Genomic DNA, 424,581 nt, shown 5'->3' with positions numbered 1-424,581 from the left:
CCATCTCTGAAGCAGGGAGGTGACACTTGGGGACCAGAGAATGTCCTTGAGCTCCTTGGTGGTGTCCCCAAGCCTGTGCCAGCAGCAAGGTGACACTTGGGGACCGAAGAATGTCCTGGGGCTTGGTGGCGTCCCCAACTCCATGTGCCAGCAGGGAGGTGACACTTGGGGACTGAAATAATCCATCCTTGTCCCCACACCAGCAGGGAGGTGACATTTGGGGACCAGAGTCCATCCTGACCCCACACCAGCAGGGAGGTGACACAATTCTGGGGCACTGTCCTTGTCCCCAACCCTACACCAGCAGGGAGGTGACATTTGGGGACCAGAGTCCATCCTTGTCCCCAGCCCCACAGAAGCAGGGAGGTGACACTTGGGGACTGAAATAATCCATCCTTGTCCCCACACCAGCAGGGAGGTGACAGTTCTGGGGCGCTGTCCTTGACCCCACACCAGCAGGGAGGTGACACCGGGGGACTGAAGTCCATCCTTGACCCCACGCCAGGGAGGTGACACTTGGGGACAAGAGTCCATCCTTGTCCTCAGCCCCACAGCAGCAAGGAGGTGACACCAAGGACCAGAGTCCATCCTGACCCCACACCAGCAGGGAGGTGACAGTTCTGGGCCACTGCCCTTGTCCCCACACCAGCAGGGAGGTGACATCGGGGGACTGAAGTCCATCCTTGACCCCACACCAGCAGGGAGGCGACACCCGGGGACCGGAGCAGTGGGGACAGAGCCGGGCAGGTACGAGGGGGGCTGGCTGTCCCCAGGTGTCCCCAGGTGTCCCCAGGTGTCCCCCCGGGGCCCGGCTCACACCAGGTGGCCGCGGCCGTTGATGTAGATGCCGTTGGAGCTGGGCTTGGCCTGCAGCATGCCGTTCTCCTGCACAAAGTGCGTCATGGCCGCCTTGATGGGGTCCCCCCCGCCGCCCCCACCCTCCTCCTCCTCCTCCTTGGGCTCCTTCCCGCCGGGCGCCGGTGGCACCGCGGGGACAGCGGGGACAACCACGGGGACGTCGGTCTGCGTCTCGATCTCCCGCACCGTGGAGAGCGTGGAGTAACTGCGGCCCTCGGGCTCCTCGCTCTGAGGACAAAAGGGACGCGTCAGGGGTGCCACCGGGTGTGGGGCGGGGACATGGGGACCAATGGGGACATGGGCACTGCTGGGGACATGGGGACCAGTGGGGACATGGGGACCAAAGGGGACATTGGAACCATGGGGACAAATGGGTACCAATGACACCAGTGAGGACATGGGGAACAATGGGGACATGGGGACCAATGGGGACATTGGAACCATGGGGACAAATGGGTACCAATGACACCAGTGAAGACATGGGGAACAATGGGGACATGGGGACCAATGGGGACATGGGCACTGCGGAGACGTGGGGTCCATGGGGACATGGGGACAAATGGGGACCAATGAGATCAGTGGAGACATGGGGAGCAATGGGGACAATTGGGATATGGGGACCAATGGGGACCGTGGGGACACGGGTGACATGGGGATATGGTCACCATGGGGACATAGGGACCACTGGGGATATGGGGACCAATGGGGACACAGGGACCAGCGGGGACCAATGAGACAGGTGGGGACATGGGGACCATGGTGACATAGCATTGATGGGGACACAGGTACCAATGGGGACACGGGCACCATTGGAACCATGGGGACATTGGAACCAAGGGCATCAATGGGGACATAGGGACAAATGGGGACATGGGCACTGTGGGGACACTGGGACATGGGCACCGTGGGGACATTGGAACCATGGGGACCAATGGGGATATGGGCACTGATGGGGACACAGACACTGCTGGGGACATGGGTGCCATCAGGGACATGGCCACCATGGGGACACAGGGACCAGTGGGGACATGGCCACCATGGGGACATGATCAGAACAAGGGGAAGGACAGGGACACCAATGAGGACAGGGGCACCATGGGGACACGGACATCACTGTGGGGGACATGGGTGCCACTGGGGACAGGGACACCCCCAGGAACACGGTGACCCTGTGTCCCTGGTGTCCCCCGTGTCTCACCATGGCGGAGCAGATGCTGGTGCCACGCAGACTGTCCCCTCGCAGGCTGTCCCCCCTCAGGCTGTCCCCTCGCAGGCTGTCCCCCCTCAGGCTGCCCTGCCGACTCTCCGTGCGCAGCTGCAGCGTCTCCTCCAGCTGGGACAGGATGGTCAGCGCCCAGGACACACCAAGGACACCCCACAGACACCCCAAAGTCTGACCCCATGGACACCCCATGGACATTCCACGGACATTCCATAGACACCCCATAGTTTGATTCCATGGACATTCCATGGACACCCCATGAACACTCCAAAACCTGACCCCATGGACACCCCATGGATCCTCCATGGACATCCCCCAGTTTGATTCCATGGAGACTCCATGGACATCTCCTAGTTTGACCCCATGGACACCCCATGGACATTCCATGGACACCTCAAAGTCTCACCCCATGGACACCCCACGGACACCCCAAAGCCTGACCCCATGGACACCCCATGGACACCCTATGGACATTCCACGGACATTCCATAGACACCCCATAGTTTGATTCCATGGACATTCCATGGACACCCCATGAACACTCCAAAACCTGACCCCATGGACACCCCATGGATCCTCCATGGACATCCCCCAGTTTGATTCCATGGAGACCCCATGGACATCTCCTAGTTTGACCCCATGGACACCCCATGGACATTCCATGGACACCTCAAAGTCTCACCCCATGGACACCCCAAAGCCTGACCCCATGGGTCCTCCATGGACATCCCCCAGTTTGACCCCATGGAGACCCCACAGACACCCCATGGACACCCCATAGTTTGACCCCATGGACACCCCACAGCCCAACCCAATCCCCCTTCCTTGGGCACCCCAAGGCCCTGCACCCCCCACCCCCGGCCCCCCAAGCGCCCCCGTTTCCGTGTCCCCACCTGTGCCCGGGGGTCGCTGCTGTGGCTGGAGTGGAGCCTCCGGATGGAATTTTCCCGGGTCAGCGTCAGCTCCTCCTCGCTGGGGACACGGGGGACACTCAGCACCGGCCCCGTGTCATCCCCCGGTGTCACCCAATGTCCCCCCGTGGCTGTGTCCATGTCCCACATCCCGTGTCACCCCCGTCCCTCGTGTGCCCCATGTCCTCTCTTGTCCCACTGTGTCCCCCGTGTCCCTCATGTCCTGCCATATCCTCTATCCCATGTCCCCATCGTGTCGTCTATGTCCCCATGTGTCCCCCTGCATCTTCCATGTCCTTGTGTCCATCCTGTCTCCCATTGACTCCTGTCCCCCATGTCCCTCATGTCCCCACGTCCCTCCATGTAGCTGTGTTCCTCAATGTCCCCCATTGTCCCCCAATGTCCCCATGTCCCTTGTGTCCCTCCATGTCCATCCATGTCCCCATATCCCCCCATGTCCCTCATGTCCCTAAGTCCGTCCATGTACCTGTGTTCCTCAACATCCCCCATTGTCCCCCATGTCGCCATGGCCCCCATGTCCCCCAGTGTCCATCCATGTCCCCATGTCTCTCCATGTACCTGTGTCCCCCCCGTGTCCCCCTCCATGTCCCCTATGTCCCTCCGTGTACCTGTGACTCCCAAAGCCCCTTCATGTCCATCCGTGTCCCTCCAGGTACCTGTGCCCCCAATGTCTCCTCATGTCCCCTCTGTCCCTCCATGTCCCCCCGTGTCCCCATGTCCCTCCATATCCCCATGTCCCCCAATGTCCCCTCATGTCCCCTCCCTTACTATTTCTCGGAGATGCGCTGTGTTTTGCGTTTGTGGTACAGGGTCATGACCACCACGACGATGACGAGGACGCAGAGCAGGACGGCGGCGATGACCCCGACCACCACCACCGAGGCCGACACCAGGTCCACGCGGCGCACCGTGTCCTCTGGGGGAGCCCACAGGGGTCAGAGGCACCCCAAAATGGGGGGACACCCCACAGAGGACACCCCGAACCAGGGGGACACCCCACAGCGGTCAGGGGACATCCCAAATCAGGGGGAGACCCCAAACCAGGGGTCACGGGGCACCCGAAACAGGGGGACACCCCAAAGGGGACAGCCTCAACCAGGGGGACACCCCACAAGGGTCCGGGGACACCCCAAACCATGGGGACACCCCACAGGGGTCAGAGGACATCCCAAATCAGGGGGACACCCCACAGGGGACACCCTGAACCAGGGGGACACTCCACAAGGGTCAGGGGGCACCCAAAGCAGGGGGGACACCCCAGGAGGGACACCCCAAACTGGGGGAGATGCCACAAGGGTCAGGGAACACCCCAAACCATGGGAGACCCCCAAACCAGGGATCAGGGGACACCCCGAACTAGGGGAGACCCCAAAGGGGTCAGGGGACCCCCCAAAAGATGATGTGGGATGGTGGGTGGGTGGGTGACCAGTAGGTGAGGATGGACAGCAAGAGGTGTCAGAGGGACAGATGGACAATCCATGGATGGGCAGATGGATGGACAGGTGGACAAGTCCATCCATGGATGGATAGAGGGGTGTCCATGATCAGATGGACTGACGAGGACGTCCAGGGGTGGGAGGACGGACAAACGGACAGATGGACAAGCCCATGACCAATGGGTGGGGATGGACAGTGAGAGGTGCCAGAGGGACGGACAGAAGGATGGATGGACAGATGGACGGATAAGCAGGAATCTGGAGGCACGACCGGATGGGCGAGTGGACGGAAGGGCAGATGAGTGGACAGAAAGATGGATGAGTGGGCAGAAGGGTGGAGGAGTGGACAGAAGGACAGAGGAGTGGACAGAAGGACAGAGGAGTGGACGGAAGGGTGGAGGAGTGGACGGAAGGGTGGATGAATGGACAGAAGGACGGAGGAGTGGACAGAAGGATGGAGGAGTGGACAGAAGGACAGATGAGTGGACGGAAGGATGGAGGAGTGGAAGGAGGGTGGATGAGTGGAAGGAGGGTGGATGAGTGGACAGAAGGACAGAGGAGCGGATGGAAAGACAGATGAGCGGACAGAAGGACGGATGAGTGGACGGAAGGGCGGGTGAGGGAACGGCAGGGCGGGCGTGAGCAGGCAGTGAGTAAAGCCGGGCTGGATGAGCACACGATGAGTGGACGGGCGTGGAAGAGGGATGGACCTCGGTGGGATGGGCACAGGGTGGGAGGAGCGGAGGGAGGGACAGACAGATGGATGAGTGAATGAACGGGTGTGTGGATGGACAGATGGACAGATGGGTGGGTGGATGAGTGAATGAATGGATGTGTGGACGGACAGAGGGGTGGGTGGATGAGTGGATGAATGGATGGACAGATGAGCGGACAGAGGGATGGGTCGATGAATGGATGGATGGATGGATGGATGGATGGATGGATGGATGAATGAATGAATGAATGAATGAATGAATGAATGAATGAATGAATGATGGATGGATGGATGGATGGATGGATGGATGGATGGATGGATGGATAAATGGACATACAGACAGATGCAGAAACCAAGCCCAGCACTCCCTTCACCACACTCTCCCTTCTGCCGTGCCCACCCAGGTGTCCCCTTGTCCCTGTCCCCACCTGTGGCACGTCCCCGGATGCTGACGTTGGCCCGGGCCTCCTTGGCGGCCACCCGGTTGGACACTCGGCACACGTAGTCACCGGCGTCGGCCACGGCCAGCGGCCGCTGGAACAGCAGCGTGTCCCCCTTGACCCTGACACCCGCGGGCAGCGGCGCGTCCACCCTGCGGGGACAGCCTGGTGTCAGCCACGGTGACATCTCACCATGACAGTCCTGGTGACAGCCCTGGTGACATCTTCCAGTGACAGCCCCAGTGACAATCCCCGGTGACAGCCCCAGTGACAATCTCCAGCATCAGCCACGGTGACAGTTGCAGTGACAGCCCCCAGTGACACCCCCCGGTGACCACCCCGGAGTCAGACCCTGTGATATCTCCTGGTGACATCTCCTGGTGACAACCGTCTGTGACCGCCCCTAGTGGCAGACACCAGTGACTGCCCCCAGCGACATCTGGCGACAACCCCAGTGACAGCCCTGGTGACATCTCCCCATGACAGCCCCGCTGACAACCCTCGGTGACATCTCCTGGTCACAACCCTCAGTGACCACCCCAGTGTCAGCCCCGGTGGCATCTCCCGGTGACAACTCCAGTGACAGCCCCCAGTGACATTCCTTGGTCACTGCCCCGGTGACACCCCCTGGTGACAGCCCCTGATGACATCCCCTCAGTGACACCCCCTGGTGACACCTCCCGGCGACAACCCCGGTGACAACCCCGGTGACAGCCCCGGGCGGTGCCATCGGTGCCATCACAGCCGCCGTGCCGGTTCCCACGGGTGCCGCCCAGCCGGGCCTGCCCGGGCACGCGGCACTGCCAGGCCCTGCCAGGCCCAGCCATGGCGGCACCGGCACCGGAACGGCACGGGCGGGGGCACGATGGGGGTGGGGAGGTGGGACAGGGACAGGGGGACGTGGCACAGGGACAAGGGGATGTGGCAGAGACTGGGGGACGTGGAAGGGACAGGGGGATGTGACAGGGTGACACAGCAGGGACATGGCAAGGACAGGGGGATGTGGCACAGGAGGATGTGGCACCGGGACAGGGGGACGTGGAAGGGACAGGGGGACGTGGAAGGGACAGAGGGATGGGGCAGGGACAGAGGGATATGGCAGGGACGGGGTGACACAACAGGGACAGAGGGACATGGCAGGGACAGAGGGACGTGGAAGTTAGGGAGATGTGGCACAGGGACAGGGGGACATGGAAGGGACAGGGGAACGTGGCAGGGACAGGGGGACATGGAAGGGACTGGGGGATGTGGCAGGGACAGGAGGGACATGGCACTGCAGCAGGGGGATGTGGCAGGAGCAGGGGACATGGAAGGGACAGGGGGGACAAGGGTGACACAAGAGGGACATGGCAGGTACAAGAGGATGTGGCTGAGACAGGGGTGACACAACAGGGACATGGGCACGGGGACATGGCACAGGAGCGGGAGGATGGGACAGGGGTGACACAGCAGGGACACGTGGGGACAGGGAGGAACCAACACAGGCAGCAGGGACACAGCAGGGCCATGGGACACGGACATGGCAGGGACAGTGACACGGGCAAGGGGACACAGGGCAGGGGGCCATGGGGAGGTGACAGGGGGTGACAGGGGGGGACAGTGGCCTCACCGTGTCCAGTTGAAGGTCGGGGGGGGGTTGCCGTCCCCCAGGCAGGTCAGCGCCGCCCCCTCCATCCCCTCCTGCCACTCGGCCGTGTGGCCCAGCACCGACGCGTCCGACAGGTCTGGGGACACCCAGGGGACAGTCAGGGGACAGTCAGGGGACAAGGTCCCACAGCCCCGCTGTGCCCCCCATGGCCACGGTGTCCCCCTGTGTCCCTCATCCTCCCCATGCCCAATGTCCCACCCTCCGTGTCCCCAAGGTCCTCCGTGCCAGCATGCCCCAGTGTCACCTGTGTCCCCACACTCCCAATGCCACCTGTGTGCCCCATGTCCCCAACACCCTCCACCTGCCCAGTGCCCCCAATGTCCCCAAAGTCCCCAATGCCCTCAGTGCTCCCCGTGATTTCCATGTTCCCAATGTCCCCCATGTCCCCAGTGCCACCCTCACCCTCCATGTCCCCTGTGCCCAGGATGTCCCCAACACCCTCCGTGTCCCCAGTGTCCTCCACACCTCTCAACACCCCCAACGCCTCCGTGTCCCTCAAGGCTCTCCATGTCCCCAGTGCCCATCGTGTCCCCAAAGCCCTCCATGTCTCACATGTCCCCAGTGTCCTCCATGTCCCCAGTGTCCCCCACATTCCCAACACCCTCCATGTCCCCAATGCCCTCCATGTCCCCAACACACTCCATGTCCCCTGTCAACCCCCATGTCCCCAATGCCCATTATGCTTCCAAAAGCCTCCATGTCCCCAAAGCCCTCCATGTCCCCAACACCTTCCATGTCTCCAATACCCACATGTCTACTGTCAACCCCAATGTCCCCCATGTCCCCAGAGCTCTCCACACTCCCCATGTCCCCAACACCCTCCGTGTCCCCTGTCAACCCCCATGTCCCCAATGCCCTGCCATGTCCCCCAATGTCCCCCATGTCCCCAATACCTCCCACACCCCCCATCACCCTCAATGTCCCCAACGCCCTCCACGTCCCCAACACTCTCCACATCCGCAATGTCCCCCACGTCCCCAGAGCTCTCCACACTCCCCATGTCCCCAACATCCCCCCGTGTCCCCAATGCCCTCCATGTCCCCAACACCTCCTACACCCCCAACACCTCCCACATCCCCAACACCCTCCATGTCCCCTGTCAATCCCCATGTACTCGACACTCCCCCCATCCCCAGTACCCTCCATGTCCCCAATGCCCCCCATGTCCCAAATACCTCCCACACTCCCCATCACCCCCAGTGTTACCAACACCCCCCCATGTCCCCAACACCCCCCATGTCCCCAGAGCTCTCCACACCCCCAATGTCCCCAACACCCCCCATCTCCCCCAACACCCCCATCATCCCCAACGCCCCCCACGCCCCCATCACTGCCCGCTGGCGCACAGGCGACGCTGAGCGTGTGCGTGATCCTCTTCTCGTGGCGCAGGCCGGGGTGTGCCACCACGCAGGTGAGGCTCTTGCCGTTCATGCTGCGCCCGGGCACCAGGAAGAACTCGCTGGTGACGGAGGCGGAGCGCGCGTGGGCCGAGCGCCGCGTGGCGTTGGTGCCGCGCACCTCAGTCTCCCAGCGCACCGATGGCACCGGGCTGCCCTCGGCCGTGCACGAGGCCGCCAGCGTCCGGCCCTGACCCTCCTCCAGCGGCGGGCCCGGGTTCAGGATGGGCAGCGGTGGCACTGGCGGGGGGACAGGGTGGTTAGGGGCACGGTGGTGGTGGTCTGGGGGGGTTATTGGGGGCTCAGGGTGTTGGCGGTGTGTGGGGTGTCTACGTGGCACCGTTGCGTCCCCAGTGCCTTCTGTGTGCCCAGAGTCCTCAAATCGTCCGTGCCCATGGTGTCCCCTCTGCCCTCCATGTGCCCCATGTCCCCTATGTCCCCTGTGCCCCATGTCCCCGGTCCCACATACCCCATGTGTCCCATGCCCTCATGTCCTGTGTCTCATGTCCCCCATGTCCTCTGCACCTCCCATACCCTTCATGTTCCAAATGTCCCACATGCCCCATGTCCCCTGTGCCCCCCATACTCCATGTCCCCTGTGTCCCCATACATCCCACATGCCCTACGTGCCATATGCCTTCTGTCCCACGTGTCCCCTGTCAAGCCACATGTCCCCAAATGTGCCCCCACATCCCCAACACCCCCCTACGTCCCCCTCAGGTCCCCTGTGCTCCACATCCCTGTCCCATATACCGTGTCCCACATGTCCCATGTGCCCCACGTCCCTGTCCCATGTCCCCTGTGTCCCATATGCCCCCCATGCCCCACATGCTCCATATCCCCTGTCCCATATGTCCCCTGTCCCATGTGCCCCATGGCCCCTGTGTCCCAAGCCCCTTGCCCCATGTGCCACTTGCTCTACGTCCCCTGTGCCCCCCACCCTCCGTGCCCCACATCCCTGCCCCATGTACCCCATGTCCCCCGTGTCACCCATACTCGCCCCGTCCCCCGCGTCCCACACGTGCCTCGTGCCCCACGTGTCCCACACATCCCCACGCCCCCCGTTCCCTCGCTCACCGAGCACCCTGAGCGTGAGGCGCCCCTCGAAGTTGCCCATGGGGAAGGTGATCAGGTGGCACTCGTAGTCGCCCTCGTCGCCCTGCACGGCGTTGCGCAGCACGATGGCGCCGTCGCCGAGGTCGCCGTGCCCGTGGCGCAGCACGCGGCCCACGAAGGGCTCCTGCACGTGCTCGCCGTGCTGCGGGTTCAGCACGGCCACCTCGGCGGGCACCGCGCCCGCGCCGCCGCCGCGCTTCAGCCACGTCACCTGCACCACCTGCTCCTGCTCCTGCGCCCGGTACCGGCACGGCAGCACCACGTCCTGGCCCAGCACGGCCGTCACGCTGCGCGGCACCTCCACGCGGCCGCCGCCTGTGGGGGACACGAGGGGACAGCTGAGTGACACCTGAGTGACACCTGAGTGTGGGTACAGGCACCTCCACGCGGCCGCCGCCTGTGGGGACACATGGGGACACCTGTGTGACACCTGAGTGTGGCACCTGAGTGTGGGTACAGGCACCTCCACGTGGCCGCTGCCTGTGGGGACATGGGGACACCTGAGTGACACCTGAGGGACACCTGAGTGTGGGTACAGGCACCTCCACGCGGCCGCCGCCTGTGGGGACATGGGAACACCTGTGACACCTGGGGGACACCTGAGTGTGGGTACAGGCATCTCCACGCGGCCACTGCCTGTGGGACACACAGGGGGACACCTGTGACACCTGGGGGACACCTGGGACACCTGAGTGGGACACCTGAGTGTGGGTACAGGCACCTCCACGCAGCCACCACCTGTGGGGACACATGGGGACACCTGAGTGACACCTGAGTGCAGCACCTGGGACACCACCTGTGACATCTGAGTGACACCTGAGTGCGGCACCTGGGACACCTGGGGGATACCTGTGTGACACCTGTGTGTGGCACCTGTGACACCTGAGTGTGGGTACAGGCACCTCCACGCGTCCACCACCTGCGGGGACATGGGGGACACCTGAGTGACACGTGGGACACCACCTGTGACACCTGAGGGACACCTGAGTGTGACACCTGAGTGTGACACCTGTGTGTGGGTACAGGCACCTCCACACGGCCACCGCCTGCGGGACACTGGGGGGACACCCGAGTGACACTTGGGACACTTGAGAGACACCTGGGACACCTGTGGGTACAGGCACCTCCACGCAGCCCCTGTCTGTTGGGACAGGGCAGTGGCACCTGATGTGACACCTGTGTCACCAGGTGTGGCACCGAGCGGGCACAGGGATGTGCAGGGGCACAGAATAACGTGGCACCTCCACCTGCCCCAACCTGTGGGGGACACACGGGGACCTCAGCGTGTCCCCTGTGCCACCACCCGTGGGCACCAGGTGCGATCCCAGGCGCGCAAGGGGCTGTGGGACAGCCACGTGTCCCTTGTGTCACCACCTGTGGGCACTTCAGGTGGTTCCAGGTGTGTGACAGCACATCTGGGCACACCTGCACGGGGCTCAGGGCACACCTGCGGGATTTGGGGTTCAGGTTGAGGGCCCGGCTGGGGTTTGGGGGTGCAGATTTGAGGGGCAGAATTTGAGGTGCCACATTTGGGGTCCGAGTGCTGGGGATTGCCTTGGGGTTTTGGGGAAGTTTTGGGGTGCAGGATTTCGGGGTGCAGATCTGGGGGGGCTGGTTGGGTGTTTGGGGTGCAGCTTTTGGGGTTGAAGACTTGGGGGGAAGTTTTAGGTGGCTATCAGGGGATTTGAGGTGCAGATTTAGGGTGAGGTTTTGGGGACTGGCTGAGTGTTTGGGGGCAGGTTTGTGCCTGAGAATTTGGGGTACAGGATGTGGGGTGCAAGTTTGGAGGTTCAAGATTTGGGGGGCTATCAGGGTATTTGGGGTGCGGTTTTGGGGACTGGCTGAGGTTTTGGGGGCAGGTTTGTGGTTGAGAATTTGGGGTGTAGAACGTGGAGTGGAGGATTTGGGGCGAAGGATTGTAGTTGAGAATTTGGGGTGCGGGATTTGGGGCTCGTTAGAAGCCTTTGGGTTCGAGTTTGGGGCGCAGGATTTGGGGTGCAAATTTGGGGTGTGGGATTTGAGGAGAAGGTTCGGGGCGCAGATTTGGGGTGCGGGGTTGTGGTTGAGAATTTGAGGCGCAGGATTTGGGGTCCAGTTTCGGGGCTCATTAGGATCCTTTAGGTTCGACTTCGAGGTCCAGGATTTTGGGGTCTCCTTGGGGTGGGGGTTAGGTGCATTTTTGGGGGTGCATTTTTAACAGTGGGCGTGTCCGGGGCGAGGGGGCGTGTCCGCAGTTTTGGGGGGCGTGTCCCGCCCCGCCGCCGCCGCCAGAAGCGGCCGGGCCGGCCCGTCCAGCCCAACCGGCCGGGACGGATCCCCCTCTGCCGCCCCCGCCGAGCCCCCCGGGGGCTCCCCAAAACGCCCCCCACCCCCTAAACCCCCCGAGGACCCCAGACTCATTAACCCCTTTCATTAATTACCCCGTAACCCCCCCCCACACGTGCCTCAGTTTCCCCAAGCGCCGCCGCGCTGCGGAGCGAACGGAGAGCTCGGGGTGGGATTGGGGGGTCCCGTGAGGGGTCTGCGGGGGTCCCGCGGGCGTCCCCGCGGCCGTGGGGCGGTTCTCTGGGGTTCCGTGGGGAGGTTCCCCCCCTCGGGGCGTCCCCACCCAGCGGGGCCCGAGCGCGTGGGAACGGGCGCGGGGAACCGGCAGAACCGGCCCCGCTGCCCCCACGCCCCGCCGGCGGGGGGGGGGGGGAGCCCAAAACCAGCCCCGGCAGCGGCCGTGGGGGGTCCCGGGTGGTCCCCCAAATTCCCACGGGGGTCCAGCCCCGATTGGGGGAGGGGGGGAGGCGCTCGGGGCGGTTTTTTTTCCCACGGGCACGCGCGCACGTGCGGGGCCACCCCCGGTCGCCGCACCCCGAGATGGGGGGGGACACGAGTGGAGAGGACCCCCCCCCAATCCCAAGACCCAAAAAAAAGGGGTCGCACGAGCGTGGGAACGCCTTGCACACTCGTGGGAACGCCTTGCACACGCGTGTGCGCCCCACGCCCCAGCAAGGCACCGAGGAAGGCGCGGGGACCCCCCCCGAACCCCCCCATAGGGTGCGGGTCTCGCGTGGGGGGTGGGAGGGCTCAGCACCCTTGGGTGGTCCCCAGCCCGTTCCCACGCGTCCCCAGGGGAAACTGAGGCACAGAGAGGGGGGGGGGCGGGGCAGAGCAGGGACCCCCCCGGGGCCATCCCGGTTCCCACGGTTTGTCCCCCCCCGTTCCACTCAGGGTGTCCCCAAACGGGTCCGCGTGCCCTGGGGAGGGGGGGGGGGGGGGAGCGGAGCCCACGCAGAGGCGCAGGTGCGCACGCACGGGCACGCGCGCAGGTGTGCCGCGCACACGCGTGTGAAGCGCCCGAGGCGCTGCTGCCCCCCCCCCACCACCATCATCATCATCATCATCATCATCATCATCATCCCCCCCCTAATCACGGACAGACGGACACGCGGGCCGCAGGTGCACACGCGAGCGCTCCCACGTACACACACACACGCGCACACACGCGCGCACCTGCACACACGCGTGTGCGCGCACACCTGCGCGCGCCCCCGCCGCTCCCGGTTTCACCCCAACCCCCGCTCCGTGGGAGCCCCGGTTCCTCCCCCCCCACCCCATCCCGGTCCGGTCCCGGTTCGGCTCCTCCGGAGTTCCGGGGTGCCCCCGGTATCCCCGAGCCCCGGTGCCGGTCGGGGAGAAACGTGGGAAGCGCTCCCGCTCCCGGGACCCCTCGCAGCCGCTCCAGGTCCTTATCCCGGTTTTATCCCGGTGTTTATCCCGGTGCCGGTGCCAGCGCCCGTGTCCCGTGGCCCTTACCGGTGACGGCGAGCAGGAAGCCGAGCAGGAGCACGGGCGCCCCGGGCATCCCGCGGGGCTCCATGCGCAGCGCTCCGGGGCTCACGGCGCCGCTCGGGGCCCGGGCAGCACCATCCGGACCGGAGCGGGCCCCACCGGCACCGCCGGGACAGCGCCGGGACAGCGCCGGGACGACCGGGCACGGCCCTCGGCGGCTCCCTCCGGGCAGTACCGGGACGCACGGGAGCCACCGGGAGGCACCGAGGCGCTCCGGGCTGAGCCGGGCCGGAGCGGGCGGGACCGGGGCCGAGCCGGGCCGGTGGCGGCGGAGGGGCCGGTGCTGCTCGGGCTGCGGGACGGTACCGGGGCAGGGGCGGGGCGGGGCGGGGCTCGGGGGGCGGGGCTCGGGGGGCGGGGCCTGGCGGGGCGGGGCCGGGCGGGGCGGACCGGTCCGGCAGGTCCGGCCGGGGGCGGGGCCGAGGGCGCGGCCTTAAAGCGGCGATGGCCGCGGGGGGAGCGGTGGGGCCACAACCCGGCGGGGCCGGGAGCGCTCCCAGTACTCCCAGTAACCTGCCAGTGTTCCCTCCCAGTGCCCTCCATGGCACCCCCAGTGCTGGCAGTGCCCCCCATGGACCTCCCAGTGCCCCCAGTGCTCCCAGTGCCCTCCATGGCTCCCCCAGTACTCCAGTGCACTCCACGGGACCTCCCCAGTGCTCCCTCCCAGCGCTCCCAGTAACCCCCATGGGACATTCAGTGTTTCGTCCCAGTGCTCCCAGTGCCCTCCATGGCACCCCCAGTGCTGGCAGTGCCCCCCATGGACCTCCCAGTGCTCCCAGTGCCCTCCATGGCACCCCCCAGTGCTGGCAGTGCCCCCCATGGACCTCCCAGTGCTCCCAGTGCCCTCCATGGACCTCCCAGTGCTCCCAGTAACCCGCCTTGGACCTCCCAGTGCCCTCCCAGTGACCCGCCATGGACTCCCAGTGCCCCTGGTGACCCCCCGCATGGACTTCCCAGTGCTCCCAGTGCCCTCCATGGCTCCCCCAGTACTCCCAGTGCGCTCCACGGACCTCCCAGTGCTCCCCAGTAACCCTGATGGCATCCCCAGTTCTCTCCATGGCACCCCCGGTGACTTCCCCATGGACCTCCCAGTGCCCTCCATGGACCTCCCAGTGCCCCTGGTGACCCCCCATGGACCTCCCAGTGCTCCCAGTATCCCCCGCATGGCAGCCCCAGTGCTCCCAGTGCCCTCCATGGACCTCCCAGTATCCCCTCCATGGCAGCCCCAGTGCTCCCAGTGCCCTCCATGGGCCTCCCAGTGCTCCCAGTAACCCCCCATGGACCTCCCAGTGCCCCCCATGGACCTCCCAGTGCTCCCAGTATCCCCCCATGGACCTCCCAGTGCTCCCAGTAACCCTGATGGCATCCCCAGTTCTCTCCATGGCACCCCCGGTGACTCCCCCATGGCAGCCCCAGTGCTCCCAGTAACCCCCATGGACTTCCCAGTGCTCCCAGTATCCCCCGCATGGCAGCCCCAGTGCCCCCAGTGCCCTCCATGGACCTCCCAGTGCCCTCCCAGTGCCCTCCATGGACCTCCCAGTGCTCCCAGTAACCCCCCATGGACCTCCCAGTGCCCCCAGTGCCCTCCATGGACCTCCCAGTGCTCCCAGTATCCCCCCCATGGCAGCCCCAGTGCTCCCAGTAACCCCCCATGGACCTCCCAGTGCTCCCAGTGCCCCTCGTGTCCCCCCCCAGTCCATTCCTATCCCCTCCCAGTGCTCCCAGTAACCCCTCACAGACCTCCCAGTGCCCCCCCAACCCTTCCCATTACCCCCCAGTATATCCCAGCTCCTTCCCACACCTGGGGGCCGTCAGCGACACCCCCAAAAGTTTTGGGATCCCCGAATTTCCCCCAGGGAAACCCAATGGGAGTGTGGGGGGGGATGGGATGGGGGGTGTTTATTGGCACAGCAAAAATTGGGAAAATGGGGAAAAATCAGGAATGGGAATGTGGGGGGATCAGCAGAGGCCAGACCCAGCTGAGCACACCCGGGGGACCCCAAAATTGTGGGGGAGGAACGGGGACCCCCCCCCCCCCCCTCAGGACCCCCCAACTTCGGAGCTCTCCGGGGAGGGGTCCTTGGAAGCGGAGCAGATGTGGAAGATCCCTGGGGGAGGGGGAAAGGGGGGATTTGGGGGGGCTGAGGAGGGGGTCTGGGAACCCCAAAATTACCCCCCAAAAATTGGGGGGAAGTGGGGGGGGGAATCTCATTCCCTGCAGAGCCCGGGCACAGCTCAGCGCAGGGATGGACACCCCAATTCCAGTGACCCCCCCACCCCGTTCCCGTGCTCCCCCCCAATTCCCCTGACCCGTTACCGTGACCCCCAAATCCCCGTTCCCCTCGCCGTCCCCGTTCCCTCCCAATCCCGTTTTCCCCTCCCCGTTCCGGTATCCCCCCCCAAATCCCCGTTTCCCCCGCACCGTTCCGGTGCCCGCCGTTCCCGTTTCTCCCCCCGTTCCCGTTCCTCTCCCCCCTCCTCCCCGTTCCCTGTTTTCCCCCTCAATCCCCGTTCCCCCCTTCCCGTTCCGATGACTCCCCGTTTTCCCCTCCCGTTCCCGTTTCCCCCCCCCCCATTCTCGTTTCTCCCCCCGTTCCCGTTTCCCGCCCCTCATTCCCTTTTCCCCCCTCCCGTTCCCGTTCCTCCCCGTTCCCATTTCCCCCCCTCGTTCCCGTTTCCCCCTCCGTTCCTCTCCTATTCCCGTTCCCTGCCCCGCTCCCGTTCCCCACCCCCCCACCCCCCATTCCCGGTCCCGTTCCCGGTACCGGCCGATCCCCCCGGTTCCCGTTTCCCTCCAATCCCCGTTCCCTCCCCTCCCCATTCCCGTTTCTCCCCTCCATTCCCAGTTTCCCCCCCCCCCCCCCCCCCGGTTCCCATTCCCGTTCCCGGTCCCGGCCGATCCCCCCGGTTCCCGTTTCCCTCCAATCCCCGTTCCCTCCCCTCCCCATTCCCGGTCCCGTTCCCAGTTCCCGTTCCGGTACCGGCCGATCCCCCCGGTTCCCGTTTCCCCCGCCTCCATTCCCGTTCCCGGTTCCGCCCATTCCCGTTTCTGTTCCCCCCCATTCCCGGTCCCGTTCCCGGTACCGGCCGATCCCCCCGGTTCCGGGTTCCCCCCCCTCCATTCCCGTTCCTGTTTCCCCCCCATTCCCGGTCCCGTTCCCGGTTCCCGTTCCGGTACCGGCCGATCCCCCCGGTTCCCGTTTCCCCCGCCTCCATTCCCGTTCCTGTTCTCCCCCATTCCCGGTCCCGTTCCCGGTACCGGCCGATCCCCCCGGTTCCCGTTTCCCCCGCCTCCATTCCCGTTCCTGTTCTCCCCCATTCCCGGTCCCGTTCCCGGTACCGGCCGATCCCCCCGGTTCCCGTTTCCCCCCCCCCCTCCATTCCCGTTCCTGTTCCCCCCCATTCCCGGTCCCGTTCCCGGACCCGTTCCCGGTTCCCGTTCCCGGTACCGGCCGATCCCAGCAGCGCCGCCGCCACCCAGGCCAGGATGAAGGACCAGGAGAAGCTCCAGGAGCTGCGGGGGGGCCCCAGCAGGGCCAGAGCCCCCCCAGAGCCCAGCCCGAGCCCCAGGAGGGACAGCAGCCCTGGGGACAGCGGGGACAGCGGGGACAGGGACAGGAGTGACAATAGAGCAGGGACGGGGACAGCGGGGACAGGGACAGGGACAGCGACAGCGGGGCCAGAGCCCCCCCAGAGCCCAGCCCGAGCCCCAGGAGGGACAGCGGGGACAGGAGTGACAATAGAGCGGGGACAGGGGACAGTTTGGGATGGGGACAGCAGGGACAGGGGACAGCAAGAACAGGAGTAACACAGCTCGGGACAGGAGTGACAATGGAGCAGGGACAGGGGACACTTCGGGACACTGGTGATCCCCAAATTCCCACCCAGCAGGGACAGGGGACAGCTCAGGACAGAGGTGACACTCCCAGCAGGGACAGGGACAGCAGGGACAGGAGTGGCAATGGAACAGGGACAAGGGACAGTTTGGGACAGGAGTGACCAGGGGCAGCAGGGACAGCAGGGACAGGGGACACTTCGGGACACTGATGGTCCTCAAATTCCCACCCTGCAGGGACAGGGGACAGGGACAGGACTGACAATAGAGCAGGGACAAGGGACAGTTTGGGACAGGAGTGACCAGGGGCAGCAGGGGCAGGGACAGCAGGGACAGGGGACACTTTGGGACACTGATCATCCCCAAATTCCCACCCAGCAGGGACAGGGGACAGCTCAGGGCAGAGGTGACACTCCCAGCAGGGACAGGAGACAGGGACAGGAGTGACAATAGAGCAGGGACAAGGGACACTTCGGGACACTGATCATCCCCAAATTCCCACCCTGCAGGGACAGGGGACAGCTCAGGGCACGGGTGACACTCCCAGCAGGGACAGGGACAGCAGGGACAGGGGACAGCTCAGGACAGAGGTGACACTCCAGCAGGGACAGGGACAGCCCCGATGTCCCCACATCCCCACCCTGCCCAGCCCAGCGCTGCCCCTATGGGGACAGTCCCCAAGCCCCGTGTCCCTCCGTGTCCCCCCGTGTCCCTCGTGTCCCCAGATGTCGCCGATGTCCCCACGTACCTGCCAGCAGCAGGGTGGCCCCCGCCGCCCGTTCCCGCTCCCGCCGGGCCCCGCCGGGCCCCAGGGGCAGCCCCAGGACGAGCCCCGCGGCCGCGGCCACCACCGAGAGCAGCAGCAGCGCCCGGGTGGCCTCCAGGAGAGCTGGGGAGGGGACACGGAGTGGGGACACCGCGGGGACACGAGGGTGGCACCCCCGGTTACCATCTCCAGGGGACACCACTCTGGGGTGGCGCCGCTGGGGACGCTGGGGACGTTGGGGACAGAGATGGACCCCCCGCAAATCCTGCCCTGCATGGGGGGGTGACATCTCCGGGGGACGCTGGGGACACCCGTGGGGACAGCAGAGACACCACCAGGGGTGGGGACGTTGGGGACAGAGATGGAACCCCCTCAATTTCCGTCCTGTATGGGGGTGACATCTCTGGGGGACGCCCGTGGGGACATCTCTGGGAGTGGCACCGCCGGGGACAGACACCTCCAGTCTCCAGGGGACACTGGGGACACCCATGGGGACATCTCTGGGGGTGACATCTCTGGGGGACGCCCATGGGGACATCTCTGGGGGTGACATCTCTGGGGGACGCCCATGGTGACATCTCTGGGAGTGGCACCGCCAGGGACAGAGATGACACCCCCAGGGTTGGGGACGTTGGGGACAAGGATGGACCTTCCCAGATTCCTGCCCTGCACAGGGGTGACATCTCCGGGAGACACTGGGGACATCCCTGGCATTGGCACCACCAGGGACACCACGGGGACACACCCAGGGTTGGGGACATTGGGGACAGAGATGGAGCCCCCCAAATTCCCACCCTGCATGTGGGTGACATCGCCAGGGGACGCTGGGGACACCGTGGGGACATCTCTGGGAGTGGCACCGCCGGGGACAGACACCTCCAGTCTCCAGGGGACACTGGGGACACCCATGGGGACATCTCTGGGGGTGACATCTCTGGGGGACGCCCATGGGGACATCTCTGGGGTTCCCCGTGGGTGGCACCACCAGGGACATCACAGGGAGGGGACACTGGGGACAGCGATGTCCCCCCCCATTCCCGCCCCGTTGTCCCCATGCCCGGCGTACCTGGGGTGGTGGCATGGGGGTGGCACTGTCCCCCGAGGCAGCCGTGCCACAGCCCCAGGCTGGCCGTGCCCCCTGGTGCCCGGCGCTGTGCCCAGAACGGGGTGGCCGTGGCGGCCACCAGCAGTGCCAGGCCGGTGGCACCGCACAGGGACCCCCCGAGTGGCATCCTGAGGGGACACGGGGACAGCTGGGGACATGGGGACAGTGTGGGGACATGGGGACAGTGTGGGGACATGGGGACAGTGTGGGGGGATATGAGAACAGACGTGGGGACAGCAGCCGGGACATGGGGACAGCGTGGGGACAGTGTGGGGACAGGGGGACAGAGTGGGGACAGCGTGGAGAGAGCATGGAGACAACGTGGGGACAGTGAGGGGACAGTGTGGAGATGTGGGGACAGCTGGGGACATGGGGACAGTGTGGGGACAGCGTGGGGACAGGCATGGGGACAGTTTGGGGACATGGGGACAGCATGGGGACAGTGTGGGGACAGTTTGGGGACAGTTTGGGGACATGGGGACAACAGCAGGGATGCAGGGACAGGCATGGGGACAGCGTGGGGACACAGGGACAGGCTTGGGGACACAGAGAAAATGTGGGGACGGTGTGGGGACATCTGTGGGGGACGCTGGGACAGCCATGGAGACACGGGGACAGCGTGGGAACATCTCTGGGGGACACGAGGATCCCCGGGATGTCATCTCATGGGGACACAGGGGACACCCATGGGGACATCTCTGGGGACATAGGGGTGCCCGTGGGTGGCACCTCTGGGGACACTGGGGACACCTGTGGGGACATTCCTGGGGGAAGGGGCTACATGGGGGTGGCACCTCTGGGGACACGGGGGACATCCCTAGGGGAGGGGACACAGGGGTGGGGACATTGGGGACAGACACAGGGGACATTGGGGACATTGGGGACATTGGGGACATTGGGGACAGACACAGGGGACATTGGGGACATTGGGGACATTGGGACTCACCCGCCGTCAGCAGCCGCGGCACCGCTGGCCCATGGCCCCTGTCCCCGTGTCCGTCTGTCCCTGCTGTCCCCGTGTGTGTCCCTGCTGTCCCCAGGGAGGGGACAGGGCCCCCAGCACGTGGCACTGCCATTGTTGGGGACACAATGCGGGAAGGCTCTGGCTGCTGAGGTGGCACCACGAGCCTGTCCCCAGGCGGGTGACACCGCGGGGAGGGGGGGACACGGCCCCGGTGACACGGACGGGTCCTGCCAGGCCTTGGGGACAGCGGGTGACAGCCCCGAGGGCAGGGCCAGCCCTGGGTGGGGACATTAGGGACAGTGCCCGGCTGGAGAGGGGACACTGGGGACATGGGGGGACAGAGACACTGGGGACATTGGGCACATGGGGGACAGGGACATTGGGGACACTGGGGATCAGGGACACTGGGGACACGGGGGACACTGGGGACATGGGGGACAGAGACACTGGGGACAGGGACATTGGGGACACTGGGGATTGGGGACACTGGGGACATGGGGACACGGGGGACACTGGGGACATGGGGGACATTGGGGACATGGGGACACGGACACTGGGGACATGGGGACAGAGACACTGGGGACATGGGGGACAGGGACATTGGGGACATTGGGGATACTGGGGATGGGACGTTGGGGACACTGGGGACAGTGTGGACACTGGGGACATTTGGGACAGTGGGATCAGGGACACTGGGGACACTGGGGACATGGGGACACTGGGGACATGAGGACACGTACACTGGGGACATGGGGACACTGGGGACATGAGGACACGTACACTGGGGACAATTGGGACACGTGGACATGGGGGACATTGGGGACATGGGGACAGGGACACTGGGGACATTGGGGACAGTGGGATCAGGGACATTGGGGACACTGGGGATGGAACACTGGGGACATTGGGGGCATTGGGAACATGGGGACAGCGGGGTCAGGGACACTGGGAACACTGGGGTCATGGGGACATTTGGGACATGGGGACATTGGGGTCAGGGACATTGAGGACATGGAGACACTGGGGACATTGGGGACACGGGGACAGGGACACTAGAGATGGGACATTGGGGACATTGAGGATGGGACACTGGGGACAGTGGGGACAGAGGGACAGTGGGGACAGGGACGCTGGAGGTGGGACAATGGGGACATTGGGGGACACTGGGGGGACACCGGGGTCACACACAGGTGTCAGTGCCCGCGGGCCGGTGGCAGCAGGAGGACCCCGGTGACAATGGCGGTGACACTGGTGGTGACACTGGCGGTGACACTGGCGGTGACACTGGCGGTGACAATGGCGGTGACACTGGCGGTGACACTGGCGGTGACAATGGCGGTGACAATGGTGACGATGCCGCGGCCGCCGCGCGGGGGCGCCCCGGAGCAGGGGGGGCTGCAGGGGGCACCTGGGGGGGGGGGCGAGAGGGGCGACCCTCAGGGGCTGCACCCCCAAACCCCACAGAGAGACCCCCGAGAGACCCCAAACCCCACAGAGACCCCAAACCCCACAGAGACCCCCGAGAGACCCCAAACCCCACAGAGAGACCCCCGAGAGACCCCAAACCCCACAGAGAGACCCCAAATCCCACAGAGACCCCCGAGAAACACCAAATCCCACAGAGAGACCCCAAATCCCACAGAGACCCCCGAGAGACCCAAAACCCCACAGAGACCCCAAATCCCACAGAGACCCCCGAGAAACCCCAATTCCCACAGAGAGACCCCAAACCCCACAGAGACCCCAAACCCCACAGAGAGACCCCAAATCCCACAGAGACCCCCGAGAGACCCCAAACCCCACAGAGACCCCAAACCCCACAGAGACCCCAAACCCCACAGAGACCCCCGAGAAACCCCAATTCCCACAGAGAGACCCCAATTCCCACAGAGAGACCCCAAACCCCACAGAGACCCCAAATCCCACAGAGACCCCAAATCCTACAGAGACCCCAAAGAGAGACCCCAAATCCCACAGAGGTCCCACACAAAGACCCCAAATCCCACAGGGACCCCCGAGAGACCCCAAATCCCACAGAGAGACCCCCCAAGAGACCCGAAATCACACAGAGACCCCAATTCCCATAGAGAGACCCCAAATCTCACAGAGACCCCCCAGAGAGACCCCAAATCCCACAGAGACCCCCCAGAGAGACCCCAAATCCCACAGAGACTCCTCAGAGACCCCAAATCCTAAAGAGAGACCCCCAAATCTCACAGAGACCCCACAGAGACCCCAGCTCCCGCTGAGCCCCCCCGGAGACCCCCCAAATCTCACAGAGACCCCCCCCCCCAAATCCCATGCAGACCCCTCAGAGACCCCAAATTCTATAGAGACCCCCCCAAGAGACCCCAAATCCCACGGAGACCCCACAGGACAGACCCCAAATCCTACAGAGAGACCCCAAATCCCACAGAGACCCCAAATCACACAGAGAGACCCCAAATCTCACAGAGACCCCCCCCAAATCCCATGCAGACCCCTCAGAGACCCCAAATCCCCCAGAGACCCCCCAGAGAGACCCCAAATCTCACAGAGACCCCACAGAGACCCCAAATCCTAAAGAGAGACTCCCAAATCTCACAGAGACCCCACAGAGACCCCAAATCCCACTGAGCCCCCCCGGAGACACCCCAAATCCCCCCGGAGGGACCCCAAATCTCACAGAGACCCCCCCAAATCCCATGCAGACCCCTCAGAGACCCCAAATCCCCCAGAGACCCCCCAGAGAGACCCCAAATCTCACAGAGACCCCACAGAGACCCCAAATCCCACAGAGAGACCCCAAATCCCACAGAGACCCCCAAATCTCATGGAGACCCCAAATCCCACAGAGACTCCTCAGAGACCCCAAATCCCACAGAGAGACCCCAAATCCCACTGAGCCCCCCCGGAGAGACCCCAAATCCCCCCGGAGAGACCCCAAATCCCACACAGACCCCTCAGAGACCCCAAATCCCGCAGAGACCCCCCAAAATCCCATCAAGCCCCCAGACCCAACCCCGGGGAAGGGCTCGGGGGGTGTCCCCGGGGGTCTCACCGGGTGCCACCCGCAGTGTCACCGCGCCACACGCGCAGTCGCTGTCGCCCACCAGCAGACACGCGAAGGTGCCGCTGTCCCCTCCCCGCACGTCGCGCAGCTCCAGCGACACCGGGGCGACATCGGGGGTGACATCGGCGGTGACACCGGGTGTGACACCGGGGGTGACATCGGGGGTGACATCGGGTGCCACCAGCGCGGCCCTGGCGCCGTACGGGGGGTGGCACCTCGGGGGACCCCGGCCCAGGGCGCACACGGGGACAGCGGGGACAGCGGGGTCACCCCCGAGGTGCCACCAGCGCGCTGTCACCAGCCTGCCCAGGGGCGCGCCCGCCGCGGGACAGCGCAGGGTGACGCTGGAGCCCCGAGTGGCGTTGGTCACCGCCAGGCCACCGTGAGGGCTGCGACAATGCTGGCACCCCGCCGCGGGGCCGCCGGCACCTGGGGACAACGCGCGGCGTCACACCGGGGGTGGCACCGGAGCCGCGGTGGCGCTGCGGGACAGGGGGACGGATGGGAGGGGTCCGTGAGGGGACCCTGGAGGGGTCGCTGTCCTGTGGGAGGGGGTGACACTGCTGGCGGGCATTTGGGGACAGCCGGCAGCTCCGGAAAGCGGGGGGACAGCGGTGGGGACAGGAATGAGGACAGGAATGGGGACAGCGATGGGGACAGGAATGGGGACAGGAATGGGGACAGGAATGGGGACAGCGATGGGGACAGCGATGGGGACAGCGATGGGGACAGGAATGGGGACAGCGGTGGGGACAGCGATGGGGACAGCGGTGGGGACAGCGGTGGGGACAGGAATGGGGACAGGAATGGGGACAGCGATGGGGACAGCGATGGGGACAGGAATGGGGACAGGAATGGGGACAGCGGTGGGGACAGCGATGGGGACAGGAATGGGGACAGCGGTGGGGACAGCGATGGGGACAGCGGTGGGGACAGCGATGGGGACAGCGATGGGGACAGGAATGGGGACAGCGATGGGGACAGCGATGGGGACAGGAATGGGGACAGCGATGGGGACAGCGATGGGGACAGCGATGGGGACAGGAATGGGGACAGCGATGGGGACAGGAATGGGGACAGCGGTGGGACAGCGATGGGGACAGGAATGGGGACAGGAATGGGGACGTCCCCGCGCCCCAAATCCCGCCCCTGCGAGCCCCCCAGGACCGCGGAGACCCCCGGACCCCCCCCCACCCAAGCCCCCCCCCCCCTCACTCCCGGCACCCTCAGTTCCGCCCCCAGACCCCCCAAAACCGCCCCGAACCCACAAAGCCCCCGGAGCCCCGCAATGCCCCGGCCCCTCTGACCCCCCCCCAGAAAACTCCGAGACCCCCCCAGAACCCCCCTGACCCCCAACAGCTCGAATCCCCTCAGGAGCCGCCCGGACCCCCAAAACCCCCCTGAACCCCTTAGGACCCCCAAACCCCCTGGACCCCCCCCAGAACCCCAAACCCCACCGAGCCCGGACCCCAAGAACCCCCCAAACCCCACAGACCCCGAACCCCCCCGGACCCCCCCCTGGACCCCCAAAACCCCAAACCCCACAGACCCCAAACCCCCCTGAACCCCCCCAAAACCCCCCCCCAGAACCCCGAACCCCACAGACCCCGAACCCCCCTGGACCCCCCCTGAACCCCCAACTCCTCGAATCCCCCAAGAGCCCCAGGACCCGCCCGGACCCCCCCTGGACCCCCTGAACCCCAAACCCCACAGACCCCAAAACCCCCAGAACCCCCCCCCCAGAACCCCCTGAACCCCAAACCCCACAGACCCCCAACCCTCCTGGACCCCCCCAAACCCCACAGACCCCAAAACCCTCCAGAACCCCCCCACAAAACCCCCAGAACCCCCCCCCCGCAGAACCCCCTGAACCCCAAACCCCACAGACCCCCAACCCCCTGAACCCTCCCAGGGCTCCCCCCTGGACCCCCCTGAACCCCAAACCCCCCGAGCGCCCCCAAACCCACCGGGGGTCCCCAGGGCCGCCCCCAGCCCCAGGGGCAGCAGCAGCAGCTCCCACATGGCCCCGGGGGGACACGCGGGTGACACACGGGTGACACGCGGGTGACACACGGGTGACACGCGGGGGACACACGGGTGGCACCGCCGGCCGCGGGGGGGACACGGGGGGGTCACAGGGCCCGGCCCTGCCACGTGGCGGCCGCTCCTCCCCGCGGGCCGGCCCCGGCGTCCCCAAATGTCCCCAAATGTCCCCGAATGGCCCCGCGGGTGTCCCCACGCCAGCCCCGGCCAAGTGCTGGGGTCACCTCCTGTGTCGCTGTCGCCTCAGTGTCCCTGCCAGGGCGTCACTGTCACCGCCGTGTCCCCACGAAGCGTCCCCGTGTCCCTCTCAGGGTGTCCCTGCCACGCCCGTGCTCCCCCCAGGGTGTTCCTGCCACCCTCCTGTCACCCCAAAGTGTCCCCATGTCCCATCCAGGGTGTCCCTGCCACACCCGTGTGCCCTCAAAGTGGCCCCGTGTCCCTGCCAGGGTGTCACCGTCACCCTTGTGTCCCATCCAAGGTGTCCCCATGTCCCCCCTCTGGGTGTCCCTGTCACTTCCACGTCCCCCCAAAGTGTCCCTGTGTCCCCCCCAAAGTGTCTCTCTGTCCCTCTCAGGGTGTCCCTGTCACCCCCATGTCCCACCCAGGGTGTCCCCATGTTCCCACCAGGTGTCTCTGTCACCCCCATGTCCCCCCCATGCTGCCCCTGTCCCCCTCCAAGGTGTCCCCATGTCCCCCTTAGGGTGTCCCTGTCACCTCCTAATGTCCCTCCAAAGTGTCCCCGTGTCCCCTCAAAGTGTCCCCGTGTCCCTGCCACCTCCATGTCCCAGTCAGTGTCACCCCCATGTCCCCCACAGGGTGTCCCCTCCCCATCAGAGTGTCCCTGTCACCCCCATGTCCCACCAAAGTGTCCCCGTGTCCCCTCAAAGGGTCCCCATGTCCCCCCCAGGTGTCCCTGTCACCCCCATGTCCCTCCAAAGTGTCCCCGTGTCCCTTCCAGGCTGTTCCTGTCACCTCTGTGTCCCTCCAAAGTGTCCCCACGTCCCATCCAGGCTGCTCCTGTCCCCCCCCCCCAAGGTGTCCCCATGTCCCCCCAGGGCTGTCCCCACCCCCGATGTCACACAGAGCGGGGCTTGAACAACCCAACCCCCGCCCCCCGGACCCCCCCATTGTCACCCCCGGTGTGTCCCCCCTCCATTGTCACCCCCGGTGTGTCCCCCCCCCCCCCCACATTGTCACCCCCGGTGTGTCCCCCCCCCCCCCATTGTCACCCCCGGTGTGTCCCCCCCCCATTGTCACCCCCGGTGTGTCCCCCCACCCCCATTGTCACCCCCGGTGTGTCCCCCCCCCATTGCCATTGTCACCGCCGGTGTGTCCCCCCCCCCCCATTGTCACCCCCGGTGTGTCCCCCCCCCCATTGTCACCCCCGGTGTGTGTCCCCCCCCCCCATTGTCACCCCCGGTGTGTCCCCCCCCCATTGTCACCCCCGGTGTGTGTCCCCCCATTGTCACCCCCGGTGTGTGTCCCCCCCCCCATTGTCACCCCCGGGGTGTGTCGTCCCCCCCCCCCCCATTGTCACCCCCGGTGTGTCCCCCCCCATTGCCATTGTCACCCCCGGTGTGTGTCCCCCCCCCATTGCCATTGTCACCCCCGGTGTGTCCCCCCACCCCTATTGTCACCCCCGGTGTGTCCCCCCACCCCTATTGTCACCCCCGGTGTGTGTCCCCCCCATTGCCATTGTCACCCCCGGTGTGTCCCCCCCCCCCCCCCCCCCATTGTCACCCCCTCCCGGTGTCACCGGACGCCGCCGCCCTCCTCGGGAAAGCCACGCCCGGGTCTCTCAAGTGCCGCCACTTTATTGCGGAGGGCGGGGGGACCCTGGGGACCCCCCCATCCTGTGCCCCCCCCTCAGTCCTGCAGGTTGCGGAACGCCGCCACCATCTCCTCCTGCAGCTGCGCGTAGCACGCCAGGATGCGCTGCTCGCCGTCCTTCACCGGGTCCTGGGGACACGGCGACACCGCGGGGACACGGGGGTGGCACCGTCAGAACCGCCCCGGGTCACCCACATTGAGATTCGGGCGGGATCCCCCCCAAAAAATCCACCTGAGACCCCCAAATGGGGTCACACCCCCCCCCCCTCGTTCTGATGGTCACAAGGGACACGATGGGGACACCGCGGGGACACGGGGGTGGCACCGTCAGAACCGCCCCGGGTCACCCACATTGAGATTCGGGCGGGATCCCCCCCAAAAAATCCACCTGAGACCCCCAAATGGGGTCACACCCCCCCTCCTCGTTCTGATGGTCACAAGGGACACGATGGGGACACGGGGGTGGCACCATCAGAGCCACACGAGGGGGGGGTCCCCAAACCCCCCCGGGTCACCCATATTGAGTTTCGTGCGGGATCCCCCCCAAAAAAATCTACCTGAGACCCCCAAATGGGGTCACAGCCCCCCCCCCCGTTCTGATGGTCACAAGGGACACGGGGGTGACACGGGGGTGGCACCATCAGAGCCACATTGGGGTGTCCCCAAACCCCCCCGGGTCACCCACATTGAGATTCGGGCGGGATCCCCCCCAAAAAATCTACCTGGGACCCCCAAATGGGGTCACAAGCCCCAAATCGCCTTAACATTCATGTGAGGACCCCCAAAATCCCCCCTTAACCCTCCCCTAGCACCCCCAAATCCCCCCTTAACCTCCCCCCAGGACCCCCAAACTCCACTTAACCCCCCCCAGGACCCCCAAATCTCCCCTTAACTCTTCCATAGGATCCCCAAACCCCCCCTTATCCTTCCCCTAGGACCCCCAAACCCCCTTTAAGCCTCCCCTAGAACCCCCCAAACTCCCCCTTTAACCTTCCCCAGGACCCCCCAAACCCCCTTTAAAATCCCCCAGGACCCCCAAATCCCCACTCAACCCTCCCATGGGACCCCGAAACCCCCTTGAACCTCCCCCAGGACCCCCAAACTCCACATAACTCCCCCCAGGACCCCCAAACTCCCTCTAATCTTCCCCTAGGACCCCCAAATCCCCCCTTAACCTCCCCCCAGGACCCCCAAACTCCACTTAACCCCCCCCAGGACCCCCAAATCTCCCCTTAACTCTTCCATAGGATCCCCAAACCCCCCCCTTATCCTTCCCCTAGGACCCCCAAACCCCCTTTAAAATCCCCCAGGACCCCCAAATCCCCACTCAACCCTCCCATAGGACCCCAAACCCCCCCTTAACCTCCCCCCAGGACCCCCAAACTCCACTTAACCCCCCCCCAGGACCCCCAAATCTCCCCTTAACTCTTCCATAGGATGCCCAAACCCTCCCTTATCCTTCCCCTAGGACCCCCAAACCCCCTTTAAGCCTCCCCTAGAACCCCCCAAACTCCCCCTTTAACCTTCCCCAGGACCCCCCAAACCCCCTTTAAAATCCCCCAGGACCCCCAAATCCCCACTCAACCCTCCCATGGGACCCCGAAACCCCCTTGAACCTTCCCCAGGACCCCCAAACTCCACATAACTCCCCCCAGGACCCCCAAACTCCCTCTAATCTTCCCCCAGGACCCCCAAACTCCACATAACTCCCCCCAGGACCCCCAAACTCCCTCTAATCTTCCCCTAGGACCCCCAAATCCCCCCTTAACCTCCCCCCAGGACCCCCAAACTCCACTTAACTCCCCCCAGGACCCCCAAATTTCCCCTTAACTCTTCCATAGGATCCCCAAACCCTCCCTTATCCTTCCCCTAGGATCCCCCAGCCCCTCTTTAACCTCCCTCACGACCCCCAAACTCCACTTTAATCCCCTCTAGGACCCCATAAACCCCCCCTTCAAGCCCCCCTGGGACCCCACCTGGAACTTCATGGCGCTCAGGCGGTACAGGATGTCGCCGAGCCCCTCGCGGATGGTGGCCCAGGTGACACGCTGCTCCTCGGGCCCCGCGCCCTCCACCGCCCCCCGCGCCAGCTCGTAGAAGGTGACGAGGTTCTGCAGCATGCCCACGGTCTTGTAGAACGGGCAGAACCTGGGGGGAGGTTGGGGGGTCACGATGGGGGGGTTTGGGGGGGTTGAGGGGAGTTTGAGGAGTCAGAATTGGGTTGGGGGTCTCAGGGTGCAGCATGCCCACGGTCTTGTAGAAGGGGCAGAACCTGGGGGGAGGTTGGGGGGTCACGATGGGGGGGTTTGGGGGGTCAGGGAGGGAATTTGGGGGGATTTGAGGGAGTTTGGGGTGTCAGGGAGGGAATTTGGGGGGGTTTGGGGGAGTTTGGGAGGGTTTAGGGAGGAGTTTGAGGAGTCAGAATTGGGTTGGGGGTCTCAAGGTGCAGCATGGCCACGGTCCTGTAGAAGGGGCAGAACCTGGGGGGAGGTTGGGGGGTCACGATGGGGGGGTTTGGGGGGTCAGGGAGGGAATTTGGGGGGATTTGAGGGAGTTTGGGGTGTCAGGGAGGGAATTTGGGGGGTCAGAATTGGGTTGGGAGTGTCAGGGTGCAGCGTGCCCACGGTCTTGTAGAATGGGCAGAACCTGGGGGGGGTCACGATGGGGGGGTTTGGGGTGTCAGGGTGGGAATTTGGGGGGGGTTTGGGGGAGTTTGGGGGGGTTTAGGGAGGAGTTTGAGGAGTCAGAATTGGGTTGGGGGTCTCAGGGTGCAGCATGCCCACGGTCTTGTAGAAGGGGCAGAACCTGGGGAGAGGTTGGGGGGTCACGATGGGGGGGTTTGGGTTGTCAGGGTGGGAATTTGGGGGGATTTGAGGGAGTTTGGGGTGTCAGGGAGGGAATTTGGGGGGGTTTGGGGGGTCAGAATTGGGTTGGGAGTCTCAGGGTGCAGCGTGCCCACGGTCTTGTAGAAGGGGCAGAACCTGGGGGGGCCCGGGGGGGGTCACGATGGGGGAGTTTGGGGGAGTTTGAGGGAGTTTGGGGGGTCAGAATTGGGTTGGGAGTGTCAGGGTGCAGCGTGCCCATGGTCTTGTAGAAGGGGCAGAACCTGGGGGGGCCCGGGGGGATCACGATGGGGGAGTTTGGGGGGATTTGAGGGATTTTGAGGTGTCAGGGAGGGAATTTGGGGGTGATTTGTGGGGGAGTTTGGGGGGTCAGAATTGGGTTGGGGGTCTCAAGGTGCAGCATGGCCACGGTCTTGTAGAACGGGCAGAACCTGGGGGGGTCAGATGGGGGGATTTAGGGGGTGGTTTGGGGGGATTTGGGGGTTCAGAGAGGAAATTTAGGGGGTTTGGGGGGAGTCTGGGGGGTCAGAATTGGGTAGGGGGTCTCAGGATGCAGCATGCCCACGGTCTTGTAGAAGGGGCAGAACCTGGGCAAGGGAGGGCCCAGAGGGGTTCAGGGTGGGCGTTTGGGGATGTTGGGGGGGGGCTCAGGGTGGTTTTGGGGGGTAAAAGGGTTTGGGGGTTCCCCAGGGGGGTCCCGGTACCGGTCGTAGGCCGAGTATCCGTTCTGCTGCAGGAAATCGTCCTTGAGCAGTTTGGCCACCTCCAGTGTCACTTTGTCACCCTCGGCCAGCGACGCCTGCGGGGACAGCGCGGTCCTGGCACTGCCCGGGGCCCACAGAGCCCGGCCCGGAGCCCAAATCCCATAAAACCCACCGATCCCATTGATCCCACAAATCCCACAAACCCCATTGATCCCACAAATCCCACAAACCCCATTGAGCTCATTGATCCCACAAACCCCATTGAGCTCATTGATCCATAGATACAAACCCCATCAATCCCATAGATCCCATCAATCCCACTGATCTCACCGATCCCATAGGTCCCATCAATCCCACAAATCCCAAAAAACCCATCGATCCCATTGATCCTATTGATCCCACAAACCCCATTGATCCCATGGATTCCATAGACACCAACCCCATCAATCCCATTGATCTCACTGATCCCATAGATCCCATTGATCCCACAAATCCCACAAACCCCATTGAGCTCATTGATCCCACAAACCCCATCAATCCCACAGATCCCATCAATCCCACTGATCTCACTGATCCCATAGATCCCATCAACCCCACAAATCCCATAAACCCCATCAATCCCATCAATCCCACTGATCCCATCAGTCCCATAAACCCCATCAATCCCACAGATCCCATCAATCCCACTGATCTCACCGATCCCATAGATCCCATCAATCCCACAAATCCGACAAACCCCATTGATCCAACAGATCCCACAAACCCCATTGATCCCACTGATCCCATCAGTGCCACAGGGACTACAGGGACAGGGGATGTCCTGTTGTCACACAAATCCCACAAACCCCATCAGCCCCATTCATCCCACAGATCCCATAAATCCCACAGATCCCGTTGATCCCATCAGTCCCATCAACCCCATTGATCCCACTGATCCCATAGAAGACCTCATTCATCACACAGATCCCACAAACCCCATTGATCCCACTGATCCCATCAGTCCCATTGGTCCCACCAATCCCATAGATAGCATCAGTCCCACAAATCCCATAAACCCCATCGATCCCATCAATCCCACTGATCCCATCAACCCCATCAACCCCACAAATCCCATAAACCCCATTGATCCCACCAATCCCACTGATCCCATCAGTCCCATCGATCCCATCAGTCCCACAAATCCCATAAACCCCATCGATCCCATCAATCCCACTGATCCCATCAGTCCATCAACCCCACAAATCCCATAAACCCCATCGATCCCATCAATCCCACTGATCCCATCAGTCCATCAACCCCACAAATCCCATAAACCCCATCAATCCCATCAATCCCACTGATCCCATCAACCCCATCAACCCCACAAATCCCATAAACCCCATTGATCCCACCAATCCCACTGATCCCATCAGTCCCATCAACCCCACAAATCCCACAAATCCCATCGATCCCACCAATCCCATCGATCCCATCAACCCCATCAGTCCACAAATCCCATAAACCCCATCGATCCCATCAATCCCACTGATCCCATCAGTCCCATCGACCCCATCACTCACACAAATCCCATAAATCCCATCGATCCCACCAGCCCCATTGATCCCACTGATCCCATAGATCCCATTCATCTCAAAGATCCCATCAGTCCCACAAACCCCACAAACCCCATAAATCCACCTTGCCACGAGCTACACAGTCTCGGCCGGCTCCTCCTCCTCCTGCAGGGTCCCACATCCCAGATCTCACATCCCAGACCCCACATCCTGGACCCGATATCCCAGACCCCACAGACCCCACATCCTACACCCCATATCTCACATCCCAGACCCCATAAACCCCAAAAACCCCAACCCCGGACCTTCGCCATGAGCTGCACGATCTTGGCCAGCTCCTCCTCCTCCTGCAGGGTCCCACATCCCACACCCACATCCCACACTCCATATCCCACATCCCACCCCCCATATCTCACATCCCAGACCTCATAAGCCCCCCAAAGCCTCCAAATCCCAATCCCAGACCTTCCCCACGAGCTGCATGATCTCAGCCAGCTCCTCCTCCTCCTCCTGCAGGGTCCCATATCCCATACGCCATATTCCACAACCCACACCCACATCCCACACTCCATATCCCACATCCCACACCCCATATCTCACATCCCAGACCCCATAAGTCCCCCCAAACCCCCAAAACCCCACAATCCCACCTTCCCCAAGAGCTGCACGATCTCGGCCAGCTCCTCCTCCTCCTGCAGGGTCCCACATCCCACATCCCACACCCCATATCTCACATCCCACACCCCATATTTCACATCCCAGACCCCATATCTCACATCCCACACCCCATATTTCACATCCCACACCCCATATCTCACATCCCACACCCCATAAGGCCCCCCAAAGCCCACAAACCCCCTAAAAGCACCTTCACCACGAGCTGCACGATCTTGGCCAGCTCCTCCTCCTCCAGGATCCCATATCCCTTATCCCACACCCCATATCTCACATCCCAGACCTCATAAGCCCCCCAAAACCTCCAAATCCCAATCCCAGACCTTCCCCACAAGCTGCACGATCTCGGCCAGCTCCTCCTCCTCCTGCAGGATGCGCCGGGCGCGGTCTCTCAGCGCGGGCAGCTCGGGGTGGGCACGCTCGTAGTGCGGCTCGAGGGCGCGCAGGTACCGCGAGTACGAGATCAGCCAGTTCACCGACGGGAAGTGCTTGCGCTGCGCCAGCTTCTTGTCCAGCCCCCAGAACACCTGGGAATGTCACCAAGGGTCACCCAGTGTCACCCGGCATCACCCCCTGGGTCGTCCAGGGCATCCCCGAGCTTCTTATCCCCACAGAATACCCAGCAGTGTCACCCCCGTGCCACCCTGTGTGTCCCTGTGCTTCTTGTCCAGCCCCCAGAACACCTGAGGTGTCACCCAGTGTCACCCAGTGCCACCTCGTGTCACCCCCAGGTCACCCAGGGCATCCCCGAGCCTCTTATCCCCACGGAACACCTGCCAGTGTCACCCCCGTGCCACCCGTGTGTCACCCTGTGTGTCCCTGTGCTTCTTGTCCAGCCCCCAGAACACCTGGGAATGTCACCGAGGGTCACCCAGTGCCACCCGGCGTCACCCCTGGGTCGTCCAGGGCATCCCCGAGCTTCTTATCCCCACAGAATACCCAGCAGTGTCACCCCCGTGCCACCCGTGTGTCACCCAGCATCTCCCTGTGTGTCCCTGTGCTTCTTGTCCAGCCCCCAGAACACCTGAGGTGTCACCCAGTGTCACCCAGTGCCACCTCATGTCACCCAGGGCACCCTCGAGCTTTTTATCCCCATGGAATACCCAGCAGTGTCACCCCCGTGCCACCCTGTGTGTCCCTGTGCTTCTCGTCCAGCCCCCAGAACACCTGGCAGTGTCACCTCGGGTCACCCAGCGTCACCCCCGGGTCGGGAATGTCACCCCTGGGTCACCCATCCCGTCCCCAACCTTCTTAACCCCATGGAACACCTGCCAGTGTCACCCCCGTGTCACCCAGCATCTCCCTGTGTGTCCCTGTGCTTCTTGTCCAGCCCCCAGAACACCTGAGGTGTCACCCAGTGTCACCCAGTGCCACCTCGTGCCACCCCCAGGTCACCCAGGGCACCCTCGAGCTTTTTATCCCCACGGAATACCCAGCAATGTCACCCCTATGTCACCCTGGCGTCACCCAAACCTCTCTTGAAAAGCCCCCAGAACGCCTAGAGTGTCACCCAGTGTCACCAAGGGTCACCCAGTGCCACCCTCAGGTCAGCAATGTCACCCGCGTGTCACCCATCCTGTCCCCGAGCTTCTTATCCCCATGGAACACCCGGCAGTGCCACTTGTGGCTCACCCAGCACCTCTTGTCCAGCCCCCAGAACACCTGGGGTGTCACCTCGTGTCACCTGTGTCACCCAGTGTCACCCAGTGTCACCCCCAGGTCACCCAGGGCACCCCCCCCCAAGTTTCTTGTCCCCCATGAAATACCCAGCAACGTCACCCCCATGTCACCCCAGGGTCACCCAAGCATCTCTTGTCCAGCCCCCAGAACACCTGGCAGTGTCACCTCGTGTCACTGAGGGTCACCCAGTGTCACCCCCGGGTCGGGATTGTCACCCCCGAGCTTCTTGTCCCCACGGAATACCCGGCAGTGTCACCCCCGTGCCACCCTGTGTGTCCCTGTGCTCTTGTCCAGCCCCCAGAACACCTGGCAGTGTCACCCAGTGTCACCCAGTGTCACCCCCGTGTCACCCAACATCTCCCTGTGTGTCCCTGTGCTTCTTGTCCAGCCCCCAGAACACCTGGCAGTGTCACCCAGTGTCACCCAGTGTCACCCATCCTGTCCCCGAGCGTCTTATGTCCCCAGAACAGCCGGTAATGTCACCTCATGTCACCCCCCGTGTCACCAAGTTTCTGGTCCAGCCCAGAGCACCTGAGACACCGGGGATGTCACCGTGTCGTCATCCAGGGGTCACTGTCACCATGTCCCTGTGTCCCTGTCCCCGCCCAGTGTGTCCCTGTCCCTTCCATGTCCCCCCGTGTTTCCTCTCGTGGGGTGTCCCTGTCCCCACTCACACCCCCCCGCTGCTGTCCCCGCTGTCCCCTGTGTCCCCTGTGAGTGTCCCCAGTGTCCCCTCTGTCCCCAGTGTCCCCTGTGTCCCCTGTGAGTGTCCCCAGTGTCCCCTCTGTCCCCACTGTCCCTGCTGTCCCCTGTGAGTGTCCCCAGTGTCCCCTCTGTCCCCAGTGTCCCCTGTGAGTGTCCCCAGTGTCCCCTCTGTCCCCAGTGTCCCCTGTGTCCCCTGTGAGTGTCCCCAGTGTCCCCTCTGTCCCCAGTGTCCCCTCTGTCCCCAGTGTCCCCTGTGAGTGTCCCCAGTGTCCCCTCTGTCCCTGCTGTCCCCTGTGAGTGTCCCCAGTGTCCCTGCTGTCCCCTGTGTCCCCTGTGAGTGTCCCCAGTGTCCCCTCTGTCCCCAGTGTCCCCTCTGTCCCCAGTGTCCCCTGTGAGTGTCCCCAGTGTCCCCTCTGTCCCTGCTGTCCCCTGTGAGTGTCCCCAGTGTCCCTGCTGTCCCCTGTGTCCCCTGTGAGTGTCCCCAGTGTCCCCTCTGTCCCCACTGTCCCTGCTGTCCCCTGTGAGTGTCCCCAGTGTCCCCTCTGTCCCCAGTGTCCCCTGTGAGTGTCCCCAGTGTCCCCTCTGTCCCCTGTGAGTGTCCCCAGTGTCCCCCGCTGTCCCCAGTGTCCCCGCTGTCCCCAGTGTCCCCAGTGTCCCTGCTGTCCCCTGTGTCCCCTGTGAGTGTCCCCAGTGTCCCCTCTGTCCCCAGTGTCCCCAGTGTCCCCTGTGAGTGTCCCCAGTGTCCCCTCTGTCCCCAGTGTCCCCGCTGTCCCCTATGTCACCTGTGAGTGTCCCCAGTGTCCCCGCTGTCCCCTCACCTGCACGATGCCCAGCGTGGCCGAGGTGACAGGATCTGAGAAGTCCCCTCCGGGTGGGGACACCCTGCGGGGGGAGGGGGGGGTCGAGGTGAGATGGGGGTGCACAGGGGGGGGTCCCCCCATCCCGGCCATGGGGACACGGTGACACACGCGGGGACATTCATAGGGACACTCACAAGGACAGGGAACACAGGGACAGGGGACATGGGGACACTCACAGGGACACAGGGACAGAGGGCACGGGGACACTCATGGGGACACACAGGGGGACACGGGACATAGGGACATGGGGACAGGGTGACACGAGGGCACTCAGGGGGGACAGGGGACACTCACGGGGACACTCAGGGACATGGGGACATGGGCACACAGGGACGGACATGGAGACAGGGGACACGGGGACATGGGAACATGGGGACACAGGACACGGGGACATGGGGACACTCACAGGGGACATGGGGACACACACGGGGACATTCAGGGGGACATGGGGACACACACGGGGACATTCAGAGGGACATGGGGACACTCATGGAGACACACGTGGGGACTCTCATAGGGACACACATGAGGACATGGGGACACGTAGACACACATGGGGACACTCACAGGGACAGGGGACACGAGGACACAAGGACATGGGGACATGGGACACAGGTGGCACTCATGGTGACACGGTGACACAGGGACAGGGGACACGGGGACACAGGGACACTCATGGTGACACAGGGACAGGGGACACGGGGACACAGGTGGCACTCATGGTGACACGGTGACACGGTGACAGGGGACACGGGGACACAGGTGGCACTCATGGGGACACGGTGACAGGGGACACGGGGACACAGGTGGCACTCATGGCGACACGGTGACACAGGGACAGGGGACACGGGGACACAGGTGGCACTCATGGTGACACGGTGACACGGGGACAGGGGACACGGGCACACAGGTGGCACTCATGGTGACACGGTGACACGGGGACAGGGGACACGGGGACACAGGTGGCACTCATGGTGACACGGTGACACAGGGACAGGGGACACGGGGACACAGGTGGCACTCATGGTGACACGGTGACACAGGGACAGGGGACACGGGGACACAGGTGGCACTCATGGTGACACGGGGACACAGGGACAGGGGACACAGGTGGCACTCATGGTGACACAGGGACAGGGGACACAGGTGGCACTCACGCCCCGACGATGCTGACGCTGCCCTCGCGCTCGGGGCTGCCCAGGCACCGCGCCCGCCCCGCGCGCTCATAGAACGAGGCCAGGCGGGCACCGAGGTACGCGGGGTACCCGCTGTCTGTGGGGACACGGCTGTCACCTCACTGTCACCTCACTGTCACCTCACTGTCACTGCCCTGTCACCTCACTGTCACCTCACTGTCACCTCCTGTCACCTCCTGTCACTGCCCTGTCACCTCCAGTACCCGCTGTCTGTGGGGACACGGCTGTCACCTCACTGTCACCTCACTGTCACTGCCCTGTCACCTCACTGTCACCTCACTGTCACCTCCTGTCACCCCCTGTCACCTCACTGTCACCTCCAGTACCCGCTGTCTGTGGGGACACGGCTGTCACCTCACTGTCACCTCACTGTCACCCTCCGGCACCCGTTGTCTGTGGGGACACGGCTGTCACTGCCCTGTCACCTCCTGTCACTGCCCTGTCACCCGCGGTACTGCTGTCTGTGGGGACACGGCTGTCACCTCACTGTCACCTCACTGTCACTGCCCTGTCACCTCACTGTCACCTCACTGTCACCCCCAGTACCCGCTGTCTGTGGGGACATGGCTGTCACCTCACTGTCACCTCACTGTAACCTCACTGTCACTGCCCTGTCACCTCACTGTCACCTCACTGTCACCCCCAGTACCCACTGTCTGTGGGGACACGGCTGTCACCTCACTGTCACCTCACTGTCACTGCCCTGTCACCTCCCTGTCACTGTCCTGCCAGCCCCGGTACCCGCTGTGTGTGGGGACACGGCTGTCACCTCGCTGTCACCTCACTGTCACCTCACTGTCACTGCCCTGTCACCCCCGGTACCCGCTGTCTGTGGGGACACGGCTGTCATTGCCCTGTCACCTCCTGCCACCTCACTGTCACTGCCCTGTCACCTCCGGTACCTGCTGTCTGTGGGGACACGGCTGCCACCTCACTGCCACCTCACTGCCACCTCCTGGAACATGGCTGTCACCTCCCTGTCACTGCCCTGTCACCTCCCTGTCACTGCTCTGTCACCCCTCCAGTACCCGCTGTCTGTGGGGACACGGCTGTCACCTCACTGTCACCTCCTGGAACGTGGCTGTCGCCTCACTGTCACTGCTCTGTCACCTCCCTGTCACCCCCAGTACCCGCTGTCTGTGGGGACACGGCTGTCACCTCACTGTCACCTCCCTGTCACCCCCAGTACCCGCTGTCTGTGAGGGGACACAGCTGTCACCTCACTGTCACCTCCCCGTCACCATCCTGTCACCTCCCGTGTTTCTGGGGTCTCCCCTGTGCCCACCCCGCGGTTTTTGGGGTCTCTCTCCGATGCCCATCCCCCCTGGATTTGGGTCCCACCCCACACCCCGCAGTTTTTGGGGTCTCTCTCCCTCCGTCACCTCTTGGTTTTTGGGGTTCTCTCCCCCTGCCCACCCCCCTCATTTTTTGGGGTCTCCCCCCTGCCCACTCCCCAGGTTTTGGGGTCTCCCCCGCACCCACCCCTCGCAGTTTTTGGGGTCTCCCCCCCCCTCGTCATCCCACGGTTTTTGGAGTCTCCTCCCCCCCGGGATTTGGGGTCACCGCCACCTCCCGTGGTTTTTGGGGTCTCCTCCCCATGTTTTGGGGTCTCTCCCACGCCAGGTTTTTGGGGTCTCCTCCCCATGTTTTGGGGTCTCCTCCCCATGTTTTGGGGTCTCTCCCACCCAAGGTTTTTGGGGTCTCTCCCTGCAGCCACCCCGCAGTTTTTGGGGTGTCCCCAGCCCAGTTTTTGGGGTCTCTCTCCCCATGTTTTGGGGTCTCTCCCTGTGCCCACCCCACAGTTTTTGGGGTCTCCCCTCCGTGTTTTTGGGGTCTCTCCCACGCCAGGTTTTTGGGGGTCTCCTCCCCATGTTTTGGGGTCTCTCCCACGCCAGGTTTTTGGGGTCTCCCCTGTGCCCACCCCGCAGTTTTTGGGGTGTCCCCAGCCCAGTTTTTGGGGTCTCACCCGCGGGCATCTCCGCCAGGCGCCCCGAGATCTCCCTGAGCGCCTCGGCCCAGCGCGAGGTGGAGTCGGCCAGGAGGCAGCTGTGCAGCCCCATGTCCCGGAAATACTCGGCCAGCGTGATCCCTGCCACGCGTGACACGTGTGTCACACGTGTGTCACACCCCCAGGGACAGCGTGATCCCTGCCACACGTGTGTCACACCCCCAGGGACAGCGTGATCCCTGCCACACGTGTGTCACATGTGGGTCACACCCCCAGGGACAGCGTGATCCCTGCCACATGTGACAGGTGTGTCACATGTGTGTCACACCCCCAGGGACAGCGTGATCCCTGCCACACATGTGTCACCCGTGTGTCACACCTGTCACACCCCCAGGGACAGCGTGATCCCTGCCACACGTGTGTCACATGTGTGTCACACCCTCAGGGACAGCGTGATCCCTGCCACACGTGTGTCACATGTGTGTCACACCTGTCACACCCCCAGGGACAGCGTGATCCCTGCTATATGTCACACGTGTGTCACATGCGCGTAACACCTGTCACACACTTGTCATATCCCCAGGGACAGCGTGATCCCTGCCACATGTGTCACAGGTGTGTCACATGTGTCACACACCTCTCACACACCTGTCACTCCCCCAGGGACAGCGTGATCCCTGTCACACACACATGTCACACCTGTCACACCCCCAGGGACAGCCCCAGCCTTGTCACACACCCATGTCCCTGTCCCCCCATGTCCCCCCATGTCCCTGTCACACACACACGTGTCCCTGTCTCCCCATGTCCCCCAGTGTCCCCTCCATGTCCCCATGTCCCTGTATTCCCCCATGTCCCCGTCACACACACACATGTCCGTGTCCCCCCCCCCGCCCCTGTGTCCCCATGTTCCCCCGCGTCCCCCCATGTCCCTGTCACACACACACGTGTCCCTGTCCCCCCAGTGTCCCCTCCGTGTCCCCAATGTCCCCACCGGTGTAGATGGAGGCCTCTCGAGCAGCCACGGGCATGTTGGACGTGTTGGCCACGAGCGTCGTGCGCTTCATGATGGACTCGGAGCGGCCACCGACCTCCATGGTCAGCTGGGGACAGCAGTGTCACATTGTCACTGCCCGTGTCGCCACGGGACAGCCCTGCCACCCCGATGTCCCGCCATGTCCCCACGTGTGGCGCCGTCACCTCGGGGAAGTCCCTGCAGACCCGCCGTGAACTGCCATGTCACTGTCACTGCCCTGCCACCCCCACGTGCCAGTGCCACCCCCGACGTCCCTGTGTCCCCATGTCACTGTGTCACCTCAGGGAAGTCCTCGAGGACTCTCCATGAACACTCGTGTCACTGTCACTACCCTGTCACCCCGATGTCCCCTGGATGTCCCGGTGTCCAGTGTCACCGCGTCACCTCGGGGAAGTCCCATGAACATCCATGTCATTGTCACTGCCCTGGCACCCCCATGTCCCCCTGTGTCCCCATATCCCGGTGCCACCACGATGTCCCGGTGTCCCGTGTCACTGTGTCCCCTCGGGAAAATCCCTGAGGACTCTCCATGAACACTCGTGTCACTGCCACCCCTCTGCCACCCCGATGTCCCTATGTCCCGCCGCGTCGCAGTGCCACCCCAATGTCCCCTGGATGTCCCAGTGTCTGGTGCAGTGGTGTCACCTCGGGGCAGTCCCATGAACACCCGTGTCACTGTCACTGCCCTGCCACCCCAATGTTCCCCCGTGTCCCCCATGTCCCGGTGCCATCCCCTCTCCCTGTGCTACCCCAATGTCCCCCTGTCACCTCGGGGAAGTCCCATGAACTCCCGTGTCGCTGCCACCCCCATGCCATCCCGATGTCCTCCCATGTCCCCATGTCCCGGTGCCACCCTGATGTCCCCCCTTGTCCCAGTGCCATCCCGATGTCCCAGTGTCCTCCGGATGTCCGGTGTCTGATGTCCCCATGTCGCCTCGGGCAAGTCCCACGAACACCCGTGTCACTGTCACTGCCCTGCCACCCCGATGTCTCCGATATCCCCACATCCCCCTGTGTCCCAGTGCCACCCTGATGTCCCGGTGTCCCCCGGCTGTCGCGGTGCCCGGTGCGGCGCTGTCACCTCGGGGAAGTCCCATGAACACCCGTGTCACTGTCACCCCCATGTCCCCCTGTGTCCCCACGTCCCGATGCCATCCCGGTGTCCCGGCTGTCCCGGTGTCCCCCAGCTGTCCCGGTGTCCCCAGATGTCCCGGTGTCCCCGGGCTGTTCCAGTGTCCCCCGGCTGTCCCAGTGTCGGTGCGGCGCTGTCACCTCAGGGAAGTCCCATGAACACCCATGTCACTGTCACCCCCATGTCCCCCTGTGTCCCCACGTCCCGATGCCACCCCGGTGTCCCGGATGTCGCGGTGTCCCCCGGCTGTCCCGGTGTCCCCAGATGTCCCGGTGTCCCCGGGCTGTTCCAGTGTCCCCCGGCTGTCCCAGTGTCGGTGCGGCGCTGTCACCTCAGGGAAGTCCCATGAACACCCATGTCACTGTCACCCCCATGTCCCCCTGTGTCCCCACGTCCCGATGCCACCCCGGTGTCCCGGATGTCGCGGTGTCCCCCGGCTGTCCCGGTGTCCCCGGATGTCCCGGTGTCCCCCGGCTGTCGCGGTGCCCGGTGCGGCGCTGTCACCTCGGGGAAGTCCCATGAACACCCGTGTCACTGTCACCCCCATGTCCCCCTGTGTCCCCACGTCCTGATGCCACCCCGGTGTCCCGGATGTCCCGGTGTCCCCCGGCTGTCGCGGTGTCCCCGGGCTGTCCTGGTGTCCCGGCTGTCCCCCGGCTGTCGTGGTGTCCCCGGGCTGTCGCGGTGTCGGCGCGGCGCTGTCACCTCGGGGAAGTCCCGCAGCACCTCGGACATTTCGTTGCCGCGCTCCCCGCAGCCCACGTAGACAATGACGTCGCTGTTGGAGTACTTGGACAGGGACTGCGAGATCACCGTCTTCCCGCAGCCGAACGCGCCCGGGATGGCCGTGGTGCCGCCCTGCACGCACCTGGTGACACCGCGGGGACACTGCACGGCGGTGGTGGCACCGCGGTGACACCCCGTGCCTGTCCCCATGGTCGTTCCCACCCGTGTCCCTGCGCCAGCCCCGTCCTGTCCCCAAATCCATCTCTCCCTGTTCCCATCACTGTCCCCATCACTGTCCCCATTCCTGTCCCCCAATCCAGCTCTGCCTGTCCCCATCACTGTCCCCATCCCTGTCCCCAAATCTATCTCTGACTGTCCCCATTCCTGTCCCTAAATCCATCTCTGCCTGTCCCCATCCTTGTCCCCATCCCTGTCCCCAAACCCATCTCTGCTGTCCCCATCCTTGTCCCCATTTCTGTCCCCAAATCCATCTCCACCTGTCCCCATTCCGGTCCCCAAATCCAGCTCTCCCTGTCCCCAAATCCAGCTCTGCCTGTCCCCATCCCTCTCCCCAAATCCATCTTTCCCTGTCCCCATTCCTGTCCCAAAATCCATCTCTCCCTGTCCCCTTTCCTGTCCTCAGCTCCATCTCTCCCTGTCCCAAATCCCATCCCTGTCCCCGTCCTTGTCCCCATCCCTGTCACAATCCTGCTCCCTACAGGAACAGCGCACTCCCCCAGTCCCAATCCCAATCCCAATCCCGTTCTCAGTCCCAGTCCCTGTCCCAGTCCCAGTCCCAGTCCCAATCCCATTCCCGGTCCCGTTCCGTACGGGAAGAGCGCGTCCAGGACCCTCTGGCCGGTCAGCAGGGGGTGATTGGCCGGGAGCTTCTCGGCCACGGGCCGGACCTGCCGGACCGGCCACACCTGGATCATGGAGAGCGGCTCACGGACGCCCTGGAACTCCAGCTCCAGCACCACGTCCTGCGGGATCGGCGGGGATCAGCCCGGGATCGGCAGGGATCAACCCGGGATCAACCCGGGATCGGCGGGGATCAGCCCGGGATCAGCAGGGATCAGCCGGGGATCAGCGGGGATCAGCCCGGGATCAACCCGGGATCGGTGGGGATCAACCCGGGATCAACCCGGGATCGGCCAGGGATCAGCCCGGGATCGGCGGGGATCAGCTCGGGATCAACCCAGGATTGGCAGGGATCAACCCGGGATCGGCCCGGGATCGGTGGGAATCAGCCCGGGATCAGCGGGGATCAACCCGGGATCGGCCCGGGATCAGCCCGGGATCGGTGGGAATCAGCCCGGGATCGGTGGGAATCAGCCCGGGATCGGCCCGGGACCAACCCGGGATCAACCTGGGACCAACCCGGGATCAGCTCGGGACACCCTGCCCGGCCCCCACCCCGCCTATCCCGATCCCAATGATCCCGATCCTGATCCCGGCCCCAACCCTGCTCCCCCTGATCCCAATCCTGATCCCAACCCCAATCCTGTTAATCCCAATGATCCCAACCCAGATCCCACTGATCTCAATGATCCCCATCCTGATCCCGACCCCACTCCTGCTGATCCCAATCCCAATCCTGTTGATCCCAACCCCACTGTTCCCAATGATCCCGACCCAACTCCTGCAGATCTCAATGATCCCGATCCCAACCCCGCTCCCACTGATCCAAATGATCCCCATCCTGATCCTGACCCCAATCCCGCTGATTCCGACTCCGATCCCACTGATCCCGACCCCGCTCCCTCTGATCCAAATGATCTCGATCCTGATCCCAACCCCAATCCCACTGACGCTGCTGGACCCAATGATCCCGATCCCACTGATCCCGACCCCGCTGATCCCAACGATCCCACTGATCCCGACCCCAATCCCGCTGATCCCAATGATCCCGATTTCAATTCCGTTGATCCTGACCCTGTTAATCCCGACCCCGATCCCGCTGATCCAAATAATCCCCATCCTGATCCCGACCCCGCTGATGCCGCTGGACCCAATGATCCCGATCCCGCTGATCCCGACCCCGCTGATCCCAATGATCCCACTGATCCCGATCCCAGTCTCGCTGATCCCAATGATCCCGATCCTGATCCCGACCCCGATCCTGCTGACACCACTGGTCCCAATGATCCTGATCCCGGTGATCCTGACCCCGACCCTGCTGATCCCAACGATCCCACTGATCCCAATCCCAGTCTCGCTGATCCCAATGATCCCACTGATTCCAATCCAACCCCGCTGATCCAAATGATCCCGATCCTGATCCTGATCCCGACCCCGCTGACACCACTGGTCCCAATGATCCCGATCCCGCTGATCCCGACCCCGACCCCGCTGATCCCAACAATCCCACTGATTCCAATCCCAACCCCGCTGATCCCAACGATCCCACTGATCCCGATCCCAGTCTCGCTGATCCCAATGATCCCCATCCCGATCCCGACCCTGCTGACACCACTGGTCCCAATGACCCCGATCCCGCTGATTCCGATCCCAATCCCGCTCATCTCGAACCTGCTCCGGCTAATCCAAATAATCCCAATCCTGATCCCGATCCCGCTAATCCCCATCCCGACCCCGCTGACGCCGCTGGTCCCAATGATCCCGATCCCAATCCCGCTGATCCCAGTGATCCCGATCCCGCCGTTCCCGGTGCCGTTCCCGCTCACCGTCACTCGGTAGTGCCCGGGGGGCGCGATGTAGGTGATGGTGCCGCGGCTGCGGGGCGGGACCATCAGCCGGTGCTGCAGCAGCGAGTTCTCCGCCACCGAGCCGTAAATGTCCCCTCCCGTCACGTGGCTCCCGACCTGGCGACACCGCGGCGACACCGTCAGAGACCCCCGGGGGGCTCCGCGCCCCCCGCACCGGCTGCCGGAGCAACGGCGGTGACCGTGTCCCGCCGTGTCGTGTGTCTCCCTCCTGTCCCCCGTGTGACCCGTGTCCCCGTGTCCTTGTCACCTTCGTGTCTTCATGTCTGCATCCTCAGTGTCTCCGTGTCCCCCAATGGCCCTGTGACCCCCGTGTCCCGATGTCCCCTGTGTCCCTGCAACCCCGTGTCTCTGTGTCCCCCCATGTCCCCGCGGCTCTGCGACCCCCGTGTCCCCAAGTCCCCCATGTCCCCGCGCCCCCCCGTTCCTGTGTCCTCTCTGTCATTGTGTCCCCACCCCCTTTTTTGGGTCCCCTCCTTGGCAGGGGTGACAGGGAGGGGACAGGGAAGGACAGAAGGAGGTGACAATGGAGGATGATGTCCCGTGGCAGGGACAGGACGGGACGGAGGGGGACAAAAGGGGACAGAGGGGTTGAGGGGGACAGGGCAGGATGGGGAGGGGACAGGGAGGGGACAGAGGGGATGGCAGGACGGGGAGGGGACAAGGAGGGAATGGCAGGACAGGACGGGGAGAGGATGGAGACCGGACAGGGAGAGGGCAAGAAAGGGACAAGGAGGGGACAAGGAGGGGACAGCGAGCCCGGGAAGCCAGATGGGGAAGGGGGGACAGGACAGGGATGGGACAAAGGGACAGGAAGGTGACGAGGAGGGGTCACGCACCCGGAGGTTCTTGCTGGGGACAAAGTCCCAGTCCAGGTGTCGCGGCAGCGCGGGGACATTGGTGCCCCGCGGGATGTAGATGCTGCGCGTGGCCTCGGCGATGTCGCGCAGCGGCCGCTGGATGCCGTCGAAGATGGAGCCCAGGATGCCCGGGCCCAGCTCCACCGAGAGCGGAGTCCCCGTGCGCCGAACCGGGTCCCCGACCTGCACCCCCGCTGCGGCCGCTCAGGAATGGCACCGCCAGGGACACCGGGGGGACAGCGGGGACACGGGGACTGCGGGGACACGGGGACTGCAGGGACCGAGGGGACAGTGGGACGGGACGGGTTGGGGGGACTGCGGGGACACGGGGACTGCGGGGACATGAGGACTGAGGGGACACGGAGGGGACAGCGGGGACACAGGAACAGCAGGGACACAGAGACTGCAGGAGGATACGGGGACCGAGGGGACAACGGGGGCATGGGGACACCGGGCGGGATAGCGGGGACACGAGGAGGACAGCGGGGAAACCAGGACACGGGGACCGGTGGGACAATGGGGACACGAGAACCGGGCGGGGCAGCGGGGACATGGTGGGGGACAGCGGGGACACGAGGACCGGGGGGGACACGGGGACTGCGCGGACACAGGGACGGGGCGGGATAGCAGGGACACGAGGGGGACCGCGGGGACACAAGGGGGACGGCGGGGACACGGTGGGGACAGCGAGGACACCGGAACCGGGCGGGACAATGGGAACACGAGAAGCGGGGGGGACACGGGGACTGCGGGGACACGGGGAGCGGCAGGACAACGGGGACTGCAGGGACACGAGGGGGACAGCGGGGACACGGGGACCGGGCGGGACAACAGGGACACGAGAACCGGGGGGACACGGGGACCGGCGGGACAGCGGGGATTGCGGCACACGGGGACCGGGAGGGATAGTGGGGACACTGGGGGGACAGAGGGGACACGGGGACCGGCGGGACTGCGGGGACACCGGAATCGGGGGGGACACGGGGACTGGGGGGACAGCGGGACGGGATGGATGAGGGACACGGGGAGGGACAGGATGAGGGACAGAGGGCACAGGAGCGGATGGGGATGGCAGGGAGGGGACAGGGAGGGTGGCGAGGACGGGGAGGGGACAGGGCAGGGCAGAAGGGAGGGCCAGGGGAGGGGACAGGACGGGGGACAGGGAGGGGACAGAACAGCCTGGGACAGGACAGAAACTCAGGGCAACAAGGGAGGGGACAGCAGAGGACAACGGGGACAGGGCGGGGCGGTCGGAGGGACAGAGGGCTGGCGGGGAGGGGACATTAGGGACATTGGGGACAGGATACAGGTCTCCTCGTACACCTGCAGCGTGGCCATGTCCCCCTCGAGCCGGATGATCTCCCCCACGAGCTCCGCGTGTCCCACCCGCACCAGCTCGTACATGGCCGCGCCCGCCATGCGCGTGGCTGTCACCACTGCGGGGACACTCCGCTGTCACCCCGGCCCCGGGCCACCACCCCCCTTGTCACCGGGCCAGCCCCGGGGTCACCACCCCACACAGGACCCCTCTGTCCCCATCCCTGTCCCCTCCGCACCACCCCCGGGTGCTTTCTCACGCTGTCCCCTCTCCTGTCCCCTCCCCGCGTTCCTCTCTCCTGTCCCCATTTTAGTGCCACCAACTCCACCGGGATCCCCATCCTCAGATGTCCCCGGCCCCAGGGTGTCCCACGATGTCCCCTCGCTGTTCCCAACCCTGTCCCCTCCCCATTGTCCCCTCTCCAATTTCCCCCTGCCCCTTGTCCCCCGTCCTGTTCCTCTGTCCCCATTCTCCTCCCGCATTGTCCCCTCTCCTGTCCCCATTTTAGTGCCACAAACGCCATCGGGATCCCCATTCCCTCTGTCCCCAGGGTGTCCCCTCCCCATTGTCCCCTCCCCGGGTGCTCTCCCCCATTGTCCCCCCTCCTGTCCCTCTGTCCCCATTGTCCCCCCTGCATTGTCCCCCCTCTTGTCCCTCTGTCCCCATTCCCCCCCCCCATTGTCCCCTCTCCTGTCCCTCTGTCCCCATTGTCCCCCCTGTATTGTCCCCCCTCTTGTCCCTCTGTCCCCATTTCCCCCCCCATTGTCCCCTCTCCTGTCCCCATTTTAGTGCCACAAACGCCATCGGGATCCCCATTCCCTCTGTCCCCAGGGTGTCCCCTCCCCATTGTCCCCTCCCCGGGTGCTCTCCCCCATTGTCCCCCCTCCTGTCCCTCTGTCCCCATTGTCCCCCCTGCATTGTCCCCCCTCTTGTCCCTCTGTCCCCATTCCCCCCCCCCATTGTCCCCTCTCCTGTCCCTCTGTCCCCATTGTCCCCCCTGCATTGTCACCCCTCTTGTCCCTCTGTCCCCATTGTCCCCCCTGCATTGTCACCCCTCTCCTGTCCCTCTGTCCCCATTTCCCCCCCCCACTGTCCCCTCACCTGTCCCTCTGTCCCCCCCCCATTGTCCCCCCACCTGTCCCCAGTTTAGCGCCACAAACGCCACCGTGTCCCCATCCCCTGCTGTCCCCGGGTGTCCCCGGTGTCACCGTACCGGGCCCGGACACGCCATGCACGGCCCCCACCAGGCTCTCGCGCTCCTCCTGCCGTGTCCCCTCCATGCTGTCCCCGTGTCCCCTCCCCGCCGCGCTGCCACCGCCGTTAAATGGCCCCGGGCGCCGGCGACAACCGGACAGGGCCACCACCGCAGGTGTGGCACCAATGCCGTGTCCCCACCGCCGGGGACAGCGCGGGGACATTGGGGTGACACCGGCTGGCTCCGGTGACAGGGCCAGCGCGGGTGTGGCACTGTGTGCAGTCAACAGCCGAGTGCCGCTGCTCCGGGTGACACCGGGTGACACCGGCGCGGCCCGGCTCGGGGTGACGGGGACACGGTGTGGGTGTCCTTGTCACCTCCCTGCCGCGTCCTTGTCACCACTTTCTCTTTGTCACCCCCACGGCTGTATCACCCCCTTTCTTTTGTCACCCTCATGGCCTTGTCACCTCCCTGCCATGTCTTTGTCACCTCCTTCTGTCACCCCCATGTTCTTGTCACCCCTTTCTCTTTGTCACCCCTATAGCCTCGTCACTCCCTTCCCTTTGTCACCCTCATGGCCTTGTCACCCCCATGATCTTGTCACCCCACTCCCTTTGTCACCCCTCCATGTCCTTGTCACCTCTCATGTCCTTGTCACCCCCTTCTCTTTGTCACCTCCTGGCCATGTTCTTGTCACCCCTTTCTCTTTGTCACCCCTATAGCCTCGTCACTACCTTCCCTTTGTCACCCTCGTGGCCTTGTCACCCCCATGATCTTGTCACCCCACTCCCTTTGTCACCCCTCCATGTCATTGTCACCTCTCATGTCCTTGTCACCCTCTTCTCTTTGTCACCTCTCATGGCCTTGTCACCTCCTTGCCCTGTCCTTGTCACCCCCTTCTCTCTGTCACCCCCTTGGTCTTGTCACCCCTATGGCCCTGTCACCTCCCTGCTGTGTCCTTGTCACCCCCATGTCTTTGTCACCCCCCATGGCCTTGTCACCTCCCTGCCAAGTTCTTGTCACCCCCTTCTCTCTGTCACCCCCATGGTCTTGTCACCCCCGTCTTTCGTCACCTCCCTGCCATGTCTTTGTCACCCCCTTCTCTTTGTCACCCCTATGTCCTCCGCCACCCCACCTTGCCACCAGCAAAACTCTGGGGTCCTCCCCCATTTTTGGAGTCCCTTTTTTCCCCATTTTTAGGGTCCCGTTTTTCCCCATTTTGGGGTCTCACCCCCATTGTTGGCGTCCCTATCCCCCCATTTTTAGGGTTCCCTTTTGCCCCCATTTTTGGGGCCCCCTCTTTTCCCCATTTTAAGGTCTCACCCCCCATTTCTGGGGTCCCTTTTCCCCCCATTTTTAGGGTCCCAGCCCCATTTTTAGGGTCTGGTTTTTTCCCCATTTGAGGTCCCACCCCCATTTTTGGAGTCCCTTTTTTCCCCCATTTTTAGGGTCCCCTTTTCACCCATTTTTAGGGTCCCGCTTTTCCCCATTTTGAGATCTCACCCCCATTGCTGGCATCCCTTTCCCCCCATTTTTGGGGCCCCCTCTTTTCCCCATTTTAAGGTCTCACCCCCCATTTCTGGGGTCCCTTTCCCCCCCATTTTTAGGGTCCCCTTTTTTCCCAATTTGGGTCCCACCCCCCATTTTTGGGGTCTCTTTTCCCCCATTTTAGGGTTCCCTTTTCCCCCATTTTTAGGGTCCCAGCCCCATTTTTAGGGTCTGTTTTTTTCCTCATTTGAGGTCCCACCCCCATTTTTGGAGTCCCTTTTTTCCCCATTTTCGGAGTCCCTTTTTTCCCCATTTTTGGAGTCCCTTTTTTCCCCCATTTTTAGGGTCCCCTTTTCACCCATTTTTAGTGTCCCGTTTTTCCCCATTTTGAGGTCTCACCCCCATTTTTAGGGTCCCGTTTTCCCCCATTTTGAGGTCTCACCCCCATTGTTGGCGTCCCTTTCCCCCCATTTTTGAGGTCCCCTCTTTTCCCCATTTTAAGGTCTCACCCCCCATTTCTGGAGTCCCTTTTCCCCCCATTTTTAAGATCCCCTTTTTCCCCCATTTTTAGGGTCTCCATTTTCCCCCCATTCGAGGTCCCACACCCATTTTTGAGCCTTTTTTTTTCCCCCATTTTGGGGTCCCTTTCCCCCATTTTTTGGGTCCCACCCCCATTTTTAGGCTCCCCCTTTCCCCCCCCCCCCTCACCCCAAACCCTTTTCCCCCCTTCCCCACAAAAACCAAACCCGGAGATTGCCCCAAACTCCCGTTTATTACCCAAACCCCCCCAAAAAACGCCCCCAAATCCCTCTGGGAATTTTGGGGGGGGGGTCAGGACAACAAGACCCCCCCGGGCCCCCCCTTGTTCCCCTCGGGGCCGTCCCTGGGGGTGGATTTGGGGTCGTCCTCCCCCACCAGGCGAATGTTGTGGCGTTCCCGAAACTCCGAGAGCTCCCGGCCCTTGGCCTGCAGCTGCTGAGCCAGGGCCTCGATCAGCTTGGAGATCTGGGGGGAAAAAAGGGGAAAATGGGAAATTTGGGAATGTGGGAAATGGGGGGAAAGAGAGAGACTTGGTTAGAGTGGAGATCTGGGGGAAAAACGGGGAAAATGGGGAAATCGGGAATATGGGAAATGTGGGAAATGGGGGAAAAGAGAGAGAATCAATCAGCTTGGAGATCTGGGGGGAAAAACAGGGAAAATGGGAAATTTGGGAATGTGGGAAATGGGGAGAAAGAGAGAGACTTGGTTAGAGTGGAGATCTGGGGGGAAAAATGGGGAAAATGGGGAAATTGGGAATATGGGAAATGGGGGAAATGGGGGAAATGGGGGAAAAGAGAGAGACTTGGTTAGAGTGGAGATCTGGGGAAAAAAACGGGGGAAATGGGAAATTTGGGAATTGGGGAAATGGGGGAAATGGGGAGAAAGAGAGAGATTTGGTTAGAGTGGAGATCTGGGGGGAAAAATGGGGAATATGGGAAATGGGGGAAATGGGGGAAAAGAGAGAGAATCAATCAGCTTGGAGATCTGGGGGGAAAACGGGGAAAATGGGAAATTTGGGAATGTGGGAAATGGGGAGAAAGAGAGAGATTTGGTTAGAGTGGAGATCTGGGGGAAAAAACAGGGAAATTGGGAATATGGGAAATGGGGGAAAAGAGAGAGACTTGGTGAGAGTGGAGATCTGGGGGGAAAAACGGGGAAAATGGGAAATTTGGAATGTGGGAAATGGGGGAAATGGGGGAAAAGAGAGAGAATCAATCAGCTTGGAGATCTGGGGGGAAAAACAGGGAAAATGGGAAATTTGGGAATGTGGGAAATGGGGGAAAAGAGAGAGATTTGGTTAGAGTGGAGATCTGGGGGGTAAAACGGGGAAAATGGGAAAATCGGGAATATGGGAAATGGGGGAAATGAGGGAAAAGAGAGAGATTTGGTTAGAGTGGAGATCTGGGGGGAAAAACAGGGAAAATGGGAAATTTGGGAATGTGGGAAATGGGGGAAAAGAGAGAGACTTGGTTAGAGTGGAGATCTGGGGGGAAAAACGGGGAAAATGGGGAAATTGGGAATATGGGAAATGGGGGAAATGGGGGAAAAGAGGGAGAATCAATCAGCTTGGAGATCTGGGGGGAAAACGGGGAAAATGGGAAATTTGGGAATATGGGAAATGGGTAAAAGAGAGAGATTTGGTTAGAGTGGAGATCTGGGGGGAAAAACGGGGAAAATGGGGAAATTGGGAATATGGGAAATGGGGGAAAAGAGAGAGACTTGGTTAGAGTGGAGATCTGGGGGAAAAACGGGTAAAATGGGAAATTTGGAACAGGGGAAATGGGGGAAAAGAGAGAGACTTGGTTAGAGTGGAGATCTGGGGGAAAAAACAGGGAAAATGGGAAATTTGGGAATTGGGGAAATAGGGGAAAAGAGAGAGACTTGGTTAGAGTGCAGATCTGGGGGGTAAAACGGGGAAAATGGGGAAAATTTGGAATATGGGAAATGGTGGAAATGGGGGAAAAGAGAGAGAATCAATCAGCTTGGAGATCTGGGGGGAAAACGGGGAAAATGGGAAATTTGGGAATATGGGAAATGGGTAAAAGAGAGAGATTTGGTTAGAGTGGAGATCTGGGGGGAAAAACGGGGAAAATGGGGAAAATTTGGAATATGGGAAATGGTGGAAATGGGGGAAAAGAGAGAGAATCAATCAGCTTGGAGATCTGGGGGGAAAACGGGGAAATGGGAAATTTGGGAATATGGGGGAAAAGAGAGACTTGGTAAGAGTGGAGATCTGGGGGGAAAATGGGATTGGGGAAATGGGGAAAAAGAGAGAGAATCAGCTTGAAGATTTGGGGGGAAAATGGGGAAAATGGGAGAATTTGGAACAGGGGAAATGGGGGAAAAGAGAGAGACTTGGTGAGAGTGGAGATCTGGGGGTAAAACGGGGAAAATGGGAAAATTTGGAATATGGGAATTGGGGAAAATGGGGAAAAGAGAGAGAATCAATCAGCTTGGAGATTTGGGAGAAAAACCCAGGAAAATTAGGAAATATGGAAAAAAAACCCCAGGAAATGGGGAAAATGGGGGAAAAGAGAGAGAGAGATTGAAGATCTGGGGGGGAAATGGGAGAACTGGGAAATGGGGGAAATGGGGTTTTTATGGGATCTCAGTGGGTTTGGGGCTATCCCATTGGATTTTTATGGGATCCCAGCAGGTTTAGGGCTATCCCAATGGGTTTTTATGGGATCCCAGGGTGGTTTTGGGGTCACAGACCTGCTCCCTGTTGCTCTCCAGGGCGGGCAGCACCTCCTTGACCGTCCTCTCCACCAGCACGCCCCCGACCATGCGGAAACATTTCCGGGTGGGATCCACCTCGCGCAGGGTCTCGATCACCAGCCTGGGGCAGTGTCCCAAATACACCCCAAATATATCCCAAATACACCCCAAACATACCCCAAATACACCCCAAACATACCCCAAATACACCCCAAACATATCCCAAATATATCCCAAATACACCCCAAACATACGCCAAATATATCCCAAATACACCCCAAACATACCCCAAACATATCCCAAATACACCCCAAACATATCCCAAATATATCCCAAATACACCCCAAACATACCCCAAATACACCCCAAACATATCCCAAATAAACCCCAAACATACCCCAAATACACCCCAAACATATCCCAAATATATCCCAAACATACCCCAAATATATCCCAAATATACCCCAAACATATCCCAAATAAACCCCAAACATATCTGAAATACACCCCAAACATACCCCAAATACACCCCAAACATACCCCAAATACACCCCAAATATATCCCAAACATATCCCAAATACACCCCAAACATACCCCAAATACACCCCAAATGCACCCCAAACATACCCCAAATGCACCCCAAATGCACCCCAAACATACCCCAAACATACCCCAAATACACCCCAAACATACCCCAAATGCACCCCAAATATACCCCAAATACACCCCAAATATATCCCAAATACACCCCAAACACACCCTGATCCACTCCCAACACACCCCAAATCCCCATCCCAAATACACCCCAATCCTGATCCCAAATCCCTGTGCCAAATCCACCCTAAATATACCCCAAACACACCCCAAATCCTCATCCCAAACCTACCCAAATCTCCATCCCAAATCCTGACCCCAAACCCCGCAAACCCCCCAATCCCGCTCCCAAACCCCCCAATCCCGCTCCCAAACTCCCTAATCCCGACCCCAAACCCCCCAATCCTGACCCCAAACCCCCCATTCTTGACCCCAAACCCCCAATCCCCCTCCCAAACCCCCCAATCCTGACCCCAAAGCCCCCAATCCCCCTAATCCCAACCCCAAACACCCCAATCCCGACCCCAAACCCCCCAATCCCCCTCCCAAACCCCCCAATCCCGACCCCAAACCCCCCAATCCCCCTCCCAAACCCCCCAATCCTGACCCCGAACCCCCCAATCCCGCTCCCAAACCCCCCAATCCCGACCCCAAACCCCCCAATCCCGCTCCCAAACTCCCCAATCCTGACCCCAAACCCCCCAATCCTGACCCCAAACTCCCCAATCCCGACCCCAAAACCCCCATCCTTGACCCCCAAACCCCCCAATCCTGACCCCAAACCCCCCAATCCCCCTCCCAAACCCCCTAATCCTGACCCCAAACCCCCATTCTTGACCCCAAACTCCCCCATCCCGACCCCAAACTCCCCAATCCCGCTCCCAAGCCCCCCAATCCCGACCCCAAGCCCCCCAATCCCGACCCCAAGCCCCCCAATCCCCCTAATCCTGCTCCCAAACCCCCCAATCCTGACCCCAAACTCCCCAATCCCGACCCCAAACCCTCCAATCCCGACCCCAAACCCCCCAATCCCGACCCCAAAGCCCCCAAACTGGACCCCTGACCCACGTGTGCTCGTTGAGCTCCAGCTCCAGCTCCGCTGCCTTGGAGGCCAAACCCCGCTGGTCCTGCCGCAGGCGGTTAAACCGGGACACCACCTGCGCCAAACTGGGATCACTGGGATGGACTGGGAGGGCTGGGAATGGACTGGGATGGGAACTGGGGTAACTGGGAGACACTGGGATGGACTGGGAGCCACTGGGAGGGGACTGGGATGGGCTAGAAACCACTGGGAAGGACTGGGAATGGACTGGGAGCCACTGGGAATGGATTGGGATGGGAACTGGGGTAACTGGGAGACACTGGGATGGACTGGGAGCCACTGGGAGGGGCTGGAAATGGATTGGGATGGGAACTGGAACAAACTGGGAGACACTGGGATGGACTGGGAGCCACTGGGAGGGGCTGGAAATCGACTGGGAACCACTGGGATGAGCTGGGAATGGACTGGGAAGGCTGGGAGGGGCTGGGAATGGACTGGGATCACAGGGTGGGGACTGGGAATGGACTGGGAGCCACTGGGAATGGACTGGGATGGACTGGGAGGGCTGGGAATGGATTGGGATGGGAACTGGAACAAACTGGGGGGCACTGGGATGGACTGGTGGGGAGAACTGGGTTAACTGGGAGCCACTGGAATGGACTGGGATGGACTGGGAATGGACTGGGATGGACTGGGAGGGGCTGGGAATGGATTGGGATGGGAACTGGAACAAACTGGGGGGCACTGGGATGGACTGGGAACCACTGGGATGAGCTGGGAATGGACTGGGAAGGCTAGGAGGGGCTGGGAGGGGCTAGGAATAGACTGGGAATGGACTGGGAATGGACTGGGAATGGATTGGGATAGGAACTGGAACAAACTGGGAGGCACTGGGATGGACTGGGGGGGGAACTGGGTTAACTGGGAGCCACTGGGATGAGCTGGGAATGGACTGGGAGCCACTGGGAGGGGCTGGGAATGCACTGGGATGGGACTGGTACAGATTGGGAGCCACTGGGACAGACTGGGGAGGGCTAGGATGGGAACTGGGTTAACTGGGAGCCACTGGGATGGACTGGGGTGGACTGAAAGACACTGAAAATGGACTGGGATGGGCTGAGATGGGACTGGGAGGGACTGGGAATGGGATGGGAAAAACTGGGAAAAACCAGGATTGGGATAAATCAGGACTGGAGAAACGGGAGTGGGACTGGACTGGGGCAAACTGGGAATGGGGAACTGGGAATGGGATTGGAGAGTTCAGAATGGGACGGACTGGGATCAACTGGGATTGGACTGGGATGAACCAGGATCAGGATAAACAGGGATTGGGGAACTGGGAATGGGATAAACCCCTGGGATTGGGGTTGGGATCCCACTGGGGGCTTGGGGAGCCCCCCGGGATGAGAGGGAACGCCTCAACTCCAAAGCAGCACCCCCAACCTTATCAGAAACCCTTCCCCATTATCAGCGACCCCTCCTCATTATCAGGGACCCCTCCCCATCATCACGGACCCCTCCTTGTTATCAAGGACCCCTCCCCGTCATCAGGGACCTGTCTCCCCTTATCAGGGATCCCTCTCCGTTATCACAGAGCCCTCTCCATTATTACCGTCTCCTCCTTGTTATCAAGGACCCCTTCCCGTTATCAGGGACCCCTCCCCATCATCACGGACCCCTCCTTTTTATCAAGGACCCCTCCCCATTATCAGGGACCTGTTCCCCCTTATCAGGGGACTCCTCCTCGTTATCAGGGATCCCTCTCCATTATCACAGAACCCTCTCCATTATCACCGTCTCCTCCTTGTTATCAAGGACCCCTCCCCGTTATCAGGGACCCCTCCCCGTTATCAAGGACCCCTCCCCATTATCAGGGACCCTTCCCTCACTCCCATCCCCCCCCTCCCACAGACCCCCCTCATCCCCACCTTCCCCTCGCTCTCCCCTCACTCCTCCTCCCCTCACATCACCCAGGGACCCCTCCCCATGTCCCGGTCCCCCCGGACCTGCTCAGCGCTCAGCCCCTTCCCCGCCGGGGCCGCCCCTCGCCCCTTCCCCGGCTCCGCCATCTTGTCCCGCTCGGCTCCGCCCCTTCCGCTCCCGCCGCGCTCGCGCCGCCGCCACTTCCGGCCGCCATCTTGGGTGAGGGTGAGGCGGCGCCGCCGCCATTTTGGGTGAGGGCAGCGCCTGGAGGGGGGGGACTTTGGCCGCGTTGCCGCCGGCGGGGAATGTGCGGGAATGGGGGCGAGAAACGGGGAAAAATGGGGGGAAAAAAGGGGTTTGGGATGGGGGGAGGGCGGAGGTGCGGGGATTTGGGGGTTGGAGACGGGTAGGGGGGGTGGTGGGGGTAGTTTGGGGGTGTTTGGGGCACTATGGGAGGTGTTTGGGGCAGTTTGAGGGGGTCTGGGGTAGTTTTGGGGATGTTTGGGGCAGTTTGGGGGTGTTTGAGGCAGTTCCGGGGCGTGTTTGGGATAGTTTGAGGGGGTCTAGGGTAGTTGTAGGGGTGCTTGGGGCAATTTTGGGTGTTTGGGGGGTCTGGGAGCAGTTTTGGGGTGCTTGGGGGTACTTTGGGACCAACATTGGGGTAGCTGAGGGCATTTAGGGGGGGGTCAAGGGGCAGTTAGGGGTCACACCTGGGGCAGTTTTGGGTGTGTTTGGGGCAGTTTTGGTTGAGTTCCAGGTGCCCCCCCAGCCGTGTGACCCCTCCCCAATTTGGGGTGTCCCCCCCCCCCCCCAGGCTGAGGGTGGCCCCTCGGGCCCTGCTGTGCTGCCCCCCGAGAGCCTCGAGAGGCCCCCAGAGCTCCAGCACCGCGGGCAGGTACGGGGAGAACCCCAAAAACCCCAGGGGGACCCCAAAAATCCCGTGGAAGCCCCCAAAACCCCAGGGGAGGGGGCTGAGGGTGACCCTGGGGGTGATCCCAGTTGTGTGGGGGGCGTTCAAGAGTGACCTTGCCCCCCATGGGGTCACCTGGGGTGTCCCTGTCCCCAAGGGGGTGGCCTGTGATGTGACCCCAGTGCCCATAGGGTGACCCCAATCCCTTTGAGGTGTCCCATGGGGTCACACCAGTCCCCATGGGGTGCCCTTGGTGTCCCCATGCGTGTGTCCTCCTGTCACTGTGAGGTCTCCTCAGTGTCCCATAACCATGGCAGTGTCCCCAGACCTATTGATGTCCCCCTGTCCCTCACAGTGTCCCCTCCCCACATCCCCACAGCCATGGCAGCTCCCCCAGACCCGGCAGTGTCCCCAGACCCCCTCAGTGTCCCCAGACCCGTTGATGTCCCCCTGTCCCTCACAATGTCCCCTCCCTGCAGCCCTGTGGCTATGGCAGCGCCCCCAGACCTTGCAGTGTCCCCCTGAGTCCCTCACAGTGTCCCCTCCTCACAGCCATGGCAGCGTGCCCAGTCCCCACAGTGTCCCCAGACCTATTGGTGTCCCCAGATGTGGTGGTGTCCCCTGTCCCTCTGAGGTCCCCTCAGTGTCCCATAACCATGGCAGTGTCCCCTGGCCCATTGGTGCCCCAGGACCCCTCCATGTCCTCAGACCCCTCAGTGTCCCTAGGCCCATTGCTGTCCCCCTGTCCCTCACGGTGTCCCCTCCCCACAGCCATGGCAGCACTCCTGGCCCCCTCAGTGTCCTCAGACCCCACGGTGTCTCCAGGCCCATTGGTGTCCCCCTGTCCCTCACGGTGTCCCCTCCCCACAGCCCCGCAGCCATGGCAGCACCCCCAGCCCCCGCAGTGTCCCCAGACCCATTGGAGTCCCCCTGTCCCTTCAGGTCCCTCACGGTGTCCCCTGCCCGCAGCCCCGCAGCCATGGCAGCGTCCCCAGATCCCTCAGTGTCCCCAGACGCATTGGTGTCCCTCACGGTGTCCCCTCCCCACAGCCCCGCAGCCATGGCAGCACCCCCAGCCCCCACAGTGTCCCCAGGCCCATTGGTGTCCCTCACAATGTCCCCTCCCCGCAGCCATGGCAGCGTCCCCAGCCCCCGCAGTGTCCCCAGGCCCATTGATGTCCCCCAGACCCCTCGGTGTCCCTGTGTCTCTCATGGTGTCCCCTCCCCGCAGCCCCACAGCCATGGCAGCACCCCCAGATCCCTCAGTGTCCCCAGACCCATTGGTGTCCCCAGGCCCATCAGTGTCCCCCAGACCCCTCGGTGTCCCTGTGTCCCTCATGGTGTCCCCTTCCCTGCAGCCCCACAGCCATGGCAGCTCCCTCAGACCCCTCGGTGTCCCCAGACCCATTAGTGTCCCCCTGTCCCTTCAGGTCCCTCACAATGTCCCCTCCCCACAGCCCCGCAGCCATGGCAGCTCTCCCAGACCCCTCAGTGTCCCAGACCCGTTGGTGTCCCCCTGTCCCTCACGGTGTCCCCTCCCCACAGCCATGGCAGCACCCCCAGATCCCTCAGTGTCCCCAGGCCCATTGGTGTCCCCAGGCCCATCAGTGTCCCCCAGACCCCTCAGTGTCCTCCTGTCCCTCACGGTGTCCCCTCCCCACAGCCATGGCAGCACCCCCAGCCCCCGCAGTGTCCCCAGGCCCATTGGTGTCCCTCACAATGTCCCCTCCCCACAGCCCCGCAGCCATGGCAGCGTCCCCAGTCCCTGCAGTGTCCCCAGGCCCATTGGTGTCCCCCTGTCCCTTCAGGTCCCTCACGGTGTCCCCTCCCCGCAGCCCCACAGCCATGGCAGTGTCCCCAGCCCCCGCAGTGTCCCCAGACCCCTCGGTGTCCTCCTGTCCCTCACGGTGTCCCCTGCCCGCAGCCCCGCAGCCATGGCAGCGTCCCCAGCCCCCGCAGTGTCCCCAGGCCCCCCGGGCGGGCTGGTGGCGGTGGCCCAGGTGACATCCACGGCGGACAAGGAGCACAACTGGCGGCAGTGCTCGGCGCTGGTGCGGCGCGCGGCCGCCATGGGCGCCCGGGCCGTGTTCCTGCCCGAGGGCTTCGACTTCATCGGGGACAGTGCCCAGCACAGCCTGCAGCTGGCAGAGCCCCTGCACGGGGACACCGTGGGGCGCTACCGGCAGCTGGCCAGGTACGGGCACCGCGGGGGCACCGGGGGTGGCGCTGTGTGTGTCGCTGTGTGTCCCCGGGGGATGGCACCGTGTGTGTGTGTGTGTCGCTGTGTGTCCCCGAGGGATGGCACTGTGTGTTCCTAGGGAATGTCATTGTGTGTCCCCAGGGGATGGCACTGTGTGTGTGTGTGTGTCACTGTGTGTCCCCAGGGGATGTCACTGTGTGTGTGTGTGTGTGTCACTGTGTGTCCCCAGGGGATGTCACTCTGTGTGTGTGTGTGTGTCACTGTGTGTCCCCAGGGGATGTCACTCTGTGTGTGTGTGTGTGTCACTGTGTGTCCCCAGGGGATGGCACTGTGTGTGTGTGTGTGTCACTGTGTGTCCCCAGGGGATGGCACTGTGTGTGTGTGTGTGTCACTGTGTGTCCCCAGGGGATGGCACTGTGTGTGTGTGTGTGTCACTGTGTGTCCCCAGGGGATGTCACTCTGTGTGTGTGTGTGTCGCTGTGTGTCCCCAGGGGATGTCACTCTGTGTGTGTGTGTGTCGCTGTGTGTCCCCGGGGGATGGCACTGTGTGTGCGTCACTGTGTGTTCTAAGGGAATGTGACCTTGTGTTCCTAGGGAATGTCATTGTGTGTCCCCAGGGGATGGCACTGTGTGTGTGTGTGTGTGTCACCGTGTGTCCCCAGGGAATGTGACAGTGTGTCTCTAGGGAATGTCACTGTGTGTCACCGTGTGTCCCCAGGGAATGACAGTGTGTCCCTAGGGAATGTCACTGTGTGTCACCATGTGTCCCCAGGGGATGACACTGTGTGTGTGAGTGTGTCACCGTGTGTCCCCAGGGAGTGTGACAGTGTGTCCCCAGGGGATGGCACTGTGTGTGTGTCACCGTGTGTCCCCAGGGAATGTGACAGTGTGTCCCCAGGGGATGTCACTCTGTGTGTCCCCAGGGGATGACATTGTGTCCCTAGGGAGTGTCATTGTGTGTCCCCAAGGGATGTCACTCTGTGTGTGTGTGTGTGTGTGTGTGTGTGTGTGTCACTGTGTGTCACTGTGTGTCCCCAGGGAATGTGACAGTGTGTGTCCTTGGGGAATGTCACTGTGTGTCACCGTGTGTCCCCAGGGAATGACAGTGTGTTCCTAGGGAATGTCACTGTGTGTATGTCACCATGTGTCCCCCAGGGAATGTCATGGTGTGTCCCTAGGAAATGACAGTGCCCCCAGGGGATGTCACTGCATGTCCCTTGGGAATGTCACTGTGTGTGTGTCACCATGTGTCCCCAGGGGATGTCACCGTGTGTCCCCAGGAAATGTCACTGTGTGTCCCTAGGGAATGTGCTCCTAGGGAATGTCACCGCATGTGTCCTCAAGGAATGTCACTGTGTGTCCCCAGGGAATGTCACCATGTGTCCCCAGGCCACATCCCTCTGTGTCTCCAGGGAATGTCACTGTGTGTGCCCAGGAATGTCCCTCTGTGTCCCCAGGCCCTGCCACTCTGTGTCCCCAGGAGTGTCCCTGTGTGTCCCCAGGCCATGTCCCTCTGTCCCCAGGAGTGTCCCTGTGTGTCCCCAGGGAGTGTGACGTGTGGCTGTCCCTCGGGGGTTTCCACGAGCGTGGCCAGGACTGGGACAGCACCGGCCGCATCTACAACTGTCACCTGCTGCTGGACAACTCGGGTGGGACACGGCCTTCCTGACCCTGTGCCACCCTGTGCCACCCCTGTGCCACCCCTGTGCCACCCCTGTGTCACCTCTGTGTCCCCCAGTCCCTGTGTCCCCGACTTTCCCAACCCTTGGATGTCCCTGTGTCCCCACTGTCCCCAGTCCCCTCTGGCTGTCCCCGTATGTGGTGGTGGCCGTGTCCCCACCATTCCCACCCCCTGGCTGTCCCTGCTGTCCCAATGTCCCCAATGCCTGTGGCTGTCCCCAATCCCCATGGCTGTCCTCACTGTCCCCAATGCCTCTGGCTGTCCCCAACCCCTCAGTGGCTGTCCCCAGTGTCCCCAATCCCCCTGGTGGCTGTCCCCAGGCTCTCTGGTGGCTGTCCCCAGTGTCCCCAATCCCCCTGGTGGCTGTCCCCAGGCTCTCTGGTGGCTGTCCCCAGTGTCCCCAATCCCCCTGTGGCTGTCCCCAGGCTCTGTGGTGGCTGTCCCCAGTGTCCCCAGGCTCGGTGGTGGCTGTCCCCAGTGTCCCCAACCCCTTGGTGGCTGTCCCCAGGCTCTCTGGTGGCCGCGTACCTGCACCATTCCCAACTCCTGGCAGTCCCCACTGTCCCCAGCGTCCCCAGGCTCGGTGGTGGCTGTCCCCAGTGTCCCCAACCCCTTGGTGGCTGTCCCCAGGCTCAGTGGTGGCTGTCCCCAGTGTCCCCAACCCCTTGGTGGCTGTCCCCAACCCCTTGGTGGCTGTCCCCAGACTCTGTGGTGGCTGTCCCCAGTGTCCCCAACCCCTGGTGGCTGTTCCCAGCCCCTTGGTGGCTGTCCCCAGACTCTCTGATGGCTGTCCCCAGTGTCCCCAACCCCTTGGTGGCTGTCCCCAACCCCTTGGTGGCTGTCCCCAACCCCTTGGTGGCTGTCCCCAGGCTCGGTGGTGGCCCTGTACCGCAAGCTGCACCTGTTTGACGCGGCGCTGCCGGGGCAGCCGGCGCTGAGCGAGAGCTCCTTCACCAACCCTGGCCAGGAGCTGCTGCCCCCCATCGACACCCCCGTGGGCAAGGTACGGCCCCTGCTGTCCCCAAGTGTCCCCAAGTGTCCCCAAGTGTCCCCTGCCTTCACTGATCCCTGCGATTCCCAAAAACACCTGGGGTTGGTTGTGCGTCACAGCCTGTGGTACCCAGAGCTGACCCCAGCCCTGACCCCTGACCTCACAGTGCCCAGGGTGTCCCCAATGTCCCCAATGTCCCCAGGCGGGGCTGGCCGTGTGCTATGACCTGCGCTTCCCAGGGCTGTCCCCAATGTCCCCAATGTCCCCAATGTCCCCAGGTGGGGCTGGCCGTGTGCTATGACCTGCGCTTCCCGGAGCTGGCCCAGGGTGTCCCCAATGTCCCCAGTGTCCCCAATGTCCCCAGGTGGGGCTGGCCGTGTGCTATGACCTGCGCTTCCCGGAGCTGGCCCAGGCCCTGCGCGGGGCCGGTGCCCAAATCCTGACCTTCCCCTCGGCCTTCACCGTCCCCACCGGAGCTGCGCACTGGGAGGTGAGGGGACAACCATGGAGGGCTTGGGGACACGCTGGGGGGGGGGGTTGGGGACGCTCATGTTGGGGCTGGGGACACCTCTGGGGAGGTTGGGGTGCCTGTGCCATTGATTGTCCCCCATGTCCCCTGGTTCTGTCCCCTGGGTGACACACCTGTCCTTTCCCAGTGACAGCACTGTCCCCTGAGGTGCTGCTGCGTGTCCTTGTCATCGAGTGTCCCTTGTGTCCCCCTTAGTGACACCCCTGTGTCCCCCATGTCCCCTCGGTGACCCTGCTGTCCCCCAGGTGCTGCTGCGTGCCCGTGCCATCGAGTGCCCCCCATGTCCCCCTTGGTGACACCCCTATGTGCCCATGTCCCCCTTCAGTGTCCCCCTGTCCCCGCGTGCTGCTGCGTGCCCGTGCCATCGAGTGCCCCCTGTGTCCCCCTGTCCCCTCAGTGTCCCCCTGTCCCCGCGTGCTGCTGCGTGCCCATGCCATCGAGTGCCCCCCGTCCCCTCAGTGTCCCCCTGTCCCCTCAGTGTCCCCATTGTCCCCCAGGTGCTGCTGCGTGCCCGTGCCATCGAGTGCCCCCCCCATCCCCTCAGTGTCCCACTGTCCCCAGGTGCTGCTGCGTGCCCGTGCCATCGAGTGCCCCCCGTCCCCTCAGTGTCCCCCTGTCCCCTCAGTGTCCCCATTGTCCCCAGGTGCTGCTGCGTGCCCGTGCCATCGAGTGCCCCCCATCCCCTCAGTGTCCCCCTGTCCCCAGGTGCTGCTGCGTGCCCGTGCCATCGAGTGCCCCCTGTCCCCTCAGTGTCCCCCTGTCCCCAGGTGCTGCTGCGTGCCCGTGCCATCGAGTGCCAGTGCTACGTGGTGGCCGCGGCGCAGACCGGCCGCCACAACGCCGCCCGCGCGTCCTTCGGTCACTCGCTGGTGGCCGATCCCTGGGGCACCGTGGTGGCACAGTGCCACGAGGGGCCGGGGCTGTGCCTGGCCCACATCGACCTGCCCTACCTGGAGCAGGTGCGCAGGCAGCTGCCCGTGCACGGCCACCGCCGGGGGGACATCTACGGGACGCTGACGGGGACACCGGGGACACCGGGGACGTGATGGCGCCGGGCGTGGGGCGAATCCGCTCGGAGTTTGCACCGGGTTTGCTTTTCTGTCCCCAAAATGGGATGGCACAGCGTGTCCTCCCTGCTCTTTTTGGGGTCCCAAATCAGTCCCAAATCTCCTACAATTCAGCCCCAAATCAGCATCAGTTCAGTCTGAAATCAATCCCAAATGTGCATCAATTCAGCCCCAAATATGCATCAATTCAGTCTGAAATCAATCCCAAATGTGCATCAATTCAGCCCCAAATCAGTCCCAAATCTCCTACAATTCAGCCCCAAATCAGCATCAGTTCAGTCTGAAATCAATCCCAATGTGCATCAATTCAGCCCCAAATCAGCCCCAAATGTGCATAAATTCAGTCTGAAATCAATCCCAAATGTGCATCAATTCAGCCCCAAATATGCATCAATTCAGTCTGAAATCAATCCCAAATGTGCATCAATTCAGCCCCAAATCAGTCCCAAATCTCCTACAATTCAGCCCCAAATCAGCATCAGTTCAGTCTGAAATCAATCCCAATGTGCATCAATTCAGCCCCAAATCAGCCCCAAATGTGCATAAATTCAGTCTGAAATCAATCCCAAATGTGCATCAATTCAGCCCCAAATCAGCATCAATTCAGTCTGAAATCAATCCCAAATGTGCATCAATTCAGCCCCAAATCAGTCCCAAATCTCCTACAATTCAGCCCCAAATCAGCATCAGTTCAGTCTGAAATCAATCCCAATGTGCATCAATTCAGCCCCAAATCAGCCCCAAATGTGCATAAATTCAGTCTGAAATCAACCCCAAATGTGCATCAATTCAGCCCCAAATCAGCCCCAAATGTGCATAAATTCAGTCTGAAATCAATCCCAAATGTGCATCAATTCAGCCCCAAAACAGCCCCAAATCAGTCCCAAATCTCCTACAATTCAGCCCCAAATCAGCATCAATTCAGTCTGAAATCAATCCCAAATGTGCATCAATTCAGCCCCAAAACAGCCCCAAATCAGTCCCAAATCTGCCCTTTTGTACCCAAAACTGAATGGCACAATGTGTCCCCCCTGCTCTTTTTGGGGTCCCAAATCAGCTCCAAATCCCCATCAAATCTGCACCAATTCAACCCCAAATCAGTTCCAAATCTGCATCAATACAGCCCCAAATATGCATCAATTCAGTCTGAAATCAATCCCAAATGTGCATCAATTCAGCCCCAAATCTGCCCTTTTGTACCCAAAACTGAATGGCACAATGTGTCCTCTCTGCTCTTTTTGGGGTCCCAAATCAGCCCCAAATCTCCTACAATTCAGCCCCAAATCAGCCCCAAATCTGCACCAATTCAACCCCAAATCAGTTCCAAATCTGCATCAATTCAGCCCCAAATCTGCCCTTTTGGTCCTCAAAATGGAACAGCATAATGTGTCCTCCCTGCTCTTTTTGGGGTCCCAAATCAGTCCCAAATCTCCATCAATTCTGAATCAATTCAGCCCCAAATCTGCACCAATTCAGCCCTAAATCAGCCTTAAATCTGCCCTGTTTGTCCCCAAAATGGAAGGGCACAATGTGACCCCCCTTTCTTTTTGGGGGGCCCCAAATCTGCACCAATTCAGCCCCAAATATTCTCCCAAATCTTCACCAATTCAGCCCCAAATCAATCCCAAATCTGCCCTTTTTGTCCCCAAAATGAAATGCCACAACATGTCCTCCCTGCTCTCCTTTTGGGGGGTCCCCACTCTTTTTTGGGGTCCTGATTCAGCCCCAAATTTACTCCAATTCTGCATCAATTTAGCCCAAAATTGACCCTGAATCTGGCCCAATTTACACCAAATCTGCTCCAAATCAGCCTTTTTGTCCCCAAAGTGAAACAGCACAAGGTGTCCCCCTTCTTTTTTGCGGGGAGTCCCAAATCTGCTCTGAAACTGCCCCAAAATCAACCCCAAATCTGCTTTGAATCAGCCCCAAATCTGCCCCAATTCACCCCAAAATCTGCATCAATTCACCCCCAAATCAGCCCGAATTTGCACTGAATCAGCACTTTTGTCCCCAAATGGGATTTCCACTTTTTGGGGGGTTCCCCCTTTTTTAGGGGTTTTGGGGGAGGAGGATTTTCTTTCTATTAAAATTTGAAAAATACAAAAATCCCAGGAAATGACCCCAAAGTGTGGAGAAATTTTGGGATGGGAAGGACTGGGGACAACCCTGAACCCCCCAAATGCTGGGTGGGAATGGGGGGAAAAACAAGAAAAATGGGAAAAACTCCATCCCTGTTGGGTTTTGGGGGAAAATGGGAATTTTTGGGGGGAAAACCAGGGATTTGGGGATAAAAATGGGAATTTTGGGGGAATTTGCCATTTGCTTTTCGTTGTCTTTAATGGATATAAATGAGGGGAAAATAATGGAAATAAAAAAGAATTTGGTAAGGAAAATGGGGAATTCTGGAATATTCCACACCTCCAATCCCCAAATCCCAGCGTGTCCCTCGGGTTCTTAAAATGAGATTTTTTTTACCCTTTTTTTTGGCCATTTTTAATGGATACAAAAGAGGAAAAAAACATGGAAAACACAAGAAGGAGGAATTTGACGAGGAAAATGAGGAATTCTGGAATATTCCACATCCCAAATCCCAACGTGCCGCACCAATGGGATTTTTGTCTTTTCTTCACCATTTTTAATGGATAAAAAAGAAAAGGAAACAGGGAGAAAACATGGAAAACACAAAGGAGGAATTAACAGGAAAAAGTGAGGAATTCTGGAATATTCCACATCCCCAATCCCCAAATCCCAGTGTGAGGCACCAAAGGGATTTTTGCCTTTTCATCACCATTTTTAATGGAAAAAAAAAAATAGAAAATATGGACAAAACAGGGGGACTATGTGGAAAACACAAGGAGGAATTGACAGGGAAAAGTGAGGAATTCTGGAATATTCCACACCCCAAATCCCAGCATGTGGCACCAATGGGATTTTTGCCTTTTCATCACCGCTTTTAATGGCAAAACCAGAAAATAAAATAGGGAGAAAAGAAATGAAAATAGGGAGAAAACATGGAAAACACAAAGAGAAGGAAGAAGTGACAGGACAAAATGAGGAATTCTGGAATATTCCACACCCCAAATCCCAGCACGTGGCACCAATGGGATTTTTGCCTTTTCATCGCCATTTTTAATGGAAAAAAAGAAAACGGGGAGAAAACATGGAGAACAAAAAAGAAAAGAAGGAACTGACAAGACAAAGTGAGGAATTCTGGAATATTCCACACCCCAAATCCCCAAATCCCAGTGTGTGGCACCAATGGGATTTTTGCCTTTTCATCACCGCTTTTAATGGCAAAACCAGAAAATAAAATAGGGAGAAAACATGGAAAACACAAAGAGAAGGAAGAAGTGACAGGACAAAGTGAGGAATTCTGGAATATTCCACACCCCAAATCCCAGAACGTGGCACCAATGGGATTTTTGCCTTTTCATCACCGTTTTTAATGGAAAAAATGAAAACGGGGAGAAAACATGGAGAACAAAAAAGAAAAGAAGGAACTGACAAGACAAAGTGAGGAATTCTGGAATATTCCACACCCCAAATCCCAGCATGTGGCATCAATGGGATTTTTGCCTTTTCATCACCAGTTTTAATGGATACAAAAGAAAAAACAGAAGGGGAAAACCCCATGGAAAACACAAGGAGAACCCACCAGGAACCCCCAAAAACCTCCAAATCCCGGAATCCCCCACACCTCCAACCCTCCCCAAATCCACGAGCGCAACTCCGCCGAAGAACCGGGGCAAGGGGGGCGTGGAGAGGGAAAAAAACCAGGAAAATCCCAAAAAAAAAACCCCAAAAAAAAAACCCAAACTGGGGGCAGGGTGGGGGTGAACCCCTCAGGGAGCCGTGTGGAGCATCAAGTTCCTGAGGAGTTTCTGGCGACCCAACTCGTAATCCTCCTCGTCCACGTTGACCAGCAGCTTGATGGCCTCGTGGCCCACGGCCTGTTTGAGCGAGTCCGTGATGAAGACGCCCTTGAGGGCCTCCAGGAGGGAGCCGTTGATGTAATCCCGCCAGAAGGCGTCGAGGTAGGTGAGCTCCGAGAATTTGATGTCGCAGATGATGGAGCCCAAATCCCGCGATTTCAGGATGGTGTTGGCCTGGTTGAAGCGCTCGAACTGGCGCTCCAGAGGGTCCTGCTTGTTGGAGAAGACGTTGCCGTGCAGGGCGGAGTCGTGCTGGCAGTACTCGGCGCGCACGCGCAGGCGGATGTCTGGGGATGGAGGGAAACGGGGGATTTAGGATTGGGGGGAAATTGGGGGGTTTAGGGGGTTTAGGGATTGGGGGATGTGGGGTTTTAGGGGGTTTGGGATTGGGGGATGTGGGGGTTTAGGGGGTTTGGGATTGGGGGAATGTGGGAATGTGGGGTTAGGGATTGGAGGATGTGGGGTTTAGGGACTGGCAGTATTCAGCACGCACACGCAGGCGGATGTCTGGGCATGGGGGAAACGGGGGATTTAGGATTGGGGGGAAATTGGGGGATTTAGGGGGTTTAGGGATTGGGGGAATTGGGGTTTAGGGGGTTTGGGATTTGGGGAATGTGGGAATGTGGGGTTTGGGATTGGAGGATGTGGGGTTTAGGGACTGGCAGTACTCGGCGCGCACGCGCAGGCGGATGTCTGGGTGTGGGGGAAACGGGGGATTTAGGATTGGGGGGAAATTGGGGGGTTTAGGGGGTTTTGGGATTGGGGGAATTGGGGTTTAGGGATTGGGGAATGTGGGGTTTAGGGTTTAGGATTGGGGGAATGTGGGAATGTGGGGAATGGGGTTTAGGGACTGGCAGTACGCGGCGCGCACGCGCAGACGGATGTCTGGGGTTAGGGGGAAACAGGGTTAGGATTGGGGAATGTGGGGTTGAGGATTGGGGAATGGGGTTCAGGGGTTGGGGGAATGTGGGGTTAGGGGGTTTGGGATTGGGGGAGTGTGGTGTTTAGGATTGGGGGGATGTGGGATTTAGGGAGTTTGGGACTGGGGGAAATGTGGGAAATTTTCCCCGTTTTGGGATGTCTCATGCACTGGGGATCCCAATCCTAATCTTGTATTCCCAATCCCAAACGGCCTTTTACCACAGGTCTGTTTATCTTTAAGGATCCCATTCCCAATCCCATACCCTGCTCAGCACAAGTCTCTTTCTCCTTGGGGATCCCATTCCCAATCCCAATCCCATTCCCACCCCTCTCACCGCAGGTCTGTTTCTCCCTGGGGATCCCAATCCCACATTCCCACATTCCCAATCCCAATCCCACAATCCCAAATCCCCTCTCACTGCAGGTCTGTTTCTCCCTGGGGATCCCAATCCCACATTCCCACATTCCCACATTCCCAATCCCACAATCCCCAATCCCCTCTCACCGCAGGTCTGTTTCTCCCTGGGGATCCCAATCCCACATTCCCACATTCCCAATCCCAATCCCACAATCCCCAATCCCCTCTCACCGCAGGTCTGTTTCTCCTTGGGGTCGGGGGTCGCTGACTTTCTCCGTTTCCGTTGGCTCCCGAGGAGGCTCCGGGCCCGGCCTGGGCGCTTGGGGCCCAGCTGGGGCCCCCCCGGGGGGCAGCACAGGGACGGGTGGGGGGCAGGCACTGGGACATGGGGGGCACAAGTGGGGTTAGGGACCCCAAATCCCACCCCACAGACCCCAAATCCGTCCCAAATCCCACCCCAGGGACGGGTGGGGGGCAGGCACTGGGACATGGGGGGCACAAATGGGGTTAGGGACCCCAAATCCCATCCCACAGACCCCAAATCCGTCCCAAATCCCACCCCAGAGACGGGTGGGGGGCAGGCACTGGGATATGGGGGGAGAAATGGGGTCAGAGATCCCAAATACAACCCCACAGATCCCAAAACCATCCAGGGAACCCCAAACCCCATCCCGGGGGCAGGCACTGGGACATGGGGAGAAATGGGGTCAGGGACCCCAAATCCAACCCCACAGACCCCAAATAAATCAAGGGAACCCTAAACCCATCCCAAATCCCACCCCGGGGGGCAGCACAGGGACGGGTGGGGGCCAGGCACTGGGATATGGGGGAAATGGGGTCAGAGACCCCAAATCCAACCCCACAGACCCCAAAACCATCCATCAGATCTGGGCACAGTCCCCCAAACCCAGAGCCCTGTGAGGCTCCAGGGTCGGGAACTTTGGGATGACCGCAAGGGGGTGGTGACCCCAAATGGGGGTGACAATGAACCCAAGGGGTGACGATAACCCCAAATGGGGGTGATGATCCCAAATGGGGGTGACAATGACCCCAAAAAGGGGATGGTGACCCCAAAATGGGGGTGACAATGATCCCATGGGGGGGGGGCTGGTGTCTCCAAAACGGGACAGTGACCCCAAAAGGGCGATGACGACCCCAAATGGGAGCGACAACGATCTCAAAAGGGGATGGTGACCCCAAAGGGTGACAATGACCCCACGTGGGAGCGATGATGACCCCAAATGGGGACAGTGACCCCAAAGGGGAGGTGACAGTGACCCCAGGGGTCCGTACCTGATTTGTGGGGGTGGCCGAGGCCGGGCGGGGCCCCCCCGGGCGCGCGGGGGGTGACGTAGCGGATGGACGTCTCCTCCAGGTACTTGTCCACCAGGTCCGGGCACACTGAGGACAGAAACGGGAACGGAAATGTTCATGAGATGGCACCGGGATGGCATGGAAATGGAATGTCATGGGAACATCATGGCAATGGCACCGGGATGGCACCGGGAATGGCACCAGAAATGGGAATGGCACCAGGAATGGCACAGGAATGGCACCAGGATGGCATAAGAATGGCACTGGGATGACACTGGGAATGGCACCAGGAATGGCACTGGGAACAGGAATGGCACAGGAATGGCACCAGGATGGCCTAAGAATGGCACTGGGATGACACTGGGAATGGCACCGGGATGGCACTGGGAATGGCACCAGAAATGGGAATGGCACCAGGAATGGCACAGGAATGTCACAGGAATGGCACCAGGATGGCCTAAGAATGGCACTGGGATGACACTGGGAATGGCACCAGGAATGGCACTGGGAACAGGAATGGCACCAGGAATGGCACTGGGATGGCACTGGGAACGGGAATGGCACCAGGAATGGCACAGGAATGGCACCAGGATGGCCTAAGAATGGCACTGGGATGACACTGGGAATGGCACCTGGGATGGCACTGGGAATGGCACCAGGAATGGCACAGGAATGTCACAGGAATGGCACCAGGATGGCCTAAGAATGGCACTGGGATGACACTGGGAATGGCACCTGGGATGGCACCAGGGATGGCACTGGGAACGGGAATGGCACCAGGAATGGCACAGGAATGTCACAGGAATGGCACCAGGATGGCCTAAGAATGGCACTGGGATGGCACTGGGATGACACTGGGAATGGCACCAGGAATGGCACTGGGAACGGGAATGGCACCAGGAATGGCATGGAAATGGCATCGGAATGGCACGGGCATGGCACTGGGAACAGCAGATGATGGTGTGACCCCGATACCCCCATACGCTGACAGTGACCCCATATACCCTGACAACGTCCCTGTATATCGCGATATATCACGATGGACACTCACCGGGGCGCCGCCTCTCGAGGCTGACGCAGGGCAGCAGCTCGTGGCGGGTGATGATGTGACCCCAACACCCCAATATCACCCCACATATCGCGATATATCCTGACAGACACTCACCAGGGTGCCGTCTCTTGAGGCTGCCGTACGGCAGCAGCTCATGGCGGGTGATGATGTGACCCAAATACCCCAATATCACCCCAAATATCACGAGTATGACCTGTATATCGCGATATATCACGACGGACACTCACCGGGGCGCCGCCTCTTGAGGCTGACGTAGGGCAGCAGCTCGTGTCGGGTGATGATTGATGATGTGACCCCAATACCCCGATATCACCCCGAATATTGCGAGTATGACCCCATATATCACAGTATATCGCGATATATCACACCAGGCACTCACCGGGGCGCCGCCTCTTGAGGCTGACGTAGGGCAGCAGCTCGTGGCGGGTGATGGTGTGACCCCAACACCCCAATATCACCCCACATATCGCGATATATCCTGACAGACACTCACCGGGGCGCCGCCTCTTGAGGCTGACATAGGGCAGCAGCTCGTGGCGGGTGATGATGTGACCCCAACACCCCGATATCACCCCAAATATCGCGAGTATTACCCTGTATATCACGACATATTGCGACAGACACTCACTGGGGCGCCGCCTCTTGAGGCTGACGCAGGGCAGCAGCTCGTGGCGGGTGATGGTGTGACCCCAATATCACGACAGTGACCCCATATATCACAATATATCGTGACAGACACTCACCGGGGCGCCACCTCTTGAGGCTGACACAGGGCAGCAGCTCGTGGCGGGTGATGATTGATGATGTGACCCCAATACCCCGATATCACGCCGTATACCACGACAGCGACCCCATATATCACAGCATATCGTGACAGACACTCACCGGGGCGCCGCCTCTTGAGGCTGACGTAGGGCAGCAGGTCGTGGCGGGTGATGATGCGCAGCAGCTGCAGCAGCTGCCGCAGGTTGCTCTCGTCGCAGCGGCCCTGGCGCTCCAGGGCCAGCAGGAAGTCGCGGCCCGAGCGGATGCGGCCGCGCTCGGCCTCGTCCAGCACGTCCACGAAGAGGAAGGAGAGCACGCGCACGTCGCGGTGCGTCAGCTGCGCGCCCACGATGTCGAACATGCGGTGCAGCGAGTACAGGCCCTGCTCGCGCTCGCCCGGCTCCTCCGGCCACGGCACCGCGCCACCCGTGCCGCCGTTGGCACTGCCGGCGCCCGCGCCGCGCTTCCGACCCGCCATGGGCACCTGGGGACGCGGGGACAATGGGACGTGGGGTCAGTACAGGACTGGCTCCTCCGGCCACGGCACCGCGCCACCCGTGCCACCGTTGGCACTGCCGGCGCCGTGCTTCCAACCCACCACGGGCACCTGGGGACAGACACGGGGTCAGTGGGACATGGCACTGCCACTGCCATGCTTCCGGCCCGCCACGGGCACCTGGGGACATGGGGACAGACATGGAATCAGTGGGACATGGCACTGCCACTGCCATGCTTCCGCCCCGCCATGGGCACCTGGGCACATGGGGACAGACATGGTGTAACTGGGACATGGGGACAAGGGGACACGGGGTCAGTGGGACATGGCACTACTGGCACTGCCACCACCTGCGCCATGCTTCTGCCCCGCCATGGGCACCTGGGGACAGACATGGGGTCAGTGGGACATGGCACTGCCACTGCCATGCTTCTGCCCCGCCATGGGCACCTGGGCACATGGGGACACAGGGACACGGGGTCAGTGGGACGTGGCACTGCCACTGCCATGCTTCTGCCCCGCCATGGGCACCTGGGCACATGGGGACAGACATGGTGTAACTGGGACGTGGGGACAATGGGACACGGGGTCAGCGGGACATGGCACTACTGGCACTGCCACCACCTGCGCCATGCTTCCAGCCCGCCTTGGGCACCTGGGGACATGGGGACACAGGGACATGGGGTCAGTGGGACATGGCACTGCCACTGCCATGCTTCTGTCCCACCATGGGCACCTGGGGACACCAACATGGGACATGGGGACAATGGGACATGGGGTCATACAACCCCTGCCAACCTCCTCCAACCATAGCACTGCGCCACTGCCACCAGTGCCACTGGCGCTGCCACTGCGCTTCTGCCCCGCCGTGGGCACCTGGGGACATGGGGACACAGGGACACGGGGTCAGTGGGACATGGCACTGCCACGCTTCTGGCCCGCCGTGGGCACCTGGGGACATGGAGATCCTGACCCCAAATCCCAAGGGTTTTCCATCACGATCTTGACCCCAATCCCAGGGATTTTCCATTGGAATCCACTCAGGATCCTGACTCAAATCCTGGGGGTTTTCCATTGGAATCCAGTCGAGATCCCAATCCCAATCCCAGGATTTTCCAGTGGGATCCTGACCCCAATCCCAGGATTTTCCATTGGAATGCTGACCCCAATCTTTGGGATTTTCCAGTGGGATCCTGACCCCAAATCTTGGGGATTTTCCATCAGGATCCCAACCCCAATCTTTGGGATTTTCCAGTGGGATCCTGACCCCAAATCCTGGGGGTTTCCCATTGGAATCCACTCAGGATCCCAACCCAAATCCCAGGGATTTTCCAGTGGGATCCTGACCCAAAACCCTGGGATTTTCCATCAGGATCCCAACCCCAAATCCCAGTAATTTTCCATTGAGATCCTGACCCCAAATCCTGGGGATTTTCCATCAGGATCCTGACCCCAAGTCTTTGGGATTTTCCATTGGGATCCCGACCCCAATCCCAGAGATTTTCCATTGGAATGCTGACCCCAATCTTTGGGATTTTCCATCAGGATCCTGACCCCAATCTTTGGGATTTTCCATCAGGATCCCAACCCCAATCTTTGGGATTTTCTAGTGGGATCCTGACCCCAAATCTTGGGGATTTTCCATTGGGATCCTCTCAGGATCCCGACCCCAATCTTTGGGATTTTCCATCAAGATTCCAACCCAAATCCCAGTAATTTTCCAGTGGGATCCCGACCCCAAATCCCTGGGATTTTCTATCAGGATCTCGACCCCAATCTTTGGGATTTTCCATCAGGATCCCGACCCCAATCCCAAGGAATTTTCCAGTGGAATCCTGACCCAAATCCCTGGGATTTTCTATCAGGATCCCAACCCCAATCCCAGGGATTTTCCATTGGGATCCTGACCCCAAATCTTGGGGATTTTCCATCAGGATCCCAACCCCAATCTTTGGGATTTTCCATCAGGATCCTGACCCCAATCCCAGGATTTTCCATTGGGATCCTCTCAGGATCCCGACCCCAAATCTTTGGGATTTTCTATCAGGACCCCAGCTCCAACCCCTGGGATTTCCCATTGGGATCCCAACCCCAAATCCCAGAGATTTTCCATTGGAATGCTGACCCCAATCTTTGGGAAACACCTGGTGCTGTGATCCTGATTTTTTTAAGGGAGTTTTCATTAAAATGTCTCTTTTTTCCTGAACTTGGGTGGTGAATTGTGCAAAAATTGGGAAAAAAAAATCTTGGATTCATCAGCACCAACCTCCCTGGAATGATCCTGGATGGTTTTCCTCACATGGAAGCCAGAAAAAAGCTGGAATTTGGTGTGAAGATCCAAAGAAATTTGGGAAAATTGAGATTTTATGGAAGTGCTGACCCCTGGGAAAGGGGAATTTTGGGGATTAAACATTCAAAAAAACAAAAAAAATCCACAAAAATTGTTAAATTCATTTCCAAGCAGGAAATTCTGGCTGGAAATTCCAATGGTTCCCAAAATCCCAAAATCCTGAGGGGTGGGAGGTGGAAATCCCAAAAATTTGTGGATTTTTCTCAGAAATGAGCAGAAAAATCCCCCAGAAAAAAAACCCAAAGATCCCAAAATCCCTCAGGAAATCCCTCCCACCCCTTTTCCCAGGAAGAGAATTCCGGGAACATTCAAATAATTTCGGGATCAACGGGAAAAACGAGTTCCTGCAGCTTCCCAGGGCTCGGCCCATGGGATCCCTGAGGATATTTTGGGATTTTTCCCCATTAAATCTGGGCCAAAACCATCAAAATTCCAGAATTATCCCTAAAAATCTCAGCCTGGGTGAGGAGAAAAGTCCCAAATCCCAATTTTTAGGTGAATTTTCCGGGGGAAATGGACACGAGGGAGATTCCAGGTGAATTTTTCCCTCACAATTCTCATGGATAGGAAAAATTCCCAAATAACTGGGGGAAAAACCCCAAAAATTTGGATTAATCCTGACTTTTCTTCTTTTTTTCTGATGAATTTCCACTCCCAAATCCAGCAGGAATTCCCAAAAATCCATTCCCAGCCGCAATAAATTGGATTTTTGGGAAGAAGAGGATGGAAGGGAGGAGGAGGAGGAGGAAGATCCTGACCAAACATCCCATGGGAAACCAGCTCTGGAATTTGGGAATTTGGGAATTCCCAGGCCTGGAAGCAGCTGGGAATGGGGGAATTGAATTCCTGAGCCTCTCCTGCTCCATCCCAACCTGCTCTGGATCCACCCTGAACCTCTCCAGATCCATCAGGACCTTCTGGATCCATCCCAAATCCCTTTGATTCCACCCCAGACCTCTCCAGGTCCATCAGGACGTTCTGGATCCATCCCTGGATCCATCCTGAACCTCTCCAGATCCATCAGGAACTTCTGGATCCACCCTGAACCTCTCCAGGTCCATCAGGAACTTCTGGATCCATCCCTGGATCCATCCTGAACCTCTCCAGATCCATCAGGACCTTCTGGATCCATCCCTGGATCCATCTTAAACCTCTCCAGATCCATCAGGAACTTCTGGATCCATCCCAGACCTCTCTGGATCCATCCCTGGATCCATCCTGAACCTCTCCAGATCCATCAGGACCCTCTGGATCCATCCCAAACCCCTCTGGATCCATCCCAAACCCCTCTGGATCCATCTTAAACCTCTCTAGGTCCATCAGGACCTTCTGGATCCATCCCTGGATCCATCTTAAACCTCTCCAGATCCATCAGGACCTTCTGGATCCACCCTGAACCTCTCCAGATCCATCAGGACCTTCTGGATCCATCCCAAACCCCTTTGATTCCACCCCAGACCTCTCCAGGTCCAACAGGACGTTCTGGATTCATCCCTGGATCCATCCTGAACCTCTCCAGATCCATCAGGAACTTCTGGATCCACCCTGAACCTCTCCAGTTCATCAGGACCTTCTGGATCCATCCCAAACCCCTTCAGATCCATCAGGACCCTCTGGATCCATCCTGAACCCCTCTGGATCCATCTCAGACCTCTCCAAACCCATCGGGACCCACCAGATCCATTCTTGGATCCATCAGGACCCTCTGGATCCATCCCAGACCTCCTTGGATGAATCCTGACTCTCTCCAGATCCCTCAGGACTCTCTGGATCCATAATAAACTTCCCTGGATCCACCCCAAACCCCTTTAGATCCATCCTAGACCTCTCCAGATCCATCCCAGAGCTCTCCAGCTCCATCAAGACCTTCTGGATCCACCCTGAACCTCTCCAGATCCATCAGGACCTTCTGGATCCATCCCTGGATCCATCCTGAACCTCTCCAGGTCCATCAGGACCTTCTGGATCCATCCTGAACCTCTCCAGATCCATCCCAGACCTCTCCACACCCACCAGGAACTTCTGGATCCATCTTGAACCTCTCCAAATCCATCTCAAGCCTCTCTGGATCCATCAGGACCCTCCGGATCCATCCTTGGATCCATCCTAAAGCTCTCCAGATCCACCAGGCACTACTGGATCCATCCTTGGATCCATCCTGAACCTCTCTGGATCCACTTTGAACTTCTCCAAATCCACCTCAAGCCTCTCCAGATGCATCAGAACCCTCTGGATCCATCCCAAACTTCCCTGGATCTGTCCCAAACCTCTCCAGATCCATCCTGACCTTCACTGGCTCCATCCTGAACCTCTCTGGATCCATCAGGACCTTCTGGATCCACCCTGAACCTCTCCAGATCCACCAAAACCTCTCCAGATCCATCCCTGGATCCATCCTGAACCTCTCCAGATCCATCAGGACCTTCTGGATCCATCCCAAACCCCTCTGGATCCATCAGGACCCTCTGGATCCATCCTGAACCCCTCTGGATCCATCTTAAACCTGTCCAGGTCCATCAGGACCTTCTGGATCCATCCCTGGATCCACCCTGAACCCCTCCAGATCCATCAGGATCTTCTGGATCCATCCCAAACCCCTTCAGATCCATCAGGACCCTTTGGATCCATCTTGAACCTCTCCAGATCCATCAGGACCTTCTGGATCCATCCCAAACCCCTTTGGATCCATCCTGAACCTCTCCAGGTCCATCAGGACTTTCTGCATCCATCCCTGGATCCATCCTGAACCTCTCCAGATCCACCAGAACCCTCTGGATCCACCCTGAACCTCTCCAGGTCCATCAGGACCTTCTGGATCCACCCTGAACCTCTCCAGGTCCATCAGGACCTTCTGGATCCATCCCAAACCCCTTTGGATCCATCCTGAACCTCTCCAGGTCCATCAGGACTTTCTGGATCCACCCTGAACCTCTCCAGGTCCATCAGGACTTTCTGGATCCATCCCTGGATCCATCCTGAACCTCTCCAGATCCACCAGAACCCTCTGGATCCACCCTGAACCTCTCCAGGTCCATCAGGACCTTCTGGATCCACCCTGAACCTCTCCAGGTCCATCAGGACTTTCTGGATCCATCCCTGGATCCATCCTGAACCTCTCCAGATCCATCAGGACCTTCTGGGTCCATCCCAAACCCCTCTGGATCCATCTTAAACCTCTCCAGATCCACCAGAACCCTCTGGATCCATCCTGAACCTCTCCAGATCCATCAGGAACTTCTGGATCCATCCTGAACCTCTCCAGGTCCATCAGGACCTTCTGGATCCACCCTGAAGCTCTCCAGGTCCATCAGGACCCTCTGGATCCACCCTGAACCTCTCCAGATCCATCAGGAACTTCTGGATCCATCCCTGGATCCATCCTGAACCTCTCCAGGTCCATCAGGACCTTCTGGATCCATCCCAAACCCCTTCAGATCCATCAGGACCCTCTGGATCCATCTTAAACCTGTCCAGCTCCATCAGGACCTTCTGGATCCATCCCAAACCCCTCTGGATCCATCCCAAACCCCTTTAGATCCATCAGGACCTTCTGGATCCATCCTGAACCCCTTTGGATCCACCCCAGACCTCTCCAGGTCCATCAGGACCTTCTGGATCCACCCCAAACCCCTTTAGATCCACCCTGAACCTCCCCAGCTCCATCCCTCCCTTCCCTGGATCCCTTTCCCCACCCCCCCCCCCCCCCAAAGATAAACCCCCAATTAATCAAACCCCAAATTAATTAAACCCCGAACCATCCCCGGACCCACCTTGGCGGCTCCGGGCGCTCTCAGCGATCTCCGATCCCTTTTTCCTTCTCTTTAATTTTCCAACAAATCCCCCCCCCTAAAAAAAAAAATCCCCAAAGTTCCGGCGATGCCTGGAGCGCTCTCAGTCCTTACCGCAATTTTCCCTCCCCCCCCAAAAAAAAAAAAAAAAAAAAAAAAAAAACCTTTTTTAAATTATTTTTTAATTTCCTAATTAATAATTTAGCGAAGAAAAGCCAAGCGCGGCGTTGCCTTTAAGTCATTCCCGGTTCCAGGAATTCCCTGGATGGCGGATTTTGTTTCGGTCAAAACAAAAACCGCAAGAAAAAAACAAAAATAAATTCGCCGGGCTGAAGAAATCCTTGGCATTTCATCCCGTTCCTGCTGCGCCGCGAATCCCGGGATTTTCTGAGCCACGGGAGGAACCGGAATCCCGGAAAAACAAACAAAAAAAAAATAAAACAGGAAAAGCGCTGTTAAATAAACAAGACAAAAATTAAAAATAAACCAAAAAAAATTTCCGATTTTGCCGCGATTTCCGGCTGAAATCGGCCCCGAATTCCGGCGAGAAAGAACCAAAACGGGGAGCACCGGGAGGGCTCTCCCCGTTAAAGGCCCTCAAAGCCCCGGTTCAGCCCCGGAGGCCTCGGGAAGGGCCCGGTTCGACCCCAAAAAGCTCCGGTCAAAGCCCGGCGAGGCCCCGGTAAGGCCGCAAACGGCGACCCCAAGCCCCGGGGATGCCCCAAACGGCCCCGAAAAGCGGCGGGGAGGCCCCGGTAAGGCCGCAAAAGGCCCCGAGCAGGCCCCGGCGAGGCTCCGGTCAGGCCCCCGGGAGGCTCCGGCGGCGGCAGCGTCGCGAGGAGCGGCGGGGGGAGCGGCGGGGCCCCCCCTGCGGGCCCGTCCCAGCCCGCCGAGCGCGGGGGCCCCTCCCGGCCCCTCACGGCCCCTCAGGGCCGGCCCAGCCCCGGCGCCGCCATCTTGGCTCCGTCCGCTCCGCTCCCCGCTCCCTGCGGGCGGCTCCGCCCTGACGTCACTTCCGGCAGGCGGAGGCCACGCCCCCTTTGTCGCCTCAGAGCCGCGCCTACATCCGGGCACCTGCGCGCCCGCTGCGGCTTCACGCCCATAGGGAAACACAGGAAGGGCGGCGCCATGTTGGGTGAGGGCAAGATGGCGGCTACATCCGGGTTACTGCTGTTGGCTTCAGCGCTATTGGTTAGCAAAGGGCGGGCGCCATCTTGAGTGAGGGCAGCCGGGCAGCGCGAGGCTGCGTGGCGGGGCCGGCGCCATCTTGGAAATCGTGAGGCGGAGGCGCCGCCATCTTAACTGAGGGCAGCAAGGGGGGGTCTGGGGGGGTTTGAGGAGATTTTGAGGATTTTTTAGGGCGTTTTGGGGATTGAGGGAAGGGGTGAGGAGAGGAGGGTGGAGATGGGGTCAGGGGCTTCCTGTGAGGGAGGGGAGAGCGGTGGGGTGGGGTAGATTGAGAGGGGATACGCGGGGGGATGAGGGGGACAATGTGGGGTGAGGACAACGGGAGGAGGAGGAGGAGGAGCCCGTCCTGAGGGCGGGGAGGACACCCTGGCGACAAGGAGGCGACAATGAGGGGGGGCAATGCCACCCCCATGGCCCCGAGCGCTCCCCGCCCCCACCCACGGGTGGGGCCCTTCACCTTTGCCCCTTCCTGGGTGGGGAAACTGAGGCAGGGCAGGGATGGGACCTGGGTGTGTCGCCCCCGTCACCATCAATGTCCCCTCCCCCCCTCTCTCTGCTGCCCCGGGGCGCGGCAATGAACGACTGTAATTGTAATTATTGTAATTAGTGTCATTAGCGCGGCACGCGCCACCGCGGCGCCGGGCCCTGAACGAACCGGGGGCGGCGGGGGGGGAACCTCTGTGAGGGCCCCACGGGGTTGGGGGGACACCGGGGGGGGGACACCGGGAGGTTTCTCAGGGTCACACCGGCGCTTCCCGGGTGGTCCCCGGTGCCAGGAGGGGGTCCCGTGGTGTCCCCGCTGTCCCGGGTGCCCGAAGGGGCTCTCGGAACAGAACCCGGGGGAGTCCCCGGTGAACCGGGGAAGGTCCCGAGGGGTGTCCCCGCTGTCCCGGGTGCCCGGAGGGGGGGTCCCGGAACAGAATCGGCGGTGTCTCCGGTATCCCCGGAAGATCTCAGAGAGGGTCCCCCATGTCCCCAGGGGGGTCCCGGTGTTGTCCCGTCTGTCCCCGGTGGTGTCCCCGCCGTCCCGGGTGGCGCTGATGGCGCTCGGGGGCCCCAGCCCGGGGCGGGGCGCGGTGCCCGGGCGGTGTCCGGGCGGTCCCGGTGAGTCACGGTGCCCCCCCCGAGCCCCCCCCGGTCCGGCCCGCCCCCGCCGTGCCTATCCCGGGCCGGACCGCGCCCCGGCACTGTCCGCACCGGCACCGGCACCGAGCACCGAGCCCCGCACGCACGGTGAGTGAGAGAGAGCGGCACCCCCGGGAACGGGGGATCGGTCCCGCACCCCAATAACGGAGAACCCCATCTCTAAATCCGGGTTTGGGGTCGAAATCCCGGTCTGGGGTCTAAATTCTGGTTTGGGGTCCTCCGTCCGGTAACGGGATCGGGGACTCGGTCCCGCACCCTAAAATGGAGAACCCCATCTCTAAATCCGGTTTGGGGTACCCCGCCCGGTAACGGGGACGGGACTCGGGTCGGGACCCCAAAATTAGGGAACCCCATCCCTAAATCCCGGTCTGGGGTCTTAATTCCAGTTTGGGGTCCCCTGCCCGGTAACGGGAACGGGGACTCGGTCCTGCACCCCAAAATTGGGGAACCCCATCTCTAAATCCCCGTTTGGAGTCTAAATTCCGGTTTGGGGTCCCCCTCCCGGTCCCGGTAACGGGGAGTCGGTCCCGCGCCCCAAAATGGGGGAAACCCATCCCCAAATCCCGGTTTGGGGTCTAAATTCCGATTTGGGGTACCCCACCCGGTAACGGGAACGGGACTCGGTGCTGCACCCCAATAACGGAGAACCCCATCTCTAAATCCGGTTTGGGGTCTAAATTCGGATTTGGGGTGCCCCTCCCGGTCCCGGTAACGGGGAGTCGGTCCCGCGCCCCAAAATGGGGGAAACCCATCCCCAAATCCCGGTTTGGGGTCTAAATTCCGGTTTGAGGTACCCCACCCGGTAACGGGAACGGGACTCGGTGCTGCACCCCAATAACGGAGAACCCCATGTCTAAATCCCCGTTTGGGGTCTAAATTCGGATTTGGGGTGCCCGGTAAGTAACGGGAACGGGGAGTCGGTCCCGCGCCCCAAAATGGGGGAAACCCATCCCCAAATCCCGGTTTGGGGTCTAAATTCCGGTTTGGGGTACCCCACTCGGTAACGGGAACCGGGACTCGGTCCCGCACCCCAAAATTGGGGAACCCCATCTCTAAATCCCCGTTTGGGGTCTAAATTCGGATTTGGGGTGCCCGGGAACGAGGAGCCCCATGCCGGTGTCCGTTTTTGGGGTGTCTCCATCCCCAAACCCCATTTAGGGCGGGATCAATCCTGTCCCCAAATTTGGGGTCCCGCTCCCCGATTTTGGGGGGGAATTTTGAGCATCACTTGGGGGGACCCCATCCCTGTCCCCCACTTTGGGGGTCTCCATCTCCGAACCCCCTTTTTTTAGGGGGTCGCACCCTTTTTAAGGGTCTCACTCTTTTTGGGGGTCCCACCCTTTTGGGATGTTCACTTTTGGGGTGGTTCCATCTTTTTTTTTGGGGTTCCCCCTTCTTGGGGTGGTTCCCATTTTCTGGGGTCGCTTTTGGGGGAGTTCCTCCTTTTTGGGGCGATTCCTCCTTTTTTTTTTTAGGGTTCCCCTTTTTTTTGGGGTCACTTTTGGGGGTATTCCCACTTTTTTTTTTTGGGGGGGGGCATTTTTGGGAATTGCTCCTTTTTTTGAAAATTCCCTTTTTTTGGGGGGATTCTCTTTTTAAGGGGGGGATTCCTCCTTTTTAGGGGATTCCTCCTTTTTGGGGAATTCCTTCTTTTTTGGGGGCAACTCTCTCATTTTGGGGACTCCTCCTTTTTGGAGGAATTCTCCCTATTTTGGGGGGGAATTTTTCCTTTTTTGGGGGGAGTTTCCTTTTTTTTTGAGGGGGGGATTTCTCCTTTTTGACGATTCCTTCTTTTTAGGGGATTATTCCTCCCTTTTGAGGGAATTCCTTCTTTTTGAGGGAATTCCTCCATTTTGGGGGGGTTCCTCTTTTTTTGGGGGGGGGTTCCTCCTTTTTTAGGGGATTCCTCCTTTTTTGGAGGGCTCCTCCCTTTTGGGGGGATTCCTCCTTTTTCAGGGAGTTCCTTTTTGGGGCGTTCCTCCTTTTTAGGGGATTCCTCCTTTTTTTGGGGGGGGGATTCTTCCTTATTTTTTTGAGGGAATTCCTCATTTTTCTGGGGAGGGGTTTCCTCCTTTTTAGGGGATTCCTCCTTTTTTTTGGGGGGGGGGGATTCTTCCTTATTTTTTGAGGGAATTCCTCATTTTTCTGGGGGGCTCTTCCTCCTTTTTGGGGGTTCCCCCTTTTTAGGGCATTCTTAATTTTGGCGGGATTCCTCCTTTTTGGGGCGTTTCCCATTTTCTCAACTCTTCCCCATTTTCCTCGGTCACTTTTAGGGTGGATCCCTTCATTTTTTACGATTTTTTATTTTTTTTTTGGGGGGTGGGGGGACCCGAGGCGGGCGGGTCCCTCCCCCCATGAGTCACCGGGGTGTCCCCAAGGGGGGGGGGGTGACACGGCCACACCCTCGGGACGTGTCCCCCTCGTGTCCCCCCCGCCCCATCCCGGGGCTGAGTCACGGCCGGAGCATTCCCGGACATTCCTGGGAAATCCGCGGCCAGGGGGGGCGGGAATGGGGCGTTGGGGGGGTCCTGGAGGGATTTTGGGGGGTCCTGAAGGGATTTTGGGGGGTTCTGAAGGGATTTTGGGAGGTCTTGGAGGGATTTGAGGGGTCCTGGAGGGATTTTGGGGGCTCCTGCAGGGTTTTGGGGGCTTCTGGAGGGATTTGAGGGGTCCTGGAGGGATTTGAGGGGTCCTGGAGGGATTTGGGGGGTCCTGGAGGGATTTTGGGGGGTCCTGAAGGGATTTGGGGTTCCCAGGAGGGGTTTTGAGGAGCCAAGGGGGGATTTTGGGGGGTCCTGGAGGGATTTGGGGTTCCCAGGAGGGGTTTTGAGGGGCCAAGGGGGGATTTTGGGGGGTTCTGGAGGGATTTGAGGGGTCCTGGAGGGATTTTGGGGGGTCCTGCAGGGTTTTGGGGGGTCCTGGAGGGATTTGGGTGGTCCTGGAGGGATTTGGGGGGTCCTGAAGGGATTTTGGGGGCTCCTGCAGGGTTTTGGGGGCTTCTGGAGGGATTTGAGGGGTCCTGGAGGGATTTGGGGGGTCCTGGAGGGATTTTGGGGGGTCCTGAAGGGATTTGGGGTTCCCAGGAGGGGTTTTGAGGAGCCAAGGGGGAATTTTGGGGGGTCCTGGAGGGATTTGAGGGGTCCTGAAGGGATTTTTGGGGGTCCTGGAGGGATTTTGGGGGGTCCTGGAGGGATTTTGGGGGGTCCTGGAGGGATTTGATGGGTTCTGGAGGGAATTTGGGGGGTCCTGGAGGGATTTGAGGGGTCCTTGAGGGATTTTGGGGGGTCCTGAAGGGATTTGGGGTTCCCAGGAGGGGTTTTGAGGGGCCAAGGGGGGATTTTGGGGGGTTCTGGAGGGATTTGGGTGGTCCTGGAGGGATTTGAGGGGTCCTGAAGGGATTTTGGGGGCTCCTGCAGGGTTTTGGGGGCTTCTGGAGGGATTTGAGGGGTCCTGGAGGGATTTGAGGGGTCCTGGAGGGATTTGGGGGGTCCTGGAGGGATTTTGGGGGTCCTGAAGGGATTTGGGGTTCCCAGGAGGGGTTTTGAGGAGCCAAGGGGGGATTTTGGGGGGTCCTGGAGGGATTTGAGGGGTCCTGAAGGGATTTTTGGGGGTCCTGCAGGGTTTTGGGGGGGTCCTGGAGGGATTTGAGGGGTCCTGGAGGGATTTTGGGGGGTCCTGGAGGGTTTTGGGGGGTCCTGGAGGGATTTGGGGGGTCCTGGAGGGATTTTGGGGGGTCCTGAAGGGATTTTGGGGGGTCCTGGAAAGATTGGAGGGGTCCTGAAGGGATTTTGGGGGATCCTGAAGGGATTTTGGGGGGTCCTGGAAAGATTTGAGGGGTCCTGGAGGGATTTGGGGTTCCCAGGAGGGGTTTTGAGGGGCCAAGGGGGGATTTGGGGGGTCCTGAAGGGATTTGAGGGGTCCTGGAGGGATTTGGGTGGTCCTGAAGGGATTTTGGGGGGTCCTGGAGGGATTTTGGGGGTGCTCAGGGGGGATTTGGGGGATCCTGGAGGGATTTGGGGGGGTCCAGGGGGGATTTTGGGGGGAATTTTGGCGTCCCAGGAGGGATTTTGGGGGGTCCTGGAGGGATTCTGGGGAGTCCAGAAGAGATTTGGGGGGGGGGGGGGGGCACGAGGGGAATTTGGAGGGGTCCCAGGAGAAATTTTGGGGTTCCCAGGAGGAATTTTGGGATTTCCAAAAAGGATTTGGGGGGTTCAGAAGGAATTTTGTTGAGGTCCAGAAGGAATTTTGGGGAGCTCAGGTGGAATTTGGGAGATCCAGGATGAATTTTGGGGTTCCCATTGGGAATTTTTGGGTTCCCATTGGGATTTTTGGGATCCCCTCAGGAATTTTGGGGTTCCCATCGGGATTTTTGGGGTTCCCAGCAGGAATTTCAGGTTTCCCATCAGGATTTTGGGGTTCCCAGCAGGAATTTCAGGTTTCCCCTCAGGATTTTTGGGTTTCCCATCGGGATTTTTGGGATTCCCATCAGGAATTTTTGGGTTCCCATCAGGAATTTTTGGGTTCCCAGCAGGAATTTCAGGTTTCCTGTCAGGATTTTTGGGGTTCCCATCAGGAATTTCAGGTTTCCCATCAGGATTTTTGGGTTTCCCATCGGTATTTTGGGTTTCCCATCGGGATTTTTGGGGTTCCCATCAGGAATTTCATGTTTCCCATCAGGATTTTTGATTTCCCCATCAGGAATTTCAAGTTTCCAATTGGGGTTTTTTGGGTTTCCATCAGGAATTTTGTGTTTCCCATTGGGATTTCAGGTTTCCCATCAGGATTTTTGGGTTTCCCATCAGGATTTTTGGGGTTCCCATCAGGAATTTTTGGGTTCCCATCAGGAATTTCAGGTTTCCCGTTGGGATTTTTGTGTTTCCCATCAGGATTTTGGGTTCCCATCAAGAATTTCAAGTTTCCAATGGGGGTTTCTGGGTTCCCATCAGGATTTTTGGGGTTCCCATCAGGAATTTCATGTTTCCCATCAGGATTTTTGATTTCCCCATCAGGATTTTCAAGTTTCCAATTGGGGTTTTTTGGGTTTCCATCAGGAATTTTGTGTTTCCCATTGGGATTTCAGGTTTCCCATCAGGAATTTTTGGGTTCCCATCAGGAATTTCAGGTTTCCCATCAGGATTTTTGGGTTTCCCATCAGGATTTTTGGGGTTCCCATCAGGAATTTTTGGGTTCCCATCAGGAATTTCAGGTTTCCCGTTGGGATTTTTGTGTTTCCCATCAGGATTTTTGGGTTCCCATCAAGAATTTCAAGTTTCCAATGGGGGTTTCTGGGTTCCCATCAGGATTTTTGGGGTTCCCATCAGGAATTTCATGTTTCCCATCAGGATTTTTGATTTCCCCATCAGGATTTTCAAGTTTCCAATTGGGGTTTTTTGGGTTTCCATCAGGAATTTTGTGTTTCCCATTGGGATTTCAGGTTTCCCATCAGAAATTTTTGGGTTCCCATCAGGAATTTCAGGTTTCCCATCAGGATTTTTGGGTTTCCCATCAGGATTTTTGGGGTTCCCATCAGGAATTTTTGGGTTCCCATCAGGAATTTCAGGTTTCCCGTTGGGATTTTTGTGTTTCCCATCAGGATTTTTGGGTTCCCATCAGGAATTTCAAGTTTCCAATTGGGATTTTTGGGTTCCCATCAGGAATTTCAGGTTTCCCATTGGGATTTTGGGTTCCCATCAGGAATCTCAAGTTTCTGATGGAAGTTTCTGGGTTCCCATCAGGATTTTTGTATTTCCCATTGGGATTTTTGGGGTTCCCAGTATGAGTTTTGGTTTTCCCACCAGGATTTTGGCAGCCCCAGGGTCAGGATGCCGTCGCAGCTGGAGCACGCCATGGAGACGCTGATGTTCACCTTCCACAAGTACGCGGGGGACAAGGAGCACCTGGCCAAGGAGGACCTCAGGGCGCTCATGGACAAGGAGTTCCCGGGGTTCCTCGAGGTGGGCACGGCTCTGGGGGGTCCAGGGCGTCCATGGGATCCATGGGGTGGGATCCATGAGTTTTCATCTATGGGATCCATGGGGTGGGATCCATGAGATGGCATCCATGGGATCCATGGGGTGGGATCTGTGAGAGCCATGGGATGGGATCCATGAGTTTTCATCCATGGGATCCATGGGGTGGGATCTATGAGAGCCATGGGATGAGATCCATGAGATGGGGTGGGATCCATGAGATGGCATCTATGGGATCCATGGGGTGGGATCTATGAGAGCCATGGGATGAGATCCATGAGATGGCATCTATGGGATCCATGAGATGGCATCTATGGGATCCATGAGATGGCGTCCATGGGATCCATGGGATGGGATCCATGAGTTTTCATCTATGGGATCCATGGGATGGGATCCATGAGATGGGGTGGGATCCATGAGATGGCATCCATGGGATCCATGGGATGGGATCCATGAGATGGGGTGGGATCCATAAGATGGCATCTATGGGATCCATGGGGTGGGATCCATGAGAGCCATGGGATGGGATCATGGGATCCATGGGATGGGATCCATGAGTTTTCATCTATGGGATCCATGGGGTGGGATCTATGAGAGCCATGGGGTGAGATCCATGAGATGGCATCCATGGGATCCATGGGATGGGATCCATGAGTTTTCATCTATGGGATCCATGGGGTGGGATCTATGAGAGCCATGGGGTGGGATCCATGAGATGGGGTGGGATCCATGAGATGGCATCTATGGGATCCATGGGATCCATGGGGTGGGATCCATGAGATTTCATCTATGGGATCCATGGGATGGGATCCATGAGATGGGGTGGGATCCATGAGATGGCATCTATGGGATCCATGGGATCCATGGGGTGGGATCTATGAGAGCCATGGGATGGGATCCATGAGATGGCATCTATAGGATCCATGGGATCCATGGGATGAGATCCATGAGTTTTCATCTATGTGATCCATAGGGTGGGATCTATGAGAGCCATGGGGTGGGATCCATGAGATGGCATCTATGGGATCCATGGGGTGGGATCCATGAGATGACATCCATGGGATCCATGGGGTGGGATCCATGAGAGCCATGGGGTGGGATCCATGAGATGGCATCTATGGGATCCATGGGATCCATGAGATGGGGTGGGATGGGATCTATGTGAGCCATGGGGTGGGATCCATGGGGTGGGATGGGATCCATGGGGTGGGATGGGATCCATGGGGTGGGATGGGATGGGATCTATCTGAGCCATGGGGTGGGATCCATGAGATGACATCTATGGGATCCATGGGATGGGAGCCATGGCATTTTATCTATGGGATGGGATCAATGGGAGCTAGAGAACCCCAAGATCAAACCCCATAAACCTTGGGATGGGATCCCATAAACCCTGGGATCAAACCAGACAGAACCCCTGGGATGGGATCCCACAGAACTCTGGGATCAGATCCTGTAAACCCCAAGATCAAACCCCATAAACCTTGGGACCGGGGGTGATGATCCCCCCATTCTCCCCATTCCCATTTAGGATCTGACCCCATTCCCATTTAGGATCTGATGCATTTTCCCCATTATTTCCCCCAGAACCAGTGTGACCCCAACGCCTTGGGCCATAGCCTGTGGGACCCCATTCCCATTTAGGATCTGACCCTGTTCCCATTTGGGATCTGACCCCATTCCCATTTGGGATCTGACCCTTTTTCCCTGTTTTCCCCCGTTTTTCCCCCAGAACCAGCAGGACCCCAACGCCCTGGAGTGGGACCCTGTTCCCATTTAGGATCTGACCCTTTTTCCCTGTTTTTCCCCCAGAACCAGCGCGACCCCAACGCCCTGGAGTGGGACCCCGTTCCCATTTGGGATCTGACCCTTTTTCCCTGTTTTTCCCCCAGAACCAGCGCGACCCCAACGCCCTGGATTGGATCCTGTGGGATCTGACCCCATTCCCATTTAGGATCTGACCCTGTTCCCATTTAGGATCTGACCCCATTCCCATTTGGGATCTGACCCATTTTCCCCCGTTTTTCCCCCAGAACCAGCAGGACCCCAATGCCCTGGAGTGGGACCCTGTTCCCATTTGGGATCTGACCCATTTTCCCCATTTTTTCCCCCAGAACCAGCGTGACCCCAATGCCCTGGAGTGGGACCCTGTTCCCATTTAGGATCTGACCCTTTTTCCCTGTTTTTCCCCTGTTTTTCCCCCAGAACCAGCGCGACCCCAACGCCCTGGAGTGGGACCCCGTTCCCATTTGGGATCTGACCCTGTTCCCATTTGGGATCTGACCCATTTTTCCCCGTTTTTCCCCCAGAACCAGCAGGACCCCAACACCCTGGAGTGGGACCCCGTTCCCATTTGGGATCTGACCCCGTTCCCATTTAGGATCTGACCCTTTTTCCCTGTTTTCCCCGTTTTTTCCCTTAGAACCAGCAGGACCCCAACGCCCTGGAGTGGGACCCCCGTTCCCATTTAGGATCTGACCCCGTTCCCATTTGGGATCTGACCCTTTTTCCCTGTTTTCCCCCGTTTTTCCCCCAGAACCAGCGCGACCCCAATGCCCTGGAGTGGGACCCCGTTCCCATTTAGGATCTGACCCCGTTCCCATTTGGGATCTGACCCATTTTTCCCCGTTTTTCCCCCAGAACCAGCGCGACCCCAACGCCCTGGACCGCATCCTGCGGGACGTTGAGCAGAGCCGCGACGGCCGCGTCGGCTTCCAGGGCTTCTTCTCGCTGGTGGCCGGGCTCACCATCGCCTGCAACGACTACTTCGTGCAGCACATGAAGCAGCGCGGCCGCCGCTGAGACCCCCACCCATGGGTGCCCCCCACCCATCTTAGGGTGTCACCCCAAACCCGCCTTGGATCCTCGCTAAACCCTAAATGTGTGCCTTGATCCTTCCTTGGGGTTTTGAACCTTTCCTATGAGGTCCTGACCCTCCCCGATGGGCTGAGACCCCCCCCCAAAGGGGTGATGAACCCCTCCCCACCCATGGGTGCCCCCCACCCATCTTAGGGTGTCACCCCAAACCCACCTTGGATCATCTCTTAACCCTAAATCCTTCCTCCTAACCCTTGATCTCCCTTTGGGGTTCTGACCCCTTCCCCCTGAGGGTCCTGAGCCCACCCAGGGGTTCCTGCCCCCCCACACTGCAAGCTGAGACCCCCACCCATGGGTGCCCCCCACCCACCTGGGGATGTCACCCCAAAACCATCCTGGATCCTCCCTCAACCCTAAATGTGTGCCCTGACCCTGATTTGGGGTCCTGACCCCCCCATGGGTGCCCCCAGCCCCCCCCAGCTCTGTTGGGACCCTTCATTGTCCCCCCCTCCCCCCATGGGTGCCCCCCACCCCGGGGTGCTGCCCTGACCCCCCAATAAAGGGTTTTGTATGAACCGGGGTCTCGCTGTTCTTGGGGTCCCTTTGGGATCTCTTTGAGATTCCTTTTGGGGTCACATTGGGGTCCTTTTGGGGTCTTTCTCAATTTGGGGTCTCTTTGGAGTCCTTTTGGGGTCATTTTGGGGGTCTCTTTGGGGTCCTTTTGGGGCCCCTTTGGGGACACTCGGGGTGGTTTGGGGCTGCTGGGAGCTGTGTGGGGTGACAGTGGGGTCCATGGGGGTGCATAGGGCTCTGTAGGGGATCTATGGGGTTCTATAGGGGATCTCTGTAGGGTTCCATAGGGTCTCTATAGGCTTCCATGGGGTTCCATGGCTCTCTATAGGGTTCCATAGGGTCTCTATAGGGTTCCATGGGGTTCCATAGGGTTCCATAGGGTTCCATGGGGTTCCATAGGGTTCCATAGGGTCTCTATAGGGTTCCATGGGGTTCCATAGCTCTCTATAGGGTTCCATAGGGTTCCATAGGGTCTCTATAGGGTTCCATGGGGTTCCATAGGGTTCCATAGGGCTCTATAGGCTTCCATGGGGTTCCATAGCTCTCTATAGGGTTTCTATAGGGTATCTATAGGGTTCCATGGGGTTCCATGGCTCTCTATAGGGCTTCTATAGGGTATCTGCTGTAGGGTTTCCATAGGATCTCTATAGGGATCTCTATAGGGTCCCTATAGGGTCTCTCTCCATAGGGTTCCACAGGGCTCTATGGGGTCTCCACAGGGTGCCATTGGGTCTCTATAGGGTGTCTCTCTATGGGGTGTCTATGGGGTCTCTACAGGGTCTCTATAGGGTATCTCTCTACGGGGTCTCTATGGGGTCTCTATAGGGTGTCTCTCTATAGGGTATCTCTGTATGGGGTCTCTATAGGATTTCTATAGGGTCTCTATAGGGTCTCTATAGGGTCTCTATGGGGTCTCTATGGGGTCTCTATAGGGTTTCTATGGGGTCTTTATGGGGTCTCTATAGGGTCTCTATAGGGTCTCTATGGGGTCTCTATGGGGTCTCTATGGGGTTTCTATGGGGTCTCTATGGGGTTTCTATGGGGTCTCTAGAGGGTTTCTATGGGGTCTCTATGGGGTCTCTATGGGGTCTCTATGGGGTTTCTATGGGGTCTCTATAGGGTTTCTATGGGGTCTCTATGGGGTCTCTATGGGGTCTCTATGGGGTCTCTATGGGGTCTCTATAGGGTCTCTATGGGGTTTCTATGGGGTCTCTATGGGGTTTCTATGGGGTCTCTAGAGGGTTTCTATGGGGTCTCTATGGGGTCTCTATGGGGTCTCTATGGGGTTTCTATGGGGTCTCTATAGGGTTTCTATGGGGTCTCTATGGGGTCTCTATGGGGTCTCTATGGGGTCTCTATGGGGTCTCTATGGGGTCTCTATGGGGTCTCTATAGGGTTTCTATGGGGTCTCTATAGGGTGTCTATGGGGTCTCTATAGGGTTTCTATGGGGTCTCTATAGGGTTTCTATGGGGTCTCTATGGGGTCTCTATGGGGTTTCTATGGGGTCTCTATGGGGTCTCTATAGGGTTTCTATGGGGTCTCTATGGGGTCTCTATGGGGTTTCTATGGGGTCTCTATGGGGTCTCTATGGGGTTTCTATGGGGTCTCTATGGGGTCTCTATAGGGTTTCTATGGGGTCTCTATGGGGTCTCTATGGGGTTTCTATGGGGTCTCTATGGGGTTTCTATGGGGTCTCTATGGGGTCTCTATGGGGTCTCTATGGGGTCTCTATAGGGTTTCTATGGGGTCTCTATGGGGTCTCTATGGGGTCTCTATGGGGTCTCTATGGGGTCTCTATGGGGTTTCTATGGGGTCTCTATAGGGTTTCTATGGGGTCTCTATGGGGTTTCTCCCCGTACGGCTCCACACCACTCCCTTCCGGTCTCGCAAGGCCCCGCCCCCGGAAGCGGGGAACCCGGAAGCGCCGTGACGTCACGGCGGTGGGCGGGGCCTCGGCGAGCGCGGGTGCGGGCAGGGCTGAGGACAGGGAGGGGACAGGGAGGGGACACGGAGGGGACACGGGGGGACAGAGCGGGAAGGGCCGGGCAGGGGGAGCAGAGCGGGGCAGGGACCCGGGGGGGACACGGTGACATCGGCTGGGGGCGGGGCGGGCGGGTGACGTCACGGGCAGTGGGGCGGGGGCTGGTGTGACCGCGGTGGTGACGTCACCGGCGGGTGTGACAGCACGGCTGACGTCACTGACCAGGTGTGACAGCAGCAGTGACGTCGGCAGCGAGCTCGGTGGCCGGTGTGACATCACCAATGTCACCAGGAACCAGGTGTGACATCAGCAACCGTGTGTGACATCATCAGTGACATCATCACCAAACAGGTGTGACATCCCCAGTGCCACCTCGCTCCAGGTGTGACACCAGCAGTGACATCATTGTCCCTGTGCGACGTCAGGGACGTCACCGTCGCTGTCACCAAGCGCTGTGACCCTGGTGCCATTGTGGTGCCATTGTGGTGATGTCACCGTGACATCACGGTGACATTGCTGTGACATTAAGGGGAGGTTGCGATGACGTCACGGTGACATCACCGTGACATTGTGGTGACATTGCGGTGACATCGCAATGACATCACTGTGACATTGAGGTGACACTGCGGTGACATTGCGGTGACATCGCAATGACATCGTTGTGACATTGTGGTGGCGTCTCAGTGACATCGTGGTGACGTCGCAGTGATGCTCCGGTGACATCGTGGTGACAGCGCCGGTGCCATCACATTGACATCGCAGTGACATCGTGGTGACATCACGGTGACATCTCGGTGACAGGTGCCACCCCGGCCATGCTGCGCGGCGCTCGGGCGGTGGCCCCGTTCCTGTCCCCTGTCCCGTGTCCCCGGCGCCGCTGTCACCGTTGGTGTCCCCCCCCGCGGGACCTGGCTGTCCCCAACCCCGGCTGGAGCGAGCGCATGCGGGAGCAGCACCGGGAGCTGCTGGAGCGGGCGCGGGACGAGGGCTGGACACGGGTGCCGAGCTACCGGAGATTCCACCCGCGTGAGTGACGTTGTCACTGTCACTGTCACCTGTGTCCCTGTGTCATTGTCACCTGTGTCACTGTCACCTGTGTCACTGTGTCATTGTCACTGTCACCTGTGTCATTGTCACCTGTGTCACCATGGGCATGGGACGAGGGCTGGACACGGGTGCCGAGCTACCGGAGATTCCACCCGCGTGAGTGACGTTGTCACTGTCACTGTCACCTGTGTCCCTGTGTCATTGTCACCTGTGTCACTGTCACCTGTGTCACTGTGTCACTGTCACTGTGTCATTGTCACTGTCACCTGTGTCATTGTGTCATTGTCATTGTCACCTGTGTCACTGTGTCATTGTCACTGTCACCTGTGTCATTGTCACCTGTGTCACTGTGTCATTGTCACTGTGTCATTGTCACCTGTGTCACCATGGGCATGGGATGAGGGCTGGACACGGGTGCCGAGCTACCGGAGATTGCACCCGCGTGAGTGACATTGTCACTGTCACCTGTGTCATTGTCACCTGTGTCATTGTGTCATTGTCACCTGTGTCACTGTGTCATTGTCACTTGTGTCATTGTCACCTGTGTCACTGTCACTGTGTCACTGTCACTATCACCTGTGTCATTGTGTCATTGTCTTTGTAACCTGTGTCACTGTATCACTGTCATTGTCGCTGTGTCATTGTGTCATTGTCACCTGTGTCATTGTCACCTGTGTCATTGTGTGGCTGTTCACTGTCACTGTGTCACCACGGGCGCGGGACGAGGGCTGGACACGGGTGCCGAGCTACCGGAGATACCTGCCATGTGAGTGACATTGTCATTGTCACTGTGTCACTGTGTCATTGTCACTGTGTCATTGTCACTGTAACCTGTGTCATTGTGTCATTGTCACCTGTGTCCCTGTGTCATTGTCACTGTGTCACTGTCACTGTGTCATTGTCACTGTAACCTGTGTCACTGTGTCATTGTCACCTGTGTCACTGTCACTGTGTCATTGTGTCATTGTCTTTGTAACCTGTGTCACTGTATCACTGTCATTGTCACTGTGTCATTGTCACTGTGTCACTGTCACTGTGTCATTGTGTCATTGTCTTTGTAACCTGTGTCACTGTATCACTGTCGTTGTCAACTGTGTCATTGGCATTGTCACCTGTGTCATTGTGTCATTGTCACTGTGTCACCTGTGTCACTGTGTCACCTGTCACCACTGTCACCTGTGTCACCCTATCCCCAATGTCACCTAACGCTGCCATCACTGTCTGTGTAGGTCCCTGTGTCATTATTGTCCCCAATGTCCCCAAACCCCCTGTCCCCATCCCTGCAGTGTCCCCAAGTGTCCCCAGCCCGGTGACAGCGCTGTCCCCGCAGAGATGCTGGGGCTGCCCGGTGACAGTGACGGTGACAGGGACACGCGGCTGTTCCCGAGGGCCATCGAGGGCGACGGGGACGGCTTCGAGTTCGTCACCTTCCTGAGTGTCCCCAAGGGCCGCCTGCGCTGCCTGTGCCAGCTGGGGCCCTTCCTGGAGGGACACCCGGGGTGAGTGTCACCATTGTCACCCACTGTCACCCACTGTCACCTCCTGTCACCTGCTGTCACCTATTGTCACCCACTGTCACCTGCTGGCACCTCCTGTGCCAGTTGGGGCCCTTCCTGGAGCGACAACCGGGGTGAGTGACACCATTGTCACCCAGTGTCACCCACTGTCACCCACTGTCATCTACTGTCACCTCCTGTCCCCTACTGTCAGCTATTGTCATGTACTGTCACCTACTGTCACCCATTGTCACCTCCTGTCACCCATTGTCACCTCCTGTCCCCTGTGTGGCACTGCTGCCATCTGTCTGTCACCCTCATGTCCCCTGGTCTCCCTTTCACATCACCCCTGCTGTCCCCCTGCTGTCCCCAATGTCCCCTTTTGTCCCTACTGCCCCTGCTGTCCCCATGTCCCCCTCCTGTCCCCTCTTGTCCCCAATGTCCCCTTTGTCCCCAGTGTCCCCCTGCTGTCCCCAATGTCCCCCTGCTGTCCCCAATGTCCCCAATGTCCCCCTGCTGTCCCCAATGTCCCCAATGTCTCCAATGTCCCCCTGCTGTCCCCAATGTCCCCGATGTCCCCCTTGCTGTCCCTAATGTCCTCCCAATGTCCCCAGTGTCCCCAGCTGTCGCCGATGTCCCCATGCTGTGCCTGCTGTCCCTGCTGTCCCCAACGTCCCCAGTTTTGTCCCCGTGTCCCCAGGCTGGCGCACGGCGGTGCCATCGCCACCCTCATTGACACCTCGCTGGGGACGCTGGCGCTGGCGGTGGCCGGGCGGGTGGTGACAGCCAACCTGAGCATCGACTACCTGGAGTGAGTGCCACTGTCCCCACCGTGTCCCCAAGGGTGTCCCCAAGGGCCAGGAGGTGTCCCCAAGGGTGTCTCGGATGTCCCCAAAGGGCCAGGGGTGTCCCCAAGGGCCAGGAGGTGTCCCCAAGGGTGTCTCGGATGTCCCCAAAGGGCCAGGAGTGTCCCCAAGGGCCAGGAGGTGTCCCCAAGGGTGTCTCGGATGTCCCCAAAGGGCCAGGAGTGTCCCCAAGGGCCAGGAGGTGTCCCCAAGGGTGTCTCGGATGTCCCCAAAGGGCCAGGAGTGTCCCCAAGGGCCAGGAGGTGTCCCCAAGGGTGTCTCGAATGTCCCCAAAGGGCCAGGAGTGTCCCCAAAGGGTCAGGGGTGTCCCCAAGGGTGTCTCGAATGTCCCCAAAGGGCCAGGAGTGTCCTCAAGGGCCAGGAGTGTCCCCAAGGGCCAGGAGGTGTCCCCAAGGGTGTCTCGAATGTCCCCAAAGGGCCAGGAGTGTCCCCAAAGGGTCAGGGGTGTCCCCAAGGGTGTCTCGAATGTCCCCAAGGGTGGTATGAGTGTCCCCAAAGGGTCAGGGGTGTCTCCAAGGGGGGGGGTCTGAATGTCCCCAGGGTGTCCCCAAGGGTGTCTCAAATGTCCCCAGGGGAGGGGACGCACACCCAGAGGGACACAAGGGGACATGAGAGTGACAGGGGACACAGGGGTGACCGGGAGGGCACAAAGGGAGGGACAGGGGGACGCAGGGTGGCATTGGGGTGGCCAGGGGTGACACACAAGGGACATCGGGGTGACCAGGGGGACCCTGGGGGACAGGCCTGGGGACACAAGGGGACACTGAGGCGGGCGGGGGGGACCCAGGGGCTGTGGCAGTGACCAGGCCCTGGTGTCACTCTGTGTCCCCAGTGTCCCCTGGCCTGTCCCCGTGGGGACTGTGCTCCTGCTGGGGGTGACAGGGGTGGCACAGGGGGCTGTGACAGTGACAGGGTGACACTGGGGGCAGCGTCATTGTCAGGGTGGCACAGGGGGCAGTGACAGTGACAGGGTGACACTGGGGGCAGTGTCATTGTCAGGGGTGGCACAGGGGGCAGTGACAGTGACAGGGTGACACTGGGGGCAGTGTCATTGTCAGGGGTGGCACAGGGGGCAGTGACAGTGACAGGGTGACACGGGGGGCTGTGACAGTGACAGGGTGACACGGGGGGGCAGTGTCATTGTCAGGGGTGGCACAGGGGGCAGTGACAGTGACGGGGGTGGCACAGGGCGCCCTGGTGTCCCTGTGTGTCCCCACTGTCCCCAGGCCCGTCCCCCTGCTCTCGGTGCTCCTGCTCGGGGCGTTCCTGGGGGTGACACAGGGGGTGACACAGGGGGCTGTGACAGTGACAGGGTGACACGGGGGGGCAGTGTCATTGTCAGGGTGGCACAGGGGTGCAGTGTCATTGTCAGGGTGGCACAGGGGGCTGTGACAGTGACAGGGTGACACAGGGAGCTGTGACAGTGACAGGGTGACACGGGGGTGCAGTGTCATTGTCAGGGTGGCACAGGGGGCTGTGACAGTGACAGGGTGACACAGGGGGCTGTGACAGTGACAGGGTGACACGGGGGGCAGTGTCATTGTCAGGGTGGCACAGGGGGCTGTGACAGTGACAGGGTGACACGGGGGTGCAGTGTCATTGTCAGGGGTGGCACAGGGAGCCCCAATGTCACCTCCTGTCCCCAGGCCCGTCCCCCTGCTCAGGGGGCTGTGACAGCGACAGGGCGACACAGAGGTGACACAGAGGGGCAGTGTCAGTGACAGGGGTGGCATTTGGAGCCCCGGTGTCACCGTGTGTCCCCTGTGTCACCGTGTGTCCCCAGGCCCGTCCCCCTGCTCTCGGTGCTGCTGCTCAAGGCGTCCCTGCAGCGCCACCAGGGCCGGAAGCTCTTCCTGGGCTGTGACCTGTGGGACGCCGAGGGGACAACGCTGCACGCCAAGGCCACCGGTGAGGGGACATTGGGGACACTGGGGACACTGGGGACATTGGGGACACTGGGGAAACTGGGGACATGGGGACCCTGGGGACATTGGGACATTGGGGACACTGGGGATATTGGGGACACTGGGGACACTGGGGACATTGGGACATTGGGGACAAAGGGGACATCAGGGACATTGGGGACATTGGGGACACTGGGGACATTGGGGACACTGGGGAAACTGGGGACATGGGGACACTGGGGACATTGGGGACATTGGGGAAACTGGGGACATTGGGGACCCTGGGGACATTGGGACATTGGGGACACTGGGGATATTGGGGACACTGGGGACACTGGGGACATTGGGACATTGGGGACAAAGGGGACATCAGGGACATTGGGGACATTGGGGACACTGGGGACATTGGGGACACTGGGGAAACTGGGGACATGGGGACACTGGGGACATTGGGGACATTGGGGAAACTGGGGACATTGGGGACCCTGGGGACATTGGGACATTGGGGACACTGGGGATATTGGGGACACTGGGGACACTGGGGACATTGGGACATTGGGGACAAAGGGGACATCAGGGACATTGGGGACATTGGGGACACTGGGGACATTGGGGACACTGGGGAAACTGGGGACATGGGGACATTGGGGACAAAGGGGACATCAGGGACACTGGGGACATTGGGGACATTGGGGACCCTGGGGACATTGGGGACAAAGGGGACATCAGGGACATCGGGGACATTGGGGACATTGGGGACAATGCTGCACGCCAAGGCCACCAGTGAGGGGACACTCAGGGGACATTGGGAACATTGGGGACATCGGGGACATCGGGGACATTGGGGAGAACGCTGCACGCCAAGGCCACCGGTGAGGGGACATTGGGACACTGAGGACATCAGGGACGTTGGGGACAGCCTGGGGACATCAGGGACAATGGGACATTGTGGACAACGCTGCACGCCAAGGCCACCGGTGAGGGACATTGGGGACAGCCTGGGGACATTGGGAACACTCTGGGGACATTGGGGACATTGGGGACACTGGGGACATTAGGGACACTGGGGATATTGGGGACATTGGGGACAACGCTGCATGCCAAGACCACCGGTGAGGGGACACTCAGGGGACATTGGGGATATTGGGGACATTGGGGACACTGGGGACATCACGGACATTGGGGACAACACTGCACGCCAAGGCCACCGGTGAGGGGACATTGGGGACACTGGGGACATCAGGGGCATTGGGGCAGCCTGGGGACATCAGGGACATCGGGGACATTGGGGACATCGGGGACATCGGGGACAACGCTGCATGCCAAGGCCCCTGGTGAGGGGACATGGGGACATTGGGGACATTGGGGACACTGGACACATCCTGGGGACATTGGGCTCAACGCTGCACACCAGGGCCACCGGTGAGGGACATTGGGGACACGCTTGGGGACACTGCAGGGGGAGCTGGGGACACGCTTGGGGACACTGTGGGTCCCTGCCTGAGGTGTCCCCTCTGTCCCCAAGGGCTCTTCATCCAGCAGGACCTGCCCAAGGAGCCACCACGGGGAGGGGACAGCGGCCGGTGACTGTCACCCGTGTCACCCGTGCCACCTCCTGTGTCACCTGTGTGACCCTCGGTGCCCTCCCTGTCCCCCGGTGCCACCCTGGCTCTCCTTCAGCCACCCCTGGGTGTCCCCAAATGTCCCCCCCCCCCCCCATGTCCCCAAGTGTCCCCAAGTGTCCCCGTGCCCATCACAGCCACTGCCACCACCCCTCATGTCCCTTGTGTCACTTTGGGCTCCTGGGAGGGGGAGTTGGGTGGGGACACCCCAAAATTGGGAACTTTTGGGGGTCTTTGTGCCCCAAAACTTGGGAAATTTGGGGGTCTCTGAATACCAAAATTGGGAAATTTGGGGGTCCCCGAACCCCAAAATTGAGACCGGGGAGGAGTTCGGGGTCCCTGCACCCCAAAATTGGGAACTCCGGGGTCTTTGTGCCCCAAAATTTGGGAAATTGTCTCTGCACCCCCAAAATTTGGAGCTTTGAGGGCTTGGGGGGGGGGGGTTGCTCTATCCCAAAAATGGGAATTTTGGGGTCCGGGTACCCCAAAATTGGGAACTTTGGGGTCCCTGTACTCAAAAATGGGAATTTTTGGGGTCTGGGTACCCCAAAATTGGGAACTTTGGGGTCCCTGTACTCAAAAATGGGAAATTTGGGGAGTCAGGGGTCCCTGCACCCCAAAATTTGGGAAATTTGGGGGTCCCTGTACCCAAACTGGGAACTTTGGGGGGTCCCCGTACCCCAAAATTGAGCCCAGGGAGGAGTTCGGGGTCTCTGAACCCCCAATTTGGGAAATTTGGGGTCCCTGTACCCAAAAATGGGAACTTTGGGGTCTTCGTAACCCAAAAAAGGGAAATTTGGGGAGTCGTGGGTCCCTGCACCCCAAAATTGGGAACTCCGGGGTCTTTGTGCCCCAAAATTTGGGAAATTTGGGGTCTCTGCACCCCCAAAATTTGGAGCTTTGAGGGCTTGGGGGGGGGGGGGGGTTGCTCTATCCCAAAAATGGGAATTTTGGGGTCCGGGTACCCCAAAATTGGGAACTTTGGGGTCCCTGTACTCAAAAATGGGAATTTTTGGGGTCTGGGTACCCCAAAATTGGGAACTTTGGGGTCCCTGTACTCAAAAATGGGAAATTTGGGGAGTCGGGGGTCCCTGCACCCCAAAATTTGGGAAATTTGGGGGTCCCTGTACCCAAACTGGGAACTTTGGGGGGTCCCCGTACCCCAAAATTGAGCCCAGGGAGGAGTTCGGGGTCTCTGAACCCCCAATTTGGGAAATTTGGGGTCCCTGTACCCAAAAATGGGAACTTTGGGGTCTTCGTAACCCAAAAAAGGGAAATTTGGGGAGTCGGGGGTCCCTGCACCCCAAAATTGGGAACTCCGGGGTTTTTGTGCCCCAAAATTTGGGAAATTTGGGGTCTCTGCACCCCCAAAATTTGGAGCTTTGAGGGCTTGGCGGGGGGGGTCGCTCTATCCCAAAAATGGGAATTTTGGGGTCCGGGTACCCCAAAATTGGGAACTTTGGGGTCCCTGTACTCAAAAATGGGAATTTTTGGGGTCTGGGTACCCCAAAATTGGGAACTTTGGGGTCCTTGTACTCAAAAAAGGGAAATTTGGGGACTCAGGGGTCCCTGCACCCCAAAATTGGGAACTCCGGGGTCTTTGTGCCCCAAAATTTGGGAAATTTGGGGTCTCTGCACCCCCAAAATTTGGGAAATTTGGGGTCTCTGCACCCCCAAAATTTGGAGCTTTGAGGGCTTGGGAGGGGGGGTCGCTCTATCCCAAAAATGGGAATTTTGGGGTCTGGGTACCCCAAAATTGGGAACTTTGGGGTCCCTGTACTCAAAAATGGGAATTTTTGGGGTCTGGGTACCCCAAAATTGGGAACTTTGGGGTCCCTGTACTCAAAAATGGGAAATTTGGGGAGTCAGGGGGTCCCTGCACCCCAAAATTTGGGAAATTTGGGGGTCCCTGTACCCAAACTGGGAACTTTGGGGTCCCTGTACTCAAAAATGGGAATTTTTGGGGTCTGGGTACCCCAAAATTGGGAACTTTGGGGTCCCTGTACTCAAAAATGGGAAATTTGGGGAGTCAGGGGTCCCTGCACCCCAAAATTTGGGAAATTTGGGAGGATTTGGGGTCCGTCCGCCCCCCCCCCCCCCCTTCCGTGCCTCAGTTTCCCTGCGGGGCAATTCGGAAATTTCCCGCGGTTTTTTTTTTTTGGTTTTTTTTTTGTTTTTTTTGGGGGGGGGGGGAGGGGCAGGATGCCGGGGGGGGGGGGGAGGGGCGGGGACATTGAGGGGTGGGGGAGGGGCGGGGAAATTTTGGGGGGGGGGGGGGAGCCCCGAGGCCTTAAAGGGGCCGCGCCCGGGCTGGGGCTGGGAGGGAAGCGGAGCCATGAGAGGTGCGGGGCACGCGCGCGTGCAAGGGGGGGGTGGGCGTGCAAAGGGCAGGGGGCGCCCCCAGGTGTGCAAGGAGTGGGGCTGAGTGTCCAAGGACGGGGTGGGAGTGAGTGTGCAAGGGGTGGGGGCCCCCCGGGGTGTGCAAAGAGGGGCTGTGGGGTGTTTGCACACGCGTGTGCGAGGGCAGGGCAGGTTGGGGTTGGCACACGCGTGTGAGCGGGGCGGGGTGAGGGGTGCACAGGTGGGTTTGGGGGTGTGTGGGGCACGCGAGTGTGTCATGGGCTGTGCGGGTGTGTCACAGCTTCCACGTGTGTGTCACAGGGCTCACGCGTGTGTCGCAGGTTGCACGCGTGTGTCACAGGCTGTGGGGGTGCGTCACAGGTTGTATACGCCTGTTATGGGGCACACGGGTGTGTCACAGGCTGCACACGCGTGTCACAGGTTGCACGGGTGTGTCACGGGGCACACGGGTGTGTCACAGGCTGCACACGTGTGTTTTGGGGTGCACGTGCGTGTCACAGGTCACGCACGCGTGTCGCGGGCTGCACACGCGTGTTTCAAGGTGCACACGCGTGTTTCAAGATGCACACGCGTGTCACGGGCTGTACAGGTGTGTCTCAGGCCTCACACACGTGTCACAGTCTGCGCACGCCTGTTTCAGGGTGTACATGTGTGTCACGGGGCACACACGTGTGTTACAGCATGCACGGGTGTGTCATGGGCTGCACACGCGTGTTTTGTTGTGCACAGGTGTGTCACAGGTCACACACGCGTGTCACAGGCCGCACAAGCCTGTCAGGGGGCACACGGGTGTGTCACGGGCTGTACACGCTCGTTTCAGGCTGTACACGTGTGTTACAGCGTGCACACGCGTGTCACAGGGCACACGGGTGTGTCACAGGCTGCACACACCGGTTTTGGGGTGTACATGTGTGTTTTGGGTAGCACAGATGTGTCACGGGCTGCACACACGTGTTTCAGGCTGTACACGCGTGTTTCAGTGTGCACACGTGCGTCACAGGTCATACACGCGTGTCACTGGCTGTCATCCGTGTGTCACACGTCCCACACACGTGTCAGGTGTCACACGTGTGTCACAGGCTGTCACACGTGTCACACTCTCACACATGTGTCGCAGGCTGTTCATGTGTGTGTCACAGGTCCCACATACGTGTCAGTTGTCACACGTGTGTCACAGGCTGTACACGCGTGTTTCAGTGTTCACACGTGCGTCACAGGTCATACACGCGTGTCACTAGCTGTCATCCGTGTGTCACACGTCCCACATGTGTGTCACAGGTCCCACACACGTGTCAGGTGTCACACGTGTGTCACAGGCTGTCACCCGTGTCTCACAGCCCCACACACACGTGTCACACTCTCACACGTGTGTCACAGCCCCGCACGGGTGTCCCAGCCTGTCACACACATGTCCCGGCCCCACACGCATGTGCCAGGTGTCACACATGTGTCCCGTGTGTCACGCGTGTCCCCGCTCCCCCCGCGCACCTGCGGGTCCCTCCCTTGATGTGGCGGCGGCGGCTCCGGGGGGGGGACCCGGGGGGGACCCTGCGGTGACAACGGCGGCGACAACGCAGGTGGCACCGCGACAGCGCCACCCCAACCCCCGGGGAACGGGCACGGGGCGCTGGGGACCCTCCGTGTGTCCTCTGTGTCCCCACTGTCCCCTCTGTGTCCCCCTTGTCCCCTCTGTGTCCCCATTGTCCCCTCTGTGTCCCCCTTGTCCCCTCTGTGTCCCCTCCCTCTCCCCGCTGTCCCCTCCGCGTTCCCAGCGCTGTCCCCACTGTCCCCTCCGTGTCCCCGTTGTCCCCAGCGCTGTCCCCTCCGTTCCCCTCCGTGTCCCCACTGTCCCCTTTCTGTCCTTGGTGTCCCCTCCGTGTCCCCATTGCCCCCTCCGTGTCCCCATTGTCCCCTCCCTGTCCTCGGTGTCCCCTCCGTGTTCTTTCTGTGTCCCCTCCGTGTCCCCAGCGCTGTCCCCGCTGTCCCCCCCGTGTCGCGGTGCCCGGGGGGATCCCGGGGTGTCCCCGGTGCTTGTGGGGACAGGGAGGTGACAGCGCCCGAGGTGATGGGACTGGGAATGGACTGGGAGGGACTGGGAGGGACTGGGAGGGACTGGGAATGGACTGGGAGGGACTGGGGTATACTGGGAATGGACTGGAATGGACTGGGAATGGACTGGGAGGAACTGGGATGGACTGGGAATGGACTGGGAATGGACTGGGAGGGACTGGGAATGGACTGGGATGGACTGGGGTATACTGGGAATGGACTGGGAGGGACTGGGAATGGACTGGGATGGACTGGGATGGACTGGGATGGACTGGGGTATACTGGGAATGGACTGGGAGGGACTGGGATGGACTGGGATGGACTGGGAGGGACTGGGATGAACTGGGAGGTGGGGATGGCGGGTACTGGTGAGGGTTTGTGCGTCCCAGTGTGTCCCAGTTCATTCCCAGTCCGTTACTGGTGTGTCCCAGTCTGTCCCAGTTTGTTCCCAGTGTGTCACTGGTGTGTCCCGGTGTGTCCCAGTTCATTCCCAGTGTGTTACTGGTGTGTCCCAGTGTGTCCCAGTTCATTCCCAGTCTGTTACTAGTGTGTCCCATTTTGTTACTGGTGTGTCCCAGTGTGTCCCAGTTCATTCCCAGTCCGTTACTGGTGCGTCCCAGTGTGTCCCAGTTTGTAACTGGTGTGTCCCAGTCTGTCCCAGTCCGTTACTGGTGTGTATCAGTCTGTCCCAGTTCGTTCCCAGTCTGTTACTGGTGCGTCCCAGTGCGTCCCAGTTCATTCCCAGTCCGTTACTGGTGTGTCCCAGTTCATTCCCAGTCCGTTACTGGTGTGTACCAGTCTGTCCCAGTTCGTTCCCAGTGTGTTACTGGTGTGTCCCAGTCTGTTACTGGTGCGTCCCAGTGCGTCCCAGTTCGTTCCCAGTCCGTAACTGGTGTGTCCCAGTCCGTCCCAGTCCGTTACTGGTGTGTCCCAGTTCGTTCCCAGTCCGTTACTGGTGTGTCCCAGTCCGTCCCAGTCCGTTACTGGTGTGTCCCAGTCCGTCCCAGTCCGTTACTGGTGTGTCCCAGTCCGTCCCAGTCCGTTACTGGCGGCACTGGCGCGGTTGCCGCTCCCGCCGGTTGCCGCCGGTGCCGGGAGGAGACGCCGGGCACGGGCACCCGCAGCGTTCCCAGCACTGCCGGTATCCCCGGTGCGGCTGTTTCCCGGTGCCCCAGATTCCCCCCGGTACCCGCGGAACCCCCGGTGTGCCGGTACCGCCGGTGCCCCCGGTTCCCCCGGTTTTCCCCGTTCCCCGGCGCCCGCAGACGCCGTTGGTGCCCCCGGTTCCCCCGGTAACCCCCGGTGCCTCCGGTGCCCGCCGGGTTCGGGAGTGCCCCGGTAACCGCCGGTGTGATGGGGCTTCAACAGCCCCCGGTGCTCCCAGTACCCCCAGTACCCCCAGTACCCCCAAACGCGGTGCTTGCCTCAGTTTCCCCGGTACCCCCCGGTTCTGTGGGTGCCGCGGTGCCCCCGGTTCTCCCCGTTCCCCGGTGCCCCCGGTACCCGCCGTTCCCGTGGGTGCCCCCGGTGCCCTCCGCCCGCCGCTTCCCGGCACGGGCTGAGTGATTCGGGGCGCGGGGCTGACTCAGCGCCCCCAAACCCGGGCTCCGGTACCCCCGGTGCCCCCGGTACCCCTCCGGTGCCCCCGGTGCCCCCCGGGCCCCCCCCCGGGCCGGATGCGCGGGCGGCGCCGGCCCCAAAAAACTGGGGCAGGAGGAAAAGGGGGCGGGGGGAGGGAGCGGGGGTGACACACGTGTCCGGGGTGTCACACGTGTCCGGGGTGTCACACGTGTCCGGGGTGTCACACGTGTCCCGGGGGTCACATGTGAGCGGGGGTGACATGTGAGCGGGGTGTCACACGCATCCTGGCGGTGACACGCTTGTGGCAGGGCTGGCACGCGTGTCCTGGCGGTCACGCGTGTCCGGGGGGGGGTCACACACGGGTCTGGGGTGTCACAGGTGTCCAGGTGTGTCACACGCGTGTGCAGGTGGAGGAGCAGCTGTGCAAGTCCCGAACTGGGCCATACTGGGAGCTCCCAGTTCCTTACTGGGCCATACTGGGATCTCCCCAGTCCCGTACTGGGCCATACTGGGATCTCCCCAGTCCCGTACTGAGGCTGTACTGGGCCATACTGGGAGCTCCCAGTCCCGTACTGGTCCATACTGGGATCTCCCAGTCCCGTACTGGTCCATACTGGGAGCTCCCCAGTCCCGTACTGGTCCATACTGGTCCATACTGGGATCTCCCCAGTCCCATACTGGTCCATACTGGGATCTCCCAGTCCCATACTGGTCCATACTGGGATCTCCCAGTCCCATACTGGTCCATACTGGTCCATACTGGGATCTCCCAGTCCCATACTGGTCCATACTGGGATCTCCCAGTCCCGTACTGGTCCATACTGGTCCATACTGGGATCTCCCAGTCCCATACTGGTCCATACTGGGATCTCCCAGTCCCATACTGGTCCATACTGGGATCTCCCCAGTCCCGTACTGGTCCATACTGGGATCTCCCAGTCCCATACTGGTCCATACTGGGATCTCCCAGTCCCATACTGGTCCATACTGGTCCATACTGGGATCTCCCAGTCCCATACTGGTCCATACTGGGATCTCCCAGTCCCGTACTGGTCCATACTGGTCCATACTGGGATCTCCCAGTCCCGTACTGGTCCATACTGGTCCATACTGGGATCTCCCCAGTCCCATACTGGTCCATACTGGTCCATACTGGGATCTCCCAGTCCCGTACTGGGCCCCGCGCGTTTCCTGTCCCGGGGCCGTGTCCCAGTTGTGGCTTTGTGGCTCCGGCAGCGCCAGCACAGGGTGACAGGGGACACTGGGGACACCATTGGGGACACCACTGGGGACATTGGGGACATTGGGGACACTGGGGACACCACTGGGGACACTGGGGACACCACTGGGGACATTGGGGACATTGGGGACACTGGGTACCCCCCAGCCCAGGGGTGGCACTGGAGCTCGCTGTGACCACAGGGGACACTGCCACCAGAGGGGACAGTGGGTGTCAGTGACACCGTGGGTGGCACAGGTGACACAGGAAGCCGTGGGGTGGTGTCAGCACGGAGGGGACACGGGGGTGGCAGCGGCCACAGGGGACGGGGCGGTGACACGCGAAGCTGTGGGTGACACGCGAGGACGCGGGGGACGTGTCCCACTGGTGACACGTGAGGCCACGGGTGACATTTGGTCTCATGGGTGACACGCGAACCCATGGGGACACCTGAACCACAGGAGGACATGGGTGGCACTGCGGGTCCCTTGGGAGCCTGGTGACAGGGACCTTGTGCCAGGTGTCCCCATGCCAATGTCCCCATGCCAATGTCCCCATGCCAGTGTCCCCGTGTCAGTGTCCCCGTGTCAGTGTTCCCGTGTCAGTGTCCCCATGCCAGTGTCCCCATGCCAATGTCCCCGTGCCAATGTCCCCGTGCCAATGTCCCCGTGCCAGTGTCCCCATGCCAGTGTCCCCATGCCAATGTCCCCGTGTCAGTGTTCCTGTGTCAGTGTCCCCACGCCAGTGTCCCCATGCCAATGTCCCCGTGCCAATGTCCCCGTGCCAATGTCCCCATGCCAGTGTCCCCATGCCAGTGTCCCCATGCCAATGTCCCCGTGCCAATGTCCCCGTGTCAGTGTCCCCATGCCAGTGTCCCCGTGCCAATGTCCCCATGCCAGTGTCCCCATGCCAGTGTCCCCGTGTCAGTGTTCCCGTGTCAGTGTCCCCACGCCAGTGTCCCCGTGTCAGTGTCCCCATGCCAGTGTCCCCATGCCAATGTCCCCGTGTCAGTGTCCCCATGCCAGTGTCCCCATGCCAGTGTCCCCGTGCCAATGTCCCCATGCCAATGTCCCCGTGCCAATGTCCCCGTGTCAGTGTTCCCATGCCAGTGTCCCCATGCCAATGTCCCCGTGCCAATGTCCCCGTGCCAGTGTCCCCATGCCAATGTCCCCATGCCAGTGTCCCCGTGTCAGTGTCCCCACGCCAGTGTCCCCATGCCAATGTCTCTGTGTCAGTGTCCCCACGCCAGTGTCCCCATGCCAATGTCTCTGTGTCAGTGTCCCCACGCCAGTGTCCCCACGCCAGTGTCCCCGTGTCAGTGTCCCCACGCCAGTGTCCCCATGCCAATGTCTCCGTGCCAGTGTCCCCATGCCAATGTCCCCGTGTCCCCCCAGCCCACATCGAGGTGATTCCCTGCAAGATCTGCGGGGACAAATCCTCCGGGGTGCACTACGGGGTCATCACCTGCGAGGGCTGCAAGGTGACACGGGGACGCGGGGGGGACAGGGGACACGGGGGGGACAGGGGACACGGGGGGGACAGGGGACACGGGGACATGGAAGGACATGGGGACAGGCGGGGGATAAAAGGGGACATGAGGATATGAGAATATGGGGACATTGAGGACAAGGGGACATTGGGGATATGAGGAGATATGGGGACAATGGGGGACACTGGGGACATGAGGGGGGATGTGGGGACCTTGGGGAGCCAGGGGACATGGAGGGGACGTGGGAGGGACAAGGGGGACGTTGGGACATGGGGGATGTGCGGGGGGGTTTGGGGAAATAGGGACATGGAGGAATCTGGGGACAATGGGGGACATGGGGACATTGGGGACATGGGCACAAAGAGGGACATTGGAGATATGAGGCGATATGGGGACATTGGGGACATGGAGGAATCTGGGGACAATGGGGGACGCTGGGGACACGAGGGGGGACGTGGGGACCTTGGGGAGCAGGGGGACATGGGGGGGACAAGGGGGACATTGGGGACAAGGAGGGGCATGGGGACATGGGGGGTGTGTGGGGGGACTTGGGGAAATGGGGACACGGAGGAATATGGGGACATGGGGGGACATGGGGACATTGGGGACATTGGGGACATGGGCACAAAGGGGGACATTGGGGATATGAGGCGATATGGGGACATTGGGGACATGGTGATATGGGGGAACTTGGGGACATGGAGGAATCTGGGGACAATGGGGGACGCTGGGGACACGAGGGGGGACGTGGGGACCTTGGGGAGCAGGGGGACATGGGGGGGACAAAGGGGACATTGGGGACATTGGGGACAAGGGGGAACACGGGAACATGGAGGAATATGGGGACAATGGGGGACACTGGGGACATGAAGGGGGATGTGGGGGCCTTGGGGAGCAAAGGGACATGGGGACATTGAGGACGCAGGGACATTGGGGACATTGGGGACATGGGGATCTAGGAGATGTGGGGGGACTTGGGGACATGAGGACACGGACGAACATGGGGACAATGGGGGACATCGGGGACATGAGGACATGGGGACACTGGGGACATGAAGGGGGATGTGGGGGCCTTGGGGAGCAAAGGGACATGGGGACATTGAGGACGTGGGGACATTGGGGACATGGGGATCTAGGAGATGTGGGGGGACATTGAGGACATGGGGACATCGAGGACGTGGGGACATTGAGGACGCAGGGACATTGGGGACATTGGGGACATGGGGATCTAGGAGATGTGGGGGGACTTGGGGACATGAGGACACGGACGAATATGGGGACAATGGGGGACATCGGGGACACGAGGACATGGGGGGGGACATGGGGACCTTGGGGAGCAGAGGGACAAGGGGGGACATTGGGGCACGGGGGACGTGTGGGGTACGGGGACATTGGGACAGGGGCTGCCGCGGGTGGGTGTGGGGACACGGCGGGTGACACTGGTGCCACCGGTGCCACCGCAGGGCTTCTTCCGGCGCAGCGAGCGGCGCGGGCCGAGCCTGGCCCCGTGTCACCGCGGGCAGCGCTGCGACATCGACCGCGCCACCCGCACGCGCTGCCAGCACTGCCGCCTGCAGAAGTGCCTGCGCCTCGGCATGTCCCGCGACGGTGGGTGACAGCGCGGGGACACTGGGGACACCAGGGACTGTCCCTTGGGACACTGCTCTGTGAGCCTGGGGACATCGCTCTGCCCCTGGGGACATCGATCTGTGCCCTTGGGGACACCACCCTGCGCCCTGGGGACATCGATCTGTGCCCTTGGGGACAGCTGTACCCCCTGGGGGACATCGCCCTGCGACCCTGGGGACAGCTGTACCCTCTGGGGACATCGCCCTGTGACCCTGGGGACAGCTGGAACCCCTGGGGACATTGCCCTGTGACCCTGGGGACAGCTAGACCCCCCTAGGGACATCAATCTGGGACCCTGGGGACACCACCCTGCGCCCTGGGGACATCGATCTGTGCCCTTGGGGACAGCTGTACCCTCTGGGGACATCGCCCTGCGACCCTGGGGACAGCTGGAACCCCTGGGGACGTCGATCTGTGCCCTTGGGGACACCTGGACCCCCTGGGGACACTGCCCTGTGATCCTGGGGACATCGATCTATACCCCTGGGGACAGCTGGACCCACCCCTGGTGTCCCCGCATTTGGGGACACCTGTCCCTCCACAGCTGCCGACACCTGTCCCTTCCCTTGAGGACACTTGTCCCCTGTCCCTGCGCCACCTGAGGACACCTGTCCCCTGTCCCTTCCCTTGAGGACACCTGTCCCCTGTCCCTTGTCCCTGTGCCACCTGAGGACACCTGTCCCCTGTCCCCTGTCCCTGTGCCACCTGAGGACACCTGTCCCCTGTCCCTTCCCTTGAGGACACTTGTCCCCTGTCCCTGTGCCACCTGAGGACACCTGTCCCTTGTCCCTGCGCCACCTGAGGACACCTGTCCCCTGTCCCTTGTCCCTGCGCCACCTGTCGCCGCCCGAGGTGTACCTGGGGAAGGGCCGGTGCCGCTCGGTGTCCCCGGTGTCACCCGCTGTCCCCTGTGTCCCCTGTGTCCCCGCAGCCGTCAAGTTCGGCCGCATGTCCAAGAAGCGGCGGGACCGGCTGCAGGCGGAGGTGCTGGAACAGCTGGAAAAGAACCGGGACCAAAACCGGGACCAAAACCGGGACCAAAACCGGGAACAAAACCGGGAACAGACCCGGGAACAGACCCGGGAACAAACCCGGGAACACCGGGACCAAACCCGGGACCACCGGGAATGGCCGGAAAACCGGGAAAAATGGGAGAAATGGGAAAAAGGGGAAAAAGGGGAGAAACGGGAAAAGCGGGATCAGGACCGGGCGGCCCCGGTGCCACCGCAGCCCCCGCCGTCGGGGCGCTGTCCCCCGCTGTCCCCCGCTGTCCCCGCGGGCTGTCCCAGCAGGGCGTGGCCCGCGGAGGAGGCGACAAGGAGGGGACAGGACGGGGACAGCGCGGGGACAGCGGGGACGGGGCCGGTGCCTCTGCCCGGTGCTGGCGGCGTCCCGGAGTCACCGGCGGGGCTGGAGATCGGTGAGTGGCACCGCGACTGTCACCTAAGGGGGTGGCGGTGTCACCTGTTCGGGCAGGGGTGGTGGCGCCTCGGGATGTCACCTGTGGGTGCTCCGCGGTGGTGGCGCCGCCTCTGTCACCCCCAGCTGCCACCACGCTGGTGGCTCCTTGCCCATCGAGGCCACACACCGGGGCCACCCTCCCTGTCCCCACGGCTGTCCCCAAGCCCTGAATGTCCCCTCGGAGCTGCTGACAGCGTCCTGCTGTCACACCGTGCCACCCCTGTGTCCTGCTGTCACACCAGTGTCCTGCTGTCACACCGTGCCACCCCTGTGTCCTGCTGTCACACCAGTGTCCTGCTGTCACACCGTGCCACCCCTGTGTCCTGCTGTCACATCAGTGTCCTGCTGTCACACCGTGCCACCCCTGTGTCTTGCTGTCACACCAGTGTCCTGCTGTCACACCGTGCCACCCCTGTGTCCCCTCAGAGCTGCTGACACAGAGTGTCCTGCTGTCGCACCGTGCCACGTGCCACCCCCGTGCCGAGGACATCCAGGGCCACCGCTGGGCCACCTTCAGCCCCGAGGAGATCCGCGCCTACCAGAGCCAGGTGACACGGCTGTCCCCAAGGGTGGGTGACACGGGGGGTGACACGGCTGTCCCCAAGGGTGGGTGGGTGACACGGCTGTCCCCAAGGGTGGGTGACACGGGGGGTGACACGGCTGTCCCCAGGGTGGGTGGGTGACACGGCTGTCCCCAAGGGTGGGTGACACAGGGGTGACACGGCTGTCCCCATGGTGGGTGACACGGGGGTGACGCAGCTGTCCCCAGGGGCAGGTGACATGGCTCTGTCCCCAGTGTCGGTGACACGGTTGTCTCCAGCGGTGACATGGGGGTGACACGGCTGTCCCCAGGGGCGGGTGGGTGGCACGGGGGTGATGTGGCTGTCCCTAGGGTGGGTGACACGGCGGTGACATGGCTGTACCCAGCGGTGACACGGGGGGTGACACGGCTGTCCCCAGGGTGGGTGGGTGACACGGGGGGTGACACGGCTGTCCCCAGGGTGGGTGGGTGACACGGGGGTGACACGGCTGTCCCCATGGTGGGTGACACGGCTGTCCCCAGGGATGGGTGGGTGACACGGCTGTCCCCATGGTGGGTGACACGGCTGTCCCCAGCAGTGGGTGGGTGACACGGGGGTGATGTGGCTGTCCCCAGCAGTGACACGGGGGTGACATGGCCGTACCCAGCGGTGACACGGGGGTGACACAGCTGTCCCCAGCGGTGGGTGGGTGACACAGTTGTCCCCAGCGGTGGAACGGGGGTGACACGGCTGTCCCCAGGGTGGGTGGGTGACACGGGGGGTGACACAGCTGTCCCCAGGGTGGGTGGGTGACACAGCCATCCCCAGCGGTGACACGGGGGTGACACAGCTGTCCCCAGGGTGGGTGGGTGACACAGTTGTCCCCAGCGGTGGAACGGGGGTGACACGGCTGTCCCCAGGGTGGGTGGGTGACACGGGGGGTGACACGGCTGTCCCCAGGGTGGGTGGGTGACACGGCCGTCCCCAGCGGTGGCACGGGGGTGACACGGCCGTCCCGCAGCCCATGGCGGCCATGTGGCAGCGCTGTGCCCGTCGTGTCACCGAGGCCATCGAGCGCGTGGTGGAGTTCGCCAAGCGCCTGCGCGGCTTCCGGCAGCTCGGCCAGCACGACCAGATCGTCCTGCTCAAGGCGGGTACGCGGCCACCGCCGTGTCCCCGTGGCACTGCCACCGACCCAGGGCCACCCCGGGCCATGGTGCGCGCTCACACGGGCCATCGTCACCAGCCCCAGGGACACCGCGACCCCTTTGCCACCACCCCCAGGGCCACCCCATCTCATTGTCACCACCCCCAGGGCCACCCCATCTCATTGTCCTCACCCCCAGAGCCACCTCACCCCAGTGTCCCCAGCCCCAGGGACACCGTGACTCCTCGTCACCAGCCCCATGGCCACCCCACCTCAATGTCCCCAGCCCCAGGGACACCCTGTGCCCTTGTCCCCAGACCCAGAGCCACTGTGACCCCTTGCCACCACCCCCAGGGCCACCCCATCTCATTGTCCTCACCTCCAGAGCCACCTCACCCCATTGTCCCCAGCCCCAAGGCCACCCTATGATATTGTCCCCAGCCCCAGGGCCACCGTGACCCATCGTCACCAGCCCCATGGCCACCCCACCTCAATGTCCCCAGCCCCAGGGCCACTGTGACCCCTCGTCACCAGCCCCAGGGCCACCCCATCTCATTGTCACCACCCCCAGAGCCACCTCACCCCAGTGTCCCCAGCCCCAGGGACACCCTGTGCTCTTGTCCCCAGACCCAGAGCCACTGTGACCCCTTGCCACCACCCCCAGGGCCACCCCATCTCATTGTCACCACCCCCAGAGCCCCTCACCCCATTGTCCCCAGCCCCCGGGCCACCGTGACTCCTCGTCACCACCCCCAGAGCCACCTCACCCCATTGTCCCCAGCCCCAGGGCCACCGTGACCCCTTTGCCACCACCCCCAGGGCCACCCCATCTCATTGTCACCACCCCCAGGGCCACCCCATCTCAATGTCCCCAGCCCCGGGGCCACCCTGTCCCCTTATGACAATCCCCTGTGTCCCACAGAGGTGACACTCCCCAAAGTCCCCCCCCCCCCCCCACCCTCCCTGCGGAGGTGACAATCCCGTGTGCCCCATGGGGAGGTGACAGTCCCCAAAGTCACCTCCATCCTCCCCGGTGAGGTGACAGTGCCGTGTGTCCCACGGGGAGGTGACAATCCCCTGTGTCCCGTAGCGAGGTGACAATCCCGCGCGCCCCACGGGGGAGGTGACAGTCCCCAAAGTCCCCCTCCACCCTCCCTGTGGAGGTGACAGTGCCGTGTGTCCCATGGGGGAGGTGACAGTCCCCTGTGTCCCGTAGCGAGGTGACAATCCCGCGCGCCCCACGGGGGAGGTGACAGTCCCCAAAGTCACCTCCATCCTCCCCAGTGAGGTGACAGTGCCGTGTGCCCCACGGGGAGGTGACAGTCCCCTGTGTCCCGTAGCGAGGTGACAATCCCGCGCGCCCCATGGGGGAGGTGACAGTCCCCTGTGTCCCGTAGCGAGGTGACAATCCCGTGTGCCCCATGGGGGAGGTGACAGTCCCCAACTCCCCCTCCACCCTCCCTGCCGAGGTGACACCGCCCGGGGCCACCCCCCGCCGCCCCCCCCCGTGGGCGGTGTCGGTGTCGCCGGTGCCAGCAGCGCTGTCCCCTCCCCGTGCCATGGTGACAGGTGCCATGGAGGTTGTCCTGCTCCGCGTGTGCCGCGCCTTCGACGCCGCCACGGGCACGGTGCTGTTCGAGGGCAAACTGGCGGGGCCCGAGCTCTTCCGCTCGCTGGGTAGGGCGGCGACACTCGGGGACACCTGGGGGCGCTTGGGGACAGCGGTGACACCGCCGCGCTGTCCCCAGGGTGTCCCGAGCTCGTCGCGTCCGTGTTTGATTTGGCGCGGGGGCTGAGCGCGCTGCGCTGCTCCGAGAGCGAGCTGGCGCTGCTGAGCGCGCTGCTGCTGCTCAACGCCGGTCAGCCGCTGTCCCCGAGTGTCCCCGAGTGTCCCCGAGTGTCGCTCAGTGTCCCCCTGCTGTCCCCACCCCCTGTCCTGCTCCGTGTCCCCGCCCCGTGTCCCCGTGTCCCTCCCTGGGAGCTCCCCAAATCTGAAATGGGGTTTGGCCTTAAGCGGGGCGGGCGGCGGGGTGTCCCCAAGGTGTCCCCAAAGTGTCCTCACGGTGTCCCCAGAGTGTCCCTAAGGTGTCCCCAGGGTGTCCCCAGGGTGTCCCCATAGTGTTCCCAAGGTGTCCCCAAAGTGTCCTCACGGTGTCCCCAGAGTGTCCCTAAGGTGTCCCCAGGGTGTCCCCATAGTGTTCCCAGGATGTCCCCGGGTGTCCCTAAGGTGTTCCCGGGGTGTCCCCAAGGTGTCCCTGAAGTGTCCCCAAGGTGTCCCCAGGGTGTCCCCAGAGTGTCCCTAAGGTGTCCCCAGGGTGTCCCCATAGTGTTCCCAAGATGTCCCCGGGTGTCCCTAAGGTGTTCCCGGGGTGTCCCCAAGGTGTCCCTGGAGTGTCCCTAAAATGTCCCCAGGGTGTCCCCAAGGCGTACCTAAGGTGTCCCCAGGGTGTCCCCAGGGTGTGACTAAGGTGTCCCTAAGGTGTCCTCAGGGTGTCCTTAAGGTGTCCCTAAAATGTCCCCAGGGTATCCCCAGGGTGTCCCTAAAGTGTCCCCAAGCTGTTCCTAAGGTGTCCTTAAGGTATCCCCAGGGTGTCCCCAGGCTGTCCCCCACAGTGTCCCCAAGGTGTCCCCACTCCCCTGTCCCTGTCCCCATCCCGCTGTCCCCACATCCCCGTCCGTGTCCCCACGCCCTGTCCGTGTCCCCCACATCCCTGTCCCTGTCCCTGTCCGTGTCCCCACACCTCTGTCACTGTCCCCACATCCCTGTCGGTGTCCCCACGCCCTGTCCGTGCCCCCTGTCCCTGTCCCCACACCCTGTCTGTGTCCCTGCGGTGTCCCCATGCCCCTGTCCCTGTCCCTGTCCGTGTCCCCACACCCGTGCCCGTGTCCCTCTCCGTGTCCCCATCCCGCTGTCCCCACTCCCTGTCCCTGTCCGTGTCCCCACCCCTGTCGGTGTCCCCGCGCTGTCCCCACGCCCCTGTCCCTGTCTCCACTCCTGTCCCCGCTGTCCCCACACCCTGTCCCTGTCCCTGTCCGTGTCCCCAGCCCTGTCCCTTTGTGTCCCCACACCCTGTCCCTGTCCCTGTCCGTGTCCCCAGCCCTGTCCCTGCTGTCCCCAGGCCCTGTCCCTGTCCCCAGCCGTGTCGGTGTCCCCGCTGTCCCCATGTCCGTGTCCCTGTCCGTGTCCCCATGTCCGTGTCCCCATGTCCGTGTCCCTGTCCGTGTCCCCACCGTGTCCCCGCTGTCCCCAGGCCGGCCGTGGCTGCAGGACCGCCCGCGGGTGGCGCGGCTGCAGGGACAGATCGATGTCGCCTTCCGGGGGCTGCTGCGCCGGACCCGCCGCGAGGGGATCCTGCCACGGGTGGGGACACCGGGACACCGGGGAGGGACACCGGGGAGGGACACCGGGACACCGGGGAGGGACACCGGGGAGGGGACACGGGGACATCGAGGGACACAGGGACACGGGGGGGTCACCGGGACATCGAGGGGGACACTGGGGGGGATGCGGGGGACACGGGGGGACACCGGGACATCGGGGAGGGGACACGGAGACATCAAGAGACACCGGGGAGGGGACACCGGGACACCGGGGATACTGGGGTGGGGACACCGGGACACCGGGGCGGGAGAGACCGGGGACGGGACACAGGGACATCGAGGGACACGGGGATACCGGGGAGGGGACACCGGGACAGCGGGACACCGGGAAGGGGACACGGGGGAGACACCGGGGAGGGACACCGGGACATCGAGGAGGGGACGCCGGGACGCCAAGAGACACCGGGGAGAGGACACGGGGACATTGGGACATCGGGGAAGGGACACTGCGGAGGGGACACTGAGACACACGGGGACATCGAGGGGGACACAGGGGACACGCGGGGGACACAGGGGGACACAGAGGAGGGGACACCGAGACACCGGGGACACCGGGGAGGGGACACGGGGACATCGAGGGACACGGGGCGGACATCGGGGAGGGGATGAGGGAGGAGACGGCGACACCGGGGAGGGGACACGGCGACACCGGGGAGGGGACACGGGTGTCCCTGGGGATCTTTGGGCATGGTGGGGACAGGACGAGGGTTTGGGGACATTGGGGGCGACCCTGGGTCGGGGCGTCCCTGCCCATGTGTCACGCGGTGTGCCCGCGGTGTCGCAGCCGTGTCCTCGGGTGTCCGTGGGGTGTCCCAGCCGTGTCCCCGCGGTGTCCCCGCCGTGTCCCCGCCGTGTCCCCGTTTGTCCCCGCGCTGTCCCAGCCGTGTCCCCGCCGTGTCCCCGTTTGTCCCCGCGCTGTCCCAGCCGTGTCCCCGCGTGTCCCCGCGCTGTCCCAGCCGTGTCCCCGCCGTGTCCCCGTTTGTCCCCGCGCTGTCCCCGCCGTGTCCCCGTTTGTCCCCGCGCTGTCCCAGCCGTGTCCCCGCCGTGTCCCCGCAGCTGCCCGCCCCGGGCCGGCTCCGCGCTCTGTGCTCGCAGCACCTGGAGCAGGTTCAGGCTTTCCGCCGCCTGCACCCCGCGGGGTTCTCGGCCGCCTTCCCGCCGCTCTACCGGGAGCTCTTCGCCCCCGACGCCGCCGATGGCCCCGCCGGGACCCGCTGAGCGCCACCCGGGCACCGCCGGGATTACCGGGATTACCGGGACCGCCCCCGCACCTGGGGGTGCTCCCACCCAGACACCTGCCGGGAATGCGGCGGCGTTTGAGGGCAATAAAGGCGTTTTTGGGGACCGCGCGTCCGTGGGCTCCGTTACGGGGACACGCGGGGACACCGGGAGCGGCGTTAGAGCCCCGCCGCGCTCAGCGCTCCGAGTTTCTATAGGCTGTTGTGCCTGTCACTCAAATTAGGAGGCGGGGATTTGAATTTTCTGGCTCGCTGATTGGTTTGTCTCCACGCTACTCGCCGCTGATTGGCTGCTTTATTCCCGTTTTTTTCCCGCCCCCGCATGTGGGAGGTCTCGCGGGATTGGCCGCTGCTCCGCAGGCGCTGATTGGGTGGGAGCCGTGCGGGGCCGCGCTGTGATTGGCTGGGAGGGGAGGAGCCGCGATGTGATTGGTGGAGAGCGGCAGGAGGCGTGACCAGCGGCGGGGCGCGGGAGGCGGCGGCGGCACCGGGGCCGCAGCGGGCCCGAACCGGGGCCGGGCCCGAACCGGGGCCTTTCAGGGCCGGGCTGGGCCGAGCCGGGGTCGCTGCGGGGCTGGGGGGCGGCCCTGGCACCTGCAGGTACCGTGGGACCACCGGGGGCGCGCGGCCGAGGCGGCTGCAGGGGCTCCGCTGCCGCTGCACCGGGCCCGGGGCCTGCACCGGCGCGCCCGGAGCCGAGCCCTCCGTGAGGGGGCGGGTGGGGAGTCCCCGGGGTGGGGGTGCAACGCGGCCCGGCCGCACCGGGAGCTCCCGGTGGGCTCCCGGTAACCCCCGGTAACCCTCCGGTAAAGCCCGGTAAAGCCCCGTCCGCAGCCGCCATGGCGGGACGGGGCCCCGTGCACAGCCTGAGCAGCCTGCAGAAAACCGCCCTGCTGCTGGGCGTCCCGGCCGCCGCCACCGTGCTCTACATCCTGTACCGGCGCTACCGGGAGAGCCGAGGTGGGTCCGGGTCTCACACCGGGGCCTGGCCCGACCCCCCCCGGGACCACCGGGAGCTCACTCGGGGCCCTCCGCGGGGAGGGGGAGCCCGCGGGAGCCGCTTTGCCCGCCGGGAATTCCCGTGTGAGCTCCTCCCTGTCCCTTTGGGGACACCCTGGGGACACCCTGGGGACCCTTTGGGGACACCGTGGGGAACTTGGGGACCTTTGGGGACACCGTGGGGACATCGTGGGGACCCTCTGAGGACACTCTGGGGACACCCTGGGGACCCTTTGTGGACACCAGAGGAACTTGGGGACCTTTGGGGACACCCTGGGCAGCCTTTGGGGACACCCTGGGGAACTTGGGGACCTTTGGGGACACCCTGGGGACACCCTGGGGACCCTTTGGGGACACCCTGGGCAGCCTTTGGGGACACCGTGGGGACATCATGGGGACCCTCTGAGGACACTTTGGGGACACCCTGGGGACACCCTGGGGACCCTTTGGGGACACCCTGGGCAGCCTTTGGGGACACCGTGGGGATATCGTGGGGACCCTCTGAGGACACTTTGGGGACACCCTTGGGGACCCTTTGGGGACACCTTGAAGACTCCCTGGGGACACTCTGGGGACACTTTTGGGACCCCAACGGGAAGCGCCTTTTTCCCCATGGAATTCCCCGTACCCTGTTTGTCACCCCCGTCCCCGGGGACGTCCCCACCGCTCGGTGTCCCCTCGGTAACCCAGCCGTGTCCCCTCAGAGGCGCAGGTGACACTGGTGGCAGACGAGGGGCTGGAGGTGACGGTCAGGGTGCCCCGCACGGCGCTGAAGTCGCTGATCGGCCGCCGGGGGGCCACCATCAACCAGGTGGGGACAGCTGGGGACACTGGGGACACTGGGAGGGCTGGGGGCAGCACTGGGGGCACTGGGAACACTGGGGGAACTGGGGGTACTGGGAGCACTGGGGGAACTGGGAACTGGGGGGACTGGGAACACTGGGAGTGCTGGGAACTGGGAACACTGGGGGAACTGGGGGGACTGGGGGTACTGGGAACACTGGGGGAACTGGGAACTGGGGGGACTGGGGGTACTGGGAACACTGGGGGAACTGGGAACTGGGGGGACTGGGAACACTGGGAGGGCTGGGAGTGCTAGGGGAACTGGGGGAACTGGGAGTGATGAGGGACTGGGAGTGCTGGGGGAACTGGGGGAACTGGGAGTGATGAGGGACTGGGAGTGCTGGGGGAACTGGGAACACTGGGAGTGCTGGGGAACTGGGAGTGCTGGGGGAAATGGGGGAACTGGGAACACTGGGGGAACTGGGAGGGCTGGGGGCAGCACTGGGGGGACTGGGAGGGCTGAGGGAACTGGGAACTGGGGGGACTGGGGGAACTGGGAACACTGGGGGAACTGGGAACTGGGGGGATTGGGAACACTGGGAATGCTGGGAGTACTGGGGGAACTGGGAACACTGGGGGAACTGGGGGGACTGGGAACACTGGGAGTGCTGGGGGAACTGGGAACACTGGGGGAACTGAGGGGATTGGGAACACTGGGAGCGCTGGGGGAACTGGGCACACTGGGAGTGCTGGGAGGGCTGGGGGCAGCACTGGGGATTCTGGGAACACTGGGAGTGCTGGGAGTACTGGGGGAACTGGGAGGGCTGGGGGCAGCACTGGGGGAACTGGGAACTGGGGGGACTGGGAACACTGGGAGCGCTGGGAGTACTGGGAGAACTGGGAACACTGGGGGAACTGAGGGGATTGGGAACACTGGGAGTGCTGGGAGGGCTGGGGGAACTGGGAGTGATGAGGGACTGGGAGCGCTGGGGGAACTGGGAACACTGGGAGTGCCGGGAGTGCTGAGAACACTGGGGGAACTGGGAACACTGGGAGTGCCGGGAGTGCTGGGGAACTGGGAACACTGGGGGTGCTGGGGAACTGGGAGTGCTGGGGAACTGGGGGCACTGGGGGAGCTGGGAACGCTGGGAGTGCTGGGGGCACCGGTAGTATGGGGAGCACTGGGAGCATTGGAGATACTGGGGGAACTGGGAGCACAGGAAGCACCAGGAGTGCTGGGAGAACTGGGAGCACCAGGAGCTCAGAGAGCACTGGGGGAACTGGGAGTGCTGGGAGTACCAAGAGCACTGGGGGAACTGGGATGATTGGGAGTGCCAGGAGCATTGGGGGAACTGGGAGCACTGGGAGCTCAGGGAGCACTGGGGGCACTGGGAGCACTGGGGGCACTGGGAGAACTGGGAATACCAGCAGCACCGGGAGTGCTGGGAACACTGGGGGAACTGGGAGCACTGGGAGAGCTGGGGGGATTGGGAGCACTTGGGGCACCAAGAGCCTTGTGGGAACTGGGAGTACTGGGGGCACTGGGAGCACTGGGAGCACTAGGAAGGACTGGGAGCACCGGGAACACTGGGAGCACGGGGAATACTGGGAGCACTGAAGGAACTGGGAGTACTGGGAGCACTGGGAGTACCAGAGGCATTGGGAGCACTGGAGACACTGGGGGCACTGGGAGCACTGGGGGCACTGGGAGCACTGGGGGAACTGGGGGCACTGGGAGCACTGGGAGCACTGGAGGAACTGGGGAAACTGGGAGCACTGGGGGCACTGGAGGAACTGGGGGCACTGGGAGCACTGGGGGCACTGGGAGCACTGGGGGCACTGGAGGAACTGGGGGCACTGGGAGCACTGGGAGCACTGGGAGCACTGGAGGAACTGGGGGCACTGGGAGCACTGGGGGCACTGGGAGCACTGGGGGCACTGGGAGCACCGGCAGCACCAGGAGTGCCACCTCCTCACCGTCGCCGCAGCTGAGGCAGGAGACGGGAGCGCAGATCGAGGTGGAGGTGGAGGAGGAGGAGGAGGAGGAGGAAGGGCAGTCGCTGGTGCAGATCTCGGGCTCGCCGGGCCAGGTGTGCCGGGCCAGGGCGGCCGTGCTGCGCATCGTGGCCGACAGCGCCCCCGTGGCCGAGCAGCTGCGCGTGCCCCAGCGGGCCGTGGGCAGGATCATCGGTACGGGGCACCCCGAAACCTGGGGGGAGCTTCTGTATCCCCAAATGCTGTGGGGAACCCTCCATAGCCACAGGGACACCGCAAATCCCACAGGAACCCCAAATCCCCGAGCAGCTGCCTGTGCCCCAGCGGGCCGTGGGCAGGATCATTGGTACAGGGCACCCCAAAACCTGGAGGGAACCTTCTGTATCCCCAAATCCTGTGGGGAACCCTCCATAGCCACAGGGACACCCCAAATCCCACGGGAACCCCAAATCCCAGGGTACTGAACAGCTCCATGTGCCCCAGCAGGCTGTGGGCAGGATCATCGGTACAGGGCACCCCGAAACCTGGGGGGAGCTTCTGTACCCCTGGGACACCCCAAAATCCTGAGGGATCCTTCTGTACGCCCTGGGACACCCCAAATCCCACGGGAACCCCTCCATAGCCACAGGGACACCCCAAATCCCAGGGTACCGAGGAGCTCCATGTGCCCCAGCAGGCTGTGAGCAGGATCATCGGTACGGGGCACCCCGAAACCTGGGGGAAGCTTCTGTATCCCCAAATCCTGTGGGGAACCCTCCATAGCCACAGGGACACCCCAAATCCCACGGGAACCCCAAATCCCAGGGTACCAAGGAGCTCCATGTGCCCCAGCAGGCTGTGGGCAGGATCATCGGTACAGGGCACCCCGAAACCTGGGGGGAGCTTCTGTACCCCTGGGACACCCCAAAATCCTGAGGGATCCTTCTGTACGCCCTGGGACACCCCAAATCCCACGGGAACCCCTCCATAGCCACAGGGACACCCCAAATCCCAGGGTACCGAGAAGCTCCATGTGCCCCAGCAGGCTGTGAGCAGGATCATCGGTACGGGGCACCCCGAAACCTGGGGGAAGCTTCTGTATCCCCAAATCCTGTGGGGAACCCTCCATAGCCACAGGGACACCCCAAATCCCACGGGAACCCCAAATCCCAGGGTACTGAACAGCTCCATGTGCCCCAGCGGGCCGCGGGCAGGATCATGGGTACGGGGCACCCCGAAACCTGGGGGGAGGTTCTGTACCCCTGGGACACCCCAAAATCCTGAGGGATCCTTCTGTACGCCCTGGGACACCCCAAATCCCACGGGAACCCCTCCATAGCCATAGGGACACCCCAAATCCCAGTGTGCTGAGCAGCTCCATATGCCCCAGTGGGCCATGGGCAGGATCATCGGTACAGGGCACCCCAAAACCTTGGGAGAACCCCAATCCCAAACTCCCCATGCCCAAAGCCCCTTTCCCTAGCCCTCATTCCCTCCAAAACCACAAGGACACCCCAAACCCTGGGAGAACCCCAATCCCAAAGCCCCTTTCCCAGCCCTCATTCCCTTTAAGCACCATGGGGAACCCTCCATAGCCACAGGGACACCCCAAATCCCAAAGGAACCCCAAATCCCAGGGTACTGAGATGTGCCCCAGAGGGCCGTGGGCAGGATCATCGGTAGGGGACACCCCAAAACTTGGAGGGAACCTTCCACAGCCCCAAATCCCACAGGGAACCCTAAATCCAGTGTGCTGAGCAGCTCCATGCGCCCCAGCGGGCCGTGGGCAGGATCATTGGAACGGGGCACCCCAAATCCCAAGGAAAACCTTCTGTATCCCCAAATCCCACGGGGAACCTTCTGTAGCCCCTGGGACACCCCAAATCCTGGGTGAACCCCCAATCCCCAAACCCCCTTCCCACCCCCAAACCCCTTTCCCCATCCCTCATTCCCTTTGACCCCCACCCCGAACCCCCTCTCCGCGTTCGTTCCCCACGCCGGCTCCGCTCCCGGTTCCCCGCAGGCCGCGGCGGCGAGACCGTGCGGGCCATCTGCCGCAGCTCCGGGGCTCGCGTGGAGTGCGGCGCCCACGACCCCGACGGCAGCCTGGCCCCGCTGCGCGTCATCCGCCTGCTGGGGACGCGCGCCGAGGTGGAGGCGGCCAAGGTGAGCGCGGATCCGCCCTTCCGGGGGGGCTCCTTCGCCCCCTGGGAGCCTCCTCATCCTCCTCCCGGTGCTCCCGGTAGAAGCTGATCATGGAGAAGCTGTCGGAGGACAAGGCGTTCCGCCGGGAGCTGGCGCAGGCGGCGGCCGCGCGGTGCCCGCGGAAGCAGCCCCTGGGCAGCCGCCGGGAGCCGCCGGTGCCGCCCGCCGCCGGTGCCCCCGGGAGCGCCGGCGGGGGATGGCAGGAGTGCTGGGATGCGGAATGGGCGCCGGCGGGCGGCGCCGGAACGGCGGCGGGGAGCGACGGGATGGAGCAGGAGGCGGAGATGGGGAGTGGGGAGCGCCGGGACGCGGGAATGGAGCCCCGGGATGCGGGAGAGGAGCCCCGGGAGCTCCGGGATACCGGAGAGGAGCCGCCCGTGGCCAAGTTTGAGGGTGAGAGCGGAGCTGGGGCGGTTCCCGATGGGGATTTTGGGGCGGGGATGGATTTCCTGGGGATTTTGGGATCTGGGGAGGGATTTTGGGCAGTTCCCTCCATGCTTCCAGTGCCTTTCCCAGAGGGATTTTGGGGGGTTCCATCCATCCATCCATCCATCCATCCATCCATCCATCCATCATGTATCCATCCATCCATCCATCTGTACATCCATCCATCCATCATCCATCCATCCGTCATCCATCCATCTGTACATCTGTCCATCCATCCATCCATCCATCATCCATCCATCCATCCATCATCCATCCATCCATCCATCACCCATCCATCCATCCATCCATCATCCATCCATCCATCCATCCATCATCCATCCATCCATCCATCACCCATCCATCCATCCATCCATCCATCCATCATCCATCCATCATCCATCCATCATCCATCCATCCATCATCCATCATCCATCCATCCATCCATCATCCATCCATCCATCCATCCATCCATCATCCATCCATCATCCATCCATCCATCCATCCATCCATCCATCCATCCATCCATCCATCATCCATCCATCATCCATCCATCCATCATCCATCCATCCATCCATCATCCATCCATCATCCATCATCCATCCATCCATCATCCATCCATCTGTACATCTGTCCATCCATCATCCATCCATCCGTCATCCATCCATCTGTACATCTGTCCATCCATCCATCATCCATCCATCCATCCATCCATCCATCATCCATCCATCATCCATCCATCCATCCATCCATCCATCCATCCATCCATCCATCATCCATCCATCCATCCATCCATCCATCCATCCATCCATCCATCATCCATCCATCCATCCGTCATCCATCCATCTGTACATCTGTCCATCCATCCATCATCCATCCATCCATCCATCCATCCATCCATCCATCCATCCATCATCCATCCATCCATCCATCCATCATCCATCATCCATCCATCCATCCATCCATCCATCCATCCATCCATCCATCCATCCATCATCCATCCATCCATCCATCATCCATCCATCATCCATCCATCCATCATCCATCCATCTGTACATCTGTCCATCCATCCATCATCCATCCATCCATCCATCCATCCATCCATCCATCCATCCATCCATCCATCCATCCATCCATCCATCCATCATCCATCCATCCATCATCCATCCATCATCCATCCATCCATCCATCCATCCATCCATCCATCCATCCATCCATCCATCCATCCTGGGATCTCCTGTGCCTTTCCCGCAGAGATTTTGGGGGATTTGGGGAGATTTTGGGGGTTCCCTCCCCCCCAAAATGTGCCTGTCCCAGTGGGATTTCAGGGCTCCTCCATGCTGTGGTTGTCCTGGTAGGATTTGGGGTAGATTTCAGTGGATTTGGGATGGATTTCAGTGGATTTTGGGTAGATTTGGGGTGGATTTTGGGTAAATTTCTGTGGATTTGGGGTGGATTTCAATGGATTTTGGGTAGATTTCAGTGGGTTTGGGGTGGATTTCAGTGGATTTTGGGTGGATTTCAGTGGATTTTGGGTGGATTTCAATGGATTTCAGTGGATTTGGGGTAGATTTCGGGTAGATTTCAGTGGGTTTGGGGTGGACTTCAGTGGATTTCAGTGGGTTTTGGGTGGATTTCAGGTAGATGACAGTGGATTTGGGGTAGATTTCAGTAGATTTCAGTGGATTTGGGGTAGATTTCAGTGGATTTCAGTGGATTTGGGGTAGATTTCAGTGGATTTGGGGTAGATTTCAGTGGATTTCAGTGGATTTGGGGTAGATTTCAGTGGATTTGGGATGGATTTTGCATGGATTTCAGTGGATTTTGGGTGGATTTCAGTGGGTTTGGGGTGGATTTCAGTGGATTTGGGATGGATTTTGCGTGGATTTCAGTGGATTTTGGGTAGATTTCAGTGGGTTTGGGGTGGATTTCAGTGGATTTTGGGTGGATTTCAATGGATTTCAGTGGATTTGGGGTAGATTTCGGGTAGATTTCAGTGGGTTTGGGGTGGGTTTCAGTGGATTTCAGTGGGTTTTGGATGGATTTCAGGTAGATGACAGTGGATTTTGGGTAGATTTTGGGTAGATTTCAGTGGATTTCAGTGGATTTTGGGTAGATTTTGGGTAGATTTCAGTGGATTTCAGTGGATTTTGGGTAGATTTTGGGTAGATTTCAGTGGATTTTGGGTGGGTTTCAGTAGATTTCAGTGGATTTTGGGTAGATTTCAGTGGATTTGGGGTAGATTTCATGGATTTCAGTGGCTTTGGGGTAGATTTCATTGGATTTCCGTGCTCTGGGGCTGCCCCAGTGCCCAGCCCAGATTTCAGTTTCCCTGCTGACGAGCACCTGGACGTTTACGTGTCGGCGGCCGAGAGCCCCGGGCACTTCTGGATCCAACTGCTGGGCACGAGGAGCCTGCAGCTGGACAAACTGACAGCTGAGATGGGGCTCTTCTACCAGAGCAGCCCCCCCGTGAGTGCCCTGTGTCCCCTCTGTGTCCCCTCAGTGTCACATGTGTCACCTGTGTCCCCTCTGTGTCTCCTCTGTGTCCTCTCAGTGTCCCCCATGTCCCAGCACTGGCCAAGTTCATGGCCAAGATGGGGCACTTCTACCAGAGCAGCCCCCCCGTGAGTCCCCTGTGTCCCCTCTGTGTCCCCTCAGTGTCACCTGTGTCCCCTCTGTGTCCCCTCAGTGTCCTCTCAGTGTCCCCCACGTCCCAGCGCTGGACAAGTTCATGGCCAAGATGGGGCACTTCTACCAGAGCAGCCCTTCCATGAGTCTCTTCTGTCACCTCTGTGTCCTCCCAGTGTCCCCTCTGTCCCATCTGTGTCCCCTCTGTGTCCCTCACCATGTTCCTCTGTGTCCCAGCACTGTCCCCTCTGTGTTGCCTCTGTCCCCCCATGTCCCCTCTTGTCCCAGCACTGTCCCCACCATGTCCTTGTCCCCTTGTCCCTGCTGTCCCAGCCCTGTCCCACCAGGCCCCCCTGACTGTCCCCATGTCCCTGCTGTCCCCTCATGCCCCTCCCATGTCCCTTGAGTGTCCCCATGTCCCTTCCATGTCCCCTGACTGTCCCTGCTGTCCCCTCATGCCCCTTCTGTGTCCCCGTGTCCCCATGTCCCAGCACTGTCCCCACCATGTCCTTTACCCCCTGTCCCCATGTCCCTGTGTCCCTCCCTGTCCCCTGACTGTCCCCATGTCCCAGCACTGTCCCCACCATGTCCTTTACCCCCTGTCCCCATGTCCCTGCTGTCCCAGCACTGTCCCTTCATGCCCCTCCCATGCCCCCCTGACTGTCCCCATGTCCCTCCCTGTCCCCTGAGTGTCCCCGTGTCCCTGCTGTCCCTTCATGCCCCTCCATGTCCCCTGACTGTCCCCATGTCCCTCCCGTATCCCCTGACTGTCCCCATGTCCCTGCTGTCCCCTCATGCCCCTGACTGTCCCCTGAGTGGCCCTGTGCCCCTCCCTGTCCCCTGACTGTCCCCGTGTCCCTGTGCCCCTCCCTGTGCCCTGACTGTCCCCATGTCCCTGCTGTCCTTTCATGCTCCTCCATGTCCCCTGACTGTCCCCGTGTCCCTGCTGTCCCAGCCCTGTCCCACCATGTCCTCCCCTGAGTGTCCCCGTGTCCCTCCCTGTCCCCTGAGTGTCCCCGTGTCCCTCGCTGTCCCCTGAGTGTCCCCGTGTCCCTGCTCTCCACGCCCTGTCCCACCATGTCCTCCCCTGAGTGTCCCCGTGTCCCTCGCTGTCCCCTGAGTGTCCCCGTGTCCCCAGGTGCCACCCCCGTGCGTGCAGCCCGGTGCCATCGTGGCGGCGCCGTACCTGGACGATGGCGAGTGGTACCGGGCGCGGGTGTTGGGGACACTGGACAGCGGCCACCTGGACCTGTACTACGTGGACTTTGGGGACAACGGCCAGGCCCCCCCCGAGGCCCTGCGCGCCCTCAGGTGTGCGGGGGGTGGCGCCGTCCCCGTCCCCTGGCGCGGTGGCCCTGTCCCCAGGGAGTGCCACCGCCGTGTCCTTGCAGGAGCGACTTCCTGAGCCTGCCCTTCCAGGCCATCGAGTGCAGCCTGGCCGGGATTGTCCCCAACGGTGAGAGGGGTGGCACGTGGCACTGTCACCTGCTGGGGTGGGACAGCACTGTCACCTGGGGTGGGACAGCACTGTCACCTGCTGGGGTGGGATGTGGCACTGTCACCTGCTGGGGTGGGATGGCACTGTCATCTCGTGGGGTGGGACAGCTCTGTCACCTGGGGTGGGACATGGCTCTGTCATCTCCTTGGGTGGGACAGGGCACTGTCACCTCCTGGGGTGGGACAGCTCTGTCACCTCATGGGGGGTGGGACAGGACACTGTCACCCTCTGGGGGTGGGACAGCACTGTCACCTTGGGTGGGACAGCTCTGTCACCTGCTGGGGTGGGACAGCTCTGTCACCTTGGGTGGGACAGCTCTGTCACCTTGGGTGGGACAGCACTGTCACCTCCTTGGGTTGCACATGGCACTGTCACCTGGGGTGGGACAGCTCTGTCACCTCTTGGGGGATGGGACATGGCACTGTCACCCTCTGGGGGTGGGACAGCTCTGTCACCTCCTTGGGTGGGACACGGCACTGTCACCTGGGGTGGGACACCTCTGTCACCTCCTGGGGCTGGCACATGGCACTGTCACCTCCCAAGGGTGACACATGTCCCCATCTCCTCTTGGTGTGGCACATGGCCCATCCTCAGGCCATGTCACCGCTGTCCCAGTGTGCCTGGTGTCCCAGTGTCACCGCTGTCCCCGGTGTGTCCCAGTGTGTAACCACTGTCCTGGTGTCACCACTGTCCTCCTGTCCCAGTGTGTCCTGTGTCACGGTGTCCCTGCTGTCACCGCTGTCCCCGGTGTGTCCCCCACAGGTGGCTCATGGCAGCCCTGGAGGAGTTTGACTGTGTCATTGTCCCCATGTCCCTGTGTCATTGTCCCCATGTCCCCACAGGTGGCTCGTGGCCCGCGGCCGCCCTGCAGGAGTTTGAGTGTCCCTGTGTCACTGTCCCCACGTCCCAGTGTCACTGTCCCCATGTTCCTGTGTCACTGTCACAGTGTCCCCATGTCCCAGTGTCCCAGTGTCACTGTCCCCATGTCCCTGTGTCACTGTCACAGTGTCCCCATGTCCCAGTGTCACTGTGTCACTGTCCCCATGTCCCAGTGTCACTGTCACAGTGTCCCCATGTCCCCACAGGTGGCTCGTGGCCCGAGGCCGCCCTGCAGGAGTTCGAGTGTCCCTGTGTCACTGTCCCCATGTCCCAGTGTCCCTGTGTCACTGTCCCCATGTCCCTGTGTCACTGTCACAGTGTCCCCATGTCCCAGTGTCACTGTGTCACTGTCCCCATGTCCCAGTGTCACTGTCACAGTGTCCCCATGTCCCAGTGTCACTGTCACAGTGTCCCCATGTCCCCACAGGTGGCTCGTGGCCCGAGGCTGCCCTGCAGGAGTTCGAGTGTCACTGTGTCACTGTCCCCATGTCCCAGTGTCACTGTCACAGTGTCCCCGTGTCCCCACAGGTGGCTCGTGGCCCGAGGCCGCCCTGCAGGAGTTCGAGTGTCACTGTGTCACTGTGTCACTGTCCCCATGTCCCAGTGTCACTGTCACAGTGTCCCCGTGTCCCCACAGGTGGCTCGTGGCCCGAGGCCGCCCTGCAGGAGTTCGATCGCCTCACGGGCTGTGCCCGGTGGGCGCCGTTGGTGGCTCGGATCTGCAGCTACGGCCCCGCGGGGCCCTGCCTGCGCCTCTACAGCCACTGCCAGGGACAGGTCGGTGCCAGCTGCCACCAGCTGTCACCCAGGGCCACCAGAAATGTCCCCAGGGCCACCGGGTCACTAGAACTGTCCCCCGTTCCTGGTGTTCCCAGAGCCGCGGGCAGGTGTCTCACCAGGGTCACCAACTGTCCTCAGAACTGTCCCCAAGTGTCACCAGAACTGTCCCCAGGTGTCCCCAAGTGTCACCAGAACTGTCCCCAGGTGTCCCCTTTCCTGGTGTCCGCAGTGACATGGACAGGTGCATCACCAGGGTCCCCAAGTGTCCCCAGGGTCACCAGAACTGTCCCTCAGTGTCCCCATTCTTGATGTTCCCAGTGACACGGGCAGGTGTGTCACCAGTATCTCCAGATGTCACCAGGTGTCACCAGAACTGTCCCCAAGTGTCCCCAGGGTCCCCATTCTTGATGTTCCCAGTGACACGGGCAGGTGTGTCACCAGTATCTCTAGATGTCACCAGGTGTCACCAGAACTGTCCCCAAGTGTCCCCAGGGTCACCAGAACTGTCCCTCAGTGTCCCCAGGGTCACCAGAACTGTCCCCAAGTGTCCCCAGTGTCCCCATTCTTGATGTTCCCAGTGACACGGGCAGGTGTGTCACCAGTATCTCTAGATGTCACCAAGTGTCACCAGAACTGTCCCCGAGTGTCCCCAGGGTCCCCAGAACTGTCCCCAAGTGTCACCAGAACTGTCCCTGAGTGTCCCCAGGGTCCCCAGAACTGTCCCCAAGTGTCACCAGAACTGTCCCCAGGTGTCCCCTTTCCTGGTGTCCGCAGTGACATGGACAGGTGCATCACCAGGGTCCCCAAGTGTCCCCAGGGTCACCAGAACTGTCCCCAAGTGTCCCCAGGGTCCCCATTCTTGATGTTCCCAGTGACACAGGCAGGTGTGTCACCAGTATCTCTAGATGTCACCAGGTGTCACCAGAACTGTCCCCGAGTGTCCCCAGGGTCACCAGAACTTTCCCCATTGTCCCTATTCCTGGTGTTCCCAGCTACAAGGACAGGTGTGTCCCCAGGGTCACCAGAACTGTCCCCAAGTGTCACCAGAACTGTCCCCAAGTGTCCCCAGGGTCACCAGAACTGTCCCCAAGTGTCACCAGAACTGTCCCCAAGTGTCCCCAGGGTCAGCATTCCTGGTGTTCCCAGTGACATGGACAAGTGTGTCACCAGGGTCACCAGAATTGTCCCCAGGTGTCCTCACAACTGTCCCCATCCCTGGTGTTCCCAGACCCACACAGAGGTGCCACCAGAGTCAGCAAGTGTCCCCAGAACTGTCCCCAAGTGTCCTCAGGGTCATCCAAACCGTCCCCAGTGTCCCCATTCCTGGCGTTCCCAGAGCCATGGGCAGGTGGGCCACCAAGTGTCCCTGTGTCTCCTCACAACTGTCCCCAAGTGTCCCCAACATCCCCAGGGTCACCACAACTGTCCCCAGGTGTCCCCACTCCTGCTACTCCTAGAACCACGGACAGGTGTGTCACCACAACTGTCCCCAAGTGTCCCCAGTGTCCCCAGCTGTCCCCAGGGTCACCACAACTGTCCCCAGTGTCCCCAACATCCCCAGCTGTCCCCAGGGTCACCACAAGTGTCCCCAGTGTCCCCAACATCCCCAGCTGTCCCCAGGGTCACCACAGGTGTCCCCAACATCCCCAGCTGTCCCCAGGGTCACCACAGCTGTCCCCAAGTGTCCCCAGCTGTCCCCAGGGTCACCACAGCTGTCCCCAAGTGTCCCCAGTGTCCCCAACATCCCCAGCTGTCCCCAGGGTCCCCACAGCTGTCCCCAAGTGTCCCCAACATCCCCAGCTGTCCCCAGGGTCACCACAGCTGTCCCCAAGTGTCCCCAACATCCCCAGCTGTCCCCAGGGTCCCCTCAGCTGTCCCCAGGTGTCCCCACAAGTGTCCCCACGCCTGGCGCTCCCTGTGCCACAGCCAGGTGTGTCCCCAACTGTCCCTGTGTCTCCTCACAACTGTCCCCAAGTGTCCCCAACATCCCCAGGTGTCCCCACTCCTGCTACTCCTAGAACCACGGACAGGTGTGTCACCACAACTGTCCCCAAGTGTCCCCAGTGTCCCCAACATCCCCAGCTGTCCTCAGGGTCACCACAACTGTCCCCAAGTGTCCCCAGTGTCCCCAGCTGTCCCCAGGGTCACCACAGGTGTCCCCAACATCCCCAGCTGTCCCCAGGGTCACCACAACTGTCCCCAAGTGTCCCCAGCTGTCCCCAGGGTCACCACAGCTGTCCCCAAGTGTCCCCAGCTGTCCTCAGGTGTCCCCACAAGTGTCCCCACGCCTGGCGCTCCCTGTGCCACAGCCAGGTGTGTCCCCAGCTGTCCCCTCACGCAATTCCCGCCATTCCCCGTCCCCTCCTTGTCCCCGGTGTCCCCGCAGAGCCTGGACGTGGCAGCGGAGCTGGTGCGTTTGGGCTACGCCGTGCCCGAGGAGCCCCCGGTGAGCTGCTCCCGGTACCGGTGTCCCAGTGTCCCCATGTCCCGGTGTCCCCATGTCCCGGTGTCCCCGTGTCCCGGTGTCCCCATGTCCCCGTGTCCCGGTGTCCCCATGTCCCGATGTCCCCGTGTCCCGGTGTCCCCATGTCCCCGTGTCCCGGTGTCCCCGTGTCCCGGTGTCCCGGTGTCCCCATGTCCCGGTGTCCCCGTGTCCCGGTGTCCCCATGTCCCCGTGTCCCGGTGTCCCCGTGTCCCGGTGTCCCCTCGCGGTGTCCCGGGAGGGCTCATCCCGCTCTTCCCGGCAGGACGATCTCGGCGGCGCCGCCACGCCGAGCCCGGCGGAGCCCGGGGACAGCCCCGGCCCCGCGTCCTGCCTCAGCGTGCCCGGTGAGCCCGGCGTGTCCCGGTGACGCCGTTCCCGGTGCGCCCCCGGAACGGTGTCGGGACCCCGCTGACCCCTCCCCGCTCCCGCAGCCGCCGCCGCCGCCGTGCCCGGGGACGCCGTCACGGTGAGCTGAAGCTGCCCGGTGCCACCGGGAGCCGCTCCCGGTGCCGCCGTCCCGGTAACCGGAGCCGCTCCCGGCGCCACCACCGAGTGCCCTCTCCGGAGCCCTCCGGGAGGCCGCACCGACAAATCGCGGGGATCTCCGCTTGTGCCTCTTGTCGGGACGCGACACACCGGGGCCGAGGGCCGGCGGTGCCCCTTCCGTTACCGGGAGTTCCCGGTTCCCTCGCATTGTTTTGCTGTTCCGTTGCACTAATTGTGGTTCTGAGTTAATAAAGTTGAAGGTTTCTCAGCGCTCCGTTCTCGCCGCGGCGGCTCCCAACGGGAACCGGGAGCAGGCGCGCCGCGGGCAGCCCCCGGTGGGGTCCTTGCGCTCCGGTACGCGCCTCCTGCGCAGGCGCGCCGCGGGCAGCCCGGGCGAGCTCTGCGCAGGCGCAGTGCGGGCAGCGCGGGGTCCTCAGCGCCGTGAGGGGAACGGGGCCGCCATGTTGGGCCTGGGGGCGGCGGGACGGGTGCTGAGCCGGGCCCTGAGCCTGAGCCATGGCCCGGTGAGGGCGGGGACACTGGGAGTGGCGGGGGAACGGGCCCTGAGCCTGAGCTATGGCCCGGTGAGGGCGGGGGCACCGGGAGTGGCGGGAGGCGCCTGGGGGTGGGTACCGGGGGAGCGGGACGGGCTTTGACCCAGAGCGAAGCGGCACCGGGGATGGGGGGCTGGGGCCGGGCCTGGGGTCGGTACCGGGGGTGGCGGGACGGGCCCTGAGCCGGACCCGTAACCCCGTTATGGAACCCTATAGACCCCATAAGCCCCTTATGGAACCCCATAGACCCCATAGGCACTGTAGACCTTATAGACCCCATAAGCCCCTTATGGAACCCTATAGACCCCATAAGCCCCTTATGGAACCCTATAGACCCCATAACCCCGTTATGGAACCCTATAGACCCCATAGGCACTGTAGACCCTATAGACCCCATAACCCCGTTATGGAACCCTATAGACCCCATAACCCCGTTATGGAACCCTATAGACCCCATAACCCCCTTACGGAACCCTATAGACCCCATAACCCCCTTACGGAACCCTATAGACCCCATAACCCCCTTATGGAACCCTATAGACCCCATAACCCCCTTACGGAACCCTATAGACCCCATAACCCCCTTATGGAACCCTATAGACCCCATAAGCCCCTTATGGAACCCTATAGACCCCACAGCCCCTGTACCGTACCCAGCCCCATAAGCCCTGGTCGAGTTCCCCTCATAATGGGACTGTAAATCCCCCCTTAGAGCCCCCCCAGACCCCATAACCCCCCCCAGCCCTCAGAGACCCCATAACCCCCCATTGTTATGGGAATGTTCCGGAATCCCACAGGGCTCAGTGCCCCTTTCCCATGGGCACGCTCTGGAACATTCCGTACTCGCAGGGCTCAATGCCCCATCTCCATCCCATCCCATCAGAACCTTCTGGAACGTTCTGGAAGCCTGCAGGGCTCGGTGCCCCATCCCCATCCTGAGCCCCATTCCCATCAGAACCCTTTAGAATGTTCCAGAACCCCACAGGGCTTGGTGCCTTGTTCCCATCAGAACCCTTTAGAACCTTCTGGAACGTTCCATGCCCACACAGGGTTTGGTACGCCATCCCCATCAGAACCCTTTAGAACGTTCCAGAACCCTGCAGGACTTGGTTCCTTGTTCCCATCAGAACCTCCTGGAACATTCCAGAGCCCCACAGGGCTCAGTGCCCCATTCCCATCAGAACCCTTTAGAACCTTCCAGAACCTCACAGGTCTCAGTGCCCCGTTCCCATCAGAACCCTTTAGAACATTCTGGAACCTCACAGGTCCTGGTGCCCTGTTCCCATCAGAACCCTTTAGAACCTTCCAGAACCCTGCAGGACTCGGTGCCTCGACCCCATCAGAACCTTCTGGAATGTTCCGTTCTCGCAGGGCTCAGTGCCCCAGCCCCATCCCAAGCCCCGTTCCCATCAGAACCCTTTAGAACCTTCCAGAACCTCACAGGTCTCAGTGCCCTGTTCCCATCAGAACCCTTTAGAACCTTCCAGAACCCCTCACAGGTCTCAGTGCCCTGTTCCCATCAGAACCCTTTAGAACCTTCCAGAACCTCACAGGTCTCAGTGCCCCGTTCCCATCAGAACCCTTTAGAACATTCTGGAACCTCACAGGTCCTGGTGCCCTGTTCCCATCAGAACCCTTTAGAACCTTCCAGAACCCTGCAGGACTCGGTGCCTCGACCCCATCAGAACCTTCTGGAATGTTCCGTTCTTGCAGGGCTCAGTGCCCCAGCCCCATCCCAAGCCCCGTTCCCATCAGAACCCTTTAGAACCTTCCAGAACCTCACAGGTCTCATGGCCCGTTCCCATCAGAACCCTTTAGAACCTTCCAGAACCCCTCATGTCTCGGTGCCCCATTCCCATCAGAACCCTTCAGAACCTTCCAGAACCTCACAGGTCTCAGTGCCCTGTTCCCATCAGAACCCTTTAGAACCTTCCAGAACCCCTCACAGGTCTCAGTGCCCTGTTCCCATCAGAACCCTTTAGAACCTTCCAGAACCCCTCACAGGTCTCAGTGCCTTGTTCCCATCAGAACCCTTTAGAACCTTCCAGAACCCCTCATGTCTCGGTGCCCCGTTCCCATCAGAACCCTTTAGAACCTTCCAGAACCCCTCACGTCCCGGTGCCCCGTTCCCATCAGAACCCTTTAGAACCTTCCAGAACCCCTCACAGGTCTCAGTGCCCTGTTCCCATCAGAACCCTTTAGAACCTTCCAGAACCTCACAGGTCTCAGTGCCCCGTTCCCATCAGAACCCTTTAGAACCTTCCAGAACCTCACAGGTCTCAGTGCCCCATTCCCATCAGAACCCTTTAGAACCTTCCAGAACCTCACAGGTCTCAGTGCCCTGTTCCCATCAGAACCCTTTAGAACCTTCCAGAACCCCTCACAGGTCTCAGTGCCTTGTTCCCATCAGAACCCTTTAGAACCTTCCAGAACCTTACAGGTCTCATGGCCCGTTCCCATCAGAACCCTTTAGAACCTTCCAGAACCCCTCACGTCCCGGTGCCCCGTTCCCATCAGAACCCTTTAGAACCTTCCAGAACCTCACAGGTCTCAGTGCCCCGTTCCCATCAGAACCCTTCAGAACCTTCCAGAACGTTCCGTCCCGCAGGCCTCGCTGGTGGTGGAGCGCGTGTGGCCGGTGCCGCTGGGCCGGGCAGGAGCCGCTCCCCGGCTGCACCCGCGGCGACACCGGGTGTACCGAGTGCTGAGGGACGGGAAACACCAACCCCGGGGGGACATGGAGCTGCTGCTGAGCCGGGCCGTGCAGGGTGAGTGGGGGGCTCATTCCATTGGGTCTGGGGGTGCCTCATTCCTTGGGTCTGGGGGTGCCTCATTCCTTGGGTCTGGGGGTGCCTCATTCCATTGGGGTGCCTCGTTCCCTGGGTCTGGGGGTGCATCTTTCCTTGGGTCTGGGGGGGCCTCATTCCCTGAGTCTGGGGGGCCTCATTCCATTGGGTCTGGGGGTTCCTCATTCCCTGAGTCTGGGGGGCCTCATTCCTTGGGTCTGGGGGTGCCTCATTCCTTGAGTCTGGGGGTGCCTCATTCCCTTGGGGTGCCTCATTCCATTGGGTGTGGGGGGCCTCATTCCCTGAGTCTGGGGGGCCTCATTCCCTGAGTCTGGGGGGCCTCATTCCCTTGGGGTGCCTCATTCCCTGAGTCTGGGGGTGCCTCATTCCCTGAGTCTGGGGTGCCTCATTCCCTGAGTCTGGGGGTGCCTCATTCCATTGGGGGGCCTCATTCCCTGGGTCTGGGGGTGCCTCATTCCTTGGGTCTGGGGGTGCCTCATTCCCTTGGGGTGCCTCATTCCCTGAGTCTGGGGTGCCTCATTCCCCTGGGTCTGGGGGTGCCTCATTCCTTGGGTCTGGGGTTCCTCATTCCCTGAGTCTGGGGGTGCCTCATTCCCTGAGTCTGGGGGTGCCTCATTCCTTGAGTCTGGGGGGCCTCATTCCTTGAGTCTGGGGTGCCTCATTCCTTGGGTCTGGGGGTGCCTCATTCCCCCAGGTCTGGGGGTGCCTCATTCCTTGGGTCTGGGGGTGCCTCATTCCCTGAGTCTGGGGGTGCCTCTTTCCTTGGGTCTGGGGGTGCCTCATTCCTTGAGTCTGGGGGTGCCTCATTCCCTTGGGGTGCCTCATTCCATTGGGTGTGGGGGGCCTCATTCCCTGAGTCTGGGGGTGCCTCATTCCCTGAGTCTGGGGGTGCCTCATTCCATTGGGTGTGGGGTGCCTCATTCCCTTGGGGTGCCTCATTCCATTGGGTGTGGGGGGCCTCATTCCCTGAGTCTGGGGGTGCCTCATTCCCTGGGTCTGGGGGGCCTCATTCCCTTGGGGTGCCTCATTCCCTGAGTCTGGGGTGCCTCATTCCCTGAGTCTGGGGGTGCCTCATTCCCCCAGGTCTGGGGGGCCTCATTCCTTGGGTCTGGGGGGCCTCATTCCATTTGGTCTAGGGGTGCCTCATTCCATTGGGTGTGGGGTGCCTCATTCCCTTGGGGTGCCTCATTCCATTGGGTGTGGGGGGCCTCATTCCCTGAGTCTGGGGGTGCCTCATTCCCTGAGTCTGGGGGTGCCTCTTTCCTTGGGTCTGGGGGTGCCTCATTCCCTGAGTCTGGGGGTGCCTCATTCCCTTGGGGTGCCTCATTCCATTGGGGTGCCTCATTCCCTGGGTCTGGGGTGCCTCATTCCTTGGGTTTGGGGGTGCCTCATTCCCTGAGTCTGGGGGTGCCTCATTCCCTGGGTCTGGGGGTGCCTCATTCCCTGAGTCTGGGGGTGCCTCATTCCCTTGGGGTGCCTCATTCCCTGGGTCTGGGGTGCCTCATTCCTTGGGATGCTTCATTCCCTTGGGGGGGCCTCATTCCCTGGGTCTGGGGGACCTCATTCTCTTGGGGTTCCTCATTTCCTGGGGGGACATGGAGCTGCTGCTGAGCCGGGCCGTGCAGGGTGAGTGGGGGGCTCATTCCTTGGGTCTGGGGGTGCCTCATTCCATTGGGGTGCCTCATTCCTTGGGTCTGGGGGTGCCTCATTCCCTGAGTCTGGGGGTGCCTCATTCCCTGAGTCTGGGGGTGCCTCATTCCCTGGAAATTCCTTATTCCCTGGGAATCTGGAAATTCTCTGTGCCCTTCCTGGGAATGGGATTTTTGACCCTCCAATCCCAACAATTCCCTGAAATTTCTCTTTTGATTTCCTGGAATTTTATATCAAATTTACCCCCCTTGGGCTGGACTCCCCAGGCTGCCGTGGGAGTTGGGATTTTTCCAGCATTCCCAGCTGAGTTTTGACTCCACAATCCCAACAATTCCATGGAATTTCTATTAAATCTCTGAAATGTAACCCCCTTGAGATGGATCCATTCCCCTGCCATGGGAGTTGGGATTTTTCCAGCATTCCCAGCTGAGTTTTGACTCCCAAACCCAACAACTCCCTGGAATTTCTATTAAATCTGAGGAATTTAACCCCCTTGTGATGGATCCAGACTCCTGCCATGGGAGTTGGGATTTTCCAGCATTCCCAGCTGAATTTTGACCTCCCAAACCCAACAATTCCATGGAATTTCTCTTTTGATTTCCTGGAGTTTTATATCAAATTTACCCCCCTTGGGCTGGACTCCCCAGGCTGCCGTGGGAGTTGGGATTTTTCCAGCATTCCCAGCTGAGTTTTGACTCCACAATCCCAACAATTCCATGGAATTTCTATTAAATCTCTGAAATGTAACCCCCATGGGATGGATCCCCACCTCTGCTGTGGGAGTTGGGATTTTCCAGCATTCCCAGCTGAATTTTGACCTCCCAAACCCAACAACTCCCTGGAATTTCTATTAATCTCAGGAATTTACCCCCATGGGATGGATCCCCACCCCTGCCATGGGAGTTGGGATTTTCCAGCATTCCCAGGTGACTTTTCCCCATTTTCCTGGCAGACCTGGGCAGCCGTGGGGACGTGGTGAGGGTGAAGAAGAGCGTGGGCAGGAACAAGCTGCTGCCCCAGGGCCTGGCTGTGTACCCATCCCCGGAGAACCTGCGCCTCTTCCAGCAGGAGAAGGAGGTCAGCAGCTCCTCAGCACCTGGCAAAAGCAGCATTTGGGCTTTGGAGGCTCTTTGGGATCATCCCACACCATTTTTTTTTTGGGTTTTTTTTGGGGTGGGAGGTGCTGGGTTTATTTGGGATTGTGATCCCAAGGTGAGCCCGGAGCCATAAAAAATTCCTGCTCAAGGAGGGTTTGGGATGAGGGGAGAACTGTCCTGGCACTGCCAAGGGATGATTCCTTCCCTTTTATCCTTCTCCATCCTTGGGTTTTTCCATTTTATCCTCCTCAATCCCTGTTTATTCCCACGTTTCCTCAATCTGTTTTCCTCCATTTCTTCTTCCCCATCCCCATTTTTCCCATTTATCTTTCTATATCCCATTCTTCCCCATTATCCTCTCTCAATCCTAATTTCCCCCATTTTCTCCTCTCAATCCCATTTTTCCCTTTTTTGTTTCCCAAATCCTTTTTATTCCCCTATTTTTTCCCATTTTCCTTCCTAAATCCCATTTTTCTTCTCTTTCCTCCTAAATCCCATTTTTCCCCATTCTCCCTCTCAATCTCATTTTTCCATTTCCCCTTCTAAATCCCTTTTTTTTTTCATTTCCCCCCCATTTTCCTTCCTAAATCCCAGTTTCTTCCCCAGTTACCTTCCTCAATCCCATTTTCCTCCCATTTTCTTTCCTCAATCCCATTTTCCCCCCGTTTTCCTTCCTAAGTCCCATTTTCTCCCATTTCCCCTTCTAAATCTCATTTTTCCTCATTTTCCCTCTAAATCCCATTTTCTCTTTTTTTGCCTCCTAAATCCCATTTTTTCCCATTTTACTCCTCAATCCCATTTTCCTCTCATCTTCTATCCTCAATCCCATTTTCTCCCCATTTCCCTTCCTAAATTCCAAATTTTTCCCCATTTACCCTTCTCAATCCAATTTTTTCCCCATTTTCCCTCCTAAATCCCATTTTCCCCCATTTTCCCCCATATTTCCCCCATATTTCCCCCATTTCCCCCCATTTCCCAATCCCATCCCCCCTAATTCAATTTTTCCCATTTCCCCCATATTTCCCCCATATTTTCCCCATTTTCCCCCATTTTTCTCCCCATTTCTCCAATCCCATCCCCCCTAAATCCCATTTCCCCCCATATTTCCCCCATTTCCCCTCCATATTTCCCCCACATTTTCCCCATTTTCCCCCATATTTCCCCCATATATCCCCCAATTTTCCCCATATTTCCCCCATATTTTCCCCATATTTCCCCCATTTCCCAATCCCATCCCCCTAATCCCATTTTTCCCATTTTCTCCCCTCAACCCCATTTTCCCCCATATTTCCCCAATTTTTGTCCATATTTCCCCCATTTTTCCCCATTTCCCCAATCCCATCCCCCCTAAATCCCATTTTCCCCCATATTTCCCCCACATTTTTCCCCCATATTTCCCCCAATTTTTCTCCATATTTCCCTCCATATTTCCCCCTTTTTTCCCCATTTCCCCCCATATTTACCCCTCATTTTTCCCCCATTTTCCCCCCATTTTCCCCATTTCCCCCATTTTCCCCCAATTTTCCCCATATTTCCCCCATTTTCCCCATTTCCCCCCAATTTTCCCCCATTTTCCCCCATATTTCCCCATTCCTAACCCCATTTCCTTCCCCCCAGCTGGCTCAGCAGGAGAAGCTGGAGGAGCCCCAAACCCAGAGCGGGCAGAAGGTGAGCAGGAATCCCCCACCCCAAAAAACCCCCAAAAACCCCCAAAAAACCCCAAAATCCCAAGATTTCCCCCGTTCCTAAATCCCTTTTCCCCTTTTCAGACCCTGGAGTTCCTGAGGCGCTGCCGGCTCCAGGTGGGGATGAAGAACAACGTGAGCTGGGAGCTCAGCCCCGACATCGTGGCCAGGCACTTCCTCAAAAATGTGAGAGAATTTCTGGGGTTTTGGGGATTTCTGGGGTTTTTGGCATTTCCAGGGTCAAATCCCACAATTTGGGGTCGTTCCTGAAGGATTTGGGGGCTTCAGGCCAGCCCTGCTCCCAGGATTTGGGGCCATTCCTGGGATTTGTGGGGTTTTGGGATTTGTGGTGTTTTGGGATTTGGGGGATTTATGGGTTTTGGGATTTATGGGGTTTTGGGATTTGGGGGGGTTTTGGGATTTGGGAGGTTTTGGGATTTATGGTTTTTTGGGATTTCTGGGGTTTTTGGCATTTCCAGGGTCAAATCCCAGAATTTGGGGTCGTTCCTGAAGGATTTGGGGGCTTCAGGCCAGCCCTGCTCCCAGATTTGGGGGGGCGATTTCTGGGTTTTGGGGCCATTCCTGGGATTTGGGGTGGCTCCCTGGTTTTGGGGTTATTCTGGGGCTTTGGGATCATTCCCATGTTTTGGGATTTGGGGCCATTCTTGGATTTGGGGCCATTCCTGGGTTTTGGGATTTGGGGCCATTCCTGGGATTTGGGGCCATTTCTGGGATTTGGGATCATTCCCATGTTTTGGGATTTGGGGTCATTCTGGGATTTGGGGCCATTTCCAGGATTTGGGGCCATTTCTGGGATTTGGGATCATTCCCATGTTTTGGGATTTGTGGTCATTCTGGGATTTGGGGCCATTTCTTGGATTTGAGGCTGTTCCTGGGATTTGGGATCATTCCTGGGTTTTGAGGCTGTTCCTGAGATTTGGGACCATTCCTGGGATTTGAGGCTGTTCCTGGGTTTTGGGATCATTCCCATGTTTTGGGATTTAGGGCCATTCCTGGGTTTTGGGGTCATTCCCATGTTTTGGGTTTTGGGGCCATTTCTTGGATTTGGGGCCATTCCTGGGTTTTGGGATTTGGGGCCATTCCTGGGATTTGGGGTCATTTCTGGGATTTGGGGCCATTTCCAGGATTTGGGGCCATTTCTGGGCTTTGGGATCATTGCCGTGTTTTAGGGCTGTTCCTGAGATTTGGGGCCATTCCTGAGATTTGGGGCCATTTCTGGGCTTTGGGGCCCTTCCTGGGTTTTAGGATCATTCCCATGTTTTGGGATTTGGGGTCATTCTGGGATTTGGGGCCATTTCCAGGATTTGGGGCCATTTCTGGGATTTGGGGCCATTTCTGGGATTTGGGGTCATTCCCATGTTTTGGGATTTGGGGCCATTTCTGGGATTTGGGGCCATTTCTGGGTTTTGGGGTCATTCCCATGTTTTGGGATTTGGGGCCATTTCTGGGATTTGGGGTCACTCTCATTCCATTGAGTTTTGGGATCATTCCCATGTTTTGGGGCCATTCCTGGGTTCGGGGCCATTCCTGGGATTTGGGGTGGCACCCCAGGATTTGGGTGGCACCCCAGGGTTTGGGTGGCACCCCAGGGTTTGGATGGCACCCCAGGATTTGGGTGGCACCCCAGGGTTGGGGTGGCACCCCAGGATTTGGGTGGCACCCCAGGGTTGGGGTGGCACCCCAGGATTTGGATGGCACCCCGGGGTTTGGGTGGCACCCCAGGGTTGGGGTGGCACCCCAGCATTCGGGGCCGTGCCCGTTGTCTCCCGTGCCAGCTCGGGGTGTTCGTGCCCCCCCACGCCCTGCGGCTGCCACCGGAGCCCATCACACGCTGGGGACACTTCTGGTGTGACGTCACGGTGAGGGGACATGGGGACAGAGGGGACCCCTTGCACCCCATTTCCCTCCCCCTTCCTCCCCACTTCCCCCTCATTTCCTCCCCATTTCCCCCTCATTTCCTCCCCATTTCCCCCAATTTCCTTTCCCCTTTCTCCCTGTTTTCCCCTCATTTCCACCCCATTTTCCTCTCCCATTTCCTCCCCTTTTCCTTCCCACTTTCCCCTCATTCCTGCCCTATTCCCCCCTCATTTTCTCCCCATATTCCCCAGTCCCCACTCTCAATTTCCCCCTCAGTTCCACCCCCATTTTCCTCTCCCATTTCCCCCTCATTTCCTCCCCATTTCCCCTCAATTCTTCACCATTTCCCTTCCACTTTTTCCCTATTTCCCCCTTCACTTCCACCCCATTTTCCTCTCCCATTCCCCCCTCATTTTCTCCCCATTTTCCCTTTCCCACTTTCCCCCCATTTCCCCCAATTTCCCTTCCATTTTCCCCCCATTTTCCCCCCATTTCCACCCCAATTCCACTCTCAATTTCCCCCTCACTTCCACCCCATTTTCCTCTCCCATTTCCTCCTCATTTCCTCCCCATTTCCCCCAATTTCCTTTCCCCTTTCTCCCTGTTTTCCCCTCATTTCCACCCCATTTTCCTCTCCCATTTCCTCCCCTTTTCCTTCCCACTTTCCCCTCATTCCTGCCCTATTCCCCCCTCATTTTCTCCCCATATTCCCCAGTCCCCACTCTCAATTTCCCCCTCAGTTCCACCCCATTTTCCTCTCCCATTTCCCCCTCATTTCCTCCCCATTTCCCCCAATTTCCTTTCCCCTTTCTCCCTGTTTTCCCCTCATTTCCACCCCATTTTCCTCTCCCATTTCCTCCCCTTTTCCTTCCCACTTTCCCCTCATTCCTGCCCTATTCCCCCCTCATTTTCTCCCCATATTCCCCAATCCCCACTCTCAATTTCCCCCTCAGTTCCACCCCATTTTCCTCTCCCATTTCCCCCTCATTTCCTCCCTGTTTCCCCTCAATTCTTCACCATTTCCCTTCCACTTTTTCCCTATTTCCCCCTTCACTTCCACCCCATTTTCCTCTCCCATTCCCCCCTCATTTTCTCCCCGTTTTCCCCTTCCCACTTTCCCCCCATTTCCCCCAATTTCCCTTCCATTTTCCCCCATTTTCCCCCCATTTCCACCTCAATTCCCACTCTCAATTTCCCCCTCACTTCCACCCCTTCCTCTCCCATTTCCCCCTCATTTCCTCCCCATTTCCCCCAATTTCCTTTCCACTTTCTCCCTGTTTTCCCCTCATTTCCACCCCATTTTCCTCTCCCATTTCCTCCCCTTTTCCTTCCCACTTTCCCCTCATTCCCACCCCATTCCCCCCTCACTTTCTTCCCATTTCCCCCTCATGTCCCCCAATTTCCCTTCAACTTCTCCCTATTTCCTCCCCAGTTCCCCCAATTTCCTTTCTCATCTCCCCCATTTTCCCCCCATTTCCCCTCATTTTCTCCCCATTTTCCCCAATCCTCACTCTCAATTTCCCTTCCATTTTCTCCCCATTTCCCCCAATTTCCTTTCAATTTCCCCCAATTTCCTGCCAGTTTTCCCCCCATTTCCCCAAATCCCCACTCCCAATTTCACTTTCCCTCCTTTCCCTTCCCCATTTCCAGCTGATTTCCCCCAGTTTCCTCTCCCTCTTCCCCCATCTCCCTCCAGCTGGGAACATTGGGGTGGTTTGGGGGGTTTTGGGGTGTCCTGGGGGGTTTTAGGGTGATCCTGGGGGGTTTTGGGGTGTCCTGGGGCTGCTTTTGGGGTTCCCATGTGAACAGTTTGGACATAGTTCAGGTACCCATGGCCATGGTGCACCAGGGGTGTTTTGGGATGTTTTTGGGGTGGTTTGGGGTTTTTTTTGGGGTGTTTTTGGAGTGACTGAGGTGGTTTTGGGGTGACTGAGGTGTTTCTTTGGTTTTTTGGGGTGACTGAGGTGTTTTTGGGTTTCTTAGGGTGTTTTTGGGGTGGTTTTGCGGTTTTTGGGTGTTTTTGGGATGACTCAGGTGCTTTTGGGTTTTTTAGGGTATTTTTGGGGTGACTGAGGTGTTTTTGGGGTCCCCAGGTGAACGCTTTGGACACAGTGCAGGTGCCCATGGCCGTGATGCCCTGGGGTTGGTTTTGGGGTGGTTTTGGGATGCCTTGGGTGATTTTGGGCTGGTTTTTGGGGTATTTTTGGGGTGACTGAGGTGTTTTTGGGGTCCCCAGGTGAACGGCCTGGACACTGTGCGGGTTCCCATGGACGTGGTTCAGTTCCTGCACCCCAAAACCAAACGCTTCCGCCACTGGCAGCAGCAGCAGCAGCAGCAGCTGGAGAGCAGCAGGGAGAGGCTCCTCTGACCCCCCCAGGATGGATTTGGGGGTCCCCGGGATGGATTTGGGGTCCCTGAGATGGATTTGGGGTTCCCAGAATGAATTTGGGGTTCCCAGAATGGATTTAGAGTCACTCCCCCTCTTTGGGTTCCCCTCTCACCTCTATGGAACTCCAGACATTGCCCAATTCCCAGAGCAGATTTTGGGGTTTTTTTTTGAGCCCCCCCAAATGCCTCTGAGCCCCACTCTGATCTGGGGGGTCCCTGAGATAGATTTGGGGTCCCCAGAATGGATTTGGGGCCGTTTCCCCTCTTTGGGATCCCCTCTCACCTCTATGGAACTCTTGGACATCTCTGAGTTCCCAGAGCAGATTTTGGGGTTTTTTTGAGCCCCCCAAATCCCTCTGAACCCCACTCTGGTCTGAGGGGTCCCTGGCTTGGTTTTGGGGTCCCTGGCGTGGATTTGGGGTCCCTGGGATGGATTTGGGGTCCCCAGGGTGGATTTAGAGCCATTCCTCCTCTTTGGGTTCCCCTCTCTCCTCTGTGCAACTCCAGACATTGCCCAATTCCCAGAGCAGATTTTGGGGTTTTTTTTGAGCCCCCCCAAATCCCTCTGAACCCCACTCTGGTCCAGGGGGGTCCTTGAGGTGGATTTGGGGTCCCCAGAATGGATTTGGGGTCCCCAGAATGGATTTGGGGCCGTTTCCCCTCTTTGGGATCCCCCCTCACCTCTATGGAACTCTTGGACATCTCTGAGTTCCCAGAGCAGATTTTGGGGTTTTTCTGAGCCCCCCCCAAATCCCTCTGAGCCCCACTCTGGTCTGAGGGGTCCCTGGCTTGGTTTTGGGGTCCCTGGCGTGGATTTGGGGTCCCTGGGATGGATTTGGGGTCCCCAGGGTGGATTTAGAGCCATTCCTCCTCTTTGGGTTCCCCTCTCTCCTCTGTGCAACTCCAGACATTGCCCAATTCCCAGAGCAGATTTTGGGGGTTTTTTTGAGCCCCCCCAAATCCCTCTGAACCCCACTCTGGTCTGAGGGGTCCCTGGCGTGGTTTTGGGGTCCCCAGGGTGGATTTGGGGGTCCCCAGAATGGATTTGGGGCCATTCCTCCTCTTTAGGATCCCCCCTCATCTCTGTGGAACTTGCAGATATCTGTGAGCTCCCCGAGCAGATTTTGGGGTTTTTCTGAGCCCCCCCAAATGCCTCTGAGCCCCACTCTGATCTGGGGGGATCCCTGAGATGGATTTGGGGTCCCCAGAATGGATTTGGGGTCCCCAGAATGGATTTGGGGCCGTTTCCCCTCTTTGGGTTCCCCTCTCTCCTCTGTGCAACTCCAGACATCGCCCAATTCCCAGAGCAGATTTTGGGGTTTTTTTGAGCCCCCCAAAATCCCCCCGAGCCCCACTCTGGTCCAGGGGGGTCCTTGATGTAATTTTGGGGTCCCTGAGATGGATTTGGGGTCCCTGGAGTGGCCAAGATTTCCCCCCCCTCCCCCCAAAAAAAAAGGGAATTTTGGGATCTGAATTTGAGCGTTCTGAGTCAATTGTTTGGGGACCCACCAGGTGAGCGCTGCGTCCCCAAATTGTCACCAAGGGATGTCCCCAAATTGTCACCACGGGATGTCCTCAAGTTGTCACCACGGGATGTCCCCAAAGTGTCACCAAGGGATGTCCCCAAATTGTCACCATGGGGGTGTCCCCAAAATGCCACCATGGGGGTGTCCCCAAAGTGCCACCACGGGGTGTCCCCACAGGTGTCCCCCAAAGGTGTCACCTCTCGGGGTAGGGGGGGGTGTGGCGGTGCCACCGGTGTCACCGGTTGGTTACCATGGCAACGGCACCGTGACAACAGCGGGGAGGACACGGCTGGGGACAGCAGGACGTGAAGGGAGGTGGCACCGGAGCAGGGGGTGACGTGGTGACACCGAGGGGGGTGACACCAAGGGGTGGCACCGGCCTGGGGACACTGAGGGGTGACACCGACACACAGGGGGTGACACCGCACTGGGGACACCAGGAGACCGAGGGGGTGACACTGAGGGGGTGACACCGGCCTGGGGACACCAGGACATGGAAGGAGTGACACCGGCACAGGGAAGGTGACACTGGGGGACACCGGGACACGGAGGGGGTGACACTGAGGGGGTGACATTGGTCTGGGGACACCGAGGGGTGACACCGGTCTGGGGACACCAGGACACGGAGGGGGTGCCATTGTTGGGGTGACACCGGCCTGGGGACACCACGGGGGCGACACTGAGGGTTGACGCTGGCACACGGAGAGGTGGCACTGGACCGGGGACGCCGGGACACGGAGGGGGTGACACCAGGGGAGGGTGACACCACTCTGGGGACACTGAGGGGGGACACCGAGTGGTGACACCAGGGGAGGGTGACACCGGCCTGGGGACACCGAGTGGTGACACCGGAGGGTGACACCGGCCTGGGGACACTGAGGGGTGACACCGGAGGGTGACACCGGCCTGGGGACACCGAGGGGTGACACCGGAGGGTGACACCGGCCTGGGAACACCGAGGGGTGACACCGGAGGGTGACCCCGGCGCGCGGCCGTGGGCGGTGACGCGGGAGGGGAGGGGGCGGGGCCGAATCAGCACCGGGGACAGCACCGGGAGGCGACAGTGACACACGGGGGGGGGAGGGGACACGCGTGGGCGGACACCGGACCCTCCCCCCCGTACCCCCCCTCGCTCTGCGCATGCGCGCGGGAGCGGCCCCGGCCCCGCCCCCTCCCCAAAACATCCCCGACCCCCCCCCCACCCCCCCAAAACCGCCCCCGGGCCCGGGCGGGGCCGGTACCGGAGCCCGGCGCCCCCTCCCGGTTCCCGGTCCCGCTGCCGGTGCCCGGTGCCGGTGTCGTCCCCGGTTCCGAGCGCCCCCTCCTCGCTCCCCGTTCGCAGTCCCGGTGTTGCCGCATCCCTCAGCCGCTCCCGGTGCCCGTTATCCGCTGCTCGGTTGCCGGTGCCGGTAGCCGCTTCCCAGAGCCCCATTCCCGGTGACTCCAGGTCCCGCTGTTGTCGCCGGTGCCGGTGCCCGGCAGGCAGAGCCCCGTGCCCCGGTGCCGGTGCCCGGTATCCGCTCCCAGTTCCCGTAGCCGGTTCCCAGTTCTCGTTCCCCGGTCCCGCTCCCCAGGCCCCGGTGTCGCCGCCGGTGCCGGTCCCCGGTGCCGCTCTGACATCAGCACCGGGCGGGGCGGGGCGGCTCCGACCGGGCAAGAAAAGCATCTCCCGGTGCCGATCCCGGTGCCGGTACCCGGTGCCCGGTGCCGCTGCCCCAGCGGGCGGCGGGGGGCGGGCTCGGCCACCACCGGGGGCTCTCGGGGAGCGGCGGCCGCCATGAACCGAAGCGGGCGTTGAGCTCCCCCCGCCCCCCGCCCGGTACCGGGACCCTCCCCGAGGCCACCGGGGCGGTACCGGCGGGGCGGGCGCTCGCAGCATCCGCCGGGATTTTGGGGAGCAGCGCCCGGGAAACGGCCGGGACGCACCGGGAGCGCCGGGAGCGCCGCCCCCCGGGCAGAGCTGCCCCCGCCCCGCCGCGCCCCGTCCCCGGAGCCGAGCCGAGCCCCGGGGCCGCCTCGTCCTTTGTGTGCGCCGGGGCACCGGGCACCGCCGGGAGCACCGGGAGCCGAGGCCGGGCGGTGATAGCGGGGAGCGGGAGCGGCCCCGGGGCCCGGGGAGCCCCCGGCGGCCCCATGAAGGAACCGGACGCCATCAAACTCTTCGTGGGGCAGATCCCGCGGCACCTGGAGGAGAAGGACCTGAAACCGATTTTTGAGCAATTCGGCAAAATCTACGAGCTCACCGTCATCAAGGACAAGTACACCGGCATGCACAAAGGTACCGGAACCGGCAACCGGCAACCGGGGATGGGCAAAGGCAACGGGCAGCGGGAACGGGGCAGGGGCGGCCCGGGCAGCGGGGGTGGGTGCGGGGCACGGGCACGGGGGTGTGGGGAGAGCCCCGGGATTCGGCCACCGGTACCGGGAATGGGCCCCGGTAACGGGATTAGCTCGGGAATGTGGCCCCCGGTACCGGGAACAGCTCCAAATACCGGGATCAGCCCCAGGATGTGGCTCCCCCGTACTGAGAGCAGCCCCCCGGTACCGGGATTAGCCCCGGGATGTGGCCCCCGTTACTGGGAATGACTCCGGGTACCGGGATTAGCCCCGGGATGTGGCCCCCGTTACTGGGAATGACTCCGGGTACCGGGATTAGCCCCGGGATGTGGCCCCCGGTACCGGGAATGGCCTCGTGATGTGGCTCCCAGCACCAGGAACAGCTCCCGGCACCGGGAACACCCCCAGGATTTGTCCCCCAGTACCAGGAACAGCCCCCGGTACCGGGAATAGCTCCCAGGATGAGAAATAGCCCTGGGATTCAGCCCCCGGTACCGGGAATAGCCCCAGAAACCGGGATCAGCCCCGGGAGATGGCCCCGGTACCGGGACCGGCCTTGTGATACAGCTCCCGGTACTGGGAACAGCCCCCAGCACCGGGAATAGCCCCGGGATCCAGCCCCGGTACCGGGAGCAGCCCCGTGCACGGCCTCCAGCACCAAGAACAGCTCCCGGTACCGGGAACAGCTCCCAGCACCGGGGATGGCCCTGTGACACAGCCCCGGTACCGGGAACAGCCCCGGGATGGAGTCCCCGGGACTGGGAATGGCCACCGGCACCGGGAACAGCTCCCAGTACCGGGAGTGGCCCCAGGATACGGCCCCGGTACCGGGAACAGCCACTGGCACCGGGATTAGCACCGTGATACGGCCTGGGGTACCGGGAACAGCCCCGGGTACAACCGAGGGCACCGGGAACAGCCCCCGGTACCGGGAACAGCCCCAGGTACAACCGAGGGCACCGGGAACAGCCCCACAAACAGCCCCAGATACAACCGAGGGCCTCGGTACCGGGAACAGCTCCCAGTAACCGGAACAGCCCCGGCCTTGGAAACCACTCCAGATCCAACCTCCGGTACCGGGAACAGCCCCACAAACGGTACCGGTACAACCACAGGAACTGGGAACAGCCCCCAAAACAGCCCCTGGTACTGGGAACAGCCCCGGGTACAACCGAGGGCACCGGGAACAGCCCCCGGTACCAGGAACAGCCTCACAAACGGTACCGGTACAACCGAGAGCACCAGGAACAGCCGCAGGCCTTGAGCAACACCCACAGCTCAGCCTACAGCCGCAGGCCCTGGGTACAGCCGAGGGCACCGGGAACAGCCACAGCCCCCAGCCCAGCCGGGGTGCCCCGTGTCAGGGTGTTGTACCCCGCGTGCTGGGGCTGTGGGGTGTTGGTGTCGGCTGTGGGGTGTTGTGTCCGGCTGTTGTGGGGCTGGGTTTTGTGGTTTTGGGGCTGGTTCTTGGGCTGTTGTTGTTGGGGTGTTGCTGTTGTTACTGGGGTGTTGTTGGGCTGGTTTTTTGCCGGGCTGTTGTTGCTGGGGTGTTGTTGTTAGGCGCTGTTTGGGTGTTGTTGTTGGGCTGTTGCTGTTGTTGCTGAGGTGTTGTTGTTAGGTGCTGTTGGGGTGTTGTTGTTTGGGTGTTGCTGGGGAGCTGTGCCCGGCTGCTGTTGGGCTGTTGTTGGGGTGTTGTTGTTGGGCTGTTGTGCCAGCTGTGTGCAGCAGTTCCAGGCCCTGCCGGGTGTTGTTTCGGGTGTCGGGTGTCACGTGGGTGCCCCTCCAGGTGACACCCAGCCCTGGGGGTGTCCGGCTGTTGTGTTGAGTGTTGTTTTGGGGTGCCAGGTGGGTGTTGTGTATCACGTGGTCACCTCATGGGTCCCTGTGAGGGTGACACCAGCTCCGGGTGTCCCTGGGGGTCTCTGGGTGTTGTTTTGGGGTGTCCAGGTGTAATTTTGGGGTTTCTGGGTGTTGTTTTGAGGTTTCCAGGTGTCATTTTGGGGTGCCCAGGTGTTGTTTTGGGGTGTTGTGCCTGATTTTGGGGTGTCACACGGTCACTGTGTGTCCCTGGGGGTGACACCGGCTCCGGGGGTGACAGTGACAGGGCCCCGGGGGTGTCCCCAACCCCTGACCCTGTCCCCAACACCCGGAGGGGGTCCCCGAGCCCCCCAAACACCCGGCACCGAAACTGGGGGGGAACTCCGGGGGTCCTGGGGGGCCTCGGGGTCCCTGTGGGATCTTGGGGGTGTCACTGTCTCAAAATGTGGGGTCTGGGGGCTTTTGGGGGGGGATCTGGGAGCTTTGGAGGGGGGGGTCTGGGGTCTCTGGGGGTTATTTGGGGTCTGTGGGGAGATTTGGGGTGTCTGGGGGGATTTGGGGTCTGCTGGGTGGTGTGAGGGGGGGTCTGGGGTCTCTGGGGGTTATTTGGGGTCTCTGGGGAGATTTGGGGTCTCTGGGGGGATTTCTGGGAGGATTTGGGGTCTCTGGGGGTTATTTTGGGTTTATGGCACTGTGGGTGTTCTGGGGGGGGGGGGTCCCACCAATTCTGGGGCTCTCTGGTCACTCCAGACCCCTCCATCTGGGGGTGAGGACACCTCGGGGGTCCCCCTGACGCCCCCCGACCCCTTTTTTTGCCCCCAGGATGCGCCTTCCTGACCTACTGCGCCCGCGAGTCGGCCCTGAAGGCCCAGAGCGCCCTGCACGAGCAGAAAACCCTGCCGGGGGTGAGTGGGGGGCGTGGGGACCCCCCCCGAGGCACCCCCAAATCCCCACTGTGAGCCCCCAGCCCGGGACACCCCCAAAATCCCCCATAAACCCCCTGAAAATAACAGTGAAATCCCAAAAATCACACTGAAACCACCCAAAAATCACCCAGAAACCAACCAGAAAATCACCCTTAAATGCCCCCAAATCACCCCTAAATATTACCCTGAAACCCCCCCAAAAATCACACTGAAACTATCCAAAAAGCAATTATAAGCCCCTCAAAAAAATCACCCTTAAATCCCCCAAAATCACCCCTAAAAATTACCCTGAAACCCCCCCAAAATCACCCTCAAATCCCCCAAAAAATCACCTATAAGCCCCCCAAAAATCCCTGTAAATACCCCAAAATCACCCCTAAAAATTGCCCAGAAACCCCTTAAATATCAGCCCTAAATCTCCCCAAAAATTACCACAAAATCCCTTAAATATCATTCTTAAATCCCCAAAAATCACCCCTCAAAATTACCCTGAATCCCCCTCAAAATTGCCCTGAAATCCCCCCAAAAATCACTCTGAAATTCCTCAAAAAAATCACCCCTAAAAATTACCCTGAAGCCCCCTAAAAATCACCCTGAAACCCCCCAAAAATCAGCCCTAAATCCCTCCAAAAGTCACCATAAAACCCCATAAAAATTCCCCCTGTATCCCCCCAAAAACCGCCCTGAAACCCCTTAAAAATCACCCTTAATTCCCGAAATTCACCCCTAAAAATTACCCTGAAAACCCCCCCAAATTACCCTGAAACCCCCCAAAATCGCCCAAAAATCACCCCAAAATCCACCCAAAAAATCACCCCAAAACCCCTTAAAAATCACCCAAAATCCCCCCAAAAATCCCCTCCCACCCCCCATTTCAGGACCACCCCATCCCCCACTACGGGAGGGATTTTTTTTGGGGGGCCAGGGGCTCCCCCGAACACGCGGGGGGTGTTTAATTAGCGCCGCTAATGAGGGCCCGGCGCTAATGAAGCGCGGCCGGGCGGGCACGGAGACAACAAAGCCCCGAATTTGGGGGGGGGGGGGGTCCTGAAATCCCGGTGCCCCCCACCCCCAATTAATTTTTGGGGGGTGCTCCCACCTCTCATCCCTCTCCCAAACTGATTTTGGGGGGGTTTGAGATTTTCTGGGTGGGATAAAAGGCGGTGGGGGGGGGGGGGGGGAAAGGAGGGAATTTGGGGGTCCCTAAAGTGGGGAGGGGTCTCAGGGCGCGCCCCCCCCGCGCGTGTCCCGCCAGGCCCGGGGGGGATTTGGCTTGGCCGGGATAATCCCGGGATTTGGGGCCGTAAATCCGGGGGGGGGGGGGGATTTGGGGTGGGGGGGTTGGTTTGGATGGGGGTTTTATTTTTGGGGGGGGGGGGGGGGGATTAAGGCCGGCCCCGCCCCAGCAGCTGCGCTGGGAATTTGGGGAGGGGGCGTCACCCTCAGCGCTGCGCTGAGCACGGGGGGGTCCCGGTGTGGTTTGGGGGGGGTTTGGGGGCTTTGTTTGCGCCCCCCCCCCTCTTTGTGCGTGTCCCCCCCCCCCCCCCACTCTGGGTTGATCCAACGCGTGGGGGGGATTAGGGGGGGATTAACGCCCCCCGCCCCCACCCGGGGGGGGCATTTCCAGCGCCATCTGGGGCTCATTGAGGGGGGGGGGGTTTCGGGGGGGGGGGGGGCGGGGGGCACCTTCGCTTTCGGCGGCGAAAGGAACGCGCGGGGTCAGCCGGGGATGGACCCGCCCCCAAATCGTCCCTCCCCGCCCCCCCCCCTCAGCAAAATGCCCGAATTCCCCCCAAATCCCGCCAAAATGGGGCACGGCCGCCCCTCCCCCACACCCTGAGGGGGTTTTGGGGGGGGGGGGGGCGGGGTCACACCAGGCCTGGGGGGGGGGGGTGGGGGGTGGGGGGGGGTCTCCTCCTCTTCCCCCCTCCCCAAATCTCCATCCCCGCCCCCCCCCCCCCCCATCCCCATCCCCATCCCCGTCATTGTTTATCGCGAGCGCTGATGACGTCAGCGGCGTTGCCAGGCGACGGCGATGGTAAATTGGGGATGAGTGGGCGGTTGCCATGGAGCGGAGCCGGCCGTTGCCATGGCAACCGCGCATCTGCGCCCTCCCCCCCCCCCCCCCCCCCGCCCCGTTCCTCTGGGGGGTTCCGGGGTGGGGGGGGGGGAGGGGCGGGGTTGGGTCCATTCTCCCCCCCCCCCCCCCCAATTAACGCAGGGAGGGGGAGGGGCGCTCATTAACGCGGCCCCCGCTCCCCCCCCCCCCCCCGGGCAGCGGCTCCCGTTGCCAGGTAACGGGATGCAGGCCCGGCGTTGCTATGGCGACCCGAGCATCTTTGGGGGGTTCGGGACGCTCTGAGGGGGTGGGGGAGGTGCTGGGGGGGTCGGGGGGGGTCTCGGTGGTCTCTGTGTGTCCCCAACCCCCCCCGTTCCCCCCCCCCCCAGATGAACCGGCCCATCCAGGTGAAGCCGGCGGACAGTGAGAGCCGAGGAGGTACCGCCCCCAAAAATGCCCCAAATCACCCCTAAAATCCCACAAAATCACCCCAAATTCCCCACCCAAATCCCCCGGAACCTTCCCCCAAATCACCCCCAAACTCACCCACACCACCCTGTCCCCAAACCCCGGTGTCCCCAAATTGCCCCAAGGCCACCCCACGTCTGTCCCTGTCCCCTCTGGGGTGTCCCTGCATGTCCCCGTTCCCAGGAGCTGTCACCCTGTTCCCATTCCCAATGTCCCCATCCCATCCCCGTGTCCCCATCCGATGTCCCCACCCCACCCTTCCTGCAGTGTCACACCCCTCTGCGTGGCACTGTCCCCCTGCCAGTGTCCCGGTGCCACCTGTGGTGTCCTGGTGCCCGTGTCCCCATGCTGGTGTCCCCCTGCTCATGTGCCAGTGCCACCTGCAGTGTCCTAATGCCACTTGTGGTGTCCCTGTGGCTGTGCCCTCGTGCCTGTGTCCTCACGAGGGTGTCCCTGTGCCCATGTCCCAGTGCCCGTGTCCCCATGGCCATGTCCCAATGCCACCTGTGGTGTCCCTGTGTCCCTGTCCCCGTGCCCATGTCCTGATGCCACCCCCGGTGTCCCCCTGACCATGTCCCAATGCCACCCGTGGTGTCCCTGTACCCTTGTCCCCATGCCCATGTCCCAATGCCACTGGCAGTGTCCCAGTGCCACCCACGGTGTCTCCGTGTCCCTGTGCCCCTGTCCCTGTGCCCCTGTCCCAGTGCCACCCGCGGTGTCCCAGTGCCCATGTCCCCATGGCTGTCCCTGCCCATGTCCCTGTGCCCCTGTGCCCATGACAGTGTCCCCATACCCATGTCCCAATGCCACCTGCAGTGTCCCCATGGCCATGTCCCTGTGCCCCTGTCCCTGTGCCCGAGTCCCCATGTCCCCCTGCCCCAATGCCACCTGCGGTGTCCCCATGTCCCGATGCCACCCACAGTGTCCCCGTGCCCCTGTCCCCATGCCCATGTCCCAGTGCCACCTGTGGTGTCCTGCTGCCCACATCCCGGTGCCCATGTCCCTCTGCCAGTGTCCCAGCACCACCCACGGTGTCCCCATGCCCATGTCCCCATGGTGGTGTCCCCGTGCCCATGTCCCACTGCCATGCCAGCTGTCCCGACGCCATCCGCAGTGTCCGTGTTCCCATGTCCCCCCGCCCATGTCCCAGCACCACCCACGGTGTCCCCATGTCCCTGTCCCCGTGCCCATGTCCCAGTGCCACCTGTGGTGTCCCCATGCCCATGTCCCAGTGCCACCTGTGGTGTCCTGCTGCCCATGTCCTGGTGCCCATGTCCCACTGCCAGTGTCCCAGCACCACCCACGGTGTCCCCATGCCCATGTCCCAATGCCACCTGCAGTGTCCTGCTGCCCATGTCCCACTGCCAGTGTCCCAGCACCACCCGCAGTGTCCCCGTGCCCATGTCCCACTGCCATGCCAGCTGTCCCGACGCCATCCGCAGTGTCCGTGTTCCCATGTCCCCGTGCCCATGTCCCAGCACCACCCACGGTGTCCCCATGTCCCTGTCCCCGTGCCCCTGTCCCCGTGCCCATGTCCCCGTGCCCATGTCCCAGCGCCACCCGCGGTGTCCCCGCGCCCCTGTCCCCGTGCCCATGTCCCGATGTCACCGTGGCCGTCCCGCAGAGGACCGGAAGCTCTTTGTGGGGATGCTGAGCAAGCAGCAGGCGGACGAGGACGTGCGCAAGATGTTCGAGCCCTTCGGCACCATCGACGAGTGCACGGTGCTGCGCGGGCCCGACGGCACCAGCAAAGGTGGGGGGACACGGCGGGGACACGGGGGGACACCCCGGGGTGGGCGGGGTCACTTGGGGGTCATGGGGGGTCCCACGGGGGTCACCGGGGCACTGGGACATGGCACGGGGACATGGGCATGGGGACACTGCAGGTGGCACTGGGACACGGCATGGGGACATGGGCATGGGGACATGGGCACGGGGACACTGCAGGTGGCACTGGGACACGGCATGGGGACATGGGCACAGGGACAAGAGCACAGGGACACTGCAGGTGGCACTGGGACATGGGCATAGGGACATGGGTACAGGGACAAGAGCACAGGGACACTGCAGGTGGCACTGGGACATGGGCATAGGGACATGGGTACAGGGACAAGAGCACAGGGACACCGCAGGTGGCACTGGGACACGGCATGGGGACATGGCCATGGGGACAAGAGCACAGGGACACTGCAGGTGGCACTGGGACACGGCATGGGGACATGGGCATGGGGACATGGCTACAGGGACACTGCAGGTGGCACTGGGACACGGCATGGGGACATGGGCATGGGGACATGGGCACAGGGACACTGCAGGTGGCACTGGGACACAGCATGGGGACATGGGCATGGGGACATGGGCACAGGGTCACCATAATGAGGACATGGACACAGGGGGCACAGGCACAGGGACATCTCAGGTGGCACTGGGACATGGGCAGGGGGACATGGGCACAGGGACAAAAGCACTGGGACACCACGGGTGACACTGGGACATGGGCATGGCGTAATGGTCATGGGGACAGGGGCACAGGGACACCATCATGGGGACACGGGCACAAGGGCATGGGCACAGGGACACCTCAGGTGTCATTGGGACATGGCCATGGGGACATGGGCGCACGGACAAGAGCACAGGGACACGGGCACAGGGACACTGTCATGAGGACACGGGCACAAGGGCACGGGCACAGGGACACTGCAGGTGGTGTCAGGACACCGCAGGTGGCACTAGGACACGGGCAGGGGGACACTGTCATCGGGACACTGTCGTGGGCATGGGGACACTGTGGGTGGCACCAGGACATGGGCAAGGGGACACCATCATGGGGACATGGACATGGGGGCAAAGGCACAGGGACACCGTGGGTGGCACTGGGACACTGCACTGGGACAGGGGCATGGGGACACTGCAGGTGGCAGCAGGGCACAGGGAGATCTGTGGGGCAGGGATGGGGTTCAGGGGGAGCACGGCAGGGATGGGGTTAATGGGGTTTGGGGGATCCATGGGGGTGGCACCCCCAGAGCTCCCTGGGGCTGTCATGGGGCCAATGTCCCCGATGTCCCCAATGTCCCCAATGTCCCCGATGTCCCCAATGTCCCCGATGTCCCCGATGTCCCCAATGTCCCCGATGTCCCCAGGCTGCGCCTTCGTCAAGTTCCAGAGCCACGCAGAGGCCCAGGCCGCCATCGCCGCCCTGCACGGGAGCCGCACGCTGCCGGTGAGGGACCGTCCTTGGCGCTGTCACCTGCGTTGTCACCTTTGTCACCGTCCCCTTCATTGTCCCATCGCTGTCCTCATCATCATCCCCTGCGCTGTCACCTTCAGCATCCTCTTCATCGTCCTCTTTGTCATCTCCTTCATTGTCCTCATCATTGTCCCCTTCATTGTCCTCATCATTGTCCCCTTTATGGTCACCTTCGTCATCCTCTTCATTGTCTTCGTCATTGTCTCCTTCATCATCCTCTTCATTGTCCCTTTCATCATCGTCATTATTGTCCCCTTGTCCTCATCATCATCCCTTCATGGTCCCCTTCATCATCCTCATAATTGTTGTCATCCCCATTGTCACCTTCATCACCCCCATCATCCTCATCATCATGTCCTTCATCATCCTCACCGTGTCCTTTGTCACACCTTCATCATTCTCATCATCCTCACCACTGTCCTCATCATCATCTCATCACCATCCTCATCACTGTCCCCATCATCCTCCCCTTCATCTCCATCATCCCCTTCATCTTCTCTGCCATCATCCCACCATCATCCTCACCAGTGTCCCCATCATCATCCCACCATCATCCTCACCAGTGTCCCCATCATCAACCCCATCCTCATCCTCTTCATCACCTCCACCATCATCCTCACCCCACTACAACCCAACCATCACGCCCATCACCGCTCCACCACTGCCCCACTCTGTGTGATCCCGAATGGCCCTGACTTGACCACGAGTGACCACGAGTGACCACGAGTGACCACGAGTGACCACAAGTGACCACGAGTGGCCGCCGTGTCCCCGCAGGGCGCCTCGTCCAGCCTGGTGGTGAAGTTTGCGGACACGGAGAAGGAGCGGGGGCTGCGGCGCATGCAGCAGGTGGCCAGCCAGCTGGGCATGTTCAGCCCCATCGCCCTCCAGTTCGGCGCCTACAGCGCCTACACGCAGGCGGTACGGGGACTGGGGACACTGGGGACACTGGGGACATTGGGGACATTGGGGACATTGGGGACATTGGGGACACTGGGGACATTGGGGACAATGGGGACTATGGGGACAATGGAGACATTGGGGACATTGGGGTCACCAGCCAGCTGGGCATGTTCAGCCCCATCGCCCTCCAGTTCGGCGCCTACACGCAGGCGGTACGGGGACTGGGGACACTGGGGACACTGGGGACACTGGGGACACTGGGAGGGACTGGGGATGTTGGGGGGATTGAGGACACTGGGGACACTGGGGGGATCATGGGGAAGGGGATAGGACCCCTCAAAATCCAGCCTGACGTGGTTGGGGTGATGGGAGGGGATGGACACCGAGGTGACATCCATGGGGACACGCTGGTCCTGGATGGGACACTGGGGTGACGTCCGTGGGGACATGCTGGTCCTGGATGGGACACTGGGGTGACGTCCGTGGGGACACGCTGGTCCTGGATGGGACACTGGGGTGACATCTATGGGGACATGCTGGTCCCACGCCCCGGGGTGTTGGTGGCACTGGGGTGACATCCATGGGGAGACACTGGTCCTGGGGGTGACGTCCATGGGGACATGCTGGTCCTGGATGGGACACTGGGGTGACATCTATGGGGAGATGCTGGTTCCATGTCCCGGGGTGTTGGTGGCACCAGGGTGGGTTCCCGGGGTGTTGGTGGCTCCCGGGGCGGCGGTGGCCGCGGTGGCCGCGCGGTGCCAGGCGTGTCCCCACAGCTGATGCAGCAGCAGGCGGCCCTGGTGGCCGCGCACTCGGCCTACCTCAGCCCCATGGCCACCATGGCCGTCCAGATGCAGCACATGGGCACGGTCAACCCCAACGGGCTCATCGCCACCCCCCTGCCACCCTCCTCAGGTAACGGGGACAGGGGGACAGCGGGGAGGACATGGGGATGGGGGGCAGCAGGGATGGGGACAATGGGGAGGGACACCTGGGATGGCACATGGGATATGGGGGGACACCAGGTAACGGGGACACCATGGAGGGGATGGGGACAGCGGGGGTGGGATGGGGACACCATGGATGGGACATGAGATATGGGGGGACACCATGGATGGAATGGGGACACCAGGGATGGGGACACCATGGATGGGACATCAGGAATAGAAACACCATGGATGGGGTATGGGATACAGGGGGACACCATGGATGGGACGGGGACACCATGGATGGAACATGGGATATGGGGGGACACCATGGATGGGACGGGGACACTCAACCTCCACCGCATGGAGGGTTCCCCACCCTTCAGGGTCACAGTCCCGGTGTCCCCGTGGTGTTCCCCGTGCTGTCCCGGCGCTGTCCCGACGCTGTCCTGGTGCTGTCCCGGCTCTGTCCCGGCTCTGTCCCGGTGCTGTCCCGGTGCTGTCCCGGCTCTGTCCCGGCTCTGTCCCGGCGCTGTCCCGGCTCTGTCCCGGTGCTGTCCCGGCGCTGTCCCGGCTCTGTCCCGGTGCTGTCCCGGCTCTGTCCCGTTGCTGTCCCGGTGCTGTCCCGGTGCTGTCCCGGCTCTGTCCCGGTGCTGTCCCGGCGCTGTCCCGGCGCTGTCCCGGCTCTGTCCCGTTGCTGTCCCGTTGCTGTCCCGGTGCTGTCCCGGCTCTGTCCCGGTGCTGTCCCGGTGCTGTCCCGGCGCTGTCCCGGCGCTGTCCCGGTGCTGACCCGGCTCTGGCCGTTTCTCCCCAGGAACCAGCACCCCCCCGGCCATGGCGGCCACCCCCGTCCCGGCCATCGCGGCCCCGCTGAGCGTCAACGGCTACAGCCCCGTGCCCGCGCAGCCCGCGGGACCCCCCGCCCCCGACGCCGTCTACGCCGGGGGGGTCCCCCCCTTCCCAGGTGCCCCCCGACCCCTCCCCGGCCCCCCGAGCCCCGCCGGGCCCCCCCCTAACCCCCCCTGTGCCCCCAGCCCAGAGCCCCGCGGCCCCCGGGGACCCCCTGCAGCAGGCGTACGCTGGCATGCAGCACTACACTGGTGCGTACTGGGGGCACTGGGAGAGGGGGGGTGTGGTACTGGGGGGCACTGGGAGGGCACTGGGAGGGGGTTCTGTGGTACTGGGGGGCACTGGGAGGGGCCGGGGGGTTGTTGTGTGGCACTGGGAGGGACTGGGGGGTAATGGGAGAGGGGGTGTGTGGTACTGGGGGGCACTGGGAAGGCACTGGGAGGGCACTGGGAGGGGGTTCTGTGGTACTGGGGGGCACTGGGAAGGACTGGGAGGGCACTGGGAGGCGGGGTGTGGTACTGGGGGGCACTGGGAGGGGCTGGGGGGTTGTTGTGTGGCACTGGGAAGGACTGGGAGGGACTGGGAGAGGGGGTGTGTGGTACTGGGGGGCACTGGGAGGGCACTGGGAGGGGGTTCTGTGGTACTGGGGGGCACTGGGAGGGACTGGGAGGGCACTGGGAGGGGGTTCTGTGGTACTGGGGGGCACTGGGAGGGACTGGGGGGTTGTTGCGTGGCATTGGGGGCACTGGGAGGAACTGGGGGTCACTGGGAGGGCACTGGGGGGTAACGGGCGGGGGTTGTGTAGTACTGGGGGGCACTGGGGGGCACTGGGAGGGCACTGGGAGGGGGTTCTGTGGTACTGGGGAGCACTGGGAAGGACTGGGGGGTTGTTGTGTGGCACTGGGAGGGACTGGGAGGGCAATGGGGGAGCTCTTGATGGGACTGGTTGGAACTGGGAGGGACTGGGGGGAACTGGGAGGGCAGTGGGAGGGACTGGGGGTGTGCTGTAGGGTACTGGGGGGCACTGGGAGGGTGTTGAATGGCACTGGCGTGGCACTGGCGTCACTGGTGGCTTTGGGAGGGTGTTGTATGGCACTGGGCGGGCACTGGGGTGGCACCGGTGGCACCAATGTCCCCGGTGACCCCGTGCCCCCCGTGCCCCCAGCCGCGTACCCGGCCGCCTACGGGCTGGTGAGCCCGGCCTTCGCCCCCCCGGGACCCCTGCTCGCCCCCCCGCCCCCCCCGCAGCAGCAGCAGCGTGAAGGTGAGACCCCCCCTGGGACCCCCCAAAACTCCCCGGGCCCCTGAGACCCCCCCGGGACCCCCCAAAACTCCCTGGGACACCCGACACCCCCCAGAACCCCCCGATATCCCTGAGACAACCCCTCCCAAAACTCCTCAAGACGCTCAAAATGTCCTGGGACACCCAAACCTACCCCAGGGCCCCAAAACTGAGACTTGGGACCCCGAAATCAGAGCTGTGAACCCAAAGCAGGAGGCAGGTTTGGGTTGAGAGCCCTGGTTTTGGGGTCCATGTCTGGTCTGGGTCGGGAGCCCTGGGTTTTGGGGTCTGTGCTGGTTTTGGGTTGAAAGCCCCTTTTTTGGGGTACTGTGTCCATTTCGGGTTGGCAGCTCTAGTTTTGGGGTCCGTGTCAGTTTTGGGTTAAGACCCCCAGCTTTGGGGTCTGGTCAGTTTTGGGTTGGCAGGCCTGGTTTTGAGGTCTCGTGTTGGGTTTGGGTTAAGAGCCCTGGTTTTGGGGTGCTGTGGCCATTTTGGGTTGAGAGCCCGGGTTTTTTGGGGTCCCATGTTGGGTTGGGTTTGGCAGCCCCGGTTTTGGGTGCTGTGTCCATTTTGGGTTGGCAGCCCCAGTTTTGGGGTCCGTGTCAGTTTTGGGTTAAAACCCCCAGCTTTGGGGTCCCATGTCCGGTTTGGTTTGGCAGCCCCAGTTTTGGGGTCCTGTGTCTGGTCTGGGTTGGCAGCCCCGGTTTTGCGGTCCCATGTTGGGGTTGGGTTGGCAGCCCCAGTTTTGGGATCTGTGTCCATTTTGGGTTGAAAGCCCAGGTTTTTTGGGGTCCCGTGTCTGGTTCGGTTTGGCAGTCCCAGCTGTGGGATCCAGTGTCAGTTTTGGGTTGGCAGCCCCAGTTTTGGGGTGCTGTGTCTGGTTTGGGTTGAGAGCCTGGGTTTTGGGGTCCCATGTCTGGTTTGGGTTGGCAGCCCCAGTTTTGGGATCTGTGTCCATTTTGGGTTAAAAGCCCGGGTTTTTTGGGGTCCCGTGTCGGGTTTGGTTTGGCAGCCCCGGTGGTGGGGTCCGGTCGGTTTTGGGTTGGCAGCCCCAGTTTTGGGATCTGTGTCCATTTTGGGTTGAAAGCCCGGGTTTTTTGGGGTCCCGTGTCAGTTTTGGTTTGGCAGCCCCAGTTTTGGGGTCCCGTGTCTGGTTTGGGTTGAGAGCCTGGGTTTTGGGGTCCCGTGTCAGGTTTGGTTTGGCAGCCCCGGTGGTGGGGTCCGGTCAGTTTTGGGTTGGCAGCCCCAGTTTTGGGATCTGTGTCCATTTTGGGTTGAGAGCCCGGGTTTTTTGGGGTTTGGTTTGGCAGCCCCGGTTGTGGGGTCCGGTCGGTTTTGGGGACGCAGTCCCAGGTGTGACCCCGCTCCCTCCGCAGGCCCCGAGGGCTGTAACATCTTCATCTACCACCTGCCCCAGGAGTTCGCCGACACCGAGATCCTGCAGATGTTCCTCCCCTTCGGCAACGTCATCTCCGCCAAGGTCTTCGTGGACAGGGCCACCAACCAGAGCAAGTGCTTCGGTAGGGACATGGGACAATGGGGACATTGGGGACATCGGGGACATTGGGCATATTGGGGACACTGGGGACAATGGGGACATTGGGGATAATGGGGACATCAGGGACAACGGGGACATTGGGGACAGTGAGGACAATGGGGACATCAGGGACATTGGGGACATAGAGGATATCAGGGACATCAGGGACAAGGGAGATATTGGTGATAATGGGGAAATTGGGGCAATGGGGACAGTGGGGACATCGGGGACAATAGGAACATTGGGGACAATGGTGATAATGGGGACATTGGGGGAATTTGGGACGTTGGGGACATTGGGCGTATTGGGGACAATGGGGACATGGCGGTATTGGGATATGGGATAGGCAATGTGGGATATGGGGCACCGGGGACATTAGGATATAGAGACACGGGGACAGTGTCCCCAAATCCTCCATGTCCTTCATGTCCTCCATGTCCCCATATCCCCATGATGTCCCCGTGTCCCCACACCCCCCCGATGTCCCCGCAGGCTTCGTGAGCTTTGACAACCCCGCGAGCGCCCAGGCCGCCATCCAGGCCATGAACGGCTTCCAGATCGGGATGAAGCGGCTCAAGGTGCAGCTCAAGAGGCCCAAAGACGCCAACCGGCCCTACTGAGCCCGGTGAGACCCCCGGGACCCCCGGGACACCCTCAGGACCCTCTGGGACATCTCCAGGACACACCTGGGATTATCTGGGACCCCCTAAGATGCCCTGGGACAAACCCAGGACCCCCTGGGACACCCTGGGACCATCTGAGACCCCCTGGGACCCCTCCAGGACACCCCTGGGGGATCCTCAGGACCACCTGGGACACCCAGGACACCCCTGGGACCATCTGGGACACCCCTGGGACCCCCTGGGACACCCCTGGGACACCCAGGACACCCCTGGAACCCCCTGAGATGCCCTGGGACACCCCTGGGACCATTGGGGACACCCTGGGAGCCCCTGGGACACCCCCACAAGCTCCTGGGACAGGCCCATGACACCGCCGGGACACCCCTGGAACCCCTCCAGGGCTGGAAAAACCCCAGGGATCTCCTTGAGACCCCCCCAGGACCTCCCCAAACCCCCACGACCCCTCCAGGCTGGGAACCCCCCAAACCCCCCGCGCTGGAATGTCCCCTATTGGGATTTGGGGGGGTCTCAGGGTTTTGGGGGCACAGGAAATGCCCCCCAAGCTCTGTTTAACCCCTCCATCCCCGAATTTTCCCTCCCCAGGTCCGGAGGCTCCGGAGCAGCACCTTTGGGTGCCCCCCCATTGCAGAGCAGCCCCCCCCAAACCCAGCGGTGCCCGGGGGGGTGGGGGGGGGGGCTCGGTCCTGCTGGGGGGGGCCCCAGAACCCCCCCCCCCCACGCTCAGGAAGGATGGACCCCCCCTCCAGGCCCCACCCGACCCCCCCAGTCCATCCCAGTCCATCCCAGTCCATCCCAGTCCAGCCCAGTCCAGCCCAGTGCAGGGTGCCAGTGCCCCCCCCCAGCAGCCACATCCACTCCGTTTTTGGGGGGTCGTGCCCACTCTGGGGGACCCCAAAAGGACCCCCCCTCATTCCCCCCCCCAGGACCCTTCTTGGGGCTTTTCTCACCAAACAGGACCAAAAGCAGCTCCAAACTGGGATTGGGGGGGGTCTCTGGGGGGGGGTTCATGGGGGTTTTTGGGGGTCCCAAAGGGGGGGACACGGCCCCGGGGGCGCAGCGGGACCCCAACACTGCCACTGCCACCCGCTCCGCCCACAGCCTGCCTCAGTTTCCCCTCGGGATGGGCCAGCACTGGGATGGGATGGGACTGGGATGGGACTGGGATAAACTGGGACTGGGATGGGCTGATAATGGGATAGACTGGGAGTGGCATAGATTGGTACTGGGATGGACTGGAACTGGGATAAACTGGTACTGGGATGGACTGGGACTGGGATAAACTGGTACTGGCATGGACTGGAATTGGGATAGAGTAGGAATGGGATAAACTGGTACTGGGATGCGCCATTACTGGGATAAACTGGTACTGGGATGGACTGGGACTGGGATGGACTGGGACTGGGATGGATCAGCACTGGGCTGTTCCATCACTTGGATGCTCTGGCACCGGGATGATCCCACACCGAGATGTTCCCACACTGGAATGTTCCATACTGGGATGCTCCATACTGGGATGTTCCATACTGGGATGCTCCATACTGGGATGTTCCATACTGGGATGCTCCATACTGGGATGTTCCACACTGGGATGTTCCACACTGGGATGTTCCATACTGGGATGTTCCATACTGGGATGCTCCACACTGGGATGCTCCACACTGGGATGCTCCATACTGGGATATTCCATACTGGGATGTTCATACTGGGATATTCCATACTGGGATGTTCCACACTGGGATGTTCCATACTGGGATGTTCCACACTGGGATATTCCATACTGGGATGTTCCATACTGGGATGTTCCACACTGGGATATTCCATACTGGGATGTTCCATACTGGGATGCTCCATACTGGGATGTTCCACACTGGGATTTTCCATACTGGGATGTTCCACACTGGGATGCACCAGCCCCGCTCTGGTCCAGCACTGGGATGCTCCATCCTGGGATGTTCTGACACTGGGACGCTCTGGGACCAGGACGCTCCGATACCAGAATGTTCCACCACGGGGATGCTCTGATACTGGGATGATCCCAGAGCAGAAGATCCCAGAGCAGGGAGATCCCACAACAGAGGATCCCGCAGTGGGAAGATCCCAGAGCAGAAGATCCCAGAGCAGGGAGATCCCACAGAAGATCCCAAAAGAGGAGATCCCACAGCAGAGGATCCTACAGCAGATCCCACAGTGAGACACCTCACAGTGGGATGATCCCACAGCAGGACAATCCCACACAGGACATCCCACACAGGAGATCCCACACAGGACATCCCACAATGGGACGCTCCAGCCCTGGGATGGTCCCACACCAGGACGCTCCAATCCAGAATGTTCCACCCTGGGGATGCTCCATTACTGGGATGCCCACAGGGATCCAGGATCAGAATTTTCCAGCACCAGAACGTTCCATCAGATGCTCCAACGTTGGAATGATCCGATCCCAGGAGGGCCCGTGGGACGCTTCAGCACCGGAATGCCCTGACCCCAGGACGTGCCCATTCCGAGATGTCCCCACTTTTGGGATGTCCCCACTTTTGGGATGTCCCCACTTTTGGGATGTCCCCACTTTTGGGATGTCCCCACCAGGAGCCAGATGGACACGGAGTGGCCAATCCCAAGAATTCCTGGGAACTCCAAACCAGCCAAACCCAGGGGACACCGGGGGACACCGGGAGCAGCCGGAGCGGGGACGGGGACAGGGACAGGGACAGGGACAGGGACAGGGACAGGGACAGGGACACGGACACGGACACGGACACGGACACGCGGCTCCAGCCCCGAATCCCAAACCCCAAATGATCCCAAACGATCCCAAATCCGGGGGGTGCCAGCCCCCACCAGCCAAACCGGGGCCGCGTCCAGGACCCCCCCAAACCCCAACATCCCCAAACCAGTGCCCCCCAAAAACCAGTGCCCCAAACTGGGCCGGTGTCTCCAAACCAGTGCCCCAAGCACCCCCAAACTGGGACAATTCCCCCCACACAGCCCTCCCAAGTAGGGTCAGAGCCCCCCCAGTCCCCCCAAACTGGGACAGGGCACCCCCAAACTGGGTCCAATGTCCCCCCCAGGCCCCCAAACTGGGACAGGGCACCCCCAGACTGAGACAGGGCACCCCCAAATGGGGTCAGGGCCCCCCAAACTGGGTCAGAGCCCCCCAAACTGGGTCCAATGTCCCCCCCAGGCCCCCCAAACTGGGTCAGGGCACCCCCAAATGGGGTCAGAGCCCCCCAAACTGTGTCCAATGTCCCCCCCAGTCCCCCCAGACTGGGACAGGGCACCCCCAGACTGAGACAGGGCACCCCCAAATGGGGTCAGGGCACCCCCAAACTGGGTCAGAGCCCCCCCAAACTGGGTCCAATGTCCCCCCAGGTCCCCCAAACTGGGTCAGGGCACCCCCAAATGGGGTCAGGGCCCCCCCAAATGGGGTCAGGACACCCCCAAACGGGGTCAGGGCACCCCCAGACTGGGTCAGGGCCCCCCCAAACTGGGTCAGGGCACCCCCAAATGGGGTCAGGGCACCCCCAAACTGGGTCCAATGTCCCCCCCCCGGCCCCCAGACTGGGTCAGGGCACCCCCAAACTGGGTCAGAGCCCCCCAAACTGGGTCCAATGTCCCCCCAGTCCCCCCAAACGGGGTCAGGGCACCCCCAGCCCCCCCAAACCCCCCTCCCAGTGCCCCCAGCCCCCCCAAACCAGTGCCCCCCCCCTTGACCCCCATCCCCACTGTACATAACGGGGGCTGTTGGGCCCCCTCCGTGTCCCCCCCATTTTGGGGGGCTTTGGGACCTGCTGGGTTGATTTTGGGGGGTGGGGGGGGGGGTGGGGGAGGGGCAGTGAAGCCCCCTGGGCTCGAGGCTTTATTTATTTGCTATTTATTGCAGTTCCTTTCAGAATTGACTTTTTTTTTCTCTCTTTTTTTTTTTTTTTTTTGGTTGTTTTTTTCTGTCGAAATAAAAAACAAAAACAAAAAACAAAAAAAAACAACAAAACACCTTAAAAACCCCACTAAATTCCCCAAAGTGCAGAAGTTTGAAACCTCCCAGATTTTTGGGGGGGGACACGGGAGCACCCCCAGGGGAAGGAGCACGGCCACGGCCCTCCGGAATTTCCTCAATAAATCAATTTATTTAAAAGAATATGTTACAATTAATTACACTAAAGGGGCTTTTCCCGACTGGGAACCCGAGGAATGGGAGCAGCTGGAAGAGGGAAAATGGGACAAGAAGGGGGGGCAAGGTTTTTATTTTGTATTTTTTCGACCGATTTCTCCCCTTTTTCGGGTTTATTTTTTTCCTTTTTGGATTAAAAAAAAAAAAAATCCACAGGGAGATGGTTGAATTCTCCTCGATCCGTTAAAATTTGGGGCTAGGGGGAAAATTGGGGTCCAAATTCAATTTTTTCCTGGGATTTCACCCCAAACTGGGGGTGCTGAAGGAGATTTTAGGGGGGATTTTGGGGATCCCAAACCTCTCCCAGTTTCCCTCCCCCATTCCTGGGTTTTCCACAGCTCGGGGCTCCCGAGGACAACGGAAATCCAATTAATTACAGGGATCCAATTAATGGAATTAATTCCCGGCTCTCGGCTGCTCCAGAGCCGAGGATTTGGGATTTTCCCCCCTCGGAAAGAAAAAATATTTTCCCCCATCCTGGCTCCAGGAGGAAGGAGTGGGGAAAACCCCTTCCCAAAAAAGGGAATTTTGGGGAAAATCCCAATTTTGCGCAATCCTGGCCCATTCCAGAGCTTGGCAACGAGGCCGGGATGCTCCTGCTGGGTTTGGTTCCAAATATTCCCAAATTCACCCCAAACCTTGGTGGGACCAGCTCCAGGCTGGTCCCAAAACCAGGCAAAAATCAGCTTCTCCAGGTGATTTTTTTTCCCCTCCCAAAACATGGAAAAACTCCCTCAAAACCAAGAAAAAAAAGCTTTTCCATAATTTTTTCCTTCTAGGAATTCCTCAGCTGCCGGATCCACGGAAAAATCCCGCTCAAAAACCAAGGAAAAATGAATTTTCCACCTGATTTTTCCTCCCAAAACATGGAAAAATTGCACTCAAATCCAGGAAAAAATGGCTTTTCCAGGTGATTTTTTTTCCCTGTGGATAAAAACCTGCTCAAATCCAAGGAAAAGTGGCTTTTCCACCTTATTTTTCCTCTCAAAAGATGGGAAAATCCCACTCCAAATTTAGGAAATTATCTTTTCCAGAGGGTTTTTCCTTCTGGCTGCTGCTCATTCACTCAAGACATGGAAAAAAAAGGAAAAAAAAATGCTTTTCCAGCTCATTTTCCCCTCCTGGAACATCCCAGCCACTGGATCTGCGGGAAAAATCCTGTTCAAAACCAGGGAAAATGAATTTTCCACCTTTTCCTCCAGAACTATGGAAAAAAAAAAAATCCAGCTCAAAATGAGTGAAAAATGGTTTTTTTCCAAGTTATTTTTCCTGCTTGGACACCCAAGTCATGGATAAAAAGTGCTCAAAAATAGGGCAAAAAAAAAAAAAAAAAAAAAGGCTTTTTGAGGTTATTTTTCCCTCCTGGGAGCTGCCAGTGGCACCAGGGAAAAATCCCATCAAAAATAAGGAAAATTGGCTTTTCCAGGTGGTTTTTGCTGCTCATTCCCCATCCAGGGGCAGCCTCAGGATCCTGGAATGTCCCAGATCCCATCCCAAAGAACCAGGCAGCCCCAAATCCCTGGGAAAACACCCCAAAAAAGCAGGAAAACAAATCCATGAGCGGGATCCTTGTGCCAGGACTGGAATTTCCTTGGAATTTTACTCCTTTTGGATGTTTTTCCTGGTTTGTTGTTTTTTTTTTTTTTTTTTAATCTGTAGTGATTAAAAACTGGATTGGGAGGAGAAAGAGGCAGAAAATCCCTTTAAATAAGAGCTGCTGCTGCCACCCTGTGGGATTTTAAAGGAATTCTTCTAAAGGAATTATTCCCACGGATGTGCTAAAGCAGGAATTGAACATTCCAGGGCTTTTTCCTGCTTTTTTTTCCTCCCCCCCCCCACCTATTTTTCCACGTCTGACCCAGCAGAAACAGCAAATTCTTAATTCCAGTTTCAAAAAAAAAAAAAAAAAGAAAAAAAAAAAAGAAGAAAAAAATCCCAAAATTCCCAGCCTGGAGCTGGATCTGAGTGGGAAAGTGGAGCCCCCTCAGGTGGCTTTTCCCAAAATTTTTTTGTGTTTTTTGTTTTTTTTTTTTTCCCCTCTGGAATTCCATAAAGATGACGGGCACGGATGGGTTTGGAATTAATGAGATTTAGTTTGGGGGGAGGGGGGCTTTAATACAATAAGGGAATTTTGGGGGTTCTGGAAAAGCTGCCGGGGTTAAGTGGCCGCGTCCCTTTGCTGTGACCTGACCAGCTGGAAAAGGTTCTGGAAGAGAAGGAGAAGGGGACAAGGTGAGGGTGGGACAATCTGGGAAATGGGAATGAGGAGAGGCTGGGAAGGGCTCAGATCCCAGGCAGGGCTGCAGCTCAGCGGGAGTGCCCCAGCCACAACCCCAAATTTAAATTCCAATTCTGATTCCAACTGCAATCCCAACGCCAACTCCAACTGCAATCCCAATGCCAATCCCAATTTAAATTTCTATTCCAATGCCAATTCCAGTTCTGATTCCGATTGCAATCCCAACCCCAACTCCAACTGCAATCCCAATTTAAATTCCAATTCTAACCCCAACTCCAATCCCAATGCCAATCCCAATTCAAATTTCTATTCCAATGCCAATTCCAATTCTGATTCCGATTGCAATCCCAACCCCAATTCCAACTGCAATCCCAATGCCAATCCCAATTTAAATTTCTATTCCAACTCCAATGCCAATCCCAATTCTTATCTCAATTCCAATCCCAATTTAAATTCCAATTCTAACCCCAACTCCAATCCCAATGCCAATCCCAATTCAAATTTCTATTCCAATGCCAATTCCAAATCCAATTTAAATTCCAATCCCAACTCAAATTGCAACTCCAATTCCAATTCCAATTCCAATCCCAATTTAAATTTCAATTCCAACTCCAATGCCAATCCCAATTCTTATCTCAATTCCAATCCCAATGCCAATCCCAATTCAAATTTCTATTCCAATGCCAATTCCAATTCTGATTCCGATTCCAATCCCAACTCCAACTCCAACTGCAATCCCAATTTAAATTTCTATTCCAATGCCAATGCCAATTCCAATTTAAATTCCAATCCCAACTCAAATTGCAACTCCAATTCCAATTCTGATTCCAATTCCAATCCCAACGCCAACTCCAACTGCAATCCCAATTCAAATTTCTATGCCAATGTCAATTCCAAATCCAATTGAAATTCCAATCCCAACTCAAATTCCAATTGCAATCCCAATTTAAATTTCTATTCCAATTCCAATGCCAATCCCAATTATTATCTCAATTCCAATCCCAATTTAAATTTCTATTCCAATGCCAATTCCAAATCCAATTTAAATTCCAATCCCAACTCAAATTGCAACTCCAATTCTAATCCCAATTCCAATCCCAATTTAAATTTCAATTCCAACTCCAATGCCAATCCCAATTCTTATCTCAATTCCAATCCCAATTTAAATTCCAATTCTAACCCCAACTCCAATCCCAATGCCAATCCCAATTTAAATTTCCATTCCAATGCCAATTCCAAATCCAATTTAAATTCCAATCCCAACTCAAATTCCAATTGCAACCCCAATTTAAAATCCAATTCCAATGCCAATCCCAATTCTTATCTCAATTCCAATCCCAATTTCAATTCCAATCCCAACTCCAATTGCAATTTCAATCCCAATTCCAATTCCAATTTAAATTCCAGTTCCAATCCCAATTATTATCTCAATTCCAATCCCAATTTAAATTCCAAAGCCAATCCCAGTAGCAATTTAAATTCCAATTCCAATCCCAATCCCAATTCTTATCTCAATTCCAATCCCAATTTAAATTTCTATTCCAATGCCAATTCTAAATCCAATTTAAATTCCAATCCCAACTCAAATTCCAATTGCTATCCCAATTTAAATTCCAATTCCAATCCCAATCCTTATCTCAATTCCAATCCCAATTCTAATTCCAATTTAAAATTCTATTTGAAGAGGGAGGAGGAGGGAAATGGGATGGAGAAGAAAGACTTCTCCCAGATTTATCCCAGGTCATTCCCACCTCCTTTTCCTAGATTTATTCAGGTAATTCTGGATAAATTAGAATTTATCCAAGGTTTTTTTTTCCCAGATTTATCCCAGGTCATTCCCACCTCCTTTTCCTAGATTTATTCAGGTAATTCTGGATAAATTAGAATTTATCCAAGGTTTGTTTTTCCCCAGATTTATCCCAGGTCATTCCCACCTCCTTTTCCCAGATTTATCCAGGTAATTCTGGATAAATTATTATTTATCCAAGGTTTTTTTTTCCCAGATTTATCCCAGGTCATTCCCACCTCCTTTTCCCAGATTTATCCAGGTAATTCTGGATAAATTAGAATTTATCCAAGGTTTTTTTTTTTCCCAGATTTATCCCAGGTCATCCCCAGCTCCAGGAGCCTTTTTCTCAGATTTATCCAGGTAATTCTGGATAAATTATTATTTATCCAAGGTTTTTTTTTCCCAGATTTATCCTGGCCATTCCCACCTCCTTTTCCCAGATTTATCCAGGTAATTCTGGATAAATTAGAATTTATCCAAGGTTTTTTTTTTCCCAGATTTATCCCAGGTCATCCCCAGCTCCAGGAGCCTTTTTCTCAGATTTATCCAGGTAATTCTGGATAAATTAGAATTTATCCAAGGTTTGTTTTTCCCCAGATTTATCCCAGGTCATTCCCACCTCCTTTTCCCAGATTTATCCAGGTAATTCTGGATAAATTATTATTTATCCAAGGTTTTTTTTTCCCAGATTTATCCCAGGTCATTCCCACCTCCTTTTCCCAGATTTATCCAGGTAATTCTGGATAAATTATTATTTATCCAAGTTTTTTTTTCCCAGATTTATCCCAGGTCATCCCCAGCTCCAGGAGCCTTTTTCTCAGATTTATCCAGGTAATTCTGGATAAATTATTATTTATCCAAGGTTTTTTTTCCCAGATTTATCCCAGGTCATCCCAGCTCCAGGAGCCTTTTCCCAACACCTGCAGCTCCTTTTTCCAGCTGCTCCAAGGAACCATCCCCACTCCCAGAGCTCCTCCCCTGGGATTATCCAGATCATTCCCTGAGGGAATTATGGACCAGGAGAAGCATTTCCCACTGAAAGCCACCTGGGAAAGGGAAAAGTTTGGAATCCTCACCTCCTTCCTCCACTTGAGCTCGCAGAACACTCGCTCGAAGCACTCGTGCATGTAATTGAACTGCGGGGGGAAAAACGGGAATCGGGGAAAATCCAGGGAAAAACCAGGAGATCCAGGGGGAGGGAGGAGATCCAGAGGGGAACTGGGAGCTCTGGGCAGGAGCCAGGAGATCCAGGGAGGAATTGGAGGTTCCAGACTGGAGCCAGGAGCTCCTGGTTCCTGCTCGGAGGTTCTGGATCCAGCAGCTCCAGGGAGGAACCAGGAGCTCCAGGGAAAAGCCAGAGGCTCCAGGGAGGATCCAGAATGGAGCCAAGAATTCCAGGGAAAAGCCAGGAGCTCCAGGGAGGATCCAGCAGCTCCAGAATGGAGCCAGGAATTCCAGGGAAAAGCCAGAGGCTCCAGGGAAGATCCAGAATGGAGCCAGGAATTCCAGGGAAAAGCCAGAGGCTCCAGGGAGGATCCAGCAGCTCCAGGGAGGAACCAGGAGCTCCAGGGAAAAGCCAGAGGCTCCAGGGAGGATCCAGAATGGAGCCAGGAATTCCAGGGAAAAGCCAGGAGCTCCAGGGAGGATCCAGCAGGTCCAGGGAGGAACCAGGAGCTCCAGGGAGGATCCAGCAGCTCCAGAATGGAGCCAGGAATTCCAGGGAAAAGCCAGGAGCTCCAGGGAGGATCCAGCAGCTCCAGAATGGAGCCAGGAATTCCAGGGAAAAGCCAGAGGCTCCAGGGAAGATCCAGAATGGAGCCAGGAATTCCAGGGAAAAGCCAGAGGCTCCAGGGAAGATCCAGAATGGAGCCAGGAATTCCAGGGAAAAGCCAGAGGCTCCAGGGAGGATCCAGCAGCTCCAGGGAGGAACCAGGAATTCCAGGGAAAAGTCAGGAGCTCCTGGTTCTTGCCTGGAGTTTCTGGATCCATCAGCTCCAGGAAGGAACCAGGAGGTCCCAGGAGCTCCTGGGTTTTCCAGGGAAAAAAAGCAGGAGCTCCCAGAGGAATTTCAAAGAGGAACCAGGAATTCCACAGAGGAGGCAGCAGCTCCTGGGTCCAGCAGATCCAGAGGGGTGCTGAGGAATTCCAGGTGGGATTTGAGAGAATTCTGGGTGGGATTGGGACACTCACAATCCCATTCCCAAGGGGAATTCTAGGTGGGATTTGAGGGAATTCAATGCTGGGTGGGATTGGGATACTCATACATCCCATTCTCAAGGGAATTCCACGGGGGATTGCAGGGAATTCTGGGCAGGATTTGAGGGAATTCTGGGTTGGGTTTGAGGAAATTCTGGGCAGGATTTGAGGGAATTCTGGGCAGGATTGGGACACTCACACATCCCATTCCCAAGGGAATTCCAGGAGGGATTTGAGGAAATTCCAGGTGGAATTTGAGGAAATAACAGGCAGAGTTTGAGGCAATTCCAGGCAGGATTTGAGGGAACTGGGGGTGGGATGTGAGGGCATTCTGGGTGGGATTTGAGGGAATTCTGGCCGGGATTTGAGGAAATTTTAGGCTGGGTTTGAGGGAATTCCAGGCAGGATTTGAGGAAATTCTGGGTGGGTTTGAGGGAATTCCAGGCAGGATTTGAGGAAATTTTAGGCAGGGTTTGAGAGGAATTCTGGTTGGGATTTGAGGGAATTCTGGGCAGGATTGGGACACTCACACATCCCATTCCCAAGGGAATTCCAGGAGGGATTTGAGGGAATTCCAGGTGGAATTTGAGGAAATAACAGGCAGAGTTTGAGGCAATTCCAGGCAGGATTTGAGGGAACTGGGGGTGGGATTTGAGGGCATTCTGGGTGGGATTTGAGGAAATTCTGGGTTGGGTTTGAGGGAATTCCAGGCAGGATTTGAGGAAATTTTAGGCTGGGTTTGAGGGAATTCCAGGCAGGATTTGAGGAAATTCTGGGTGGGTTTGAGGGAATTCCAGGCAGGATTTGAGGAAATTCTGGGTGGGTTTGAGGGAATTCCAGGCAGGATTTGAGGAAATTTTAGGCAGGGTTTGAGAGGAATTCTGGTTGGGATTTGAGGGAATTCTGGGCAGGATTGGGACACTCACACATCCCATTCCCAAGGGAATTCCAGGTGGAATTTGAGGCAATTCCAGGCAGAGTTTGAGGCAATTCCAGGCAGGATTTGAGGGAACTGGGGGTGGGATTTGAGGGCATTCTGGGTGGGATTTGAGGGCATTCTGGGTGGGATTTGAGGAAATTCTGGGTTGGGTTTGAGGGAATTCCAGGCAGGATTTGAGGAAATTTTAGGCAGGGTTTGAGGGGAATTCTGGTTGGGATTTGAGAGAATTCTGGGCAGGATTGGGACACTCACACATCCCATTCCCAAGGGAATTCCAGGCAGGGTTTGAGGCAATTCTGGACGAGATTTGAGGAAATTCTGGGTTGGGTTTGAGGCAATTCCAGGCAGGATTTGAGGGAACTGGGGGTGGGATTTGAGGAAATTCTGACCGGGATTTGAGGAAATTCTGGGTTGGGTTTGAGGGAATTCCAGGCAGGATTTGAGGAAATTCTGGGTGGGTTTGAGGGAATTCCAGGCAGGATTTGAGGAAATTCTGGGTGGGTTTGAGGGAATTCCAGGAGGGATTTGAGGGAATTCCAGGTGGAATTTGAGGAAATAACAGGCAGAGTTTGAGGCAATTCCAGGCAGGATTTGAGGGAACTGGGGGTGGGATTTGAGGGCATTCTGGGTGGGATTTGAGGAAATTCTGGGTTGGGTTTGAGGGAATTCCAGGCAGGATTTGAGGAAATTTTAGGCTGGGTTTGAGGGAATTCCAGGCAGGATTTGAGGAAATTCTGGGTGGGTTTGAGGGAATTCCAGGCAGGATTTGAGGAAATTTTAGGCTGGGTTTGAGAGGAATTCTGGTTGGGATTTGAGAGAATTCTGGGCAGGATTGGGACACTCACACATCCCATTCCCAAGGGAATTCCAGGCAGGGTTTGAGGCAATTCTGGACGAGATTTGAGGAAATTCTGGGTTGGGTTTGAGGCAATTCCAGGCAGGATTTGAGGGAACTGGGGGTGGGATTTGAGGAAATTCTGACCGGGATTTGAGGAAATTCTGGGTTGGGTTTGAGGGAATTCCAGGCAGGATTTGAGGAAATTTTAGGCAGGGTTTGAGGGGAATTCTGGTTGGGATTTGAGGAAATTTTAGGCTGGGTTTGAGGGAATTCCAGGCAGGATTTGAGGAAATTTTAGGCTGGGTTTGAGAGGAATTCTGGTTGGGATTTGAGGGAATTCTGGGCAGGATTGGGACACTCACACATCCCATTCCCAAGGGAATTCCAGGTGGAATTTGAGGCAATTCCAGGCAGAGTTTGAGGCAATTCCAGGCAGGATTTGAGGGAACTGGGGGTGGGATTTGAGGGCATTCTGGGTGGGATTTGAGGAAATTCTGACCGGGATTTGAGGAAATTCTGGGTTGGGTTTGAGGGAATTCCAGGCAGGATTTGAGGAAATTTTAGGCAGGGTTTGAGGGGAATTCTGGTTGGGATTTGAGAGAATTCTGGGCAGGATTGGGACACTCACACATCCCATTCCCAAGGGAATTCCAGGCAGGCTTTGAGGCAATTCTGGACGAGATTTGAGGAAATTCTGGGTTGGGTTTGAGGCAATTCCAGGCAGGATTTGAGGGAACTGGGGGTGGGATTTGAGGAAATTCTGACCGGGATTTGAGGAAATTCTGGGTTGGGTTTGAGGGAATTCCAGGCAGGATTTGAGGAAATTTTAGGCAGGGTTTGAGGGGGATTCTGGTTGGGATTTGAGGCAATTCCAGGCAGGGTTTGAGGGATCGGACACTCACGTAGGGGGTGAAGATCTTGACCCAGCGCGGTTTCTTCTCGGCGCGCGCGTACTCGAAGCAGAAGGCCATGCCCTCCTCGTCCGTGTCCCAGCGCTGCATCTCCTCCCACTCGAAGGCGATCACCTGGTTCTGTGAACCCCCAAAGCCAGGGAGCTGAGCCAGGACCCCAGACAGGGGAGCCCCCGGGGTCAGGGTGGGTCAGGGGGTGAGGGGAAAGGGGGATTTGTCTCGGGTTTAGCACAGGGAGGGCTCCCAGAGTTATCCCTGGCTCCCAAATCCCAGCAGGGAGCTCAGGGAGATGCCAGGGATTTGTAAATCCAAAGGTGTGAGGTCAGTGATGATCCCAGGGTAAATTCCAGGGAACTGGGGTGATCCCCGGGGATTTGGGAACCCAGCCCAGGTGCAAATCAAAGTGAGAGAGGTCAGTGATGATCCCAGGGTAAATTCCAGGGAACTGGGGTGATCCCCAGGGATTTGGGAACCCAGTCCAGGTGCAAATCAAGGTGAGAGAGGTCAGTGATGATCCCAGGGATATCAGAATGATCCCCGGGGATTTGGGAACCCAGCCCAGGTGCAAATCAAGGTGAGAGAGGTCAGTGATGATCCCAGGGATATCAGAATGATCCCCAGGGATTTGGGAACCCAGCCCAGGTGTAAATCAAGTTTTGAAGTCAAGAGTAATCCCAGGGGTGTCAGGGATGATTCCAGCACAGCCTCGAGGGATTTAGGAACACAGTCCAGGTGCAAATCCAAAGGTGTTGGGCTGGGGATGATCTCCAGGGATTCAGGAACACAGTCCAGGTGCAAATCAAGGTGGGAGACCAGGGATGATCCCAGGGATATCAAGATGATCCCCAGGGATTTAGGAACACAGTCCAGGTGCAAATCCAAAGGTGTTGGGCTGGGGATGATCCCCAGGGATGTGGGGACAAGGGGCAGGTGCAAATCCAAGTTCTGAGGTCAGGGATGATCCCAAGGATTTGGGAACACAGCGATGGCACAAATCAAGGTGTGAGGCTGGGGATGATGGCAGGGATTTGGGAACATGGTGATGGTGTAAAACCCATGGTGTGAGCTTGGGGACAATCCCAGAGAGCTGGGGTGACAATCTCAGGGATTTGGGAACATGGTGATGGTGTAAAACCCAGGCTGTGAGCTCAGGGACAACCCCAAGGATTTGGGGTGACCCCAGGGGTTTGGGTGATGCTGTAAAACCCAGGGTGTGAACTCAGTGACAGTACCAGGACAAACCTCAGGGAACTGGATGATCCCAGGGATTTGGGAACAGGGTGATGCTGTAAAACCCACAGTGAGCTCAGGGACAATAGCAGGGAGTTGGGATCACCCCAGGGATTTGGGAGCAGGGTGGTGCTGTAAAACCCAGGCTGTGAGCTTGGGGACAATCCCAGAGAGCTGGGGTGACAATCTCAGGAATTTGGGAGCAGGGTGGTGCTGTAAAACCCAGGCTGTGAGCTCAGGGACAATCCCAGAGAGCTCGGGGACAACCTCAGGGATTTGGGGTGACAATCTCAGGGATTTGGGAACGGGGTGATGGTGTAAAACCCATGGTGTGAGCTCGGGGACAATCCCAGAGAGCTGGGGTGACAATCTCAGGGATTTGGGAACATGGTGATGGTGTAAAACCCAGGCTGTGAGCTCAGGGACAATCCCAGAGAGCTCGGGAAGAATCCCACAGATTTGGGAGCAGGATGATGGTGTAAAACCCAATGCGTGAGCTCAGGGACAACCCCAGGGAGCTTGGGGACAACCTCAGGGATTTGGGGTGACCCCAGGGATTTGGGAACGGGGTGATGCTGTAAAACCCAGGCTGTGAGCTCGGGGACAATCCCAGAGAGCTGGGGTGACAATCTCAGGGATTTGGGAGCAGGATGATGGTGTAAAACCCAGGCTGTGAGCTCGGGGACAATCCCAGGGAGTTGGAATGACCCCAGGGATTTGGGTGATGGTGTAAAACCCATGGTGTGAGCTCGGGGACAATCCCAGAGAGCTGAGGTGACAATCTCAGAGATTTGGGAACATGGTGATGGTGTAAAACCCAGGCTGTGAGCTCAGGGACAATCCCAGAGAGCTTGGGGACAACCTCAGGGATTTGGGGTGACCCCAGGGATTTGGGAACGGGGTGATGCTGTAAAACCAAGGTGTGAGCTTGGGGACAATCCCAGGGAGTTGGAATGACCCCAGGGATTTGGGTGATGGTGTAAAACCCAGGGCGTGAGCTCAGAGACAACCCCAAGGATTCGGGGTGACGCCAGGGGTCCAGGAGGGCACCCAGGCAGGGCTGTGGGCTCAGAGACGAGCCAGGGCTGGCAGCAATACCTCGAGCTGGCCCTCCTCGGTGCAGGCGTGCAGCTTGAAGTGGCGGATGCTGATGGCAGAGATGACGTGGCCCTTGCGCCGCGAGTCGCACGAGCAGTGCGGGAAGGTGATCTCGTTGTAGCCCTCGCACGTCCGCAGCATGTTCAGGTACTGCGGGGACAGCCCGCTCACCGGGGGTGCCAGGGAGTGCACGGGCACCCCAGGGAGGCACCGGCACGCCAGGGGTTCACTGGGATGCCAGGGAATTCACCAGGACCCAAGGGAGTCACCGGGATGCCAGGAAGTGACCAGGATCTCAGGGAATGCACCGGGAGCCCAGGGGGTCACCGGGGCCCCAGGGAATGCACTGGGGTGCCAGGGATTCACCAGGATTCCAGGGATTCACCAGGATTCTGGGGTTCACCAGGATTCTGGGGTTCACCAGGATCTCAGGGATCTCAGGGAATTCACCAGGATCTCAGGGAATTCACCAGGATGCCAAGGATTCACCAGGATTCTGGGATTCACCAGGATCCCAGGGATCTCAGGGAATTCACCAGGATTCTGGGACTCACCAGGATCTCAGGGATTCACCAGGATTCTGGGATTCACCAGGATTCTGGGATTGACAAGGATCCCAGGGATTCACCAACATTCCAGGGATTCACCAGGATCCCAGGAATTCACTGGGATCTCAGGGAATTCACCAGGATCTCAGGGAACAGGATCTCAAGGAATTCACCAGGATCTCAAGGAATTCACCAACATTCCAGGGATTCACCAGGATCCCAGGAATTCACCAGGATCCCAGGGATTCACCAACATTCCAGGGATTCACCAGGATTCCAAGGAATTCACCAGGATCTCAGGGAATTCACCAGGATCCCAGGGATTCACCAGGATCTCAGGAATTCACTGGGATCTCAGGGAATTCACCAGGATCCCAGGGATTCACTGGGATCTCAGGGAATTCACCAACATTCCAGGAATTCACCAGGATCCCAGGAATTCAATGGGATCTCAAGGAATTCACCAATATTCCAGGGATTCACCAGGATTCTGGGATTCACCAGGATCTCAGGGAATGCACCAGGAGCCCAGGGGGTCACCGGGGCCCCAGGGAATGCACTGGGGTGCCAGGGATTCACCAGGATTCTGGGATTCACCAGGATCCCAGGGAATTCACCAGGATCCCAGGGAATTCACCAGGATGCCAGGGATTCACCAGGATTCTGGGATTCACCAGGATCCCAGGGATCTCAGGGAATTCACCAGGATGCCAGGAATTCACCAGGATTCTGGGATTCACCAGGATCTCAGGGAATTCACCAGGATTCTGGGGTTCACCAGGATCTCAGGGAATTCACCAGGATCTCAGGGATTCACCAGGATTCTGGGATTCACCAGGATTCTGGGATTCACCAGGATCTCAGGGATCTCAGGGAATTCACCAGGATCCCAGGAATTCACCAGGATCCCAGGAATTCACCAGGATCTCAAGGAATTCACCAGGATCCCAGGAATTCACCAGGATTCCAAGGAATTCACCAGGATCTCAGGGAACAGGATCCCAGGGATTCACCAACATTCCAGGGATTCACCAGGATTCCAAGGAATTCACCAGGATCCCAGGGATTCACTGGGATCTCAGGGAATTCACCAGGATCTCAGGAATTCACCAGGATCCCAGGGAATTCACCAGGATCTCAAGGAATTGACTGGGATTCCAGGAATTCACCGGGATCCCAGGGATTCACTGGGATCCCAGGGATTGACCAGGATCTCAAGGAATTCACCAGGATTCCAAGGAATTCACCAGGATCTCAAGGAATTCACCAACATTCCAGGGATTCACCAGGATCTCAGGGAACAGGATCTCAGGGAATTCACCAGGATCCCAGGAATTCACCAGGATCTCAAGGAATTCACTGGGATCCCAGGGATTCACTGGGATTCAGGATTCACCGGGATACAAACACGGGCAGGAATTCCATGGGGACATTCCAGGGAATTCACTCACCATGACCATCTTCCTCTGCTCACAGAGCTTCTGCAGCTGGTAGGATTTCTCCTCGGCTTTGATGTAGCCTTTCTTGACATCATCAACGGCCTGGGGATGGGAAAAAGCATGGGGAAAAAATCTGGGAAAAACATGGGAAAAATCTGGGAAAAATCCAGGATTTGGGATGGGAGGAGGAGGAGCCACCTCATGCTTCATCCTCAGGGACCTGTGGGAACTTAGGGTGGCCTGAGAACTTTGGGGTGCCTCAATCCCATAAAAACAACCCAAACCCCATCCCACCTTGGGATGGATCACCTATGGGACCCAAGGACCCCATGAGGAGTTTTCCCCAACCAAAGGGGCATTCCAGAGGAATTCCAGGTGGGAATTCCAGGTGGGAATTCCTCACCTGCAGGACCTTGGGGTAGCCCAAGAACCTTGGGGTGCCTCAATCCCATAAAAACAACCAAAACCCCATCCCACCTTGGGATGGATCAACTATGGGACCCAATGACCCCATGAGGAGTTCTCCCCACCCAGAGGGGCATTCCAGAGGAATTCCAGGCGGGAATTCCTGCTGGGAATTCCTCACCTGCAGGACCTTGGGGTGGCCTGAGAATCTTCAGATTCCCATCCCATAAATACAACCAAAAACCCCATCCCGCCTTGGGATCAACTATGGGTTCCAATGACCCCATAAGGTGTTCTCCCCACCTAAAGGACCATTCCAGAAGAATTCCAGGTGGGACTTCCTCACCTGCAGGACCTTGGAGTGGCTCGAGAACCTTGGGGTGGCCCGAGAACTTTGAGGTATCTCAATCCCATGAAAACAACCGAAACCCCATCCCGCCTTGGGATCAACTATGGAACCCAAGGACCCCATGAGGGATTTTCTGCACTCAAAGGACCATTCCAGAGGAATTCCAGGTGGGACTTCCTCACCTGCAGGACCTTGGAGTGGCTCGAGAACCTTGGGGTGGCCCAAGAATCTTGGGATTCAATCCCATAAAACAACCAAAACCCCATCATGTCTTGGGATCAACTATGGAACCCAAGGACCCCATGAGGTGTTCTCCCCACCTAAAGGGGCATTCCAGAGGAATTCCAGGTGGGAATTCCAGGTGGGAATTCCTCACCTGCAGGACCTTGGGGTAGCCCAAGAACCTTGGGGTGCCTCAATCCCATAAAAACAACCAAAACCCCATCCCACCTTGGGATCAACTATGGAACCCAATGACCCCATGAGGAGTTCTCCCCACCCAGAGGGGCATTCCAGAGGAATTCCAGGTGGGAATTCCTTGGAGTGGCTTGAGAATCTTGGGGTGGCCCAAGAACTTTGAGGTATCTCAATCCCATAAAAACAACCAAAACCCCATCCCGCCTTGGGATCAACTCTGGAACCCAAGGACCCCATAAGGTGTTCTCCCCACCTAAAGGGGCATTCCAGAGGAATTCCAGGTGGGAATTCCAGGTGGGAATTCTTCACCAGTAGGACCTTGGAGTGGCTTGAGAACCTTGAGGTGGCCCGAGAACTTTGAGGTATCTCAATCCCATAAAAACAACCGAAACCCCATCCTGCCTTAGGATCAACTATGGAACCCAAGGACCCCATGAAGGATTTTCTGCACTCAAAGGACCATTCCAGAGGAATTCCAGGTGGGACTTCCTCACCTGCAAGATCTTGGAGTGGCCTGAGAATCTTCAGATTCCCATCCCATAAATACAACCAAAAACCCCATCCCGCCTTGGGATCAACTATGGGTTCCAATGACCCCATAAGGTGTTCTCCCCACCTAAAGGACCATTCCAGAAGAATTCCAGGTGGGACTTCCTCACCTGCAGGACCTTGGAGTGGCTCGAGAACCTTGGGGTGGCCCAAGAACTTTGAGGTATCTCAATCCCATAAATTCAACCAAAAACCCAACCCACCTTAGGATCAACTATGGGACCCAAGGACCCCATGAAGGATTTTCTGCACTCAAAGGACCATTCCAGAGGAATTCCAGGTGGGACTTCCTCACCTGCAGGACCTTGGAGTGGCTCGAGAACCTTGAGGTGGCCCAAGAACTTTGAGGTATCTCAATCCCATAAAAACAACCAAAAACCCCATCCCACCTTGGGACTGATCAACCATGCGACCCAACCACGCCACAAGTTGTCCTCCCCACCCAGAGGGGCCGTTCCAGAGGAACTGCAGGCGGGAGCTCCGTACCTGGTGGAAGAAGTAGGCGACGGCCAGGTCGTTGTCGTTGAGCAGCGCCTCCTCCTCGGTGGTGAAGAGCCACTTGCGCAGCGTCAGGCACGTCCCCGGCACGGCCGAGGTGTAGTTCTGCACGTAGAGCTTGTGGGGGAACTCGTTGGGAGCCAACTTCCGCACTGGCACAGCCCCGAGAGCCCGCGCAGGCCGGGGAATGGCGGGGTCGGGGCGTGGGGAGGACAGGGGTTCCGGGAGAGCCAAAAGAATCGGCGTTAAAATGGGGTTTGCCACCAGGAAACCATCAAAAAACACCTTCTAGAATGGTCCCAAATGGTTCAGAATGACCCCAAATGGTTCAGAATGACCCCAAATCCGTCCAGAATGACCCCAAATCCGTCCAGAATGACCCCAAATCCTTCCAGAATGATCTCAAAACCTTCCAGAAATACCCCAAATCCTTCCAGAGTGGTCCCAAACCTTCCAGATCTCAAATCCTCCAGAATGGTCTCAAATCCTTCCAGGGTGAACCCAAACCCTTCCAGAATTGTCCCAAATCATTCCAGAATTACCCCAAACCCTTCCAGAATTGTCCCAAACCCTTCCAGAGTGATCCCAAATCCTTCCAGAGTGATCCCAAATCATTCCAGAATGATCTCAAAACCTTCCAGAATGGTCTCAAATCCTTCCAGAATGACCCAAAATCCCTTCCAGAATTGTCCCAAACCCTTCCAGAGTGATCCCAAACCCTTCCAGAGTGATCCCAAATCCTTCCAGAATGGTCCCAAATTCTTCAGAATTACCCCAAATACTCTAGAATTACCCCAAATCCCTCCAGAATGATCCCAAATCCTTCAGAATTATCCCAAATCCTTCCAGAATGATCCCAAATCCTTCAGAATGATCCCAAATCCTTCCAGAATGGTCCCAAATCCTTCCAGAATGGTCCCAAATACTTTCAGAATTATCCCCGAATCTTTTCAGAATTACCCCAAATCATTCCAGAATGGTCAGAAATCCTTCCAGAGTGATCCCAAATCCTTCCAGAGTGACCCCAAATCCTTCCAGAATGGTCCTCAAATCTTCCAAAATTATCCCTGAATTGTTCCAGAATGACCTCAAATCCTCCAGAATGACCCAAATCCTTCCAGAATGATCCCAAATCCCTCCAGAATGACCCCAAATCCTTCCAGAATGACCCCAAATCCTTCCAGAGTGACCCCAAATCTTTCCAGAGTGATCCCAAATTCTTCCAGAATTGTCCTCAAATCTTCCAAAATTATCCCTGAATTCTTCCAGAGTGATCCCAAATCCCTCCAAAAGCCCTGGAATCTGGAGGAACATCCCAAAAATCCCAGGGGTGGTTCTGCACGTAGAGCTTGAGGGGGAACTTGTTGGGAGCCAATTTCCATGCTGGGAATGGCCCAGAAATCAGGGGAAAATATTGGAAAATTAATGGAAAAATCATGGAATGCTGAGGTCAGTGTGTGGAAAGGACAGGGATTCCAGGAAAACCCAGAAATTGGCATTAAAATGGGGTTTTCTCACAGGGAACCTTCAAAAATGATCCCAAATCCTTCCAGAGTGATCCCAAAGCCTCCAGAATGATGCCAAATCCCTCAAAATCTGGAGGAACATCCCAAAAATCCCAGGTGTGGTTCTGCACGTAGAGCTTGCGGGGGAACTCGTTAAGAGCCAATTTCTGCACTGAGAAATCCTGGGAAATCAGGGAAACATTCCCTCAAATTGTGCCAGGGGAGGTCCAGGTTGGATATTTGGGAATGTTTCCCCATGAAAAGGTGGAAGGGGATGCTCAGGGTCAGGGTGGAGCCACCATTCCTGGGAATTATCCCAAAAATTCCTGGAAGTGGCACCCGGGGGATGGAGTTTGGTGGGACTGGCCTCAATCTCAGGGGGCTTTTCCAGCCAGGATGATTTTCCATCCCTGGGAGTGCCAAATTCCAGCTTGGATCAACCTGGGACTGTGGAAGGTCCCCAGATCACGATGATCTTTAAGGATCTTTAAGGATCCCAAACCATTGCAGGACTCCCTGCTTTAATGGGATTTTAGGGATAAATCCTTCCCTATCCCAGGTTATTCCATGGATTCCCCATCCCTGGAATCACCCAAAACCAGCTTGGATCAACCTGGGACTGTGGGAGGCCCCAAGATCCCGAGGATCTTTAAGGATCCCAAACCATTCCAGGACTCCCTGCTTTAATGGGATTTTAGGGAGAAATCCTTCCCTATCCCAGGTTATTCCATGGATTCCCCATCCCTGGAATCACCCAAAACCAGCTTGGATCAACCTGGGACTGTGGGAGGCCCCAAGATCCCGAGGATCTTTTCCATCCCAAGCCATTGCAGGATTCCCTGCTTTAATGGGATTTTAGGGATAAATCCTTCCCTATCCCAGGTTATTCCATGGATTCCCCATCCCTGGAATCACCCAAAACCAGCTTGGATCAACCTGGGACTGTGGGAGGCGCCAAGATCCCAAGGATCTTTAAGGATCCCAAACCATTCCAGGACTCCCTGCTTTAATGGGATTTTAGGGAGAAATCCTTCCCTATCCCAGGTTATTCCATGGATTCCCACCCAAAACCAGCTTGGGGCAGCCTGCGACGGCTGGAACCCCACAAATTCCACAATCCCACCCTAAAGACCTGCAGATCCCTCCATTTTTTGTTTTTCCCAGCTTTTTATTTTTCCCCTAAATCCCAGGGAATTCTGGGCTCACCGAAGGAGTGGTTGATGACCTCGAAGAGGGCGAAGTAGTTGGCGGTGACGCTGTCCATGCCCACCTTGGCAGCCACCGCCTGGAAAACGCCGGGAAAACGGGATCAGCGCCAGCCGGGCATTGCCGGGAATTCCCTGACCACGGAAAACCCCGTTGGAATTCTGCCAGCACAGCCAGGCCAGCTCTTCATTCCCCTTTTGCTCCAGTTCCTGGGGGTGTCAAAGTTGTGTCCCCAATTTTGGGTCCCCAAAATTCCAGCTTGGATCTCCCCATGGAAAACCCCGTTGGAATTCTGCCAGCACAGCCAGGCCAGCTCTTCATTCCCCTTTTGCTCCCCAGTTCCTGGGGGCGTCAAAGCTGTGGGGTCCCCGAAATTCCAGCTTGGATTTCCCCATGGAAAAGGAGTGGGGAATTTCCATCCGGGATCGTTCCACGGTGTGGAATTCCATGGGATGCGTCCTGAACACACCCAAAATCCTTTTTATCTGCAGGATTCTGGAATTCCCACTCTTTTCCAGCAGAATTTTCAATTCCTTTTTCCAAAGGGTCTGCGCTGTGTTATTTTATTCCACATAATCCATGGATCCAGTGGATCCCAGCCCTCAAAAAATGGGGGGAAATCCAGGTGGGAAAAGAGAAAATCCAGGTGGAGGAAAGGGAAATCCAGGTGGGAAAAGAGGAAAATCCAAATGGGAAAAGGGAAAATCCAGGTGGAAGGGAAGAAAATCTGAATGGGAAAGGAAAACTGAGTGATGGGAAGGGAATTCCATGTGGGAAAAGAGGAAATTCCAGGTGGGAAAAGAGGAAAATCCAGGTGGGAAAAGAGGAAAATCCAGGTGGGAAAGGAAAACTCAATGACGGGAAGGGAATTCCAGGTGGGAAAAGAAGAAAATCCAGGTGGGAAAATAAGAAAATGCAGGTGGGAGAAGAAGAAAATCCAAGTGGAGGAAAGGAAAATTCAGGTGGGAAAAGGGGAAAATCCAGGTGGAGGAAAGGGAAATCCAGGTGGAGGAAAGGGAAATCCAGGTGGGAAAGGAAAACTGAGTGACAGGAAGGAAATTCCAGGTGGGAACACAGGAAAATCCAGGTGGAGGTGGGGAAATTGAGTTGAGGGGATGGAAATTCCCAGTGGGAAGGACAATTCCAGGTGGGAATGGGCTCACCTGGTACACCTGGTCCGTGGTGCTGTTCTTCTTCACCCTCACTGTCACCGTGGTGACGTCCGGGAGCGCCACCCGCAGCTCCACGTCGGAGACGCCGTTGTAATTCTGGGAAAAAAGGGAAGGGAAAATCCCCCAAAAAATCAGGAATTCCCGGTTCTCCAGTTATTTATGATTCCCTAAAAATCCCCCAGTGGGAATTCAGTGTGGGAGGAGGGATGGGGTTGGGTTTTTCTCCTGAGGGGATGGTCAGGGAGCTCCAGCTTTGGGACCAATTCACCCTCTGGAATTCCTGCTCACTCCCAGGATCCTGAAGGATTGTGGGGTTTGGAGGAATTCTGGGAGCTTCGGGTGCCTCAATCCCATAAAAACCAGGCAGAATTGTCCCCAAAATCTGTGGATGTGGCACTTGGGGACAGGAATCAGAGGTGGTCTTGGGGACTGTGGGACCTGAGGAGCTCCGAGGGCTGTTCCAGCTTTGGACATTCCATGGAAGCCTTTGGGGTTTTTCCATGGAATTCTCTTGGACCAATCCCATAAAAATCAGGTGGAATTGTCCCCAGAACTCATGGATGTGGCACCTGGGGACAGGGATCAGAGGTGGCCTTGGGGACAGAGGGACATGAGGAGATCCAAGGGGTTTTCTAACCTTGGTGATTCCATGGAAGGGTTTTTCCCCATGGAATTCTGTTGGAGCAATCCCATAAAAATCAGGTGGAATTGTCCCCAGACCCCACGGATATGGCACTTGGGGACAGGGATCAGAGGTGGCCTTGGGGACAGAGGGACATGAGGAGATCCAAGGGGTTTTCTAACCTTGGTGATTCCATGGAAGGGTTTTTCTCCGTGGAATTCTGCTGGAGCAATCCCACAAAAATCAGGTGGAATTGTCCCCAAACCCCATGGATGTGGCCTTGGGGACAGAGGGACATGAGGAGATCCAAGAGGTTTTCTAACCTTGGTGATTCCCTGATTCCATGGAAGGGTTTTTCCCCATGGAATTCTGCTGGACCAATCCCATAAAAATCAGGTGGAATTGTCCCCAAACCCCATGGATGTGGCACTTGGGGACAGGGATCAGGGATGGCCTTGGGGACAGTAGGACCTGAGGAGCTCTGAGGGCTCCTCTATGATTCCATGGAAAGCTGTTTCCCCATGGAATTCAGTTGGACCAAGCTTCAATTGCACCAAAAACGGTTGGAATTGTCACAAAACCCCATGGATGTGACACCTGGGGACAGGGACCAGGGGTGGCCTTGGGGACAGCTGGACAGGAGGGGTTTTCCCACCTCGGCGATTCCATGGAAGGGTTTTTTCCATGGAATTCCGCGGGATGACGTCACCCACCTCGTCCGACTCCGACAGGAATTCCTGCATGATGTCGCTCTCGCCGATGACCCGGATGGAGCACACTGTGGGACACACGGAATGCCACACGGAATGTCACCAGGACCTGGGAATGTCCCCTCCAGGGGCAGCCCAGCAACCATTTCCCATCATCCCAACTCATCCTGAAGGGAATTCCTGCACCTGGGTCACCTCCTGTCCCCAGCGTCACCATCAACCCCATGTTCTCCATGTCCTGGTGTCCCTCATGGATCCAGAACCTCTCCAGGGTGACTGAGCGTCCCCAGGGTCACCTCCTGTCCCCACTGTCACCATTAACTCCATGTTCTCCATGTCCTGATGTCCCTCATGGATCCAGAACCTCTCCAAGGTGATTGAGTGTCCCCTGGGTCACCTCCTGTCCCCACTGTCACCATCAACCCCATGTTCTCCATGTCCTGATGTCCCTCATGGATCCAGACCCTCTCCAGGGTGATTGAGTGTCCCCACTGTCACCATTAACCCCATGTTCTCTATGTCCTGATGTCCCTCATGGATCCAGAACCTCTCCAGGGTGACTGAGCGTCCCCACTGTCACCATTAACTCCATGTTCTCCATGTCCTGATGTCCCTCATGGATCCAGACCTTCTCCAAGGTGAATCAGGCCATCACCTGCAGTGCCCTGAGTGTCACCTGCATCACCTCCTGTCCCCTGGGTCACCTCCAGTGTCACTGTTAATTCCATGTTCTCCATGTCCTGATGTCCCTCATGGATCCAGAACCTCTCCAAGGTGATTGAGTGTCCCCACTGTCACCATTAACTCCATGTTCTCCATGTCCTGGTGTCCCTCATGGATCCAGAACCTCTCCAAGGTGATTGAGTGTCCCCTGGGTCACCTCCTGTCCCCAGTGTCACCATCAACCCCATGTTCTCCATGTCCTGGTGTCCCTCATGGATCCAGAACCTCTCCAAGGTGATTGAGTGTCCCCTGGGTCACCTCCTGTCCCCAGTGTCACCATCAACCCCATGTTCTCCATGTCCTGGTGTCCCTCATGGATCCAGAACCTCTCCAAGGTGATTGAGTGTCCCCTGGGTCACCTCCTGTCCCCTGGGTCACCGTTAACTCCATGTTCTCCATGTCCTGGTGTCCCTCATGGATCCAGACCTTCTCCAAGGTGAATCAGGCCATCACCTGCAGTGCCCTGAGTGTCACCTGCATCACCTCCTGTCCCCTGGGTCACCTCCAGTGTCACTGTTAATTCCATGTTCTCCATGTCCTGATGTCCCTCATGGATCCAGAACCTCTCCAGGGTGACTGAGCGTCCCCAGGGTCACCTCCTGTCCCCACTGTCACCATTAACCCCATGTTCTCCATGTCCTGGTGTCCCTCATGGATCCAGAACCTCTCCAAGGTGATTGAGTGTCCCCAGGGTCACCTCCTGTCCCCAGTGTCACCGTTAACCCCATGTTCTCCATGTCCTGGTGTCCCTCATGGATCCAGAACCTCTCCAAGGTGGATCCACCCCAAAATCCCACCCAACCACCCCAAACCTCCCAGAGCAGACCCACAAACGGAACAGGAACACCTCCTGGGAATGCCGGTGAGGGGTTTTGGGGTGAGGGGTTTTGGGATGAGAGAGGATTTTGGGGTGCGGGATTGGGCTGAGGATGGATTTAGGGTTGAGGAGGGATTTTGAGCTGAGGGATTTTTGGCTGAGGGTGGATTTTTGGGCTGAGAAGGGATTCTGAGGTGCAGGATTGGTCTGACGATGGATTTAGGGTCAAGGAGAGATTTTGGGGTGCAGGATTGGCCTGAGGACAGATTTGGGGATGAGGAGGGATTTTGAGATGAGGGATTTTTGGCTGAGGAAGGATTTTGGGACAAGGAGGGATTTTGGGGTGCAGGATTGGGACGAGGAGGGATTTTGAGCTGAGGGATTTCGGGCCGAGGATGGATTTAGGGTCAAGGAGGGATTTTGGGGTGCAGGACTGGGACGAGGAGGGATTTTGAGCTGAGGGATTCTGGGCCGAGGATGGATTTAGGGTCAAGGAGGGATTTTGGGGTGCAGGATTGGCCTGAGGACAGATTTAGGGATGAGGAGGGATTTTGAGATGAGGGATTTTTGGCTGAGGAAGGATTTTGGGACAAGGAGGGATTTTGGGGTGCAGGATTGGGACGAGGAGGGATTTTGAGCTGAGGGATTCTGGGCTGAGGACGGATTTAGGGTCGAGGAGGGATTTAAGGACAAGGAGGGATTTTGGGGCGTGTGATTGGCCCGAGGATGGATTTAGGGACGAGGACGGACTTTGGGGCGCGGGATTGAGGTGAGGATAGATTTAGGGTCGAGGACGGATTTTGGGGTGCAGGATTGGGACGAGGATGGATTTAGGGTCCAGGAGGAACTCTGGGAGCAGCTCACCCTTCTCCAGGTACTCCTCCAGGCCCCTCCTGCGGGCGTCCAGCTGCTGCTCGGACAGCGAGAACGGCCACTTGCCGGGCAGGCGCGGGAAGGTGAAGTTGGCGAATTCGCGCTTCAGGTTCTGGTGCAGGATGGCGAATTCCCGGTAGCGCTTGGAGCACAGCTGCCTCCCGGCCATGTAAACGTTGTACACCTGGGGAAAGAGCCCCCCAAAATTCCCAAATGTTCCCCAATGTTCCCTACAGCTCAGCCGTGCCCTGCTGGAGAGAAGGGTTTGGGGAAAGAGGAGGGGAATGTGCTGAGCTGGAGATTGGGGGTGTCCCTGCTGATCCTGGCATTCCAGGGCTTCAGAAATCCCAAATCTTGGGATTCTGGGTCATGGACACTGAGAGGTCCCAAACCACCCATTTTCCATCCAAAGCCCAAAATCTTGGGATTTAAGTTCCTGGCTCCTTCCCATGGAATGCAGAGAGATCCCAAACTCCCCGTGTTTCATCCACAGCCCCAAAAGTCGGGATTTGGGATCATGGATACCTCCCATGGGACACTGACAGATCCCAAACTCCTCATGTTGCATCCCAAGTCCCAGATTTTGGGATTTTAGGCTAAATCTCACTTTGGGATTTCAGCATTCCTATATTCCAATGCATTCCAATATTCCAACAGCCCTGTATTCCTATGTTCAATATTCCAACATTCCCATACCATAACACTCCTGTATTCCCATATTTCAATATTATTATATTTCAACAATCCTGTTTCAATATTCCTAAATTTCAATATTCCAACAGCCTTGTTTTCCTAAATTCCAACATTCCTAAATTTCAGCATTCCAATATATTCCAATATTCCAACAGCCTTGTATTACTATGTTCAGTATTCCAACATACCTATATCATAACAGTCCTATATTCCAACATTCTTATATTTCAACAATCCCATGTTTCAATATTCCTAAATTTCAATATTCCAACATTCCTAAATTTCAGCATTCCTGTATTCCAATATATTCCAATATATTCCAATATATTCCAATATATTCCAATATTCCAACAGCCTTGTATTCCTATGTCCAATATTCCAACATTCCTATATCATAACAATCCTATATTCCAACATTCTTACATTTCAACAATCTTACATTTCAATATTCCTAAATTTCAATATTCCAACAGCCCTGTTTCCCTAAATTCCAACATTCCTAAATTTCAGCATTCCTGTATTCCAACAGCCCTGTTTCCCTAAACGCCAACATTCCTAAATTTCAGCATTCCTGTATTCCAATATATTCCAATAACTTTGTATTACTATGTTCAATATTACAACATTCCCATACCATAACAGTCCCATATTCCCGTATTTCAATATTCTTATATTTCAACAATCCTGTTTCAATATTCCTAAATTCCAATATTCCAACAGCCCTGTATTCCTATCCTCAACATTCCAACACCATAACATCCCCACATTCCAACAGTCCCACATTTCAAAAATCCCACATTTCAACCCCGCTACTGAGCGCCAACAACCCCCACAACCCCACAAACAACCAAAACGCCAAACCCACAGATTCCCCCCCATTCCCAGGGGGGAAAGGAGCCTCACCACAAACTTCTCCCCGCTCTGCTCCACGTGTTTGTAGGTGGGGATGGAGATGGGCACCGCCTGCTTCTCGCTGTAGTCGTAGAAGGGCGGCCCCAGCGGCTCCTCGGGCGGCTCCAGGCTCTCGGCCTCGTGCGGCGGCACCGACAGCACCGTGAGCACCAGCTCCTTCTCGCCGGCGCGGATCAGATCCACCACCTGCTTGTGCGTGGCTCCCTCCACGTTCACCCCGTTCCTAAAGGGAAAAATATCCCAAAGTCCAATGGAGCAGATCCACCACCTGCTTGTGTGTGGCTCCCTCCACGTTCACCCCGTTCCTGCACAGAAAAATATCCCAAATTCCCACTGAGTTCCCATGGAGCAGATCCACCACCTGCTTGTGCGTGGCTCCCTTTACGTTCACCCCGTTCCTGCACAGGAAAATATCCCAAATTCCCACTGAGTTCCCATGGAGCAGATCCACCACCTGCTTGTGCGTGGCTCCTTCCACATTCACCCCATTCCTAAAGGGAACTGATCCCAAATTTCCATGGAATTCCCATGGAGCAGATCCACCACCTGCTTGTGCGTGGCTCCTTCCACATTCACCCCATTCCTAAAGGGAACTGATCCCAAATTTCCATGGAATTCCCATGGAGCAGATCCACCACCTGCTTGTGGGTGGCTCCCTCCACATTCACCCCGTTCCTGCACAGGAAAATATCCCAAATTCCCATTGAGTTCCCATGGAGCTTCTCTTCCTGGTGGATTGGTGATGTTTGACACTCTGGGTGTTAATCAAGAGCTCAATCAGCTCCCATTGTCTGTCCCTGCAGATTCCAGAGCGTTCCAGAGCCTGGGAAGGCACAGGCGGGAGCTGGATGCTGGATCTGGGAGGGAAGGATGGAAAAAGGACCTGGAGCATCCCTTGGTGTTGGATAAGGATGGGGAAGAGTGGATTTTTCACGGAAAACACCCTTGGATGGGTGATCTTTGGGGTTTTCCAGGATAGGGATGAGCTGTGCAGTGCCAGAGCCACGGGTGAGCGCCCACATCCCAAACATCCCCCAAATAAATGCCAGCAGGAATCCTTCAGGAGCACAACAACCTCCCCAAAAATTCTGCTGGGAATTCCAGGAGCTGGGAAGGAAATCCTGCACGTAATCGACACCCTGAACACCCCAAACCCAGCCAGGCAGCTCCTCCAGGGCCTGGATTTTGGGGAGTTCCCTCTGGAGGAACGGGGGTGGCCGGGAGAGCGGATTTCCCGCCCCGATCCCGCTGCTCCCGTGAAAGGAAGGGAAATCAGAGCTATTTTGGGACTCCTGGGTTATTGTTTCCTCCTCCAGGAATTCCAGGAGTTGGGATTTTTCACAGAGCTGAGGAAAATGAGGGGGGTTCAGTGTTGCCAGACTCGGGAATTTTTGGTTTCTGGAGCAAAAGATGGGAACCGGGTAATCTTGGAATATTGTAAAATAGAAATATTGGAATATGGGGACATTGAGTTATGGGAATATTGGTGTATTGGAATATAGGGAAATAGGAATTCCCAGTGTTGGAATACTGGGATATTGCAATACTGAAATATTGGAATATTGAAATATAGGAATATTGAAATATTGGGATGCAAGGCTATTGGAAAATTGGAATACTGGAATATTGAATATTGAAAAATAGAGATATTGGAATATGGGGACATTGAGTTATGGGAATATTTGTGCATTAAAATATAGGAAAATAGGAATACAGCAGTGCTGGAATACTGGGATATTGCAATACTGAAATATTGGAATATTGAAGCATTGGAATATTGGAATATAGAAACATTAAATTATTGGAATATAGGGAAATAGGAATTCCCCATGTTGGATTACTGGGATATTGAAATAGTGAAATATTGGAATATTGAAACATTGGAATATTGAAATATAGGAATATTGAAATATTGGAAGGCAGGAATACTAAAAAACTGAAGTATTGATATATTAGAATATTGAAATATTGGGATGTAAGGCTATTGGAAAATTGGAATACTGGAACATTGAATATTAAAAAATAGAGATATTGGAATATGGGGACATGAGTTATGGGAATATTGGTGTATTGGAATATAGGGAAATAGGAATTCCCAGTGCTGGAATACTGAGATATTGAAATACTGAAATATTGGAATATTGAAATATTGAAATATAGGAATAATGAAATATTGGAATATAAGGAAATAGGAATTCTCAATGTTGGAATACTGGGATATTGAAATAGTGAAATATTGGAATATTGAAATATAGGAATATTGAAATATTGGGATGCAAGGCTATTGGAAAATTGGAATACTGGAATATTGTAAAATAGAGATATTGGAATATGGGGACATTGAGTTATGGGAATATTGGTGTATTGGAATATAGGGAAATAGGAATTCCCAGTGCTGGAATACTGGGATATTGCAATACTGAAATATTGGAATATTGAAAGGTTGAAATATTGAAATATAGGAATAATGTAATATTGGAATATAAGGAAATAGGAATTCCCCATGTTGGAATACTGGGATATTGAAATAGTGAAATATTGGAATATTGAAATATAGGAATATTGAAATATTGGGATGCAAGGCTATTGGAAAATTGGAATACTGGAATATTGAATATTGAAAAATAGAGATATTGGAATATGGGGACATTGAGTTATGGGAATATTTGTGCATTAAAATATAGGAAAATAGGAATACAGCAGTGCTGGAATACTGGGATATTGCAATACTGAAATATTGGAATATTGAAGCATTGGAATATTGGAATATAGAAACATTAAATTATTGGAATATAGGGAAATAGGAATTCCCCATGTTGGATTACTGGGATATTGAAATAGTGAAATATTGGAATATTGAAATATAGGAATATTGAAATATTGGGATGCAAGGCTATTGGAAAATTGGAATACTGGAATATTGAAAAATAGAGATATTGGAATATGGGGACATTGAGTTATGGGAATATTTGTGCATTAAAATATAGGAAAATAGGAATACACCAGTGCTGGAATACTGGGATATTGCAATACTGAAATATAGGAATATTGAAGCATTGGAATATTGGAATATAGAAACATTAAATTATTGGAATATAGGGAAATAGGAATCCCCAATGTTGGAATACTGGGATATTGAAATAGCGAAATATTGGAATATTGAAACATTGGAATATTGAAATATAGGAATATTGAAATATTGGAAGGCAGGAATACTAAAAAACTGAAGTATTGATATATTAGAATATTGAAATATTGGGATGTAAGGCTATTGGAAAATTGGAATACTGGAACATTGAATATTAAAAAATAGAGATATTGGAATATGGGGACATGAGTTATGGGAATATTGGTGTATTGGAATATAGGGAAATAGGAATTCCCAGTGCTGGAATACTGAGATATTGAAATACTGAAATATTGGAATATTTAAATATTGAAATATAGGAATAATGAAATATTGGAATATAAGGAAATAGGAATTCTCAATGTTGGAATACTGGGATATTGAAATAGTGAAATATTGGAATATTGAAATATAGGAATATTGAAATATTGGGATGCAAGGCTATTGGAAAATTGGAATACTGGAATATTGAATATTGAAAAATAGAGATATTGGAATATGGGGACATTGAGTTATGGGAATATTTGTGCATTAAAATATAGGAAAATAGGAATACACCAGTGCTGGAATACTGGGATATTGCAATACTGAAATATTGGAATATTGAAGCATTGGAATATTGGAATATAGAAACATTAAATTATTGGAATATAGGGAAATAGGAATCCCCAATGTTGGAATACTGGGATATTGAAATAGTGAAATATTGGAATATTGAAACATTGGAATATTGAAATATAGGAATATTGAAATATTGGAAGGCAGGAATACTAAAAAACTGAAGTATTGATATATTAGAATATTGAAATATTGGGATGTAAGGCTATTGGAAAATTGGAATACTGGAATATTGAAAAATAGAGATATTGGAATATGGGGACATTGAGTTATGGGAATATTTGTGTATTAAAATATAGGGAAATAGGAATACAGCAGTGTTGGAATACTGGGATATTGCAATACTGAAATATTGGAATAATGAAACATAGGAATATTGAAATATTGGAAGGCAGGATTACTAAAAAAAACCCTGAAATATAGGAATATTAAAATATTGGAATATTGGAATATCAAAATACTGGAATATTGAAATATTGGAAGGCGGGATTACTAAAAAAACCCTGAAATATAGGAATATTAAAATATTGGAATATTGAAATATTGGAACACAGGAATACTGAAATATAGGAATATTGAAATATTGGAATATTGAAATATTGGGATGCAAGGCTATTGGAAAATTGGAATACTGGAATATTTAAATATTGGAAAACAAGGCTGTTGGGAAATTGAAATATTGGAATGCAGGAACACTGGATTATTGAAATATGGGGATCCATAAATACTGGAATATTGAAATATTGGGATACATAAATACTGGAATATTGAAATATTGGGATACAGGAATACTGGAATATTGAAATAGTGGGATACATAAATACTGGAATATTGAAATATTGGGATAGAGGAATACTTGAATATTGAAATATTGGGATACAGGAATACTGGAATATTGAAATATTGGGATACAGGAATACTGGAATATTGAAATATTGGGATACATCAATACTGGAATATTGAAATATTGGGATACATAAATATTGGGATACATGAATACTGGAATATTGAAATGTTGGGATACAGGAATACTGGAATATTGAAATATTGGGATACAGGAATACTTGAATATTGAAATATTGGGATACATAAATACTGGAATATTGAATATTGGGATACACAAATACTGGAATATTGAAATATTGGGATACAGGAATACTGGAATATTGAAATATTGGGATACAGGAATACTTGAATATTGAAATATTGGGATACATGAATACTGGAATATTGAAATGTTGGGATACAGGAATACTGGAATATTGAAATATTGGGATACATAAATACTGGAATATTGAATATTGGGATACAGGAATACTGGAATATTGAATATTGGGATACATAAATACTGGAATATTGAATATTGGGATACATAAATACTGGAATATTGAAATGTTGGGCTACAGGAATACTGGAATATTGAAATATTGGGATACATAAATACTGGAATATTGAATATTGGGATACATCAATACTGGAATAGAGCAAGAGCCAACCTGGCAGCCCTACAGGACACAGGGACAAATTAAAGCCACTTCTCCAAGGAAATAAATTGATAAACCAAGAGGAAATTCCCAATCCATCCACCTCCCATAGGGATTCCAGGACTGGGAGACCACAAGCAAACCCTCATTAACCATCATTAACCCCAGGGCTTAATTATTTCACACACCATCCCCCAGCGCTCACCTGGGACCGGCCACTGAACCCCAAAATTCCAGCACCTCTCTCTCATGCCAAACCCAGTGTTTTAAGTGTTCCCCAAAACGCTCAAAAATGAGGGAAAATTTCATCCCAGTGCCCACAAAACCCTCCCCCCTCAGCCTGGGAACGCTGCTCCCCCAGTTGGCACATCCAGGTACAGAATTCCTCCTGCTCCCAGCGCTTTCCTGCACGGAAAAAAAATGAAAGAATCGGGAATTTGGGTCAGCTGGGACAGAGCCAAATCCCAGCTGGGATTTCTGTGGGATTCACTGGCCACGGGCAGCTCCTCACACCCCTTGGACTTCCAGGCTGGCAGCAAAACATTCCTGCAGCTCGGAAATCCCTGGAATTAATCAGTAATTGCACTTAACCGACCCGGAGCGAAGTGCGACCGTGGGAGGATCCAGAGGGATCCCTGAAAACCGAACCCCGCGCTGGGGTTTGAGGGATTTCAGCCCAAAAACAAAGTTTAAGGGTTTTTTGTTTTTTTTTTTTTTTTTTTAGGGGGAAAGGAAGATGAGTTTCCACACAGCAGGGATATTCCCATGGGAAGGTGTTTTCTGGGTTAAAGTTACAATTTTGGGTGTGAAAAAGCAGCAGCTGGAGAATATGAGAGGCAGGAATGGGAAGGGAGTGTCTGCAGGTTGGAATCCAAGGGGTTTATCCCTAAAAATGCTGCTTTGCCCTCCCCAGGATGGTCCTCGCACTGAAATCTGAGGGGTTTAGCCCTAAAAATGCTCCCTCTGCCCTTCCTAGGAGTCTCCACATTGAAATCCAAGGATTTTATCCCTAAAAATTCCCTCGTGACCTCCCCAGGAGCGTCCCCATGTTCCTCCTGTAAGACCCCCCCCCCAAAAACCCCCAATGAGGGTTGGGGGGGGCTCAGTTTGGGCTCAGCCCCCTCCTCAGGACCCCCCCAAATTCCCCTCAATCCCCCTCATGACATTCTCACCAAGGGATCCTCAGCCCCCTCAGGATCCCCCCAAAATTCCCACAAAGGGTTGGGGGCTCAACTTCCCTCTCACCCTCAGCCCTCTCAGGACACCCCCAAAACCCCCTCAAAGCTCATCATAACCTCAGCAAGGGACTCTCAGTCCCCTCAGGATCCCCCCAAACTCCTAAAAAGGAGTGAGGGTCTCATGATACCTTCACCAAGGGATCCCCAACAGCCCCCGAATTCCCACAAAGGCCCGGGGGTCTCAAGCAAGGGACCCTCAACCCCCTCAGGACCCCCCAAATTCCCACAAAGGGCTCATGACACCCTCACTAATGGATCCTCAGCCCCCTCAGGACCCCCCAAACTCCCAAAAAGGAGTGAGGGTCTCATGATATTTTCACCAAGGGACCCTCATCCCCCTCACAGAACGCCCCCAGACCCCAGCAAGGGCTCATCGGCTCCTCACCAAGAGACCCTCAGCCCCCTCAGAGCCTCCTCAGGACCCCCAGATCCCCTCCAAGGGCCGGGGGTCTCACCCCACCCCATGACACCCTCGTCAAGGGATCCTCAGCCCCCTCAGGACCCCCCAAACTCCTAAAAAGGAGCGAGGGTCTCATGATATTTTCACCAAGGGACCCTCATCCCCCTCACAGAACGCCCCCAGACCCCACCAAGCTCATTGGCTCCTCGCCAAGAGACCCTCAGCCCCCTCAGGACCCCCAAACTCCTAAAAAGGAGTGAGGGTCTCATGATATTTTCACCAAGGGACCCTCATCCCCCTCACAGAACGCCCCCAGACCCCACCAAGCTCATCGGCTCCTCGCCAAGAGACCCTCAGCCCCCTCAGGACCCCCAGATCCCCTCCAAGGGCTGGGGGTCTCACCCCACCCCATGACACCCTCGTCAAGGGATCCTCAGCCCCCTCAGGATCCCCCCAAACTCCTAAAAAGGGGTGAGGGTCTCACCCCCCTCACGACATTTTCACCAAGGGACCCTCACAGAACGCCCCCAGACCCCACCAAGGGCTCATCCCCTCCTCACCACAGCCTCACCATGGGACCCTCAGCCCCCTCAGATCCCCTCAAGGGCTGGGGGGGGTCTCACCTCACCCCATGACACCCTCACCATGGGACCCTCACCCCCCTCACGATCCCTCAAATCCCCACCAAGGTTCGGGGGCTCCCCCTCCTCCCCAGTCACACCCTCACCAGGGGACCCTCAGAGCCCCCCAAACCTCACCAAAGGGCGCTCAGCCCCCTCAGGATCCCCCCCAAACCCCCAGCAAGGGCCGGAGGTCTCAGTCCCTCCTCAGCACACGAACCTCAGCCCCCTCACGACCCCCCAAATCCCCCCTAGAGCCGGGGGGTCTCAATCCCCCTCATCACCCCCTCACCCAAGGCCCTGCAGAGCCCCTCAGCACCCCAACACCGCACCAAGGGCTCGGTGTCCCCTCAGCCCGGGCCCCTCAGTGCCCCCTCATGGCCCCCAAAGCCCCCTCATCGCACCCAGAGCCCCCTCATCGCCCCCAGCCCCCCCAGAGCCCCCTCAGGACCCCCATTCCCGCTCAGTTCCCGCTCCCCCGGGACTGCCCGTGTGTGTGGGGCGCGTTCCCGGGCCCGGCTGCCGGGGGGCTGTGGGTGGGCGGCCCCCCCGTACTCACACCTCCAGGATGCGGTCCCCCTTGCGCACCCCGGCGCGGTCGGCGGCCCCTCCGCCCAGCACGGCGCTGACGTGCTGCAGGGGCGCGTACAGCTCGCCGTTGATGCTGCGCAGCTGCCCGCCTTCGCTCACTTGCCCGCGGACGTTAAAGCCGTAACCCGACTCGGACTTGACGATGCGGACGACGCGGGGCCCGCCCGGGGGTCCCTCCCCGGCCCCGTTCCGCGCCCCCGGCCGCGCTTCGCCCTCCTCGTCCGCCATCTTGGCGTCCGCGCACGGCGCGCGTCACGAGACCGGGCCCGCGACGGCCGCCGTAGGGACCCGCCCCTCCCGTCCCTGCCGCGGGGAGCGATGGGAAATGGAGTCCGCGGAGCTGCCCAGAGCCGTTAGCGCGCCGCAGGCCGCGGGGGATGATGGGAAATGCAGTCAGAGGCGGAGAGGCGGGGACAGCGCGGCGCATGCGCTGTGGGCGTGGGAATGGGGGTGTTGCCATGGGAACGGGGCTGTTGTCATTGGAAGGGGGGTGTTGCCGTGGAAACCGAGGGGTTGTTACCATGGGAACGGGGGCTACAGGCGCCATGGGCCTGGGGGGCTGTTACCGTGGGAATGGGGGGGTGTAGGCATGGCAATGGGAGGGGCTGTTGCCATGGTAACGAGGGGCTGTGGGCATGGGAACGGGGAGGAGGCTGTTGCCATGGGAACAGAAGGGTGGTGTTGCCATGGGATTGGGGGGCTGAGGGCGTGGGGACAGGGGGCTGCTGACGTGAAACGGGGGACTGTTGCCATGGCGATGCGATGCTGTTGCTATGGGAACGGGGTGTGTGTTGCCATGGAAACGGGGGGTGCGGTTTCCCTGGGAACAGGAAGGGGGCGCTGTTTGCGGCGGTGCAGTGCGGTGACGTCACTTGCGTGACCCCAAGTCCCTGCGGAGGGGCTCTGGGGGTGTCGGGGTGACACCTGTGGGGTCACCGTGCACTGTCACCTTCACACGGCGGGGACAGCGTCACCCTCGGTCACTCGTGGCAGAGAGGAGCACAAGAACAGTTCTGCGTGTCACCATGAGGCCCCTGTGTGTGTCCCCATGTGTCCTCTTCTGTGTCCATGTCCTGTGTGTGTCTCCATGGCTCCTGCATCCTCTGTGTCCATATCCTGTGTCCCCCATGTCCTATGTGTCCCCATGCCTGTCCATCCCCATGTCCTGTGTGTCCATGCTCCTGTCTGTCCCCGTGTCCTGTGTGCCTGTCTGTCCCAGTGTCCTCTGTCCCCATACCTGTCTGTCCCTATGCCTGTCTATCCCTGTGTGCCCTGTCCCTGTGTCCCCGTGTCTTTCTGTCTCTGTGTCCTGTCTGTCCCCATGTCCTGTGTGTCCCCTTAGGGTTAGGGTCCAGGTGCAGCAGCCCTCACCCCAACCCTAAGCTCACCCTTAACTGCACCCCTAGAACACCAATGTTCCCCAACAGCGGCACAAGGCAGCGACTCTAAATTTGGGACAGCCCCAAAACCCTCCCAGCAGTACAACACAGTGACCTTAATTTTGGGGCAGCTCCAAAACCCTCCCAGCAGGAAGTGATCCCAATGGTGGGACAGCCCCAAAACCCTCCCAGCAGTACAACACAGCAATCCTAAATTTGGGACAGCCCCAAAACACTCCCAGCAGTACAACACAGCAATCCTAAATTTGGGACAGCCCCAAAACACTCCCAGCAGGCGGTGACCCTAATTTTGGGACAGCCCCAAACCCCCCCCCAGCAGCTACGGGGCTGGTTTGGCGGTGCCAAGTAGCTCCTGCAATCTGCCATCAGGATCCTGACACACAGGCGCGTTATTACCAAGTGTTCCTTTATTCTCCTCAGCAGCACGAGCACTGCGGGCAGAGGCATCTGCTCCCTGTCCCCACCGCCATCCTCGTCCCTCTTGTTGTCCCTGTCCTTGTCCTTGTCCCGTCCCTCACGGCCTCTTCATGGTGCTCTCGATGAAGGACTCCAGCACAAAGATGGTCTCATCCACCTGGTTCTCACTGGCGTCGATCCTGGGGACACACAGGGATGGGCAGGGTCCCCACAGGGTCCCCACAGGGTCCCCAGGGCCCTCCCCACCCCTGCTCCCATCCCAGCTTTTATCAATCCTTTCCTTAAGAGTTTTTCTCTTTTATCAATCCTTTCCTTAAGAGTTTCTCTCTTTTATCTAATCCTTTCCTTAAGAGTTTTTCTCTTTTATCTAATCCTCTCCTTAAGAGTTTCTCTCTTTTATCTAATCCTTTCCTTAAGAGTTTCTCTCTTTTATTTAATCCTTTCCTTAAGAGTTTTTCTCTTTTATCTAATCCTTTCTTTAAGAGTTTTTCTCTTTTATCAATCCTTTCCTTAAGAGTTTTTCTCTTTTATCAATCCTCTCCTTAAGAGTTTTTCTCTTTTATCTAATCCTCTCCTTAAGAGTTTTTCTCTTTTATCTAATCCTTTCTTTAAGAGTTTTTCTCTTTTATCAATCCTCTCCTTAAGAGTTTTTCTCTTTTATCTAATCCTTTCTGTAAGAGTTTTATATTATATATTATATAATATATAATATATAATGTATAATATATAATATATAATATATAATAAAATAACAGATCAAGCCTTCTGAAACTCAGATCCAAACCCTCCTCCCCCCCTGTGCTCACGGTCCCCCCCTCACTTGTTGACGTTGCGTTTGAGGTTCTCCAGCTGCTGCCTCTCGGGGCCCGTGATCATCTCCTCCACCTCGTGCAGCTGCGCCGCCTCCGCCCCCGTGGCCTGCATGGAGGCCAGGATGGCCTCCACCCGCTGGGACTTCTCCAGGAGCCTCCTGCCAGAGGACAGGGACACCGCGGGCGGGTGGCGGTGGCGCCGTGCCCGCCGTGCCAGCCCAGCACCCCCAACGGAGCTCACTTGTTCTCGCGCATCTCGTGCTGCCGCCGCTCCATCAGGTTGGCCACACTCTGCGGGAGGAACGGGGGAGAAGGCAGCGCGGTGTGAGGGGAGCACTGGGGAACACCACGGGGGACATGGGGACAGTCATTGTCACCTATGGGGGACACGGGGACGGCCATTGTCACCTATGGGGGACATGGGGACAGTCATTGTCACCTATGGGGGACATGGGGACGGCCATTGTCACCAATGGGGGACAAGGGGACACTCATTGTCACCACGGGGAGAGCCACTGCCACCAATGGGAGACACAGGGACGGTCACTGACACCAATGGGGGACATGGGGACAGTCATTGTCACCAATGGGGGACAAGGGGACACTCATTGTCACCACGGGGAGAGCCACTGCCACCAATGGGAGACACAGGGACGGTCACTGACACCAATGGGGGACATGGGGACAGTCATTGTCACCTATGGGGGACATGGGGACGGCCATTGTCACCTATGGGGGACATGGGGACAGTCATTGTCACCTATGGAGGACATGGGGACAGTCATTGTCACCACAGGGACAGCCACTGCCACCAATGGGGGACACAGGGACAGTCACTGACAGCAATGGGGGACACGGGGACAGTCACTGACAGCAATGGGAGACACAGGGACGGTCACTGACACCGATGGGGGACACGGGGACAGTCATTGTCACCTATGGGGGTCATGGGGACAGTCATTGTCACAACGGGGACAGCCACTGCCACCAATGGAGGACACGGGGACAGCCACTGCCACCAATGGGGGACACGGGGACAGCCACTGACAGCAATGGGGGACAGGGGGACAGCCACTGACAGCAATGGGGTACACAGGGATGGTCACTGCCACCGACGGGGGACACGGGGACAGTCACTGACAGCAATGGGGGACATGGGGACAGTCATTGTCACAACGGGGACAGCCACTGCCACCAATGGGGGACACAGGGACGGTCACTGACACCGATGGGGGACATGGGGACAGTCACTGACAGCAATGGGGGACGCGGGGACAGATTTTGGACAGACTAGGAGCAGGATCTGTGATTTTGGACAGACCAGGAGTAGGACCTGTGATTTTGGACAGACAGACCAGGAGTAGGATCTGTGATCTTGGACAGACCAGGAGCAGGACCCATGATCTTGGACAGACCAGGAGCAGCACCTGTGGTGTTTGGGATTCACCTTGTAGCATCTGTGGAGCAGCATGCGAGCAGCAGCCATCACGTTCACCGTGTACAGGTAGAAGGTGCGGGACGGAGCGTGGTCTGGGGTCTTGGGAATCTCCTGTGCAAGGGCAGAGGGGTGGTGGGGACAAACTGGAAACATCCCCTTCCCTGGAGGTGTCCCTGTGTTCCCTCCCCCTCAGGATTCCCTGTGGAGCCTTCGCTTCTCTTTGCCAGGGTTGGGATTAAATGTGTGAGATGGAATTTCTTCTTTAGATGCAAATAATAATTCATTAATTTTTATCTCTGTTCATTCTCACAAACTCTGAGTTTTACAGCACTTTAACAAACTAAAAGTGGAGATCTATGTCTCTCTCTCTCTCTCTGCAAGGCCTTTAAAGGATAAACTGCCCAATTAAGAAATGACACCTAAATTATTTTTACTTTTAACCCAATAACCAACCACCCACGGCCTGCAATGGGGACTTTTTAATCCAATTACACAAAACCACCCAAAATCAAGGAGAAGAAGGAGAAAAAGAAGGAGGAGAAGGTGAAGAAGAAGGAGAAGAAGGTGAAGAAGGAGAAAAAGGAGAAGAAGGAGGAGAAGAAAGTGAAGGACCAGCCTCCACCCTAAAATCCCCATCTTGTTTTATATTTTTTCCTATATTTTAAAACCCCAAACTCTTAAGTTTTCCACCCTGTGATATTCCACACTTCTATTCAAACGCCACACCCACAATCCCAGTTCTGTCACTCAATTTTGGGAGATTTCTCCCCAGCCTCAGGTCACAGGCAGTGTTCACTTGCGGGGTCAGTGCCTGGCAGCACAGAAAATCTCAAATTCTCAGTAAACAGGGCCCAAATTCCAGGTGGGATCACTCAGAAGTGCCCAAAACCTGTCACACCTGGGCAAACCCCTCACCTGCAAGGCCACCAGGTTCTCTGAGAGCATCCTGTAGAGCATGTCCTTGGCTTCCTTGGCTGGGATCATGGCAAAATCCTCCACCTGCTTCTGCTCCAGGTGCTTCTTGCGCAGGAGCAGCCGGAAAATCCGGGCACAGCGAGAGCCAAACCTGCCCAGGAGGGTGGGAGTGAGGGAGGGATGTGGGGAAGGGGCTGGGGGGAGCTCAGGAGGGGGCTCCAGGTCCCCTTGGTCACCTCTCCTCCACGATGGACTCCAGCGTGGCCGTGGCCAGGGACACCAGGGCCTTGTGCAGGTCTGGAGGGGTTGGGGTCAAGGAGAATTGTCCAAAAATCCCCCCAGAAGTCACCTAAAATCTGCCCAAAATCATTCCCAAAATCCCCTAGAAATCACTCACAAAATCCCCTGAAGATCACACAAAGATCACCCCAAAAATCCCTCAAATCCACCCAAATCTGACATGGCCAGGGACACCAGGGCCTTGTGCAGGTCTGGAGGGGTTGGGGTCAAGGAGAATTGTGCAAAAATCCCCCCCAAAAGTCACCTAAAATCTGCCCAAAATCACTCCCAGAATGCCCTAAAAATCACTCCCAAAACCCCCTGAAAATCACCAAAAAATCCCCTAAAAATCATTCCCAAAATCCCCTAGAAATCACTCACAAAATCCCCTGAAGATCACACAAAAATCACCCCAAAAATCCCTCAAATCCGCCCAAATCTGAAATGGCCAGGGACACCAGGGCCTTGTGCAGGTCTGGAGGGGTTGGGGTCAAGGAGAATTGTGCAAAAATCCCCCCCAAAAGTCACCTAAAATCTGCCCAAAATCACTCCCAGAATGCCCTAAAAAATCACTCCCAAAACCCCCTGAAAATCACCAAAAAATCCCCTAAAAATCATTCCCAAAATCCCCTAGAAATCACTCACAAAATCCCCTGAAGATCACACAAAAATCACCCCAAAAATCCCTCAAATCCACCCAAATCTGACATGGCCAGGGACACCAGGGCCTTGTGCAGGTCTGGAGGGGTTGGGGTCAAGGAGAATTGTGCAAAAAATCGTCCTCAAATCTGCCCAAAATCCCCCGAAAATCACTCTCAAAGTCCCCTGAAAATCACCCAAAACTCCTCCAAAGTCACCTCAAATCTACCCAAAATCACCCCCAAATCCCTCAAATCTACCCAAAATCACCCAAAAATCACCCAAAGTCACCCCAAATACGCCCAAAATCCCTACCCCAAAATTCCCCTCCAAATTATCCTGAAACCCCCAGAAAATCCTCCAAATTCTCCACAAAATAGGCCCCAAAATCACTCCCAAAATCCCCTGAAAATCACCCCAAAATCTGCCCAAAATCCCCCAAAATCACCCCAAAGGATACTGACAGTGTAGGTGCCCCCTCCGCTGTCCCCCGACTTCCCCACAAACTCCAACTGCAGGGACAAAATTTGGATTTTTTACCTCAAATTTGGAATTTTACTTCAAACTTGGAGTAGGAAGAGTGAGAAGATTCCAGGGGAAAAATATCTTTAACTTATAATTGCAACTTTTATAACTTTAACTTAAAATTATAACTATAGCGTTAAAGCTTTATGGATTATAAGTTAAATAACTCAAGTATTCTTAAAAATCTTGAGCACTTGTTAAATACCTTCAGTGCCAATAAAATAGAATACAGAATTTTATTTAATACCTGATAGAAAATAAATAAATAAAATATATTTTATATATCACGTATAATATAATATAATATAATATAATATAATATAATATAATATAATATAATATAATATAATATAATATAATATAATATAATATAATATAATATAATATAATGTAATATAGAGTGATGTAATGTAATACAATGTAATACAATGTAATACAATGTAATACAATGTAATACAATACAATACAATACAATATAATATAATATAATATAATATAATATAATATAATATAATATAATATAATATAATATAATATCATATCATATCATATCATATCATATCATATCATATCATATCATATAATATATAAATTTTATTGATTTAAAAATCTTCATCACCTGTTAAATACCTTCAATGTCAGCAAAATAGAACACAGAATTCTATTTAATACCTGATAAATAATTTCAATGTCTTTGATATCTGTTCAATAACTTTAAAAATCTTTAAGTATCTGTTAAAAACTTTCCTTAAACTCTCAGTAAAAAATGTTTTAGCCTCAGGCAGAGGAACAGGGAGGAAAAATGGAATTAAAGGCCCAAGCTCACCGGATCATCAGCCAGCAGTGCCAGGTACTGGTCCAGCACCTGCTTCCCAATGTTGTACCCAGCTGGGAGAGACCTGAAAATCTAAAAAATATTAAAACAACAGGGAATGTCAAGGGATTTCAAGGGTTAAAATTGCATTTTATCTATTTTTTCGTGTTTTGGTTAGGATTCGGGTTAAATGTGTAGAGATTATAGATGTTTATTACATTTTATACGTTATATATTATATGTTATAAAATATGCAGAGATCTTATAAAATATGTAATATATATAATTAATATATTAGAATTATATATATCTTTATATGTCTATATAAATATACATGTTATTATATATTATAATATATAACACATTAAAATATATAGAACAGAATATAATAGAATATCATAAAATATAATAGAATAATATAATAATATCTGAAATTATATAGTATATAATAAGATATTAATATCTTATTATATTGTATTGTATGCTATATAATTATATAATAGTACTATTACTACTAATACTACTACCAATATATTTAATATATTAATATATTTTAAACAATATATTTTTGTATTATATATTATTTAGTAAAGCAAAAAACATATATAAAACAGAATATATATTATATAATATAGAGAAAATTATATAAGATACAATATATATAATAATTATTTACCATATCTCTTTGTATATTATTTTATATATAAACACCATATATATTATATATAAAAGCATAATATATATAATTATATATATAATATATATAATTATATGATGCATATATTATATATACTTATATGTTATTTATATAATTATATATAATGCTTATATATAACATATAAGCATATATTACATATAATTGATATATATATAATACATAATATATATTATATATTATGGTATGGTATATTATGGTATGGTATATTATGGTATGGTATATTATACATATATTTATATTATTAACTACATTAATACTGTTCTGAAAAGCAAACCAACGTCCTTTCCAACCCAGAAAAGCCTGAAATTCTCAGAATTTCGGGTTCCAGGAGGATTCCAGAGCTTTTCCAGGACCCACCTCATTGGAGGAGAGGGGCTGAGTGTGGGAGGCCCCCGAGGCCGTGGTGACCTCGCTCATGCGCAGCATCGTCCTCACCACCTCGCTGCTGGTCTGTGCTGGGAAAATCAGAATTACAGGGGGAAAAGGAGTGGGAAAAACAGGAATTAGAGAGGGAAATTCCTCGCCACCTCACTGCTGGTCTGTGCTGGGAAAATCAGAATTACAGGGGGAAAAGTGGGAATTAGAGGGGGAAATACCTCGCCACCTCGCTGCTGGTCTGTGCTGGGAAAATGGGAATTACAGGGGGAAAAGGAGTGGGAAAAGCAGGAATTAGAGGGGGAAATACCTCGCCACCTCGCTGCTGGTCTGTGCTGGGAAAATGGGAATTTCAGGGGGAAAAGGAGTGGGAATTCTAGGGGGAAATTCCTCGCCATCTCACTGCTGGTCTGTGCTGGGAAAATGGGAATTTCAGGGGGAAAAGGAGTGGGAATTAGAGGGGGAAATTCCTCGCCACCTCGCTGCTGGTCTGTGCTGGGAAAATGGGAATTTCAGGGGGAAAAGGAGTGGGAATTAGAGTGGGAAATTCCTCGCCACCTCGCTGCTGGTCTGTGCTGGGAAAATCAGAATTACAGGGGGAAAAGTGGGAATTAGAGGGGGAAAAGGAGTAGGAAAAGCAGGAATTAGAGGGGGAAATACCTCGCCACCTCGCTGCTGGTCTGTGCTGGGAAAATGGGAATTACAGGGGGAAAAGTGGGAATTAGAGGGGGAAATTCCTCGCCACCTCGCTGCTGGTCTGTGCTGGGAAAATCAGAATTACAGGGAGAAAGGAGTGGGAAAAGCAGGAATTAGAGTGGGAAATTCCTCGCCACCTCACTGCTGGTCTGTGCTGGGAAAATGGGAATTTGAGGGGGAAAAGGAGTGGGAAAAGCAGGAATTAGAGGGGGAAATGCAGGAATTAGAGCGGGAAAAGGAGTGGGAAAAGCAGGAATCAGAGCAGGAAAAACAGGGACTAGAGTGGGAAAAGCTCAGTTCCAGAGTGGGAAAACTGGAATTAGAGTGGGAAAAGCAGGAATTAAAGAGGGAAAAGCAGGAATTGGAGCAGGAAAAGCAGGAATTAGAGCAGGAAAATCAGGAATTGGAGCTGGAAAAGCAGGAATTAGAGAGGGAAAAGCAGGAATTGGAGCAGGAAAAGCAGGAATTGGAGCGGGAAAAGCAGGAATTGGAGCAGGAAAAGCTGGAATTAGATCTGGAACAGCCCCAGGGGCAGGCACAGACCTGGTCCATCCGGCTGGCCACGGCACTGACCAGAGCCTGGTCACGGAAATGCTGATGGAAACGCTCCAGGTTGACCTGCCAGTAAATGCCATCATCTGGGGGAGCCTGGGGGAGAAAAAGGACAAAAAATGAGGGGAAATGGGCAGGAAAAGAGAGGGAAATGGGGCAGGAAAAGAGAGGGAAAAGAGAGGGGAATGGGGCAGGAAAAGAGAAGGAAATGGGGTAGGAAAAGAGAGGGAAATGGGGCAGGAAAAGAGAGGGAAATGGGGCAGGAAAATAGAGGGAAATGGGCAAGAAAATAGGGGAAAAAGAGAGGGAAATGGGGCAGGAAAATAGGGGGAAATGGGGCAGGAAAATTGGGGGGAAAGGGGCAGGAAAAGAGAGGGAAATGGGCAGGAAAATAGGGGGGAAAGAGAGGGAAATGGGGCAGGAAAGGAGAGGGAAATGGGGCAGGAAGCTAAGGAACAGCAGCCACAAAACTGAGGGATGGCAGCCAGGAAAACGAGGAAAAAGCCACAAAAATGGGAATTACCCCATCCCAATTAATGGGAATACTGGGACTAAACCCATTCCTTTTAATGGGAATAACTCCATCCCTTTTAATGGGAAAAACGGTGAAAAGGAGCCATAAAAACGAGAGAAAGGAGCCACAAAAAATTATAATGAAAAAGAGCCAGAAAAACCACAATTCCTGGTTTCCTCAGAAGATGTTTTGGGAATATGGATCTCAGCACTGCCAGTACCTCTGAGCTTCCTCCCTCCTGCTTCTGCCTTTTGGCTTTGTGCTCTCCCTCCTCTTCCTCGTCACACGAGCGTCTCCTCTTCCCTTTCCCTGTCAACCCCAAAAATTATATTAAATATATATAAATAGTATTAAATTTTTTTATTTAAATAATAAATTTAAAATAATTTCATTTTTAAATTAAATAATAATTTGTAAATAATTTGTAAATATTTAAGTTCATAAATAATATATAATTATATATATAAAATATAAAATTACAAAATAATTTTTAAATTTAAGTAATAATTTTTAAATAATTTAAAATAATTTTAAAATTTATTTAATATTTTTAAATAATTAAAAATATTTTTAATTAAATTATAGATTCTAAATAAGAATAAATTTTTAAATTTTAATTATAATTTAAAAAATAATTTTTAAAATTTAAATTATAATTTAAAAATAACTTAAGAATAATTTTTAAAATTTAAATTATTAATTAGAAACTATTTTCAAAACTTAAAATTTCATTTATACATAACATAAATCAACAACTTCTACTTCATCCTAGCAGTCAATACCCAAAAAATCCCCAATTTGCCAGCCCAGAATTGGGGTTTCGGGGTCTCACCGACGAGGCTGAGGCGGGGCACCGCGTACATGTCCTTGTCAGCGATGCTCAGGGCAGGCGCTGGTGGCACTTTGCCATCTGGGGGCACTTCTGGGGCCGTGGGGCACCTCTGGATGAAGTGGGTGTCTGCCAGGCGCACAAAGGTGTTGGACACCTCCGCGTAGTCCATGGTTTTCCCGTCTGGGTGGGAGGAGAGACACGGCGGGTGGGTGTGGGATGGTCCTGAGGCTTTGGAGAACGTGGTCGGGGCGTCCTCACTGCCACGCCACCCCCAGAGCCTTTGGCGCATCCACAAACCCAAATAAAGCCCTGGGTTTTAAGGAGCTTCCCACCATCCGTGGTCTCCACGACCTGTCCAAGAGCAGATCCTGGATGTTCCTGAGGCTCAGGAGAACACGGGGACACCGTGGCCACCAGCAGAGCCTGGCTGAGAACACCCTAAAGTAACTCTGATCCCACTCATCAACTAAACCCAGTCCCAAATCCCATTTTTTGGGGATGGAGGAGTTTCCTTCCTACCTTCCATGGTCTCAGTGAGGCGATCAGCCGCCCTGGCCACCGCAGAGCTCAAGGGACCACCAGCAGCTCCTCTGGGTCCCTCAAAGAACACCCTATGGTACCTCTGACCCATCCACCACTCCCAGATCCCATTGTTTTGAGTTTCTCTCCCACCTTCCATGGTCTCGGTGAGGCCATCAGCCACCCTACAGTATCTCTGATCCCATTGACCATTCACCATTCCCAAATCCCATTTTTCTGAGTTTCTCTCCCACCTTCCATGGTCTCGGTGAGGCCATCGGCCACCCTGGCCACGGCGGCGCTCATGGGCAGGTGCCCGTGCAGCAGCAGCTCCCTACAGTGGTTCTGACCCCATTCAGCACTCCCAGATCCCATTTCCTTGAGATGAAGGTGCCTCCTTCCCACCTTCCATGGTCTCGGTGAGGCCATCAGCCACCCTACAGTATCTCTGATCCCGTTCCCCTTTCCCAGATCCCTTTTTCCTGAGTTTCTCCCACCTTTCATGGTCGCGGTGAGGCCATCAGCCACCCTACCGTATCTCTGGTCCCATTCACCACTCCCAGACCCCATTGTTTTGAGTTTCTCCCCCACCTTCCATGGTCTTGGTGAGGCGATTGGCCACCCTACAGTATCTCTGATCCCATTGACCACTCCCAGACCCCATTGTTTTGAGTTTCTCCCCCACCTTCCATGGTCTCGGTGAGGTGATCGGCCACCCTGGCCACCGCAGAGCTCATGGGCAGGTGCCCATGGAGCAGAGGCTCCCCAGTACCTCTGGTCCCATTCACCACTCCCAGATCCCATTTTCCTGAGTTTCTCCCACCTTCCATGGTCTTGGTGAGGCCATCAGCCATCCTACAGTATCTCTGGTACCATTCACCACTCCCAGACCCCATTTTCCTGAGTTTCTCCCCCACCTTCCATGGTCTCGGTGAGGCGATCGGCCACCCTGGCCACCGCAGAGTTCATGGGAAGGTGCCCATGGAGCAGAGGCTCCCCAGTACCTCTGGTCCCATTCACCACTCCCAGACCCCATTTTTTGAGTTTCTCTCCCACCTTCCATGGTCTCGGTGAGGCCATCAGCCACCCTACAGTATCTCTGGTCCCATTCACCACTCCCAGACCCCATTTTTTGAGTTTCTCCCCCACCTTCCATGGTCTTGGTCAGGTGATCAGCCACCCTACAGTATCTCTGATCCCGTTCCCCTTTCCCAGACCCCGTTGTTTTGAGTTTCTCTCCCACCTTCCATGGTCTCAGTGAGGTGATCAGCCACCCTACAGTATCTCTGGTCCCATTCACCACTCCCAGACCCCATTGTTTTGAGTTTCTCTCTCACCTTCCATGGTCTTGGTGAGGCCATCGGCCACCCTACAGTATCTCTGATCCCATTGACCATTCACCATTCCCAAATCCCATTTTTCTGAGTTTCTCTCCCACCTTCCATGGTCTCGGTGAGGCGATTGGCCACCCTACAGTATCTCTGATCCCGTTCCCCTTTCCCAGACCCCGTTTTCCTGAGTTTCTCCCCCACCTTCCATGGTCTCGGTGAGGCCATCAGCCACCCTACAGTATCTCTGATCCCGTTCCCCTTTCCCAGACCCCATTTTTTGAGTTTCTCTCTCACCTTCCATGGTCTCGGTGAGGCCATCAGCCACCCTACAGTATCTCTGGTCCCATTCTCCACTCCCAGACCCCATTGTTTTGAGTTTCTCTCCCACCTTCCATGGTCTCGGTGAGGCCATCAGCCACCCTACAGCATCTCTGATCCCGTTCCCCTTTCCCAGATCCCGTTTTCCTGAGTTTCTCTCCCACCTTCCATGGTCTTGGTGAGGCCATCAGCCACCCTACAGTATCTCTGATCCCATTGACCATTCTCCACTCCCAGACCCCATTGTTTTGAGTTTCTCTCTCACCTTCCATGGTCTCAGTGAGGCCATCGGCCACCCTACAGTATCTCTGATCCCGTTCCCCTTTCCCAGACCCCGTTGTTTTGAGTTTCTCCCCCACCTTCCATGGTCTCAGTGAGGCGATCAGCCACCCTACAGTATCTCTGGTCCCATTCACCACTCCCAGACCCCATTGTTTTGAGTTTCTCTCTCACCTTCCATGGTCTTGGTGAGGCCATCGGCCACCCTACAGTATCTCTGATCCCATTGACCATTCACCATTCCCAAATCCCATTTTTCTGAGTTTCTCTCCCACCTTCCATGGTCTCGGTGAGGCGATCGGCCACCCCACAGTACCTCTGATCCCGTTCCCCTTTCCCAGACCCCGTTGTTTTGAGTTTCTCCCCCACCTTCCATGGTCTCGGTGAGGCGATCGGCCACCCTGGCCACGGCGGCGCTCATGGGCAGGTGCCCGTGCAGCAGCAGCTCCTCCACCAGCAGCTCCCCGGGGTCCCCGTAGAGCGCCTTGGCCGTGTAGATGTAGCGGGGGTAGCGCAGGATGCGCAGGACGCGCTCGCGCCGCGCCTCGTACTCCACCCAGCCCCGCGGCTGCGCCTCGAAGCGCGCCAGCTGGTGCTGCAGCAGCACGCACAGCGCCTTCTTCACCTGCGGGGCGCGGGTTGGAGCGGGAGTAATTAACAAAAAATAATAAAATAATTAATTAAACTGGGCCCTTTTAGTGGGAACTATCCTGCGCCTGTTAATGGGAATGATGGGAATTACCCCAGTTCTATTAATGGGAATAACTCTGTCCCTATGAAAGGGAGTAATGGGAATTACCCCAATGGGAATTACCCCGCCCCTTTTAATGGGAATAATGGGAATTACCCCGCCCCTTTTAATGGGAAGAATGGGAATTACCCCGTCCCTTTTAATGGGAATAATGGGAATTACCCCACCCCTTTTAATGGGAATAACCCCATGGCTGTTAATGGGAATAATGGGAATTACCCCATCCCTTTTAATGGGAATAATGGGAATTACCCCGTCCCTTTTAATGGGAAGAATGGGAATAACCCCATGCCTGTTAATGGGAATAATGGGAATTACCCCGTCCCTTTTAATGGGAATAATGGGAATTACCCCGTCCCTTTTAATGGGAATAATGGAAATTACCCCGCCCCTTTTAATGGGAATAATGGGAATTACCCCGTCCCTTTTAATGGGAATAACCCCATGCCTGTTAATGGGAATAATGGGAATTACCCCATCCCTTTTAATGAGAATAATGGGAATTACCCCGTCCCTTTTAATGGGAATAATGGGAATAACCCCATGCCTGTTAATGGGAATAATGGGAATTACCCCATCCCTTTTAATGGGAATAATGGGAATTACCCCATCCCTTTTAATGGGAATAATGGGAATTACCCCATGCCTGTTAATGGGAATAATGGGAACAACCCTGTCCCTTTTAATGGGAATAATGGGAATAACCCATCCCTTTTAATGGGAATAATGGGAATAACCCCATGCCTGTTAATGGGAATAATGGGAATAACCCCATGCCTGTTAATGGGAATAATGGGAATTACCCCACCCCTTTTAATGGGAAGAATGGGAATTACCCCATCCCTTTTAATGGGAATAATGGGAACAACCCTGTCCCTTTTAATGGGAATAATGGGAATTACCCTGTCCCTTTTAATGGGAATAATGGGAATTACCCTGTCCCTTTTATGGGAATAACCCCATGCCTGTTAATGGGAATAATGGGAATTACCCCAGCTCTCTCAATGGGAAAAACTCTGTCCCTATTAAAGGGAATAATGGGAATTACCCCAATGGGAATAACCCCATCCCTTTTAATGGGAACTACCCTGTGCCTGTTAATGGGAATAATGAGAATAAACCTATTTCTTTTTAATGGGAATAACCCCATTCCTTTTATTAGGAATAATGGGAATAACCCCATTCCTATTAATGGGAATACTGGGACTAAACCCATTCCCTTTAATGGGAATAACCCATCCTTTTTAATGGGAATAATGGCAATTACCCCATCCCTTTTAATGGGAATAACCCCATGCCTTTTAATGGGAATAATGGGAATTACCCCATGCCTTTTAATGGGAATAATGGGAATTATCTCAGCCCTTTTAATGGGAATAAACCTGCCCCTTTTAATGAGATTAATGGGAATTACCCCATCCCTTTGAACGGGAATAACTCCGTGCCTTTTTATGGGAATAATGGGAATTACCCCATTCCTTTTAGTGGGAATAACCCCGTGCCTGTTAATGGGAATAAAACCATATCAATTTCAAATTAATTCTAAATTCATATTAACTTCCAATAATCTCATATTGCTTCCACATTAATTTCGTGCAATTTCAAATATTTTCCGGTTAATTCCAAACGATATGAGATCACTTTAATATTAAAATCCCCTCCCGCCCCGTACCTGATCCGGGAGCAGCCCCGTGTCCCCCACCAGGAGCCGCAGCGGCCGCGGGCCCGTCCGGAGCAGGGAATTCCCGACTTTTTCCACGATTTCCCCGAAATGCTCCCGCAGCAGGAGGGAGCAGAGCCGGAGCTCGGCCTGGGTCATGGCGGCGGCTCCGGAATCGCGGGAACGGAACGGGAGGAAGGGAAGAACGAACAGCTGGATGGAGAGAGACGGGACAGAGGCTGACCCTGCTGCAGATCCCCTCCCGAGGGAGGATCAGCGCTGTCCCCGCGGTCCCGTGTCCCCCCAGCCGGGATTTCCCCGTCCCGGTGTCCCGGTGTCCCCCCCGCTCTCACCACCGGACCCGGCCTAGGCCGCCATCACCGCCGCCATGACAACGGCGCCGTCCTGCTCCGCTTCCTGCTACGTCACTTCCGCTGCCGCCACCCGGCATTGCCCGGCTCCCAATGGGCGGCTCCCACCAGGGGGCGCCCTTCCGCTTCCCGCCCTTGTGGGGCCGCTCTATCCTGCTCGGCCGCGCTTTGCAGGCTGGGCGCGGAGCAGACGAGCTGACCGGAAGTGCGGGGCCGCTCTGGCCCGCGCTCGCTGCTCTGGGAGGAGTGACGGCAGCGGCGGCTGTGAGGGAAGATGGCGGAGGCGGCGGCGGCGGTGCAGCAGCACCGGTTCTTTTGCCACAGCTGCAAGGGCGAGGTCAGCCCCAAGCTGCCGGTGAGCCCCGGGAAGGGAGGGCCGGAGAGGGGGAGCCCCGAGCGGGGAGGGCCGGGGGGAGAGCCCCGAGCTGCCCGGGCGGATGGAGGGACAGGGGGGATCCCCCAATGGCTCCCGGGGCCCCTGAGGGAGGGGTGACCTCCAGCCCCCGAAGTTGTTCCCTCATGGAACAGGAGATCCCCCAAAATCTGGAAAGGGGCTGCGGGAATGTTCTGTTCCTGATGGAAATGGATCATTCCATAACCCTCGTCCCATTCTCATCCTGCTCTGCTCCTCCGGCAGAGTGGGGATTGTCCATTACCCCTAAATTATCCCAAAGAAAATGCAGGGAATTATCCCAGTTCCAGGGAATAATCCCTGGAAGTATCCTACAGAAAATGCAGGGAATTATTCCAATTCCAGGGAATAATCCCTGGAAATATCCTACAGAAAATGCAGGGAATTATCCCAGATCCAGGGAATAATCCCTGAAAATATCTCAGGAAAATTCCTGAGAATTATCCCAGTTCCAGGGAATAATCCCTGAAAATATCCCAGGAAAATTCCTGAGAATTATCCCAGTTCCTTGAAATATCCAGGGGAAATCTCTGGAATTATCCCAGTTTTAGGCAATAATCCCTGGAAGTATCCCAAGGAAAATCCAGGAAATTATCCCAGTTCCAGAGAAAAATCTCTGGAAATATCCCAGGGAAAATCCATGGAATTATCTCAGTTCCTGGGAATAATCCATGGAAATATCCCATAGAAAATGCAGGGAATTATCCCAGGGAAAATCCATGGAATTATCCCAGTTTTAGGGAATAATCCCTGGAAATATCCCAGGGAAAATCCGGGCAATCTGCAGGATCCCACCCACCATCTGTTCCCCTTTCCCTGCATTTATTTCTCCCAAATTCCATTTTTATCTCTCTCCAGCTCCTGGGTGGCAAGCTGAGACTTTCCAGATGGACTCCAAGAGCAAAAATAGCCCAAAAATAAAAATATTCCAAGAAAACCAAAATATTCCAAAGCTCCCAGGGATGCTGCAGCATCCCACCTGCTGCTGGTGGTGGTAAAATTTGATCCAACCCAAAAAAAAAAAAAAATCTGATTTAAAACTCAAAATTCTGCTCCAGGATTTGGATTTGAGAGGAGTTCCCACAAAATCCACGCTGAAAATTTGGAATATCCCAATTAAAAATATGAGATCCCACAAAATCCACGCTGAAAACTGGGGAATATTCCAATTAAAAATATGAGATCCCACAAAATCCACGCTGAAAATTTGGAATATTCCAATTAAAAATCCGGGATCCCACAAAATCCACGCTGAAAATTTGGAATATTCCAATTAAAAATCTGAGATCCCACAAAATCCACACTGAAAACTGGGGAATATTCCAATAAAAATATGAGATCCCACAAAATCCACGCTGAAAACTGGGGAATATTCCAATTAAAAATATGAGATCCCACAAAATCCACGCTGAAAATTTGGAATATCCCAATAAAAAATCCGGGATCCCACAAAATCCACGCTGAAAATTTGGAATATTCCAATTAAAAATCTGAGATCCCACAAAATCCACGCTGAAAATTTGGAATATTCCAATTAAAAATCTGAGATCCCACAAAATCCACACTGAAAACTGGGGAATATTCCAATTAAAAATCTGAGATCCCACAAAATCCACGCCGAAAATTTGGAATATTTCAATAAAAAATCTGGGATTCTCCCAGTTCCTGGCATGTGGAGAGGGAAGATCCATGAAAATCTTTTTTTGGGGTTTTTTTGGGAGATTTTTTTTCTTCATTCTGGGATAAAAATCTGGGAATGGGAACAGGGAAAATTTTTATTCTTGGGAGGAATTTTGTTCCTTGCATCTGCAGCTGTAGTGCCCAAATTCCAGGGGATTTTCAGATTTTTTCCAGATTTTTTTCAGATTTTTTTTCAGATTTTCTGTTGTTTTGAGCTGTTTGACATCCAGGGTCAGGAATTTTCCTGAAGGGGAAGATTTTTTCTTTAGAATTTGAAATATTTTGGGATTAATTTTCATTCTTTTTGCCTTGCCAGGAATACACCTGCCCTCGCTGTGAGTCCGGCTTCATCGAGGAAGTCACTGATGATTCCAGGTACCAAAAATCCAGGGAAATTCAATTTATAATGAGGATACTCTATGTAAAAAATGCCATTTTTTACTATTTTTTAATGTATTTTTACCCTTTTATCATTTACCAAAAAAACACTTTTTTGGTCTTCTTGATATTTTTACACTTTATGGTCTTTTTTTTTTTTTAACTTTATGATTTTTTTTTCTTACCTTTTTTAGAATTTAAAGAAAAAAAGATTGGTTTTGTTTCCTAAAGAAAATAAAAATATTTGTATTTTTTAGTATTTAGTAAAAAAACACCCATTTTCATTATTTTTGTGGGGGGTTTTCTTCTCTTTTTTGGTCTTTTTTTCTTCCTTTTTTAATATTTCTGTTCCTCTTTTTCTTATTTAGGGGAAAAAAATCCTTTTAACTATTTTTTGTGTTGCTTCTTTTTTTCTCTCTCTTTTTTGGCCTTTTTTTCCCCCTTTTTGATTTTTCCTTATTCTTTTTCATAATTAGGGAAAAAAACCCATCTTTTTACTATTTTCTCTGTTCTTTTTTTTTTTTACTTTTTTGGTCCTTTTTTTTCTTCCCTTTTTAATTTTTTTTCTTCCCTTTTTTTCATATTTTTAAATATTTTCATATTTTGAAAGTAAAAACCCTTTTTTCAATTATTTTTTTACTTATTTTTCTCTTTATTTTCACCCCTTTTGGGGATATTTCAGCAAACACAGGAGGGGATTTGGGAATCTCAGGGGGGATTTTAGGAATTAAGCCCTGCCCTCATTTTTCCTCTTTTTCCCAGTTTTTTTGACAGCAATTCCCTGGATGACAGCCCCTCCTCTCAGTTCTCAGAGGTGAGTTTTCCTCCTTTTTCCTGAGAATTTCCAGGATTTTGGGGAGTTTTAGAAAACTAAAAATTGACATTTTGGGCATGAGAGGAAAAAGAGGATTGAGGGAAAATCCTGGGATTTGTTTGGGAATGCTCAGCCAGGTGGGGAGGTTTCTCCTGCTCCCAGATTTTCCAGAATATTTCCATTTTAAACTCCAAATTTGGAGGAAATCCACTCAATCCTGGGCCAGAAATGGGGTCACCAAATAGAATTCCAATCTGGATCCATCCTTCCTAAATTCCTAAATTCCTTCCTTCTGGTATCCCCCTCTTCATCTGGGTCCATTTATCCAAAATATTCCTTGGATATCAGTTTGGATCCCAGAAATTCCTGAATTTCAGGAGATCCATCCTGATTTCCCAGAAATTCCTGAATTTCAAGGAGATTCTGATATCCCAGAAATTCCTGAGATCCTGATACCTCAGAAATTTGAGTTTCAGGGAGATCCATCCTGAAATCCCAGAAATTCCTGAATTTTAAGAGATCCTGATATCCCAGAAATTTGAGTTTCAGGGAGATCCTGATATCCCAGAAATTCCTGAATTTTGGGAGAGATCCATCCTGATATCCCAGAAATTCCTGAATTTTGGGAGAGATCCATCCTGGTATCCCAGAAATTCCTGAATTTTAGGAGAGATCCATCCTGATATCCCAGAAATTCCTGAATTTTAGGAGAGATCCATCCTGATATCCCAGAAATTCCTGAATTTTGGGAGAGATCCATCCTGATATCCCAGAAATTCCTGAATTTTAGGAGAGATCCATCCTGATATCCCAGAAATTCCTGAATTTTAGGAGAGATCCATCCTGATATCCCAGAAATTCCTGAATTTTGGGAGAGATCCATCCTGGTATCACAGAAATTCCTGAATTTTGGGAGAGATCCATCCTGATATCCCAGAAATTCCTGAATTCCCAGTAGGAAAAGTTTGGGTGTCCCAAACCCTCAGATTGTATCCAGGTAGGAATTCTTGGCTCCGCCCCCTGGGCACAGCATCACCCAATGGGATTCTGGAATTTTATCAACCCTGCAGGGACACTCAATTAACAGAAGATGTCTCCACTGAAATGTTAATTGCACAAGAGATAAAGAAACTGCCCAATTAACAGCTGATAACTGTTAATTAACTGTTAACGAGCCCCATCTGGTTGTCACCGTGTTAATTTTAACAATTAACAGCTGATAACTGCCCCACCTGGATCTCAGTGTTAATTATCACAATTAACAGCAGACACCTGGATCTCAGTGTTAATTATCACAATTACCAGCAGATACCTGGATCTCAGTGTTAATTATCACTATTAACCTCAGATACCTGGATTTCAGTGTTAATTATCACAATTAACAGCAGACACCTGGATCTCAATGTTAATTATCACAATCAACAGCAGACACCTGGATCTCAGTGTTGATTATCACAATTAACCTCAGACACCTGGATTTCAGTGTTAATTATCACAATTACCAGCAGATACCTGGATCTCAGTGTTAATTATCACAATTACCAGCAGACACCTGGATTTCAGTGTTAATTATCACAATTAACCTCAGACACCTGGATCTCAGTGTTGATTATCACAATTACCAGCAGATACCTGGATCTCAGTGTTAATTATCACAATTAACCTCAGACACCTGGATTTCAGTGTTAATTATCACAATTACCAGCAGATACCTGGATCTCAGTGTTAATTATCACAATTACCAGCAGATACCTGGATTTCAGTGTTAATTATCACAATTAACCTCAGATTCTTGGATTGCATTGTTAATTATCACAATTAACCTCAGACACCTGGATCTCAGTGTTGATTATCACAATTACCAGCAGACACCTGGATTTCATTGCTAATGATCACAATTAACCTCAGACACCTGGATCTCCGTGTTAATTATAACAATTAACCTCAGACACCTGGATCTCCGTGTTAATTATCACAATTACCAGCAGATACCTGGATTTCAGTGTTAATTATCACAATTAACAGCAGACACCTGGATTTCAGTGTTGATTATCACAATTAACCTCAGACACCTGGATTTCAGTGTTAATTATCACAATTAACCTCAGATACTTGGATTTCAGTGTTAATTATCACAATTACCAGCAGATACCTGGATCTCAGTGTTAATTATCACAATTACCAGCAGACACCTGGATCTCAGTGTTGATTATCACAATTAACCTCAGACACCTGGATTTCAGTGTTAATTATCACAATTACCAGCAGATACCTGGATCTCAATGTTAATTATCACAATTACCAGCAGACACCTGGATTTCAGTGTTAATTATCACAATTACCAGCAGATACCTGGATCTCAGTGTTAATTATCACAATTACCAGCAGACACCTGGATTTCATTGCTAATGATCACAATTAACTTCAGACACCTGGATTTCATTGCTAATTATCCCAATTAACCCAATCCCTGCCCCCCTCTGCCAGCTCCATCACCCCCACACCGCCCCAGCCTAACCCCGCGCTCTCCACAGCTCTGGGACCACCTGGACCACACGATGTTCTTCCCGGATTTCCGGCCCTTGCTGAGCAGCAGCTCGCTGGACGCAGAGCCCAGGGACGTGGACAGGGGTGCCCCAGGAGAGCTTTGGGGTCCCAGCCGCCCCCCACGGCTGCCAATGCCCCGCAGGTACCGGGCACGGGGCAGCTCCCGGCCGGAGCGCTCGCCGGCCATCGAGGGGTGAGTGGGCTCTGCTGGGGGGCACCATCAAAAACTGGGTCAGTAACTGATCTAGAGTGTGAAAAACCAGCATGGAATGGGTGAGTGGGCTCTGCTGGGGGCACTGTCAGGAACTGATCTAAAATCTAAAACCAGCATGGAATGGGTGAGTGGGATCTGCTGGGGGCACTGTCAGGAACTGATCTAAAATCTAAAACCAGCATGGAATGGGTGAGTGGGATCTGCTGGGGGCACTGTCAGGAACTGATCTAAAATCTAAAACCAGCATGGAATGGGTGAGTGGGATCTGCTGGGGGCACTGTCAGGAACTGGGGCAGTAACTGATGTGGGGTGTGAAAAACCAGCATGGAATGGGTGAGTGAGATCTGCTGGGGGGCACTGTCAAAAACTGGTTCAGTAACTGATGTGGGGTGTGAAAAACCAGCATGGAATGGGGTAAATGAGATCTGCTGGGTGGCACCATCAAAAACTGGGTCAGTAACTGATCTGGAGTGTGAAAACCAGCATGGAATGGGTGAGTGAGATCTGCTGGGGGACACTGTCAGGAACTGGGTCAGTAACTGATCTAAAATCTAAAACCAGCATGGAGTGGGTGAGTGAGATCTGCTGGGGGGCACCATCAAAAACTGGGTCAGTAACTGATCTAGAGTGTGAAAAACCAGCATGGAATGGGTGAGTGGGCTCTGCTGGGGGGCACCATCAAAAACTGGTTCAGTAACTGATGTGGGGTGTGAAAACCAGCATGGAATGGGTGAGTGGGATCTGCTGGGGGACACCGTCAAAAACTGGTTCAGTAACTGATCTGGAGTGTGAAAACCAGCATGGAATGGGTGAGTGGGATCTGCTGGGGGCACTGTCAGGAACTGGTTCAGTAACTGATCTGGGGTGTGAAAACCAGCATGGAGTGGGGTGAGTGAGCTCTGCTGAGTGGCACCATCAAAAACAGGAGTGGTGATGGTTCAATAACTGATCTAGAGTGTAAAACCAGCATGGAATGGGGTGAGTGAGATCTGCTGGGTGGCACCATCAAAAACTGGGTCAGTAACTGATCTAGAGTGTAAAAACCAGCATGGAATGGGGTGAGTGGGCTCTGCTGGGGGCACTGTCAGGAACTGGGTCAGTAACTGATGTGGGGTGTGAAAAACTCCGATATAGAGTGTGAAATAAACAGCATGGGACGGGTGAGTGGGCTCTGCTGGAAAAACTCTGATCTAGAGTGCAAAAACACCAGCATGGGATGGGTGAGTGAGATCTGCTGGGGGGCACTGTCAGAAAGTGGTTCAGTAACTGATGTGGGGTGTGAAAAACAGCATGGGATGGGTGAGTGAGATCTGCTGGGAAAGTGATACAGGGTGTGAAAAACCAGCATGGAATGGGGTGTGTGAGCTCTGATCTAGAGTGTGACAATCTGCTCAAAAAATTCTGATCTAGAGTGTGAAAAACAGCATGGGATGGGGTGAGTGAGCTCTGATCTAGAGTGTGGAAAACCAGCATGGGGTGGGTGAGTGAGCTCTGCTGAGTGGCACCATCAAAAACAGGGGTGGTGATGGTTCAATAACTGATCTGGAGTGTAAAAAACCAGCATGGAAAGGGGTGAGTGAGATCTGCTGGGTGGCACCGTCAAAAACTGATTCAGTAACTGATCTGGGGTGTGAAAACCAGCATGGAATGGGTGGGTGAGCTCTGCTGGAAAACTGATATAGAGTGTGGAAAACAGCATGGAAAGGGGTGTGTGAGCTCTGATCTAGAGTGTGAAAAACCAGATTGGAAAGGGGTGAGTGAGCTCTGCTGGGAAAGTGATCTAGAGTGTGAAAACCAGCATGGAATGGGGTGGGTGAGATCTGCTGGAAAACTCTGATCTAGAGTGTGAAAACCAGCATGGAATGGGGTGGGTGAGATCTGCTGGAAAACTCTGATCTAGAGTGTGAAAAACAGCATGGAATGGGGTGGGTGAGATCTGCTGGGTGTCACAATCAAGAATGGGAGTGGTGATGGTTCACTGACTGATCTAGAGCAAAAAATCAGCAGGGAAATGGGTGAGTGAGCTCTGCTGGGTGGCACAATCAGAAACAGGAATCGTGATGGTTCAATAACTGAAAACCAGCAAAAAACCAGTAAAAAAGCAGCATGGAAAGGGTTGAGTGAGCTCTGCTGGGTGTGCCAACATGGAAAGGGGATTGCATTATCAATCAAAACAAATGCACTTTTATTGAATGACCACAGTAAATGTGTTAAAGGAAATGGGGGAAAAGGAAAAGAATAGGAAAGAGAAAGTGGCTATAGCTACCAAATGTAGAGAGACCAAGGCTTTTGTCCCACACCTGCTCTCTCTCTATTTTGGAGCTTTCTCCAGGGATTTTCACAGCCATGAGCAGCAATTCCTGCTTTTCCTGCCCTTTATTTCCTCCCACCATTCGTCCCCTCGCTGAACTCACCCTTCCCTCCTCTCCCAGGATAATCCAGCAGATCTTTGCCGGCTTTTTCGCCAACTCGGCCGTTCCTGGCTCGCAGCACCCCTTCTCCTGGTGAGTAATCTCCCAGATCCCAGCAGAGAATCCCAGCCAGCCTTGGGAATTTGGGAATTTGGGCAATTCTGGCCTCTCCCGTTGGCAGGAGCGGGATGCTGCACTCCAGCCCCGGCGATTACGCGTGGGGACAGAGCGGCCTCGACGCCATCGTCACCCAGGTCAGTGCCACTGCCACATTCCCCTGCAAAAATCATTTTTTTTTTTACCCAGCATTGAAGCTGAGAAGCCTCAGAGAAATGAAACCAATCTGATTTGCTTCTCTTGTGTTTTGCTGCTTGGAATGTGGTTTGGAGATTGTTTGGTTGGTTTCATGTAAATTATTTTGACTTAATAACCAATGAAGAGAGAGTCAGGAGTTTTCATTATCATTCTTTGTAGCCTTCTGTCTGCATCCTTTATTCTTTAGTATAATTTAGTATAGCATTCTTTAATATAATATAAAATCACAGAATAATGAAGAACACAGATGCAGGTTTGAATGGGAATAATAACAATAATAAAAATAAAATTATAAACTCAACCGGGCGCTTTTAGTGGGAATTATCCCGCGACTGTTAATGGGAATAATGGGAATAACCCATCCCTTTTAATGGGAATAATGGGAATAATCCCATCCCTTTTAATGGGAATAATCCCATCCCTTTTAATGGGAATAATGGGAATTACCCCATGCCTTTTAATGGGAATAATCCCATCCCTTTTAATGGGAATTACCCATCCCTTTTAATGGGAATAATGGGAATAACCCATTCCTTTTAATGGGAATAACCCATTCCTTTTAATGGGAATAACCCCATTCCTTTTAATGGGAATTAACCCATTCCTTTTAATGGGAATTAACTCATTCCTTTTAATGGGAATTAACCCATTCCTTTTAATGGGAATAATGGGAATAACCCATCCCTTTTAATGGGAATAATGGGAATAATCCCATCCCTTTTAATGGGAATAACCCATTCCTTTTAATAGGAATAACCCCATTCCTTTTAATGGGAATAACCCCATTCCTTTTAATGGGAATTAACTCATTCCTTATAATGGGAATTAACTCATTCCTTTTAATGGGAATTAACTCATTCCTTATAATGGGAATTAACCCATCCCTTTTAATGGGAATAATGGGAATAACCCATTCCTTTTAATGGGAATTAACCCATCCTTTTTAATGGGAATAATGGGAATAACCCCATTCCTTTTAATGGGAATAATGGGAATAACCCATTCCTTTTAATGGGAATTAACCCATCCTTTTTAATGGGAATAATGGGAATTAACCCATTCCTTTTAATGGGAATAATGGGAATAACCCATCCCTTTAAATGGGAATTAACCCATTCCTTTTAATGGGAATTAACCCATTTCTTTTTAATGGGAATTAACCCATCCCTTTTAATGGGAATTAACCCATTCCTTTTAATGGGAATTAACCCATTCCTTTTAATGGGAATTAACCCATTTCTTTTTAATGGGAATTAACCCATTCCTTTTAATGGGAATTAACCCATTTCTTTTTAATGGGAATTAACCCATCCCTTTTAATGGGAATTAACCCATTCCTTTTAATGGGAATTAACCCATTCCTTTTAATGGGAATTAACCCATTCCTTTTAATGGGAATTAACCCATTTCTTTTTAATGGGAATTAACCCATCCCTTTTAATGGGAATTAACCCATTCCTTTTAAAGGGAATAATGGCAATAACCCCATCCCTTTTAATGGCAATAATGGGAATTACCCCATTCCTTTTAATGGGAATTAACCCATCCCTTTTAATGGGAATAATGGACCTCACCACATCAGCTCCAGGGCCCATCCCTGCTCCTGAGCTCGGGTTTCTCCCCCTGCACAGCTCCTGGGCCAGCTGGAGAACACAGGGCCCCCCCCAGCAGACAAGGAGAAGATCTCGTCGCTCCCAACGGTGCCGGTGACACAGGAACAAGTCGGTGGGTGCCTCCATCCCCCCACCCAGGGGCACTTGGGTGCTGCTCTTTGACATCCTGAGCTGCCCCCATTTCCATTTTGTACCCCTGGAACTGGGCTGGAGGCTGGCAGCTCCCCAGCTCTGCTGCTGCCACCTCTGGGCTTTGGTCCTCCCAGGAATGTTGGAGCTCCAGCGTTCTCCAGAGTGTGTGGGGAGTCCTAAAATGTGCCATGCTGACTCTTCCCCTTCCCAAAATAATGATTTTCTCCTCCCCATGATGTTTTTTTTTCCCCCCTCCCCATGATTGTTTCCCCCTCCCCACAATGATTTTTCCATCCCCATGATGGTTTTTTTCCCATCCCCATGATGGTTTTTTTCCCATCCCCATGATTGTTTTCCCTTCCCCATGATGATTTCTCCATCCCCATGATGGTTTTTTTTTCTCCTCCCCATGATGATTTCCCCCTCCCCACAATGATTTTTCCATCCCCATGATGGTTTTTTCCCATCCCCATGATTGTTTTCCCTTCTCATGATGATTTTTCCCATCCCCATGACTGTTTTTTTTTTCCCCTCCCCATGATGATTTCTCCATCCCCATGATGGTTTTTTTTCCCATCCCCATGATTGTTTTCCCCTCTTATAATGATTTCCCCATCCCAAATCCCTGTTTGTGCTCTCAATCCCTTCTTCCCTTTCCCACTCCACACACTCTGCTCTGGGAATGCCGTGGAAATCTGCCAGCAGGGACCTGGGGGATATCTCAGCACAATCCTGGCTTTGCAATTTAAAATTCCATAAATTTTTCACCCCATCAGGGACCTGGGGGTGTCCCAGCACGATCCTGGTTTTGCAATTTAAAATTCCATAAATTTTTCACCCCATCAGGGACCTGGGGGTGTCCCAGCACAATTCTGGTTTTGCAATTTAAAATTCCATAAATTTTTCACCCCATCAGGGACCTGGGGGTGTCCCAGCACGATCCTGGCTTTGCAATTTAAAATTCCATAAATTTTTCACCCCATCAGGGACCTGGGGGTGTCCCAGCACGATCCTGGCTTTGCAATTTAAAATTCCATAAATTTTTCACCCCATCAGGGACCTGGGGGATATCTCAGCACAATCCTGGTTTTGCAATTAAAATTCCATAAATTTTTCACCCCATCAGGGACCTGGGGGTGTCCCAGCACGATCCTGGCTTTGCAATTTAAAATTCCATAAATTTTTCACCCCATCAGGGACCTGGGGGTGTCCCAGCACGATCCTGGCTTTGCAATTTAAAATTCCATAAATTTTTCACCCCATCAGGGACCTGGGGGTGTCCCAGCACGATCCTGGCTTTGCAATTTAAAATTCCATAAATTTTTCACCCCATCAGGGACCTGGGGGTGTCCCAGCACAATCCTGGATTTACAAGAAAAAATCCCATGAATTTTTCACCCCAAGGATCCCTCCCAGAACCCAACTCCTCCATTATGGTTAAAGCAGACATTTTTACCCGGGATATTTTTATCCTGTGGTTTTCCACACCCTTCTCTCATCCTCTTCTCTGGGAAGCTGGAATTCCACGTGGCTGAGCCCACAGAGCTGGGCAGAAATTGTGAAATTTTGGAATATCCGAAAATCCCTGGGATCACCAAAGGAGCTCGGGAATTCTTTGTTCTCTGGATTGTCCAGCCCCAGGGGATTTTGTGGATGGAGATGGATGGAGATGGATGGATGGATGGATGAGGGATGGATGGATGATGGATGGATGGATGGATGGATGGATGGATGATGGATGGATGATGGATGGATGGATGATGGATGGATGGATGGATGGATGGATGGATGATGGATGGATGGATGATGGATGGATGGATGATGGATGGATGGATGGACAGATGGGGGATGGATGGATGATGGACAGACAGATGGACGGATGGAATCCATGGATGGATGGATGAACAGACAGATGGATGGATGGATGATGGATGGATGGATGATGGATGGATGGATGGATGGATGGATGATGGACAGACAGATGGATGATGGATGGATGGAAGGATGGATGATGGATGGATGGATGGAATCCATGGATGAATGGATGATGGACAGACAGATGGATGGATGGAATCCATGGATGGATGGATGAACGGACAGATGGATGATGGAGGGATGGATGGATGATGGAGGGATGGATGGAATCCATGGATGGATGGATGAACAGATGGATGATGGATGATGGATGGATGGATGGATGGAATCCATGGATGGATGGATGATGGATGGACGGACAGACAGACGGATGGATGGATGGAATCCATGGATGGATGGATGGATGATCCTGGCAGGAATTCCTCTCTCCCCGCTCCATCTCCATCCCACCCAAACCCCCGCTACCCCACCCCTCCATCCCCCCTGTGCCCCCTGTGCCCCCTGCCCGCCCCTCTGTGCCCCAGCCCCCCGAGCTGCCCCCAGCCCCTGACTGCTGCCCCATCCCTCCCCACAGACACGGGGCTGGAGTGCCCGGTGTGCAAGGAGGATTACACCGTGGCCGAGCACGTCCGGCAGCTCCCCTGCAACCACGTCTTCCACAGCAGCTGCATCGTGCCCTGGCTCGAGCTGGTAAGGTCCCAAAAACCCCATTTTCATCATATTTTATCTTTTTTTTTTTTCATTAGAAAGTTTAGAGATGGAATTTTGAGAATATATTATATTGCACCTAATATATGACGTATATTGGATGCTGAGTATTCAAATTACAAGCTACAAAATAAACCTAACCCTAAGGAATTTTCTCTCTAAGGGTAAACTGTCCAATTAAGAATTGACACTCAAATTATTTTGATTTTTAACCTAATAACTCATCACGCCCAGCCTGCAATGCAAAATTTTCTAACTAATTATTTCTTACTAATTGTTATTTCGAACTACTCAAACTTATGAAGAAGAAAGTGAAAAACTTCCTAAAACTAAACTCAACTAACTGCCCTACAATTTCTATTTTGCCCTATAAATATTGCTGCATTTTCAAACCTTAAATTCAGATTTTTCCCCCACCCCACAGCACGACACGTGTCCGGTGTGCAGGAAGAGCCTCAAGGGGAAATTATATAATTATATAATACTAAAACTCATTAAAAACTTCCTAAAAATCAACTATATTAAGTGTCCTAAAACTTCTATTTTGCCTTAGAAATATTGCTGCATTTTAAAACATTATATTCAAATTTTTCCCCCCCCCACAGCACGACACGTGTCCGGTGTGCAGGAAGAGCCTCAAGGGGAAATTATATAATTATATAACACTAAAACTAATGAAAAACGTCCTAAAACTAAACTCAACTAACTGCCCTACAATTTCTATTTTGCCTTAGAAATATTGCTGCATTTTAAAACATTAAATTCAGATTTTTCCCCCACCCCACAGCACGACACGTGTCCGGTGTGCAGGAAGAGCCTCACGGGGAAATTATATAATTATATAATACTAAAACTCATTAAAAACTTCCTAAAAATCAACTATATTAAGTGTCCTAAAACTTCTATTTTGCCTTAGAAATATTGCTGCATTTTAAAACATTATATTCAAATTTTTCCCCCCCCCACAGCACGACACGTGTCCGGTGTGCAGGAAGAGCCTCAAGGGGAAATTATATAATTATATAACACTAAAACTAATGAAAAACGTCCTAAAACTAAACTCAACTAACTGCCCTACAATTTCTATTTTGCCTTAGAAATATTGCTGCATTTTAAAACATTAAATTCAGATTTTTCCCCCCTCCCCACAGCACGACACGTGTCCGGTGTGCAGGAAGAGCCTCAAGGGGGAAGATTCCAGCAGGCAAATCCCAAACCCCGACGCCTCCGACAGCCCAGTGCAGGAGAGATGGACATTCTGACCCTCCTGGCAGAGGTTCTGCAGCCTTCCAGAAGGTTCCAGGGGCGTCTCCCAGCTCGAGGTGTGCGTTGAGAATTCCACCAGACCCCCCCAGTAGCAGGAATTAGGGGGCCCCACCCTGTGGGATCGCAGCACCGAGCGCTCTCTTCTCCCAGGAATTTTTCCTTCTGCTCCACGGAATTGCCTCGTTTAGCCCTAAATTGGGAAGGTTTTGGGAGTGTTTTGGTTTCGTTTCTTTTTGTATCAGAAAAGGTTTTGTTTGGTTTTTTGTTTTTTTTTTTTTTCCCAGTAGGGGCCTGATCCAAAGAGGGGTTGCATCCCTCGTAGCCTTCTCTGGAAAAAGGTTGGGATAAAAAAGGGGATTTTTGGGGTCTTCCTGCACTCCAGGAGATTGGAGTTGGAGCCACGAGAGATTTTATTGCCCCAGGTTGGGATGGGATCCGTGGGGGTCTGTGAAATCATGGCAGGTGGAAGGAGGAAGGTTCTGGAAGCCTCAGGAGCCCCCCGTGGTCCTGGAAAGGCTCTGGGAGCTCTGTGGGATCAGGAATGCTCTGAGCAGGATTTTGGTCTCATCCTGGACAATTTTTGGGGTTGATTGGGGTTTTTTTGGGACCCTTTTCCACGTTGCCTGTGGCCCCAGGTGTGTCCAAAGCTCCCTGTGCCCCCCACGAGTCATTCCAGGCAGGAATTATGGAATTATGGACCATTCCCTTGGCAACCCCCCACCCTCCCCATAACTTAAGGAAACTCTTGATTTTTCCTCATTGTTTTCAGAGTTTGGTTTGGTTTTTTTTGGTTTTTTTTTTTTTTTTTTTTTTTCCATTTCCTGTGACTTTTCCAGGTCTGAATCCTGGGATTTTTCCTCGTGGTATCCACAGGCAGCCCTGGGGGGGACATTGTGACCCCCATCCCTCGTGTCAGGGGGGGGAAAAGTTCCCAAACCCCTTGGGCTCGGTGGCTCCACATCCACGTGGGTTTAATTCCTGATTTTCTTTGCTCTTCCGTCCAATAAAGGCCTTTCTCAAAGAATTCCCTTTCTCAATGAATGAATTCCCTTTTTCAGTGAATGAATTCCCTTCTCAAAGAATTTCCTTTCCCAATGAATTCCCATTCCCAATCAATTCCCTTTCTCAATTAATGAATCCCCTTTCTCAATTAATGAATTCCCTTCTCAAAGAATTTCCTTTCCCAATGAATTCCCATTCCCAATCAATTCCCTTTCTCAATTAATGAATCCCCTTTCTCAATTAATGAATTCCCTTCTCAAAGAATTTCCTTTCCCAATGAATTCCCTTTCCCAAAGAATTCCCTTTCTCAATAATTTCCCTTTCTCAAAGAATTCTCTTTCTCAATGAATGAATTCCCTTCTCAAAGAATTCCCATTCCCAATTAATTCCCTTTCCCAATCCCCTTTCTCAATTAATGAATTCCCTTCTCAAAGAATTCCCTTTCCCAATGAATTCCCATTCCCAATCAATTCCCTTTCTCAATTAATGAATCCCCTTTCTCAATTAATGAATTCCCTTCTCAAAGAATTCCCTTTCTCAATGAATTCCCATTCCCAATCAATTCCCTTTCTCAATAATTTCCCTTTCTCAAAGAATTCTCTTTCTCAATTAATGAATTCCCTTTCTCAATTAATGAATTTCCTTCTCAAAGAATTCCCTTTCTCAATGAATTCCCAATCCCAATCAATTCCCTTTCCCAATGAATTAATTCCCTTTCTCAAATGATTCCCATTCTCAATTAATGAATTCCCATTCTCAATTAATGAATTCCCTTTCCCAATGAATTCCCTTCTCAATAATTTCCTTTCCCAATGAATTCCCTTTATTCCCTTTCTCAGTGAATTAATTCCCTTTCTCAATTAATGAATTCCCATTCCCAATTAATGAATTCCCATTCCCAATTAATGAATTCCCTTTCTCAATAAATCCCCATTCCCAACTCATCCTTGGAGCTGGGAAAGGGAAGACGGAATTTGAGGGGTGGGTGAGGGGGGCAGAAATCAGCTCATAAAAAGCTTTTTTTGGGAAGGAAAACCCTGATTTGCTGAATTTGTCCCCAAAACAGGAGATCCAAACACCTCCTGCTGTTGGGGACACTTTGTGGGACACAGGGACACCCCAATCCTGGGGCAGGAGGGGATTTTTTGGGGGGAAAATCCATCTGGATTTATAAATTTATCCCAGTGCTTTTCTCTCGTATCCAGCTCCCCTGATAATGGAGATTTCTGGGGGGAATTCCACTTCTTCCACTTCTTCCCTTTTCCACATCCTGCTGGAAATGAGGAATTCCAAGATTCCTGATCCTCAAAATCCTGGATTTGAGTGAGGGGCTGGGATTTGGGTCTCCCCCTCCCTCTGTGTTAGAGTTGGGATAATTCCAGTTTTTTTCCCCCTGGATGAAGGAGAATTCCTGCTCCCAGATGATCTGGAAATGAGGAATTCCAAGATTCCTGATCCTCAAAATCCTGGATTTGACCTGGATTTGAGTGTGGGGCTGGGATTTGGGTCTCCCCCTCCCTCTGTGTTAAATTTGGGATAATTCCAGTTTTTTTCCCCCTGGATGAAAAAAAATTCCTGCTCCCAGATGATCTGGAAATCAGGATAGAAGATTCCTGATCCTCAAAATCCTGGATTTGACCTGGATTTGAGTGTGGGGCTGGGATTTGGGTCTCTCCCCTCCCTCTGTGTTAAATTTGGGATAATTCCAGGTTTTTCCCCCCCTGGATGAAGGAGAATTCCTGCTCCCAGATGATCTGGAAATCAGGATGGAAGATTCCTGATCCTCAAAATCCTGGATTTGACCTGGATTTGAGTGTGGGGCTGGGATTTGGGTCTTCCCCCTCCCTCTGTGTTAGATTTGGCATAATTCCAGTTTTTTTCCCCCTGGATGAAAAATTCCTGCTCCCAGATGATCTGGAAATGAGGAATTCCAAGATTCCTGATCCTCAAAATCCTGGATTTGAGTGTGGGGCTGGGATTTGGGTCTCCCCCTCCCTCTGTGTTAGATTTGGGGTAATTCCAGGTTTTTTCCCCCTGGATGAAGGTGAATTCCCGCTCCCAGTCCCTCGGGCTGGAGCTTTATTGCCGGAGCTGCTCCATCCGTCCGTCCATTCCCACTTTCCCTTTTCCATCCCCGGGGCTGCTCCTGGTCCCTGCGCCGCCCCCAGACCCCAAACCCCGGGCTGGGACCCACAGGGACATTGCCGGGCGTCCTCGTGCCACCAGCGGCGCTGGCACCTCGCTCAGGGCTCTTCATCCTCGTCCTGCTGCTCCTCCTCCTCCTCCTCCTCCTCCTGGGGGGGCTTCGGGTGGGAGAAGAATCCCAGCTGGGAAAGGGAATGGGAATGGGAATGGGGACCCGTCCCTCACGCTGGGGGTGACATTGCCACCCTCCCAAGGTGACATTGCCACCCTCCCAAGGTGGATGGCCCTCTCAAGGTGACATTGCCACCTCCTCCAGGGTGACATCATGGCCCTCACAAGGTGACATTACCACCCTCCCAAGGTGACATTGCCACCCTCCCAAGGTGACATTACCACCCTCCCAAGGTGACATTTCCACCCTTCCAAGGTGACATTGCCACCCTCCCAAGGTGACATTGCCACCCTCCCAAGGTGACATTGCCACCCTTCCAAGGTGACATTGCCACCCTCCCAAGGTGACATTGCCACCCTCCCAAGGTGACATTACCACCCTCCCAAGGTGGATGGCCCTCTCAAGGTGACATTGCCACCTCCTCCAGGGTGACATCATGGCCCTCCCAAGGTGACATTGCCACCCTCCCAAGGTGACATTGCCACCCTCCCAAGGTGACATTTCCACCCTTCCAAGGTGACATTTCCACCCTCCCAAGGTGACATTTCCACCCTTCCAAGGTGACATTGCCACCCTCCCAAGGTGACATTGCCACCCTCCCAAGGTGACATTACCACCCTCCCAAGGTGACATTGCCACCCTCCCAAGGTGACATTGCCACCCTTCCAAGGTGACATTACCACCCTCCCAAGGTGGATGGCCCTCTCAAGGTGACATTGCCACCTCCTCCAGGGTGACATCATGGCCCTCCCAAGGTGACATCATGACACCCCCCCCAACCCCTTAGGTGGCACCTCAGCCCTTCCCAAGGTGACAACGTGACCACGCCAGGGTGACACCGTGGCCCTCCCAAGCTGACACGGTGGCTCTCTCAAGGTGACATTGCCACCCTCTCGCAGAGTGACATCATGGCCCTCCCAAAGTGACAATGTGACCCTCTCAAGGTGGTATCACGACCCTCCCCAGGTGACAGTGACATTGTCACCCTCCCAAGGTGTCACACCATGTCTCCCTCCTCGGTGTCACCCCCACGACCAACCCAGGCGCCATCGTGACCCTCTCCAGGTGGCATTGTCACCCTCCCAAGGTGCCACCGTGCCCCCACCTTGATGTCACCCCAAGGTGCCACCGTGCCCCCCCCCCTTGGTGCCACTGTGTCCCCTCCCCTTGATGTCACCCCTCAGTGCCACCACGCCCCTCCCCTACCTCAGTGTCACCCCAAGATGCCACCATGCCCCCCACTGGTGCCACAATGTCCCCCCTCCCTCGGCGCCACGGTGCCCCCCCTCAGTGTCACCCTTCGATGGCCTCCTTGGTGGCACCTCAAGGTGCCACCATGATGTCACCCCTTGGTGTCACCCCTCAGTGCCACTGTGCCTCCTCCCTACCTCAATGTCGCCTCAAGGTGCCACTGTGCCCCTCTCCTTGACGTCACCCCTTGGTGCCACTGTGTCCCCTCCCTCGGTGTCACCCCTCAGTGCCCCCTCTCAGTGCCACCATGCCCCCTGTCAGTGCCACCGTGTCCCCTCCCTCAGTGCCACCGCTTGGTGCCCCCCATTTGTGTGACCCCTTGGTGCCACCGTGCCCCCTGTCAGTGCCACCGTGTCCCCTCCCCTCACTGCCACCGCTTGGTGCCCCCCATTTGTGTGACCCCTCGGTGCCACCGTGCCCCCCCTGGGTGTCCCCATTGTCCCCCCAGTGCCACCGCTCCCTCCCTCAGTGTCACCGCTTGGTGCCATGCTTTGTGTGACCCCTCGGTGCCACCGTGCCCCCCTCAGTGTCACCCCTCAGTGTCACCCCTCGGTGTCACCCCTCGGTGCCACCGTTTCCCTTCCCCTCGGTGCCACCGTGCCCCCTGTCAGTGCCACCATGTCCCCTCCCCTCAGTGTCACCCCTTGGTGCCACCGTGCCCCCCCTCAGTGGGACCCTTTGATACCTCCCTCGATGTCACCCCTCAGTGCCACCGTGCCCCCCTGGGTGTCCCCATTGTCCCCCCAGTGCCACCGTGTCCCCTCCCCTCAGTGTCACTGCTTGGTGCCGCGCTTTGTGTGATCCCTCGGTGCCACCGTGCCCCCCCCAGTGCCACCCCTCAGTGTCACCCCTCTGTGCCACCGTTTCCCTTCCCCTCGGTGCCACCGTGTCCCCTGTCACCCCTCGGTGTCACCCCTCAGTGTCACCCCTCAGTGCCCCTGCTCAGTGCCACCGTTTCCCTTCCCCTCGGTGCCACCGTGCCCCCTGTCAGTGCCACTGTGTCCCCTCCCCTCACTGTCACTGTTTGGTGCCCCCCATTTGTGTGACCCCTCGGTGCCACCGTGCCCCCCCCAGTGCCACCCCTCGGTGTCACCCCTCAGTGTCACCCCTCGGTGTCACCCCTCAGTGCCCCACCTCAGTGCCACCGTTTCCCTTCCCCTTGGTGCCACCGTGTCCCCTGTCAGTGCCACCATGTCCCCTCCCCTCAGTGTCACCGCTTGATGACCCCTCGGTGGCACCGTGCCCCCCTCAGTGCCACCCCTCAGTGCCACCCCTCGGTGTCACCCCTCAGTGCCCCTGCTCAGTGCCACCGTTTCCCTTCCCCTCCGTGCCACCTTGTCCCCTCCCCTCAGTGTCACCGCTTGGTGCCCCCCATTTGTGTGACCCCTCGGTGGCACCGTGCCCCCCCCAGTGCCACCCCCCGGTGTCCCCCCATTGTCCCCATTGTCCCCTCACCCTCCAGAGGCCGAGGCTGAGCAGGGCCAGCAGCAGGAGCCCCCCCAGGGCGCTGCCCCCCAGCACCCACAGGGACCCCGGGAGCCGCCGCGCCCGCAGCACCTCCAGCACCAGCTGCAGCAGAGGGAAACAAACGGGGGGAAACTGAATTGAGGGGGGCAGAATGGGAATTTGGGGGGGAAATGGGAATTTGGGGGGAAAATGGGGGAGAAATGGGGGAGAAATGGGGGAATTTTGGGGGGAAATGGGGGAATTTGGGGGAAATTTGGGGGAGAATGGGGGAATTTGGGGGGAAATGGGGGGAATTTGGGGGGAATTTGGGGGAGAAATGGGGGGAAAATGGGGGAATTTGGGGGAGAAATGGGGGAATTTGGGGGGAATTTGGGGGAGAAATGGGGGAATTTGGGGGGAAACGGGGGAAAATGGGGAATATGGGGGGAAATGGGGATTTGGGGAAATGGGGATTTGGGGGGGGAAATGGGGAATTTGGGGAGAGATGGGGGAATTTGGGGGGAAATGGGGGAGAAATGGGGGAGAAATGGGGGAATTTTGGGGGGGAAATGGGGGAATTTGGGGGGAAATGGGGGTATGTGGGGGGAATTTGGGGGGAAATGGGGGAATTTGGGGGAGAAATGGGGGAATGTGGGGGGGAATTTGGGGGAGAATGGGGGAATTTGGGGGGAAATGGGGGAATTTGTGGGGAAAATGGGGGAGAAATGGGGGAATTTGGGGGGAAATGGGGGAGAACTGGGGGAGAAATGGGGGAATTTGGGGGGAAATGGGGAATTTTGGGGGGGAAATGGGGGAATTTGGGGGAAATTTGGGGGAGAATGGGGGAATTTGGGGGGAAATGGGGGAAAATGGGGAATATGGGGGGAAATGGGGATTTGGGGAAATGGGGATTTGGGGGGGGAAATGGGGAATTTGGGGAGAGATGGGGGAATTTGGGGAGAAATGGGGGAGAAATGGGGGAATTTTGGGGGGAAATGGGGGAATTTTGGGGGGGAAATGGGGGAATTTGGGGGGAAATGGGGGAATGTGGGGGGAATTTGGGGGAGAATGGGGGAATTTGTGGGGAAAATAGGGCAGAAATGGGGGAATTTGGGGGAGAAATGGGGGAATTTGGGGGGAAATGGGGGAATTTTGGGGGAATTTGGGGGGAAATGGGGGAAAATGGGGAATATGGGGGGAAATGGGGATTTGGGGAAATGGGGATTTGGGAGGGGAAATGGGGAATTTGGGGAGAGATGGGGAAATTTGGGGGGAAATGGGGGAGAACTGGGGGAGAAATGGGGAATTTAGGGAGGAAATGGGGATTTGGGGAAATGGGGAATTTGGGGGGGGGAATGGGGGATTTGGGGAGAAAAATGGGGAATTTTGGGAGGGGAAAATGGGGAATTTTGGGGGGAAAAATGGGGATTTTGGGAGGGGAAATGGGGAATTTTGGGGGGAAAGGGGGAATTTGGGGGGAAAATGGGGGAATTTGGGGGAAATTTGGGGGAGAAATGGGGGAATTTGGGGGGAATTTGTGGGGAAAATGGGGGAGAAATGGGGGGATTTGGGGGGAGAAATGGGGAATTTTGGGGGTAAATGGGGAATTTTGGGGGGAAATGGGGAATTTTGGGGGTAAATGGGGAAATTTGGGGGGGGGAAATGGGGATTTGGGGTGAAAAAATGGGAATTGAGGGGGGAAATGGGGGATTTGGGGGGGAAAACGGGGGAATTTGGGGGTGAAAAATGGGAATTTAGGGGGGAAAATGGGGGTTTGGGGGGAAAGGGGGATTTGGGGGGAAATGGGCAATGTGGGGGAAAATGGGGATTTGTGGGGAAAGATAGGATTGAGGTGGAGAAATGGAATTTGGGGGGGAAATGGGAATTGGGGAAATGGGGAATTTGGGGGGAAATGGGGAATTTGGGGATAAAACGGGAATTCGGAATTGGGGGGATTTGGAGAAAATGGGGATTTGTGGGGGGAAGAAATGGGGAATTTAGGGGGGAAAATGGGGATTTGGGGGGAAATGGGAATTTGGAATTGGGGGGAGGATTTGGGGAAAATGGGGATTTGGGGAAAATGGGGATTTGGGGGGGGCAAACGGAGTTAGGAGGGAAAATGGGGAATTTGGGGAGAAAAATGTGAATTTGGGGGGAAAACGGGGATTTGGGAGGAAAAATAGGGAATTTGGGGGCAAGAACAGGATTGGGGTGAGAAAGGGGGAATTTGGGGGGAAAATGGGAATTTGGGGGAATTGGGATTGAGGGGGGGAAATGGGAAATTCGGGGGGGGAAAGGGAAATTAGGGGGGGAAATGGGGGATCTGAGGGAAAATATGGGGATGGGGGAAACAGGGAATTTGGGGGAGAAAACCAGGATTGAGAGGTGGGAAAAAAGGAATTTGGGGAGGGGAAAATGGGGAATTTGGGGGGAAAAATGGGAATTTAGGGGAAAAACAGGATTGAGGCGGGGAAATGGAATTTGGGGGGGGGAATTTGGGGTCCCACCTCCCTGTGCTGCGCCCCCTCCTCCAGCACAAAGAGCCCCCCCTCGACCCCCAGCCAGACACTGCTGACGATCCTCAGGCTCCTGAATTTCACCTGCGGTGGGAAAGGGAATCACAAACATCTTAAAATTCAATAAAAAAATAGTAAAATTAAATAAAATAATAATAGAGTTAAATATAATAGCAACAAAATTAAATACAATAATAATAAAGTTAAATAAAACAAATTAAATAAAATAATAGTAAAATTAAATAGTTAAATATAATAGTAAACTTAACTACAATAATAACATGAAATAAAATAATAATAAAATTCAATAACATAATAAAATTAAATACAATAATAACATTAAATAAACTAATAACAAAATTAAATAAAATAATAAATTTAAATACGATAATAACATGAAATAAAGTAATAATAAAATTAAATAAAACAATAACAAAATTAAATGCAATAATAACAACATTAAATAAATTAATAAGATAAACCAATAAACTAATAATAAAATTCAATATAAAATAAAAATAATAATAAAATAATATATAGAAAAATAATAATAAAATACAATAACATAATAAAATTAAATAAAATTAAAACTAAAAATTTAAATACAACAATTAAATTAAATTAAAATCAAACATAATAATAGAATTAAATAAAACAATAAAATGTAATACAATAGCAGTAAATAAAATTATAAAATTAACTTTTAAAATAAGATTTTTTTAAATTATAATTCTTACAGAAATCTAAAAATAAACCAATTTTTTTTTTTTTTCCCCTTATTTTTAATTTTTTTTTTTTTTTTTTAATTTAATCTATTTAATAGAATTTACTCAGGGGGTTCCCCATTCCCCGTGCTCACCCCGCCGAAGGCGCTCTCGTGCAGCCGCTGCCGGAGCTCGATGGAGGCGCCCCCGCCCCGCCCCAGCCCGGCCAGGCCGCAGCTCAGCCCCCGGCAGCGGCTGCTGGAGCAGTCCTGGGGGGCACAAACATTGGGGAGCCCCCCGAAACACGCGGGGTGCGGTGAGGATCCCCCCTGAACCCCCCAAACACCCGCGGTGGGGTGAAGATCCCGCCTGAACCCCCCAAAATACCCTGGGAGTGGTGGGGATCCCCCCTGAACACCCCAAATCCCCTGGAAATGGTGGGGATCCCCCCTGAACACCCCAAAAAAACACCCGGGGTGCGGTGAAGATCCCCTCTGAACCCCCCAAATCCCCTGGCAGTGGTGGGGATCCCCCTGAACACCCCAAAATACCCCGGGGTGGGGTGAAGATCCCCCCTGAACCCCCCAAATTTCGCCGAAGTGGGGATCCCCCTGAAACCCCCCAAACCCCAGGATGGGGATCCCCCCTGATCCCCCCCAAATATCCTGGCAGTGGTGGGGATCCCCCTGAACACCCCAAAATACCCCGGGGTGCAGTGAAGATCCCCCCCTGAACCCCCCAAATTTCGCCGAAGTGGGGATCCCCCATAAACCCCCCAAACCCCAGGATGGGGATGCCCACTGATCCCCCCAAATATCCTGGCAGTGGTGGGGATCCCCCCTGAACCCCCCAAAACACCCACGGTGGGGTGAAGATCCCCCCTGAACCCCCCAAATCCCCTGGAAATGTTGGGGATCCCCTCTGAACCCCCCAAAACACCCGCGGTGGGGTGAAGATCCCGCCTGAACCCCCCAAAATACCCTGGGAGTGGTGGGGATCCCCCTGAACACCCCAAACCCCAGGATGGGGATGCCCACTGATCCCCCCCAAATATCCTGGCAGTGGTGGGGATCCCCCTGAACACCCCAAAATACCCCGGGGTGGGGTGAAGATCCCCTCTGAACCCCCCAAATCCCCTGGCAGTGGTGGGGATCCCCCTGAACACCCCAAAATACCCCGGGGTGGGGTGAAGATCCCCCCTGAACCCCCCAAAATATCCTGGGAGCGGTGGGGATCCCCCATAAACCCCCCAAACCCCAGGATGGGGATCCCCCCTGATCCCCCCCAAATATCCTGGAAATGGTGGGGATCCCCTCTGAACCCCCCAAAATACCCGTGGTGGGGTGAAGATCTCGCCTGAACCCCCCAAAATATCCTGGAAATGGTGGGGATCCCCTCTGAACCCCCAAAAACACCCGCGGTGCGGTGAGGATCCCCCCTGAACCCCCCAAATATCCTGGGAGCGGTGGGGATCCCCCCTGAACACCCCAAATCCCCTGGAAATGGTGGGGATCCCCCCTGAACCCCCAAAAACACCCGGGGTGCGGTGAAGATCCCCTCTGAACCCCCCAAATCCCCTGGCAGTGGTGGGGATCCCCCTGAACACCCCAAAATACCCCGGGGTGCAGTGAAGATCCCCCCCTGAACCCCCCAAATTTCGCCGAAGTGGGGATCCCCCCGAAACCCCCCAAAGCCCAGGACGGAGATCCCCCTTGAAACCTCCAATCCCCTGGAAATGGTGGGGATCCCCTCTGAACCCCCCAAAACACCCGCGGTGGGGTGAAGATCCCGCCTGAACCCCCAAAATACCCTGGGAGTGGTGGGGATCCCCCTGAACCCCCCAAATTCCCTGGAAATGGTGGGGATCCCTCTGGACCCCCCCCCCCCAAATCCCCTGGAGTGGTGGGGATCCCCCCAAATTTCCCCAGAGTGTGATGGGGATCCCCCCCCTGAAACCTCAAAATCCCTGAACCCTCCAAATTCCCTGAAAATGGTGGGGATCCCCCCTGAACCCTCCAAATCCCCTGGAAATAGTGGGGACCCCCCTGAACTCCCCAAATCCCTGAAGCCCCAAATCCCCTGGGATGGGGTGGGGATCCCCCTTGAACTCCCCCAAATCCCCAGAGTTTTGAGGATCCCCTCTGAACCCCTCTGGAGCTTTGGGACCACCCGGATTTTTGGGGATGCCCCTGAACTCCCTGTGAGTTTTTGGGGACCCCTCTGGAGTTCTGGGGACCCCCCCAAAGCCCCCTTGGGGTCACACCCAGCCCTACCAGCCTCTCGCTGTGCCGCAGCTCCTCGGGGGGCACCGGGGTGCCCTCGCTGGGGGGGTGCAGCCTGCAGGAGGCCTGGGGGGGCACGGGGGGGGGCTCAGGGGGCACCAGCACAAGGGGGGGACCCCCCAAGAGCCCCCCCCGGGTGTCCCCCAGACTCACGTTGGCGGCCAGGAGCTGGGTGACAGACAGGATGGGGGCGCCGCGGTGGCCCAGGGCGGGCAGGGCCATGTGCAGGGTGAGGTTCTGCAGGGGGTGGCACCCCAAATTCTGCACCTGCGTGGGGAGGGGGCGAGGGGAGCGCCACCGAAGCCGTGAGGAGCAGCTCCAAAGTGTCCCACCAAAGCCATGAGGAGCTCCTCCAAAGTGTCCCACCAAAGCCATGAGGAGCTCCTCCAAAGTGTCCCACCAAAGTGTCCCACCAAGGCCATGAGCAGCTCCTCCAAAGTGTCCCACCAAAGTGTCCACCAAAGTGTCCCACCAAAGCCATGAGGAGCTCCTCCAAAGTGTCCCACCAAAGCCATGAGCAGCTCCTCCAAAGTGTCCCACCAGTGTCCCACCAAAGCCATGAGGAGCTCCTCCAAAGTGTCCCACCAAAGCCATGAGGAACTCCTCCAAAGTGTCCCACCAAAGTGTCCCACCAAATCCCGGAGGAGCTCCTCCAAAGTGTCCCACCAAACTGTCCCACCAAAGCCATGAGGAGCTCCTCCAAAGTGTCCCACCAAAATGTCCCACCAAATCCCAGAGGAGCTCCTCCAAAATGTCCCACCAAAATGTCCCACCAAATCCCGGAGGAGCTCCTCCAAAATGTCCCACCAAACTGTCCCACCAAAGCCATGAGGAGCTCCTCCAAAGTGTCCCACCAAAGTGTCCCACCAAATCCTGGAGGAGCATGTCCAAACTGTCCCACTGAATCTATGAGGAGCCACTCCAAAATGTCCCGCCTAAACCCTGAGGAGCCTCTCCAAACTCACCACTAAATCCCTCCAAAATACCCCACCGAGTCCTTGAGGAGCTCCTCCAAACTGTCCCACCAAATCCGTGAGGAACATCTCCAAAATGTCCCACCAAAACCCTGAGGAGCTCCTTCAAATTGTCCCACCAAATCCCTCCAAACTGTCCCACCAAATCCCTGAGGAGGTCCTTCAAATCCCCTGAGGAGCATCTCCAAAATATCCCACCAAATCCATGAGGAGCATCTCCAAACTGTCCCGTCAAATCCCTCCAAACTGTCCCATCACATCACTGAGGAGCATCTCTAAAATGTCTCACACCAAAACCCTGAGGAGCTCCTTCAAATCCCTGAGAAGCATCTCCAAAATGTCCATCAACTCCTTGAGGAGCTGCTCCAAATCCATGAGGAGCATCTCCAAACTGTCCCACCAAATCCCTGAGGAGGCCCTCCAAAATGTCCCGTCAAATCCTTGAGGAGCTCCTCCAAAACGTCACACCAAAATGCTGAGGAGCTCCTTCTAATCCCTGAGAAGCATCTCCAAAATGTCCATCAAATCCACGAGGAGCTCCTCCAAACTGTCCCACCAATCTGTGAGGAGTTCCTCCAAATCCCTGAGGAGCATCTCCAAACTTTCCACCAAATCCCTCCAAACTCTTCACCAAATCCCTGAGGAGCATCTCCAAAATCTTCCATCAAATCCTGAGGAGCTCCTCCAGACTGTCCCACCAAATCCCTGGGGAGCATCTCCAAACTCTCCCATCAAATCCCTCCAAACTCACCACCAAATCCTTGAGGAGCTCCTCCAAACTGTCCCACCAAAACCCTGAGGAGCATCTCCAAACCCACCACAAAATCCTTCAGGAGTTCCTCCAAACTTTCCACCAAATCCCTCCAAACTCACCACAAAATCCCTGAGGAGCTCCTCCAAACTCCACCAAATGCCTGAGGAGGATCCCTGTCCACCAAAGCCCCTCGGAACCCCCCAGACCCCCACCCCCAATCGTCATCATCATCATCATCATCATCATCATCATCTCCTCACCTTGAGCGTGGTGGTGAACTCGGGCCGGGGCTGGAGCTGAAGGTGCCCAGGGGTGCAGCTCATAGCGGGGCAGGTTGGTGGCACTGGGGGGGCACAGGGGGGGTCACATCCATGGTGGTGTCCCCATCCGTGACCCCCCCCCACTCTGCAGGTCGGTATTTTGGGGGTGTCCCCGACGCCCCCAGCCCCACCTGGACAGGAACACGTTGGCCTCGTAGCGGATGGGCACCGACAGCTCCACCACGTTGTCCTGCGGTGTCACCTCCCTGCTGTCACTAGATTGGGGTGTGGGGACACTCCTGAGTGTCCCCAAATTCCGGCCACGCCCCCTGGGTGTGGCTCCGCCCCCCCCGGGGCTCAGCCCCGCCCCTCAGCCCTCACCTGGTGGCCCGGAGCGTGAGCTCGGCGCGGTCCAGCAGGACGGAGCAGCTGAACTCCAGCTCCAGCGTGAAGGACACCTGGGGGTCAGCGGGCTTGGGGGGTCTGGGGGGCACCGAGGGGGTTTGGGGGACAGGGATTCTCCTCGGGGATTGGGTGGGACAGTTTGGAGGAGATCCTCAAGGATTTGGTGGAGAATCTGGAGGGGCTCCTCAGGGATTTGGTGGGACAGTTTGGAGGAGATCCTCAGGGATTTGGTGGAGAGTTTTGAGATGCTCCTCAGGGACTTGGTGGGAGAGTTTGGAGGGATTTGGTGGGACATTTTGGAGGGGCTCCTCAGGGATTTGGTGGCTCAGTTTGGAAGGGTTCCTCAAGGATTTGGTGGGACAGTTTGGAGGGACTGAGTGGGACAGTTTGAAGGAACTCCTGAGGGATTTGTTGGGAGAGTTTGGAGGAGCTCTTCAAGGATTTGGTGGGACAGTTTGGAGGGATTGGGTGGGACGTTTTGGAGGAGCTGCTCAGGGATTTGGTGAAGAGTTTGGAGAGTTCCTCAGGGATTTGGTGGGACAGTTTGGAGGGATTGGGTGGGACATTTTGAAGGAGCTCCTCAAGGATTTGGTGGGACATTTTGGAGATGCTCCTCAGGGATTTGGTGGCACAGTTCAGAAAGGCTCCCCAGGGATTTGGTGGAGAGTTCAGAGGAGCTCCTCATGGGCTTCCCCCAGGCTGTACCTGGAGCACGAGGCTGAGGAAGGGGGGGTTCCCCGGGGGTTCCCCGGGGGTTCCCCGGGGTCTCTGGGGGTCTCACCTTGGCCTGCGAGCGGAACACGGGGTACCCCACGCTGCAGCGCCGGCGCTGCCCCCCCAGGGCCGAGCACTCCAACTTCACCGAGCTGGGCTCCTGCGGGGAGACACCACGGGGACTCCTCAAGGATTTGGTGGGACATTTTGGAGATGCTCCTCAGGGATTTGGAGGAGCTCCTCAGGGATTTGGAGGGACAGTTTGGAAGTGTTCCTCATGGACTTGGTGGGACAGTTTGGAGGAGCTCCTCAGAGATTTGGTGGGACATTTTGGAGGAGCTCCTCAGAGATTTGGTGGTGAGTTTGGAAGGACTTGGTGAGACACTTTGGAGGAGCTTCTCAGGGATTTGCTGGGATATTTTGGAGGAGTTCCTCAAGGATTTGGTGGCAGAGCTGGGAGGAGCTCCTCATGCACTTAGTAGGACATTTTGGAGGTGCTCCTTAGGGATTTGGTGGGACAGTTTGGATGAGCTCCTCACGGATTTGGTGGGACAGTTTGGAGCAATTTGGTGTGACATTTTGGAGATGCTCCTCAGCGATTTCCTGAGACGTTTTGGAGGAGCTCCTCAGGGATTTGGTGGGGTTCCTCAGGGACTTGGTGGGGCTCCCCCAGGCTGTACCTGGAGCACGAGGCTGGAGAAGTGGAGGTTCCCAGGCAGCTGCAGCCACAGGCTGGCATTGTAGGCGTTCTCCTTGCGGTTCTCCAGCTCCACCTCCACCAGCATCCTCCTCCGGCCCTTCCGCAGGACGTGGGGGCTCTGCCTGGGGGCCAGGGGGGTCACAGGGCGCTCCTGGCATCCCAGGGACACCACGGGGACACTGGGGGGACACCAGGGCTACCTGGAGCCCACGATGTCCGTGGTGGCCTTGAGCACCAGGTCGGTGACGCACTCGTCGTCATCGCCGCAATCCTTGAAAAACGGGATCTGGAAGGAGACAGGGGATCCTGGTGTGATCCCAGTGTGATCCCAGTGCCGGTGCACACCCCTCCCAGTACACACCAGTTTGCGGAGGGAGGTGGGAGACGCCTCATCCAGCACGGAGCCGCTCGCGGCCTCATCCAGCGCCCAGGTGAGGCTGAGGCTGAGGGGCCGCAGGTAATCCGAGGTGTCCTGCACAACCGGGGGGTCCCGTCAGCCTCACCCGGGCGGGATCCCAGGAATGGGGCCGGGAGGAGCCCCCGAGGGCCGCGAGGAGCCCATGAGGGCCGCGAGGAGCCCCCCGAGAGCTGGGAAGAGCCATGAGGGCCGCGAGGAGCCCATGAGGGCCGGGAGGAGCCCATGAGGGCCGAGAGGAGCCCCCTGAGAGCCGGGAAGAGCCCCCGAGGGCCGCGAGGAGCCCATGAGGGCCGGGAGGAGCCCCCTGAGAGCCGGGAGGAGCCCCCGAGGGCTGCGAGGAGCCCCTGAGGGATGGGAGGAGCCCATGAGGGCCAGGAGGAGCCCATGAGGTCCGGGAGGAGCCCCTGAGGGATGGGAGGAGCCCATGAGGGCCGCGAGGAGCCCACGAGGGCCGCGAGGAGCCCACGAGGGCTGGGAGGAGCCCATGAGGTCCAGGAGGAGCCCCTGAGGGCTGCGAGGAGCCCATGAGGGTCGCAAGGAGCCCACGAGGGCTGGGAGGAGCCCATGAGGTCCAGGAGGAGCCCCTGAGGGCTGCGAGGAGCCCATGAGGGTCGCAAGGAGCCCATGAGGGCCGGGAGGAGCCCATGAGGGCCGCGAGGAGCCCCCGGGGGCCGTGAGGAGCCCATGAGGGCCAGGAGGAGCCCCTGAGGGCAGGGAAGAGCCCCAGGACTGACCAGGACGTGGAAGGGGACGCGGGCGCAGCTCTGCCGGCCCAGCGGGAGCTCCACGCGGCGCTGCAGCAGCCGGCGGGCACCGGAGTCGAAGGCGGCTCGGGATCCCGGGCCCCGCTCCTCCAGGGACGCGTTGTACCGGAGAGCTGCGGGACAGGGGCGGGTCAGGGCCGGGAGAGCCGCGGGGACGGGGGCTGTCCCGGTGGGAGGGACTCGGGGAAACCCGGGGATGCTCCAGGGACACTGCCAGGAGCCTTGGGATGCGCCAGGAGCCTTTGGGATGCTCTGGGGTGCTCCAGGCCCAGCCAGGGATGCTCCAGGGACAATCCCAGGACCCTTTGGGATGCTCCAGGAGCCTCTGGGATGCTCCAAGGATGTTCTGGGATGCTTCAGGGATGCTCCCCACCCAGCCAGGGGTGCTCCAAGGACATTCCCAGGACCCTTTAGGTCACTCCAGGACCCTTTGGGATGCTCTGGGATGCCCCAAGACCCTTTGGGATCCTCCAGGACCCTTTGGGATGTTCTGGAATGTTTCTGGGATGCTCTCCACCCAGCCAGGGATGCTCCAAGGACACTCCCAGGAGGCTTTGGGATGCTCTAGGACCCTTTGGGATGCTCCAGGAATGTTCCTGGAAGGCTCCAAGATCCTTTGGGTTGTTCCAGGACCCTTTGGGATGCTCTGGGATGCTCCAGGCACAGCCAGGGACTCTCCAGGACCCTTTGGGGTGCTCCAAGGATGGTCCAGGGCCCTTTGGGATGTTTCTGAAACGATCCAGAACCCTTTGGGATGCTCTGGGATGTTTCTGCGGTGCTCCCTGCCCAGCCAGGTCTGCTCCAAAGGGTCCCAGGACCCTTTAGGTCGCTCCAGGACCCTTTGGGATGCTCCAAGGATGCTCTGGGGTTCTCCCCACCCAGCCAGGGATGCTCCAGGGACACTCTCAGGACCCTCTGGGTTGCTCCAGGACTCTTTGGGATGCTCTGGGATGTTCCTGGGCTGCTCCAGGGACACTCCCAGGACCCTTTGGGATGCTCCAGGACCCTTTGGGATGCTCTGGGATGTTCCTGGGCTGCTCCAAGGACACTCCCAGGACCCTTTGGGATGCTCTGGGATGCCCCAGGACCCTTTGGGATGCTCTGGGACGTTTCTGGGCTGCTCCAGGCACAGCCCCCGGACCCCGCAGCCCCCAGGCCCGCACTCACCCACATCCATGCCCGGGGGGGCGCTCCGGGAGCGGCTCTGGGCGCGGAAGCAGAGGCGGGCACGGAGGCAGACGGCCCCGGAGCCGCCGCGCCGGCAGTTCCGCCGGGTGACGCTGACGGCCGCCGGCTCCACCGACACCGCCGCGGCCACCTGCAGGATCCAGCGGGACCTGCGGGCACGGCGACACCGGGCACCTCAGCCTGGGGACAGGGACAGCCAGCCATGGGTCTGGGCTGAGGCGTGCAGAGCGCCGGGAGGATCCCGGGTTCTCACAATGGGGAAACTGAGGCACCGAGTGCCTTTCCTCCTGCATGTCCCCATGGGCCACATGTCCCTGTTCCTGGGGTGTCCCTGACCCTTCTCCATGTCCCTGTTCCCAGGGTGTCCCTGTCCCTTCTCCAAGGGACAGCTGTCCTTGTCCCCGCGGTGTCCCTGTCCCCTCTCCATGTCCCTGTCCCTCTCCCTGTCCCCATTCCTGGGATGTCCCTGTCCCTTGTCCCTGTCTCCATTTCCGGCGTGTCCCTCTCCCCTCTCCATGTCCCCATTCCCAAGATGTCCCTGTCTCCATTGCCAGAGTGTCCCTGTCTTTCTCCATGTCCCCATTCCCAGGGTGTCCCTGTCCCCTCTCCATGTCCCCATTCCTTGGATGTCCCTGTCCTTTCTCCATGTCCCCATTCCCAAGGTGTCCCTGTCCTTTCTTCGTGTCCCTGTCCCCTCTCCATGTCCCCATTCCTTGGATGTCCCTGTCCCCTCTCCATGTCCCTGTCCCTTCTCTGTGTCCCCATTCACGGGGTGTCCCTGTCCCTTCTCCATGTCCCTATTCCCAAGATGTCCCTGTCCCCATTCACGGGGTGTCCCTGTCCCTTCTCCATGTCCCTATTTCCAGGGTGTCCCTGTCCCTATTCCTGGCATGTCCCTGTCCCCTCTCCATGTCCCCATTCCTTGGGTGTCTCTGTTCCTTCTCCATGTCCCTGTCCCTTCTCCATGTCCCCATTCCCAGGGTGTCCCTGTCCCTATTCCTGGCGTGTCGCTGTCCTCTCTCCATGTCCCTGTTCCCATTCCCAGGGTGTCCCTGTCCCTTGTCCATGTCCCCGTTCCCGGGTTGTCCCCATCCCCATTCCCGGGGTGTCCCTGTCCTTTCTCCATGTCCCTGATCTCAGAATGTCCCTGTCCTTTCTCCATGTCCCCATTCCCAGGGTGTCCCTGTCCCTTGTCCATGTCCCCATCCCCATTCCCGGGGTGTCACTGTCCTTTCTCCATGTCCCTGTCCCTTGCCCCCACCCCCATTCCCATGGTGTCCCTGTCCTTTTCTCCATGTCCCCATTCCCAGGGTGTCCCTGTCACTTCTCCATGTCCCTGTCCCCATCCCCAGGTGTCCCCACCCCTGTCCCCTGCTCACCGCAGCACCACGGCCGCCCCCTGCGCCCCCACGGCCACGTCCACCAGCCCGTCCCCGTCCATGTCCGTCCGTCCGTCCACGCTGATCCCGAAGTACCGGAGGCTCCAGCCCAGCGCCGCCGCCTCGATGCGCTGGGAACCAGAATTTTGAATTTTTCCTTTTTCTGGCCCAGAGATGGGGTGACTGAGAGGCTCAGTTGGTTTTATAAAATAGAATAAATCGTTTTAAGTGTGAACTTTTAAAATGAAGTTAAATGAAAAATAAAATCGAGTAAAAATAAAATCGAGTAAAATAAATATAAATTTTTTTAAATAGAAGTTTTTGAAACTTCTCTTTTTAGTCTCGTGTGAAGGGTGAGACAATCCAGGTGTTATAATTCACACCATCACAATCAGAAGCTAATTATTTCTTAATTAAAGTACACTATAAGAGTGTCCTTTCTCCATGTCCCCATTCCTGAGGTGTCCCTGTCCCTGTCCCTCCTCCATGTCCCCAATTTTGGGGTGTCCCTGTCCCTTCTCCATGTCTCTGATTTTGGGGTGCCTCTGTCCCCTCTCCATATCCCCATTTTGGGGGTGTCCCACTCTTTTCTCCATGTCCCCGATTTTGGGGTGTCCTTGTCCCTTCTCATTGTCCCTGTCCCTTCTCCATGTCCCCATTCCTGAGGTGTCCCTGTCCCTTCTCCATGTCTGTCTCCTTTCTCCATGTCCCTGTTCCTGGCGTGTCCCTGTCCCTTCTCCATGTCCCTGATTTTGGGGTGTCCCTGTCCCCTCTCCATGTCCCCACTCCCGGGGTATCCCTGTCCCTTTTCCATGTCCCCATTCCCAGGGCGTCTCTGTCCTTTCTCCACGTCCCTGTCCCTTCTCCATATCCCTGTCTTTCTCCATGTCTCTGATTTTGGGGTGTCCCTGTCCCTTCTCCACGTCCCCATTCCCGGGGTGTACCTCTCCTTTTTCCATGTCCCTGTCCCTTCTCCATGTCTCTGATTTTGGGGTGTTCCTGTCCCTTCTCCATGTCCCCATTCCTGGGCTGTCTCTGTCCCCTCTCCATGACCCTGTCCCTTCTCCACGTCCCCATTCCCGGGGTGTACCTCTCCTTTTTCCATGTCCCTGTCCCTTCTCCATGTCCCTGATCCCAGGGTGTCCCTATCCCTTCTCCATGTCTCTGATTTTGGGGTGTCCCTGTCCCCTCTCCATGTCCCCATCCCCAGGGTGTCCCAATCCACTGACAGCGTACCCCCGGCCCCACCAGCGTCGTCACTGCCGCCCTCCCCGGTGTCTCACCTGTTTGCGTTGGGGCAGGAGGGTGCCCGGTGCCACGTGGAACACGTAGAGCGCCCCTCGGTGCCCGTCCTCCAGCGGGGCGCCCACCACGGCTCCGGCCAGCCCGTCCTGGCTCAGGTTGGGCACCGCGCCCAGGGCGGAGCCGAAGCGCGAATCCTGCGGCCTCGGCTCGGGCAGCAGCGACCCCGCGGGGCTCAGGCGCTCCTGGGGGTGCGGGGGGGGCCCTCGGTACCCCCGAGGAACGGGGAGCCCCTCATTGCCGCCGTGTTCCCGCGATCGCCCCAAATTCCCTCGGTACCGCCAAGGGACAGGCGCCTCCTCATTGCCACCGTGTTCCCGCGATCGCCCCAAATTCCCTCGGTACCCCCACGGGACGGGGAGCCCCAAATTCCCTCGGTACCCCCGAGGGACGGGGAGCCCCTCATTGCTGCCGTGTTCCCGCGATTGTCCCAAATTCCCTCGGTACCCCCACGGGATGGGGAGCCTCTCAATGCCACCGTGTTCCCGCGATCGCCCCAAATTCCCTCGGTACCCCCACGGGACGGGGAGCCCCAAATTCCCTCGGTACCCCCGAGGAACGGGGAGCCCCTCATTGCCGCCGTGTTCCCGCGATTGTCCCAAATTCCCTCGGTACCGCCGAGGGACGGGGAGCCCCAAATTCCCTCGGTACCGCCAAGGGCGGGGAGCCCCTCATTGCCACCGTGTTCCCGCGATTGTCCCAAATTCCCTCGGTACCCCCCGAGGGACGGGGAGCCCCTCATTGCCACCGTGTTCCCGCGATTGTCCCAAATTCCCTCGGTACCCCCACGGGATGGGGAGCCTCTCAATGCCACCGTGTTCCCGCAATCGCCCCAAATTCCCTCGGTACCCCCGAGGAACGGGGAGCCCCTCATTGCCACCGTGTTCCCGCGATCGTCCCAAATTCCCTCGGTACTGCCGAGGGACGGGGAGCCCCAAATTCCCTCGGTACCCCCACGGGATGGGGAGCCCCTCAATGCCGCCGTGTTCCCGCAATCGCCCCAAATTCTCTCCTAGTCCCTCTGCATCCTGCTGATCCGCCCATCCCCTGCCCCTGTTCAACCCAGTTCAATCCAGTTCGCCCCAGTTCAACTCAGTTTACCCCAACCCCCATCCCTCTCACCTGCCCCACACCTCCAGGTTCACCCCAGCCTTCTCACCTGCCCCACAGGCACACACAGACCCAGCCCCTCAGGCCCACACCTGCCCCCTCACCTGGCTCACACAGCACACACAGACCCGCCCCTTTCCCCTCACACCTTCCCCACACCTCTAGGCCCACACCTTCCCTTCTCACCTGCCCCACATCCCCAGGCCCACCTCTGCCCCTCTCACCTGCCCCACCCGGTACACGCAGCCCCTCCCGGTCTCACCTGCCCCACCCGGTACACGCCCAGGCCCCTCCCGGTCTCACCTGCCCCACCCGGTACACGCCCAGGCCCCTCCCGGTCTCACCTGCCCCACCCGGTACACGCCCAGGCCCCTCCCGGTCTCACCTGCCCCACCCGGTACACGCCCAGGCCCCTCCCGGTCTCACCTGCCCCACCCGGTACACGTAGACCCTCCCGGTCTCCCAGCTCTGCCCGCCCAGGTAGGAGGGCGCTGCCACCAGCAGCAGCTCGCTGTCCCCATCTCCCTCCAGGTCCAGGGCCAGCACCTCGCTGCCGAAGTAGGAGCCGATCTGGGGGTGCAGGGGGCTGTGAGGCTGAGGGGGGACCCAAATTCACCCCCCCAAAACCCTCAGGGTCCCCCAGCACCCCTCACCTGGTCCCCCGTTAACGCCTGGGCCACGGTCACGGTGCCCGCGGGGTCCAGCTGGAACAGCACCACCTTGCCCTTGTGCTGGAACCGGGGGGCACCAGCCACCAAGAGGCGCTGCCCCCCCGGCAGCTGCAGCGAGGACACCGAGTACCCTGGGGGGACAGCAGGCTCAGAGGGGGACACGGTCCTGGGGGGGCAGGGGGGTCCTGGGGAACCCTAAATATTGGGGTTTGGGGCGTCCCCAGGGTACCCATACGTCCGTGTTTGGAGCATCCCTGGAGCACCCCAAAAATCCAGGATATGGAGCATCCCCAGGGCACCCAAATATCCGGGTTCGGAGCATCCCCAGGGCTCCCCAAATTTACAGGATATGGAGTATCCCCAGGGGACCCCAAGTTTACAGGACGTGGAACACCCCAGGGCACCCCAAATTTACAGAACATTTCTGTGTCACCAAGCACCCCAAATATCCAAGACATGGAGCATCCCCCAGGGCACCCCAAATTTACAGAACATTTCTGTGTCACCAAGCACCCCAAATATCCATTCCATGGAGTATTCCCAGGGCACTCCAAATATCCGGAACATGGAGCATACCCAGCGTACCCCAAATTTACAGGACATTTCTATATCACGAATGATCCCAAATATCCATTCCATGGAGTATCCCCACAATACCCCAAATTTCCAGGACATTTCTGTATGACCAAGCACCCCAAATATCCAGGACATGGAGTATCACCAAGAATCCCAAATATCCAGGACATTTCTGTATGACCAAGGAGCCCAAATATCTATTCCATGGATACGCAGCATCCCCAGGGCACCCCAAATTTCCAGAACATTTCTGTATCACCAAAACCCCATTCCACAAAGCACCCCCCACTTCACCGCTCACCTCCAGGCTGTGGAAAACCCAATTCACCCCAAATCTGGAGGGCTTTGGAACCAAACCCGTCGACCCCCACGGCCCCCAGGGCTCCCCCATACCCAGGTAGGCCGCGTGGTTCCTCAGCTGCGGCGGGAATTCCTCCTGGAACGCCCCTCGGGCCGGCACCACGCGCCCGCGCCGCCGCTCCTCCAGCACGCCGCCCTCCCAGCCGTGGGCTCCCACCATGCCAAAGAGGATCCCGTCCTGCTGGGAGGGGTGGGACACGTCACCTCAGTGCCCTCGGTGTCCCCAGACCCCCGTCAGATTTGTCTGGAAAAATCCCCTTGCCCAGGATTCTCTCCTGGGAAGGTGAGCAGCCTCAGAGGAAAATGAAAACAATCATTCTCTGATTTGCTTCTCCTGTGTTTTGCTCCTTTGGAATTTGTTTAGGGACTGTTTCGTTGGTTTCATGTGAATTGTTTTGACTTAATGACCAATCACAACCCCGTTGGCTCTGTCACATTTTCTGGAAAATTCTCCTTGCCCAGGATTTTCTCCTGGGAAGGTGAGCAGCCTCAGAGGAAAATGAAAACAATCATTCTCTGATTTGCTTCTCCTGCATTTCGCTGCTTTGGAATTTGTTTAGGGATTGTTTAATTGGTTTCATGAGAATTGTTTTGACTTAATGACCAATCACCGCCAAGCTGAGGCTCTGGAAAGAGTAATGAGTTTTTTCATTATTATCTTTTAGCCTTCTGTCTGAATCCTTTCTGTATTCTTTAGTATAGCTTAGTTTAGTATTCTTTTATATAATAGAGTGTCATAAAATAATAAATTAATAAAATAATAAACTAATAAAATAATAAATTAATAAAATAATAAATTCTAAGAACATGGAGTCAGATTCATCATTCCTTCCTGCCATGGGGCACCTCAACAATATCACCCTGCCATGCCAGGGGTGAGATGGGTTCAGAGTTGTTTTCCACCTTTCCCACTGTGGTCACAACTTTCCCAAGGCTGTGAGAAGCTCAGAGAAAGGAATTATAAACAATTCTTATCTTAACTTTCTGCACCTGGTGTTTGCGATCACGTTAATGTTCACAAACATTAATGTGTGTGTTATGTGTATGTGCTAATGTGTGTGAACATGTTAATGTGTGTTGATTACCAAAGGGTGGCTTCTTAATTAGCCAATGTTTTGATTAAAGGACCAATCAGAATATAAAAAGGAATGGGTGTCCTAATAAAGTGGATTTGGCCTTCTGGGCGATTTCTGACTCAGTAGGGACAGGATCACCTCGAGGTGGTGGATGGAAAAGCCAATCTGGGACATCTCCAGCTCGAAGGCGCTCTCGTTGTCCCCGTGGGTGCCTGAAAGAGGAGAAATGAGACTCAGCTCCTCCATCTGGAATCCCCAGCCCTTCCCACCATCCCAGCCCCAAACCAGCACCTTCCAGGCTGAAGATCCGATCTCCCAGAGCATCCACGATGTCGTTGAGGGCGGCCTCATCCGTGACGTTGAAGAAATACTTCTCATCGGGGTCGCTGGCGATGAACTTGATCTCCCGGATGAAATCCTCGGGGTCCTGCTGCCTCCTCAGGTAATGCCCCAGCACCTGAGGGATGGACAGGGCTCAGCAGGATGCCCAGGGCCCGGGGGGACGCAGGGAGGGTGGCGGGGGCTCACGGCGATGGCGTAGCGGGTGACGTTTGCGGCGCTCGCACTCGGCCAGCGCCGCGGGCAGCTCGTCCCCGTCGTGGGACTCCCCGTCCGTCAGCACCAGCAGCAGCCGCGCGGCCCCCGGGCGCCCGCCCCGCGCCGGGCTGAACGACTCCGTGCTGTGGGGAGGGATGGAGGGTGAGGGCCTGGGCAGCCCGTGGTGAGCTCTGCCCCAGGGCTGAGCCTGATGCCAGCCCTGACCCTGACCCCCGTCCTGATCCTGATTCCAGCCCTGATCCTGATCCCAGTCCTGATCCTGATCCCAATCCCAGCCCTGATCCTGATCCCAACCGTGATCCTGATCCTGATCCCAGTCCTGATCCTGATCTCAGTACCAACCCTGATCCCAGTCCTGATCCCAGTCCTGATCCTGATCCCAACCGTGATCCTGATCCTGATCCCTGTCCTGATCCTGATCCCAATCCCAGCCCTGATCCTGATCCCAGTCCTGATCCTGATCCTGATCCCAGTCCTGATCCTGATCCCAACCGTGATCCTGATCCTGATCCCAGTCCTGATCCTGATCTCAGTACCAACCCTGATCCCAGTCCTGATCCCAGTCCTGATCCTGATCCCAGCCCTGATCCTGATCCCAGTCCTGATCCTGATTCCAGCCCTGACCCCAGTCCCAGCCCCAATGCCAATCCAAATCCTGACTTGATCCCAAACCCAATACCAATTCCAATCCCGATCCCAACCTAGACCCTAAACCCAACTCTGACCACAATCCCACCCCGATCCTGCCCCCACTCCCATCCCGATCCCAGCCCCAATCCCATCCCGATCCTGCCCTCAATCCCATCCCAATCCTAGTCCCACTCCCATCTCGATCCCGCCCCCAATCCCACCTCAATCCCGCCCCGATCCCCCCCCCAGTCCCACCATGCCTCCCGGATGGCCATGGCCGTCCTGGTCTCCCTGCCCTCCTGCCGGGTCAGGTTCCGCGCGGCCTCCAGCAGGCTCTGGGCTGTGGGGTGCTGCCCCAGCGCCCACTCCTGCACCAGGTGCTCCCCGTACTGCAGCACCCCCACCTGGAACGGGGACAGTCGCAGCCAGAGAGAACCCCCCAAATTCACAGGGAACCCCCAAATCCCCACGGTGCTGCCCCAGCGCCCACTCCTGCACCAAGTGCTCCCCGTACTGCAGCACCCCAACCTGGAACGGGGATGGTCAGAGCCCCAAAGCATCCCCCAAACCCACAGGGAACCCCAAACCCACAGGGACATCCCCCAGATCCACAGGGAACCCCAAAGTCCACGGGCAATCCCTCAAATCCCCAGGGACACCCCTCAAACAACCAAGGAATCCCCAACTCTATGGGAACACCTCAAACCCCCAGGGACCCCCCAAACCCCCAAGGAATCCCAAAATCCACAGGAACATCCTTCAAACCCCCAGGGAACCCCCAAAACCCCGGGGACATCCCTCAAACCCCCCCAGAGAGCCCCCAAAACCCCGAGGACATCCCTCAAACCCCCCCAGAGAGCCCCCAAAACCCCAGGGACATCCCTCAAACCCCCCCAGAGAGCCCCCAAAACCCCGGGGACATCCCCCAAACCCCCAGGGAATCCCAAAATCCACAGGAACATCCCTCAAACCCCCAGGGAACCCCCAAAACCCCGGGAACATCCCTCAAACCCCCAGGGAACCCCCAAACCACAGGGACCCTTCAAACTGCCAGGGTGGGCAATGCCATCACCCCAAGGGACAATGGCATCACCCCAGGGACATCACCCCAAGGACAGTGACATCACCCCAAGGCTGGCATCACCCCAGGGACAATGCCATCACCCCAAAGGACAATGCCATCACCCCAAGGGACAACAGCATTGCCCTGGAGACAGTCCCTTGCTCTGGGGACACCATGGTGGCCCCACTAAGGTGCCACACCAGGTGGCATCACCCCAGGGACAATGCCATCACCCCAGGGGCAATAGCACTGCCCTAGAGACACCACCACAGCCTTGGGGACATTGTAGTGGCCAAGGTGTCACACCAGGTGGCATCATCCCAAGGGACAGTGGCATCACCCCAAGGCTGCCATCATCCCAGGGACATTGCCATCGCCTCAAGGGACATCACCCTAAGGGATGATGCCATCCCCTTGCCCTGGGGACGCCGTCCCAGCCCTGGTGACACCGCGGTGGCCTGACCTGTGTCTGCCCCGGCCCGATGAAGAAGCGTTCCAGAACGTTCCCCAGGAAGGCCTGCACCTCCTCCCAGGGGTAGATGCTGTTGGAGCCGTCCAGGAGCACCACGATGTCCATGAAGGTGGAGCAGCCTGGCAGGGGACACCGGGGGTGACACCGGGGGTGGCAGGGCCCGGGGGCTCCCAGGAGGTGCCACCCCACTCACGCTGGGCCGTGGGGGCCATGGTGGCCACCAGCTGCAGCTCCTGGTCCAGCTGGACGCAGCGGCCGGGGCTGAACACGGAGGTGCCGCAGTGCTGGGACCACAGCGGGGCACAGGCCTGGGGACGGGGGGGGACACGAGGTCACAGCAGGGACATCGCCGCCCCCCCCGCCACCCCCTGCCTCAGTTGCCCCACTCCTGCCTCAGTTTCCCCATCCCTTCTCCCCTTTCCTGCCTCAGTTTCCCTCAACCACCCTCGGTCTCCTTCTTCCCCTCCTCTAGTTTCCCCTTTCCCACCTCACTGCCTCATTCCTGCCTCAGTTTCCTGATTCCTCCCTCAGTTTCCCCATTCCTCCTTCAAATTCTCCATTCCTGCCTCAGTTTCCCCGCCCCTCCCTCAGTTTCTCCATTCCTGACTCAGTTTCCCCACTCCCACCTCACTGCCCCATTCCTGCCTCAGTTTCCCCACTCCTGCCTCAGTTTCCCTGCCTGTGCCTCAGTTTCCCTATTCCTGCCTCAGTTTCCCCGCCCGTGCCTCAGTTTCCCCTCCCATGCCTCAGTTTCCCCATTCCCGTGCCTCAGTTTCCCCGCCCATGCCTCAGTTTCCCTATTCCTGCCTCAGTTTCCCTATTCCTGCCTCAGTTTCCCCGCCCGTGCCTCAGTTTCCCCCGCCCGTGCCTCAGTTTCCCCGCTCACCACCAATCCCCCGTCCCCCGGACTCGGCCAGGGTCATGCCCAGGTGCCCGGCGCTGCTGCTGAGCCACGGAACCGCAGCGCCTTGGGGACAACGGGGACAGAAACGGGGTGAGCGCCTCGGGGGGGGGGGGGGAACCCCAAAACCTCAGCAGGGTCTGGGGTGTGGGGGGACCCCCAGAGTGCAGCACCCCCAGCTGGAATGGGGAGGGTCAGAGCCAGAGGGAGCCCCAAAACAACCCCCAGACCCACAGGGAACCCCCAAACCCACAGGGACATCCCCCAGACCCACAGGGAACCCCCAAACCCACAGGGAACCCCCAAACCCACAGGGACATCCCCCAGACCCACAGGGAACCCCCAAACCCACAGGGACATCCCCCAGACCCCCAAGGAACCCCCAAATTCACAGGGACCCCCAAACTCACAGGAAACAGAGAGAGTCAGAGCCAGAGGGAGCCCCAAAACTTCCCCCAAACCCACAGGGAACCCCCAAAACCCCAGAAATCCCAAAGTCCACAAGGACCCCCCAAACACCCATGGAATCACCAAACCCACAGGGACCCCCCCCCAAAATCCCCCATGGAACCCCCCAAATTTCACCCCCAGGGACCCCCAAACCCCACAGGGACCCCCCCAAACCCCACAGGGAACCCCCCCAAATTTCCCCCTCCCCGTGGGTACCGAGGTTGGCCTTGGCACAGGAGGAGTTTGGGGGGTCCCATGTGGCACCTGTAGATGTCCCCCTCGGCCGTCCCCGTCCCACGGGGCCCCCACGAGCAGCCTGGGGGGACAAAATGGCGGGGGGGGGGGGGGGTGACACAGAGGGGACACCGAGGGTGCCACCACCCCCTCCCCTCCCCCAGCACGGCTTTGGCCACGGTTTTTTTTTGACGTTTTTTGACGTTTTTTGACGATTTTTTTGGGGGTGGGCGCCGTGCCAGGCTGTGCCGCCCACGCCTGTCTGTCCGTCTGTCCGTCTGTCTGTCTGGCCGCAGCCTCCTGCCCCTCCTGTGCTTCCCCTGCCCAGCCTCAACCTCCCCTTCCCTGCCTCAGTTTCCCCACACCCACCCTCGGTCTCCTTCTTCCCCCCCTCAGTTTCCCCATTCCTGCCCCAATTCCCCTTTTCTGCCTCAGTTTCCCCTTTCTTCCCTCCAATTCCCCTTTCCTGCCTCAGTTTCCCCACTCCTGCCTCAGTTTCCCCTTTTCCCAATCAGTTTCCCCCTTCCTGCCTCAGTTTCCCCATTCCTGCCTCAGTTTCCCCACTCCTCCCTCAATCTCCCCTTCCCTGCCTCAGTTTCCCCCCACCCACCCTCGGTCTCCCTCTTCCCCTCCTCAGTTTCCCCATTCCTGCCTCAGTTTCCCTTTTCCAGCCTCATTTTTCCCCCCTCCCCTCCTTCGTTTTCCTTTTCCCCACCCCCCTTCCCTTTTCTCACCTCTCCTGCCTCAGCCTCCCCCCTTTCCTCCCTCAATTTCCCCACTCCTGCCTCAGTTTCCCTTTTCCAACCTCCGTTTCCCCTTTCCCACCCCCTCCCCACCTTTCGTGCCTCAGTTTCCCCACTCCAACCTCCGTTTCCCCATTCCTGCCTCAGTTTCCCCTTTCCTGCCCCATTTCCCCCCCTTTCCAACCTCATTTTTTTCCCCTTCCCTGCTTCAATTTCCTCCTCCCCACCTCAACCTCCCCACCATTCCTGCCTCAGTTTCCCCACTCCTGCCTCAGTTTCCCCTTTCCCACCCCCTCCCCACCGTTCCTGCCTCAGTTTCCCCATTCCTGCCTCAGTTTCCCCATTTCCACCTCAGTTTCCCCATTCCTGCCCCAGTTTCCCCCCTTTCCTGCCTCAGTTTCCCCTTTCCCACCCCCTCCCCACCTTTCCTGCCTCAGTTTCCCCCTTTCCTCCCTCAATTTTGCCACTCCTGCCTCAGTTTCCCTTTTCCAATCTCAGTTTCCCCACTCCTGCCTCAGTTTCCCCACTCCTGCCTCAGTTTCCCCATTCCTCCTTCAGTTTCCCCACTCCTGCCTCAGTTTCCCCACTCCTGCCTCAGTTTCCCCTTTCCAATCTCAGTCTCCCCACTCCTGCCTCAGTTTCCCCCACCATCCCTGCCTCAGTTTCCCCCAGGTCTCACTCACCCCTTGTCCCCGCCACTGCCCCACTGCAGCACCCGGTACCCAAACTGGGACTCCGCTGGCCCCAGGAACACCCTGGCAGTGCCCACGTCGATGTTGAACCCCTCAGCGACCCCTGCAGAGGTGGAAATTCCCTTTTTAGTCTTTTTTTTCCCCCCCCCCCAAAAAAAAAACCCCACTAAAAATAAATTTTTTTCCATTAAAAATAAATTTTTTCCCCATCAAAAATGAGAATTTTCCATTAAAAATAAGATTTTTTTTCCCATTAAAAAATAAGATTTTTTTTCCATCAAAAATAATATTTTTCCATCAAAAATAAGATTTTGTTTTTCCCTTAAAAATAAGATTTTTTTTCCCATTAAAAATAAGATTTTTCTCCATTAAAAATAAGATTTTGCCACTAAAATTAAGATTTTCCGTTCAAAATTCTGGGTTTTAGTTCCTCTTTACCGAGTTCCCCTTCCCACCTTGAGCCCACTCTAAATTTGCTGTTTCCCCTTAAGCCCACCCTAAATTTAAAGAGATTTTGGTGTTTTCTCCCTCAAAAATAAAATAAATGGGGGAAAAACTGGCCAATTTTAGAGGGATTTTGGTGTTTTCTCCCTCTAAAAAATCTCAAAAATAAATTAAGTGGGGAGAAATGACCAAAATTGGTCGATTTTAAAGAAATTTTGGTGTTTTCTCCCTCAAAAATAAATTAAGTGGGGAGAAATGACCAAAATTGGTCGATTTTTAAGGGATTTTGGTGTTTTCTCCCTCTAAAAAAAATCCAAAATAAATTAGGAGGGAAAAATTAGCAAAATTTGTTGGTTTTAAAAGGATTTTGGTGTTTTCTCCCTCAAAAATAAATTAAGTGGGGAGAAATGACCAAAATTGGTCGATTTTAAAGGGATTTCGGTGTTTTTTCCCTATAAAAAATCCAAAATAAATTAAATGGCGGAAAATGACCAAAACTGGTTGGTTTTAAAGGGATTTTGGTGGGGTTTTTTTTTTTCCCTCAAAAATAAAATTAGGAGGGGGAAAATGACCAAATTTGATCGATTTTACCCCAAAATCCCCCCTGGAATTTCAGAGAGAAAGGGAGGGGAGAACCACACGTGGCTGCACCCGGATTATTCAAACTCCCAGACCTTAATCCCAATTCTGATCCCAATTTTAGCCCCAAAAAAGCCCCAAATAAATGGAATTTTTGGGTTTTACCTGGGAGCAGGATCAGGGCCAGCAGCAGCCCCACACCCCTCATGGCCGCAGCTCCAATTCTGACTCCAAGCAGGACAAAAATCCCCGAGTTTGGGGGTTTTTTTTTCCTCTTTTTTTTTTTTTTTTTTCAGTTTATTTTTCCCTCCTCCTTCATCCTCAATTGGCTGCTAAAAATAAATGTGGTTTTGGATGGGAGGGAGGCGAAATTTCAAGGGAAAAAAAAGAGTAAAGTGGTAAAAACACAGGGAAAAAAGGAGAAATAAGGGAGAAGTGGGTGCAGGATTTTTTGGTGGGGGTTCTGGATGATTGAAAGGGAATTTTTTCCACTTTATTCTGGGGAAAATGAGATGGGGAAAATCTGAATTTTCCCCCAAGGACTGAAGCACACAGAAGTTGGATATTCCCCATGGGGACAGTCAGGTGGGAAAAGGGATTTTTTGGGGGGTCTGGGTGGGGTTTGGGTGGATTTTTGGGTGAATTTTGGGTGGATTTTAGGCGGATTTTGGGTGGATTTAGGTGGATTTTGGGTTGCCACGTCCTCCGGGTGACACTGGCACCACCCGGAGTTCAAAAAAAAAAAAAAAATTAAAAAAAAGGAAAAAAAAATTCAAAGTCTGCGAGTTAGGACAGAGGGAAAATTGTGCTGCCAGAGGTTGTGGGAAGGGCTGGAATTTTCAGGGGGAATGAAAAAAAAAAAAAGTAAAAAATAAAAAACCATCAAGGAATGAGGAGAAAAACAGAGAAAACGGACAAACAGCGAGTGTGCGGCCAAACAGGGCCCCGCTCAGGGGGAAACTGAGGCACGGGGGGGAAACTGAGGCACAGGGCCACCAGTTCAGCCCAGTATTCCCAGTTTGGCCCAGTGCTCCCAGTCCAGCACTCCCAGCCCATCCCAGTGCCCCCAGTTCAGCCCAGTACTCTCATTTCAGCATTTCCAGCCTGTCCCAGTGCTCCCAGTTCAGCCCAGTGCCCCCAGTCCAGCATTCCCAGTCCAACATTCCCAGTTCAGCCCAGTGCTCCCAGTCCAGCATTCCCAGTTCAGCCCAGTGCCCCCAGCCCATCCCTGTGCTCCCAGTTCAACCCAGTACTTCCAGTCCAGCATTCCCAGTGCTCCCAGTCCAGCATTCCCAGCCCATCCCAGTACTCCCAGTTCAGCATTCCCAGTCCAGCATTCCCAGCCCATCCCAGTCCATCCCAGTGCACCCAGTCCAGCACTCCCAGCGTCCCCAGTCCAACATTCCCAGTTCAGCCCAGTGCTCCCAGTCCAGCATTTCCAGCCCATCCCAGTGCTCCCAGTCCAGCATTCCCAGTTCAGCCCAGTGCTCCCAGTCCAGCACTCCCAGTGCCCCCCAGTTTAGCATTTCCAGCCCATCCCAGTCCATCCCAGTGCCCTCAGTCCAGCATTCCCAGTGCTCCCAGTCCAGCATTCCCAGTTCAGCCCAGTGCACCCAGTCCAGCATTCCCAGTTCAGCATTCCCAGTTCAGCCCAGTGCTCCCAGTCCAGCATTCCCAGTTCAGCCGTGCCCCCAGCCCATCCCCGTGCTCCCAGTTCAACCCAGTACTTCCAGTCCAGCATTTCCAGCCCATCCCAGTGCTCCCAGTCCAGCATTCCCAGTTTAGCCCAGTACTCTCATTTCAGCATTTCCAGCCTGTCCCAGTGCTCCCAGTCCAGCATTCCCAGTTCAGCCCAGTGTCCCCAGTCCAGCATTCCCAGTTCAGCCCAGTACTCCCAGTCCAGCATTTCCAGCCCATCCCAGTGCTCCCAGTCCAGCATTCCCAGTTTAGCCCAGTACTCTCATTTCAGCATTCCCAGCCCTTCCCAGTGCTCCCAGTCCAGCATTCCCAGTTCAGCCCAGTGCTCCCAGTCCAACACTCCCAGTGCCCCCCAGTTTAGCATTTCCAGCCCATCCCAGTCCATCCCAGTGTCCCCAGTCCAGCATTCCCAGTCCAGCATTCCCAGCCCTTCCCAGTGTTCCCAGTCCAGCATTTCCAGCCCATCCCAGTGCCCCCAGCCCATCCCAGTGCTCCCAGTTCAGGGTCAGGTTTAGGTGGGCATTAGAACAAGGCTTAAGTGGGCACCAGAACCAGGTTTAGGGGGGGGTATCAGAACCAGGTTTAATATCAGAACCGGGTTTAGTATCAGAACCAGGTTGAGGTGAGCGTTAAAACCAGGTTTAGGTGACCATCAGAACCAGGTTTAGGTGGGCATTAGTACCAAGTTTAGGGTGGCATCAGAACCAGGTTTAACATCAGAACCAGATTTAGTATCAGAACCAGGCTCGGTATCAGAATCAGGTTTAATATCAGAACCGGGTTTAGGTGGGCATTAAAACCAGGCTCAGTATCAGAACCAGGTTTAGGTGGGCATTAAAACCAGGCTCAGTATCAGAACCAGGTTTAGGGGGACACCAGAACCAGGTTCAGTATCAGAACCAGGTTTAAGGAGGCATTAAAACCAGGTTTAGTATCAGAACCAGTTTTAGTATCAGAACCAGGTTTAGGTGGGCATCAGAACTAGGCTCAGTATCAGGATGAGGTTTAGTATCAGAACCAGGTTCGGTATCAGAATCAGGTTTAATATCAGAACCAGGTTTAGGTGGGCATTAAAACCAGGCTCAGTATCAGAACCAGGTTTAGTATCAGAACCAGGTTTAGTATCAGAACCAGGCTTAGGTGGGCATTAAAATCAGGTTTAGTATCAGAACAAGTTTTAGCATTAGAACCAGGTTTAGGTGACCATCAGAACCAGGTTTAGTATCAGAACAAGTTTTAGCATCAGAACTAGGTTTAGTATCAGAACCAGGTTTAGGTGGGCATCAGAACTAGGCTCAGTATCAGGATGAGGTTTAGTATCAGAACCGGGTTTAGGTGGGCATTAAAACCAGGCTCAGTATCAGAACCAGGTTTAGGTGGGCATTAAAACCAGGCTCAGTATCAGAACCAGGTTTAGGGGGACACCAGAACCAGGTTCAGTATCAGAACCAGGTTTAGGGAGGCATTAAAACCAGGTTTAGTATCAGAACAAGTTTTAGCATTAGAACCAGGTTTAGGTGACCATCAGAACCAGGTTTAGTATCAGAACAAGTTTTAGCATCAGAACCAGGTTTAGGTGGGCATCAGAACTAGGCTCAGTATCAGGACAAGGTTTAGTATCAGAACCAGGTTTAGGTGGGCATTAAAACCAGGTTTAAGTAGGGATCAGAACCAGGTTTAGTATCAGAAACAGATTTAGTATCAGAACCAGTTTTGGGGGCATCAGAACCAGTTTTGGGGGCATCAGAGCCAGGTTCTTCCCCCAGAGGTGCTGAACCAGGGAATGGGCACAGCCCCAAGAGCTCCAGGAGTGTCTGAAGCAGTGTTTGCTGCACTTTAATCATTAAATTATTCATTAATTAATTACACTGAAACGTGGGATCCCCTGGAGTGCTCCCCACCCAATTCCCACCGGGATTTAAAGCCTTTGGCACAGCCCAGGTGGGCCCAGGAGTTCAGGATGGGGCTCCCAAAAATCCTTCAAGATCTTCCTGATCTTCCAAGGAAAATCTGCCACTGGAATTCAAGAATATCCCAAAAATTCCTGCTCGCCCAGGGACAGATCCAAGGAAAATCTGCCTCTGGAATTTAATTTGGGGCTCCCAAAAATCCTTCAAACCTATTCCTGCTCTCCCCAGGACAATCTGCTTCTGGAATTTAATAATTTCGAGCCCCCAAAGCCATGGATTTATCCCTGACACCTGTTTTTTCCCATTCTCCTCTCCCTGCACTCAGATTTTTTTTTTTTTTTTTTAATATATAAGGCAGGAAAAAATTATCCAAACAATTTGGGGTTGGATTCATAATCTGGCACCAGAACCACCCCAAAACCATGGCTTCACCCCCCCCCCCCAAAAAAAAGAACAAAAAACCATGAGAAACCCCCAGAAATCCTCATTTTGCAGCCCCAAATTCCACATTTTCCAGTCCCAAATCCACATTTTTCAGCCCCAAAAATCCACACATTTTCCAGCCCCAAAAATCCACACATTTTCCAGCCCCAAATATTCCCATTAGCTGTTCCACATGAAAGGCTCTTCCCAGACACAAAGGGGGAATTTTGAACCCTCATTTTTTCCCTATAATTGCTCAAAAAGTCAATAGGAAAAAAGCACTTTCTGGGGAGTTGATGTCCCTGTGGGATCCAATGCTGGAACTCTGTGGCTCCAAAGAGTCAGGAATGAAGTGAATGGCACCAACCAGTCAAGTCCAGAGGTGCCAAAACCCCCCAAAATCCCAAAAATCCCAAGAAATTTATGGTTTCAGCTTGAGCCAGGGGTGCAGGATGGTGATGATGAAGAGCAGGGACGAGCTGAGCCCACAGAACCCCACATTTTCCAGCCCCAAATCCACATTTTCCAGCCCTAAATATTCCCATCAGCTGTTCCATGTCAAAGGCTCTTCCCAGACAGAAAGGGGGAACACTGAACCCCTAAAATTGCTGTAAAAGTCAATGGGAAAAGACACATTTTGGGAGTTGATGTCCCTGTGGGATCCAATGCTGGAACTCTGTGGCTCCAAAGAGTCAGGAATGAAGGGAATGGCACCAACCAGTCAAGTCCAGAGGTGCCAAAACCCCACAAAATCCCCGAAATTCCCAAGAAATTTATGGTTTCAGCTTGAGCCAGGGGTGCAGGATGGTGATGACGGACAGCAGCGACGAGCTGAGCCCACAGAACCCCACATTTTCCAGCCCCAAATCCTCATTTTCCAGCCCCAAATCCACATTTTCCAGCCCCAAATATTCCCATCAGCTGTTCCATGTCAAAGGCTCTTCCCAGACAGAAAGGGGGAACACTGAACCCCTAAAATTGCTGTAAAAGTCAATGGGAAAAGACACATTTTGGGAGTTGATGTCCCTGTGGGATCCAATGCTGGAACTTTGTGGCTCCAGGAGTCAGGAATGACGGAAATGGCACCAGCCAGTCACTTCTAGAGGTGCCAAAACCCCCCAAAATCCCAAGAAATTTATGGTTTCAGCTTGAGCCAGGGGTGGAGGATGGTGAGGATGGAGAGCAGGGACAAGGTGGGCCCACACAACCCCACATTTTCCAGCCCCAAATATTCCCTGTTAGCTGTTCCATGTCAAAGGCTCTTCCCAGACAGAAAGGGGGAACACTGAACCCCTAAAATTGCTGTAAAAGTCAATGGGAAAAGACACATTTTGGGAGTTGATGTCCCTGTGGGATCCAATGCTGGAACTCTGTGGCTCCAAAGAGTCAGGAATGAAGGGAATGGCACCAACCAGTCAAGTCCAGAGGTGCCAAAACCCCCCCAAAATCCCCAAAAATCCCCAGAAAACTATGGTTTCAGCTTGAGCCAGGGGTGCAGGATGGTGATGACGGACAGCAGCGACGAGCTGAGCCCACACAGGCCCACCACCGCGGGGCTGCTCCTGCACAGCCCCAGCCTCTCCAGGGGGATCACCAGGTCGCAGGCGTTCCTGAGCAGGTCCAGCAGCAGCGGGGGGTTGTCCCGGAGCACCTGCAGCAGGAGGTGCAGCTGGAGCTGCAGCTGCAGCCGGAGCTGCTGCAGCCGGCCCTGGCCGCGGGGCTGGGCTCTGCTCTCGGCGCTGCGGCCGCGCTTGCGGGCGGCCCCGGCGCGCTCCAGCAGCAGCCGCAGCTCGTACGCGTCCCTGCTCAGGTTCACCACCAGGGCAAACAGGTAGTACCTGAGGGGGAGAGAGAGAGAGAGAGAGAGGGGGTGGGGAAGGGGCAGCACAAGGGTCTGGATGCTCCCAGTAGCTACAGAAATGCCCAGGGCGTGGGAAAGTCTAAGCTCGCCCGTGGGATTCCAGTCCTCATTTTCCCCAGGGGAATCCCCATTCCCGGCTTTTCTCAGGAATTCCATTCCATTCCATTCCATTCCATTCCATTCCATTCCATTCCATTCCTTATTCTCCCCAGGGGAATCCCCATTCCCGGCTTTTCTCAGGAATTCCATTCCATTCCATTCCATTCCATTCCATTCCATTCCATTCCATTCCTTATTCTCCCCAGGGGAATCCCCATTCCCAGCTTTTCTCAGGAATTCCATTCCATTCCATTCCATTCCATTCCATTCCATTCCATTCCATTCCATTCCTTATTCTCCCCAGGGGAATCCCCATTCCCGGCTTTTCTCAGGAATTCCATTCCATTCCATTCCTTATTCTCCCCAGAGGAATCCCCATTCCCTGCTCTCCCTCAGGAATTTCATTCTTTTCCCCATAAGAACTCCATTCCCTGCACTCCCTCAAGAATTCAATTTATTCTCCCCCAGGGGAACCCCATTCCCTGCTCTCCCTTGGAAATCTCATTCCCTGCTTTTCATTGGGAATCCCATTCTTTCTTTTCCCCAGGGGAATCCCATTCCCTGCTCTCCTTCAGGAATCCCATTCTTTATCTTCCTAGGGGAACTCCACTCCCTGCTCTCCCCCAGTAATCCTATTCCCTACCCTCCATTGGGAATTCCACTCCTCTTTCTCCCCAGAGGAATCCCATTCCCTGCTCTCCCTCAGGAATTTCATTCTTTTCCCCATAAGAACTCCATTCCCTGCTCTCCCTTGGGAATTCCATTATTTATTTTCCCCAGGGGAACCCCATTCCCCGCTCTCCCCCAGAAATCCTATTCGCTATCCTCCCTTGGGAATCCCATTCCCTGCTCTCCCCTCAGGAATTCCATTATTTATTCTCCCCAGCGAAATGCCATTCCCTGCTCTTCATTGGGATTCCCATTCTTTCTTTTCCCCAGGGGAATCCCATCCCCTGCTCTCCCTCAGTAATCCTATTCCCTACCCTCCATTGGGAATTCCACTCCTCTTTCTCCCCAGGGGAACCCCATTCCCTGCTCTCCCTCAGGAATTCCATTCCTTATTCTCCCCAGAGGAATCCCATTCCCTGCTCTCCCTCAGGAATTTCATTCTTTTCCCCACAAGAACTCCATTCCCTGCTCTCTCTCAAGAACTCCATTCCCTGCATTCCCTCAAGGATTCAATTTATTTTCCCCCAGGGGAACCCCATTCCCTGCTCTCCCTTGGAAATCCCATTCCCTGCTTTTCCTAAGGAATTTCATTCTTTATTTTCCCCAGGGGAATTCCATTCCCTGCTCTCCCTCAGGAATTCCATTATTTATTTCCCTCAGGGGAGCCCCATTCCCTGCTCTCCCTCAGGAACCTCATTTTCTCTCTCCCTGAGGAACCTCAATCCCTGCTCTCTCTGGAGAATTCCCTTGCTTATTCTCCCGTGGGGAGCCCCCCCATTCCCTGCTCTCCCTCAGGAATTCCTTTATTTATTTTCCCCAAGGGAATCCCACTCCCTGCTCTCCCTCGGAAATCCCATTCCCGGTCCTCCCTTGGGAATTCCACTCCTCTTTCTCCTCAGGGGAACACCATTCCCTGCTCTTCTCAGGAATCCCATTCTCTGTCCTCCCTTGGGAATCCCACTCCTTATCTAACCCAGGGTAATTCCATTCCCTGCCCACCCCACACACCTGAGGAGCCTTTCCCACCCTCAGGAATCCTCCCCAAGCCCCTGTCTCACCTGAAGGACCTCTGGCTCCATTTCTCCATGGCCAGGCCGGGCAGGACGCCGCTTTTCCCGGCCCACAGGACGTTGTCGCAGGCCAGGAACAGAGCGCGGTTCAGGTGCGACAGGGTGAGGCAGAAGCGCAGCACGGGGTCAGGGAGGTGCAGCGAGCGCTGGGCGCCCCCCAGGGCCTCGGCAGAGCCCCCCAGACGCAGCACTGCAATGAGGGGGGGGAAAACAGGGGTGTGAGACCCCAAAATGTCCCCTCAAAACCACCCTGAGTCCCCCAGAGCCTCGGCAGAGCCCCCCAAACGCAGCACTGCAATAGGGGGGGGGGAAACAGGGGTGTGAGACCCCAAAACGTCCCCTGAAAACCACCCTGAGGCTCCCAAACGCAGTACTGCAAAAGGGGGGGGGAAACAGGGGTGTGAGACCCCAAAACGTCCCCTCAAAACCACCCTGATCCTCCCCAGAGCCCCCCAAATGCAGCAGTGCAAACGGGGGGACACCATGTGGTGTGAGACCCCCAAAATCCACCCTGAAGGCCACCCTGAGGCCCCCAAACGCAGCACTGCAGAGGAGAGGGGAAACCAGGGGTGTGAGACCCCAAAATATCCCCTCAAAACCACCCTGAGTCCCCCAGAGCCTCGGCAGAGCCCCCCAAATGCAGCACTGCAAACGGGGGGACATCGTGCGGTGTGAGACCCCAAAATCCACCCTGAAAGCCACCCTGAGGCCCCCAAACGCAGCACTGCAAAAGGGGGGGGGGAGAAACAGGGGTGTGAGACCCCAAAATGTCCCCTGAAAACCGCCCTGATCCTCCCCAGAGCCCCCCAAATGCAGCACTGCAAAAGGGGGGACACCATGCGGTGTGAGACCCCAAGATGTCCCCTCAAAACTGCCTTGATCCTCCCCCAACCCAACACTGTAGGAAGGGGGGACACCAGGGGTGTGAGACCCCAAAATCCACCCTGAAGGCCACCCTGAGGCCCCCAAACGCAGCACTGCAGAGGAGAGGGGAAACCAGGGCTGTGAGACCCCAAAATATCCCCTCAAAACCATCCTGACCCTCCCCTGAGCCCCCCAAACGCAGCGCTGCAAAAGGGGGGGGGGAGAAACCAGGGGTGTGAGACCCCAAAATGTGCCCTGAAAACCGCCCTGATCCTCCCCAGAGCCCCCCAAACTGCAAACGGGGTGGGGGGGGGACACTGGGGGTGTGTGACCCCAAAATCCCCCCTCAAAACCACCCCGATCCCCCCTCACCGCCTCAGCCGAGCCCCGCAAACGCAGCATTACAGGCAGAGGGGGACACCAGGGGTTTGAGACCCCAAAATCCCCCCTCAAAACGCCCCAAAGGCAGCACTACAGGAGGGGGGGGACACCAGGGGGGTTACCGGGGGTGCGAGACCCCCGAATCCCCCCCTCAAACCCCCCCTGAACCCCCCCCAGCCCCACTCACGCTTGCGGCCCAGGCTCAGGTGCGCCTCCAGCTGCTGCAGCCGGCTCAGGGTCCCGGAGCTGCCCCCGGAGCGGCTCAGCGCAGCCCCGGCCAACACACAGGCGTACTGGGCGGCCCTGGGGACAACGAGGGAGTCACGGGGGGCACCGGGGACATCACCGGGGACCCCCCGTTCTCTGGGATCGCCTCTCCGCCCCGGGACCCCCGTGACCCCCCTCCCCTGCCCGCGGAACCGCGGCCGCACCTGAGGAGGCGCTCCCGGGCCTGGCTCTGGGCGCTGAAGCGCACCCAGGCCTCCATGGCGCGGGCCCGGTACCGAGCCCGGTACGGCGGCGTCACTTCCGTCACGGCCGCGGCTCCTTCCCATTGGCGGAGCGCGGAGCCGCCCACTTGTACCAAAACAGAGCCCGTGAGTGGGCAGCAGGGTAATCTCCGCCTTTAAATCTGGGTACAAGAGTTTGATTGGTTTGTTTTGTCATTAATTGCTTCTGCTGATCAATAAGACTTGGGCTGTCATCCCGCACCGTCATCTCTGCTAATTTGTGTTTTCTGCATTTTGATTTGTTTATTCCTCTGTCAATCAAACAAATTGTGCAATGCTATTGGTCAATGCGCACCAAATCCCCGCCCCATTACCGCCCCACGACCACACACCGCTATTTGTGTTAGTGGGTGAGTGCGCCGCGCCCTGACCCCGCCCCTCCAGCCGCGCACCGCGTTCTGATTGGCCTTCTGATGCTTTCCCCGCCTCCCCCTCCCCGATCCGGCGCTTCTATTGGCTCGCTGAGCTCCGAGCGGCGCTGATTGACAGCGCGGCGCTGAGGAGGGAGCGCGGCTATGGAGGCGGTGCGGGCTCAGCGGCTGCAGCCCGGAGTGGGCACCGGGCCCCGCGGGGCTCGGCCCGGCCTCACCGGGGCTCCTGCGGGGCTCGGCCCGGCACCGGCAGCGGGGTCGGGGCTGGGCCCGGGGCTGGGGCTGCCGCCGCCGCCGCCCCCGCTGGGCCTGCAGGGCCCCCCCGCGCCCCCCGGGCCGGGAGCCGGGGCCGTGCCCGGGCCGCCCGCGGTGCTGCGGGAGGCGGTGGAGGCCGTGGTGCGGAGCTTCGCCAAGCACACGCAGGGCTACGGCCGCGGTGAGCGGGGCCGGGGGGAGTCGGGGGTGCCGATAGAGCGGGCTGGGCGGGGGGCGATTGTCCCTTATTCCGTTTTATCACTTTTATTTATTTCCGTGTCCTTTTTCCTTATTTCCTTCTTCACCCCCTTTTCCTTATTTTCGTGTCCATTTTCCTTATTTTTATTCCCCAATTCCTTTCTTCCTCACCCCCTTTTCCTTATTTCCATGCCCCAATTCTTTCTTTCCATGCCCCATTTCCTTCCTTCCTTCCTTCCTTCCTTCCTTCCTTCCTTCCTTCCTTCCTTCCTTCCTTCCTTCCTTCCTTCCTTCCTTCCTTCCTTCCTTCCTTCCTTCCTTCCTTCCTTCCTTCCTTCCTTCCTTCCTTCCTTCCTTCCTTCCTTCCTTCCCCCCAATTCCTCATTCCCACACCCCAATTCCTCATTCCCACACCCCAATTCCTCATTCCCATGCCCCTTTTCCCTCTCTCCACGCCCCAATTCCTCATTCCCGCACCCCAATTCCTCATTCCCGCACCCCAATTCCTCATTCCCATGCCCCTTTTCCCTCTCTCCATGCCCCAATTCCTCATTCCCACACCCCAATTCCTCATTCCCATGCCCCTTTTCCCTCTCTCCACGCCCCAATTCCTCATTCCCGCACCCCAATTCCTCATTCCCGCACCCCAATTCCTCATTCCCGCACCCCAATTCCTCATTCCCATGCCCCTTTTCCCTCTCTCCATGCCCCAATTCCTCATTCCCACACCCCAATTCCTCATTCCCATGCCCCTTTTCCCTCTCTCCACGCCCCAATTCCTCATTCCCGCACCCCAATTCCTCATTCCCGCACCCCAATTCCTCATTCCCGCACCCCAATTCCTCATTCCCATGCCCCTTTTCCCTCTCTCCATGCCCCAATTCCTCATTCCCATGCCCCTTTTCCCTCTCTCCATGCCCCAATTCCTCATTCCCACACCCCAATTCCTCATTCCCATGCCCCTTTTCCCTCTCTCCACGCCCCAATTCCTCATTCCCGCACCCCAATTCCTCATTCCCGCACCCCAATTCCTCATTCCCGCACCCCAATTCCTCATTCCCATGCCCCTTTTCCCTCTCTCCATGCCCCAATTCCTCATTCCCATGCCCCTTTTCCCTCTCTCCATGCCCCAATTCCTCATTCCCATGCCCCTTTTCCCTCTCTCCATGCCCCAATTCCTCATTCCCACACCCCAATTCCTCATTCCCATGCCCCTTTTCCCTCTCTCCATGCCCCAATTCCTCATTCCCGCACCCCAATTCCTCATTCCCGCACCCCAATTCCTCATTCCCATGCCCCTTTTCCCTCTCTCCATGCCCCAATTCCTCATTCCCACACCCCAATTCCTCATTCCCATGCCCCTTTTCCCTCTCTCCACGCCCCAATTCCTCATTCCCGCACCCCAATTCCTCATTCCCGCACCCCAATTCCTCATTCCCGCACCCCAATTCCTCATTCCCATGCCCCTTTTCCCTCTCTCCATGCCCCAATTCCTCATTCCCATGCCCCTTTTCCCTCTCTCCATGCCCCAATTCCTCATTCCCACACCCCAATTCCTCATTCCCATGCCCCTTTTCCCTCTCTCCATGCCCCAATTCCTCATTCCCGCACCCCAATTCCTCATTCCCGCACCCCAATTCCTCATTCCCATGCCCCTTTTCCCTCTCTCCATGCCCCAATTCCTCATTCCCACACCCCAATTCCTCATTCCCATGCCCCTTTTCCCTCTCTCCATGCCCCAATTCCTCATTCCCGCACCCCAATTCCTCATTCCCATGCCCCTTTTCCCTCTCTCCATGCCCCAATTCCTCATTCCCATGCCCCTTTTCCCTCTCTCCATGCCCCAATTCCTCATTCCCATGCCCCTTTTCCCTCTCTCCATGCCCCAATTCCTCATTCCCACACCCCAATTCCTCATTCCCATGCCCCTTTTCCCTCTCTCCATGCCCCAATTCCTCATTCCCGCACCCCAATTCCTCATTCCCACACCCCAATTCCTCATTCCCGCACCCCAATTCCTCATTCCCACACCCCAATTCCTCATTCCCGCACCCCAATTCCTCATTCCCATGCCCCTTTTCCCTCTCCCCGCCGTTCCCCGGGCAGTGAACGTGGTGGAGGCGCTGCAGGAGTTCTGGCAGATGAAGCAATCCCGCGGGGCCGAGCTGCGCAACGGAGCCCTGGTTCTCTACGAGATGGTGCCGGCCGCCAGCCCCCCCTACGTGTGCTATGTCACCCTGCCCGGGGGCAGCTGCTTCGGCAGCTTCCAGGTACCGTCCCCACCCGGGAATGCTCCTACAGGACCCCACCGGCATCGTTTTCCAAATATCTCCTCCCTGTTATGTGTTCTCATCCCTGCATCTGCCTCTAAACCTCTTCAGTTGTAAGGAAATTCTCGGGGAATGCCCCTCCAGGATCCCACCAAGATCGTTTTCCCAAATATCTCCTCCCTGTTATGTGTTCTCATCCCTGATCTGCTTCTTAACCTCTTTAGTTGAAAGGAAATTCCTGGGAAATGCCCCTCCAGAACCCCACCACAATTTCTGAAATATCTCCTCCCTGTTATTTGTTCTCCTCCCTGATCTGCCTCTAAACCTCTTTATTTGTAAGGGAATTCCCGGGGAATGCCCTCCAGGATCCCACCAGCATAATTTCCCAAATATCTCCTCCCTGCTGAGTGTTCTTCTCCCTCCATCTGCCTCTAAACCTCTTTAGTTGCAAGGAGATTTAATTGCAAGTTGCTCCTGGTCTGTAAATCCTCATCAGGTCCCAGTCTAGGAAGATTTGGCTGTGGATTGTGGGGTTTTGGTGTCCTTTACTGCCTGGTCTGGTCACTTACAGATGAGGTAGGAGAGGGGATATCAGGAAAAACTGTTGGATTGGCTGGATCTGATCTTCCTTCTCCTTCCCAGGATTTGATCCTTCCTTCTCCTTCCCAGGATTTGATCCTTTTCCTTCCCAGGATTAAATTAAATTAAATTAATTAATTAATTGAGAATGCAACAGGAGGTTCTGAACCTCTTTTGTTTCTGTCCCAAAATCCTGGAATTTGGGGCAAATTTGGGAACAATTTGGGTCTGAAAAAATGAATTTAATTAAGTAATTGACAGTGCAACGGGAGGTTCTGAACCTCTTTTGGTTCTGTCCCAAAATCCTGGAATTTGGAGGGAATTTGGGAACACTTTGTGTCTGAAAAAATTAATTAAACGAAATTAAATTAATTATTTGAGAAGATTCTGGGAGCTTCTGAACCTCTTTTGGTTCTGTCCCCAAATCCTGGTCGCAGGGAGGAATTTGGGACCACTGAAAAAATTAATTCAATTAAATTTAATTAATAAATTAATTGAGAACACACTGGGTGGTTCTGAACCTCTTTTGGTTCTGTCCCCAAATCCTGATCTGAGAGGGGAATTCGGCAACACTTTGGGCCTGAAAAAACGAATTAAATCAAATTAACCACCAACACTAGGGGCAATTGTGATTCTGGGGGTGCAATTGTGATTCTGGGGGTGCAGTTCTGATTCTGGGGGTGCAATTCCAATTCTGGGGGTGCAATTCCGATTCTGGGGGTGCAATTGTGATTCCGGGGGTACAGTTCTGATTCTGGGGGTGCAATTCCGATTCTGGGGGTGCAATTGTGATCCTGGGGGTGCAATTCCAATTCTTGGGGTGCAGTTCTGATTCTGGGGGTGCAATTGTGATTCTGGGGGTGCAGTTCCGATTCTGGGGGTGCAATTGTGATCCTGGGGGTGCAATTCCAATTCTTGGGGTGCAGTTCTGATTCTGGGGGTGCAATTGTGATTCTGGGGGTGCAGTTCCAATTCTGGGGGTGCAATTGTGATCCTGGGGGTGCAATTCCAATTCTTGGGGTGCAGTTCTGATTCTGGGGGTGCAATTGTGATTCTGGGGGTGCAGTTCCGATTCTGGGGGTGCAATTGTGATTCCGGGGCTACAGTTCCGATTCTGGGGGTGCAATTCCGATTCTGGGGGTGCAATTCCGATTCTGGGGGTGCAGTTGTGATTCTGGGGGTGCAATTCCAATTCTGGGGCTGCAGTTCCGATTCTGGGGGTGCAGTTCTGATTCTGGGGGTGCAGTTCTGATTCTGGGGGTGCAATTCCAATTCTGGGGCTGCAGTTCCGATTCTGGGGGTGCAGTTCTGATTCTGGGGGTGCAATTCCAATTCTGGGGCTGCAGTTCCGATTCTGGGGGTGCAGTTCTGATTCTGGGGGTGCAGTTCTGATTCTGGGGGTGCAATTCCAATTCTGGGGCTGCAGTTCCGATTCTGGGGGTGCCGTTCCCATTCTGGGGCTGCAGTTCCCATTCTGGGGGTGCCATTCCCTCGCTCCCCCCGCTGGTGGTGCTCTGGGGGTGCGCGGGGATCCCGGGGTGTCCCCAGCGTGGCCGTGTGTCCCCAGTTCTGTCCCACCAAGGCCGAGGCGCGCCGCAGCGCCGCCAAGATCGCGCTGATGAACTCCGTGTTCAACGAGCACCCCTCGCGCCGCATCACCGACGACTTCATCGAGAAGAGCGTCTCCGAGGCCCTGGCGTCCTTCAACGTGAGCAGGGGGGCTTGCTTGGTCTTTTTTTGGGTCAGATTGGGCCATTTCCTGACCCTGACGTGGCGTCATTTAGAGGCGGTTTAAAAAGATTTATTCTGTTTTCAGTCTTGTGTGTAGGGTGAGGCAATACAGACAAATGTTGTAATTCACTCCATCGCAATCTGAAGCTAATTATTTCTAATTTCTAAACTTATTTCTAATTTCTAAACTTATTTCTAATTTCATTTTCAGTCTCATGTGTAGGGTGAGGCAATACAGCTGTTATAATTCATGCCCATCACAATCAGAAGCCAAGTATTTCTAATTTCTAAACTTATTTCTAATTTCTAAACTTATTTCCAATTTCTGAACTTATTTCCAATTTCTGAACTTATTTCTAATTTCATTTTCAGTCTCATGTGTAGGGTGAGGCAATACAGCTGTTATAATTCATGCCCATCACAATCAGAAGCCAAGTATTTCTAATTTCTAAACTTCTTTCTAATTTCTAAACTTCTTTCTAATTTCTAAACTTCTTTCTAATTTCTAAGCTTATTTCTAATTTCTAAACTTATTTCCAATTTCTGAACTTATTTCTAGTTGCTTTTTCAGTCTTATGTGTAGGGTGAGGCAATACAGCTGTTATAATTCATGCCCATCACAATCTGAAGCCAAACTATTTCTAATTTCTAAGCTTCTTTCTAATTTCTAAGCTTCTTTCTAATTTCTAAACTTCTTTCTAATTTCTAAACTTATTTCTAATTTCCAGACTTATTTCTAATTTCATTTTCAGTCTCATGTGTATGGTGAGGCAATACAGCTGTTATAATTCATGCCCAGCACAATCAGAAGCCAACTATTTCTAATTTCTAAATTTATTTCTAATTTCTAAGCTTATTTCTAATTTCTAAACTTATTTCCAATTTCTGAACTTAATTCTAGTTGCTTTTTCAGTCTTATGTGTAGGGTGAGGCAATACAGCTGTTATAATTCATGCCCAGCACAATCAGAAGCCAAGTATTTCTAATTTCTAAACTTATTTCTAATTTCTAAGCTTATTTCTAATTTCTAAACTTATTTCTAATTTCCAGACTTTTTTCTAATTTCATTTTCAGTCTCATGTGTAGGGTGAGGCAATACAGATGTTATAATTCATGCCCATCACAATCTGAAACCAAACTATTTCTAATTTCTAAATTTATTTCTAATTTCTAAACTTCTTTCTAATTTCTAAGCTTATTTCTAATTTCCAGACTTATTTCTAATTTCATTTTCAGTCTCTTGTGTAGGATGAGGCAATACAGGTGTTATAATTCATGCCCATCACAATCTGAAACCAAACTATTTCTAATTTCTAAATTTATTTCTAATTTCTAAACTTCTTTCTAATTTCTAAGCTTATTTCTAATTTCCAGACTTATTTCTAATTTCATTTTCAGTCTCTTGTGTAGGATGAGGCAATACAGGTGTTATAATTCATGCCCATCACAATCTGAAACCAAACTATTTCTAATTTCTAAATTTATTTCTAATTTCTAAACTTCTTTCTAATTTCTAAGCTTATTTCTAATTTCCAGACTTATTTCTAATTTCATTTTCAGTCTCTTGTGTAGGATGAGGCAATACAGGTGTTATAATTCATGCCCATCACAATCTGAAACCAAACTATTTCTAATTTCTAAATTTATTTGTAATTTCTAAACTTACTTTTCACTCCATGCAAAACAGATTGTTAAAAACCACCAGCTGCAGGTTATTTTTTCATATTTGGCTGTCATTGTTTATCTCCAGCTCCCCAAAGCTTCCAAAGTCAATTCCGGAAAATGTTATTTCGCTTCTCTCTGCCTGAGCAGGCTGTCGCATCCACACGCGTGGCAGCTCAGCCTGTGCTGCCATCGGGCCCTCCTGGATCCCACTGGGAATTCCAGGGGTGGGAATTCCCAGGGATGGCAGTGGCAGCTCCACAGCTGGGATTTCTCTGCAGGGCAACCGGGAGGAGGCCGATAACCCCAACACCGGGATCGGGGCCTTCCGCTTCATGCTGGAGTCCAACAAGGGGAAATCCATGCTGGAGTTCCAGGTGCTGTGTCCACTTTGTGTCCTCTCCTACCCGGCTCCCACTCCTGGTTTGCTTAAGGGATGTTTGGGTTGGTCTCCCAGGTGTATTTTTATTTATTTTTTTTTTTTCCCCCATGGGAAATTAACTCAGATTTTCCTTCTGATTCTGCTCGGATTTGGGGTAATTCCAGTATTACCCCCTTGGGATTGTTTTACTCACTGTCACTCTGATGTTTCCAAATTGCAGGAATCCAGTTAATTAGTGGGATTCACCCTTAAAAGAGCTCCCACAAGATGGGAAGATATTTCCCCCAAAGACTGGTGGTGGGTTTGGGATGTCATGACCCCAAACCACAACCTGGTATCCCACTGGAATGTGGGAAAAACATCTGGATAATGGGAAGTCTGAGCTGCCGAGGGAAGGTTCTGGAACGTGGATCGAGATTAGAACAGCTAGAAATGGAATATCTGCTCTCATGCAAATACACACATATATAGAATTATGGATATGTGTTATAAATATATTATAGATATAAATATATGTACCTGTATTTGCAAAGCAAATATTCTCTTAGTGACCCTCCCACTTTAGAGAGTCACTGCATTTCATTTTAAATGCAGAATTCCTTAATGAGGTGCCTAAATCACTATATTCTATCATTTTGCTGCTCTGTGTACCACCAGCATTTACGAGAATTTATTCTCATGCATTAAAGAATATTTTATGGTACCCAACCTTCCGAAACGCACAAGTGGAAATCACCCCAGCCCTGAGCAATCCCAGCACATCTGGTGGTTTTATATTTTGTATTTTAAACCCTCCCTCTTGCCATGCCAGGAGCTGATGACAGTTTTCCAGCTGCTGCACTGGAATGGGAGCCTGAAGGCCATGAGGGAGCGTCAGTGCTCGCGCCAGGTGAGTCCAACTCCATCCTGCTGCTCCTTCCCATTCCTGAGCTTCCCCTGAGGCCTTGTGAAGGACAAATGATCCAAACTGATCCAAATCTCAGCCCCAAGAGCATAAACAATGTGGACTGAAGAGAGAAAACAAGGAAAATGGGACTTCAGGTGGTGGAGCTGTAACTGGACGATTAACTCCAATATGCAAATGGATCAAAACTTATAAAAGTGAGAGACCCTGTGACCGGGTGTCCATTTTGTGACCATTTTGGGTCCATTTTGTGACCCACCTTGGGTCCATTTTGTGACACATTTTGGGTTCACTTTGTGACCATTTTGTGGCCCATCTTTGGTCCATTTTGTGACCCATCTTGGGTTCATTTTGGGTCCATCTTGGGTACATTTTGTGACCCATCTTGGGTTCATTTTGGTTCCATTTTGTGACCCATCTTGGGTCCATCTTGGATCCATTTTGTGACCCATCTTGGGTTCATTTTGGGTCCATTTTGTGACCCATCTTGGGTTCATTTTGTGTCCATTTTGTGACCCATCTTGAGTTCGTTTTGGGTCCATCTTGGGTCTATTTTGTGACCCATCTTGGGTTCATTTTGGGTCCTTTTTGTGACCCATCTTGGGTTCATTTTGGGTCCTTTTTGTGACCCATCTTGGGTTCATTTTGGGTCCATTTTGTGACCCATCTTGGGTTCATTTTGGGTCCATCTTGGGTCCATTTAGTGACCATTTTGGGTCCATTTAGTGACCATTTTGGTTCATCCTGGGTGTAGCCCTGCCTGGGCTCCCGCACTGCCCAAGGTGCATCCACTGAGAATACCCTTTTAATAAACCCCTGCTTTATTAATTAACTCTGCCCAACCTCTGTCCTAGCTCGACCTTCACATACCCTCATTCCCTTAAAGTCTCTTCCAAATTCTAACAATTCTATCGCATGCCCATATGGTTTTTTTTTCCCCCCAATTCCAACAATTCTCTGCCTCCCATTCCCGCCAGGAAGTCCTGGCTCACTACTCCCACCGCGCTCTGGACGATGACATCCGAAACCAGATGGCCCTGGACTGGGTGAACCGGGAGCAGAACATTCCGGGCGCCCTTTCCCGGGAGCTGGCGGCCACCGAGCGCGAGCTGGACGAGGCCCGGCTGGCCGGGAAGGAGCTGAGGTTCCACAAGGAGAAGAAGGACATCCTGCTGCTGGCAGCTGGCCAGCTGGGCTCAGCACACTCCTCTGGCTGCTGAACCCCAAAATCCCACCCTTGGTTGGTTGATCCCCAAAAACCCCTTTCCCCAAATCCCAGCCCGTTTGCACATTTAGAGGAAATTTAGGGAAAAAGCTCCTTGAATGGATTTTAGCGATTTCATCCTGGTTTTTAGAGCTTCTCCTCATTCTTCCCTTCAGAGCTCCTTATTCCCCAGGGAACTTTTTACACTCCTCTGGTTGCTGAACCCCAAAATCCCACCCTTGGTTGATCCCCAAAAACCCCTTTCCCCAAATCCCAGCCCGTTTGCACATTTAGAGGAAATTTAGGGAAAAAGCTCCTTGAATGGATTTTAGCGATTTCATCCTGGTTTTTAGAGCTTCTCCTCATTCTTCCCTTCAGAGCTCCTTATTCCCCAGGGAACTTTTTACACTCCTCTGGTTGCTGAACCCCAAAATCCAACCCTTGGTTGATCCCCAAAAACCCCTTTCCCCAAATCCCAGCCCGTTTGCACATTTAGAAGAAGTTTAGGGGAAAAGCTCCTGAATTTAGGGAAAAAGCTCCTGAACGGATTTTAGCATTTTTATCCTGGTTTTAGAGCTGCTTCTCAGCCTCCTCATTCCTCCCTTGAGAACTCCTTATTCCCTAGGGAACTTTTTATTCCCTCATAATCCCCACAGATTTTTTCTTGTCCCTTATTTTCGGGGTTCAGATCCCAGGTTTTGTCCTCTCATCACTCCATCGTTGCTGGAGCAGTTGGGATTCCATGGAATCCAGTGTTTCCTCTGGAAAAACCCATTGGATCCCCTCCCTCCTGCAGCAGAAAGGGATCAATTAGAGCTCCTTGATGAGCTCCTTAATTAAATGAGTGAGTGCCAAGGCGTGCAATATCCAGATTTAATTTTGGAATTAAATCTGGGATCAGCCTGCAGCATTTGGAATTAAATCTGGGATCAGCCTGCAGCATTCCAGGATCTGCAGTTGCCAAACACCAGCATTGGAAGGTTGGAAAAGTTCTTGGAGAGTTTGTGGATGAGGGAGGGATTTGCACTAACCATTCCTTATCCTTTGTATCCATATGGAATTTAGACTATATTTAGCTTTAAAACCCCTTTTATGGCATGGAATTGTTCAAACAGCTCCGAGTCCACCCAAGAAAAAATGTCAATTTATCCATGGAAATTTCCATCTTACTCCCCTTTTCCCCAGCAGACTGGGAGTACAAACTGCATTCCAAGCCAGAATTCCTTTTTCACCCCAGCTTAGAGCTTTTCCCACTTCTCATCCCCTTAAACCCTGCAGATTCCACTGTTCCCACCCTCCTCCTTCCCTCTGCCTGACCACAGGATATTCCAGCAATAATCATTGTTTTAGGATAAAATTGGAATAATTCCATTATCTGTAGGTACCCCATTTTTATATCCACATCCTAACGAGCTTATTTTGGGGGTTTATATATTTTTTATACTTTTTACAAACACTAATAACGTTCAGTGTCGCTGGAAATTTGATTTTAAAAGGGATGGGGGGGGGGGGGGGTTGTTGGGTGTAATTTTCCTGAAATATTGGAAAAATTTGATTTAGGAATAACGTGGAGTTAATCCTGCAATTTATTTTACACCTATGGGAATCCCTGAAGTTCATCCCAGTTCTTCATGCTCCAAATAAATCTGGGAGGACTTTAGGAGTTCCATCACTGTGGAATTAAAAAAAATAAAAATAAAAGGAAAAAAAAAAAACATATTCCATTGCTTGTGGGATCAAGGCGCCAGTTTGGAGGCTCTGGATCTCCGTGGAAGGCGTAAAATTAACAAAATTCAGATTTTCTCAGTATGGGGAAAGTCGTGCTTCTTGTTGAGGCAGTGGAATTATGGGATAAACACTACTGTGGATTTTCTACAATAAACCCAGCGATTTTGGTTAACTTTGGTGCTCTTGCTCATTTTTTGGGGGGGGGGGGGCAGTCGTGCCCAGAAACTGCTTTAAGCCGCGTTGGTGTGTGGGGTTTAAAATTCCCAGGGTTTAAAATTCCCAAGGTTCAAAATTCCCAGGGTTTAAAATTCCCGTGATTCGAACTTCCCGCTGTTCAAAATTCTCGGGGTTCAAAATTCCCGGGGCAAAAAGAACCGCCCCGACCTTCTCAAAATGGCGGACGGGGCTCTTCCGCCCAGCGCCCTTCCCAATATGGCCGCGCCCACGGTTCCGCCACTCTCCCCAATATGGCCGCGCCGGTACTTCCGTCACACTCCCAATATGGCCGCTCCGGTACTTCCGCCCCGTTCCCTCCCACTTCCGGCGCGCTCCCGGCGTGCCCCGCTACTGCCGGCAAGATGGCGGACGTGCTGGATCTTCATGAGGCGGGCGGAGAGGATTTCGCTATGGACGAGGACGGGGACGGTGAGCGCGGGGCTGCGGCGGTACCGCCCGGCCCAGAGCGGCCCCGCCGAGCGATCCGGCCGGGTCCCGGTTCAGCGGAGCCGCTCCCGCCGCCTCCGGCCGCGACGGCCTCAGGGAGAGCCCGGGCCCGGAGCGGGGGTTGCTGTCGGTGCCAGAGGGGGGTCCTGCTCGGTGCTGGGGGCTCACGCCTGTCTCGGGGGGGGTCGTTCCCGGTGTGGGAGATGGGTCCTGCTGTCCGTTCCTGGCCCGGAGGGACTCGGGGAGCCCTGTCCGGCCCCGGGGGTGTCATTCCCGTCACGGGGAGACCGTCCTGGCTTGCCCGGGGGTGGCTCTTTCTGGACCGGGGGGTCCTGCTCGGTCCGGGTGGGATTTTCCCGACCCAGGGACGTCATTCCCAGCCCAGTGGTCATTCCCAGCCCAGTGGTCATTCCCAGCCCAGTGGTCATTCCCAGCCCAGGGGTCATTCCCAGCCCAGTGGTCATTCCTAGGGGGTCATTCCCAGCCCGGGGTTCCTGCCCAGCCCAGGGGGTCGCTCCCAACCCAGGGGTCATTCCCAGCCCTTCCCTTCCCAGTGGTCATTCCCAGCCCAGTGGTCATTCCTAGGGGGTCATTCCCAGCCCAGTGGTCGTTCCCAGCCAGGGGTGATTCCAAGCCCAGTGGTCATTCCAGTCCCAGTGGTCATTCCCAGGGGGGTCATTCCCACCCCAGTGGTCATTCCCAGCCCCTCCCAGCCAGGTTGAGGGGTCCCTCTCAGGGATATCCTTCCCATCCCAGGGGGGTCATTCCCATCCCAGGGGGATCATTCCCACCCCAGTGGTCATTCCAATCCCAGTGGTCATTCCCAGGGGGGTCATTCCCAGTCTAGGGTCATTCCCATCCCAGGGGGGTCATTCCCAGGGGGATCATTCCCACCCCAGTGGTCATTCCCATCCCAGGGGGGTCATTCCCACCCCAGTGGTCATTCCAATCCCAATGGTCATTCCCAGGGGGGTCATTCCCAGTCTAGGGTCATTCCCATCCCAGTGGTCATTCCCACCCCAGTGGTCATTCCAATCCCAATGGTCATTCCCAGGGGGGGTCATTCCCAGTCTAGGGTCATTCCCATCCCAGTGGTCATTCCCAGGGGGATCATTCCCAGTTTAGGGTCATTCCCATCCCAGGGGGGTCATTCCCACCCCAGTGGTCATTCCCATCCCAGGGGGGGTCATTCCCAGGGGGGTCATTCCCACCCCAGGGTCATCCCCAGCCCCTCCCAGCCAGGCTGAGGGGTCCCATCCCTCTCTGGGGGTCTCCCTGCTCCTGCTGGCCCCATGACCCCCATTTCCCACAGAGAGCATCCACAAGCTGAAAGAGAAGGCCAAGAAGCGGAAGGGCCGCGGCTTCGGCTCAGGTGAGACCCCCCAGAACACCCCCAGAGCCCTTCCCCGGCCCTCTGGGTGACCCCTGAAGTTTGGGGCTCCCGTTCTTCCCCCCGTTTTTGTTTCCCCAGAGGAAGGATCCCGCGCCCGGGTGCGCGAAGATTACGACAGCGTGGAGCAGGACGGGGACGAGCCGGGGCCACAGAGATGTGAGGGGACACTGGGGACCTGCGGGGCTCTCAGGGCGCTGGGACAGTCCCTTCCCTCAATCCAAGGATTTATTTTAGGCTGGGAAAATCCCTTCCCTTCCCTTTCCCTTCCCTTCCCCTTCCCTTCCCCTTCCCTTCCCTTCCCTTCCTTCCCTTCCCTTCCCTTCCCTTCCCTTCCCTTCCCTTCCCTTCCCTTCCCTTCCCTTCCCTTCCCTTCCCTTCCCTTCCCTTCCCTTCCCTTCCCTTCCCTTCCCTTCCCTTCCCTTCCCTTCCCTCTTTCCTAAACTTTCCTTCCCAAAATTTCTCTCATTCCCAGGATTTATTTTAGGCTGGGACCTTCCTTTCCCTTTCCCTTTCCCTTTCCCTTTCCCTTTCCCTTTCCTTTTCCCTTTCCCTTTCCCTTTCCCTTTCCCTTTCCCTTTTTCTGCTTCCCAGGGTTTATTTTAGGCTGGGACTATCCCTTCCCTCGTTGCCAAGATTTAATTTAGACTGGGACAATCCTTTCCCTTCTCTCGTTTCCAGGATTTAATTTATGTTGGGATAAATTTTCTTCCCTTCCTTTATTCCCAGGATCTCTTCCCTTCCCCTCCCCACGATTTATTTTAGGTGGGACAACCTCTTCCCTCTTTCCTAGGATTTATTTCTTCAGGCTGGGAAAATCCCTTCCCTCATTCCCAGGCTGGAACAATCACTTCCCTCCCCTTTTCATTCCCAGCATTTATTTTAGGCTGGGATAACTCCTCCCCTCATTCCCAGGATTTATTTTAGGGCAAACCCCAGCTCCAAATCCCCTTTCCCAAAGTGGAAATGAGGGAATCTGGGGGAGATTTTCCTTCCTAAGAGCCCCATGGCATCCCAAATGTCCCCAGGGGCACTTTCCCCATGGGAAATGGGATCTGGATTTGGGTTCAGCCCTGCTGGGATCAGCTTTCCCCAACCTCACCCAGGATTTGGGGATTTTGGACATTCATCTCCCTTTCCTAGCTGAAAAAGGAGTGATTTTGGGGTGACAAACCCCAAACTGGGGACCCAGCACAGCAAGAAAGAAGGATTAAGGCCACGCTGGGATGATTCTTCCCCACTTTCCCAGCATCAGCCCCCAAATCTCACCTGCCCCCAAACCTCACAAGGATTTTGGGGTGCAAGTCTGCATTCCCAGCCCTGTAACCCCAGTTTTCCCTGCCCAGCCGTGGAGGGCTGGATCCTGTTTGTGACAGGGGTGCACGAGGAGGCCACGGAGGAGGACGTGCACGACAGATTCGCCGAGTTTGGGGAGATCAAAAACATCCACCTGAACCTGGACCGGCGCACTGGCTACCTCAAGGTGAGGAGGGGGCGCTTTTGGGGACCCCCCCCAAGCTCCAGCTCAGCCTCCAGGGTATGAGGTGCCAGGGGGGCACCCCAGTTCTGGGGGTTATGGGGGTATCTGCAGCTCAGCTTTGATTTATTGGGAGGTCCCTGCACCCCAAAAGCCAAAATTGAGCTGGGGGTTGGGGTGGGAGCTGGATTCCCCCAATGCCAGGGGGCATTCCCAGTCCTGAATCTGGGGTGTCAGGGGGTCTGTGCATCCCAAATTTGAGTTCCCCTGGTGTCTGGGCTCATTCCCAATCCTGAACCTAAGGTATCAGGGCGTGTGTGCACCCCAAACCTGAGCTGGGAGTTGCCCTGCTTTCTGGGTTCATTCTCAATCCTAAACCCAGGATATCAGGGGGTCTGTGCACCCCAAACCCGAGCTGGGAATTCCCAATGTCTGGGGGGGCATTCCCAATCCTAAATCTGGGGTCTCAGGGGGTCTGTGCACCCCAAATCTGAGCTGGGAGTTCCTCTGATGTCCAGGTTCATTCCCAATCCTAAACCTGGGGTGTTAAGGGGTTTGTGCACCCCAAATCTGAGCTGGGAGTTCCTCTGATGTCCAGGTTCATTCCCAATCCTAAACCTGGGGTGTTAAGGGGTTTGTGCACCCCAAGTCTGAGCTGGGAGTTCCTCTGATGTCCAGGTTCATTCCCAATCCTAAACCTGGGGTGTTAAGGGGTTTGTGCACCCCAAATCTGAGCTGGGAGTTCCTCTGATGTCCAGGTTCATTCCCAATCCTAAACCTGGGGTGTTAAGGGGTTTGTGCACCCCAAATCTGAGCTGGGAGTTCCTCTGATGTCCAGGTTCATTCCCAATCCTAAACCTGGGGTGTTAAGGGGTTTGTGCACCCCAAGTCTGAGCTGGGAGTTCCCCCAGTGCCTGTGTCATTCCCAATCCTAAACCTGGGGCTTTGGGGGTCTGTGCACCCCAAATCTGAGTTTCCCTGGTGCCTGTGTCATTCCAAATCCTAAACCTGGGGCTTTGGGGGTCTGTGCACCCCAAATCTGAGTTTCTCTGGTGCCTGTGTCATTCCAAATCCTAAACCTGGGGTGTTAAGGGGTCCGTGCACCCCAAACCTGCGTTCCCCTGGTGTCTGTCCCGTTCCCGATCCTAATCCCAGGCTGTCGGGGGGTCTGTGCACCCCAAGGCCGAGTTCCCCTGGCTCCTGTCCCGTTGCCAACCCCGCTGTGCCCCGTTGCTGCCAGGGTTACACGCTGGTGGAGTACGAGACGTACAAGGAGGCGCAGGCGGCCATGGAGGGGCTCAACGGGCAGGAGCTCATGGGGCAGCCGGTCAGCGTGGACTGGTGCTTCGTCAGGGGCCCCCCCAAGGGCAAGAGGAGGTGAGGAAACCCTGGGAGCTCCGGGGAGCTCCAGGGAATTCCAGGAGCTGGCAATGGGAGGGAGGTGTGGGCGAGGGGAATGGGGGAATTCCTGCGCACCGTTCCGGGGGTGGCGGGGTTAAAATAGGGATAAACACCCCCAAAATGGTCTTCTCCTGCGCTTCTTCCTTCCCTCTTCTTTCTCCCATTCCCTGTATCCTTTTCTCTCCCTTTTCCCTTTCTTTTGCCCTATTTCGTGTACCCTTTTCCCTCTCGTTTCCCATATTTCTTGTACCTTTTCCCTTCCCTTTTCCCTCCCTTTCCCCCATTTCCTATTCCCCTTTTCTTGTCCCTTTCCCCATTTCCTGTACCCTTTTCCTTCTTCTTTCCCTATTCCCCATATCCTTTTCCCTCCCTTTTCCCTTTCCTTTCTCCCATTTCCTGTACTCTTTTCTCTCTCCTTTCCTCCATTTCCTGTACCCTTTTCCCTCTCCTTTCCCATATTTCTTGTACCTTTTCCCCTCCCTTTTTCCCTTTCTTTTCCCCTATTTCCCGTACCCTTTTCCCCGCCTTTTCCTTTTCCCCATTTCCTGTACTCTTTCCTTCTCCTTTTCTCCATTTCCTTTCCCCTTTTCCCTCTCCTTTCCCCTTTTTCCTCCCTTTTTCCTTTCCTTTCCCCTTTCCCTCCCTTTTTCCTCTTTCCTCCCTCTTCTTTCTCTTTTCCCTTTTCTTCCTTTACATTCCCCATTCCCTTACCCTCTTTTCCCTTTTCCCCTCCCTCCCCTTTCCTTCCCTTTCCCCCTTTACATTCCCCATTCCCTCACCCTTTTTTTCCCTTTTTTTTCCCCTTTTTCCCCTTTTTTTCCCCTTTCCCTTCCCCACTTTTCCCTCTTTCCCAGGGGCGGCCGCCGGCGGAGCCGCAGCCCGGACCGGCGCCGCCGATGATGGATCCAAACCTCCTCCCATTGATGTTCCACCTCCAAACTGGTGGCAAACTGGGCAAACTGGGCTCTGTACACAGCCTGGAGGAGCCAAGCCAGCTCCAGCCCCCGGGGAAATGTGGGTTTTATGGAATTTTATTGTTTTCAAAGGACAAGTATGAGGGAAGCAGCAGTTTCGGAGGGTTGGGGGGGATTTCCCTTGGGTTTGGGGGGATCCCTCCCAGCTCCCCATCCCAGAATATCCTGGGAGGTTTTTTTTTTTTTTCCATGCTCCAGGCAAATGGTTTCTGAATCTCCCATGGTATTTATCCCACTGGGCATTCCTTGTTTTGTGTCAAATAACAAGATTTTGTCTAAGTTTGTCTTCTTGTTCTTTGTCCTTCATTAAAGCTCCCGTGCCCCTTTCCCTAAAATCCTTTTCCATCCAAGCTGCTGGATCCCCAAGGATCCTGGGGATCCCTCCCAACCTGGCAGTAGAACAACTCAGATCTCAAAAAAACCTCTTTTTTTTTTCCCTTAAAACTGAGATTGGGATGCAACAGCTGTGCCCCCAACCCCACAGATGTGCCCACCACCCCTCACTCACATCCACTGAGCTACACTGGGGCCTTTAACGCCAACCCTGGGGGAAAAAGCTGCTGGGAGGATGAGGCAGGAGCAGGAGGGGGATCCTGGGGGGGCCCTGGCAGTTGGGGTGCGCCCACCAGCTCCCCAAACTGGGGCTCGTGCAGTTTGTGCCGACAGAGGAATGCAACAATTGACCCTCAGCAGGGTTCAGAGCAGGGCCAGGCTTTCCCCAAGGGGTCCTGGCCTTGAGGGGGGGGGGTCCCTAAGAGCCAGGCTCGGGTCCCAGCCCCCCGCAGAAAGCGCCGAGGTTCCGCAGCGCCTCCGGCTGCATGGAGTGGCGGCGGAGCAGCGCTCGGGGCGGCAGCGGCGGCAGCAGCCCCGCCCGGCCCGGGGGCTCCGGCGGGACCGTCCCGGAGCCGCGGCGCTCCAGCAGCCCCGCCGGGTGCCGCAGCGGCCCGGGAGCGCTACCGAGCTCGGGGTTAGCGGGGTCCCGGCGTAAGGGTTTGCCCCGTGGAGGATCGGGGGGAACCCAGCGCCCCGGGGCGGGCACGGGGGGCACCCGCTCTGCCCAGGCGGCTCCGGGCAGCCCCGAGACATCGCGTCCCTCCACGCTGTGCCGGCGGGGGCGCAGCCGCAGCCCCTCCAGCCCTGCTGCCAGCTGCTCCTGAGGGCCCGATGTCCCTTCAGGAGAACCCCACGACCCTTCCGAGGGTCCCCGCGTCCCCTCCGGGTGTCCCCGTATCTCATCTAAAGCTCTCCGTGCTCCCTCTGCGGGTCCCTGCGGCCCCTCCGAGTGTCCCCCCCGCATCCCCGCCACCGCCAGCCCCCACGGCTCCGAGTTGAGCCTCTTCAGCTGCCGCTTGGGCCCGGCCCGGGCCGGTTCCGGAGCGGCGGGAGGGAAGCGGAACACATCGCGCTCCTCATCCCTCCCGCCGGCGCCCGGCGACGCCGCCGCCGCCCGCACCTGCACCTGCGACGGGGACGCGCACAGAGCGGGCGAGGGCGGCGAGTTCAGGTACTGCCGGGTGGTCTTGGTGCCTCGGGGCGACGTGGCCGAGGTGATGATGATGACATCGCGGCCTCGCTCCCGACACGCGTCCAGCAGCACCTGCAGCGTCTCCCGGTCCCCCCGCTCCAGGGCGTAAACCAGCGCCGAGCCCCCGCCGTAATCGCGGGCGCTGGGGTCGGCGCCGTGGGCGAGCAGCGTGGCGACCACGGCGGGGCCGGCTCGCTCGGCACACGCGTGCATCAGCGCGGTTTTGCCCGCCTTGTCGGGGATGTTGGGGTCGGCGCCGTTCTCCAGCAGGTACTGAACCATCCGCGGCTGCTCGGGGGGCTCGGCGTAGCCCGCCCGGCACGCCGCCATCAGCGGCGTGGTGCCCGCCGCGTTGCCCTCGTTGATGTAGGCTCCCCCTTCGAGCAGCAGGCGGGTCAGGCGGAATTTCCCCTGGGAGACGGCGCGGAGCAGCGCCGAGCCCTCGGCCGGGATCATGGGGAGCGCCCCCGGGGGCACCGCGGCGCTGGGCATGGCCGGGCTCACGGCGGGTGCGGGTGGCGCTCGCTTACTGCGAGGGGAGAGGGTGCGCTGAGACCCCCAAAGCTCCAGGATGGGGTGTCCCCTCTCCCTGCCTCAGTTTCCACACTAAATGAGGGTTCCCGAGCTCGCCAGGCTGTGCCTGCACCCCCAAACCCCATTCCTCAAATGCTTTCCTGCGCCCCCTCCTCATCCTCCTCTCTCTCCTCCCTTTGCCCCACCTGATTCTCCTGCCCACAGCGCCATCCCTGCCCGTACCCCCATCCCTGCCGGTACCCCCATCCCTGCCGGTACCCCATCCCTGCCGGTATCCCCATCCCTGCCCGGTACCCCCATCCCTGCCCGGTACCCCCATCCCTGCCCGGTACCCCCCATCCCTGCCCGTACCCCCATCCCTGCCGGTACCCCCATCCCTGCCCGGTATCCCCATCCCTGCCCGGTACCCCCATCCCTGCCCGGTACCCCCATCCCTGCCCGTACCCCCATCTCTGCCGGTACCCCCATCCTGCCCGTACCCCCATCCCTGCCCGTACCCCCATCCTGCCCGTACCCCCATCCTGCCGGTACCCCATCCCTGCCCGGTACCCCCATCTCTGCCCACACCCCATTATTCCCGGTACCCCATTATACCCGGTACCCCCATCCTTCCCGGTACCCCATTTTTCCTGGTACCCCCATCCTTCCCGGTACCCCCATCCCCACCGGTACCCCCCACTGCTGCTCACACCCCATCCCCACCGGCGCCCCCATCCCCGCCCGCCCGGTTCCCATGGCGACAGCCGCTCATCCCGCTCCGACCAGCCGGTAAAACGGGAGAAAACCCTCCCGGTCCCCTCCGTGAGACGCCCCCGAGCCCGGGACCCGGGGGGCCGTCCCCTTACCCCCCCATTCTCAGCGGGGACCCCCCCATCCCACCCCTCTCCATCCCCGTTTTACCGTGCCAACCGGCGCGTGGGCTCGCTCGTCCCGGTTCCCGCGGCCCCGGGGACGGGGCTGTCGGGGACAGCGGCCCGTGGCCGCCATCCCGGCCTGCCGCCGGTGAGGCGGGGGCGGCGGGAGGTGCTGTGGAGGGTCCCCCCCCTCCCGCAGCGCTATTTTTGGCAGCTGCGGGCGCGGGGGGGGGGGGGGGGGGCTGGAGCGGGATGAATCAGCCACGGCGCATCCAGAGCCCGGCCCTGCGTGGGAGTGACGGGGGGGGGATCGGGGGTTGGGGGGCACCGGGGGCTCTCGGGGGGCAGCGGGAGCGGGGGGCAGAGCCCAGCAGGACCGGGGGGCAGCGGGAATGGGGGGGCTGAGGGCCCTGGAGCATCGGAAACTGGGGGAGTACAAGGGGGTAGGGGAACTGGGGGGTCCTACAGTGGGGCTGGGGGCAGTGGGCAGCGGGACTGGGGGGCACAGCATGGCAGGGCTGGGGTGGCACCGGTACCGGCGGCTGAGCTACCCCGGGGCGGAGGGGCTGGGAGGGTCTGGGCAGGAGGGGCCGAGGGACTTTTTCACCCCCTTTTCATCCCCTCTTGATCCACTTTTGATCCAGTTTTTATCCATTTTTCATCCGTTTTTCACCCATTTTTCATCCCCCTTTTTGAGCCCCCCGTTCCCACCCCGCGCCCCGGCCCCGCCCCCTCCTGTGTTCCCCCTCTAAGCCCCGCCCCTCGTTCTGACCCGCCAATCAGCGCGCGGCTTGCGCTCAAGCTCCGCCCCCCCTGCGCGGGGCGGGGCCACGGCGACCGCGCACACGTGGAGAGCGATTGCGCTTGCGCAGAGCGGGGCCGGGACCGGGAGCGGTGCCGGGAGCACGGGGGGACACCGGGACCGGGGTACGAGGGGATATCGGGACCGGGACCGGGGTACGAGGGGATATCGGGACCGGGACCGGGGTACGAGGGGATACCGGGAGCGGGAGGACCACCGGGAGCACCCAGGAACGGGGATGGAGACGGAGACCGAGCCCGGGAGCCACCGGGGGAGGCCATCGGGACTGGGTGGTGCACAGAGACAGGGTACCGGGACAAGGATGGGGACCGGGGGGGCACCGGGACTGGGCTCAGCACCGGCAGCAGCTTTGGGGAAGGGGAAGAAACGACACCGGGGAGCGCCGGGACCGAGAACGGGGGGGAACCGGGACGGGGGATAACCATGCCCGGGGGCAACAACCGGGACCGGGACCGAGAGTGAGTGAAAGAGGCACCGGGACCGGACCGAGGGGCCAACGGAGCTGGGCAGCGGCACTTGGGGCATCACCGGCACCGGGCAGAACGGCGATGCCAAGGGGTCTCCTTGGGGACATTGGGGTGACATTGGGGTCCCTGTTCCCCCCTTGGGGACACTGGGGGGACATTGGGGTGACATTGGGGTCCCTGTTCCCCCCTTGTGGACATTGGGGTGACATTGGGGTCCCTGTCCCCTCCTTGGGGACATTGGGGGGACATTGGGGTCCCTGTCCCCTCCTTGGGGACACTGGGGTGACATTGGGGTCCCTGTTCCCTCCTTGTGGACATTGGGGTGACATTGGGGTCCCTTTTTCCTCCCCTTGGGGACATTGGGGTCCTCCTTGTCCTGTCATTCCCTTTGTCACCACCAGGCGGCGCCGCTGCTCCAGGTCCGGCCGGACCCCCTCCAAATTTTGGGGCTTTTTTTTTGGCTGGATTTTATGTGAATTTAAAAACATTTTTGGTACTTCTGGCTCAGCTTTCGCTGCTTTTTACCCGGGGAGGGGTTGGATAAAGGGCTTACCCGGAGCTAAGAAGGATTATAAACAGGGAAAGGGGTTTGGGGGGGGGATGAAATGTGAAATGTGATTTTTTTTTTGAGGTTGAAAACGTGTCTCCGGTTGTCCCAGCGGGCCGGGGTCGCCATGGCGGGCCGGGGCCGCGGCCGGGGCCGGGGGCAGATGACGTTTAACGTGGAGGCCGTGGGCATCGGCAAGGGGGACGCGCTGCCGCCGCCCACCCTGCAGCCAGCGCCGCTCTTCCCGGTGAGCCCTCCGGTAACGCGGGCCCCGGGGGGGAAACGCCATCAGCTGGTTTTAAAATTGGAAAAGTTTAATAGGAAAAAATTATCATCGTCATTATTATTATTATTATTATTATTATTATTATTATTATTATTATTATTATTATTATTATTATTTTACATATTATATATTATACATTATATATTATATAATATATATTTCATATAATATATTATATATTACATATAATATATTATACATTATATATTATATATTATATATTAGTATATATTATTACAAAGAATATATATACTAATAAATAATATATATACTAATATATAATATATATATCTAATATATATATATACACACATATATATACATATATATACACACATACATATACATTACATACGTATATATAAGTATACATATACATATACATACATACATATGTATATACACACATATATATACATATATATACATATATATACACACATACATTACATATATATATATAAGTATACATATACATATGCATATACATATATATATACACACATACATTACATACATATATATAAGTATACATATACATATATATATACATACATATATATACACACATATATATACATATATATACACACATACATATACATTACATACGTATATATAAGTACACATATACATATACATACATACATATATATACACACACATATATATACATATATATGCACACATACATATACATTACATACGTATATATGTTTACATATACATTACATACATATATATAAGTTTACATATACATATACATACATACATATATATATATACATATATATACATATATATATATATACACACACACACACACACACATATATATATATATGTATAAAACCTAGAACACGCTAATTAATCAAATCATAACTCGCGTGACACTAATTTCAGCATTTGCCCAAAAGCAATGGTAAAATATCCATTTTCCCCCTTTCCCCGCAGGCCCTGGAGCGCCGCGCGGCGCCGCTGCCCGGTGGCGAGGAGGGCGAGTACATGCTGGCCCTGAAGCAGGAGCTGCGCCGGGCTGTGAAGGGGCTCCCGTACTTCGTCAAACCGGGGGCGCCCCGCAGAGGTACCGGCACCACCGGCGGCACCGGCGGCGGGCTCAGCCTCCGGTGTGCCCCGCGGCGGGACGGGGCTCGTCCCGGCGTGCTCCAGAACTCTCCTTGCAGTACCCAGCCCCATCGTTTTATCCCCCCGTTGTATTCCCCCTCATTTATCCCATTCCATTGCCCCATTATTTATCCCCCCATTTTATTCCCCCTCATTTTATTGCCATTTTATTCCCGTGATTTATCCCCTCCGTTTTAGCCCCTCCCGTTATTTATCCCCCCCCCATTTTATTCCCCCTATTGTCTTCCCCATTTTATCCCCCCATGTTTTATCCCCCCCCTTTTATCCCCTCCCCATTTTATGCCCCCTATTTTCTTCCCCCGTTTTAATCCCCCCATTTTCTTCCCCTGTTTTATCTCCCCCCATTTTCTTCCCCCCTGTTTTATCTCCCCCCATTTTATTCCTCCCATTATTTATCCCCCCCATTTTATCCCCGCCATTTTATCCCTCCTGTTTTCTTCCTCCCCATTTTATTCCCTGTTTTATTCCCCCCCCTTTTATCCCCTCATTTTATTCCCACTGTATTCCCATTGTATTCCCATTATTTATCTCCCCCATTTTATTCTCCCTATTATTTATCCCCCTCATTTTATCCCCTTCATTTTATTGCCCCGTTTTATCCCCCCCATTGTATTCCTTCCATTTTTTATTCCCCCCATTTTATTCCCCCCATTCTCTTCCCCATTTTATCCCCCCATTTTTTATCCCCCCCCATTTTATTCCCATTATTTATTCCCCCTATTATTTATTCCTCCCATTTTATTCCCCCTGTTTTATTCCCCACATTTCATTCCCCCCCATTTTATTCCCATTATTTATCTTCCCCATTTTATTCCCCCCATTTTATTCCCATTATTTATCTCCCCCATTTTCTTCCCTCCCATTTCATTCCCATTATTTATCTCCCTCATTCTATTACCCCCATTTTATTCCCTCTCATTTTATTTCCCCCCATTCTCTTCCCCATTTTATCCCCCCGATTTTATTCCCCCATTGTATCCCCCCATTATTTATTCCCATTTTTTATCCCCCTCATTTTATCCCCTCCCTCATTTTATTCCCATTTTATTCCCCTTTGCTGCACCACCTCATGCCATCATCCATCGGGGGTGGCTGTCCCCAAATCCCGCTGGAATGTCCCCAAATTCCCCCAAAATGTCCCCAAATCCCCACAGAGTGTCCCCAAATTCCCCCTAAATGTCCCCAAATCCCCACAGAGTGTCCCCAAATCCCCCTAAATGTCCCCAAATCCCCACAGAGTGTCCCCAAATCCCCCAAAATGTCCCCAAATCCCACCAAATTGTCCCCAAATCGTCCCCAAATCCCCACAGAGTGTCCCAAAATCCCCCAAAATGTCCCCAAATCCCCTAAAATGTCCCCAAATCCCCACAGAGTGTCCCCAAATCCCCCAAAATGTCCCCAAATCCCACCAAAATGTCCCCAAATCCCCCAAAATGTCCCCAGACCCCCACAGAGTGTCCCCAAATCCCCCAAAATGTCCCCAAACCCCCACAGAGTGTCCCCAAATCCCCACAGAGTGTCCCCAAATCCCACCAAAATGTCCCCAAATCCCCCGAAATGTCCCCAAATCCCCGCGTGCCCCCGCAGACATCGAGCGCTACTCGGACAAGTACCAGCTCTCCAGCCCCGTGGACAACGCCATCGACTGGAACCCAGGTGGGTGACGCAGGAGGGGACACAGAGGGGTCCTGGGGGGCACCTGGGGGTTTTTTGGGGTCCCCCCTTTGCCCAGTTTTGCCCAATTCTGCCCCCCCAGACTGGCGGCGGCTCCCGCGGGAGCTGAAGATCCGCGTGCGGCGGCCGCGCAAAGCCCGTGAGTGACCCCGGCCTGTCCCCACCCCGCGTGTCCCCGTTGTCCCCTGGGGGGTGACAGTGCCCTGTGCCCCCCCAGGGACCCCCGGGCCTGTCCCCAAGCAGCAGGTGGCACTGGACAAGGAGGAGGCCATCAAGAAGCTGGAGGTACGGAGGGGAGGCTGGGGGTGGTTGGGTTGGCAGGGGTGAGGGACCTGACTCCGGGCTCTCAGAGGGCTGATTTATTTCATAATAAATTTGTAACGCTTTATAATACAATTTATAATACTTTGTGATCCTATATAATACTATTTAAATTTACAATACTTTATAATGCTATATTGTATTTAAAAATACTATAGTACACTATACTGTACTGTGTTCTCAGAAGGCTAATTTAATAATTTATAATACTACATTATATTTAAAAATGCTATTTATTCCTTTATAATACTATATTCTATTGTATATAGAATATATACAATAGAATATAGTATTATAAAGGAATAGAATATATAATCATATAGAATATATATAGAATATATATATAATATATAATATTATATAGAATATATAATACTATATTCTATTGAACATGTTACTTATTACTTTATTATACTATTTATTACTTTATTGTACTATATTATATTGAAAAATGCTAGTTTTTATTTATTATACTGTATTCTATTTTAAAATGCTATTTATTACTTTTCAGTACTACATTATATTTAAAAATACTATTTATTTCTTTATAATACTATATTTAAAAATACTGTTTATTACTTTATAATACTATATTTTATTTTAAAATACTATAGTGTGTTCTCAGAAGGCTAATTTATTGCTTTTTATAATTTATATGTATTATATAAATTTATATATATAACTTTATAATATATACATAATCTAATGTAATTTATAATACTATATTATATTTTAAAATACTATACTATAGTGTGTTTGCAGAAGGCTAATTTATTACTTTTTATAATTTATATATTTTATATACAGTGTTATTTAATATATAATATTAATAAATATCTAATATATAGTATTATACATACTATAGTATATATAATATATACTATATTATATATTATAGTACATACTAATATACTATATAATATTGATGCAATATTGTTATATTAATATATCTGTTATTAATTAATTATTATTATATTATATATTATATATTATATATTACATATTATATATTATATTATATGTTATATGTTATATATTATATGTTATATATTATATATTATATATTATATATTATATATTATATATTATATATTATATAATATATGTTATATGTTATATGTTATATGTTATATGTTATATGTTATATATTATATGTTATAGATTATAGATTATAGATTATATTAATCCTATATATAACAATATACAGTATTATTTATAATACTATCTTGTATTTTAAAATGCTATACTATACTAAAGAATACAGAAGTGATACCTACTGAAAAGTATGTAAGAAAATAGAATAATGAAAAGATAAGAAGATAATAATGAAAAAAAAGATAAAATATAATAATGAAAAAAATATTAATAAAAACTTGTGACTCTTTCTAGAGTCTTGACACATTTTGGCACTGATTGGCCAATTAGTGAAAACAACTCCCAGCAGAATCAAACCGTCCAAACTTCTTCCACATGAGCAGGACACAGGAGAAGCAAACGAGATCAGAATTGTTTTCCTTTTTCTGAGGTTTAGCAAAACACAGGAGAAGCAAACGAGATCAGAATTGTTTTCCTTTTTCTGAGGTTTAGCAAAACACAGGAGAAGCAAACGAGATCAGAATTGTTTTCCTTTTTCTGAGGTTTCTCAGCTTCCCGGGAGAGAAATCCTGGGATTTTTTCAGGGAAAGTCGCAGGGATTGTTCCGGAAAATGTGAATTCCACAGGGGGTGCCCCCAGTGGGTGCATTTGGGGTTTTTTTTGTCCCCTCAGAGCCTGGAGAAGAAGGAGGAGGAGGTGACATCCGAGGAGGAGGAGGAGAAGGAGGAGGAGGAAGAAGGAAAGGAGGAGGAGGAGGAGGAGTACGACGAGGAGGAGCACGAGGAGGTGACGAAGGGGGGACCTGGGCGGGTTGGTGGGTGCTCAGGGTGTCCCCAGGTGCCACCCGTGCCCCCTTTGTCCCCTCAGGAGACCGACTACGTGCTGTCCTACTTCGACAACGGCGAGAGCTTCGCGCCCGACAGCGACGACAACGGCGACGAGGCCGTGTACTGACCCCAAAAGGGGCACTGAACCCCAAAAGTGGGCACTGACCCCAAAAATGGGCACCCCAAAATGGGTGCTGACCCCAAAAGGGGCACTGACCCCAAAAAATGGGCACTGACCCCAAAAATGAGCACCCCAAAAGGGGTACTGACCCCAAAAGGGGCATTGAGCCCAAAACTGGGCACCCCAAAATGGGCACTGTCCCCAAAAATGGGCACTGTCCCACAGCCCTGGCATGGCAGGGGTGCCCTCACGTCCCCAGGGGACATCCTGATATCCCTTGGGGACCTTGGGGTGACATTGGGGTCCCTGTTACCCCTTGGGGACATTGGGGTGACATTGGGGTCCCCCTGGGGACATTGTGGTGACACTGGGGTCCCTGTTATCCCTTGGGGACATTGGAATGACACTGGGGTCCGTGTTATCCCCTTGGGGACACTGAGGTGACTTTGGGGTCCCCTTGGGGACATTGGGGTGACATTGGGGTCCCTGTTATCCCTTGGGGACCTTGGGGTCCCTGTCAGCTCCCCAGGGGGACGCCCTGATATCCCTTGGGGACATTGGGGTGACATTGGGGACACTTAGGTGACATTGGGGTCCCCTTGGGGACGTTGTGGTGACACTGGGGTCCCCCTGGGGATATTGGGGTGACATTGGGGGTCCCCGTTCCGCCCTTGGGGTCCCCCTTGTCCTGTCATTCTCTTTGTCACCACCAGGTGGCGCCGGCGCTCCAGGCCCGGGGTGGGGGGGGCGGGACCCCCTCAAATTTTGGGGCTTTTTTGGGTGAATTTAAAAATATTTTTGGTATTTCTGCCTCAGCTTTTGGTGGTTTTTAGCACGGGGGGGGGTTTGGATAAGGGGGTTACCAGAGGCTAAGAGGAATTAAAATGGGGAAAAGATTTTGGGGGGGGGGCTGAAATGTGATTTTTTTTTTTTTTTTGAGGTGGAAAATGTGTTTGTATAAAGAAGGAAAAGATATTTTAGAAGGAAAAGTTTTATGGGGAGGGGAAGGTGGGGTTTTTTTTGGGGTGGAAAAAATGGTTTTTGAAAAACAAAAACTTGTTTGAAAAAAAAACAAGAAGTTTTTTTAGGGGAAAACTAATTTTTGGGGTGGCAAGGTGGATTTTTGGGGAGTAAAAGTGTAATTTTGGGGAGGAAAATGTAACTTCTTGTAGGTCAAGATGTCTTTTTGAGGGGGCAAAAATGTACTTTTGGGGAGGGAAAAATACGTTTCGGGCGGAATGTGCATTTTTGAGGGAGGAAACTTTGGTTTATTGTGGACATTTTGGAGGGGCAAGGCGTATTTTTAAATAACATTTTTGGGTTTTCGGTGATAAAGCAGATTTTGGGGGAGGAAAAAGCAATATTTTTTTTTTTTCAGGGATGATTTTGGGGTTGAAAAAATGCGGATTTTTTGGGGCGGGGGGGGGCACAAACAGATTTTTTGGTAGGGACAAACAGCTTTTTTTTTTTTTTTTCCGAGGGGGGATATTTTGAATGGGGATAAATATTTCGGGGCGAGGATTTTTTGGGGAAGTTCAGCGGGTTTTTTTTCGCAGGAAGGGGCGGTTTTGTGTCGCCCTGGGGTTTGTTGGTGCCTCAGGGCCGCTCACGCCGCCCTCACAAGCTCCAGTTCCTGTTTGTGGCCGCCAACATTCTCAACTTCCATTTTTATCCATTTTTATCCATTTTTATCCTTTTTTTTTTCCTTTTTTCCAAGGTAAAAATCTTGAATTTTGAGGGGTGGGATTTGTCCCCCCGCCCTAAACCTGGAGAAGGATTTGGGGGGGTTGAGGAAAGTGCCCAAATCCTTTGGGTTTTGTCAGCCGTGCCTCAGTTTCCCCCATTTCTGAGGGTCCCTGATCCCGGTTGAAACCAGTTTGGAAATTCTGGGGGTTCCCAAAAAAACCCCAAAAATACTCAAAAAAACCCCAGGAAGGTGAGGCTGAACCCCCAGAGCTGCCCACAGGGATAATGAGGGAGGTTTATGGCCTTAATTGGTTTAATTAGGGCTGTAAAATGGGGAGGGGGGGGGCAGAGTTCAGCCCCTGGGGTGGAGCATTTTAGGGGGGAAAAAAAACACAACAATTTTGGGGAAAAATCAACAATTTTAGGGGGAAAACCCAACAATTTTAGGGGGAAAATCAACAATTTTAGGGGGAAAAATAAACAATTTTAGGGGGGAAATCAACAATTTTAGGGAAAAAAACCAACAATTTTAGGGGGAAAATCAACAATTTTAGGGGGAAAAATCAACAATTTTAGGGGGGAAATCAACAATTTTAGGGAAAAAAACCAACAATTTTAGGGGGAAAATCAACAATTTTAGGGGGAAAAATCAACAATTTTAGGGGAAAAATCAACAGTTTTAGGGAAAAAACCAACAATTTTAGGGGGAAAACCCAACAATTTTAGGGGGAAAATCAACAATTTTAGGGGCAAAATCAACAATTTTGGGGGAAAATCAACAATTTTGGGGGAAATCAACAATTTTAGGGGGAAAACCCAACAATTTTAGGGGGAAAATCAACAATTTTGGGGGAAAATCAACAATTTTAGGGAGAAAATCAACAATTTTAGGAAGGAAAATCAGCAATTTTATGGGGGGGAAATCCACAGATTTGGGGGGGGGGAAATCAACAATTATCAGGGGGAAAAATCAACAGTTGTAGTGGGGAAAACGAACAATTCCAGGGGGTAAAATCGACAATTTTAGGTGGGGAAAAATCAACAGTTTTAGGGGGGGAAATGAACAATTTTATGAGGGGGGAAATCCACAAATTTGGGGGGAAAAATCAACAATTTTAAGGGGGAAAAATCAACAATTTTAGGGGGGAAATGAACAATTTTATGGGGGGGAAATCGAAAAATTTGGGGGGGAAAAATCAACAATTTGAGGGGGGAAAATCAACAATTTCAAGGGGAGAAAAGTCAGCAATTTTAGGGGGGGAAAATCAACAATTTTCAGGGGAAAAAAAATCAACAATTCCAGGGGGAAAAATCAATAGTTGTAGGGGAAAAAATCAACAGATTCAGGGGGGAAAGTGAACAATTCCAGGGGAAAAAAAATCAACAATTCCAGCAGAGAAAAATCAACAATTTTAGGGGGGAAAACCAACAGTTTTAAGGGGGGAAATCAACAATTTCAAGGGGGAAAAAATCAACAATTTTAAGGGGGAAAACCAACAATTTTAGAGGGGAAAATCAACAATTGCAGGGGGAAAAATCAAGAGTTTTATGGGGGGAAAATCAACAATTTTAAGGGGGAAAAATCAACAATTTCAAGGGGGAAAAATCAACAAATTTAAGGGGGAAAACCAACAATTTTAGAGGGGAAAATCAACAATTCCAGGGGGGAAAATCGAGAGTTTTACGGGGGGAAAATCAACAATTTTAAGGGGGAAAAATCAACAAATTGGGGGGGGGGGGATCAACAATTTTAAGGGGGAAGACAAATAATTTTAGAGGGGAAAATCAACAATTGCAGGGGGAAAAATCGAGAGTTTTACGGGGGGAAAATCAACAATTTCAAGGGGGAAAAATCAACAATTTCAAGGGGGAAAAATCATCAATTTTAAGGGGGAAAACCAACAATTTTAGAGGGGAAAATCAACAATTCCAGGGGGAAAAATCGAGAGTTTTACGGGGGGAAAATCAACAATTTTAAGGGGGAAAAATCAACAATTTCAAGGGGGAAAAATCAACAATTTTAAGGGGGAAAACCAACAATTTTAGAGGGGAAAATCAACAATTGCAGGGGGGAAAATCAAGAGTTTTAAGGGGGAAAACCAACAATTTTAGAGGGGAAAATCAACAATTCCAGGGGGGAAATTCAACAATTTTAAGGGGGAAAAATCATCAATTTTAAGGGGGAAAACCAACAATTTTAGAGGGGAAAATCAACAATTCCAGGGGGAAAAATCAAGAGTTTTACGGGGGGAAAATCAACAATTTTAAGGGGGAAAAACCAATAATTTTAGAGGGGAAAATCAACAATTCCAGGGGGGAAAATCGAGAGTTTTACGGGGAGAAAATCAACAATTTTAAGGGAAAAACGAACAGTTTTAGGGGAGGAAAATGAACAATTTTAAGGGGAAAATCAACAATTCCTGGAGGAAAAAAAAATCCAATCTTTCAGGGGGGAAAATCAACAAATTCAGGGGGTGGGGTGGCCAGTCTGGGACTGGGGTGTCTCCCAGATTTTTGGGGGGGGCTGTGGGAGTTTCTCCCTAAATTTTTTGGGGTTTTTCTGGGCGCTGTTTCTGTGTTTTTTGGTGCCTCCCCTTTCCCTCAGCGCAGCCCATCAGGCCCAGGGCAGGGTGACCTTTTCCCTCCTTGGCCGTTGTCCAAAATGGCTCAAATTCCACTAAAAATAAAAAAAAACAAAAAATAAAAATGGTGGGAGGAGGAGGGGTCAGCCCAGGGATTTTGGGGGGGCTCCAAGTGGGGGAGAGGGTGGGGAGCCAAGCCAAGGTCGTGGCCTTGTTTTTGGGACAGCGGCACCTTTCACCCACATCCCAAAAACCGAGCCCGGGGCGCTGCTCCGGCAGGGCCGAAAAAAAGGCTGGAAAATCGGGAATGCTGCCCTGCCTGCCTCAGTTTCCCCGCTCCCTTTCCCAGCCTCTCCGTGCCTCAGTTTCCCTCCTTTTATTACTTTTTTCTGCTCAGATTTTTTGCCTTTTTTTTTTTTTATTTTCCCCCAGAAAAACCAGGAAAACTCCAAATCCCCCCCCAGAAAAAAAGGCAGGAAAAGCAGTTTGTGCCTCAGTTTCCCCACTCTGCACCCCCAGCTTGTTTCAATCTCTCCGTGCCTCAGTTTCCCTCCTTTTATTACTTTTTTCTGCTCAGATTTTTTGCCTTTTTTTTCCCCTGGAAAAACAAGGAAAACCCCAGAAAAAAAGGCAGGAAAAGCAGTTTGTGCCTCAGTTTCCCTGCTCCGTTTCCCAATCTCTCCGTGCCTCAGTTTCCCTCCTTTTATTACTTTTTTCTGCTCAGATTTTTTGCCTTTTTTTTTCCCCTGGAAAAACAAGGAAAACCCCAGGAAAAAAGGCAGGAAAAGCAGTTTGTGCCTCAGTTTCCCCACTCCGTTTCCCAACCTCTCCGTGCCTCAGTTTCCCTCCTTTTATTACTTTTTTCTGCTCAGATTTTTTGCCTTTTTTTTTTTTTTTATTTTCCCCCAGAAAAACCAGGAAAACTCCAAATCCCCCCCCAGAAAAAAAGGCAGGAAAAGCAGTTTGTGCCTCAGTTTCCCCACTCTGTTTTCCAACCTCTCCGTGCCTCAGTTTCCCTCCTTTTATTACTTTTTTCTGCTCAGATTTTTTGCCTTTTTTTTCCCCTGGAAAAACAAGGAAAACCCCAGGAAAAAAGGCAGGAAAAGCAGTTTGTGCCTCAGTTTCCCCACTCCGTTTTCCAATCTCTCCGTGCCTCAGTTTCCCTCCTTTTATTACTTTTTTTCTGCTCAGATTTTTTGCCTTTTTTTTTTTTTTTTTTTTCCCCTGGAAAAACCAGGAAAACTCCAAAACCCCCCCAGAAAAAAAAGCCGGAAAAGCAGTTTGTGCCTCAGTTTCCCCACTCTGTTATTATCTCTGTGCCTCAGTTTCCCTCCTTTTATTATTTTTTTTTTCCTCAGCTTTTTTTGCTTTTTTTCCCCCTGGAAAAATCAGTAAAACCCCAGAACCCCCTGCAGAAAAAAAGCAGGGAAAGCAGTTCCTGCCTCAGTTTCCCCACTCGCCCCAATTTTAATCTCTCTTTGCCTCAGTTTCCCTTCTTTGCATTATTTTTTTGGTCAGCTTTTTTTGCTTTTTTTGCTTTTTTTCCTCCTGAAAAGAACAGGAAACCACCCCAGAGCTGTTCTCAGAAAAACAAAAAAAAAAAAAGAAAAAAAAGGAAAAGCAGTTCCTGCCTCAGTTTCCCCACTCTGCACCCCCAGCTTGTTTCAATCTCTCTGTGCCTCAGTTTCCCTCCTTTTATTACTTTTTTCTCCTCAGCTTTTTTGCTTTTTTCCCCCTGGAAAAACCAGGAAAACCCCAGAAAAAAAAGCAGGAATACTCCCCTGCCTCAGTTTCCCCACTCGTGCCTGTTTCCATCTCTCCGTGCCTCAGTTTCCCTTCTTTGCACCATTTTTTTGCTCAGCGTTTTTGCTTTTTTTCTCCTGGAAAAACCAGGGAACTCCCCCAGGGCTGCTCGCAGAACCCCCCCCCCCCCAAAAAAAAAAAAAAAAAAAAAACCAAAATTTGAGAAAATAATTTATTTCTATCCTGATTCCAAGGGGGTTCCTGCCATCCTCCCAGCCCCGAGACACACAGGGAGACGACAGAATAACTTCATTTATTTATTACAACTTTATTACAAACTTTGCCCCCCAGGGGCTGCGAAAAAAAGTACAAAATTTGCATTTTTGTGCTTCCCACCCCACCCCCCGATAGACTATGTACAAAACCAGAGTACAAAAGGTCGTGACACCGACTCTGTGTCGCGACAGGACGGACTCACGATGCCACAGCGCCCCCTCCTCCCTCGGCGGGAGCGCCCAGAGCCACGAAATGAAGCTGGAATTAATTAAAAACCACAACTCCCTGCCTGTCCCTGTCACGACAGGACGAGCACCGCGCCAGCCGAGATCTCCCAGCTGGATCTGCTTTGTCTCCCCGCGGTCCCTGAGGGGTTTTCTGTCCCTCGGGGTTCGAGGTGGGGAACAGCAGGAATTCCTGGGAGCGGAATCCCTCGGGAAGTGCAGGAATTTGCAGCAGCTCCTCAGGAATGTGACATTTTTTTCCCTTTTCCAGATGTGCTGTGCAGTCAGAGCCCGGGTGTGGCTGTGGAGCTCACTGGATGATGTTGTTGTTGTTGTTGGGGGCGCTGTTGGACACGCAGGGATCCACCTGCGAGCGGCAGGAGGGTGAGGAGCCCGCACAGGTGAGCCCATCGGCCCCACCTGCTCCCGGCTCCGCCGCCGCGCTCACCTCCGTGTAGGTGGGGGGAGGCATGAACTTGAACTCGGGCGCGTACATGAAGATGGGGCTGTCGAAGCCGTCGGGATCGTCCAGCAGGGGCGTGGTGGGGCTCTCCAGGCGGTGATCCTCGGGCACGATGTCCAGGTAGCACGGGGGAGCTGTGGAGAGGCAGGGAAACGCCGGTGAGCTCAGCTGGGACATCACATCACAGAGGGGCTCCGCACACCCCAGCCCGGGCGTCCCACCCCGCTCACCCTCGGGAGCGTCGGGCAGGTTCAGGTCCACCCAGCTCATCTCGGAACTGGTCTGACTGGCCATGCTGGAGCTGCGGCTGCCGATGCCGGAGCGGCTCCCGATCACCAGGGGCAGCTCCAGGATGATCTTCTTGGAGCCCGGAACGCTGACGTAAATCTGAAACAAAAAAAACCCCAAACTTAGACATCCGTAGCACAAAACCCCAGAGCGACAAAAAACCCGAAGCGAAGAAAATGAGCACTCACCTGCAGGAAGTATTCCACCCTGAGGATGTTGCAGCCCAGGATGGAAGGCTTCAGCTTCCTCACGCGGATGGTTTTGCCCCGCCACGACTCGGAGGTGCCCGAGATGATGTGGTTGCCACGAACGCAGGAGAGTTTCTGGGAGAACACCTTGGTCTGCCCGTTGGCCAGGTAGGTGTGCTTGGCCACGATGGCGGCCTTGGGCACCACGATGCGCGAGCAGGTGTTCTCGAAGTCGGCGTTGATGCAGATCTCATCGCCTGCCAAGGGAATGACCAACTGTTAAAGGTGTTTGGGGTTTCCCCGAGGTGCCCCCACTGCAGTTCCCCGTTCCCAGCAATCCTCACCCTCACAGAAGCCTTTCCTGTCGATCTGGGCGCTGACAGACACGCGGCCATCGGGGATGAACATGCACGACACTTTCTTCTCCTTTTTGGCTGCAACTGGAGACTGTGGGGAGAGAGGGAACAGTCAAACACTGGCCCCCATCTTGTTCTTCCAACCCTTCCTTCCTCCTTTTCTTCCTTCCTCCTTTTCTTCCTTCCTCCTTTTTGCAACCGAGCCTCGAATTCCCCTGGAGCGCCCAACACGCCCCACCCAGTGTCAGTTTCTGGAATTATCCACACCTCCTTAATCCCACCCTTAATCCCACTCAGATCTGATTAAAGCCACCACGGGCTTGGGTTGACCCTCCCCAAGGGCTTTTCTCGCCAGCTCTGAGAGAGGAAAGGGGCTCACCAGCAGTTCTGGGGTGTTCACATCCACAGGATCCATCACCTCGAAGCGTTTCTTGATCAGCTGAGCGGGGCAGGACGGGCGCTCCAGAGACGCCTGCACCCAGTAATCCACAGAGCCGTACTTGCCCTTGAACGTGGTGCCCAGCGGCCTGGAGACAAACAGGGGGTCACTCCAGAGCCAAAATACGGATTTTCCACTTCGATTCCAGTTTAATTCCAGTCTGATTCAACCCCAGTGGCAGCCGCTGCCTCGTACTCACCCCTGGGGCAGCTCGAAGCCGAATTTGTACTCGTACTTGTTGCCGGGTCTCAGGATGACTGAGCCGTCGTCATCTGGAGGAGGAAAAGGGCAGGGAAATCATCAGGGTGATCCTGAGCTCCGAGGGTGTTGGGTAACCCCTGTCCACACCCCGGGAACCCCGTGTTCTCTGCCTGCACCTCACCAACACCCCGGGGCAGAGCTGAGCGTCCCGCTGGCTCCACCCCAGCTCCAGTTTCCCCTTTATCTCCCAGCTCCAGCCCCAGGGTGTGATCCTGTGCCCGGCCCTGGCCGTGCCACCGGTGTTCCCAACCCCCGTGGAGTCAGAACACACCACAGCAGCTCCCCAGGCTCTGATTTTGTCCTTTAGCTCCCAAACTTCGACTTGGCTTGGCCAAGTTACTACGTTTTTCTAGATTTAGTTATTTTTCCCAAAGTCCAGGCACACCATTAAGGCTGTGCTGGTGATCAAGCAACTCCAATGGGATTTAGGGGTGGCCCTCCCAAACCCCCTACCCCATCCAGCCTCACCACATCCCTTTTGTGCCCAACCCCGAAATTGGGTTGGGTTTATAAACCAATATTTAAAGCCACCCTCACCACTTTTCCAGCCCCATGGCCTCACCTGTGGGCTGCTCCTCAAGGGCCAGCACGTCCTCGAAGCGCAGGTACTCCATCTCCTGCCGGCACTGGGCCGGGCCCTTGGCCCAGGTCACCCTGGCCACGCCACACGCCAGCACCTTGACGGCGGTGACACGGGTCACCTCGGCCACCTCCACCAGCACTCGCCCGGCCACTTTGTCCCCGCTGAAGTAAACCTTGTCGGGCTCGCTGAAGGCCACAGCGAAGTTCTTCACCTTCTTGAACATCACCATGGCTGGGGTAGGACGAGGAGGAACGGTTTGATCAAGTAAAGGCTGCAGGGTTTTATCCCTGTAGGGCAACAAAATCCGCCCGAGGTAAAAAAAAAAAAAAAAAAAAAAAAAAGGAAAAAGGGAGCGAAGGCTTTGTTGGGAGAGACGCTGCGAAGTTCCCACAGGAGCTCCTTGCCCCGGGACCTCAGCGCTCTGAGGGAGCCGCTGCTGTCTCCACCTTTTATAGGCTCGGGGTCCCCGCCCACCCCCGCCCGCGCCTGTTGCTCCCGGGGCCGCCACGCTGAGGGCGCGTGGCCGGGCGTGCTGCTCGCGTGATCAGCGCGCTGATTGGCTGCCGCTGCCTTGTTTACGGCAGCACTGACCAATCAGAGCAGCGCCCGGGGAGCGTGGACAGCGTGTGAAGGAAAGCAGCGCGTGTTCAGCGGGGGCGGGACGGACGGGGGTGGAGTGACAGCTCGGAGGACCAATGGGGGGCGAGGATGGGCGGCGGCTCTGGCCAATGGCGAGCGCGGAACACGATGTCATGTTCCCAGGGTGGGGGGGGCACGGGGGTGTTGTTCCCAGTTTGGGACAGGCCGCGTTGTACTGGGAGAACTGGGAGCGGCCCTGAGGGGCCCTGAGGGGTGGGGAGCGTTCACCTCCTTCCTCAGAATCCTACCCCCAACCCAGGGTGTGAGAAATGAAATCTGGGGGCGCCTCCATTGCCCTCCCTCAGCCCCCCCAGGGAACTCTCCCCTATTAATTTGGGTTAATTAGGGCGGATTTGGGGTACGGATGAAACTGGGGTGACTCATCTGGGCAGGATTTTCCCTTTTCTGCTGCTTCCATCCCCTGGAATCCTTCAGCTGCTTCTGAGGGGTTCCCTCGTCGCCTTGGGTGGTGTTTTCACACCCCCCCTGCACACATTCCCCCCTCATTATTTGGGGTAAATAAGGGTGAATTTGGGGGTTCAGCATAAAAACCTGAATTTGGGGGTTCCCTCCCTCCTTCTGGTGTATTTTTTCCTCCTTCTGGTGTATTTTGGGGACTGTTCCCACCACCTCAGTGGTATTTTCACCCCCCCCCTGCACACACTCCCCTCTGTTATTTGGGGTAAATAAGGCTGAGTTTAGGGGTTCAGCATCAAATTTGGGGTTCCCAAATTTGGGGAATTTGAAGTTGGGCTTCCCTCCCTGTTCCTGGTGTATTTCTGGGAATGTTTTTTGCTTCCCACTCAGCTTGGGGACACTTTTCCCCCAAAATATCCTTCACAAACATCGACCCAAGCTGCAGCAAACACTCAAATCAATTCCATAACCCCTGGCCCTGTTTTCCAGCAGAGATTTGAGCACTAAAACAGAATTTCTCCTTCTTTCCAACCCCTCCAAAAGAGACTAATTTCTGAGAAACTATCAGATTTCCCTCCCCACATCAGCATTGCTCACTCCAGGACAAGAATTTGCTTTTTTCGCTTTTATTTCCCCCCAGTTTTTGGTGCTTTCCCACCTCAGGAAAATTCAAAGGAAGGAGGAGAACAATGTCCATGGAGCCCTGGCCCTGTTTTGAGCAGTAAAACAGAATTTCTCCTCCTTTCCAACCCCTCCAAATGAGACTCGTTTCCCAGAAAATATCAAATTTCTCTCCCCACATCAGCATTGCTCACTCCAGGACAAGATTTTTCTCTTTTTCCTCTTTTTTCCCCCCAGTTTTTGGCGCTTTCCCACCTCAGGAAAACGCGGAGGAAAGAGGAGAGCAATGTCCATGGGGCCCTGGCCCTGTTTTGAGCAGTAAAACAGAATTTCTCCTCCTTCCCAACCCCTCCAAAGGAGACTTTGGTTTCTGAGAAACCATCACAATTCTCTCCCAAGAACATTGCTCACTCTAGGACAGGAATTTTGATCTTTTCCCCCAGTTTTTGGTGCTTTCCCACCTCAGGAAAATGCAGAGGAAGAAGAACAATGTCCATGGAGCCCTGGCCCTGTTTTCCAGCAGGGATTTGAGCAGTAAATCAGAATTTCACATTGAGCATTGCTCCACGACAACAATTTCCTCTTTTCCTCTTTATTTTTTTTGCCCAGTTTTGGTCCTCTCGCAGCTCAGGAAGGAGAACAATGTCCATGGGGCGAGCCAGCAGTGGAAATAGGAGTGGCAGCCATTTCCAGGGAGGTTTTGTTGGGGTTTCTGTTGTTTTTGTTGGGAGTTGTCCTTCAGGGTTGTTTGTCCCGCTGTTCCTGGCGCTTTTCCTGCCCTTCTTCCCCCCGGAGTTAATTCACACCTGATCGTATAAACCGATAAAGCTCCGGATAAAGCCCGGGGCATAAACTGCCCTCCTGCCAAGCCACAGGACACAATTCCACCTTGAGAGGGAATTAATTATTCCTTGCTTGGTGCACAGTGGAGGAAATTCAGCTTTTTTTCCTCTGGTCCCTGTTGTCTCCCACTAGGAAAAAAAATGACGGGTTCGTGGAGAATTAGGGATTTATAATTATAATTAAATTATAATTATAACTTATATAAATATATAAATATATAAATATAAAGAATGTATTTCTATTATATGTGTATATATTTCTTTCTATACTATATGTTTATATATTATATGTTTACATTTATCTGTATTCATTTATATTTGAAATGTGAATATATATTTATATTATTTGTTTATCTATTTATCTATTTATATAATACTATTCATATATTTTAAATATATTAATATAGTGGTACAATGTATTAATATATTGATATATTAATATAATAGATTAATACATTGATAGAATACATATAGTATATCAATATGTATTAATTATATACAATATTATTATATTATATTATATTATATTATATTATATTATATTATATTATATTATATTATATTATATTATATTATATTATATTATATTATATTATATTATATTATATTATATTGTATTGTATTATATTGTATTGTATTATATTGTATTATATTATATTATATTATATTATATTATATTATATTATATTATATTATATTATATTATATTATATTATATTATATATTATTATATTATATTATATTATATTATATTATTATATTTTTATATTTATATAATAGATGTCTATATTTATACTTTATATATTTCTATAATATATATTTCTATATTATGTAACAATAATTTCTTTTTATAATATAAATATACAAAGTTTTATAATTAAAATATAAATATTTAGAGATTTATAATTATAATAATAATTTGGTGAAAGGTGGGGAGCTTTTTCCAGCCTTCCCTGCCAGGGGATATTTGAGCCCTCAGATCTCTGCCCCTGTTTATGCTCTCCCTCTCCAGCTCCCATCCCCTCAGACACATTCCAGCAGAGCCAAAGGGCCAGGGAGCTCGTCAGTGAAGTGATGCCAAGCACGTTCCACATCCCAAAAATCCTCCCCGAGCTCCCCCAGCCCCGTCAGTCAGCGCTGCCCTTTCCCCCCCTGCCCTCCATGCCGGGCAATTCCCTCGAGGGCCAGGATTGCTCCAGGAATCCTGCATGGATTTGGAGGAGGGTTGGGATTTGTCACTGGGGAAAAGCCAATTTTCCAATACCAAAACCAAGAAAACCAGGAGAGGAATCGCCCAGGGCAGGGACAACCTCCTGCTCCCACTAAAATTTTATTTAAAGCATTCACTTCCCTCCAAGCTGTTACTTGTAAAAAGCCAATTTTCCCAATATCAAATCTCCTTCAAAACCAAGAAAATCAGGAGAGGAATCCCCAGCAGTTCTGGGCATGGACTACCTCCTGCCAGCATTAAATTTAAGGCACTAAAATGTTATTTAAGGCATTTATCCCCATCCCATGGGCTCAGAGGTTCCCCAGGTGGATGGATGGGCAGAATAGCAGAATCCATAATTTTTCCTGGAGCTCCTAAATAGGGAAAAAAGCATTCCAGGAAATCTGAATGGATCTGGGGTAGGGGATCAGGATTTTCACTCGGTAAAAAACCAATTTTCTCAATATCAGACCCCAGAAAATCAGGAGAGGGAAATCAAGTAAATCGGGGCAGGGACAACCAAGAAAACCAGGAGAGGAATCACCAGGGCAGGGACAACCTCGTGCTCCCACTAAAATTTTATTTAACTCTTCAACACCCCTCCCATGGGCTCAGAGGTTCCCCAGGTGGATGGATGGGCAGAATGACAGGATCCATAATTTTTCCTGCAGCTTTTAAGTAGAGAAAAGAGAATTCCAGGCCACTGTGAGTCACTCAGCCTGGGAATAACCCACTTCCAAAGCCACAGGGGCAGAAAATGAACCCTGGGGTGACTCAGCCAGGGGAAGGAATTGGGCACGGCTCAGACTTGTTTTTGCCAGCACAGCCCTCTGGTGCTGATAAGATCCGTGTTTTTTTTTTTTTTTTTCTGCTGCTGATAAGATCCTGTGCTTTTTTCTGCGCCAGGTTATCAGGGTTGGTTGCCAGGAGCTCCTGGGGCAGCCTGGCCTTTGTCCTTGCTATAAAAAAAAAGCAGAATTTCGTCGGGATCGGTTGGAGAGAGGAGGATTCTTGCGGCCCTGCAGCTTCTCTGGGATGTTTATTCCATTTTTCTCACCTTATATGGTCCCTTCCAGCATGTTCCAGACTGGGAAAGGGGGGCAGAGAGGAGCAGGGAGGGATCCAGAGTGGTTGGAGCAGGGGACAGAGTGTGCAGCTGGGAGCTGGGGTGGAAAAAGCATTTCCTCTGCTTGTTTGTGCACGGGGAACACTGGGAACGAAGCCCAGCTGGGGAAAAAAAAAGGACTCTGGAACTGGGTTGGCTCCTGGAAAGCAGCTGCTTGTCCCACAATAATGAATAATAAATAATAAATATATAATATACAATATACAATATACAATATACAATATACAATATACAATATACAATATATAATATATAATATATAATATATAATATATAATATATAATATATAATATATAATATATACAAATATAATATAAATATATGAATATATTTTATATTATATATAAATATATCAAATATATACTATATTTATGCATTATATTTATATTTCTTTAATTTATTATTTTCATTATATATATTATATATTATGTTATATATTATATAATGTATTCTATAATGTATATTTATATATTATAATATATTTTATTTCTTATAATTATTATATATATTATATATATATATTCTTATAATTATTATATATAAAGTATATATACAAAGTATATATATAAAAAGTATGTATATGTGTATATATATACACACACTTTATATATATACTTTATATATATACACTTTATATTTATATTTATATTTATATATTTATACATTTCTATATTTATATATTTCTATATTTATCTATTTATCTAAAATATTTATCTATTTATCTATTTATCTATTTATCTATTTGTATATATAGTGGGAAATAAATTTATAGCCCAAGAATAAACCCAAAGCCTTGCAGAAAACTGACATGCAGAAACCTGAAAATGAGAAATACTGACTTCGAAATACCATAAAATAAAATGAACGTTGTTAAGGAAAGAATTGAACTGAAAAGAAGTTTAGATACTTTTAAAAAATAGAACTATAAAAATACACTATAATACTTTAAAAAAATAGATCTTTAAAAATACATTATAATAAACCCCACTAAGAGTAATTTTAAATTATTAGCTTTAAAGCATTTACAACATAGTGTAACAACAACTAATAAAACAAAACCCATTTATAACATATTATAATTAAAAATAGTTAACTTCTAATTGTAATAACATAAATTATAACATCTATTTTGGTAACATTTATTTCTATTATTTTATAACATTAATTTCTAATTTTATAACATTTATTTCTATTTTTATAACATTCATTTCTATTTTTATAACATTTACTTCTATTCCATTTATTATTTTTAACATTTCTCTATTTCTATAACATTTCTTTTTAAGATCTAATTATTGTCTCACCCTTCTCATCACACTAAAAATAAAATCAACATTTTTAAAACACCTCTCAATTGCCCAAATTCTAAGTAAAAAAAAAAAAAAAAAAAAAAAAAAGTTTAAAAAAATCCTTTTTTTTGCTGTTTTGTCCTCAGCAGAGGATTTTGACCCCCATATTTGAGATTCTGCAGGGTCAGGGATCAGGATCCCTTTTCCCCTTCCCTCAGGGCTTGCACAGGAGGATTTTTTCCTGTCAAATCCCATTTTTCCAGCTCCCACTGCAGACTGGGGTGTGGAAATTCTGCATCCAGGTGGGATTTCCTCCCCTGTTCTCTGCCCTGAGGGTGTTTTTTGGAGCAGGGAGGGGGACAGAAGGTTCCAGAAGAGCTCAGCCGTCCATAGACAGGGAGGAATTCAGATTTTGGGAGTGCAAAGTCCCCTGTTTGTCACCTTCTCTGGCAGGGACAGTGACATCAGAGAGGGGCAGAGCCCCTGGAGCCCCTCAGACAGCAAAAAAATGGGAAATTTTCCTCCTTTTCAGCAGCAGAAACTGCTCCGAGCTGGGAGTGTCAAGGTCAGGGAAGAGAAAGGTGGCTTGGAGCCATCTGGTGTCCGGAAGGTGTCCCTGCCTTGAGGAAAATGATCTTGAAGGTCTGTTCCAGCCAGAACCAACCTGGAAGGAATTCTGGAATTCTGGAATTCTGTGATTCCTTGTTGGTTGGGGTGAGGATGGAAATCCTGTAACTCTGGAGCTCTGACTGTGCCGCAGTGCTGGGTTCTGTGGACATCTAGAGGCTTTCCCGGGAATGGCAGAGGATCATCCATCCATCATCCATCCGCCCGTCCATCCATCCATCCATCCATCTGTACATCTGTCCATCCATCCATCCATCATCCATCCATCCATCATCCATCCATCCATCCATCCATCCATCCATCCATCCATCCATCCATCATCCATCCATCATCCATCCATCCATCATCCATTCATCATGCATCCATCCATCCATCATCCATCCATCTGCACATCTGCCCATCCATCCATCATCCGTCCATCCATCCATCCATCATCCATCCATCCATCCATCCATCATCCATCCATCATCCATCCATCCATCCATCCATCCATCCATCCATCCATCATCCATCCATCCATCCATCCGTCCATCCATCCATCATCCATCCATCATCCATCCATCCATCATCCATTCATCATGCATCCATCCATCATCCATCCATCCATCTGCACATCTGCCCATCCATCCATCATCCGTCCATCCATCCATCATCCATCCATCATCCATCCATCCATCTATCATCCATCCATCCATCCATCCATCATCCATCCATCCATCCATCCATCCATCCATCCATCCATCATGCATCCATCTGTCCATCCATCATGCATCCATCTGTCCATCCATCCATCCATCATCCATCCATCCATCCATCCATCCATCCATCCATCCATCATCCATCCATCATCCATCCATCCATCCATCATCCATCCATCCATCCATCCATCCATCCATCCATCCATCCATCCATCCATCCTCTGTATCAGGGCCACCATCTCCATCTGTCCCAGGCCACCATCTCCCTGTGTCCCAGGGCCACCACCTCTTCTGGACACCATTCAGGATCTCAAACCCAATGCAGGAGTTCATCTAAATGGGGAAAAAGTGCCAACCATGGGGTGGTCCTGTCCCATTCCCAAATTACCCCACCCTGCTCCTCCTCAGGGCCACCCCGGGGCAGGGACAGGCTCTTCCCCCACCCCACAGCCAGGAGCAGAACGTTGGCACCAGTCTGAGTTGTTGATGTCAACAAAATTGTTTCCACTGACGTCAAAGGACTTTGGATCGACCCTTCCCCTCCCTGGCTGATGTCACCTGCTCAAAAACATCTCAGCCTCTCCATCCAACTCCAGCAGAGCCCACTCGGGGGAATTCACCTCCCAGCTGGAGCTGAGGGGCTTCAGGGTGGTCTCCCGTGAGGAGGAGGCCTCAGGAGAAGGTTTGGGTTGGATATTTTGGGAATTGTGTTGGTGGGAAGGGAGGTCAGACGTTGGAACCGTCCTGGATGCGTTCAAAAACAAGTGGATGTGGTGCCTGGGGTCACGGGTCAGGAGTGGCCTTGGCAGTGCTGCAAGAGAGTTAATGATTAATGATCTCAGAAGTTTCTCCAACCTTAATGAGTCCATAATTCATCAGAAACAGCTTCTCCACGTTGTAACCCAGTTGTCAGAATTGTCCACGTTGGGCCACTCCTGGTGTAACTCTGGGTTGGGTGGAGCTGCTGAGCCTCAAATCTGAAACCAGAGCTCTCCAAATCAGAATTCCTGGACATTTTCAGTTTGGGAGCTGCTCTCTAAACTTCAGAGGTGGCTCCTGAGAAAGGGTTGGCAAGGGAAGCTCCAGGCCCAGTCCGGGTGGTGCAGGTTCCTGGCTGTTCAGGAGGAGGGAAGGTCTGGTTCCACTGGGAACCCTCCTTTCCCCATGGAATTCTTGTTGAGTGGCTCCACAGGCCAACAACTAAAGGACAATTAAGTTCTGCACCATCAAACCCATCCCATTTCCACCAGGAGCTCCAGCACCACCAACGCTTCTCCTGAGGGTTTCGTCCCTACAGAGGTTTCATCCCCATGGAAAACATTCTCCCCACGGAGGATTTTATCCCCTCCAGAGGGTTTAATCCCTGCCCAGATGATTTTCTTCCCAAAAGGAGACATCGGGAAGCAGCTGGCTTTCCTCTCCATCCACCCAAAGCTCTGGAGCCACGGGAGCAGGGCAGGAAGGAGATATTCTTATCCTCATCTGCCACTGCTGCCCAAAGACATGAAGGGACAGATGACAGGAAATGGGGACTCAAAAATAAACCCTTTAATGTCAAACCCATCAGGGATTACCAGGAGCAGAATAAAAAATAAAAAACATGGAGCAGATCTCCTGCTCCTCACTGTGTGCTCTGAGCACCCATCCGAGGGGGAACTCACCGTGGTATCCATGAAATTATTTCCTGTGCGTTCTTTGTGCTCTTGGCACAAAAGAGTAAAGAGAGAGAAAATCCCGTTGATGTATTGAAACTTGAGTTGTAGAACCTCCCTTGATGGAGCCTCCGTGCCTGGAGGGGCGGAAATTCCCTTTTCCCCCACGTCCACAAGCCCTTCCTGCAATTCTGTGCGACAGGGATGGCCAAGTTTTTAACACTTTATTAAAAATAAAGGAAAGTCTTCGCTAAGGAAATGATTTCTCCTGTAGAGCTCCATCTGCTTTACTGAAATCCTCTGAAATATGGGAAATTTGCCCTCCCCTCTGCAGTCCTGCACCTTCCACAGGGCAATACCCTGCCCCTCTGTGTGCCCAGCTGGCTCTGCCGTCAGGAATCCTGTTTTTCCAAGCAAAAGCTCCAGTTTGGGTTGGACTTGAGCAGCAACAGAGAACCTGGGCCCAAGGGAGGGAATTCCCAAGGGAATTTTGTCCTCCCTAAAACCTGACACCGATCCCCAAGCCCAGATCCCGGCTAAATTGAGTCCGCAACAGGTGCCAAGAAAACAAGGAAAAATAGCAACAGCGGCCTGGGATATGGGAGATCTCAAGCTCCACAGCTCCCACTGCTGGAGATCTGCTTGTTATTTATCCTGGAAGAGGAAACATGGACGAAACCGACTGATTTCTACTCAAAAGTCTCCCTCTTGGTCACAACGCTCCCCAAAATTATTTGTGGCCTTGCTCTGCTTTGGGAGCAGCTGAGTGAAAGGTCCCAAATCCATTAAATTTTTTTTTTACTGCTAAAAATTGGGCTTTGGGCTTTGAGTTCGTTATTTCTGGATCTGTGAGGTTCCTGAGTGGAATTCTGCTGGATTAACACAGGGAGAAAGGTGGGAAGTGATTTATGGAAAGGCTCAGAGAGGTTTCTAACCCTGGGGATTTATTTTTCTTTGATGCACCACAATGCCACATCCTCAGGGGAAAAGGAGCGTGTCAGAATGGAACGGAAAAAAACTGGAACTGCCTTCAGGGCAGGGGAAGGAACGTGTCAGAATGGAGCAGAAAAATTTGGAACTGCTTCAGGAGAAGAGCTGGGAGCAGCTGCACCATCCATGCGAGACCAGGGGTGCAAACCAGGGGTTCACCCCTTCCCTCTCTTGGGTCTCTGAGGTGAGGAACCTTCAAGGTGGAGCCAGCAGCTCTCACAAGTTCCCTACAGAGCAAGCAGGGCTTAAAAGTGCAACAAACCAGCCCAAAATCCACACGGGAGGAGGAGGAGGATGAGGAGCAGAAAAGATGGAGAGCTGAGCTGGCAGCCTCCCCCAGCCTGGAAGATGTGGAGCTTCTCAGCATCGGGCAGGAAGAGCCGGGCATCCTCCAGCGCCCCGTGCGCCGCCATGGTGAAGTTGGCATCCCCAGAGGTGACCACGTCGAAGACGCACGACTGGAAGTAGACATCCTCCACGGGCAGCATCTCCCGGCACAGCGCCCGCGCCGTCTCGGCGGGGACGCGGCCGCGCCCGCGGGGGCTGCGGGACATGCGCTGGCTGTGGGGGCAGCCGCCCACGCAGAGCTGCAGGTCCTGCTCCTCTGTGAAGGCCCTGGCCACCTCCTCGGCGGCGCGGATGGAGAAGGAGAGCTGGCGGCCGGCCTGGCGCACGGCGATGGTGGTGCCGATGTAGCCGGCGCGGATCTCCACGTGCCGGCCGGGGCTGAGCTCGCGGATGGACAGGCTGCTCCCGCCGGGACGCGCGCCGCCGTCGACGGAGCCGTCCTGGAAGGCTGCGGGGACGTTGTCCAGCTCGGCCTGGTAGACCTTCTGGTCAATGCATTCCTTCATGTTCTTGAAGATGATGGTGAGCTGTGGGGAGTGGGGTAGGAGGGGGTGAGTGTGTTGGGTGTGGTTCCATCACAGGGGTTGGGGGTATCTCAGGATGGAGGTCTCACCTCACTTATCCATCCTCAAACCATCCCCGCTACATCCTTTGGGGATATCTACAATATTTCCTTCTTTTTTAAACACCTTTTGAGCAATGGAAAACTCAGGTGGGGCCAAACCCAGCAAGATTCTTCCAGGCACCTCATGGAGCACAAAATTCCTCCAGGCACCCCAAGATTCCTCCAGGTATCCCATGGACCACAAGATTCCTTTGAGTACCTCATGGACCACAAGATTCCTTCAGATTCCTCATGGACCACAAGATTCCTCCAGGCACTCCAAGATTCCTCCAGGCACCCCATGGATCACAGAATTCCTTTAGGTACACCATGGACCACAAGGTTTCTCCAGGTACCCAATGGACCACAAAATTCCTCCAGGTACCCCAAGATTCCTCCAGGCACCCCTTGGACCAGGAGATTCCTCCAGGTACCCCAGGATTCCTCCAGGCACCCCATGCACCACACAATCAGCTGACAGCAGCAGGAGTATTTGAGGGTCCCCTCAACAACCTTCACCACTGTTTTCCCTCCTTCCTCATCCCCCCCCGGGTCTGAAGGGTTTCCAAGGATTTTGGGAAGCACAGGAGATACCCTGACCCTGGATTTGCCCCCCATCCTACGCGCTAACCTCACCTTGCTGGTGACCGTCGCGTTGGACCCCTTGGCCACCGGCGAGCTGGTGGCTTGCACAAACAGATAATCATTGTCCAAGAGCGGCCAGGAGCCCTCCACGCGGCACGTGTGGAAATCATCATGAAAGGTTCGGATGTGGGGGTCCCCAAAAGCAGCGCAGTGCTGGAAACCGGGGGGCCGGCCGTGCTTGTAGAGGAAACTCCTCTCGTAATCGCAGATATCGAGCGACTCGAAGCCGTGCGCGGCGTTGGGCGCCGCGGGCCGGGGCCGCGGTGGGGCCGTGGGGCCTTCCTTGGAGCAGTTGTTCTGGATCATGAGGTCCTCGATGCCGTGCACGGCCGAGTGGAAGGCCAGGTCGCCGCGGCAGGTGCGCGCGGTGCGGCGGGTGCACAGCGAGTAGGAGCGCAGCGCGGTGCAGAAGGCGGCGCCGCGCTCGGGGCCGCGCAGGTGGAGCGTGGCCGCCACGTACTCCGAGTTGCAGCGGAGGATCTTGCACTGGGAAGAGACTGAGAGAGAAAAGATGGGGTGAGGAAAGGGCAGCTTGTCCTCCTCTGTTCCAGATTTCGAGGTGAGATGTGTTCTGTTACCGTCTGAGTGGCCGTTGGCTTTTGTCAAGTGGGCGGTGTTCGTTATCTCTTCCACAATTGTGGTAATGTTCCTCACTCGGGGTTCACCAAATGTGGAATTTGCCGGCAATCCCAACATGGGAAGAGATGAGAATCTTGACTCCATGTTTCAGCAGGCTGATTTATTATTTTATGATATATATATCTATCGTCACCATGATATTTTCTGAAAAAATCCTTTTGTTAAGATCTTTTTCTCTTTAGAAGCTGAGAAGCCTCAGAAATGAAATGTATACAATAATTATCTGCTGCTGTAAAATGCAACAGGTGCATCTTTGATTGGTCTCATGGGGTTGTTTTTAATTAATGGCCAATCACAGTCCAGCTGTCTCGGACTCTCTGGTAGTTACAAGATTTTGTTATCATTCCATTCCTTTTTATTCCTTTCAAGCCTTCTGATGAAATCCTTTCTTCTATTCTTTTAGTACAATTTTAATACAATATATATGTCATAAAATAAATCAGCCTTCTGAAACATGGAGTCAAGATTCTCCTCTCTTCCCATGTCAGAGTTGCCTGCAAATTCAACAGTCTGGAGGTTCTGGAACACCAGCAGGGCTCTGCCCAGAGGGAGGAGCCAAGCATTCCTACCCGGATATAATCTGGAGATTCTGGAACACCAGCACGGCTTCTCCACTGGATTTCCCAGAGGAACAGCAGCTGCCTCTCCTTCCACTGGATCTTCAGAGGAAGACTGCACCTTCCTTTCTTTTTTTATTATTAATTTATTATACTGTTATTAATACTATTATACTATTGTAATTATTAGTTTTATTATTAATTTATTATACTATTATTCTATATTATATTACACTATATGACATTTCATCTGAACTGAATCTGCAAATAAACAGACCACGAGACAGAACTCTCATTTGTTTTAAAATTAAAAAAAATCCCTGAACTGTAGGGGTTTTTTCCCTTTTCCTTAAACCTATTTAAACCTACTCTAAACTAAACACTCAAAAAACCACCAACAACTCACACCTACAACCCACCAAACTAAACCACAACATTCCCCCCACCATCCAGCTGAAGATTCTCATGGAGATTCCTCCTGGAAGCGTTTTTTCTCCTGATTTTTACAGAGAACAACCCTGCCCATGCTGATCCTTACCATGCCTGAGGAGGAAGAGGAGCAGGAAGGCTCGGAGGAAGAGGCCGGAGTTTTCCAGCTGCCCTGGGCTCCTACTGTGGGCAGCTCTCCCCATTCCCATCCATGCAGAACTTGGGGGGTCTCTCACCCACCAGCAGCTCCCGGCTTCATTCAGCAGCTCCCCTGAAACCAAAGGTGGGATTGGAGAGATGGGACCTTTTAAACACCATTTGAGCAATGGAAAACTCAGGTGGAGCCAAAGCCAGCAAGATTCCTCCAGGTGCCCCATGGACCACAAGATTCCTTCAGATTCCCCAGGTATCCCGAGGTTCCTCCAGGTACCCCAAGATTCCTCCAAGCACCCCATGGACCACAAGATTCCTCCAGGTACCCCAAGATCCCTCCAGGCATCCCTTGGACCACAAGATTCTTTCATATTCCTCAGGTACCCCAAGATTCCTCCAAGCACCCCATGGACCACAGGAGCAAGTCCAACCCAGCACTTCCAAGGCCACCACTTGTCCCCAGGTGGCACATCCACACCTCCAGGGATGTGACTCCACTTTGCCACACCCTGACCACCCTTTCCATGAGGAAATTTCATCCCCCTGAAGTTTTATCACCCCGATATCCAACCTAAACCCCCCACCCCGGTTTTTCTTGAGCCGTTTCCTCACAGGGGTGGGCGTTGAGCATTTCACTCCACCCTCACTTTGGGGACACCACAGGTGGGACCAGAGCCACCCCTGGGTGCCAACCACACCCTGGGACCCTCATTCCTGCTCTCCCACTGCCCCCTCACCTGGATCAGCCTCCTCAGGAGCTCCTTCCCCGCGTCCTTGTCACCAGCTCTGCCCCAGGTGACAGCCACAGAGACCCGTGGAATAACCCGGGAGAATTCCAGCCCCCCTGGGCTCCTCCATGCTCCTGGATGAATTTGGGGTCCCAGGAGCCCAAATTCAGGGCACAGAGAAGGGATCCCCCCGTGGCTCCTTGTCCCCGGCCACCTTTGCTCTGTCCTTTCCCCCCGCGGGGCAGAGGCGGGGGCTGAAATCGATCCCTCTAAATTTAGCTGGGCTCTGCTCCAGCCTGGAACAACAGCCAGAGCCTGGAGCAGGTGGGGCACAGCAGCTCCAGGTTTGGGGAGCCCCCAGACCCAAGGAATGTGGGAGCTTCACTGGGATTTCCTCCTTGGAAGCTCCCGTGGGCACCGCCCGGGGGTGAATCCCTGTGGAAAAGCTTTTCCCTGTGCGACGTGTCCAGCAGGGAATGGGGATGGTCTCTGCCAGGGAACGCTTTTCCAGCGTTTTGTCTCCTGGGGCACAGCCAGGTCCTGAAGGCAAACATGGCACGGGCCAAAGTTGGCCAATGTCCCCAGGGATCGATGGCCAGTGTCCCCAGGGCTGGTGGCCAATGTCCCCAGGGGTCAGTGACTGCCAGGCCATGCTGGCTGCACTCCTGAAATCCCACCTACACCTGCTGCAAGGAGAAGGAATGGCCAGGAATGTCCAAATTGGGATTTTTCAGCTCCATTCCCACCTGAAATCTGCCTACACTTTCAGGAAGCAGCTGCTGCTCCCTGCAAGGAGAAGGAATGGTCAGGAATGTCCAAACTGGGATTTTCCAGGTGAAATTCCACCTATACCTGCAGGATGCAGCTACACCAACCCCTTAAAGGAGAAGGAATGGCCAGGAATGTCCAAATTGGGATTTTTCAGCTCCATTCCCACCTGAAATCTGCCTACACTTTCAGGAAGCAGCTGCTGCTCCCTGCAAGGAGAAGGAATGGTCAGGAATGGTCAGGAATGTCCAAACTGGGATTTTCCAGGTCCATTTCAGAGGACAGGGGTGGGAAGTTGGGTCCCTGAGCATTCCACTGCCCACAAATCCCTTTGGGAACACAATCCAGGAAATCCTTCTGGCTCCCGAACCAAGCTCCTGCTGTTTTCCACCTGCAGGGAGCAAATCCTGGCGCCCAGCTGAGCCCAGGAGGGCTCTGGGATTGGGGTGGGAAGAGAAGAATTTGGGGGAACCAGCGTTTGCCAGAGAGCTGGAAGAGTGGATGCCTCCTCTTTCCAGGATGCACAATCAGTCCCAAAGGATGCGCTTCTCCTTCCATGCCATGCTTGGGAGGAAATAAATCCCATTTCTCCAGAAAAAATGTGAATAAATCCCATTCCTCCAGAAATCAAGGAAATAAATCCCATCCTTCCATAAATAAGGGAAATAATCTCATTCCTCCAGAAATAAAGGAAATAAATCCCATCCCTCAGAAATAAAGGAAACAAATCCCATCCCAAGCACAAATCCCATCCCTCCATCCCCACACCTCATCCAAGGATCCCAGCACTCCCCTTACCCCAGAAAATGCCACCAAATCCCCCCAAATCCAGAGGAAAATCCTGGTCCTTGGTCAGGGTGGGAATGAGGAGGGAATCCCGGCTGTTGCCACCCAGAGGGAGGAAAAAACAGCTGAAAATTCTGACAGGGGAGAGCAGGGGCTGAGTGGGCTCCGAGAGCACTTTAAAAATAGCCAGGGGGGATTTTGGATCCCAAAAGGCAAATTCCAGTGGGGAGGGGAAGGGAGAGCCAAGATTTCCCAAGCACACACGGAGAAATGGGTGAGGTGGGTATGGAATCCCTCAGAGCTGCCCGTCCTGAGGGTTCTCCAGGTGTGGGAGAGGTTTTAAAGCGATTTCTGTGAGCCACAGAGAAGTCTGAGATCCATGTTCACCCCTGAAAGGATTTCCTACCAAGGTGCTTGACATAGAAACCAAGAAAAAAGGAAGAAGAAATAAGAGAAGATCCCCATTCTTTTAGTTTTTAGGGAATCTCATAAGGGCAAACTTGGAAAAAGAGGGTGAACCTGGAAAATTAAGGATGATCTGGGAAAAATCAGGGTGAAACAGGAAAAGAATAAGGGTGTACCTGGAAAAATGAGGAGAAATAAAAAATGAGAGTGAATCTGGAAAATATGAGGGCGGTGCTGGAAAATAGGGGTGAATATGGAAAAATCAGGATAAAAGTAGGAAAGTCAGGATGAACCGGGAAAATCAGGATGACCTCGGAAAAATCAGGATGAAATTAGTAAAAAAATTGGGAGAAATAAAAAATGAGAGTGAATCTGGAAAATACGAGGGTGGCGCTGGAAAATAGGGGTGGATATGGAAAAATAGGGATGAATATGGAAAAATCACGATAAAAGTAGGAAAATTAAGGATAAAGTGGGAAAAATCAGGATGATCTGGGAAAAATCAGGATGAAATTAGGAAAATAATAAGGAAAAATATGAGGAGAAATAAAACGTCCCCGCGCTCCTCAAAAGGCCTGACCACGCCCCCACACCTCAGTCTCCGCCCAGACAACCATATAAGGATAAAGAGGGCGTGGCTTTGTTTGAATGGGCGGGGCATACGCCGCCTGCGGTGATTGGGCGGGTTGAGTCACGTGGCGCAGCTGCGGCGGTGTCACGTGACTGCGGGAGCGGTGAGGGCCGTGAGGGGAGCGTGGGGGGATCGGGGGGACCGTGAGGGGACCGTGAGGGAACCGTGAGGGAACCGAAGGCTTTGGGGACTCCGGTAGCATCTGCTGGTGCCGGGGGGTGCCCTGTGGGAGGATCGGGGGTACAGGGGGTCTGTGAGGGGGGGTCGGAGCCTTTCCGAGAGCTCCGGGCCTGAAAGGTCGCCGGGACACCCCCGTGCTGTTCCCGGGGCAAGGGCTGTTCAAGGAGGGTCCTCGCCCCCCAGCCCCCCTTTATTCCCCATTCCACCCCCCAGCTCCCCCTTATTCCCCATTCAAGCCCCTCCAACCCCCCCAATAACAGCGGCTGACCCGGCAGAGCCCCCCCCAAGTCACCTCTCCGTGTTCCCCCCTCCTGAGACCCTCAATCCCCATCCCTGTGCCCCTTCTCTGATGTGCGGTCCTCTCCTGGGGGTCCGGGGGGTTTCTCTCCTTGTACCCCCCAAACCCTCTCTCTCTTTCAGCCCTTTTTTAATGTGGGGTCCTCTCCTGGGGGCTGGGGAAGATTTCTCTCCTTGCACCCCCAAATCCCCTCTCTCTTGCTGCCCTTTTTCAATATGGAGTTGTCTCCTGGGGATCTCCCCTTGCATCCCCCAAACCCCCCTTCTCCTCTCCTGAGGGTCCGGGGGGTTTTTCCCCTTGCACCCCCCCAATTCCCCCCTCTCTCTCTATTCCAGCCCTTCCCCGATGCGGGGTCCCCTCCTGCACCCCTAATTCCCCCTTCTCTCTCTCCCGCAGCCCATCCCCGATGCGGGGTCCCCTCCTGCACCCCCAATTCCCCTCTCTCTCTCTCGCAGCCCATCCCCAATGCGGGGTCCCCTCCTGCACCCCTAATTCTTTCCTCTCTCTCTCTCCCGCAGCCCATCCCCGATGCGGGGTCCCCTCCTGCACCCCTAATTCCCCCCTCTCTCTCTCGCAGCCCATCCCCAATGCGGGGTCCCCTCCTGCACCCCTAATTCCCCCCTCTCTCTGTTCCAGCCCTTCCCCGATGCGGGGTCCCCTCCTGCACCCCTAATTCCCCCCTCTCTCTCTCCCGCAGCCCATCCCCGATGCGGGGTCCCCTCCTGCACCCCTAATTCCCCCCCTCTCTCTCTCCCGCAGCCCATCCCCGATGCGGGGTCCCCTCCTCGCCGCCGCGGCCGCTGCCATGGGTGGCCCGGGCGGCCCCTTAGCCCGCACCATCCGTGCCAAGCTGACCGCCGCCCTGCAGCCCACGCACCTGGAGGTCCGCGATGACTCCCCCCGGCACGGGGGCCCCCCCGGCGCCGAGACGCATTTCGGGGTGCTGGTGGTGAGCGCGCTCTTCGCGGGGCTGTCGCCGCTGCAGCGGCACCGCCTGGTGCACGAGGCGCTGCGGGCCGAGCTGGCCGGGCCCCTGCACGCCCTGCAGGTCACGGCCCGCACCCCCGAGCAGTGGCAGAGCGACCCCCAAAACCCCCCCGCGCCCCCCTGCCTGGGGGGGTCCAAGAGGGAGAAACGGCGCGGGGCTGGGCAGGAGGAGGAGGAGGAGGCGGCGGGGAAGCAGTGACGGCGCTGGGAGAGGCACGGGAACGGCGTGGGGATGCTGGGACCCCCCCCCCAAAAACTGGGTGAGGCTGCCAGGAGCCCCCCGGGAACAACAGGAACCCCCCCAGGAACAACAGGACCCCCCAGGAACAACAGGACCCCCCCCAGGAACAACAGGAACCCCCCCAGGAACAACAGGGACCCCCGAGGAATAACAGGACACCCCCAGGGACAACGTGAGACCCCCCCAGCAACAACACGACGCCCCCAGGAACAGCGTGGAGCTCATGGGAGCCCCCCCAAAACTGTGTGGAGCTCATGGGAACCCCCCTAGGAACAACAGGAACCCCCCAGGAACAACATAGGGCTGCCAGGACCCCCCCAAGAACTGTGTGAGGCTGCCAGGACCCCCCCCGAGGACCAACGTGGGGCTCCTGGGACCCCCCCAGGAACACCAGGACCCCCCAGGAACAACGTGGGACTCCTGGGACCCCCCCACAAGAACAACAGGGGGCTGCCGGGACCCCCACCCAAAAAGTGTGTGGAGCTCCCAGGACACCCCCAGGAACACCAGGACCCCCCAAGAACAATGTGGGGCTCACAGGATCCCCCCCAGGAACACCAAGACCCCCACCAGGAGCAACGTGGGGCTCACAGGACCCCCCCAGGAACACCAGGACCCCCCAAGAACAATGTGGGGCTCACAGGATCCCCCCCAGGAACACCAAGACCCCCACCAGGAGCAACATGGGGCTCACAGAACCCCCCCAGGAACACCAGGACACCCCCAGGAACAATGTGGGGCTGCCAAGAACCCCCACAAAAACTGTGTGGACCCCCCCAGGAACAACATGGGGCCCCTGGGACCCCCACCCTGGTTTCAGCATTGGGAGGGGACAAAAATAATTGGGGTGACCCCCCCCCTGTGACACTCTGCCCCAACCCAGCACCCCCACCCTGCTCCCACCCTGTGGGGGATTTTTGGGGTGTCCCTCCCATTGAATCTGCATTAATGAATTAATTTAAATAAAAGTGTTCTGTGGGCAGCTGGAGAATCCTTTTTTTTTTTTTTTTTTTTGGACGGGGGGGGGGGTGGTTGGTAATTATTTTATGCTTTTTTTTTTGGATTTTTTTTTTTTTTTTTTTGTCCCATTTTAATTAATTTACAAACACCTGAAACTACAGCACGGCACGACAGAGCTACGGGGGGGGGGGCCGGGGGGGGCCCCCCAAGGACCAGCTACACCAAGGAGGGGACAAAGCACACGGGGGGGGCTGCTTGGAATGGGGGGGGGGCTGCCCTGGGGCTGGGGGGGCCCCCCAGCTCTGCCCCACCCTATGGGAAGGGGGCAGAGCGTGAGGAACCCCCCAAACCCCAAACTTTGAGGGGGCACAGCACTGGGACCCCCCCTGAACCCCGATTTGAGCACTGGGGACCCCTTGCACCCCGATTTTTTTTTTTTTTTGGGGGGGGGTTTAGGGGCTGTTTGTGCTTTGCAAACCGCTGGTGGTTTTGGGGTGGGGGGAGGAAAAAGGGGATTGTTAATAAGGGATGTGGGGGGCACTTGGGGTGCAGGGAGGAGGAAAAGGGGGTGCAGGGAGCCCCCCCCCCCCCTTGAACCCCCCCCTGACCCACACCAGCCTCCCTCAAATTGGGGAAAATCCTTTAAAAATCAGTTAAAAATCCCTAACTGGCAGTTTTGGGGGTCCCCCACTGCTGCACCCCAAATGGGGGGGACAGGGGGGGGCTGTGCTTTGCACCCTGAAAATTGGGGTGGGGGGCACCCAAAAATTGGGGCATCCTGGGGGGGGGGGGGGGGCATGTGCTTTAAAGGGGGGGGCACCCTAAAATTGTCAAGGGGGTCCAAAGGGAGCTGCACCCCCCAAAGGGAGGTGAACCCCCCCAAAGGGAGCTGCACCCCAATATTTCCTGCACCCCCCCAAAGGGAGCTGCACCCCAATATTTCCTGCACCCCCCCAAAGGGAGCTGCACCCCAATATTTTCTGCTCCCCCCCCATCCCAAGGTACCCCAAGGGCTTTTGCGCCCCCCCCCCCCCAAAAATCTGTGGGGGTTTGGGGGGACCCTGCTGGGGATGGGGAAACTGAGGCACAGGGGGCTCCCCCTGCTTCATCCTCCTTGGCTCAGCAGGGATTTGGGGCTGCACAGAGATTTGGGGGGGGGGTTCAGAGGGTCGGGGGCCCCCCCTAAATCCCGTCCCCCTAAAGCCCCCCGGGAATGAGCAGCAACTCACACAGGGGTGACACCAAGAAAAGAAACTGGGGTGGGAGAATTGGGGGTCAGGGGGGAACTTTGGGGGGAGTCCAAGGGATCACGGAGGTTTTGGGGGTACAGAGGGATTTTTTTGGGGTGGGGAGGGGTCCAAGTGCAAATGAAAAAGATCCCAAATGCTCCAAGAAGACGTTTCACAGTGTCTAACGCAGAACTAACCCCGGGGGCACGAGGAGATGGACGGGGGGGAAGAAATGCTGGATTTTGGGGGGTCCCCCAGGGAAAGGGGGGGTCCCTCTCCCCCAGCCCCCCATCACTGCAGGACCTGCCCCCTCGTCTCGGGCAGTTTGAGGGCCAGGGAGCTGCCCAGGGCCAGAGCAGCTGAGGCAAAGAGGATGGGCACAGCCTTGGTGATGCCCACGAAGGAGGTGAAGATGCTGATGCCCAGCACGGCTGCCAGCTTGCACAGGGCGTTCAGGAAGCCAAAGGCCGTCGTCCTGGGGAGGATGAGGAGGGTTGGGCTTGGTGAGGGCACCCCCCAGGGGAAGGGGTGGGTGCCAAGCCTAGGGGGGTACCTGCACGGGGCAGGTGGTACCACGAAATTGGCACCTGGCGGGGTGAAATGGGCACCTGGGACACCAAAGTGGGAACTCAAAACCCCAAAATGGGAGCTCAAAGCCTTAAATGGGAACTCAAAATCCTTAAATGGGCACCTAGCACCCCAAAATGGGAACCCCAAACCCCAAAATGGGAACTCCAAAGCCTGAAATGGGCACCCAGCATCCCAGCACCTCAAAATGGGAACTCAAAATCCTTAAATGGGCACCCAGCACCCCAAAATGGGAACCCCAAACCCCAAAATGGGAACTCCAAAGCCTGAAATGGGCACCCAGCATCCCAGCACCTCAAAATGGGAACTCAAAATCCTTAAATGGGCACCCAGCACCCCAAAATGGGAGTCCCAAACCCCAAAATGGGAACTCCAAAGCCTGAAATGGGCACCCAGCATCCCAGCACCCCAAAATGGGAACTCAAAATCCTTAAATGAGCACCCGGCACCCCAAAATGGGAACTCAAAATCCCTAAATTGGTACCCAGCAGCCCAAAATGGGAACTCCAAACCCTGAAATGGGCATCCAAGACCCCAAAATGGGACCCCCAAACCTTTAAATGGGCACCCAACACCCCAAAATGGGAAGTCAAAATCCTTAAATGGGCACCCAACACCCCAAAATGGGAACTCAAAATCCTTAAACTGGCACCTAGCAACCCAAAATGGGAAGTCCAAACCCTGAAATGGGCACCCAGCACCCCAAAATGGGAAGCCAAAACCCTTAGATTGGCATCCACCACCCTGGCACCCCAAAATGGAAAGTCAAAATCCTTAAATGGGCATCCAACACCCCAAAGTGGGAATCCAAAACCCTTAAATTGTCACCCAGCACTGCAAAATGGGAAGTCAAAATCCTCAGATGGGCACCCAGCACCCCAGAATGGAAAATCCAAAACCCAAAATGGTAACTCCGAACCCCAAAATGGGCACCCAGCACCCCAAACCTCCCACCCAGCACCCAAAACTTCACTCCTTGCACTCAACAAGCCCCACCCAGCACCTAAATCCTCCACCTACCACCCACAACTTCACTCCTCAAACACAAAACTGCACTTTTTGCACCCAAAACTTCACTCCTTGCGCCCCAAAACCTCCGCCCCGTGCCCCCACCTCTTGTCGGAGGGGTAGAGCTCCACGGTGAGCACGTCGAGCGCGTTCCAGGAGGCGATGCTGACCCCCCCAAAGAGGCAGAGCAGGGCGATCATGGCAGACTCGCTGTTCCCGAAGGACAGGAAGAAGCAGCTGATGCAGGACATGACACTGGAGCCAGCTGGGGGACACGTGGACGCGTCAGAGCGCGGGGAAACTGAGGCACGAGGTGGGGCTGAGAGTCCCAAAGGGGAGAGGGAGGTGGGGGTGACCCACCAGGAGGTCCCCAGGAGGTCACCAGAGATGGAGGTGACCAACGGGTGGGAGTAGGACCAGGAAAAGGGGTGATGGAGGTAGGGTGACCCACCAGAAGGTCCCCAGGAGGTCCCCAAGAGGTCACCAGAGATGGAGGTGGGAGGAGGATCAGGAAAGTCCTCAAAGGGGTGATGGATGAAGGTGGGGTGGCCCACCAAGGTAAAGGTGATGGCTCAAGAGATGGAGGTGACCCACCAGGAGGTCACCAGAGATGGAGGTGACCAACGGGTGGAAGGAGGATGAAGAAAGTCCTCAAAGGGGTGATGGATGAAGGTGGGGTGGCCCACCAAGGTAAAGGTGATGGCTCAAGAGATGGAGGTGACCCACCAGGAGGTCACCAGAGATGGAGGTGACCAGTGGGTGGGAGTAGGATCAGGAAAGGGCATGATGGAGGTGGGGTGACCCACCAGGAGGTCCCCAAGAGGTCACCAGAGATGGAGGTGGGAGGAGGATCAGGAAAGTCCCCAAAGGGTTGATGGACTTTACCCCACCAGGGTAAAGGCGATGGTGGGTGTGTCAAGAGATGGGAGTGACCCACCACGAAGTCCCCAAGAGGTCACCAGAGATGGAGGCGACCAACAGGTGGAAGGAGGATGAAGAAAGTCCTCAAAGTGTGATGGGAGTGGGGTGACACACCAGGGCAAAGGTGAGGGTGGTGGCTCAAGAAGATCAAGAGCCTGGTTTGGGCTGAAGGCACCTCCAGGAGCCCCCAGCCCCACCAAGGGGTCCCGTTGCCCACCCAGCATGCGCAGGCGGCCGATCTTGTCCATGAGCAGGGCCGAGACGATGTTCCCGGGGAGCACGGCCAGGGTGCCCAGGAAGCTGACGAAGTAGATCATGTAGGCGTTGTTGTCGTCGCTGAAGTCCAGCTGGCAGCCCTCCTTGTTGTGCAGGAACGTGCTGTTCACCACCCGGCTGTTGATGAACTTGTACTCGAACAGATCTGGGGGACAGTGGGGACACGGGGTCACCCCATCTCCGTGCACACCTGCTGGCCCATCCCACCACGTCTGGTGGGTCCACCACCCCCTTGAGGGCCACCCTGGTCCTTATCTCTGCCACCCCAACTCCATCATGCCACTGAGGACCTTCCTTCAAGCTGGACCTTCCTTCAACCATCCCCATCTCCATTAAAACCCTGGTGGGTCAGGTTATCTCTACCACCCCAAGTCCATCGTGCCACTGGGGACCTTCCTGACCTTCCTCCAACCTGGTGTCCTCCCCCACCTCCACCAAAACCCTGGTGGGTCACATTATCACTATCACTCCAACTCCATCATGGCACTGAGGACTTTCCTGACCTTCTTCCAACCTGGTGGCTCACTCCCATCTCCATCAAAACCCTGAGAGCCAGCCTGGTGGGTCATATTATCTCTGCCACCACAACTCCATCATGCCACTGGGGACCTTCCTGACCTTCCTCCACGCTGGTGGCTCACTCCCACCTCCATCAAAACCCTGGTGGGTCAGGTTATCTCTACCACTCCAACTCCATCATGGCACTGAGGGCTTTCCTGACCTTTCTCCAAACTGGTGGCCCAGCCCCATCTTCATCAAAACCCTGGAGGGTCAAGTTATCTCTACCACCCCAACTTCATCATGCCACTGGGGGCTTTCCTTTCCTGACCTTCCTCCCTGCTGGTGGCTCACCCTCATCTCCATCCAAACCCTGGGGAACACCCTGGTGGGTCACCCCCTCCCAGGGATCCCATTGCCCCACCTGTGTTGTAGAAGACGGTGGAGATGAAGGTGCAGTTCTTGAAGAAGGTGTTGCTGGAAGTGATGTCCTCGAAGTAACACTCCTCAAAGAGCGAGTCCTCGAACGTCACCGACTTCATCTTCAGCCCGATGAACCTGCACGGGGAGGGACAGGAAGGAGAGCCCAGCTGCCCCCCAAGCTCGGCCCCAAGCTCAGCAGGGCCAGGCCCAGCCTCCCCTCGCTCACTTGTCGTTGAAGTACTCGCCACCGCGGTGCACTTGGTTCTCCAGGGTGAAGTTGAAGGTGAAGTGCCGAACCTTCTCGCGCGTGAAGAGCTTGGTGCGCGACGCGTACTCGATGCTCTGCAGGTGCTTGATCATGTCCGGGAACCACACGGTGAGCCCGTAGTAGCTGCGGGGACAGGGGTGAGCGGGCACCACACACCTGGGCTTGCCAGAGCTGGCCCGGGGCTCCCAGGGCTATCCCAGGGATGCTCGTTCCATCCCATCCCATCCCACTCCGTGCTGCCCCCTCCCATCCCATGGATCCCATTCCGTTGATCCCATTGATCCCATCCCATCCCACTGATCCCAACCTATGCCATCCCATGGATCCCATCCCATCCCACTGATCCCATCCCATCCTGTCCCATTGATCCCATCCTCTCCCATCCCATGGATCCCATCCCATCCCATCCCACTGATCCCAACCCATCCCATTGATCCCATCCCACCCCAGTGATCCCATCCTACCCTGTCCCATCTCATCCCATTGATTCCATCCCATGGATCCCACCCCATTGATCCCATGGATTCCATCCCATCCCATTGATTCCATCCTACTGGTCCCATTGATCCCATTGATCCCATCCCACTGATCCCATCCCATCCCATGGATCCCACCCCACCCCGCAGCACCTGAAGGACATGGTGAACCACACCGCCATCATCATCAGCGTCACCCGCCGGTACTCGGGCACGAAGCACTGCTGGAAGTTGCTCCAGACCTGCGCAGGGACACAGGAGGTGACAAACAAGGACACGGGAGGTGACAGGGGGCACAGGGAGCCCTGGGTGGCCCCGGCCTCACCTGCTGGGACAGGTTGAGGCATCGGACCAGCCAGCGCCGGTACCACGTCCCGGTGTCCGACTGGATCTCGATGAGCTCGTCCTCCCGCTTGATGGTCTTGATGTGGGTGACCTGTGGGTGGGACAGGTTGGGGACACCAGGAAGCCACCAAAAACTTTACTCCTTGCACCCAAAACCTCACTCCTTGCACCCAAATCCTCCACCAGCACCCAGTTGTGCCTCAGTTTCCCCACCTGTTACAGCAGCATTCCCCTGGTGGTACTTTTCCTAAAGGTGGGAATTGCACCCCAGCTCCTGGAGGACACCCCACCCTCACCTGGGGTGCTGAGGAGCCCAGGGGGGTCAGCTCTGGGTGGTCCTTACCGAGAAGACCCTCTCAGGGTGGCCCTTGGCTCTCATGTTGGTGTCATGGACCTGCTTCAGCACCATCCAGGCCTCGTCGTGCTTCCCGTTCTGTGAGGGCAGGGACAGGTCCCAGGTCACCCTGGGACACCCCAAACCCAGACCCTGACCCCCCCAGCAGTGCTCCCTGCCTGGGTCCCACCACCCACCTGGAGATCCCTCCATCATCTTCACCATCTCAGGGTCCCATCACCCCCTTGGGGGTTCCTGCCCAATTCCACCCCTCTCCAAAACCCATCTGGGGTTCTGTCACCCACCTGGAGATCCCCCCATCATCTTCGTCATCTCAGGGTCCCCTGATCCCTCTGGGTCTCATCATGCACTTGGGGGGTTCCTGCCCCATTCCACACGTCTCCAAAACCCACCTGTGTTCCACCACCCACCTGGGGATCCCTCCATCATCTTCATCACCTCCTCAAGGTCTCCCCATTCCTCTGGGTTCCACCACACACCTGGGGATCCCTCCATCATCTTCATCTTCATCACCTCAGGGTCTCCCCATCCCTCTGGTCCCACCATCCACCTGGGGATCCCTCCACCATCTTCATCACCTTCTCAGGGTCCCACCATCCACTTCGGGGGCTCCTGCCCCGTTCCACCCCTCTCCAAAACCCATCTGGGCCTTCCTGTCCAGGCCTCACCACTCCCTGGGCGTCCCTTCCTGAGGACCCACTCCAGGTCCCTGATGCACCCCAAATCCCCCCCGAATGCCCCCCCAGAGCCCACCTCAAGGTAGAAGCGCGGGCTCTCCGGCATGGTGGTGAGCGCCCCGATGGCGAAGACCGAGGGGAAGGCGCAGACCAGGACGAAAACCCTCCAGCTGTGGAATTGGTACGCAGAGCCCATCTGGAAGCTCCAGCCTGGACAGGGGGGACAGGACACGGTGGTGGGGCCGAGCCCCGGCTCACCCCCCGTGTGCCACCAGCCCAGGGCTCCTACCGTAGTGCGGGATGATGGCCCAGGCCATGGCCGAGGCGTAGATGCCCCCGATCATCCAGAACATGCAGAGCCAGCTCAGGTGCTCCCCGCGCTTCTCCTGCGCCAGGAACTCCGAGAAGTAGGAGAAGACGATGGGGATGGAGCCGCCGATGCTGGGGATGGAGGGGAGGGAGCAGCGTCAGCCCCTGCCCCAGCACACCCACGCGCAGGGGGGATCGGCCCCTGTGGGACATCCACATTTTCTGGGAAAATCCCTTCACCCGGGAGTTTGCTAATGGGAAGCCGGCAAGCCTCAGAGGAAAAGGAAAACAATAATTATCTGATTTGCTTCTCCTGTGTTTTGCTGCTTTGGAGGTTGTTTACCCACAGGTGGATGTTTCATCGGGTTTTGCTGTGAGTTGTTTTGCCTCTTTGGCCAATTACGGGCAAGCTGTGTCGGGACTCTGGAGAGAGCCACGAGTTTTTCATTATTATCTTTTTAGCCTTCTGTAAGTCTCCTTTCTGTATTCTTTAATATAGTATAGTTAATATTAATATAATATGGTATCAAAATATAATTTAGCATAATAAAATAATAAATTAGCTTTATGAGAGCACAGGGTCAGATTCATCATTCCTTCCTTTGTCTGGGGGGAACAAAAATACAACAGCTGGGCCCCCTATAAGTATCCTTTCTGTATTCTTTAGTATAGTATAGTTAATATTAATATAATATAGTATCATAATAAAATATCATAAGATAATAAATTAGCTTTATGAGAACATAGAATCAGATTCATCCTTCTTTCCTTGGTCTGGGGGGAACAAAAAAATACAACAACTGATCCCCCTCTGTAAGTATCCTTTCTGTATTCTTTAGTACAGTGTAGTTAATATTAATATAATATGGTATCATAATATAATATAGTATCATAAAATAATAAATTAGCTTTATGAGAACACGGAATCGGATTCATCCTTCCTTGGGAACAAAAATACAACAGCTGTGCTCCCCCTGCAAGTATCCTTTCTGTATTCTTTAGTATAGTATAGCATTCTTTAATATAATATATTTTAGCATTCTTTAACATAATATAGCATCATAAAATAATAAATTAACTTTATGAGAACACAGAATCAGATCCTTCCTTCCTTCCTTCCTTCCTTCCTTCCTTCCTTCCTTCCTTCCTTCCTTCCTTCCTTCCTTCCTTCCTTCCTTCCTTCCTTCCTTCCTTCCTTCCTTCCTTCCTTCCTTCCTTCCTTCCTTCCTTCCTTCCTTCCTTCCTTCCTTCCTTCCTTCCTTCCTTCCTTCCTTCCTTCCTTCCTTCCTTCCTTCCTTCCTTCCTTCCTTCCTTCCTTCCTTCCATACAAAAGCTGCCCTCCCCTTTAAGTATCCTTTCTGTATTCTTTACTACAGTAGAGTTTAGCATTATTTAACAAAATACAGCATAGTAAAATAACAAATTAGCCTTCTGAGAGCACAGAATCAGATTCCTCATTCCTCCCTTGTTCTGGGGGACGAAGGAAGCCAGCCCAGCAGCCGGGCCCCCTTACCCCACGCCCGAGAGCAGGCGGCAGAAGAGGAAGGTGCCGTAGCCCTGGACGAAGGAGGAGAAGAAGGCGAAGACGCTGTTGACGGAGAGGGAGATGAGGAGGCACTGCCTTCGGCCCAGCCGGTCGGCCAGCCCGCCCCACACGAACGCGCCCACCATCATGCCCAGGTACACGATGAGCCCTGGGGAAGGGGGGACACAGCGAGGTCAGGGCTGGGGGACACGGGGACCTGCGCCCCGGCTCAGCTGGAGCAGGGGGAGCATCCTCGGCTTTGGGACCCTCTCCCCGAAATTTTGGAGAGGGGACAGAATTCCCTGTTGTCCCCTGCTCTGCTCAGGGACTGTGAGACCCCAGGACCCCCTCACCCAGCCCTGCCCCCTGTCCCAAGACTGCCACATCTCAGGGATTTGGGGTTTTTGGGGGGTGTCAGGTTCCGGCAGGCATCACAGAGAAGGGGGGAACCAATGGAACAAGGCCTCCCCCCAAACCCAGCCTCAGCAACCACTGGTCAGCCCAAATTTCAGGCATTGCTCATGTGGGGAGCAGTGTGGGACTGGGAGGAGGATGGTGGGAGCCCCACATCCCTTCCTGGACTCCATAGCCCATGGCCTCCCAGTTCTTCCTGGTCCCCACATCCCTTCCTGGACCCCACATCCCTTCCTGGACCCCACATCCCTTTCTGGACCCCACATCCCTTCCTGGACCCCACATCCCTTCCTGGATCCCACATCCCTTCCTGGATCCCACATCCCTTCCTGGATCCCACATCCCTTCCTGGATCCCACATCCCTTCCTGGTCCCCACATCCCTTCCTGGACCCCACATCCCTTCCTGGTCCCCACATCCCTTCCTGGATCCCACATCCCTTCCTGGATCCCACATCCCTTCCTGGTCCTCACATCCCTTCCTGGATCCCACATCCCTTCCTGGTCCCCACATCCCTTTCTGGATCCCACATCCCTTCCTGGTCCTCACATCCCTTCCTGGTCCTCACATCCCTTCCTGGTCCTCACATCCCTTCCTGGTCCTCACATCCCTTCCTGGATCCCACATCCCTTCCTGGACCCCACATCCCTTCCTGGATCCCACATCCCTTCCTGGACCCCACATCCCTTCCTGGATCTCACACTCCATGGCCTCCCAATTCTTCCTGGTCCCCACATCCCTTCCTGGACCCCATGGTCTCCCAATTCTTCCTGTGTTCTTCCACAGACCCTATGACCCCCCCCCCAAATCTTCCTGAGCCCCCCATGTCCTTCCCCATCCCCACCTTCCTGCGCTTCTCAATGCATCCTCATGTCCCCCTACATTCCACATCTCCCCCTGACCCTCCTGTCCCCCCCAAACCCCTCTCCGTGCCCCTCTCCTCACCCAGCATGCCCTTGTTGGAGTCGGACAGGCACATGTCCTTCTCGGCGCTGGGCAGGACGAAGCCCACCACGAAGATCTCCACGCCGTCCGCCATCAGGGCCAGGCCCAGGACAAAGTAGAGGGTCCACTGGAAGCGGCCGTGGCCGCACTCCTGCAGGATGAGCTCGTACTGCTGCGCCAGCTCCTCCCGGTCCTTCCTCCGCTGCCCCTCGGTGTCGTCGAAGGCTCCGGCGGCCGCCGCGGCCCCCAGGCGCTCCCCGCCCTTCAGCGACTCCTGCCGCGGGATCCCTTGGTACTCGCCCTCGTAGATCTCATCCTCCTCATCGTGGCCTTCCGTGGCGTCGCTGGACACCCCCTCCTCCTCGTTGGCACCTTCGCCCCCTCTGTAGTAGCCGTCCTGGGGCGCGTAGTCTTCATCGTCCTCCTCCTCCTCGAAGCGCGAGTAGGAGCGGCGGGTGTACTCGTCCTGCACTCGGTCCATGCCCCTGCTCACCTTCTTGGCCGCGTGTTTCTTCACCTCCTTGGCGATGTCCTTGGCGCCGCGGATGAAGGCGGTCCGGTCCCGGAACGACTCCTCCATGGTGCCCTCGGGGCTGCGCGGGGCTGCTGCGGCTGCTGCGGGGTCTCTGCTGCGGGGGCTGCGCCCTCAGGCCCGCGGGGAGGGGACAGGGGTGCTGGAGCTACCCATCCATGGAACGGGGGGTGGGAGCACCCGCGATGCCAGCCTGGACCTGGGGAGCCCAGACAGAACCAGGCTGAGTTGGGCGGTGCTGGCCCCCGAGTGCCACTTTGAGCTTTTTCTCCATCTCAGATTGGAGCAGGAGGATTAGAGGACACAGACTCAAACTGCGTCAGGGAAGGGATAGGTTGGGCATTAGGAAAAAAGATTTCACCCGAAGAATGATAGAGTGCTGGAATTGTCTTCCGCTGGGAAGATAAATCCACTGGATATTAGGAAAAATATTCTGCTGGATATTAGGAAAAAAATTTTCACCCAAAGAATAATAAAGCAGTGGAATTGTCTTCCCAGTTGGGTATTAGGAAAAAAATTTTCACCCAAAGAATAATGAAGTACTGGAATGCTCTTCCCAGGGAGGTGTAGAATCACCATCTCTGGATGTGTTTAAATAAACACTGAACGTGGCACTTGGTGCTATAGTTGAGGTGTCAGGGCATAGGTTGAATGATGATCTCAGAGGTCTTTTCCAAGCTCATTATTCTGGGATTCTGTGATTTGGGGACCCCCTGGTGAAGCAGCAGGTGGGCTCTGGGCTGGGGACAGGCTGGGAGATGCTGGTTCCATGCCAGCCCCTTCCCCTCACTTGGGGGGCTCCAGCTGCCCCCCAGTCCCCCTGGATCCATCCCTGCTGCCCCCATCCCAAAGCACAGGGGGACAGCAGGGACATCCCCAGGACTGCGAGTCACCCCAAAAAACAAGCTCTGGACCGAAGCTCCCCAATCCCCTGGGCACCACAGGGAGGATGAGGAGGTCAGGAGGTCCCCAAACCCTCCCAGCACCGCCTTGGCTGGGTGCCCCAGGGTACAGGAGCCCCTCAGAGGAGCCCTCGAGTGCCAATGACCCGAGTGTGCCAGGCCACGCTCACTGCAGGCAGTGCCAGGCAGGATTTACTGCGGGACACGCCAGCCCTGGCACGTGCTGACCCGGCCAAAGGGGGCTGGGGGGCACCACGAGGAGAGGGACACGCAGATCCCCGCGGGTGGTGGCATCTCCTTGTCCCCTCGCACGCCAGCATCCCACCCCCACTGCACAGAGCCCGGCTCGGCTCGTGACAGGGACGGACCCGCAGCCCCCCAGCCCCCGATGCTGCCGCTCCTCCACCCTCGGGGGCTGCCGCGACCCCCCCCAAGCGCTATTTTTGTCTCTGGCCAGGCGGGAAGGGAGCTGGGAGCGCAGGGACGCAGCCGGCGACGCGTCCCCCCCTGGCCGGGAGAGGGGACAGGGCACGCAGGGACGCTAAATTTAGAATTTGGGAAGCCTGCAGGGAGGGGGGCTGCGGCACAGCACGGGCCCCCACTCCCCAGCACAGACGGGCAGTGGTTTTATAGGGTAAAATTGCAAATTCCCCCCTCTGGCTGCAGGGAGACCCCGGTCCCCTCCCCGGGGCTCCCGGATCCATGACCAAGGTCATCCTGCTCCAGCCAGGCTCGAGGTTCCCTTCGCAATCTCCCCGTGTGGGGCCGGCATTGCCCAGCCCGGGAGGTGTTGGGGGTCGGCAGGGGAGCAGGGAGAGCCTGGGAGCGCGGTGAGGAAGAGGATGGGCTGGGGGAGCAAGGTCACGGCTGCCTCTGTCACAGAGAGCGGCCGCACGAACCGGGGAGCCTCGAGCGGCCGAGCCGACGCCAGGAGCCGGAGCTGGCTGAGATCGGGGGGTTTGATCCCACGGGATGGCCAGAAACCCCCCAGACCACAATCCCTGAAATGTGGGAGCCAGGGAGATCCCCCCAAAAATCCCCATTTTGGGGGGGGGCTGAGCACGGCGCTGGCCCTGCAGCCCCGCCGTGGCGTTGGACAGCTCTGCACAAGGTTATCGGCTCTGGAGCTGTCTCCTCCAAGTGGAGCCGAGGATGGATGAAGCCGTGCACCCCAAAACCCCCGAGAGTCCCCAAAATGAGGGGGCAGCATCCCCCCCCCCCCCCCCAAACCCCCCCTCAGCCCCCAGGCTCCCTGCGGAACGCCAGGAACATGGCGACAAGGGGGAAGAGTTGGGAATCGCTCGTGTCCAAGGTCACCCCCCAGCATCCCCCTCCCCGTCACCCCTTCCCCAAATCCCCCCCGGTTCCCCCCTCCCATCCCTGCGGCGAATTCCCGATCCCCTCCGGCTGCTCTGCGGCGGGGGATGAGAGGGGCCCCCCAAAAACGCACATCCAAAGGCAGAGCCCGGCCCCCGGGAAGGTTTTCCAGGACAAAATGGCCACAGCAAGTGGGGAAGGAGAAGCCGAACCCCGAATCCATCAGCGGCTCCGATTAACGCCGCGGGGAGGGGGGGATGCGGGCTGTAAACCCATTTATTGTCCCCCCTTACCTGGCTCAGCCCTCGCCCCGCTCCAGCTCCTTGCCGGGGGATGCTCCGCCGAGGAAGGATGCTCCGGGGATGAAGGAGACGAAGAGGATGCTCCGGCAGCGGCAGCAGCTCCCGGGTAGCAGCGCTAACGCCGCAGCCTCCGCCGCACACACGGAGCGCTGGGAGAGTCCATCGGCGCAGCCCCGGCAAGGGAGGGATCAACCGAGAACCGGGGGGGGGCTCGGCGGGGGCGGGGGGCTCGGCCCACCGGGAGGGGGGCGGGGAGCAGCGCTGGATCCCCCGGGATGCGCAAACGGAGCTCCCGGGGATCGCGGTCCCCGTGATGGAGACCCGCGACGGAGCCGCTCCGGAGGAGGATGAGGATGGAGGGGAGGTGCGGGAGGGGTGGGGGGCACCGAGCGGGGCCCCCCCGGAGCTGCCGGTGATGCTCAGCCCGCCCCCGCCCCCGTCACGGCTGAGTCACGGCCTCCGCGGGGCTGGATCGGGAATTTTTGGGATCAAATCGTCCCCGCCTGGGCTGCTCAGACACGGCCCCGAGGCTACAGCGCGACACACAAAGCCCCCCCCCCGCCGCGATGGATTTTTTTTTTTTTTTTTTTTTTAGGGAATTTTTAGGGCTGGAGATGCACGTTGCAGCACGGGATGTCCAAAGCCACCCCCGTTTCTCATGGATGGATTGCCGAGGGTGGGAAATTGGGAGCTGCAAAAATAAAAACCCCAAAACCTCGGGGCTGTGGGGTGCTGGGTGCTCCTGGGACTGGCTGAGCTCAGAGTGGGGGGAGTTTGAGGTGACCCCACAGTAAAAATCCTCCCTGACCTCCTTCACTGGAATTCCAACATTCCCAGAGCCCCCTCATCCTGCACCCCAACATTCCCAGAGCCCCAACCTTCTCCTGCATCCCTCCCCAAGTTCCAGGGTGCCAACCCCAAAGCCTCACGCTCTGTCGGGATCCGTCAGGATCAGCATTTTCCCCCCTCAGACTGGAAAAAACAGGGATGGGGACCAGTCTGGGAAGGGTTGGGAAGCACTGGGAAGGATTTAGAAATCCACGAGCTGAGAAGCAAATTGTGACATTGATAGTTAGGAATAATAAAAAAAAAAAAAAACAAACCTAAAAGAGGGGTGGAAGTGCAGGGCAAGGCTGGCACTGGAGGAATGGGCAGCACCAGGATCTCCAGGCTGTGCCCTCCAGGATCACAGGGAGGGGACAAGGAAGGAGTGCCACATCCTCAGGCACCCTGTGACTCATGTGTCACCACTGAGCCCCCAGGGTGGTTTTGTGGATTATCAGAGGGAACAGGGCTGGCAGGAGGACACAGAATGGCTCCTCTTGTCCTGACAGCCCCATCCAGACCAAAATGTGGGAAAGAGATGAGGGGAATGGGATAAAAACTGGGGTGAAACGGGAGGAAAGGGGAGAAAATCGGGGCTCAAAATGAACTGCAGTCATGGGGAAGAGAGGATGCAACTGGGAAAGAGCTGAGGGGAATGGATAAAAACTGGGATGAAATGGGAGGAAAAAGGGAGAAAATCAGGGCTGACAAAGGATTGCAGTCATGGGGAAGAGAGGATGCAGCTGGGAATGACAGAACACCAGGCATGAGGGGATAAAATGGGGTGACAGTGGGTGCCTGCAGGGGAGAAGGGGATGATGATGATGATGATGATGATGATGATGGTAGTGGTGGTGGTGTCCATGCAGGAAGATTGGCTGCCCTGGAGGGATCCTGGTGGTTTCCAGGACTGAGGAGCAGGGAATGCCACCCTGGGGCTCCCTGCATCCAGACAGGATTCTCTGGATACTGGAGATTTCTTCAGCACCACAGGGAAGCCCCATTCCCACCCCTAAACCCACTCATTCCAGCAACCCACGTGGCGCTCTCCCCACATTTCTGCATGTGAAGGATCAGGAGGGGCTTCCAACCTTCCCCTTCCACCCCATCCAGGGCTCCCACCTGGCTGTAAGAAGATGAAGAAGGGATGAAGAAGGAAGGAAGGAAGCAGCAAATTCCCACTTCCATGTCCCCCCACAAACTCCCAGCTCTTGGGGGCTCTGCCATCGCCCAGGGGCAGGAAAAGGGGTTTGAAGATTTCCCAGGGGAATGTTTGACTTTGGCTAAACCTTGGCACCAAAATATTCCAGAGTCCAAACTCAGCTCCTTGGATTTGGGCAGAACAAGAATGGGAATCCAGACATCCCTTGGAGCAGCTCTTCCAGGCTTACAGGTGGAGCAGGGATCAGACCATGGCTCAGCTCTGCCCCAAATCCCTCCAGCCCTGGTTCTTCCCAAAGCAGGAAATGCATCTCAGTCCCAATCCAGAAACCCTTCTGGTTCCTAAATCCTTTATTTGCAAGTGGTTGGCCACTGCTTTCCATACAAAACCAACAAAAACCCAGTAAAAAGGAGCTTGGAAAAGCTTCCAGAGAAACAGGAGGAGGTGGGGAGAGGGAGGAAAATTAAAACTATAAAAACAAACGGGGGGAAGAAACGGGGAGGGAAGGGAGGAGCAGGGCACGGCCCCCAGCCCTTGGCAGGAGTGGGAATGTTGACCCCAAGGGCTGGGCAGGGATGGGGAGCAGAGGGTGCCCCCCCTCTCAGGGCAGGGGTCCCCGCAGGGGCCCTCGTGGGGGCACCCCCGGGGGTCTCTGGGCCGGCCGAGGGGGCAGAGGGACCCTCTGGTAGCCGTAGGGGGGGGGCCTGGGGGGCCCATTGTAGCCGTGGGGTGGCATCAGCGGGGGGGGCCCGCGGAGCCCGTGGTGCGGCAGCGGCCCGGGGTGACCTGTGGGGACAGGGGGGTCAGTGACGGGGGAGAGAGACCCCAAAACCCCTGGGGGAACACCAACCCCCAAAACCCCTGGGGGAACACCAACCACCAGCCCAAACCTCCCTGGAGCTGCCCTCCCACACCCAGGGGTGCCACATGCAGCAGGTGCCCCCCACAGCTTGGCAAAGAATTAGGAATTGCCCCAAAAACAGGGGACAAGGGGGGGTCAGTGATGGGGGAGAGAGACCCCAAAACCCCTGGGGGAACACCAACCACCAGCCCAAACCTCCCTGGAGCTGCCCACCCCATCCCATCCACACCCAGCTTGGCAAACACCCCCCAGAATCAGGAACTGCTCCAAAAATAGGGGACAGGGGGGGTCAGTGATGGGGGAGAGAGACCCCAAAACCCCTGGGGGAACATGAACCACCAGCCCAAAAACACCTCCCAAACTCCCCTGGTAGTGACCACCCCACCCCACCCACACCCAGGGGTGCCACATGCAGCAGGTGCCCCCCACAGCTTGGCAAAGAATCAGGAATTGCCCCAAAAACAGGGGACAGGGGGGGTCAGTGATGGGGGAGAGAGACCCCAAAACCCCTGGGGGAACACCAACCACCAGCCCAAAAACACCTCCCAAACTTCCCTGGAGGTGCCCCACCCCACTCCACCCACACCCAGGGGTGCCCCCCCAGCTTGGCATATACTCCCCAAAATCAGGAATTGCTCCAAAACCAGGGGGGCTCAGTGCCAGGGAGAGGGGACAAGAGACCCCCAAAACCCCTGGAGCAACATGATCCACCAACCCAAAAACCCACCTCCCAAAATTCCCTGGAGGTGCCCATCCCACCCACATCCAGCTTGGTGCCCCCCTCTCAGCTTGGCAAACACCCCCCAGAATCAGGAATTTCTCCAAAAATGGGGCAGGGGGACAGGGGAGAAAGGACAGAGCCCCCCAAAGCCCCTGGAGGAACATGATCCAAACCCAGCTCCCAAAATTCCCTGGAGGTGCCCACCCCACCCACATCCAGGGGTGCCCCCTCCCAGCTTGGCACACACTCCCCAAAATCAGGAATTGCTCCCAAGACCCCCATGGGCTTCCAGAACCACCCCAAAACTGTGGATCTCCCCATGGGGGGGGTGCAGAGTCCCAGTGAGGAACCCCTGTGAACACCCCAAAGTGTTGGGGGGGTGCCAGATCCCCCAGATTTTGCTCCACACCCCTCCTCCTCCTCCTCCTCCTCCTCCCCCAAAACCAGACCCCACTCACCCATTGGAGACCCAAAGTGTGGCCCCCGAGGGGGGAGCCCCATGGGGGGGGGTCCAGGGTGTGGCATTCCCGGGGGGGGCCTGGGGGGTGGCTGCCCTCCTGAGCCTGGTGGTCCTGGGTGGTGCTGCCCCATGCCAGGGGGGCCGTGGTGCACCTGCATGGGTGGCATTCCTGGGGGGAGGATGGAGTTAGGGGTGCCAGGGAGCCCCCCCCAGGAATCAAAATTGCAGCTGGGTTTGGAAATCAGGGGTGCAGAGGGGGGTTCTGCTGTCATGAAGGGGTTAAAGAGAAGGGAAACAGCTCTGGGCACCCCCAGGAACCAAAATTCCAGCTGGATTTGCAATTCCAGCTGGATCTGGAAATCATGGGTGCAGAGGGGGTTTCTGCTGCCAAGAAAGGGTTAAAGAGAAGGGAACACAGAGTTTACAGTAAAAGGAAAGGGTTTGGATGCAAGTGGGTGGGAAAAGATGGGAACAGAGTGTGTGCAGCCCTGGGACAGTGAGGAATCCCCATCCCTGCAGAATTTGGACAAGTTCCCAAAGCAATCCAAAGCTGGAGGCTGCCCTGCTCTGACTGGGGCAGTCAGGGTTCCCCCAAACTTCCTTTCTGTCAATTATCCCATTTAAAAAACCCCACAAATAAATGATTGTTTCCTCCTGAGCCTGGTTTTCCCTTTCAGGTGTAATTGGCTCTGCTCAGGCCCTGCAGCATCTGTTCCTGGCATGGCCAGAGCAGGATCACACAAAGCTCCCTAATTAGGGTGGCTCTGGAGCCACAGGATCAAACAAATCCCAGAGAATCATTAAACTGCACATTTCACAGAATTTGTGCTTTTGACCACAGAGCTGAGATGCAGACACAGCTCCTTCCCAGGACCACGGGGACAAAATGTGGGGAATCAGGGAAAAAAGGGGTTTAATTCAATTATTAATGCCAAAATCAGCTCCTCCCTTCCTGTGTCCCTGCCTCCCACACCTCCCAACCCTCTCCCTGCCCTGGTGCCTCCCAGACAGCAACAAATTCCTGAATTCCACACATCCTTCAGCAATCACAACCCCCACTCAGACTGTATTTCACTATTTTGGTAATTATTGGATGCCATGAGCTTAATTCTTTAAATGGGCCAGTCAGTTAATTAGTTCTAATTCAGAAACGAAATATTTTGTTTATGTTTGAATGGTTTGAAGTGTCTAGCAGGAATTGAAGGGAAGGGATGAGGAAAGGAGAAAGGGAAAGGGGAGAGGAAAGGAGAAAAGGGGAGAGAGGAAAGGGAGAGAGGAGAGGAAAGGAAAGGGCGAAAGGAGAGAAGAGAGAAGCAAAGGGGGAAGGGAAGGGAAGGGAAGGGAAGGGAAGGGAAGGGAAGGGAAGGGAAGGGAAGGGAAGGGAAGGGAAGGGAAGGGAAGGGAAGGGAAGGGAAGGGGAAAGGAGAGGAGGAAAGGAGAAGAGAAAAGAGAGAAGAAAAGAGAGGAGACAGAAAGGAAAGGAGAAAGAAAAGGAAAGGAAAAGGAAAGCCAAGAAGAGGAGGCTCCCCAGCCCTGGCAGCCCCGTACCTGGGTGGTGCATCCCTCCTGGCGGGAAGGGGTGTGGGTGAGGGGGGTGCCCCCCAGCAGGGGCGGCTCCCGAGGGGGGCCCGGGGGCTCCGGCGCCCGGGGGCATCGGCGGGGGGGGCATGGCCGGGGGCATCCCGGGGGGCAGCGCCCCTGGTGGCGGCACCGGCGGCGGGAACGAGCCGGGGGGAGGCAGGCCTGCAACACAAACAGGGAAATTTACGTCACGGGCAAGTTTAGTGAAAAATCCTTTTGCTAGGATATTTTAGTATATTCTAGATTCTATATTCAACTGTATATTCTATATAGAATATAGGATATATACTCTATAAAGAATATAGAATATATATTCTATATAGAATTATTATTCTATATATTCTATATTCTATTCATTATTGTCTTTTTAGCATTCAGTAAGTGTCTTTTCTGTATTTTTAATATAATATGATATTTTTTATATATTCTAAATTCTATATTCAATAATTTATTTTACATATTCAACATAGAATATACAGAATATATAGAATACATAGAACACATAGAATATAGATACATTCTATATATTCCATATTCTATTATTATATTTTTAGCATTCAGTATTTTTTTTTGTGTTCTTTAGTACAGCATATTATTTTTATATATTCTAAATTCTCTACTCAACTATATATTCTATATAGAACATATAAATTCTATATAGAATATATTTTATATCTTCTATATTCACCTATATTCTTTAGTATAATATAATATAATATAATATAATATAGTATCATATGACAGAATATATATGATATGATAGAATATATTTGTATTATATAATATAATATATATTATATATATAGTATATATAATATATTAATGTTATGTAAAAATATATATATTATATATATTATATACATTATATTACATATAATATATATGTAATATAATATATCATATGAAATATATAATATATAATATATAATATATAACACATATAATATAATATAATATAATATAATATAATATAATATAATATAATATAATGTAATATAATATATTTGTATTATATAATATATACTACCTAATAATATATATTATATACAAAATATATAATATATTAATAGTATGTAAAATTTATATTAATTATATTATATCATATCATATCAATCATATCATATCATATCATATCATATCATATCATATCATATTATATTATATTATATTATATTATATTATATTATATTATATTATATTATATTATATTATATTATCAGCCTTCTGAGAACACACAGTCAGACACATCATTCCTCCCTTCATCAGGGCACCCCTGAAAACACAACTGGGGTGGTGCCACCACCTTTTACCCAACCTTGTCACCCACCTGGCGGTGTCACCCACGGTGTCACCCACCTGGAGGTGTCACCGACCTGGCGGTGTCACCCACCTGGAGGTGTCACCCACCTGGAGGTGTCACCCACCTGCTCCTGTCACCCACCTGGCGGCGTCACGCCCGGCCCCAGCGCGGTCACCACGGGCGTGGGGACGGTCGGCGGCGGCGGCGCGTCGGCGAAGAGCTGGTGGGGCCGGTCGGCCTGGGACAGCGGGTTCTGCGCCGCCAGCAGCCGCTCGGCCGCCGAGCCGTGCCGCTCGCCCTTGGAGTCCTTCTTGAAGGCGTAGGACACGGTGATGGGCCGGTTGCACAGGTACTGCCCGTTCATGGCCTCGATGGCCGCGTCCGACGCGTCGAAGCTGGCGAAGTTGATGAAGGCGTAACCCTTGGAGTTGCCCGTGTCGGGGTCCCTCATGATCTTGGGGGTCTGCAGGATGACGCCGAAGGCGCTGAAGGTGTCGTAGAGCAGCTTCTCGTCGATCTCGGGGTCCAGGTTGCCGATGAAGATGTTGGCGCCCACGTCCAGGTTCTTGTTGTGGGCCGAGGCCTTGTTGACGCGGATGGGTTTGCCGTAGAGCTTGATCATGTTCATGATCTTGATGGCGTAGTCGGCGTCCTCCTCGCTCAGGAACTCCACAAAGCCGTAGCCTGGGGGACCCCAAAAGGGCTCAACACACCTCAAAGGCATCTCAGGGGGGACCCCAAAAGGATTTCAGGACAGAAATCCTGGACCCCAAAAGGATTTCAGGAGAGAAACCCTGGGCTGAAATCCTGGACAGGAATCCTGGACCCCAAAAGGATTTCAGGACAGAAATCTCCTGGACAGAAATCCTGGACCCCAAAAGGATTTCAGGACAGAAACCCTGGACAGAAATCTTGGACAGAAATCTGAAAGATTTCAGGACAGAAATCCTGGACCCCAAAAGGATTTCAGGACAGAAACCCTGGACAGAAATCTTGGACAGAAATCTGAAAGATTTCAGGACAGAAATCCTGGACCCCAAAAGGATTTCAGGACAGAAATCTTGGATCCCAAAAGGATTTCAGGACAGAAATCCTGGACCCAAAAAGGATTTCAGGAAAGAAACCTTGGACCCAAAAAGGATTTCAGGACAAAAATCTTGGATCCCAAAAGGATTTCAGGGCAGAAATCCTGGGCAGAAATCCTGGACCCGAAAAGGATTTCAGGAAAGAAACCTTGGACCCGAAAAGGATTTCAGGACAAAAATCTTGGATCCCAAAAGGATTTCAGGACAGAAATCCTGGACAGAAATCCAAAAGATTTAGGACAGAAATCCTGAACCCTAAAAGGATTTCAGGACAGAAATCCTGGACCCCAAAACTATTTCAGGACAGAATCCCCCCACACACACCCACCTGATTTAAGACTCCAGCTCATTGAAAACCCCATTTAATCATTCACTGAAACCCACCTGATTTTATTTTAACACCACCTAATACTTGATGAAATCCTCACTTTATTTAAATCATGGCACCCCATTTAAGGAATGTGCTCATCCCATTGATGGAGTGGGTAAATTATTCTTTGTCTGCTAAAAAAGGGATAAAAAGCTCAGAAGTTTCTCTCCTCAATTTGTACAAAGACACCTCATAAGGCTTTTAACATTTCACCTCAGCCTTAGGGCTGCCAATCAGACAGAGGCCAAAAAATCCTACCTAAGTAATTCACTGAAAAAAGAAGAGAACAAAGGAAATAATTCCTTTTTGAGAAGTTTAGCAAAAGGAAGAACCTCTTACCCTTAGCTCAGTTTTTCTTTGTAAGACCTTTGTTATTTCGCCTTTTTTAAACCTTTTTTCTGCTCCCAACACCACCTCAAAACCCATCCTGTTAATTTTATGCAGCAGAGCTATCTCAGGTGTAACAGATTCTCTGAGAGCCCACAAAACCCAGCTCGAAGAGAGGCCAGAGGATGATCCCCCCTTTTCCACACCCCAATCCCAGCCCCGGCTCGGCGCTTTCGGGGCTCCCTCACCCTGGTGCTGGCCCGTGACCCGGTCCTTGGGCATGTGCGTGTTGACCACGGGCCCTGCCTGCAGGAACAGCTCCCAGAGCAGGGGCTCGCTGACCTTCTCGTCCAGGCCCCCCACGTACACCGTGGCATCTGCGAGGAACCGACATCAGAACCGGGACCCCCACAAACCCGAACCCCCTTCCCCCGAAACCCCTTCCCCACCAGCCCTTAATCCACGAGCCCCCAACCCCTCCTTTTCCGTCGTGAATAAACCACAGCCCACCACAACCCCGGAGCTCCCCCATGGCCTCCCTCCGTGTCTCAGGGAGCCCAAAATCCCCTCCAGCCCTTCCAGGATACACCAAGGACCCCTCATCCCCCTCAGGATGTACCCACAGCACCCCGCCGTCCCCGCGCACCCCCGGCGCGCCCAAGGCCTCCCCAGCGCCCCCGCGGTGTCCCCGTGAGTGCCCCCAGCGCCGCCCCAGCCCCGCCGTGTCCCCGGTGCCGCCGGGCCGGTCCCGCCGCTCCCACCCTGGTTCCTCTCCGAGATCGGCCCCGCCGCCATCTTGTCCCGCTCCCCGCGCGCGCGGCGCCGCACGCACACACACGCGCGCGTGACGTCAGCGCGCAAGCACGGCGTCAGCGGGACGGGACCGGAAGTGGTGTCGTGAGGGGAAGGCGCGGCCGCCATCTTGAGTGTGGGCGGGGGGCCGCTGCCCTTCCTTCTGTCGCGATATGGCCTTTCTCTCGAGACATGGCCTTTCTCTCGCGACACGGCCCTCGCGGCCAGGAGGGCCCTCAGTGCTGGAGGTCCCAGATCTGGGCTCCCGCAGTGTCCCCATCCCCTGAGCTCCTGGAGTCTCATGGAGGCAGCACAAATTTAATGGAAAACCGAGACCCCGCAGCGCCCGTCCGGCATCGGGGACACCTCGGGAGCCGCCGCTCCGCAATTCCCGGCAGTGCCAAGCGCCCAGAGGTAGCCGGGGGAGCTGCGGGGAGCACCGGGGTGTTCAGAGCCCCCAAGGCCCCAGCGATCCTGGGGGTGGGCTGCGGTGTCCTCGGGCTCTCAGTGGGGTCTCCGCAGGTTCCAGGCACGGAGCCGCTCCTGGAGCAGCTGCAGCTCCTCGGTCAGCCCGGCCAGGGATGGGGCCAAGCGGCCACGCTGCAGGGAGAGCACGTCCAGCACAGTGTGGGGACACAGGACACGGGACAGGGATGGGGACACGGGGACCAGAACATGGGTGGAGGGTTCATCATGGGACAGGAACACAGGGGTGGGAACACGGGGCTGAATGTCCAGTGCAGGACAGGGTAGGATGGATGGACGTGGGGTCTGTCTGTCCATCTGTCCATCCATGGATGGACATGGAGTCCATCCATCCATCCATCCATCCATCCATCCATCCATCCATCCATCCATCCATCCATCCATCCATCCATCCATCCATCCATCCATCCATCCATCCCTCCATCCCCTGATGGACACAAATCCAACCTCACCCCCAGCCCAAACACCAGGACAGGGCTGACACCCCCCAAACCCGGACCCCCCAAGCCAGGCCCCCCACTCCATCGCCCCCGTGCCTCAGTTTCCCCGTACCTGTTCCTGGGGCAGCCCCCTGAGGTAGCAGCGGTGCCAGAGCCGCACGCAGGGCCCGGCGGTGCAGGGCAGCAGCAGCCCCGGGGGGGGCTGGCACGATGTCCCCAAGAGCCCCCCCAGTGTCCCCTGGCTGCCCGAGGGGGACCCCCAGAGTGGGGGGCGCTGGGGGGGGCGGCTCCACCAGGGCAGGGGGTGGGGGCACAGGGAGCCCTTGGCCAGAGCCAGCACCAGCCTGGGCTCCCCCCACGGACGGGGCTCCGCGGGCTGGGGAAGGAGCAAAACTGGGATTAGGAGAAATTGGGGGCAAAAAAATGGGGGAAAAAAAAATCCCAGTTTGGGATTTTCCCTTTAAGGTAAAAACAGGGAGGGAAAAAGGGGGTGGAAAAATTAGGGGCAAACAAAAAGGGGGGAAAATCCCAGTTTGGGGATTTTCCTTTGAAGGGAAAACAGGGGAGGAAAATGAGGTGAAAAAATAGGAAAAATCAGGGGCAACAAAAAGGGGAAAAATGCTATTTTGGGATTTTTCCCTCAAAGAGAAAACGGGAGGAAAAATGGGGTGAAAAATAGGAATAAAAGGGGCTGAAAGCAAGAGGAAATGGGGGAAATCATAGGGATGGAGGGAAAAAGGGAGGGCGCAGCCCCACTCACCGTGCTGGGGGTCGGGGGCCCAGCAGGGCCCGGGGGTCCCGCGGGGTTCCGGAACTGCTCCCGCTGCTGCCGGCTGTAGCGGCGGCCCCAGGCCCACACCGGGGGGAAGCTGCAGGGCTTGGGGTGTCCCCTGTGCCCCCCGGGCTCCTGCCAGCCCCCCATGCGCCGGTAGGTCTGGCTGGGGAGCCGGGGCTGTGAGGGGAGGGTTGGGAAATCAGTGCCGTGTTTGGGATGGGGAAACTGAGGCACGGAGGGGGGAAAGAAGGGGTGAAATGGGAGATCTGGGGTGCCTGTGCCCAGTCTGGAATGGGGGGTGGAGAAACTGAGAGTGAGGAGAAGAAGGGGTGAAATGGGAGATCTGGGGGTGCCCGTGCCCAGTTTGGAATGGGGGTGGAGAAACTGAGAGTGAGGAGGAGAAGGGGTGAAATGGGAGGGTTTGGGGGTGCCCAGTTTGGAATGGGGATGGAGAAGCTGAGGCATGGAGGGGGAAAAGAAGGGGTGAAATGGGAGATCTGGGGGTGCCCAATTTGGAATGGGGATGGAACTGAGAGTGAGGAGAAGAAGGGGTGAAATGAGAACTGAGACTGAGGGGAAGAGGGGGTGAAATGGGGGTGCCCATTCCCAGTTTGGAATGGGGATGGCGAAACTGAAATTGAGGGGGAAAAGGGGTGAAATGGGAGATTTGAGGGTGCCCATGCCCAGTTTGGAATGGGGATGGAGAAACAGTGAGGAGAAGAAGGGGTGAAATGGGAACTGAGAGTGAGGAGAAGAAATCTTGGACAGAAATCCAGAAGATTTCGGGACAGAAATCCTGGACCCCAGAAGGATTTCAGGACAGAAATATTTTGGATTTCTGTCCAAGATTTCTTCTGGGAGATCTGGGGGTGCCCGTGCCCAGTTTGGAATGGGGATGGAGAAACAGAGTGAGGTGGAAAAGGGGTAAAATGGGAGATCTGGGGGTGCCCAATTTGGAATGCGGATGGAACTGAGAGTGAGCAGAAGAAGGGGTGAAATGAGAACTGAGATTGAGGGGAAGAGGGGGTGAAATGGGGGTGCCCATTCCCAGTTTGGAATGGGGATGGAGAGACTGAAATGGAGGGGGAAAGGGGTGAAATGGGAGATGTGGGGGTGCAGCCCTGCTGCCCTGCCCTCACCAGGCTGCTGCGGCCCCGCTGGCGCTGGCAGCTGAAGCGGAAGGTGCTGCAGTCGGGGCTGAAGCTGCTGTCGTGCAGCGCCAGCAGGAACGCCTCGGTGAAGCCAAAATGCGCCGGGAATTGCCACAGGAGCTGCCACGTGCAGTCCAGGAAGAGCAGGAACACGGGGGCCTGGGGGGAAATGGGGATGGGGGGGGTCAACTCCTCCTGGGGTTAGGGGTGGGACAGGAGTGGGGGTCTCACCTCCTCCAGGGTTAGGGGGCTCCATGGGACAGGAGTGGGGGTCTCACCTCCTCCAGGGTTAGGGATGGGACAGGAGTGGGGGTCTCACCTCCTGCCAGGGTTAGGGGGGTCTATGGGACAGGAGTGGGGGTCTCACCTCCTGCCAGGGTTAGGGATGGGGATGGGGGTCTCACCTCCTCCAGGGTTAGGGGGGCCCATGGGACAGGAGTGGGGTCTCACCTCCTGCCAGGGTTAGGATCTGTGGGATAGGATTGGGGGTCTCACCTCCTCCATGGGACAGGAGTGGGGGTCTCACCTCCTGCCAGGGTTAGGGATGGGGATGGGGGTCTAACCTCCTCCAGGGTTAGGGGGGCCCATGGGACAGGAGTGGGGGTCTCACCTCCTGCCAGGGTTAGGGATGGGACAGGAGTGGGGTCTCACCTCCTGCCAGGGTTAGGGTCTGTGGGATAGGATTGGGGGTCTCACCTCCTCCATGGGACAGGAGTGGGGGTCTCACCTCCTGCCAGGGTTGGGGATGGGGGTCTCACCTCCTGCCAGGGCTAGGATTAGGGCCTGTGGGATAGGATTGGGGGTCTCACCTCCTCGCGGGGGCTGTCCTGGCACAGCAGCCCCAGCCTCCGTGGGAAGGGGTGCCCGGCTGCCACCCACTCCCTCTGCACCAGGCTCTGGAAGCCGGGCAGGGAGCGGGCGTGGGGGTCCCCCAGGAGCTGCACCAGGGAGGCCAGCAGGCAGTTCAGGTCCCGGTCTGAGGGTTCTGGGGGGACAGAGTGGTGAGGGGGGGTGCCTTTGAAGCCCCCTCCCATCTTTTTCCAGCCCCCACCTTGCAGGATCACAGAGCAGCGTTTCCCTGCCAGCAGCGATGCCACCTCCGCTGCTTTTCTCAGGCACGAGCTGGGGGGTAAAAACAGGGGTTCAGGGCACCCCAAAATGTCACAGTCACTCTTTTGGGTGGCTCATGCACCCACCACAATGCCCCCATCACCCCATGGTGCCAGGTGGGTTGAGGGGGATATTCCACCATGGAATTTAAGGTGAATTTTCCCTAAAATACCTCCCTGCACCCCAAAGTCCCCCTTGTCCCCTGCTCACCGCACATGATCCAGCCACCGTGTCCCCTCCAGGGCCGAGAGCCACTTGTCCTCTGCCACTGCACCTGCATCCCAGGGCATGGGGTTCAGAGGAGGGGAATCCCAGCCCCCCCAGTGGGTTTGGGGGTCCCCAGTGTCCCTCTGGTGTCACTCACCTGGCAGGCAGAGCGCCCTCAGCCTCAGGTGGGCCAGCTGGATGTCAGCCAGCGTGGGCAGCTCGGCCGTGTCAGCCAACACGCAGGGCCCACGGCCCCCCAGCAGCAGCTCCTCCAGGCACCTGGGGGGCACAGGGAGCCCTGGGTGCTGCCAGCCCGGGGGGCACAGGGAGGTGCCAGCCCGGGGGCACAGGGAGGTGGCAGCCCAGGGGCACAGGGAGCCCCAGGTGGGGCCAGCCCGGGGGCACAGGGAGGTGCCAGCCTGGGGGCACCAGGAGCCCCAGGTGTGGCCAGGCTGGGGGCACAGGGAGCTCCAGGTTGTGCCAGCCTGGGGGCACAGGGAGCCCCAGGCAATGCCAGCCTGGGGGCACAGGGAGCCGGCCCTGGGCACACCCTCAGCCCCCACCCCAGCCCCCTGGCACCCACCTCACGTCCTCGCTGCCCGGCTCCGAGGCCGGGTGGAAGCTGGCAGCTCTCAGCAGGTCCCCCCCGCCCGGGTGGTGCCAGCACAGGCGCTGCAAGAGAAACGGGGTGACACCCCCAGATCCCCCGGTGCCCCCCACCCCGCCCGGCCCTGCCAGGCACTCACAGGCACCCGGCGCTCCTGGAAGTGGCCAAAGGTTCGCTTGAGGTCGTGGTCCAGCAGCCCGCTGGGCACCCAGAGGTACTGCGGGAGGCTGTGGGAAGGTGGGACACGGGCTGGGGTCCCCCCGGATCTCGGGTGCCGTTTGGGGGGGCTCAGGCAGCGCTGGGGGCCGTACCTCGGGGCCATGTCGAAGCGCTCATTGACGGCGCTCACCCTCCAGCCCGCAGCGCCGAGACGCTGCAGCTCCTCCTCCCAGTCCCGCAGGCTCTCGAAGAGCAGCGTGGTGGACGAGCCTTCATCCTCCTCCTCCTCCTCCTCCTCCTCCGGGATGGCTTCCCCAGGGCTGGCCCAGCCATCGGCAGCATCCCCCAGCCTCGCAGCCGCCTCCCGCGCCTGTGCGATGGCGTTGGCCACCTGCGAGGGCAGCCGGGGTGGGCTGTGAGCTGGGAGCCCCCCGGGGTACCCCAGAGTGGGGGTGCAGCCCCTCTGCCCCTCCCGGGCGTACCCGGAACGCCTGCGGGGCCAAACCGTTCTCGGGGAAGGAGAAGCGGAGCAGGCGGAAATCCCGGCAGAACACGGCGAGCTCCTCCGGGATGAACTTGAGGGTGGAGGCGGCCGTGAGCACCTTGGGCTTGGAGAAGCTGCTGGCTGCGGTCGGGGGGATGAGGCTGTCAGGGATGAACCCCGAGAGCCGCCCGGCTCATCCCGCGTGTCCCCAGGTGTGCCCAGGTGTGCCCAGTACCTGCCACCAGTTTGTGGATGCAGGGCAGCGCCACCTCGTCCTCAGAGCGGAGGAGGCCACGGGAGCCGGGAGCCTGCGGGAGAGTGGGGAGGGCTGGGAACTGCCCCGGAGCGTCCCCCAGGCCCGGGAGGGGAGCTGGGGATGGATCTGGGGTGGGACATCTGCACCTATGTCCCTTGTCCCCGCTATGTCCTGCAGTGAGGAGCTCCCAGGGTGAAGGATCTGCAGTCAAGGGGCCGGGATGGGCTGGGATGGGAGGCAGGGGTGGGGTGGGGCTGAGCCGAGGGTCGGGGCGCGGTGGGGTGGGGTCGGAGTGGGATCGGGATGGGGCCGCAATGGGATCGGGATGTGCCGGGATGGGTTCGGGATGTGCCGGGATGGGGTCGCGCCGGGGCAGGGATCCCCCAGGGCAGGCGGCGCGGGGCCCCGCGGTCGCGTTCCCGCTGTTCCCGGTAGTCCCGCTGTTCCCGGTAGTCCCGCTGTTCCCGGTAGTCCCGCTGTTCCCGTCGCACCTGGCCGGGCACGAAGGCGAGGCGCCGGTTGGTGCAGAGCAGCGTCCCGGGGACGGAGCCGCCGCCGTTCCCGCGGCGCCGCCGGGCGCCCGCCGCCTCCTCGAGCACCCGCTCCCCTGCGGGGACCGACACTGGGTGCGGGGCTCCGAGCGCCCCGAGCCTCCCAAACCCCCGGCCCCGGCCCTACCTGGGAGCCCGGGGAAGGGCGGGCGGCGGCCGCCCGGGGCCCCGCTCATGGCGCAGGGACTTTGGCCGGGCGGGCCCGGAGCGCCGGGGCCGGAGCGGCCCGGGAAAGAGCCCCGAGCGCCCGGCCCGGCTCCGGCATCCCGCCCTGCACTCCGGCATCCCGCCCTCCCCTGGCATCCCTGCCCCGCCATCCCGCCCCTCGGGGCCCGGCGTTCCGCTCATCCCGGCGTTCCGCCCCGCGCCGTCCCGATACCGGCGGAGGGAAAGGGGGGGGGAGCCCGGGAGCTCCGCGGGCGGACGGGGACGGGGGGGCGGCCTGAGGCACCCCAAAGTTCAGTGTTGGGTCGGGGGTACGGACCCCACGGCCACCCCTCAGGGACGGGCGGGTCTGGGGTCTCGAAAGACGGGGAAGCCCCAAACCCCGCCAGCAGCGGAGCGGGAGGGGCGCGGGGCCCCTCCGGGCACACGGCGGCGGCAGAAGCTGCTCGGTGACTCACGGCACAAGCACGGAGCCTTCTCCTCCCAAACCAAGTCAAGCCGGCCCCGTCCCTGCCTCGCCGAGCCCCCACCCCGCAGCGGGCAGCAGGTGGATGGTGGCCCCGGGGCCACCTGTGCCACCCTCGGTGCCACCTGTGCCAGCCCTCGGTGCCACGACACCTCCGGGCACCCCAGACCCGAGGCAGCCAAATAAATCCTGACACAACGCAGGCGCACAGAAACTCCAGTTCCAGCTCTGATTCCTGCTGTGTTTCCCCCCAGATTTTTGGGGCAGTCGCAGCTTTGGAGGCTGCAGTTGGTGCACCCCAATTTTCCCCCTGCAGCAGAATCACCTGGCTGAGGTTCCCGGGGCTGGGAAAAGCTTTTGGCAGATGAGAGGAATTTCCTGGAGGCTTTGAGCCCGGACGGGGTCAGTCGGGGCCACGGCAGGAGGGAAGATCCTGGAGGAAAATCATCAGAGGTGGAGCTGGGCACGGAGTGTCCGCCCACAATGCCCGGAGGAAGGAAAAACAGAGCTGGGAGAGAAAATCCCAGTGCCAGAAATCCCTTGGGAAACTGTTCTGGGGTCCCACCTTCCAACCACCCCCAAACCTCTTTTTCCTCTTAAAAGTTTCAGCATCCATGTGGCCCATGCTGGGATTTATCCCTGATTTTGTCCTGAGCCTCAGGTACCACAGGGAGCCTTGGGATGCAGGTGGGGAAAAGAGCAGCAAGGACAGACAGAAACAGGGAGGGAGGGAGGGGTGTCTGAGGCTGTTCTTTTTTAAATGAAAGCCAAGAATTAGTAGCAAAATGGAATCACACAATAAATAATATAAATAATAACCCCCAAATCCCCAAAGAATTGGATGGAGAAGGGGATGAGGAGCAGCCCCAGGAGGGGACTGGGGATGAAGGAGCCTCAGGTGCATCAGCTGAAGGTTTTTATTGTCAATGAGTCTGTGGTGCCACAACGAGGCCACAGGTACAGCCCAAGTGCAACGCTCTGGCCCTGTTCACCAGGAGGCCAAATATCACCAATTAATCTGGAATTAATTAAAAAAAAAAAAAAAAAAGGAGTTTTTTTGTGAATAAACCACTGCAGAATTAATTCAGGTCACTCGGTGTCGCATTAGTGAGACCCAAAGCTGCCCCGGCCTCCTCTGCCGAGGGTGAATCTCATTTAATAAAATCAAATCAAATCTCATGAACGGGTTTTACACACGCTGAAAGACAAAGTTTTCCTCCACCAGGATCAATTGGAATTCCAACCACACCAGTTAAGTGCACTTAGTTTCACCTTGGGGTCACACCACAGTCTCCCCATGGAAAAATCCCTCCTGGAGGCAGGTTTGGTGCTTCTCCTGCAGTTTTGGGGTTTTCCTTCCAGCACTGCAGCTTTTCCTACAGGTTTTTTGCCTTCTCCCCATCCCCACCCAATCCAGCCTCCACTGGGATGGAGCTCCCCAAAAAGGAGAGAAATTCCCCCAAAACCTGAGTGCTGAAGCATCACCTCCCCCTGCCCTCCTGTGTCCTGGGGCATCCCTGCTCCAGAGGACATTCCCAACACCAGAACAAAGCTGCTGCTCCAATCTGGGGAAAAATAAACATCAGAACGTGGAATTTAAACCAAGAGCCCGTAAATAGTGAAGGGTTTGGGTTGGGTTTTAACCAAAACAGCTTCAAATTTGGGGTGAACCAAATAGGGGCAGAGCTGGTGCTGTTTAAGCAGCACTGCACGGCCCTGCCTGGGGTTGAAGTCCATTGGAATTCCTGCATTTTGAGGGAGAAATGTGGAATTTGTTCCCAGGTAAGAGGAGCCAGCTGGAGTGGGTGTCACACCCTCCCCTTCCCACAGCTTCAGCCACGCTCGGGGATTTTATAAAACCAGGGAAAACAACTCAACACTGGAATCAAACCATCCCTGGGCTGTCTGAAATTTGGATTTGAAAATCTGCAGACAAGGAGCTTTGCTGGCTGGACTCAGAGTGTTGGGATCCCACCAGGAAAGGCCCAATTTGGGGGCATTTAGGTGTAGGAAAGGCCTTAACTCTGGGGTTTTAGGTCTAAATGAACATTTTTAGGGCCAAGTGTAAGGCGTGGGGTGATGCCCCGAGCTCACTTCCAGCTCCTCTTCCTCATCCTTTCTCCAGGCAATGGCCATGGGCAGGAAGGGGTTGCATAGTTTGATTCCTTCTGGAAAATCAACCCAAAAATAGAAAGGAGGGAATGTTGTAAAGCTCTGGCTGAAGGATACAACTCCTGTTTTATTTCCACGTGGTAGGAAATGCTGCACCTCGCTCCGTGCAGGACCAGGTTTGGGAGCTGCAGTTACCAAAGAAACCCCAAGGAATTCTGTGCAAACATCGCAGTGCTAAAGTGAATCCCACCCTGGGAGCCAGGGGGCCGGGATGGGGTCAGGAACAACACGTGGGAGGAGGATTTTACCTTCTTGTTCTGCTTTTTTAGCCCTGTTATCAAAAAATATGGATTAATTCCGCAGCCTAAAGGTCAGTTGGTGGCTCAGCACAACGGAGCCGAGTTAATCAGGATCAGAGGTAGTACAGAGTAGCTGTGCTCAAGTAGGAGTTACATGGGGCTGGGGGTGCTCTGGGACCCCTTTCCAGTGGCTTTTCCTGGGGGATTTGCCCCAGGCTCACTGGGAATTCCTGGCAGGATCTCCTGTGGGCTGGGGGTTCTGCACAGGAAGAGAAACCTCCAATCCCTTGAGCTCTGGGAGTCCCCCCCTGCCTCAGGAAGAGTTTAAAAAGAACATTTTAAAACCAGAGTTCAGCTCATGGGGAGGAGAGGAGGGGACAGAGCCCTGAGCCTGTCCTGGTGCTCAGAATCATCCAGGACTGGGTGGGGGGCGTCCAAGCCACCTCACCTCATCAAAGTCCAACTCCAACGCGGTGTCGCTCAGTACCAGCAAGAAGAAATACAGAATAAAACCAGTGTTAAAAAATTCCATTAAAAGGTTTTGTGACTCTCAAAATGGGGCATTTCTGCTCCGTCCCAGGTGGTCAGGAAGTGGGAAGGACCTGGGGGGAGCTGCTCCCCCTGCCCACTCCCAAAGCTTTGGTCTGGTTTATTGAGTTTTTGAGGAAATTCTCCCCCTTCACCCTGTGCTCCGAGCCGAGCAGCCCCCCTGGGAATCCTTCTCCTCCCCTGCAGGGGCTCCAGGAAATCAGGGGCTGCTTTCCCCCTTCTCTCCCTCCTGCACCCATCAATGCCACCAGCCCATCCCAGCAGGCCCAACGCCGCTCCCACCTCCTGCAGAGCGCGAGAGGAGCGTGGCTGGGTGTAAGAAACCAAACTGGATCTCTGTTATTGCATCCCCCACGTGCCAGGGGTCCGGCGTGCACAGGGGCAGCTCAGAACCTGTGCACCAGCGCCTCCCTCTCCCTGCGCCGCAGCTCCTCCTTGTAACAGCACGAGCAGAAATTCCCGGTCTCTGGGTGTCCGTAAAAGCTGCAGTTGGGCTGTTTGCACTTGGTCTGCTGGATGTTGTAGAGGCCTTGGCTTCTCGTTTTCTCCGCCGTTCCTCCCTGCTCCTGCTCCAGGAGCTCCCGGCAGCCGTTGCTGTGCGGGGGCAGGAGGCAGCCGGAGCCCTCGCGCTCCGCGGGGAACGGAGCCTGGCTCTCCGTGTCCGTGGGGGAGAAGCGGCCCAGGTGGGCAGGCCCGGGCGGGCAGGGGCCCAGCCGGCCCTGGTGGTGCCGGGGCAGGGTGGCATAGGGGGGGAGGCTCCCGCAGGGCCCCCCCGCCAGCTGCCGCCGGCCCTCGGGACACGCGGGTGGGTGCAGCCCCTCGGCGCTGCCCATAGAGGGCCTGGGGAAGGTGAAAACGCCGGAATAGCCGGCTGGAAAAGCAGCGAGTTTAGCACCCACGGCCGGCTCCAGGGGCTGAGGGGGGTAGCTGGGGGGCGGCTGGCAGAACACGGGGCCTGGCATCGCCTCCTCGCTCCGCTGGGCACCCACCTCCCCTTCCGGCCTCTTGGCCGGGGCGGCGCCGCCCAGCGCCTTCTTCTCGGCCTCCTTCTGCCTCTGCTCTGCCAGGAACCGCTCCTCAGCGTCCAGGAGGTACCTCTGGATCATCTCCTCCTGGAACTGGTGCCGGGTGCTGGTTTTGAGGTGGCTGGCGAAGATGAACTTGCGCTCGCCCTGCATGGCGGCGCGCAGGATGCTCAGGCTCAGCCGAACGTCGCTGCTGTACTTGGAGGGATCCGAGGGCTTCTCCGGGGCTGCTTTACCTGCACCAGGCTTCTCTGCAGGAGCCGAATCTCCAGGGGAACACTCCTCCTTGCTGTCCTTCCGTGCCTTCAGGGATCCTTTCTTCTTCTTCTCCAGGGTGTCTCCCTGCCCGTTGCTCACGCCGCCCTTGACGCCTTTGCTGTGCATCAGGCCCCCCATGTTCTTTTTTAGTTTGCTGCCCAGAGTCTTCCCGAAGCTTCCCAGCTTGTTGGCTACCGAGTCTGCTCGTTTTTTATCCTTCTCCTTCTCCTTTTCCCTCTCTTTCTTTGGTTTCTCCCTGTCCTTGGCTGCCCTGGTGCCCCCGTTGCTGGCAGAGCTGCTGCACACCGACTCCTTGTCCGACTCGCCCGACTCCGCTGCCGAGCGAGCGTCATCGCCCGCCGAGGCCGTGGGGGACTCTGGCTGAGCCAGGGGCGCCTGGGGAGGGAGGAGAGACAAAAATCAGAGTCTAGAAACCCCTCAGGTAAGGATTTCCAGGTGGAAGGTGAAGGAAAGGAGGTGGTGTGGCTTGGAACGCTGAGAAAGGCGTGTCATCACCGCATCCTGCACATCCCTAAACGTCCCCGTGGCACCTTCCCAGCCTGAGATAGTCCAGGATCTTATGATTCTATTCTGTGATTCTCTGATACCTCCACTTGCAAATCCAGGGAGATTTCAGGTGCAAATCCAGGGAGGAGGAGGGTGAGATTGTCCCAGTCTCGAGGTGGCCATAAACCAACAGCTCCCATTTGTTTGGAGCTTGGGACGTCCCTGAGGGGCTTCTGGGTCATGTAAAGGCTGAAAATGGACACGGAAAGTTCTGGGGAAAGGTGCCCACATGCAAAACTGAGTCACTTCCTGCTCTCTGGCAGAATCAGCCACAGTTCCTGTGGGCACAGAGCCCCCAGGTAAAGCCCACAACAGCTTTCCTGCAGAGAGGAGGGGTTGAATAATTCATAGGTAAAGAAGATCCCCCTGGTCCCTTTACCTGCATGTCACAAGGCAACGTGATCCATCTGACATTCATGTAGCTGTGCAGCAGGTGCAGTTTGGCTTCCAGTGACAGGGTCACGCTGGCATTGGAGGGGGGCAAAGCCACAGGTCAGAGCCATTTCCCACCTGGAAACATCTCCCCCCATATCTACATTGTTCCCTGTGTTGTGTATTTAAATGGGTGTTTTCCAAGGGTACAAAAGGGATAATTGTGAAGTTTTCCTTTCAATGAGAACCCAAAGGGAGAAATCAAATTCCTCAGTCTTGGAATCAAAACGTTTCTGCCTCAGCCATAGGGAGTGCTGGGACTAAACCATGGTGAGATCTGCCCAAAGCCTCACCCAGACCAGGCATGATCTGGTGGCCACCACCCTCCCCATTCCAGGGACCCATAACACAAGGATTTGATGGCAAATGGAAAAATTTGTGCACATTTTTTATGCTGCTATCACAGGAGATCCTCCCCTGCTGTTGATGCCTTGAGCTACCCCCAGCCCAGAGCTCCAGGACCTGGAGCATCATCACTGAGATGTGGGAGCAAAGGTTGTGAGATGTCACAGCCCCACCCAAATCACATCAAAACGAAGGAAAAGCTGAACAGTGCCATTCCCTGGGCACAGCTTTCACCCAGCACAAGAAAACCCAGCTGGTTTTTCATCTGTGACCTCTCTGCTCTGCACATCACCAACCTGGCCAGCTTGACATTGTCACTGTCATCCTTCCCCCACTGCCACTCCTTGCCCGGGTCCACGGCGAAGTGCACGGGGAGCAGTTTGTGCTCAGAGTCCGTCAGGGGGATCACAGCTGCCAGAAACAGGACAGAAATGTCACAGAAATGTCACAGAAATGTCACACTGACAGCCCAGGAGGACAAATATTGCACACCTGGAGCCAGCCCTGAGCACGGCACCCACCAGGAGCATTTCTGTCACCTCTGATGGCAAATCCCAGTGCTGGGATCGTGGAATTCTGAGCACCTGAACCTCACAGGGAAGAGTTTCTCCACCATTTCCCATCCACCTCTGCCCTGTGTCAGTGGGAATCCACTCCCCTTGTCCCAAGTCCCCTCCAGCTCCTGGAGCCCCTTTGGGCACTGCAAGAGCTCCAAGGTCAGGTCATTGTTGGTTTTCTGGGCTGACATTGATGGGTCCTGGTCAGCTCTTCCTCCCCAGCACTCCCAAATCTTCCTCCTCCTCAGTTTCTCACCTGAATCCCATCACTCACCTTGATCTTTTGTGTTTTCCTTCTGCTCCATGGAGACCAGGGCAGAAAAATGAGCTTGGTCATAAGCCAGGACCAGAGGGGACCGGTGGCATTTGTTGGCTGGGACTTCCAGGGGCAGATAAATCCCTCCAAAGGGAATTGGGGCAAATGCTGGCAACAATTGAGAGTGGTTAGTTGTGATCACAGGTTCAAGAGTTCAGAGTTGTTTGTGCTGCAGCTGCTCCAGAATGAGCCCTTTGCCTCAATGGAGGGCTCACCTGCAATTATCTCTCATCTCAGGGGACATTAAACAAAACCACAACCCAAAATAGATGTTTATTTTACATCAGGAGGATTTCAAATGTAGAATGAACTGGTATTTTCTAGAAAAAGCCTTCCTCTTCACTCCCCCACAAGACAAACTTTGCCTACAGAAGGATGGAAATTGATAAACCTGACAGGGAACTGAAGGTGATGGTGGAAAATCCAACACTCAGGGAATGGAGGAAAATCCACCACCAGGGAATGGAATTTCTCATCCCCAGATGTGTGTGTAGAGGTAAAAAAAGAAACAAACCTCCTGTGATGCTCTTATAGCAGCAGAAATTGGGTTTGGGAGCCAAATCTGACCTGGCCCCTCACCTGCAGAGGTCAATTTTCCCCCTGCACCATTCCCAACTCCAAATGCAGCTTTGAGAGCAGAAAGGCTCCAGAAAGGGTGGAAAGGAAAAGTGGAGAGCTCAGAGAGGCTTTGGGAAGAGAGGAAGGTCTCACCTTCACCACCTGAGTCCCTCAGCATCGTGTCTGCCACCACCACAATGGGTCTCTTCAGCACGTGGGCCAGCACAAAGACGTGGAACTCCTCCAGGCTCTCATACACGGGCTCCTCTGAGCTCTCCACCCTGGGCAAAGGAGAAGCTGAATGTCATCCCTTGGGGAGTTTGGATATTCAAACATTTGCTTTGGAACACCAGCAGGAGGTTTCACAGCCAGCAGAGGCTGAGCTCAGCACTGATCTGAGGGTTTAGGTGTGGATTCCCAAAATGTCCTGCTCCAAAACAAGGGTTTGTGCCCAAGGAATGCCCAGCTGCTGCCTGGCATGGCTGGGAGTCCCTTATCTAAAGATAAGGATGGCTGTGGCTGGGAAGTGTCCTTGAAACAGAAGGGAGATGGCAAAAATTCTCAGCTCTGAGTTATTCTGATTTCAGAGTGAGAAGCAGAAGGAAACAAAAGGAAGCACAAAGAAGGACAAGGAAAAACACAAGGAAGCAGAAGGGAGCAGAAGGAAGCAGAAGGGAGCACAAGGAAACACAAGGAAACAAACAAAAGGAAGCAAAAGGAAAACACAAGGAAAACATAAGGAAACACAAGGAAAACACAAGGAAACAAACACAAGGAAGCACAAGGAAAACACAAAGAAACACAAGGAAAATATTTATTCCCTGCCCAATCCATATCCTACCCCACAGAAGAAGCCCCAAAATCCTTTCCTGGGACGCTCCATGTGCCTGGTGCTGCCTCAGGATCTTTGTCCTTCCCCTGAAACCCAACCAGCCCAAACCAGAGCTGCTGCCCTGCCCTGGGGCACCCTGAGAGCTGAGCCCTGAGGGGATTTACTCCCTGTTGTAGGTGTAATTCACTCCCTGTTGTACCCTGGGTGTAATTCACTCCCTGTTGTACCCCAGGTGTAATTCACTCCCTGTTGTAGGTGTAATTCACTCCCTGTTGTACCCCAGGTGTAATTCACTCCCTGTTGTACCCCGGGTGTAATTCACTCCCTGTTGTACCCTGGGTGTAATTCACTCCCTGTTGTACCCCGGGTGTAATTCACTCCCTGTTGTAGGTGTAATTCACTCCCTGTTGTACCCCAGGTGTAATTCACTCCCTGTTGTAGGTGTAATTCACTCCCTGTTGTAGGTGTAATTCACTCCCTGTTGTACCCCAGGTGTAATTCACTCCCTGTTGTAGGTGTAATTCACTCCGTGTTGCAGGTGTAATTCACTCCCTGTTGTACCCCAGGTGTAATTCACTCCCTGTTGCAGGTATAATTCACTCCCTGTTGTACCCCGGGTGTAATTCACTCCCTGTTGTACCCCAGGTGTAATTCACTCCCTGTTGTAGGTGTAATTCACTCCCTGTTGTACCCCAGGTGTAATTCACTCCCTGTTGTAGGTGTAATTCACTCCCTGTTGTACCCCGGGTGTAATTCACTCCCTGTTGTAGGTGTAATTCACTCCCTGTTGTACCCTGGGTGTAATTCACTCCCTGTTGTACCCTGGGTGTAATTCACTCCCTGTTGTACCCCAGGTGTAATTCACTCCCTGTTGTAGGTGTAATTCACTCCCTGTTGTACCCCGGGTGTAATTCACTCCCTTTTGTAGGTGTAATTCACTCCCTGTTGTACCCCAGGTGTAATTCCCTCCCTGTTGTAGGTGTAATTCACTCCCTGTTGTACCCCAGGTGTAATTCACTCCCTGTTGTACCCCTGGGTGTAATTCACTCCCTGTTGTACCCCAGGTGTAATTCACTCCCTTTTGTAGGTGTAATTCACTCCCTGTTGTACCCCAGGTGTAATTCCCTCCCTGTTGTAGGTGTAATTCACTCCCTGTTGTACCCCAGGTGTAATTCACTCCCTGTTGTACCCCTGGGTGTAATTCACTCCCTGTTGTACCCCAGGTGTAATTCACTCCCTGTTGTAGGTGTAATTCACTCCCTGTTGTACCCCGGGTGTAATTCACTCCGTGTTGCAGGTGTAATTCACTCCCTGTTGTACCCCAGGTGTAATTCCCTCCCTGTTGTATCCCTGCCCGTACCCGCCGCAGCCGCCGCCGTTGGTGCCGTAGTGCACGCGGGGCTCGCTCGACGCCAGCTTGATCAGCTCATTCCACTCCTTCTGCCACTCCTCCTCTGTGTAAACCAGGCCAGACTGAAAAAGGGCAAAAAGAACCCAAAATCATCCAGGTAAAGCTCTCCCAGTTACTCCAGAGGGGGTTTGTACCCACAGCACAACTTTCCTCTGTGGGTTATACAAAAATAATCAACACATTCTGCACCATGGCCTCAAAAACGCTTCCCAATATTCATCCAAATTTCCCCTCTCCATTTAAATCCATTCCCCTTGTGCCATCACTTGTCCCATGTAGGAATGTGCTCTCTGGTGATGGAGTGACAAAACTATCTTTTTTTGTCTCTTTAAAAAGGAAAAAATCCAGAAGTTTCTCTCTTCAATTAGGGAAAAAGACCTCATAAGACTTGGGGGACTCAAGGATGGCTAATTAGACAAAAAAGTCTTGCCTAAGCAATTCACTAGAAAAAGAAGTGAACGAAAAAAAAAATTGATTTTGTGAGGTGTTTTACCAGGAGCAGGAACCTCTTGCATTTGGCTTGATTTTTTTCTCTGTAAAGAGTTTTGTTATTTTGCCTTTTATTAAAACTTGTTATTTTGCCTTTTAATAAAACTTTTCTGTTTCCACCACTACCACAGAAGCCATCCTGTTAATTTTACGCCTTCTAAGGTAGCTGAGCTATCTTGGTGTGATATAAATCTCCAAAAGTTTATAAGACCTGGCTCAAGGAGATCATTTATCAATCCCAAGACCCTTTAATTTTGCTGCAGCTCTGAGTGCAGGACACCCCTCAGCACAGCCCAGCCCAAAATTCCAGACTGGCACCTCCCAGAGGCACAGGAAGTTTTCCCAGGATGGCAAAAAGGGCCCAAACCATCACTCAGCTCCCACCTCCTTGTTCTGCTGGGTCTGCTGCCAGCGCCAGCGGCGCCTCAGCGCCTCCCGCTCCGCTCCCTTGTCCATCAGGGTGTGCAGGGACTTCCTCAGCATCAGATCCCGGTCGTGGAAGCCCCACATTCCTGCAGGGAGAAGGAGCAGGAGGGTCAGGAGGAGCTGCTGTGACTCCCCGAGCCACTGCAGGGAAGGGGCTGCTCCATCGTCCCACACTTCCTTCAGGGAAACTCGCACAGATCAGAATTACACACAAATAACAGCCAGGATTTCCACCCAGAGCGTTTCTCCTCTATTTGTTTTTCACTCACATCTTTTATTTCCCTCCTCACAGCCCACTCCTTCCTTTATTTCCTTTGCAGTAGTTATTGTATCAGAGGGGGAGAAGGATTTGAGAAGCAGCTGCAGCCCCTTCCCTTGAACCACAGCCAGGAGCAGCAGCATCCAGAATGGCTCCTGCCCCCAAAGGAGCATGGTGGGCTCTTCCCCAGGGATTTGGGGGCTGTTTTCTTGTGGATAAACCCAAATCTTACCCAGGGAGGCAGCGTGGAGCAAACAATTCCCATCTCCAGTGGTGGCCAGGGGCAGCAGGCGCTGGCAGCTCGGATCCACCGTCACCCACCAGTTGAGACGTCCTGGGGACAATTGGGAGAGTGAGAAACCATGGGATGGGACTGGGGGGCTCTGGGGGCACTGCAGGATGTGGTTTCAGCCCTTCTGGAACAAAAAACAGCTGAACAAGCAGTTTAGAGAGGGTGGAAGGAGCATCTGGGCAGGTGGGAAGGTTCAGACCCAGCCCAGGACTGGGTGGGGAAGAGTCAGGACAAAGCAGCAAAAAGAGGAGATTGGAGCTGCAAAACTCCCTGAGGATGCCAGGAAAAGACTGGGCTGGATTTGGGGCAGAATTACACACAAACAGGAGCCAGGAATTCCACCCAGAGCAGCTCTCCTCTATCTGTTTTCCCCCACACCCCTTATTTCCCTCCCCACGGGTTGAAAATGCCTCCAGGAGCACCCAGCACAAACAATTTCTCCAGGGAAAATCAGCCTTTTGCTGCTTGCTGGAACCAAATCCCTCCAGTTTCAAGTCTCTCATGGCCACATTTCCCTGCTCACTGGTTTTTAGGCAGAATATTCCAGGATTTCTGCTGATCCCAGCAGCTTTCCTGCTGCAAATGCAAACTGACAGCGCTTCAGACTGGGAGTTTTGGGTCACTGTGGTGATTCAAGTCAAGAGCAGCTAAAAATAGAAGGTTGGAAGAAATGCCCAGTGTGGCTGAAGATTCAGCCCTTCCCAAGGGAGTGAGGCTGGGCTGGATCAGGACTTTGAACCCCCTGAGTCTGAGTCTGTGTCTTGCCCTGCCCTCAACATCCCTCCTTGGCTGCCATATTTTCCAGGGCTTTTTGGATCATGTGCAACAGGCAGGTTTTTGGCTGGATGAAGCTGTTTAGGCTCCCAAGTTGTATTTCAATTGCTCCTACAGGAAACCAGCCCTTTTCCTTTCATTTTCAGAGCCCCTCCTTCTTCTGGAGCACGATCCCTGCTGGGGATGCCAGTGCAGAGCCATGGGATTGCTGGGAATGCTCTGTACAACCCCAGGGAGAGGAACTAAAGGCAGAAAACAGAGGTTAAAGCATCCCCAACCACCAGAAATGCTCTGTGCATGTGTGCCTGGTGCTTGGGAGGCTGTGCAAGCCCCAGGCTGAGGGGACACACCTTGCAGAGGCATTTCTGTGCCCGAGTGTTTGCCTGACTGTGGTTACGCAAGAGAAATGGGCTCCAAAGGAACCCACGCCCAAGCCAGCGCTCCTGCCAGGGTCTGGCTCCTCCTGGAAAGGCCAAGAGGCTGCCCAGGAGTGGTGAAAACAATTTCAGAGCCCAGGAGATTCCTCTGGCTGCCCTGGAGGAGTCCAGACCCCGGGAAGGGGCTCAGAGACCTTGGCACAGAGTGAAAGACACCAAAAGCACCTGAGCCTTTGATTTTAACCATGGAAAAAACAATTACCAACTTTGTGTGAGCCACAAGAGTCTGAGTAGAACGTTAGGGGATTTATCACAGGGTGAAAATGTAGAATTTTGGGGTTTTAGAATGGGGGTTCAGGAGGCAGGATGGAGGGATTTAGGTGGAAATTCCTCTGATTTCCTTGGAGGACTCAAGACCCTGGCAGGGAGCTCAGAGACCTTGGCACAGAGTCAAAAACACCTTTGCCTTCCATTTTAACCCATGGAGAAAATTACCAACTTTGTGTGAAGATTTACAAGCCACAAGAGTTGAAGTAAAATGATAGTTAGTTTGTCAAAAAGTGGAAAAATAGAATTTTGGGGGTTTTAGAATGGGGGTTCAGGAGGCAGAATGGAGGGATTTGGATGTGCCTTGTCCTTCCTCTTTCTTCTTCTTGTCCTCCATCTTCTGGGTGATGGTGGCACTTTTGGATTGGTTTAGAGTAGAAGTTCACTGTCTAACATAGGTGATAGGTACTGGAAAATGTATTAGTTGGATAGATAATTGGAAAATTATTGTAAATAAAATTCAGGTAGTTTTTAGTATAAAAAGATAACACCACCCAAAGGCAGTCAGTGTGCTGGACAGATCTCAGCAGGGCAGAAAAAGAATGAAATAAAATAAAAATAAACAACTTTGAGAAGCTCAGCTGAGGGATCCTGACTCCTTCTTTGATTACAGGGCTGGGAAAAAGAGATTTTTCAACACCTTGGGGTCATCTCAACCGTAGAGACTCCAAGAGCTGCCCAGAATGTTGAAAACAACACATTTCTCTGTGTGTGTGGTTCTTAACCAGCCCTGAGAGCTCTGCAGGGAAACCAAGTGGATTTAGGAGCCTGAGGGATCTTTTCAGAATGGTCATGGCAGCAACAGATTTTCTGCACAGAGGAAAAGTCCATTGGCACCCAGAGGATCCCTCAGCTCCCAGCACCATGAGCCTGTTTTATCCCACAGGGTGTTGGGGGAAATCCCATTTTATTTTCCACCAGGAGCCACCTGAAGAGGTGACAGCAACGGGAGGAACTGATGGCCCCACCCAGGCTGGAAGGAGGATTGCTTCATCCAAACCAGACATGAGGATTTGCCTCATCCAAACCATAAATGGCTTCCCCAAGGCTACCAGGAATGCACAGGGAGTGTCCCAGGGACTGCTCCAAGGGATCAGCATCTTTCAGTTCTTTGTGATTTTTATCCCCAAATATCCCCAGGTGAGGCACCATGGACTGACTGCTCCTCCCTGTGTGACACAAACAAACCCAGCTGCAAATCCCCAGCTCAGAGCAAAGCCTGAGTCCTGATCCACAGGGGTTTGTGTCAAACCAAGGCTCCACTCAGGGCAGAGACCTTTCCAAACCACTCCAATCACATCCAGAGCATTCCCAGAGGATCTCATTGAAGTTTTCAGCCACTTTGGAAGTGCTCACTCTGCCACAATGGTGTAACAGGAGCTCTGAATATGTGGGGAAGGGGATCTGAATATTTATTGGGCTGTAAAATGTATTTCCTTAACCCCCTGAGGATGCTGTGTGCTAAATTAATATTGGGAGTCCCTGCAGATCACAGCACCATGCTCAAAACCCTACTTGGAATATTTCATAGCTGCACTACAGCCCTTTGTTACAGACAAAACACTCATTTATAGCAACCCACAGACACTCAAATCTCCAAAGACATTTTCTAAAACTCAGAATTTCTAAATTCCTCCCCATTAACAGCATCCCAGCACACCTGGCAGTGCCCCCAGCCCACAGACGAAGCACCCAGCAAGCCCCAGCCCCAGATTTGATTTGTGCAGGGACAGAGGAAGCCAAGCCTGCTCTGCTGGGGTGAGATCTGGGGTTGATCTGCAGCAGCAGCTCTGCTGTCACCTCCCAGCACCACCCTGTAATGGGATCGCTGGGATCAGGTGCTCATTCCCAAAACATGAGAATATTTCTTACAGCAACTCCTGAGCAGCACAGGGAGAAGTTGTGCCCTCAGTGTCTGTTATCCCCAAGGATAATGTGTTTTCTGCTATGTGCAGCAGCACAGAAACAGCAGGAGTGGAAATGGAAACCCTCCTGAGATCCCTCACAGGAACCTTCCTGGTGCCAGGGATGGGATTTTCCCTGCCAGCACAAATGTCCCCTCATTCCCTCATTTACAGACCCCTGGATGTCCCCTCATTCCCTCATTTACAGACCCCTGGATGTCCCCTCATTCCTTTCTCTAGTCTTTAGTATAGTTTCAATATGACATGATATGATATTATATGATGTAATATGATATAATGTAATGCAATATAATGTAATATAATTAATATAATGAAACATAATATAAATTATAATATAATATATGATGTAATGTAATGTAATGTATTATGATATAATACTATATATAAAATATGATATAATGTAATATAATATATATTATATTCTATAGATAAGAGATAATATAATATAATGTAATGTAATATATATTATATGATATGATATGATATAATATAATATAATATAATATAATATAATATAATATAATATAATAATATATAATGTAATATAATGTAATGTAATGTAATATAATATAATATAATATAATATAATATCATATAATATAATATAATATAATATAATATAATGTAATATGCAATATAATGTAATATAATGTAATGTAATATATATAATATAATATAATATAATATAATATAATATAATATAATATAATATAATATAATATAATATAATATAATATAATATAATATAATATAATATAATATAATGTAATAATAAATCAGTCTTTTAGGAACACAGAGTCAGATTCATCATTTCCTCCTGCCATGGGGGACCCAGAAAACACGCCAGGGTGGTGCCCAGACAATGCCCCAGCCCAGGGTACCCCCGTGGGTGGCAGTGCCCCTGTCCCCAGCACTCACCAGCCTGCTCCAGCGCCACCAGCATGGACTGCTCGATGAGATCCCTCTCGATGAAGCTGCGGAACTCCTCGGAGTACACGGTGAGGTCGGGCAGCTGGAAGGTGCAGATGGGCATCTCCAGCGGGTGCTCGCTGCTGCTGCCGTTGCTGGAGACGTGGGAGCGGGCCAGGGACACGATGGTGGAGCTGGCGTGGGAGATGCCCCGGGACAGGCGCTTCTCTGGGGGAGAGCAGGGGGAACAACAGCAAAGTGGGGCAGGAGCCTGTGACAAAGCCAGCCTTTGTCCCTTTAAAAAGGAAAGAAACCCCCAAGTTTCTCTCCTCCATTAGGTGAAAAAGGCACCTCATAGGCCTGGAGGACTTCACCTCAAAGCCATTAGTTTCTTTGTTGACTTCTTTTTCTAGTAAATTGCCACTTTTGTGAGGTGTTTTACCAGGAGCCTGGAGAAGAGGAGGCTCAGAGGTGACCTTATTGCTCTCTACACCTTCCTGAAGAGAGGCTGTAGACAGGTGGGGTTGGTCTCTTCCATCAGTTTTCCCCATTTTCCCCATTTTCCCCCATTCCAGGGCAGCACTGACAGAACCAGAGTACACAGTCTCAAGCTACTGCAGGGATGGTACAGGTTGGGTATTAGGAAAAAATTTTTCACCAAAAGAATAATAAAGTACTGGAATGCTCTTCCCAGGGAGGTGTAGAATCACCATCTCTGGATGTGTTTAAATAAACACTGGACATGGTGCTACAGCCTGGTTGAGGTGTGAGGGCATAGGTTGGATGATGATCTTAGAGGTCTCTCCCAACCTCATCATTCTGTGATTTTGAACCTCAGAGAAAGGAAAAAGAATTCTTATCATTTGCTGTGCCTGTGTTTGTACAAAAGTAGAATGCTTGGGACAAAAGCTCTGTGAGAAACATTTGAAGGAGCTGGGGCTGTTCAGCCTGGAGAACAGGAGGTTTAGAGGTGACCTTATTGCTCTCTACACCTTCCTGAAGGGAGGCTGCAGACAGGTGAGGTCAGTCTCTGACAGAACCAGAGGACACAGCCTCAAGGTACCTCAGGGAAGGTACAGGTTGGATATTAGGAAAAAAATTTTTCACCAAAAGAATAACAAAGTACTGGAATGCTCCTCCCAGGGAGGTGTAGAACCACCATCTCTGGATGTGTTTAAAAAGACTGGTTCTACAGTCTGGTTAAGGTTTTAGGGCAGAGGATGGATGATGATCTTAGAGGTCTCTCCCACCCTCATCACCCTGTGATTCTGTGCTCTGACAGGACACTGCCCAGCCCAGGACACCCCTCCAGGACACTGACCTTGCACCAGGTCATCCTGGCGCTGCAGGGGGGGCCTCCCTGGCCGTGCCAGCTCCCTCTCGGGGGGCCGGCAGCCCCGGCCCTCGTTGAAGGGGTGCGGGAGGTTCCCGGCGTGCACCTGCCGCAGCTGCTCGAAGTCGCTCAGCGCCGCGCTCAGGTCCCAGTTCTTGCCTGCACGGGGACGTGGAGACTCAGTTTTTCCTGTTTTCCCCATTCCAGGTGTGGAAGCTGAGGAATTTTCCCCATTTTTTGCATTTTTCCCCACTCCAGGTGGTGGAAGCTGAGGAATTTTCCCCATTTTTTCCATAATTATTCCCATTTTCCCCACTTTTTTCCCATAATTATTCCCATCCCAGGTGGTGGAAGCTAGGGAATTATTCCCATTTTCCCCACTTTTTTCCCATAATTATTCCCATCCCAGGTGGTGGAAGCTAGGGAATTATTCCCATTTTCCCCACTTTTTTCCCATAATTATTCCCATCCCAGGTGGTGGAAGCTAGGGAATTATTCCCATTTTCCCCATTTTCCCTGGAATTATTCCCATTTTTCCCCATTCCAGGTGGTGGAAGCTGAGGAGCTAGCACAGAAGGGGAACGCCGCATTCCTACGCCCCAGGAATTTTCCCCATTTTTCCTGGAATTATTCCCATTTTCCCCATTCCAGCTGGTGGAAGCTGAGGAATTTTCCCCATTTTCCCCCATTTTTCCTGGAATTATCCCCATTCCAGGTGAAGCAGCACCACTCACCCTCACCCACCACAGAAACTGAGACATTCCCTGAACATCTGTGCTGGAAACCATTCCAGCCCCAGCTCCCTCCCCTTTTCCCTCCCACCCTGGGCATTCCCATGATGATTCCAGTTTTCCATACCTTCAAGGAGGTCTCTGGCCAGCCCTGGCTCTGCCCCCGTTGAGCGAACAAAGTCGGACAGGACGATGTCCATAGCCAAGGCCAGAGGGGTCAGCGGCACCCGATCGGCTCCTGGGCATCAACCTGGGCATGGAGAGCACCAAGAGCACCCCTGGACTTCACATCCCCAGCTGGGAATCAGCTGAGGGGTCAATGAACCCTCCCCCAAAAATTCAATGTGCTCCAGGTTCACTCCTGGGCAGCACAATGTTCATTTGGCTATAACCAGCAACAGAAAAATTGGGAAAATTCATGAGCTAAACCAATCTCATCTCAAAGGTGGTGGAGCTTTTCTTTCCAAATTAGGAATAAATTATATAATAAATATAATTTATTATATATACATATAATACATATAATAATATGTAATACATAATATGTAATATGTCATATATAATATATAATATGTAATATAATATATATAATATGTCATACATAATATATAATGTCATATATAATATATAATATATATTATATAATATATAATGTATAATACATAATTTATAATATATACTATATACTATATACTATATACTATATACTATATACTATATTATATATTATATATTATATATTATATATTATATATTATATATAATACATTATATATAATATATAATGCATTATATTATGTATAATATACAATGCATTATATATAATATATAATACATTATACATTATATATAAAATACATAATATATTATATATAATACATTATACATTATATAGATAATATAATGTATTGTTATTGTATACTATATAATTTATTATATAATATATTGTATATATAATTATCATTTATTATATATTCATATAATAAATGAATTTTTGGGAGCAATGAGAAAGCAGAGAGTTTCTCTTGTGCATTTACAGGAGTAAATCCCGGCCCCATCCCACTCCAAGCACCCCAGATGTGAGGCAGGGAAAAGGAAATTCAGGATAAAATGCTAGAATTAGGAGATTCTAAGGAAAATATATTTTAAAAAGCCCCTTTCAGACAAAAATCCAAACTGAACAATCCCAATTGCTCTGGCAGACAAAATCAATGTCCAGACAGAGCTCCTTTCCACTCCAGAACTCCTTTGACTCCTGAACCCTTCCCAGAGGGGACCAAAACCTCAGATTTATTCTGTAATTTTGGTTTATTCAATTGGTTTATTTGATTTATTCTGTAAATCTGGATTTTGTTGGGTTCTGAAGGCGTGTGCTCCTGCCATGCCTCCAAATCCTGATTTTCTGCATTCCTGGGGCAGAGAGGGAAAGGAAGAGCAGCCTCATCCGTGGGAGTCCCCATGGGCAAAGTGGAATTTGCTGTTGTTAAAAGGCTGGGATAAAAACTCTGCCATCAAGGAATAGGAAAGAATGGGAATAAAATTTATGCTGAGCTGAAAATCTGGAAGGGGAAAATCTGGGAAGGCTGGGAGAGGGAGGTGCTGGGGTATGAGGTGGGAGAGGAAATTTCAGGATTGTGGAATTTAGAGCAAATTTCAGGATTGTGTGGAATACAAACAAACCTGGTTGTTTTCCTGGTGCCTGAGAAATAAAATCTCTTTTTCAGGATTATCCCTACAGACATGCAAACCTTCCCCTGGTACCTTAAAATATTTTTTTCCAAGATTATCCTTAAAGGTGGGTGAAATTCCCTATCAGCACAACTCCCCACAAGCATCCAGACTTTAACCTGGAATTTCTTGCTGGAGAAACACCTTTCCCACAATGGAGTTGTTAAATTCCTCCTCCCAGAAGCGATGCCAAAGCCCAGCACATTCCTGGAGCAGGATTTGGCAGCAATTCCTGCTCTTACTCCACCAATTTAGGGAAGATCCCTAATTAGGAGCTGCACTTTTGGATCCTCTAATCGCTGGCAGGAGCAGCTCCAGGAGGAGATAACGGGAGAAGCTTCCTCCAGGTGGGTGTGGAATTCCAATGCAAATGAAAACTCAGCAGAGCTTTGGGGAGGGAACAAGCAGCACATGCCACCCCCTCCTGCACTGCATTCCAAACTCCCTCGTGCACAAAAATGCCAGGGAAAACACAGATGGAAAACTCTGGGTCCAGCTGGGAGCTGAAGGATTGTTGGGGATTTATTGAGGGGTTGCACGGAGAGATGTCCCCACCCCAGATTTATTTATTGATTATTTCCTTTCCCTGTGGAAGGGAAATGCTCCCTGCTCTTGCCTCCTTCCAGAACAGGTGGGAAATGAGCCCAGGGAGGAAATAAAAAACCCCAGAAGATTCACAAATCCATTCCCCAGCCATGGGGCAGGAGCTGAGCACACCCCAAATCCCCCAGGAGGGCATGGGGGTGATTCAAGGTGAGTGTTCCACATTCCAACCAGAAATGGGTGGAAAAAACTGTATTTAGGACTAAATTCAGTTGTTGCTGTGATCCCAACAGCTCTTTGCAGTTTTTTTTAGGAAATGTTTAACAAATATCCTCACACTTGCAGAGGGTCTGAGCACAGAAATGCTCCTGATGGGAATGAGCAGTGATCACTGGGAGCAGGAGGAGCTGGAGCTTCAAGCAAACAGAATTCCATGGTCACACGCCCATGGGAACCCAGAGAAAACCTCATTTCCCAGTGCCAGGGGATCCACCCAACGCTGACACCAACCCTCAGCCTCCCAGCAGAGCAATCTGCCCAGTTCCACCCTTGGGGATGGGGCAAAGCTGGGCTTGGTCCTTGCTGGCAGCATGGAAATCCTTCCTGAAGGGAATTCAGACCTTTCACATCAAATGTCCATCCAAAATAAGGGGAAAGCCATAAAACCTCCTGGAGCCTCCTCTCTCTTGCTGCTTGCAGCCTCTCCCAGGGCAACTCCAACTCCTTCAATTCACCAGGGGCATGTGGAGCATCCTGGTTCCTCAAGACCCCAACACCATCAGAAAAATCAGCAAACTGAGGGAGGAATTCCAGACAAAAGGTCCAAAATCTCAATGTCTCTCAGCTCCATCCTGGTGGGAAATCAACCATGGGGAACACTGAATTTAAACAGCTCACCAGAACCGAGCGTGGAGCAGCAAAACTGGATCCATTTAAATTCCCAAACTGTAATTTCCGGGGCTTTAATTCCCTTATTTTGTTAGATTTCAACACGCTGCAGAAAGAGAAAATAATTCTCTTTGTCAGGGCCAAATCCTGACCCAAGGTCAGCCACGACCTGTGGCTCCAGTGTGTTTATAAAACACTTCCAGAAATATTTCAGGAGCAGCAAAGCCCGACGTGTCTGCCCCGGATCTGGCACGTGATGTTTTGCTGAGGGCAGGAACTGAGCTGGGAGCCAGGACTGCACTGCCAGGGCTCTGCTCCTCGTCCCAACCCCACAGGGACACGAGGGACACCAAAGCTGACCCTCAGGGAGCTGCAGGTGAGGCAGGAGGTGCCCAAATCCATGGGAAATTTAATCCTGTCAAACCCACACGGATGTGTTCACTCCCACCAGCAGGGAGCTGCAGAACAGTGGGAATCCAGCACAAATCAAACTCCTGAACTCCAAATCCTCCAAAATCCTGAAATTTGGCAGCACTCAAGGCTAAGCAGGGGGGTCCTGAGGGGATCTGCAGGTGGGACATGGGAGCAGCTCCAATCTGAGACTGTGAGAAAAATGAGCTTCTCCATGAGCTCTGAGTGAGCATGGCCTGATGCTCCTGAAGGCTTCCTGATGCTCCTGAAGGCTTCCTGATGCTCCTGAAGGCTTCCTGGTGCTCCTGAAGGCTTCCTGATGGTCCTCAAGGCTTCCTGATGCTCCTGAAGGCTTCCTGATGCTCCTGAAGGTTTCCTGATGCTCCTGAAGGCTTCCTGGTGCTCCTGAAGGTTTCCTGATGCTCCTCAAGGCTTCCTGGTGCTCCTGAAGGTTTCCTGATGCTCCTCAAGGCTTCCTGGTGCTTCTCAAAGATGTTTCCTGATGTTCCTGAAAGAGGTTTCCTGATGCTCCTCAGGGAGCTTTCCTGATGTTCCTCAAGCAGCTTTCCTGATGCTCCTGAAGGCTTCCTGGTGCTCCTCAAAGAGGTTTCCTGATGTTCCTGAAGGTTTCCTGATGCCCCTCAAGGAGATATCCTGATACACAATGAGGTTTCCTGATGCTCCTGAAGGTTTCCTGATGCTTCTCAACGAGGTTTCTGATGCTTCTCAAAGATGTTTCCTGATGTTCCTGAAAGAGGTTTCCTGATGCTCCTCAAGGAGCTTTCCTGATGTTCCTCAAGGAGCTTTCCTGATGCTCCTGAAGGTTTCCTGATGCTTCTCAAGGAGGTTTCCTGATGCTCCTCAAAGAGGTTTCTGATGCTTCTCAAAGATGTTTCCTGATGTTCCTCAAGGAGGTTTCCTGATGCTCCTCAAGGAGTTTTCCTGATGCTCCTGAAGGTTTCCTGATGCTCCTCAAGGAGGTTTCCTGATGCTCCTCAAGGAGTTTTCCTGATGCTCCTGAAGGTTTCCTGATGCTTCTCAAGGAGGTTTCCTGATGCTCCTCAAAGAGGTTTCTGATGCTTCTCAAAGATGTTTCCTGATGCTCCTCAAGGAGCTTTCCTGATGTTCCTCAAGGAGGTTTCCTGATGCTCCTCAAGGAGTTTTCCTGATGCTCCTGAAGGTTTCCTGATGCTCCTCAAGGAGGTTTCCTGATGCTCCTCAAGGAGGTTTCCTGATGTTCCTGAAAGAGGTTTCCTGATGCTCCTCAAGGAGCTTTCCTGATGTTCCTCAAGGAGGTTTCCTGATGCTCCTCAAGGAGGTTTCTGGCTTCCTCCCCACCCCACATCCCTGTCCTGGCCCTGCAGGTTATCTAACAGCACCAGGATTAGCAGCACCTGTCCTGACCTGACACCTGTGCTGTGTCACTAAGCTCCAGCTGCAAGGGCTGGGTGGGACACACACCCTGCAGCTCCTGGCTCCTCCAGGATGGGAATCAACCCAGACCATCATCATCATCAACAAAAATCCAGTTATTCCTGATAAAACCGAACATGCAGGACACCCTTGGAGTGCTGGGTGGGACACACACCATGTCTGTCTCTTACAGGATGGGAATCGATCCAGATCCTCCTCATCATCATCAACAAAAAAAAAAGTTATTCCTGATAAATAACAGGACACCCTGTTACTTATCAGATGCAGGACATCCTTGGAGCTGTGAGTGCAGAATGGAGCCAGCCTGGCAGGGAAGAGCAGGAATTTTGGGGAACACACAACACAGGCAGCTGTGGCAGCGACTGAGGAATTTTCCCCCACTTTTTCCTGGAATTATTCCCATTTTTCCCCATTCCAGGCGCTGGATGTGGCTCTGTGGCTGCACCTCATGCTTGGTAGGAACAGCCCACCAAGATTTCCCATTCTGGGAACTTCTGACAAAGTTTTAGCACAGTCCAAAAGGAGAGCACATAATCCTCATAAATTATTGCTCCAGTAGGGAAAAGGGCTCCTAAAAAAGGGGGCTAAAAGGGATCCTAAAGGGGGCTAAAAGGGATCCTAAAGGGGGCTAAAAGGGCACCTAAAGGGGGCTAAAAGGGCACCTAAAGGGGGCTAAAAGGGATCCTAAAGGGGGCTAAAAGGGCACCTAAAGGGGGCTAAAAGGGATCCTAAAGGGGGCTAAAAGGGATCCTACAACCACCCTGGTGCTCAGGAGTTGGAGTGAAATTATGGAAATCATCCCAATTTTATGAAGTTTCAGTGCTTCAATGAACAGCTTTATCCTGTTTTTATTTCCAGAGTTCCAGCTGCTTCCCAGTGCTGCAGACACAGCTGGGCTCCTCCCAACTCCCAGCTCATCCTGAACCTTGGGCTGAAGAACACACCAGAACCTTCCACTTTGATCTCCAAGATAAAAGCCCAATAAATCTCCAGCAGCAGCTCCAGCAAATCCAGGCTCTGCCCCACCATCATCATCATCATCATCATCATCCTCCTGGTTATCAACTGCTCCCAAAATGACAGCATTCTCTAATCTCTAATGACAGCACTGACAACAAACTCAGTTCTCGCAGTGTCTGCACCAAAGAAATTCCCTTTGAGCCAAGCTCTCCCTAAACCAGGCCATGATTATTTGCAGCCTGAGCTGGGCCTGGCACACGCTGTCCTTGCCTGGATCCCAGGGGAGGCTCCAAATGTCCCCTCTGCAATCGAGGCCAGGGCAGCTCCACCACCAATTCTGCTCATTTGATCCCCAAATGTTTCAACCCAGCGCTGCTCCTGCCAGGATAATCCATTTTCAGCCCTTTGCAGGGATGAGTTTAGGGTGGAACTCGGGACTGGGAGAGCTGAAGTGCCAATTGAGGGCCAGAGCATCTCCCAGAGACAGCAGAGCCACATCCTGGCACGGAGTAGCACAGATTCACCACCAACACCAGCAGAAAATTAAATATATTCCAATAAAAATACTGAAGAGCGGAGTCCTGAATTTTGAAGCAGTTTGGGCACCCAGCTCCTTTTCCCATCCCCAGTTGGGATTTGGATGCTCCTGCCCACACCGGGGGCTGCCAAGGCTGAAGCAGGCACAGGGGATGCCTGGATCCACAGGTGGCCACTCCAGGAGTTCCTTTAGCACAGAACCATCTTTAAGTAGTTTTAAAATCCCATTTTCCAAAAAAAAAAAAAAACCAAAAAAAAACCAAACAACTCAGCATGGACGTGTGCTGGGTCAGGAAGATAAAACCCAGCGGTGTCAGCGATTCACAGCGAAGAATCCCGGCTGGAAGTTTGGACTTTGCAGCTCCGTGGCTTTCAGGAACCGGGAGATTCCCGGTCCCGAGCACCAATTTCACAGCCAGGAAAGCCCCGCAGCATTCCCGGTGCACCGGGACCCAACACAACCCCCGGGAGGCTCCGTTCTCCTACCGGGAGTGAGGTTCCCGGAGCTGGGGACGGTCCGGGGCTGTGGCCGGGAATGAACCAAAGGAGAAATAAAAACCCCCGAACTCCCTCTCCTCACTCCGGGGCTGGTTCTCAGCTCCTGTTTCGCTCCACAACGGAGCCACCCCAGCCTGGACCGGGCAGCCGCGCGGAAATCCCGGTGTTCCCGGGAGAAAACAACCACCAAGAGGAGAATTATTCGGGACGGGAGCAGGAAAATGCCGCTCCCCGAGGAGCCCCGGCGGTGAAGCCCGGGGGATCCGCACCGGCAGCGGCCCCGCAGGCCCCCGGGCTGAGCAGGGACCCGCAGCCGGCACCCGCACCCCGCAACCCACCCCGGTACCGCGGGACAACCTCCGGGAGCGGCCCCGGGAGCCGCAGCCCGGCAGCGACCCCGGGAGCCGCCCCCGCCGCCCCCTCAGGCCGCGCCGTGACCCCGCGGGCGCCGCCGACGCCGCCCCGAGGCCCGGCCCCGCCAAAACTTTCCCGAGGCCGAGCGGGGGCCCCGCCGTTACCTCCGAGAGGCTCCATGGGTGGCCCGGAGCGGCCCGGCCCGGAGCGGCCCCGGGGCCCTCCCGCCGTCGTCGCCGCCGCCGCCGCTGAGGCCGCTCCCGGGGCGGGGGGGGACGGACAGAGCGGGGGGGGAAGGCGGAACGGAACGCGCCACCCGGAACGCGCCGCCACCCCCGTTCCCGCCCGGAACGCTTTGGCGGGCGCACGCGGCCCTGCGGGCAGGGGCCAATGGCGGCGCAGGGCCGGGCCAGGCCACGCCCACCTCGGGAGCGGGGGGAGCAGAGCGCCCCCTGGCGGCGGAACGGGGGGGGGGGGCGGCACCGGGATCCCCCCGGGACCACCGGGAGGGCGCGGGACACCGGGGGGGCACCGGCACCACCGGGAGGGGCCTGGGACCACCGGGAGGGGGCTGAGACCCGCTGTGTGCGGTCTGAGAGCCTCGGGGGAGGCCCGGGATCCCCGAGAGGGGCCTGAGACCCCCGTGAGGGGCCCGTGACCCCCATGAGCGGCCTGAGACCCCCGTGAGGGGCCCGTGACCCCCATGAGCGGCCTGAGACCCCTGTGAGGGGCCTGTGACCCCCATGAGGGGTTTGAGATCCCCGGGAGGGGGCTGGGACCGCCATGAGGGGCCTGAGTCCCCTGTGAGGAACCTGAGACCCCCATGAGGAGCCTGAGACCCTCGTGAGGGGCCCGTGACCCCGTGTTTGCAGCCTGAGACTCCCTGTACGGAGTCCGAGACGCTGCTGAGGGCTTGAAACCCCTGTATGGAGTCAGTCACACCTTGATGGAGCCTGAGAGCCCATGTAAGGGTTCAGTAAGGGCCTGAGACCGTGAGGGGTGTCCCCTTCTGTGGGGTCAGTAGCCCCAGAGCGAGGCCCTGGAGGGTGAGGGGTCAGCACCCGTTCCCTGAGCCTGATTGCCACTGGGGATCCTTTCCTTAGTATGGAAAGATTGCTGTTCCTTGCTCATGGCATGGGAACAGTGTGGAGTGGGGCAGCAGCCCCAGATGGCCCCACATTCCCTGGGACATTCCTTGTGACCTTCCCTGTGGCATTCCCTGTGACATTCCCTGTGCTGAGAGCCTGAAATTCCCTGTGGCATTCCCTGGGACATTCCCTGGGACATTCCCTGTGCTGAGGGCCTGAAATTCCCTGTGACATTCCCTGGGACATTCCCTGGGACATTCCCCGTTCCAAGGGCCCCACATCCCTGTGCCATTCCCTGTGCCGAGAGCTCCACATTCCCTGTGCCATTCTCTGTCCCTATGGCATTCCCTGTGCCATTCCCTGTGCCAAGGACCCCACATTCCCTATGACATTCCCCATGCCAAGGGCTCCATATCCCTGTGACAATTCCTGTGCCATCCCCTGTGCCATTCCCTGTCCCTATGGCATTCCCTGTGCCCCAGGTGGGCCAGGCCCTGTTCTGCAGCAGTGGCCAGCGGGGGCTGCAGGGGCTGGTGACAAACAGGCCACGTCATGCCCCCAGCTCAGCTGATCCTGATTCTGAATCCATTCTTTGTGTCCTGCCAGGAACCTGCCCTTGTTTGTGTCCTGCACAAAGGGATTGTTTGTGTGGCTGGGCAGGGAAATGTCCAGCACAGAGAGGACAGGCCCGGGGTTTGTCCCTGCTGGCTGCACAGTTTGTCCTCACAGCGGGTCCTGCCTCATGTCTCTGGTGGCCAGCAAGGGGCTGGAGGGTCCCTGTGCTCCAGAGTGATCCCTGTGCTCTGGAATGTTCCTGTGCTCCAGAGTGATCCCTGTGCTCTGGAACAACCCCTGTGCTCCAGAGTGATCCCTGTGCTCCAGAGTGATCCCTGTGCTCTGGAACAATCCCTGTGCTCTGGAATGTTCCTGTGCTCCAGATTGATCCCTGTGCTCTGGAACAATCCCTGTGCTCCAGAGTGATCCCTGTGCTCTGGAACAACCCCTGTGCTAGAGAGTGATCCTTGTGCTCCAGAGTGATCCCTGTGCTCCAGAGTGATCCCTGTGCTCTGGAACAATCCCTGTGCTTCAGAGTGATCCTTGTGCTCCAGAGTGATCCCTGTGCTCCAGAGTGATCCCTGTGCTCTGGAACAATCCCTGTGCTTCAGAGTGATCCTTGTGCTCCAGAGTGATCCCTGTGCTCCAGAGTGATCCCTGTGCTCTGGAACAATCCCTGTGCTCTGGAATGTTCCTGTGCTCCAGAGTGATCCCTGTGCTCTGGAACAACCCCTGTGCTCTGGAACAATCCCTGTGCTCTGGAATGATCCTGTGCTCCAGATTGATTCCTGTGCTCTGGAACAACCCCTGTGCTCTGGAATGTTCCTGTGCTCTGGAATGTTCCTGTGCTCCAGAGTGATCCTTGTTCTCCACAGTGATCCCTGTACTCCAGTGATCCCTCTTCTTCAGAGTGATCCCAATTCTCCTCAGTGATCCCTGTGCTCTGGATGATCCCTGTGCTCCAGAGTGATCCTTGTTCTTCAGTAATTCCAGTCCTCCACAGTGATCCCCATTCTCCAGAGTGATCCTTGTCCTCCACAGTGATCCCTGCTCTCCACAGTGATCCCAATTCTCCTCAGTGATCCCAGTGCTCTGGAACGGGGTCAGCACAATGTTAACCAGACATAAAATCCCATCTCATTCCACAGCTCCAGTCAGGAACATTCCCAGAAACTGATCTAAAGGATTTTGTGGTGAATTTACCCCTGAGGAGCCAGGAGAGCCTTGGTGCTGCTGCTCCCTGCAGAGCCACACACAGGACAGGGCCATGGGGACAGGGACAGTGCCCCACACAGGGATGGCACAGCCTGCCCTGGCTGTTCCCCCTTGCAATCAGGAGTGGAGAGCCCTTTTGAAATAACCAACACCAAATTCAATCCCTTAAAATAGCAGTGCCATAATCCCAGACAATCCTATTGCCTCAATTTAGGGGCCGACGTCTGTCCTCGTGCCTGGGCAGTGGTGGCAGCCCCAGGGCGGGCATTGGGGAGGTTAAATCAGGGTTATTTACAGAAATTATACTTGACTCGATTCTTATTCAAGAATTAGAAGGTTAAAATTATTATGGTTAAAAAGAGGTTATTAAAATTATTAAGGTTTAAAAGAATTATGAGGTTTAAATTAAAAATTACAGCAAATGCAGAGGTGTTTCCCAGCCTAAACAATTCCATGATTCCAACCACTCGCATCTCACTAATTTGCCTGTGGGGAATGAAAAGTGTAAAATTTCTGCAGAATAAAAGTTGTTTAAAATGTTTTACCTGCAAACCAGGGATAAACATCCCACCAGGAAGCCTCAGAGGTTTGGTTGGTGATTCATTTCATTAAAATGGAACAAGAAGGGGTTTGTCTTCCCTGAGAACAAGGACAAAGATGGATTTAAAGAGGAGATGACACCCTGGGTTTGCTTAGTTCACAAATAAAATCCAAAAGCATTTCCTAGGAAACTGGACAATAACTAAACCAGCACTTTCCAGACTCTGAATCATTTAACAATAAGGCCAGAAATCAATCAGATGCAATTAATTCCAATTTTTTTACACCATTTGCTGTTATTGTGTGTATCCTTTGGCCAGGAGCACCCACACACTCCTTAAGGCATCACTTTGGATATGGGAAACAAAATCTGGTAAGAAATAAGAAATGTAAGAAAGAAAATACTGGAATTGTATTTTGCTAGTTAAATCCCTATTTAAACCACTCAAATCTTTGGAGTTTGTACATTTCCACCCTCTAGAAAAGAAGACTCAAAGCATTTGGAAGTGAAAAGTAAAATCTCGGCAGGAAATTGAAGGATTAAAGACGCCAAAAGTGTCCGTCACTCTGGGAGGAACGGGGGAGCCGCTAAATTGGAAGTGAAAGGCAGGACACACTCATTAATTAATTGTTATCCCCTCTATAAATAGGGCTTTGGCAGCGGGGGAGTGCCCGGCCCGGGTCAGCCCTGTCCCGCCGGGAATAGCTCCTAATCCCAGCGTCCTGGCCCGGGATTAACGGGACCGGGCTGGTCCCGGGGCGTTCTCCATCCCCGGTTCGGTGGAACCGGGTCACGTCCTTTGTCCTTGGGGACCCCACGGGACCCTCGGGTGTGCCGAGCCCTCCTGGGGGCTTGGGTGGGTCTGCGAGGATTTGGGGTAGACCTGGAGGGGGTTTGTGAGTGTTTGGGGTGGGTTTCGGTGGATTTGGCTTGGTTTAGGGTGGATTTAGTACAAACTGGAGCGGGTTTGTGTTGTTTTAACATAGGTTTAACATGGGTTAAACCATGAGTTTTAACATAGATTTCATTTAAGTGTGTCTGGGGTGAGTCTGTTTGGGTTCGGTATCAAACTTCTCCGCCCTCCAGAGCCACTTCCACCGCTCGGGTCCCCTCGGGAAGGGAAAGGACGGGCTGGGGGCTGCGGGAACACCGGGAGCGCAGCCGGCGGAGCCGCTCCCGCTGCCGGACTACAACTCCCAGCAGGCAGCGGGGCCGGGCGGAGCGGTGCCGAAGAGTCCCGAAGTGGGGCCGAGCCTGGCCGAAGCGGGGCCGGACATTCCCGAAGCGAGGCCGGAAAGAGCCGAAGCGGGGCCGGAGCGGGCGAGGGGCAACCCGGTAGAGGAGCATCCCCGCCAAGATGAACGCGGTGCTGGCGGTCCGGCAGTACGTGTCCAAAATGATCGAGGACAGCGGTCCCGGTATGAAAGTGCTGCTGATGGACCGGGAGACGGTGAGGAGCGGCCGGGCCGGGAGCGCGGAGGGCGGCGGGGCCCGGAGCCGGGCCCAGCGCCGCCGTGACGGGCGCTGCCCCCGTGCCGCCCGCAGACCGGCGCCGTGAGCGTGGTGTACACCCAGTCCGAGATCCTGCAGAGAGAGGTTTATCTCTTCGAGCGCCTCGACTCGCCCAACAGGGAGCCCATGAAGCACCTCAAGGCCATCTGCTTCCTGAGGCCCACCAAGGTACGGGGCAGAGCGGAGGGAAACGGACTCAGATCGGGCTGGGGAGGTTTGGGTTGGATATTCAGGAGAATTCCTTCATGGAGACGGTTGTTCGGCAGAGCCACAGTCGCTGGAATTGTTCAAATCCGTGTGGATGTGGCACTTGGGGACAGGGGTCCATGGTGGCCTTGGCAGTGCTGGAGGGACAGTTGGACTCAGTGGTCTCAAAGGGCTTTTCCAAAGTCACTCCTTCCATGTTTGTGGTGCTGATGAAGAGCTGGGCACTGGAGCAATGCTGGGGAGGTTCAGGTTGGATTTTCAGGAGAATTCCTTCATGGAAAGGGTTGTTCAGCCCTGGCACAGGGCAGTGGTGGAGCCACAGTGCCTGGAATTGTTCAGATCCACGTGGATGTGGCACTTGGAGACAGGAGGTCCGTGGTGGCCTTGGCAGTGCTGGGGGAATGGCTGGACACCAAGATCTCAGAGGCTTTTCCATCCCTAAGGATTCCATGATTCCTTATTCCTTAACTCTGCTCTCCCTGGTGCTGTTTCCATCCAGGAGAACGTGGAGCTCCTGGTGCAGGAGCTGAGAAGGCCCAAGTACAGCGTCTACTTCATCTGTGAGTATGAAGAGCCCTGGAGGGGTCCTGGAGCTCCATAAATCTGGAAATCCCAGTGTGGATGGGACAGGCTGCACACCTCCGTGCACCTTCCTGTGCCAGCTGTGTCAGGCAGGGAATTCCCACGTGTCCTGAATGTTCCATGGGTTTGGAATGAGGCAGAATGACTCCAGCTGCCTTGGGGTTGCAGTGCAGTCCTGCAGGCCAGGAATGAGCCCCTAGGATGGCAGGAGCTGGGGGAAGTGGCCTCTAGATGTCATCGTGGCTCTGCAGGACGCTGGGGACATGGGCAGGGACGGGTTGGGAGCATCCCTGGGAGGTGGCTCAGGATTCCAGCACCTGCAGGGTGAGAGGGGCTCTGTGGGGTCTCTCCTGCTCCAGAGGGGAGCAGACTGCCACCCCACAGGGTCTGCATGGAGCCCCCCTGTCCCTTCCCTGTTTCCTCCCAGATTTCAGCAACGTCATCAGCAAGAGCGACGTGAAGGCCTTGGCTGAGGCCGATGAGCAGGAGGTCGTGGCTGAAGTGCAGGTGAAGTTTGGATGTTTTAGGGAGATCCAAAAGCAAAGGGAAGGTCCAGGCTGCCAGACACTGGGAGCTGTTCCCAGCTGGTGCATGCCAGGCCTGGCTGGGAGGAGGGATGGACACAAATGTGGGATGGAGAGGTAAAAGACAGAAAATGCCTTTTCCATTCCTCTGTGCCCTGGGCTCTCACAGCTGCTGCTGGTTTTGGTGGTTCACAAGGTGCTGCCCAGTTCAAATCCATGTGGATGTGGCACTTGGGGACAGGAGGCTGTGGTGGCCTTGGCAGTGCTCAGTGGTCTCAAAGGGCTTTTCCAATTCCATGATTCCATGTTTGTGGTGCTGATGAAGAGCTGGGCACTGGAGCAATGCTGGGGAGGTTCAGGTTGGATTTTCAGGAGAATTCCTTCATGGAGAGGGTTGTTCAGCCCTGGCACAGGGCAGTGGTGGAGCCACCATCCCTGGAATCGTTCAGATCCACGTGGATGTGGCACTTGGGGACAGGGGGCTGTGGCGGAGGGGAGCTGCCAGAGGGTTTGGGGTGGAGGGAGGAAGGATGATCTGAACCAGTGCGTGCAGGGGGTGGTGGGAGCTTGGTCAGAGACACAGAACTGCTCTGTTCCCCTCTCCAGGAGTTCTATGGTGACTACATTGCAGTGAACCCACACGTCTTCTCCCTGAACCTCCTGGGCTGCTGTCGGGTAGGAACCCAGCAAGTTGTTCTTGTTTTGGGTAAGGTGTTGAACCCAGGAGATTCCTCTGGCTGCCCTGGAGAGCTCCAGATCCTGGCACAGGGCTCAGAGACCTTGGCACAGAGTCACAAACACCTTTACCTTCCATTTTAACCATGGAAACAATTACCAACTTTGTGTGAGGAGTTACAAGGCACAAGGGTTTGAGTAGAATGATAGTGAATTTGTCACAGGGTGAAAAAGTAGAATTTTGGGGTTTTTAGAATGGGGGTTCAGGAGGCAGGATGGAGGAATCTGGGTGTGTCCTGTCTTTCTCCTTCTTCTTGTCCTCCATCTGGATGATGGTGGCACTTTTGGATTGGTTTAGGATAGAGACAGACTGTCTAACATAGGTGATAGGTATTGGAAAATAATAAATAAAGTACTGATAGTTCTTAGTATAAAAAGATAACACTGCCCCGAGGGCAGTCAGTGTGCTGGACAGATCTCAGCAGGTCAGAGAAAGAATAATAGATAAGAGAAAATAAAAAACCTCGAAAAGCAGAGCAGAGGAATCCCAACTCCTTTGAGGAAGAAGAAGCTGGGAAAAAAGACTTGTAACACCTCAGGAGCCATTTCAACAACAAACCCAACAAAGCGTAGCTCTCATAACCCAGGGCATTGGGGGGGAATGGGCCTTGGCAAGGAGATTTTGTGTTCAGCCCCTGGGTACCTGCTGCTCCAGCACTGTTGTACTTTCCTGTGACACTTCAGCACTTAGAAACAAGGATGTGGGGAAGTTTGGGAGCTGTGCATCCATGTGAGGTGCAGCTTTTCCTTCCAGGGCCGCAGCTGGGACCCGGCTCAGCTCACCAGGACAACGCAGGGCCTCACTGCTCTGCTCCTGTCCCTGAAGAAGTGCCCCATGATCCGCTACCAGCTCTCCTCAGAGCCAGCAAAGCGCTTGGCCGAGTGTGTGAAGGTGAGAGCAGCCCACAGATTGTCCCTTTAGGATGAATTCAGCCTTGGTTGGTTTTTTACAAACACCTGTTTGTCACTGTCATGTTTTCTGGAAAATCCCTTTGCCAGCATTTCTTCTCCTGGGAAGCTGAGACGCCTCAGAGAAAAAGGAAAACAATATTATCTCATTTGCTTCTCTTGTGTTTTGCTGCTTTGGAATGTGGTTTGGAGATTGTTTATCCAGCAGGTGGTTGTTTGATTGGTTTCATGTAAATTGTTTTAACTTAATGACCAATCACAATCAGGTTGTGTTAGGACTCTGGAAGAGGTCACAGAGTTTTCATTATCATTCTTTGTGGCCTTCTGTCTGTATCCTTTCTTTATTCTTTAGTATAGTTTAGTATAGCATTCTATAATATAATGTATAATGTAATGTATAATATATAAAATATAATGTGTAATGCATAATGTATAATACATAACGTATTATGTATAATATATTCTATATTCTGTATTATATATATTATATATTATATATTATATATTATATACTATATACTATATACTATATACTATATATTATATATTATATATTATATATTATATATTATATATTATATACTATATATTATATATTATATATTATATATTATATATTAAAGTGTCCCATTTCCCTGGGGCCTTCAGCTCCTCCCTGGCAGTGCAGACAATGCAGCAGAATTGAGCTTTCACCCTCCCTTCCCTCTGCATAAATCCACGCTGAGAGGGAGCCTTTTCCAGGATTTCAAGAGGGATTTTTCCCATTTTTTTCCCCCCTTTTCTCCACAGCAAGTGATCACGAAGGAGTACGAGCTGTTTGATTTCCGCCGCACCGAGGTCCCTCCGCTGCTCCTCATCCTGGACCGCTCGGACGATGCCATCACCCCCCTGCTGAACCAGGTGAGCCACACCCAGCTGTGCCAGGCTGGGGCAGGTCACACACCCAGCTGTGCCAGGCTGGGGCAGGTCACACACCCAGGTGTGCCAGGGCTGGGGCAGGTCACACCCAGGTGTGCCAGGCTGGGGCAGGTCACACCCAGCTGTGCCAGGCTGGGGCAGGTCACACACCCAGCTGTGCCAGGCTGGGGCAGGGTTGGGAGCCCTGCAGCAGCTGGAGTTCAACCCCTGGCAGGTCATGGTTGGATGTTGTAGAGGAAAGTGTTGCTTCCCACCTTCATTCCCTGCAAAATCTCTCTTTCATCCCTGGCTATGTTTTCCAGACCTGAGTGAGGGTTGTTTGTGCTGACTTCGGTGGCAGATGGACCCAGCACCCTGGGAAATGGGGCCACCAGCACTTCCATGTGGTTTCTGGAGCCCCCAGTGCTTTGCAGGGCCTTTCCCAAGGGTTGTTTGTGGGGCTGTGAGTGACCTTACCCTGCTGAGTCTCCCTCTGTTATTGATGGCTGCTGGATTTGCTGGGAGCTGTTGGATTTATTTGTTCCATGCTGTGCTGCAGATCCTGGCAGGATCTGTTGGTCTCCCTTCATTTCTGTGGGATCAGGAATTGCACCTGGGTGGGACCAGCAGCCCCAGAGCTGCTGTAACACCGGTTCTGCAGGAGCTGGAGGTGACATCTGTGTCACAGCCCAGCCCACAGCTGCTTTGTGGTGTTTAGGATTGTGCTCAGCATCAGGCATTCTCTGCTGTTTCAGGATTTCCTATCCCACAGAGATTCCCGGGGATGTAAATGGAGTGTTGGGTACGGCAGGGCTCTGATCAGCTGTCGCTGTTCTCTCTGGGTTATTTTTAGACTTCTCAGGATAAAAATAGAAACTCCTGATGTGCAGAAATGCTCCTGCCAGTGGAGCATGAAGGGAATTCTGCAGTGGAAATGTGGGACTCTCCCTGCCTGGGCAGAAAGTTGGGGGGTTTGGTGGCCAACAGAGGTGTTGGAACAGGAATGTTAATCCCCATCCCTCTTCAGTCCGTTTTCAAGGTTCCTGCAGGAATTCCTGATCTGGTGGGAGGTGTCCCTGCCATGGGTTTAGTGTCCCTTCCAAGCCAAACCATCCCATGATTCTGGAGCGCCCCTGGAGGGGGGCAGTGTCTCCCCATCTCGTTATTTACCAGCGATGTTCATTTTCACCAGAACGCCCTGGCTGCTCTGAGGGACACATCCCAAACTCTGCTGCGTGTCCTGGCGTAGCAGGAGCAGCTCTGGCTGCCTTCAGCTGAACTCCATTGATCTCCCAGAGCTGTGTCTCACCAAGGTCATCCCTTTGCCTCCCTTTCCTCTGGCAGTGGACGTACCAGGCCATGGTCCACGAGCTGCTGGGCATCAACAACAACCGCATCGACCTGTCCCGCGTGCCGGGGATCAGCAAGGACCTGCGGGAGGTCGTCCTGTCGGCTGAGAACGATGAGTTCTATGCCAATGTAGGTGTCCAGGGGGGCTTCACCAGCACCCACAGCTGGGGGTTTGCCACAGGAAAGGAGTTTCGCCGTGATTTTGGGGATTTTGGCACCCCTCAGGGTGGGGATGTGCCGTTTGTGAGCGTCGCTGTGCAGCATCAGTGACATCTGATGTGGGATAACATCCTAGAAAATGTGTTTGTAGTTTGGTTTCAAAGCCTGCTGCAGGTTTTGGGGGATGGAGTCACCTTCTCCCAGCTGCTCAAAGCTCTTCCTTCCAAAACTCCTCAAACGAGTTTCCCTCTGCTTCCCATCTTGTTCCACACAGAACATGTACCTGAACTTCGCCGAGATTGGCACCAACATCAAGAACCTGATGGAGGATTTCCAGAGGAGGAAGCCAAAGGAGCAGCAGAAGCTGGAGTCCATAGCAGATATGAAGGTACAGACAAATTCCATCCCATTTGTGCCCCATCCTTTAATGTCAGCAGTAAATAAAAAGCACATCCCTCCCAGAAACCTCCTGGGATTGAGGTGTCTGATCCTCTGCACACAGCAGAGAATTTGTACAATTTATGGCTGGCTGCACCCACCTTCTGCCATCTCCTGCTGTTCCCTGGAAGCACCCACTGCCTCAGTTTCCTCTCACAGGCCTTTGTGGAGAACTACCCTCAGTTCAAGAAGATGTCAGGCACAGTGTCCAAGCACGTGACGGTGGTGGGGGAGCTGTCCCGGCTCGTGGCAGAGAGGAACCTGCTGGAGGTGTCCGAGGTGGAGCAGGAGCTGGCCTGCCAGAGTGACCATTCCAGTGCCCTCCAGGTACCCATCCTGCCTCTGCCTGGGGGGGTTTCACCCCATCTCTGCCTTGGGAGGGGGGATTTGATGCTGGCAGGCAGTGGGAGCTCCCTGTGGGGAGGGACACTGCGTGTGGAATTGCTGCTCAGATGGGAATGAGTCACGGTTAATAACTGGCTTGAGAAGCATCCTTGCAAATCCTGTCCTTACATCCCACAATCCAACATTCTTTCTTTATATTCAGCCAGTTGGTTTCTGGCAGACACCAGGGTAAAACAACCTCAGATGCTCTGCAGGAGCTGATGTGTTTGGGCAGGAGAAAAGCTGGAATCCGTGGAATTGTCTTTACCTATTTTTTTAAGAAAAGCCACTAGAAAGACCCTTAAATCCAAGATTTCTTTGGCAGAGAGGCCTGGAAAAGCTGGAGGGAGGCTCTGTGACAGCTGAGTGTGGCCCCTTGTGCTGTGAGCAGAGCAGGGTCTGGCAGAGTCAGTGGTGATGGATTTGGGCTGGTGTTCCACAGCAGCTCAGAGCAGGGCTGGAGAGTCTCAGTTCTCACTTCTGAGAAATGATTCCTTGATTTCCAGTAGTGCAGGGGGATTCCCAACACGTAACAGACCCTTGCATGGCCCTGGGGAAGCAGAGGGGCTGGGAAAAGAGAAAAAGCAGCTCCAGCAGCTTTGAGATCAGTTCCTTGCCCTCCTCTGTGGCTCTGAACTGCAGGTGGGGGCAGAGAGGGTAACACTGTCCCCAGAGGTGGAATGTGCTCCCATCCCCGTGGAGCAGGGAGTGCAGGGATGGGATTCCATAGCTGCTGCCTGGCAGGATTTCCATGGCTGAGTGTGGAACTGGGACTGCAGCCAGGAATGTGTTTGCTGGAAGCAGCCTCTTGCTGATACAGGTCCTCATGCTGTATCACTGTCTCCAGCTCAGGTTGTTGTGGTTTAAAAGTCAAATATTCCCAGTCTGCTCCCTCCCTGTGCTGTGAGCTGTGATTTTTGATGGGATATGCACAGCACAGAGCTGGTGCCAGGTGAATCCTGGGGGTCACCTTGCTCCTGCTCTACACAAACAGCATTTCTGCAGTTTTAGAAACGCTGCCTCAGTTTCCTTTCAGCCCCTGGGAGATTTGCAGCAGCTTGGGTGTGAATGGAAAGCCCTGTAGGTGGGATCTTTGTCCCTGCAGCCACCCCACCCTGGGCTGTCCCTGCTGCAGCTCCAGCAAGAGGGAAAAGGCCACGGGACAAGAAGCAGCAGCCAGAGCCTGGAATAAAGATGGAATTGTTCTCCCCTGATGTCACTTCAGGGATTGTTGGATCTCTGGTGCCCCAGTCTGGGACATTTGGGTTCCTCCTGCCCTGGGCTCTCATTAACCCTGACACAGAGCATGAATGGAGGGTTGGAATCCCAGCTCCTCCCATGGACAATGGGTTTTCTGTTCTCTGCTTCCTGCTGCTCCTGGCACTGCCAGCACAGGAACCTCCCTGGGGCTCTGGTTCTCCCCTCACAGGTGAATTCCTGACCTTGAGTGGTGAAATTCCTCTTGATCCTCCTCACAGCCAGGATTTTATGCTGTTTTTAGTCAGCATCAGTTAAATAGGTGCCAACAAACATCTGGGCCAGGGTGGTGAATCCAGCAGCAGCTCAGGAGTGATAACAGATCCCTGCTCTTCCCTGTAGCTGGGATCTCTCTTTCCATGCTTTAATTCCTTCCCTCCTTTGCTTCCAAATGTGCAGTTTGTTCCTCCACATCTCACATCCAAAGGTTTGCTGAGACTTTGATGCCATTGCCTTGCACCTTCCAAAAAGGAAATGGAGTTGGGGGTTTTGTAGTGGTGGAACCTTTGGGGTGGAGCTGGAAACACCCAGGTGGAGCTTGGAGGTGTCTCAAAATCGCTGTGCACAGCCTCCCCCTCCTGCAGCACCACAAGGGGCTCAGGACCCATCATTGGTGGGTTATGAATTCCCAGTTCCACGGAAAGACCCAAAACCAACTTGTACTCCAGTAAATCCTCCTGTGAAACACCTGAGGGGCCGGGCTGTGGGGTTTGTACCACACCTGCATCCTCCTGCATTGCCCGTGGCAGTTGCTGGGCAGCGAAACCGCTGATAAGTGACCAACAAATGGCTGATAAGGTGGTGACACCAATGAAGGTGTCTGTCCCCGTGTCCCCGGGGCTGAGCAGTGCTGTGTGGGTGTGTCCCGCAGAGCAGTGACACCGCTAGAGGTGTCTGTCTGTCCCCGTATTCCCGGGGCTGAGCAGTGCCTGTGTGTCCCGCAGAGCGGTGACACCAATGAAGGTGTCTGTCTGTCCCCGGGGCTGAGCAGTGCCTGTGTGTCCTGCAGAGCGGTGACACCACTAGAGGTGTCTGTCTGTCCCCGTGTCCCCGGGGCTGAGCAGTGCCTGTGTGTCCCGCAGAGCGGTGACACCAATGAAGGTGTCTGTCTGTCCCCGGGGCTGAGCAGTGCCTGTGTGTCCTGCAGAGCGGTGACACCGCTAGAGGTGTCTGTCTGTCCCATGTCCCCCGGGCTGAGCAGTGCCTGTGTGTCCCGCAGAGCGGTGACACCGCTAGAGGTGTCTGTCTGTCCCCGTGTCCCTGGGGCTGAGCAGTGCCTGTGTGTCCCGCAGAGCGGTGACACCGCTAGAGGTGTCTGTCTGTCCCCGTGTCCCCCGGCTGAGCAGTGCCTGTGTGTCCCGCAGAGCGGTGACACCAATGAAGGTGTCTGTCTGTCCCCGCGGCTGAGCAGTGCCTGTGTGTCCTGCAGAGCGGTGACACCACTAGAGGTGTCTGTCTGTCCCCGTGTCCCCGGGGCTGAGCAGTGCCTGTGTGTGTGTCCCGCAGAGCGGTGACACCACTAGAGGTGTCTGTCTGTCCCCATGTCCCCCGGGCTGAGCAGTGCCTGTGTGTCCCGCAGAGCGGTGACACCAATGAAGGTGTCTGTCTGTCCCCGTGTCCCCGGGGCTGAGCAGTGTCTGTGTGTCCCGCAGAGCGTGCGGCGGCTGCTGCAGAGCCCGCGGCTGTCGGAGCTGGACGCGGCGCGCTTGGTGATGCTCTACGCGCTGCGCTACGAGCGCCACGCCAGCAGCGGCCTCCCCGCACTGCTGGAGGAGCTGCGCGCCCGCGGGGGCAGCGACAGGTACCGCAAGGTAACCCTGGGATGGGGTAAAACAGGGACAGGTACCACAAGGTAACCCTGGGATGGGGTAAAACAGGGACAGGTACCACAAGGTAACCCTGGGATGGGGTAAAACAGGGACAGGTACCACAAGGTAACCCTGGGATGCGGTAAAACAGGGACAGGTACCACAAGGTAACCCAGGGGGGGTAAAACAGGGACAGGTACCACAAGGTAACCCTAGGATGGGGTAAAACAGAGACAGGTACCACAAGGTAACCTGGGGGGGGCAGGAGGGGACAAATAACCCCGGGGGGGGACAGGCAGCGTGGGGTAACCCTGGGATGCAGCAAGGCAGGTACCGTGGGGTAACCGTGGGGTGGGGCAGGTACCACCAGGTAACCCCAGGCTGGGGGCAGGTACTCCCAGGTAACCCTGGGGTGGGGCAGGTACCACCAGGTAACCCCCACCAGGTACCACCAGGTAACCCCAGGTGGGGCAGGCACCCCAATGTCCCACAGGATGAGGAATCTCTGCTGTTTGGGCTGAAACTGCCTGCTTCAGATCAGCCCAGGGTTGTGCTGTTGCACAGAGCTCGGCTGGGACCTGTGGGTGTGGCTTTAAAAGGTGTTTTAAGTAAGTCACTCGATTTCTGTTCCCTAAACCAGTGGAAATGAGGCAGAATGGCTCCAGCTGGTTTGGGGTTCAAGTCCAGCCCTGCAGCCCAGGAATCACTGAATGGGGATTGGACTCCAGAGGTCCCTTCCACTCCTGACCAGTCACTGATTCCGTGATATTATGAAGGATTTCATAAAGCAGGGATGGCAGGAGCCTGCTGGGAGGGGAGTGTGGCACCTCCGTGGCCTGGGCTGTGCTTCCTCTCTTCTCTTCCTCCCCCACTCTCCCCAGCTCCTGCAGCACCAGGCAGTGGCTGCAGCGAGGGGCTGGGGATGGAGAGGAGCTGGCAGGGAGGGAACAGGCAGCAGTGCCAGGAGCAGCTGGGGAGGAGGTGGAGGAGAGGGATGATGTCACCTCGTGTGGAGGAGCTGCTGCAGGCGACGGAGATGGAGATGAAGCTTCTCCTCAAGCAGGAGGGTCGGGACGGGCTGGGGGACGTGGGGGTGCTGCTGCTCTGCCCCCTCACCTCCATGTGCGGTCCCATTGGGATCATCTCCATGGCTCCTTGTCCCCATGGGGTGTCTGCAGTGAATCCTCACTCCTGGAGGGGGTGCCAGGCTGACGGGCTGTGCCCTCTCCCTGCACAGCTGGTGTCTGCCGTGGTGGAGTACGGAGGGAAGCGCGTGCGGGGCAGCGACCTGTTCAGCCCCAAGGACGCCGTGGCCATCACCAAGCAGTTCCTCAAAGGCCTCAAGGTACCAAGATTCCTTGGGGAAATGGGGACAGGCTCTAAACTGCAGCCCAGAGCAGGAGCAGAGCTGGCAGGAATGCTCTCAGGGCCTGATTGCACTGAGAACAACAGGAGCGAGCTCCTGGAGAGCTTCTCAATCCCAAATTCAGGGCTAGAACCTGCTGTGCCTCTGCTGATCCTCCTCCCTTGCTGGGCCACTTCCTAAAGAGCTTCTCTCTGGCCACAGGGCATTGAGAATGTGTACACCCAGCACCAGCCCCTGCTCCAGGAAACCCTGGACCAGCTCATCAAGGGGAAGCTCAAGGACAGCCAGTATCCCTACCTGGGCCCCAACACACTCCGGGACAGGTACGTGGGGCCTGTGGGGCACAGCCTGCACTGGGACACAGCAGCTGGGACATCCCTGCTGTCCCCAACACTGTCCCCACAGCAGGGTGGGACTGATGGTGAACAGAGCTGGGGATTGGCACAGAAATCTCTTGGTTGTAGAGGTCTTGTATCCCCAGGGATGTTCCCAGGACTGGGGTGTGTCTCACCCTGGCTCAGATGTGCCACTCCTGATGGGCAGCTGAGGTGAAGGATGAAGCCCTCACTCAGCAGAGGAGGCAGGAGCAGCTTTGCTCCAGGTCATGCTGTCCATGCAGTGATCCAAGAAGGAAATCCCTGGTGTTGGTCCTTCCAAGGGATTGGGAGGGTGGTTACAGGAGAGGGAAGGAGCAGCTCACTGGAAAGCAGGATGTGCACAGCACACTGAGTTTGTGTTGGGATAGAAGAAGGTGCTTCCCTCCTTTCCCCCTTCCTCTTGGCTTCCCTCAACAATCCCACATCTCCCTGCTGGCTGGGAAATGTCCCCTCAGGTGAACTGAGGCACAAATCCTGGCACTTCCTGATCAGCCCGGGAGCTCCAAGGCAGCTCTGTGTCCTTGCCTGACTCCAGAATCGATCCTGATTTCCCAGCCCCAGCAGATCATGCATTAAACATGGCACGTGGATCCACAGGGATCGGGGTGGTGCTGCTGGAGTCAAAGTTCAGGAGAGGTTTGGGGAATTCAGTGGATTGTTTTCAGCTCCACATCACAGGGATGGAGGTCTTCAAAGGAGGCACCCTCAGGATCCTGGATCTGCCTACAAAGTGCAGGATTTATCCTTGGCTTTGTCTGATCCCACCTCAATATTTGTGGCTGCTCCATCCCAGAAATTGTCCAAGGCCAGGTTGGTCAGGGCTTGGATCCACCTGACTCCAGAATTGATCCTGATTTCCCAGCCCCAGCAGATCATGCATTAAACATGGCACGTGGATCCACAGGGATCGGGGTGGTGCTGCTGGAGTCAAAGTTCAGGAGAGGTTTGGGGAATTCAGTGGATTGTTTTCAGCTCCACATCACAGGGATGGAGGTCTTTAAAGGAGGCACCCTCAGGATCATGGATGTGCCTACAAAGTGCAGGATTTATCTTTGGCTTTGTCTGATCCCAACTCAATATTTGTGGCTGCTCCATCCCAGAAAGTGTCCAAGGGCTTGGATCCACCTGCTCTGCTGGGTGTCCCTTAGAGATGAACTTTTAGGTCCCTTCCAGCCAAACCACTCCATGATTTGTGCTTTTATCCCAGGCCTCAGGACATCATTGTGTTCCTCATTGGAGGGGCCACCTACGAGGAGGCTCTGGCTGTGTTCAACCTGAACCGCTCCAACCCCGGCGTCCGCATCGTGCTGGGGGGCACCACCATCCACAACACCAGGAGGTAAAATCCAGCCCTGGATGCTGGCACAGCAGGAATTTGGGAGATCCCACGTGGAAATGGGTGTCAGTGCTCTGGAGCCAGCTCTGCTCGTGCTGGCTCAGGGACAGATCTCTGAGCTGGAGGTTTAACTTGAATTTCCATGAGTTCAAGGGCAGGCAAGGGGAGTTCTCCACAGAGTTTTTCAAGTTTATAACACAGGGCAGCACATGGGAATTCAGCACTGAATGAATCTGCAGCTGCTTTGCTGAAGGTGGGCAAAGATCCCTGTCAGTATGGAATTCCCAGTGGGAAATGTCTGGTTTATAAAAACAAATAACTTTTCCTGGTTTATAAATACAAATAACTTTTCCTGAACCCAAATTATTCACTTTGGGCACTTTGGGAAAGAATTGAGGCCACAGTGGGAATTGCTTCCTGGCCAGGTAGGAGAGCAGGAATCCTCTGAATTCTCAGGAATTTCTCCAGATTCCCAGTGCTCAGTGTGGGATGGTGGGAAAATCCTGAGATGAAGCTCAGGATCTGCAGCTCCATCCTTGGATCTGCTTGGATTGGTGCTGCTAGGAGCCACCCTGGCTGGTTTGGGCTCTGCTGCTGTGCAGTCCCTGAATTATTTACAGAAAAGCTGGGATTCTGTGTCCAAATTTGCATTTCAAAGAATGAGGTGGAGGGAGAAAAAAAAATGAAAATAAAAGGAAGGGCTGGATGTGGCCTGGTCCTGCCTGGGGAGGACAGCAAAGGACCCTGTCCCAAATGATCCATTTTCTCTTGGATAAGGTTTCCCTGAGCATGGAAGGACAATAAAACTGTCTCCTGTCCATTGTTATCCACAATTCCAGCACAGTGCCCCAGGATCAGGGATATCTCAGCACACCCATCCAAGGAAAGCCAGGTTTTAGTGTGTCCCAACCCCTCACCTAATCCATGGCCTTGCTGATTCCTCTGGGATTAGGGCAGATATTGTCACCAGAAACAAGGGGATTTGGCTGTTAATGCACAGAGCAGCCGTGTAAGCACCTAAATCCTGCTCCCATTGTTCCTCCTCCCTGCTGCAACTGGGACCAACATCTGTGAGCCCTCAGGGGTGGCCCAAAGGATGGAGAATCTGCTCTGCTCCCAGGGATTCCAGAGCAATGCCACAGGGTTTGGAGGAGAAAGGGTTACAGAGGATCAATAATCGGATCAGAAGGGCTGCAGGAACATCTGGTGCTGGGGCTGACTCATCCTGGCCAGGTTGAGACAAACCTGCTGGGACTAATCCAGGATGTGGGGCCTGACCTAGTTACCCAGTTAGAGCCACACTGGTGCCACTGGGTCCTCCTGGGGGACTGCACAAGGCTCGTTTCTCCTGGGAGTTGCTGGGTCCTCAGCTGTGGAGGCTCCTGCAGATGCCTCTGCTGGGTTCTCAGCTGTGGAGGTCCCTGCAGATGCCTCTGCTGGGTTCTCAGCTGTGGAGGTTCCTGCAGATGCTTCTGCTGGGTTCTCAGCTGTGGAGGCTCCTGCAGATGCCTCTGCTGGGTTCTCAGCTGTGGAGGTTCCTGCAGATGCCTCTGCTGGGTTCTCAGCTGTGGAGGCTCCTGCAGATGCCTCTGCTGGGTTCTCAGCTGTTCCTGCAGGATCTGCAGGGTCCTTGGAGCAGCAGAGGGGGTTGTGCTGTGGTGCAGCTCATTTTTAAAGTGCAGGTGGGAGTTTGGCTCATTCCCCCAGTCACTCCAGACTGGGAATGTGCTCTGAGGGACCCTGAGGTGTCACTGGTCACAGGCACAACAGGCTCCAGACAGCACAGAACCAGAGACCCTCAAAGCAGCAGTCATTCCCTGCCAGAGCTCAGTTCTGCCTGGTTCTAGTGCCTAAAAATAACCTGGAGGAGGGAGAGCTCAGGCTGGAACACACAGCCAGGTGCCAGAGCTGTGCCAGAGCTGGTGCCACCGTGGGCAGTGCCCTGGCTGTGCCCCCTCCCAGCTGTGTCTGGTGGCACTCAGAGCTGGGGTTGCTGCAGGGTTTTGCAGATTCGAGGGTTTTACTCTTTTTCAAACCCCTCAAGATTCACAACCTGAGCTGCTCCAGCCCCAGTTTAGGGGAATCCCATTCCTGCAGGATTTGTGGCATCTCTTGGTTTGTATTTCTTTATCTTTTGGGGCATTTTTGAAGCATTGCTGTTGAGATCACCTGATCAGCACACTGAGGGATGAGTCAGCCTGGGCATGGCCGTGGTGTCTCATTGCCAGAGGAACCATCCTGGGGCAGGATCCTTCCAGCTGGGAGCATTGCCGCCCTTGGGAGCTGCTCCCAGCCGTGGGTGGGTGATGCCAGCAGGCCTGAGCGTTGTGCTGGGGACAATCACAGCCCCTCAGGCCCTGGGTACATCTGGGACAAGGCCATGAGCCCCTCTGGCCCTCATTCCACTGACCTGAAGCTTTCCCAGCAGCTTCCTGGAGGAGGTGACAGCCGCAGGATTCCGCGGTCGAAGCACTGAGAGCTCCCAAATCCCACCAAGGTCCAGCAGACGGTGAATCCTGAAGAAATGAGGGATTTTTGAACATTCAGAGCTTTCCCAGAGCAGAGCAGAGCAGGATGTTCCTGGCCTGCAGCTGGAGCTTGCCCTCCACACCCAGAATGGCAGCGAGTGCTGCAGCTGGCACTGGATGTGCCCCCACTGCAGCTCCTCGTTGTCCCCTCACAAACTGCTCCAGGACTGGCATGGTCACCTTGAGGAGAGCCTGGGACAGCCCCTGAATCCCTGCAGCTCTGCACAGGACACATGAATGAGTCCCCTGAGGAGCCCATGCAGGGGGAGCAGCTGTGGGGGTCTGGTTGGGGGGCACAGGAGCCCTTTGTTGTTGTCTGTATATGTTGAATCCTATTAAATCCCCCACTTCGGCCAAATCTGTCTCCTAGATGATTCCCACTTTCCCTTTCCCAAGGCCACAAGGTGCAGTTACAGCCTGAGCCTCCATGGGAGCTTTTGCTCCCCTCCAGGACCACACCAAGGAACCTGCAAGTGCATTTCCAGCTCTGCTCCCTGGCCTCTAATCAGCACTTGATTGGGAATTAACAAGCCAGATCAAATGAAATGAGCTCCTAAATCCCTGGGAATTATCTTGGCATCACAACTAAGTCCTGTTGATGTGGGAGAGAGCAAAGCCCTGCAGGGAGGAGGGGACCTGGGCAGCTCTGTGGGGAAGGGAGGGGGGACACAGCCTGTGCTGGGGTGGAACTGGGTGGGCACCAAATTTTTAGTGAATTTTGGGTTGTTGGGACAGGCAGAGCTGTAAGAATTCCTCCTTAGAGGTGACTCAGGTGTCTGAGAGCCCAAGAGACGGGAGCTGTCAGAGGATACTGGGCAGCCCCTGCCCCGTCCCCTCCTCCAGCAGCCCCTTCCCCAGACACCAATGATAGAATTGTTGTCAGAGGCACAGAAAAGCATGTGTCCTAATTAAACTCACAGGCAGCAGCTTCAGACTTGATATCCAGAGGCAAAATGCTGTGTGGGGGGTGTTAAATACATAAATAAACCAGGAGTTTGCTGATCTGCTCTGCAAGAAGAGGCGATTTTGGCAACTGTTTGTTGTGGAGCAGCACAAGGAGCAGCTGCAGCTGCCAGGGGTAGCAAAGGGGGTATGGGAGTATAGGGAGAGACACAACCACACCTTGGAGAGGCTTTTGGGGACGAAAAGCTGCACTGCCCATGTCACCTGTGCCACTGGGGAGCAGCCTCAGTGCTGGAAGGGCAGCCTCCTGTTCCTGGTACAGAAATGGGAGCTGGGTTCCCTCCTATCTCCTTCCTTCCCTGTAAATTGTTGATGTTTCCAGCTCTGAATCATTGGTCACATCCTTCACAGCGTGTGACTCACTGGCAGAACAGCCTGAGGCTTCCAAGTGCAGCTGAATTCCTGCTCCCAGGGATGTGTGCAGCTGTGGTGTTATGTGCTGTTACCTGCTGTGGCTTCAGGGCAGCTTCCCTGGCACCAGAGGGCATTGGGGAAGAGCGTGGGCCCTGCGTGCAAAGGGCACAGCAGAGCTGTCCCCCTGCCACCAACTCTGTGCCATCTGCTGCTGGCCACCAGCCGGTGCTCTGCAGGCCCTGGCCACCAAAAACAGGATGGGAGGAAGGACAAGTGCAGTTGGAAGGGAAAATGTCATTAAATAAACTGGCAGGTTGTGTGTGATGTCCTGGGGACACACTGGGGGCCAGTGTGGTTCATCTGTCCCTCTGCCACCAGCCCTGCCTGGACCAAGCTTTGGGGTAAAAGGGAAACTGAGGCACACAGGTGGCAAATCCTGGTCCTGGTCCCCATGGAGTTGGGGATTGCAGAGGCACAGGAGGAAAGGCAACCCCTGGATTTGGTGTAGAGTGATTTGTGTCTGTCCCAGGTATTGTCAGGTAGGCAGTGACCCCACAGCTCATGGCAGAAATGCCAATGCTCAGAACGGGACACAAACACTCACAGGAGCTCTGGAAATACTCCAAGTACATCCCCAGGACTCTGGGGCCATTAATTCCAGAGTCCTGGGGGGAAACTACAACTTGAAATCAGGGGTGGGGGATGTCCAGACATAGGATGGACGCTGTCATTGGAAAGCTGATCCACTGATGGACGATGGATCAATCTATTCCTTGCAGGACACGAAGGAGACAGACAAAATAAACCAAATAAGGGCATTTTTAGGAAGCTGTCTCCTCACTTTTGGAAGCCGTGCTCTAAATCCTGGCTGTCAGACCCTCCGTGCTGGAAGGAAATCTCCCATCTCCTCTCTCCAGAGGGATTTTGCCCCACTTCCAACCATCTTTAGGGGATGAATTCCTCCCAGTACCACCCGGCTGCGTTTCCCTCTCCTATAAACTTTCCCGGTGACCCACGACGCCACCGGGAACGCGGCTATACCCCGATGGGAGAACCCCATCGGCGGCACCGCCCGCCCCTCTCCCGCTTCCCCACGGCCCCGCTCGAGTGAGAAACAAAGAAGAAAAACCCTCGTGGGCTGCGATTCGCCCCGTGCCGCGAACCCCGACGTCACGGGCGTGCGGCTATAGATGGAGCTCGGGAGCCCGGCGCAGCCCAGCGCAGCCCCCCGAGCTGCGGGATGGTGGCGGCGGGGGGGGACGCGGCGGCGGCGGCGCTGCCGATGCCTCAGAGCACCGGGCCGGGCTCCGTGTAACGGGAGAGGGGCCCTGAGGCGAGCGGGGCGAAGGCAGCGCGGATCGCGGGTGTTCCCCGCTGCCAGGAGGCCGCGGGAGCCCCTCTGCGACCCCCGCCCCGAAATCGCCTCGGAGCGCGCTGAGGAACGATGAAAAAAAACAATAATTCTGCAAAAAGGGTGAGTGGAGATTCGCGTCTTGGCCGGGGGGAGGGAGGCTCCTGGATGTTTTGGGGAGGGGGGTTTGGATCTTCGCTTCGCTTTGCCTCTGCTCCCCCCGTGGAAAGCGCACGGACCCCCAAAGAGACCCAGACCCCGCTCCAGGCCTCCCGCAGCCGCCTCGGCCACCGGGGGATGTAGGCAGGCAGTTTTCATCTTGGAACACAAGGAAACGATAAAATCCGGAGGCACCATCAATCCCTCGCTCTTTGCCGTGTTGTGTGTGTGCTGCACCCACCGCTGCCTACGGAGACACCTCTGATATAAACCCCCCATAGATTTCACCTCTTGGATTAATTGCTGATAAAAAGCTCCAAAATGCCATTTTCGCCGCAATATAAAAACCCCAGCTGCTTTAAATTCCGCCCATCCCCCTCCTGTTCCCCTTTCCACGGGTAAATGCCCGCTGGATGAGGCGATAGAGACGCCGGCCTGGCTTATATAACCACGGAGAGAACCCTGCCCGCTCCTCGCAGCGTCCTCCCGGTGCTGCCACTGCACAAAAATCCCCGCGGAGCGACCCCGGGCAAGGACTCGGGCCCGGCGTTCGGCGGAGAGAGGGGGAGACAAAAGTTGGGCGAAGAGGGAAGTGGGGTGTGGGGAGAAAAGGAGTGTAAAACCAAGAATAATCGCGTTTTTTCCCCCCATTTTCTCCCCTCTCGCTTTGTGTTAGGGGAACCAGGATGGAAACCAGCAACCTGCGCAGCCGGAGAAGGTCGGCTGGGTGCGGAAATTCTGCGGGAAAGGCATTTTTAGGGAAATCTGGAAAAACCGTTATGTGGTTCTGAAGGGAGATCAGCTTTACATCTCGGAGAAGGAGGTAGGATCGGTTTCAGTTTCCTTTCCCATCCCCCCTTCCTCTCTCTTTGCATATGAAAGGCGCAGCCCCGGCCCTTCCCCGCGCCAGCCGGGCCGAGGGGGTTCCTGGGGGGCTTCTCCTTCTCCTCCCCGGGGCTGGCGCCGGCCGGGGTCGGGCTCGGGCTCGGCTCTGACAGCGATTCCACAGCCAGCTCTGCTGGGAGACATTTTCCCGGCGTGGAGACACGAAAGGATTCACTTAGCGAGAGTTAAGCCCCTCCAACCTCTTCCCAGCAATGCCGGCTCCTTTCTGTGCCTGTCCTTGAGCCCAGCGCTGCCTTGTCCCCGGCTGCTCACTCTCTGGTTGGAAATAACTCCGCTCTCCCGGCTGCAATCGAGCCATTTACAGGTCGACCTCTTGGATTTTTCATGAAATTTCATCCTGGTGTGGCACGTGCCCTGCCCCTGGTTTCCTTGCTGGGTTTGGGGTTTAACGTGCTGTTGGCATTGGAGATAATCGGATGTGACTGCCAGGCTGAGGCAGCACCTGGCTGTCCTTGCACGCCCCCCCCTGTGCTTTTTGTCTCCATAAATCCAGCAGGAAAAACTCCCCAGGCCCAGAGCTGCACCCTGGGCAGAGTGGTGCCCACAGCAGGCAGGGGGCTTGCTCCAGCTCAGGGAATTTGGGATAAAACCCTGGTTTCCCCGGCTTTTCCCCCAAAGTGGAGGTGATTTCCTGATAGCTGGATGCCTGGCCTGGCTCTACCTGGAGAGAGGAAGGGATAATTTGATTTAAGGCTGGTTGATCCATGGATGTGGCACAGGCAGAGGGTCAGGGCTTGTTACAACAGAGAAATGGCTTAAAAAAGTGGATTGAATGCCCAGGTGGTGCTGAGCTGCTTGCTGGCATTCCAAAGCTTGTCCCATCAACTGCTCCAGAGCCAGAGGGAAACACAGGAAGAGCAATAGATGTCCAGGTAGCTACAGATGAAATCCAGGTGTGCTGGGAGCCCAGGAGAGAGATGAGGCTGGAGGGGCCACACAGAGCCTGCTCTGAACAAGAAGTTCTTGTTTGTGTTTCATAGAGGGAAAACCTCACAGCTTTTGAGGCTGAGGCAGCCCCATGTGTGTGAGGGACCATAAATAACCTGCAGCAGCCTCTGCTGAGGCTTTATATGGAAGAATGTGTGGCCAGCAGAGATGACATCTGCTGCTGGAGCGTGCTGAGGTGACTCTGTGCTGGCCATGGAGGTGACACCGTGCTGCTGCTGTGCCCTGAGGTCCCTCTGTGCTGGCCATGGAGGTGACACCGTGCTGCTGCTGTGCCCTGAGGTCCCTCTGTGCTGGCCATGGAGGTGACACCGTGCTGCTGCTGTGCCTCTGTGCCCGTGGCATCCTGGGGGTCTCATTGTGGGGAGTTCCTGGGGTGTCTCAGAAGGTGCTGCAGGGTTTGATGCCAGCTTAGCAAAGCCAGGAGCTCTCCTGGGCCCCAGGGAAGGTCAATGTGTGGCTCCAGGCTCTGGTCCCACAGCACCTGCTGTTTCCTGGCAGCTCAGATCATGCTCAGCAGCTGCTCCAGAGGTGGTTCTGCAGGTGAAGCCACATTCCCAGCCCTCCTCACCATCTCAGAGCAGAAAGGGTTAAATCCCAAGGCTCCTGGAAGCTCCTCAGCTCTGTTAAATTAATTCAAACCAGACATTTATTTACTTTTGCCTGAATTTCTCCATCTGGGAAGCAGGGCAGTGAATCCCATCTCCCCAGAGCACATGGGGACAGGGAATTGTGTGTTCCACACCAGGATCCCTTGGGAAGCAGATCCCCCTTGGCTTGGGGCAGTGTTGATGAACTGCTCAGAGCTGAGGTCTGGAATGGGGAGATTTCCAAAATTCAGATTAACAAAATCCCATCAATATCCACGCTGATTCCTCCTGGGAATCTGTGTGCTTTCCCAGTTCTCTGTCTAGGACAGACCTGGGCATGCAGGTCAGAGCCCAGCCCTGATTATTCCATTTTGTCAGGAGAATTTGGGAATGCCTGATAGGAGCCTGAGCTTCTCCCTGGCAGAGCCGAGTCTGTAAGGAAAGGAAATTTAGTTTTTCAGCCCAGCTGATGGCAAATGTTCACAGGGTGTTTGAGTGCTGCCCTTTGAAAGCTGCGGGACTTGTCTGACACCTCCCGAAGTGGGAGCTTGAGGCTCTGGCCGTGCTCACTCCGCTCCCCCACGGCTGCTGAACTCGCGAACTCACACCAAAATCCTTGGTTATTCAGCGTTTGGTCATCAGCCAAAGCTAGCTCTGTAGAGATGAGCTGAGCTCTGCTGAGCACACACCACCTTCTTAACTCATTCTCGCATTCTTTCCCCTCGGTTCCCCCCACCCCCGGCACATTTCTGGGAATTGTTCCCCGTTCCTGGCCCGGCTTTGTCGCTGTCTGTGCCGGGGAGCAGCGGCCGAGCTGCCCCAGCCGGGCCCGGCGCTTCCTCGCAGGAAGCCGGGGCTGCCAGACAGCCGAGCCGGGCTGCGAGGGGATGAGGAAACGCTTCTCTGCGGTTTTCGATTGTTTGCTACCGAAGGCATCGCTCAATTAGCACGAGAGCACTCGAGGAGGTGCCGCTGGGGCTGGGGCTGTGTTTGCATTCTCGGTTCTCTAATGCTCCATGGGGTGTTTGCCCTCGCTGAGTGCAGCTGAACACAGCACAAAGGGATTTGGGGAATCAATTCCTCCCTGGCACAGGCTGCTCCATCCCTGGAAGTGTCCAGGGCCAGGCTGGATGGGGCTTGGAACAGTCTGGAAGGTGTCCCTGTCCCTCCAAAGCCATAATTCAGTGATTCTGGGGTGGCTGTGTCCCTGGGAGCCTTGGTGGTGACACTTTGGAGAAGAGATTGAAGCTGTCACCATCCCCTGATCAGCCAAGGGCAGTGACCTGGCTGTGACAAGGACTGGACAGTCCCAGTGTGCATCCCTGCCCCAGTGACAGCCTGGCTGCAGGAACCTCAATCCCCTGCTGAATCGAGCTGCTCAGCTGCAGGAACTGAAACTTTGGTTGTACCCTGCAAGGGGAACTGTCTGTCCCAAAACTGCCCATGTTTGGGTATTTGGCTGTGCAGAGAGTCTGGAGGTTTCTCTTACATCCTGAGCCACAAGTGTCCCATGGGTGTCTTGTGATTTTCTGTACCTTCCTCATTTTTCTGTGTCCCATTGCAGCTCAAACTGCTCAAATCATCACCAAAAATCCCAGACTGGTGTGACTGAGCACCTGTGCATGGTTTGGCCCCAAAACACAGCCCTGAGCCGGGTCCAGGAGGTTTGGAGTCACTGCAGGTCACAGCTTGATGAGGAAATTTAAACTCTCATCAGTGAGAGACCCAAGGGTGGTTAATTAACCAGGTCAGAGACCCTCCTGCACTGCCATGAGCCTGGAGCAGCCCTTTGGGAGCACAAACAGCCGTGACCCTCTGCAGAGGGGATTTAGGTGCCATGGCTGGTGTTCTGAGCCATTCCATGGCCACATCTCAGGGCCCAGGGAGTGCTGGTGGCCCTGGGGCCAGCCTGGGCAGGCAGCAGCTGCGGGGGAAGGAGGGGAAGGAGTGCAGGGAATGCAGCTCCCTCCTTGCATCCCAGCAGAGTCAGCACTGTCAGCCTTGGCACAGGCAGGGGCAGCTGCCAGGGGTGTGGGATCTCATGGCTGCACAGAAATGTTCCCTGCTCAGGGATTGGGGGATGCTTCTGATTCCTTTTCCGTGCCTCGGTTTCCCTCCCCTCACCTGGCCACGGGTAGGAGGCAGGTGGAACTGCAGGGCAAGGTTGTTTTTCCTGCCTCAAATGGGTACAACTCAGCAAAGGCAGCTCAGACAGCCAGGGCAGCACCTGCTGGGATTGATTCACCTTAATCCTTCCAATCCTGAGCTCCCCACAGGGCACAGAGAGCAGGACCCACCTGACATCCCTCAATTCTTAAACCCTTGGGGAAGGAAAGACCTGCTGGAAACCTCCCAGCAGGGAATGGTTTTGCCAAAATCAACCACCAACCTCTTGCTTCACCCCTTCCTACTGAGAGCTGATAGCAGAGGCTGCTTCCTCCTGGGCGCTGCTCACCCAGCCAAATCCTCTTTGGAGAAGCCTGGAAGGTTTGATTTGGATGGCCCCTATCTCACTGAGAACCTGCAGGTTTGTCACCCCCTGTGACTGACAGTGACTGGGATTTCAGCTCTCTTGGCCTCAGGGGCTGCTTTTGTCCTGTTCTCACAGAGAATGGGCTGCATGGCTGTCCTCAGCCTCTCCTACCTCCAAGGCTGCTCTGAGTTGCCTCTCATGCCACCACCTCCCTCCTTTAGGCCTCAGGAGCTTCCCACAAAGGACAAAAGAGCTGGCAAATGCCTCTGGAGTTGCCTTTCACCTTCCTTGTCCAGTTTCTCTCTCTGCACACTGGATGCTCTGTTACATGAGTGAGACACCCACTGTCCTTCCAGTGCCCCTGGGATTTCTGTGCCACCACAGCCCAGGCTGCTGCCGATCCTTTCCCCCAGGAATCCCACTTTGGATGTTGTTTATTCCCAATTTTAAGCTTTTTTAAGGGGTCACACACAGGAGCAGGATCCCCTCAGCGTGTCCCAGTGCAGTGTCACAGCCCTGGTGTCATTCAGAGCTGTTTAAAGGACGAGCTGCACCTGCAGGGTGTTTGTCTGAACCAGGCACCTGCTCTGTCCTGCAGCCTCCTGGGGTCCTCCTGCAGGCAGGAGCTTGAGTTCCAGCTGGGTGAGCTCTGAGGAGGAAGGGGAGGGCTGGGGAAGCCCCAGTGACCCACATGAGCAAACATCTGGAGTTAAAGCTCTGCTCTCAGGCACAGAGCACAGCTGGGGGCTGGGATGGAAGGGGATCAGCTTTTCCTGCTGCAAATGAGTCGGGCAGAATTCAGCTGAGATTCTTGGAAAGAGGTGGATTGGAGGATGGGAGTGGGAAGAGATCAAAGCAGATTAGCAGCATGGGGAGGATGTGCAGCCAGACAGGCTCTGTTATCACACCCAGACACAGGGGATGTGTCACCAGCAGGAACAGCTCCGGGATGGCAGTGCCGGTGATTGTCCTGTGGATCCTGGGGACACAGGCACAATGAAGGGCAGAGGGGAGCTGTTCTCATCAGGCAGGGCCAGATGGTCGGTTCATCCATGCCCCTGGTTAGGAAGCTGCTTTAGTCACCCTCTTTGATTAAATTCTATGGAAGAATCATAGGGAGTTCCCTCAGTGCTTCCCAAAACTGTGGAGGAAATGTATGAAGTGGGGTGGAGTCCCTTCAGGAAATCCAAGGGCTCAGAGCTCAGCACCATCTGCCCTCCCAGCACCTCAGTTACACACCCTGCCCCACTCAGGCAGCTTGGGGGTCTGGCTGCAGTGGGATTAAGCAGATGGATGTGGAATTGAGCCTGTAATGGACATGCAAACCCCAATTCCTCGTGTTTACCATGGAGGAGCAGAGCTTCCCTGCTGTAGGAGTGGGATTGAGGGAGAGCAATGAAGAGGAAGGGTACAGACAGCTTTGCCACATCCCCTTTGCTCCAGGTGTCCCTGAGGGATGGCACTGTCAGGGCTCAGCATCCAGACCCCTGTGTGCCCTTAGATCCTTGAGCTGCAGCCCCAGTGATCCTGTGCAAGCTCCATTTTCATCTGAGCCTCTGTGACACTGATCCGTCCCTGGCACACTGTGCCAGTGCAGTGTTGGGGAACAGACCTGGAAAATGGGAGATCTCGTAAAGTCATCATTCAAAAGGACTCTTTAAAGGACACTGAGCCTGGCAGCCTGGCAGCCCCTGCCCTCTGGAGGTAGAAGAGGCAGGAATTAACTTGGCAAAGTGTGATTTTCTTGCTATCCTTCTAAATATGCCCCCTCATTCCAGAAGAGACAAATCAAAACCCTCATGTTGAAATCCCGTTGCTTGGAGCAGCAGAGTCTCTGTCTGACATCTGCAAAGCTCTGATTTTCTTGCTGTTTTGCAGGTAAAAGATGAAAAAAACATACAGGAAACGTTTGATCTGAGTGACTACGAGAAATGTGAAGAGCTCAGGAAGTCCAAAAGTAGAAGCAAAAAGAACCACAGTAAATTCACCCTTGCCCACTCCAGGCAGCCTGGAAACACGGTACGTGGGGCTGGCCCAGGTGATGCCAGCCCAAGAGGTGGCACCAGGGGTGTGGATGGTCCTGGGGATGAGGGAAGGGACGAGGGTGGTTCTGGGGTTTGCTGTGTGGGAAAATCAGGGCTGGAAGCTCAGCTCTGCTTTGTCTGCTCTGTGGAGGCCTCACAGTGACCAGGGCTTGTCTCTGTGTGAGTTCCAGCACTGACCTGACTTCTCTCTTCTGTAGGCACCAAATCTGATCTTCCTGGCTGTGAGTCCAGAAGAGAAAGAGTCCTGGATTAACGCCCTCAACTCTGCAATCACACGTGCTAAAAATCGGATCTTGGACGAGGTGAGTGAGACTGACCCTGGCTCAGCCTGGGTGAGGGTTTGAGACTGTTTGGGGATACAACATCCACACAAAGCATCTCCAGCAGAGCTCATCCCCCCTTCTCAAGGGGAGTGTGAAAGTGCCAGTTACACAGAGCAGCTTCAGCCAGGAAAAATAACGGCAGCTCCTCCTGGGGACTCAGGGTGTACTCAGAGCACCAGGTAGGCTGGCAGAGGCAGGTCAGGGTGAGCATCCCCACACAGTTTCCTTCAGTGGGGAGGAGAACCCGCCTGGAACAAGCTGTGCCCTCGCTCCAGGGCTGACTCTCACATTAATGTTTCATGGCAACCCTTCCTCAGCTCAGCCCTGTCTCAGATCTCCCATTCACACTCAGCTTCTCACAGCACCAGGGCATTGCCAGGAGGCTCTTTGCTCTCCTGGATGGCAGCACAGAGCCTGAAGTGAAGGAAAACCAAGGTCAGACTATGGGAGAGGTTTTAGAGCAGGAGGCAGCACAGCAAACACCAGGAGAGATGTCACAGGAATCTTTGCAGACAGGTTCACTTGTCAGGAATGACTCGAGCAGATGTAATCCCATCACAGCACAGAGGGGAGAAACACTGGGTCCCTTCCAGGGCTGGACTGCACACCCCATTCCTTGCCAGCCTCCTCTCTCACAGCTCCAGGAGCTGGGAATGGCTCCTGTTCCCTGCTCACAGCCTGTGTCACCCTGCAGGTCACCGTGGAAGAGGACAGCTTCCTTGCTCACCCGACACGTGACAGAGCCAAGATCCAGCACTCCCGGCGCCCTCCCACGCGGGGTCACCTCATGGCTGTGGTAGGTACACCCAACCCCAGACACCTGCTTGGGTCAAATTCCCTTGGAACTGTTCCATTTGTAAGTGGAGTTGTTGGTAGGTACACCCAACCCCAGACACCTGCTTGGGTCAAATTCCCCTGGAATTGTTCCATTTGTAAGTGGGATTGTTGGTAGGTACAACCAATCCCAGACACCTGCTTGGGTGAAATTCCCCTGGAATTGTTCCATTTGTAAGTGGAGTTGTTGGGAGCTCCATCCTGAGCTGAGAGTTGCCATGAGGACAGCTCTGGGTCATCAGCTTAGGTGAAATTCCCCTGGAAGTGTTCCATTTCTAAGTGGGGTTGTTGGAGCTCCATCCTGAGCTGAAAGTTGCTGTAAGGACAGCTCGGGGTCACCTCTCATCCTCTGTTCTCATGGACCACTGCACTGTAAATCCACCCCTGGCTCTGTCCCTGAGTGAGGGAGCATCCCCCTCCCTCCCTGCAGTGCAGACACCCCTGGCAGCAGGGACAGCCCTTCTGGTGCCAGCTCAGCTCTGCTTTCTGCTCCTCCAGGCATCTACCTCAACCTCTGACGGAATGCTGACCCTCGACCTGATCCAGGAGGAAGACGCCTCTCCGGAGGATCACGGCACCTGCGAGCAGAGTTTCCGGGTGGATCTGGACAAGTCCGTGGCTCACCTGACCGCGGGGCGGCGCCGCTCGGACTCGGAGAACGCCAAACCAGCGGAGAAAGGGCGGACAGGGAGCCTCCCCCGACAGGAGGCGGCCCCGTGGGACAGAGCCGGCCAGCGCAATGACTCCTTTGACAAAGGGACCATGTACACGCCGCAGGTCCCCAAAAAGCTCTCCCACTCAGAAAAGAATAAATGTGCCTCCATGGAAGAAATCCTGTCCCGAAGGGACTCTTCCACACACCGGGCGGTGCTGAGGAAGGGGCTGGAGGCTCAGTTTGCCTCGGCGGAGCCGGAGCAGCTGACCCGGATACAGGAACTGGTTGCACTGAAACTGGAAAAAACTCAGGAACTGCTGACAGAGGTGAAGGGCTACGGGGAAGGCAAGAAAAAGACCAAGGACTCCAACACCAGCACCACCATCACCACCACCTCTTCTTCCTCATCGTCTTCTTCCAAGTCGGACTCTGAAAGGATCCTGCAGGAATCTGAGAGGCTGCTGGGGGAGGCTTCCTCCACCTGGAGCCAAGCCAAGAGGGTGCTGCAGGAGATCAGAGAGCTGAGGGACCTGTACAAACAGTTCGAGCTGCAGCAGTCAGACTCGAAGCCCAAACAGAGCTCACAGTCGCAGTTTAGGAAGAGCATGATGTGAAGGCAAGCCTTGGGATGGGAGGGAGGGACTGGGAAGGGCGGCCATCTGGTCTTTTTTTTTAAATATTATTATTATTTACAGTGTTCAAAAGAGTGAAAAGGTGCCTGTTCTCACCCAAATTTGCTTCTCAAAGCTTGGACCCTTCCTTTCCTCCATCGCATCCCCTGATGAATCAACCCAGTGTTCCAATAAATCAGTTGCAGTTTATACCTCCCTTGTAAGAGCTCCCTTTGCACTGCAGCTCCTGTCGTGCTCCAAGGACAGGAGCAAGTTCTGGTCCTGGAACTGCCTGGAGCAAGTTCTGGTCCTGGAACTGCCTGGAGCATCCCGTGGGGTGGAGCTGGATCAGCCCTGGCATTGCTGCTCTCATGTCTGGGCTGTGCCCCAAACTCTCTTTCAGCAGGACATTTGCCCTGTTCCCTCTCAGAAATAAATGACATTAAAAGGTCAAAAAGGTGTTCATCCCCACCACTGCCTGAAGTCCCCATTACCCAGGAACTCTCCTGAAGATGTGGGAAGTTCTGGTCATTGAGGCATTTGCTGGGTGCAGCTCTCAGAGCTCTGTCCTGGCACAGTCTCCTGGAAATCTTGGGGCTGGCAGCTGTTATTTTGGGGTGCACAGAGCCCTCCAGAAGGGCAGCAGTGGCACAATCCATAGCCACCCAGATCCTGAATGCTTCACAGACCCCCTGGCCCCGAGCAGTGGGAGGCAGCAGTGATGTGTCTTCCCTTCTGTGAGGATCAAAGCCTTGGATTTGACAGCCCACACAGGCAGCTGGGAGGGGTTTGGGCTTTTCCATTCTAATTTCTCTTTTTTTTTTACCTTTTCTTTGAGCTGAAAAGTCAGGGGGTGTGTGTGGGAGCCAGACACCACAAGGCAATGGCAGTTTTGGTAGGTTTGCTTTGCTCTCTCAGGTGTCACAGTCAGACAGCAGCAGGCTCTGCTTGGGCTGCCCAAGATGTGAATCAGCCCTGCTGGAAGGAAAGCTGAGCCCAGAGCAGAGCTCAGATCATCAGCTCACAGGCTGGCTCAGCTTTCCCACCCACCAGCAGGACGTGGCTGTGCCTCACAAGTTCACTCCTGGTAACATCCAACTGTTTTTTAAAAGGAAACCTAATTCTTTTACCTACATGGCAAATAGTCCACAGAAATATTAAACCCACAGAGATATTCCTGGTCGTGGTTAGTGTTTTCTCTATCCTAGCTGTAATGACAAGATTTTTCTAAATTAAAGAAAAAAATAAAACCAACCCCCAAACTTTTCTCAGTGAGTTTGGGCTAACCAGACTCCAGTGATACTTCCAGGGCTAACTTTCCACGTTGATGAACTCGATTGCTTCACAAAGTTTTTTTGCCAAGACCACTGAACCTCCCTTGTGTCCTGCATCCCAGGCAGTGCCAGTCCCACCCCAGCAACTCTCCTTGGATTTTGGAATGCTCATTGCCATGCAGAGCCAGCACACACTGTGGGGAGGGCTGAAAGGAGCTGCTGCACACCTGAGCAGCCCTGCCCTGCTCTCTCTGGGCAGGCCCTGAACTCTTACAGCCAACTTTGGGGATTTTGCCTCTCTGCTCACCCCTCAGTTTCCCCGCTCTGTTTCCCTGCTGCCTCCTGCCCTCCCCAAGCCCCGGGGAGCTGCACAGCCGAGGGCAGCACAGAGGTGGCTTTGTGCATCGCCCCCTGGCCGGTGCCTCTATCCATGCGGGAATAACGCTGCACAAAGGGGCCGTGCTGGCCCAGCAGGGCAGCAGCCGGCTGCCGTGCCCAGAAATTGTCCACTGTGGCAATTATGGAGGGTCTGGAGACAAAGCATTGCATCGTTACAGGAATACAGAGTGCCCTGGCCGGGCAGAGCACAGCAGACAAGTCTGAAGGCTGATAATGGCCAAGAATTCTGGGTTCTGCCCAACTGCGCCTTGAAAACACGAACGGGGGAAAAAAAGGGGGCTGGGAAGGGGATTTCCCGTTACACTCCAGGGAGACGGGATTGGGACTGGATTCTTAAGATGTAGGCAAAGCGTCTCCTGTAAAAATAGCTGCAATTTGCTCGACACATGCTGAGGAGTGGGCAAGCGTGTGCTGTGCTCGTCAGCTGGCACTGGGCTCCTGCACTCCCTGCCTGCTCCCAGCGCAGCCAATCCCCGGAGCGCTCCCGCTCGCAGCCAAATAAGGACCGCGGGCCGAGGATCCCCGGCTGCACGGGCGCTCGGGAGCCCACCCACCCTCCCAGCCAAAGCTCCTTTTTTGGATTATTTTCTCTCTCTGTGCTTCACTAGCTTTAAGCAAACCCCCTCCTCCCTGCCTCTTCCCTCCCTCCATCCTCTGCCTTTCTAAGGGAATTAACAGAGAGACACCTTAGGGTGGAATTATTGGGAAGGAATTCCTGCCTGGGAGGGTGGGGAGGCCCTGGAAGAGGGTGCACGGAGAAGCTGGGGTGGCTCTGTCCCTGGGAGTGTCCTGGGACAGGGCTTGGAGCAGTTCTGAGTGTCCAAGGACAGGGCTTGGAGCAGTTCTGAGTGTCCAAGGGCAGGCTGGACAGGGCTTGGAGCAGTTCTGAGTGTCCAAGGGCAGCGTTAGGAGCAGTTCTGAGCGTCCAAGGGCAGGTTGGACTGGGTTAGGAGCAGTTCTGAGTGTCCAAGGGCAGGTTGGACTGGGTTAGGAGCAGTTCTGAGTGTCCAAGGGCAGGGCTTGGAGCAGTTCTGAGTGTCCAAGGGCAGGCTGGACAGGGTTAGGAGCAGTTCTGAGTGTCCAAGGGCAGGCTGGACAGTGTTAGGAGCAGTCTGGGATAGTAAATATGTCTCTACCCATGGCAGGAATGGACCTGGATGAGAGGTAAGGCTCCCCCCAAGTCCCAAACATTGTGTAATTAAATTGTTCTATGAAACACTGGCACCCAACACCCTGGGAGGACAGGGCTGAAAACCCAACAAACCCCCACAAGCCCAGAGCTGACCCCAGCCCAGAGTTCCTCATGGAGCACATTTTGGGGTGCAGCCCCACAGATCAGCCCCATGGCTGCCCTGAGTTTCACCCAGGACAGCTCTGGGGACAAAAGGAGCAGCTGCAGTGTCTCTGCAGTGCTGAGAGGCCTCTGGAAAGCAGGAGGAACTGATTAAGAGGCTTTGGGTGGCTTTAAATAGAATTTACACTTGGAGGAAACTTTCACACTGCTGATGGCTGGCAAAACTCGTGTGTAGAGCAGAAATGGGTTCATGTTGTTCCAGCAGCACTGGGCTGTTCTGCAGGCTGGAATCACACCTGACAGAGCAGTTCACAGCAGTAAAATTGGGGTGCTAAAGTCCAGTTTTTCCAGCAGTCCCCAACGTTGGAAAAAGCCCCTAACTCCCAAGTGGAGCAGGAGCACTGAACTCATGGCAGAGGGCTCTCAGGCTGAGGAGGGGGTGGGTAAATACAATTTATCCTGCTGTGCAGAAGGATTTCTTGGAGTTACTGATAGAGAAAACTGCAGAAATGCTTATTTTGTTATTCTGCAATAAGGCAAATGCTTTAAAAAGAGAAAGTAGTATTTGTGTCCAGAGGTGGAAGGTGGGAAGCTACAGACCCTCCAATATCCCAAATGAATAATATGTTCGGCATACCCTTATAATATAAATATAAATTATAAATAAATATAATAATAATTAGATAGAATAAATGGGATCCCAAGGCACTCTGAGCTGTTATCAGAGCTGGGGACATTCTTTCCTAGACATCTGTGTCAGCAGCTGCAGGTGAACACTCACTCACTCACACCCTGACCCTGTCCCTCACCAGCTTTTACCCCCATGGGATAATCAGTTTGGACTTTTGAAATCAAATGGGAAATGTGCTGCTTCCTACCTTGCAGTGCTGCAGGGTTAAATCTTCTTCCAAGTCCCTAGAGAGGAAGAGACATAAAATAGTTTGACCCACATTTACAAGAATAATTATTGACTTAACAAGTTCCAACTGGGTTGGAAATTAAAGCTCAGCAAGAACAGACCCACTTCCCTAAAAAAGGAAAGAAAAGGGGAAAATTGAGTGGTTTTGTATGGTGTGCAGAAATGTATCCCTGGAATATGCACATGTGGAGATTTGTGCATCTTCCCTCTCTTTAGGAAGGAATTCTTTGGTGAGACACAAGTACAGTGCCTTGGATTTTTTTTTCCTAAATCAAATTTAGGGTAAAAATCATCATTTTTACCCTCATCAGGCTCAGAGATCCCCACACTCTCTCCCTGAGTGGCCAGTGGGGCTGGTTTGACACAACACCTGTAAAGTGACACCACTGAAAAGGTGAATTCCCTCCTGCTGGAAGTGTCTCCTGAGCCTGGCCCAGGAACATCAAATCTCTGCTTTCACACTCTGTTGATTTGTTTGAATCTATAAAATGTCCTGAGGGACTGAAAACTACAGTAATTCTTCCACTTCTTTAATTTGTAATGTGTTTAAAAATTTATTGCTGTGTTTTGATACAAATCGACCCAGCTCAGAGGCAAGAGAGGATTTTAAAAATCTTTTTAACATTTGGGAATGCTTGGGAGAGGCCAGACCAGGCAGAGTTCAAAGGGCAGAGCTCAGCCCCCTCCTGACACCAGTGGTTTGGGGGTTCTGTGCTGAAATGGAGATTTCTCCTCACAAATGGAGATTTCTCCTCACAAATGGTGATTTCTCCTTCCAAATGGTGATTTCTCCTTCCAAAGCCCTGCCCTGGGGCTGAGGGCTGGAATAAAGAGCCCATACATGCAGGACAGAAGGACAGAGGGAAGCATTCAGAGCTGGAGGAATCTGTGCCTGGACAGCAGGCAAAGGTCTGGCACAGACGGCAGGGAGCCACTGGAGATGTGGACATCATTATTTAAAGGACTCTCAGCAAATGGGCTGAGTCATGAATGGCTTCAAACTGAAAGAGAGGAGGTTTAGATTTTGGGATTTTGGGAGGGAATTGTTCCCTGGGAGGGTGGGGAGGGTGCCCAGAGCAGCTGTGGATCCTTGGAAGTGCCCAAGGCCAGGCTGGATGGAGTTTGTGGGAGGATGGAAGAGGATAAAGAAGAGCTGAGAACAATCTGTGTGCCCCCAGCCTGCCCTGGCACTGCCCAGGGCTCTCCTGCACTCCATTAACTGCCCCCAGGCCCAGCTCCACTTGCCAGGGCCTCTGTGGTTTGTGCTGCACCATCAGACACTCCTGGCTGTCTCCAGAGCAGCCTCCCTCTCTGTGCAGCCCAGTGTTTCTCCTCCCAGCCCACTTGCTGCTATAAATAATGTGAGCACTGTCTACCTTTCTGCAGAGCTAGCTGGGAGTCATCCTTCCCAGAAATGGTGAGGTGGCATTCAGAGCACTGACAGCTCCTGGAAAAGCCTGCTCAGAATCCCTGCTCACAATCCCTGCTCAGAATCCCTGCTCACAATTCCTGCTCACAATTCCTGCTCACAATCCCTGCTCACAATCCCTGCTCACAATTCCTGCTCAGAATCCCTGCTCACAATTCCTGCTCACAATCCCTGCTCACAATCCCTGCTCAGAATCCCTGCTCAGAATCCCTGCTCACAATCCCTGCTCACAATCCCTGCTCACAATTCCTGCTCAGAATCCCTGCTCACAATCCCTGCTCAGAATCCCTGCTCACAATCCCTGCTCGCAATCCCTGCTCACAATTCCTCCTGCCTCTCTTGTCCTTTATAGGTCACAGGGTCACTCAAGTTAGGTCTGCTGGCAGTGCACAAACTGATAAAGTTCAATAAATCAGAGGTCTGGCTCATAAAAATGACATGTGGCCTCTGTTTGTCAAATAGATCCTTTGGAAAATCAGTTTCTCTCCCCTTGCTCAAGTCAGATATTTGCTTGCTGCCATCTGCTCCCTCCTGCTTCCAGGGAAGAGTTCACCCACAGCTCATCAATGAGAGCAAAAGCACAGCCAAATCTGGCTGAATTTGTGTTTCTTCATGGGCACAGCTCATCCTTCCCATGCCCTGGGTCTGTGCTGCTGCAGCATTCCTCAGGCAGCTCGTGACCTCAGTTATTCCTCACTTCCCAAAACGTCACTGCCTGCATTTTCAGATGTTTTAAAACCAACTTCCCTTTTTACAGTGCCACTGAAACACTTTCCTGTCATTTTCTTACTGCTCAGCACTTTGGGAATGTTACATTACACAGAACAGCTATGTCAGGGGCTCAGCCCCCAGGATTTGGGCCCTCCTGAGCTGTGGAATAACAGGATCAGAGTGTAACAATGAATCCAGAGCCTGTGAGGCAGGAAGGACAGGGCTGGCTGCTCAAATGCTCTGCCAGCTCCTTGGGGCATGATTTGGGATGAATCACCCTGGTCTGTGTGCCCTCACCCCATGCCAAGGGTGAGCAAGTGCTCAAAATAGGCAGAAGCTGCTCCTCCCTTGCAGCTCCCAGCAGGTGAGCTGCACCTTCAGCTCAGAATCCCTGCAGGAAGGGAGCTGATGCCACCTTCTCAATTAACCGATGGTGCAAGTGACAGTGAGGGAAATATTCAGTGTTCCCTGGCACAAAACATTCCCTAAGATTTTCATTTCAAGGGAAAATACAAAGCAGCAGTGCCAGTTTAGCTCCAGAGGGGAGAAGGGAGACTCCAAACGGGAGCAGAGCAGGTGCTCAGTGCTGGGTAGAGCAGGGAGGGTGCCAGGGAGGAGGGAGCAGGGGAAGGAGGATTGTGAACATATTTACAGCCATCTGGCACCCTGAATTATCCAAACAATCTCACTGAAACACTGGGAGGGAAGGAAGGAGTTGGTTTGGGCAGAAGATTCTGAGGGCTTCGTGCTTTCTGGAAATGTTTTATATCAGTTATAAAAGTATTAATGTTACTGGAGATGTAGGGAAATAAAATCAGAAGGAAATGGAAGAGCTGCACCTCCTGGCATTTTTCCTTCCAGGTTTCTAGAAATCAAATCATATTGGGAAATCTTGGTTTCTTGGGAAATGAATCAGGAAAGCTTGTCATCACCAAACTTCCACGGCACCCAGTGCAAAGAGCAGCACAAACCCACCAAGTTCAGTCAATCCAACCACGGATTTTTTGTATTTTCTGTCTTGGATTCCTTCCTGTGCTTAACAAAATTCTTTTCACTCTTCTACCTGCATGTCTTGATAATCCCAGTGCAGCACAACCTCTGCAGGGCCTCATCTCTCAGCACCTTCTCAGAGATGCCATTTTAAGGAGTCACTCGGGCTGTCAGGGGTGGAAGGCAGCTCAGCGACAGCCGCGCTCTGCCTCCCCCTCGTTGCTGGTCGCGCTGTGCCCTCTAGTGCTCGTTCTCCCATCCAGGGTTTCTGCGATCCCGAGATCATCGGGAGGATCGGGGAACGCGTTCCTACGGAGCAGCCACCCGTGGAACTGCAATTATTGAACATTTCCCTTCCCTCGTGGGAAGGAGGAGCACGGATTGACAGGAAAACACATCCCAGAACAGCAAACGCGAGTGGCACTGCTCCCACCCCAGCCAGGCAGCCCTAACTTTGGTCCAGACCCGTTTGATTCACACTGGAAGCACATTTTTAGAAATCCACGTGTGTTGGAGAGAGGAGAAAAAGTGATTTGGGAAGTTTACTAAAGCACTTCAAAAACTTGCATTGGGACGCACAGGAGAATTCCCAAATTTAACCAGTTTGTGGGCATTTGATTGTTCCTGTTTTCTCTGGGATTCCTCACTCTGTTCTAGGAAATACTTTTTGAACTGGGGGTTTTCTTTGTAGTGAGAATGTTTAACATCCATGTAGAAATTCTGCAGCAACTGAAGCCTCCAGAACCCCAGAGCAGAGAGAGGTGAATATTCCTCCTCCTTCCATTCCTCCTCTTGCTTGCAGAGTGATGTGGTCTGTGCAGGGAGGTGAATGAGGAGGAACTCTGGATGATTGTGGGAACTAAAGAGCCCTCTCAGGAATAACCTCATTAATTTGTGTAGTATGGTAATGTAAGAGATTTCATCAACAAGCAGCAGCCTTCCACCTCCCCAGCCCTGCATGACTGAGATGGAAACAGCCCTCAGCAGATCGTCAGAGAGAAAACATTCTCATCTGCACAAGTCTGAAAACATTCTCATCTGCACAAGTCTGTGCTTCAAAGCACACCTCAAACCCAGAACTGAGCAGCAGCAGCTTTTGGAGCTGCAGGAGTAGGGGTGGGTGTGAGCACAGCCAGAGTTTGGCATTACAAAGTCAGCACTCAATTACACCCTTAAATACATTTCTGACTTACACAAAACAGGGCAGGACTTGAATTCCCAAGGCTGATCCTCCAGGTTTGGTGTGGATCCCCCGACAGATGCTGATGAAAGAACAGACTGAAGATGTTCTTGGTTTCCAGGAACACAAATTACCCCATTCACTCCAGCTGGGTGGTGCTGTGACAGGGGAGCTCACTCAAACACACGGGGTGTACAAGAAACACCACAGCACACACTTTAAAGCACAATAATTACGACTCATCGTGGTGATGAAGCTGAGAGACACAGATGTGACTCTGAAATGAGTGCAGAGAGGCACTTGCTGCAGGGACGCTTTCATTTCAATTCACCATTAGCCAGCAGCTCCCTCCCAGCCTCAGATTCCCAATTAAACACGATTCCTGCATGTCCTCAACATTGCCAGGGACAAGGATGTGACCAAGCCCCTCACAAATGGCCAGAAGACACCAGTGCTTCACCAAGGCAATGCTGGGGAGCTCTGCCTGGCTGCTCCTCAGTCAGCACAAGATTATTTTATTTAAATTAACACTACACTAGAAGGAAATGCCCCTCAAACACCCTGTGTGAACACGCTACATTCACACATGAGAGATCAGCTCCTTTTCCAACACGAACCCACACTCTGGGGTCATTTTGTTCCTAGAACAGGATTCTTTTCTCAGTGCCAGGAGTTCCCAGTTTTAATATGTCCTGTGGTTTTCTGCTGGTTTGCTGTTGTGGCCAAACATTTATTTTTGAATTCTCCCTCAATTGTGCCAATTAAATTAGAAGCAATAGGAAGGACTTTCCTTGGCTATTTTTGGGGGGTCATTTTTTATTATTTTTTTAATGAGACACACTCAAAGCAGAAACCAAGCATACTATGAACTGTAATTTTAAAGTTTAAAACCAGAGGAGTGTTCCCCAACAGGAGTTTCCCAGCCCCAGGCTCTGCAGAGGGACATTTTCCATGTCCTGCTTCAAGCAGCTGCTGTCCCTGACTCTCTCTGTCCCATCCCATGGGTTTTGGTACCCTGGGGGAGCTGCATTCCTGGCTCTCCATTTGTGCCAGCGATCGATGAGCAAATGGAGAACACGAGTGTGCACATCTAACGTGACAAGAGCAACCCCTGGCACAACTGAGAGGCTCAGAAATGGATAAAAATAATTCAAGCATCATTTTTTACCTCATAAACTCAGATCTCGTTCTTTGCTTCAGACCTTTGCAATGGGTATGACCAGTGAAAGTGGTGTATTTTTAGCATACAGCAGCTCTGCTGCCAAAATCAACAACAGCTCTGTTTGCTGGAAAATGGGGCAGTTTTCATTCTGAGATTTCTCATTACACCATCAAGCAGTTCAAAGGATTTTACAGTTTTCTCCAAGGCCAAATTCCTGAATTCATGGGATTCCACGAGAATGTTGGCTTCCCCATTCTCACATAAAAATATAGATGAGTAAAGCTGAAAGTGAGCTGCCTGCGGGTTAGGCATTGAGAAATCCTTGGGGTTTATATCCTCGGCAGCATGAGGTTTTTAAAATTAATTTAATTTGAGGGAGAATAAAGGGACAAAAAGGCTAACTGGTCATTATGGAAAGTGCAGGAATGACAAGAGATAGTTCTACGAATTCTTGGTCACATTTCATACCAAACAAAACCTCTCTTTTTTTGAAGTCTGATCTGTGGGAGCCCCCAACCTTCACTCCCCTGACCCAGGCACCTTGGTCACAAAAATAACCCCAAATCCCTTCAGAACTGTGTCTGGATTGAATTAACGTGGAAATAGGCAATGGGATGTAGGGATGTAATTGGAAAAGGGGACGATTTGCCTTGGAATCTGCACATGCCACATTGCCCTGTGAAAGCAGGAGCAATTTGGGGACATTAGGAACTCCATGGCAGCAGGAGCTGCTTGAAAACACAAACTTTGGAGTTCCCTTGCTACTGGGATTAATTAAGCAACCTGAAGAATTTTATGAAGAATTTCTTCCTATTTTCACCCTGTGCATTTGTACCAAATCCTGGCTGAATTTACCCTTTCTCACGCCGACGTTGACAGCCACCTTCAGCATCACGGTTTGTATTTTCGGTTTTTTTCTCCGCTTGGCCTCTGAACCGCGTTGTTTTCCACCACCGCACTAAAGTTCACACAACCTGAGGGGAAAAGCCTCTCCTGAAGGCTTTGGGGTGGAAATGGGGCATTTCGGGTGGGAGCAGAAGCTGTTTTGGGGGTGGAAATGAGACTTTGGGCACAGCTTCTCCCTCAGCGCCGCCGTGAGGGGCCTGAGGGGCCGTGGGCGGGGCGCGGCGCGGCGCGCGCGGGTGGCGGGAAGGCGGAGGGGCGGAACTGCGGCAAATCTCAGCCAATCAGCGGCGGGGTCGCGGCTCGGCCCCTGCTGGCCGCAGCCGGGGAGCCCCGTGGGTCGCGGTTTCCCGCGCTCGGGGCCCGCGCGCCCCCTCAGGAGGGTGCCCGGGCTGGGGGAATGGCGCCCGAGCCCTGAGGAAGGAAAAGGAGGGGAAGCAGCACCACTGGGAGGGGGAGATAAGGGCCGGGGAGGGAGCAAGAAGGGGCACAACAGGACAAAAGGCCCGGGAGGAGAAGGAGGAGGAGGAAGGAGCAGGATGGAGGAAGCCGCCCGCCGGCACGGCTTCCCCTCACTGCAACAAAATGGAGGGCGGGGGGGCTGTGCAGGGCGAGGGCGCTGCTGGACCGCGGGTAGCGGCCGCATCCCTCAGTCCCTGCCCAGTTCCATCTCTAGACACCGGGAGCGACAGGTGCCTGGCGTTGTGTGAAGCAGAGGTTGGGGCAGGGAGAGCCGGTTCTACATCATGAGGAGCTGAGGAACCCAGCAGCCACACAGCAGGTTTTTCCTGGCTTTGAATGTGCCCACACACCTCTGGAGCTTTGTCCTTTGCCATCAAAGTACTGCGTGCCAGCCTGGTTTTACTTCACCCACCTGCAGCCCCAAAAGATGGATTTAATTTGTTTAAAGTCATCCCAAAATTTAGGTTCTGTTTGGCCCCAGATCCAGTGGG

General features: G+C 55.5%; 30 protein-coding genes and 2 long non-coding RNA genes across 46 annotated transcripts; 15 read left to right on the top strand and 17 right to left on the bottom strand.

The window, feature by feature from the left end:
* Positions 1 to 803: 803 nt before the first annotated feature.
* On the bottom strand, positions 804 to 13,717 carry NECTIN4 (nectin cell adhesion molecule 4). The gene is made up of 9 exons (XM_059490200.1): positions 13,569 to 13,717; positions 9,726 to 10,079; positions 8,598 to 8,888; positions 7,213 to 7,327; positions 5,592 to 5,755; positions 3,781 to 3,928; positions 2,974 to 3,052; positions 2,057 to 2,191; positions 804 to 1,086 (listed from the first exon to the last, which is right to left on the bottom strand). Exons 1-9 carry the CDS (start codon positions 13,630 to 13,632, stop codon positions 814 to 816), a joined length of 1,623 nt encoding a protein of 540 aa, XP_059346183.1. The 5' UTR covers positions 13,633 to 13,717; the 3' UTR covers positions 804 to 813.
* A 13,450-nt stretch (positions 13,718 to 27,167) lies between these two features.
* On the bottom strand, positions 27,168 to 48,579 carry LOC132084804 (V-type proton ATPase catalytic subunit A-like). Its single transcript, XM_059490058.1, has 15 exons — positions 48,375 to 48,579; positions 47,151 to 47,279; positions 46,690 to 46,830; positions 45,823 to 46,046; positions 44,945 to 45,082; positions 43,089 to 43,240; positions 42,237 to 42,399; positions 40,358 to 40,466; positions 39,382 to 39,504; positions 37,377 to 37,491; positions 36,178 to 36,241; positions 33,298 to 33,501; positions 30,747 to 30,841; positions 29,176 to 29,347; positions 27,168 to 27,328 (listed from the first exon to the last, which is right to left on the bottom strand). Exons 1-15 carry the CDS (start codon positions 48,577 to 48,579, stop codon positions 27,236 to 27,238), a joined length of 2,127 nt encoding a protein of 708 aa, XP_059346041.1. The 3' UTR covers positions 27,168 to 27,235.
* Positions 48,580 to 50,597: 2,018 nt separating this feature from the next.
* Positions 50,598 to 56,823, bottom strand: PFDN2 (prefoldin subunit 2). Its single transcript, XM_059490245.1, has 4 exons — positions 56,746 to 56,823; positions 54,766 to 54,854; positions 53,100 to 53,223; positions 50,598 to 50,849 (listed from the first exon to the last, which is right to left on the bottom strand). Exons 1-4 carry the CDS (start codon positions 56,806 to 56,808, stop codon positions 50,676 to 50,678), a joined length of 450 nt encoding a protein of 149 aa, XP_059346228.1. The 5' UTR covers positions 56,809 to 56,823; the 3' UTR covers positions 50,598 to 50,675.
* A 154-nt stretch (positions 56,824 to 56,977) lies between these two features.
* On the top strand, positions 56,978 to 66,160 carry NIT1 (nitrilase 1). Its single transcript, XM_059490057.1, has 7 exons — positions 56,978 to 56,983; positions 57,364 to 57,557; positions 59,497 to 59,766; positions 61,318 to 61,421; positions 62,323 to 62,456; positions 62,809 to 62,934; positions 63,741 to 66,160. Exons 1-7 carry the CDS (start codon positions 56,978 to 56,980, stop codon positions 64,017 to 64,019), a joined length of 1,113 nt encoding a protein of 370 aa, XP_059346040.1. The 3' UTR covers positions 64,020 to 66,160.
* Positions 66,161 to 66,810: 650 nt separating this feature from the next.
* DEDD (death effector domain containing) lies at positions 66,811 to 80,015 on the bottom strand. 3 transcript variants are annotated; one of them, XM_059490241.1, is made up of 6 exons: positions 79,019 to 79,124; positions 73,697 to 73,774; positions 72,523 to 73,009; positions 70,545 to 70,652; positions 69,483 to 69,629; positions 66,811 to 68,259 (listed from the first exon to the last, which is right to left on the bottom strand). In XM_059490241.1, the coding sequence occupies exons 3-6, from the start codon at positions 72,878 to 72,880 to the stop codon at positions 67,883 to 67,885; spliced, it is 990 nt and encodes a 329-aa protein (XP_059346224.1). In that variant the 5' UTR covers positions 72,881 to 73,009; positions 73,697 to 73,774; positions 79,019 to 79,124; the 3' UTR covers positions 66,811 to 67,882. The 3 variants fall into 3 exon arrangements, with proteins under 3 accessions (XP_059346224.1, XP_059346222.1, XP_059346223.1); XM_059490239.1 differs by lacking the exon at positions 73,697 to 73,774 and having other exon boundaries at positions 72,523 to 72,886; positions 79,019 to 80,015; XM_059490240.1 differs by lacking the exon at positions 73,697 to 73,774 and having other exon boundaries at positions 79,019 to 79,169.
* Positions 79,963 to 82,221, bottom strand: LOC132084802 (basic proline-rich protein-like). Its single transcript, XM_059490056.1, has 4 exons — positions 82,165 to 82,221; positions 81,507 to 81,626; positions 80,849 to 81,383; positions 79,963 to 80,333 (listed from the first exon to the last, which is right to left on the bottom strand). The coding sequence occupies exons 1-4, from the start codon at positions 82,219 to 82,221 to the stop codon at positions 79,963 to 79,965; spliced, it is 1,083 nt and encodes a 360-aa protein (XP_059346039.1).
* S100A10 (S100 calcium binding protein A10) lies at positions 81,273 to 90,731 on the top strand. The gene is made up of 3 exons (XM_059490246.1): positions 81,273 to 81,457; positions 87,169 to 87,324; positions 89,980 to 90,731. Exons 2-3 carry the CDS (start codon positions 87,193 to 87,195, stop codon positions 90,139 to 90,141), a joined length of 294 nt encoding a protein of 97 aa, XP_059346229.1. The 5' UTR covers positions 81,273 to 81,457; positions 87,169 to 87,192; the 3' UTR covers positions 90,142 to 90,731.
* Positions 90,732 to 92,674: 1,943 nt separating this feature from the next.
* LOC132084941 (acyl-coenzyme A thioesterase THEM4-like) lies at positions 92,675 to 99,785 on the top strand. Its single transcript, XM_059490244.1, has 7 exons — positions 92,675 to 92,695; positions 92,937 to 93,062; positions 93,396 to 93,737; positions 95,089 to 95,257; positions 95,955 to 96,065; positions 97,904 to 98,028; positions 99,550 to 99,785. The coding sequence occupies exons 3-7, from the start codon at positions 93,527 to 93,529 to the stop codon at positions 99,609 to 99,611; spliced, it is 678 nt and encodes a 225-aa protein (XP_059346227.1). The 5' UTR covers positions 92,675 to 92,695; positions 92,937 to 93,062; positions 93,396 to 93,526; the 3' UTR covers positions 99,612 to 99,785.
* Positions 99,786 to 107,296: 7,511 nt separating this feature from the next.
* Positions 107,297 to 117,731, top strand: RORC (RAR related orphan receptor C). Its single transcript, XM_059490055.1, has 10 exons — positions 107,297 to 107,327; positions 108,251 to 108,336; positions 109,809 to 109,953; positions 110,906 to 111,394; positions 111,862 to 111,983; positions 112,978 to 113,110; positions 114,673 to 114,780; positions 114,852 to 114,962; positions 116,355 to 116,464; positions 117,541 to 117,731. The coding sequence occupies exons 1-10, from the start codon at positions 107,297 to 107,299 to the stop codon at positions 117,700 to 117,702; spliced, it is 1,497 nt and encodes a 498-aa protein (XP_059346038.1). The 3' UTR covers positions 117,703 to 117,731.
* A 746-nt stretch (positions 117,732 to 118,477) lies between these two features.
* Positions 118,478 to 133,139, top strand: TDRKH (tudor and KH domain containing). The gene is made up of 12 exons (XM_059490054.1): positions 118,478 to 118,682; positions 119,426 to 119,532; positions 121,493 to 121,694; positions 123,502 to 123,644; positions 123,725 to 124,076; positions 126,415 to 126,578; positions 127,876 to 128,048; positions 128,129 to 128,193; positions 129,752 to 129,891; positions 132,281 to 132,340; positions 132,642 to 132,723; positions 132,811 to 133,139. The coding sequence occupies exons 1-12, from the start codon at positions 118,562 to 118,564 to the stop codon at positions 132,852 to 132,854; spliced, it is 1,653 nt and encodes a 550-aa protein (XP_059346037.1). The 5' UTR covers positions 118,478 to 118,561; the 3' UTR covers positions 132,855 to 133,139.
* Positions 133,140 to 133,290: 151 nt separating this feature from the next.
* MRPL9 (mitochondrial ribosomal protein L9) lies at positions 133,291 to 146,398 on the top strand. 6 transcript variants are annotated; one of them, XR_009420123.1, is made up of 9 exons: positions 133,291 to 133,389; positions 136,028 to 136,187; positions 138,829 to 138,953; positions 140,591 to 140,641; positions 140,743 to 140,844; positions 142,455 to 142,538; positions 144,773 to 145,534; positions 145,786 to 145,802; positions 145,993 to 146,398. XR_009420123.1 is itself a non-coding variant. In XM_059490242.1 (7 exons), exons 1-7 carry the CDS (start codon positions 133,327 to 133,329, stop codon positions 144,902 to 144,904), a joined length of 717 nt encoding a protein of 238 aa, XP_059346225.1. In that variant the 5' UTR covers positions 133,291 to 133,326; the 3' UTR covers positions 144,905 to 146,398. The 6 variants fall into 6 exon arrangements, 1 of the variants encoding a protein (XP_059346225.1); XR_009420124.1 differs by lacking the exon at positions 145,786 to 145,802 and having other exon boundaries at positions 144,773 to 145,523; positions 146,114 to 146,398; XR_009420121.1 differs by having other exon boundaries at positions 145,786 to 146,398.
* A 2,120-nt stretch (positions 146,399 to 148,518) lies between these two features.
* Positions 148,519 to 164,293, top strand: CELF3 (CUGBP Elav-like family member 3). The gene is made up of 13 exons (XM_059490238.1): positions 148,519 to 148,728; positions 151,428 to 151,510; positions 153,980 to 154,028; positions 155,683 to 155,811; positions 157,199 to 157,278; positions 158,083 to 158,226; positions 158,988 to 159,126; positions 159,952 to 160,101; positions 160,172 to 160,237; positions 161,152 to 161,250; positions 162,645 to 162,788; positions 163,298 to 163,430; positions 164,032 to 164,293. The coding sequence occupies exons 1-12, from the start codon at positions 148,584 to 148,586 to the stop codon at positions 163,423 to 163,425; spliced, it is 1,356 nt and encodes a 451-aa protein (XP_059346221.1). The 5' UTR covers positions 148,519 to 148,583; the 3' UTR covers positions 163,426 to 163,430; positions 164,032 to 164,293.
* Positions 164,294 to 169,214: 4,921 nt separating this feature from the next.
* SNX27 (sorting nexin 27) lies at positions 169,215 to 200,602 on the bottom strand. The gene is made up of 12 exons (XM_059490236.1): positions 200,343 to 200,602; positions 192,288 to 192,519; positions 190,683 to 190,875; positions 188,282 to 188,346; positions 186,938 to 187,042; positions 185,775 to 185,853; positions 183,052 to 183,215; positions 180,858 to 180,947; positions 178,859 to 179,008; positions 176,522 to 176,650; positions 172,722 to 172,781; positions 169,215 to 169,823 (listed from the first exon to the last, which is right to left on the bottom strand). The coding sequence occupies exons 1-12, from the start codon at positions 200,600 to 200,602 to the stop codon at positions 169,776 to 169,778; spliced, it is 1,575 nt and encodes a 524-aa protein (XP_059346219.1). The 3' UTR covers positions 169,215 to 169,775.
* Positions 200,603 to 202,170: 1,568 nt separating this feature from the next.
* Positions 202,171 to 216,568, bottom strand: POLR3C (RNA polymerase III subunit C). 2 transcript variants are annotated; one of them, XM_059490235.1, is made up of 15 exons: positions 216,512 to 216,568; positions 216,171 to 216,371; positions 214,117 to 214,372; positions 211,301 to 211,480; positions 210,689 to 210,777; positions 209,946 to 210,050; positions 208,689 to 208,781; positions 207,626 to 207,706; positions 206,735 to 206,786; positions 205,593 to 205,653; positions 205,357 to 205,507; positions 204,451 to 204,552; positions 203,245 to 203,294; positions 203,012 to 203,161; positions 202,171 to 202,370 (listed from the first exon to the last, which is right to left on the bottom strand). In XM_059490235.1, exons 2-15 carry the CDS (start codon positions 216,315 to 216,317, stop codon positions 202,289 to 202,291), a joined length of 1,599 nt encoding a protein of 532 aa, XP_059346218.1. In that variant the 5' UTR covers positions 216,318 to 216,371; positions 216,512 to 216,568; the 3' UTR covers positions 202,171 to 202,288. The 2 variants fall into 2 exon arrangements, 1 of the variants encoding a protein (XP_059346218.1); XR_009420119.1 differs by lacking the exon at positions 202,171 to 202,370 and having other exon boundaries at positions 203,018 to 203,161; positions 204,451 to 204,701.
* Positions 216,569 to 216,744: 176 nt separating this feature from the next.
* RNF115 (ring finger protein 115) lies at positions 216,745 to 231,918 on the top strand. The gene is made up of 9 exons (XM_059490187.1): positions 216,745 to 216,884; positions 218,938 to 218,996; positions 219,762 to 219,813; positions 222,348 to 222,553; positions 225,007 to 225,078; positions 225,167 to 225,239; positions 226,932 to 227,025; positions 229,495 to 229,610; positions 230,780 to 231,918. Exons 1-9 carry the CDS (start codon positions 216,804 to 216,806, stop codon positions 230,888 to 230,890), a joined length of 864 nt encoding a protein of 287 aa, XP_059346170.1. The 5' UTR covers positions 216,745 to 216,803; the 3' UTR covers positions 230,891 to 231,918.
* A 2,068-nt stretch (positions 231,919 to 233,986) lies between these two features.
* On the bottom strand, positions 233,987 to 262,522 carry ITGA10 (integrin subunit alpha 10). The gene is given in 36 exon segments (XM_059490263.1): positions 233,987 to 234,223; positions 236,920 to 237,033; positions 239,418 to 239,510; positions 240,286 to 240,399; positions 242,404 to 242,478; positions 242,566 to 242,679; positions 244,401 to 244,449; positions 244,451 to 244,483; positions 244,592 to 244,675; positions 244,782 to 244,858; positions 245,587 to 245,679; positions 246,200 to 246,341; positions 246,420 to 246,505; positions 246,581 to 246,691; positions 247,372 to 247,514; positions 248,569 to 248,738; positions 249,969 to 250,099; positions 251,252 to 251,455; positions 252,807 to 252,950; positions 253,034 to 253,182; positions 254,021 to 254,191; position 254,848; positions 255,202 to 255,275; positions 255,355 to 255,520; positions 255,592 to 255,615; positions 255,617 to 255,743; positions 256,507 to 256,655; positions 257,778 to 257,905; positions 257,980 to 258,094; positions 258,673 to 258,690; positions 258,692 to 258,753; positions 259,354 to 259,387; positions 259,389 to 259,418; positions 259,420 to 259,453; positions 260,798 to 260,909; positions 261,995 to 262,522. Coding segments are annotated over 36 exon segments (3,498 nt in total). The 5' UTR covers positions 262,038 to 262,522; the 3' UTR covers positions 233,987 to 234,139.
* A 1,567-nt stretch (positions 262,523 to 264,089) lies between these two features.
* On the bottom strand, positions 264,090 to 271,483 carry PEX11B (peroxisomal biogenesis factor 11 beta). Its single transcript, XM_059490337.1, has 4 exons — positions 271,236 to 271,483; positions 270,992 to 271,107; positions 269,548 to 269,749; positions 264,090 to 267,698 (listed from the first exon to the last, which is right to left on the bottom strand). The coding sequence occupies exons 1-4, from the start codon at positions 271,289 to 271,291 to the stop codon at positions 267,329 to 267,331; spliced, it is 744 nt and encodes a 247-aa protein (XP_059346320.1). The 5' UTR covers positions 271,292 to 271,483; the 3' UTR covers positions 264,090 to 267,328.
* A 345-nt stretch (positions 271,484 to 271,828) lies between these two features.
* LIX1L (limb and CNS expressed 1 like) lies at positions 271,829 to 282,769 on the top strand. The gene is made up of 6 exons (XM_059490319.1): positions 271,829 to 272,120; positions 274,244 to 274,407; positions 276,554 to 276,694; positions 278,661 to 278,756; positions 279,573 to 279,650; positions 280,643 to 282,769. Exons 1-6 carry the CDS (start codon positions 271,829 to 271,831, stop codon positions 280,883 to 280,885), a joined length of 1,014 nt encoding a protein of 337 aa, XP_059346302.1. The 3' UTR covers positions 280,886 to 282,769.
* Positions 282,770 to 283,163: 394 nt separating this feature from the next.
* Positions 283,164 to 288,781, top strand: RBM8A (RNA binding motif protein 8A). Its single transcript, XM_059490347.1, has 6 exons — positions 283,164 to 283,242; positions 284,573 to 284,632; positions 284,732 to 284,809; positions 285,997 to 286,133; positions 287,368 to 287,504; positions 288,383 to 288,781. The coding sequence occupies exons 1-6, from the start codon at positions 283,176 to 283,178 to the stop codon at positions 288,426 to 288,428; spliced, it is 525 nt and encodes a 174-aa protein (XP_059346330.1). The 5' UTR covers positions 283,164 to 283,175; the 3' UTR covers positions 288,429 to 288,781.
* On the bottom strand, positions 288,544 to 291,626 carry ANKRD34A (ankyrin repeat domain 34A). The gene is made up of 2 exons (XM_059490310.1): positions 291,462 to 291,626; positions 288,544 to 290,556 (listed from the first exon to the last, which is right to left on the bottom strand). Exon 2 carries the CDS (start codon positions 290,517 to 290,519, stop codon positions 289,254 to 289,256), a length of 1,266 nt encoding a protein of 421 aa, XP_059346293.1. The 5' UTR covers positions 290,520 to 290,556; positions 291,462 to 291,626; the 3' UTR covers positions 288,544 to 289,253.
* Positions 291,627 to 292,314: 688 nt separating this feature from the next.
* POLR3GL (RNA polymerase III subunit GL) lies at positions 292,315 to 299,539 on the top strand. Of its 3 annotated transcripts, XM_059490336.1 has the most exons (8): positions 292,315 to 292,342; positions 293,337 to 293,499; positions 294,493 to 294,622; positions 296,272 to 296,340; positions 296,441 to 296,497; positions 296,576 to 296,643; positions 298,447 to 298,560; positions 298,642 to 299,539. In XM_059490336.1, the coding sequence occupies exons 2-8, from the start codon at positions 293,380 to 293,382 to the stop codon at positions 298,726 to 298,728; spliced, it is 645 nt and encodes a 214-aa protein (XP_059346319.1). In that variant the 5' UTR covers positions 292,315 to 292,342; positions 293,337 to 293,379; the 3' UTR covers positions 298,729 to 299,539. The 3 variants fall into 3 exon arrangements, with proteins under 3 accessions (XP_059346319.1, XP_059346318.1, XP_059346317.1); XM_059490335.1 differs by lacking the exons at positions 292,315 to 292,342; positions 293,337 to 293,499; positions 294,493 to 294,622 and having other exon boundaries at positions 295,336 to 296,340; positions 298,528 to 298,560; XM_059490334.1 differs by lacking the exons at positions 292,315 to 292,342; positions 293,337 to 293,499; positions 294,493 to 294,622 and having other exon boundaries at positions 295,336 to 296,340.
* Positions 299,540 to 305,037: 5,498 nt separating this feature from the next.
* On the bottom strand, positions 305,038 to 308,203 carry TXNIP (thioredoxin interacting protein). Of its 2 annotated transcripts, XM_059490308.1 has the most exons (8): positions 307,791 to 308,202; positions 307,167 to 307,239; positions 306,908 to 307,055; positions 306,517 to 306,619; positions 306,173 to 306,429; positions 305,927 to 306,083; positions 305,682 to 305,830; positions 305,038 to 305,600 (listed from the first exon to the last, which is right to left on the bottom strand). In XM_059490308.1, exons 1-8 carry the CDS (start codon positions 308,038 to 308,040, stop codon positions 305,544 to 305,546), a joined length of 1,194 nt encoding a protein of 397 aa, XP_059346291.1. In that variant the 5' UTR covers positions 308,041 to 308,202; the 3' UTR covers positions 305,038 to 305,543. The 2 variants fall into 2 exon arrangements, with proteins under 2 accessions (XP_059346291.1, XP_059346290.1); XM_059490307.1 differs by having other exon boundaries at positions 305,038 to 305,830; positions 307,791 to 308,203.
* A 1,274-nt stretch (positions 308,204 to 309,477) lies between these two features.
* Positions 309,478 to 312,740, bottom strand: LOC132085062 (uncharacterized). Its single transcript, XR_009420136.1, has 2 exons — positions 312,598 to 312,740; positions 309,478 to 310,459 (listed from the first exon to the last, which is right to left on the bottom strand). It is a non-coding gene; the product is annotated as an uncharacterized LOC132085062 (long non-coding RNA).
* Positions 312,741 to 316,814: 4,074 nt separating this feature from the next.
* HJV (hemojuvelin BMP co-receptor) lies at positions 316,815 to 322,240 on the bottom strand. 2 transcript variants are annotated; one of them, XM_059490314.1, is made up of 4 exons: positions 322,036 to 322,240; positions 321,255 to 321,416; positions 319,512 to 320,017; positions 316,815 to 318,798 (listed from the first exon to the last, which is right to left on the bottom strand). In XM_059490314.1, the coding sequence occupies exons 2-4, from the start codon at positions 321,352 to 321,354 to the stop codon at positions 318,169 to 318,171; spliced, it is 1,236 nt and encodes a 411-aa protein (XP_059346297.1). In that variant the 5' UTR covers positions 321,355 to 321,416; positions 322,036 to 322,240; the 3' UTR covers positions 316,815 to 318,168. The 2 variants fall into 2 exon arrangements, with proteins under 2 accessions (XP_059346297.1, XP_059346298.1); XM_059490315.1 differs by lacking the exons at positions 321,255 to 321,416; positions 322,036 to 322,240 and adding an exon at positions 320,099 to 320,195.
* A 2,456-nt stretch (positions 322,241 to 324,696) lies between these two features.
* Positions 324,697 to 326,378, top strand: BOLA1 (bolA family member 1). 2 transcript variants are annotated; one of them, XM_059490359.1, is made up of 2 exons: positions 324,697 to 324,719; positions 325,854 to 326,378. In XM_059490359.1, the coding sequence occupies exon 2, from the start codon at positions 325,864 to 325,866 to the stop codon at positions 326,278 to 326,280; it is 417 nt and encodes a 138-aa protein (XP_059346342.1). In that variant the 5' UTR covers positions 324,697 to 324,719; positions 325,854 to 325,863; the 3' UTR covers positions 326,281 to 326,378. The 2 variants fall into 2 exon arrangements, with proteins under 2 accessions (XP_059346342.1, XP_059346340.1); XM_059490357.1 differs by lacking the exon at positions 324,697 to 324,719 and adding an exon at positions 324,775 to 324,811.
* A 25-nt stretch (positions 326,379 to 326,403) lies between these two features.
* Positions 326,404 to 327,304, top strand: LOC132085061 (uncharacterized). Its single transcript, XR_009420135.1, has 2 exons — positions 326,404 to 326,795; positions 326,899 to 327,304. It is a non-coding gene; the product is annotated as an uncharacterized LOC132085061 (long non-coding RNA).
* Positions 327,305 to 328,260: 956 nt separating this feature from the next.
* Positions 328,261 to 340,899, bottom strand: SV2A (synaptic vesicle glycoprotein 2A). Its single transcript, XM_059490283.1, has 13 exons — positions 340,584 to 340,899; positions 337,540 to 338,270; positions 336,169 to 336,349; positions 334,636 to 334,787; positions 334,423 to 334,556; positions 333,658 to 333,747; positions 333,295 to 333,405; positions 333,123 to 333,211; positions 332,452 to 332,616; positions 332,227 to 332,360; positions 331,246 to 331,449; positions 330,213 to 330,372; positions 328,261 to 328,986 (listed from the first exon to the last, which is right to left on the bottom strand). Exons 2-13 carry the CDS (start codon positions 338,117 to 338,119, stop codon positions 328,803 to 328,805), a joined length of 2,184 nt encoding a protein of 727 aa, XP_059346266.1. The 5' UTR covers positions 338,120 to 338,270; positions 340,584 to 340,899; the 3' UTR covers positions 328,261 to 328,802.
* Positions 340,900 to 342,911: 2,012 nt separating this feature from the next.
* Positions 342,912 to 350,128, bottom strand: SF3B4 (splicing factor 3b subunit 4). The gene is made up of 6 exons (XM_059490302.1): positions 350,047 to 350,128; positions 349,534 to 349,662; positions 347,645 to 348,187; positions 346,171 to 346,365; positions 344,621 to 344,791; positions 342,912 to 343,365 (listed from the first exon to the last, which is right to left on the bottom strand). The coding sequence occupies exons 1-6, from the start codon at positions 350,078 to 350,080 to the stop codon at positions 343,181 to 343,183; spliced, it is 1,257 nt and encodes a 418-aa protein (XP_059346285.1). The 5' UTR covers positions 350,081 to 350,128; the 3' UTR covers positions 342,912 to 343,180.
* Positions 350,129 to 350,381: 253 nt separating this feature from the next.
* Positions 350,382 to 356,806, bottom strand: MTMR11 (myotubularin related protein 11). The gene is made up of 15 exons (XM_059490288.1): positions 356,431 to 356,806; positions 356,244 to 356,359; positions 355,732 to 355,804; positions 355,495 to 355,637; positions 355,165 to 355,403; positions 354,993 to 355,080; positions 354,830 to 354,918; positions 354,404 to 354,525; positions 354,250 to 354,313; positions 353,981 to 354,051; positions 353,739 to 353,914; positions 352,918 to 353,088; positions 351,764 to 351,955; positions 351,116 to 351,379; positions 350,382 to 350,677 (listed from the first exon to the last, which is right to left on the bottom strand). The coding sequence occupies exons 1-15, from the start codon at positions 356,618 to 356,620 to the stop codon at positions 350,582 to 350,584; spliced, it is 2,094 nt and encodes a 697-aa protein (XP_059346271.1). The 5' UTR covers positions 356,621 to 356,806; the 3' UTR covers positions 350,382 to 350,581.
* Positions 356,807 to 357,836: 1,030 nt separating this feature from the next.
* OTUD7B (OTU deubiquitinase 7B) lies at positions 357,837 to 381,736 on the bottom strand. Of its 2 annotated transcripts, none has more exons than XM_059490274.1 (12): positions 381,555 to 381,736; positions 374,165 to 374,287; positions 373,295 to 373,465; positions 371,983 to 372,201; positions 367,602 to 367,703; positions 367,069 to 367,196; positions 366,145 to 366,257; positions 364,106 to 364,233; positions 363,353 to 363,502; positions 362,818 to 362,932; positions 362,124 to 362,208; positions 357,837 to 361,573 (listed from the first exon to the last, which is right to left on the bottom strand). In XM_059490274.1, exons 2-12 carry the CDS (start codon positions 374,235 to 374,237, stop codon positions 360,281 to 360,283), a joined length of 2,577 nt encoding a protein of 858 aa, XP_059346257.1. In that variant the 5' UTR covers positions 374,238 to 374,287; positions 381,555 to 381,736; the 3' UTR covers positions 357,837 to 360,280. The 2 variants fall into 2 exon arrangements, with proteins under 2 accessions (XP_059346257.1, XP_059346258.1); XM_059490275.1 differs by lacking the exon at positions 381,555 to 381,736 and adding an exon at positions 381,025 to 381,250.
* A 4,305-nt stretch (positions 381,737 to 386,041) lies between these two features.
* VPS45 (vacuolar protein sorting 45 homolog) lies at positions 386,042 to 401,506 on the top strand. The gene is made up of 15 exons (XM_059490296.1): positions 386,042 to 386,239; positions 386,335 to 386,469; positions 387,008 to 387,068; positions 387,518 to 387,597; positions 388,221 to 388,289; positions 389,104 to 389,241; positions 390,048 to 390,158; positions 391,500 to 391,634; positions 391,939 to 392,052; positions 392,262 to 392,429; positions 395,396 to 395,554; positions 396,789 to 396,896; positions 397,119 to 397,240; positions 398,502 to 398,633; positions 401,059 to 401,506. Exons 1-15 carry the CDS (start codon positions 386,147 to 386,149, stop codon positions 401,141 to 401,143), a joined length of 1,710 nt encoding a protein of 569 aa, XP_059346279.1. The 5' UTR covers positions 386,042 to 386,146; the 3' UTR covers positions 401,144 to 401,506.
* Positions 401,507 to 403,709: 2,203 nt separating this feature from the next.
* On the top strand, positions 403,710 to 414,520 carry PLEKHO1 (pleckstrin homology domain containing O1). Its single transcript, XM_059490304.1, has 6 exons — positions 403,710 to 403,949; positions 404,662 to 404,808; positions 410,778 to 410,918; positions 411,142 to 411,246; positions 411,962 to 412,063; positions 412,600 to 414,520. Exons 1-6 carry the CDS (start codon positions 403,920 to 403,922, stop codon positions 413,368 to 413,370), a joined length of 1,296 nt encoding a protein of 431 aa, XP_059346287.1. The 5' UTR covers positions 403,710 to 403,919; the 3' UTR covers positions 413,371 to 414,520.
* Positions 414,521 to 424,581: the final 10,061 nt, after the last annotated feature.

This window comes from Ammospiza nelsoni, chromosome 28 (assembly GCF_027579445.1).
Source record: "Ammospiza nelsoni isolate bAmmNel1 chromosome 28, bAmmNel1.pri, whole genome shotgun sequence".
Taxonomy (NCBI): Eukaryota; Metazoa; Chordata; class Aves; order Passeriformes; family Passerellidae; genus Ammospiza; species Ammospiza nelsoni.
The sequence above is the reverse complement of the archived record's forward strand: the minus strand, read 5'-3'. Positions and strand labels throughout refer to the sequence as shown.

Excerpts from the sequence above, each read along its gene's own strand:
- LOC132084802 (XM_059490056.1), bottom strand. The coding sequence starts at position 82,221 with ATGGGGTTCTCCGTTATTGGGGTGCAGCACCGAGTCCCGTTCCCGTTA. Across the intron at positions 81,384-81,506 it reads TGGGGTTCTCCGTTATTGGG|GCACGGCGGGGGCGGGCCGG; the intron begins GTGCGGGACCGA and ends GGCCCGGGATAG. Across the intron at positions 80,334-80,848 it reads GCCCGGCGCCGCGGTGGCGC|ATGGCGGCGCCTCCGCCTCA; the intron begins GTGCCGCGCTAA and ends CCCTCAGTTAAG.
- LOC132084804 (XM_059490058.1), bottom strand. The coding sequence starts at position 48,579 with ATGTCCCCGCGCTGTCCCCGGCGGTGGGGACACGGCATTGGTGCCACA. Across the intron at positions 45,083-45,822 it reads TCCCCAGCAAGAACCTCCGG|GTCGGGAGCCACGTGACGGG; the intron begins GTGCGTGACCCC and ends CGGTGTCGCCAG. Across the intron at positions 30,842-33,297 it reads TCGTGCAGCTTGTGGGGAAG|GCGTCGCTGGCCGAGGGTGA; the intron begins GTCTGGGATTGG and ends CTGTCCCCGCAG.
- S100A10 (XM_059490246.1), top strand. The coding sequence starts at position 87,193 with ATGCCGTCGCAGCTGGAGCACGCCATGGAGACGCTGATGTTCACCTTC. Across the intron at positions 87,325-89,979 it reads AGTTCCCGGGGTTCCTCGAG|AACCAGCGCGACCCCAACGC; the intron begins GTGGGCACGGCT and ends TTTTTCCCCCAG.
- SNX27 (XM_059490236.1), bottom strand. The coding sequence starts at position 200,602 with ATGGCGGACGAGGAGGGCGAAGCGCGGCCGGGGGCGCGGAACGGGGCC. Across the intron at positions 190,876-192,287 it reads AGAGCGGGGAGAAGTTTGTG|GTGTACAACGTTTACATGGC; the intron begins GTGAGGCTCCTT and ends CTCTTTCCCCAG. Across the intron at positions 179,009-180,857 it reads AGCAGAGGAAGATGGTCATG|TACCTGAACATGCTGCGGAC; the intron begins GTGAGTGAATTC and ends CTGTCCCCGCAG.
- DEDD (XM_059490239.1), bottom strand. The coding sequence starts at position 72,880 with ATGGCGGGTCGGAAGCGCGGCGCGGGCGCCGGCAGTGCCAACGGCGGC. Across the intron at positions 70,653-72,522 it reads CCTCAAGAGGCGGCGCCCCG|TGTGCCCGGACCTGGTGGAC; the intron begins GTGAGTGTCTGT and ends TTCTGTCCTCAG. Across the intron at positions 68,260-69,482 it reads CAAGGAGAAACAGACCTGCG|ACATCCGCCTGCGCGTGCGC; the intron begins GTGAGAGGGGAT and ends CTCCATCCCCAG.
- BOLA1 (XM_059490359.1), top strand. The coding sequence starts at position 325,864 with ATGCGGGGTCCCCTCCTCGCCGCCGCGGCCGCTGCCATGGGTGGCCCG.
- TXNIP (XM_059490307.1), bottom strand. The coding sequence starts at position 308,040 with ATGGTGATGTTCAAGAAGGTGAAGAACTTCGCTGTGGCCTTCAGCGAG. Across the intron at positions 306,430-306,516 it reads CAGGAAAGGCTTCTGTGAGG|GCGATGAGATCTGCATCAAC; the intron begins GTGAGGATTGCT and ends TTCCCTTGGCAG. Across the intron at positions 305,831-305,926 it reads CCTGCCCGACGCTCCCGAGG|CTCCCCCGTGCTACCTGGAC; the intron begins GTGAGCGGGGTG and ends GCCTCTCCACAG.
- POLR3GL (XM_059490334.1), top strand. The coding sequence starts at position 295,902 with ATGTCCCCAAATCCCCACAGAGTGTCCCCAAATCCCCCAAAATGTCCC. Across the intron at positions 296,341-296,440 it reads CGCCATCGACTGGAACCCAG|ACTGGCGGCGGCTCCCGCGG; the intron begins GTGGGTGACGCA and ends CTGCCCCCCCAG. Across the intron at positions 298,561-298,641 it reads ACGAGGAGGAGCACGAGGAG|GAGACCGACTACGTGCTGTC; the intron begins GTGACGAAGGGG and ends TTGTCCCCTCAG.
- PEX11B (XM_059490337.1), bottom strand. The coding sequence starts at position 271,291 with ATGGAGGCCTGGGTGCGCTTCAGCGCCCAGAGCCAGGCCCGGGAGCGC. Across the intron at positions 271,108-271,235 it reads GCCCGGGAGCGCCTCCTCAG|GGCCGCCCAGTACGCCTGTG; the intron begins GTGCGGCCGCGG and ends CGTTGTCCCCAG. Across the intron at positions 269,750-270,991 it reads CCTGAGCCTGGGCCGCAAGC|TGCTGCGTCTGGGGGGCTCT; the intron begins GTGAGTGGGGCT and ends CCCTCATTGCAG.
- MTMR11 (XM_059490288.1), bottom strand. The coding sequence starts at position 356,620 with ATGGCGGGGCAGGGATGCCAGGGGAGGGCGGGATGCCGGAGTGCAGGG. Across the intron at positions 353,915-353,980 it reads CTGCTCTGTGATCCTGCAAG|AACCCTCAGACCGGGACCTG; the intron begins GTGGGGGCTGGA and ends CTGTCCCCCCAG. Across the intron at positions 350,678-351,115 it reads GGGGGCTGCCCCAGGAACAG|CGTGGCCGCTTGGCCCCATC; the intron begins GTACGGGGAAAC and ends CTCTCCCTGCAG.
- RORC (XM_059490055.1), top strand. The coding sequence starts at position 107,297 with ATGGGGACACCTGAACCACAGGAGGACATGG. Across the intron at positions 107,328-108,250 it reads TGAACCACAGGAGGACATGG|CCCACATCGAGGTGATTCCC; the intron begins GTGGCACTGCGG and ends GTGTCCCCCCAG. Across the intron at positions 114,963-116,354 it reads GCTGCTGCTGCTCAACGCCG|GCCGGCCGTGGCTGCAGGAC; the intron begins GTCAGCCGCTGT and ends CGCTGTCCCCAG.
- RBM8A (XM_059490347.1), top strand. The coding sequence starts at position 283,176 with ATGGCGGACGTGCTGGATCTTCATGAGGCGGGCGGAGAGGATTTCGCT. Across the intron at positions 284,810-285,996 it reads CGAGCCGGGGCCACAGAGAT|CCGTGGAGGGCTGGATCCTG; the intron begins GTGAGGGGACAC and ends TTCCCTGCCCAG. Across the intron at positions 286,134-287,367 it reads GGCGCACTGGCTACCTCAAG|GGTTACACGCTGGTGGAGTA; the intron begins GTGAGGAGGGGG and ends CGTTGCTGCCAG.
- SV2A (XM_059490283.1), bottom strand. The coding sequence starts at position 338,119 with ATGGAGGAGTCGTTCCGGGACCGGACCGCCTTCATCCGCGGCGCCAAG. Across the intron at positions 331,450-332,226 it reads CACCGTCTTCTACAACACAG|ATCTGTTCGAGTACAAGTTC; the intron begins GTGGGGCAATGG and ends ACTGTCCCCCAG. Across the intron at positions 330,373-331,245 it reads CGGCCGCCTGCGCATGCTGG|CTGGCTCCAGTGTCATGTCC; the intron begins GTGGGCAACGGG and ends CGTGTCCCCCAG.
- MRPL9 (XM_059490242.1), top strand. The coding sequence starts at position 133,327 with ATGTTGGGCCTGGGGGCGGCGGGACGGGTGCTGAGCCGGGCCCTGAGC. Across the intron at positions 140,642-140,742 it reads AAACCCAGAGCGGGCAGAAG|ACCCTGGAGTTCCTGAGGCG; the intron begins GTGAGCAGGAAT and ends TCCCCTTTTCAG. Across the intron at positions 142,539-144,772 it reads ACTTCTGGTGTGACGTCACG|GTGAACGGCCTGGACACTGT; the intron begins GTGAGGGGACAT and ends TGGGGTCCCCAG.
- RNF115 (XM_059490187.1), top strand. The coding sequence starts at position 216,804 with ATGGCGGAGGCGGCGGCGGCGGTGCAGCAGCACCGGTTCTTTTGCCAC. Across the intron at positions 216,885-218,937 it reads AGGTCAGCCCCAAGCTGCCG|GAATACACCTGCCCTCGCTG; the intron begins GTGAGCCCCGGG and ends TTGCCTTGCCAG. Across the intron at positions 219,814-222,347 it reads CCTCCTCTCAGTTCTCAGAG|CTCTGGGACCACCTGGACCA; the intron begins GTGAGTTTTCCT and ends CGCTCTCCACAG.
- PLEKHO1 (XM_059490304.1), top strand. The coding sequence starts at position 403,920 with ATGAAAAAAAACAATAATTCTGCAAAAAGG. Across the intron at positions 410,919-411,141 it reads CCAGGCAGCCTGGAAACACG|GCACCAAATCTGATCTTCCT; the intron begins GTACGTGGGGCT and ends TCTCTTCTGTAG. Across the intron at positions 411,247-411,961 it reads AAAATCGGATCTTGGACGAG|GTCACCGTGGAAGAGGACAG; the intron begins GTGAGTGAGACT and ends GTCACCCTGCAG.
- SF3B4 (XM_059490302.1), bottom strand. The coding sequence starts at position 350,080 with ATGGCGGCGGGGCCGATCTCGGAGAGGAACCAGG. Across the intron at positions 349,663-350,046 it reads GATCTCGGAGAGGAACCAGG|ATGCCACGGTGTACGTGGGG; the intron begins GTGGGAGCGGCG and ends GGTTCCTCGCAG. Across the intron at positions 346,366-347,644 it reads GCCGGGCGTGACGCCGCCAG|GCCTGCCTCCCCCCGGCTCG; the intron begins GTGGGTGACAGG and ends TTTGTGTTGCAG.
- NIT1 (XM_059490057.1), top strand. Across the intron at positions 61,422-62,322 it reads CCTGCTGCTGGACAACTCGG|GCTCGGTGGTGGCCCTGTAC; the intron begins GTGGGACACGGC and ends GGCTGTCCCCAG. Across the intron at positions 62,935-63,740 it reads CCGGAGCTGCGCACTGGGAG|GTGCTGCTGCGTGCCCGTGC; the intron begins GTGAGGGGACAA and ends CCCTGTCCCCAG.
- ANKRD34A (XM_059490310.1), bottom strand. The coding sequence starts at position 290,519 with ATGCCCAGCGCCGCGGTGCCCCCGGGGGCGCTCCCCATGATCCCGGCC.
- LOC132084941 (XM_059490244.1), top strand. The coding sequence starts at position 93,527 with ATGCTGCGCGGCGCTCGGGCGGTGGCCCCGTTCCTGTCCCCTGTCCCG. Across the intron at positions 93,738-95,088 it reads CTACCGGAGATTCCACCCGC|AGATGCTGGGGCTGCCCGGT; the intron begins GTGAGTGACGTT and ends CTGTCCCCGCAG. Across the intron at positions 95,258-95,954 it reads TTCCTGGAGGGACACCCGGG|GCTGGCGCACGGCGGTGCCA; the intron begins GTGAGTGTCACC and ends CCGTGTCCCCAG.
- PFDN2 (XM_059490245.1), bottom strand. The coding sequence starts at position 56,808 with ATGGCGGAGCCGGGGAAGGGGCGAGGGGCGGCCCCGGCGGGGAAGGGG. Across the intron at positions 53,224-54,765 it reads CTGGAGCTCAACGAGCACAC|GCTGGTGATCGAGACCCTGC; the intron begins GTGGGTCAGGGG and ends ACACTGCCCCAG. Across the intron at positions 50,850-53,099 it reads TGGAGAGCAACAGGGAGCAG|ATCTCCAAGCTGATCGAGGC; the intron begins GTCTGTGACCCC and ends TTTTCCCCCCAG.
- LIX1L (XM_059490319.1), top strand. The coding sequence starts at position 271,829 with ATGGAGGCGGTGCGGGCTCAGCGGCTGCAGCCCGGAGTGGGCACCGGG. Across the intron at positions 276,695-278,660 it reads AGGCCCTGGCGTCCTTCAAC|GGCAACCGGGAGGAGGCCGA; the intron begins GTGAGCAGGGGG and ends ATTTCTCTGCAG. Across the intron at positions 279,651-280,642 it reads AGCGTCAGTGCTCGCGCCAG|GAAGTCCTGGCTCACTACTC; the intron begins GTGAGTCCAACT and ends CATTCCCGCCAG.
- HJV (XM_059490314.1), bottom strand. The coding sequence starts at position 321,354 with ATGGGAATGGGGAGAGCTGCCCACAGTAGGAGCCCAGGGCAGCTGGAA. Across the intron at positions 320,018-321,254 it reads CCTCTTCCTCCTCAGGCATG|TCTCTTCCCAGTGCAAGATC; the intron begins GTAAGGATCAGC and ends TTTCTCTCTCAG. Across the intron at positions 318,799-319,511 it reads ACGCGACGGTCACCAGCAAG|CTCACCATCATCTTCAAGAA; the intron begins GTGAGGTTAGCG and ends CACTCCCCACAG.
- TDRKH (XM_059490054.1), top strand. The coding sequence starts at position 118,562 with ATGGCGGGACGGGGCCCCGTGCACAGCCTGAGCAGCCTGCAGAAAACC. Across the intron at positions 121,695-123,501 it reads GGCCGTGGGCAGGATCATCG|GCCGCGGCGGCGAGACCGTG; the intron begins GTACGGGGCACC and ends GGTTCCCCGCAG. Across the intron at positions 128,049-128,128 it reads GAGGCCCTGCGCGCCCTCAG|GAGCGACTTCCTGAGCCTGC; the intron begins GTGTGCGGGGGG and ends GTGTCCTTGCAG.
- VPS45 (XM_059490296.1), top strand. The coding sequence starts at position 386,147 with ATGAACGCGGTGCTGGCGGTCCGGCAGTACGTGTCCAAAATGATCGAG. Across the intron at positions 386,470-387,007 it reads GCTTCCTGAGGCCCACCAAG|GAGAACGTGGAGCTCCTGGT; the intron begins GTACGGGGCAGA and ends GTTTCCATCCAG. Across the intron at positions 392,053-392,261 it reads AGTCCATAGCAGATATGAAG|GCCTTTGTGGAGAACTACCC; the intron begins GTACAGACAAAT and ends TTCCTCTCACAG.
- CELF3 (XM_059490238.1), top strand. The coding sequence starts at position 148,584 with ATGAAGGAACCGGACGCCATCAAACTCTTCGTGGGGCAGATCCCGCGG. Across the intron at positions 160,102-160,171 it reads GGGGGTCCCCCCCTTCCCAG|CCCAGAGCCCCGCGGCCCCC; the intron begins GTGCCCCCCGAC and ends CTGTGCCCCCAG. Across the intron at positions 160,238-161,151 it reads TGGCATGCAGCACTACACTG|CCGCGTACCCGGCCGCCTAC; the intron begins GTGCGTACTGGG and ends CCGTGCCCCCAG.
- OTUD7B (XM_059490274.1), bottom strand. The coding sequence starts at position 374,237 with ATGGACATCGTCCTGTCCGACTTTGTTCGCTCAACGGGGGCAGAGCCA. Across the intron at positions 367,704-371,982 it reads GGTGGCGCTGGAGCAGGCTG|GACGTCTCAACTGGTGGGTG; the intron begins GTGAGTGCTGGG and ends AATTGTCCCCAG. Across the intron at positions 361,574-362,123 it reads CGTTGCCTTGTGACATGCAG|GCGCCCCTGGCTCAGCCAGA; the intron begins GTAAAGGGACCA and ends CTCCCTCCCCAG.
- NECTIN4 (XM_059490200.1), bottom strand. The coding sequence starts at position 13,632 with ATGGAGCCCCGCGGGATGCCCGGGGCGCCCGTGCTCCTGCTCGGCTTC. Across the intron at positions 3,929-5,591 it reads CATCCGGGGACGTGCCACAG|AGGACACGGTGCGCCGCGTG; the intron begins GTGGGGACAGGG and ends GGGCTCCCCCAG. Across the intron at positions 2,192-2,973 it reads GCAGCGACCCCCGGGCACAG|CTGGAGGAGACGCTGCAGCT; the intron begins GTGGGGACACGG and ends ATCCTGTCCCAG.
- POLR3C (XM_059490235.1), bottom strand. The coding sequence starts at position 216,317 with ATGACCCAGGCCGAGCTCCGGCTCTGCTCCCTCCTGCTGCGGGAGCAT. Across the intron at positions 210,778-211,300 it reads GCCCCGCCTCAGCCTCGTCG|GGAAAGGGAAGAGGAGACGC; the intron begins GTGAGACCCCGA and ends TGGGGTTGACAG. Across the intron at positions 203,295-204,450 it reads TGCTCCACAGATGCTACAAG|AGTGTGGCCAACCTGATGGA; the intron begins GTGAATCCCAAA and ends TTCCTCCCGCAG.